The sequence below is a fragment of the Pituophis catenifer genome, unplaced genomic scaffold, assembly GCF_029215685.1.
Source record: "Pituophis catenifer annectens isolate HBS135680 unplaced genomic scaffold, rPitCat1.0.hap2 SCAF_9, whole genome shotgun sequence".
Taxonomy (NCBI): Eukaryota; Metazoa; Chordata; class Lepidosauria; order Squamata; family Colubridae; genus Pituophis; species Pituophis catenifer.
Genome location: NW_027256889.1, coordinates 28,605,359 through 29,165,244, shown reverse-complemented (window position 1 = coordinate 29,165,244; position 559,886 = coordinate 28,605,359). Strand labels below are relative to the sequence as shown.

At 45.6% G+C, this 559,886-nt stretch overlaps 8 protein-coding genes and 1 non-coding gene across 16 annotated transcripts; 5 read left to right on the top strand and 4 right to left on the bottom strand.

Annotated features, from left to right (window-relative positions):
• Positions 1 to 39,153: 39,153 nt before the first annotated feature.
• On the bottom strand, positions 39,154 to 53,704 carry AK2 (adenylate kinase 2). 2 transcript variants are annotated; one of them, XM_070949635.1, is made up of 7 exons: positions 53,553 to 53,703; positions 48,627 to 48,752; positions 46,885 to 46,995; positions 46,512 to 46,606; positions 45,945 to 46,017; positions 42,791 to 42,986; positions 39,154 to 40,106 (listed from the first exon to the last, which is right to left on the bottom strand). In XM_070949635.1, exons 1-7 carry the CDS (start codon positions 53,655 to 53,657, stop codon positions 40,099 to 40,101), a joined length of 714 nt encoding a protein of 237 aa, XP_070805736.1. In that variant the 5' UTR covers positions 53,658 to 53,703; the 3' UTR covers positions 39,154 to 40,098. The 2 variants fall into 2 exon arrangements, with proteins under 2 accessions (XP_070805736.1, XP_070805735.1); XM_070949634.1 differs by lacking the exon at positions 39,154 to 40,106 and having other exon boundaries at positions 42,649 to 42,986; positions 53,553 to 53,704.
• A 15,929-nt stretch (positions 53,705 to 69,633) lies between these two features.
• On the top strand, positions 69,634 to 81,794 carry AZIN2 (antizyme inhibitor 2). Of its 4 annotated transcripts, none has more exons than XM_070949242.1 (9): positions 69,634 to 69,732; positions 70,189 to 70,362; positions 71,962 to 72,134; positions 75,052 to 75,186; positions 75,660 to 75,825; positions 77,312 to 77,474; positions 78,688 to 78,800; positions 80,586 to 80,800; positions 81,650 to 81,794. In XM_070949242.1, the coding sequence occupies exons 1-9, from the start codon at positions 69,634 to 69,636 to the stop codon at positions 81,792 to 81,794; spliced, it is 1,383 nt and encodes a 460-aa protein (XP_070805343.1). The 4 variants fall into 4 exon arrangements, with proteins under 4 accessions (XP_070805343.1, XP_070805341.1, XP_070805342.1 ...); XM_070949240.1 differs by having other exon boundaries at positions 69,634 to 69,746; positions 70,194 to 70,362; XM_070949241.1 differs by having other exon boundaries at positions 69,634 to 69,751; positions 70,202 to 70,362.
• A 16,413-nt stretch (positions 81,795 to 98,207) lies between these two features.
• On the top strand, positions 98,208 to 101,405 carry NDUFS5 (NADH:ubiquinone oxidoreductase subunit S5). The gene is made up of 3 exons (XM_070949384.1): positions 98,208 to 98,291; positions 100,178 to 100,395; positions 101,154 to 101,405. Exons 2-3 carry the CDS (start codon positions 100,180 to 100,182, stop codon positions 101,238 to 101,240), a joined length of 303 nt encoding a protein of 100 aa, XP_070805485.1. The 5' UTR covers positions 98,208 to 98,291; positions 100,178 to 100,179; the 3' UTR covers positions 101,241 to 101,405.
• A 45,106-nt stretch (positions 101,406 to 146,511) lies between these two features.
• Positions 146,512 to 469,880, top strand: MACF1 (microtubule actin crosslinking factor 1). Of its 2 annotated transcripts, XM_070949227.1 has the most exons (100): positions 146,512 to 146,699; positions 229,805 to 229,866; positions 230,413 to 230,502; positions 237,975 to 238,052; positions 247,903 to 247,995; positions 267,071 to 267,237; positions 269,757 to 269,869; positions 270,708 to 270,814; positions 271,479 to 271,598; positions 274,091 to 274,186; positions 274,873 to 275,000; positions 275,163 to 275,256; positions 276,058 to 276,212; positions 277,706 to 277,997; positions 279,223 to 279,351; positions 281,500 to 281,577; positions 287,509 to 287,670; positions 288,914 to 289,018; positions 289,392 to 289,487; positions 289,639 to 289,764; positions 291,640 to 291,792; positions 293,454 to 293,608; positions 294,902 to 295,028; positions 295,865 to 296,048; positions 296,772 to 296,941; positions 297,760 to 297,938; positions 301,230 to 301,368; positions 303,849 to 304,042; positions 305,405 to 305,567; positions 306,124 to 306,207; positions 306,891 to 306,998; positions 307,645 to 307,743; positions 308,393 to 308,548; positions 308,735 to 308,823; positions 309,687 to 309,822; positions 313,357 to 318,540; positions 319,312 to 319,461; positions 321,046 to 321,261; positions 323,378 to 323,527; positions 324,902 to 325,096; positions 329,526 to 329,684; positions 330,959 to 331,192; positions 331,534 to 331,755; positions 332,944 to 333,480; positions 338,456 to 338,632; positions 339,044 to 339,167; positions 339,480 to 339,688; positions 340,910 to 341,227; positions 342,205 to 342,374; positions 353,912 to 354,068; positions 354,752 to 354,869; positions 362,064 to 362,126; positions 362,748 to 362,989; positions 363,835 to 363,964; positions 365,212 to 365,411; positions 370,281 to 370,776; positions 371,551 to 373,022; positions 420,973 to 421,134; positions 422,135 to 422,305; positions 424,416 to 424,582; positions 431,310 to 431,469; positions 433,077 to 433,403; positions 434,552 to 434,636; positions 434,900 to 435,141; positions 435,405 to 435,611; positions 436,624 to 436,743; positions 437,148 to 437,255; positions 437,364 to 437,582; positions 438,336 to 438,539; positions 440,754 to 440,985; positions 442,009 to 442,235; positions 442,766 to 442,888; positions 443,180 to 443,281; positions 444,059 to 444,160; positions 444,254 to 444,427; positions 445,254 to 445,409; positions 445,970 to 446,167; positions 446,671 to 446,799; positions 447,625 to 447,798; positions 448,779 to 448,934; positions 449,170 to 449,376; positions 450,378 to 450,497; positions 452,249 to 452,418; positions 452,659 to 452,818; positions 453,425 to 453,619; positions 454,236 to 454,364; positions 454,475 to 454,618; positions 454,813 to 454,995; positions 455,238 to 455,355; positions 455,694 to 455,857; positions 456,810 to 456,972; positions 458,157 to 458,311; positions 459,382 to 459,456; positions 460,335 to 460,352; positions 462,455 to 462,572; positions 462,975 to 463,043; positions 465,254 to 465,465; positions 466,122 to 466,232; positions 468,004 to 468,127; positions 468,383 to 469,880. In XM_070949227.1, exons 1-100 carry the CDS (start codon positions 146,606 to 146,608, stop codon positions 468,631 to 468,633), a joined length of 22,275 nt encoding a protein of 7,424 aa, XP_070805328.1. In that variant the 5' UTR covers positions 146,512 to 146,605; the 3' UTR covers positions 468,634 to 469,880. The 2 variants fall into 2 exon arrangements, with proteins under 2 accessions (XP_070805328.1, XP_070805329.1); XM_070949228.1 differs by lacking the exons at positions 146,512 to 146,699; positions 229,805 to 229,866; positions 230,413 to 230,502; ... (21 more) ...; positions 296,772 to 296,941; positions 297,760 to 297,938 and adding an exon at positions 297,999 to 298,008.
• LOC139321297 (uncharacterized) lies at positions 256,081 to 258,141 on the top strand. The gene is made up of 2 exons (XM_070949968.1): positions 256,081 to 257,070; positions 257,971 to 258,141. Exons 1-2 carry the CDS (start codon positions 256,081 to 256,083, stop codon positions 258,139 to 258,141), a joined length of 1,161 nt encoding a protein of 386 aa, XP_070806069.1.
• A 3,455-nt stretch (positions 469,881 to 473,335) lies between the features above and the next one.
• Positions 473,336 to 504,149, top strand: BMP8A (bone morphogenetic protein 8a). Its single transcript, XM_070949229.1, has 7 exons — positions 473,336 to 473,696; positions 489,812 to 490,004; positions 491,164 to 491,312; positions 498,963 to 499,160; positions 500,275 to 500,354; positions 500,868 to 500,978; positions 503,066 to 504,149. Exons 1-7 carry the CDS (start codon positions 473,336 to 473,338, stop codon positions 503,213 to 503,215), a joined length of 1,242 nt encoding a protein of 413 aa, XP_070805330.1. The 3' UTR covers positions 503,216 to 504,149.
• A 4,516-nt stretch (positions 504,150 to 508,665) lies between these two features.
• Positions 508,666 to 517,664, bottom strand: PPIE (peptidylprolyl isomerase E). Its single transcript, XM_070949395.1, has 10 exons — positions 517,599 to 517,664; positions 517,398 to 517,496; positions 513,766 to 513,809; positions 513,235 to 513,261; positions 511,989 to 512,070; positions 511,747 to 511,847; positions 511,133 to 511,256; positions 509,804 to 509,989; positions 509,074 to 509,216; positions 508,666 to 508,999 (listed from the first exon to the last, which is right to left on the bottom strand). The coding sequence occupies exons 1-10, from the start codon at positions 517,627 to 517,629 to the stop codon at positions 508,931 to 508,933; spliced, it is 906 nt and encodes a 301-aa protein (XP_070805496.1). The 5' UTR covers positions 517,630 to 517,664; the 3' UTR covers positions 508,666 to 508,930.
• A 2,907-nt stretch (positions 517,665 to 520,571) lies between these two features.
• On the bottom strand, positions 520,572 to 538,824 carry PABPC4 (poly(A) binding protein cytoplasmic 4). Of its 3 annotated transcripts, XM_070950108.1 has the most exons (15): positions 538,463 to 538,815; positions 531,603 to 531,796; positions 530,771 to 530,886; positions 530,189 to 530,328; positions 529,762 to 529,856; positions 529,122 to 529,259; positions 528,289 to 528,384; positions 526,806 to 527,078; positions 525,473 to 525,560; positions 525,135 to 525,254; positions 524,450 to 524,577; positions 523,508 to 523,601; positions 523,046 to 523,176; positions 522,677 to 522,776; positions 520,572 to 520,823 (listed from the first exon to the last, which is right to left on the bottom strand). In XM_070950108.1, the coding sequence occupies exons 1-14, from the start codon at positions 538,665 to 538,667 to the stop codon at positions 522,690 to 522,692; spliced, it is 1,905 nt and encodes a 634-aa protein (XP_070806209.1). In that variant the 5' UTR covers positions 538,668 to 538,815; the 3' UTR covers positions 520,572 to 520,823; positions 522,677 to 522,689. The 3 variants fall into 3 exon arrangements, with proteins under 3 accessions (XP_070806209.1, XP_070806210.1, XP_070806211.1); XM_070950109.1 differs by lacking the exons at positions 520,572 to 520,823; positions 522,677 to 522,776; positions 523,046 to 523,176; ... (2 more) ...; positions 525,135 to 525,254; positions 525,473 to 525,560 and having other exon boundaries at positions 527,073 to 527,160; positions 538,463 to 538,821; XM_070950110.1 differs by lacking the exons at positions 520,572 to 520,823; positions 522,677 to 522,776; positions 523,046 to 523,176; ... (4 more) ...; positions 526,806 to 527,078; positions 529,762 to 529,856 and having other exon boundaries at positions 528,295 to 528,384; positions 538,463 to 538,824.
• Positions 528,775 to 528,902, bottom strand: LOC139321517 (small nucleolar RNA SNORA55). The gene has a single exon (XR_011600794.1). It is a non-coding gene; the product is annotated as a small nucleolar RNA SNORA55 (small nucleolar RNA).
• Positions 538,825 to 559,886: the final 21,062 nt, after the last annotated feature.

Here is a 559,886-nt window from a genome sequence, read left to right as displayed (position 1 = left end):
GATGGTGTTAAAGGTCTTATCTTATGGGATGTTCCAAGCTGTTCCAGGAAAGCTGCCTTTTGCAACTGACGGAGGGGAATTTTATCAATTGTGAAGGGGTGGGTTTCAAAATTTTTTACTACCGGTTCTGTGGGTGTGGCTTGGTGGGCGTGGCAGGGGAAGGTTACTGCAAAATCCCCATTTCCTCCCAATCAGCTGGGACTTGGGAGGCAGAGAATAGATAGGGGCAGGGCCAGTCAGAATTTGGTTCTACCGTTTCTCTGAAGTACTCAAAATTTCTGCTACCGGTTCTCCGGAACTGGTCAGAACCTGCTGAAACCCACCTCTGACTTTACTTTACTTTTACTTTTATTTGATTTGTATACCGCCCTATTCCCGAAGGACTCAGAGCGGTGAACAGCCAACAATAAAATACATACATACAAAATTTAAAAGGCAGAAATAAAATCGAATTAAATAGTTTGGCCCAGACAGATTAAAACCCCAATCAATTTAAAACCAATTTAGACTTTAAGTATTACAGATATTAAAAACGTTAAAATATTAAAATTGTTTAAAAGAGGGAGAAAATTAGGCCAGGCCTGCCTGATGAAATAAAAAGGTCTTTAGAGCGCGGCAGAAGGTGCGCAGATCCGGGATCCTCCATATCTCCAGGGGGAGCTCGTTCCAGATAGTAGGTGCCCCCACAGAGAAGGCTCTCCCCCTGGGGACCGCCAGTCAACACTGTTTGGCCGACGGCACCCGGAGGAGCCCCTCTCTGAGAGCGTACCGGCCGGTGGGAGTCTATTGGTGGTAGTACTACTACTACTAGTAGGCGGTCCCGCAAGTACTGCTCCAGATGTTTCACCATTCCACCCAAGGTATTGGGTGGATTCTACTTACCAGTTGCCAACTACCAGTTGGCAGCGGGGCCGCGTGTGCGTGCTTGCTTTGCTCGCTCATGTGCGCGCTCTTCTGTGCATGCACAGAAGCTTCTGCACATGTGCAGGAGCATTTTGATGATGTCGAAGTCGGTGGGCAGAGCCTCCCGCCGGTTTTACTACCCCGGTTTTACTACCGGGGGCAACCCACCACTGCAAGGTACCAACTACTGTTGCTATCTTTGCTTTCTTATAGTTTGTTGCACAGTCAGCCAGGTGTTTAGTCTGGATTATTAGTAATAGTTTCCTCAACCATATAATTGCAGAAATAACATCCAAGGCCCTGGTAGAATTGTGTGCAATTGTTCTGCTTGAGCCATCTCCTAACTGGCTGCAATCAGAGACTGTGAGGGAGGCTGGTTCAGGCAGAATGTCCATATGCCCCTAGAAAGCACCACCTGCATTTTCTACTCAACTCTCTGGCGGAGACAACCCTCTGAAAGTTTATCATTCATTTTCCAATGTCGTCTCCTTAATCTATCATTTATTTATTTATATTTCATATTTCTTAACTGCGACCCCCCTCCCCAAAGTATTAGATCACCTCTGTTGGTGCAGTGATGCTTCATTCTTGGGCCACATAGAGAAGAATTTTGAAAACAAAACATCATAAAATAATTTAAACCATTTGTTTGGCTTAGGGCTCTCTGGCACTGCATGTGAGAGAATATACGTCTTTGTTGTTGATAGATAATTGCATAGCCGTTGCATTCATAAGTCTGCAAATTTCGACGTTCTGGCTGGGGGCATTCGAACAGCAAAGCATGGAACAGGAAGTCAGATCAACCAATCGGCAGGTGGGATGCGCATCTCCACACAACGCACAACGATGGCTGCAGATATGTAGCCCATCTGTAGCCATCTGCAATCTACACTTGCCCATCAACCCATTCACGGCATAGGTATGCGGCAACACCTATGTGCAGTTGTGGGCACCTCTAAATCAGCCTTTACACAAGAGTATTCATAAGGAGTCCCATCTCTTCTCCAGTGTATACTGGAAAACTGTATACCAGTGTTTCTCAAGCTTGACAGCTTTAAGCTGCGTGGACTTCAACTCCCAAGATTTCCCAGCCAGCCATGACAGCTACCGAGGTTGAAAAACACTGCTGTATACATATTTCCACTTCTTTCAATTTCATTTGAGAAGACAAGTTTTCCAGAAGACTCTGAATCCCTTCCAACTTGTCTGCACCCTTCTTCAAGTGAGAATTGGACCCAACAACTTTCCCTATGAATTCACATTCATGCGTAATAAAGTAGAACTATAACTTCTTAGAACATGAATATTATGGTTCCAGTAAGGCATGCTAAAATTGCAAAATTGCACTGCCTTTTCCCCCCATTCATATCACTTTGTTGATTCCGGGGCCTGAAAAGGCTCATAATAGCTTTTTAAAACTTAGCTGATTTAAAGATAGTATCAGATGTTTAGTTCATGACTCATGTTCAGCTGCTGTCCCAAGCTAAGCATTTCCAATTGTATAACCTTGAATATTGAATTCTGACTTTTAAAAAGAAATATGCAAACATGCATTGATCTTGGCTAAATTTAAGGTTCAGGCTGAGTTTTCCACAGTCATTTTGATTTTGATGTCTTTGCTGTCTTCTAGGATATTAGTTGAACCCCCTTGCTAGGTTTTAAATTAGTCAGGTCACCTTGTCCATGCAAGCATTCAGAGTGCAACTGAGCTGGATAAAGTCTGGGAGAGAGGTGCCTTTATTCTCTTTCCCGCCATTAATCCCAGTGGGCAACACCTACAAACTGTACAGATAGTCTTCAATTTACAAGTACAAGTACAGTTGGAGCCATAATTTCAGTTGCTAAGCAAACAATTGTGTGGCTGGGGGATTCTGGGAGTTGAAGTCCACCCATCTTCAAGCTACCAAGGTTGAGAAACACTGTTCTACAACCTCTTTGTCATGGTTGTTAAGCAAATCACTGCAGTTGTTAAGTGAATCACTTGGTTTCAATAAATCCAGCTTCCCCCATTGACTTTGCTTGTCCAAAGCCAGCTGAGAAGGTCATTAATGGTGAGCACATGATCCGGAGATGCTTCAACTATCATAAATACATGCATACAGTTGACAAATGCTTGAATTTTAATTACATGACTATAGGAATGCCACAATGGTCATAAGTGCGAGGGCTAGTCGTGTCACTTTTTTCAGTGCTGTTGTAACTTCAAACAGTTGCTAAACAAGTGTTGTAAGTCGAGGACTACCTGTATTATGACATTTCACTGAACCTGAATTGGCTAGCATGTTTCAGCAGCCCTTCCTTCCTAATGTTCTTTTTTTAAATCATTTGATAAGGAACATTTTAATAATCAGAGATCCCTGATTACTCAATGGGAGGGGAGTGCATTTTGTTCGTGTTTAGGAACCTTGTCCTTCTACCAAAGACTGGCATTTCTACAAGCAGTTAAATGTGCATGATTAATTTAATATAATTTATTATATTTTTATTTAATCCTGTTTATCTATCTGTCCCAAGAAAGTTTACAGTGCTGTCAAAAGTTGAACTGCAAAAATGACTGTGAATTCACACATTACAGCAAGCCATAGTTGGATTTGTATGGTTTTTTGTTTAGCCCAGTCTGTTACTGCAGTCACTTGGTCTGTCCTGTGTCGCTTATGACTTAACAAGTAGTGAACCAAATCACTGCCCCTTTATCAAAAAAAACCTCAGGAAAATATTCAAGAAAAATATCAGAACTCAAGCAATGGGTTTAAGCCAGCTGTTTTCCAAGGTTATCCAATGGTAAGGTGAAAATATACTTTTCAGTCCAGTTTCCTATGGTAAAGTCCTTGCTTTGATGTCATTATCTTAGCCAAGAAGACCACCTACTTTGTTTAGTAATAGTTTTAATTAACAGGATCTTTTTATTTTATTTTAAAGCTGATTGTTGCGTCACTATGATACCAGTTATGATCAGAACAATTTAGTGGTGACTTTTGAAAGAATTGTGGAGCTGAGCCAAGAAGCGATAACAGTTGCCAAAAATCTTCCATGTTAAGCTAATACTTTCCAAATCACAGGCAGTAAATGTTCTGCTTTCATTGGCCACACCTGGAGTATCAAAGCCAGTTGGAGCAGCAAACTTTAAGGAGGTTTCAGGGAAATTGGCAAAAGGTCAGAGAAGAAGGATAAGGGAGCTCAGGAGCCTCAGATGACAGAATGGGGACTATTTAATCTTTAAAAAAGATGAATGAGACAGGAAGATTTTCAAATATTGAATTTGATTTGAATAGTAATTCCCTTTCCAAATTCAAGATACTATGAACTCACAATCACTGGCCCTATCAACAGCACCAATCAATGTAATTCCTTTTACTTGCTTTTTTTCTGGGTCTGGGTCCATCCTAACCCATAGATTTTTTAAAAAAACTATGAGTATTAAAGCTTAAACCACGATTTATGAGCCAAGAGGGTTGAGTTCATGCAACCAACAAAGCCAACCCAACCAAACGATGGCTTAATGCAACGTAGATGTTCACTGCAGGGTAACATTGAGACTATAAACCCACTTAAAAGAATCTTCAACTCCTAGATCAGTGCTTCTCAAAGTGTGGACTCAGTCAAAAAAATAAATACTTTAAAATTTCGTAGTTTTGATTTCTAATAGAGTAAAGAGTGATAGATACAATCGACATAAACCAAAACTCTTTGGGGCCTTCAATCATTTTTAAGATTGAAAGGGTTCCTGGTGGTTAAAGTACCAAGCTAAAAATCAGGAGACCAAAAGTTCTAGTTCCACCTTAGCACAAAGCCAGTCGGGGGATCCTATGCCAGTCACTATCAGCCCTAGGAAACAGACAGTGGCAAATTACTTCCGAAATCTTGCCAAGAAAACTGCCGGGACTTGTTCAGGCAGTCACCAGGGGTCAACAGCAACTTGAAGGCACCAAAGCAAAAGGGGGAGGAATTGTTCTGAGACCAACATGTTTGAGAAATACCACCCTAGATAATCTTCCCTTAACTTCTTGTCCTATGGCTTCCCTCATCCACCAAGCTGCCTACAGGAGGAGGATTAAACCCACTTGGATTAGCTGGATTGGAGCAATGCAGGTCCTGTCTGGAGTCCCAGGAATGGCTTTCCCCGCTAGCATCCCTGTGGCATTGTCGACGTTCCCCCCTTGACAGGTGTTCACCTTAGTGTCCAATCTAGCAAATAGATCATGGGTTATCTATTTCCCCGTGGCAACCAACATGGTGGACTGAAAAGAAGTGGGGCCGCATATGATAGACCAAAACTCTGTTCTTCATCTCCCCCAAGGAAAACAACCCTCTTCCTTTGTGCTTCCCGGAAAAATATATTGCTCTTTCTATTAAGGTGTGCAGTATTTGCCAAATGCAAGCAGCAACTTGCAGGAGCAAAGAGGTGGGGTGGCATTGAATCCTAAGGCCCTCTTTCCCTCCTTGTTTCCTGCCAGAAGGCAGAGGTTGCAGGCCAGAACCTGCCTGGATGTTCAGGGCTCCTTCATGGCCCCTTTGTCTTTCCTCCTCCACGTAGGACAGAAGGCAACAAGCTTGTCTGGTGATACATCCCATGTTAAAAATTCAATTTTAATTTCTGATTGCTCCCTTTGCACGCATAGCAAAGCAATTTCCTCTTTCATCAAGAATGATTTGCAGTTAACAGCCTTTCTGTGGGAAGAGCCACATAGCCTTTTGGGTTGCTATGGGCAACTGCAGAATTTTCACTTGAAGTGAACAAGAGTTGCAAATGTACTTGGGAAAGTAGAGGTTCTAGTCGATTGCAGCCATTCCTTGGAAGTGGGATTGTGCAATACATGTTTTGTCATATGCAGTCAAGAGATGGCCCCATCTTTAACATTAAATGTCTAAAGTGTAGATTTTTAGTCCAGGAAAAAAGTTGCTGAGACAAACATGTTTGCTGTGCTTCCTTAAATTTCACAAACGGTCCATTCAAAGCGCTTTTTTGGAGCAGGGAAAACATTGATGAATAGGCGGGGCCCTTCCTCTTTCCTTAGAAGTCTTAGATTTAGGTGACAAGATTGCTTCAAACTACAGTTTTACAGGTTTCATATACCCAAAGCCAATGCTTTGTTTGTGAGATTGTCCTGCTACTAGTTATCTAGAAGCACTACTTAAACAAAGGGCTTATTTCTATCTAGGGACAAGAGATGTCCTAAAGCTGTCAGCAGAAAGCTCTTGTGTGCTGGTATTTGCCAGGATTGTTATGGCCTTGAGGCATCTGTCGTAAAAGAGTATGTAGCAAGTCTCAAAATAAATTTTAATTTTGCCCCCAAAACTGTTCAACATAGTCAAAATTCCAGAAACTGTATGGCTCATTTAGCCTCAGAGCCAAGCACATAAAATGGACCTTTCAAAATTGAAGTAGGTGGGCAGGAAGCCATACAGATTATGCTAAACCATGATGTGGTTTGGTTTTGATTTAGGTTTTAGGATGATATGTGAACCTCGCAATTTGTTAATCATGGTCTGTGGCTTAGAGTATTGTGCAAGGCTAGCCAATTATAGTTTTCTCAACACATTCTAAATTAACAAACCATGATTTAGCATAATGCAAAACAAAACACATACGGTCAAACTGAAATTGTCCAGCTTGACTCCTTATGTAGGCTTCTTCATCCAAGACAGGTCAGTGCAACTTCTTTAAACTTTACTCACCCACTTGCCAAGCCTGGATGTATTTGACCTCATCGTAAGTTGCAGGATCAAAAGTGGACAATTACTGTAATTGCCAAAGAGACAGAAATCCTTCAGCTCTAAACATTTTAGGGAAGAGGTTCTATTTACTTATTTTTCTGATGATGAAGTGGTAGGAAACTGATGACCTTCTTTGCTTTTTGTGTGATTAAAAGCGTAAGAGCAGCTTTGCAGGGTGAAATTAAATCTACTGCAGGTCAGGATTTTGCTGAAGCTGAGAGGCGGTTCTGACAGGCCTGCAATGCTCCTGCTGCCTTTCTCATAAGGCAGAAGGCTGGACAGAGAGCTAGAATAAAGGACATTGCAGTGTATTATTAACCCTGCAGGTCAAAGGAGATAAACTGGATTGGGATTCTTCCTTTACCCCCTCACAAGGCACCTGCCACCCCTTTCCTTTCTGGCTGGACTTTCAGGAGCTTCACATGCGCTTGTGGTGGGTCTCAGCCTCAGAGTTAAATTTTGCACAAGACAGCCTACAGTAAAATAATGTGCAAAACATAAAGGTCAGGAACACGAAGAGGCTCCTCTAAATGAAACTAAGGTTGTGGCTGCATAAACAAAAGTATCATTTCCCAGCAGCCTTCCACTTTCCTCTCTGTTGATCAGGTAGCCTCAGAAGCACGGACACGAAACTTTAAGAGGGGTTCTGACCTCCTAGAACAGGATGATGATCAAGGGCTCAAAACTACTGTAAATCCTACAAAGGGAGTTCAGAGGATATACTTCATTTTGAAAAGAGTAAACTGAGGGAGGGCAAAAGCCATTTAATATTAAACAGAAGATCCAGACTTTTATTGTCAAAAAGATCAGGATGCAGAATCATGGACTTAGACTACAGGCAGAGAGGTTCTGGCTGAACATTAAGAATCCCTAATGGCACCCCGCTATATCATAAAGAAAAACATCTACCTTATTGTGAGCTGCTTGATAGTCAAGGCTGTTTAAAAACAAGAACTGAACTAGCTCTGCAGGGAACGGAAGTGGATTGGTGGGCCTATGCTTAAATTAACTCCAAATATAAAAAAGATAAGGAGCAAGGAGGTATTGATAGGACCCTGCAGGAGTTAGATAAGATTATATTAGGGAAGGAGGAAAAAATGTTAGCTAAGATTTACAATTTTTTAATAACCCGTTGGATAGGTGACGAGATTGTCAAAGACTCGATGATTGCTTGGGGGAGGAATATTGGCCACTCAATCAATTTGGCAAAATGGGAAGAAATTTGGTCTAGACAATTTTTTTTATTTTTTTTTTTAATTTGATTTATATGCCGCCCTTCTCCGGAGACTCAGGGCGGCTTACAATGCGTTAAGCAGTAGCCTTCATTCTTTTGTATATTTTATACAAAGTCAGCTTATTGCCCCCACAAACTGGGTCCTCATTTCACCTACCTTAGAAAGGATGGAAGGCTGAGTCAACCTTGAGCCTTGGAGAGATTCGAACCAGCAGAAATTGCAGGCAGCTGTGTTAATAACAGGGTGCACTAAACCCCTGTACTATCAAGGCTCTTGAAATTTTTGATGGCAACTACTTATAAGGAAAACTTGTACAAGATGGTATACAGGTGGCACCTTCCTCCCACCCGACTATCCAAAATGTTTCCTGGACTCTCCCCAAATTGTTGGAAGTGTGGGGAGCTAGGTACCTATTTCCATGTATGGTGGACTTGCCCTAGAGTAACTAAATTTTGAAAACTTATTCAGAGGTGGTTGTTAGAAATTACTGGTTACAAACTACAACTGAAACCTGAATTTTACTTATTAAACATCAGGCCAGATAAAATGTCAGGGCATTGATTAATCCCATGTTTGGCTCTGGGACAAATCACCCTGGTTAATTAGAGGATGGATCGTGGCTCCTCCTTGTTGCAATATTCTGAAAAAGAAATGCGAAGAAAAGTTCTCTAATAAAACTCATTTATTTGTTATAAAGAAAATAAAACACCTCACTAACTAAGAAAAGTAATTGCTACATTTTTAAAATAATTTTTGCCGGCTATTTCTCAGCCGGACCTTGCTGGCAAGAGAACAAAGGAAAAAATGTGAGAAGCAAGTGAAGGAATGTGGGCATGCGTAGTAACTTTTGATAACAATTCTTGGCAAGGTATGGAAAGTCTGATAGTCCAGAAATAATGAAGCTCAGCTGGGAAATAAAAAACGCAGTGACATAAAATAGGCACTAACAAATGGTATCTGATTGTTTACATCACAACTGCGGCTAGAATATGCCTCGCCCAAAACTGGAAGGGTAAAGATCTACCGTCTGAAGATATGATTATAGGGAAAATCATGGAATGTGCAGAAGCCAATAGGCTAACTAAAATTTTAAGAGATCAAAAAGACTCTGCATATTTCCAATGCTGGGATCTATGGTATGTTTGGTTAGATAATAGAATAAAAAGAGGACAATGCTAGATTAGACTTTTATTTTTTTATCTGTGTCAGCACTTCAAGCTGCATTTACTCTAGTGCTGACATAAGGAGAAGCGGAGGTGTCTGGGAAGGGACGTTTGACTTTTCACCTACTTATTTTCCCTGGAGATAATATCCTCTAGGAGATGGGATGGGAGGGGGGAAATTCCTTTGAGCTGGAGCAGTAGATTGGGGTAGAGTGACTTGGAAGATGGCCAATGAGTGCAGAGGAGTGGGGAACGGAAAGGGAGGGTTTTGGGTCTGGAAGTCAGTGTTGGCTGCGATGGAGTCGGAATTAGAATGTCGTGCTTAATAAATGGAAGTTTTTCATCAAAGACTTCGTTTGAAATGCAATTTATTTGAGACGACCTCGAAACCTGACAGACAGCCAACACTCCTTTCCAAGCCAAACTGGCTGACCTCCAGATCTCCAGCTCCCTGCCAGTTGTATGGAGTGAGTGGAGAAGAAGTCCGGATGTCATGGCAGAAAGCAAACTGTCCGAAGAGAGTTTAATTCAGGCAACTGGAAAAGAGCCAGTCTTGATCCCAGCCAGTTTGGATGCTACGGAGCCTTAACCCCTCCCTCCTCCAGCAAAGCTGCAAGACAGCCAAGGTCAGACGATCGTGCCAGATGAGTATTGGTGGGCTTTGCCAAAATCCGTAGAGGCTGAGTTTCCCTTCCCGAACATGCAAGGGAAGGGGAAATCCCTGAGTGAATTGGGGAGGGCAGACTGGCTATGGGACTGGCAGCAAGCCAGGCACCAAAAAGCTTCAGGGAAGCCACTCAAGAACCCCATAGATGAACTGAAGGAGAAATTTGACCGTGCCATCACTCGGGAGGAGGGGCTATCGTGCAGGCCAAAGGAGAAGGGGATCCAGTTTGGTCTGCTGAACCGAGAGGCCGTAGACTGAAGCACAGCCCTCCCCCCTCCCATAGCAGAAGGAGAGGAAGCCCAAAGATGCATCCATGGGTTCCCCCCTTACACAGCAAGCAGAGCAGCCTAGATAGGACATCACCTCCCTATCCTAGAAGGAGAGATGAGGAAGAGGACCAGCGGCATCGAGGATAGGCTTACAGAGTCCCGCAGTGGGAGGAGAGGGCAGCGAGGGAGGACTCACCCCGTTTCAGAGGGAAGTTCGATGGCGATCCAGACCAGCTAGCGCAATTCCTCGACACACCTGAGATCTACATCGAGCGCTATGGACACCTCTACCCATTTCCCAGAGCCCTAGTGAGTGCCATTGCAGAAGGGTTGGAGGGAGAAGCAAGGAGGTGGTCAGCAGCCCTCTACAAGAACAGGGCCCCCCTACTGCAAGACGCAGATGGGCTCTTACAACTACTACGAGCCCAGTTCGAGGAGGCAGAAGAGGACCCCTATGTGGAGGACGAGCTCAGGAACCTAATGCAGAAGGGGAGGCCCATCAGAGAGCATATCCGTGAATTCAGGAGAGTCATTGGGACATTATCTCCCTTACCAGAGCAACTACTGGTGTATTTCTTTAGAACAAGCCTAGACAAGTGAATCGCCCAAGTGACCGCTTATCGGGACATCCCGAACCGACTCTCCGAATGGTTCCGAGTAGCGATAAAAGTTGACAGAGGGCTGCGGGCCAACGACATGTCAAAGCAACCAGATGGCAAGCAGAGAGGCCAGCCGGACCAGGGACCACCCAGTAGACGAGAAACCACAGCACCACAGCCTACCCAGAGGCCAGTCGTCCCATGGAGCCCGCTGAGGTGCTACAGGTGGGGGATTGGTCACCTGGCAGCAGCGTGTGGAACCCCGAGGCTGAGGTCAGACCCATCGCCCAAGGCAGGACCAGAACGAGGGCCCAAGCGCGCCACCAACGTGCCACAGAAAATCCCCCAGGGTCCAGAGGTCTTCGCCCACCTAACCGAAACAAGGGGGATCCCAGATGATGGAAATCAATCCCCCGAATCGTATGACAGCGAGGACGAGGGTGAAGATGACCCAATGGTGAGTGGACCCATCCACCCTTTTCTCTTCCCTATACGCCTAACGGCCCCAAAAACAGGGATCCAAGGGACTTTCCAAGCCCTAATAGATTCGGGCTGCACGAGGTGCCTGATTAACCTACCCACAGTCCTAAAATTGGGGATCCGAGTCAAAAAGCTCAACCACCCAATCCGATTTGAACAAGTTGATGGATCCCTAGTGGGGGGAACTTACGCCACACACCTGACCGAACCAGTGAAGCTGGAGCTAGCAGATCACTGGGAAATGATTCGGTTCATAATAGCCCCCAAAATGACAGATCCAGTCATACTGGGACTCTCTTGGCTAGACAAATGGGGCCCCATCATCTGGTGGCAAGAGGGAACCCGCAGGCTGAGGATAGCAAAGGGCCCCCAACCTCTGCCGCTCCAACCAGGCGAGACGCCCCCCACGCAGGAGCCCCAATCCCTCCCGCCACAGCACCGAACTCCCCAAAGACCATTCCAAGTGAGAGAGAAGGTCTACCTCTCCACCAAGTATTTGAGACACAGACTCCCGAGTAGGAAACTGGGCCCGAAATTTATAGGACCTTTCCTTATAGTAAAAGTAATCAACCCGGTTACAGTACAACTGCAGCTGCCCCAACTACTAGGGTGGATACACCCCGTTTTCCACAGTAGCCTCCTGAAACCTGTGGTGGGGTCAACTTTAATGCCGGTGCCACGTGCCACGTGATCCCCCCGGGCCCCTGGTCATTGGGGGCCACACTCACTATGAGGTACAGCGAATTCTCGATTCGAGAATCATGTGGAAGGGTTACCCCTTGTCAGAGGCTTCCTGGGTGAAAAGCAGAAACATCCAAGCTGACCACTTTATAGCCAAATTCCATGCAGATCACCCAGGGAAGGCAGGAGGGGGCGGGACACACACTCCTGGACGGAGTAACGGTACTTAACTGTTGTTTGTTTTACACAGGCCACCCTGGAAAAATGAAGGGGGAGGGGCCGGATGTCAGCACTTCAAGCTGCATTTACTCTAGTGCTGACATAAGAAGGAGAAGCGGAGGTGTCTGGAAAGGGACGTTTGACTTTTCACCTACTTATTTTCCCTGGAGATAATATCCTCTAGGAGATGGGATGGGAGGGGGGAAATTCCTTTGAGCTGGAGCAGTAGATTAGGGGTAGAGTGACTTGGAAGATGGCCAATGAGTGCAGAGGAGTGGGAAACGGAAAGGGAGGGTTTTGGGTCTGGAAGTCAGTGTTGGCTGCGATGGAGTCGGAATTAGAATGACGTGCTTAATAAATGGAAGTTTTTCATCAAAGACTTTGAAATGCAATTTATTTGAGACGACCTTGAAACCTGACAATCTGTTTATTTAGATTGAATGTTATGTATTGTGTAATGTTCTCACTGTGTTCTGTTTGTTGATAAATCATCTGTATTTTTTTAAAGAAATAAATTTTATAAAAAAAAAAAAGAATCCCTAATGGCTTGAGCATTTTGGCAAGAGGACTCATGACCCTGAAAGGCAGGAGCTCTTCTTCACTGGATGATGCACTCAATAAGAGGTCAGACCGAGGAGGTTCGAAAGAGCCTTCTTGCATTGAGCAGGAAATTGGGCTTTAAGGTCTCTCTCTGGACCCCTCCAATTCTGAGCGTTTCTGGTTCAAGCTAGTTAACGCCCAACTGCACCGTATGCCTGGAGGCATCACATTCAGGTCTGCAGAGTTGGGGGAAAGTGAATGCTTAGCAAGATTGCCTGGAAATTCAGCAGAAACCGGCTACTCATTTGAAGCCAACACAAGCAAATTAATCTCTTGCATTCAAGGTCAGATTCTTGGATCTCAGCCTCAATACAGGGACGAGATGGAGCGTGAGCAGAAAATGTCCCTGCGAGAGCATACGGGTTCACAACCACAGAGCCAGGACTCTTTGGAAAGGGGAAACAAGGCGAGCTGGGGACGTTCCCACTCAAGTAGCTAGATGCAGCTGCAGGCAGGCACCCTAAAAGCCTCCCTCCATCCCAGATTGGCTTGAACCAAGATTGGCTTGCCAGAAGCCTGCCTTCGTCTCTGAATTAAGGAAAATGCAGTGATTTTGCAGGGTTTGGGGAAGATAATGCATTCTTCCAATGCTGTTTCTGATAGAATTCTCCTTTGAAACATGGCGATTGGTTTTGTTCAGAGAGGTCTCCAAGAGGCGATCAAAGTGACTTATTGCTGCTGTTCTCCTCTAACTGCTGAGCCATGACTCCCCCATCAGCAGAACCATCATGAAAGAACCAAGCCCACCCCAAGTCCAAGGAATCCCCTGGGAGGCAGAAGGCCATTTCATCTGCATCTCATCTGTAGCTGAGCGGGCATTTGGGAGAGGCTAAACAATGCATGTTTTTGCAAGAGAAACCATTATGGGGCCCATAAACTCTACAGTACCTCTGGATTTTTCTCGAAGAGCCTGTCTATTCCACCCCATTTAAAAATTAATTAAAACAATATTAAATAGAAAATGCTGCTTCAGACTTATTCACAGGAAGAGCTTCTAGATTTAATTTGCCTTCTGAGCATCAAGTGTTTATGGCCTGAGGTGGCAGCCATTTTGTCAGTGAATCTTACCTGTGCTTTCTCAAGTCAAGATGTATCCTTCTCAAAAAAAAAAAGCTGCCTATTCCGCAATCCGCTTGGAACTGGGCACACCATCTCTCGCTACTGTTCTGTGGAAGTGTGCTATTGGCTACTGGCTGACCCTGTGGGTCAGACTTCCAGACTACTATTTAGGCCAGTGCTTATGGCGGGACGACTTCCACGGTCCTTGGGCCCGCAATATTCACACCAAACTTATGAAGATAGGTATTCCCCCTATTGAAGCCCTTATGCTTGGCCCAGATGCAGCCAAATCGCTGATATTTCAGCGATTGGATGATATTGAAAGACAACAGAATCTGGCACTTGGTGCGGGAGTATGTTCTCCATTGTTTCTCGGTATTACTCCCCGAATGTATACACCCCCCCCAAAATATCTCTCTATGCTATCCTTTGTTAAATACAGGTTGGCCTTTCTAAAGGCACGTTTTAATGTGATCCCCTCGAATGTCCTAGATAGCAGGTGCTCGGGGTGTGTGAAATCCACCCACTGTTCATGTGACAGGCGATCTCTGGAATCATTGGCTCACATCATATTTACCCCTTACCTCCCAATAATGCCCCCATTATTGGGAGGTAAGGTCAGAACTTATCTCTCCTATTTGCCAAAGATTTCCTGGATTATCTGAAAATCTTAGTCTTCGCTTCTTACTCCAAGATACTGATTCTAAGATTACACTAAAGGTAGCAAAAATTTTTGCTGCAGTCTTGGGATGTAAGAGCCGGGGGAAGGGATGGGCTGGACCCATTGACTGAGGTTACCTTTATTGGTTGGCAGTGGTTGAGTTAGCTGGTGGCTGTATAAAGTGCCGATGTGTGGATTTTATGCAAATTGCAATATAGTATTTTTGTACAATTTATGTACAATTTTAATCGACTATAGTTCATATAGATTGGAGCTAAAATTTAAAATACATGAACTGTGAGTTGACGGAGTGGTTTCCACCACTGATCTTGTTGCCGTTCTGCACTTCAGTGTGGTCGTGTGCCAGCTGTGTGTCTTGGATGTTTTGGTTTTTTGGTCTATGACCATGATATGATAAGTAAGTTTTCCAAGGATCTTGCCCAATAATCACAGACACGATAGGCTTTGAGTTCAATGTATTTATTTACTCAATTTCTTTCTATTCAGGTAAACTCATTTGGAACTGGTCCTGGACTTCTGCGCACAGCCTTTATATATGGAGGAGGTGGAGTCAAGGTAAGGAGGGGTTATGGGAAGGGCTAAGTGAGGGAGGAGGGATCAGTGGGTCAGTCTATGCAATGGTGTATACACAGTTAGGCATTTACTTGTAACAAATCCCCCTCTAAATGCCTAACATTCAGGGTTGATTCGTACCCGGCATGGTCACCCCTAGTTTTGATGTGAGATATGTGTGTTGCTTGTTTGGTAATGGTTTCGTTAGAATGTCCGCGACTTGCTCAGAGGTTTCACAATGTACGGCCCTAATAAAACCTACATTTGATAATTGCCTGACATGCTTATGCTTGATGTCGATATGTCTGGACCCACTGCTTCTGCGTTGGAGATGTCTATGGCTGCTTTATTGTCCTCGTGGATAGTTATAGGATAAGCCGGTTCGGTCCATATTTCAGAGAGCAGGTCATTGAACCACACTAAATTGTTAGCTGCCTTTGATAGGCAGATGTACTCTGCTTCTGCCGTGGATGTGGCAACCAGGCTCTGTTTGCCAGTATACCAGTGTACCGGGCAGTTATTGATGAGGAACACGTAACCTGATGTGCTTTTCCTGCTCTTGGTATCACCTGCCCAGTCAGCGTCCGCATAGCAGGTCAGCGCCGGTTTTTTGGATTTGGATGGTTCCAGGCATAGGTACGCGTCTATGCTATGTTTCAGGTACCTGATTACTCGCTTCACCCCTTCCCAGTGGTATACCTTGGGTTCACTGACATGTCTGGATAATAAATTAACAGCTAAGCTGATATCGGGCCTTGTCCAATTGGCAATATACAGGAGGGATCCAATGACAGATCTATACAAGGTGTTGTCCTTAAATGACTCCCCCTCTTCGTGCATATGTTTCAAGAAGTCTGTTTGCATGGGGGTTTCGCATGGTTTAGCGTCCCTCATGTTGCATCTATGTACAAGTTCTAATATTTTCTCCCTTTGAGAAACCTTGAACCCGTTCTCTGTTTTCTCGATTTGTACTCCTAGATACTTATTGACTTTCCCTAGGGTCTTGAGTGTGAATTGTTTCCCCAGTTCTCTGGCGAATTTATCGCAATTTTGCTTGTGCTGCCCCATGTACAGGATGTCGTCTATGTAAACGAGTGCGTATTCGATCGATGTGCCCTCCCTCTTGGCGAAGAGGCAGAGGTCTGCTGATGTGGCGGTAAAACCCATGTCCCTGAGTGTTTTGGCTAGGCATTCATACCATCTTTTCCCGGACTGTCTTAAACCGTACAAACTTTTGTTTAGTAGCCAAGTGACTCCCTCTTTCGCGCCTTTCCCTGGGGGTGCCCTGACATATATTTCTTTGTCTAACTTCGCATGGAGGTATGCGGTTTGAACGTCAAATTGGTAGACTTCTAGGCCTAAGATAGATGCAACTACTAGGGTGCTTTTGACACTTTCTGCCCTAACTGTGGGTGAGTAGGTATCCGTGTAGTCGTCTGGATACCTTTGGGCGAACCCCTGAGCTACGAGTCTAGCCTTGTAGAGGGCCTTGTTGTCTTCGAGTTCCTTGATTTTGAAAACCCACTTCGTGCCTATGAGTGTCTTATCGGCTAGGACCTTAGAGGGGGTGTACACGTTCAGTTCGCGCAGGCTAGCCATCTCCCTTTCCATAGCTTGCTCCCACTTATCTCTCTCTACCTGCGGCAGACTAATGATTTCTTCGTATGAGTTGGGTGTTGTTCTATTTGGGTGAATGGACATGACATAATCTTTAAACCTCTTGGGCATTTTGTTTCTGTTGGGTCTGATAGGTCTCATGGGTCTTGTGTCGGTGTCGTGCATGTATTTGGCCTCCTTCTCTGTGACCGTGTCTACCTTGATGATGGGGTGGTCTTCCTTCCACCCCTTGGTGGCTACCTCATGGTGTCTTGGTCTTTGTCTGTCTTGTGTATTTGCTTCTAATGTGATGGGTTTGCTTTCGTCCCTTGATTCGTTTGTGTCTTCTTGTCTGATGAGTGTCTCGTTGAGGTGTATCTTAGACCAGTTGGCGTTCTCGTGGAACACCGCTGTTCTGGATACGATGAACCTGTTGTCCCTGTCAATGAATCTATAGCCTTTTGTGCCTGGTTCATACCCCATAAACCTTAATCTCCTGGAGACCTTGTCTCCTTTTCGCCTCAGTTGCCTGGGGATGTGCACATCCGCCGTGACTCCAAATATGTGCAGGTGCGCAATCTTTGGTTTTCGGTCGTACATCACCTCATAAGGTGTTTTCCCTATCACGCTAGACCAGAGTCTGTTCAGCGTATAATTTGAGTAGTTGATAGCTTCCGCCCAGAATGGCTGTCCTAACCCCGCATCCTCTAGGGCGCATCTCATCATTGTTTGTAGGACTCCATTCCTCTTCTCTGCGACTCCATTTTGGAACGCGGAAAAGGGAGAAGTCTTGTAGTGTATTATCCCGTGCATCTTTGACCAGTTCGAGAATTCCCTCGATAAGAACTCAGACCCCCTATCTGTCATTATTTGCCTTATCTTTGTGTTGTGTTGCGTTTCCACTCTCTTATAAAACTCTTTAAATTTTTGGAATACCTCGTCTTTATGATTAATGGTATACACAAAGCCATAGCGGCTGTAGTCGTCTACTATTGTCAGAAAATATCTCCTTTTGTATTTTATAGAGGGCTTCATGGGGCCCACAATGTCCATATGTACCAGGTGGAAGATAGAATTGGTAGTACGGGTGGCTTTTCTAGGTCTGGGTTTGGTTTTTAACTTAGATGATTTACATATAGAACACTCTAAGTAGTTTTTGCAGTTTTTTATTTTCAAATCACTGGTACATTCTGTCATTTTTTGGATGACTGGGAAGCTGACATGGCCCAATTTTCTGTGTAGCAAATGGGCGCAGTCATCGTGAATGGGTTTGCCTATTAGCAATTTCCCTCTGTGTGTCGTGTTGCCTTCGGTGGGGTCGTCTTCCCTGCCCCCCTCTGCCTCAACATGTGTGTTGACTTTATTCTCAGTGTTTTCTAGTTGGGCGATAACTTGGGTCTGGTTATTCTTTTTAGGGTGGAGGTATGTTAGCCCTCCATTAATGACTATTTTGCCGATGCTTTCCCTGTCTCTGGTCAGGTAGGCTTCTCCCTCTTTGAAGGTGGTCTCTATGCCCATGTCCTTGCTCAGTTTAAGCGGTGCTAAAATGTTGTGGGGTATTTCGGGTATGAGTAATACCCCCTCTACTTTGCCTATTCCGCTTATGAACGTGTTTCCTCTCCCTGTCACTAGGACCTTGTTTTGATTGGCCACCTTAATGTGGTAGTTTTCCTTTGTGAATGAGGTCAGTATCTTTATGTCATGAGTTGTGTGGTTGGTGGCTCCCGAGTCGATGAGCCATGTTTCTCCTTCTCTGGTTTGTGAGTGTGTGTGTGTGTTCTCCCCGATCCCATACATGGACCCTGGTCGGCTCTCCCTAGAGCTGTCCCTACTTCCCCTTCTGTTCCTTGGGTCGGGGGAGTCTCTGTGCCTGTATCTGTTGTCTGATGGGGATCTATAGGGGAGCCCTGGCTTCCTGCCTTCCCTTTCCCTTTGGTAGGTGTAGTCCCTTCCCCTTGAGTTTCTTGGGCAATCCCGTTTGTAGTGATTCTTTGAGCCACAAGTGAAGCATTCTGGGTAGTCTAGGTTCCTAGTTTGGAACTCAACTTTCTTAGTTGGCCTGCTGTCCCTGCGGCTGATGGAGCGGTCCCTCCTTAAGCTATCTTCTGCTATTATCCTATTTGTCAGTGACTCAAGTGTGAGGTGGCCTAAGCCTATGCTATCCAGCTGCATTATAAAATTGTCCCAGCTGGAGTCCAGGGAGTTGATGACTATGCTCTTCATGCTCTCTTCGGATATATCCTCCCCCCTTTGTATCAGTTCAGTCCTTGTGGCATTCAGGTTCAGTATATGTTCACCCATGGGAGTCCCTGCTTTATGCCTGGCAGAGTGGAATTCCCTGGATATCCTTGCTGTGGTGGCAGCGCTTTTACTATAGAACAGATTAAATATTCTCTGCTGGAGATCAGAAATGAATTAGGAGAAGTTAAGGAAGATATTAAGACCATGAAAGATAAAATTGGGGGCATTCAAAATTCTATAGCAGAAAATGAACAGAGAATTAGGAAAACGGAAACAAAAATAGATCACGTGGAATTAAAAGTAGAAGCAATGGAACAAAAAACCCTACAACTAAACAAAGAAATGTCAGATTCCTTGGCCATGCTCGAAATGGAAAAGGCCTCATACTTCTTGCGTTTTCAAAATGTCCCAGAAGAAAAAAATGAGGATTTAGAAGGAAAGATGGTGGAGATTATTGCAGGAATGATACAAAAAGAGCCAGAAGAAATAAAAGGACAATTGGAAGAAACTTATCGTGTACAAACAAATTATATAAGAAGACACAGATTGGCGAGAGAAGTCCATGTTAAATTTTTAAAAAAATCAATCCGAGATGAAGCCTATAAGAAATCTAGAGAAGAAACGGTGATCTATAATGGAAAAGAAATTATAATTTTAAAACAGATACCCCGAAGAGTAAGAAATCTACGACAACAATATCAGTTTTTAACACAACTACTGATCAAATACAAGATAATGTATAGATGGTTGCCAATAGAGGGGATCTTAATTACGTGGGAAGACAAAAGATATAAAATAGATACTCTAGAAAAGGCAAGAGAATTTCATAACACACATTTTAGACTAGAAGTAGAACAGGAAAGTAAGGAGGAAACAGATAGTAAAAGTCAAGAAGAAGAACCAACAGAAACAAAGGAAGAAAAAGAAATAAGACAGAGGCAAGAAAAAGAGAGAGAACAGAGAGAAGGTGCAAAACCTAGAGAACGGATGGAAACAAGAAACACCAAAAAACAGATATAATAGGCAATGGATGAACAGATCAAACTCTTTTCGGTAAACATTAATGGCTTAAATGCCCCAAAGAAAAGGAATCAAATTTTCACAAAATTACGAAAATTAGAAGCAGATGTAATATGTCTGCAAGAAGTACACATTCAAAAAGATTATCAAAAAATCCTAGAAAACCCCAAATTAGGAAAATTATATTTATCTCTGGCCCCAAAAAAGAAAAAAGGAGTAGTGATTTACGTAAAAGAAAAAATACAATCTAAACTAGTTTATACCGATGAGCAAGGTAGAGTGGTGATGGTTGAATTAGAAATAGGAAAAAGGAAAATGTTAATTGTAGGGATTTATGCACCTAACCAAAAACTACAGGTTTTTTTTAAAGACCTACATATAAAATTAGCAGAATTAGAATATGATGATATTTGTGTAATAGGGGATTATAATGCAATAGTAAATGCAAAGAAAGACTACAAAACTGGGGAAAAAAAACAAAAGAAAAAAGAAATACTTCCAAAAGAATTCTTTACTATGGCTGAAGAACTAAACTTGGCAGACGTATGGAGGGAAACACATGAAGAAGAGGCCCAATACACCTTTTACTCCCATCCGCATAACTCCTGGTCAAGACTGGACATGGCATGGATGACCCCACGTATCAAAACAGAAGTAGAAAAAATTGAGATAGGCACAAACCAATGGGCAGACCACAATCCACTATTCATAAACTGGAAAGGGGAAAGAAGACGTAAGAGATGGACAATGAACCAAAGATTATGTAAAGAAAAAGAATTTAATTTGATGTTAGAAAAGGAAGTAAAAATATTCTTTCAGATAAATAAAATAGAGGAAACCTCTTTACAAAACACATGGGATACTTTAAAAGCATATATAAGGGGCCTAGTAATAGCATATACGAGGAAAAAGAATAAAGAGAAGAAAAAACAATTAGATAAATTAGAGAAAGACCTAAAACAAATAGAACAAAAACTCCAGGAAAAGCCCCAGAACAAAACAATAAGAGAAGAATGGGAAATGATTAAGCATAAATTGAATTTGATAAACCAAATAGAACTAGCCCAAAAAATAAAAATGGCGAAACAAAACTATTTTGAGCACGCAAATAAAACGGGCAGATGGCTAGCCTATAAACTGAAAAAAGAACAGAAAAAAAGAATGATATACCAATTGAAAGATGATAAAGGAGAAATTCAACATAGTAAAGAGGCCAAAAAAGATATTATTAAGAAATTTTATGCGAATCTATATAATCAGGGGAAAATAGAGGAAGATAAAATAAAACAGTACATAGAGAAATCAGGAATGCCAAAAATCACAGAAGAACAAAGAATTACTCTCAATAGGCCAATAACCAAATTAGAACTAGATGAAGTACTGAAAAAGCAAAAAAACAATAAAACACCGGGTCCTGACGGGCTACCGGTAGAAATATATAAAACAATGCAAGAAGTATTGGGAGAGAATATGTTGCGATTATATAATGAAGCTATGGAGAAAGCCAAGATACCAAATTCATGGACAGAAGCCATAATAACAATCATTCCAAAAGAAGACACAGATCTCCAGTTAATACAAAACTATAGACCTATTTCATTATTGAATGCCGATTACAAAATATTTACAGCAATCTTGGCAGAAAGAATTAAATTAGTATTAAATACATATATACACCCAGACCAAAATGGATTTCTGCCGGGACGCCAAATAAAGAACAACATGAGAATAATACTTAATGCTTTAGAATACTATGAATCACACCCGGAGAAGCAGGCAGTGTTGGTTTTTCTTGACGCCCAAAAGGCCTTCGATAACCAAAATTGGAAATTTATGATTGAACAACTACAAAATATGCAAATTGGGGAAAAATTGGGGAAAATTATAGCAGAAATCTATACCAAGCAATCAGCAAGGATAATTATGAATGATGATATAACAGACAAATTTAATATAACAAAAGGAGTTAGACAAGGCTGTCCACTTTCCCCCTTACTATATATTCTATCATTGGAAACCCTGTTGAAAAAAATTAGAGAAGATCAAGGAATTGAAGGTTTAAGGATTAATAGAGAAGAATACAAAGTTCAAGCCTTTGCTGATGACTTAGTGTTTTTGACAGAAAATCCTATGGAATCTATACCTAATTTGTTTCAAAAAATAGAAGAATTTGGAGAAGTGGCTGGACTAAAAATTAATAAAAATAAATCGAAGCTAATTGTTAAAAACCTTACGGAAATCCAAACAAAAGATTTGATAGATAATATACAAATTCAAACAACAAAAAAAATAAAATATCTAGGAATCTGCTTATCCACAAGAACATCAGCAATTAAAGAAAACAATTATGATAAATTACTAGAACAAACAAAGAAAGATTTAGAAAAATGGGAAAATTTACACATTTCATTCCTAGGAAGAATTTCGGCTATCAAAATGATTATATTACCTAAATTTCTATATTTGTTTCAGGTCACCCCAATTAAAATAGATAAACCGTTTTTTGAAAAGCTGAATAAAATAACATCTAAATTTATTTGGCAAGGGAAAAGGCCACGAATAAAATTTAAACAGGATACAAAAGATAGAGGAGGAGCTGCACTCCCTGACTGGGAGATATACTACCAAGCAGCAGTACTATCGTGGGTCAAAGATTGAATAGAATTAAAGGACTCTAGAACTTTAACAATTGAGGGACACGAACTTCAAACTGGCTGGCATTCCTTTATGTGGGATGAGAAATACAAAACACATTCATATTTTAAAACACATACAATAAGGAACTCACTATTACAAATTTGGCTTAAAATTAAAAAACAACATTATATGAAGATACCAAATTGGCTAGCACCGGCGGAATCAATTAGACACCCAAATTTAACAGATAAGACAAAAATAATTAGATATAAAGATATAATTGACTATCAAGGCAAACTAAAGACAAAACAACAATTGGAGACACATTTACACAGAGGAATAGACTGGTGGACTTACACTCAAATACAATCTAAATATAGAGAGCATATAAAAACATATGAAATTTACAATCAAAAACAAGAAATAGATAAAATTATATTAGATTCAGAAAATAAATTAATTAATAGAATTTATAAATTTCTCCTACACTATAAATTGGAAGAAGAGACAGTCAAAGAAACGATGATTAAGTGGGCTCAAAATATCAAACACACAATACCTTTGGAAAAATGGGAAAAGTTCTGGCAGGAAAACCTAAAGTTAACGAAAGCAACGGCGTACAAGGAAAACCAACTGAAAATGTTTTATCGGTGGCATATGTCTCCAACCAGATTGGCAAAAATACAACCTAAAAATAGCCCAATTTGTTGGAAGTGCAAAAAGGCACAAGGGACTTTCTATCATTTATGGTGGACATGCCCGGCAGCAAAGAAATTTTGGTCTAACATCAAAAAATGGTTGGAACAAATAACAAAAACACAGATTGAAAAAGAACCAGAAACATTTTTATTAGGAATATTTAACAAATCATACCCTAAGGATATTAAATATCTTACAATTCACATATTAACTGCTGCAAGAATAACCTACGCAAGAAATTGGAAACAAGAAAAAATACCAAGTGAAACAGAAGTAATAGGGAAAAATTTAGAATGCGCTGAAATGGATAGGTTAACCAAAGAATTACAAGAAAAAGAAGAATCAGACTATTATAAAATATGGAATAGTTGGTATAATTGGTTAAAAATTAGAAATATACAAAAAATATAGGGGATATATTACCGATTGATACATATATATGTAATAAAAATATTATTAGATTACAGAAAGGTGAAGGAATATATTATAAGTAGAATTGTAGAACGTCACTCTGAAAAAATGCTTAAGAAGAAATTATATTCTTTTTGTGTATATGTTGTATAAATGTTCGTTGTGTATATGTTACGTATGTCTTTTTTAATATTTATATTCAATAAAAACTATTTAAAAATAAATAAATAAATATTCTCTGCTGTATCTCAGACACAGTCAGATAATGGCTTAGGCTGGGGTATACACCTGGTGGGATACTTGCTATAATTAAATAGTAAGCCCTGTGATGCAAGCAATCTGTTTCTAAAGTCCAAGGTTTTGTGGGGGGGTCATCAACTAAAAACAATAGATCCTCTTTTAAAAATAACCTGGAGTTGGTGATTCCACTGCATGAGGTTCGATCCATCTAATTTAAGAGTGGGAAAGTTAGCTGGTAAATTCCCTGAGTTGTGTGATGAATTACTCACAGTCTGTTGCTGCCCATGGTGTCTCAGGTGAGGGAACTCACAATATGGCTTGGGTATGCAGTTTGCAGCTCTGTACAGACTTGGATTTATGTTCTCTCCTTCTCTTCTTGCTGGAGCCAACTGAGCACATGCGAGGCCCATTTCGCTACTGTAGCCGATGGGGGAGTAGCTGGCTGTTGCTGCTCTTAGGCCTCGGCCTAGGCCTCCAGGTGGGGGTCCCATCTCACTCCTGGGGTGTCCGGCTTCATCTCTGGAGGCAGGCATCCATCGCTGGGCGTCCGGATCCATGCAGGGGGCTGGAGAGAGTCGAGGAGGTGAGGTGGTCGTAAGTCGAGGACTTCTGGGGTTCTGGGGCGTGGCGGCTGCGGTGGGCCCCGATCCTTGATTGCTGGTCCCTGGGCACATGAGTAGGCCGGGCGGAGGCCGCATGGGGGTTGAGTAGCAGGTGTGGCCTCTTCCCCTCGGGCCTCTTATGCTTGGTGCTGCAGGTGCTGGGTTCGAGTCCTGCCATCTGCATGATTCAAGCGTAGTTGGTGCCCTGCGGTTGTCTTCGTGGGGGCTGGTCATCGTGTGGAGTATCTGGGTGTGTGTGCTATCATCGATGGCCCCCCCGTAGCCCCCTCGGTTCGCGGCGGTGTCTCTGGGGTGCGTGGCTGGCGTGAAGGGGTTGCGTGCAGGGCCTATCACGGCTGCTGGGGCCTCGGGTGTCTTTCTGGCTTCGAGCTCAGGAGGTGAGCTCCAGATGCCTTGGTGTGTCCCTTCTGGGGTGCCTTTGGCTGTTCCCCCATTTGTTCTGGGGTTTCTTTCATTTCCCGCCATTGGATTTGAATCCTGGCTCCCTATTGGTCGGTGGCCATCCCAAGATGGCCGCCCGGAGCATGGCACGAAAATGGAACCGTTTGGCTCTTGGGCCTCTGCCAGGGGGTATCTCTGTCTTACCGGTCTGGCAGCCTCGTGGTCTTGCTCCTGGGGGCTCATCGCTGCTCCCTGGTCATCTAGAAGGTCCCGGAGCTTCGCGATGAGCTCATCCTTGCTTATGGAGGCTTCTATCATTTTCTGTATGATGTCCTTTAGTTCATCTCTCTCGGGTGATCTGTCTCTGGCGTGCCTGGCTGCACTTTCTTTTGGCCTCACGCTTCTGTTTGTTTGGTCCAGTTCCTCCATCTCTGCCATCAGCCTGGTGGTGGACCTTGTGTTCATCCTTCCTTCCATTTCCGATTTTGGTTCTGTTTATTGGGCATAACCGTCCTCTGCTGCCATTTTGATAAGTAAGTTTTCCAAGGATCTTGCCCAATAATCACAGACACGATAGGCTTTGAGTTCAATGTATTTATTTACTCAATTTCTTTCTATTCAGGTAAACTCATTTGGAACTGGTCCTGGACTTCTGCGCACAGCCTTTATATATGGAGGAGGTGGAGTCAAGGTAAGGAGGGGTTATGGGAAGGGCTAAGTGAGGGAGGAGGGATCAGTGGGTCAGTCTATGCAATGGTGTATACACAGTTAGGCATTTACTTGTAACATGATAAAGTCTGCTGCTGCTGCTGCTGCTACCTATTCAATTTTCAACAAAGAGAAACAGACAAACAACCCCCTCCCCCTTCCTGGCATGAGGGAGAAAGAAAACTAGGGGATTCTTCAGCAAAGGGACCGAGAGGGACCTTTTCTTGACTAAGTCATGATGGAACCTCTTTGTAGCCCTGATATTTCCCGATTCCTTTGCCGAGAAAAGCATGAAGATTAATTTACCATGTTTGGTAGAGATCTTTTAAGCGGTGTGTGTGTGTATGTGTGTGTGTGTGTGTGTGTGTGTGTGTGTAAATAGTCAGTTCCCAGGGAAGTAAGGATTCAGGAAATGGTGATATGAGCAACACTGCTTGGTTATCAGCAAAAGATCCCACGGGTTTGCCCAATCACTGAAAGATAGCTTAAAAGGAAATGAAGAAGACTCTGCCGTAATGTACTTTTGGAATATGTGAGTTACAGATGGGAAATAGTTCAAGGTTGGAATTCTTGTGCTCCATCCCTTTTTTAACAAGTCTTGCTAAACAGGCTCTCGGAGAATCACGATTGGAAAATGAAATACTTTCTGATTGAGGGAAATGCTGAATGCTGTGGCAGGTACCATCTTCCTACTGCTGCCAAAACACCAACACCTGAAAGTAGAGATGGAGCTCTTTTAGCCATCCCTAATCACACAGAATCTTAATCCGTGCTCATTGTAGAAATCCAAATTAAAATATTTCTGACAGTTAGTAGACAAGTCTAGGTTTATTATCTATTCCGCTGGCCCTCCTGTAGGACATTCTTCAGGCATCCCTATGAATTAAGACCATTACACTCCTTTAGCAACTGCCTTGTTTGGCAAGCATTTGCAGGTATGACAGTGCTGAAAAAGTAACCAATCCTCACTGTTAGGATATGGTTTGAGCCTAACTATGTTGTCCAGGCAATATAAGTGTACTGTTACTTTATCTGTAAATGTATTATGTGGCTTTAATGCTGAGTCATGCTGTAATCACATAATTACTGGTGAGAATATTTAAGCAAAGCTTCTGTAATGTGTTCAGTTGCTGCTATGATATGCTGTTGAGAGGTTGCTGCTATGATGCTGCTGTTGATGATAAGCTACCATTGAAAGGAGTTATCTGCTAATTATCATTGGATGGATCTGCAACCATCGTGGTTTGTGAACCAGAGTGAGTTTGTTATTCTAACCAACTACTGTTTGTTGGGTAAGAAGATTCTGTAACTACTGGACTGATTTACTGGCAAAGACTTGGAATTTGTTTAAAGACTATGAGACTGTTTTTCTACTATAAAGTAAGCTTTTGATAAACCAGTTTGCTTCTCTCTTATTCATTGCCCTCAGCAACGTTTCTCTGTGCATTCCACTCTGCTGGTTGGTAACACAACAACAATAACCTTAACATTGGTTATGGGCCCAGAGCCAACCATAACTAACTAGGATTGTTAAAAGCTAAACTGAGAGTTAATGTGAATAGAACAAACTGTGTTTGTGATAAAACAATCCAAGTGAAGATGGCACTAGAACAAGCAGCAAATTTTTCCATGATAACCCGGCTGGATGGAACAAACTATGTATCCTGGTCTGCAAAATGTACTCTACTTCTGCGTAGAGAAGGACTGTGGGATATAGTTAATAATCCACCAGATGTAACAGCATGGGATCCTGCTAATGAGGAAGATGAGAAGAAATTAGCCAAGTTTAACAGAGACAATGAACGAGCTCTTTGCATTATTGGACTAACACTGGGTGACCAGCAGCTTGTCCATATTCGTGGCGAAGAGTCTGCTGCTAGGTGTTGGACCAAGTTGAAGAGACTATATGTTCGTGACTCTGTGGGTGCTCATATTTATCTCACACGGAGATTATTTAAACAAAACCTTCTGAAAGGTGGAGATATGATGGCTCATTTGGAATCCATGACCAGAATTTTCCAGGAGCTGCATGAAAAAGAACTTGTTTTCTCAGAACTACAACAAGTTTATATAATTCTTTCTTCATTGGACGATAGTTATGATGACTATGTTTCTTCGTTAGAGGTTTTGTCCAGAGATGAACTGACATTGGCTGGCATAACCGGTAGGTTATTGGAAGAATCCAAAAGAAGACAAGAAAGGGATCAGTTGAGAGTGCAACAGCCAAAAGAAGAAGAAAAAATGTACTCAACTGCCTATATTGTAAAACGTTGTTTTGCTTGTGGGGCTAAAGGGCATATAGCTAAGTATTGTAAGAATAAGAAAATGTCTGTTAGGAACAATACTAGACCCAAGAAGGGTTGTAATTTAGCTATATCCAGTGCAACTACTGATGTTAACCAGGATTGTTGGGTTGTTGACAGTGGTGCTTCTCAATCAATTTCTAGAAATAGAAAAATTTTTGTTAAAATGGAGAAGAGTAACCAGCATGTTAAACTAGCTAATGGCTGGAAAGTTAAGGTAGCTGGAGAGGGTGTTGCTCGTTGGTCATTTAATAATGAACCATTGCCTATGTTATATATTCCTGGGTTAAAATTCAATTTATTGTCTGTTAAAATCATTATTGCAATTTGGGTTTACAGTAACATTTAAAAATGAGAAATGCTTTATTGAGAAAGATGGCTTATCTCTTATTCATTGCTCTCAGCAACGTTTCACTGTGCAATCTACTCTGCTGGTTGGTAACACAACAACAATAACCTTAACACTCACATTTCTGCAAAGCAAAGCAAAGCTGAAGTCAGATTGTAAGGATTATTGTGGTTTCATTTACCAACTACTTTGATTAACAACCAAGTTTCCAGTCCCAACTGATAAACAAGGACTACCTGTATTTAGTGTTACACTCTACAGCAGATCTTGCCCTTCTGCAGATTCTTTCAGGAGTTGAGCAATGACTCTCGCATTCTCCCTCCACCTTCTCATTGGTTTGAAAGGACTCAGATTCTGGAACCTGATTTGTCCTGATGGCCAATACAGATAAAAGTGATGTCCCACGATTTCAAAATTATACCATTGATGCAGCCTAAAATGTGCTTGCAGCCACTTGACATAGTTGACTCATATTCTCTGGAAAGATTACACAGAAACTTTTTTCAACAAGACTACAGCAAGGTTTGTAGACAGAAAATATATTCAGAAACCAATTCAGCTTGGAAGCAAAGTATAATAAGCAAAAAGTACAAATAGGAAAGCACCAGGCACAGGTGATTTCCTCCAAAAAAATACCCACCAATGGTGAAAGTTGCACAAAAGCATCAGTTAAGGTGCAAACAATTTGGTGTCAACAAATATGGGACTACACTATGTAGCCTAGAGAATGGAAGAAAAGGTTCTGCTTAATGCTGTAAAAAAGCAGTTACAGTGTGACTTACAGAAATATTAGTCAAGATCCTACAAAGAAGGGTTGAAGAACATGTGGAGAGCGGTGTTACAAATGAACAGATAGGCTTCAGAAAAGGCTATGAGATTAGATAGTTATGAGAGGTACAATGGATAATGGAGAGGAAAATGGAGAATGTGTGGCAGTTTATTTTGCATCATTAACTAGAGGAAGGCCATTGGATGAACCACGCCAGAATGCAGAACACAGAGGATTGATATGCAGGCAACAGTAATTTGTTAGCCAAGAATTAGGACAACTTAGAAGAGTTTATTATAAAAGTAAAAATGGAAAATGAAAATCTAGATTAATGTTAACCACTAAGAAATAAACCATTATGCTTTGTGAAATACCGGTATAACAGCAAGTTAATGAACATGGTAGGTTGTTTTGTGTCTTGGGCTTAAGAATACATAAGAGGGACAGCTAGGTGAAGAAGAGGAAGAAGGCAGTGACAGACAAGAACACAAATGAGGACATTTCAATAACAAAGATCAGAACAGCTGAAGCAATGCTTTTCCAATGGTAAAGTATGGTTGGAAAAACTAAGCATTTAGACAGCAAGCAAAATAAGTTTTTATGTTTATGATTACTAATAGCAACTGCAGATAGACAGAATTGATCTGAAATAAAGGCTGACTAGGTTCTTGAGAAGATCAGCAAGCAGAAACTCACAAACTCTGGGCATGTAATGTGAAATTAATATGCTTGGCAAGGTTGAGAAGTTTAACTGCCAACACAACAAGAACACAACTGATGTTGATGAATGGGATCAAAGACATTATTAGAATCACCTTGGAAGAGCTATCAATTATAACTGAGGTCAGGATTGTAAGCATTCCTGGATGGGGAGGAACAGACTCAGACTCAACCCCTCCAAGTGGCTGTGGATGCCGGCATCTTGTGTTTCAGAGGTCCCATCACTTTTGATGGGGTGGAGGTACTTGCCCCCGTAGAAAGGACCCGCAACTTGGGTGTCCTCCTGGATTCTCGGCTGTCTCTAGAAGATCATTTGACGACCATGACCAGTGTTATGTATTGATACTTTTAAGCGGGAGTTTCAAACCTGCCTATGATTCTGATTGGCTGACAGTCCCTCCAGGATTGTATATAAGGAGGGCTGCAGCCTCTGAGTTTTTGCTGAAGTCTCACTGTAAATTAAAGAGCTGTTGTCACTAGCTTGGTTGTGCCTCTCGTTATTCCCGAACCACTTCATTGGCGACGAAGGTGGGATTGAGGTCACAAGAAGCGAACCAGTGAGACCACGAGCTTCAGCTAGGCGACGAGGCGAACTACAGGAGGCATACCGAATATGTCTGCCTACGTTCCGCCCAAGCCTTTTGATCCGACCCGCGAAAAATGGGTCTCGTACCTAACAAGGTTCGAATGCTCGCTCGAAGCCAGCGACATGCAAGGGCTCTCCGCTAATCGGAAGAGGGCCCTCTTCCTAAGCCACTGCGGACCGGACGTGTTCGAGATGGCAGAGTCACTGTGTGAGCCAACACCGGTCCAGACCGTCTCCTGGGACACTCTGATGGCCACGCTCCGGGCTCACTATGCTCCCGTGCCCTCCAAGTTCGTGCAGCGATACCAACTCAGACAGCGCGTTCAGCGAGAGGGAGAACCGGTCAGCGCATACATGGCCAGCCTGAGAAAAGCCGCAACTCATTGCGACTATAGAGACTTGGACGATGCGTTGCTTGAGCAACTTATCTGTGGTGTTCGGGACATTAGGCTGCAACGGCGCCTGCTCGCCAAGCCCGACTTGACGCTTGCTGGAGCCCTAGACGAGGCCAGGGCTCATGAAGCCTCCACAAAAGCCGCAGAAACGCTGCAGCGTCTGCTGACCAGCAAAGACAACCCCAAGTCTGCCCCGGTGCACAGAGAAGACGCCGGATCCAGCTCGGAGTCCGAGTCGGATGAGGACGTCTTCCGAACGGAGCACCAGAGAAAAGACACAGGCAGCCCACGGCGAAGCTGCCCCAGCTGTGGAGGGCACCATGATAGACTGTCCTGCAAATACAGGGAGGCTATCTGCAGGCGTTGCAAGAAAAAAGGGCACTTGGCGCGAGTCTGTAGAGCCATTCTGCCCAGAAAACACCAACCACGTGAGCGCTGCAGCCAACCAGAATCAACGCGCCAGAAACAGCCAACGAGAGAAGGCGGCGCGAAAAAACGGCGCGAATTTGAACCTCGAGATGGCCGCAGCATTCACATAGATCAGGCCAGCGTGGAAATCGAGGACAAAGTCAGCACGGTGGTCGAAATCAACGGCAAGCCATGCTCGATGGAGATCGACACCGGATCAGCTCTCTCCATAATGTCATGGGCGACCCTAAAGACCCTCCTGCCATCGTTCCGGAAGGACCAGCTCTCCAAACAGAGACTGCGCATCCTAGACTACCAGGGGAACCGAGTCCCCCTCGAAGGCGTGGGCACGTTCCGAGTCACCTACGGAGACTACGAAAGAGACCTGCCACTGACCATCGTCACGAAGCAGCTTCCCAGCCTTCTCGGCATGGGATGGTTCCGAGCCCTCGGCATGGGCTTCACCGGCATCCACCAGATGCTCAAGTCATCGTTAAAAGACAGTCTCCTGACCGAGTTCCAGGACGTTTTCGGGGACACGTTGGGCAAGTATGTGGGGACCCCTATCTCTCTTAATCTAGACCCCAACGTAGCCCAAATAAGACTCAAGGCGAGACGGGTGCCCTTTGCATTGAAACCAAAGATCGATGCGGAACTGGACAAATTAATTAAACAAGGGATCTTGGTGCCCGTTGACCACGCAAAATGGGAAACCCCCATAGTGACCCCAGTTAAGTCGGACGGCTCAATTAGAATTTGCGCCGACTACAAGTGCACGATCAACAAGGCTTTGCAGCCGAGCGCCTATCCGGTGCCGATCGTGCATCATCTATTACACTCCCTGGGGCCCGGAAAAATTTTCGCCAAACTAGACCTGGCCCAGGCCTATCAACAACTTCCTGTCGACGATGCCACGGCTGAGGCACAGACAATAGTAACCCATAGGGGTGCATTTAAATGCACCAGGCTCCAGTTCGGGGTGAGCGTAGCACCCGGCCTATTTCAAAGCACCATGGAGCGCCTGTTGCAAGGGCTTCCCGGGGTGGTGCCATATTTCGATGACGTCCTAGTCAGCGCTCAGGACGAACAACAACTAGGGGACAGAGTTAGAAACGTCTTGTTCAGATTCAGGGAAGCGGGACTCAAATTAAAAAAAAACAAGTGTATGATAGCAGTCCCCTCCGTTGAATTTTTGGGGTACAGGGTGGATGGCACAGGCATCCACCCTACCGAAAGCAAGGTGAGAGCTATTAAGAGCGCACCTGCCCCCAAGACCAAAGCAGAGCTCCAAGCCTTCCTTGGACTGCTCAATTTTTACTCAATGTTCCTGAAAGACAAGGCTACCGTCGCAGATCCCCTACACAAGCTATTGGGGAAGAATGTACCATGGGTCTGGGGGAAACCACAAGCAGCCGCTTTTGAGGCAGTAAAGAGACTTCTATCGGAAGACAGTTTCCTAATCCAATACAACGCGGCGCTACCGCTTGTATTGGTTTGTGACGCCTCCCCCATAGGAGTTGGTGCCGTCCTAGGCCATAGACTGCCGAACGGCCTAGAGGCGCCCATTGCGTTTTACTCTCGCACTCTGTCAAGCGCAGAGCGGAACTATAGTCAATTGGACAGAGAGGCTCTGGCTGCAATTGTGGGGGTTAAAAAGTTCCACGAATACCTCTATGGCCGGCAATTCGAACTTGTGACTGATCACCGGCCTTTGCTAGGACTTTTGGCAGGCGACAGGCCCACCCCCGCTGCTCTTTCCCCACGTTTGACTAGATGGGCTATTTTTCTTTCGGCCTATTCATATCAGCTTGTACATCGCCCCGGACGAACCCTGGGTCACGCGGATGCCCTCAGCCGCTGCCCCCTACCTGACCTACTGACCAATCCAACACCAGAGGCCTCCGTCCTTCTACTGGACACATTAACTTTGGGACCTATTTCCTCTGCCGAAGTGGCAAAAGCCTCAGCCAGGGACCCGATCATTCGTACTGTGATGGGGTGGGTGCTGAAAGGGTGGACGGTCAAGGTGGACGGGGGGGACTACCAAGGTTTTGTAAACAAACGAAACGAACTGTTTACGCAAGGTGGTTGTTTGTTGTGGGGTGACAGGGTGGTAGTGCCAACAAAACTACAAACAAGGGTCTTAGAATTGCTGCATGAAGGGCATCCGGGCATTGTCAGAATGAAAAGTTTAGCCCGCAGTTATGTATGGTGGCCCAACATGGACCAAGTTATCGCCGAGTGGGTGGGGAAGTGCAGACCCTGCCAGGAGTCGCGCCCCGATCCCCCGGTAGCGCCCATCCAAGAGTGGGAGAAACCAAAAGGGCCATGGGGGAGGATCCATATTGATTTCGCTGGCCCCTTCCATGGGCAAACATTTTTAATTGTAGTAGATGCTTTTTCGAAATGGCTCGAAATAATTCTAATGCCCTCTACCACAGCCGAGGCAGTTATTAAAGCCCTCCGCAAGCTATTTGCCACACATGGCCTACCGGATACTCTAGTATCTGACAACGGCCCTCAATTCACAGCAACCCTGTTCGAGGGTTACTTGGCCGGACTGGGCATCCGCCATGCCCTATCGGCCCCGTTCCACCCGGCTTCTAACGGATTGGCTGAACGTTTTGTAAGAACGGCCAAAGAGGCCCTATCCAGACTAGATAACGGGGACTGGCAGGCCAGGATAGACCAATTCTTAGCTGTCCAGCATGCCACACCATGCACAGCCACAGGGAGAAGCCCAGCAGAGCTCCTCATGGGCAGGAAGCTTCGGTGCGTGTTAGATAGGCTTCACCCTAACTACTCGCACGAAAATTTCAAGGGAGAGACCTCTGGACTAAGACAGTTTCAGGTTGGGTCCCCAGTGTTCGCTCGCAACTATGCCAGCGGGCCTCTATGGGTTGCAGGAACCATAGTGGGCATAACAGGCCCAAAATCTTATACGGTAGACGTAGGAGTAGACAGACTCTGGAAGCGCCACATAGACCAACTGAGAAAAAGGGTAGTCGGCGAAGCAAACATTAATTTAGACATCTCCGAGCCTAACTATAACAACTTTCCCAAAACAGCTAACTCAAGCCCGGGTTCGCGAGAATACTTAGCTGACAAGCCCTGGTTCCAGCGCTGCCCCAGCGAGCCGCCACTCCCAACCGGGCATAACCACGCCCCGGACAAAATCCAGGAGGTTCCATTGGCGGAGCCGGGAGAGACAGAAAGTCCCTCCGACCAGCTCGACGCCCCACCAAACACTGAACTGCGCAGGTCAACTAGGACGAGAACTCGGCCTGGGCACCTGCGAGATTTTGTGTGTACTTATGTAAATATTTGAATGTTAGTGCCTTCTGGGAAGGGAGGGGTGTTATGTATTGATACTTTTAAGCGGGAGTTTCAAACCTGCCTATGATTCTGATTGGCTGACAGTCCCTCCAGGATTGTATATAAGGAGGGCTGCAGCCTCTGAGTTTTTGCTGAAGTCTCACTGTAAATTAAAGAGCTGTTGTCACTAGCTTGGTTGTGCCTCTCGTTATTCCCGAACCACTTCAACCAGGGGGGCGTTCGCCTGGTGCGCCATTTGCACCCTTTCCTGGACCGGGATGTCTTTCGCACGGTCACTCATGCCCTGGTTACTTCCCGCTTGGATTACTGCAATTCCCTCTACATGGGGCTGCCCTTGGGGTACACCCGGAGGCTCCAGCTGGTCCAGAATGCGGCCGCGTGGGTTGTTACAGGAGCTCCTCGTTACTCCCGTGTAACACCTCTCCTGCGCGAGCTGCACTGGTTACCGATGGTCCTCCGGATCCGCTTCAAGGTGCTGGTACTCACCTATAAAGCCCTACATGGCTTAGGTCCAGGGTACTTGCAGGACCATCTCCTGCCTGCTTCCTACTGTCCTGTCCGCTCCCACAAGGCTGCTCTCCTCAGGGTACCGTCGACCAGACAATGTTGTCTGGCGACGTCCAGGGGTAGAGCATTCTCTGTGGGTGCCCCTACCCTCTGGAACAAGTTACCCACTGAGCTCCGGACAGCATCTGATCTCCATTCCTTCCGTCGGGGCCTGAAGACTTGGCTATTCCAAAAAATGGGCTGATTTAGATTCTTGGGTGTTATTATTTATTATCATTAAATCTTAATTGGTTTTAATTGGGTTTTATTGTATGTTTTTATCTGTTTATTTGTTTTTACCTGTGTTCGCCGCCCTGAGTCTTTCGGGAGAAGGGCGGCATATAAATACTTGCAAATAAATAAATAAATAAATAAATTCCTCCATGCCCAACTCTGTGGCACTAGGGTTTTTTCAGAAGTATTGACAAGCCAAAATATATCTCCGATCCTGTATTTTGCATTTGTTTCTTGAATAAAGCACTTTAGTTTGCTTCCACTAAATTTCAATGTTATTTCAGTTATTTCTGTATCTTATCAAGATGATTTTGAATTTTGTTTCTTAGTCAATTACCTGTCCCACCTAGTTTTGTGCCAGATGCATACAGTATTTAAAAATTTTTCTTCACCACTGAACCTAGTGGCATACAATACAATACAATTCTTTATTGGCCAAGTGTGATTGGACACACAAGGAATTCGTTTTTGGTGCATATGCTCTCAGTGTACATAAAAAGAAAAGATATATTCATTAAGAATCATAAGGTACAACACTTAATGATAGTCATAGGGTACGAATAAGCAATCAAACCATACTAGGAAACAATATAATATCCCATTCAGTATTGTATTCCTTCATTTCCTGAGGAAGGGCTGATCAATTGTTTCTTGAGTCTAGTTTTGAGGGCTTTGTACAATTGTATAACAAGCATGTCACCCAACTTAACTAACCTGTTAATCACAATGTTCTCTCCACAAACAGAATTTTGCAATGTTGGAAGAGCATTGATGGATAAGGAAGTCTGGTTAACAGGCAACTTGAATAACACCTAATTTTTTTTGGTAACCTGCTGCCTTCCAGGATGTTGAACTTTTTCCCTACTCATATGGTCCAAGCTGAGGATGGGGAAAGTTGTAAAAAAACTTAGAAAAATTCAGGGAAGAAGGGAGTCCACCCTGCTACCAAGTTGGACAGACAGTGGAGGATTTTCCTCACTGCTTAGTTACCTCCCTCTTGATGGCTCTTGCTTTCAAGAGCAATCCCTTCTCCACAGCCCCTCCTGCTGCTTCCTCAGCCAATAGTGCCCTCTCCTTCATTCATCACGTTGCCTTCCAGCCCTACTGCATGTTTGCCGTTTCCCATGGAATCAGTTGCTATGGCAGCACAAGTGGGGAATTCCATCTTTTGGTCCTTATCTCAGCATCATCACTGCCTCTGGGCAACTGCAGCTTGTGAGCTTCATGAAAGGGTGGCTACACTCTGCTACTCTATTCTGCCAGACTGGAGTCCTGGCTACTGGAAGCAAGACTGGGGATTTATCAGCCACAGCCATATTAACAAATTCCTTCTCTGGGTTTGTAAGGGTAACCTGAATTGTAGATGCCGGCCGGGAATATGCATGTGCTTACAGCTGCATGAATGCAGGTAATCATTCACTTACATTACAACCACAATTGTGGTCAGTCACTAAGTGATGCAGTTGTTAAGCAAGCTGTGGCTGATTTCACTAACTTTTTTGTCATGGGCATTAAGTGAACTTGGCTTCCCCCATTGACTGTATTTGTTGGAAGCCCCCAGAAAGGTTGCAAATAGCAATCGTGACCCCTGGCTGCTGCAATCATTACAAATATATGCAGGCTGCAAAGTGCCCAAATTTTGATCATGTGTCCACAATAGTCATAAGTGTGAGGTCCAGTTATATGTTACAATTTTTCACTGCAGTCATATTCTCAAATGGTCATTAAAGGAATGGCTGTAAGTGAAGAACTACTTATATAAATGGAGTAGGTTTTTCTGCCACATGAGAAAGGTCAGGCATCCCAAGAGGAACCAGGCTAGGAACAGCTCTTCCTCTTTCTCTTCTTTGTCATCCAAACACCCAGGAAATATGGCACAGATGTTGGAAAAAGCTGGGAAGCTGAAGGCCCTCCCTCCCTTATCCCCTTGAGCACAGCTGGGCTGGAGGAGGGGTGTTTTGGGGAGATGGGACCAAAAGGAGGCAGAAAAGGTCAAATAGGATTCTCCGTTTCTTGACTTTGTCACTCACAACCTGTGGGGACATAACAACTTTTTGATGGGGGAGACCAAGCGCTAGCTAGGTATTCTGAGAGCTGTAATCCCCAGAGGGCGCTAGGCTGGGAAAGGCTGCTAGAACCACAAGGAGACTCTGCACAGAATGTTCTCCTTCTCTTTCTTTCTAGCAGGCCCTCTGAGATGGAGGTTTTTCTCTCGGTCAGCAAATGTATCACCAAGACAAAGTTTGAGGCAAGTCTTTTGTTTCACTGCTTGACCATGAGGATTCCACAGAATAATATGCGTGGGGAGGGGAGGGGATTTTTGATAGGCTCTCTCAGCATTTAGGAGCAGAAGTTTCCAACTGTCAGATGATGCAACATAGAAAGTTTTCTCCATTTGCTTCTGATGCATGCCCTATGGCTGAACTCCAACCCTCAAAACCACTTCTGGAATTTAAGCAAAGCAAAAATTGTAGTAAATTAAGGACAGCATGCTACTTGAGCAGCATGGTGGCTTGGAAGTGGAGCTCTCGCCTCACAATCAAGAGGCTGAATGTTCTTTCTGCGCCAACTTAGAAAGCTCAAACTGCCCAAGGAGCTGCTGATCCAGTTCTACAGAGGAATTATTGAGTCTGTCATCTGCACCTCCATAACTGTCTGGTTTGGCTCTGCAACCCAACAAGACAAAGAGACTTCAACGGATAATTAGAACTGCAGAAAAAACAATGGCTACCAACCTGCCTTCCACTGAGTGCCTGTATACTGCACAAGTCAAAAAGAGGGCTGGGAAAATATCTACAGACCCCTCGCATCCTGGACATAAACGCTTTCAACTCCTACCCTCAAAACGACACTATAGAGCACTGCACACCAGAACAACTAGACACAAGAACAGTTTTTTCCCGGATGCCATCACTCTGCTTAACAAATAATTCCCTCAACACTGTCAAACTAGTTACTAAGTCTGCATTACTATTAATCTTCTCATCGTTCCTATCACCCATCTCCTCCCACTTATGACTGTATGACTGTAACCTTGTTGCTGGTATCCTTACAATTTATATTAACTGTTTCCTAATATGATTTGATTGCTTATTTGTTCCCTATGACTATCATTAAGTGTTGTACCTTATGATTCTTGACGAATCTATCTTTTATGTACACAAGAGTGTATGCACCAAGACAAATTCCTTGTGTGTCCAATCACACTTGGCCAATAAAGAGCCTTGGTACTACAGTGGTTTAAAGCACCCTGTTATTAACACAGCTGCCTGCAATTTACTGCTGGTTCGAATCTCTCCAAGGCTCAAGGTTGACTCAGCCTTCCATCCTTTCTAAGGTAGGTTAAATGAGGACCCAGTTTGTGGGGACAATAAGCTGACTTTGTATAAATATACAAAAGTATGAATGCTATTGCTTAACGCACTATAAGCCGCCCTGAGTCTCCGGAGAAGGGCGGCATATAAATCAAATTAAAAAAAAATAAAAAAATAATTCTAATCTAATCTAATTTCTCTCTCTTGGTGCAAAAAGAAAATATCTGCTGCGAACAGCACGAAGACGTCAGAAAGGGCATCCAGCCAGTAAACCCTCAGCTCCATTCAGTTGCCCTGACTCCACAAAGGAAAGGATTACAGGGTCGTAAAAAAAAAAAGAACAACAAACGCTACTATAGGGGACAAAGTATATTCCAAAGCACCAAAAGGCAATAAACGAAACAGTGGTTGGGAACTAATCAAGGAGATAACCTGGAACGAAGGAGAAATTTCCTGATAGTGAGAATTATTAATCAGTGGAACAACTTGACCCCAGAAGTTGCGGGTGCTTCATTGCTGGAGGCTTTTAAGAAGAGATTTGTCTGAAATGGTATAGGATCTCCTGCCTAAGCAGGGGGTTGGACTAGAAGATCTCCAAGGTCCCTTCCAACTCTTATTATTCTGTGTCCTATGAATCATGAGCCAAGCAACTGGGAACTTTTCTGTTGGTCAGAATCATAATCAAAAGGCTTGGAATTAGTTTTTCATCCATAATTAAACTTTCTGCTTAAAAGATTATCCCTTTCAATCTAAGCTTATGAACATCTGTCTGCCAGCCCCCACCCAAAATCAAGTCACCAAAGGGCTCAAGTCCAATATTGACAGCTACTTTATTGAGGCTGCAGAGTCCAGGAGAAAGGAAAAGGAACAAGTGGAAATTGGCAACCACTCTGGCTGAGGTGGGACGAAATAGGAGGTTCTTGGCTTTGTGCCTTCAATATTTAAGGGAGGAAGCGTCCATGAAATTCAAAAAAAAAAGTTATTTTTTTTATAACATTTTTGCCACAGAAAGGCAAAGGCTTCAAATGCCTGTGATTAAAAACTTTGAGAGAGACTGCTTTCTTTGATCTTTATGAATAGCTTAAAACATGCCTTTCCTCATGGACTACTAGAAGTCCATTTTAGCTCACCAAGCTGCCATGATGAGACTCACTTGACCCAAGAAGAGTTCAAAGCCAGCTTCCTAGAAGAGTCAGTGTGTGGACTTGCCTACTGGAAGCCTCTGCAGAGTGGTGGCTGAAAGAGGTCTTTCCACCCAGGGTTCTCCAGCCAAGAGAGAAGCCACCTGGTCAGGAGGCAAAGGGTGAACCCAGAGTTAGAGGCTCCACTGCATGGCAGCCTCAAACGCATGTTGGGAACAGAACCCGAGAGGCCATCTATCTAAAACCTTGGAAATAATCAGGAGAAAAGGCACTACCTGCAGTCAAGCTTGGTAGATCCTGCTTTCCTAAATGCTAAAAATGCCCCTTTGAAAGATTGCAAATAATTGATTTCATAATTAAAGCACTCTGCCCCTCAAGCCTGCAGCAACACTTTATTCTTGTCTTCCTGATTTGCTTTTCTTAAAAAAACAGGATTTCCCCCGTAATGCAATTTTGGAGAGAACCCCAACTTCTGGCAATTTCCTTCCCTCTTTTGATGAGGCCTTCCGTCCCACCCACACCCTCATTCTTTGTTCCGAGAGCAAAGCTGGGGTGGGGGTGGGGGTTGTTGAACATGACGTGCTTGATGCAGTCGTGGGCTGTCTGCCGTCTGGAATCACGCAGCTGAAACAAAGACAAATATAAAGAAGAGAAACAATCCTTAAAACTCATAACAAACCATAGTTTATAGCAGCAGAGGCAGCAGACGTGCAGCTTAGAAGCAAAGCAGGTACTTGAATGGCTCTGTTCTTCGTAAGCAATCAGGCCCTGCCTTTTGTTGCATTTATCTCAGGGCATCTCGTAATGCACACAAAAGCAATTTGCAGCAAGCATGTCAGGGAGTCACTAATCTGCCATCTGTCTGAACAGCTCCAGCTCCCCCTTTGCCATTAATTATAGCACAGCCTTTATTTGGCAAAAATAGCATTTATGCTCAACAGGCATCTCGGTATCCTGGCCACCAGGGCAATAACAGTCTTTTTCTTCAATCTCACATGGCCTGCCAGCATGTTGGGACTGCAATTCCCAGAATTCCGTGTTGCCAAGGTCACCAGGACCAGGAGTCTCAAAACTTCCAAAGGGACCCAAGTTGGGGAGAGTTCCTCTTGCAAGTTCTGCTTCATTGCATCAGCCTCCTTGCAAGATGCGTTACCTGCACTCCCAGAGACTAAGGAAAGGTCATACTGGCCAATAGAAGACAGCACTTGCTCATTGCATCACATAGGCTTCCTCCTACCTGGGAGCGGGAGAATCTTTCCCAAGACAGACACCCTGGTTTAAAGAGAACCCATCTTGTCAATTAATCTGCGGAAATGGGGATTGCTTTAAAAGGTTGCTTTAAAAGGTTGAAGACTCTCTTCTTCAAAGAAGGCTACTTACTCACCTGAAATGGAAATGTTCTTTAAAAGCACTGAGAAAAGCAAAAGTAAAATTGGAGCAGAAATTTGGAAGTGTTTTGATTATCTTAATCAGCTGCCTTTGGTCCCCAAATCATTGTCTTCTTGAACCTTTGTGGGGAAGGGAATTAATTTATGTGGCCATCCAAGCCACATTTGCATCTTTAAAGTTGGGAATGATCACCAATGTGCAAATATGTCACTAAAACAAGCAATTTCTAGTAGAAACGTTAATTCACTGCCTTCCTTTTTTTTAAAGGCTGCAAAACTCTGTGACCTATTATGTTTGTAGTGCTGCACTTCCTTGCCCAGCAAGAGATGACTTTCATTGCTGAGAATTCCTCAAAGGGAGAACTTCCTCTTTCAGAAGAACAGAAACAAAAATCACAGGAGGAAAAAAGAAAGGAAAACAAGGAAAACAAAGGTCAGCCAAGAGAGAAGTGCTTCTCCTACTAAGACCTAGCTGCCCTTCTGACACCCCCCCCCCCGCCCCCCAAGGCAGCTACATGGCCAACTGGGTACTGACAATCCTCTCAGGCAGCATTTCTGTCTTTGCATTCGGTCTGAAGTGCAGGGAAGTCAAGGAACATTGCACCAAACCAGGCCAACAGTCTCCAAGAGGGAGGCAGAGTTCAGGAGCTCCCTCCCTGCTTGTTGGCAGATGCTGCAGGGTTGGCCATGAGGAACTGCAGCACATCTCGAGGCTACTGAGAATAGAGCCCAGGCTGGCTCAAGGGCAGTCGGGGCTTTTAGCCAAAAGTCCCAAGAGGCAAAACCGAAAAGGGGAAATGGCCTCTTTGGCTCACCCAACAAAAGGGCATTAGGCAGACGACCAGCAACCACTCCGTTCCAGGAGCAAATTGTAACACACCAGGATGCTCAATGCTGACCAAAGACCCAAATAGGAAGAACGGTCAGTTCTGTGGCTTTGACCCCCATGGCACAGCCACTTGGCCTCGATGCAGCTCAGAAATCATGAGCCAGCTTTCTTGCATTGGTTATGTGATGCCAACATCACATAACCAATGGGGAATTCTCAGATTGATTATTGACCTCAGAAACTATTCTTCCTCACTGGAATTCCACATAAAAAAAATCTGAACTGTCCAGACTGGGCAGTTTTGTACTAACTTCCCCATTTTACTTAAAATATCCACTCTTCAATCCCTTAGAAATGTTACCGCCCACTTCCCATCTCCAAGTCACTTCTTCTAAAGAACCATAATCACACTCAATTTTTATTTTTTAAAAAATGGAATAGATAAAGCAGCCTCTGAATTGTGTGCTGCCTACAAAAGCTTTTTCTTTCATCTCCAGCTCTTGATTGCGTGGGACAAACGCTGCCCTGGGGCATCTTATGCTGTGCCAGTTAGTTCCACTTAACCCAGGCAAAAGGAGAAGAATTCAAACCTCGGTGAATCACACAAGCGAACACATCTGATTCTGTAGCCTCCCTCTTAAGCTGAAACGGCCTTCCATGCTTGTAGTTAGAGCCAGGATTTGTGGCCAGCCACTTTCCTTCCTGCTGCTATTCAGGTGGGACTTTCAGGACTGCTGTAAAGGTTGATCCGTAGGCGGAAAAGCAGAAACTGCAGCCATTTCCTGATTTAACCAATTATGTCGATATGTCAAGTGCCTTTGCCTTTGACTGTATAGGTTTCCAGGCTCCAGGTCTGAAGTGCAGTGTGCCCCCTGCTGGCCGGCTGCGCACACACAGCCCCAGAGAGTTCCCATATATTAAAAAAAGGAAATATACGTTACAAATGAAATGTCACGCGTTTGTTTAATGGACTGCTTATACAGCCTTTCTCCACAATTGCTTTGCTCCTACTCCTACTTGCTGACCCCAGAGGACAGGAAAGAAGAAGAAAGGAAGAGAAGAGCCTTATATGAACATAACCAGGTCTTTACTTGATGCTTTTGAGAAAGCTGCCAGGATGCTGGCAAAAACCACATCTGGAGACTGGGAAGCATCAACAGCTGTATGGATTCCACGCCGGGAGTAGTAGTCCACCAGCGGTGTGGTCTGGGTGTGATAAGCCTTCAGGCGTGTTTTCAGTGCTGCTTCGTTGTCATCTGACCGACGGATCAGAGATTCCCCGGTGACCTGGAAAGGGAGCAATTTGTCAGCGAGGGCACCAGCCAAGGACCCACCTGAGCTGGAACAGCCTGGCACTGGCCCTTCGCAACATGGACATCAAGCCACCCCAAGCAGCTGAAGGCACAAAGCCCCATGGAGCTGCTGCTGAAACTGATGAGCCAATTCCCAAGTGCTCCGTCCCTCTTTTCCGCCAAGCATGAAGCCACAACTGAGGTCAGGGACTTGGCCTGGCAATGAGCTGGGCAACTCTTGCAAGTACTCCTTGACACATTACCAGTCATTTAGTGACCATCTGAAGTTATGACAGACCTCCGAAAAGCTACTTATGACCCGATTTCAAAGATCTGATGTCACCCAACATCCGTGGTCACATGGTTCTCATTTACACCTGTAGTGCTCATAGTCACATAACTGCAATTCCTGATGCTTTTGCCAGAAACCAGAATTTACTTCCTGGTTCCAATAAAACCAGCCCATAATGAACAATGGGCTCGCTTAACAACCGAGGCATTTGCTGAATGACTGTAGCGTTCATGTAATGACTGCCGCCCAAAACATGGTAAGATTGGGCCCAGTCACATGATAACCCTTTTTATGAACGTCATGACGTACAACTTTAATTGCCAGGCTCAATTATGGTCATAACCTGTGGACTACCTGTATCCTGTTTGACCAATCAGCTGGAACCATTCACCTGCAGCTGGCCACTCTCTACAATGAGAGTACAATCTTAATACAATAAAAACATCCAAAATAAATATACACCAAAGCCGGGTTCCTTAGCCAGTTAGCAGTACAGCAAGGGAGCTGGGCCCTTAGCACATTCAGCCATCCTGGCTCAGGAACAGCGCCAGGTTTTAGGGCCTTACAAAAGACTAACAAGGTTGGAGCCATTCTGGTCCCCAAGGGAGGATGTATCACCAAGCAGGGGACACTGTGGAAAAAACCCATCTGCCAGCCACCACTTTTCGGCTGAGGGGATCTGCAGCATTCCCAATCTACTAGATCAGATTGGAAAACTCTTGGAAAAACTCTCAGGCAACCCTGTCCCAAGCCTTAGAAGACATGAAAACAGGATGCTTATAAGCACAAGATAAGGAGAAATTAGGAAATAGTAAGAAATTATGCTCTGGAAAGACTCCTGCTATTTCTTTCCTGCTGAAACTGACAGTGTGGGGATGAGGATGGGAGGCCTTGCTCCCACACCACCAGGAGGGGAAGAATTCTGTGCACAATGTTTAAGTTTACCCAAAAATACAAATAAACCTGCACCAAAGTAGAGCTCTCTATGTAAAAATCACATCTGTCTCATACATCAATTACATCTTGCTTTGCAGAATTAACAATTTATTTTGAATATTTATCCTGAAATTGCTAATCATCATTGGGGATCAAAAGGTAATGACAAATTACCAAATAGTCCAGATCAGTGTCTCTCAAAGTTAGTAACTTTACAATCTATGGACTTCAAGTCCCAGCCTTCTCCAGCCACAGGACCTGGAGTACATTGTAATTTCTGCAATCCAAACTTCATAGCATCTGCATTTCAAGGATTTCTTCAAAATCATCCAGGGAATATTCAGTTACTTTATGTGTTTGCCTCCCCACAGCAAGAAAAGGTTGAAAAGGTTGAAGTGATCCTCTTTTGACATTGATCACTATCCCAGTTTGAAAAGCACAATTTGTGCCAATCAAAGCTACTGTATAGGTCACCCAATTTGTAGAATCTATTCAAAAGCTATCAGCCTGTGAGAATTGCCTCTCTGTTTCGAATGATTCATTCACAGCAACCAAGACAGAAATCTTAAGCAAAGCAGCTAGAAACAAATACAGAATCCAATTCTAGAAGCCCACCAGCACCCAAAGATACCCTAAGGCAGGGGTGTCAAACTTGATTTCATTGAGGGCCACATTATGGTTGTGTTTGACCTCAGGGATGGGGTGGCGGCAGCGGGGGGGGGGGGAGGCGTGTTCAGCTTAACATCAGTCTCCAGCGGATGAAAGCGAGACCAGGGCGAGGGCCAAATGTTTGTCCTCCAAAGGAGCCTCGCCATCCTTCTCAGCCCACACGGACCCCCGGATGGTGGTGCAGGCTGTCCAGAGCCCTAGGAAGCGGAGGACAAGCACCCAGCCCAGCCCCCGAGCTCCCAGGGCACCGGAACCCCACAGCCCAGCCCCGCTTTCCTGAGGGGATATCCGGTTGTGCTTACCTCCTCGAGGCTGCAGCTGCAGCTGTGCTGGCTCTCCTTGGCCAGATTGCTCATGGTGTGTGCGGGAGGGCAAAGTGTGTGGGTCAAAGGGAGGCCCACTCCATCTCCTTATGAGGAGACCTGGCTTTGTAACCAAAGCATCCTCAGTGATAGGATGGGAGACCACCAGGAGAGATCAGGAGGAGAAGGGGATGGCAAAAGGGCAGCAGGGCTGCTGGAGGCCATGTGCTAAGGCAGGACTTCCCTCAGACCCACCCTCCCTTGCATTATAATCTTCCTTCCTTCTCTTCTTTTTCCTTCCCTCTTCATTCTCCTTTCTTCTTCCTTCCCCTTTCCTTCTTTTTCCTTCCTTGCTCTCTTCCCATCTTTTCTTTCTTTGTCTTTCCTCTTTCCCTTTCTCCTTTCCTGTCCCTTCTTGGATGCTCAAATGCAAAAGGGCGAACATTTCTCCTTTTGTTTTATTTTGCTTTTAGGGTTTTTTCGCTAGCCCTCTGCCAACGAAAACGGAGCCCGGGGAGCAGCACGCGGCCTCCCCGGGACCAGCTTTTGGCTTGGACAGCCTCCTGCTACCCTCTGCCAGCGGAAACGGAGCCCCGTTTTCTCTGGCTGAGGCACTGTGGAGTGGTCCTTTGCTGTTTCCAGATCTAAGCATCCCGCGGGCCGGCTCCATCCCACAGACCTTGAGTTTGACACCCCTGGCTTTAGATCAACTAGAAGCATTTCAATACAAATCCCCAAAGGGAGAGACACATACATCATCCTTCATAAGGACCTTGGGTGGGTTGAATTCCTCGTGGTAGGAACGGCCACTCCCTGGGTGGATTAGCCTGGAAGGGAAACACAGAAAAGCCTCACCTATCTTTCATCTGCAGCAACGACATGGGGCAAAGCTAATCTACAAGCACCAACATTTAAAAACTTTGTGGGATTTAGGGAAGAATTTTTTCATAAATGAAAAGGAAACAGGAGGCTATGAAGAGGGAATATGTTGGGAATATCACTGCAGCACTGGTAAAATCCAGGCAGTGATGCAAGGCCCTCCGAGGATGGAGAATTTTCTTTTAGCACACACTCAAGACAAGCACACCCACGACTTGCATTTGCAGCATAACTAAAGGTTTCCCTATGTAGGATTTGAAGCATTTCCTATTTAGTCACTGACCACATCGGGCTGATCTACTCCCCTTGTGCTATAAAATATGCTTCTAAATAGGCAAACTTTCATTTACAAGAAATCTCCACACACTCTGCCCCCAGCTTTGTAGGATAGCCGTCAATGCTGCCTAAAACAGCAACATCCCTCAAGGAAAATGAGAGTTACCGTCCGGTGATTCTCCGGATGAGCAAGGAGTCAGCAATGCTGAATTCGATGACCGAATCTAATTTCTCTTTTCTCTTCCCCATCAGCTCGTCCAGCTGTAAAATTGTGAAAAGGAGGCAAGCCTAGTGAGCTAATTCACACCAAATCTCACAGACTCTCTTCTGGACCAAGGCAAACATGTGCAGCCAGCAAACGGGTGTGTGTGTGTGTGTGTGTGTGTGAATCTGTGTCCAAGGCAGAGCACGTTCCCTTGGCACTTCTGACAGGACTAAGGCCCCCTCCCAGGATGTTCCTCCTTGAAGTATTGGCAACACACACGGTGTCCACTTTGCACAGGGCACAAGTGATGTCCGAGCCCAAGGAGAGTACTTACCATCTCCGCCTGTCGCACAGTGCGGGGGAACCCATCCAAGAGGAAACCATTTTTGCAGAGGGGGGTCTCCAGGTTCTTCTCAATCAGCTCTACCACCATCTCATCACTCACCTGATAAAAGAGGAAGGTGGAACCCACTGGATGCAGCAGCAGCTGGATCCACTCAAATCCACTAGAAAATTGTGAAGTGATCCCAGCCACCACTGGTTTTTGTAGCCAGATTCTGTTCTCCACCCTTGGCCTTTTGCAAAGATATCAAATTTCAAGGTTCAAATCGCTCAGATTTTTGATTAACCTCTACATGTCAGGACTATACAGTATGTTTCTTTCCCGGACTTCAACACTGAATAATTCTTCCCCATGGACTGAGCCAATGCAGAAATGCATTGAAAAGAGGCTCCGGAGCCTCTAACTCTTAGATGTCTCCCAGTTCAGCCCCACCCCAGAAACTCTCCAGGAGGACGGAGCTTCACCCCCAAACTTGATCTAGTCCATCCACCTACATTAGCAACACTTTCTAATGATGATATAATGACAGTTCCAAATGAAGGCCATAAATAAGAAACAGCCATTACAGGCTCCCTGCAAAACTCTGTAAGAAATGTTGCATGGATACCTTCAAATGGGAAAAGAAAAAAAAAAAAAACCCAAAATGCCAGGTTTAAAAGCAAGAAATATTTATGACGGAGGCGATGTATAGAAGCAGATCTCTCTTCTACTGATTATTCCTTATAGCTCAACACCATCTGCCTTTACAGATAGCCTTCATTTAACAACCACTCACTCAGCGACCATTTGAAATCAAGCAGCACTAAACAGGGAGACTGAGGATTGGCCCCTGTAAATTGCAGCTGTTGCAGTTTCCTCATAATCACAGATTGTGACAGAGACGCTTGGCAAGTGCTCACAATTATGACGGCTGCAGTGTCCTGCCATTGGCAGCTTCCACGGCTGGCTTCCCTCAAAGTCAATTCAGATGGCAAATGGCATCCCATGATGACAGGCCTAAGGATGCCAACCACAACTGCCGCAGCTGCTGCCCTAAGTTGGCACAGCCACATAACACTGGGCTTAAGCCATAGGGTTGCCCATCCCAAATGCTGTCATTAAACGAAAATAACCTCCACTGCAGACGTTTATAAATCTGAGCTCTAAATGTAGAAGGAAATGAAGAAAATAATATTACATTTTCAGCATAAGACGGCTAAAAATAAAATAAATCACCCTTCCCTAAAAATAGAAAAGCAGTATAATTAGGATTTTCAAGTTCCACTCCATTTTCTTAATCAAATTTTATTAGTGAACTGGATCTTCTCCAGAGAAAGGCCACAGCTGATTTACAATAACCTTGCTCAACCTGCCTGTTTGGGGGCTGATTTCCAATGTTTAAGCCTTTAATTCAAAGAGCAAAGGATAATACTGGAACAGAGCAAGCCAGCACCACACCCTACCCCAACCCTGGCACTTTCTGGAGTCAGACCTGATGGGTCCATTCAGAGGCATCTGTGGAAGCCATGGTTTCCAAGCATCATGTCACCACGCAATGAGATCATGATGCTCCTCCCTGCCCTGCCAGTCCCCATCGGCCTGTTATTTGGGGAACAATGTGACTGGACAGGAGGATCTGGTTTAAGTCAACTGCTGGGAATCTCAACATTCAGCAGACAAAGGATTTTTCTTCTTGAACTTTTGGAAAGCGCAGCCCAAAAACTACTTCAGAGGGAGCCAATCTTCTCACTCACCAGCTTCCCAGCATCCATTGTTTCCTTCAACCTCTTCCCCAGCTCTGAGCCTGAAGCCACCATTGCCCTCAACATGTCTCCCGTGGCCAGGTGGCACACACAGTACGTTTCAGCAAGCCGAGGAGCCTGGACAAGAAGGAAGAGTCAGCAGTCCCCATGATTGTTATATACAGGTAATACGACTGTAACTGAGCATGCAATTTTAGTCATAAGTCATAATGGTCATAAAACAAGTTACCACATAATTGGGCCCAATTTTAAAATCTTTATTATTAAACAAACACCATGGTTATTAAGCAAACCCATTGTTCACTGTTGGGCAGTTTTTGCTGAAAACAAAAAGTGAATGCCAATCTCAGAATAAAACAGAGTTGGAAGGGGCTTTGAAGGTCTTCCAGTCCAACCCCCTGCTCAAGTAGAAGATCCCATACCATTTCAGACAAGTGACTATCCAGTTTCTTCTTAAACACCCCCACCCCCCACCCCCCAGTGATGAAGCACCCACAACCTCTGATGGCAAGCTCTTGCACTGGTTAATTGTCCTCACTGTTAGGAAGTTTTTCCTTAATTCCAGGTTGCTTCTCTCTTTGATTAGCTTCCATCCATTGTTTCTTATCCTGCCTTCTGGTGCTTTGGAAAATAAGTTGACCCCCCCCCCCTTTTGTGTTACCCCTAGTCCTTTTCTCTAGACTAGACAAACATACCCTATTCTTGAAAACATTCTTCATATGTTTTAGCCTCCAGTCCTCTAATCATCTTTATTGTTCGACTCTGTACTCTTTCTAGAGTCTAAACATCTTTTTTACATCCTGGCAACCAAAACTGGATGCAATATTACAAGTGTGGTCTTACCAAGACTGGTACTAATGCTTCACGTGATTGTAATTCTATATTTCTCTTAATGCAGCCTAGGATTGGTTTGGCTTTTTTTGTTGCTGCCACACACTGTTGGCTCATATTTAAATGATAAGACTCCAATATCCCTCTACAGTTACTGCTATTGAGCCAGGTACCACCTATTCCTGGGAACTGCAACCTTAAATACACAAAGAGCCACTTGGACCCGTTTCCCACAGAAAACAAAACACCAGGAGCCACAAAACCCTTCCTGTTCCTGACTATTTCTTGAGCGGCCACAAAACTTAGCATATGTAGTTGAATTAAACGTTCTGTTTTCTTCTGAAACTTTTCTTTTCTTGGATTTATCCATGGTTGGCCTACTGGGGATTGAAAAGCTCAATAAATCGCATGCCAGCGGGTGTTACACATTGGCAGTCGTGACACATATTTTGAGTGACAGGGAGCTGCAGCACAGGGGTGAAAGAGCCACATGTGGCTCCAGAGCCGCAGGTTGCTGACCCCTGGCCTATTCTATACCTGTATATTTGATTTTTCTTTGCCCAGGTATAAAACCTTGCTTTTCTCCAGATTAAATTTCATTTTGTTGGATAGGGCCCATTGTTCAAGTCTGTCAAGATCCATTTGAATCCTGAGCTTGTCTTCTGGGGTGTTGGCTATTCCTGCCAGCTTAGTGTCATCTGCAAATTTGATGAGTTCCCCTTCTATTCCTTTATCTAAGTCATTTATTCAATTGATATTGAAGAGTACTGGGCAGTGGTGAAATCCAATTTTTTTTACTACCGGTTCTGTGGGCGTGGCTTGGAGGGCGTGGTGTGGCTTGGAGGGTGTGGCTTGGTGGGCATGGCAGGGAAGGATACTGCAAAATCTCCATTCCCACCTCACTCCAGGGGAAGGATACTGCAAAATCTCCATTCCCACCCCACTCCAGGGGAAGGATACTGCAAAATCTCCATTCCCTCCCCACTCCAGGGGAAGGATACTGCAAAATCTCCATTCCCTCCCCAGTCCTGGGGGAAGGATATTGCAAAATCTCCATTCCCACCCCACTCTGGGGCCAGCTAGAGGTGGTATTTGCCAGTTCTCCGAACTATTCAAAATTTCCACTACTGGTTCTCCAGAACCTGTCAGAACCTGCTGGATTTCACCCCTGGTACTGGGCCTAAGATGGAGCCTTGGGGTACTCCACTGCTTACTTCCCTCCATATCGATGTAGTTCCATTAAGGACTACACACTGAGCACGGTTTGTCAGCCAATTACACAAAAATCTTGTAAATTGTAGTTCTGTGACTACAGTTTGCTATGAACAGCCATAAATTCAGGCTGGTTACCACAAATGCAGTAATGTGACCAGAGGCAGGGGGGAATGGAGCAAGTTCAAATCCGGGTCAGGTTTTCAGGTTCATCATAACTTTGAACAGTTGCTAAGCAATCTGTTGTAAGTCTGAACTACCTGTACTTCTATTGTGCTTTATTTTTTTGTTGCAAATGGAGCTATAAATTGTTGAACTAAAGAATATGGCTTCTTGATTTAGTATGAGAAAATAAATTAATTTCTTTTCCATCTTAGCAGTTAAAAAAAAAGAAAATATTATTCCTTCTCCACTAAAGATTTCCATTTTTATGGGCTATAGATAATTTTTTGAGGAAATAAATGTCAAAGGAAGTATACAGTTTTGCTTGATCAGTCCGCCAAGAGGTTCAATAATAACCTGTTCCCAACAGCATTCTGTTGGAAGTCTTCAAAAAGCTCAGAGGGATAAATTTATCCTCACTTCCTGGTCCTTAGCAGGTCAGGACAACAAAGAACAGATAGTCCTCAAGTTACGAATGCAGTGGAGCCTTCCAATTACATTTGTAACCCAAAGATTTGTTGGAGTGAATCACATAAAATGAACATGAAAACTCCCTTTCGCCTACACATTTGCCAATTGAATGTGCAGGTCGTTAAGTGCACATGAGGTTATCTTAGGGTGGGGAAGGCCACGGAGGGCACAGTGATGGAACAGGTCACCTGCTTAAGACCACCCAAGGCCTCCCCCGACCCACTGAGATACCTTATGCTCCCCACAATTGCTTCCCCCCCCATCCTGTCGCTCTGAGTCACTTACCTTGCGAAGAACTAGCGAGCTGTCTCCTCTCCAGCCTCTCTGCTGTGCAAGATCACAGCCCCCAGAAGCTTCCAGTCTCGGCATGCAAAATGTTTCCATGCCGACAGGAGGCTTTGGGGCAGCGCGAAGCATCTCATCGGCTTGCAAAGAGTTTGGCCGTTGAGAGCGGAAGCTTCTGGAGGCCATGATCTAGCATGACTTCAGGCTCTGCAAAAACAGATGGGTGCCTGTAGTTGGGCAAGATCATGGCCCACAGAAGCTTCTGGTCTCAGCGGCCAAACGGTTTGCAAGCCGATGGAAGGCTTTGGGGCAGCAAAATCGTACTGCCTCAAAATGTCCCATTGGCTTGCAAACACTTCTGCAAAGGCTTGGCAAAGCCTACAGTCGTCTTTGCCGGCAAGAATGAAGCCTGGGCCTCAATTCGCAGAAAACAGAGGCCTAAAGGTATGCGAGATCACACATAATCAGTAGTACAACATCTCATGCTACTGATCTTGCAGTACTTAGGCCTGTTCTCTGTGAATGCACAGAAGCAGGCCAAGAGGGAGATAGCGCGCTAGATTGTTGTGAGTTTCCACAGGCCCAGTGCTTGTGGACACCTGGCTGGGGGGGGGGGGGGGAGGGAGTGGGAGAGGGGAAATAGGCAGGTTGAACATTGTAGAGGGGTGAACAACTGCCATGGTGGCGCAGCAGACTAAAGTGCTGTTAAGTAGCACCAGCTGCCTGCAATTACTGCAAGTTCAAATCTCACCAGGCTCAAGGTTGACTCAGCCTTCCATCCTTTCGAGGTAGGTAAAATGAGGACCCGGATTGTGGGGACAATAAGGTGACTTTGTATAAAAAAGAACACTGCTTGGGGGGGGGCAATATATACTAAGCAGGTATATATAAAAGTATGAAGGCTATTGCTTAACGCATTGTAAGCCACCCTGAGTCTCCAGAGAAGGGCAGCATATAAATCGAACCAATAAATAAATGGTGCTGCAATGTTCATAACCTCAGGACTGTGTCGTAAGTGCTGGGGGGGGGGATGTCACAACTTTGAACAGTTGCTAAGTGAACTGTTGTAATTTGAGGATTACCTGTATCCTGTCCGCCTCCCCCCCACCAGACTTGGGGGTCCAAGGAAATCAGACGCTGCCTCCTTTGCTTTGCACATCTTGCCCATACCCGAGTGTGGGATCCCTTGGCATCTGACGCTGGGCTGGGGCAGAAGGATTGGGGTCTGGGAGCCTGATGGCCAAATTGTGAGTCGAGGCCTGTGCATCTTTTGGGCCAACCGTGCTCAAGGCCTCTGTTGTGCCTGAAGAGGTCTTGCGGAGACGGGCCAAAGAAGCCCGCCCTGCCCCACAGGACAAAGGGCGAGGGCTTCGCTTGGGGGAGGCTTCGCCAAGAGCAGCTCTACCCAAAGACAGTTTGGCACTGCAGGCTCGAGCTCAGGACAAGCGCTTACAAGACGCTGAACTGGAAGACGGAAATATTTTTATCCCGCTTTTTAAAATCAGGCGCCCCTCTAGGCCAGGCCAGACTTCCTCACCCTCGGGCACTTTGAGGAAGCCCTTCAGACAGGCCTCAACTCCCAGAATCCCCCGCGCAGGCCCAGAGCCAGCCGCCCCTCCCCCTCCCCCTCCCCCAGGACTTTCTCCAGGAACCGCCTGGCGCGAGGCGGCATTTCTCCCGCCCCCCCAACACCCCCACCCGCAGCCGTTCCCCGCAGAAGCCAGCCGGGCGGCCCACCCACCTCTCAAGCTCGGCCCGAGACCCACCGGCCGGGCCTGGGGTGGAGAGCTCCCGGCCTCCCCCGCAGGACCCGGCGGACCCTCCTCCAAGCCGGGCTGTGGGAGTCCGCCGAGGCGGCGGTTGCGGGTCCGGGAAGGCCGGGGCCTCGCCGCCCGCTCCCTCTGGGCTGCAGCAGAGGCGCCGCCAGGCTTCCCCCGGCCGGCCTGGCCCGCTCACCTGAGTGCCCTTCCCTGCACCGGGCGGGCCCAGCAGAACGGCCCGGACGCCCTTGCGGGCCCCGCGTTCCAGCGTGTCGCGCCCGCCTTCCGCGCTCGGAGCCATCGCGCCGCTCGCCCGGCACCTCCTGCGCCGCCGCCAGATCCTGCAGCCGCGCGCCTCCCCATTGGGCCGAAGGCCGTCCCTCACGTGGCGTAGGCGGCTTTTGCCCAATCACCTTACCACGGCGGCGGGATCTTGCCTCTGATTGGGCGTCTTGTCCTCAAAAGCGGGCGGGATAGAGCTGCGCCTGCGCGCACTGCTCGCGGCAGGGAGGGGCGCTTTCATTCTTGGACTGCGTGGCTATTGATTGGAGCACGGAAATATATGCAAATATTATAATCCCGAAAATGGGAGTAAAAGATTTTACACTCCCCCCGCCCCGCCTCGTAATCGGAAGGTGGCACTCCGGGCGGGGTTAGTTGGCTCGGAAACGGATTCCGGCAGCATTTGGGGGGACTTCTGGGAGTTGAAGTCCTCTCAAAGTCGCTAAGTCCGTTTTAGCGGGAGAAGGCGGTTGAATTCCTTGATCTGCAGCCGTTGAGCTCAACCGCCCAAATGCTGACTCAGCAGGCTTCCCGTAGGCCACCAAGCCGGCCCCTTGGACCCTCAGCCACGGCTGGCTTTCTTGCTGGAGATTTTTCCGCCCCGAGGGACGCTTTGACGCCACTTGTGCTGCTGTCTATTCAAACGCCCAGCTGCCGGCCTCCAGAGCTCGCTCTTTGGAGTGGGAGACGCCACCGCCACCCCCCGCCCCGAGTTTGGCTCTTGGACAGCAGTTCCCGAGCGGCCGCCTCTGGACTGCAGCCGTGGGCCGGGTGGTGGGGGGAACACGCTGGTGCCCCCCAGGGGTCAGACCCAAAAATAAGAGGTCATCCTCCAGTTATGGAACTAAGCTGTCTATTGAAAAGGAGGTTGTGAAATGAGTCATGCCCGAAGTTGGAAGGTCATCTAGTCCAACCCCCGGCCAAGCAGACCCTACACCATTTCTGACAGATGGCAGTCCAGTCTCTCCTTGAAAGCTTCCAGGGATGAAGTTCTCCCAGCTTCTCAGTGCAAGATGTTCCTTTGGTTAATTGTTCTGTCAGAAAATTAAAATAGTTGTATAGCAAATCAGTGCAGTTGCTAAGTGAATCATGTGGTGGTTGGGAGGAAAATCCAACTGGTTCAGTTCCAAGCTGGGAGATGGACACTGGAAACATGGAGGCTGATTGGAAAAATGGTTAACGTTGAACAGAACCACCAGTGTTTATGGTCCCTTTGTGGCAGCTGACAAAATGGAGTCGAGAGTGGGTTTTTTTATACCTTCTTTCGGCTTTGTATTTGATCTTCCTGTTCCTATGCAAGAACATGTCCTTTAATATTCTATTGGCTGTTGTCAGATTCCTATGGGGTCATGTAGGGCTTATGTAGGGGTCTTTTGCCTATAGAACTGGCTCTATAGGCAAAAGAGGAAATGCAAATCCTAAGTGTTTGAGCTAATTTTGTCAACCTTTTGTTTGTTGCTGTCTTTACCAACTCTTTTTGATTATGAAGGGAAACAATAAGGATATAATAAATAATACTAGGATATGATATACTGATATACTAGATTCTGTAAGCATTAGGTTCCTGTAATACATATATGCCTTTGTATTTGTATCACATATATTATGCCTTTATATTTGTATCTCCTGTAACAAACATATTCTGTTATTAGGCCTGTAATGTATCTGGTATTTGTCAAACATGTCCCTGCCATTTGACCTGAACCCATATCAATCTTCTCCCTGTTTTTTTCTTGTGCCATCTAAGAGCATGGTAGGTATCTCCAAGGGATAATTTACACCTCAGTCCTAATTTATGTTGATCTGGATAGACTCCTACTTTCCAGGGCCAGGGGGCCAAAGTGGCCAATTGAGTAAACAAAGAAATGCTCAAGATGACTAACTGGGAAGTTTCTATTCCCCCTTGCAGGGCAACAAGGAATGCACGGGCCTGGATTGGGAGGCCAGAGCTGGGTACTAAGCTGACATCTCTGAGGGTATAAAAAGACGCCATACCTTCCCCAAGGTGTGGCTATCTCCTCGCATGCATTGTATCTGTATGTTCTGGATATAGTTCCACCCAGTATTATGTTTTTGGCCATAAATAAAATCTGTTTTTTTGCAAGCCTCGTCTTGAGTCCCTCTCTTTGGCATTCTGGTGACTCAAGTGTATTTTGGAACCTTACAATTAGATTACCAAATCTGCATTTCTAAAAGCTGGCTTCCTCAGTTTCTGCTTGGGGCAGGAATGGGGCTGGTTTCTGAATAGGAATCTTTCTTAATGGTCACAAAATCTCTGCTGGGGGCTATTAAGAAAGACTGAGTCTGCTTTCTGTCTTTGAAAGCATGTTTCTCCATTTCTCCTTTAGGGAAATATAATATTCTGCCTTTTTAATATTTCCCAAAATCTTTTATTCTGGGATGGTGCCTTTCTACATGGTCACTATGCGAATCCAGCTTTCCCCATTCATTGCTTGTTGGAAGGTGGCTGGGAAGTTTGCAAATGGCGATCAGTGGCTAAGACGCTGAGCTTGTCAATCAGAAAGGTTGACAGTTCGGCTGTTCGAATCCCTAATACAGCTACAGGTACGAATACAACAAGGCCAGGGCAAACTTGAGGAGAGGCATTAAGGCAGCTAAAGAGAAATACAAACAAAAGGTAGAAAAGCATTTGGAAGATAATAACTCAAGGCTGGTGTGGCAGGGGCTACAACACCTAACCAACTATAAGGGCAATATGAAAAAAATAGCCAATGTTGATGCTGTTGGAAGAAACATCCTTCTAGGTTCTGCTCCAAGTGGGGAAAACAGACACTGGAAACATGGAGACTGCTTGGAAAGATGGTTTAATGGAAGACAGGATCACATAGCTTGAGTTCCTGAACAGAAAAAGGGGCAGATACAGTAAATCCTCGGGTTTTTATGCTCTCTCTGGCTCTGCATTTCTTGGGGCCCCAAAAGAGTATCCTGATTGGTTGTCAGACTCCCAGGGGGTGGGGGCCTTGCTGGCTGATGGTCACATGTGCTTCCCAGGTCACATGTGGTGAGTTTCTGCTGCTATTGTGTAGAGGGCTAATCCCATCTTTGGCAATTCCTACTATGGCTCTGCCTGAAGGAGGCAGATCTTTGTTATGTAGAATAGACTGGCCCAGGCCTTAATGGCCCATTGACAAAGGGTGGGGGGCAGGAAGGTGGGAGCTGCTTTGTCTGTAAAATATGCTTCTCATATTTCTCATCCAGGGAAATATAATATTCTGCCTTTTTCATATTTCCTAAAATATTTCACTCTTCCAGGAAAGGGGTGGGTGCTAACTTCCTACAATCCCTACTCTTTTTTTTTTTTCAAAACGTGAGTTTTGAAACAAGTTCTTGGCAAAAGATTAAAATTGATCACATCAGGGAGGCTTAATGGGTGCTTTTAATTTTCTAATGCAAAGGGGAGGCATTGATAGAGGCAACAGAAAAGGATTCCTTTAGTGGCTCTTGAAAGCTTTCAACCATGAAGGTCTAGCAGCCAGGAAAAAATTTATGGTAAGAAAAAAATTTCTGGTAAGAAAAAAATTTCTGGTAAGAATTTTACAGTATCCAATTTTCCATGCCAATTAATTTCAGACTTCAGATATTACTTTCTGTGAGCTTCCAGTCAGGTTTCAAGCAAACACATGTCCCAAAATTTTTCACAGCCATGATTTTCCTTTAAATTGCAGGCTGCCCATTTCCAAGGGTTGGTTACTGAACCTGCCCTAGCTCTTACTGTCTCTGGGCCAGTCTATTCTACATAACAAAGATCTGCCTCCTTCAGGCAGAGCCATAGTAGGAATTGCCAAAGATAGGATTAGCCCTCTACACAATAGTAGCAGAAACTCACCACATGTGACCTGGGAAGCACATGTGACCATCAGCCAGCAAGGCCCCCACCCCCTGGGAGTCTGACAACCAATCAGGATACTCTTTCGGGGCCCCAAGAAATGCAGAGCCAGAGAGAGCATAAAAACCTGAGGATTTACTGTATCTGCCCTTTTCTGTTCAGGAACTCAAGCCATGTGATCCTGTCCACCATTAAACCATCTTTCCAAGCAGTCTCCATGTTTCCAGTGTCTGTTTTCCCCACTTGGAGCAGAACCATCGGAAAATGCGACACAGAGGCTGACAACTGAAGGGTGGGGGCCAGCGGGTGGGCAGGACTACATTTGGTGTATAAGATGCACCCAGATTTTCACCCTCTTTTTTGGGGGGGGGAAAGGTGCATCTAATACGGTACATCTCCAACAATGAGAACTCTGAGGCAGGCATATTCCTCAAAGAACATTTTATTGGGATATATCATATTGGCACAAACTTGGTGGAAAATCGACTCTAAGTTCCCGCTGGCTTTACACCCAATTAAAAGTAAAACTTTGTCACTCCCCCACCCCCAAAGTCACCAATCACATGGTCCAATCAGCATATAGTCCAGTTGCTAGGTGACATCAGTCCCCACCTCTCAAACACCTGCATGAACGTCCTTGGTTCCCAGGGGAAAGAATTTTATTTTGGCTACAAGCCCCCAGTTATCTACATCCCCTCCCTGCCCCTTAGCTCCAGGCTGTGTCAGCCCTGAAGCAATGCACAGAGAAACCTCCTTAGAGGAAAGCTACAGAAAAGAAAATGGCCACAGTTAGGCCAGCTTCAGGGTTGACAGGTTCTGGGCGAAATGCAGTAGAAGTGAAGAGACGCATAGAACCACTAGCATAGAAAGATTGTAGATTATCTGCAGACGAATAAACTGTTCTGACTTGCAACAGTTCAGGTTTTGGACTGGAATGTTTTTCCTCCGTTTAGGAACCTGCTAGATTTATTTTATTTTATTTTTATCTCCAGGACAGGTGGCACTTGCCCTCTGTGCCAAAGCCTCCTCTCGATCCCCCAAACATTTGGCTTGCAGGGGGCTGCCAGGCCTTTCTCCCAGGGAGCTGTCTCACCTAGAAATCCAGGTTACAATTGCAGATTATTTTCAGGATTAGCAGCCAAAAATCAATAACACACACACAAAACTGTTCAGGAAGCAAAATTTTGGTTGTCCAGTGATATCACTCTCACTATATATAAAATAAGGTGACCAGATTTTAACATTGGTAAAGAGGGACATTGTGGGCGTGGTTTATTTTGTGGGCGTGGATATCTGGTCATGTGACTGGGTGGGCGTGGCTAGCTGGTCATGTGACTGGGTGGGCGTGGCTAGCTGGTCATGTGACCGGGTGGCCATGGCTATGTGTATAGGGTAAGGTGAACAGATTTTAACATTGGTAAGAAGGACACCATTGTGGGTGTGACTTATTGTGTGGGCGTGGCTTGGAGGCCATGTGACTGGGTGGGCGTGGCTAGCTGGTCATGTGACCGGGTGGCCATGGCTATGTGTATAGGGACTACTCAGAGGGCTGAAAAGTCATTTCTGACAGGTCCTCACACTTTTGACTGGTCCTCACACTTATGACCATCCTCACATTTATGCCCGTGCAGTATTCTTAACAACCATGTCACTCATTTCACAACTGCTTCTCTTCACCATGATGACAAGATAGGGCAAAAATGTAAAATGTGAGGACAGTCGTAAGTTCGAGGACTGGTCAAAAGTGTGAGGACCAGTCAAAAATAACTTTTTCAGCCCTCTGAGTAGTCCATATGCACAAAAGGACTAACCAGAGGGCTGAAAAAAGTCATTTCTGACAGGTCCTCGCACTTTTGACTGGTCCTCACACTTATGACCATCCTCATATTTATGCCCATGCAGCATTCTTAACAACCATGTCACTCATTTCACAACTGCTTCTCTTCACCATGATGACAAGATAGGGCAAAAATGTAAAATGTGAGGACAGTCATAAGTTCAAGGACTGGTCAAAAGTGTGAGGACCAGTCAAAAATAACTTTTTCAGCCCTCTGAGTAGTCCATATGCATTAAAGGATACAGCAATAGAGAGGGATGAAGGAATGGAAATTAGAGTAGGAGTGAGGGTAAGAGAGGGAGGAAGAGAGGAGGAGAAGGAGAAAGGAAGAGGAAGTAGGGAGGAGAAAAAGAGGGTGGGGGGAAGAGAAAGTAAGAAGGAAAGAAAAGAGAGTGGTGGTAGGTTTGAGGAGAAAGATTGCTGTACAATAAAAAAGATGAAAGGGAAGAAAGCCAACCCCAAGCAAATATAAAGATATTAAGATTAAGAATGAATTGTTAAACTTTAAAGAATAAAAGAGAACAAATATGAATAAATGGCAATAATTAGAAACACACATACAAACATACAATGTATTTTCTTTGAACAGAATATTTGGCTGGTTCACAAATTTAAACAGCGTTTAGTCATTTCAATTAAATTTACAATTTCTATATTTCCTTTTTGCCATATTTATTCCTCATCTATTTTTTTTAAAAAAACAATATTACCCTTCATCCTCATCTCTAATCTTAATCAAATTCAATTTTTCCCTTCTATTCTATATTATACCCCTTCCCATTGTCATCTATTTTTATATCCATCCTCACATTGGTTAATTATGTAATTATGTAATACAGTTGTTTAATACAAATTCAACATTTTAATATAAATCAATTAGTTATATAACTATCTTTTTTGTATATTAATCAATATGAACATGAATATTCCAATTATTTCCATGCAATCCAATTTCTTACAAATCAATTAATTATATTTACCAATAATAATAAACCAAATAATTTCCCCCATATATTCCTCCAAACCACAACTTAACCATTTCTGCTTTCAACACAATATACAATTATTAATAGTATCTCAATTATTACAATTCCCTAGTTAAATAGAGCTTTTTTTCTTTTGTGTTTTAAAATCTTGAACTCTCCTCTTTTGCCCAAAATTTCCCATTGTTTGCAGTTTTGTACCTACCTTTTTTGGTGAGGAAAAAGAAAAAGAAAAAGAAAGAAATCTCTCTCTGCCTCATTTTGTCACGTTGCAGGTTTAGTTTCGCTTTCGCCTTTGTTTTCAGTATAGCTAGGGGGAAAAAAATCTGCTCCAGGAACTTTTTGCAGCTTTTTGCAGCTAATTAACCTAGCGGAAGCTGTTAACAGGGGCTGTTTTTTCTATTTTTGCAGGCATGGGTCTATTCATTTTTTTTTAACACTGATCAGCTGTAGGTCGGCCCTTTGAAGCCCCGCGGCAAGAGTTTAAAGAGTTTTTTTTCCCTCTAGCCATCAGCGGGGATTCAGGAGGCAGCCGGGACTCAGGAGGCAGAATGAAAAATCGGGACTTTTTTAAAACGCCACGGGACGCGGGACAAATTGCTCAAAAGCGGGACTGTCCCGCCAAAAGCGGGACGTCTGGTCACCTTAATATAAAACCAAAGTGGCAGACATGATTGGGGAGAAGCATGGCGGTTTTCCCTGGTAGTAAAAGAGCCAAATGGGGAAATCTGCTTCTGAAGGGATCCCCAAACCTTAAATAAATCTTTGCATCTCCATGAGCCTTGCCTCACTACTCTTGGCAAGGTTGCTTCTGAGGATGGCCAGAGTGCCTGGGAGAGGAAGGCCAGCTGCGGCTGATTCCTTAATCACAGGGGCCTCTGCCCAGCAGAATCCAGTTGTGGAAATGGGTGTGGGTCTGTGCCTAGGTAAAGGGTTCTGTTTTCTTGTGTTGACAACTGGTCAACACAAGAAGACAACTAGGAAGAGCAGTTTGTAAAATTCCTCTTTTCCACTGTACTGCTGGCCTGGGTCCTTCTGAAGCGAAAGCAAAGCGTTTAGGTTTTGTTGCTTTTTTCTTCTCTTTTAAATGAAGGCATTAGAGCATACACAGAGTGTAACCTAACTCAGCTTTTGTTATTGCTGCTGAGAGAAGCTCCATTGTAACCTAATGTGTCAACTTCAAAGATAAAAAGCCTCCAGTCTAATTGCCGAGTAGCCTAGCAAAGTAACTTAAAATGTATATTCTCAGCAACCTAATGTGAGTTAGCACCCCCTTACAAAGCTTTGGCCTATAAGCCAGAAAATCTATTCTTTTCCTCCTTTCTGAGGTCCTTTGTTTCAGAGTGTTGAGAAAATCATTAACCCGACAGTTAAATAAACTCAAGATAAAATTTAGATGGCTTATACCAGAAGGAGTACTCATTTCTTGGGAAGGAAGAAAATTTCGAATTGACACCATAGAAAAAGCCCAGGACTTCGCAGATCAACATTTAGGATATGAAGGAGAACAGGAGAGCAGAGGAGGCAGAGAAGATTCAAACCCCAGTGACCAAGAAGAGCAACCAACAAACAAGGAGGACAAGGAACGGAAGAAGGGAAAGCTGGGGAAGGAGGAAATGACGGGGATTACACAAAGAGTCATAAGAAACACAACAAAACTTAAAATAACAGACAAATAAACAACACCAGGAATGGAAGAAGAACTAAAACTCATTTCTATAAATATAAATGGTCTAAACTCACCAAGCAAAAGACATCAGATATTCACTAAATTGCAAAAATTAGGAGCAGATATAATCACGTTACAAGAGGTACACGTAAAAAAACAACAGAAAAAATTACTCGAAAATAAAAAATTAGGAGTAATGTACACATCCTTAGGCGACTGTAAAAAAAGGGGAGTGGTAATATATGTTAGAGACCATATAAGAACAAAGCCAATATATGTGGACAAAGAGGGTCGAGTCTTAATAATAGAAGTAAAACTGGAAACAAAAATAATACTGTTAGTAGCCATCTACGCTCCAAATGGAAACCAAATAGATTTTTATAAAAATTACACGATAAATTAAAAGAGTTGGATTATGAAAATATCTGCATTGTCGGAGATTTTAATGCAGTTGTCAACACACGAGAAGACTACTACAGTAACAGGAAGAATAAGATCAAAAGGAAGACACTGCCACAAACATTCAAGAATTTGGTACAAGAAATGAGTCTACATGACACTTGGCGAGAATTAAATACTACAACCAAACAGTACACATACTTTTCTGGCCCACATCAATCGTGGTCAAGATTGGATATGGCTTGGATGACACCCCAACTAAGTAAAGAAACACACGACGTAGAAATTATGCCTAACATATGGGCCGACCACAACCCCATTAAAATAATTTGGAAAGGCTCCCGAAAACAAAAAAGATGGAAAATGGACACAAGTATTATAAAGGAAAAAGAGTATCTACAAATGATAGAAAAGGAGATTAAGATATTTTTCCAAATTAACACAAAGGACCAAACGTCGTTACAAAATTTATGGGACACGACGAAAGCATATATTAGGGGCTTAACCATTGCATACGTGGCAAAAAGAAAAAAAGAGAAACAAAGAATCAGGAATGACTTATTGAAAGAAATCAAGATAGAGGAAACTAAATTACAACAGCACCCTAATAATAAGATAGCACAGCAAAAACTTAATTTGGCTAAACACAAATTGAATTTGACTACAAAAGTTGATTTGGCACAAAAAATAAAAATGGCAAAACAGACCAACTTTGAACATGCAAACAAAACTGGACGCTGGTTAGCTCATAAATTAAAAAAGCAAACAGACAAAAGAATTATACACCAACTCCAGGACGAATCAGGAACTTTATTCCACAGACACGTAGATAAGAAAAACATAGTCAAAACATTCTTTCAGAATCTCTATCGGCAGGAAGATGTCCCGGAAGACCAAATTCGAAAATATCTTAGTAAAGTGAATATTACACAATTCGAAGAAGAGCATAGAGAGACCCTGAACCACCCCATAACAATGATTGAATTGACTGAAGCTCGCAAAAAACAAAAGAACAATAAAACTCCAGGACCAGATGGAATTCCTACTGAATTTTATAAACACTCCCAACAAGAAATAGACGAAATATTGCTACAAGTCTTCAACGCAGCATTATTGACAGCTGAAATCCCAAAATCATGGACAGAAACTATTATTACGTTAATACACAAAGAAGATTTAGATCCGACCCAAGTTAGAAATTACAGACCCATTTCATTACTCAATGTGGACTACAAACTATTCATGTCAATATTAGCGCAGAGACTTAAAACAATAATTCATAAATACATACATACAGACCAAAACGGCTTTATACCCAGGAGGCAGATTAAAAATAATTTGAGAACGATTATAGATATACTGGAATATTACGATAAGAAGATAGACAAGGAAATAGCTTTAATATCTCTCGATGCCCAGAAGGCCTTTGACAATTTAAATTGGTCCTTTCTTACAACACAACTTGAATTAATGAATTGCGGAGAGAAATTCCTTAAATTGATAAGAAAGATTTACTCCTGTCAAACAGCCAAAATTGCAATAAATGGTGACATGACACAAACTTTTGACATTCAGAAAGGAGTACGACAAGGTTGCCCCATGTCACCTCTATTATTTATAATCGCACTGGAAGTTTTATTAACGGAAATCAGGAAGGAGGAAGACGTAGAAGGCCTTAAGATCCGGGGAGAGGAGTATAAATTACTTGCCTTTGCAGACGATGTGATTTTCATACTGGAAAACCCAATACGATCTGGAACCAGGTTGATGACAATGATAGAGGAATACGGGGAAGTTGCGGGCCTCAAAATAAATAAGCAAAAGACGAAAGTATTGATGAAAAATATGACCCAAACACAGCAGTTGAAGTTAGAACAAGAATTAGGACTTCAAATAGTAAAGAAAATAAAATACCTAGGTATTTGGTTGACAGCAAAAGCAACTACAATCAAAGAAGATAATTATATCAAATTGTTAAAACAAATCAAAAAAGACTTGGAAATTTGGAGTAGATTACAACTCTCATTGATGGGCAAAATTGCCTCAATAAAAATGAATATATTACCAAGAGTACTATATTTATATCAAGTGATACCAATACACCCCGGAAGAGATTTCTTTAAGAACCTCAACAAAACAACAATGAATTACATATGACAGGGAAAGAAGGCCAGAATTAAAATCAAAGCCCTACAGGATTTACGAGACAAAGGAGGCCTAGCAATACCAGATTGGGAACTCTACTACAAGGCATCAGGATTGACCTGGATTAAAGAATGGATGAAACTGGACAACAAAAGAACTTTATATTTAGAAGGCTTTGACTTAATAAGAGGATGGCATGCTTTCCTATGGGACGGATCGGATAAACGACACATGTACTTCCAACGTCATATAATTCGAGCTTCATTATTCAAGATCTGGCAGGATATTAAGAGAACTCACTATACTAAAATACCAAAATGGTGGTCCCCGATGGAAGCATTGATATACCCGAACACTCTCGAAATAGGAAAAATAATGCGGTACCAAGACTTATTGAATCATGAAGGCGAACTTATCCCAAGACAGCAACTCCAAAACTCCGGCATAAATATCGATTGGTGGCCCTATACTCAAATACACTCAAGACACATAGCAGATAAAAAGCAATATGGAATCTCAAATAATTTGAACGAATTGGACAAGATTTTACAAGGCCCAGAACAAAAGATGATAACCAAATTATATAACTACTTTCTTAGATATAAATTATTGGAAGAAACAGTAAAAGAAAATATGATAAGGTGGGCCAGGGACATAGGGCACAACATTCAATTGGCAAACTGGGAGAAATTGTGGAAACAGAACATCAAAATGACAAGAGCCATACCCTACAAAGAAAACCTCATAAAAATGTTTTACAGATGGTACTTAGCACCAGCCAGATTAGCCAAAATATACCTGAACGCCTCCCCACACTGTTGGAAGTGCAAAACAAAAAAGGGGACATATTACCATGCCTGGTGGAAATGTACAAAGGCCCAACAATACTGGAAGGACATAAAGGAAATTATTGAAGAAATAATAAATCAACAAGTAGAAAACACTCCAGAATTCTTTTTATTTGGAATGATAACAACACAACACAACAAAGAGACAAAATACCTCATCATACACATTTTGACAGCAGCACGGTTACTGTTCGCGCAAAATTGGAAATCAGACCAACTCCCAACCAAAGACAAACTAATCTTTGATAACAGAATGTGCCGAAATGGATAAACTGACACTAGAACTCCAGGATAAAGAAGAAAGTGAATTCTATCTTGTGTGGCACCAGTGGTATCAATGGCTGGAAAAGAAAATCAGTACAAATATAGATGAAAGAGAATAGGGTAGAAAAATTAAAACCGGAAATGAATAAAGAGGAGATGCAAGATTATTTCTAATTTAAAACACCTGAATTGACAATGTATCATTTATATATTAACTTATAAAGCAATATATATTCTGATGATGATCAAAACATATATGTAAAGTATGGTGTGGGTAGGTTGGTGGTGGGAATTTGTTTGTCTTTGTAAAGTCTTTGTATTTTTTGTATTGTCTTTATATCTTTGTTTAAAATTCAATAAAAAAATTTAAAAAAAAAAGAGAAAATCATGAGGTTTGCATGAACTAATGGATATGAAATTATGTTTCTAACACTCTGATGATCTGTGCAAGCTGTGTAAACTATAAGAAGTTTGAAAAGACGTTTTTGCACGCAGCTTTTGCTTTTTCTCTCTCTGCCTGCTCTGTTTAAAAGAGCGGGCGATTAAAATAAAATGCCCGGCTTTAATCTTGATCAATAATAAAGCTGAATATCAGTGGCCTCGTCTTCAGAGACTCATTGGGATTTATCAGATTCTGAGCTGCACTCAACAACCTTACATAACAATGGCTTTTTCCTTTTGAAAACATGCTTGTGCAGAACCTGACATTACTGTAGGTGAAGGCGAAAAAGGCATATAAGTAGTAAGAAAGAGAAAGTGGCCATATAAAATCCACATAAAAAATTCCATTTTAATATGCCTGTGTAACGGAATGCAGATATGTATAAAAAGCCCTTAAACTCTTTGTCTGGACATATCCTGTGCCAGGAGGGTGGCAGTTGTCCAGCTGACTGTAAATAGGAACCTTGGTGGTGCAGCAAACTAAAATGCTCTTACGTAGCACCAGCTGTCTGCAATTACTGCAAGTTTAAATCTCACCAGGCGCAAGGTTGACTCAGCCTTCCATCCTTCTGAGATAGGTAAAATGAGGACCCGGATTGTGCAGGCAATAAGCTGACTTTGTATAAAAAAGAACACCGCTTGGGGGGGGGGCTGAAAGCCCTACTAAGCAGGTATATACAAAAGTATGAAGGCTATTGCTTAACGCATTGTAAGCCGCCCTGAGTCTCTGGAGAAGGATGGCATATAAATCAAACCAATAAATAAATAAATAAGTCCTCTTCCTCAGGAAGACCTCTGATCTGCAACTGCTTCTTCTGGCAGAGGGCAACACATTTGGGGACCCACTTCCACCCCCAAGGAAGTCCTCCCCACATCAGCCGGAAGCCACTGTGGCCTCTCCCTTTCCAGCCCTTGGACCATCAGTTCAGAATCTCTCCATCACTCGTGCTTTGTTTCTTCCCCCTCAGCCAATTGGATTGCTGGGCTTGGTCACCATGGTGACTCTTGTGAGCAGAGATGCGGGGGGGGGGGGGGCGGCAATGTATAAGGGACCAGCATCTACCCAGAGCTGAAGATTAGCTGGTGCTGCTTTGCATGGTGTAGGCTTTGGAGGAGGAGGAGGAGGAGGAGCCACTGCCGAAGCCTATATTTACTCTTGGGAGACCCATGGGCAAAATCCGTTTAAATGCTTTTTAAGGTGGGTGGAAGGGAGGAGAGAGGCCGAGGAGTAGGCCTGAGGGAAGGCTTGGGCTGTGGATTAGGGGAGAGGGAACTTGCAGGGTTCTGATCCTCCTGCCCGTCTCCCGTCTGCCCCTCTGCAGAGACCTCGGATCCCCAGCAGCAACTGTGCCTCGGGGTGTTGCAGAAGCTCAGAGTTCACCGGAGAACCCCCCTGGCATTACACCTAGCCACCTGGGAAGGAGGAAGGCTTCGGGACGGTGAGCCCCCCGCCCCCCTCCCAGCAAGGACTAGTGGGGGGGCAGGGAGGGGAAGGGGAAGCATCCTACTCTCCCCCAGCATGGGCTTCCCTGACCCATTAAATGCTTTAATATGGGTTAACACCCCCCCTTCTCTGTCTGACATGTGGGGGGGATACGCAAGAGAGACTGGCCAGGGAGGCAAATTGAGGCCTGCACTGGAAAGAATCTCACAAAAGCTCACTTTTTAAAAAGAAATATCATCAGTATTAAAAGGACAGTAAAGATGCACACAAACAAATATAAACATGCACTTTCTCAGACAACTTTTATTCAATTGCTTATCCCATTTAAATCCCTACTAAGTTTTCTTCTTCCAGGCTTGGTATGGGTGGGAGGGCGGATGGATGGAATGGGAATTTCCACAAATGACTAAGGGCTGGTCTGGGAACAGGATTTGTCCTCCGAATGAACTGAGGCTTGATGAGATGATGCTCAGTCTCAGGGGGCCCTTTCTCTCTGCGGAATCCCTTCCTGGTCATGCAATCCCAAATTCTCCCCTCAATTTAGGCAGCTCCTCTCCCCGTCAGGGGTTCCTTCGATGCTTCCCAAGACATGAAACAAACAGGGCACCGATTTTTCTTTCTCCCTTTTTGTATCTGCTGGAGCAAAAACCAGGAAGTCAGAACCAACGTCCTTGCTTCTAGAATGTTTTCTGAACCTTCACTTGGGTGACCATTTATTTCTATTTTTTATTTTATTTTATTTGTATCCCGTCTTTATTATTTTTTACAAATAAGTCAAGATGGCAAATATATCCAACACTCCTTCCTCCTCCCACTTTCCCCACAACAGCAACCCTCTGAGGTAGGTTGGTCTGAGAGCGAGCGACTGGCCCAAAGCCACCCAGCTGGCTTTCATGAGTAAGGCAGATCTATTCCTGTCCAATAGTTCATCAGTAAAAAATAGGGACACACACACACACACACACACACACACACACACACACACATCAGATGCCAGGAACATGGGCATTCTTACTCCAGAGTCACATTCTAAATTACCCTCACAATTTATCACTTCGCCAAGAGTTCTGCCTCGATCCAAGTTTTTCCACAACCCTTTATTTTACACACATTAATCATAAACAAGAGAAGGCTGCTAATCGGCAATTACTGTGTCCCAAAGGCTGCAAGATGGCCATGGTTGGGTGCCATGGGAAGGGTTGTGCATTTACCCAATGGCTATCAGAGGGCACAGGGTTAGAGATGAAGCACTTATATCTGAGGACAGACCTGGGATGTTGCTTTCTGCAAAATCACTCCTTTTGTGTGCAATTACAAACTTTCCCCCACCCCATTATCTTCTTCTAAGAAGCTTCTGGAGCAAAGTGACTGACTTTAGTGGGCCAACGGGGCTCGTTGTTGACCCTGCCATCCAACTTAAGAAAGCTACGTTAAACAAAAGGGCAGGCAATGTGCAAAGCGTTCGGCCACATTTATCCTCTTTATAGGTGTGGGAGAAATCAACATGCTGGCATTTTGCATTTCAGCAAGCAAGGCAAAGTTGTCACCATCTGGACTTGATCAGAGGACGTAAAAGCAGAACAGATGTTGCAAGTACACTGACCTAGTTTCAGGTCAGCCTCATCTGCTGCACTTGTAAAATCACAATCTGCACCCAGGCATCAGAGTAGTCACTGAAAGGTCCTTACCTGTACAATGTTGATTGGGAGCCTGCTGGCAACTTTTCCAGCTACCGGTAACTAATTTTATTAAAAGGTATAAGCTTTCAAAAACTCTCAGCATAATAGTTGGCCAATAGATCTTCAGACTTTATGGACACCTTTTCCAACCTGAAATATTTTGCCATCCTGTGCATCAGGTAGGTTGGAGAAAGAGATCCAGGAGCCTTAGTGATCTCCTGCCAGGTTCAGGAAGGGGAACCTTTTCTAATCTTCCTGCTTAAACCATCCAGCACCTGGCAGAAGAACCACTGCTGTGAAGTAGCTGTTTGCCATCGCAGATGATCGAGAAGGAGCTTCCTGATGTTGTCTCTTTCCCTCCACAGTGTGTTGCATACTTAAAAACTATCCCCCCTACTGACGGAGGCTTTCAAAGAAAGATCCTCCTTTGGTGGTAACAATGACCAGGTACCTGGATGAATCGGATGTCATGATGGTGGAGGAGGGCTTCACCACTAGGGATCTCCTGGAGAGCCTCCTCCTCAAGGTTGCCCAGACGGTGAGGACCAAGGCGTTTGGCTTTCCAGGCACTGAGGATGGAGGGAGTGTGTGTGTGTGTGTGGAGGAGAGGTGTATATCATTCCAGGGTGTGGACTGCCCATTGGCAAGTGTGCCTGAGCCATTTGGAATCTTATCCTTTGATAAGACTCCACAATGTGCACAGAATTCAGCTCTTCCATTGTAGAATCTGTGCAGCCAAAGTTAGTGAACCCCCCCCTCCCAAAAGTGGAAGGACAGTCTTCTGCTTGTGTTTGCAACTAACTTGTGAGACTCCCAAGACAGGCCATGATGACCAAACTAACATCCATCTGGAGCTGTCCGGGGACATGGGGGATATGGTGTCTGAAGGGAAGTACCACGACTCCAATCTTTACGGAGGTGGGGAGGGCCCGGGAGAGCTGGGTGCAAAAGAGATCAGTGTGCATTGGTGCTGATTGTGCTTCTTCCTCTCCAGGGTAGCCGAGAAGCCTTTTTTGTGGCAAATCTCGAGGATGTGGTGAAGAAACACGTGCGTCTCCTCAAGGCCCTGCCACGGGTCAAGCCCGTCTATCCCTTGAAGTGCAACAGCAGCAGGGGCGTGGTACAGATGCTGGCAGGGCTGGGGGCCGGATTCAGCTGCACCAACAAGGTGGGGTGGGATGGTCCCTGGAAACATGGGGGCGGGGGGGGGGGCTCTGCAGGGTGCAGGCAAAAAGGCCCAGAGGCAGTGTTGCAGTCACACTGAACCACACGAACCCAGGAACCCCGACTGAAGAAGCTTCCTGTTTGAGAAGCGAAATGTCTTCAAGGAAAAACAAAGGAAGTTCAGTTGCCTTTTCAAAAGAAGCCCCTTTGGACGTCCTCTGGGTGCCCCACAGAAAAGGAAAGAGGGTGCTGTTGCCCTTTCCAGCCCAGGCAGGACCCCCCAGAGTTGTGGAGCTCTCTTGCACCGGATCAACACTTATGTACACGGAAAGAAAAGCAGATGTGAACGTTAGTCTCATCCTGCCAGGGATCTTGATAAGACAGGCTGGCTGCTGCCAGTCCTCGGTTTATAACCATTCATTTAGCAACTGTTCGAGATTACAACAGCGCTGAAACATGTAACATATAGAGCAGACCCAGTCCTCCCACTTACAATGCTCACGGCATCCTCACAGTCACAAGATCAGACCTTGGGTGCTTGGCAGCCAGCATGTATTTATGATGGCCGCAGGGCCCCAGGATCACCTGATGACCATTTGTCACAAAGTAAACGGGGCAGCTGGATTCATGTGATTCACTTAATGGCAAACTCAAAGGTTTTGCAAACTATGCCTGAAATGTTTCCTTTAAGAAAAGGTTCAGGATCAATACGCATCAGTGAGATGTATGTAATATTTTTTTTAAAAGGGTTGAAAGATCAGTGTGCCAAGAAAGGCCTCGGAAGGCAGAAAAAACCCTGATGGTAATTAAGATGGAAGTCGAATTGAATTGGCAAAGTGTGATTACACACACAAACAATTCGTCTCTGGTGCAGAAGCTCTTAGTGTACATGCAAAGCAGCAGAATAATCATAATCATAATCATAATTCCAGTAAGAGAAGGAATAGAGAAGATAACAAGGATAATAATATTTCAGTCATACTGCATGGGTAAATATACACAGATATTAGACAGACTGAATTCAATCAATTAGTATTATCAGATCTGCTGATTGGGGAAGAGGCTCATCATAAACAAGGAGGGACCAGTTTCTACCTGCAAAGTGACCCTGACTGGAAGGCATTACAGATATTCCTCGACTTATGACTGCAACTGGGATCAGACTTTCCATTGCTGAGCAAGGTGGTGGTTTTAAGTGGGCCGTGCCTGATTTTTTGACCTTTTTATCATGGTAGTTAAGTGAGTAACAGCTGCCCCATTTATTAAGTGCCCATGCTAGCCCCATTTGGGTGGATAATAGAGCTGAGCAAGCCAAGGGACTTCCCACAAGGAAACACGTGCAGTGAGAACAACAAGAAAGAAAAACAAAGTTCCATGGGCGTTTGGCTCTCAAGCCCACCATTGGCTTTCTGGACCTTTGGCCCCTTAAGGTTAGCGTATCAGGCAGGGTGACTTGAATCCTTGACGACTGCCTCTCTCCAGTGGGGTTTCACAGGATGCAGGAGTTTGGGGGTCAGTGCCTGGTCTAGGTATGGCCCCATCACCCCCTGCCCCAGGCTTAGGTGACCAAGTCCCTTTACCTTCTCTGGTTGTCACCCCCCAGACAGAGATGGCCCTGGTGAAGAGTGCTGGAGTTCCACCGGAGAGGGTCATCTGTGCCGGCGCCTGCAAGCAGGGCTCCCTGATCCGATATGCGGCCAGCCAAGGGGTGCAGCTGATGACTTTTGACAATGAAGTGGAGCTTGGGAAAGTAGCGCGGAGGTACCCGTCTGCCAGGTAGGCCAGCGGCACCTGCACACATTGTTCAGGAACAAGCAGCTACAAAAAAAGGGGGAGAAATCTTGTCAGTCATAACTGGGTACCAAACAAGAAGACCTCAAGAGCTGTTGGCCTCCTAGAAAGAGTTTCTGGTAGGAGAGAAGAGGCTTTATTCCTCCTGGCTGGCTTTAAAGAAGCTGGGAGCGTTCTACAAATAGTCTCTTCAAAATGTGTTTCATTTTCTGTTCAGTTCAAGGAAAAGCAGTGGAAAAGATACAGGGAATTAGATAGAGCCAGGAGCACTGAAGCCCCAAATGGAAAGATTAGTTACTGTCTTAGGGCATTAGGCCATCTTTGCCACTGAATATAGGTAACAGCATATAGGTAACTGGATAAATTAACTAAACCAGGGTTTAGTTAGCCACGGGGGGGGGGGTATCATGTGTCAACACAACCAGGTATTTGATTAGAGTAGAATAGAGCTGGAAGGGACCTTGGAGGTCTTCTAGTCCAGCCCCTTGCTCAAGCAGGAGAACCCATACCATATTTTGAAATTCTCACAGTAAAACTCAATTTTCTTCCTCTGTCTTTTGATATAGTGTGAACGATTACAAATATGCAGCAATTCATTCTTCCCCGTACTTGTTTCCTCTCTGGAATCCCATTGTCTCCTGCTCAAGTTGGGACCGATGAGGAAGTGCTGGGAAGATTCTGCATTTGCAAACTGGCTTTCCAGGGTCCAGGGGTAGCTCAGCCTGTATTCTGGGGGCAGCACCATGCACTAAACCACCATAATTTGGGCTGATAACATTAACAACATTAAATATGGTTGACCAATTGATGGACCAGCAGGTCACCTCAGCACAACTTGGAAAGGTGCACATTCATCAGCAAATTAAATCAGTGAATAAAATTCAGAATTAAATCAGAAGAGAGATTTTCTGGCTGGGTTTGCACATGTGTAACTTCATTACTGAATTACCCATTCAAGGTTCACACATGCTTTCCATCAACAGTAAACTAAAGCTGGATTTGCAAAACACACCAAACCAGAAAAATACTAAGCAACATTAAAACTAATCCAATTTAGCATTATAATGTGAATGTAGCTTCAAGGCTTTAACCAGCTAAGTTACTGGTAAATGTGTGATGATAATAAAATTTCAGTGCCCATCTGGAGATGGTTGTTACTAGGAACTTCAGTTGACTGGATTCGTTTTTTGGGTTAAGCAACCAAGGTGATAAAGAATCTAATAGGAGCGATTGGAGAAAAGAGGCATGGCTAGCCTAGAGAAAAAAAGTGGAAGTAGGTATGTCTATGGAGATTCTCAATCATCCAGGTCATGGTTGTCCCAAAGGTGCTTTTTTCAAGAGGCAACTGGACTTTCTGGTTTTTCTTTGAAGATGTTTCACTTCTCACCCAAGAAGCTTCTTCAGCTCTGACTGGATGGTGCAGAATGGAAGGATTTATACTATAGAATCGTGTTACTGCGCCCTCTCTCTGGCCAGCGTGCATTCCAGTTTGGGCACTTGGTGCCGAAAAGGTTTGCCATCACTGCTGTAGAAGCATAATGGAAGTATGAATTCTTCCATTCCCCACCATCCAGCTAGAGTTGAAGAAACTTCTTGGATGAGAAATGACACGTCTTCAAAGAAAAACCAGACAGTCCAGTTACCTCTTGAAAAAGCACCTTTGGAAATAGATATATCTGCCTTCAAATTTTTGACAAATTGTCACATGGAAGAATACATGGAAGAATTTTACAGTATTTATTGTTTAAATTGATATGGCTGCCCATCTCGAGTACATGACTTTGGGCCATGAAAAACAGAATTAAAACCATGAATAACATAATAAATAACATAGATAGCCATTGAAAAACCAACCCACAACAGCACTAATAATCATCTCAATTAAGGTAACTGATAAACAGGCTTATCCACACCATTAGGGCCCCAGGCTTGATGGCAAAAGGTCTTTAAGATCTTGTGTTCGTGTGTGTGTGTGTGTGTGTGTGTGTGTGTGTGTGTGTAATGAGATTCCAGAGGGTGGGGTGGGGGTGGGGAGGTACAGGAGAAAAAGCCCCCTTCCAGGGTCCTGCCAGACCTGCAGCAACTTCTCCTGCCTGCTCTCTGAATTTTCAGAGTTGCTGGAGAAGACAAGAAACAACCTCTCAAATTACGAGGAAAGAAATGTCAGTTGGACAATGGGGGGAATTCTCCTAAGAGGAAGAGCTGCTCAGCAGTGGAACAGGCTGTCTTAGGAGTCTGTTCATTTGTGAGTCCTTTGGGTGGAACGAAGCAACCTCACTACTTCTACTGCTCTTCAATAAACGAAAGACGTCCTGACTGGTTCCACAGCAACCATTTTCTTGCTCTTAAAATATTGAATGTTACCCCCAGGACCTCCCTGGTTTTAGTGCGTTCCGCAAATCCAGCCAACAGTCAGATTCTTTTGCAATAAACAGTAGTTGAAGAAAAGTTATGTGTGTAATGAGCAGGAGGAATGACCTTGCGGGACAGGAGGAAGAGCCGCAGCCAAGACAACGGTCAGATAAAAGACATCTGAGTCCAGGGCAGAATTGTAGTCTGAGGCAGCATCTCAGAGAAGACCCTCCCTAGATCTCACGAAGATAAGGAGGGAGGAGGAAGAGCGCATTTAGACTTGCAAGATTCTGTGACTATAACCTGATAATAAACATAATATCAGCTTGCATGACTTTGGTTTCCTAGTTTGATTGCCTCGGAGGGCTGACAGTGTTTATTTGTTTGCATGAGAGAGGGAGAGATTGTGTGCATCATTTAAAAATGACCTTATCCGTGTCATTTGCATATGTGCACAATGACCTCAGGATGCATAGTTGCATCATGAAAATAGAAGGTAAAGCACAGTTGTTAACTGTAACCAAAGAAACCTGTTCTTCCCATTCCCCAGAATGATTCTGCAGCTGGCCACTGATGACTCCAGATGTGCCAATCATCTGAGTGTGAAATTTGGTGCTACCCTTAAAACCTGCCGACATCTCCTCGAGATTGCCAAGCAGATGAACATCGAGGTGGTGGGCATCAGGTAGGGGCAGAGATCATTTTCTCGTGCCAGTTGCCAACTCTCCCTGGTCCCTCCTCTGTGCACTTTCTTAGTGGCCCCTCTTCCTTCACCTTTTGCTGGAGGTCTCGGTGCCTTGGGTCGTTGGACTAGCAATACCTGCTTAAAAGACTGAGCCCAGGGCAGCACCCAGAAACACCTAACAGCACCCACCGTGAAGCCTCTGTGTTGAAGGGGGCATATAGAGTGGAATACTCAGGAGGAGACATGGGAGGACAGTGTTCCATAGTGCTTTTCTCTGACCAAAGAAAGAAAACCATGGATGAGACTGGGGTGGGGACCCGAATTACCTGGGAGCAAGCAATATCTGGGTGGTGACCCATAGAAGTTGCTCCCAGTCAGGCAGAGGGCAGTTTTAGCAGTGCGCCCCACAATTTCACTGAGTAAGTCTTCTAGATATAAGTGTTCACAGGTAATTCATCTGCTTTCCGTTCTAGCTTTCACATTGGAAGCAGCTGCATTGACCCTCAGATCTTCGCCCAATCCATAGCAGACGCTCGCCTGGTCGTGGAAATGGGTGCAGAGCTAGGCTACAAGATACATCTCCTGGACATTGGAGGAGGACTTCCCAGTGCTGAAGAGTCTAGGAGGCACTTTGAAGAGGTAGGAGTCCTCATGCTTGAATCTTGCTTTGGGAGCACATTGAGGGCTCCAAAGACCTCTCAGCCAGCCAGGAATACTCTGGGCCCTTGATGTGGGCGGCCACACTCTAATTTCCGTTGAGTCAAGAATTGAATGGTGTGTGGAAAAAAAATCAAAATATTCGCTGAAGGGCATGGCTCAAGTAGGTGGCACACTCAAATATCTGCTTGTTGCTTCTCACTTCCTCTGCAGTCCAGAGGTTTGAGAACCTTCCAGCAATTCTACAAACATTCATACCCAGCATTGACACAATTCTTCCAAGAGGCCCAGATTTGCTCTGCATCAGTTTTCTGTCTTGCAGGTGATTGACGACATTTCAGTCACTAAACACATCCCATAGGTGGCGCTGTCTTCCGGCACAACCAGGGTTCTATAGGGATCTCCAGTGAGCCTCTCAGGCTAAACTTTACTTTCAAGGGGTTTTCTGCTGTGCTGCTCAGCCTGCAGGCTTGGCTCAGTTATAAATAAATACAGATTAACAGAGTTGGAAGGGACCTTGGAGGTTGTCTAGTCCAGCCCCCCGCCCAAGCAGGAGTCCCTACACCATTTCTGAGAGATGGCAGTCCAATCTCTTCTTGAAAGCCTCCAGTGATGAAGCTCCCACAACTTTCGAAGGCAACTTCTGTTCCATGGGTTGATGGCTCTCGCTGTCAGAAAATTTCTCCTTATTTCTAGGTTGAATCTCTCTTTGGTCAGTTTCCATCCATTGTTCCTTATCTGGCCTTCAGGTATTTTGGAAAATAGCTTGACCCCGTCCTCTCTGTGGCAGCCCCTCCAATATTGGAAGACTGCTATCATGTCTCCCCTGGTCCTTCTCTTCACTAGACTAGCCAGGCCCACTTCCTGCCATACTAAGACTCTCAGCCATGATCAGGACTATTTGAAATGGGATGAGATCCTTTGCAGAGTTATTGGGTGAATGTTTCTCTTTAAGAATCAACAGTGGGCTGGGAGAGGGCAAGATTAGATCAGAAATAGGTAGGTAGGTAGGTAGATAGATAGATAGATAGATAGATAGATAGATAGATAGATAGATAGATAGATAGAGTGGGTGGGTGGGTGGGTGGGTAGAGGAGGGAGGGAGGGAGGGAGGGAGGGAGGGAGGGAGGGAGGAAGGAAGGAAGGAAGGAAGGAAGGAAGGAAGGAAGGAAGGAAGGAAGGAAGGAAGGAAGGACTAGTCACTAGGTCCTTGCAGTGCATGGAAGGGCTTCCATGCTTTGTGCCAGACCGACATCCTACTTAGGTACTTGCCTCCTCCCAGGTTACTTGCTATATGCTGCTATGAAAACCAACCAACCAAAAGGTGTCTGACTGTCTGCAGCCCTTCTGGCCCCAGCTGCCTCTTTTCCCAACAGCTGCAAAGTCCAAGCAGGACTTTGGGTGCCCATGTGTATAATGGTGACGTTTCCTCTCTTCTCCCTCCCACCTACCCACCGGACTCTTCCAGACAGCAGCTGTGATCAACTCTGCCTTGGACCTCTACTTCCCTGAAGGCTGTGGGGTTGAGATCCTTGCCGAGCTGGGGCGCTACTATGTGCATTCGGCCTTTACCTTGGTGGTTAACATCATCGCCAAGAAGGAAGTTCCTCTGGATCAGCTGGGCTCAGACGGTAGGTTCAGAGTGCCCAGGTGGGCTTTCTCCCTCCCAGGGACCCTCCATCCTGGTTTACAGCCAGCAACTGGGGGCATAGAATACCCAAGGCTAGGAGAAACAAGCCACATCCTGGATGGACACGCTGCCCCTAATTTGACCCAGGGCCACACCTGTCCTTCCTTGGACTGCCTAGCTTTGCCTCTCTTGGAGCCTGGCTGGAAATGACCAGCTGGGAATCAAGAAGCCTCTCCATCCATCCCATTCTAAACCCAACGGAAACTCAGCCCTACCAGGAGCTGCTTTGCAAACCTAGAGTTTATTTTATTTATTTATTCAATTAAGTGGCCCAATTCAAAACAAGTCAAGTTTAAAAACCATGAAACCATCAACCTCAGAACAGAACGTAGCGATTGAGTTCATTTCCCCAAAACACCTCTTGACTGTTGCTCAACGTCGGATTCACTGAGCGCCCTGGCCCAACACCCACGGCCTTTCAGAAGGGACAACAGGACAGGGATTATCCAAATATGGGGCATAAACTGCTTCACTGACCAGGCACCGTGACAGAGGTGCCACGCTCCATGGCCCTGCTTGACAGGAGAGAGTGGGAATGTGCTGGCTCTGGTGGGTGCAGGCCGAATTCATAGGAGCCAAGAGGGCTGCATATAACCTGTGCGTTTTACCTACTTTACCTACTTGTGGCCTTTGTTTTGGAAAGGAGGGGCCAAATTGGCACCCTAGCCCAGTGCCCACTTGATCTGGCTTAGGCTAAAGCCAGGCATGGGCACTTTTGCATGTCTGTGACTACCAGCTCAACTACATTCTGGATCAGCTGCAGCTTCCAAGTCAGTTCCATGTGGAGAACAATAATCCCAGCGGAGGAAGAAATGACCCTGGGTACAATTGATGCCAAAAAGGCATAAGTGCAAGGTCTTGTAATGGAGGGGCTGCTGCTTCTCTCTTTTGGAGCATAGCAACCTCCCCACATCCACCCAAATGGTTGCCCAATTCTGGCTGGGCAGGGAAGTGCAATTCTGAATGGGCACCCTGACATTCAATCCTCCTCCCCACAGGGTGGGAGGGCTGGATGTCCAGGTTCCCACAAGTGGGAGGGCCTGCATCTCAAGATGAAGCCACCCACCAATCTTGCAGAACAAACCAGGCCAGGGGCTTCCCATCCTCCATCTCCCAAGGCCTCCCTGACTGTGCCTGCCATTTGGTCTCCTCAGAGGAAGACGCTGAGGGCAAGAAGAGCTTTGTCTACCATATTAACGATGGCGTCTACGGCTCTCTTGGCTCGGTCATCTTCAGCAACATCTGCCCCATCCCCATCCTGCCTAAGGTAAGGAGAGGTCCACGACTCAGCAAGGGACAGAAATCCCTCCTCTTCTCAGCGAAGGGGAGCCCGAGTGCCAAAGCACCAGAGAAGGACCTGCAGTCCGGTTCCCTCCCGCTTGGATGCTCTCCCTCCCTGTGTCTTGCCTTCCCCAGTGGTGGCGGTGGCTTCCCCCTTCTGGGCTTTGAGTGACACCCCATTTCCTTCTCTCTTCTGACTGTGTGCCAGCAGGTCAGTGGCCTGTGCTTTCGGTACAGTGCAGGTCACATAAGGAAGCCAGCCTTATTTAAAAAATAAAAAAAAGGTTCTGATGATTGCGCATCGCTCAGCTGATCTTCGGAACTTTTTTTTTTTACTTTTAAAGCATTTTTAAGTACCGGTTCTCCGGTAGTTATGCTTTAAAAAGTTTTTTAAAAAGCAGGAAATCCAAGTGCGCATTTGGTGTGGACTGTGCATGGGTGTGCACGCAGTGTACATCTGGGACGCACTGCACATGCACGCACATGGCACACATCTGGCATGCACCACGCATGTGTGGGCAGCAAACCGGTGGCAATCAGCAGAGGATTTCCCCACTGTCCAGCCTAGTGTTCTGGGGAGGACGTGGGGCTGGGATCAAAGAGGCGTCGGTTCAGTTCCACCCACAACCATGGAAGTCAGCGGGTGACTTTGGGCCCTCTCTCTTTCTTCAAGTTGCGCTTGTGGGGATAAAATGAGTGGGGATCCCCCTGGAATCTGAACTCTATTTTGGAAGGCTCTGCCTTGATTGGCATCCAAAGGGATAGTAGCTAACATTACAATACTGAAAATTGTCTGCCATAGACATTCTGAATGTCTAAGAATATATAAAATTTCTGCAAATAGGATTTAGGATTCTGAGAATTTATAAAATGTCTCAGAATACAATAGTCCTTGACTTACAACTATTTGTTTAGTAACCATTCAAAGTTGCAATGGTACTGAAAAAAGTGACGACTGTTTTTCACACTTACAACCATTGCAGCACGTGATCATGTGATCAAAATTCGGACCTTTGGCAACTGACTCCTATTTATGACGGTCGCAGTATCCCGGGGTCACGTGATCCCCTTCTGCGACCTTCTGAGAAGCAAAGACAATGGGAGAAGGCGGATTCACTTAACAAGAGATGCGGTGATTCACTTCATAACTGTGGCAAGAAAGATTTTACAAAGCTTACTTAACAACGATCTTGTTCAGCACTGGAAATTCTGGACTCAGTTGTGGTCGTAAATCGAGGACTATCTCTAGATCATTGCTATACAGCTGTGATGGCGAATCTATGACACGTGTGCCCAAGGTGCACACAGAGTCCTCTTTCCAGGCACTTGCAGCTGCACATGCACCCTCCCCCCAGCTGATGTTTGGGCCTCTAGTGCGCATGTGCACAATTCAGGGGACCCAGCTGGTCTTTGGAGCTCTCTTGCACATGTACTTGCATGCAGCACACGTGTAGACAGCATTCATGCACATGCATTGCGTGGGCAAAACCACGTGCTTGCACAGATGGTGCGATTGTGCATGGGAGAGCCACACAAAAACTGCACGCATGCGCAGATAGTGTAGTTGCGCATGCAGCACACAGGGGAGGAGCCGCGCATTAGCACAGAGAGCACGCGTGCGAAGCGTGTACCAGTTCGGTACTCGGTGAGTAAAAGGTTCGCCACCACTGCTATGCAGTCTTGAGAAAGTCATCTTAAAGATCATCTTGAACTGTAGCTGTGAGGATCCCGGAAGACCTGGCTGGTTACAGTTCTTTTCTCGTCTTTGCAGAAACCCCCACCAGATCTCCCTTTGCACAACAGCAGCTTCTGGGGACCAACTGGGGATGGGTTGGACCGAATTGCAGATGGCCTGGAACTGCCTGAGCTGCAGGTCGGGGACTGGCTGATCTTTGAGAACATGGGGGCCCACACTGTGCTGGCTCCCTCCTCTTTCCAGGGATCTCCGTCAACGCCAATTTACTACGCTATGTCCAGAGTGGCCTGGTAAGACGGTTTTCAGAGTGGAAGGAAAGGGGGAGGAGGACCTGCATTTCCACCCCACAAAGCTGCCAATTATGAAATAGAAGCCTCCAGGGACCAGAAAACCCTGGCCTGGATCTTGCTCTGGCCCTGAAATTGCTAGAGCCACTTTTGTTACAGGGTGATCGCACAGAATGCTGAAATAATGAGAGCATTCTTGCAATACTAGAATCACTCCCCTGTTGTTTAAAAATACAGAAGAATTACAGGCTCCTTGCAGGGAGCCCAAGAGATGGCTGGGAGAAACCAGATAGAGAAGCCGTGTACACAACAGGCGCAGAAGCCTGCATGGAGTCCAACAGGAGAGAAAGCATCGGGAAGAGGCTCAGGCTGGCTTTCCTCCATGCCAACTCCCTGAAGGGGGAGGAGAGGAGAGGAGAAGGGAAACAAACCAACCAAAACCACCAAGCAGGGTTCTGTTCCTGTCCCAGTAAAATGGAGTTCTAGAGTCCGTCTCTGATCTGATCCACCTCTTAGGCCGAGACTGCTGCAACCTGATATTTTAAACGCCTGTTGAGTCCCAGGGTGGGAAGGGTCCCCTGGCCCCGTGACCACTTGGCCCACTTCCAGGTGCTGAGTTGATGCCAGGTGTAAGCAACTAGAAAGGCTTTTGTGAAGAGTCTCGAGCAAAAGCTTCCTTGTTTGTCCCCTCTGTTACAAGAATCTCACCCGCCCGACTACACCCCGTTGGGAAGGCTCATCTAAGGCTTCAAGGAGAGGTCAGGCCTCTGCCACTTTCCGCAGAGCAGGCTCTCTAAACTCAGCCCCCTCACAGCTGGAGATCTCACCCCCGTTGGCTCCTTTCTCCTGCAGGGAAGCCGTCCAGCTCCTCCAGGGGAAATCACTGTATCCGGAAGAAGAGGAGCGGGAGAGCACGTGTGCCCCCCTCTCCTGTGGCTGGGAGATCACAGACACTCTGTGTGTTGCCCCCGTCTTCACTCCAGCAAGCATCATGTAAGCTGTGCCAGTCCTTCATCACAAGGGGGGGGGTGGACCCCTCCCAGCAGAGCCCTGCCTTGTCCTCTTCTGCCTCACCTCTTCCTTTTTTTTGTCAATGGCCGGCCTGCCTCTTGCATATTCTGCCCTGAAGTCTGGTTTCTCCTCCTCCTTCTTCTTCTTCCTTTCCAAGCAGTGTGGTTTTTAAGTATGCAACATAAATCCTGTTCCTCCTAGCTGGTCTTGGTGTTCCCAGGGGCATACTGGGGGCAAAGCTGGCAGAGGGATTTGAAGCCCTCTGCAGCCATGCAAGATGGGAAGTATTATGTTGTGGGCTGTGGTAGGCAAGAACAGACAGCATAGATACAACAGCATTTATTGACTCAACTGGAACTGCTGAACAACAGGCAAATTCAAGGTTGACCCAGCCTTCCATCCTTTCTAAAGTAGGTAAATTGAGGACCCAGTTGTGGGGGCAATAAGCTGACTTTGTATAAATATACAAAAGGATGAAGGCTATTGCTGAGCACATTGTAAGCCGCCCTGAGTCTCCGGAGAAGGGCGGCATATAAATCAAATTAAAAAAAAAAATTATACTCTGGGCCCACAGGGCCTCAACCAATCATAATACTTGAAAAAGCCCACCCAAATATGAATGTTCTAAGTTTCCCTCCAAAACAGTTGAAGTTAACACTTAGGGTCATCTAAAGGTTAGCAGGGCTTAACACAACTACCCTGTTTCCCCCCAAAAAAGACATCCCCTGATAATCAGCCCAACCGAGCTTTTGAGCACATGGCAATAAGGCCAAGCGCTTATTTCAGGGTTCAAAAAAATATAAGGCAGGGTCTTATTTTCAGGGAAACACAGTATATGTATCCAATACATAACAGGAAGGGTGGCCACAGCAGCCCATCGTCCTACTTGCTTCCGAGTCAGATACTTCAGTGGCTGCTTCGTCTGCACGTTAGCGCTTTGTTCCACTGGATGGAATCTGATCTTCAGGAAGAGTTCCTTTTGATGTGCCAAGGCAACCTGGGCATTTGAAAGAGCAAGGCGGAATCTACGCAAGTTCAAGGAATCCTGAACACTTTGGCCCAGCCCTCACCCCACAAAAGCTAATACCAAAATGACATTTTTAATGTATGGGAAGTCATGTGACTAGAGAGCCATCTTATCCACTATATTTAGTTAATATCATTTAAGTTAAATTGAATCTCAGCTCTGTGTTTTAACAAAGAGGCGGGCTTGCTGCTCACAAAAGATGTGCCATTTTTATGGCTTTCTCCCATTGTACATGATGGGGACAAGAAGGCGCATCCTGTCTTAGAAGTAAGCCTTCCAAACTCTTAAGGTTTACTTTCGCTGCAGCAGAACCCTGTTTGGTCCAACAGGGGCATGGCACTTTCAGAGAATTTGAAGCTGCAGAGACATTGGAATGCAACTGAGAACACAGTTGTGGTTAGATTTTGGGAAGAATCCAGAAAGTTAGGTAAAGGGAAAAGGTGCACTGTCTCTTTTCCAGAGATGGACTGCAGCTGGCTCTCTTCCAAGTTGCAAAAAACATCAGTTGCTTCTTTGGGGCTCGGCATGTTGCTTTAGCCCTCCGCCCTGCCCTCACAGCTAAAGAGTCAAGCAGACATCTCCTGCACTGCACATCAGGGTGCGTCCTTCAGAGATGGTGGACTGGGATCCCGTTTATATTTCTGCAAATGTAATGTTCTGGCTAGGGAGGCCCTCAAAAACAGGAAGTTGGCTCAGCCAATCAACACACAAGATGCGCACCTACACACCACACACAGTTGGGATGAGATGTGCATGTCAGTCTGTCTGCAGCCATCTGCAACCTGCGCTTACCTATCCTTATGCAGCGACACTTATGTGTAATCACAGTCAACACTAAATTGGCCTTTATGCAGCAGGCGAAGGTCAAAACAGCTGAGCTGTGAAAGCATTTCCCGTCCATGGCCACCAGAGGGCGCTGACAATGAGGCAGTTGGATCTTCCATCTTTAGAGACAAGCTTTGTAGAACAGAACATAAAGATTCCGAGGTCATTATTTCTTCTGCAGACCACCACTGTCCCCCCCCCCAAACGGGCAAAAAGCAGTGACTTTATTTGGGCTCAAACATTGCTGATGAGGCTTCAGCAGGTTTCCTCAATGAATGTCTTTGAAGGATATGAAACCATATCTACCTTATCTTAGCACTAGAAGTATTCTTGAGAAAGATTAGGAACAATAATGAAATAAAGGGTCTGACAATCAGAAAAGAGATATATAAGACACAGGCATTTGCAGATGATGTGGTATTAATCATGGAAGAACCATTAGAATCAGGCACTAAAATTCTGGAAGAATTGGGCAATTACGGGGAGGTAGCAGGCCTTAAATTAAATAAATCCAAAACTAAATTATTAACAAAAAATATGACGGAGGCAAGGAAAAAAGTACTGGAAGAATCAATGGAGATCCAAATCGCCAAGAAGGTAAAATACCTGGGGGTCTGGTTTTCATCAAGGTGCTCGGCCCTCAGAGAGGATAATTATTTACCATTGATTAGAAATATTAAACAGGATCTGGAAAAGTGGGGAAGACTACAGATATCATTATTAGGCAGAATCGCGGCAATAAAAATGAGCATATTACCCAAGTTATTGTATCTATTCCGAACGGTCCCTGTTAAATTAGATAAAAAATTCTTTCTGGAGCTCAATAGCATCATCAGGAAATTTATTTGGGAGGGAAAGAAACCAAGGATAGCATTTAGGAATTTACAGGACAAGAAGGAAAGAGGGGGTTTCGGATTACCTAAATGGGAGTTATATCAAAAAGCTGCAAACCTAGTATGGCTGAAAGAATGGGCAACCCTAAGAAATAAAAGACTGTTAACTCTAGAAGGGTATGATCTCCAGAAGGGTTGGCATGCATATCTCTGGGATACTGGGAAGAAGATAAAAACTTACTTCCATAGACATAAAATAAGGGAGATCTTGATACAAATATGGGGAGAGATGAGACAGAAGCACTATAGGAAAATTCCGAGATGGCTTTCCACCATGGAGGCTATAATATATCCAAATGTATTAGAAATGGGTAAAACGTTCAGATACAATGAATTATTAGATGGGGGAGGGAACCTTAAAACAAGGGAAGAATTGATGGAACAAGGTATTTCTATAGACTGGTGGCCATATAACCAAATTAAATCCAGATATAAAAAAGATAAGGAGGAATTTGGCATTGAAATGAGCATAAATGGATTTGATAAGATATGGATGGGTACGGACGACAAAATTTTAGCTAAATTATATAATTACTTATTGGAGTACGATATGGCAGAGGAAGTAGTTAAAGAACCGATGTTAGCATGGGCCAAAAATATAGGACAGAATATAAATTTGAACGAATGGGATTCAATATGGAATAATAACCTTAAAATGACAAAGGCGACGGCTTATAAGGAAAACCAATACAAGCTGTTTTATAGATGGCATATGGCCCCAGCCAGGATAGCGAAGATCTACCCCAATTCGAGCCCTAAATGTTGGAAATGTGACCATCAGCAGGGTACTTTTTATCATTGCTGGTGGACATGTAATCAGGCACAAAAATTCTGGAGGATGATATGGGTGTGGATTAGAGAAATAATAAAAGAAAATTTTGATTTTGACCCAAAAGCTTTTCTCCTGGGAATTTTGAAAACTGAATATGCAAAAAAGAAAAAGTATTTAATTATACATATTCTGACAGCCGCTAGAATTTCCTTTGCCCAGTATTGGAAAGAAAAACAAATACCACCTCAAGAACATGTTATTGGAAAAATATTGGAGTGCGCCGAAATGAACAAATTGACTTCAGAAATTAATGACAGAGAAGATTCAGAATTTTATAGCGTGTGGGACATGTGGTACGAATGGATGGGGGAAAGAAATAAAGAAGGTAATAGAGATTAAATTTTAACTAATTAACAAAATCTATATGAATAGTATTAGATTTAGTCTTAGGGAGTTGAGCACTATTATTTTTAAGTGTTTGAAATTAAATCTAGCTTCAAGAAACAATATCAACAAAAGACAAGCAATAATGTATGTAGATGTATATATGTATATAACTGCACCAATGAACCGAAAATGTACCGATTGTATCACTATATGTTATAATAAAATCAAATTTAAAAAAAAAAAAAAAAAAAAAAAAGAAACCATATCTACCAGAGGACTAGAAAATTGCTGATGTGGTTGTAATCTTCAAAAAATGGGGGGTGGGGGTGGGGAATGAATCCAGGAACCTACATCAGTACCAGGGAAGATCCTGGAAAAATAAATAACGGATTTGCAAACTCCTAGGAACAAGCAAAGCTATTACTACCGGTAGAAGCAACATGAGTTTGTCAAAAACACTCATGCTAAACAAATCTTACTGCATTTTTTGACAAAGAGACTAAATTAGTGAACCAGTGAAATGCAGTGGACATAGGATACCTGGACATCAGTAAGGCATTTGACCAAATACATGACAAACTACTTCTTGGTAAGCTAGAAAAACGTGGGATAGACTGCATCAAGGTTGACTCAGCCTTCCATCCTTCCGAGGTAGGTAAAATGAAGACCTGGATTGTGAGGACAATAAGCTGACTTTGTATAAAAAAGAACACTGCTTGGGGGGGGGGCAATATATACTAAGCAGGTATATACAAAAGTATGAAGGCTATCGCTTAACGCATTGTAAGCCGCCCTGAATCTCCGGAGAAAAGCAGTATATAAATCGAACCAATAAATAAATAAATAAATCACCACCAAATGGATTTGTAACTGGTTGACCAACCACACTCAATGTGTAGTCCTCAATGGAACTACGGGTACATTTACATGGAAGCTGTGGGGTTCTGTCATAGGCCCAATACTCTTCAACATTTTGATAAACAATTGGGATGAAGGGATAGAAGGGGAACTCATCAAATTTGCAAATGACACCAAGCTAAAGACAAGACACTTTAGGCTCAAGATCCAGAAGGTTCTTGACAGACTTGAACAGACTTGAACACTGGACCCTATCCAACAAAATGCAATTCAGTGATGAGAAAAGAAAGGTTTTACACTTAGGCAAGAAAAATCAAATGTACAAGTATAGAATAGGTTGTACCTGACTCAATAGTAGTTGTCAGATGTAAATGCCTTATTCTCTAATGTGTAAATAATGTATATATGGAACATCAGGGGTTAACTTATTCTTTGGACTTTAATGTATTCATAATTTACCACTCCCATTCCTGGCTCCACCCCTTGTATATATAAGGAGCCATCCTCCCCATTTTCATTGCTTCTATCTTGAATATTCAGCGAATATAGAATGCCTATTATGATTAAAGAGAAATATATTTAAATCTCTAACTTCTATTATCTTTATTGAGTCTGATCCTGAAAATATTGCAACAAGCTGGTAGCAGAGGATGGTTAATTGACTCAATAAGTAATTAAAAATGTCCAAGAAAGATAGGCCCAACACCAGGGCCTACAGCAAAGAAATAGAAACTGATCAAGAGACAATCAACGAATCCACTAATGCGATTTCGAGAGAATCCGAAGAATACACCACTGAAGAAGAAGAACTGATGAGTGAAAATAACGACCAGGAAGAAATCGAGATAGAAAATAACGAACTCAGGTCAGAGATATTAAAGATACTAAAAAGCCAAAAGAATGATGAAAGCCTCATCGCGGACCTCCAGGAGATGCTGAGAAACAGCGGAGCAGCGAGAGAGAAAAACGTCATTAAAGAAAAACCCAAAGATCAAAAAACTGTGAGTGAAATGACTACTGAGAAAATAGTTGTAAAAAAGAAAAGATGTGACATCGCGCGAAATTTTGAATGGCAGCCATCTTGGTTTCAACGAACTTCAAAAGAGAGTGAAGCAGAGCCAATCAAAACGCTCAGTTCAAAATTTCTGGCACGAAAAACGCTATCAGACGAAGAAAGTGAAAAAGAAGTCTCAAACTCTTCAGATGAACCAAAATCAGAAAGTGAAGACGAGTTAACAAAGTCTCAAGTAAAGTCAGCAATGAAAACGCTTTTTGCTGCTTTTGGGCCAAGATTGAAAATTTCCAAGACATCAACAAAGAAGCAAGAAATCAAACCGACAACTCAAGACCTGCACGCTCCCATCCTGACTTCGAAAACGACGACACCCGAGCCCAGAGAGCCATGCCGATTCCGTCCTACACCGCAGACAGAATCGAGTGCCAGCGCACACAAGAGAAAGAGAAGAACCGTCGCCATCACCAAAGCCCCAAAAACCGAGCCAGAGACCGACTCATCTGAAGAGGAGCGGATCGAGAGAGCTGAAATGGAGAGAACCTTCCACAACGGCGCCAAAGAAGAAATGAGCAACGCGCATGTGCAAAACTACGTAGACGGCCCCGAAAGACTTGAACTGGCCAGAGAACCGCGCAGACTCGTTACAAGCATCCCAATGCCGTTCTGTAATTTCCTGCACTTGAGAGACCACGGACTGCCTCAGGTTGTAAGTAATGGACAAAATAATGTAGGGAATTTACCCAGTGACTTCCCAAAACTTAGAGTTGATGGCATTAATTTACAAGAGTGGTACCAACAGCTTCAGGTTATTTTTATGAAAGAAAATTTACTATTCTTTATAACTAGTCCTCCAAGAAAACCTTGGACTTTAAAAATAGATTGTTTACATCATAGAGCATTTTTCATAATAATTTCTAGCGTGTCTCCTGCAATGTATCATAGCATCAAACCAAACCTAACTGTATCAGAAATAATTCAATGCATGTTTAATCTATTTCACAGCGATAGCGTAGCCACAACCACAAGAATGTCTAAGGATTTCTTTTCTTCTAGAGTGAAACCAGGGGTTTCTATAAGTGAGCATTTGATAAATCTAAACAAAATAAGAGCTGAGCTGCAATTGAGGGGGGAAGTGATTTCAGACCAAACAATGAAAAGTGTTATTATCAATTCACTTGATCCATCATGGGATAGCTTTATGTCACACTTAGATACCATTAATTTGGGATATTTATCAATAGAAAGTCTATCTAACAAATTGATAGCAGAAGACAATTCAAGAAAAAATCGTTTCAGTAACCAAACAGAACACAAATCTTTTAGGAAAGTAGTCTTTCAAGATAAATATAATGAGGCCTTTAGATGCCACAATTGTGGATCCAGGGAACACAGTAGAAGAGATTGTCACAAAGTCCCAAGGGAGAGACATAGGCCAGAATATAGGAGCAAATACAATTACAGACAATCTTCCACAGATAGACACAAATATAGAAGTCCACCAAATTACAGAGAAAGTAGAGGGGGTAGAGAAAATTCAAAAGAGAGAAAATCTGGGTCACTAAATGGGCTAAATAAACAAGACAGCACCAGAACACAACAAGATGAGAACAATAATTGGCTTATTGATTCTGGTGCAACAAATCACACCACTAACAACAAAAGTATATTATCTTCATTTACAGAAGATAAGTTTGTGATAAAGGTAGCTAATCAAGAAAAGGTTCAAGTATTAGGCAGAGGAAATGTGACCTTGCCTGGTTTAGGGAAAATAGAGGGGGTATTATTAATCCCAGAAATACCTCACAACATACTGAGTGCTATAAAACTAAGCAGAGAATCTGACATCAATATAGTTTTCTCAAAGGGGAAAGCAACTATAGAAAAGAACAAAACAAATGTAGGCACTGTGATGATAAAAGGGGGTCTACCCTATCTGATAACCAAAGAAAGATGGTTACATAACATTGATTCAAATATGGAAGATTGTATTGAAGCAGATGATGAAAATGTCAGTAACAGTGACAATGATGAATGTAAAATAACTCATGATAACAAAAATACACACAATGAGAAGAAACCAAAAATAGGTAAACCAATTCATGATGAGTGTGCTCACATCTTACATAGGAAGTTAGGACATGCAAGCTTTCCTGTAGTACAAAAAATGACTGAACACGCAGAAGGTGTCAAAATAAAAAATTGTGAAAATTATTTGGAATGCTCAGTATGTAAATCCACCAAACTAAAAACCAGTCCCAGACCAAAAAAATCTAACAGATCAACCAACAATATTTTTGATTTGGTACATATGGACTTAGTTGGTCCATTAACTCCATCAATTACCTATAGAAAACGTTACTTCCTAACAATAGTGGATGATTACAGTCGCTATGGTTTTGTTTACACATTAAAGCACAAGGATGAAACCTTTCAGAAATTTAAGGAATTCTACAAACGCATAGAAACACAACATAATATTAGAATAAAACAAATTATGACAGATAGGGGATGTGAATTCATGTCTAAAGAATTTTCCCAATGGTTAAAGGATAGAGGGATGCTACATTTCACGTCCAATCCATTTTCTGCATTTCAAAATGGGATTGCAGAGAGAAAGAATTCCACACTACAAACCATGATTAGATGCACATTAGAGGATGCTGGTTTAGGCAAACAATTTTGGTCAGAAGCCTTACATTATTCAAATTACACTCAAAATAGGACATGGTCCAGTATTGTGAATAAGACACCATATGAGGTGATGTACAATAGAAAACCCAAATTAGCACACATGCACATATTTGGAGTTACTGCAGACGTACACATACCTAAACAATTGAGGAGAAAGGGAGAAAACGTATCCAGGAGATTAAGATTCATGGGATACGAAACTGGAACCAAAGGGTACAGATTCATTGATAATAATAACAAATTTATAGTATCCAGAACAGCTGTGTTCCATGAGCAGGCCAATTGGTCTAAATTGCACCTTAATGAAATATTTCCTAATAAAAGCAAAGATAATATATCTTGCGAGGAAGGAACAACAGAAAATCAAAGTATTAACAAAAGTAAGAACAAAACCAAAACTTGGACAAATAGTCAGCATAAAATAAAGACAGACACATTAACAAAAAAGGAAGCTAGATATTTGCATGACAACCATAGCAAACCTGAAAGAAATATTAGAAACAATAGAAACCAAATACCAAATAAATACAAAGATTACATAATGCATATGGATAGAGAACAAATAACACCTAATACATATGAGGAAGTATTGAAACTTCCCCGTGAAGAAAGAGAAAAATGGGAACTAGCTATGGAAAAAGAGATGGAAAGTTTACAAGGATTAAATGTATTCACACCTGCGATCGCACCTAAGGATAAAACAATTATAGGTACCAGGTGGATTTATAAAATTAAGAATTTAGAAGGAGGTAATACCTTATACAAGGCCAGACTAGTTGCACAAGGTTATGCACAAAAATATCCAGAAGACTATACTGACACATATTCACCAACAGTGAGAACAGAGAGTGTCAAAACAGCTCTTGTAGTAGCATCTGCACTCAATCTGGACGTGTTTCAATATGACATACAGACTGCATACTTACACGCAAAATTAGATAAGGAAATATATGTAAGAGCACCACACAGTCAATACACTAATAAGAACGAAATTTGGTTATTAAATAAGAGTCTGTACGGATTGAAGCAATCTGGCAAAAGATGGTACGATTGTTTGGTAAAAGTACTTAAAACCATGGATTTCAACGCCACCACTGCTGATAACTGTTTCTTTGTAAAAAAGAGTAATGATCATATTGAATTTGTATTAATTTATGTGGATGATATTTTATATATTGGAAAGCATAAAGAGAGCAGGGAAATCTTTGTAAATAAGTTAAACGAACACTTCTCATTGAAATCACTAGGTAGAGTGAACAAATACCTTGGTGTACAAATTAACAAAACAAAAAGGGGATTCAAACTTACTCAGAAAGATAAAATCATTGAACTCCTAAACAAATGTAACTTAAATAATGCCAAAACATGTGACACACCTATGCAAACTGATTTTCTCAGAAACATTGATGAATCTTCCCCTGAGTTTAAAGACAACACATTTTACAGATCAGTTATAGGTTCACTCCTTTATATATCTAATTGGACTAGGCCAGATATTGCATTACCTCTCAATTTATTGTCAAGATATGTTAGCAGACCAACCTTGTATCATTGGGAAGCTGTCAAAAGAATTTTAAGATATCTGAAAAGTACATTAGATTTTTGTTTAATATTGGAACCCAATAATGACAAAGAACCAAAAATTACTTGTTATGCTGATGCAGATTGGGCTGGTGATACATCATGCAGAAAGAGTACCTCTGGTTATGTTTTTCTATTGAACGATTGTCCAGTTTACTGGTATACTGGTAAACAAGAACTGGTAGCCACTTCTACCACAGAAGCGGAATATGTTTGCTTGTCTAAAGCTGCAAATAACCTTGTATGGTTCAATGATTTGATCACAGATATTTGGAAGAAACCTACTTTACCATTTATTATGCATGAAGACAATAAAGCGGCCATTGAAATATCTAGATCCGATGCAATTGGACAAAGGTCCAGGCATATTGATATAAAATTTAAGCACGTGAGACAACTATCTCAAGACGGATTCATCAAAGCAATACATTGTGATACTTCTGAACAATTAGCTGACATATTAACAAAACCCTTACCTTCTAAACAACACAAATATTTAACTTCTAAATTATATGTATTATATTGTCCTGAATCTGAATGTAACTGGTGTTGTATAACGAACCGGCATTTAGAGGGGGATTTGTCAGATGTAAATGCCTTATTCTCTAATGTGTAAATAATGTATATATGGAACATCAGGGGTTAACTTATTCTTTGGACTTTAATGTATTCATAATTTACCACTCCCATTCCTGGCTCCACCCCTTGTATATATAAGGAGCCATCCTCCCCATTTTCATTGCTTCTATCTTGAATATTCAGCGAATATAGAATGCCTATTATGATTAAAGAGAAATATATTTAAATCTCTAACTTCTATTATCTTTATTGAGTCTGATCCTGAAAATATTGCAACAGTAGTAATTGCCAGATGGGTCTTGGAGTCCTAGCAGACAACCATTTAAATATAAGCTTGCTTTTTTGCAGCCACCAAAAAAGCCAATGCAAAAAAAGCTAGGCTGCATGAACAGAGGGATAGAATCAAGATCACATGAAGTGTTAGTACCGCTTTATAAGGCCTTGGTAAGACCACACTTGGAACACTGCATCTGGTTTTGGTCACCACCAGATGTAAAAAAGATGTTGAGACTCTGGAAAGAGTACAGAGAAGAGCAACAAAGAAGATTAGAGATCTGGAGCAGGGGTGAAATCCAGCAGGTTCTGACAGGTTCTGGAGAACTAGTAGCAGAAATTTGGAGCAGTTCGGAGAACCAGTAGCAGAAATTTTGAGTAGTTCAGAGAACCAGTAAGTATCACCTCTGGCTGGCCCCAGAGTGGGGTGGGAATGGAGATTTTACGGTATCCTTCCCCTGCCACGCCCACCAAGCTACACCATGTACACCAAGCCATGCCCACAGAACCGGTAGTAAAAAAATTTGGATTTCACCACTGGTCTGGAGACTTAAACATATGAAGAACAGTTACAGGAATTGTGTATGTCTAGTCCAGTGAAGGCTAACCTTTTTGCCGTCACGTGCCAAACACGGGGGGAGCATGGGGGGCGGGTCACACACGCATGTGCCCACATCCATAATTCAATGCCCCCCCACGCATGCACGTGTGACACCCCCCCCGTACCCCGTTTTGGGCCTGGCAGGCCTCCCTGAAGCCTCTGGTAGGTCCGTTTTTTCGCCCTCCCCAGGATCCAGAGGATTTCCCGGAGCCTGGGGAGGGCAAAAATGGCCTCCCCCATCGCCTGGAGGCCCTCCAGAGGCCAAAAACGCCCCCCCAGAGCCTCCATGCGAGCCCTGTACTTACCTGGCATCCAAAATGGGTTGCGTGGAGACTCCACTGGAGACATGCGCACTGGAGCTGAGCTAGGGCAACGGCTCGCATGCCCGCAGATATAGCTCCGTGTGCCATAGGTTCGCCATCACGGCCCTATACTATTTCAGAGAAGTGACTGTCCAGTCCCTTCTTAAAAACCTCCAGTGATGGAGCACCCACAACTTCTGGAGGCAAACTGTTCCACTGGTTAATTGTTCTCACTGTTAGGAAGTTTCTCCTTAATTCCAGGTTGCTTCTCTCCTTGATTAGTCCATTGTTTCTTGTCCTGGTGATTTGGAAAATAAGTTGACAAGTTGCCTCTTTGTGGCAGCCCCTCATATACTGGAATACTGCATTGTTGTCCCCCCACCGTTCTTCTTGTCTCTAGACTAGCCAAACCCAAATTCTGCAATTGTTCTTCATATATTTTACTCTTTAATCATCTTTGTTGCTCTTCTTTGCACTTTTTCGAAAGTGTCAATATCTTTTTTGTAATGTGGTGACCAAAACTGGATGCAGTATTTCAGGTGTGGCCTTACTAAGGATGTATAAAGTGGTACTAATACTTCACATGATTTTGATTCTATGCCTCTGTTCATACTACCTAGGGTTGTACTAGCTTTTTTGGCTGCTGCCACCCACGGCTGGCTCATGTTTAAGTGATCATCCACTAGGACTCCAAGGTCCCCCTCACAGTTACAGTACTGTTTTTGAGCCAGGTCTCACCTAATCTGTACCTTTGATTTTTCCTGCCTAAATGTAAAACTTTGCTTTTCTCCACATTAAAATTCATTTTGTTGGATAAGGCCCATTGTTCAAGTTTGTCAATATATTTTTGGATCCTGAGCTTGTCTTCTGAGGTGTTGGCTATTCCTGCCAGCTTAGTGTTGTAGAAAGTCAGCACCTACCCCGCCCCCCAGAAGAATGAAATATTTTTGGAAATATTAAAAAGGGAGAATATTATATTTCCTTAAAGGAAAAATGGAGAAACATGCTCTCAAAGACAGAAAGCAGACTCAGTCTTTCTTAATATCCCCCAGCAGATATTTTGTGCCCTTCTGCCTTTCTCCCGGCTTGGAACTGAACCAGATGAATTTTTCTTCCAACAGTGTCATCTGCAAATTTGACGAGTTTCCCTTTTATTCCTCAATCTAAATTATGAAGATATTGAACATATTGAAGAGTACTGGCCCTCTTTTTAGATGCACAAAAAGCATTTGATAATGTAAATTGGCAATCAGAGCCTTGATGGTACAGTGGTTTAATGCACCCTGTTATTAACACAGCTGCCTGCAATTTCTGCAGGTTCGAATCTCCCCAGGCTCAAGGTTGACTCAGCCTTCCATCCTTTCTAAGGTAGGTGAAATGAGGACCCAGTTTGTGGGGGCAATAAGCTGACTTTGTATAAAATATACAAAAGAATGAAGGCTATTGCTTAATGCATTGTAAGCCGCCCTGAGTCTCCGGAGAAGGGCGGCATATAAATCAAATTTTAAAAAAAAAATGATATTGCAATTAAAATACATGGAATTTGGTGAAAAATTTATTAATTTGATCAAGGCAATATATACTAAACAGACTGCAAAAGTGATTGCAAACAGGGACATACCAGAGAATGTTATCATCAAAAAAGGGATGTCCATTGTCCTCTTACTATTTATTTTGACATTGGAAGTGCTAAATAGAAATATTCGGCACGACACAGAAATAAAAGGGATGGAGATAAAAAAAGAAAAATACAAACTACAGGCACTTGCAGATGACCTGGTATTCATCATAGAGCAACCGCAAGAAACTGGACCCAAACTGATGAAGAAAATAGACAACTATGAGGAAGTTGCAGGATTAAAAGTAAATAAAGAGAAAATTAAAATTTTATTCAAAAACCTCACAGATAAACAGAAAAAAGATTTAATGGAGAAGACAGATATTCAGATAGTGAAGAAAATAAAATATTTGGGTATTCATTTATCAGCGAGATATGCAACTATAAAAGAAGATAGTTACGTTAAATTGATATAGCAAATTAAATTTAACTTGTAAAAATGGAAAAACTTGCAGCTATCACTAATAGGAATAGTCACAATTAAAATGAATACTCTACTGAGGTTATTATACCTGTTCCAAACAGTTCCAATAAAGCTGGAAAAGAAATACTGTATTTTTCGGATTTAAAACGCATCTTATTTCGGGGGGAGGAAAATAAGAAAAAAAAATTCTGCTTGAGAGGCTCTCCGTTTGGGAGGCTGCATTTGCAGTCTCCAAAAGCTCTATAAGGGTGGGGGCTGGCAGGTGGGGGGGAGCTACATTTGGGGGGGGAATGCGTCTTATACTCCGAAAAATACAGTACTTTGAGGAATTAAACAGTATCAAAATTTATCTGGCATGGTAAAAAAGCAAGAATAAGTCTGAAACTGTTATAAGACAGGAACTGAATAGTCCAGGGATAGATTTTCCCTGTTTCCCCCAAATAAGACATCCCCTGATAATAAGACCAGTCGGGCTTTTGAGCGCATGGCAATAAGGCCAAGCGCTTATTTCAGGGTTCAAAAAAATATAAGACAGGGTTTTATTTTTGGGGAAACACGGTAGCATGGTGGCCACAGGTACAAATACAATCAAGATATGAAAAAGACACTAAAACATATGGTTTTTATGAAGAACCAACAGAATTGGATCAGATTCTAACAGGAACTGATGAGAAACTAATTAAAAGAATTTATAACCATCTACTGAGAATGGAAGAAGAGCAAGTAAAGGAAATAATAATAGTGTGGGCTAAAAACTTTGGTTATTCTATAGAATTGGATAAATGGCAAAAGTTGTGGGACAGAAATTAAATTAACAATGTCTACTGCATATAAAGAAAACTTATATAAAATGTTTTACAGATGGTACTTCGCACCAGCAAGATAGTTAAGATGTTTAAAGATATGTCTGCTAAATGTTGGAAGGGTAATCAGATTCCAGGCTCGTACTACCACATGTGGTGGACGTACCTAAAAGCAAAAGCATACTGGACAAAAATACATACTTGGATAGAAAAAATGATAAAGGACCATATAGATCTAAAACCAGAAATATTTCTGTTGGATATTATACCAAAAAAATATAATAAAGGGATTATGTATCTAATACTACATGTATTAACAGTGGCTAGAATTGTATTTGCAAAACATTGGAAATGTGTGGAGATCCCTACAGAAGAGAAGCGAATAAAAAAGATACTAGAATGTGCAAAAATGGATAGATTAACACTTGAAATTAAAGAGAAGGAAGAAATGGAATATTTTGAAATATGGGACTCCTTTTATCAATAATTAACTAACAGAAACAGAAGTTAGAACCAGGGGTGAAATGCTATTGGTTTGGGGGAACCAGTAGTAAAAAAAAGCTACTGATTCAGTCGAACCGGTAGTTAAAAAGCTACTGGTTCATCCCAACTGGTATTTCCCATGATCAGCTGTGCTGTGCAGTTTATATTGGTTAGAAAACAGGAAATCCTGCTTTCTAGCTAAGCTAAATCGCACAGCACAGCTGTGCTCACTGTTCTAGTCTTCACCTAGTGAAGCCTTTTTTTCCCGCGTGAAGTGTGCGTTTGGTGTGCACTGTGCATGCACGGGCAGTGAACTGGTGGCGATCTGCAGAGGATTTCACCACTGCTTAGAACATTTAAAATTATAAGAGAAGGACTTATTTTACTATCAGGGCTTATTACGAAATGTTTTATTATTAATATGAGTTAGTATTAATAATGAATAAGTATTAATATTATGATGAGAAAACAGTTACTATATGACCACTACTAAGAAACATTATTACTATTATGTTTATTGCTCAAACTGTAACTAGACAACACACTGTTTATACAGGTGTTGAAATTGTTGCTCTCTCTTTACATAGGCCCAAAAAAAAAAAAAGAGTACTTTGAAACCTTGGGGTGCCCCACTGCTACTTCCCTCCATGTGGATGTAGTTCCATGAAGGATTATATGTTGAGTAGGCTTTGTCAGCCAGTTACCAATCCATCTGGGGTGACGGGGTCTATCCCACATTTTTCTAGCTTACCAAGGAGGAGGTTGTGGTCTACTTCAGGGGTGGGCAAATGTGGCTCTTTTACAACCTCTGGACTTCAACTCCCAGAAGTCCACAGGTTGTAAAAGAGCCGCATTCGCCCACCACTGGTACTTTGCTTGTTCTTAAGGGCAGAAGGGGCTCGGCTGGGTCTCCTGCCTGGGCAGGGGCTTGGAGGACCAGAAGACTCCCAAGGTGCAAGGGCCAGGGGAGGGGAGGGGAGGGGAGGGGAGGGGGGCAGGTGGAACCATGGGAATTCCAATGTTGGAGGGGGCGGGGGCGGGGAGCTCCTCTGCATTAGCGTTAGGAGCCTCCCGGCTTCCCTTGCACCGTTTGGGGCCGCAAAATGTCCGCAGGAGCCCTTATAGCACGTCCTTGCAAGGGGGAAAAGGGACCCGGAAGCTGCCTGATAAAACGAAGGGACGGACGCCTCTACACTTTCGCCCCTCTATGGTGCACACGCACTTCACGGCCCCGCCCTCACCCGGCGCGAGTGTCGCGAAACGCCAGGCTTGCGCGACGGCCGCGGTGACGTAAAAGCCCCGCAAGGACGGCGGCCAGGGAGGAAGCGCCGGCGCCGCTGCCCGAGGACAGGTGCGGGGGGGGGGGGCGGGGCCTGCTTCGGCCTTGCATTGGAACCGGGGGGGGGAGGGGAGGGGGGGTCCGAGGCGCGGGGGAGCTGCGGAGCCTTTTTAGAGCCCCCCCCCCTCCGTGGGGCGTGGGGGGTGGGCGGGGGTCTCGTGCCAGCCCCTGGGAAGACGAGAGGCGGCCTGGGAAGGGAAGAAGCGACGGCAGCCCCGGTTGCCCGCAAGAGAGACGGTCGTCGGCAGTGGGGGACTTCAGCCGTCAAACTGACTGGCACCTGTCACTCAACGCCTGCCGATAAGGAAGGCCAGAGAGCCTGGGCCACGACCTGCGGAGACGGCAGAATGTGAGAGTGTGGCCAGAGAGAGTCCCCATTGAAAATCGCCACCGGTCAGTTGCAAAGGCAGTTTACATTGGAACAGTGAGAGGACCTCATCAACGTCCCAGAGTCTTGGGAAAGCCAAATCCCGTCTAAACATCTGGCTGACTATGCAGTCCACAATAATAACAATAACAATAATTTAAAAAATGCATTCCGGGGATAGCTTATTCGGCTGGATCCTGGTGTGGCTCTTTCTGTCCTCTGTGTATGCAAGTGTGAAAAGTGGAGGGGTTGGGTTGCCCCCCCTCGCAATTTTGCTAAATAAATGGACCTTCTGGAAAAAACAAACTCTGCCCATTTTTGAAGCAGACTAAACTTGCTTGAATAAATACAACTTTTTCAAGGATTATTCCTCTCCCTTTACTTATTCAGTTTTTAAGCCAAATATATATTAATCAGTGAACCATGGTATTCACTTTATGGCAGCTATTCCATAATTGTGGAAGAGGATGAGCCTGTTTTTAAAATAGGAAGACACAAATCATGTGCATTATACTGATAGCCTGATAGTTGAAAATGCAAAGGTTCGGCAAGTTCTAGTAACAAAAATTAAGGAACAAAAAATGGGACTAAAATTAAGTATAAAGAACACTAATCTCATGGCATCAGAAGAACAACCTTCTGATGCCAGCTTCTGCCTGGTAGGATCAACCATCATAGTCAAGAAATACACCATAGCCTAGGCTGAAGTAATAGTGAAGGCCTCGGAAAAGAGATTCAGATGCTATGCTGTCTCTAGCCCTACGAAGATCAGGATTGTGCACAAGGGAAGCTTTCCCTGTAATCTTCTATGAAAGCAGAAGTTGGGATTTGAAGCAGGAGAGAAAGAGTTTTGATACCTTTGAACTTTGGTGTTGGAGAAGACAATGTCATGAACAGTGAAGAAAACCAACCAGTGCACCATGGAACAAATGAACCCAGAGTTCTCACTCAAGGCTCAAATGGCCCTATTTCAGACCCACGGAGACTCAGTTCTCTGGAAAAGCTCTCATGTTAGGAAAGGTGGAAGGAAAAAGAATGAGAATAATCAGCAAGCCAGAGGGACTCAGTTGTGGTGGAGATGGGTGTACCAGTGGAAGACCTGGAGGACCTACTTAGGGGCGGATCCATCTGATTGCTAAGAGCTGATGGTGCATTTGATGGTGGGTGTGGCATTTGATAAACTGGAGTAGTATAGATATATACTACTTTTTTCAAGTGGTTAAACGTCTCCCATAATTTTACCTGGATACAAGCTGACATGAGCAGCTATTAGAACCCGTGAGTGGGGTTTTCAATGTTTGGAGTAGAGTAAATAAAATTGTGAGAAAGTAGATTTTTATTCCTCCAGTGCCTAAAATCATTCATCGCTGCATACGAAAATGAGGCTTTTTGCCCTTGAAAACCTCCCCTTCTGTTCCTTGGACAGAGCCTTCCACACCAGAAGCTCCTCCCAACTCCAGACCTCCTCCATTCCTGGCCAGGGACTTAATTCCTTCATACCTTCCCCTTACCTATCCCTTCTGCCTTTCAGCCATGCCACTTCTTGATCTCCAAAACCAGCTGGGCATTAACCTAGACAGATGGATGCTCCGCTTGAGTAGCAAGCAGCCCTTTCAGCAGCCCAGCGTGTGCCACACGTTCGAGAAGGAGTGGCTGGAGTGTTCGGAAAGCATTGGGCTGACCCGGGCCAAAGAGGAGTGCCGGCTGGAGGCTGAAGATCTGGAGGAGTGCATGACCAAGCGCAAGATGGTGAGAGGAGCATTGCTGGGATGCGCAGCGCCTCTTGGGAGTTCCTGAGTCATTCTCAGGGAAGGCAGCGTGCCAGTGGCAAGCTGGGCAGGCAGCGGAAAATGCATATGGGGTAGTTCTTTCCCCAGACATGCATGTCACTGCGGTCTGCTTCCCACTTTGGTACCATTGCACTAAGCCAAAAGGGGGATTGATTGGAGGGCATAGCAACTACAGTTTTAAACATATTTTCTAAATATTTTGGCAGCAAACAAATTGCAGTTTATGTAAGAAACAGTCCTCTAAAAAGTTTACCTCATCCAGGCGCTGTGTGTGATCCGGAAGCACCAGTGGGGGATGATGAGCAAGGGTAGAAATGGGAAGGCCAAGGGCTGCGTCTACCCCAGCTCCCTGTTTCGCCTCAAATAGCTGATTTCCAGTGTTATTTTTTTCTTCCCTTTACTAGACATGTTAGAATTAGATTTTTCCTGATGACATCACTGGGGATATCCCTTGCCGAGGCCATAATAATTATTATTACCAATAATAGCAAAAAGTGTGTGTTTGGGGAGTGATATTAAATTGCAGTGACAGCTGAGGGTTTTTTTTGTGAAAAATGAAAAATTTATATGAACTGAAGAGAAACCAGAAATCTTGTGTGTGTGTGTGTGATAGGAATAAGTGATTTTTGTACATGTTACCCTTTCCATTTTGGGATGAACAGGTGAGGCCTGTAATTTCATTCTGAACTGGTCTTTTCTGCTTCTTTCCTTTTGCAGATGCAGCGTGTCCGAGCCATCTTGAAGCAAAGGGACTTAATGATTAAAGAGGGGAAGTACACGCCACCCACCTACCAGAATGACTGAGAGTTTGGCTGTGATCCCCAGGGAGAAAACTACCTTTGCTCCCCAGGAGCCGAAGAGCTCTGCTCTTAATACGTTGTTAAAGAATGGTTTAGTTGGAACCTTTTCATTTCTCTCTTTTGGTTTCTAATCCTGCCCATGAATAAAATTCTTCTTTGGAGCCTGGAATGTTACTGGTTCAGATGCTCTGCCTTTGTGATGTCAAAAGTATAAATCACCCCTTGCATGAAGAATTTAGACTACTACTAGAAAATCTGGCTGCATAATGTAAATAGCAATAGCACTTAGCCCCTTTTTTTTTTAATTTAAAAAGTTTTACAAACATCAATTTTCCCCCATTTCCCCCCCCCATCTCTCCCTAACCCCACCAAACCCTCCCTCCCCATGACTTTCCCAAGGTGAAATCCATCCACATTATATTATATCATACTTTACCAACCACCTATTCTCCTCCCTGTGCACTATACATTTCTACATAACAATAAGCTATTTTGCCCCCTATAAATTATACATTTCTACACAACATTTAGCTAAAAGCTATCTGGTACTTCCTAGTTTGGTATTTATTCTGCACATAATCTATCCATTTCTTCCACTCCCATGCATAAGTCTCTTGAGTCCGGTCTTTTAAGTATGCTGATATCTTCGCCATTTCTGCAAAACTGCAGAATAGCAGTAGCACTTAACCTTATATACTGCCTCACAGTGCTCTAAGCTGTTTACAGAGTCAGCCTCTGGCCCCCAACAGTCTGGCTTCTCATTTTACCAACCTCGAAGGGTGGAAGGCTGAGACTACCTTGAGCCTGTCAGGATCAAACCCCTGGCAATCAGCAGAATTAGCCTGCAATATGGCATTCTAACCATGGCTCTATGAGGCAGCTGTGGTGGGGGATTTTTCTCACCGTTTGGATAAGCTTACTTGTTTATTCATGACTTCAGGATCATGTACATACTCTCACTCCCCCCTCACCTATTTACAGAATGCCTGTGACTCAGAGCCATATAGGACTGGAGGATGCAAAACTGATTTTCCCCTGTTTCTAGCCTAAGCCTCCACTTTCTGTTGTTGGCAGGACCAATACTTTTCATTCTCTCCTGGGATCATTGAGCTTCCAGAGACCAAGGCCTGTAATGGGACAGAGGCACATCATCCTTGGGCTGCATGCAGCCTCCCCAAACTGAGCTGTCTGGGTCTCTTCTCCCCCACAAGTGCTCAGTTTCTAGCATTTTCCCCTCTTGCTGATTCCCAGTGTGAGGCGTGTAACTTCTGAAACTCCAGTTGTGGATTCTAATCAACTGACCAGCAAACCTCACAACAGTGATTGCAGATGGGGGCAATTTAAAAGAAGAAATTTCAACATTTAAAAAAATGTATTTCGAAGTGTACATGCTGCTACTTCTTGCAACTCATTGTGGTTATGAAGAAGGACTTTAGAAATATGAAAGGGGTGGGGATGGGCTCTCCTTACTTAGAGGCAGTTAGTGTGGGTGTCCCTCAGCCCCTTGCTTGTCCTTGGCACTTTTCTTGATCCAGAAAATGATGCTGTCTCTCCTTGCATTGTAATTGCTTGGGAAAGAAAAAAAAAAACAGGCATACTTTTGCATCAGGATGGAAAAGGGCAGCTCTTGGGCTCTGAAGGGGGATGAGGCTTCTGGCAAGGTTCCTTCGCCAGAGTTCAGCCACTGCTGCTCCATATAGCACCTGACATGGCTGGGGCTTCCTCTGGGGGAACAGGTGTGCTCTCCAGGACAGGCAGAGTCCCTCCTGCAGAGACTTCCAAACAAATGGGGAGGCTGGGGATCCAGTCAATTGTGCCACACCATTTTCTGCCAGGGGAACTCTTAGGGCTCTTAGGCACCAAGCCTGGTGCTGCAGCCTCTTCTGTAATTCAAGGGTTAGGGTGGCAGTGCAAAAACTGCAGGTGTTTTTTCTCATTAAGAATACTGCATGTGATGTGATCTTTTTATTAAAAAACCCTGTATATCCCATTTCTAAGATCCTGGTGGGATAGGAAACATCATAGAATAAACAGCATTCCAAATAAAATGTTGGCATATTTTCATACTTGAGATATGCTCCGATACCCGAATCATTAGATAATTATGTCCTAGGGCTTTTCTGGAGCCTGTACTGAGACCCCATCTGCCAAGCTAATTTTCAAAGTGTGTTCTGTTGTACTGGCACCTGGGCCAAGATGTTGAGCAGGAGGATTGGCCCTCTGAACCTGGCCAGAATACTCCATGCCTCTGGCAAGGGACAAGCAGTCCTCGCATACATGGTTCTCTAGCTGCCCAGGGGAAAATCTCTCTTCCCACAGCTGCCTCTATGATGTGGGGCCAGAGGCTGGGATCACTGCTGGGAGGTGGGTCAAGGTGTGCAGTTGGAGTAGCCCAGCCTCTATGCTTTTGCTGCCCTGAGTGACCTCTCCCCCCACTCCAATAACTGACTGGAATTGCACAAAGAAAGGAGGAGAATCACTTTAGGATGGTGCCACCCACTCCAAAACCCAGTTCAGAAGGATACCGTGATCAATACTATTAAGAACTATAATCGAGGACTACCAGGACAGGTTCACCACCCATTCTAGCTCCATCAAAGATCAACAACAAATATACCTTGACAGCTCAGGATCTAATGCACAGGTGGCTGAAACCACCATTGAGAGGATCTTGTCCACTGCTTTGGAAATAACAGAATTAAACTCAAACCACATCACCAGACCTGCCACAGGCAACTCCCATGGACACGCCCAACTCCAAGGGAATCCAAGCAACGTATCTACCACATTGCGTGAATCCTTCATACTGCAACCCAATAGATGTTCCCAGGACTTGTTCCTCCCCAACAGAAAGCTTCCTACACAGGACCACTGGGCAGCTTTTGGTGGATGAAATAGAGGCAGAGAGAAAAATGACGTTTTGCTGCTCTTATTGCCATGCGATAATTCCAAATATGGGCTCTTAGCTGTGTTCAGTCAAACTTGCCTGAGGTCTTTCTTCAAGGTGTCTCTTCTGGTGTTTCCTCTCCTGGAACTTCTTGGTAGACCAAGTTGTACTCCATGATCGGTCCATTGGGAGAAGTCCTATGCCTCAGTCACCCACTGACTTACCTCAGCCGAACTGCCCAGCAGATTCTCAGGGAAAGTCCCAAGTGCCCTATGGAACCACTTCAAGAGGTGCTTTCTATGAGCGGCTTCCATTTTTGTTTTCCAGAGATGCGTGTGAGATCAAAGTGCACTTTGGAAGACGTGCAGCCAGGGCAGGGGAGCGATGCTTGGCTGCAAAGGAAGCTGCCTTCCATTTGTTTGAATCATTTGGGATCTAAAAAAATAGAGGAGCGGACTGTGAAAGGAAAGGCAGGCTGAGCTGAGGGAGGGGTCTGCAGCCATGGCGCCTGTTCTTATTCAAAGGCCTGGGATGGAATTTTGGGATTTATTTTATTTCATTTATTAAATTTATTTGCCACCCGTTTTCTGAATAGTTTTTTATCCCAGAGCTATAATTGCATTCAACAATGAACTAGAGATATAAAATGTGTTCCTAGTTTGGAGTTTATCAAGTATTTTTGATCTTGAACTGTAATATGCGTTTCTTGTAAACAAATTATATCATTATTAAATTGTTTCAAATATGTAAATAATTTCTTCCTTTTCTGTGCTGAATTCAACCCATTCACATTCCAAGATAAACACTTAAGCGTCATCTTCATCTTTCTGGAGCAAAGAGCAAAATAATCGAATGTCATCCGAAAGCTTCGATCTTGCTCCCCCCATGGCTCCAGTCTCTTGTGCAGTACTCTTAACTGCCTTCTTGTCTTGTCTTTCCTGTTGTTGTTGTTGCTTTTGTTTAAGTAACTTAGATTGAGCTCGAGTTATACGTTGATCCTTAACTTCGATCATCCGAACCGGGTCCAAGATTGGAGAAGATTCCAGCAAAGGCTCATCCAGAAAACCTCCTTCTGCGCCTTGCATTTCCTCTAGTTCCTGCTTAGACTGTTCTTGCAATTCTCGTTGAGGTTGCTTCTCATCACTCTCCTTAATCTCCAAAACTGTAGATGTACGTGGGGATGGTGTTCTTTCCTTAAGAATAGTAGTGTAAAAGTGCTCTGCCTTCTCCACGGTGTTCAAACAATATCTTTCTCCCTTGTATCTGAAAATTATACCAACTGGGGCGTCCCACCGAAATGGTATCTGTAGATTTTGCAATTCTTTAATAAGAAAGCCAAATTCTTTTCTGGTTTTCAGCATTTTAGGAGGTAATTCTTTATAAATTCCAATTCGTGAGCCCCCCACTTGCACAGAGGTGTAAAAGGATTTTTGCAGGATGTCATTTCTTATTTCTCTATCTGTAAAATATATGACCACATCTCTGGGCAATTGTCTTTGTCTGGCCACCCAAGAATTCACTCTGTAAATTTTATCTATTTTGTGAAAAACCACATCAGGATTAACTTGTAGAATCTTGGCCAGGGCCTCAGAACAAACCTGTCTCAAATCCTGTCTTTCCTCTTCCCGAATTCCTCGAAGCCGTATGGCAAACTCCATTGCCCTGAATTGTACCATCACAATCTCATTTTCAACTCTTTGCATTTTATTGTCAACATCAGCAATTTTATAATCATTGTCTTTCATCTTAACATTAACTTCTGATTTAAATTCTTCAACTTTAGAATCAACTTTCATAATAAATTCTGCCAGGCCAGACGCCACTTCTGATATTTTTTTGGTCACCTTGTTTTGATTCTGTTTCACCATATCTTTAACTTCATTAATTTCCTGCATAAATTCCTGATGTGACTTTTGAAGTTTATCATCTATCTCCTGTTGAGATTTTTGAAATTTATCATCCAAAATTTTAGAAATAAATTCTTTTAAATCTCCCACATCAAAATCTTTTTTCTGAGTCTGTATCTGTTGTGCTGGGGGAGGCTGTGCTTTATGTGTGGGAGATCCACCTCCTGTTGCCTTCGCTTCCTGCTTCTTTGAGGCCATCCTGCCACGTAGGCTAGTTTTACTAAAAAGGGAAGTTCTTCTTCCTCTCCCACCTCCACAAAGACTTCTGAAAAAGTCCCCCAGATTTAATCAAATAAGAACTAAAGTAAAGCAAAGTCCAGTATTGAAAAAGGAGAAATTTCTCTCTTATTTCTCTTGTTACAAGCGAAGCAACTTCGTAACAGTTTAGAAACTTTGTGACAAAGCAAGATGAGTTCAGCAATCCACACTCGCCAGCTCGTTAACTCTGAGGCTAAGCGCCATGTTTTTACAGTTCACTTTCACTCATCCGCATTTTTTCACTCAGATTAGAAAGCCAAGAAAACTCTAGTACTTGCGATTCCGAGTTTCAGGGTTCAAGTAAAAATATGCTGCTTATTAAGGCTGGTTCCTTTCCTTTCAGTTTGAAGTTTCCTGTAGCCGGCTTGTTCTGCAAAAGCAGACTTGTCCCACGCCACCCGGAGTTCCAGCAGGTTGAATGGGAGCCGCTCCTGTTCCCTCCCCAGAAACTATTCCCTGGGGGGGTTGCAGGGGCTCAACCTGTGCCCTGCGATCTCTCTTCAAAAATCCTAGGGATTTTTGAAGTTTTCGAGCCGCTTCTTAGTCGCGAAGCGGCTCTACAAGCGGCGGGGCTGGCGGAGCTTCAAAAGGCACCGCCGCCGCCGAAGACGAGGGAACCACATTTTATATCTTCAACGTTGCAAAAAAAGAATGGTGTGGTTATTTATGTAAATAAGAAATTTACGGCTAAAGTTATAGAAACAGATGAAGATGGTAGGTTTGTAGCAATTGAATTACTTACAACATATGGCCAAATTCTTTTGATAGGAATTTATGCTCCCAACCAACAACAGGATTATTTTTATAAAATGTTACATACTAAAATACTACAATGGGACTATAGATCTATTTTAATCATGGGAGACTGGAATGGAGTAATAGACTCTAAATTAGACAAAAGGAGTTCAGCGAAATCTAGGATTAGGTTACCTCAGACCTTTTTTGATATGAAAGAAGATTTGGAACTAAAAGATATTTGGAGAATACATAACCCAAAAGAACTGGACTATACTTTTTTTTCAGATAGACATAGATCCTTCTCTAGGATTGATTTCATTTTGTTGTCAGATGATTTACTTGTCAAGACAAAAAGAACAAAGATTTTTCCAAGAACTTTGACTGACCATAGCCCAGTATGGATAGAAATTGAGATGGACAAGATTGAGAGACGTTCTTGGAGATTAAATGAGAACTTGTTCAGATATGAAAAAAACACAACAGAACTTAAAAAGTACTTGAAAGAATTTTTTGAAATAAATTTGAATAAAGGTACCCCAATAGAAATTGTGTGGGATGCAAGTAAAGCTTATATGAGAAGGGTGCTTATCTACATGAACTCTAAACATAGACTGATTCGACAAAAGAAAAGATCTGAATTGGAAATAGAAATAAAGAATAAAGAACAGTTACTTATTAAAAATCCAACAGATGAAAGAATATGCGGTGCTATAAAACTTTTGAAAGATCAATTTCAAATGCTTATGGTGGAACAAGTTGCAACAAACATACAATATGCGAAGCACAATACATTTTGTAACGCTAATAAACCGGGCAGATGGTTGGCTTACACATTGAGGAAAAAACAGAGTATACGGACTATTGATAGTATTGATATTGGAGGGAAAGAAATTTTTCAACAAAAATTAATTAAAGAAGCTTTTGTGGACTATTATACCAAACTATATGCCAAAGAGGAGGTGCAGAATGGACTTATAGAAAAATATTTAAACAATAAAAGAGTTACAAAAATTACCGATCAACAAAAGGAAAGAATGAATTATCCTATAAGAGAGGAGGAGATAATAGTAGCAATTAAACAGTTAAAAACAGCCAAAGCTCCTGGCACGGATGGTTTGACCGCAGTGTATTACAAAACTTTGCAAGCTGAAATGGTGGAACAACTTAGAGATTTATTTTGCAATATTCAACAAGGGGGTAAAATACCCCCATCATGGACAACAGCTTATATATCTTTGATACCAAAAGAACAAGTTGGTCCTAAAAAACCAGAGAATTACAGACCAATATCTCTTTTGAATACAGACTATAAAATTTATGCGAAAGTATTAGCCAACAGGTTGATGCCAGTAATCCAAAAGGTGATTCATGATGATCAAGCGGGATTTATCGAGGGCAGACACATGAAGGATAATGTAAGGCAAGTAATAGATTTATTGGAATATCTTGAGAAGAATAAACAGATTCCTGCAGTGCTGGTCTTTTTGGATGCAGAGAAGGCCTTTGATAGAGTGGATTGGAATTTTCTACTAAAGACTCTAAAAAAGATGGACTTTGGGGATCAATTTATACAGGCGATTTCAGCAATTTACCAAGAGCAAAAGGCACAGATCATTATTAATGGAAGTTTGACAACAGAGTTCAAAATTGAAAAAGGAACAAGACAGGGATGTCCGTTGTCCCCACTTTTATTTATCTTAACACTAGAAGTCTTGCTAAATACAATACGGGACTCTAATATCTTGAAAGGTATAATGATTAGGCAAGAGGATTACAGAATAAAGGCATTTGCAGATGATCTGGTTGTTACCCTATCACAGCCAATGGAATCATTAATCCTGATGAAGGACATTATACAGGACTATGATAAAGTTTCAGGTTTTAGATTGAATCCAAAAAAGACTAAAATGATAGCTAAAAACATGACACAAGATCGTAAACATGAGCTCGAAAGGAGGGCAGGTTTTGAGATTGTACCAAAGGTAAAATATCTAGGAGTTCAGGTTGCAGAATCAAACATGAAATTGTTTCAAAATAACTATGAGGTGTTGTGGCGAGAGGTGCAGAAAGACATGGAGACTTGGAAAAAACTGCAGCTGTCTCTACTTGGAAGAATAGCAGCAGTTAAGATGAACATTTTGCCAAGATTTCTTTTTTTGTTTCAAATGATTCCGGTGCTTAAAAGTGATAAACAATTGAAAGTTTGGCAAACTGGAGTGAATAAGTTTGTCTGGAACGAGAAAAAGCCGAGAGTGAAATTGAAAATTATGCAAGATGTTCCAGAAAGAGGAGGTCTTAAACTTCCAAACCTACAGTTATATTATGATGCAGCAGCTTTAACTTTAACAAGTGATTGGTTTGGAAGGAAAAAGGCTGGAATATTGAATGCAGAAAGTTTTGATCTTGAATTTGGATGGCATGCCTACTTATTTTATGATGACAAAGTTGATAAAGTATTTAAAAGCCATATACTTAGAGACTCTTTGATGAGAGTTTGGAAGAAGCACCGATCCAAATGGGATTATAAAATACCGCTATGGTTGGATCTTGGTCATATTTTGTGGAATACAAATATAATGTCACTCGGGGGGGTTTTATACAAAGAGGTTCTTTTTACAGATGCGGGCAGATGGCAGCTGAAGACATTGCAGACACTGTTGGACGAAGGGATTAATTTAACTTGGTTACAATATAATCAATTACAATTGAGATGGAAAGAGGACCAAAAAACTGGTATTATGTTGTACGAGGAAGAATTGGTTAGACATATAAAAGAGAAAGGTCCAATGCATATCAAAAGGCTTTATAATGTTTTGTTAGAAAGGGATTCAGAAACTGAATTAGTTAAAGATTGTATGATTAAGTGGGCACAAAATTTTGAAGAGCCAGTAATGTTGGAAACATGGGAAAAAATTTGGGTTCAGAATGTTAAATTTACACAGTCGCAGAATTTGAGGGAAAATTTCTATAAAATGTCATGCAGAATGTTTTGAAGAAAAAAATTCAATTCTCTCCACAATTGTTTTTATTGGGCATAGTTAAGGGTTTTACATTGGGTGAAACAAAACTGATATTGTATATGATAACAGCAGCAAGATTGTTGATAGGTAAATATTGGAAAAATGAAGCTTTGCCCACTATTGAGGAATGGACTTTGAAGATGGCCAGTTTTGCAGAGATGGCGAAGATTTCAGCATATTTAAAAGATTGTTCACAAGAGACTTATGAATGGGAATGGAAAAAGTGGATAGAATATGTTCAGAACAAATATCAAACTAGAAAGTATCAAATAGCTTTTATTTGAAAATAATGTATTAGAAATATTTTAATGTAATGAGGGTAAAAAGAAAAATTATAAAGGGGAGGGAGGGGTTCAAGTTTTTACACAAGTTTTATATTAAGGGTTTTTTTTTATTTTTTTTTACCAGATATGAGTATAATATAGGGAAGTCTGGGGGGAGGGGAGGGTTAGGGAGGTTGGGAAGTTTGGGGAGGGTGGTGGGGGGGGAAAAAGGGGTGAAAATGTAATTGTAAAACTTTTGCAATAAAAAAATAGTTAATGCACTGAAGGATAATACCACACTTGTCTTGAAATAAAAGCAAAAATTAATTAAAAAAACAACAACAATGAACTAGAGGAGGGGTCACCAACCTTTTGGACCTCAGGGACCACTAAATTCATAATAGCTGCCCTGAATCTTCGGAGAGGGGCGGCATACAAATTGAATTAATAAATAATTTAAAATCCCATGGCCCACTCATATGATCTGCCTAATGACCGATTGGGTGAGAGTGGGTAGGTGGTCATGTGACTGAGTGGGCGTGGCCAACTCAATGTCACTCACGTCATGGGGCGCCTTGCCGGCCTCTACTCGCCCCTCCCCTCCCAGCCACTCCTTGCCTGCCTGCCCGGGCTCCTTAGGGCCCCAACAGGAAGCAGTTGTTGGAGCTAAGCAGCCAATACGAGAAAGAGTTGGCAAAATAGCTCAGTTCAAATTGGATCTGAGCGAGGAGGCGGCTCAGCAGAAGCACCACACTGAGGTCTACGAGCATAGGCTTTCCAGGCAGAGGGAAGACCTGCGGGAGTGCAAGGCCAGGTACTGGCGCCTGGAGGCTCAGTGGTCAGCCAGTTCCAGGCCATAATGCAATCCCACTGGAACAAGGCTCTTCAACTCTTTGCCACCAGCGGCACTTCCCTCCAGCCTTCGCCAAAAGCCCCGCCCCAGGAGGCTGAAGCAGGCCCCAAGCTGGAATTTCTTCCCCCCTCTGACCCACACAAAAAGACCCCAAAGGAAGAGACTCTCTGCAGCAACACAAGCGTTCATTGCACATATCTGTCCCAGGGGCCGTAGGTTGAGGACCCCTGATTTAGCGCAATATAAAAAATGCAAATAATTTTTCTGTGGACCACCAAAATTTTCTCGCGGACCACCAGTGGTCTATGGACCACCAGTTGGTGACCGCTGAACTAAAGGGCCACCATCAGTGAGCTTTTGGACAGCATTACTTGGTCTGTTGTGTGGATGTTTGGGTGGTTCAGGGGCGGGGAATTTGTGGTGGGTGGGGTGTGTGTTTGGGGATTGTTATGTGTGTTGGGCCTGGTCTTTGGGTGTTAAGTGAATTTTGTAGTATGGGTATATACATGTATATATGTACAATGACAATAAAGTTATGAATGAATGACTGAATCTAGTGTCAAAACAATTTGGGGGCTTACAGCATTAAAACATTTTAAATCTTAAAAGATAAATATTTTCTGGTTATAGAAGGGTTTTCTTGCCTCAAAGGTACAGAAAGGTGGAAGTGGCCCGTCTGCTGTGACTGGGCTCCCAGATGGCCGTAGAGGGAACAGCCTCTCCTGAATTGTCTTTTTTGCCTACATGCTGTGAACTGATCCATGCTTTCTCTGGATCTGAAAATTTTCACTATCTGTTCTGTGGGCGTGGCTTGGTGGACATGGCTTGGTCATGTGACCAGATCGGGGTGGCCAACTTGACGTCACTCATTGTTAGAGCCAGGAGCTGCACATTCTGAAGCACATTCTGCCCTTCTGAAGCCCCCAACGCTTTGAGTTTCCCTCCGCCCATCTGGCTTGACTGCTCAAGCGAACCTGAAGCTTCTCTTGCCCTGCTCTCCATCCCGGAGGGCCGTGCATCCCCCCCACTGCCAATCCTCCGTACAAATCACCCATCCCATTTCTGCAAAGGCAGAGCCCCCCACCCCTTGCAGGGAGATCCAAAGAGGGGAGCGGGATGCTGCAGAAAAGGCCGCCTTCTACCCGTGCGTCCCATGCCGGCTCCGTGGGGCTTGGGGCTCCAAAGCAGCCCACTGGATTTGCAACCGGCCATCTGCCTGTCGGTGCCTCTCTGGGAACTTGGCCTGCGGAATCTGGCACTCTGGGGGAAGGAGGCTCAGCTGCAGCGCTGCTTCCCGGTGGCGAAGAAGCATAGCGAGAGAGGCGGCAGCCCCCACACGGGGAGAGGACTGGGCCCAGCTGCGCCACCACGGAGACCGTGGCACTTTCCCTTCAGCCTGGGTGGTGGCACTTACCCAGGTGGGCCGTGGACATGTGCAGGCGGATGTTTGCAGTCAGGCGGTGCGGGAGGGTGGCGAGAGCGGTGGCAGCAGCCCCTTCCATGCGCAGCGCACAGAGGCAGTGAAGGTGGATAAGGCGGCCCCGGTGAGCCTGTTGCTGCAGAGGTACAGTGATCGCTCAGCCAGGGTAGCCTCAGTGGGGGCTGCATTTGCCTCTCCGTCCACGCCATGTTCTGCTCCAGCCAGCCGCGCGACTACAAGTGCAGCGACCTGCTCTTTGGAAAGATGAAGGGCTACCCGCACTGGCCTGCCTGGGTAAGCGCCACCGCCCAGGCCAAAGGGAAAGTGCTGCAGGCTCTGCGGTGGCGAGGCCGGGCCTGGCTCTCTCCCCGCACGAGGGCTGCTGCCCCGCCGGCTGCCAGTGGCTTCCATCCCTCTTGCTATGCTTCTACACCGCCGGGAAGTGGTGCTGCAGCTGAGCCTCTTTCCCCCGGAGCACTGGACTCTGTGGGACAAGTTCCTGGTTCGGTGAACCAGCCCCAATCTCCTGAACCGGTTCTCCTGAACCGGTCCAAACCGGTAGCATTTCACCCCTGATACAAATGTCTTGGAAATGGCAATTTGTGAAGTGTGCTTGCAATTAAAATGCTGCTGTGTAAGTCCATCATGCTTGTTTCATTTCCCCATGATGTTCCCACCCCTCCCCGAGTTCCTTGGAAGTTCCTCCCTTTGGCCAAGGGCTTCCTGGGTGGATTCATTAATGTGGTACAGATGAGCCCTTGCTTCAAGATGTTGATCCAGGCGTGCCTCATTCATTTGGGGGTGACACAAAGATGTCCTTTCCTCCGCTGGGACTGGTGAATAGGAGACCCCCAGAGAAGAGGCACATTTGGAAGCATCACGCAGGTGCCCAGCAGAGTGGTAAAAAAACCTTCTCAGGAAGAAAGTCTGAAGAAATGGGTGACTTGTCACCTCCAGAGCTAAGAGATCGCCAAGAGATGAGGGAGCAGCCTTTTGCTCTGTTCTCAGCTACAGTCCCTCATCCGTATGAAAGGGACTATCCAGGGTCCCCTGGTCCTCTTTTTTTCAGAGCTCAAGCTCCCAAAAATCTTAGTTACTAGATTTCAGTTTGGAAAAAAATTCTGAATTTGTTATTAAATGTTGAACCACTCCATCCAATCCCACGAGAATGTTTCAAACACTCCATGTGTTGAGGATGACTTCTTTTGATACGGCTATAAACTAGTACAATCCCTGCTCCTTCCGTTTCTCATCACAGGAAATCTTATTTGGTCACTGCTCAAATTCCAGCAAGGATTGACCACCTACTTTAAAAGGCCATCTTTGCACAGGTTATAAAGTTGTCAAACATGATCAAATTCTGCATTGTTTCATTGTTATCTATGAGTCCTGCCTATAAATCAGAACTGTCACATTTTCCTCTCCTAAGCCCTCTCCCCTTTTTTGGTCAGTGAGGGTAACCTGCTTTGTCAGAAGTGGATTAAAAAGTTGCAATGCATTTGGGGAGGGGGGAAGTGATGATGAAGGAAGTCACCAGAGTCCCACAGGGAAAGAGAAACAAGGCAACCTGCTGATGGTTGGTGAAGTTGGTGCATGATATAAATAACATCAAGGCCCACATCTGCCAGATGCCTCTCAAAAAACTCTGTACAAGCAACTTGAGCTCCCGGTTCCTGTTAATGAAGGAAGAATGGAGCCCCAGAAATAAAGAGGAGACCTGACACATAGAAGAGCGGAAGAAAAATGGTGAGGGTGCATGGGGGCACAGGAAGGGTGCATTTCCCTCACCACAGGGCAGCCACCATGAGTCTGAATGAAGTTAATGCCATGCAGTTTTGGTAAATAAATAACGTTCAGGGTTAAATCCTTTTTTTGAGCAGAGAGGGTGATGTCCCACTTGCCTTGAAAATGGAGGCCTAATCTCTGTGCAATATCATTTGCTAGGAAGATTTTGAAATCACTTTGGAACCCGTGACTAAAATATAATTGCAAAGAGAGTTTCAGAGGGGCCACTTTCCAGGCCTGATTCTGTCATGATAATTGCTAGTTTGCAAGAACAGAAAGTGAGGAAACAGCTGCATTTAAAAGAGAAAGTGAGAATAAGGCAAAACAAATCTTGAACAAAGCAAAATCATCTTCTTTTGTGCTGGTATCATTTCTGGCCTGAGTCATCCAATCAAGCAGGATCAAGTTGTCAGAGGAAAATGATTCTAAGTTGTCAGAGGAAACATTTAAATATCCTGAAAAGCTTTTGCTTCCCAAGAGACTCTTTAGAACAATCTGAAGTGGAAATGCTGAGGTCTTGATGAATCAGTTAAGTTCTGGGTCCAGCTGAAATCTTCAGTAAGAGACCTGTCCCATTCTGCACCAGATGGTGCCTTTTGGGGGTTCTGGAGGGTCAGCACCTGCACCTATCGCAGCCAATGCTCCCATGGCTAGTAGGGATGGGATCTGTTGTCCAGCGCACCTGGAGGTCTCAGGCTTGCCTCCGTTCAAAACTCAAGAAAGAAAAATCCCGACTCCATGTTTGTAGAGAAAAGTACTTTTACTGAGTAAAACAAAGCTTCTTGGGCTTTGCTAACTTTTATCGGCAGTTTATTCCAACGTTTGCCCAGATTGCCTTGCCCATTGCCAACCTCCTGAAAACAAAGGGGGAAGCCAAGCCAAAGCCCAGTAGGCTGCTCAAGTGGACCATGGAATGCCAGGCAGCTTTTGAGAAACTAAAGTGACCGTTTGCCGCTGAGCCGGTTCTAAAACACTCTGACATGGAGGCTCCTTTCGTCATCCAGGCTGATGCAAGTGATGTGGCCGTCGGAGTGGTGTTACTTCAAGCAAATGTAGATGGGTCTCTATAACCCTGTGCTTACATCTCCCGCAAATTGGAGACTGAACGGAGATGGGCGATTTGGGAGAAGGAAGCTTTTGCTGTCCGCTGGGCCTTGCTAACCTGGAGGCACCTCCTTGAAGGGGTGAAACACCCTTTTGAGGTGTGGATAGACCATAAGAATTTAGAAGCCCTAAAAACCCCTTGGAAATTGTCGCCAAAAGGAAGCAACACAGTGGGGACTATAGCAGTCAGGGTGGTTGTGTTGCTGGGGTGGGGAGGAGAGGGGCAAGTTTTGGTTGATGAAACAAGAGAAGGGGATGGAATGGACTAGTCGTTCTTAACCTCAGAAACGTCAACTCATAGAATTCCCCAGCCAGGCTCTTGTTGAGGTTGAGAAACTGGGATAGCAGAGATGTTCCCCTGGAAGGGAGAACCTGTCAACCCACCATTCTAGCCCTCAAATTACTGGCTGTAAGAAAAATTCCAAAATCCACAAGACTTTTATTAGGCTAACTCAACATTTCAAAAAAAAAAAAAAAAAAACCTAGACGTGAAAGCTGGATGACTTTGGGCCAGTCACTCTCTCTGTCCAACTCACCTCATACGGTGGCTGTTGTGGGGGAAATAGGAGGAAATAAGGAATATCGGTATGCCTTGATTTATTTATAAAAATTAGAAAGGTGGGATATAAATAAATAAATTCAGAGGTTGGTGAGTTATGTGTTAGGCTCAGGGTGATAATGATGGAATCAGAAATAGGTTTTGGGGAAAATTGCCTAACCAGAATAAACAACATTTATTCAGTTGAAGACAAATGAAAATTATGCAACATTCTGAATGAATCCATGGGGGGAAAATGTTCTGCTAAGTGACTTGAATGGATAACAAAATACAGAAAAAAGTAATTGGGTAATTCAGAGACTGAAGAACAAGTGAAGAAGCTCTGTTTATTTAAAATATGTGGTTTAAGCATAAGCACGTTCATTTATGCAGAGGGCAAAACAATGAATATAAATGTTAAGAATGATGGATTTCTTTATGATGAAAGATTGAGAGTGAAGGATTCCAGATAGTGAGAGGTTCTGAATGCAGACAGACCATTTCTTGATATGTCAAGAGTAGAGGTTGGGAGACTAGGAGGACATTTTTAAAAATCAGCATGAAAATAACGATTGCAGCAAGACAAATTGTGAACCATATGTAGGAGATGAGCACGCTGAGCCTGAGGGAGGGGTCAAATGCGTCATAAGTCACAAATCACTGTGCGCCTGCAAGAGATATAAGTCATTTGAACTACCTGAATCTCCGGATTTCCATGGTGCTTGACACCATATGCGTAAAAGTATTAATCTCCCAAGAGAATTAACGGAAAGTGGAGTAAACGTAGAAATTACACAAAAGAGTGAAAATCAGGTTTTGTTGCACTTTCTTTTGTAAGCTGAACAAACTCACCTGGGTCAAGTAGAGAAGCCTCATTTTAAATTGACAAACAAGCATATATTCTATTGTGCTTTTAAGTTTATATACCATTTGCAGAATTTGTAAGATGTAGACCATTTTGTAAGTAAACATGAGCAATCAGACAAGACATTCTTTTACTTTAAGTGATTCAGAATAATCTACTAGGTACTAGAGAACAGTAGAGTCATTAAATAAACCATAGCAACAGAGGACATAATGACATGGCCTTATTCAAGGGTTTGCATACCCTTAGCTCTTAACATCACACATTTCCCCCTCTTGCATCAGTGACAACTTGCAGTCTTTTATGAGAGCTGTGAATGAGGCCCTTTATTTTCTCATCTGGTAAGGCTGTCCATTCTGGGCAAAAGGTTCCAGGTCCTTTATATACTTTGGTTGTTGAGCATGAGCTGCATGTTTGAGGTCTCCCAAAAATGGCTCAGTGGCATTGAGGACTGTGACAGCCACTCTAGAACTCCTGCTATAAGCAACCAAGGCCTTCTGTTTTGGGTCATTGTCGTGTTGGGAGGTCCAGGTGGTGCCCATGTGCAGTTTTGGAGCTGATGAACGCAAATTGTCCTCCCATATTTTCTGATGAGATGCTGTGTTCCTCTTGCCATCGATTGGGACTGCTGCCGAATCTCCCCACCTCAAAGCAGTGGAGACCCACCTCCAGGCTTCCTGGGAGGGATGGTTCTGAGTCTCTCCACAGCCCTGTGGATTCCTCTGCAAGCATTTGTGTCCATTTGTGGCTATAATGATGATTTGGTTCCAGAGGTTTGAAGGCTCCTCCAGGTGCCGTCTGGCATATTGTAAGTGAGCTGCTTTGGGCGTTGGTGCAGCGATGGCAACTCTGCCCACTTCCCATTTTTGTTCCAGGAGCTCCTTGAGCCTGCTGAAGCAGCCACACCGCCGAGAAGCCTGTTTCCCCATGGGGAGCACTTCAGGGTTTTTCCTTCCAGCAGTTTTGTCTGACCTACTGGGCTCAGTATTAGCAGAGCCCCTCATTTCCCATTTCTGGATCAGAGTTTGAGCGGCACTGGTTGGCATTTTCAAATCTTTGTATCTCTTTTTAGATCCTTTTCCTGACTATGAAGTGGAGTTGCCTCTCTTCACAACTCCTTTTTCCTGGCTTCTCTAAGCCGCAAAGCTTAGATAGATAGATAAAAACCAGATCGTCTGCAAAGCCTTGCAATTTGTAAATTTCTTGTAAATTTAGAAATTTACAAAAATTAAAAATGCTTAATCTTCTAATCTAAAAAGGCACGAGGAAGAGGAACAAGAAGGGGATGCCAACACACCATTTGTGATATCACAAACGATAAGTGCCCATGTCTGAACTGGTCCTGACTTGCAAGTCTGTAGCTCTCTTTGTTCAAAGCAGTCTTCCAAAACTTCTTACTTTGGGGGTCATTGATAGACCCACCTTCCTTGATGAGATCCTATATCTGCCCACCAGCAGAAACTCCACAGTTGTCTGCAAAATTAGCAGCTGGAAGGAGAAGAGCTGCTGAGACACTTCGGGGGGGGGGGAAGCGGCTGTGACTGAGAGCCTGCAGGGGCCAGAAGAAGGGGAAGGGGGGGGCTCCCTTTAATTCAACCAAGAAAGCTAGTTTTAGGAAAACAAAAAAACCTATCATGCTGGGTCAGCACCCTCAGGCACAAAAGCCTTCATTCGTTTTTGTGCCCGTTTCCACTGACCCCAGGCAGAGGGAAGTAGCCAGATGGGCTACTTCCCAGCCTTTTTCAGCCTTTTTATGGCTTTCTGGGCAGGAGAATATCATCTAGAGTTGGATGGCCAGTCCATGCTTCCCAGCAGCGGTTGCAGAACAGGCCAAGAGACTGCCCTGCCTTGCCCTGCCCTCTCCGCATCGATCCAGCACTCGCAAGGGGAGACACAGAAGCAGCGTTGCTGAGCCTTCTTTGGCTTCTCTGAGGCATCCCCTCTGTTCCTAAACCTGTGCAATTCTATGCACTTGATCTTGAAGGAAAGACAGGCTGAAAAATGGGGTGGGGGCACCCCAGGGAGATTTCCTTCCCACTGAGAGTGGGAGCATCTTCAGCTGTGCTGAGTCAGCCTGTTTGCCCAGGCCAGCCCCAGGCACCTGGCTTTTTCCAGTCTTGCCTGCTTTCTAATAGCAGACACAATGCCTCTCTTTTGCTACAGAAACACGCTACCGTTACAGGCAGTAACTACTGTAATGTCTCCCCCAGAACATCAGCCTGCCAGTTCCAGCTGACACCAAGGGAGTTTGGATGGTTTCTACCCTGGGTTTCAGCAGGCAACAGCACTGAGCCAGTCTAATGTTTTGGAAGCTAAGCAAGGTCAGGCCTGGTTAAATTTGGATGGGAGATCATCAGGACACTGCAGATGGCAAGACTTACGCAAATAAATAATAAATGCTGAAAAAGCAAGACTCAAGGAGCCTTTACTGTTCCTGAGGCCTTGAAAAGAAGATGGTTGTTGGAGAAGGAGCAAACAGCCCCTGTGTATAGGCCTATAGGGTATACTTTCCTGTAGAAAAAGTTATTAGTTCCAGATTACAACTAATATTAGCTTGCTTTTGCAGTAGAAAAGCATTTTTCCATCTTTACTGTAAATTATGATCCAGAGGATTGACAAGGACACAAAGCTAAGAGGAGCGATTAATACTCAGGAGAAGGAAAAAATGGAAAAAGATTTTGGGCAGAAACATTTAACCGGGCGAAATATCAAGTCATGCATCTGGGTAAGAGAAAGGATGGAGATATGCACAGAATGGGGAAAACCTGGCTCAGGAGGAAGACACAGGAGAGGGACCAGCCGATCACAAGTTCAGGGTGTGTCTCAACAGGGTGATGTAGTTGCGAAGAAGGACCGTGACTTCTTGGGGGACCATCAAGCGGAAGGCTGCCAGGGGGCACGACGGCTGTCTTCAGAGGAACACCCGAAGGACAGTCACCCGCTGAAGGTTTGGACTTGGAGGGTAAGACTAGAATTCACGGATGAGCTTCAAGGGTGTAGGAACATAAAGAAGAATTTCTGACAGAAAGAGCTCTCAAGCAATAGACGAGGTTACCGCCTAGAGTGGCTTCTTCCCCTTCACTGGAAGTTTTCAAACATTTATCTGAGATGGAGTAGTGAACCTGGCAGTGTGAAGCGGGTTGGACTTGATGACCTCTCCAATCCCCTCCGACTCTATGATTCTGTGATCCCAAATTGAAGTCAGGCTCAACTCCTGAAGTTCACTTGGCAACAAGGAAGAAGTGGCCTGGTGTCACTTTCTCCTGGGAATCTTTCTTTTCTGGTTTGGCTGACAAACCTGGTATTTCCTGGTGGTCTCCCATCCTGTTTTAATTTAGAGCCCAGAGAAGGTCAACCAGGGAACAATTCCCCGGGTCAATTGCTGGGGCCCCCATCACCTTCCCGACAGGTCTCCGGTTGGCTCCAAGCTGGCCCAGGTGTCCTTTTCCTCCTCCTGGCTCAAGGGCTGTGGGGCTCCGTTTTGGGGGAGCCCAGAAGGGCAGGTGTGGCTGGGATGGAGGGGGGGCTGTTCTGGGCTGAGAAGAGGGGGGCTTGCCAGAGGAGGCCGGACTGTAGTCCCCGGAGAAGCGGGCCGGTTTCCCCCGTCGCCCCCGGGCTGGAGCGGGGAGGCCGGTCGGCGGGAGAGCCTCCCCCCCTTCCTCCCGGCAGCCGCTCCGGCGCCCAGCAGCGCGCATCCCGGCCGGAGGGGCTGCCTGGGCGCATGCTCGGAGCCCCCGCCCTCCCTCCGCCGACTCCCGCGGACGTCGACGGGCAGGCTGGGCGGCGCTAGCGGCGGGCCTGGGAGGGTCTCCGGGGAGGCCGCCCTCCCTGCCGCCCGTGCGGAGCCCGCGCCCAGCCTCGGTTCGGCGGAGGCGGGGCGGGGGCGGCGCTTGTGCGGCAGCGGCCAGAGGAGGGAGGCGGCCGGCTGGCGGGCTGGGCTCTGGCCGCTTGACTCGCTGGCTGGCTGGGCTCGGCCGTCGGGGGAGCGCGGAGCGGTGTCCAGGGCAGCGCCTCGGTAAGCTGGGCGGCGGCCCCTCCACCCACCGCGGCAGCCCCTCCGGCCGGGAGAGGGGGGCTCCGCGAGAGTAGCCGGCAGCGAGGAAGCCCTGCCCTTCGCCACCTGCTGCTCGCGCTGCAGCCCCGGATCGGACGGGCTGGCGGGGCGACCGGAGGGTTCCGGGCATCCCGCTGCGCGCCGCTTCTCCGCCCGGGAAGGCTCCGTCGCCGCGATGGAGCGCCCGGGGGTGCCGCCTTCCCGGCGCTTGTGGAGTGGGTGTGTGCCCGGGAAACCGGGACCTCTCCGGAAAAGAAGGCGAGGGGGCCCTTCGAAGCGCTTCCTCCCCTGCCGGGGATTTTATAGGCAAATGCGGGACAATCAGATGCGAAAAGGGCTTCTCGGGTACCGGCCTCGCCCCCCCCCCCCCTTTGGGTTGAAAGCTTGGAAATGTGCGAGGCTCTTTATTCTCCCCCATTAAATGAATTGTTTACTAACAAGCAGAGCGTCTCCCTCTGGTTCTTCATTCCCACCTTTGAATGATTCCCATCATCGGGAAGCGAGCACGCCAACCGCAGCGATCTTAAGGTCCGGCCGTTCTCTGTAGAGATGCCGCTTCTGGAGGGAGCAGGTGGTCATGTTGTCGCTATTGTGGTGCCTCCGTCTCGTTTTAATGCTGTTTTGTGCCTGATGGTCCTGCAGAATGAAATCCTGGGTTGGTTTAAATGTGATTAATCTGACTGTCCGGGGATTTAAGACATCCACCATTTATGATCTTTTGTATGTTTCCGAACAAACGCCTTAGAGAAAGGAAGATCTCCCCAATTTGGCTCCAGCGGTTGGGGGACCGGGGTGGGAGGGGGACACCTTTCAACACACTCCACTCGCTTAATCAAAGAGGCAGAGGTCTTCGCTTGAGGCCAAGCTGAGCAGCTGGCAGGGGGGGGGTAGTATCATAGTATCAAAGCATTTCTCCTGCCCAAAATGAGGGATGCTCCTTCTTCCCCGCCCCCGTCTCTCTTCCATCCTTTCCATTCTTTTCTCACTGAGCATCTTGGATAATAAAAGGCGTTCATGCTCAGGATCCCCCCCCCCTCAGGCTGTGGGGCAGAGGTGTAATAAATAAAGAGAAGCTATCCTCGGCATAATGGTGGCACATAAAGGAGCTCCATCTTCCTGCAAGGAAAAACCGCGTTGTGAGGGATTTAGGGGAGGGAGTATTGTATTGGAAGGAGGGGGCACCTGGGAGAAAAATGTTTAGCACCAATCTGGACAAGGCTGGCTTTGTTTTCCAAAACAACTAAGCTGCCCAGATCTGTAAGAATCATACAGGGCTTAATTTGGGCTTTCTGGGTCTTTGTTCTGGGATTTGCTTTTGGGTCACGTTTCTACTTGTAGAAGGCTTATGAGAGAACAACAGAGAACGCGCAGAGTGCCTTTCTGCCCAGACTCTCTGGCATGAGGGATCCAGTCAAGAAATCCAGCAGCAACTTCTTTGTGTGTGTCAGGCTGGGAGCCCATCGCACTTGATCTGTGAAATGCTGGGAGCTGCGTCCCCTCCTGCATTGTAGCCTCTGGAGGCAGGTGTGTTGTTGGGGCTGGTGTATCCCCGTCCCCCTTTACTTGCACCACCCAAGGCAAGTGGGCCTAGCTAGGACAGAGAGCTGGGCATGCCTTGCCTTGTTCTAAGGATTTAAGAATCCCTCCTGACCCAGCTCTCCCCCCCTCTTGCCCCAATTTGCCTTAGAACAAAGCTGTACCGTTAACTGGAGACAGTCCCGAAAGGAGGCAGAGCTGACACTAAATTGGGAAGCCTCTATAAGCCTATTTCAGAGCAAGAATTCTCCTCCTGATGATTTCTTATTCCCTGCTTATTTTTTTATGAAGGGGGAGGTGAGTCCTAATGAATCGGTGCCACTGGTGCCATGCCTGATTTCTTGATCTCCTTGTAGAGGCTACAGAAAGAATGTAAAACCAAATCAGTAACTCTCAGTGGCTCATTTTCACAACATATTCATTTATTTATCCAATTTACATGGCTGGCCATACCAACAAGTGACTCTGAGCATGGGCTTGGTTCCTGAATTAATTATTTTCTGAATTGGGGGCTGTGTTCCCATACAGGCTAAATCAAAATAATAGCAATGATTAAAAATCTAGTCACATTTAGCACTTGGGGCAAAGCAGCCCCTGGATCTGCAGTGACCTGGTTTGGTGTCTCGTGAACACAACCTTCAAAGAGTGGATCAGTGGATGAGTCCTTTTGGAGGAGTAGTCTTCTAGCACACACTGCTTTACCCCAATGTGAGTCTGGGGTGCAACTCCTAAAATGAAAACAATAGCTTCCTGGCCCACTTGGGTTCCATGGGCAAAATGAGGGCTTGAATTGTCGGGAAGGAAAGTGAATGAAAGGACCTCATAGGGAGGAGGGGATCTGCCTGGAAGAGATTCCAGTCACTGGATTTGCAGAGCATCCAATACACCTTTTAGTGAGCTTGCAGGGTGAAAATCGGCCCACTTTGCAGAAGCCTGTTTTTAAGACAGCCTCTGCCTATTAAGGAAGAATCGCTTTTCTCAGTTTTCTGCCTTATTTAATGTATTTTACTACATTGTGAACGTCACCTATCTGGCATCTATCTTAGTCTCCAGAAAGCATTTCCACTCTGTAAATTGCCCCTCCCTCCTGTAGGCTCACCTAATAACAGGTTATTTATCTCCCCTCCCCCTTGCTCTTTTGATTCCATACCACGAGAGCATGGAAGATGCATTAAATCTGTTGGTTGTATTGAGATTCTGGGCAAGTGGCAATTCTAAGCCATCCTTCTCCCATCTTGGAAATTAAGCGGGGTTGAGGGATCACCAGAAAATTTAGATAGACAATTGGGAAAAAAAAATAGAAGACAGCTGTGGCAAACCATTTTCAATTGCTGCTGAAGAGAATTGGATGGCTGTGGCCACCAGGAACTGAGCTTGATTCAACAGCACGGATCTTTTCACCAGCACCGCCTCTGAACTGCTGGACCCTCAGATGGTTCCAGTTGCATTAATTTGTCATCTGCAGTCCAAGCCGCCTGAGAGAGAGCAGGTCATCCTTAAGGATGCATCCTGAAGAAACTTTCTTTGGAAGCCTTCATTTTCTGAATTAAACTGAACTCCATCATTCAGCAATCCTGAATTCAAGTAATAAGAGAGAGGGGGGAGGAGGAAAAATTCTCTTTGGATTAAGCTCCACCTCCTGCCTAGACAAAATTCCCTTTGAACCAGTGGTGGGTTTCAAAACTTTTTACTACCAGTTCTGTGGGTGTGGCTTGGTGGGCGTGGCAGGGGAAGGATACTGTAAAATCTCCATTCCCACCCCACTCCAGGGGAAGGTAATTCTCACGATCAGTTGGGACTTGGGAAGCAGAGATTAGATGAGGGCGGGGCCAGTCAGAATTTTTACTACCGGTTCTCCAAACTACTCAAAATTTCCGCTACCGGTTCTTCAGAACTGGTCAGAACCTGCTGAAACCCACCTCTGCTTTGAACCCTTTATAGTTGGAATAAGTTTGCTCAATCCCCCATCATCCCTGGATAATGGATCAAGGCAGCCCGAGTGTGAAAGATGCTAAATGCACAAGGTCATTAATTAGCACAATAATTGGAGCAGTGTCTTTAAGAGCCTTAAGGCCTTTTGTTTTTGCACAGAGAGGCTATGTTCAAGCAACACACTTAGCTTGCTAAATTTGTGGGCTTCTACACAATACAACCAAACTTGAAACAGCCAAATGGCCTGGATCCAGAAGGCATGCTAAACTACACGTATACACACCAAGCAAAGTTAACACCAACTAAGAGCAATGAGAACCAGATAGTAGCAGTTTAATTAACTTAATTAGGGCTGTGGAATGAATCCAGCCAGAATGCTTTCTTCTGGGTGCAGTCTGGAGGTCAGTTCGATGGTTCATCCCTGCTGTGAAGGCCGATCCTTGGCATTCCCTCCCTTACAAGGCGCTGTCTGGAAAAAAGGCTAGTGCTACTTGAGTTAGAAGGTGACAGGCATTAGAGCTTTCCTTTGGGTCTTGGGTTGCCTTGGAAGGGTCAACTGAGAAGTGTGCCACAATGGCAAAAGTGCATCACAACAATTTGCAGGCTAGTTCAGATGCAGATCTGCTCCAAAGGCAAAGATGGGTTTGCTCTAGGTCCCTTCTATTCATTTTATGGGATCCAAGCTAGGAGGAGAGCAGGCAGAACCTGAGGGCAGAATTAAAAAAGGGCTCAACCTAGAATCCTTACATGTTCACAAATGATCCAAATCCCTCCCTCCCCCTTGGACTCTTACCTAGCACCAATTTAGTCCTGGCCATCAGTTGACCACATTCTTGTGTATGAGTTGGAGCAATGAATCTTCTGAAGCATGTGTGATCCTGATTCTTCTTGCCTGACACCCAGGAGTCGTGGTCTTCTCTGCCCAGCTCCTGTCCAGTGGAACACCCTTCCCATCCCCCAGATGAGGAGGGCCCGAATGTTGTCTATTGATTGGTTGGTTGGTTGTTTTATCATAGATTGTGAAGATGGCATGTTCTTGGACCTTGGCTCTTTGTGAATGTTATTTATTTATTTTGCATTAAATTGTATTATGTTGTCTTGTGGTTCGTAACCTTCTGTTCATTGACTAGAGACACTATTGTGAGATTGGCACCTATATGAATCATTTAAACAAATAAACAAATGGTTACTTTAGATAGCCCCCCTCCCCCCAGCATTGCAAAGGGTGTAGCAGCTGCTTCGATGGCAAACAACATCTGTCTTCCCCTTTTCAGCCTTCTGACTATTCTGTCTCTTCATAGGTTGGTGGTTTCCAAGGTTCAGCAGCCTCTCTGGGCCAGCCGGGGTCTTCCTCCCTGGGGCCATGTCTTCCTCTGATGAAGAGACCCTCAGCGAGAGGTCCTACCGCAGTGAGCGTTCCTGCAAGAGCGAACGGTCCTATCGCAGTGAGCGGTCTGGCAGTCTCTCTCCTTGCCCGCCAGGGGACACTTTGCCCTGGAATTTACCTCTTCATGAGCAGAAGAAGCGGAAGAGTCAAGACTCCGTTCTGGATCCAGCAGAGAGAGCTGTGGTCAGAGTAGCTGGTAAGAAAAATAGTTCTCTCCCTGAATTTAAGCAGGTGATTTCAGAAGATGAGAGATCTACAGGCGGTAGGGTTCTTCTGGATGGTTTCTCCAGTCCTTCAAATTTGGCTGCATCTTCCTTTCTGGAGTAGGTCCTACAAATACAAAGAGCCTTGGTAGTACAGGGGTTTAAGGCACCCTGTTATTAAGCTGGTTATTAAGACCAGCTGCCTGCAATTACTGCAGGGTTCGAATCTCGCCAAGGCTCAAGGTTGACTCAGCCTTCCATCCTTTCTAAGGTAGGTAAATTGAGGACCCAGATTGTGGGGGCAATAAGCTGACTTTGTATAAATATACAAAAGGATGAAGGCTATTGCTGAGCACATTGTAAGCTGCCCTGAGTCTTCGGAGAAGGGCGGCATATAAATCAAATTAAAAAAAAAAAAAAAAGAACAGAAGTACAGAAACTGGATGCCTTTTCTGGAAGGTTGTTTGAATGTCAGTGGAGTCTTAAGGTTGTCCAAGAAGAGAGGAAGGGAAAGCATGAGCAGGGGGAGAAAACTACTTTCAACCAAGACACAGGGATGCCCTAGATGTGTATTGGTTAAGTTACCTTTGGTTACCTTTGGTTCTAATCACAATAAGAGTGCTCTGCCTACCACAAAAAAATGTCATTTTGCCATCCAATATGGTGGGCTTTGGATACTTAAAAAATCCTTCAAGTGAGGAACTGCATATGTGTCTCTCTCTCTCTCCATAGGCAATTTCTGGAAGCCATGATGTCAGTTGGGTCATGACATTGTCCCATGTGAGACACAAACAATGTATTAGATACATCATATGATGAGAAAGATGTACAGTTTATGGTTTGGGTCATTTGTATGATGTACAATCATGTACTGACTTTCTTTCTTCTTGTAAGATGGATGCAGCTAGCTGCAACCTGCTTGTCTTATCTAGAAATAAGGGAAAGCATTTCTTGGTGTCAGTACTTTTGATTTTACATATGTGCAGATTTCCTTGGCAGATCATTTCCTTGTTTACTGCTGCTCAGGAATTGTTTTCTTTCCAGTTTTGCGAGGTGGCTGCCGGGGCGGGTGTGTATGTCTCAAAAGGTGAGAGGTGGCCATGACTGCACGAATGGAGCTCTGCCATTTCTTATTGTGCTTTGGAAGGGATGCAGGTACAAAGTGTAATCACAGCCACCATTTTGGCTGGTTTAATAACCTTGCACATTTCAGTCTAGGCTCTGTAATCTTTTCTAGGACAAATATATGCTGCCTCTATAATCCCTGACCATTGTGAATATAAACTGAGATCCCTTGAGGAATTAATTGATTGTGTTTTGATTGATTGATAGACAGCAGCTTAATTCATGAATGAAATGTAGTTGCTAAGACCTTGAGAAGGTTTTGCAAACTACCAGTTTCGTTGCATGAGGTTCCAACACCCAATCGTGAAAAGTAAAGGAGAAGTAAATGAAAAAGCCCAGCAAGCCAACCAAAATTAAGATAAGCCAAGATCAGGAATCTGATTATTTCCCCCAGAAAAAGTAGGTATGAAATGTTTTCTTTTTGAAGTCCAGCTCCACATTTTGGGCATAGATCAACCTTTGGCCCCCAGAGTTTGTTCGATGAAGAGAACAATGTACAACAATGAATGTACACAGATGTACACGCATGGTTGGGCTTGGATAGTTTTTGGATGGTACCTCTTAAGAGAATCCCAGGACTGGAGGCTTGATAGGGAAGCTGAAAAAGCACTTTGAAAGCTGGCAATGAACTCACACATGTAGCTTTATTGATTCTTAATTGCTGTCAATAAAGCTACATGTGTGAGTTCCTGAAGTTGATCAACTGTTGAAGCAGTACTTCATACCTTCTCCTTTGTAGTGTTTGCATGAGGCATATTTCATTTAGTAAATATGAAATAAACATGATTCCTGGAGATGGCAGGTTAGCCCTATCCCACCTGCATCCCATCATTGTATCTAACATATTCGTGAATGCACCCTTGAAAAAAATTCCATGAAGGTACAACCTCAATGGCCATCCATAGAAAGGGAGGAAGTAATTGCTTTCTGAGGAGGCTGCCCTGGCTCTCCGCTAATTTTAGGGCTGAGTTCCAAAGAGGAGGGATGGTCTTGAGAGCAGGGCATCAGGTCTGGAAAGCCCACCCACCCCCTACCATGTGAACCTGACCTGGGTTTGTTGCCCAGAAGCTGCTCTGTGTGTCAGCTTATCCCAAAAAACTGGTTTCCAAGACCAGAAATGGAGCCTTCTCAGTGGTTGCTCCCTGGATCTGGACTCTTGTCAAAGGACGTTTCATTTTCTTCACCATTCCTTCTAATAACCTGCTATAAAACATAGTCCTTTTTCAGTGGCTCTCATAGCATAAAATATTCCCTTTTAGAAGAGATTACCTTTGTTTTCATTGTCAATCTAAATTATTTTTTTATAGTTCTGTATTAAAATCTTATTTATCTGCTGTTTGGAAATTTTATCGATACTTTATTAAATATATTGCTGCTATTAAATTGTTTTTATATGTAGAGATATGATTTTGAGATGCCTTGTTGAGCAAAGGACTATTTTGGCCTCCACCAATCACAAAGGGGGCACAGGTGATGTCGCCAGAAGGGAGCCCTGCGGTATTTTTTCTTTTTTCCTTTTCTTAAATATTTGAGGGTTGTTTTGTTTTACTGCTTGTTTGTTAAAAGGGTGAAAATCCACCATAATTTGGTTGGTTGCATTCAAATTTCAGAAGCTGCAAAAGACCCTTGCGACTTCCTGGAGGGGAGTTGGGAAGGGGCAGTCCTGGCATAAAGAATGTTGAAAATTGGATTAAAAAGTGAAATTGACTTAAAATAATTTGAGAAACTGAACAAACTGGGGAAAGGATCTCCTCATCTTATTTCTAGGATGAATCATATTAAGATTAGAGTTGTTGGTGCAACACGTTATTGTGGAAGGGAACTTCCACCATAGACAACTCTTGGAATACTTTCCCATCTACCTACCTACCCATCTCAGCCCTAACCAAATTCCCCTGTTCCAGATGTAATGTATGTATGTATGTATGTATGTATGTATGTATGTATGTATGTATGTATAATGTGAGGGCCTTCCATGGGATTCTCAGGCTGCTCTGAAGCCCTACTTGATTCTGCCATCTGTGAGGAGGAGGGAAAAGGGCCAGACTAGTGTGGGGCCTGTGCCATCCTTGCCCTCTTGCCAAGCCCTTCTGTTCCCTTTCTGATTGGGTGGGTAGGTCTGGGCCAGGGCAGGGTCATTGACAGATAAGAAAAGCAGTGAGTGTGAAAGTTTTGGTGTGATCTTGCAGTGGTCAGAAAAGCTTAAAATATGTATTAACGTCTGTGTGTATGTGTGTGTCCTTTTTTTCAAGTAAAAACCACTGAAATCTCCTAAAAGGCAGGAAAGCCGGCTGGATGCTGAGGGGATTGTTATGGGGAAAATCAGAGGGGGAAGGAAAACAGTATTACAGCTGCCTTGAGTTATTTATAACAATAATAAAGGTGGGATAATTTCTTTAAAAAACCATCTTGTTTATCCAAAGATGTTATGAGCTATTTGGCTTCCTGTAGCCAATTATGATTCTTTTTACTTTGGAATCCAGGAGATGCCACCAAGAGCACTGCAGGCCCCCAGTATTGGCAATGACACCCCCCCCCCCATGTGTTCAATGGGTTGTACAGGACTGATCAGCTCCTCATACTAAAAGGGGCTGTGGACTGACCCTACTTGGTATTGGGGAGAAGATTCTCGCCAGCTTTCTGCCTGAAGAGATTTATTTATCTGTTTGCTGTCTATTGTCTAAGTGGCCAGGAGTTGAATTCCTGAATGAGCCTGTCCTGCCAGTGATTGCTTGGTATTCAGAGCTCAACTTTCTCTGCTTTGGTTAAACCATTTACTCAACAGTTTATTGGATACATTTGGAGCTTTTTAAAAATATATGAAACTTTCTTTCAGAGTCTTTTGTTACCAGATATGCACAGTTTTCTTTATCTCTAAAGCATTATCTGTGGCAAAAAGAGCTGCTGTCTTTTTACCTAAACACAAACTCCAGGGAGAAAATCATCTTAAAAATGGTGAAGTTTTAGTCTGCTGTAATGTTCCTTGGAATGCTCCTACTTTGGACAGATTGTGTGAAGACTCCGCTCTCTAAGGAAGGCTGGGAAAAGTGGAAGGAGAGATAAGAAGCGGATGATCAGCAGGAAGGTGGATGGACTCAATTAAAGTGGCCATGGGGACACAATTGGAAGGTCTGAAGGACTTGGTTGGGGACAGATCACCCTGGAGAAAATTTACTTACCTGGTTGCTAAGAGTCATCACCAACCTGATAGCACATAGTGATTCAATATAAAGACTTAGCTCTCTTGGAAAAGGCTCTAATGCTGGGAAAGATGGAAGGGAAGGGAGGGGAGGGGAGGGGAGGGGAAGGGAAGGGAAGGGAAGGGAAAAGAGAAGAGAAGAGAAGAGAAGAGAAGAGAAGAGAAGAGAAGAGAAGAGAAGAGAAGAGAAGAGAAGAGAAGAAGAGAAACTAGCAGTGGCAACGAGAGCCCCATCGGAAGGGCTGGTTGAAGAGAAAAATCTATCTACATGTATTTGGATGCTACAAGTCAGCAGTGATTTGATGGCACATAATCGATCAACATTTATTTAGAGCATCAAATAACTAGCACAGTTCTCCAGCAAGGGAAGCATTTTTGAACAGATCCATCCGAACCGATGCAATAAGGAGCAGGATGCTCTTATGCCAGGCACTTGCAACTCCCAGCATCTGGAGCGCCTGGTCTTCTTTGCTGGCTTTTCTCTCACTCTCCAGGGTTCTCTCTCCAGAGAAGAAGTTTTAGCTGTTAACATCTTCTTCCAAGAAGCACTTTTGGGTCCATTGGCCTCTGGTCAAATGTTTCTCTTTGGAAATTTGCTACATTTCATCTCACCTGAATTGAATTGTGCTGCGAGGGGGGTTCCCTCTAAACTGAATGGTTTAGTCATAGTCACCACTTTAATAAAAGGAAGCGATTAAATTTGGGGAAGGCAGTTTAAAATAAAATAGCACGGAGGCGAGAGAATCAAAGAAGATCGTAAAGAGGAGAGCTACATTTTTCTAGTTAAACTGGGAAAGGGTGAGAAGAAGAATTTGAGATGAGAACAATCAGAGAGCAAGGAGCCCCTATAATTTTTCTTAAGGTCCACGTCTAAAAAGAAGAAGTACTAAAAGAGATTGTACGAATTTGACAATCCTTTAATTGGAAGTGTGCACACCATCCAAGAGCAGCCACTGAGCAGAGCTTCCAGTTCACCAACCCACCTGGATCCTTGTTTTGTGATCTGGATGCAAACGGGCTTCCACACTCGGCTGGCCCTGAGGTGGAGCAGAATTCATGCCCATTGGGACGTCTCCTGGGCCAGCTTAAAAGTGCCTGTTGTAAAACATTCTGAGTCAAGGAAGGAAGCGCAACCCTGGGAGTCTGAAAAGTGGAGCCTCTTCGAAGCCGTAAATTTCCCCTCCAGCCCAGTGCCAGGGCCAGACAGGAGAAGCAAAGAACTGGCATGAATACGGCATTTGTCTCGTCCTTTCTCTTGAACCTACCATTTTCCTGGTACGACCCTCCCCGCTTTCTTTCTCAGCTGAATCCATCTCTGTCCCAGATTAGTGCCTCAACTTTTCTTCTTCTGATTTATTCCGTGGTCTGAAATGGCTGGGCTTGCAATCCCACCCCCCTTGCAAGCAATCTTTGTGCTGCCTTGCAGCTCTAGCACTCTGCATCACCCAGTGGGGTGGGGGGTGGGGACTTGGGCACAAAGACACCATCAGTTGGTCCTGGTCCATTGCCCCAAGTTGTTGCTGGGCCCCTGGAGCCTTGTTTGCTGCAGGAAAGCTCTTTTATCAGGCTCCAGTGTTTTTCCTGGTAGGGTTTCAGTAAGGCAGGGACAGCTTTACTCACTGCATTAAGATGTAATATATGGCAATGTTTAACAAACAAAGGACCCTCACTCCCCCAGTCTGGCTCAGCAATTTTCTTGCAGCTTTAAAGTAATAACATGACTATTTTGTTTTCCAAATTATTATTTGGAATTTCCAAGTTCAAACAGACTGACTTCTGGAATGCAACATGCAGACAACACAATAGTTGGAGAAAAGCAAAATTTAAATGTGGCAATACCAAATAACACTGTCAGAGTTTCTTCCAAGAATTAAATCCAGAAGCAGACACAGATAACTGATTTAGCTGGAGTCATTAACTTCTTTATATACAAGAATAAAAATACAATACCAATATAGATTCTTTTTACAAGCAAAACACAAGGCAGGAGAGAACAGTTAGTTTCATTTCAGCAGAGCAGACAGCACACAAGTTCACATTCTGGTTTCAGTTTCGTTTCTCTGCACAAACTCAGAAGCTGCAGACTACGACTTGCCCTGGCTCCAGTCTGTCTCAGCCCAATTGGCTGACTTAGTTGCTATGCCTTTTCATTGGCTGATCTATTCCAGTTTATGAATATTCATACTCTGACAGACACAAGAAGTGGAAAATATGGTAAAATGTCATTGAAATGCAGAGATTGTGGAATAAACTGGCAAAAGGTTTTCCCATGGTATTTGGACAATAATTAGGTCTTGGGATAACACTTGACCTGACCAGCATTGCTGAGTATTCTTCAGGAATGGCTCTATAATAGCCATAATAATTTGGCTTTTGAGATAATATGGCCAGAGGTGTATTTATGGACATTTCTGAAAGAGGTTAAGTATTGGGTTAAGGGGTGAAATGGGTGTCTCTTATTTTATTTATTTATTTATTAGGTTTTTATTCTGTTTTTATTACTTTATAAGTAACTCAAGGGGGCAAACATACCTAACACACCTTCCTCCTCCTATTTTCCTCACCACAACAACCCTGTGAGGTGGGTTGGGTTGAGAGAGAGGGACTGACCCAAAGTCACCCATTTGGCTTTCATGGTTAAGCCGGACCTAGAACTCACCATCTCCTGGTTTCCAGATCAGTACCTTTATCAGTACATTATGCAGACTCCATTGTCTTTTGCCTGTCTTGCTCCTTCTTCCCATTGTTTCCTCCCCAAGGTGGGAAAGGAGGCAACTCATCCACCCCCCTCCCCCCCACCTGAAGAGGCTGCTGCCTTCTGCCCAACAGGCCCCGGTGTCAATTGTGCAGAGAGGCAGAGAAAGAGTCTGGGCACCATCAAGTAGCCTTTTACAACAATGTCCCAATGAACGAGAGCAACAGATCACCCTCTTCTGCATTTCCTAGGACTGGATTCCTATGGATTCCCTCAACAGCAATTGCTTCCCTCTCCATGCCAGCCTGGCAGTCAGAGGAGGGGTGGGGGTGGGGCATAGTCATAATGTAACAGCTGATTCCCCTCATAGTCACGATCTTTGCTTTTCAACACTCCCCCGCATCCCCCCCAGGAGAGATTTCCATAAAGGAAAGTGTGGGTGGGGGCTGCCTCCAGGGTGGATTATTCGTGAAGTATTTCTGCCGAGATCATGGCTCAAACTGCCATGTCCTTGAAAGGGATTGATTGATTGATTATGTGTCATCAAATCACAGTCGATTCTTAGCAAACCCATTGATAGGTTTTCTACATGCTTTGGAAGGGAAAAAGTATCAATATGCCAATATTTGAAAGGAGGGGGCTATGGACTGCTCCAGTTGCCCTTCTCAGGCTGGTGGGACTACAACTCCCATCAGCAGTGCTGGAAGCCCATGGAAAGGATAGTGGTCTGGGGAAGACTAGAGTATTAGGCCTGGACATAGAGTAGATCCAAAAGGCTAAAAGAAGAGGGCTGATCTCTGTAAAATGAGGGAGATCCATTTTGCCAGATTGGAGAAAGAACTTTTTCCACCAAGTAAAGAGCTTTGGTTGACATCCGTCCCTGGGAATTTAATCTCGTTCTTCTGATCCTTGAAAGGGGCAACGCCTTTTCCAGGCTTTCTGCATTTCCATGGATCCATTAGCAAATCTGAACAGTGGAAGTTCTCAGGTTGTGCAGTGATGCAGGTTTGAAAGGGAGAACCTGATGGAGAGTTTCTCCGGGTGAAGCCCTAACACCAGGGAATGCACTCCTGCCTGCATCCCAGGAGGAGACATCACTGCTTTAGCAATTTTGCAGCAATGAGCTTGGGCTTCCAGGAAACACTGACAGTCTCCCCTGCCCCAGAAAGCCCCCCCCCAGGAGAATCAGGTCCCTGCCCCAGGAGCTTTCAGTTGCCTGGGCTAGTGGGAAGAGGTGTGAAGGAAGGGGCTAATATTGGGTACTGGTAGTCCTCGAATTACAACCATGACCGAGCCCTGCAATTATAATCAATCGTAAGTCATGACCGTCATAAAACAATCACTACGTAACTGGACCCAATTTTATGACATCTTTTACAGTGGTCATAAAGCGAACATGCCACTGTTGTTAAGAGACCCATTGTTCCTTATGAGACGGGTTCTGCTGGAATCTGGAAGGGAACACTGTTTTTGGCAAAACCATCATAAATTTCAATCACCTGACTGCGGGGCATTGCAAGCAGCTGCAAATGAAGGCTGGTTGCTGAGTGTCCAAAATAGATTCTCTTCGGGAACCTGAGCAAATTGCAGCCCGTTTGTGGGCCCAATGTGTGGGGGAAGCCAAAATCTGGCTCAGAAGATGGAGGCTTCCTGTAGCTCTGTTCTAGCAAAACCTGTCTAATGATGTGTAGAAATGAGTGATTTCTCACACAGCCCAGATGGACCAATTGTTTATTCAAGCAAAACAGACATAATAATGTCAGATAAAAGCCATCTCTGTACAAACTGGCTGGGTTTGTATAGCACACCAGTCAAAAATGTGGTTGGCAGTTTGCTGTGGGAATGCAGCCAGGCTGTTCCCATGTCTCCAATGACCCAGCCACCTCCTTTCTGGTCACTTAATCCACCCTCATATGCTGTAGCATATTGGGGATGATGTCACCACAGCCATATTCTGGGGTGGGGGAATTATCCATCTCCCACCCATTTCTGCTTGTTTAGAAAATAGCCAGAAAGATGGGCTGCTTAGAGAAGTCCTGCTTTCACAACTGGGAGGACCACCCATTGTCAATGGTACTCATCATACAGCAGACTGGGAGAGCTACTTTATGTAACTCTGGGTCTGCTTAGAACTAAATCTGGCTCCTGTGAAATTAGTTGGCTGAATCAATTAATCTGTTTTTGGAATTCCAATGACAACCGATGAATACTCCCAAGTGAACTAAATATGCAGTGAAACTGCATCGTGCTGGTTAGTTTATGGTTCAGTGTGTTGTTGTGGGAACTTGAAACATTGGCTTAGGTAAAATACAGTTAATTAATCATACAATCACTACCTTAGTTCCAACAACGCACTCAACTGTGGTTTGCTTAATCATATTTTACTGAATTAACCACAGTTGGCTAGGGTTGTATGACATGTTAAATCATAATTAAGAAACCTCCATATGAATCCAAGCAAGTATCATCCCTAGCATAGTCCTCAACTTGCATTCATTTGGTGACCAAAGTTATAATGACACTGAAAAAAGTGACATGACCAGTTTTCACCCTTACCACTCTTGCAGCATCAGTATCGTCACATGATCAAAATTCAGCTGCTTTGCAACTGATTTGTGTTTATGACGGTTGCAGTGTCCTGGGGTCACGTGATCCCCTTTTGCGACCATCTGACCAGCAAAGTCCATGGGGAAGCCAGGTTCACTTAACAACTGGGTTACTCAACAACTGCAGTGGTTCACTTAACAACTATGGCAAGAAGACGGGGCAAAACCCACTTAACAATTGTCTCACTTATCAACAGAAATTTTGGGCTCAATTGTGGTCATAAGTCAAGGACTACTTGTGTAGAGTTTTAAGAATGGGAGAGATTAACTTTATTCATTTTATCAGGTGTTGCTGCACATTTCATTGCACTTCCCTTTTCCTGTGTTGAATTGGGGCCGTTGTGTTCTTGTGCCACGTTGCCTGTTTCCGACCCATTTTGCATGAGCTCCTCGGCCAGCAGAGCCACTTTAGCTGCAAGGTCAACATTGCCAACAACTTTTATCATCAACCTCATGGAGTCTTTTTGACTACATAGGATTAAGAGGGAAGAGGGAAGTTTGCCTGTCAAAATGTGCCACAATGCTTAATGGTAACAATGGTCATTAATTAGCACTGTGGCCAAGTTAAGATGGAGACATCTGGAAACTACAGCTCAGTCGGTCTTGTTAGCTGTCCTAGACTTAGCTTGGCTGATGGTGTGACAGCGAAAGCACGGGGAACGGAGGCCTTGTTTTGAGTCGGCAGCTGGAATGTGTGGAGTGGATTGTTCCAAAATAAAGGAAACCCTGTTGAGTTTTCTGGGAAGTGATAATCTGTGGTAAGAACTGCTTTTGAAAATAAAATGTGCTTCTTAAGCTTTGGGAAACAGACATGTTTACCTCAAACACAGAAGTAATGAAGGTGGTGCTCTTTTGTATTCTGTGGGCCTTGTGTCCTTGACTCAGTTACTGCATTATACACACTGTGTAAATGTAAGGTTTAATTGTGGTTTATTGAATATTCTCCCCCTGGGAGTCGACAGTCGACAGTTTGGCCAATGGCACCCTGAGGAGGCCCTCTCTGTGGGAGCGTATCGGTCGGTGGGAGGCAGTCAGTGGCAGCAGGCGGTCCTGTAAAATATCCAGGCCCTAAGCCATGGAGCGCTTTAAAGGTGGTAACCAACACCTTGAAACGCACCCGGAAGACCACTGGAAGCCAGTGCAGCTCGCGCAAGAGAGGTGTTACATGGGAGCGATGGGTCGCCCCCATTATCACTTGCGTGGCCGCATTCTGGACCAGTTGGAGCCTCCGGGTGCTTCTCAAGGGGAGCCCCATGTAGAGAGCGTTACAATAGTCCAGACGGGAAGTGACAAGGGTGTGGGTGACTGTGTGCAAGGTGTCCCGATCCAGAAAGGGACGCAACTGGGAGATCAGGCGAACCTGATAAAAAGCCCCCCCGGCTACGGCCGTCATATGATCATCCAACGACAGCCGTGAGTCCAGGAGGACGCCCAAGTTGCAAGCCCTCTCTGAGGGGGGTAAGATCTCATCCCCAATAATTATAGTAGAGAATAGAGCTAGAAGGGACCCTGGAGGTCTTATAGTCCAGCCCCCTGCTCAAGCAGGAGAAGCTGACCCCCTCTTCTTTGTGGCAGCCCCTCAAATACTGGGATACTGCTATCATGTCGCCCCTAATTTGCAGCTAATTCCTTGGGACTATGATTTACTTCTAGTTTCTAGTAAAAACTGCCTCATAGCAAGCAATGGGTTCAACTGACAGGACAAGCCACTAGTAGATAAAAATAAGAGCAAATCCACTCCCTTCTAGCACTGATGATGTTACTTAATTTGGTAATGAAACATCTGCAAGAAAATCACTGAGCTCAGAGAACACCAAGGACTCCTCAGTGGGTTCACTTTATGGCTGCCATATTTGCTTACTGACCACCGCAAAAAAAGCTTGTAAAATTGGGCTTGTTCACGTGGTGACCTGCTTTACAACTATCATGATTAGGACCGTAATTGCAGGGCTCAATTTAGGTTGTAACTGGAGGGCTACTCATGTATGGTTGCATAGCTCAACCATGTGTCCACAAACAAATTACAATCAAATAGTGATCCATACAACCACAGTTCAGGGTCAAGAGAAAAACTCCCATTATGCCAAAGCAAATTGGCCAAGCAGTCACTTAGCAGAGCTTTGTTAATGTTTTCACCCAAATGCCTGAGAATTAGAAAGGCTAACCGGGGTGGGGGGTTTCTGCTCCACAGAGCAGCTGCATCGAAGGCGGCAGGACTTCCGGGTCCCACAGGATGGCATTGCCCAATAGAAGGGATCCAGAGTAGGCCTTCCCTGCTAGATCAATGGGGCAAGCAGAGATAAGGGGAGACAAGGATGTCCCACACATATGCTGGCCCTTTGCCGTGTAGGGGTTTAGAGGTGAGAAACAGCAGCCACTTATTGCTGTTTTAATCAAATCCCCCCCCTCCTGCTGTTGGTGTCCCTCTTTTCTTTTCTTCTCTTCTTCCACCTTTCCCAGGCATTTACGCTCTCTCCAGGGAGCCGCGTCTTCATATAATGTGTCCAAACTAGAATAATTTGAGCCAGGTTGTTTGTGCCTTGAGTGAGACCTCTGGCTCATTTATTCAGTGATCCACTTGCTTGTTTTACCAGCTATCCGTGGTATTCTCAAGTGTCTTCTCCAACATTCAACTTCAAAAGCATTAGTGCTCTTATAATAAAAGCAACATTGGCATTCATAACTCTGGTTTTCCAATCTGGTATACCTTGAAGGGCTGACATCAGTCTTGCAAATCTGAATGCTCTTCCCCACTCCTTCCACTCATCTTTATGAAAACTAGGGAGGGCCGTGTCTGAGATGCTTTCTCAGAATACAGTTCTGCCCTGGACGTACTTTGACCTGACCGCTGTCTTCATGGAAGTTCCTCCCCCGGGTCCTCAAGGTTAGTCCTGCTGCCCATTACACCATCTAAGGTTAAAACGGACTATCCCCGGGTCCAGGAGGCCCTAGCATCCATATCCGCTTGATCTTGGTAGGATTGAGTCTGAGATAGTTCCTTCCACGTACAGGTCATCCTCATTTAATGACCACTCATTCAGCAAGTGTTTGAATTTAATAACAGTACTGAACAAGTGGTGTTTATGGTGGGTCCTTGTACATATCTGGATCACAGGGTCCGTGCAGTCATATGATCATCATTTGTGAGGTTCTTTGCTGGCTTCCTACAAGCAAAGGTGATGGGGAAGCCGACAGGAGGTTGCAAATGGTGACCATCCTCACTTAACAACTAATGGTGGTTTGCTTAATAATGGTTACTGTAAGTGCTGGAATTTCTATTGCAAGGCAGCAGTCATATAACGTTGCACTTTATGACCAAATAGCCTAGTGAGTGGAATTTGGGATTTTTCATAGGATGATATCAGACTCTCTCATTTAAGAGCATTAGCAGTTACCAATAGCACTTAGACTTATATACCACTTCATAGTGCTTCACAGCCCTCTCTAAGTGGTTTACAGAGTCAGACTCTTGTCCCCAACAATCTGGGTCCTCATTTTACTGACCTCAGAAGGATGGAAGGCTGAGTCAATCTTGAACTGGTCAGGATTGAACTGGCTATGGGCAGAGTTTGCCTGCAATACTGCTTTTTAACCACTGCACTATCATGACTCTTGGTGGCACAGTGGCTCTTAATCCAAAATATATTTTCCAAATCCCTGTGTAAAAATATTTGTAACCTTTTTATGGAACTTTAAAATGTGAACATAAATGCTTTTTCCAATAATTACAAGATCTGGCAAAAGAGGGCAGCTATGAGGATGTATAGCTTATTGCTCATTTTAATAGTATTCCTCCCTCCCACCTACCCCGCATGACTTGGAACATAGGAGGAAACTATGTCCTAGTGAAGCTGCCTCTGATAGGCCATGGAGGATTTTTTTTCTTGAAAAACATGGATCAGATGTGATCTCTTCTTTTGTTTCAGTTAGGGCAGCAGAGAAAATAGAGCTCGGCTTAGGGCACCAGTAGAACAATGGTTTGCACTCCTTAAAGCAGCTGTGTTTTAACCCAGGATTACGCCACATGTCCTGAAGTACCTTTTGGAAGATAGGCAGATCTAGAGAGGCTGTACAGCCTTGTCAGAAAATGATTTGAAGGGCATATTGACTGCCGTGTGGAGGTGGTATTTGGAGTGAATCAGCTAATCTGGGAGCAACTGAATTTGCCAGCTCTGTTTATTTATTTATTTATTTATTAAATTTTTATACCGCCCCCTCTCCCGAAGGACTCGGGGCGGTGAACAGCCAAGATTAAAAAACATATAATATAAACATTAAAATACATTTAAAAAAAATTTAAATCCAAAATGGCTCCCTAATTTAAAACGCCTTACCCATAACTCTATAATTAAACAAATTTAAAATTTCCACTTTTAAAAGGGGGAAGGTTTAGGCCAGGCCGGCTTGATGAAATAGAAGAGTCTTAAGCGCGCAGCGGAAGGTGTGCAGATCCGGGATCCTCCGTATCTCCGGGGGGAGCTCGTTCCAGATCGTAGGTGCCCCCACAGAGAAGGCTCTCCCCCTAGGGGCCGACAGCCGACATTGTTTGGCCGACGGCACCTGGAGGAGCCCCTCTCTATGGGAGCGTACTGGCCGGTGGGAGGCTATTGGTGGTAGCAGGCGGTCCCGTAAATAACCAGGTCCTAAGCCATGGAGCTCTTTAAAGGTGATAACCAGAACCTTGAAGCGCACCCGGAAGACCACCGGGAGCCAGTGCAGCTCGCGCAGGAGAGGTGTTACATGGGAACTCCACGTCGCTCCCATAACCACCCGCGCGGCCGCACTCTGCGCCAGTTGGAGCCTCCGAGTGCACCTCAAGGGGAGCCCCATGTAGAGAGCGTTGCAATAGTCCAGCCGAGAGGTAACGAGGGCATGAGTGACTGCGTAGGGAGTCCCGATCTAGAAAGGGACGTAACTGGTGGATCAGGCGAACCTGATGAAAAATCCTCCCGGTCACGGCCGTCAAATGCTCTTCTAAAGACAGGCGTGAATCCAGGAGGACGCCCAAGTTGCGAGCCCTATCCGTGAGGGCCAATGATTCGCCCCCAATAGTCAGCGATGGCAGCAGCTGACTATATCGGGACGTCGGAAACCACAGCCACTTGGTCTTGGATGGGTTGAGCCTGAGCCTGTTCTCCCCATCCAGATCCGTACGGCCTCCAGGCACTGGGACATCACTTCAAGGGCATCGTTGGGGTGGTCTGGGGTGGAGATGTACAGCTGGGTGTCATCAGCGTACTGATGGTACTTCACCCCAAAACCACGGATGATCTCGCCCAGCGGCTTTACATAAATGTTGAACAAAAGGGGTGAGAGGACCGATCCCTGCAGCACCCCACATATAAGGGGCCTCTGCCCCACTGCCAACACAGACTGCGACCGGTCAGAGAGAAAGGAGGAGAACCACCTTAGTATGGTGCCTCCCACCCACAACTCTTCCAACCGGTGCAGCATGATACCATGGTCGATGGTATCAAAAGCCGCTGAGAGATCTAACAGGACCAGGACAGAGGAGCAACCCCTGTCCCGAGCCCTCCAGAGATCATCAACCAACGCGACCAATGCCGTTTCCGTGCTGTACCCAGGCCTGAAACCTGACTGGAACGGATCCAGATACGACGCTGTTAAATATTGTGTGACATTTTTGAGCAAAAGATTAGGTATCTTGCAACAAGCAGCTGCCACACAGCAGCTCCCAAAGGAGAATCAACCATCCTGCAAGGCGATGGGCATGTGAGCCTGGCTTGGCATCTTGCATTAGACTTTATAGGTAGTCCTCGACATATGACTGTCATGGAGCCCATTTTCAAAAAATTGCAGTCATTAAGTGAACACTATAGTCATTAATCAAGTACCATGGTCATTAAGCAAACCAATGGTTTCCTCCGGATGCAGTTTTGCTGACAACTAGAAATCAGTGCTGATTTTTAGCAAAACTATCATAAACTGTGGTCACCTGACAGCAGGATGTTATAAATGGCCATAAATGCAGCCATGTTTCCAAGTGCCTGAAGTTTGGTCATGTGATCATGGGGGGAGGGTCTGACCATTGGAAATTTGAATCCAGTTTGTGGGTTGTAAGCCACCATTTTCAAATCGGTCATAATTTTGAATGATTGCAAAGCAACCAGTTGTAAGGCAGGGATTATCTGTACTATGCCTCATTTGATTTTGATTCAGTTGTGTGAACCCAAATTATGTGATTCATCCCATGGTTTAAAGGATTGTATTATCTGTGAACCTACCCAATTTTAGTTTAAATCCACACTGAGTTCACATGCTGTGCTAAGAATTGGTTTGTTATGATAGAATCCTAAAATGCAAGAGCTGAAGGGATCTTGATGGCCATCAGTGTTTCTCAGCTTTATCAACTTTTAAGTTGTGTGGGCCATCTCCCAAAATTCCTCAGACAGCCCTACAGAGGTTGAGGAACAGTGGTTCAGGGCAAGCCCTTGCCCTCAAGATGACCCTCTGGCCCCTCTTTCAACACCTCATTCAAAGGCGAGCCCACCACCTCCTGAGATGGTGTTGCATTAACTCCTGTAATTATGAGATTCTTCTTGGTGTCTAACCAGGATTAACTTCCAACCTGTCATTTCTGTCTTCTTTTTTTAAAACAAGTCCAAACGATTTTATCCTTTCTCAAGACACTTGAAGACAATGATCATATCTTAGATTGTTTTAGCCATTGTTTATTTATTACAAGGGCTTTTGTCAGTGTATAAGAGTTCATGAATTGGAATAGATATGGCAGCAGGTCAGCCAATGGAGACTGTTTGGTGACTCAGACAGTTTGGAGCCTGGACATAGCTTAGCTCGACTGTTATGTATAAAAGAGTTGGTTTGTCCTTGCATTATTGCTTCTGTGATTATATTGATTCTGTACTTCTGGATTCTGAGTTCTGGTTCTGGCTTCTGCTGCATGGGTATTGTGTACATGCATCATGCTTTATATTACTGTATATAAAGAAGTGTCTTTTATACATGAATCCTGCTGAATTATTTACTTGTGTACTGGTTGGATTGCTGCAAACTATAACAGCTTTTATTCAGCTTAATTAAAAAAAGAGGTATACAATAAACAACAGTATTGTATAGTATACAACTTTACCATACCAATGCAATCTGTGAGGAAGAGAGCTTGCTCGGCCATTATCTCATCTGCAGCCATCTGTTTCTGACCATGAAAATGACAAAATGAGTCTTGGGACATCATAACCTGTGGTGGTATTCAGCCGGTTCTATCCGGTTTGGATAGCGAACTGGTAGCTGTGGCTGCGGGAGGCTCCGCCCACCCACCCGGACGTGATCACGTCTTGTTTTTGATGCTCTGCGCATGCGCAGAAGGTCCTGCGCATGTGCGAAGGCAGCGCGTGCCCTCACATTTGCGAACTGGTAGCGAAGGTAAGTGAATACCACCCGAGCCCCGCCCTATTGTCCTTCCGTTATGACCTCGTTACGTAGAGGCATGTAAGGGGCAGAGTTTGAGCTGTGATGCCCCTGTGCCACCATGTAGATGCCTCTGGCTCTGCCACTTTTTAAAAGTCCCTTATTCTCCTAATGTGGGTTAATTATCTGAGAGACCCAGAGGGACAGAAACACTTTGGTCTTTCCCTCCAGGAGCGCCAGGGGGTCTGGGGCTGCATGTGTGATGGGCTTGTGGAGGGCACCATAAAAAATGGAAGGAGTCAGCTTGACAGAGAGAAATTGTGAGAAAAGAAGGTGCTTTGCAAGTTGCCAGGGTAACACGGATGGCTGAGTAATCATTCTGCTAGTTGCTGTGGTAACAGGCAGTGTGTGCATATATATGTGTTGGGGTGTGTATGCGCATGCGTGTATGTGCTTTCTCTCCATGCTGCCTGTTCCCCTCCCAAACAGAATGCGCAAGACACCCATGGAACAATATTCAAGGGTTTCTGAAAATCTCAGCTGGGCAAAGACTGAAATAACAATGTCATTGCTGAGCTGAGATCTTAATTGCAAGTCATTCTTGCAAACCTGAGAAACGCCGGCAGCAATTGGTAGGTGCAAACTGCCCATTGATCCTGGGAAGCCGGAGTTGGCTAACCAGATTTTGTCTGCCAATCCAGAACAGGAAGACTGATTGATCGTGGGTCAAATCTACATATTTGATGTGTGGGACATACAACCTGCAAATCCAATGTGGCCACTTTGCTTTGGCTGACAGTGTAGTCCCTGTCAGGGGTGCCTCGGTTCAAAACACAAGAAAGGAAAACCCCAATTCCATGTTTGTAGAGAAAGGTCCCCCCTCCCGTTACTATGGCAGTCGAAAGCAAGCAAGCATCATAGAGGCTGACAGTCCCCCTGAAAATCGCCTGGGCTTTCCAATCTCTTCCCCCTCCCCCCCAAATCTGTGTCACTCTCAGCATGTGTGGCCATTCTAAGGCCTGGAAAGAAATGCCAGACTTTCACTCTGAAGCATCCGTGATGAAAGAGGCCCAGCAGCAGGAGTGACCTGGCCAGAGGGCCTTCTCTTTGTCTGGGTAGCCCGTGACATCAAAGGGCTGGGCTTCCTGTGAAGGGCTCATTTCCTACCTTTTCATTAGTTGTCCCACCAGAACTGTTGTGAGTAGACTCCCCCCCCCATCCTTTCCTGCCTTCGTTTCTGTGGATCTCTATTCTGTCTCTATGCCAGTCATCTTGATTCCACTGTAGCTTCATCATCTGTGTGTGGGTATTTATGCCTCCTTGGGGAAGGGAGGGGGGCTGGTTGAGCTTTCATCAAGATGAGCCTATTTGGGGCTAAAGTGCCACCAGTGTATGTATGTATGTAAATCCCCAACGGGTCAGCCCATTTGATGAAAGAGCCATGTCTTCAGTTTGCGGCGGAAGGAGAGGAGGTCAGGAGATTAGATCACCTTTATGGGTTTAAGGAATTTCCACAATATAATTCCTCCATGAAAGAATGACACATTGTTTTTCAATGTGGGCCAAAGGTTTGAACAAATTCTTAACTGTTACTACATAAGCCCTTTTCAGGGGAGCACACAAAAATTAAACCAAGCTTTAAAAAAATCTTATTCAGGGTTTTCTTAGTGTTGTGTGACAGTAGTTGCTAGGATTATGATTGGTTAAGTGTGTTTCAGGTCACAGCTGGAGAAAAAGGATCTGTCCTTAGTGCTCTCTGAGTTTGGTTATTTATTGCAGATGTTTCATTACTCAAACTAGGTAAGATCAGTGCTAGATGTTATCTAGAGTGGGCAATGAAACATATGCAAGATAACAACCAACCAGGACCCCCTCATGTCAACCTTGAACTACAAAATATTTTTTTTTATTGAGACAGATTTTTCCTTTGTGGATGGAAATGCTGGGCTGAACAAGCATGATTCACTTCTTAAACTCTGTTTTAATTCCCAACAATTTTCATCTGGAACAGACCCACCCCCCATTTCTTTGACCCTAATTCTTTGCCTGTTTTGGCAATACACACGCATTTCTCAAACTTTTAAGGGTGCTTTTCTTTTTTAAATAAAAAAAAAATCCTTGCACTGCTCAATTTTTTCCACCAGATGCCGCCCAAACTCCTTTCCACTTTTGCAAGTTGCAGCCTCTTCCAATTTTTTTCTGCATCAAACCTATTCTTGCTAAGAAGGTCCACAACAATCTGGGAAAATGTAGGCACAAATTTCACACTTGTGGTCAAATGAGATGACCCCCTTTCTATGCACCATTTTTCTTTCCACTTTTACCACTTTCCACTTTTACAGCTATAGCAAAATGTGGATGTTTGGATTCTTGGAGTGCCGATTTTGACCAAAAGAGTCATTAGATGGATGAAGTGTGGAGGACTTCATGTCTATATATTATACCTGGCAATGGTGTGGTTGAATTGTGGTTTGGGAAAGCAACCCTAGTTCATCAGTTATGTTTCTTAAGCAAAGAATAAAATGAGCCATGCTATTAATACTTGAGGCCTGTAATGCTTTTGGTGGCCCAAACAGGCAGGCACTCTTGGCTGGAAACTCTGCTTTTGCTCCTCCATTTTGCAGCTGGGCAGATGAAGGCCAGGTAAGATCAAAGGCGCCATGCCTGGTGCCCCCCCTTGCCAGAAGGCTGAAAAGACAAGCCAACCCTGGGCAGTGGGGAACAACTGGGAGGAAGGCAGGGGAAGGGCTCCCATGGGTGGATGGGGGAGCAGTTTGGCAACTGGGTGGTTGTCTGGGGGGGGGGCTTCTAACCAGTGCGGGGGGGGGGGGAACTGGCTTTATATGTGCTTTTTGGTCATAAAGTGCTTGATTTGATTCCGACAACATCACGTGTGAACCCTGCCAACTGTAGTTGTAATCCAAAGGGTAGAGTTGAGGTGTCTGTTCCCAACCAGGATAATGCTGAAAGCTGCTTTGTGACATCCTAATGCCAATGGAGCCCTTCCCTTGGCTGCTGGCATCCTGTCCTCACCCACGGAGGCCTGGGGGGGGGGTTATAAAGGGAGGTGCGGACTTTGGCTTTGCACCCCAAACCCTGGCTAAACTCACGGTGCAGCATCAGCTGCCCTCGCCCGCCACGCTCTCCCACCTCTCCGCTTCTTCGGGCAGAGTGCGGGCCTCCCCGGTGCAGCAGCCGGGCTTCCTCTGCCTTCGGCCCGGGCTCTGCCTGGCTCTCCGCCGCGGCAGCTCCGCTCCGCCGCCGGCCTCGCGGGGCTGGGCGCAGTCTGCCCCGCAGTTCCCCAGCCGGCCGCCGGGCGTCCCCGCCGCTTCGCGGGTCGGCGCGGGGGGGGGGGGGGCGGGCCGGGCGAGGCGAGCAGCCAAGCGGGGGCCGGCCGGGGCCTTCCTGACAGCGGCGGGTGGAGCCACACAGCCGGGAGGCCGAGACGAGCCGGTCGCGGAGCCGGCGGGGAGGCGCTGACGCCGCGTTGGGCTCCAGTGGCTGACCCGAGCGCCGGGCCGCTTCTGCCGCCTTCCTGCCGCCTCTGCCCGCGGGCTCCGCATTGGGCATCGGCCGCCGGCCGGCCCGCCCGCCCGGGAAGCGCCATGGCCGGCTACGTGCCGGGCCAGCTGCCGCTCAACCGCAGCCAGGAGAAGGAGTTCGTGCAGGCCTACGAGGACGTGCTGGAGCGCTACAAAGGTGAGGCGGCGGCGGCGGCGCGATCTCCCGCGTGGCCGGGCGGGCAGGGGCAGCGGCGGCAGCCGGGAAGCCAGCGGGCGGCTCCGCCTTCTCGGTCTGGCCGGCCGGGCTGTCATGGCTGCGGGCAGCGGGACCGGCGGGAGGAGCCCCGCCGCCGTTCCGCTCGGGCCGAAGCCTCCTCCGACGGCCGGGCCCCTCCGGCCGCTTCCGCCTGATGGCGGGCAGGCGCTTGGCGGGACGGTCCCGGCCTCCTTGGGCTCCGACTCTGGGCCGCCTCCGTCTCCCGGGTCGCCGGCTGGTCTCTGCCGGGGGGAGGCCGGGCAGTCGCTCGCGGCGGCGTCGGCGGCGGCGTCCAGCCGGGGTTCGCGGAGGCGCTCCTTTGTTCCGAGGCCGGCGGGCGGAGGGAGCTGCGGCTGCCCGTCTGGCTCCGCCGCCCACCCAGCCGCCCTTTTCCGCGACGGGGCCGGCCGGGGGGGACGCCGCAGTCGCGCCAGGTGCGGCCCGGCGATGCGCGTGCAGTTTTGAGCGCCCGAGAACCGCCGGCAGAGCCCGGCGAGGGACTCTCGGCTCTTTCTTGCCACGTTGCCCAGCATCCCCAATCGGCCTGGGCCCAAAGAGCCCTGTTCTGAAGGGGGCCCTGCTCTCTGGAGGGGCGGGCGGTGGCACCGGGAGCTAGAATCCGGTCGAATTCGAGGCAATTGGGCGAGTTTGGGTGGCAAGCACAGTTTTGGGAAGGTTGCAGGAGTTGGTAGAGAAGGCAATAGCCGCAGTGCATTTCCTTGCTTAAGGGCCGGGAAGCTGCCTGGATCTAAGGCTCAGATCACATCATCCAGAGATCAGAAATGAAACATGTTTATCTGATAGGGAGAGGCTGCTGGCGAATCAAGTACTTTCTGGCCAGTCTGAAATACAATTGGCTTTCAGTCTTCATGTTCCGGCTGTTTTAGCTGCTCCTGCAGCTTCCTTCAAAGGCACTTGCAAGTGAAAACTTCCCCCACCCCCAGCTCCATAAACTGCCCAAACTAGAACTGGCTGCTGCAACATTGGATTAGAAAGAAAACAGGGGAAACAATATCTTGCCTTGGTTACAAAATGTTACTAACTTGCAACTTCGTGTTTAGGGTGACAAGCAAATTTCTTGGCTGCATCTCTGTAGCTTCTGGTGCTCTTGAGGCGCATCTGAGATAGAGTTTGCTGGACGAGGAGACTCAGGTTGTCTTGTGGAAGGGTTTTCCCCACTGACCCCATCCGCACTTCTCAAACTGCAGGCCTGGAATTGAAGCATCTTAGACTGCTAAATCCCATCGATGACTATTTTCCTGCACTGTCCTCCCAAGGGGAGGTTTATTTATTTCTAAGATTTTGTCCAGGGACATGTATTCTTCCATTTTCCTCCTGACAAGGAAAAACGTGTGAAGTAGGATGGGCTGAGCCAGGCTGCGTTTATGGCACTGAGGAAGGAGTAGGAGCTGCATCTCCATTCACAGGGTTTTCACCCACAACTCTGCCACTCAATCCTAGTTTGTGTGGTCCTGGGAGCAAAAGTCTGGCTTCATCTGCCATAAAGCACTACAAGTTTTAAAGAATACTTACAGACATAGAGAGTTGCATTTTTCTTTTCTAACACCATAGTTTATATTTTTCTTTGTATTATTAACAAATCGCTCTGGGTGCTAGGAGTAAAAAATTATCTAACCTCTGGGGTCCTAGCTATGCTTGGCCACATCTTCCATCAATCTCAGCATTGACTCTGGTCTTGGGATCTGTAGTCTAACACATCTGGAGGATAGGTGCCTCTCCCTTTCCTCCCACTCCCCATTCCATGTTTAGTATTGGTATACTTCTAAATACCAGAATCTGGGAACAGACCTCAAGAAAGCGGTTCGCTCTATTTATATGGGGGGGGGGTTGCTAGTGGACAACTTGCACAGCTCGCGCATATGAGACCAAAAAGCTGCATAATGGATTTTAGAGAGACCACCAGCTCTTACCTTTAGGCCAAGTTAGGCAAAACAATTTTTCACATGCTTCTGTTTGACAGAATTGCCAGGGGGTTCGAGGTTAGGGAAGGAAGTGGATGGCAGACTTATTCTAGGCAGAACAATCTTCTACTTATTACTGGCAGTGTAGAAACATTTTATAAGCAAATCTGTTTTTGTGGTAACTTAACAAATTACACTTCACTTTGCAGGATATTCTAGAGCAAAGGTTGAATAGAATCATACTGAGGGGCAAAAACGGGGTGGGAGAATAGAAATTATTGTAAGCTGCCTAGAGTAGCCCCATGGCAAGATAGATGGCAAATAAATGTAACAGATAATAATAATAGTTTGCAACTTCAACCTTCACTTTGCTTTGCTTGGCAGGCCTTGTAAACAAGTTTATTCTCTGCTGGGCTGAGTCCCTCGTCAGCTTCATTGCACCGACTGGTTTTCATTAACTAGCAGGTCATGAAAGCCAGACCAGCATTTCTTCCACAGGGCCCTGCATTTGCGCCTCTGCTGCTCTGCGTGCGTTTCTTCCCTTCGCAGCTTTCATGAAAACAGCCAAAACATAAGGAACCTCCAAGTGCATCTGAGCCAGAGGCATTTTTTACAATGCTGGCGAGTTTTGTAAATTAAGAGACAAGCTTCAGCAGGTAAAGCAGCAAAGAGACATTTCTGTTCTGTTGGGTGGAGGGTTGGTCGTCTCTTTGGAATGCACCAAATGTTCCTGCAGAGGATTTTTTAATTACACAGGTCCTTGTATCCTTGACCTGACTTGACCTCCAACCAACCCTTTGGAGCATTTCTATTGGAGGCTTTCCGGGCATCCTTTACAAAGGCAGGGAAAGGAAAGGAAAGGAAAGGAAAGGAAAGGAAAGGAAAGGAAAGGAAAGGAAAGGAAAGAAGGAAAGGAAAGGAAAGGAAAGGAAAGGAAAGGAAAGGAAAGGAAAGAGGAAAGGCTTTGCTGATCCAAGCCGATGCTCTGATTTACACATCAAGCACTTCAGGTGCTTTAGGCCTAACTCCCATGGGGAAAACACTTGGCCCCGTAGGACACCAGAGAAGGTACTGGAAAAACCTTTTTCAAGAGGGCAGATCTTACTGCTTCCAAGAAAGGTCTTTTGTTAGCTGTGACCTCTTGCAGCTCTTCTGCTGTGCCCCCCAAGCGCCTATCCAGGAGGTCATAGACCACCATTTCCTGCACCCAATAGCAGAGATCCAAAGATCGAGCAGCACCGGCATCTGGACAAGGTGCATCTCCCTTGAGCCTTGCCTCTTCCAGGGTGAATGTTTGTTTGCATGCAGATACTGCAGGGGGTGGGGAGCTAGTCAAGTAGAGTTTCTCTACAACTGAAGTTTTGTCCCGCTTTCTTCTGATAGAAGGAAAGTCTGTTGCAGCCATGTTCTCCCTTGCATCCTGCTGCCCCAGTTGAGCCTGCCAGAAATCAGATAAAAGCCCATCAGAATGGTTTAATGAGTACCCATTTGACAGACAGCTGAGCTGCCAAGGGGAAGGTTCTCAAGGTAAAGGACCGGGTTTAACCATCCTCCCTGCTGAACTACTTTACAGACAGGCAGTGGAGTGTCCTTTTGTAGGGTTAGCCCAAGCCACCTAAGCTGTTCATGTTGCTTGTTGCACAAAAGCCCGTGGGGCCCCCCTTTTTCCACCAGAAGGACTGAGCCAGCGACCAGGTGGAAATTGATTGCAAAGGTCTCCGTGTCTCATCTATGATTCCTTAGAACCTCTTTTTGCCAGTCCGGCTCTGGTGACGGATGCAGTTGTCATAGGGTCTGTGGTGGTTGCCCTTTACAGCAGAAGGGTGTCTGATGCAGAAGTGCAGAAAACAGTCTCCTAGCATTATTTGAGGAGAGGAGGACAAGCTCCAGAGGTGCTGGGCAGCCGGGCCAGGTCCCAAGGAAAGTCTCCAGAATTTGCTCAGCTTCAGCGGCTAGTTGTTTCCTCCCAGCCTTTGTCCTCTGCATTTACCTGCAAAGGGAAGCGCATATCTGGAGTTGTAATGGAAGAACAAAGCTGGTGTGTGCTGAACACTTGGATGCTTACCTTTGCTTTGGCTAAAGACGTCATAGTCTCTTGCTTTTGTGGCAAGGCAGAGCCTCCTTGCCCTGTCCAGGGTGGTGTGGCTGCTGAAGCAGAAACAGACACTTCCTCCTTTCTCTGAGTCCATTGGGACATTTAAAGTCCTGGCTCCTGGGAACAAGAATTTGCTTGTTCTTTTAGCTGAAAAACAGTGTTCTTGATACTTATGGCTTGCAGGTTCTCAGTCACGCTGGAATCCTGGAAATGCCTTGTCCTGGCCCAGTTTGGCAGTGGTGTCTTGAGAAAGAGCATGTAAGCAGCAAGACCGTGAAAGCCAGGGGGCTGCGGCCGGGTTTCCCCACCCAAAGGGAGTCTGTGGTTCAGCGTGTTACACTGGCTGGGTCTCCCTCCTGTATCATGCTCAGTCTCCGAGAATTTCCTTGTGACTGAGGTGGCATACAAGCTGCAACCACTGTTAGTACAGGTGGCACGGCAGAAAACTAGACCTGGGTCATTCCTCCTGAAAGCTCCTCACTAGTTCATGGTTTGTTTTGACTTAGCTTGATGTGTGAACCTATCTCTTGTTATTTAGCTTTATCATTCCACTGTAATACTTACAACAAACCATGTTTCAGTCACTGGCGATCAGGAAAGAAAAAAGTGGGGAAATGTAAGGGGTTTTCCTGTTGGAGTAAATTGTAAAGTGAGATTTTTGGAATTAATCAGAATAATTGGGCAAAATAGTTTTTTATTGCTCCCTCCCTCCCTCCTCCTCTCTCTGCAAGATCATCACACTGAACAGTTTTTCCACTATTTGCAGTGAGAATGTTACTTTAGCTCAACGATTGTGAGGAGGAGGAGGAGGACTGGTTGCCCAGAAACCTGTTGTTGGAAACAGCCAAGTTCCTGTGACCCACTTTTATCTGAAATAGGGATTGGAGGACATTGTTGAAGGATATCTTTGATATATGGTGGAGGAAATGGCCATTCCAGCTCTCCTCCTTGCTGGAACCCGCCCTGCTTCTCCTTGCTAGGTTCTAGTTGTATTTCCAGTTGAATGACCTTCATTTGGGAGGAAGGAATTCTGGCTTGGCTTTCAGGGAGGGATTATTAAGGATACTTGCAACACCTCCCCCCCCCCATTGGATTTGATATTGCAAAAACCAAGCGCTGTGAAGCTTCCTGGGTGGCCATGGAGGTGGAGAGAAAGTTGCCAGAGTAGTCCCTCTTTGCCGCTTGCTGGGGTCCTGGTAGAGGGCTAAGTACTGTGAAGCCCCCTTCCCCACCTTGTGCCCTCAAGAGAATTGAGGGATGTTGGGATTGGTCTTTGAAGTCCAGGCTCCAAAGGTGCAGCCAGCATCACTTAAGAATGGAGAGCAGAATTTGGACTCTTTCCTTCCTTCCTTTGTAGGGACTGAGAGCTGGATCCTCTCCCTCAACTCTGCTTTCAGAGATGCCTGTTGTGCCTCCTTAGACTGGAAGGTATCTTAGAGTTCTCCTAGTCCATCCCATGCGGTAGGCAGGAATTCCCAGATCATCCCAGGTAAATTGGCTGTCCAACCTTTGTTTGAAACCCTCCAGGTGGAGCCTTCCCAGTGAGCCCAAAAGCCAGAGGAATGTTGCTAGGTGGACAAGACTCTGGGTCTCTTCTTCGAAGACATCCCTATGCATGCTGCATCCCTCCTTGTAGACTTGGGTCTGTTCCTCTCCCTGGGGCTGCCTGCATTTCTATTCAAACATTCTTGTAGTGGCTGGCTCTGGGAGGCAGGGAGGGTGTGTCTCCAGGGCTGCTGCTTAATTAGGTCTTTGATATCCTCTTCCCCGGAGATTTAATGGATAGCCCAAACCCCAAAGCAGTGAGGCTTAGTTGTTCCATTAAAGCTAGTTGCTCCAGTAAGGGATTACAATGCCGGGAGTTGTCTTGACTTTTAGCATGGCAGCTGGGAGGAAGAGGAGGAGGAAGACGTCCCACTGGAAGGAAGAGTTGGGATTTTGTAAATAACATTCTTTGGAAGAGAAACAAAATTTTGTTCCGGCTTTGCTTTGGGGGATTTTTTTGGGTGCTTTTGCAGTTTTCATCCTTTGGCATAATTTATCTTCTGCTTGATATGGAATAGAGGAAGGGGCTTTAGATGGCATCCTAAGACCTTTCCTAAGTCTTAATTTGGGAACTCCACCGGCTTTGGAAATATCACTGGCCTTTGGGCCTCAAGCCTATCACTGTAGCCATACTGACTTAAATCCTGTAAACTTAAATCTTTTAAACGATACAAGAGAAGCCTGGCTGCTTGCACAGATGTTGGTTGTGGAGCAATGTGGAACTATGAAGACACCTGAGCTTCAGTCCAGAAGCCTGGGATCTTATTCTCAGGATGAGGATGAGGATGATGAAGAAGAAGAATGTTCTTTCCATTCCTGTCCTTCCTTTCTGTGCAGCACAAGCCTTCTAAGAGTCACACAGAGTTGCTAGCGAATGTAGCTGTGCCAGTTGCTCAAGTCCTTGTCTCCTACTGGTCTGGACTCATAGTCACACACCAGATTAAGTCACAATGTGGTTTCTTTGGTTTGAGGTTACTGTATTGTGGTAACCTGGATATTGATGCTGCTATTGCTTGTAAATCAAGGCTTAACATGTTGCAAAACAGGTTGTAGCTTTGTAATACATTTGTTAATACAAACCACAACTTCACATGCTGTGTATATACAGCCTCTGCATTGTGGTTTATGCGGGTGGGAGCTGGATGGGTGGGTGGCCCTGCGGGGTAACCAGATGGTGCTCGACCCCTTTCAATGTATGATTCTTAATCTCCTGCTTGGTTGCCAGGGGAATCCAAGCATTTTTTTGTAAACATAAAAAGTGCCCGCTGAGTTCTCGCCACACAGCCGCACCATCAATTCTAGCCCAAAGTCGTGTCTGATAATGAACAAGGGAAGGGGCAGAAGATTAGGAGTAAGAGAGGCACATAGGGCAAAAAAGCTCCTTGCAATAAATAGTTCTTGCTCATTGGGGGGGGGGGGGCTTGCATTTGATTGGGGCCCAGGAATGCCATCTGTGATATTTTGTGCTGGATTTAAAGAGAAGCAAACCCTAATCCCGGCCTTTTTTTCTTCTTGGAAAGGTTGGGCAGCAAGGGCTCAATCAGCTCAACCTTGCTGGCTGGGGAATGGAGACACAAGCACTGGTTTAGAGAGTCCTGCATCGGCTGGCCCACCTTCTTTTGAGAACCTCTCTCTGAAGGTGGCTTCGGCCTCAGCACCTCCTAAAAGCTTTGCCATCTCTTTGCTAGACTTTTGCTTTGGCAAGCTGTGAGTCTGGTTTGGTTGAGTTATTACTTCTGCTTGGGCTGTTTTGTGCCTGTGAGCTGCTGGTGAGGCAATGTTGGGTATCCCCACACCCAGTCCTTAAGCACTCTTCCCACCCACAGGTCCCCAGCCCCAGTCTTCCCAGGTATGAGGCTGAAGGCTTTGCACAGGTGTGGTGTTTTCGTGTCAATTTCCCACTGAAATTCTCCTTCCTGTTCCATGGCTGGCAGATAGAAAGAGAACTGAAATTCTGATTATTCCTTAAAAATAAGCAGGAAAACAAGATTATCTTGAAAATCCAGACATTTTAAACATTGACTGATGATGATAGCAAAAGAAAAGAGATGCATCATACAGCCACTGATCTGGTTAGATAGTTTCAGACTTGCTTTTCCAGATGACCAACCTGTATCCTTGCCTCGCCTTTAAAAGAAAAGAGAAAAAACGAGCTTCAGTGAATGCAGGGGTTCCATGGACTCAGAGCGGAATCGATTGAGCTGGATGCTAAATAATTTTACACGTGCAAGATGAATTCCAGCAAATTGATTCCAGGAATGTTGTCTTTCAATTGAGCTTCTGGATATATCCTGTTTTTTTTAAAAAAAATCATGGTTTTATCAGAGAGAGTTAGCAACTGTTACTATTTTCCTGGGGCTGTGTGAAAATGAAGTTATCCATAACTCTGGAGTAGATTCTCTGTGTGACTTGCAGGGGAACAAATTATGCTGACAATCCCACAGCTGTTATTGGAAATAATCGGGGTGGGAGGGGGGCTTGTGAATGTTCAGAATCCCTGTAGTAGACAGGTCCTCAGTCCAGCTCCTGACTTTCAGGCAAGCAAGAACGGGTTGCCAGGGGTCACAGCTGAGAATCACTTTGAAGAATCCGGGGGTGGGGGGTGGGGCTGCAAAATAGTATCAAAGTCAAAATGGCAGTCATATCTGTTTGTTTCACAGCCTGCCCCCTTTCGTATGGATTGTAGTATATGTAAAAATGGTGGAACTCTGCGTGCTCATACTCATTTATATGTGTGTGTGTGTGTCTGTCTGTCTGTTTACAGGTAGTCAACCATTCATACAGTGGCTGAAGTTACTTTACAACAGCACTGAAAAAAGTGTCTTGCATCTGTCTTCACACTTACAACCATCACAACATCCCCACAGTCATGTGATGCAAATTTGGATGTATTTATGACGGTTGCAGCAGGGGTGAAATTAGACCAGTTTGGACCATATTGCGCATACTGATAGCGGCGATTTTAAATGGTTTGCCAAACTGGTAAGAACCCACTCCTGCCCGCCCGCTCACCTGGGCGCTTGCCTGCCTTTGCAAGCTGGCCACAGGGACCGCCGGGAAGGCTGCGTGGAAGGCAGGCAAGCAAGCATGTCAGGGCCACCCAGCTGCGAGGAAGGGAGCTAGCAGCCTACTCCCTTCCCTGCGGCCCTGCCATGCTTGCCTGCCTTCCACGCGGCTTTCCTGGCGGTCGCCCATGCCCGCTTGCCTTCCGAGGCCCGGTCCCACATCCAGCCCTTGACGGGAGACATGCCGCTTCCGGCCCGGCCCGGCCAGTGGGTGGGCGACCAGCCCTTGGGGGAGACGCAGCTGCTGTGCTTGGGCCAAGAGGGGCAGTGGCACCACATGTGCAGCCCTGAGATATCCGCCCTCCCTCCCAGAGCATCACTGCCGCCCTGGAGCTCACCTTCGCCTCTACAGCCCGCTGGCCCCTTGGGGCAGCGCAAATACCGCTTTTGCCCTTCCCTTTCTGGGAGCAGTGCTTCTGCTTGTTGGGCCACTTCCCTGAAGGCAGCAGCTCCACCGCCACCTGCTTTGCTTTTTCCCTCTTTTTGGGAGGCTCACAGGAGGCTTGCGCAGTGGCACCGGCATGGGGGAGGCAGGCAATCCAGACACCCTGTGCTGGTGCTTGTTCAGTGCAGCTGCAGGCAATCCAAGAGGCAGTGGGACGAAGGGGCCGGTGCATTGGGATCGCCTCCCCCATGTCTCTTCCTCCATCTTCTGCTGGTGCCACCATGCAAGCCTCCCATGAGGAAAAAGAAGGAAAAAGCAAAGCGACTGGCTGCGGAGCTGCCATCTTTGGGCCCAATAGGCAGAAGCTCTGCACCCAGAAAGAGACGGGCGAAAGTCATTCTGCGCTGAAGCAGAGGCATTCTGAGCCTTTGGCATATCCCAGGATTGCAATGCTGAAGGTTAGGAATGGAGCTTCTTTCACGAACGGCAGGAAAATGGGGAGGGGGATTTTCCTGCTTACCATTCTTCCCTCAGTCTGTGCTGAGTTTGAGGAATGGATGACAAGCAGGAAAATCCCCTTCCCCATTTTCCTGCCTTTTGCGAAAAAGGCTCCATTCTGAACCTTCAGCGTATCCCAGGATTGCAATGCTGAAGGTTCAGAATGGAGCTGTTTCATGAAAGGCAGGAAAATGGGGAAGGGGATTTTCCTGCCTGTCATCCATTCCTCAAGCTCAGCACAGACTGAGGGAAGGATGGTAGGCAGGAAAATCCCCCTCCCCAATTTCTTGCCATTCGTGACAATGAGTGGCTAGGAGGGGAGGGGCTGGGTGAGGCACCCCTCAATGTGGGTGATGTTGAGTTGGCCAGACCCACCCAGTCACATGACCCCACCCACCCACCCAAGCCATGCCCACAGAACCAGTAGGGAAAAATTTTGAATTTCACCCTTCAGGTCCTGTGGCCATCATCTGCAACCTTCACAGCTGGTTCCCCACAAGCAAAATCAATGGGAGAAGCCAGATTTGCCCAATGAATCACTTGACTGCAGTGATTCGCTTAACAACTACGGCAAAAAAGGTCATAGAATTGAGCATGACTCACTTAATAGCTGCCTTGCTTAGCAACGGAAGTTCTGGTCCAAATTGGGGTTGTCAGTAGAGGACTACCTGTATACCCAGACACATATATCCGCCACACCCTATCTGCTCCCATTCCCAAGGGATCTGCTCCTGAAATGGATTGTCTCTCCTGCTGATCATCCCAGGCCATGGGGCTTGGTGCTCACAGTTGAGGTGGTCACAGAGCTTCATGTCATTGCTGCAGAAACGCCCAGGTTTTGCAGTGTAACCATTGATGGAGTTGCTTGGCTTGTTCCTTGTATCCTGGTTTGGTGGCGGAGCAAAAAGGACATACTGGCTTCTCACCATAGCAAGGAGAAGCACCAACATGGCTTGTTACAGAGGAGAAAGTTGGAGGTGGTGGGGGCGGGGGGCGGGGGGAGGATGACAAGCTCCTTTCTGATCCATGGACAAGCACTGGTTGTTTAACACGTCTTAGGGCTCTTCCGTTGACCAGGAAGAGCAAGTTGGGTTGAGTCTCTGCAGTCTCTGTAGACCGGCAGAAGAAGAATGCTTCTCTGTTCCCGTGCTGCTTTGTTAACTGAAACAGCCAACCCAAACAGGTTGCTGAAAACCTGTTTCATTTCCGTAACGAAATGATAAAATTTGGGCAAGAGGAAAACTGGTTGTTTGGAAAGTGCTAGGATAATACCTGCTTAAATGGAGACTGGCAGCAATGTTTTCTGAGAGCCGAATTCTGTGGCAGATGCCTGGCTCATTAGGACGTGATGTCCCCACCCCTGCTCAGGAGGCATGGCAGGAAAATTGTGAGTTCCTGCATTGTTTAGAGCAATATAGAGATTATCTTGAACAACATTAAATAAGCATCAGCTTTGCCTGGATGGGACAGGGGGGTGAGGAAGAAACTCAAAGACTGCCCACCTTGATTCACTTTGGTATAAGAAGGAAGAGAGAATCTCTGCCAGGCTTTCATTATTATACCCCATCTCAGTGAAGTAGAGCGCCCCGTGGCTCTGTTTCCTGACCTGATCTGCCTTCAAGGGATTTGCTTTCTCCTTCAAAATCAACAGGCCAGGTCCCAGCCTGCTTCAACTGAACAAGGCTGCCTTCATGCCTTAAAGCAATATTGTGATTAGACTCATTAAGCTCATTAAGCCATGATTTCTTAAACATGATTTGTTGAATAGCTACCATTGACCGGAATATGGTGTGCCTTAAACCTTGGTTTGTTTACCACAGTGGGTTGCAGAACATGCCAACCCAAACCCAAATAAATGTCACTGTGGCACAGCCCAGATTATGATGATGGGCACTTTATTGCAGTATGTAAGGTTCGGGGCTCCAGTTCACGAAGGAGCTTCCTGGATGCCTCTGAACAGCTACTTTCCCTCTGTCCCACTCAGTGACCATAAGCCCAGCCCTTTATTTCAGAAAACTGCCCTTTATTTTTTACAAAACTCAATTTTGTCCTTTGTTTTACCATAGAAATAGTATTTAATGCATAGTTTTTCACATTTGTGTGAAAATTATGCAAATTGATTTGTCTTTTTAAAATAAATTTACATATTGTTTTGCTTTAGATATTTTTGGTTTTACAATAACCAGGTTTTGCTTCCTTGGTAAAACAAAGTTATAAAAAACACACATTTTGTTTTATTCTTTTGACCTGCTTTCAGATTTGCTCGCTTTTCAGGTTTGTTCTTTATTTTTTCCAAGAAAATGTGGTCACCATACATTTGCCCTACAAATCTGCTGTTTGGATAAAATGAGAGGAGTCCCCCACATATGCTCTCTTGAGCCATTAGGGAAAGTTAGAAATGAAACACAAAATAATTAGTTCCCGTAGAAGAGGCATTTTGTCAATAGGCTGGTATTTTATCCATGTTGGCTGCTTCATTTGGGAGTAAGGGAATGTCACTTGGTTAACCTTCATGTCTTAGTAAGTTACCTGATACTTACTAAGATTCCATACTTACCTAAAGAACATAGCTAGACTCTTTTGACAATGTTCAAGAGCATCTCTCTCTCTCTCTCTTTCTTTCTTTCTGCGTGTGTGTTTGTGCATGTGTGTTTGTGAGAGACATGGGCGGGGGGAGAAATCCTGCATTGCCTGTTTGGTGTCTACTGGAGTGTGAAATGGGACCAGGGCTTCCAAAACTAAACACAATGCAAGATTCTTCTCTCCCTAACTACTTTCTGGACAGTTGCAGAAAACTATTTTCTTAGACAGATGGAAACTGGTTCCTTTTTCATCCCAAGTTATGTGATTGTGCATGCTTCTTAAATGATTTGGAAGAAGTTTCTTGGATTCTGAAAATTAGCATTTCTTTGCTTTTGATGAAAGCAGCTGCAGTTTTTCAGGTTTATATATAAACCTGAAAGAAGATGCAGTTGTTTTGAAAAGCTGAATGGTTAAAACACCATTTAAAACAGCTGCATCTCTTTTCAAGCTTGAGCGGAAACTTGAAGACAGATGTGGCTGCTTTAATCAATACCGTAGCAGTGGTGCACTTGGGCAAGATCCATTTTTTCCACGGAACTGTTAAAATGTGCACCCAATCCATCTCTTAAGATGAACAGGTGATCTCTATGACTTTGTGGTTAGAGGCTTGCAATCCTGGTTGCCAGAGATAACAATGCAGTTGGTGTGAAAAGACTTGCATATGCCTCCTCTAAGTGTTCCTTTCAAGAAACGTTCTGGCTGTGAACATTTCTCTCTCTCGGATGCAAACATGCATGTACACATTAGAGAGCTATGTCCACTCAGTTGTCCCATTGCTTCTTCTTTGCCTGTGGACCACGGCCCTGAAGTGGTCCCTGTTTATTCGGTCCCTCTGAAGTAGGCAGTGAGAAAAAATTGCTGTCTACTGAAGAGTGTTTGGAACAAAAATTTGGTGGACCTGTAACTGGAGTTTTTATTTATGGAAATGGGCCAATTCAGAGGACCCTGGCAAGTGTTTGTGGCACACAAGGAAAGGGCTTTTGTCCTCCTACTTAGTTTTGAGCTTTTGACAGGCACCTGGTTGGTTTCTGTGAGATGTAGGGTTCCTAGACAAAGAATATTGACTTTCTCCAACTCTATTTCATCTTGTCCTCACTGGAAGTGATTTAAACAATGCTGGAGGCCTATGGATGTATCACCAGACTGTGTTTCTTGCTAGTTTTGGAGAACTTACCAACCAGATAATTTGGTAAATGATGCAAGCCACCCTGAGGACTCTTCTCAGTGACGGGGGCAAGAGTACCCTTAAGGGACTCAGGACATCTGCTGGAGAATTGACTGCTCCATTGTCACCCAACTCCGGAACTGTGCTCAACTGAGCCAAATTTCTCCTCCCTTCCATGCAGCTTCTGTTTATTTGCTGGAGATCTGGACAGGCCTGTTCCAGGCTGCTGAGCTGTGACACTTTAGGGACATTATTTATTTACACTTTCTACAAATGAAATGTGTTCTTCCAGTTTCTGTTTCCTGTTTTCCCACAGCACAGAGCTTGCATCCTGTTGAGAAACCTTTGGAGTCTGCCACTAAATTACAAAGAAAGACAGGGACTGAAGGTTGCTCACAGTACAGTTTTCTTTCTGTCTTCCACTCCATCCACAATATCTTCTTCTAGCCCACAGCAATTCAGTTTGTGAGTCTCAGAGCCAAATGGCTTGGTGGGGATGCCCAGATCATTTTTCAATGAGCAGATTTTGGAATAAAGGCTAGCAGGGGTTGGTGATGGATGTGGGAAAGGAAACTTTTCTTTATGAGAGCAGGGAACTGGGGAGATCTTCAGAGGTAGGAGGCCTGTTTAAAGAGCTAATCTATGGATGCAGCATTTATTGGTCATCCTAGCTAAATGGCTAAAAGAAATCAAAGTCCAGCATAATATCATTTAAAATAATATTGACCACTAATAGAGTAGCATTGGCAAAGAGTCAAGATGATAAAAGGACACTAAAGCATCTTTAATCATTGACTTTGGACAAAGACAACACCAGAGCAGAATTTAGCCACTGTCATGTTAATAATTGAGGTGATTGCTAATCATGCAATTATAAATGTATACTTTCACTAATTCTTTGTGGCTCTTCCTCTGTTTGGTTTAGAAAGAAAATAAGTAATCGTCCTACAAAAGGAGCAGTACCTGTCCAGTGGCTTCATGTGGTTAGATCCATTCTGGGCTGGGTGTTTTCCTTCCCAGACAAGGGCCTTGGGTCAAGGCAGGAAGAAAGATGTTTGAAGCAGGCACAGACCATTATATAATGGCTAGTCCTTTCCCAGGACAGCGGAGGAGGTCCAGTTAGGTCTTTCTGATGGTCAGGGCCACAGGATGACTTGATCTCTAGCCTTCCCGATTGTCTTTGAGGCAATCAAAATTATCCTGAATCCTGCACCATTGAAGATATTTCTCAATCCCCCCTCCCCCCAAAAAAACCCCAAACCCCAAAATACTGGCTTTCCAGAGTGGCACAGTTCCAATCTCCAGTATGGTGACAAGCCTCCAGGAAACAGTCCTGATCCAAGGCATCAATATGTTGGGGAACCAGAATGCAACTTTTGAACATTTGGACTTGTGCTGTTTTTGTAGATGGAATTCTAGGAGCCCTATATGACATTTGATTTATTCCTGGCTTTAGAAACTTTTAAGGGCGGATGGCATAAAATTGTCATTCCTGCGCAAAGGAAGTTTTTGGACCACCTTGGGCATGATCCAAAATTGGCCTTGATATCCATGCATGACTTGCTCTGAGGCGTTTCCCTGTATCCTCCTTTTGAGTTTTTTGAGTCATTCTCCCCCACCAGAAGATCACAATTTTCACTCTGCAACAACTAATTATATGCCATCAAGTTGGTGTCTACTCTTAAGAACCACCTACAGTAGATAGCTTTTCTCCATACATTTTCTTCTTCTTTGTAATATATACAAGACCCTCACACCAATTTGAGTAATAGTAAAAGTGGTTGCATTGGTATCTTACAGAAGAAAAAATCTGGGGAAAACTGATCCATAAATCTTGATCTCGTGCAGATTCTTTCCCATATCCCTGCCCCAGTGAATAGTTCGAATTTCTGTGGGGTGTGTGTGTGTGTAGGTGGCATCTTGGTGCAACAGAGCCTGTTGGCTCCTGCCCATTACTTGCTGGAGTTCTAGTAATGTGGCAGGGGCCAAATAATCTGGAATTTCCCTCTTCTTTTCTTTCTAATTCCATTATAAAAGTTCCACAAATGCTTGAAAAAATGTTCATAGATAACTGCAGTCGTCAGAGTCATTGCTTTTCTTGGATGGTAAGGGGGATTTCTTTTGTTCCCTGGTTTTGGAAGATTCCAGACCCAATAGTTGAGGTCCCTCCAAATATAAGCATATTTACCACCTCTTATTAGCCATGTCTTTTTTCATTTGCATGTTGATTCCCCCCCCCACTCCCTGGTCTATTAATAAACCCATTATATTTGTTTGTTCTGAATCTTGTTTCAGCAATGCTTGGTTTCTTCATACTGAGCAAGTTTTGCAAAAGCAACTCCCGTTTTTGTTACAGTTCTAATTAACGGATTGTGTGAATGCGTCCTCTGATACTTATGATTAGGTCAAAGATACCCAACATGTTTGGGATGGTGGACCTGCCTGGCATAATGAGAGCCTTTGCACCTTACAAAACAACTGTTGAGAAAAGAGTTTCAGCACAAAACACTCTTTTAATAGAAGGCAGATTTGGCGGGAGGGCTGATAACATTTCTCTGGAACCCCAGTAGGTGCAGTCCAAATTTTCTAAGTCATCCATGATAACTATGGACTTGTCCCATCCTGTGCGGGACCATCCTGAAGTGGTCCATCAAATCGGTATAGTCCCTTTGCAAAAAGAGCTTTGCAAGCCTCCAGGCCTAGCTCTTCTCCAGAGAAGATTGGGATCTTTTGTGTGGAATTGTCTTCTCCTTGGTGGTCAAGGAATGTGTGACCATTCAAACATTCTGTTCACTGAACCCTCTGCCTCTTTCTGCTACTCTTTACTCAACGTTCTTGGAGAGTTTTCTGATGACGGTGAAAGCGAGTGTTGCTTGTCAAGCACCACCACTGAGCTCTTGACCCTTGGGAGAATAAACCCAAGTCTCTTCTCTGTTGCTTTCTGCTGGTTCTCACCTGCTTTCCTTTTGGGTGCTTCTAGAAATTAAGAAGATAAAATTACATTAGGAGGAGGTTCAGAACCCCCTCCAATAATTACTCAGCTCAGTTTAGAGAGGTATTAAATGCCCTTTTGATTAATATTTTAGGAAGGCTTTTTCTTTGCGGCACCATCTTGCTTAGAATGAGATAATGTAGTAGTCAGAGAGGAGCCAAATGACAAAAAAACCAAAAAAATCTCTTTGCTGTGGGGCCTCCAGTAGCAGGGTTATGTTTGGGTGGAGTCTAAGCTCTGTGATGTTTCTGGGGTGCCTGGGGTTCTCCCCCACCCCTCAAATAGCTAATAGCACAAAGAATGGCTCAACCAGGTTTCTGACACTGGGCAGACACGCGGAACCAGCCAGCCTGGCACTTCTGGCAGTTGAAGGGCCGCATTTTGGCACTTGAGCAATTTTGGGAAACTGAATCAAGGGAGCCTCAACCGGTAGCTTTGTTATAGCAGAGCACTAGATCTTGCTTTGCGTGGAATAGAAGGGAACCCTAGCTGTGTCTGCAAATGTCTTGGTGGTTCAAGAAGCAAGTTAGAAAAGGGAAGGGACAACTAAGCAGAGGTGACTAATTTATGGTGACATTCAGAGTTCCCCAGGGAGATTCCAAAATGAAATCAAGGCATGATTTGATATTGGAAGGCTATTTGTGCCTATGGTTTCCTGTGTACAATTACTAAGAAGATTTGAAGGAGAGAAAAAGATTTTTTATTCTGATCACTCTAAGACTGAATCTGAAACCATTTTATTAGCAAATAATGAATGACATGTCGTTAAAGTTAAAATGCTTATTGAAATTTTCAGCAGAATGGGCTAAAACCTTTGGTTGTAACATACAAATAGAACAAATGGAGAATATATGGATGAAAGGACTGAATTATATTCTGTTACAATCTTAAAGATAATTTTTATAAAATGACGTATTGTTGATATTTCTCACAGGAAAAATTGCCTAAAACATATAAAGGTACTTCAAATTTATGCTAGAAATATGAACAAGAGGGGACTTTTTAAATCACGTTTGGTGAACATGTAAAAAATAGGTTAAAAAGAATTGGATCAAAATACATACATTAATTCAGAAGATTTTAAAAAATTAATACACAACTGAAGTCAGAGGAGTTTCTTTTGGGGTTGATAAAAAGTTGGAAAAGAAAAATAGTGGAACTTTGATACGGGTTTGATGATTAGAAAAAATAGTAGATGATAGAAAAAAAATTAAATTTAGCCATAGAGTAAGAGTTTAATTTACTCTTGTAAAAGAAAATCAGAAATCATTTCATTATATTACATTTCTGCTCCTTCCCCCTTTCCCCTCCTTTCCCTTTCCCTTTTTTCCTCCCCTCTCCTCTTTTCCTTTCCTTTAAAAATCTAACAGTAGATTACAACACAAATCCTAGTTTGCCGATTGACAAGCAGTTTCTGGGTTATAGGCACCCTTACTGACAAGGGTGAGAGTTCAGCCGTGAGTGCCGGCTCAGGCTAGGTGCCTGTCCTCTTGTGTTGTCCTCCCACTTTGTCAACTTGATGGGGCCTTCAAAAAGTAGGTGGAATTTGTGAGTTGTCATGAAACAGGAGTGTGAAGAGCTGCTGGTAGTGCTGCTCCCATATTGAAATCTGTAGGAGCCACAGGCCTGGCTCTGCTCAAGACTTAACTGAGGCATTGTGTCCTTCCAAAAAGTGTGCACTCAGATCTCTTGTGGAGCCATGGAAATTGCTAGAATACTGTTCTAAGAGCCATACACAATCTGATCATGGCACACAGAATCATCTGTTGCATTGCCAAGAACTTTTAATACGTCCATCTTATTCCTCTAGTCCAGTTATTGTTTAATCACTTCTGGTACTTTGTGACCTGATGAAGACTGTTTTGCAGAAACGGCATCCATAACTACCTGAATCCTTGTAAAACGAGGCTGATGCCATCAGTGATACTATAACATCTAGTTCTTTTGTCTTCTTAATTTACTTGGAAGTTTCCAAGCATCGGGGTCTTCTCTGGTGACTCTTGTCTAAGCTTTAGCTTCCTCTAAGCAGTTTGCTTCAACTTTATCTATTACTGAATTTATAGAGTCACCCATGTTGTTGGCTGGCTTACAACATTACAGACTACAGTTTGGTACATGAATTTCTACCCCCTTCAACTTTTGGGCTTCTCTCTGTGTATGGTCTGTGTTTTAATTTTATAGGACTTCTAAATGACAGTAGACTTTTAATAGTGCAGACAGAATTTGCTGTAGTTTATAACTTCATATTATGATTTGTATCGTGCTGGCCATGGTTCCCCATATTTATACATCACTCAGAGCTACATGAGAATACGTCTGTCTGTCCGTCTGTCTTTTTGTGATTTTTGAGTCCTAATTGAGTCCTGGTGACTGCCTGGACCAGTTCCTGCAGTTTTCTTGGCAACATTTCTGAAAGGGGTTTGTCCTGGCTTCCTCCTTCCTGGGGCTGAGGGACCAACCCAAGGTCACCCGGCTGGTTTTTGTGCCTAAGGCGGGACTAGAACTCACAGTCTCCCTAGCTGCTAGCCTGGTGCCTTTAATCACAAGAGCGAATTGCTCTCATATTTCCTCTAAAATATCCATACGTGTGTCAGTATATACAGATATGTGGCAGGTGGTGCTCTCTTCTCCCGCAGGGCTGTGAAGCAGTTGCACCGGAAGGGTCCCTGCAAGGAGGTTCAAGGCCTGACTTGACTTTGTGGGCAGCTAGGCGTGTTTAGCTCTCATTTTAAGTCACCTTTGACTTTAAGAAATCCCTTTCTTTTATGCTAAATGCATTTGTTATGGGGATATATTTACCTTGAATGGAGACTCCTAGGGAACGTCTAAAGGTTTAACGTAGCCTTTGTCTTTAAGGGGCTTTCTGGGTTGCCAGAAGGCCTGGGTTTTTTTCATCATCTACAGGAGGTTCTACAGCCCTTTTGAGTTCCCAGCCACTGAAGATGCATTGTGTAACTCAGAGGGTTCTCTTCAAAAGGATTTTGCTTTGCCAAGTGATCAAAATCTTGTTTCTTTTATGCCTACAATTTCAGTTATGTCACTCTTCTATCTGCAAAATAGGCTATAAACCCTCTTGGTCTTAAATTTACTTTTGCTGACTTTGCTTTGCTTGCTCTTTTAAATTATGTTTGCTTTTAACAAGGTAACTTATGGTTTGAGTTTTTCATTTTATTTCTTTATGTGTTTATCACTTAGAAATCTTCCCTCCCCATTCACAAGGTAGGCTCTTCCTAATTTCATTGCCACCACACCCCTGTGCAGTTTCTTTAGAGGGAAACCAACAATGCAAAGCAGGCTTGGCAACAACCAATGTCAGCCAGCCCACAGCAATCTCCTCTCTCTAAAGTTCCCCAACATGGTGCCCTCCAGTGGTGTTGGGAAATGTTAACTGACAGAATTCTGGGAAGTGGCAGTCCTGGCACCTCTGGAGGGCACCACATTGGGAAACACTGTTCTCTCGAAACACCTGGGGGGGGAGGGGTTGTGGATTTTCAGAGATTGCCTGGGTTACTCTTACAGTACTCAGTTGTTGTTAATTGGAGCAGAAGAGTCTTGAGCAAAGACTGTGCTGAATGCAAGGAAGGAAAGGTTTGGTGTATTTTGGAGATCCTGCTGAGATAGTCTTCTCTAGCCTCATCCCTTCCAGATGTGCTGGATTGTGATTTCCATAACATCCAGCTGGCTTGACCACTAGCCATGTGGAGTTTCCTTGCTTCCTCCCCCAGCATAAGATGTTTGCTGACCAAAAGGTGGGTCCCCAATCCTTGGCAATTTCACAAAGGACAGCTGGGTTTTTTTCAAAACCCTCCTGGCAAGGTTGGGTTCCGAAGTCCAGAGCTCAGCCCTGGGAATAATTTTCTGAGCCTGTGCAGAGGGCCATTCCATAAGGGCATTCTGGATAGGTATATTATGTTTCCATCTTATGCAGTAAAAGTTGGCATTGATTTCCCAAACGTGGGACTGTTGTGCTTCAGCTGTATGTGCATTTCTCTATCGTTTAGGCAGAGAAGCAGGATAGGGAGGCCTCTTTGAAGCTCAAAGCAGGATAGTGCTAACTACAGTTGCAGTGTTATAACATTTTTGTTATTTTAATCCAGTTGCAATTACTACTGAAGCTACTGTTGCACAAAAACATCTCCCAGCCAGAGGAAATTAGACTTTGACCCAAAGGCTCACCTCTTAAGGCAAACCTTGGTTAGATATCAGGTGCAGAGAAGAGTGCTTCTTTATCTGCATTTCCAAACTGCTCTTTTTGGAAGGTGCTATTAAAGGGTGAGCAACATGCCTCCCAAGGAGAAAAAGAATGCTGTGGTTCTCCTTGATTATACCTCCCATCCTACAGGCTCCATTGAAGCCCACAAGCCAAATTCAAAGGACCGCACAGCAAAATCCCACTGATTTTGTGGTGCTTTGGTCGCTTTCATTTTTCCTGCTCTCCAGTTCTGGGAAGAAGGGCTTTGCTGCCCAGCCAGTTTCTGCTTGCCCATCAGAACATTCTGCCTTTCTTACAACCTGCTGGAAATTCGAGTGCAGCAAGCAACTTCTGATTTCTCCCAACAGCCCTGACCTACTTTCCTTCTCCTACAGACATTGTCAGCGAGGGAAGCAAGACAAAGAGGTGCTGGAAAGTTTCAGATTACTTTTTATCGGCCAGGGAGAGGAGTGCAGAAGCTTCAAATAATTGATGGTCCCCAAGTAAGATGAGCCAAGGATGCTGCTGGATGGCTGTGGTTGGGGGTCACTGATTAAGCTGTGGTGCTTCAGTCAACCATCTGCTCTCCTCTTTCACCTGGGCTCTGGGCAAGGGGGATTCCTCCCAGCTTTCTTGTTCTGTGAGATCATGATGGCCTTGCTTTGAAGGGAGACAACAGACTGCTTTGGCTCTCTCTGCATGGTCCGTTCCGGAGAGGCATCTGCTCCCTCCCTCCCTTGTACTGTTTCCATTGCACTTTCTAAGTGAGCTGAGTATGTGTTATCCTTTGGCAGTGCTGTTCCCAGCTTACGGTGGGGAAGGTGAAACCTGATGGCAAGATGGGCAGCATATAAATGCTATAAATAAATATATAAAATAAGGGCAAAATATAAATTGTGTCCGTAGTTATAATTAAACGTATTTGATGCAACATGGCTCTGATGGAAAGAGTAGGTTGTATTAATTCCACTTCTGCTCCTGAATTCTGGGTTGAGGACCTTCCCTCCCCCCCCCTTCTGTCCAAGGCTCAGTTAAAGAAGACATTCTCCCAAGTTAATGAGTCACCTGATATCATCATTGCCAAAACCCAGCATCTCCTCAGCAGATGGCAAAAAGAAAATGGGGAAGTCTCTTTCTCTGATATATTTTGTGATATATTGGTTGCTGATGGGAACAAGAAAATTCTTGCAACCTCTTTTCTTTCTTAATAAAGCTTGCTAAAGAACTATGGCTGGACGCAGAATTACTTTCTGTTTTAGGCAAATGAGAAGGAGCTGAAACAAATGCATTTGTTTAGGTTCTGCCCCATTCATCCTCTTCATCTTGGGCAAAGACCAAGCCTGTCCTTGAGAGCCAAACATCTCATGAACTTCCTTTTCCCCAGGCAGCTCCATCAAGCATGGAGTCAGCTGTTCCTTTGGTCCGGCCACTTGCATAGGAGGTCAGGCCTATCCCCTTGGGTGAAAAAGAATTCACACTGCAGAGGGATACTTTAATCTCCCTGCTGGTGCCATTCCAATGTTAGGCTGTGGCAGGAGGGTTCGGAGAAAGCCTCCAGGGGTGCCGAACAGGAAGGCTGTCATTGGTGGGCAGGATGGCTGGAAGCTACTCCCTGTCTCCACAACCATGGTCATCTGCCAGACTCTACCCATGTTCAAGTTCCTTCCATCGAGCTATGTCCAAGGGGAAAGTATTGGAAGTTCTTGTATGATACCCAGCAGGCTGCCCTTTTCTATTAGTCGTTTACTCTATTTTTTCCCCATTTTTCAGGCAATTCTCATCTTTCCTACCAAATATGAGCGTAAAAGGAGAGATACACAGCAAGCACACGGGCTTATGTTCAAGCTTTGCAAAGCAAGGGTCGGTGGGAAAAGAAGGCCTGTCCCTCATGCCATGATAAAAGCTGTTTTTTTCCGTCTTGCTGTCCCCTTGTTGATGCTCCTGCTGGAACAGTGGGGATGAACGAGGCCAGGGTGTCCTTTGGTCTAGTAGCCCAGGGGGTTCTGCCTGGCGTGCCAGCAAACTCTTTTCAGGACCTCCTTCCCAAGATCCACCACTGGGGCCAGGTGGAGCTTCTCCTTCCCATGCGGCTTCTTGGTGAGCAACCTTTGGGCTGCAGTGCCTTCACTCTCGCAAGCGCAGTCCTGGTAACAGGAAGCAGGCCCTGCTGTGAGGCAGGCTTGTGTTCCACACCTGCCTTTCAGCCCAGCAAGCTTCATGCACTAGAGAAGGACGGGGATGCTTGAATTCCTGGGCAAACAGCTGCTGTTCAGACAAGAAGCAGCAACTGGCATCCAGGGTTGCTCTGGCAGTGAAGACAACTGATTGGGTGCCTAGAGGGTGCGCCTGGCTGCCTCTGCGGGCCCCTTGAAAAGACAAGAGCTTGGAAGGTGGTCTTGTTAATCTGGTCTGGTTGCCACTCCTGTCTCTTCCAAGGGGAGGATTGTTTTCACGTGCAACGCCTCCGTTTATTGTGTGCACCGTTGTCCCGTGGGTGCGAGTTGTTTCTGGCTCTTTGGGGAAAGGCAGTCCTGCTCTTTGCATAGCTTTACAGGCGCTTGTTTGGAATGATGAGCAGGGCGTGATTGGATTTGTAATATTTTTTATCCTGCTTTGAAGTTCAAAAGAACACAATCCAAAGCGGCTAATGAAATATCAAAATATCATTCAGAGCTTGGCTTTCTACCAGAGCATGTTTTCACAAGATGGAGAACTCAGATTTTGCACTTCAGAACTAGGTTGGATGCAAAACAAGGCAGGTTCCCAACCTTTTCTGTGTTAGAGATAATTACAGTATATAGAGAGGGAAGAGAGGGGATGAATAGGTTTCGTTCCCAGCTAGGAACATTCCCGGGTGAACTGGGGTTTGGATAGGATTCTGGCTCAGGCGGATACAGTCTTGGTTGAGGATTTGGTTATTGTTTTTTTGAAGTCAGTGTTGGTTTGAACTTTGACCTGGGATCGAATGTCTGTTTTTAGGAGTGGGGGGCTTCTGATTGGAAATGCTAAAGGTAGGGGCTCTACAGCCCACACCCTTCTTTGTTAGTGCCCTTCAGGTGAGGCTTGGAGTTGCAGTGCCAACGTCTCTTCAGGGCCTTTGCTTAGGAAAGACTGATAGAAGTTGGTATTTCACCTCGGGGAGGGTGTTGGCGCGTAGCTTTCCTTGCTTGGTTCTGCTGTTAGTTGTTTTGGGACACGCATCTTTCTACAGTTGAGGTGTTTGGATTAAATTCAGTGGCTTGTTCACAAATCATAGTCATCACTTCAGGGGTGAAATGCTCCCAGTTTGGACAGGATCACCTGATCCGGTAGCGATGGCGGCGGGTGGTTCGGAGAACCGGTAGCAAAAATCCCTGCGCGCCATGCCCAGCTGAGCCGCATGATCATCAGAGGCCTTTTTTTTTTTTAATTTTTAAAAGCATTTTTTCTACAACCTCTTCTGATGAAAAAATGCTTTTAAAAGTAAAAAGAAAAAGCCTCTGATGATCGTGTGGCTCAGCTGGGATCATCAGAGGCTTTTAAAAGCATTTTTTTCTGCAACCTCTTGGCCGAAGAGGTGGTAAAAAAATGCTTTGAAAAGTCTCTGACGATCCCAGCTGAGTTGCCTGATCGGCAGAGAGGCTTTTCAAAGCATTAGAAAAAATGCTTTGAAAAGTTAAAAAAAAAAATAGTTGGCCATGCCCACCCCAGTCACATTACCCCCCACCCACCAAGCGATGCCCACAGAACTGGTAGTAACAAATTTTACATTTCACCCCTGCATCACTTGTTTAATAAATAAATTGCACTTCATAGAATCACAGGGCTGGAAGGGACCTGCAGAAGGCAGAAGTCCTCCTATCATCTCAAGACAAATCTTTTCTTGAAAACCTCCAGTGATGGAGCACCCACAACTCTGAGGGGGGCAAACGGTTCCAAGCTTAGCAGTTCTCATAGTCAGGAAATTCCTCCTTGTTTCCAGGTTGGATCTCCCTTTAATGAGATTCAGCCCGTTGCTCCTGGTCCTGCGCTCTGGTGCTTTGGGGGACAAATCGCCACCCTCTTCCCTGTGACAGCTCTTCAAGTACTGGAAGACTGCTGGCATGTGAGACTTCTCTTCGTTAGGCTAAACATACCCAGTTTCCTTCGCTGCTCATCGTACGTTTTAACCTCCAGACCCCTGATCGCCTCTGTTGTTCTTCTGCCCTCTTTCTACAGCCTCAGCATCTTTTCTGTATTGGTGACCAGAACCGGATGCAGAATTCCAAGCGAGGCCTTATTTATACAATGCCAGCAGAGCAGTATCATCAGTTCCCTTGATCTTGATACTATCCCTCTGTGGATACAGCCCAGGACTTAGCTGGATTCACACGTGTTAAGTAAACAATAATAGTGGTTTACAAACACAGTGGGCTTCTGTAACAGGTGGAACCTTTATTCTTGAGCAAGGAAGCCCATACGAGGCAGTGGGCCCTGAGAGGCCTCCTCTTTGGCCTCCCGGCCTCCCTCACTTCCTTGTATCACCTTGGTAGCCGCTGAGTGTATTAGTTATTCCTGGGGCTAATTTTCGGACACTCCTTTTAACTTGCTCACAAAATTCCCTGTCTCTTCATTGTTCAAAGAGGTTGAGGGTCCTGCCGTAACTGAGAAACTGAACAAATTGCATTATTAGCTTAGCACAGTGTGTACGATAGCTACTTGGTTCATTAGAATTAATGAAAGTCTTGTGTAATCACAGAGGGAAACTGAGAAGTTCACGAGAGGTTTTTCTACTCACCAATCATTCCCATTTTCATTTTGTAGCCCCCCCCGTGCTTTCAGTTAGAGTGGCAAACATAATTTAAAACGGCAAATGCAGTTTTATGTACATACAGTAATAAAGCATGTCTTTAATCATATGCGGAATAACTTGCCTAGCACAGCTTGAAGACTTCATCCTGCTGTTTCTGTACAAGAGTCTTTTCTATGTGCTCTCTAAATGTGCAAAGTTGGTTCCCAGGCTTCTTGATGATTGCCACGCTGGCTAAGGGGTTCTGGGAGCTGGTGTCCATGGACATCTGAAGGCCCAGAGGTTGGGGAGGTGGCTGTACAGCAGAAGGTTCTGCTAAATCTGATGGGAAATGCCTAAACAGGATTGAGATTCTGTGCATCAGAGAATCGTCCTTTGGTGGCCTGATGGATTTTTTCTGTGGTCTGATGTGGTTTGTCCTGAAAGCCCCAATTTCAGTCTTCAGCACCTGCTGTGCTGTGGTGAATTGACTGGAATAAGGATGAGGTGGTCCGGGTTAGGGTTTGGATTAGGGTAAGGGTTAGGGTGAGGGTTAGGATTAGGGTAAGGGTAAGGGTTGGGGTAGGGGTAGGGGTAGGGGTAGGGGTAGGGGTAGGGCTTAGGTTTAGGCTTAGGCTTAAGCTTAGGGTAAGAGTAAGGGTTAGGGTTGGGGTTGGGGTAGGGGTAAGGGTAAGGGTAAGGGTTAGGGTTAGGGTTAGGGTTAGGGTTAGGGTTAGGGTTAGGGTTAGGGTAAGGGTTGGTTAGGGTTAGGGTTAGGGTTAGGGTTAGGATTAGGGTTAGGGTTAGGGTTAGGGTTGGGGTAGGGGTAGGGGTAGGGTAAGGGTTAGGGTTAGGGTAAGGGTAGGCGTTGGGGTTGGGGTAAGGGTAAGGGTTAGGGTTAGGGTTAGGGTTAGGGTTAGGGTTAGGGTTAGGGTAGGGGTAGGGGTAGGGGTTGGGGTACGGGTACGGGTAAGGGTAAGGGTTAGGGTAAGGGTTAGGGTTAGGGTTAGGGTTAGGGTAAGGGTAGGCGTTGGGGTTGGGGTTAGGGTTAGGGTTAGGGTTAGGGTTAGGGTTAGGGTAAGGGGACGCCTGGGTGTTGCTGAGATCCCTCCAACTGCAGTTGGGAGGCTGGGTGAAGTTCTGCTCTCTTCCATTGGCAGAGAGGGAATTTCTTAGGGAGAAATGAGGCGGAGTGAATGCTGCTGATTTTGGTGCATAAAGACATTTTGTTAGCTCTGTGGTGTTTTGTGGCAAAGCTTCTGCCAGAAATGCCCTTGAAAGCTGGGATTTTGAAGGCTGCTGCCACCTGGCAAAGCAGCTCTAGGCCATTTTAGTTCAAAGTGAAATGGGCGCCCCTCTGTCCGGAGAGAGACCCCAGTCCACCACTGGTGATTCATAGTTCAGAGGCCGTGATTCCTCCTGTGAAGGGCAGTGATGCGGAAGGAATGGGAGAAGGGGAGGGTGAGTGGAAGAGGAAGGGAGAAATGGTGGGGGGGCATGTAGTTCCCTCAAGGATCCTGGCCAGGTTTATGGAAAGCTCCTCCTGGGAGGCTGAACAATTCTGAAATTTTAAATTTGGTAGCAACATGTTTTTTCCACCAATGCCAGGGATGACAGAACTTTGACTTTCCTCCAAACTCTTTGAGGTTAAACATTGTAACATCAAATTATTTTAAAACAGAATAAGAGAGTTGGAAGGAATCTTGGAGGTCTTCTAGTCTAACCCCCTGCTCAAGGAGGAGACCTATTCCGGACCAATGGCTGTCCAGCCTCTTAAAAACCTCCAGTGGTGGAGTACCCACAACTTCTGTTCCACTGGTTAATTTTTCTCACTGTCAGGAAATTTCTCCTTAGTTCTTGGTTGCTTCTCTCTCTAGTTAGTTTTCCTCCATTGTTTCTTGTTTTGCCTTCAGGTGCTAGCTAAGGGGATGGGTGGGTCCACATAAGGATTCAGTGTCGGTTTGAAACTAGCTTTGGGCCACCCAGATCTCAGGTAAAAGCTGATTTATTTATGATTCAGCTGCAGTCTTGTGGAAGCAGTATTGAACTGTGGCTTTCTGCAACTTGTGGCTGGTCTGTTATGGACACCCCTGTCCTTCCTCCAGCTTGTTGGGCTTCTGGACTTGCAAGGGGAAAGGGGGCTTGGCTGTTTTTCAGCTCCCCTTTCTAGGAACTGCTGTATTGTTAAATGACCAGAGAAGGGAATGTAATGTGAAAGGTGGCTGCAGATGGGGTGAGGATATTGGCAAATGGCTCTTCATTTCCCTTTTTTTTATTGTGGGGGGAGAGATTTTCATTGCTGTAAGACCTGTGGCAATTTGGACATTTTGCTTCTTATTGTTGGCATTTTGAAGTTGGCAGGATAAAGATGATCACAGATTGTTTTCCAATTGCTTTTGAGAGCTTGGAGTTGAAACAGCACTTGTGCAAAAAATCCTCAATTGCCAGCCTTTGGCCCCGGGTGTAGATAAAGTTTGATTGCTGATTGAATCCCTGGTGGGCTTTGCTTCCTTTTGTTTCAGCAGGCTGCCATTGTAGTTTGCTCAGCAAGGTTGTGGGAACCTGCCAGTGAGGCTCTGCATTGTGTGGACCCCGTTGCTGTTTATAATACTGCACCAGATGGGTTGACTTGGGGGGAGATGTTTCTAGATTCCTCCCATTGGCCAGGATTGCTGTGTCCCACTTCGTCATGGTCTGTGGGGATGAGCTCAGCAAGCAGGAGGGAGAGCTGCAGGCTGGTGTGTAAAAGATGGCTCAGCCCGCAGAAGGAGGGAAGCCTTTCAGAAGAGACCCTCTCTGGTTTTCTGGAGAGTAAAAGGAAAGGGGGGGGGTATTTTCAGCCTTGCAACATTCTATTGATGTAACCTTACAATGAAGAGATACAATATGCTTCTTGTCTAGACTATCTCACAGGGATAACACACTTTAACTTACAATAGTGGTATTCACAAATTGGCTAACACATGATTTATTTTATCATGATTTGCTGAACAAGCCATGATGGTTTGGATGAACATGTTTACAAGCCACAATATCTAGTTTATGCATCACATTAAGCCAACATCACACAAACCACATAAGACTGTTGTTTGTGGTGGTTCTGTCCATTTAATGGCTTTAACTACAATTAATCTGTAGTTATTGATGTAGTTTTCCTTTCCATGTTTTGCACATCATGGAAAGTGTCTGTTTCATTTCTTTGTTGGCCGCATGTCTCCCTGAGTGCTGTGTCCAGTGCACTTCAAGATTTGGATAAATGAAAAAAGGTTTACTTTTTAAGCATTAAGTGCTTGGTGAATATTTCCTTTCAGGTACCTGATAACTCTTAAAGGGTGGAAAGGCAGCCTGCAAATGTGTTTCTTGGGAGAGGGATGCAGAAAAAATGCACCCTTGCTCTGAGAGAGTAGGAAGGAGACAGTAAATTTGGAAGGAGGTTTAGTAGAAGCACCAAATGAGAGGAAGGATTTGGGGTGTGGGCAGAAGTGGAAATGAGGAAAACTCCCCCTCCCCCTCATCTAGGGATCTGGGGAAAACATTTTCAGTTACTGCAAAGGCTGAGGATAATAAGAATTGTAGTCTAACACATCTAGACAGCTTCCTGTTATAAATATCACACATGGTTACTCTGTGACTTAAAAGCTTCTTTCTCACCAAAGACTATAGGGAGATACTGCTTTCTTTCGTGGCATATCTGCTCCTCCTGCTTGCTATTACCCTGTTCCTTCCTGGTGCTTTTGAGGAATTCCTTGGGTGGACGCTGGTTTAAAGCTTGGCTTCCCCTCATTGCCTTTCTCTCCATTCTCTTTGACACCCAAAGAAAAGCTGGTGAGAATTTGGTGCCTCTTTGTGTGTGACTTGGTTTGTGTGTGGGGGGGGGGGGAGGCATGGAGGAACCCAACACCTCCGGCTGGCTCACAGATGGGGCCACCCTATGCTGCTCTGCTGGTTTGCCTGGGGAAGAGGGAGGGGTGTGGGGGCAGGGTTGGCTGGTGACCAATGAGGCCTTTAAGTCCCATTTCATCAAATAAGGAAGCAGAGGGCCGGCCAGCGCCAGGAGGGAGGCTCTGCAGGGAGAGAGGGAGCAAAGGGCAATCCGACTAGATGCCTGGGATTCAGAGCCGGACAGGCAGTGGCCGGAGACGGTGGCTGCAGGCTCCTCAACCCTTTGGGCCACGGTGGCAGCTCCCTCCAGCTGAAAGCAACAGATGAATACCGAGAAGTATCGGAAGTTCCTGGATGGGCTCAACAACCTGAAAGGTAGGCCAGCCCTGCCTGGTGTGTGGAGAGCGGCAAGGGGCGCACCTTGGAATGGCACCTTGGGGGTGAGAGCACCTGCTGCTGCCCCCCAGGAGGGAGGGTGGGTGCTCATCGGTCCATTGGGAAGCTTGGTTGGTAGGTGGCTGTCCACACGTTCCACTGACTTGTGGACCAGTGGCGAGATTGGGAGGGAGGTCTCCCCTGCTCTTCCCTGGAAAGGCAGCTGGGTTGGGAGAGAAGAGGGGTCCCAGCAGCCTCAGATCCTCAGCTTTCCAGGCCAGGAGCAGTGTCCCTTTGCCCTGTTCTGGCAACCCTGGTTTGGCATGAAAGAACCAGTCCCGCAAAAACCTTTCAGACGGTGTCCCCTGTCCATCATCCCACCCCATCTTGGTGGGCAGGTGGGCAGGAGTCAGAGTTTGAACTCAGGGCCTAGGGGACTCCTTGCCTCAGGAGAGGAAAACGCTTCAAGGAAGAATTTCCTGCTTTCTGCCTGAAAAGGGGCTCTGAAAAGGGCTGCTCTTTAGTGAGCCCCAGCAGAGAGCTGGGAGAAGTCTGGAGAACAAAAGAGGCCCTGCTGTGTGCAACCCTTGTCCATTTTGGGAGGGGCTTGTAAAGCCCCTGGGGAGGGACGAAGCAGTCTAGATGGCAAGGAGCAGGTGCATCGATTAAACCTGATCCGTCTGCATCCAAAACATGACAGACTGAGATCCTGCCTTCTGCTCTAGAAACCATTCAGCTCCCAGCCCCATTTTTTCCACTACCTTCCCCCAAAGATCAGGAATGGGAAGAAACATGCCAAGAGGCCTTGGATCAAGTTCTCCCCAGCCCCTTGCAGCAGGTGGGGAGTTCTGCCCCGCCCAAACTGCCAATTTTGGTATGGGTGATGTGCCCACTGGGGAATCGCTCGGCTGGGTGCTGGCCTTTCTGTGTCCCAAAGAGGTTGATGAAGCTGGGCTCAAATTAAGTGCAGTTGTGATTGGAGCCCCTGCTTTAGCCAAGGAGATGCTTTGTGAGCAGAAGTGTGGCTACTGCTAGCCTTCGACTTACAATAATTCATTTAGTTAGTAACCATTCAAAATTACAGCGGCACTGAAAAAAGTGACTTACAATCGGTACTCACACCTGCAGCCATTGCAAAGTTCCCCACAGTCGCATTGTCAAAATTCAGATGGTTGGCAAGCAGCCCGTCTATTTAGACTGTGATCGTTGAAAACACACCACACCACATGATCATGGTTGGTGACCAGAGACCAAGCGTCGCTTCCTCAAGAGTCCCAGCCTGCTGTCCTTCGGTCTTCCATGTTGGGCAGAGGTCCATGTAATAGTCCTGCTGCCCATGCCAGCTTCATTGGAAGAAGGCTAAGCTGGTGCGTGGAAGGTTGCCACTTGGGACAGAACCTAAAACAGCCTCATTGCAGATTAAGCTCATGGGATGACGTGCCTGTCCCGCCTCTGCATGTCCTTCCCCAAAAGAGGTTGCCCCCCCCCCTCTCTCAGGGGTGGTCAGCCGAGCTTTTTCTGGAATGGGCCAATGCAGATTAAAGTTTTGTTTTTTAAATGAATTTGCTGCTGGACATCCCCCCGCTCCCCCCTCCAATTTTTGGACTTATTGATAATCATTCTGATTTCTAAGCACCAGAGTTTGAAGCACATGCTATTTATTTTGCTAAATTTTTCAAACTTCAGAGCCCAAGTCCTGAATGCCAGGGAATTGTTTTTGTGTGCGTTCCAAGTGGACTCTTTCCTTCATATGGTCCTTTACATACTTCAGAACTGATCTGACTGAATCAAATAGGATCCAGTTCAGTGGTGGGTTGCTTCCGGTTCGTACCGGTTTGCAAGAACCGGTAGTAAAAATTTGTAGTAGTTTGGAGAACCGGTACTAACATTGGCTGGCCATGCCCCTGAACCGGTCCTCGGCCTGGTCGCCACTCACTTACCCCGCCCACCTCATCAGAGGCTTTTTTTTTTTACTTTTAAAAGCATTTTTTCTACAACCTCTTCGGCCGAAGAGGTTGTAGGAAAAAAAATGCCTTTAAAAGCCTCTGGCGATCCCAGCTGAGTTGCCTGATTGTCAGAGGCTTCTAAGAGCATTTTTTTCTGCAATCTCTAAGGTTGTAGAAAAAATGCTTTTAAAAGTTAAAAAAAAAATGGCCATGCCCACCCAGTCACATTACTCCCCACCAAGCCACGCCCACAAAATAAGCGACACCCACAGAACCGATAGTAAAAAATTTTAGAACCCACCCCTGATCCAGTTGAAATTAAACTCTGAATGTCAAGATTTTTTTTTAGTGTTTATCAGCTGATTGCAAGGTTCTGGGTAGCAAAGGTGAATTTAAGTTAATTTAGCACCATGCCAAGAGCTGTCATTTACTTGTCCAACTTCCTCTTTCATTTCTTCCTATCTGTTGTGCTGGGCTTACCGATTGCTTGACTTCATTCCAGAAAAGAGGTCACGTGTTTTCATTTCTTACGATGGATTTTTATCTGTTGAGTTACTTAGACTCTATATCAAGGTGAAATGCTGTTGTTAAAAGGAAGAGCTTGGATTGGGCCTCAGTCTGTCAAAGAGCTTTCTGTCTGCCTGTGCTGTCTACAGCTGGTGTCCGGAGCCTCCGATCTCAGCCTGCCTCGCCTGCAGCTGAGGGAGCCAAGCAACTGTGTGGAATTAAGGGCAGGCATTCTTGGACAAACTCCCCCCACCACCCCATTGTAGGCATGGGTCAGGATTAGGACCAGGGACTGCCAGACAGCTGAATATTTTATTTCAGCATTGGTGCCTTTAAGAAATTAAAAATGCTAACTCTGTCTTCTCTTCTGTCCTCTCTGATACTGTTTCCTGAAGAGATCAAAGCTGTTTCTGAGGGTGGTGGGTTTTTCCCCCTTAACTTGGCCCTATGGGAGTTGCCTTCCATTTCTGCCCCTGCCCTTTTAAAATCCTCCTTGGTGCTTTCCAAGGCTTAAGGCCTTCTGGATTCCTAGTGGTGGGGTCTTTAGAGGTGTTTGGGGCATTCTGCTCTGGAATCATGAACTTCAAATGAATTGTGGGGAGAACCCCAAGGGCAGGGAGTTAAGGAATGTGAAGGGGCCTTTGTCAGAGTGAGTAAATTTCTAGGAGGAAGCTGTATATTTCTGGGACACTGGTTGATATCTATCTTTGTGGCTCTTTTGTGAGACTTCTTCTCCCTCCATTCATTCTGTTGTCATTGGGCTGCAACAGGCAGGGATGCCTCCATCCTTTGCTCTCTAAGGAAAGACTCTTCTTGGAAGCTGGAACGTCCAACTCAAGAGAAGCAGTGAAGACCACCTAAATTCAGCATTGGATTGGATGAGACAGAATAAGCTGAAATTAAAATGGACAGAGAGGAAGATGTATGAGCGAAGGGCTGCAGTTCAATCTGTTTTGAATAAGATTGCATTTTTTGCTGAAAAAGGAGGTATGTCGGAATGACATGCTGTCTCCGCTATAGTGTGTTCTACAAGAGAGAAAAGTGTCCCAAAGACACCCACCCCTAATGCAAAGGGCAGCAGCTGGGTTGGTAGGTGGTACAAATTTGTTTGAAGGCAGGGTGGTGCAAGGCCTGGGGTCCTGTTCTGAATCCCACCTGACCGTTGAGAGTTGCAAGAGAAGCCCTCCCTCCTCCTGACCAAGGCCTGCCTGCCTCTCTGGCAGATTGGAGCAGAGGGCCCCCTCCTGTGCTGCTTCCAGACCACAGTATCCCTTCCCTGCAGGAGATGCATTTCATTCTCAGTTTTCCATAGCTGGGAAATCAATAAATGGATCTCTTTCACCAGGCTTTTTAATGTTAGATGATTTCCAGTGCCAAAGTTATTGTCAATTTTAAGGTTAGCTGTCCATGTTCTTATATTGTTGGGTTTTTTTTCTTTTTGTAACTCGCCTCACGTTCTTGCCAGAGAACAAGGTGAGGTATAAATCATGTAATAATGGACTCTGCAGGCTCATTTGCAAGGCCTTGCTGGATGAAGCACAGACGGTTTTCCATCTGAATTAGAGCGAAGAAGAAGTAAGCTTGGGCAGAACGGAGACTCGTGAGTTCAAACTGGAATCCTGTCTGAACAGGCCCAGCCCTTAATCCAAGCTGCTTCAAGACTAGTGGTGGTTATTCAGTGGCAAGGAAATGGACATTCTGCAAATGGCTATATGTTGTCCCTCGTAATGTTAGTCAAAGGCTGTGATCTGATATTTTAGATCCAGTTTTGGTCAAAGCCCAGGCTAGTCATACACCACACCAACCCAAGCCGTGATTGCCTTGGATGCAGAATAAATGCAGAATAACAGACTTGGAAAGGAATCTGGGGGGGGGGGGAACTTCTAGTCCAACCTCCTGCCCAAGCAGGAGTCCAATATCATTCTGGATAAATGGCTGTCCAGTCTCTTCTTAAAAACCTCCAGGGGTGGAGCACCTACCACTTTTGAAGGCAACTTCTGTTCCACCAGTTAATTATTCTCACTGACAGGAAATTTCTTCTTACTTCTAGGTTGGATCTTTCTTTGATAAGTTTCCTTCCATTACATTTTGTCTTGCTCTCAGGCAGCACACTGCTGGCTCATACTTAAATGATTGTCCACTAGGACTCCTAGATTCCTCTCACAGTTACTGCTATTGACTCACATACCACATATTCTATACCTGTGCATTTGGTTTTTCTTGACTAAATGTAAAACCTTTTTTGCCACTGAATTGCGTTTTGTTGGATAGTTCAAGTCTTTCAAGAATGTATTTCCCTCAGCTTGCTGTCATCTGCAAATTTGATGAGTTCTCCTTCTATCTCCTCATCTAAATCATTGATGAATATGTTGAAGAGTACTGGGCCTAAGACAGAATCTTGTGGTATCCCACTGCTTCCTTCCTTCCATGTAGATGTAGTTCCATTGAGGACTACACACTGGGTATACTGTAGTTGTTCAGCCAGCTTGTATCCATCTCTTGGTGATGCTGTCTATCCCACATTTTTCTATCATACCGAGAAGTATACTATGGCCACATCATTTCGCTAGTCCACTATTTTGGTCCATTAATTCAAAAGAATTAGCTTGGGAACCCCTGGGAGTTTTACATCATCACAAGCATGATCCAGAAGAGGCTGAAGCACCCAAGAGAGACCAATTTGGGTCCCAGGCAAGTTTTAGTTCAACTCAGCTGGACAGCAACAGAAGTTGGGGAAGATTGTCTACTGCACTGTTGTTACTTACAAAAACAGAGGGACCCATTTCCAAAGTTTTTCTTTTTAGAAAGACAATAGAATGGAATGGAATGGAATGGAATTTTTTATTGGCCAAGTGTGACTGGACACACAAGGAATTTGTCTTGGTGCATATGCTCTCGTTGTACATAAAAGAAAAGATACATTTGTCAAGAATCATAAGGTACAACACTTAATGATAGTCATAGGAAACAAATAAGCAATAAGGATACAGCAACAAGGTTACAGTCATACAGTCATAAGTGGGAGGAGATGGGTGATAGGAACGATGACAAGATTAATAGTAATGCAGACTTAATAACTAGTTTGACAGTGTTGAGGGAAAAGTGATGGCGTCCGGGAAAAAACTGTTCTTGTGTCTAGTTGTTCTGGTGTGCAGTGCTCTGTAGTGTCATTTTGAGGGTAGGAGTTGAAACAGTTTATGTCCAGGATGTGAGGGGTCTCTAAATATTTTCACAGCCCTATTTTTGACTTGTGCAGTATACATGGTCCTCAGTGGAAGGAGGTTGGTGGTAATTGTTTTTTTTTTTTTTCAGTTCTAATTATCCTCTGAACTCTCTGTCTGTCTTGTTGGGTTGCAGAACCAAACCAGACAGTTCTAGAGGTGCAGATGACACACTCAGTAATTCCTCTGTAGAACTGGATCAGCAGCTCCTTGGGCAGTTTGAGCTTTCTGAGTTGGCGCAGAAAGAACATTCTTTGTTGTGCTTTTTTGATGGCATTTTTGATGTTAGGTGTCCATTTTAGGTCTTGAGATGTGGTAGAACCTAGAAATTTGAAGGTCTCTACTGTTGATACTGTGTTGTCTAATATTGTAAAAGGGGGTAGTATGGGAGGGTTTCTCCTAAAGTTCACCATTTCTACGGTTTTGAGTGTGTTCACTTCCAGATTGTTCTGGTTGTACCATGAGGCTAGTTGTTCAACCTCCCACAGTCCTCTTTTTGACTCATGCAGTATACAGGCCCACAATGAAGGCAGGTTGGTAGTGATCAGGTCAATTAGCTCCCAGGATTACCTGCACAATTATTAATGCAGATATAAAGGCTCTCCTCTCTCTGCATGACTTGAGGAGCAGGGAAATCTGCCTCTTGCCAGATGGTTTCCCAGGTGATGCTCAGAAGTCATCCTTGGTCAGGAATGAACCCAGGGAGTGCTGGAAAACTCAGAGGTTCAAGTGACCATGAGAAGGGCAACAATAGGGCCATCAAGGGGGAGGGGGTGGCTGGTTTGGGATAACAGGAAGCAGCAGCAGCCCTTCTCGGGCATCAGCTCCCTACTTTCTAGATGCAATTTTTTCTTGACTGTTTTATGCTAAGCAAATCAGTGGCAGAAGTGCCACCTCCCTCCCATTGGTGAAGAAGGCAGGGTGGATAAAAATCAATGACTTTTTTAAAAAAAATAAAAAAAAAATCAGATTTTTTTTATTTAAATGGGATTTTTTTGATTTAAATGGGATTTTTTTGATTTTTATCGAATTTATTTTAATAAAAAACTTTTGGGGTAAAAAGCTATCGTAAGATAGTTTTCTATTTAAGATACATAAATAATTTAGTTTATTCAGCATGAAATGGAGCTTAGTTATGTAGCATGAGGCTGTATATTCTGCAACACTGAGACTATTGGTGAGTCCACAGTGGGTCAAAGGTGTAGCAGAGATGACAGTTGCTCTTTAAAAATTAGGATTTAAATCGAGTTGATTTAAATCAAGCCTTTTTACTAGTGATTTAAATCATGATTTAAATTGTGATTTAAATCAACTCGATTTAAATCAAATCCACCCTGGAAGAAGGTGCAGCAATTGTGCAATAGCAGCTCCACCCCACCCGCCTTTGAGTTCTCAGATGCGGGAGACCTAATTCCCAGCTGTGGCAACTTCCAGGCAAGTAAATTTCAACTCCCAGAATCCCCCAGCCAGTGTGGCCATATCAGAGAATTCTGGGAATTGGTTCCCATGACCCAAGGTTGGGTGGCCCCCAAAAAGAGGCTGTGGCTGGATATTTGCATTGAGTTAAGCTATGGCTTGCTGGATAAGCTAACATAGTTTACTTCACCTACTGTGCTAACTGGTAAACTGTTCTTGACAAATGGCTGTGGCTGCCTTCACGCCACCTATGAAGCTGAATCCAAGCAAACAGTACTGTGGCTTAGACTAATGTGTGGCTATTTCTTATGTGCTGGCTTTTAAAAATGCCACACAATTCTCTCTAGCTAAACAGGTCCTGCAGGCAGTGAAGACCAGAAGCATCTGGAAAGCAGCTTGGAGGCAGGTGGCAAAACTCTTCCGCTTTCCTCAAACCGCGTTAAGCCCCCAGTTGCCCCACCCACCTTGGACCTCGCTCTCCCCCATTTCCTCACCAAAAACAGCCTCCGGAGGCGTGTCTTACAGCAGAGCCAGATGGCTCTTGGGATAAAGGACTGAAAAGGGAGCAGGGAGGCTGGCCAAATTGCTGGCCGAGGGTGGGGGGAGGAGAGAATTGGCCCTTTGAATTTCTGCCCAGGAAAAGTTCGGAACGTACTTTTTCCCTGCCCAGCCCCCTCTCCAAAATGCATGCCGGTGTTTGTTTTGGGCACTTTGGGTTTTGGCTGCCTGTCATGTGATGATTTCCTTCAACTGGATGCAGTTGAGCTGCCCAAGGTGTCTGCCCGCGATAAGCAGTCCTGGCGGGGAGATTTCTTGGAGCCCCCGAGGGGTGGAGGGATTGGCTGCCTGCTCTTTCCTCCGGCCTCCGCTCTCCTCTGCAGTTGCAAAGCCTGGCAGTCACACAGGAGCTGCAGGCCTGCTGGAGGCTCCTTGCCTTGCTCTGCTCCAGGACAAACGCTGCCCCTCTGCAAAGGGAGCTCGGAGCCCTGGCTCAGCTGCTTGCAAGCAGCTTCCAGCAAACGATGTGTTTTCTCCTCCCTCTATTCTGCAAAGCTGCAGGAGCAATGTTGGCCCTACCTTGCAGGGTGGTTTTCCAAGGGATACGGAGACCATATGGGCACAAAGTGTGGGGAATTTTATCTGGATATTCCCTGCTCCTGTTTTGGTTCTGCAGACTGAGGTTAGGCTCCATTTTGACCACAGCACACAACTGTCCCCGAGGCCATTCGGTGGGCCTTTCCACCACTGCTAATTTGTAAAGTGCAGTTCGGTGGCCGTGGGCACTGGGCAGCTGAGGGGCAGTTTCCCCCCCAGCCCTGCAGCAGAGCACGAGCACCAGGACCGTCTCCCACCTCTCTGCTCCTCCTTGCTGTGGAAAAGGGCGACTCCCACAGCAAGCCAGCCAGTTCCAGGCCGGCTCCTCTGCCCATGCGCCCGGGCTCTTCTTAAGGCCTTGGCCTGGAAATGCCAGCGGGCAGAGAGGAGAGCAGCTGGTCCAAGCCTAGGCTGTGTTGGTGCTGAGATGGGGAGGACAGGGGTCCTATGGTCCAAGCTCTTGGCCCAGAGCCACACTTGGCCTTCTGGCTGCCTGAGGGAAGAAGGAGACACACAGGAGGGGCTGCGAGTTTTAGATCCCTGGCTTAATCTGACTGATGCTGCTTCCTTTTGTTTTTGAGCAAGCTGGTTCGGTTTTTTGCTTTCCTTCTGCTTGAAGTTTGTAATACGTAGCTGGTGTTTGATGTGATGTGTAGTATGCATTCTAACTTTTAGATTGCTTTATTTTAGATTGTTTATAGACTTTTATCATCAATATTTTTATTGCAAAAGTCATTTTAATTTTGTTAATTTTTTTTTTTTAAAGAAACTTATTTCTGGAGCATTCCAGGACCCTCATTACACTCTTATGACAAGTCTTGCCTGGTTTAGTCTGTCTCACCCGTTTCCTTTTTTTCTGCGTTCTGGAATTTGCTCCCTGCCTATTTTGGTTCACAACTTGCTTGCCAGCTCCTGACTACTCAGCTTGATCCTTGTTGAGATCCTATCTAAAGACTCTTGAAATGCATAGTTTAAAATAGTTTCCCCGGTTCCACAGTTAGAAGACCTGGCTGTTCAGGTGGTATTTCCCTGTCTTGGGTGTCTCATTCAGACCTAAAGGAGAACTGTCTCCAGTACTTCTTAATCCAAGATGCTTCCAGATTCCCCAATTAAGGCTTTCTACAACTGTCCATGTGAGAACCAGTTTGGTGCCAAAGTTAAAGTACAGGAGGCTGGGAGTTCTAGTTTTTCCTTAGGCGTGGAAGTCAGCTGGGTGACTTTGGGCCAGCCCCCCACCCTCACCCCCCCACCCTCAGTCCAGTCCACTTTATACGATTCTTGTAGTTTGGGGTAAAATAAGAAGAGGAAACATTATGTACACTGTCTTGAGTTGCACAAAATGAAGGCAAGATGTAAATCTAATCAATAAAAGTCTTATATTTCTATTATTTTCTATTAATTGATTTTGAAAGAGAGTGAGAAAAGGGGAAAATGTTTCAGAAGAAAAACAGGGTCAAGTTCTGTATACATCCAGCAGGGTGATTGTACATTAAACTTCGGATGCTCTGGAATCCAGAATCCCTTGAAGAGTTAGCTTATTCAGCTGTCTCATAAATCTCTTGGAATAGTAGGTTAGGCATTTACTAGGGTAGGGTAGGGTAGGATTGGTTTCTACTGCAGACCCTGTTGATTGTGTGATTGACAAGTGTTACATTTGATCTGCTGGTCGACTCATGCAGGTGCCTGGACTGCTCAGCAGGTGGGCAAATGGCACTTTAAGATTTAAAGGAAACCTCTCATTACCCTGTTCCATGGGATTAATTTTGTCAAAATGCTGCAATGGTGAGGACTTGGTTCATTGTGGGACACCAGCTTTCAGAGAAGGCCGGTCACCGTGCTTTGTGCTGGTTGGTTGAGTTGAGCTAAACCACAGTTTAGAGGCAGTTTGGTGTAGCGGTTAAAGCATCAGGGTAAAAGCTGTGAGATCTAGTGCTGCCTTGGGGACGAAGACGGCTGGGTGGTCTTGGACCAGTCACTCTCTCTTAGCCCTATGAAGAAGCAGGAGGCAATGGGAAGCCATTTCCAAAAAAACCTTGCCAAGAAAACTGTAGAGACAAGTCCAGGCAATTGTCAAGAGTTAAAAACTGACTCAAAAGAGACAGGAAGCACCCCAAACAAAAACAAAACCTATCATAGTTTAACCATCATTGATTAATTAACTCAGATAATTTCACACAACAACATGTTAAAAGTTCAGTCATATTTTATAAGGCGCAGTGGCTGGGTTCACCGATAGTGATGGGATATAGTGATAGCGGCCACGTTTTGGGAGGCTGTGTGTAGCCAGCCTCCAGATTGCATCAGGCTGAATCTAAGTCTCCTTGGGTTCCTCCATGTTGGGTATTGCACCACAGCTTTTTTTCTTTGCTTCTTGAGGGTTGTAGTTGAGGAAAGAGTTCCTTTACAGTCAAAATGGTATTTATATTCTTTCCAACCCAACAGAATATTGGAAAGTCACAGAATTTTACATAAAGAGGCTTCGGTTCCTTTCTTATCTGTCCAATTCCAAGAGAATGTCAAAACTGAACAACACTGTGGGATCAAATCCATGCTCATCTTGCTTGCTTGGCATTTGCGTGTCCTCAGACTGAGTACCGTATTTTTTGGAGTATAAGACACACCTACCTTTTTTGGTGAGGAAAACAAGAAAAAGAAATCTGCCTCTACCTCCCAGCAATTTTGCCGCTTTACTTTCATTTTCGTTTTCAGCATAGCTTGATTAGCACAAGAAAAAAAAAATCTGCTCCAACAATTTACCTCCTTTCAGCAAGCAGCAGAGGCCTGAGCAAAACAGCTGAGAGCAAAACAGCTGAGAGTCGGGAGGCAGATCCAACAGACAATCAACTTGTGCTAATTAGGCTGTGCTGAAGCTGAAACGAGCTGTTTCTTCTTGCTGTTTGCTGCAGGGAGGTAACTGCTGGGAGGCAGAGACCAAAGGGTGGGGGCCAGTGGGTGGGCGGGGCTACATTCAGTATATAAGACGCACCTAAATTTTCACCCCCTTTATACTCCAAAAAATACGGTATGTACTTCATCACCAACTCCCTGTTGAGAAGGCTTAAGTTGGGTGAAGGTGTTCCTCTTGCCAGTAGAAGATTTCCCATGCGGATGTTGTAGAGCACAGAGCCTTTGGAGGTTGGCAGGTAACCTGGCACACCTGCTATGGGGCTCCCCCTCCCCAAAATCTAGTCATTGGGCTTAGTACCTCTGCGCCATTTTATCTGTGGCTGTAAGGGAGACTGAACACTTGTATGAGCCCTTCCCTCTCCTCTTCCCTTTTCCCTTCCCCTCCCCTCCCCATCCCAGCTGGGAATATCTTTATTTCCATTAGTCAATCAGAATAGAGCTGGAAGGGACCATTGGAGGTCTTCTATTTTAACCCCCCGCCCAAGCAGGAGACCCTTTATCAGGGCTGTCAAACTGGATTTCTTTGAGGGCTGGCTCAGCATTGTAGTTTTCCATGGTGGGGGGGGGGAGGCGGGTAGCAGGGGGAGGGGGGAGACGGGACAGATGCCTCCTGCAGCAACCTGCTGGCAAAAATGGGAGCCCTGCACCTTTTTTTCGACCTCCCCAGACTCCCAGCAGCGCTCTGCTGGCCAACAACCAGCTGTGCAGAAGCCCTGTGAGGCCCCCACATGGCCCGTTTTCAGTGTCCCAGGCCTCCAGCAGCACTCTGCCAGCCAAAAATGGGCTGTGTGAAAGCCTCATGAGGCCCCCATGTGGCCCGTTTTGGCCTCCCCAGCCTCCAGCAACACTCTGCTGGCCAAAAATGGGCTGCGGGGGGGGGGGTTGCATGCAGCTCCCCCCAGCCCATTTTGGCCAGCAGAGGCACCACGGGCCTTGAGTTTGACACCCTTGTCCCAGGGGTGAAATCCGACCAGTTCAGACTGGTTTGGGCTGGTAGGGATGATTGGCATCGGTTCGCCAAACTGGTAGTAATCACCCCTGGTTGGCCCCACCCACAGTTGCCTGGTCGCCCAGTCGCCACTTATCTCTTCCACCTCGCTCGCCCCTTCCGGCTCGCTTGGCGCTTTCGGTTGCTTGGCCCACCCGCCCACCCCACCCTATGTAAGTTCCCTTCGCCACGTGGCCCAGCTACTCGCCTCACCAGTCACCTCGTCACTGCCACTGCCCTGCCCTGTATCATTTTAGACAAGTGACTGTCCAGTATCTTGTTAACAACCTCCAGTAATGGAACGTCCACAACTTCTGGAGGCCAGCTGTTCTACTGGTTAATTGTCCTCATTGTTAGGACAATTCATTGTCTGCTGAATTCCTGATTGCTTCTCTCAATTATTTTCCATCTATTGTTTCTTATCCTGCCTTCTGGTGCTTTTGAAACCTCTTTATATAACTTCTTTCCAGCATTTTGTTGGGTTGGAAATAATATAAATACCATTTTGACTGAAAGTCAGCACCCAACAGTGTTTTCCCGCTGTTGGGAAAAACACAAGAGGAAGGGAGCTATCAGACCACAGACCTAAGTGTGTCAAATGTTCTTATTATCCTCATTGTTCCAAAGGTTTTTAATTTAAAAAGCAGAGTATTGTAAGGTTGAAACGCTGCAGAACAATGTCACCTCATTCCATTTTTTCAGGAATGCCTCTGAACTCCCACATGGAGTCCGTGAGGCTTCCTCCGTAAGGGAGGAATGGGGGCAGGTTGTCAGTCCTTCAGATTCAAAGGAAGGAAGGAAGGAAAGCGGGGGAGGGACTGTGGTTCTGCTGGCACTCCAGGGCCAGCTCGCTCTGGGAGCGGGCATGCCTTCATCCCTCTTTGCAGCAGCAGAGCCTCCCCTCTTCACCACCTGGCCTGGAGCGGCAGGGAGGGGAAATGGCCAGGGGCAGCCATTTCATGCCATAGCAGGGGGCCAGGTTCCCTAGCCCATGGCTCCCCCCCTCAGCTTTATTGGTCCACCCATGGTCGCAGTTTGATCTGGCTGCAGAGTCAGGAATCCATGGGCTGGGCGGGGAACACCTACCTGTGCCGAGGCTGGGGAAAAAGGCGGTGGTCAGGTCAAGCAGGCATGCAACCTCCTCCCCAGCTTTCCCGATTATGCTGCCATAAAGGTGGCAGGGCAGATAGATGGGGATACCATCACACACACACACACACACTGACCCACACCTGCATTTCCAGGTGCCAAAAAAAGAAGTGCTTCAAAGAGTTGGAAGGAATTCCAGAAGCCGGGGTCATTCTGCTTTGTTTACACTCAGGAGGGAGGGAGGGAGGGAGCTAGAAGGAGCCTGGGAGAGTCTGCAGCCTTTTCTCCAAGGACCTGGGGAGGCGGGTTCAGTGGTAAGGTAGCTGCTAGCCAGGCCTCATCTGGCAGGCATTTGCTAAGATGGAATTGGGGTCAGGGGCAGGTTTCAAAACCCATTGCTACTGGTTCGCTCGTGGGCGTGCCCCCCTGCTTCTGCGCATGTGCAGAAGCATCCAGGCAGGTGGGCGGAGCCTCCTGCCGCCGCCGCCACTGGTTCGCTGGATCCGGGGCGAACTGGTAGCAACCCTCCACTGACTGGGGTGCACTTCAATGCCCAGAGTGTTTAGCTAAGACATCTGGGAGGGTGCCAGGAGGAGGGTTGTGATGGCAACTCTGTGGGTTCTCCAGCCACTCTGCCCACACCTGCAGTCCTTCTCATGTGCTGATTTTGCACCATCTGAATGGGCTGCCAGTGGGTGGCCTGCCTGTCTGCATGGAGCATATTCCCAAAATAGAGGCAGAAGGGACCAGGGTGCCAAAGAACACAATGCAGTGATTCCCACAAGGGGAACATTCTCCTTGTCCTTGTTGCCAAATAAGCGCTGGGCTTGAGGTTAGAATAACAGGCTTGTTTGTGAAGACCCAGCGGCTTTGGTCTGGCTGGCGAAAGAAGCCTTGATAGTACAGTGGTATACGCACCCTGTTATTAACACAGCTGCCTGCAATTTCTGCTGGTTCGAACCCTCTCCAAGGCTCAAGGTTGACTCAGCCTTCCATCCTTTCTAAGGTAGGTGAAATGAGGACCCAGTTTGTGGGTGCAATAAGCTGACTTTGTATAAAATATACAAAAGTATGAAGGCTATTGCTTAACGCATTGTAAGCCGCCCTGAGTCTCCGGAGAAGGGCGGCATATAAATCAAATTAAAAAAAAAAAAAGCCCTTTTCTCCCCACCATTCAATCTGCCTCTGCCTCCCCCCACTTTCTTTTCTCCCTATGCCTCTGTCTCTAATCCACTGCCGGGGAGTCGGAGAAGGAAACAGCTCTGGATGCGGCTCCTGGGGGATTCTTTGGGGGCAGATGAAGGTTTGGACCGAGGGATCCCTCAGAAGAAGGGAGAGGGGGAAAGAAGCACCCAAGTGGCTGACCTTCCATAGCAGCTGCCTGGGCAATTCGGACATGGGAGCCGATCTCCCAGCTTCTTCCTTTTATTTCTTTTCAAAGGATAAATGACTGACACAAACTAAGAAAAATACAAAAAGTAAAGGAAGGGAGATGCCAGTCCTCCAGACAGTTTCAGTAACTTATCACTTTCCTTAATCTATATATATATAAGTGAAATACCACTCATGCATCATCACAAAATCTCCAGAACCATAAAGTCTACAAACTTGAAATTTGCCACGTATAATAATAATAATAATAATAATAATAATAATAATAATAATAATAATAATAATAATAATAATAATAATAATAATTTTATTTCTATACCGCCCTTCTCCCGAAGGACTCAGGGCGGTGTACAGCCTAATTAAAAACAGAATAAACATCAATTTAAAATAATTTAAAAATATTAAATAAATTTGGCTTAATTTAAAACCCCAGAAATTTAAAACATCCAATTTAAAATTATATTGCTAACCCAGCCTGGCGGAACAATAGGGTCTTGAGTGTGCAGCGAAATACCCGGAGGTCAGAAATCTTATGAATTTCTGGGGGCAGTTCATTCCACAGGGCTGGGGCTCCCACAGAGAAGGCCCTCCCCCTGGGTGTCACCAGCCGACATGACTTGGCCGATGGCACCCTGAGGAGACCCTCTCTGTGGGAGCGGACTGGCCTGTGGGAGGCTATTGGTGGCAGAAGACGGTCTCGAAGGTACCCGGGTCCTATGCCATGGAGCGCTTTAAAGGTGGTAACCAACACCTTGAATCGCACCCGGAAGACCACTGGGAGCCAGTGCAGCTCGCGCAGGAGGGGTGTCACGTGGGCGCAACGGGTTGCACCCATAACCACCCGCGCGGCCACATTCTGGACCAGTTGGAGCCTCCGAGTGCTCTTCAAGGGGAGCCCCATGTAGAGAGCATTGCAGTAGTCCAACCGGGAGGTAACAAGGGCGTGAGTGACTGTGCGCAGGGCGTCCCAATCCAGAAAGGGCTGCAACTGGCGAATCAGGCGGACCTGATAAAAGACCACGGCCGTCATATGTTCTTCTAAAGACAGCTGTGCGTCCAGGAGGACACCCAGATTGCGAGCCCTCTCTGTGGGGGGCAAAGATTCACCCCCAATAGTCAGCGATGGCACCTGCTGACTATATCGGGACGCCGGGAGCCACAACCACTTGGTCTTGGAAGGGTTGAGTCTGAGCCTGTTCCTCCCCATCCAGACCCGCACGGCCTCCAGGCAGCGAGACATCACATCAAGGGCATCGTTGGGGTGGTCTGGGGTGGAGATGTACAGCTGAGTGTCGTCAGCGTACAGGTGACACTTCACCCCAAAACCACGGATGATCTCACCCAGCGGCTTCACATAAATGTTGAACAGGAGGGGCGAGAGGACCGACCCTTGCGGCACTCCCCATGCGAGATGCCTCGAGGTCGACCTCTGTCCCCCTGCCAACACAAACTGCGAGCGGTCGGAGAGGAAGCAGGAGAACCACCGCAGAACGGTGCCCCCTATTCCCAACCCCCTCAACCGCCGCAGCATGATACCATGGTCGATGGTATCAAAAGCCGCTGAGAGGTCTAATAGGACTAGGACAGAGGAACAACCCCTGTCCCGAGCCCTCCAGAGATCATCCACCAACGCGACCAATGCCGTTTCTGTGCTGTGCCCCTGCCTGAAGCCCGACTGGCACGGGTCCAGATAGATAGCTTCATCCAGGTGTCGGGGAAGCTGTCGTGCCACCACGCTCTCAACAACCTTCGCCACAAAACGAAGGTTGGAGACCGGACGATAGTTGGCTAATTCAGCCGGGTCCAGGGAAGGCTTCTTGAGGAGGGGCCTCACTATGTTCCTCTTGGCTTCTTAAGTGCTCACTAAAAAAGGATTTTTCGAAATGACCATCAAAGCATTAGTATTTCCTATATTATTATTAATATGCTCTGATGCTGAGTTCTACTCCCCCTCCCCACCTGAAAAGAAATCTGTTCCAAATGCAAAACACAAGCAGAGGAGAGGAGTTTCAGTTTCAGTTTGACTTTAAAAGTAGCAAGCAGGGAATAGGATAGGGGAGGCTTCTATGAAGCAAGTCTGAGGGAGAGAAGGGGATAGGATAGGAGAGCCTTCTGTGGGGCAAGGCTGAGGAGAGAAAGGGAGAGGAGAGGCTGCTGGTAACTACTCATTCATTTTCAAACTGTAAGTGTCGATTCATCAAGCCTGATCACATAGTTTCATAGTGGAGCATGGGTATTCAGCTAGTATGTCAATAAAAAAATCTTTCCCCCCATATTTCATCCCTTATCAATAATCAAATTGTAAAAATTCATCTTTCAGTACTAATTGGCAAAAGTCTATTAAGAGTTATCTAAAATAATTATATATGCTAACCTTAATCAAATAAATCTATTTTGTTTTCCAACTGATCGGTTTCTGTAAGAAATAAAAGAAATCGCTTCCCATTTATAAACAGATCAAATAATGTCCCACCCAGCTTCTTCCTTGACTTCTCACCTACACATGGTGAGGAGGAAGTCTTGAATCATTGAAAAAGTGTCTGGATTCCACAAGAGGTCATTGATAGGCTGGCCGACATGACAAGTGACCAGCCACAAATGTCCATTTCATAAAGAAAAGGAGGCTAAAAGCAGATCACCAGGACACGATGCTGAACCTGAATTTTTCAGTGTTTTTGTCACTTCGAAGAGTTCCTAAATGGATAGTTGTAAGCTGAAGATGACAATCCTGAGTCCCACACCTGAGATATTAGTTGAGTCCCACAAAAAAAAACCAACACCCCAGATTCTCTGGGTTTGATTGCAACCCCTCCTTGCTGATTCAGCCCTGCGTGTCCACTTTATTCCACCTTTCCCTTTCCAGGGAAAGGGAGCCAGCCGGATGCCTCCAACATGGGCTGGTGCTAGGGCAGCGCCTGGCGTCTGCTAGCGCCTTGTTCCTGTACTCTGGTTGTCTGAGGGGCACCTGGCCTTTGTGGGCTCCTTCCTCTCCATGTGCCCCTCAAACCTTCTGGCTGCGATGTGGTGACCCCTCACTATCCCTTGTGATGGATAGGGCATTAGGTGCGTCAGGAGCCCAGCTTGGATTTTGCCGCTGGGTGGCATAATTTTGCTGTTGGAAATGAGATCTCAGAAAGCATCCTCTGAGTCAAGCTCAGAGGCCTGTCTGGGCAAAGCCAAGCCCACCCTGATCTGCCCAGGGCTCTCCTAAGCAAATAGCAGCTTCCTTCTTGGTAGGAAACCCTCCAGATTAATTTTTCTGGAGCAAAATCTCTCCAGGGACAGAAACACTTCCCTGTCTGTTGTCCGGCTTCCAGGCCATGGCTTCTTCCGTTCTCTTCTGTTTTCCAGAATGGCTCTTTTTTTCAATCTGGTATTCCTTGCCAGATTCCACAAAATGTTTTTAAGACAATGGTTTATGAAAATTATTTTTAATCCAACTTTTATCTGGGTATTAAGGCAGTAAAAACAATACCCAGGAATAAAACTTAAAGATGGCATTATAATTGACAAAAATCATATGCGTATAAAGAACAGTGCAAACAAACAGAGCAAGGATGGTCTCAGGTGCCAAATGGTTGCAACTTTGGTGCCAAGTGAGTTTAAAGGGGGAGGAAATTCTTACAGAGTTAGGATCATGTTTCACCGAGTAACACTGACTTATTTCCTTGGAATTTTCCTTTCACAACCTATCATGCCAATACATTTTGAGACAATATACAGAGCTAAAAATAGTTTAATTTTTTTTTTACTATAGAATTCAGTAATAAATATGTAGCATTGTCGCGCCTTTTCAAATGCCAAGGGACGTAAGGATGTTTTAACAGGAGCCTAAATGATAGAAAGGCTGGTACATGCTTTAGTTTGAGAGGATGGTACAATATGCTGCAGTGGAAAATGTCTTTATGATTTTACTGTAAAGATACAAAAGCCTATTTTTTAAAAACAAAGAGTCCTTCTGAACCTGCACAGACCTTGCTGGAGCTGGAAGGGGGAAGCCCAGTCTCATTTAGTGTTTGGGTTCTGTGTGTTTTATGTGGGGAGTGGGCTGAGGGGCAGCCACAGGAGCACAGGCCAAAAGCTGGCACATTCTAGGGGAGATCAGGTGTTTGGCCTGTGCAAAAGACTTCTGTGAATCAGTGTCAGCTTCTAACATTTAAACTGTGGCTATCATCAAACAAACGATTCTGGAAATCAGTGACATAAATTGTATTAAAAAAAAATTGCTGCTTAGTCTGAAGCTACCAATGGAAGTCTTGGTGCTCTCTGAGCTTGGTTGTTTTCTTGCAGATGTTTCATTACCCAACAAGGTAGCATCATCAGTGCTATACAAGAAAACAACCAAGCTCAGAGAGCACCAAGGACCCCAGAATCTGAAGCTACTGATGTCCTAAACGACTCCCAAGTTTTCCTGTTAAACTTTGGCTCTTGCAATGTGGATCCTACAGGCTTGTTCTGGATCTTGAGAGATCTGAGCCTTGAGGAGCTTGGCTGCCAGAGGAGATGCTGAGGGATTCTGTGAAGAGAGCAGGTGTGCATGTGAGAGCTTGTGGAGCAGTGATGAGGCGTCATGGCTGGCATGGTTCTGGAATGTGGTCAGAGCTGCCCGCCTGGCAGAGGAAACCTAGCCAGCTTCCTGGCCTGGCAAAGGCAGAGCCCTAGGGCCAGCAGGGGTGGGGAAGGCCTGTGTTGTTGCGCCAGCTCTCCTTTCATCCTTGGGTTATGCTGTGTGGCTGAAGGGAGAGTTGCGGTCCTGGCCTGGGAATCTGACTTGGCCTCCCTTGTGGAATTTGGGTGGTAGAAATGCCCAGGGTGCCAAGCAAGATAAAGACAGGGTTGGCTTCACAGACTGGTTGAGGTGGATGGATGTATCAACAAATGTTGTGCTTCCATTATGCAGAGTCCAAAGAAAACCAACCGTCCCAGTAAGAAAGGAGAGGACCTACACCAGCTCCCTTCGAACCTTTTGGGAATGCTGGGCTCCCCCAGAGCAATTCAGGATTGCTGGGGAGGGGGATGTGAGGCTTAAAAGGAGAAGAAGCAGTAGAGAAATCCAGAATCTCTGGATGCTCCAGAAAAGCGGTTTTCAGGAAAGCACACTTGTCCCACAACATTAATCTCAGCCTGAAAATTTAAGGCCTGGTTTGAGTTGTGAGTTGATTGCATGTATGCATCTCCTGGAGCTGCGTTGGTTCTGATACGCCAGAGTGTTTTTAAGGCTACGCTTTTTAGTTATTTTTTAAAATCTCACCAATCAGTAAAAGTCCTGAAAGGTTTCTAGATCTTGTTAAAAGAGCACCTGAATGAAAAATGACCCCATGTGGAATCAAGTGCTTTATGATTCAGACAGGTTGGGCTTTCAGCTACAGATTTCTGGCTCCTTTAAGGGACACACATTAAAACTGGGAGGGAGTCAAAATGCTCTTCTTAAAAAGAGTTGAGGAGCACTTGAGAGGGCATTGGTATCTGGCCTTATTCTACTGTTACTTCTGGCAAACAGGTTTTGCAAGTTGTGGTTTTAAAACCTAGTTGATCAAAGTCAACATCAGTGGGCCTTCGTTCCTTTCTAGCCCCTTTCAGGGTAGAAGAGGGTGTCACGCATTTCATACAGCTGTAAAGCCAATATCTGTTGGTTTTGGCTTAGGCTATCATGGTTTGTAACTGTGTCTTAGTGTCATATGTAAATCCAGGTGATTAAGGCTTATTCAACCATGGTTGTTATCATGGGGTTGCTTTATAGTGGCCCATGAGGAACTTCAAGATGCACAGATCAGTGGTGGGTTGCTCCCAGTTCACACCGGTTCGCAAGAACCGGTAGTAAAAATTTGTAGTAGTTTGGAGAATCGGTAATAACATTGGCTGGCCACGCCCCCAAACTAGTCCTGGCCCGGTTGCCGCTCGCTTATCCCACCCATCTCATCAGAGGCTTTTTTTTTAATTTTTAAAAGCATTTTTTCTACAACCTCTTCAGCTGAAGAGGTTGCAGGGAAAAAATGCCTTTAAAAGCCTCTGACGATCCCAGCTGAATTGCCTGATCATCGGACGCTTCTAAAAGCATTTTTTCTGCAATCTCTTAAGGTTGTAGAAAAACTGCTTTTAAAAGTTAAAAAAAAAAAAGTTGATCACGCCCACCCAGTCACATTACCCCCCCCTCCACCAAGCCATGCCCACAAAATAAGCCATGCCCACAGAACTGGTAGTAAATAAAATTTAGAACCTACCCCTGGCACAGATGCTTTTTAATGAGGCATTTTACTTTGCTCTTTTTAAAAAGTCGAATGTGATTCTTTCCAGCATTGAAAGTAGGGTGCAAAGGCTCAGAACTCAAATTAATGAAATCATGCTGCACTCATGTTTGTCAGCTTCTGAATTTGGGTATGGATTTTCCCTCTTGATGCCTCCTTTTCTACCACAAAGGAAGAGAGGAAGCAAGGTTGCCCCTGCGTTCCTGCTGGGGGGCCCCTCAAAGAGTTTGCCAATGTTCATCTAGCTCAGCTAGTCTGGCCAGGTGTTGGCTGTGCCCAGTGTGATCTTGAGGCTGGCTCTCCTGAAGACCATTCCAGGAAACGTGGGCTCATCCTCTCCCACTTGGAGTGCACAGATACTAGGAATCCATGGGGTCGTGCTGTGGGTTTAATTCAGTGGAATTCATCATTGCACACTGGATTTTAAGATCAAGCTTGGCTGTAAATATCAGCTCTCTAGGCAGTTAACCATCGTTAGGACCCTCCTGCTGTTGTGGGAGGACAGTTGAGATACCAACAGCACATCGATGAACAATTGGCTGTGTTATATCTTTTGTGAAGTCCCCTGTCTGAGATTTGGGCCTCCATCGCTGCATTTTGGAGATGTATACGACTGCAGATCTTCTTGCGCTGCGAGTTCCCCCTTCTCGCAGATGTGGCCCTCCTCACTATCGAGGGCCCACCTCAAGGAAGGGTTTTGGGACCCAGAGAGGTGGCATGTGAAAACGAGGGGATTGAGGGGTTTTCTAACAAAATTTTTAGTCAAATTTTTAAGGGGTCCTAGGGAGGGGGAGGGTCAGGGTCAGATTGGAATTCGGGCTGTGGGTATGGGGGATAACCCACAAGGGGGAGGGTCGGGTCTGGCAGTGAAGCGTGGCGTGGGGGATGGGGGACCCGGGATCGAGGGGGGGGGTTAGAGCTTGTCCGGATAGTTTTTTTGAACATCAGTACTGTAGGTGGGAGGGGTAGATATGGCGGGAGCAGGGGGCCATATCGTGTTAGGGGAGTGCGCACTCGCTGTCTACGAGCGGTGGCGTGCTCTGGCCCCCAAGGCTCTACTCGCTCCTCAGGTTGCCTAGACCCTCAGGACCCAGGCCTTCGGCTGATGCTGTGCAATGCCAGGTCCGTAGTAAATAAAGCCGCCCTCATCTGTGATCTTGTTCAGGAGGGGGGTGCGGACCTGGCAGGTATTACGGAGACCTGGTTGGGCCGGGGGGGGGCTTCCCCTCGTTGAAATGTGCCCGCCAGGTTTCCAAGCATTCCATCAGCCGAGGTCACGGGAGGGGAGGGGGGGGAGGCGGTTATCATTAAAGAAGGTCTGAGACCGAGGGAGGCCACTGTTCCTCAGACGGCCGGCTGTGAATCCCTTTTTGTGAAATGGGGTCATGGGGTTCAGATGGGTTTGCTGATCACGTACCTGGCTCCCTGCCACGTGGCAACAGCCCTGCCCGAGCTACTCAACGTCATCGCCGCGGTGGCGGTTGATACCCCTAAGCTTATGGTCATGGGGGATTTCAACCTGCCGTCCATGGGTGAGACGTCAGAGATGGCTCGGGAGTTCATGGCTTCCATGACAGCTATGGACCTGACCCAGTTAATTCATGGCCCTACCCACACAGGGGGAAACACGCTGGATCTGGCTTTTGTCTCTGGACAGTGGTTGAGGGATCTTGATATAGGGGATATAGTTACTGAACCCTTGTCATGGTCAGATCACTCTCTCCTTCATCTCGACTTTCGAACCGCTGCACCCCGCCGCAGGGAGGCGGAGCCGGTAAGATGGTTCCGCCCCAGGCGCCTGATGGAACCTGACAGATTCCAGACAGAGCTTGGGCCATTTCCTGAGGTTCTGGCACACGCCTCGACTGGAGACCTGGTGGCCGCCTGGGATAGGGCGGCTGCTGGTGCTCTGGATTGGGTCGTGCCTTTGTGGCCTCTGACCCGGCGCCGATCTCAATTGTCTCCTTGGTTTACCGAGGAGCTGAGGGAGTTGAAGCGCCAGAAAAGACGCCTAGAGAGTAGTTGGAGGGCCAGTCTTTCTGAATCTGACCGGACACTAGTAAGATCCCACATTAGGAATTACTTAGTGGCGATAAAAGCAGCAAAATGTAGCTATTTTGCTGCTCTTATTGCGTCATCAGATAATCGCCCGGCCGCCCTCTTTAGGGTGACCCGCTCCCTGCTCCACCAGGAAGCGCGGGAGGACCCCTTGGAGGGTAGAGCCCAGGATTTTGTTCGGTATCTGTATGACAAAATCACTCAGATTCGGGAAGATTTGGACTCCGACTGGGTAGTCTCAGGGGGAGAGACAGGGGCAGGTCTTGAGAATGTTATCTGGGATGAGTTTGATCCTGTGACCCCTGAGGATGTGGACAGGATTCTGGGTAGACTGAACGCGACCACTTGTTTATTGGACCCGTGTCCTTCCTGGTTAGTACTGGCTTCCCGGGAAGTGACACGAGGCTGGCTCCAGGGGATTATAAACACTTCGCTTTGTTGCGAAGGTTGTTGAGAGTGTGGTCGCGCAACAGCTCCCCCAGCACCTGGATGAAACGACGTATCTGGATCCATTCCAGTCGGGCTTCAGGCCTGGGTACAGCACGGAAACGGCATTGGTCGCGTTGGTTGATGATCTCTGGAGGGCTCGGGACAGGGGGTGCTCCTCTGTCCTGGTCCTGTTAGATCTCTCAGCGGCTTTTGATACCATCGACCATGGTATCATGCTGCACCGGTTGGAAGAGTTGGGGGTGGGAGGCACTGTGTTGCGGTGGTTCTCCTCCTTTCTCTCTGACCGGTCGCAGTCTGTGTTGACAGGGGGGCAGAGGTCGACACCGAGGCCCCTCATATGTGGGGTGCCGCAAGGGTCGGTCCTCTCGCCTCTCCTGTTCAACATTTATGTGAAGCCGCTGGGTGAGATCATCCGTGGTTTCGGGGTGGAGTACCATCAGTACACTGACGACACCCAGCTGTACATCTCCACCCCGGATCACCCCAACGATGCCCTTGAAGTGATGTCCCGGTGCCTGGAGGCCGTACGGATCTGGATGGGGAGGAACAGGCTCAGGCTCAACCCATCCAAGACTGAGTGGCTGTGGTTTCCGACATCCCGATATAGTCAGTTGACGCCATCACTGACTATTGGGGGCGAATCCTTGGCCCCCACGGATAGGGCTCGCAACTTGGGCGTCCTCCTGGATTCACGGCTGTCTTTAGAAGAGCACTTGACGGCCGTGACCGGGAGGATTTTTCATCAGGTTCGCCTGATTCACCAGTTGCGTCCCTTTCTGGATCGGGACTCGTTACGCACGGTCACTCATGTCCTTGTCACCTCCCGCCTGGACTATTGCAGCGCTGTCTACATGGGGCTCCCCTTGAGGAGCACCCGGAGTCTCCAACTGGCGCAGAGTGCGGCCGCGCGGGTGGTAATGGGAACGACATGGCGTTCCCATGTAACACCCCTCCTGCACGAGCTGCACTGGCTCCCGGTGGTCTTCCGGGTGTGCTTCAAGGTTCTGGTTACCACTTTTAAAGCGCTCCATGGCTTAGGACCCGGGTACTTGCGGGACCGCCTACTACCACCAATAGCCTCCCACCAGCCGGTACGCTCCCATAGAGAGGGGCTCCTCCGGGTGCCGTCGGCGAAACAATGCCGACTGGCGGCCCGCAGGGGGAGAGCCTTCTCTGTGGGGGCACCTACTATCTGGAACGAGCTCCCCCCAGCGATACGGAGGATCCCAGATCTGCGCACCTTCCGCCGCGCCTTAAAGACCTTACTATTTCACCAGGCCGGCCTGGCCTAATTTTCCCCCTCTTTTATAAAAGATTTTTAAAATTTTAAATATCTTTTAGTATTTTAAATTGGTTTTAAAAGTTTGGGGTTTTAAATTTGTCGGGGCCAAAATTATTTAATTTGATTTTATTCTATTTTTTAAATTTTGTATTGTATGTGTTTTCATTGTTTGGCTGTGCACCGCCCTGAGTCCTTCGGGAGTAGGGCAGTATAGAAATCTAATAAAATGAAAATGAAAATGAGATGAATCGACTTACTTAGCAGTCATGACTTGAGTAGATGAGTCTATTACAGGAAGAACGGCACCATAGATACACCAAAGTTTTCCCCGCTACAATACACAGAAGCCAAATTCTGTGCTCCAGAATCTGTTCTGCTTTTACTTTGGCTTTTCCAAATTGGCTTTTCATTCTCTTGGTGGCCTTCGCAGCCCCTGGTCTAGGTTAACATGATGATTCTCTCTAGCCTGGGAGCTGCTGGTTTCTGCCTTGCCAGCTTCATTCTTCACAGTAGTACTATGAAGTATCCTTGAAAGGCACTGTCTTCTGTCTTGCTTAAACTTTATTTTATTACTTTGTAATAAATATTATTTCCTCACTTTTCACTCATCGGATAGATGGGGATTTTCCCACATAGAAGGGGAAAAAATGGGCCACCAAGCGCATCCAGAGTCTTGCTCAATGCGGGAATCCCTATTCAGCCTGTGCTTGAACCCAGGCCACGTGGGAAAGGCCACGTGACTCTGGGACAGAGGACCCCCTTGTGAAGGGCTCTTATTAGCTTACTTCCCTACCATTCAGTCAGAATCACCTTCCTGTAACTTGTTGGTTCTGTTTACATAACTGCCCATCTTACATATGGGACATCATCCCATTATTCTCTGTTCTTGTACATTACAGGTGGTCCTTGATTTACAACCTTTTCTTTAGTGACCAAAGTTATAACACCACTGAAAAAAATGACTTATGACTCCAACAAGCTGAGTCAGTGGAGGAAGCCAGATTCACCTGGCAATATTTGTCATTGGTTCAACAATTGTGACAAAAAAAGGTCGCAAAATTGGGTGCGAGTCATTTAACGACCACCTTGTTTAGTAACATAAATTCTGATCCCAATTGTGATCGTACATCGAGGACTACCTTTGCAGACAACCTTCTGTGGTCACCTCCCTTCAGAAACTTAAAAAATGCTGCCAGATCCCAAGCTCTTCTCGGGGCTCAACAGGGGAGAAGCGGAATAGTGGAGATTGCCTGGATAAGGGAGAAAGCTTTTCTGCAGAGTCCTTAATTTGGAGGCAAGTCATGTTGCCAAATATTTGGCGCGCGTGAGAGAGAGAGAGAGAAAGAGAAAGAGGGAGAGAGAAAGAGAGAGAGGGAGAGAGAAAGAGAAAGAGGGAGAGAGAGAGAGAGAAAGAGAGAGAGAGAAAGAGGGAGAGAGGGAGAGAAAGAGAGAGAGAGAAAGAGGGAGAGAAGAGAGAGAGAGAGAAAGAGGGAGAGAAAGAGAGAGAGAGAAAGAGAAAGAAAGAAAGAAAGAGGGAGAGAGGGAGAGAAAGAGAGAAAGAGGGAGAGAAAGAGAGAGAGAAAGAGAAAGAGGGAGAGAGGGAGAGGGAGAGAAAGAGAAAGAGAAAGAGGGAGAGAGAGAGAGAAAGGGAGAGAGAAAGAGGGAGAGAAAGAGAAAGAGAAAGAGTGAGAGAGAGAGAGAGAAAGAAAGGGAGAGAAAGAGAGAGAGAAAGAGAAAGAGGGAGAGAGAGAAAGAGGGAGAGAGAGAGAGAGAAAGGGGGAGAGAGGGAGAGAAAGAGAGAGAGAGAGAAAGAGAAAGAGAAAGAGGGAGAGAGGGAGAGAGATGCCAGCCAGCCTGTGCTTCCCCATCCCTCCGTAATGAGCACGTCTGGTTCCTAGCAGCCATTGTGTTTTCTTCAGTGCCCTCCAATAATAATAATCCCAACTATTGGTGCAAGGAGAGACTGCCTAATGAAGTTGGCTGGGTCTCGGGAGATTAAGAGGTTACTGCTGGGGCTTTTCCATTTGATCAGGCTGTCCTGAGCGTGAGAAAAAGGCCCGGAAAGAGGTTTCCGACAAGTGCAGCCTCCCATCGTGGGGATGGACATTCCTGCTGCTTTTGGCTGTGCCACTGTTGCCTTGGAGATGGGAGGACTCCTGTGACTGGCCCCCTTTGTCTGCGGGGGAGCAGTGGCCAAGGGGTTAACCCCCAGCCCCTTTCTTTCTCTCCCCTCCTAGGCAGTGCCTTGTGCTGAGGCTGCTGTTAGGGCTGGCCAGAGGGAAGGGAAAGGACCCCGGTTGAGTTCTAGAGCCCACCCTCTTGAATAGGACACCTCTTTATAGTCTCCCCTGCCCTTGACACAGATTATGGCTGAGCTAGTGGACATCCCAAGAGCTGTGTTCAGATCCAGCCTAAGCTAGAAGAAAAAAGTGAGCCTAGCAGCTAGAAGGAAGGTGAGGATCCAAAGTGAAATCTACCCCTGCAAGGCAGGCCTTGACTGAGAGTAAGCCGGAAGGCAAGAATGAATCCATAAGGTAGCTGTTGGGTGATTCAGGCAAGTAAGCCAAGCCACATGATCATGAGGTGACAGTATGGAAAACTCCAGTCTCTTGAATAGGCTTAGATAATTGCATTGCTTTAAACTGAGCAATTGCTTGAAAATGTGTTTTAGTAATACAATAAGCTTGTAGTAAAATAAAAAGAACTCTCATGCTTGCTTTATATCCTTTAGATTTGGGGCATGGTGATAAAGACAAGTTTAATAATAGAGCGTTTGATCTTGGCAGAAGAATGCATTTTTGAGCTAATGTGCATACCAGGATGGAAAGAAGATCAGCGTTGCTCAAACATGCAGGATAGCCGCTCAGCTCTACCCCATGCTCCTCAGCATAACTCAGAGCCATGCTTCGCCTTCCGTTTTATTAATGGATCTGTCTCTGTGTACTCTTACTTATCCTGCTCATTTTCTTTCAAGTTATAGTGAACTGTAATTCATGGCGATGGTTGGCTTTCAGGCAGAATAACCTGGTTTTCAGTAGCACATAACTGTAGCTATTTCCCCCCATGTACACTTGCTAATTTTGAAATATTGGGTTTTCAAAAATATAGTTCTGGGACACTTTTTAAAAATGCAGAACCAAATTTGTGTTGTTCCTCATGAGAAGAGGAATGACTTCTTTTCCTATGCCATTGCACAAGCCCCATTAATCTTGGGAATGTCTTTGCTTCTGTTTTGGGAAGATTCCTCCAGTGAGAGTGCCCCCCTCTTTATAAAATCCACATCCCTGATGGCTAATTGGCTCTTCTAACTGGAAAGGAAGGGAGCTCCTCTTTTAATGCTGGAGCCAGGATTAATCTCTTGGTTTGAAGTGGAGATTGAAAAGAGGCATTGCCATACAGTAAGTCAACCTCCCCACCCACCCACCCCCACTTCCTTAGACTTGATATTTTATGTGTATCAAAAAGAGCTGGAACAGAGGTGATATGCTCCCGGTTCAGACCGGATCACCCGATCCGGTAGCGATGGAGGCGGGTGGTTCGGAGAACCGGTAACAAAAATCCCTACCCGCGCCCCCCCCCCATGCCCAGCTGAGCCGCACAATCATCAGAGGCTTTTTTTTAACTTTTAAAAGCATTTTTTCTACAACCTCTTTGGCCGAAAAAATGCTTTTAAAAGTAAAAAAAAAAAGCCTCTGATGATCACATGGCTCAGCTGGGATCATCAAAGGCTTTTAAAAGCATTTTTTCTACAACTTCTTCAGACGTTGTAGAAAAAATGCTTTTAAAAGCTTCTGATGATCCCAGCTGAGTTGCCTGATCGGCAGAGGCTTTTAAAAGATCCCAGCCTCTGGGATCATCAGAGCCTTTTGAAAGCATTTTTTTACAACCTCTTTGCCGAAGAGGTTGTAGAAAAAATGGTTTTAAAAGTAAAAAATAATAATAATTGGCCATGCCCACCCAGTCACATTACCCCCCCAAGCCACGCCCACAGAACTGGTAACAAATTTTAGATTTCACCACTGAGCTGGAAGGATGCAAATCTGTTCCAAGGATCATGGCAGCTCCTCTCTCCTCCCATGTGTGTGTTTAAAGACAGAATCCCCCTCCCCAAACACACACGTGCATCCTGAAGACCGTTTTTCTGTTTCTACAGAGTTGGGAAAGCCAGCTTCCTGTCTGCCTGGTTCACCGATTGTTGGTAACCGGAGGCTATTCACAGGAACCGTAAGGGAGATTCTTTGGGAGTTAAACATTTACCTTTGAGCCCTTCCCAGAGAATAAAGGAGGCTTTAAGGTCTGGTGGGCTAGCAAGGCCCCTGCAGTTCTTTAGCGACATTCTCATGGAAATGCCTTTGTGTCAGGAGCTGCTGCATGCTATTTGCCTGCTGCTGGGCTCTCAGAGGAGATGCAGGAACAGTGTATGGAAAAGCATCAGACCCAGGCAAACCCACTGAGTTCACAACTGAAGTTTCTCCAATGTGCAGAAAGCCAAGGCAGCCTTGTGAGCAGGTGCTGAACTGTTTGTGTGCTCTGGCCGGTGCATTGTCACTTTTTAGTTAAACCATAAGCCAGGTCAGCAACTGTGAGGGTGTCTTCGCTCTTTCACTAACTCAGATATGAAAGATCAGGAGGCAAATGAAGGTTTTGTTGAATTTTAGCTGTAAAGTTGGAGCTGGTTGAGTTGATGGAGATGGTCTCTGATCTTTGGGGGGGGGAGGCCTAATCAACAAAGGAAGAGAAGGGTAGAAGCCAAAAGAGGTGAACCAAAGGGGAGAGAAGTGAATCTATCCAAAGGAACACTTCCAATCCTAACTTAAATTCAAAATGAGATGTTGGGTCCTTTTGTGGCAGCGTCTTCTCTGAGCAAAGCACTTACAACTGGTTCTGTTAATATGAAGTCTATTTGAACAGCCTGGAAGATGGTAATTTTGGCACCTATTGCTGGTTTCAAGATACTTGAGAGGAAATTGATACAGATACCTGCTAAGCCCTCTTCCTTGGCTTCCTTGAAGGGGTCTCTGCAGCCATGCAAACTGACCACTGTGGTGATTTCTTTTGGCCTTGAGTTGTCTTGGCTCTATTTGCCCTTCTTGGTGATAATGTGCAGAAAGCATTTTGCCTGGCAAATGGAGACATGTGCATTTCAGTTGCAATCAAAGACATCTCAAAGTGATAAGATATGAGCAGGCCTGGAAGAAAGAACCACTAAAGCTTTGGGAACACGCCTGAGTTTTAGAAATCTAGAAGAGGCAAAGATTTGTATTTGACATTATATTTCTCATGGTGCCTATCTGGAAGTTGGAAGCAAGGTGAGCTGGCATGCTTTGCTGCACTCCCTGGAGCTTGCCTGCGCTTGTTGGAAGGTGTAATGAAAGGCTTCTGCCAACTGCCCCATGGCTGATTGCACACATGTGTAGAGCACCTCAGAAGCATGTCCAAGAAGTGAAAATCAGGGAGTGCCTGAAGACTGGTAGCTAATGCTCTTCCGTACATTGAGGATAACCAACACCAGTGCTAGAGCCAGCTGGGGGCTGTTTGCAAAGAGGAGCTTGAGAAAGGCTGCAAAACAGCTTGTGGGTCTGCCCTTTTAATTGGAAGGCAGGGTTTATGGGGTTGGAAAGAAACTGCATCTTGGCAAAGAGAGAGCTACAGGCAGGTATCTGTGTTCTGTGCACCACAGTCAATGACGAGAGTATCTCAACTTGACTGGTATTTGCTGTCTCTGGAACTCGTCATAGGAGCAGACTTGCAATATTCTTTTGCTTGGCAGCATTGATAACCCTGATGAGCTTGCGCTCTGGTGGACTGGCATCCATCTATTGGACAGCTAACTATCTTGTCTGTTGTGTAAAGGGAATAATATATGCGCCTTTGGAAGAGAAGCAGTGTATGATCTGATGTTGTGGAAGAGAAGATACAACAAGGTGTGTGAATTCAAGGAAGAGGGATGTTGCCAGATACATGGTCGTTGCCTCCAAGTTCTGATCTGCATGGACTTCCTTTGTTGGAGGTGGAATAATCTTACAGTGGCCTGGTTCACCCATCATGCCAAGCTAAATTTGGCTGATTTTCTGGACTTATTCAAATAAATATTGTGGCTTAGCAGGTTGTGTGAACAGTGTTGTTCATTCAACAAATCATGGTTAAAGCAAGTAATGATTTGATGTGACATCTGAAGCAAGTGACTGATTGTCAAGGGTCACTTTGTTGTGATCTAGGCCGAAGTAATTATTACCAGACACAATCAGTCTTAAACAACATATTTTGTTAGAACAGCTGAGAATTACTTCATTCTCATCTTAGTCCAAATTAAGTCCAAAACAAATTCTTCATAAACAGTTCTTCGGCCTTTTCACCAACCTCGACTTCTTTGGCACCCTGCCAAAGGCTTTTCTTGACAAAAGTTCAGAAGCAAGAGACTCCAACACGAAACAAATGTAGCAAGACAATGTTACTTTCCTACAAAGATCCTAAGAGACATTGCTGCTCTTTTAAGCCTTATGGGAGCGGCCAATCATCTCCTGGCCTTACTCCCAAGTTGTCCTTTTTGCTTTAGCTGCTCTTGCCTTCTGGCAGCTCTTCACATGCATGCACTAGGAACAGGCTCCTCCTATTCCTCTGCCTCTCTGCTATCCGCCTTGGAAGCTCCGGAGTCCGCACATCACTCCCAGATGGCCCTGGCCCATCTCTGCCTCCAACGCAGAGCCCTCGTCTGGGCCTTCCCCTGACTCCAGGACTGGCCCATTGTCCTCCTCAGCCTCCTCACTGAGCTGGCTCCACTGCCAGCTCCACAGGCTGCTGGCGAACCACAACACACTTGGAAGAGAAGCAGTGTATGATCTGATGTTGTGGAAGAGAAGATACAATAAGGTGTGTGAATTCAGGTGTGTGAAGGTGTGAAGACGGATGTCGCCAGATACAGGGCCATGAGCTCGCTGGAGATGGACTTGGCCTGTGTAGGCCTTTCCTCTATGGTGTGCTGACGCTCCCTATTGTCTTGTTCATAGATATATGTCTGTCCCACCTTTCACCTTGACTCTTTTCCTCTGTTCCCCTCGTGCTCTGAATAAAGCTATTATTGTGAGGTCCACTCATGGAATAAGTATTGCTATCTGGCCCTGGGATTTCTGAAACCCAGCCCTGTTACTCAAGGAGGCAGGGTCACCCTCAGAGCCAAGCCAGGCCCTGTGTGGGGAGAGGAGTTCTTCAGGGTCAACTCTACCTCATTGATCCATTAGGGTGATGAAAGTATGACAGATCAATGTTGCATGTTCTGCTGTAGGCTAATAACCACATCACTGGTGGTTTAGCAATCCTTAAGTGGGCATCCCTTTAAAAGGCTTTGTGAAAGATATGGTGATGGAGTTCTTATTTTGCAAGTTTCTTGATCAAAGCTGTTCAATAGTCAGCAACAGAAAACACCCACACCCAGCCAGATTTCTCTGCTCTTGAAAAGTGCTAGGTGGGTCTCTGATTCTTCTGTTGTGGAGACAGCAGCCACAGTCGGTCATCAAGGGCCTGGCCAGGGTGAAGACCAAAAGGCTGATGAGAGGACATTGTCTAGGTTTGACAATGATTGGAAATCCTTATTGACTTTCTGCAGAAACAAAATGAAGTCATGAGGCATGAGGATTGGAAAATGTAAACAATGCTGTAACCATAGAGTAAGAGCTTCTCTTATATTTATACAGGTAGTCCTCAACTTATGATCACAGTTGAACCCAAATTTTTTGTTGCAAAGTGAAACATTTGCTAAGTGAACTTTGCCCCATTTTACAACCTTTTGTGCCACAGTTGTTAAGTGAATCACTGCAGTTGTTAAGTTAGAAATAGAGTTGTTAAGTGAACTTGACTTCCCCATTGACTTTGCTTGTCAGAAGGTCACAAAAGGATTCTGGGAATTGAAGTCCACAGGTTGTAAAAGGGCCACATTTGCCCACCCCTGGACTATGGGGATACTGCATCAGTTGTGTGAAAAATAGTCATGTCACTTTTTTTAGGGCTGTTGTAACTTTGAATAATCACTAAATTAACTATTGTACGTTGAGGACTACCTGTACTTATTCGTTTATACTTACGTAAAATAAAACCGGAAATCACCTCTTTATAATTCCTTCTTTCTTTTCTTTGAGTTCTGCATTTTGTCTGTGCTCTTTTCTTCTTTTTTGCATTTCCCCCTTTTTTTTCATTTGAAATATTGTTAGCTTTCATTCTGTACCGGTATTTAAAATTTTATTAACATTTTATTTAAAAAAAAGACCAGTAGATTAGTTCAGGGAAATCAGTGCAGAACTCACACCATTTCCTAACCCTTTTTCTGGTTGACTGTATTTTTTCTAAAAATAATATTAAATAGGAAGCTGTCTGTCTGTGACTCCAGCTTTATCTTTGTTTGCTGGCATGCTTCGGAATCCTTTGTAAGGCCCACAAATATTCATACGAAATAAAAATGCCCAGGTTTGTTGTGAATGGGTTCTCCTGTTTCTCTGGGGGAAAAGGGCGAAGTTTGGCTCTGGAATTGGGTGGATCCTGAAAGGCTAGAGAAACGTAAGAGGGAACATGAATTTGCCTCCTGGGAAAGGGCGGTGTGCTTAGCCATTTTGTGAGAGTGCCCATGATCAATCGTCTGCTCTCAAATAGGAATCCATGGTCAACTGGGGAGGTCCAGAGCCTGCACTCTTGGTCCCCCTGGGATTCGCCTCCATACTTAGGAAGTAGAGGGTCCTGTAGCTGGCCCTGGCGAGCATTACTTCCATTTTTCTTTTCCAAAAGCCCGATCCACCCAAGTCATTGTGATGCAGTCCATGTGGGGTTGGCTCTGCCTTGTCTTCCATAAGGCAGGCATGGCCTACACCCGATTCCTCCAGCACATATATGGCATGCCCAGGCTTAGCTGCGTTCAGATTTCCGGAGATGGGGGGGCTGACAGTTCTTCAAGGGGCCAACATTGGCTCCCCAAAGCAAAGGGGCAGGTTAGCAATGGTGGGAGATGTGACTGCCAGGCCAGATAGGGTGAACCTAGAGAGAGCCCCTTGGAGCCTGAGTGATGCATCACTATTCCTGTGTGACTCACAGCCTGATGTGTGGGATATTTATATATATTTCCTTGTTCTACAGAATGAAGCCTCACTTCTGTCTTCATGTTCTGCTTCCTGTACTTGATTGGGCTGAGATTTCTTGGCTTTTTAAAAAGATCTCCAGATTTCGGTTTGATTGTATGTTGTAAGCCGGACTTGGGGTGGCAGCCATGGTGGTCAAGGGACATTGGGCGGGGGGTTGTCAGCTAGTAAATAACTGTGAGCAGAGAATCCATTTCTGTGGACTGTACTCACTGTCAGTATTTCCCTGTTTTACATGCAGAAATAAGATTATTATGACAGTGGACAGAGGACAGGCTTCTGAAACTTCTTACAATTTTAAAGGGAAAAAGATTATTTCTTAACCTTGATCACTTTAAGATGTGTGGACTTCAGCTCCCAGAATTCCCCAGCCAGCCATTGTGGTTGCTGGCTGGAGAATTCTGGGAGTTGGTCCACACATCTTAAAAGTTGCCAAGATTGAGAACCTCTGGAATAAAGAGATGATCTGCATCTTATAAATCCATATATGAAACTTGCATTTCTGTTCTGCCAAGAAGTGTATTCCTGCACTTCATTTGCACCCCAGGCTAGTGGGGAGGGGCTGAAGCCAACATTGGGTGGGTGGGCCAAGAGCAGAAATGAGTGGGAGACTTCTACCATGTCATCCTCTGCATCTCTTGCCAAAGTGGGGACAGGTCACTTACAAAGGTCCTCACTGCGTGTATCCAGCCGGCTTTTGGAATTAGGCCAAGAGTCAGCGGCATCCACACGGAAGAAAGTTTGGAAAATCTGGAAGGGAGCTTCACTTGCATGATTCTGGCGCCCATCTTGTCTTCTAGAGCATCCCGTTCTTCGCCAAGGGCAGCAATTGCCTAACTGTCTGGGAACTGCCTATTCAGGCCTGGCTCCTGTGCTCTGTGGCACCAGGTGAATCTTTTCCAGGAAGGGAAACACACCAAATTTCCCACACCTATCCCACCTTCTGGCTCTCCTACGTACTTGGACTTCCTCCTCTCCAGTTAGGATGGAGTGTGGGGAAGAGGTTCTGTTTCTCTGCGGATGCAAAGCAGGAATCCTTTAACTCTTTGACTGCCTGATCCCAGTGGAATCCCGCAAGCCAAAGGAAGCAGATTCTATGGGAGCTGCTAGAAAGAAACATGGCTCCATCAGTGGAAAGTGTACGGAGCAAGCAGCCAAGAGAGTCCCAGCTCTTTGCTCTGACTCCACTCAAACCCTCCCTTGGATTTTTGTTCCTCCTCTCAATGGGCTTGAGTGATGGATGCTTCTTGCCTCACATATCCTCAGACCCAAATACAGATGTTTTATGTTTCTGCACTTTTGTAAGGTTCCTTCTAATCTTGTATTACATTTCTCCTCTGTGTACCTTGGCACTCATATCTTGAACCACAGAAATAGGGGAAAGGGTATATTTTTACAAAGTGGCAGAAATATTGCAGAGGACTGGCTTTATTTTGCCAGTGTTTGGTTCCAGAATCCCTCCTTTGCCTCAGGATGAACACCAGAACATTTTAAGGATTTCTATCTAAGAGAGCTCTGTGGAGACATGGCAAAGGCAGCCTGTTCTGCAACATGGATGCTCACAGAGGCATCAGAAGAAGAGTATCGTGAAGGGGTTCTGCTTATGAGCACCCAGGTAATTTAAGTGTCCAGGTTCTGCCCATGGCCGGAAACCAAATGCCATTAGTCTGATTCAGCCAGCTTTTTATCTTCTTCAGGGGTGGCTCTTCTCATTTTGAAAAGAAAACCCATGGCAGACTACATGCTTTCCCCAATGCAACAAAGAGGAGACGTTTTGCTAGAATGGAAGGTTGATTGACCTCTCCTGCTGGTTTGGGTAGAATTCTCAATAGGCCACCATGACTTGCGACCTTAACAACCCTAAGAGTTGTGTGGACCAACTCCCGGAATTCTGAAGTCCACACATCTCAGAGTTGCCAAGGTTGAGAAAGAGTGAGCTAAAGTGGAGGAGTTGTCTTTTGTTTTGCAGCAGGTGCCTCTGGTTTGCTGCTCTCCATAAGTTCACTGCTCTCCATCTTTGGCCCCATTGGTTGGGCATCTTGGAATTTCCAATGCATCTGGCCAGTGTCAAGGCTTCTTCTTCTCAAAGCTCCATGTAGCTATTTTGAGCTCTTATTGGTCTTCCATTCCCAGGCTCTGCATTTGAGCAAGGCCACTGCCTGCATTAGACCTCCTCCCCTTGTGCTGCTCTGCTTCCAGTCAGCCTGCAGTCTGATGTCTGAACTGCCTGCCCCACTTGCCTGCTGGTCTCACTCTCCTCCCTGCCTCAGCTCGAGGGTGGTTCCAACCTTAGGGAGCCCTCTGGTTGCCATTTGGCGTTTCTGTGGTGCCATCTAGTGATCACTGGGAAGACGTGCCCAAAATACAGGGGAGACAGGAAGAAAAACAGGTCTGGCAAACGATGCTTAAATTCAAAAATAAAAGGAAAAAAGCTGCATGAAATCATAGAACTTGAATCAATTTATGCATATTCTTTAATTTGGAATATTCTATCCTATATTCATTATAGGGCTCTCTGTTATTCTGTTATATTGTGTGGTGACTGGGAAAAGCAGAATATAGGTTGCAGAATAACAGAGTTATACAGTTGGAAGGGACTTTGTAGGTCTTCTAGTCCTGCTAAAGCAGGAGATCCTATACCATTTCTGACAAGTGGCTGTCCAGTCTCTTCTTCAAAGCCTCCAGTGTTGAATCAGGCAAGCTATTCCATTGGCTGACTGTTCCCACTGTCAGAAAAAATTTCCTTAACTTCTAGCTCAAATCTCTCCTTGATCAGTTTCCATCCATTGTTTCTTGTCTGGTTTTTGGGTGCTTTGGAAAATAGGTTGTCCCCCCCCCCCCATGGCAGCCCCTCAAATATTGGAACACTCCTTTCATGTCTCCCCTGGTCCTTCTCTTCACTAGACTAGCCATACCCAGTTCTTGCAACCATTCTTCATAGGTTTTAGCCTCCAGGCCCCTAATCATCTTGGTTGCGGTTTTCTGCACTCTTTCTAGAGCAGAGGTGTCAAACTGGCAGCCCACGGGCCGGATGCATCACACGCAAGCCACACCCACCCCAGCCCCGCAAAGGGAAAAAGTCACAAAATGTTACGTGACACCGCGAGTTTGACACCCATGTTCTAGAGTCTCAACATCTTTTTTGTAGTGTGGTGACCAGAACTGGATGCAGTATTCTAGGTGTGGTTTTACTAAGGCTTTATAGAGGGGTATTAGTACTTCACATGCTCTTGATTTCATCCCTCTGTTAATGCAATTTAGGACTGCATTGGCTTTTTTGGCTGCTGCCACACACTGCTGGCTCATATTTAATTGATTGTCCACTAGGACTCCAAGATCCCTCTCACAGTTACTGCTTATTAAGCCAGGTTTCACCTAATCTATATTTGTACATTTGGTTTTTCTTGCCTAAGTGTAAAATTGTGTAGGGCCCAGTGTTCAAGTCTGTCGAGATCCATCTGGATCTTGAGCCTATCATCTTGGGTGTTGGCTATTCCTGCCAGATTAGTATCATCTGCAAATTTGATAAATTCCTCTTCTATTCCCTCATCTGAGTCATTTATGAAGATGTTGAAGACTACTGGGCCTAAGACGGAACCTTGTTGTACCCCACTGCTTCCTTCCTTCCATGTAGATGTAGTACCATTAAGGACTACTCATGGAGTACTGTTTGTCAGCCAGTTACAAATTCATCTGGTGATGGTGCTATCTATCCCACCTTTTTCTAGCTTACTAAGAAGTAGGTTGTGGTCTACTTTGTCGAATGCCTTGCTGAAGTCTAAATATACTATGTAATTAATATACATTTCACTGGTCTGCTAATTTAGTCACTTTGTCAAAGAATGAAATAAAATTGGTTTGGCAGGATCTATTTTTAACAAATCCATGCTAGCTTTTAGTTCTAACTTGATTTGATTCTAGATTTTCACAGATCTGTTTTTTACGATCTTTTCCAGTATCTTCCAGGGTATTGATGTTAGGTGCTTGGTCTGTAGTTTCCTGGGTCTGTTTGCCCCCCTCTTTTTTTTGAAGTTGGGAACCACATCAGTTCTTTTCCAATCCTCAGGTAGTTCCCCAGTGCTCCAGTATTTTTTAAAGATATGGTACAATGGTTCTGAGATGACATCTGCCAGCTCCTTCAGAACTCTGGGATGTAATCCATCAGGTCCTGGCAGCGGTGAAATCTGACCGGACCTACTGAACTTGGGCGAACCGGTAGGGGACGTCATTACGTCCCATTTTTTACTCTCTGCGCATGCGCAGAAGAGGCACGCGCGCTCACACTCCCGAACCTGTAGCAACGGTAAGTGCATTTCACCACTGGGTCCTGATGATTTTATATCCATCAAGATCAGACGTGTTCCCAGGACTGGAGAAGATGGATTGATTATATACAAAATAAGTATCAGACCAAAAAATATCAAATAGCTTATGAATGATTTCTTTTATTTTTATAAGCGTTATATAAGTGATATTAGAAGTATTATGTTTAAGAAATAGGATTTTATATATGGGGGGTTAAGAAATTTTTTTTAGGGGTGTTAGTTTAATGATTGGTTATGCAATTTAGTTTATTGTTAAAGGTCAATAGAAATACCTTGTGTTCTGCTCTGGGAAGTCGGGGAGGGGGAGGGGGGTTGGGAGGGGGGGTTGTGGGGAAATTGTGTTTGTTTTAAAACTTTTTCAATAAAAAAAAAAGATCAGACGTGTTCTCTTACCATTTTCTTGCTTATTTTAATTTTTATTTCTAGTCTGTCTTTTACAGTTATGTTTTTGGAAGGTTGGGTCTTTCGCATGAAGAAATTGAGGCTGGCAGACATTCCCCTCCCCTTGCTCTGATCCTGTATAACTGTTATTCTTACTCTGCAATTTAAGCAAGAATGAGTAACACTGCCCTCCAGTGTTTATACCAGTCCTGGAGAGTTGGCAGCACAGCTGCTGTTCCAGCTGAAACTGCTGCGGCTGTGTCTGATTTTGCCAAAAGCCACATTGTGACTTTGTGGCTGGAGAGAGATGTGAAATGGCATCGTTTGCATGCTGCAGCTGAGTTGGGGCGGAGGAACAATGCAGACTAAGAGGTGAGAAGAAAGTGATCTCCTTGCCTGGGGTGAGCTTTCTTCCGAGCTTCTTTGTGGTTCTGTGATTCAGTCGTAGGAAATTGAGAAGCTGGCAGTTTGCTCACTGCCCCAAATGCCCAGGAATCAGGCCTGAAACACACACCCATTCTCCAGGCTGAGCCAGAAGGAGGAGCCAAGAATCTGCATGGAGGATGGCAGGGTGTGGGGTGGATGGGATCGAAAGGCAGGTTTACAGTAACTATCCCTTTCAAGAAGCGGAAGAGTGTGCGTGTGTATGTGTGAATAAGTGCGGTCACACCTATTCATTTTTGTAAGCCCAGGAAAACTTGGTTTGTGTCTTTTCCATTTGGGGAAGAGCTGTGTGACGTTCCTGCACTCACAATCTCCTGCTTATTTTGCTGCTTTTGAAAACAGCCCCTCTGGTCCTCACCCCCGAGAAGGGTACATGGAGGGATGGTTTGAGACCCCTGTGTATGAAGGTTGCACCAAAGAATGAAGAAGCAATCCTCAGGCATTGGAGGAGGGTCTCCGGTAGCAGCCATTACAGAGCAGACTCTAAGCCCTCGGCACATGAAATAACAAGGTTCATTTTATGCCAAGTACTTGCATGTTTCTCAACCTCGGCCACTTCAAGATGGATGGACTTCAACTCCCAGAATCCCCCAACCACGCTGACAAAGTCTGTAGCAGACAAGTGCTCCCCTCCCAGATATAAAGGTGCATAGGTTGTTTCTGAGGTGCAGGCAAGGCAAACAGATGGAGTTAAATAGCCACTGAAATGGACAAAGACCCCTCGGGAGATGGTTTTTCCTTCTTTAACCAGCAAGCCCTGGCTACAGTGCTTGGATTTACAGTTCCCGTGGCCTTCTAGCCAGCATGGCCCCACATAGCTCAGAAACTCTGCCCACTGCACTTCAGAAGGAGCATTGGGGCTGGTGCTGGGACTCAGTGAAGCCCCCTTTCCAGAGTCACTGATCGATTCCCAGGGAGCCCCTTTCAGCCTTTTATTTTGGGGGGACCTATAACTGGTGGTTGCCATATCCTCTCACCTCTGCCCCAGAACCTTGAATGTTTGACTTTCTAGAAATCCACAGTTTTATAAAATAAAGAGTGGGGAAAGATTTTTCCCAGTCCTCACTGGACAGCTCACTTCTTCCATGCAACAGCAATATGCCCCGAGGGGGCTCCCATCAGGGTTGGTACTCAGAATCCCCCCAAGCAGGAGTCACTTGTCAGGAGTCACTTGTCACTCACAGCAGGAGGATTCATCCTGTTGCTGGTTACTCATCCCAGAACTGAGAAAGTTATTTCATCAGAAGCAGCAGAGACAGTTGTGGGTGAGGAAGCCAGAAATTTGGTTGGCAAAATTTCTGCAAAAGTAAAATATATATGTAGAAAAAACCCTATCCTTTTTCTGGCAACCCGTTTTGGAGTTCCCTAGAATTTTACCAAGATTGCTTTCAGAGGCAGGCTATTTTTGTCATCCTCCCCCGCATCAGTGATATTGATCTATGTTCTGGTGAACTGTGGCTACAGAGGAAATTGTGGGTGTTGTAGGGAAAACCCTCCCGGGATTAGTGTAGAGAATGTCTGCCCAAGTTCTGCTTCAAATAAACTCAGTTTAGGGAAAGAGCAGGGTGGATAAAAATCAATGATTTTTTTAAAAAAAATAAAAAAAATCAGATTTTTTTGATTTAAATTGGATTTTTTTGATTTTTATCGAATTTATTTTAATAAAAAACTTCTGGGGTAAAAATCTATCGTAAGATAGTTTTCTATTTAAGATACATAAATAATTTAGTTTATTCAGTATGAAATGGAGCTTAGAAAGCCTAATTTGCAAAGCCATCATTGGGTGAAATGCTACCGGTTCACACCGGTTCGGGTGAACCGGAAGTAATAAAAGCTATCGGTTCAGGCGAACCAGTAGTAAAAAAAATGCTACCAATTTGTCCAAACCGGTATTTCCGACGATCAGCTGTGCTGTGCGATTTATATCATGGATCTAAATCTCGCAGCACATCTGTTTCCCTCCCCTCCCTGTTCTACTTACCTTCTTAAGCCTCCTTTTCCGCATGAAGTGTGCATTTAGTGTGCAGTGCGGATGCGCATGTGCACAGTGTGTGTTTCGCATGCGCTGCGCATGCACGCGCAGTGAACTGGTGGCAAACCTTGGAGGATTTCACCACTGGCCATCATAACATACAGGACTGAACAAAATCCACAATTCAGGACCATTCTCTGGACCCCTGAGTGAAACCTCTGAGCATGAGAACATGGGAATGTTATTTTCAGAGGGGAAAAGAGAGAGAGACTCTACTTCCCCACATTTTGAATCTACATAAATCTTGATTCTGATCTACAGCCACTGATCTTTCATGGGATTATGATGAGACATCCAGCAATTGCAGCTGGTCGAGCTGCTCCATGATCATCTGTGTGGGTTGACAACAGTGGAGATTATGTCTCTGTCTTTGTCTCTGCCTCTGCCTCTGTCTGTCTGTCTGTCTGTCTGTCTGTCTCTCTCTCCCCCCCTCCCCCTTCCCTTCTGCCCCCAAGAACAAAGACATGCCAGGGGTAATGCTTGAATTAAAAGCAAAAACTCCAGCAGTCTTTTCTTAAGGGCATTTCATTTTACTCATAAGGAAGAAATTGTATCTAAGTAGTTCTTTTCCACTAGCAAAGTATGGGAGACAAGGATTCTTGTTGCTGTTTTAGTAATAATATTGTTATTTCAGTGGCATTTTCAGTTCCTCTTTATGTATCAGTGAAAAGGTCCTTTAAAATATAAAAGTTCACCCCTGTGTCTGGTTGTATCTAAAGGAAGATGGCCAGGAACAAGGGCCCATTGTCTTCCCTTGGCTTCCTGGCAAGGATGTGCCATGATGTGATTGCCCAGCGATGGCAAACGTAGCCCTCTGAACAAAAGTGGCAGCCTCCCCATCCTTGAGTGATAATTCATTGGTTGATGATCCCTTTTCTGCACTTAAGAAGCCCGGAAAAGTTAAGATGCTTCCAGGAAAATGAGATTCATTTCATTGATTAGGATCTTGCTTTTGAAGAGGGTCTGCGAGTGAGTCATGGGAGGCCTAATGCACCTCTGGAAGTGCCAAGGGTATGCAGTGCGTCCTTTCCCTGTGCTTCAAGTACACCCGCTGGTGTACCTACTCTCATCACTGCAGGAGCCCCCTCTGCCCAGTGCTGGAGACCCAGAGTGGATAAAAATCAATGATTTAAAATAAAAAATAAAAAAAATCAGATTTTTTAAAAAATTAAAGTTTTTTTATTTAAATTGGATTCTTTTATTCTTTAACAAATTTATTCTAATAAAATGCTTTTGGAGTAAAAATCTATCTAAAGATAGTTTTCTATTTAAGATATATTACTAATTTAGTTTATTCAGCATGAAATGGAGCTTAGTTATGTAGCATGAGGCTGTATATTCTACAATATTTACATTTTTGGTAAACCTATTCAATGAATCCAAGCTCTGCAAGCTGAGATAATATGCACTGCATTGATACATTCACACAATTTCACAGTAACCATACGATAAATCATAAAACAAAGCTCAGGAATATTCCTTTATTCCATTGTTTTGCAAATCTATGTACACTACAAACTGTATGATTGTTTGAAGAGAAATGTATCTGTACCACCAGGTGAGGTGAGGAGGAAGGGCAAGCAGTAAAAATGAAAGTGAAACCTTCTAAGCAGCTTATAAATATAATATTAAAGAGCACCTGTCATTCCAGAGCAGCGCCTGTTAGCAGGCATCCACTCACCTGCCTGCCACATCTCTCACCTTGTTGTGTCACTGCCACATCACCAGCCGTCCCATTAAAGTGAATGAGACTGTCGGGTGAGTCAACAACGGGTCAGAGGAGGAGCCGCTGTGGGACAGAGATGACAGTTTCTCTTTAAAAATTATGATTTAAATCTAGTTGATTTAAATCAAATCTTTTTACTGGTGATTTAAATCAAGTTGATTTAAAAATCCAAATTTTTGGATCCAAATCAAATCCTCCCTGTGGAGACCCCCTTTGGGTTCCCGTTGGGCTGGCTGTGAACTGCATTTTCTTGATGGTGGCCCCACCAAATATAGAGATAAATCTGGGAATCTTCATTCCCAACTCATCTTTTGGCTTTGCCTAAAAGGAGCTTCTCTATTCTCCCCCACTTTTTAAATTTTTTCCATGAATTTACTTCCAATGTCATTAATGACGCTTATCTAGAGCCATTTTTATTGTTCTTGGTGACAGAACATTCAGCATTCTTTTTCCAATTTTTATTTTTTAATGTCTGAGCCAGGTTTCTCCGCTGTGGTTCCGTATTTTCTCTTGTGCTGAATGAGGTGATTCAGTTGGGAGTAATGACATAGTAAAACTTCCCAGTTCCTGCTTCTAAGACTGCCTGTGGCTGTGGGGGTCAGTCCCTTCACCTCTCCCCTTTTATACATGGCAATTAGATTCAGTGGATTAGAAACCACGTTTTTTCTCCTTCTGTGGGGTTTTCTCCTATTTAGGCCACCTTTGCTTGGAGTTTCAGACCTCCCCTCTGCAACTGTTCCAGGGAGGATGTGTGAACAGTTGCTTCTCTTTCAAAGGAGTACATGGACAGCAGAAATCCCAAAATCTTTAGGAGTGCCAACTCAGATGCACAACATCCCTTCCCGTTCCCCTGTATGGTTGACAAAAGAACCATTTTCTGGTGTAAACCATCTCAGAAGCAGTGCTCGCTCAGTCTCTTCCTATCTGTAAACTCTGCGCTGCTGCTGCCGCCGCCGTGGCTGCCCGCCCCAATTCTGGTGATGCTGCGTCCAAGTGCTTGTGGCTCAAGAGAAAGGAATTTGAAACTCAAGAGTATTAACAGCAGAGCTGCCGGAGGGGTGGAAATGGGAAGGCAAATGTCCCTTTGGGATGGTGTTTTTCTGTCCCCCACTGTTTTTGTCCTGAGTCACCTCTTTGGGATAGCTGGGATCTTGTACTGGACCAGGAGCAGGAGAAGGAGCCGGAGCCAGGAAGGTACTGTTCTTTGTGCAGCAAAATGGGTGCGTGTGGGAAAGGGCCGGGGAGTGCAATCCTTCCCCTGACCTTGTTTAAGGCAGTCCAGTTGTTTACTGGATCAGTGATGTCATGGAACAGCCTCTTTTGTTCTGCATAGGTTGGTTGCTGAACCTCCGTTGGTGGTCAAGGATGTGCCCAGGGAACCCTGGGAAATGTTCTTTATTTCTGGCCTCTGATGCTGTAGTGGCAGCCGGGGAGCTCCTTCGACAACCGTCTCATCAGAGCTTGGTGTGCATTTCTATCCAGACCCAGCAAGAAAATAGTTAGTACTACTACTAACATTGATACTTAATACAGAAGTAGGGGAGGATCTGGAGCAGTCAGTTCTCTTTCAGTTTGCATAAATGGTAGCACATTTATTCACAGAAGATACTTATCTTGTTTGCAAACAGAAGCCCAGGTTAGACAGCTTTAAATGAGGATTAGAAGAAAGGGAGGAGGAAGAGGGACATCTGTCAGTGGATATGAAGCTTAATCTTAGTAGAGTCACCACATCCATGAGCAGTCTACCTCTAAGTAGTCTACCTGTACTTCTACCTCTTTTCCTGCTGTACTTCTGGTTTTCCCAGAGGCACCTGGACGGTCACTCTGGGACGTTGCAGCTCACGACACTCTGTGTGTTGTCAGACAATGAGAATTAAGCCCCAAAATCTGGCAGATGCTCCAGGAGGAGGAACAAAAGAGGAGCTTTCCTGCAATAAAGACAGAAGGCAGGAAGCTTTGTGCACCTGCATGCACAGACCTGGCTCTAAAACCTGTGTTCTGCACAAGGTGAAGCAGGCAGGCGGGGGCTGTAAGGGGTGAATCTGCTCCTCACAGCCAGTTCTGCAGACTGGGTGGCTCAGCTATGCAAAGTGATTGGCAACTGATGGTTTTCATAATTGGGTTTTCAGTGGTTGCTATATATTAAAAGTCCCAAATAATGGAAGAACCTCCATGGAAGGTCTCAGGGAATTTTCAGATGAGTGCAACACTTTCAAGTCCTTGCATAGTTAACCCATCTAATTTTCTTTTTTCAGTCCCCCCCTTTCCCCCAAAGTCAGAAGATGTCATGAGAGAACAGAATGACATCAGAAATGGGAAGCTTGTAAAATTCATGGATGAGATCAGGAAGCTGCATGTAAAGAAACTTTGCCTGAAAGCAACCTCTTACAAACTAAAAAGCTGTGCAATTTGAAACTCTAATTCTGGATTTACTTTTTTTTATTGCACACAAAATGTCCATTTCTAATAGTAAATCATTTGATAGACATGAATGGCAAATCTTCATCTGGAATGGCTCACTTTCCTCCTTTGTTGCCTCCGTGTAGATTTTGGAACTTTTTTGCTGAGCCAGCTAACATTTCTTGGTTTTTTACATCATAGGTCGAGGGCTGTTCTAGCTACAGTTGAGTGTGTTTCATTGCTGTTATTTGTTCAGCTTAAATCTTAGGAGAATATCTAGGCTACACAATAGAGAAAATCATCTTTTAATATTTTTTGTTTCCACTTTCTCCATTGTGGTTTTATTTCTTTCTCCATTGTTTCTTTCTAAAGACCCATGAATGTTCAGTCCATCTGGAAGGCAGAACATTTGGGAAGGCCGCCTTAGCATGCAAATGGAATGAACCCCAGAAGAAAACGCAGGTTCTCCTTGAGTTTTCTTCGTTCAGATGTGCAAGAGTGGCTGGGCTAGAGAGGCAGAAATGAGCTTTGGAACAGTGATGTTTGTGCCTCTCCTCTCTTCTTTGTTGAAGGTGCTTATCTTCTTCTCTGGGGGGAGAGGGGGAAAGAGTTCTTAGATGCCAAGAGGAGCCTGGCAGTGCCCCGGAAGTCCATTCAGATGGAGGCGTATTCCATTGGGGATTAAGGGAGGGTGTGCACAAGCCACAAGATTTAGCTCCAGCCCTGATTTGGGAAAGCGCCAGCTTCGCCTCAGACAAACTGGAGACAGGCCAATTCTCCTCTAAGCCTGAATCACAATTCAAAAATAGCAATCTTCTTTTTACCAGCTTTTGACATCTCCAAGTGCGATGGAATGAATGAAAGTTTCAGGAATTGTGACCTCGTTATAAGAGAATGATTTCCATCAGAACTTATACAACTGTACTGATAATTTTATGCAAAATATAGAATAATAAGAGAGGGACCTTGGAAGTCTTCTTGTTCACCACCACCCCCTGTTCAGGCAGGAGACCCTATAACCGTGATGGTGAACCTATAGCACGCATGGCACAGATTACATGCAGAGCCCCCTCTGCAGGCAAGCCTGCCATCGCCCCAGCCCAGCTCCACTGCACATGCACATGTGCCTCCCGCCAGCCAGCTGGTCTTTGGGTCTGTGCCACACATGTGGGGGGGTGCATGCAGAGGACGCGCATGCACAGGGTGCATCCGCGGGGGTGCAGGTTGGTGCAGGAGGTTTCCAGGCCAAAAGTGGGGTGCAGCCCCCCCATGCCCCATTTTGGGCCTCGAAACCCTCCTGCACCAACCTGGAAGCCAAAACGGGGCATGGGGGGATGCGTCCTCATGCACAGGCACGTACGCATGCATGGGGCAGGGCTCATGCATGGGGGTGCTCGCATTGCATTTTGGGGGTTCGGGCATGCACGTGTGTATTCACGTGCACGCTTTGGGCACTTGGAACCAAAAAGGTTAACCATCACTGCCCTATAATATCATTCTGGACAAATGGCTGTCTCATCTCTTCTTAAAAACATCCAGCAATGGAGCATCTACAACTTCTGGAGGCAAGCCGTTCCACTGATTAATTGTTCTATTAGGAAATTTCTCCTTAGTTCCCATTGGCTCTTTTCCAGTCCTCTGGTACTTTCCCAGTGCTCCAGGATCTTTGAAAAATTTTATTCAGTGGTTCCAAGATCACATCTGCCAGCCCCTTCAGAACCTTGAGATGTGATCCATCCAGTCCTGATGATTTGAATTTATCTATAGTCCTTACCAAGTTTTTCATTTGCATATTTGTATGTAAGCAGTCTTAACACAAACTGAGGGGTAATTTGCCTTCTTCCGATGGCCTTTTGGGGAGGGTTATTGCCAGGAAAGTAGTGTTCCCCACTTCATAAAAGATTCTTTAATGAGAAACTTGCAAAATTGTAGTAGGATGGATGCCAGATGCCGGAATTATGCTTTTAAGAATGCTATAATTGTTGTTTTTGGCTCAGTCTGCACAAAAAACGTGGAAAAAATGTTAGAGGAGAGACGGAAGACGGGCTTGGGATAGCCAACGGGCCAAGGCAAAATGGCCCATCATTTTCTGAGGAAGCCCCCTTCCCTCAGGATCCCTCCGATGTTTCCGTCTTCCTGGTTCCTAGGAGGGAGAACCTGCAAAGAACCTGAACTCCAGAACAGACCTCTGGCCAATCACTGCCATCACTCTCCTCCAGGGAGCAAAAAGTCCTGGTGCAAACTTCCAGTGGGATAATAAATTTGAGTCCCCAGTGAAAAAATGAGGTTCCTTCTGCCTTTCCCTACCCAGGTTTCCTTATTCTGGAGAAATGACCCATATTCATCTGCACCCTGTATTACTGTATTACTCCTCCAAGAGCCATTTGCCAAGCTTGGGGATAGTTCAGAGTAAGATTTGTTTGGCTTCCAAGAAACTTTGATTTCAAGGTTTATCAGAATCAGTTTGACTGTTGCTTTGATCAGGCTGCTGCACGCTTAAAATGATGGCCATTTTTGTTTTGTCAGCACAGTTTCAGTGGGAACATGAGCAACTAAAGAATTGTGACAAAAGATCAGGAATTGGGTGGCACCTTTTCCAATTAACAAATGATATTAAAAGGCATAGGCTTTCAAAGCGTATACCTCGTAATAAAATGTGTTATAGTACTCACAAAAGATGCCATTAGATCCCTAAGTTTTGTTGCCATTGATGATCAAGGCTCTCTTCTTCCAGTGTTTACAGAACTATGAGTGATGCTGCTTTTCACTCTGGGATTAGTTAATTCAATCCTGCCTGTGGCTCAGGGGCAGAGTCTCTGCTTTGCCTTGGAATCTGTAGGGAAGGCCAGGAAGGCTTCTGCTTGCCAAAGTGGAGAAAGTTAAGTTGAAAGGCCTCTTGATCTGAACTGATCCGGAAGGAGAAGGCCTCCTTTAGGCCTTGCCTGCGTGCAGGCTTCCCTGCTGGAACCTGCTGGGAGCCTGGAATGCAGCGTTTTTATCTCATGCCCTCTGCTTTGGTGGCTGTTTCCCCTTGCTGCTGTAGAAAAAGAGGGGTTGGAAAGGAATGCTCTCAAGAGTTTGTCTCCTTGGGCCCCGGTGATGATGTTGCTGACCAGTCTCTGGGCTGGGCCCTTGTTCTGACCTGTGTCACAGCCATGGTGGCTCTGTTCTTTCTGGTGGGGCTGGTCTCAGTCCGGATTGCTGTGCACCAGTTGGTTCCTGTTGGAGGGGTGAGGGGCAATGTGGCCAGGGTACATGATGGCCAGGGAGATGGTGGCAGCTGCAAAGAGTTAAGGAGAAAACGGCAACAGGTTGCTTAATCAGAAGGGCTCTCTGGACAAAGATTAACCAGCCGGAGATAAGCTGGTGGGGCCTTCCTGCTGCTGAGAAGGAGCGAGGGGCTTATTATTAGCTCATGGTGACACCGGGTGAGGGTGGGAGAAGGGCTTATCTGTGGAATCCAAGAACTGGCCAGGAGGAAGAAAAGTGGGTATGGACGATGCCAAGGTTGGTTTTGGGACATTTGTGGAAAAATCCAGAGCTTCCTGCCCCCTGTGAACCCCACTGGATTTCTGAGCAAAGCATCATTGCCTGGCTGAAAGAGAACCAACAGCTGTTATAAATAGCAGAAGAAGAAGAGGAAGGAAAGGAAAACAAGAAGGAGAAACAGCCTCTCTTATCTCTGCCCTGGACATTCCAAACGGTCATTTTTCAAAACGATGCTGCTCTCAGAACTAGTTAATTCCAGGGCCTTCTCAACGGGATGCCCTTGTGACTGACGAAAAGGCTGCCAGACTAGCGGAGATGCATAAGGAAAGAACGGGCTCTTGTTTTCCCTTCAGGGTTATATTGTGTCAACACATTTGATGCCTTGCAGTTGACAGCAAAGCTGGAGGGAGAGACAAGGCACCGGCCTGTTCTGGGAAGTGGATTGGAATAGCCACCGACCTTCTCCATCCATGAAGATGCCACCCATCTCAGGGGACTCTGGGAGCAAGTGGATTCTTTAGAAGGCTGAGCTGGAACCCTGGAAGATGCTCTTCTGTTTTTCCTGAGTAGCTGTGAGCGTGGCAGGACGCCCTGGATTGTGTCCCATCGCTTACCCTCTGGAAAGCAGACTCTCTTTGCCCACCCACCCCTCAACCAGAATGTTCAGCCAAGGCTTCTAGACTGAAAGGTTTTAGCCTAGATTTTTATTCTTGCATGCCTCTGCCTGAATGTGGAAGGGTGCTGGGAAGAGCAGGGGTGTCTCCTCCAAAGGCTTCACTGGCTGAACAAACTTAACCTAATTGTGGAGGGAAGCAGGATGTTGGCCAATCTCCTGAACACGTCTGAATTGACCGTACTTGGCATTTAATCCTGCTGTTGGTGCCTTAATCTGCCTAGCTCAAAAGAGCTGAGGGGCTTTGCTGCCTTGCATTCTCCAGAAAACCCCAAGCTTTTGAAGGAAGGAGCACTTTTCTGCAAATCTCTGAGGGAGCAGCTCCAGAGTGGGCAGCCTACTTTCTGGAAAGACCAGCACACGCACTTCCTTTCATGGCCGACGGTGAAGTAGGAAGTTGGGGGAGGAGCTGTGGGGAGGAAGCGGGTGGCAAGGGGCTGGGAGATCATGCTGAAGAAGTCTTACAAGGGAAGCAGGAAGGTGGAAGAGTTCAGTTACACCCGGAAGGCTTAATGCAGCTTACGCTGGAACCTCAAAGGACCATGTGGCACATTCACAGAACAGAAAGGGAGCTGAATGCCCACCTGGTGTGCCAGATGTGTTGCATTGGTTAGTATGCCTCTTCCCGTCTTGTGCCTTTCGTGGGCAGGGTGGTGGTGAGAAGTGGAGCAAGTTTGAATCCAAATCAAACCATGTTTATTCAAGGCTAGGAGCTGTTGAGCTCAGTTCATTTTGTTTGAATTAGTGTTGGTGTTGGTCTCATTTTATCTTTTGAGTTCTAGATGGCCCAAACCACCATTTTGCCCTAGATGACTTTGCATCTTTGAATGTTGTTGGGAGGTCAGACTGAATGTTTATGGAAGGTCTCTGAGACTGGAAGGAAACTTTTAAATTTACAATCGGCAGGTAACACCCTGAGAGGACAAACTAGTTGGGTTTTAGTGTTACGAAGTGAGCTGGCTGCCTTGAGCAGTTTATCTTGGGTACCTATAGAAGAAGTTTGATACAGAAGGTAGGCAGAGCTGATTAGGAATTTGACTGCAATTAGGAAACTTTTCCATCTCAGGCAGATTGACCAGGATGGAGGTCTCAGAGCTCCAGTTCATCTTTTGGGCCTGGCATAGGTGAGGTTCCATGGCAGTCAGTGGAAGAGCAGAGCTCTGTTGGGATGGCTCTTTCCAACCCCTGAAGTTGGGGAGTCTCAGCTATTACTTCCTCCTTAAAATGGCCATTCTTCCTGAGACATAATGGTTTTGCTGCTACTTGTCTGCTTTATTTGCACCACATGGGTTGAGCAAGTACACCCTGAGGCAACTGACAGTAGTGTCTTCTATTGATTTTTCATGATTTTTTGCACCCTTAGTAGAAATGATGTGGTAGACAGTTTTTTTTAAAGGCATCTTGAATTGAGACATGTTCTGAGTCAGAAATGGGGAGCCTCTGATCCTCCAGGCCCTCCAGCATCTCTCATCATTGGCCCTGTTGTTCTGCAGCAACTGGCAAATCAGAGGTCCCTGGTTCCTACTTCAAATAGTACTTCAAATAACACATTGTTTGTTTCTTCAAATATTTAGCTAAGAATAGAATAGATACACCAGTACTAAAGCAAAATAATTTTTAGCCTGTTTGTGTCTCACACCCCCAAGTGTGTTAGATGGCCACAGCTGGTAGAGCAATAATATCCGGTGCACCTGAAGACCATTTGATTGGAGAGAAGTTGCTGTAGGGGTAGACCTTGTTTTGTATATGGCAGGAGTGTCAAACTCATGTTGTCACTTCGTCGTCATGTGACGTATCGGGACTTCCCCCCCCTTTGCTAAAATGAGTGTGGGTGTGGCCAGCGCATGATGCATCCGCCCCGTGGGCTGTGAGTTTGAGAGCCCTGGTATATGGGGTCACACAGGAGTTAGAGCTAGTATATGACAAGCCAAGACAAAAGCTGCTTGGAGCAGGATTTGGGGGAGGAGATTGTTGTCAGAAAAGGTAAATATTTCACCAATTACCTAATAATGGTACCTTATGGCCCCCACACCTAGCTTGCCACCTGGCAAAATGTGGCCCTTTGAGCATGGAATCTCTGGCTCTGCTGAGAACATTCGGCTATTTAATCCTCAATGGGTGGGCTACCAAGCTTTCTTCTGTGTTTCAGCTCCATTAATGCCATTGGGATGGACTGTCTTTTAAAATTAGACAGAGCACCTCAAAATGGCCCCAGCTTGAAAATAGTGGAATGGCAGGGAGTGAGGCATTGTAATTAAGGTGATAGTAAAGGAAGTGCTTTGAGGCTTCTTTACATATGGTAGAAATACTTTCATCATGGGAAATAATTCTGAGAATAATTTTTTTAACAAGCTATCAGTGGGAATATTCCTGGACATCAGCTGCAAGTGGTGGTTTGGGTAGAAGGTATGGAAGCTCTGTTGAATCTGTGGATGCTGGGAAATCGGTGCAAACGGTGCCTGAGAAAAGAAGCTTTGCTTCAAGGAAACTCCTTGAGTATAGAATGTACACAATTTTCAGTTGATATTTGTTCCTGGAGGCTGAAGGCCAGAAGCCAGGCTGAGTGATCCCCCCCAAAGTGTACCAAAGGTGGGGATGAAAAGAAATGTTTAAAATAATAAAGAACTAGAAAAGTACGTGTGTACGATGGGACTTGATGGAAAGGTGAGTGGAAGCCGTGGATTTGGATCGCTGATAGCTCCACAGAAGCTCTGCACTGTTGTGAATGAAGTGTGGGGCTCAGAGAATGTGCCTTTTACACAAGGCATGTAGTGCTGAATCTGGAGGATTCTCCTCAGAAACAGAGTAGATTCTTCAAGCCAGATGTCTGCCCTTTCCTAGACAGAGGAATAAAAAGTTTGTGTAGGGATGTTCATAATAAGGAATGTATTGGTACTTCATTGCAAACTCTCCGCATGGTTCACTTCCAGCAAGCAGGTTGTAATGGACAATATGATTTTTATGTCTTGTTTCCATGTCGATTGTTTCTTATTCCAACCGTCTTCCTATCACTATACTATAGTGATGGGCTTTCACTATACTGTATGAGTTCAGAACTTTCCAAGCATTCTCCTGAGCTTTGAACGTGGGCTTTTATCTCTTGTTTCATTAATGCTGGCTCTGCGATTAGCAGAGGTTAGGCAGGATAAAGACACACATATATATTTGCCTAGTTGAATCTAAAGGTGTAATGTTTCATGGAATATATTGGGAAGGTACTACCTGCTCAGAGGACATTCATGGAAACCTGCTGGAAGTCTTTCATGTGTGATGCTATCGGTTAATTTCGTTGTGGTTCTGGTGCTCACGGAATGAGAAAACAGGGAGGCTGACAGGAATTTACCAAGGGAGTTCGCCAGGAGGAAGCAGTGAAAATTACCAAAGCAGCTGGACGTTTTTGAGAGATTGTTTACTAAACTATGAGACCTGACAAAGGAGTAATCTCTTGAGTAGCTGCCAGCTGCAGTGGGTATGACCTAAAAGCTGCCAGATGTCCAATGCAGGTGACTGCTTCCTCCTTGAGAAACAGACAGTAGGGGGAATATAAGGCAGCAAGTTTCCTGCTCACTAAATGAAGGAAATGGGAATCTGCCTGGACAAATGGGAAGAAGAGTCCATAACAAATTTTCTTTACACGTCAAGAGATTATTTATACATAGCAAACCTGACAAGAGAAGGAAAAGAAAGGAACTATTTTTTCTGCTGGTGGAGGGCTTCCCTTTTTTGATCTTGGGGTTTACATGATAGCTTTTATATATCTCCCACCTTGAAATATACCTCAGTTTGGGGCGTGCAGGTTGCCTCCTTGATTTAAAGAAACATTAATGGATCAGATTAATGGATTGTTTATTTACTACTTTTATATTTATAGAAATATAAAAATTGCATCCTTCAGATAGGAACTCTTTGGAATATCTCTGATCTGGTTTGTACCCTTTTGAAAGTTGCAATCCCATAGACCTCAGTATTAGGAAAGCTGAATTCTCCCTCTGCACCCAGAGGGCACATTCTATGATACGGGAAATACCTTCTGGTATATATTACAGGACTCAACAGTCCCTGACTCTGCAAGTGACTTTTTGGAAAATGAAAAAAGGCCACATGGCCTTGCTCTGCTCTCCTTTGATTCCATCTTTCCTGATATGATGAAACAGAGAAGGCAGCGCCATCTAGTCAAAATAAATACATATTTTAAAAAAAGATGAAAGTATCTCTGTGGAGAAAACAGCCCCAAACCCTCTATTGGTTGCAAAGAAACCTGCAAACCTGCAGCTCTTTGGGAAAGGGACTGGGGGCTGGAGGGGGGCTAAACTAAAGGCTTTGCTTACAACCTACAATAGGACAGCTTGTGGCTGTGTTTATTTTCTCAGATGACTGAAAAGCTAACTTGTTTGCATTTTCTCTCACTTTGCAGATGAACGGGACCGGGTCCAGAAAAAGACCTTCACAAAATGGGTGAATAAGCACCTAATGAAGGTAAGCCCCACACACCTTTGATTCTCCTAGATCTGCTCTTCTTTTTCCCGTTCCTCCACCCTTTCCTTTTTAAAGCTGACACAGAAGAATGTTGGCATTCTTGTGCTGGATGCTTTTCATACATGTCCAGGAAAAGATTTAATACTGTGAGTTAATTCTTTAAAGTGTGCACACTCCCAGCTCCTATAACAGCAGAAAAAAATAGTCTTTGAGATCTCTGAAGCAAAACAAAGTTAGATGAATGAAGATTGATCAACATGCTTAGTAATCAGATGGCCGGTCTTCAGTTCATGTATAGCAGATTTCCCTCCTCCAGTGAAAATTGCTCTGCAATTCTCGCCTGTTTCTCAACCTTGGCAGCTTTCAAAGGGGTGAACTTTGGCTTCCAGAATTTCCCAGCCAGCTTTCCAGGCAGGAGATTTCTGGGAATTGAAATCCACCCCTCTGAAAAGCTGCCATGGTTGAGAAAGTTTGCTCTCCACATTTTCTTGCTCCCTGAAGTCCTCAGCAGCTGCATAGCATTGTCTCTCTGCTCTGTCCCCACAGGTGCGCAAGCACATCAATGACCTCTACGAGGATCTGCGAGATGGTCACAACCTCATCTCCCTGCTGGAGGTCCTTTCGGGCGTGAAGTTGGTGAGTTTCCAAGATGCCACAAGGGAAATGACTTTCCCAGGGCCAGGTTAAGGCTCAGATGTGTCCCCCCAACAGAAACAAATCCCTCACACCAGGAGATTGAAACAAATGCAATTTCTGACAACTCCTTCAAACCCATCCTTCAAACTTTAGCGCCGAATAAAATGTTTTTAAATAATGTTGATTAAAATCAAAGATGGCAGATAAGAACAATTATTTAAAAAACCAACTTGAGTGTAGCAGTGAAAAAGCGATGTTTCCCAACCTTGGCCATTTCTAGGCATATGGACTTCAACTGCCAGAATTCTTGTCAATTGCATCTCAGCCTTTGGGCTAACTTCAAGTGTAGCATCTTATGAATGGCCATGCTGGCAGTGGAATTCTGGGAGTTGAAGTCCACATACCTAGAAATGGCCAACACGGGGAAACACTGACATGATGGGGGGGGGGGAAATCTGGAATGCCCTCCTTCCCTTGGTGTCCTTATGATTTTTAATGGTCGATCCTGGGCTGAGTTGCCATGTCTCTGCTCATCCTTAATTTCTAACCATAAAATGATTGTTAAGGGGTTTTAATTTCAAAGAGTCCTTCATTTAGAAGGGGGGTTTGAGGCCACTGAGTCTCACCCCTGCTGTACGCAGAAATCCAGATCGAAGCATTCCAGGCTGAGGGTTGCCCTGAGCGTGTTCCTCAGAGAAGGACACTACTCCGACTCTGACTTCCATTGTGTTAACTGCCAAATTGTTATTAAGGTTTTGTCTACCTTCACTTGGAATCTGTAGCCTCGAATCCACGTTATTCCCTGTTCTGCAACTTAATGAAAGAGAATGGATATGCCATGATCTTTCACATGTTTGGAACATGCCATCCTATTCCAACTCCCTCTCTCTTCTGAGGGGTAAACACTTCCAATCTCTCCTCACAAGGTTTTGTTTTTAGTTCCCTGGTATTCTTGTTGCCCTCTTTTCTGGTTTGTCTCAATGTGTGAAGCCAGAACTGGACCCAGAAAAGTCTGACCAAAGCAGAATAGAATGGAACAATGACTTTCCTTCCTAGCACATGATGTCATAGCATTTATTTTGATCTGTGTCCTTTTTTGAAAAGATAATACTTCTGCTTATTGCTAACTTTGGGGTGGCGTGCATAGGGGATGGGGTTAGAGCGGGGGTTGATTTCAGATCCCTCCAGAAGACTCCCCCATAGGTATTTTGGCTTCCTGTTTAAAGGGCTTAAACCATGGGTGGGATTCAGCCAGTTCGAACTGGTTCAGGCGAACCGGAGGCAAATTTTACATCTGGTTCTCCAAACTGGGAGTTGCAAGGACTGGCTGGCCCCGTCCACCCCACCCCGCCTCTCCCAGGAGTCTCCATGTGGCCCATTTTGGATGCCAGGTAAGTGTAGAGCCCACATGGAGGCTCTGGGAGGGCGAAAAATGGGCCTGGTGGAAGTTCCGGAAGTCCGGAAACGGGCCTGTTTTTGGAGGCCAGGGGAGGATGTTTTCACTCTCCCAGAGGCTCAAGGAAAGCCTCCGGAGCCTGGGGAGGGTGAAAAACAGGCGTACTGGAAGTCCAGAAAATGTGCCTGTTTCCGGCCTCCGGAGCACCTCTGGAGCGCTTCCAGAGCCCAGGGGACACCATTTTCGCCCTCCTGGAGGCTCAACAAAGACCTTCTGAGCTTGGGGAGGGTGAAAATGCCCCCCCCTGTGGTGCAGTAGGCCGAGTAGGCCACTTCCCCATGGCCACGCTCACCCAACAACCAGGCAGAGAACTGGTTGCTAAAATTTTTCAATCCCACCCCTGGTTTAAACAAAAGTGGGACTGTATGACTTTTACTTCTAATACTATAGAGAGAGTCCTTGTCCCCCAGTCTGATTCTGTTCATTGTTGGAATATTATTCTCCCTGTCAGGAAATTTCTCCTTAGTTCTAGGTTGCTAAGGAGAAATTTCCTGACGGTGAGAACAATCAACCAATGGAACAGAAGTTGCCTCCAGAAATTGTGGGAGCTTCATCACTGCAGGCTTTTAAGAAGGGATTGGACATGTATTTATCTGAATTGGTGTAGGGTCTCTTGCTTGAGCAGGGAGTTGGACTAGAAGTAGGGATGGGATTCAAAAATTTTAGCAACTGGTTCTCTGCCTGGTTGCTGGGTGGGTGTGGCCATGGTGGGTGTGGCCTACTCGGCCTCCTGCACCCCAGCAGGGGGGCATTTTTGCCCTCCCCAGGCTCTAGAGGCTTTTCTTGAGCCTCCCGGAAGGCAAAAACAGCCTCCCCCGGGCTCTGGAGGGCCTCCGGAGACCGGAAACTGGCCCGTTTCTGAAGTTCCAGAACTTCTGGGAGGCCCATTTTTCACCCTCCCCAGGGGGGAGAACCCCACCCCCAGAGGGTCCCCATAGCCTCTGGGAAGGTTTTTTTTTTTATTAAAAAGTTTTATCAGGTATTACAACAATTTTTCCCATCCCTCCTCCCCCCCCATCCCTCCTCCACCTTCCCTCCTCCATCCACACCCCTATCCCTCATCCCCCCTCTCCCTCCAACCCCCCTTCCCCCACCCCGGACTTCTTGAAAACAGCTTCCCCCAGACTCTGGAGGCTGGAAACAGTAAGTTCCAGTACTTCCAGTAGGCCCATTTTTGCCCTCCCCAGGCTCTAGAGGCTTTTTTTGAGCCTCCCGGAGAGCAAAAAGCTCTCTCGGGAGCCCGAGTCTCCCCCGGGCTCTGGAGGGCCTCTTGTCACAAGGATACTAGCTGAGCTTCAGCTTAAAACCTAAGAAAGTAATTATGAAGGTCAATCAGTGAGAGTTCTCAGTTCTCTGAATTGTGCTTGTTGAACTGGGAAAACAAAAGGGCAAAATAATGTTTATGTTGGACCTTTTATAGATGGCCTTTTGTGGAATCAGCACTGAAATTCGGTATTTAGCTAAACTCATATTCAGAGTTATTTTTCCGCTGGACAAAACGGGGGGCACTACGTGGAAGGGGAATTACAGGTTGACGGTGGTCCCTGTAGTGGGGAACAGAACCTGAGCAGGCGACAGTGTGAGAAGATCAGGAAAGGAGAAGAAGTCCTCTTCTACTGGATAGATTCATTGTTAATATTGATCGTTTTATTTGCCTGGCATATGGAGAGCAGCCCCCTCCTTCCAAAAAACAAAGCTGCAGAGACTGATTGGCTCAGTAGGAGATCAACTGAAAAGTTGGGAAATTGCTTGCTGCAGCTCAATTTTAATTCTGTTAAATTTTACAAAACATACATATGTTTTAAATATATACTAAAATTAATAGTCAAGAAGTTGTTATATTTTTAGTGACTCCCAAGCAAAATTCTGTGCCTCGCAATCCTTTCCTTTTTTTTTTTTTTGTTCTTTCTTTCCCTTGGACACAAAGCACGTTCTCTGCCATCCAAAAGGTTTGGTCCTAAACTGTTTCCGCAGCAGCAGCAGCTGGCCTGTGCCCTGTAACTTTTGGATCTCACCAAACATTTTTCCCTATCAGATGGCTCACTTCTGGAGGCTCTAAAGGTTTGGTGAACATGGGCTGTGGAAGATCTGGAGGAGCTGTGTATTTGAAAAATCAGTTTTAGTCAGGGAGGGCAGGCAAAGAACATGTTTGTGCACTGCTCTTCCTGTGTATTTGTTGGGTGTGGCATTTTTCTTTCTCTGGTGTGTGTCCCATGTACTTCCATTTAGTACTGTATTGTCCATCCTATTTATTAGCCCAAGGAAACCTCAGGGCAGAAGACTGTTTGCTTGGTGAAAGTCCCACCCTGGAGTCGCTTGGGCAGTGAAGAGTATGAGGAGGAGGAGGAGGATACAGTAGGTCAATGTCCACCATGGAGCAGCAATAGCAACTGGTACTAGACACATTCCAATAATCTAGAAATGCCTCAGATTTCAGGCAGGACTTCCAGCATCTTCTAAAAAAATGGAAATGACCAAATTACAGATCGCACATGAGCCTGTGAGACAACATCTTTCCCAGGACCTTCTGGTTAAATTTGTGGGATGAAGACAGGTGGTTTTCTTTCCAGAATACTACTCTGGAGCTGCCTTTGTAGCTCTGTGTGTGGGTAGGTCACCTGCCCAGGAAAGAGTCAGATGGAGCTGGATGTCTCCAAATGCTGCAAGCCAAAGGAAGGAAAGGATCTAATGGAAGGGGGGGGATGGGGGACCAAAGGGAAGGAGTAGCCACCCTCATTTCATACCCCAAGAACCCCACTCAATTGCCCACATGTGGTGCTATCCTGGAGGCTCCAGGGCCCATCACTCTGAGACATCCAACAAGACAAGGGAGAAGGACTTCTTCTCTTTGCTTCCCTTTTACAAGGTCATCCTTTGTCCTAAAACCTTGGCAGCTTGAATCAATGTTGACGTTGCCAAGGAAAGAGTGGGCATGCTGCTTTTCTTTCAAAGGGAGTACAAACTTCCTTTTCCCTGCCAGAGGCTGGAATAGGATTTCATTTAGGACTTGAAGGCTGTGAGGAATTCACTGGATTATCTGGATGTGTTTCTGGTGTCGGTAGCTGGGGATGAGTGAAGAATACTAACTCACGTAGTGTGAGCACACAATGGTTTGCCTTTTTTGCAGGTCTTGCACACTTCCACAACCTTCTTTTGTTCCCAGATTTCTAACCGCAGGCCAGCCTTCCTCAGACTTCCAGATGTGTTGGGAATGGGGCTTCCTAAACTGCTAGTCATGTTTTTGGGAAGTGAACGCCACTAGGAAGCCACCTGTCACAATATAGAGGGGAAATTGGAAGAATGTTTTCCTCTGTGTGGAGAAACAGACCGGGGTCCTTCCCAGAAGAGTCTCGTGCTACAGAACCAACGTTTTGTTCCGGTCGCGTGCCTTTTAAACCAGATTATTCCCTTGATGTGCTCTGCAAAGAAAGCAGCCTTGCTACAGGCAGCTGTATCTCTGCTTGGCCACAGAGGAGTGTTGTGCAGACAGGGACCCATTATGGAGGAGATTTACGCCCTTCCTATATGGGCATGAGAGAGAGATTTGGACAAAGTGCCTTCAGGAGTCGTCTCCTTCCTAGATGAGCCCTTTTCAATATTTTTTAAAATATTATTTGTACAGGACCTCACGATGGCATATTTTGAGTTTCTTTCTGATGCTTCTCTTTCCTCAGGAAATTGGAGTGCAGGAAGCACCTTTTTTGACATCATAAATTAGCATGGCTTTCCTCCCCTGGATTGCGAGAGCTTCCCTGGAAGGCTCCTTCCTCCTTTCCTCAAGGCCAGTTCCTCAGCCCTTCTTAGGTTGAGGCTGGACTTGAACATGGGTGTGTCTGCTCTGAGTCCAGCATCTTCACTACCCTCCCCCCTGCCAGGTTTTCACCCTGAGGCCCCCAGAAGCCTTGTGAAAAACAACCCTTGACAGTGGCCTGCCTTCGCTGCTGCTGCTGCTCACTTGTGCTTGAAAGCCGTCGGGTTGCTCCAAGGCTGGGAGCATCTCTTTGGATGGCTCAGCACTCTTTTTCCTGGGGGGTGGGGTGGGGGTTGGCTGCCCCTTTATTAGCTGCTGCAGGGCAGTTGCACAGTGCAGCTCGGGAGGTGGGTAGCCCCTCGGGCAGGGCAGGCCAAGGGAAGAAGGGGGCATGCTCTTGGTTGTAGGGTGCAACAGAGTTGTTACTTACTGCAGCATGCTTTTCATGTTATTGCTGGACCACTGTGTGACCTTGCAGGGCCTGGATCTGCCAGGGCAGTGTCTTTGCTCCGGTCTCTGGTCCTCTAGATGTTCTGGCTTTTGGCCATGCTGCAGTTCAAAGTACTTGGAGGGCTGCAGTTGGGAGAGGCATCCAGGCTCTGCCTTTACCTCTCCCCTTAAATTGTTGCTCAATTACAGCCACAGTAACTCCATACTAGTTTCCTAGTAGTGGGGGGCATATGGCACCCCAAGCCAAAATCCGTGTATGAAGCCAGACACACACACACACACACACACACACACACACACACACACACACACACACCTGTGATCCAAAATGACATTTTGTGTGAGAGCCCCTAGCATTGCCTGAAGTTGGCAGATGACTCCACCAGATTTTTACCCTGTTTCCCCAAAAATAAGACCCTGTCTTATATTTTTTTGAACCCTGAAGTAAGTGCTTGGCCTTCTTGCCATGCGCTCAAAAGCCTGATTGGGCTTATTATCAGGGGATGTCTTATTTTGGGGGGAACAGGGTATCAGGCCACCCGTGAACAAGAAAACAGGGTAAGAAACCTGAGCATTCATCTTGTTCAGCCCCCAGCCCAATATAGAGTGGTTGCCTTGAGCACAGACCCAAAGGTGAGCAATGCGATGAAGAATCTCAGCTGCTCATCTGGATGATCCAACTGTTCAGTGGAGGTCTATGGAGATTCTCAGTCATCCAGGTCCTGGTTGTCCCAAAGGTGCTTTTTCAAGAGGCAGCTGGACTTTCTGGTTTTTCTTTGAAGACGTTTCGTTTCTCAGCTTCTTGGATGAGAAGCGAAACGTCTTCAAAGAAAAACCAGAAAGTCCAGTTGCCTCTTGAAAAAGCACCTTTGGGACATTCAGTGGATGGGTGAACTTTCCTGTTCGTCATCTTGATAAATGACATTTGAATCTCTCTCAAGGAGGAAAGACCTGCCACTCCCCACTTTTTTCCATTTTTCCTTGGCTTTATGCCAGCTGAAAGGGAAGGAACAGGACCTTGTCAGCTCCCTTAGCCCTTTATGTCATGTGGGGTTGCTCTCTCTGCTTAGAGGTGCCACCAACTGCTGGGAACCAGGTAAGAAATTGGCCTACCAGTCCTTGCTGGCGAATCCCACCACTGTTGTATAATAGAAGATCTTTGGATAAACATGCTTAAATTAGTTTCCCTTTCCCCAATGCTTGTCAGATAGGTTGGATTACCCCATAATTTCCCATTGGCCCACCTGGTGAGCTTCAGATTGGAGAAGGCTATTGGAGCTCAAAGTTGTCCTCTTTGGTTGATCTGGGCAGTTTGTAATCAGGGTAATAAAAAAGGGTGGGGTTATTTAGCAATTTCCTTTCATCTTCCTCCCTCAGATTGATGAATTGCTAGCAGATAAGCTGATTCAGGCCCAGACCTTCCAGAAGGGGCCCTCACATTTACAGAACTGTCAGTCACAGAGTTTTTAAGAAGTGTGGACTTCAGTTCCCAGAATCCCCAGTCAGCATGCTGGGGAATACTGGCTGGGGAAGTCTGAGACTTGAAGTCTACAAATGCTGGCTGGGGAGTTCTGGGAGCTGAAGTCCACACACCTTAAAGTTGCTGTGATTGAAGAATCTTGATTGACTGGATCAGAACCTTGCTTGGCTTCTGTGGCTGTTTCTCCAAGCCTTCAGGTCATGTGACGTGGTCCAGCTGAACCCTGCAAGGATGATCCCCCCCCACCCCCCAGGGGTGGTCCAGGCTTCTCTTGAGATGGCAGGAAGTGTTTGCCTTCATCTGAGAAGGGCTAAGCTCTGTTGTCTCTTTTCCAGCCTCGAGAAAAGGGGAGGATGCGCTTCCATCGCCTGCAGAATGTGCAGATCGCACTCGACTTCCTCAAACAGCGACAGGTAAGTGCATCTCCCTGTGGCCCCTCCTGAGGGAGGGGACTTTGGTGCCTCAACCCATTCTTTCATCTTTTCTCTGTTAGTGTCCTGCAAAAGACGGGATTCCCTTTGCTTGTTGCACTTAAATTGAGGGAGGGGAGAAGTTAACTGAGTTTGTCTTTTGTCATGGAGCAATCTTACATGTTTGGTTGAGCTTGGAAATTAGGGCCTCACTTCTTCCCCTTTCTGTCTCCCCAACAGTGCTGTGAGGGAGGCCAGGCTGAGAGAGAGTGGCCATCTGAAGCTCCAGAGTGATAGGAAGGGATGATTCAGACCAGTCTCACTTCTAATTTGTCCACTCCCAAACCGGCTGGCCACTGCATCCACACCTCCTTGACCTAGGGACCCAGAGAAGATAGTCACACTTCTGGATATTGTCATCTTCAAAACAAAATCAGAAGGGGCCTGTTAGGCAGAGAAGGATGTGTATATTGAGGAAATGAACATATAAATGCACTCAGAGACAGAAATATTGATTGCAAAAATGGAGTAATTTGGAAAACCACACAAACATGGACCATTTGAGAATCCAGTTTCAGTCATTACATTAAAAAAAGTTATTAGAAAGTGCATGAACAAGAACAAATTGAGGGAAACGGAGAGGAGGCTTCTGCTAAGATTTCCCTGTCGTTGCCCCAGAGCCATTCCGACCTGAGCTCTTTGCAGAAGCCATGGCAGTGAGGGAGCACCCAGTTCAAGAACAGGGCCCCGTGCAGTGAGGCTCCAGGCTGGAGAGTCCTGTTTGCGATGTGTTTGCTGGGGAAAATCCCAATTCAAGCCTGGAGTAGCGACACCTTTTCCTCCTTGTCCTGTCCTGACAGACTCACTTGGGAATGGAGACGATGATAAGGCTGGGCTTCATTCCCCACAGCCTCTGGGGGCTGCTGGTTCGTAAGAGTGCCAACAGCTTAATGGTGCCCCTTGCCCTATGTTTAAAAATATACCAGAGTCTTGCTGGAGGCACAGGGTTCATCCTTTCACTCCTCTGCCATGTGATTGCAAAGAGCAGGAGAAATGCTCGCCTGTCAGGATGGATTGTAGACAGGATTGTCATTAATACCCTTCTTAATTCCAGGGCGGGAATGAGAGCGCCCGGAGCTCCTTTCAGAAACTGCGATTAAGTCTTAGCGCACTCAGGATCTGTCTTGTGTTCCCCAAGCTGAAACCCCCAGGCCTGCTGGATCTGGCGCTCCCCAAATTCCCAAATTCGCAGCCCCAGATGGGGAATCAGCCTGGGAAACGCTCCAGGCAGCCAGCTGGATCTGTGGTTTGGTTGAGGCAAATCTCCTCTGATTACCTTCCCAACCTCCCCATCTGGAGGGTTGCAAACTAAAGAAATAATTCCTGGGGTCTTCGTGGGCTGCAAGGAGGTATTTCCAGTGACACAACAAGGTTGGCAAGAATGGAGAGGTTTGCCCTGCTTTGAGAAGTGGGAGTTTGCAAGCCTTTATTTATTCATCCAGCCACCCATCTCAAACCAGTGATTCTGGGCAGTCAACAATCGTACAAGTTTATACTTTGAAGAGTATGAACAAATGTGTTTTTGTACAAGTCTTAACACACATTTTCCCCTTCCCTCATTTTTGTCCAAAATAACAAAACAATCAAGTAGCAGTGCTCTGAGACACAAAATGGGAGTGGATTTCAGTATTTGAGGGGCTGCCACAAAGAGGAGGGGGTCGAATCAGTGGTGGGATTCAGCCGGTTCTGTTCAGATCGTGTGAACTGGTAGCGGTGACTGTGGGAAGCTCCACCCACCCGCCCAGATGTACTGCGCGGCTACTGCACATGTGTAGAAGGCCGTGCGCATGCACAGAGGTGCAGGCACTCACATTTGCAAACTGGTAGGGAAGGGAATTGAATCCCACCTCTGGGTCAGATTATTCTCCAAAGCACCAGAAGGCAGGACAAGAAACAATGGTTGGAAACTAACCAAAGAGAAAAGCAACCTGGAATTAAGGAGAAACTTCTTAACAGTGAGGACAATTAACCAGTGGAACAGCTGGCCTTCAGAAATTGTGGGTGCTCCATCACTGGAGGTTTTTAAGAAGAGACTAGACCAGGGGTGTCAAACTCAAGGCCTGTGGGCCAAATGCAGCCTGCGGGGTACTTAGGTCTGGCCCACGGGGCTGCCCTGGAAACAGCAAAGGACCAGCCCGCGGTGCCTCTGCCAGCATGATGCCCTCCCAAGCCCCATTTTTGGCCACGGCGGCCTCCTGCGGCCCTTTTCCAGTGAAAATGGAGCTCGGGGGAGGCTGCGTGTGGCCTCCACAAGCTCTGTTTTCACTGGCAGAGGGCTAGCAAAACAAACGTAGAGCAAAACAAAGTAAAAAGGAGAAATTTGCATTTGAGCATCCAAGAAGGGACAGGAAAGGAGAAAGGGAAAGAGGAAAGAAAAAGAAAAAGAAGGAAAGATGGGAAGAGAGCAAGGAAGGAAAAAGGAAAAAAGGGAAGGAAGAAGAAAGGAGAATGAAGAGGGAAGGAAAAAGAAGGGAGGGAGGGAGGGAGGGAGGGAGGAAGGAAGGAAGGAAGGAGACAATGGATCCCCCAGCCCCATCCAGACCACCACAGTTGCCCCCGACATGAGTGACATTGAGTTGGCCACACCCACTGGCCACACCCACCTGCCCCCCCGCCCCCCAAGGTCAAACACAATCCTGATATGGTCCTCAATGGAATGGAGTTTGATACCCCTGGACTAGACAGTCACATATCTGAAATAGTATACTGGTAGGTTCTCCTGCTTGAGCAAGGGGCTGGACTAAAAGACCTCCCAGATCCCTTCCAGCTCTATTCTATTTATAATTAAATCAGAGTTGAAGTTCTCTTCCCTCTTTCTCCCAGCTGTTTAATGTAAGAAGCTAGCAAGCGTCTCTTTCAGTCAAGCAGGATGGTGTCCGTCTGCCTCTTGTGTGATGAGAGACAAGCAATCATGTGAGAAATGGCTCTCACAAGTGTCTTCTAAGCCACTAAAGATTGTGATCCTGAGGAGGAATGCAAGCCTGACTGCTGAGCAGGGAGCCCTTCTTAAGCAAGCCACCATTGTCTGAGAAAGCTTGTCAGTATAGCGAGTCTGCGCTAAAGCCAGACGCTAAAGAGCCTGAGGAGATAACAACTTTGGCAGGCAGTGGGTATCCAGGCCAGGTTCAGAAAATACCACGGATATCCATCCATCCATGTAGTCTTTTGACATACAACTGTAGTGGAGCCTGCCCATTGTATGTTGCATGTCATAATGGTTGTAGAATGGATTGGTCACAAGACCGACTCCCAATTTTTGTGGTGTTCTTTTAATACATGCAGGGGTTTTAAAGTTCCTAAAGAGAATGCTGTAGTCCTCAAGTGAACCAACGCTTGGCTATGTACGATTCTGTTTTGCCAAAAAACAGAAGTGCCAGTTTTTGGTGGACACTGCAAACAGCCCTAACTATGATCGCCTGAGGTTTGCTCATATTATTACTGAAGGGACCCTACTAACAGAACTTTGATTCCATGTCATATGTCGACGTCTGTCTGTATGGCCAAAAGCTCCTCATCCCTCAAGTGAGAGATCTTCAGACCTTCTGGCCACCGCATTGCTGACTCAGCTGAGGGATGTGCTCGAAAGGCCTCTTCATGGGCAGCAGAGGTTGAGCGAGTGATGTTCCAGGTTCCGTTCCAATCCCTTTGCACAGGCCCAAGCCCCGTCCCCTCCCTGCTTGCCTCTTGGCAGCATGATCCAGGTGGGGAAGTTCTCACGAACACAAGACAGCCGGGATGCCTCCTAAGCTTCTGCTTCAGATTTGTGGGAAACCTTGGCAAATCTTGTTTTGGGTGTGCTCTGTATACATAAGAGAGCGTTATCCGGCTATGTGCAGCATATTTGTGTGAATTGCTCTGTCTAAAAAGTAATTTACTTACAAGAGGGTGTCCTTGCCCCCAATTCCATTAAAATGAGGTAGGTATTGCGTTCTTTCCAGTGGCTGGTTGCATAGGGTGTGAGTTCAGCATGTGCCGGCTTGCATTCTATAAGATCTGCAGGTTAATTTTTGGAAAGATAATCCTTGGGCTGGAGATGGTATAAGAAATCTTTGTGACCTCATTCACATGCCGAGAGATAGAGTAGAGATTAGCTCTTGGGAAAGAGGGCAGGAATGTTTGAAAAGTGTCACAGCAGAAGCTTTATAGGAACGTGACCATTTGGGGCATCTTAAGTATGTTGTGAAACTAAAACTCAGCTACATAATAAACACTGAATATTTTTCAGTATTTTGCAGTGTGATTTACAAATCAGGGAAACATGCACACAAATGCAAATATTAACAACCAAAAATACCCTCAGAAATATGCATAAAACAGGTTTATTCATTTATTTATTCGATATTATTAAGCACCCAACTCCAGTGGACTCTTGGCGGCATAAAATACTGTTCATAAATTCATAAAAACAAACAAAACATCAAACCAAGTAAACAGCCCAGACCAATGCAGTCTTATAAACCGCAATACCAAACCAAAGAGAGGTCCTAGACAAACAACAATACATCACTCCCAGGCCTGGGGCCACAACCAGGTCTTGAGGGTTTTCCAGACCCCAGAAGATATCTCCCCCCCCATATCTCTGCAGATATTCTGGTACAGTTTGGGGCAGTGACTGAAGGCACCCTTCCTGGGTCCTGTAAGATGACCATGTTCCTCAGATAGCCGGATGTGAGTCCCTCTGTGTAAAGTGGGGCCGTGGGGTGCAGATGGGTTTGCTGACTACGTACCTGGCTCCCTGCCACGTGGCAGCGACCCTGCCCGAGCTACTCGACGTCATTGCCGGGGTGGCGGTTGATACCCCCAGACTTATTGTCATGGGGGATTTCAACCTTCCATCCGCGGGTGAGGCGTCAGAGGTGGCTCGGGAGTTCATGGCTTCCATGACGGCCATGGACCTGACCCAGTTAGTTCAAGGCCCCACTCACATAGGGGGACACACTCTGGACCTGATTTTTGTCTCTGGTCAGTGGTTGAATGATCTTGGTAGAGGGGACCTAGATATTAAACCCTTGTCATGGACAGATCATTCGCTCCTCCAACTAGACTTTCCTACCGCCGCCCCCCGCCGCAGGGAGACGGAGCCAACTAGATGGTTCCGTCCCAGGCGCCTGATGGAACCCGAAAGGTTCCTGACGGAGCTTGGGCCGTGTCCTGAGACCCTAACACACGACTCGACTGAAGAGCTGGTGGCCGCCTGGGAAAGGGCGGCCGCTGGAGCTTTGGACCGCGTCGTGCCTTTGCGGCCTCTGACCCGATGCCGATCTCAACTGGCTCCTTGGTTTTCTGAGGAGCTGAGAGAGATGAAGCGTCGGAAAAGACGCCTAGAGAGCATTTGAAGGACTAGCCAATCCGATTCCGACCGGACACAGGTGAGGTCTTATATCAAGACCTACCTAGTGGCGATAAAAGCGGCAAAGTCTAACCACTTTTCCGCTCTTATCGCATCTGCAGAGAACCGCCCAGCCGCCTTGTTTAGGGTGACCCACTCCCTCCTCCGGGGGGGAGTGCGGGAAGATCCCTTGCAGGGTCGCGCTGAGGATTTTGTGCAATTCCTGCACGATAAAGTCGCTCGGATTCGGGATGGCTTGGACTCCGACTGGATGAGTCCACGGGAGGAGACGAGGGCAGGTCTTGAGAATGTTACCTGGGAGGAGTTTGATCCTGTGACTCCCGAGGATGTGGACAGGGTTCTGGGTAAGATTAGTGCCGCCACGTGTTTATTGGACCCGTGTCCCTCCTGGTTGGTGCTGGCCTCCCGGGAGGTTACACGAGGCTGGCTCCAGGGGATTATAAGTGCTTCTCTGAGTGAGGGTGCCTTTCCTGCCGCCTTGAAAGAGGCGGTAGTGAGGCCCCTCCTCAAGAAGCCTTCCCTGGACCCGGCTGAATTAGCCAACTATCGTCCAGTCTCCAACCTTCGTTTTGTGGCGAAGGTTGTTGAGAGCGTGGTGGCACGACAACTTCCCCGGCACCTGGATGAAGCTATCTATCTAGACCCGTACCAGTCGGGCTTCAGGCAGGGGTACAGCACTGAAACGGCATTGGTCACGTTGGTGGATGATCTCTGGAGGGCTCGGGACAGGGGCTGCTCCTCTGTCCTAGTCCTATTAGACCTCTCGGCGGCTTTTGATACCATCGACCATGGTATCATGCTGCAGCGGTTGAGGGGGTTAGGAATAGGGGGCACCGTTTTGCGGTGGTTCTCCTCCTTCCTCTCCGACCGCTCGCAGTTTGTGTTGGCAGGGGGACAGAGGTCGACCTCGAGGCATCTCGCATGGGGAGTGCCACAAGGGTCGGTCCTCTCACCTCTCCTGTTCAACATTTATGTGAAGCCGCTGGGTGAGATCATCCGTGGTTTCGGGGTGAAGTGTCATCTGTACGCTGACGATACTCAGCTGTACATCTCCACCCCAGACCACCCCAACGATGCCCTTGATGTGATGTCCCGCTGCCTGGAGGCCGTGCGGGCCTGGATGGGGAGGAACAGGCTCAGACTCAACCCCTCCAAGACCGAGTGGCTGTGGCTTCCGGCGCCCCGATATGGTCAGCAGGTGCCATCGCTGACTATTGGGGGTGAATCTTTGCCCCCCACAGAGAGGGCTCGCAATCTGGGTGTCCTCCTGGACGCACGGCTGTCTTTAGAAGAGCATATGACGGCCGTGGCCAGGGGGGCCTTTTATCAGGTTCGCCTGATTCGCCAGTTGCAGCCCTTTCTGGATCGGGACGCCTTGCGCACGGTCACTCACGCCCTTGTCACCTCCCGGTTGGACTATTGTAATGCTCTCTACATGGGGCTCCCCTTGAAGAGCACTCGGAGGCTCCAACTGGTCCAGAATGCGGCCGCGCGGGTGGTTATGGGTGCAACCCGTTGTGCCCATGTGACACCCCTCCTGCGCAAGCTGCACTGGCTCCCAGTGGTCTTCCGGGTGCGATTCAAGGTGTTGGTTACCACCTTTAAAGCGCTCCATGGCATAGGACCCGGGTACCTTCGAGACCGACTTCTGCCACCAATAGCCTCCCACCGACCAGTTCGCTCCCACAGAGAGGGTCTCCTCCGGGTGCCGGCAGCCAAGTTATGTCGGCTGGCGACACCCAGGGGGAGGGCCTTCTCTGTGGGAGCTCCAGCCCTGTGGAATGAATTGCCCCCCGAAATACGAAAGATTTCCGACCTCCGGGTGTTTCGCTGCGCTCTGAAGACCCTGTTGTTCCGCCAGGCAGGGCTATTAACATAATGTTTTAAATTGGGGTATTTTAAATTTCTGGGATTTTAATTGGAGCCTAATTATTTAATGATTTTAAATTTTAATTGTTGTCGTGTTTTTTGTGTTTTTAAATAGGCTGTACACCGCCCTGAGTCCTTCGGGAGAAGGGCGGTATAGAAATAAAATTATTATTATTATTATTATTTAATGGAGGGGACCTGGAGGGCACCGGCCTGTACCAGGCAGGCAGAACCTGTGGCAGAAGGGTTTTCTCTCGGGTATCCAGGCTCTTTGCTTTTATAGGTTTTATTACATTCTTAGAATAGAATGAGCTGGAAGGGACCTTGGAGGTCTTCTAGTCCAGCCCCCTACTCAAGCAAGAAAACCTATATACCATTTCAGATAAGTGACTGTCTAGATACTTCTTTAAAACCTCCAGTGATGGAGCCCACACAATTTCTGAAGGCAAGCTGTTCCACTGGTTAATTATCCTCACTGTTAGGAAGTTTCTCCTTAATTCCAGGTTGCTTCTGTCTTTGATTAGTTTCCAACTATTGTTTCTTGTCCTGCTCTCTGGTGCTTTGGAGAATAATTTGACCCCCCCTGCTGCCCCCTGCTTCTTTGTGGCAGCCCCTCAAATACTGGAATACTGCTATCATGTCACCCCTAATTCTTATTTTCTTTAGATCAGCCAAACTCAAAACCTGCAGTCGTTCTTCAAATGTTTTAGTCTCCAGGCCTCATCTTAATTGTTCTTCTCTGAACTTTTTCCAAAGCCTCAATATCTTTTTTTGTAGTATGGTGACCAAGATTGGTTGCAGTATTCCAGGTGTGGTCTTACTAGGGTTTTATAGTAGTAGTATAGTTTATTGAATAGCCCGAAGGCCTTTTCAAACAAAACAGAAAAGAAAAAGGGAAAAAGATAAAACAGTTACAAAAATAGCAATCTAAAAATATATGATAGATGACATTAAAATTTTACAATATCAAATTTCAATAGCTAAGTTGCCAAGACTAGATAACCCAAATAGGATAGCTCCTCTCTAACTGAGCTCATCTTCCTTACAATTGATACATTTTTTTTTGATATAACTGGCTCGTATTGCCGTCATTCTTTTAAGGTATCGAGTGATTGCTCTTACCATGGGAGGAGAGTCAGCCCTCAACAGAAATGCTAATTTTTGGCTTATATTCCAGTGGGGAAATTTATTTATAATTGGGGACAGATATTGTTTTCTTACTTCTTGATAGAGACTACATTCGAATATTATATGCGCCGTGTCCTCCACGACGTTTACCCCACATATGCATATTCTTTTGTCATACAGGATTTTCTGATAATGGCCGAATCTAATGTTGGTATCTAGAAGTTCGAATCTAAACTTAACAAATAACTGTCTCTCCACTGATGGCATTTCTAAATGTAAATACTTTTCCAGAGTGAAAGTTGTTTTAACTGCTGTCAGCAGTTTAAGGGAATGATTAGTTGAAGGGGTTGCCATGTCCATTTGCCCATGTATATCTTTAATCCGTTGTTTAACTTGGTTCAGTGTGTCACACAACGGGAAACTAGGGTTTTATAAAGCAGCACTAATACTTTACGTGATCTTGATTCTATGCCTCTGTTTATACAACCAAGATTGTATTAGCTTTTTTGGCTGCTTCCTCACACTGCTGGCTCATGTTTAAGTAATCGTTCACTAGAACTCCAAGGTCCCTCTCACAGTTACTGTTTTTGAGCCAAGTCTCACCTAATCTATACTTATACCTTTGCTTTTTTTCTGCCTAAATGTAAAGTTTTGCTTTTCTCCACATTAAAATTCATTTTGTTGGATAGGTCCCATTGTTCAAGTTTGCCAAGATCTTTTTGGATCCTGAGCTTGTCTTCTGGGGTGTTGGCTATTCCTCACCGCTTAGTATCATCTGCAAATTTGATGAGTTCCCCTTCTATTCCCTCATCTAAGTCATTCATGAGTGACATCCAGCAGCTTGAATCGCATTCCGAAGTCAACTACATAGCAGTGGTGGCACATGGGCAGGCTGAAAGGGGCCCATTCCTGCTTCCACAGCTGCATTTGAGGCCAGCTGTAGCTTCTGGCTGGTCTTCAAGGGCAGCCCTGTGTGGGGGCCTAACAAGTATTTCTGTGTACATTAAAATATTTTGAGATATTTTGAAGGCAAACTGATGAAGCAGGTTTTAAAACGGTCTGACAACAAGCAGCTGTATTTGCTGACAAGGTGAATATGAGTGAAAAAACAACACACTTCCAAACTGCTACCAATGTTGTAAGCAGATTTAGGAAAAATCTATCATTTTTCAGGAGAAAAAAGCTCACAATTCAGAAGGACCCATGATAAATATCCCCCCTGATTTGGGTTGATGAAATGGTGTTTATTAATGATGAAGCTTAAGTTGGCCTTGTTCTTGATTTCTGACTCTGATTTAAGAGGTCCAGAACAAGCCACGGATCTGGCTTTCGATAAGGCCCTTCCGCTTTGTTTAGAACCTTTCTTTAGATGAGTGCAATTGAGTCGTCCCTGCTGGAGTGCTCCCTTGGACTCTGCCTCATCTTCCTCTTCGATCCCATTTCCAGGTGAAACTGGTGAACATTCGTAATGATGACATCACTGATGGGAACCCGAAACTCACCCTGGGTCTGATCTGGACGATTATCCTTCATTTTCAGGTAAGGGCCTGACTTTGCTCTGGAGGGGGAAGGAGGAGGAGGAGGTGGCCTGAGGAGGAGGCCACCTGAGGTGGATTGTCTGGCCAATTAATCGCCTTTCAGATCAGGGAAAATAAGCAGCTTTCCCGTTGGTGGTTTTTGTGATTCACTCATTGCATCTGCTTCTGTTGGAGCTCCCGGATCATCCCTGAGGAAGGGGCCTTTCCTTTAGGAGAAGTTGCCTGGCTGTGTCTGGTGGGTGAACAATGGGCATGCTGTGTTTTGGGGAAGGGGTGGCTGCAGTCCCACATTGCAGAGCAATTACCCTCTTCTTACCCTTAAAGTCCTGGGACATTGTATGGCATCTTATTCTTTATGTACGTACATAGTTCATGTGTTAGAACTTCCCAATTCTAAAACAATTCTGAATGGCTTATAATATGAAAGAAACCGCTGGATAAAAAAAGCTCACAACAGAGAGATCCATCATCCCAACCCCTTGTCTAACCATGGGGGCTGGGAAAACAGTTTTTTCCCACAAGGCCTTCAGGGTAGGAGCCACGTGGATCGCTACAGGGGACATGGACAGCATACTAATATTTATTTTATTTATTTATTTATTTGTTTCCATTTCTATACCGCCCTTCTCCAAATAGGACTCAGGGCGGTGAACAGCCAAAGTAAAAAACAGAGCATACAAAATTTAAAAAACAGTATTAAAATAATTAAATATTTTGGCCGTAAATTAAAACAACCCAATTTAAAATCAATTTAAAATTTAACTCAAGCCAGCCCAGCTAGTTGAAATAAATAGGTTTTCAGGGCCTGACGAAAAATCTGGAGGTCTGTTATTGTACGTAACTCTGGGGGGAGGTTGTTCCAGAGGGAGGGCGCCGTCACAGAGAAGGCTCTCCCCCTGGGGGTCGCCAGCCGACATTGTCTGGCAGACGGCACCCTGAGGAGGCCCACTCTGTGCGAGCGTACTGGCCGGTGGGAGGCTATTGGTGGCAGAAGGCAGTCTCGTAAGTACCCCGGCCCTAAGCCATGGAGCGCTTTAAAGGTGGTCACCGACACCTTGAAGCGCACCCGGAAGACCACCGGGAGCCAGTGCAGCTCGCGCAGGAGAGGTGTCACATGGGAGCGCCTCGTCGCCCCCATAATCCCCCGCGCGGCGGGGGATTATTAGTATATATATTAATAAAGTTTTTTTATTTTTTAAACACACAAATAAACATACAATGCATCTTTTCTGAACAGAATATTGCGCCGGTTTTAGATTTATACAGATTTTTGTTCATCTTTAACACAATTTTAACACAATTGTATATATAAATTTTCTCATATCATTTATTCTCTCTAATTCTAAGAAACCAATATTACTGTCCATCTTAACTTCTCATCCTAATATAGTTCATTTTTTTTCTTTTCCCTCCTTAAAATTTGAATTCATATAACATAATATCACCCCCAATTTATTACCTTAAATTTTCTTACTCCAATCACCAATGATTCTTTTATCAACTATTCCAAATAATCAATTTCAACAATTAAACATATTCAATAAAAGTATCAATCTTACTCCAGTACCTCTACATTTACATTTATATAGCATAATACAATTCTCAATTATTTTCCTAAATTTATAACATAATACCATTCCCAATTATTTTCTTAAATTCTTTAGCTCCAATCTCAAATAGTTTTTTCTTTGTCAACTGTTCCAACTAATAGGCTTCAACATTTTTATAACATTTTTATATCATTTTTATAAAGACCAGTTAAATATATCTAATTAATTCATAATCCAATGGCTTTCTGTTCTTATTTAGTTAAATACCACAAATATAATTAAGGGGACAGCATACTAATATTGTGGTTGCCTTTAGGTCCATTCTTAACCTTTCTGTTTTGGCTTCCTTTGATTTTCTGAGATACAGAGATACGTTTGTTATAAGAGCCATGGAACTGAGGAAGATCACCGTTGTTCCCATTTCACAACTGGTACTTTGGACTTAAGCTATGAGAAGGTGTGATTTGTCAAGGCTATTGCCAAATTATTGCAGCAAAGACATGGACTATTGGATTATTTATTAAATGATTATATGGATTATTTATTAAATAATTCATGTGCCACCCATCTTGTCCACAGAAGAGAATAGAGAATGGAGTGGAGTGGAGTGGAATGGAATGCTTTATTTGTCTCCAGTGCTGTAGCTCTCAGTGTACATGGAAAGCAACGGGGTAATAATAATCATAATAACAGGTGGTCATAATCACCAGTAACAGGTGATTCTATATGCCTTCCTGACTATATGCCTTGCTAACTCACAGAGTCACTTGGTTGAGTTGGGTGGCTGTAGAAATTGAATAAATAAATAAACCTCTGCTGTCCTTAGTTCATCTAAGTCATATCTTATACACTGACATGTGGGTATTTTTTCAATATTTGGTTCTAAGGAATGGCTTTATCTTGCAGTGCCATCTTGTATCTGAATAGTGGGGGATGGGCAGTTGAGTTGCTGTCTTGAGAGGCATGTCAAAAGTTCCTGAGTAATCTTCCATGTAATAGAGCTGCAGGAGGGAATATTTATTGCTGGAATACCTGTGTTGAGGGAGGGGGGAGGTCAGCAACCAGCAGTGCACCCCCAAGAGTAGACTTGGCAGCTCTGTGTTTTTCTGAGCTGGGGCTTCCCTTGAACTGAAGAATGGAAGACTTTCACCGCATCTGCACTGACAGTTGAAGTTTGAGTGATAGCCTTGATGTAGGAAATTCTTTTCTGGAAACAGCCCCGTTGAGCGGGCAGCAATGTCTGCATTGCATATTGCATCTGTGAGCCACTCCTTCCATTTCCCTGGCCCATCTCTACCCACCACGGAAACCTGAATCAGTCATGCGTGGCAGGAAGGGGGGAAAAGTGACACAGTGGAATAAACCAAAGGATGTCATTTTCACTGAAAGAATATGCACCCTCAAATGCTAGAAGGCTCAGAGAGGGACCTTTGAGTCCATGTTGACGCCTGACTGCTTCCTGGACTATTTATTTATTAGTCCAATTTATATGCCGCCCTTCTCCGTAGACTCAGGGCAGCTTACAATGCATCATAGTGATAGCTTGCATACTTTTTTGTATATACCTGCTTATTAGGGTTTTCGGGGCCCCCCTAAGCGGTGTTGTTCTATACAAAGTTGGCTTATTGCCCCATGATCCGGGTCCTCAATTTACCTACCTCGAAAGGATGGAAGGCTGAGTCAACCTTGAGCCTGGTGAGATTCGAACTTGCACTAATTGCAGGCAGCTGGCAGCTAAGTGCTAGCACTTAACAGCACTTTAGTCCACTTTGGAATTTCTTGGTGAGTTTCAGCCTCAGAAGCTGTGGATCTCTGCATAAGAACTCAGCGAAAGAATAAAGGTCCACCTCTCTCTTCTTCTCATCAGACGTTGATTGCGAGATTTTTCCGTCCTGCCAAGCTTTTCCTCTGCTACAGAAGGGACAAGGGATGGGGAGATGGGTAGCTGGCGAGGAGCTTGGACAAGCAGGTGGACATGCTTGGTGCTTTCTGAGCTGGGTTATTTGCTTGAAAAACTTTCCTTACCCAAGTAGGTAACATCATCAGTGCATCTGCAAGAAAACAACCCGGCTCAAGACCCAAAACCCGGCTAGAGCCCCAAAACTCCACAGAACAAGCCTGAGCTGAAGAGATCTCTTCTGTTGGGACATTCTTCTTAGGGGTAGGGGAAGGGTAGCTTCTTAAAGTCACATGGTTGAGATGCCAATTCTTTTCCAGTTAGGGGAAAAAAAAAGACTCTGCTAAGGACCAGAAGGGCCTGTGGGATGTGTGTGTGTGTGTGTGTGTGTGTGTGTGTGTGTGTGTGTGTGTGTGTGACTACATTGAGTGTAATGGAGTTCATATGTTGCCTTTCATTGGGTAAAATGAGATTTAAAAAAAACAAGTTTCAGTAGTATGATTTTTAATTATTATTTTCTTTAAAACACCTGCCCCAATTAAACTGCCTCTCTTTTAAACTGTTTTTTAAAATTTTTAAATTTTAAATTTGTCTTATGAATTTGGGGTGTTTTAAATTTCGTTTTCCGGGCCAATTATTTAATTGTATTTTAATGGTTTTTTTAACATTTGTATTATATGTATTTTATTTGGCTGTTCATCGCCCTGAGTCCTTCGGGAGTAGGGCGGTATACAAATTCAATAAATAAAATAATAAATTGTACTGCTGAATTCCAACCCTTCTTCATTTATCTTGCATGGAGAACCCAGCTTTGGGCTTAAGAGGGGCTGAATCCTGGAACATCACCAGGGCCAGCCCAGCAGGGCCTCCACGGGCCAGGGAGCTCAGGGCTTTCTCCCAGCTCCGAGTCCTGTAAGTGGAGTCTAAACAAGTCCTTGAACATGGGCATCCCAGGGGTCTTGCTAGGCAAAGCCAGCGGGCCTTGCTTCAACATCTTGGCCCGGGGGAATGGCTGTGCCAGTGTTGCTGTAGGTCTTGCCTCCATCTGATGGACGGGGCCGGAGGGGGAGGTTGTTTGTATAGAAACGCAGAAGGACCTGCATCAATTGAGCTGAAAGACATCCATTACTTATTGCCTGCCAGATAATAATCCTGTTTTAGAAACCACATTATGTTATTGCATTCAGAGGTTTATCCCCCTGCCGACATTTCTTGAAGCGCCTAAGGAATTGGGTGGGTTCTGCAGAAGCCAAGGCAGAAGCAACCTTCATGGCCTCCTGCCAGGCCCATCTTGCATCTGCTGGCTCCCACAGGTGGTCAAGGGAGACCAGGTCTGACTTGAGCCAACACCAGTATAGTGTTCATCCCCCTGACTCCTCCCCCCCCCCGTTTCTGGCCAGGCAGGCACTAGGTGGCACTGCTGCCTCAAGAACAAGTGGAGGGGAAATGGGGAGGGGTCTGACTGCAGAGGAGCCCAGAAGCTGCTTGTTGCTGGTGCTGCTGCCGCTAGGCTGGAGCGAATAATACCCGCTTGGGGGGGAGGGGGCTCCTCCCAGCCTCTCCCTCCTTATGGAACATTCTCCCCCATCCCAAGTGAGGTTAGCTCCATCCCTACTGATGTTCAGGGGGTCCCTCAAACCCTGGCTATGTCACCAGGCCTGGGGGGTGCCAGGGCACTGGTGAAACGTTACAATGGCTTCATCACTGTGGCTGATATTTGCTCTCTGCTGTGCTGTATGGTTTTTTTAAAAATAATGTCTGTGTTAAATTTTAATAATGACTGTTTTTTATGTTTATTGTTTTTAATCTTGTATTCTTGCCCAAGATAACTGTTTGTGAGAACATAAATTTCGTAGGAAGGTAAACTAATCAGAGCAGACAGCAAGGATCAAACATGCTTTAGGTGGGTGATTTTCAGTCAGTGCTGGAGGGGAGGGGAGACCCAACCTCCAATGGCAGGGCAGAATATAGGAGGACGATGGGTCCATTACATCCAGGTGAAAAGGAAAAGCAGCTTTTCATCTTTTTTTCCTTAAAAACTAGATTCATTTATTTAATTTTATTTATTTAAAAGATTTGTATGGCTGCTCATCTTAAGCAACTGTGGGCAGCTCCCAAGAATTGCACGGTGTAAAGGCCGCCTTTTGTATGAATCAGCTGATGTCCTTCAGTGTGAAATGTATGTACTCAAAAGCATGAATTAATGAATTAAGGGTGAGGATAGTTGCCTAGAATGAAAAAGAGGGAAGAGACTGTCTTGTGGCTGGCTGGTGGTCTGCAGCCTGCTCTGCCCCCAACTGTACAGCCCACGCAATTAAAATGTTGCCGGTTTAGCTAAAGGGGGATAATTTCTGGTTAATTTAGTGGGTAGGAAAAAAAACTACCCTCCATTCATGCTCAAAAAACTTGGAGCGGATTCTCTTCCAGGAAACCCTCCAGTGTCAAGGCAGCTTCCTGGGAACTGTTGGCTTTGGCCTGCTTTCTTTTCCAAACCAGAAGGAAACCCTCCATGTTCCTCCTTACCTGGAAACTGGAATCTGCGAGGAATCTGTGTCTGTGGGTCAGAATTCCCCACAGATAGCATTGGATTCTTTGCTCTTTGGCCTTTCGCAGAAATGTTTCCTAGTCCAGCATTTCTCAACCTCAGTAACCATCAGATACATGGACTTCAACTCTCAGAATTCCTCAGCCAGCATAGGGAATTCTGGAAGATGAAGTCCGTCCACACATCTTAAAGTTGTTGAGGCTGAAAAACATTGTCCTCCTCTATTTAACATGTTGGCTGAATGGGAGGAACAAGGAAGAGGGAGGGGCCCATATTGCTTCCCCCAATTTAAGCGTCTTGCTATTAAGAAAGTCTCTTTTCTTTGGGTCCAGAAGGCAAATTTGAAAAAAGCCCCCCCCCTCCCAATTTTTTTTTTTTTTGAAGTGGCTTATCAAATATGGCAGCTGCTAAGTTTTTGGCTCCTCTGTCTAAGATGTCTATTTAGCATACAGCTAGAATGGCAGTTGTCTACAAAACTGAGGAATGGCAATACCCATCCCTGTTTACTCCATTAGGTTCCTCCCGCATTGTAGAGGTCCTGTTGCTGGGTTGAGGAAGGAGAGTTCCTGTTAAAGATGTCAGGGCAGCCCTGCTGCATCCGATGAAGGCCCATCTTGGTCTTGGATTGTTGTTTTGTACTGGCCGGCCTCATGTCCCTGGGTACTCACAAGCATGGAGACCTCTCCCTCTCTTGTCCCCTGGCAAGCGACCGCCTCCAGCCTTGGAGTAACAGTGAGAAAACCCATCTTCCGTCTTTTAAAGCTGTCCAGGTCATGATCTTTATCACATCTTGTGGCAATGAATTCCATTGGGTCGTTTTGTGCTTTGTGAGAAACCCATCTGAGTGGGCTTCCAAAGTCCTGACTAGGTTTTCTAGCTATGCATTTTTAAGAAATTATTTAAAGTGTTATACCTCTGCAATACTATAATGCCATTAGCCATGCTTGTTGGCTTTGGTGGGAATTGAGAACATCTGGTGGGCAGATTACCTATTTCTGATGCTTTTTTTTTTTTTTTAACAATTTAAGAAATATCTGGTTGCATGGGGAGGGGGGGGAATGCAGTTCCTTTGCAAGACGATGCCAACTCTTCTGATCTTGAGGCTCTCCATTGGCACTAGAAGGTGCCCGGTTTCCCCATCAGCATCCAGGGTCCCAAGGAGGGGCGGTTGGGATCCATACTGATCTCCAGCTGCAGGTCAGGTTCATCAGCCCTGAGGGGACATGGATGCAGCTGATGGGGGCCTGAGGGTCTGGATGGTTTGGCTGTTTGAGCCCCACTGAATGGGCGTTGAGGCCCCAAGGATGCTCCATGACTGAGGAGCATTGCCAAATATATTTTTCACGATGCTCTTCAGAGCCAAGAGTGGCTTTTCATTCCGGAATGCCTGTTTTGGTGCTTAGATGCAGTGGAAGGAGGCTTTCTTTGCTGAGGTTAATCTTCTCCAGCATAAATCCCTGGATGGAGTTTAGTGCAGCAGCAGCCGCCACCGCCTCTCTGGGCTTCTTGGCGGCTTTGCACAATGCCCTTCTTTCTCTTTGAGTGTCTTTCCCACCCCACCTTCCTCTCCTTGTTTTGTGTTGTGCTTTTTTTTTTTTAACTTTGTCTCCCGATTTTCATCTCTCTGCCTTGGTGCCACACCCCTCAGCAGCCTCTCCCTCCTCCCTCCCTCCCTCCCTCCCTCCCTCCCTCCTGCCGCCGTCACCGCTGCTGCTGCTGCCGCCTCTGTCTGGCTCTGGCTTTCTCTTTGCAAGGGGAGCCCTCCCATTACCTCATATTTGGAGAGAAGCTGCTGCAGCCAATCCCGGCTCTGGCTGCTTTTGGGTCAAGTGATTTCTGAACTGCAGTGAGGTGCTTTGAATGTCTCTCTCTCCAGCTCCCAGCCTTGTAAGATGGCTGTCTGAAAACGGCAGCAGCTCGGCAGGAGGAGCATCTTGATGTGCGGGTGTGTGTTTGTATTCAAGTGTGAGCGTGCTTCTAGTTGTGTGCATTTTTCATATGGGCACCTAATCTGATGAAGCAGCCGCTGGGATTTCTCCAGGAGGCCGGTGGCAGCATCGCTGCATTGTCACTGGAGCCCTGCGCACCACGGAGATGGGAAATATTCTCGGTTGTGTTAAAGAGCTGAAAGAGCCAGCCAGGGAGGTGGGGAATGCGCCCCTCTCTCCCCAGAGGAAAGCTCGCTTCAGGCGGAAGAGGAAGGGGAAGAAGCCGATGGCACCGGAGATGTCTGATCCGAGAGCAGAGAGACCCTCCTCGAGGGCTGAGATGGCTGAGGAGGAGGAGGAGAACGAGGCATTGAAGAAGTTCAGAGGGTCTCCTCTGAAGGAGGAGGGAAGGGCTGGGGGCTTCCACCCACATGCTGCTTCCTACGGGGAGGCTTGGCTGCATTTGAAGATGGAGAGTCTGGAGCAAGGACACGTCGTGCAGGTGAGAGAGAAGTTTCAGGGGACTCTGGAGCGAGCTCACCTGGTGACCGAAAATACCTTCTCCCTACCTGGAAGCCCAGGAGACTTTCTTGAAGAGGGAGCCACGGTCATTGCTCGCCTGCTAGACAACCCAGCAGAGCAGAACCGTGAGAAGGTGGCAAGCCAACTGGTGGCTTTTCAGAGGCCGGTGGGTTTGGGCAAGAGCCGAGCAATTCTAATGCCACTGCCCAGGGAGGCCGTGCCTGGAGTACCTGGGGAGAATTGCTTGGGAGAACTGGCAGTGGTGGACTCTTGGGCTCAGCCAAAGTTGGAGGTCCTACAACAGCAACAAGGAGTGACAACGATGGTGGAAGAGTCCTACAAGAACTGGAGTAGTGAAGAAGGAAATGAGAGTCTATCAAGCACTATTTGGGGAGCTTCTTATACAGCAGAGAAGGGCACTATCTCAGAGCTGTCCACACCGTCACCTATGGTGGATCAGGTGGAGCTCAAAGGGTTGGAGAATCCTCTGCAACCTCCATCTGCACAAGAAACACCTGTTGGCAAGAGAGAAGATGGCATCCCAACCTCCCAAAGCAGGGTCTCTTTCAGTGGGTCAGCCTCCAGCGTCTTCCAGTCCTCCTCAGGATATGGCAGTGACTCAATGCATCAGCTGGTAAAGGCGACTGGGGCTTCGTTCTGCAGAGAGAGGCACCCTGCCTCTGGGGGAACGGATGGACCCAGTGGGAGAAGAGCCACCAAGGAGAACAGCAGGCCAGCCAAAGGAGGGGTCAGTGCAGTTTTTCTTTTCCAACTCTTTGAGACTAGGGCAAGATAGAGCAAACCTTCTGAGATGTTGGAAGTCATATATTGGGATTCGGGCTGGGGTGGGATTCAGGTTGTTTTCCTGGAGTGAGTTTTAACAACTTGCAATCTGGATAAATTGGAAGAGCCCCTTCCTGGGCTGTCATTGGGAAGGATAATCAGAGGGACTAATATGCAAAGTTGCCCAATTCCAGCTGTCTGGAATAATTGTAGGAAGTCAGTGTGGAAGTAAAAGCAATTCATATAAGTTTATTTGAGAGTTTGATCTTTTGTTCCAGGACTCAGACCTGGCTTAGATAATGAACTCCAAAGAGACCAATGTGAAGTAAGCCCCCCCGCCCTCCGTACAGATGGGGGCTGATACATTTCACTGACCGTCTCGCAGGGTGGCAGTTCCAGACTTCTCTGTCTCCTTAGGAGAAAGATGCTTAGTCTCTTCAATTTAGATCTGTTTGGGGTGGGGGGGTATCTCGTGATGGAACATATTTTAACTTGAGGGAAATGTGGATATGCTGGGCTGAGCCCTGGTGCTTAGAACAAGTTCTGAAATAAATGTTGATGCTCAAAGATAGTGTAGGCTGTTGGGAACTCAATTCTTTGTGAATGCCTGCCTTCAGAATAATCTAAAATGGAATTAACTATGCAGGAAAGGAGATTAGCTCTCCTTGGTCTGACTCTACAACAAAGATATTCAGCCTTGTGTCCTTCAGATATTCTGGGATTTGCCTTCCATCTGCTCCCACCTGCACAGCCAGGAGCAAGAGATGGAAAGAGAGGTCTGGAGGCTCACGAGGCCATTCCAAGCTCTCATTGTGACTCTGTTGACAAATTGGCCGCTTCTGCTGACGTTCTGTCATGTGCAAGCATGCTGGAGAACCCTCCTTCAGGTCTTAAAGCAGCTGTCTTCATTCCCAAAGAGTGATAGTTGCAAATTTCCAGTGGGGGAAAAGTGGGGGATAATATGGCAGCGTGGATAAGGACTCTCCGGAACAGAGCAGAGGAGCCAATCTTGAAGCTCATCAGTAGCATAGATCACCCAGCTGATAGGTGCTTTTCAGGAATAATGCCATTTAAAAAAGAATAACACAACATATTTCTTGTTAGATGGAATTTAAACTTGAAAATGTTATTAAAGTGCAGAGGTTATAGAAAGGAGACATATGGGGCTGGAAGTTTTCTTGTAGACCAGAATTCATTTAACGTCCAACAGTTTTTTACCTAAATCAAAAGAAGACCCAGATATTAAACCTGTCTTCTTTGATCCTGCCCCCCCCCCATTCCGACTGGAGGGCTGGAGAAGTCACTGGCTTGGCCCAGGAGAACCCAGATTCCAGTCCCAGATAATCATGGAAGCTAACTTAGTGACTTTGGCCATCCATTCCTTCTCCGTCTCATTTACTGCACATGTTTGTTTGATTTTTAAGCTCCCCTGTGCTTTTTGAGAAAGCTAGGTTGCTTAGAGTCTGAGCTGTTTCACCAGTTTGATGAGGTAACATATTTGGATGGCTGGTAAGAATCTTTCCTTTCCCACTGATATTTTTCCATTTATCTATCCAAGACTGACAACCAGGTAAAGTAGATCAGAGAAAGGAGAAATGTCATCTAATTTTAGGGCTATTCCTCTTTCCCTGTGACTACTTGGTAGCATCCAAAACAGCTTTCCAGTTCTTCCTCTTAGCTTTCTACCCCTTGACATGCACAAGTTTGCTACTGGGTATTTCTGAAGCGATGTAAACATCATCCAGCTGTTCTCATGTCAGTATTCTGGGGATGCCAAAGGTCTCTTGGGATTTCTTTCATGAAGAAACAGGCCTGTTAGAAAAGCTTTCTTGGAGACCCACAATTGATGAATTCAGTTCTCCTACAGCATCCCAGAAGGCAATCGGGAGGCCCCTTAGACAAAGAAGGATTACTCTACTTTCAAAAGTAAAAAATATGAACAGGAAAATTGTGCTGGGTTTAAAGGTCCTAGTTTGCATGCTCTCTTTCATAGGTGAATTTGGCAAGTCCTCAGTCAGATGTTCAATGGTTTGTTTTGCTTGGACTTGAAAATGCCACCATTCTGGCTTTCAGCCTTCATAGAGATGTAGTCATTACAAATAGAAGAGACAGTGCCAACTCAGTTCAGAAATTCTTACAGAGCTCTTCTTTACTTAAATGTTCGGATCTGATAAGGGCATCCCACTTCTGAGCAAATTCCATTTTCGCATCAGGATTGGTTGACAACATAGACTAGTTTGGGTATTTTGGAACTTGGGAAGATCCCTTGGAATTTTTACGTATCAAAACAGAATGAATGCATTAAGATAGAAAAAGTTTTTTCTGTTTCTAAGGTGACTTTTTGGAACGTTTAAATGCCAAGTGGATACAGAACAGTAATTTCTTGGCATTGAGAATAGTGTCTAAAGGAGAAATTGGGGTCCTGGCTGAACTGGATTTTCTACTTTAAATCAGGTAAACATTTATTGTGTTATTAGGTTCACATGGCTGGAATGTGGCATTTTCACAATTCTTCTTTAGCAAGGTGGTATATGTGGTGTGACAGTATTTGTTTGTCATTGTGCAATCCTTTGTCTAGCTAACTACGGCTTCCCAGACTTCTCACACATCAGTTCAATCACAAGGGAAACTCTGCCTTGAGACTGGGAAGGCTGGTCAGCCAGGGAGGCTGCAGTGGGACAGTGAGATGGGGACAGACCGTCCTCTCTCTGGCCCTTTGCAGCCTAGTTTCCCACCTTTTCCATCCCAAGGTGAAACCTCAGAAGAGAGCGCTTGTGTGGTTTTCACTAAGGCAGGGGTTTCCAAACAGGGGCAACTTTAAGACTTGTGGACTTCAATTCCCAGAATTCCCTAGCCAGCTGAAGAATCTCAAAAGGCTACTTGGTACCAGTTTTACAAATCAGTCCATCAGAATCCGAGTCCTGGCTATGAAAGGCTTGTACTTCCAACTTTCTTTGCAACCATAACAGCAAGAAATTTGAGGGTTCTGATTTTTACCATCTATTTTAAAAGTCTCTACCAAGCACCAGCAGATGTGACTAATATCTCTAAGGATAAGAAAAAGGATTCTTTTTCATTTTAGAATTCTTATGTTATCCAAACAAGCATGCATTCTGAGTGGCTTTCATCGTGGAATTAACTTTCCAATTTATAACAAAATATAACTTTACAATGAAACTGAATAACTGCATTCACACAAGCTAAACTGGCTAAAATAGCCTTAGGTACTTTGTGATTGCACTTGTGGTGGGAAAGCATCTATTTTCTTTGCATGCAGCCTGAATCAGGCCCCCACAATAAATTATTCTCTTATCTATTTTGGGCAGGAAATCATTTGAAATTACTTTTCTCTAACCAGTTTAGTGTTTCCTATATTGTATGTGAACAACCATTGAATTTTATGAATGATCATAAACAAGGTTATATCATTTTTTTGAAGAGCAGCAATTAAAAATAAAAATTTCCCACTTGCCCTTCTGAAAAGCTTTTTCTGTAGCAGAGAAAGGAGCCATTTATAGATCTGATCTATTTTATCTCCATCCTTAGGGCTTCCTTGCCCTGCTCTGACTGTCTGGAGCAGGAGAATTTTCCTTTTGTTCTTAAGATATACTGGGCTTTTTGGGCCTGAAATGTGCATCTGAGCCAGCAAACAAGGACCTCTTTTTCACCAAGTTTTCTATGACCTTTGTGCACCAGGTGTTCAAGATAACCCTCACATGATGCTCACTGCCTGATGTGCTTCCTTGACCCAGGAGCTTCCTTTTCCTTACAGTTCAGTCCATCATATTCCTCCGATAAAAATAATGCCAAGGACAGACCTGCTGCTGGAGCCGCCAGCCCCAGCCGCCGCACCTCTCTGGGGATGTCTTGGAAGCTTCTTGGAGAGGTAGAGAGCAGCCATTTAATTGTCTTCTGCCTCTTGGCTGGAGGTGGGGAAGAGATGCCAGGGGCAGAATCCACGTCCCTCAGCTTGAGCTGGCCCAGCTACCCCTCTTCCACGCAGAGCAACAGGGCAAGCTGGCTGGGGAGGAAGGTTTATGCCTGAAAAGATCCTTCCATGGGCATCCAAATAGGCTGAATAAAGTATGATTTCCTTCTTTGGGTCCTGAATTCTCCTGTACTTCGTTTCAAAATTGGGAGAGGAAGAGGCTTTTCCCCATGCATGGTTTTGTAAACCTCTGCCAGGGGTCCCTTCCCTCTTGGTCCCTCTGTGTGAGGTGGCTCTTCTGGTCAGCCTTGGCTCCTGGTGATGCATGGAGAGACCAGTGCAGTTTGCTTGGCGGGATTTGGGGAATTGGTTTGCCCATCCCTTGTTCCTTTGGCCAACTGCCCCCCCGCCCAATCTCCAGCTGGCATCCATGCCTAAGAGTAGTTTAGGGCCTGGGTTTCCTTGCTCCTGGTTGAACGTCTTCACTGCATCCCTCTGCCTAACCAGAGGGTTAGGGGAGAGGGTTCCGGCTCACAACCATCCAGTGGGTTTCCATGGCTGGGCAGGAGTAGAGCATGGGTTTCCCCAGATTTTTCTCTTAGCCCTTTAACTGCTACCTAAACGGGCTCTCTTGTCCCTTGCTAAAGAGCCCCATTGCGTGGCCTTCCTCCTGTGGGAGTTGGTAATAGTTTGGGTTACCGTTACAGTATAATTTTTAAGATGTAGCAGAAGGAGCAGAGCTGGACACAATCCAGCATGTGCCTCTTGCTACTGATTTGTAGGAGGGCTTTGTTATACCAGCCTGTGGTCTTCCAAGCCCTCCCATTGATGCCATCCGTGGAATTGATCTTTTTTAGAGCAGCAGTACCTGAGTGAGGGTGTATGTGTTTCCTTCTGCAATTCCACTGCTCCTTTCTTGATCAACCATTGCACCCATCCCATTCATTTAGGATAGGAAATTTAGGTTTTTATGACATGGGAAGTCACTCTTGGATAATGGAAGGGCAGTTTGTGATGTGGGAATGTTTTCCTTTCTCCACGGCCCATTCTTTGCCTCCACCCTCCCATCTGGGACAAGGTGGGACTTGGTCCAAAATGCAATGGAATAGATTTAGTAGCATAGAATTAATACTTGGCTCACTGTCTTGATTCCCACTAGGCTTCTAAGTCCAGTTGAAAGAGTTGCCAATGACCTATAAAGGCCAAAGTGCTTTGGCCCCATTGTATCACAGACCCTCTGGGTTGTTCAGAGCATCTGGGAGGAGGGGGAGCTGAGGGTCTGCATTCTGAGAAGTACAGGTGTTATTTCTTAATGGTGGCTTCAAACTGTGGAACCCCCTCAACTTCACGCTCCCTTATCACCACCACCACCACCACCACCACTGTCTTTCCTGAAGGAAGTTAAGTTCATCTTGTCCTGATGATTACTTGATCCTGATGATAGATAGGGGTAGCCTTTGCAATGTGTGCTGAGACTGTTTATCTTTGAGTTGTTATTGTTATGAGAACCATTCAAAGTCTATACATTGGGCAGATTGGAGGGGTTTGTATAAATAAATATAATGCAAAATTCCTATTGGTGTATTCCATTGAAGAGGGCCAAGATCTGTTCCCTGTCATGAAGAATGGAGAATTCATGTGACAGGAAGGCAGATTTAGAAGATTCCTGGCAACTCAAGGGTAGAACCAGTCACCAATGTGTCGGTGGGTTCCCCTTCACCAGTTGTATTAGCGCAGAGGTTGAACCACCTTGGTCAGGGGTGCATTGAACAACAAGCTGGACTCGATCAACCTCAGAGGCCTCTCCCTGCTCCAGGATTCATGCTTCTCTCTAGCTTCTGGCATGGTCCCCAACGGGACCAGGCCCAGGACCCCTTCCCTACAGACGGAGTGGAAGCAAAGGAAGTGGTGATGTTGTGATGACAGGTAGACCCACGACGCACATCCTGTTAGCCATTTTGTCAACCTATTAGGGCAAGCACATTCATCCCCTCCCCAGGAAGTTTCTCCAAAATTCTGTGCTCCTTTAAAATGCATTTTGAAGTCAAATTCTTGTTCATCCAGTTGACAGTAGAACTGGTAGGTAGGAAAGAAAGAAAGGAAGAAGTAAGTAAATTATCTGACTTGAGGAGGCTCAGAGAACACTCACTGACTGAAATATCTCCAGGGATGAGGTTGGGCAAGAGAGTCACTTGTCCTGACTGCCAGCTGAGGCAGAGTTTGAGCCAATTATTGCTTAACAAGGCCAGACAAAACTTGTGATGCCCTGAAGCAGAAGAATTTGCTGCCAAATTGTTATGTATCCTGGATTGGCAATTTGGCTCCCCAAGTTACATCCTGTCCTGAAGTGGAAGTGGGTGAGGAAAAACAGAACCCAAGAGACCCTCTAAGGCAACCCCTTCCCTGAATCTGGCCTCCTTGCGAAGTGAGGGACCACTGTCCTGGCCTGTCCCACCGGCATCCACCTTCCTGGGACAAGCTGCCCCGAACCTGCCAACCCCTGCGGTGGTTTTTCTGAAATGAAAACATGAATGGGCATCCTCTTGGCTCAGCCACCTTTTCTTCCAGCGCAATCCTGTTGTTGCCTGTTCACACATAACCTTTTCTCTTCATATTTAATTAGTGAAAATCTAATAAGCAGCCGAGTGAAGGGAACCTCACCTCTTTTGTCAGCACTCCTCTGCAGCCTGAAAGTGCACATACTTCTCAAAAGCGATTGGCAGCCTTCTCCCTCTCTCTCTCTCTCTCTCTCTTTCTCTCTCCCTCCCTCCCTCCCTCCCTCTCTCTCTCTCTCTCTCTCTCTCTCTCTCTCTCTCTCTCACACACACACACACACACACACACACACACACACACACACATTAGGAATTGGGTCACTGGGCCATCGCTTTTCCTAGGCCTGCTCCTGACAGCTTGTGCAAAAAGGATGCAGGCAGGTAGAGTGGGAATTTGGAGTTGGGGACAGGGGAGCCCACGGTGGCCTCGCAGTACCTCAGAAACCTCAGCCTTTACTTAGGCCATCCATTCTGAATTCCAGAGCCATTCCCCTCCCTCACAGCTACCCTGGTGCACCAGGCAGTGCCTTCAGTGCTAGGAGTTCAGGTCTGACGTGGGCTCCATTGCCTGGACCAAGGCCAGAGCGAGATGGGGGGTGGGGAGTCCAGGCACTGATGTTGTTCTCTGCTTTACCCTGTTCCCATTTTCTCTTCTCGTGAAGCTTTAGATTTCTGGAACATGAACAGGTTGACCTTTTGTCAAGGTGGGATACTATTGGCAGTAAAATTGTCAGGCCCCAAGAACCAAGAAAAAACATATAAAGTTACTTTCAAATAGTTTCCTTTATTATTTCTCCCCTATCGGTACAAATCTACTTGGGAATGTTGTATTGTTGGGATATATTGTGAGAATTTCTAGGGAGGAGCCGTTTTAGCCCTCTTCCTTCCAACCCATCTCAACTTTGCTGTCTCTTGATCCCCTGGAATGCAGCCTCTCCCTGCTGGGAATCTAGACTCCATTCTACCACAAAAATCCAGGATTTGCTCACCTAGATAAGCCTAGAAAGAACCAGAACTTGTGGGGTTGCAGTTGTTAGCTTTTGTTTATTGAATTGCATATCATATTTAACCCAGGCTTGTTGAACAAATTATGATTTAAGGAAAGTTTTGTTCAGCAAAATGTATGTAGTCACTTCTAATGATACCAGGGTTTGGATTCATCTTCACGTATTTTGTAGTGAGAGTAATAAATTAGCCACCTTTTCACAGTTGTTTATTCAATGAAGATGTAATACTAACTGTTATGGGAAATAATTGCTGTTCATAAACAGTTCAAACCATGATTTCTGAGTCTATAAACAATCATTAATTGTATCTGATTTTTGGATTAGGACTGAACCAGGTTGAAAGCCTAATGAGGAATGTTTATCTTGGAAGTATTTTATGACAAATGACCATATAGTATTGTTCTAGTTATAATTCTACCGTGTGTGCTAACGCTTAATATAGTAATTATTTTTGCTTGAATAAGTTTTCTTTTAATATATGCTCATTTGGAAAATCAATTTGTACAGCAGAATATAAATAACTTAATTGATTCAGCAACAGGATCTTGTTGGCAAATGTTTATACACTGTATTGTCTGAGTCTGGATCTCTGACAGATAAAGCTTCATCATGTTTATGTTCCTCCTCTGTGGATACCGTTCTCCCTCAATTCTGTGAGTGCTGAAGGTTCAGCCCCAGTGGTATCAGAGTTGGAAAAGTAAAGCAGAAAGCATCCTGGGGAGATCCGAGACCTCATTGGTTTATCTGCATATGCCAGGCAGCTGCTGGGGAGTCAGAACTATTGGATGGTTGCAGGTCAGTGCTGGACCACTGCTGGCTGCAACTAGAAAGATTTGGTAGGGCCCTAAGTCAGCTGCATTGCTTGTGGGAGAAAAGGATACCCAGGTTGGCTTACTCACTCACCAAGGGGAGATGAATAGTGACTCTGCTGTCACTGGGCTGGTTTGCTTGGTCCACACAACCAGTAAGGGCCAAAGTAGTGTTGCTGGATAGTGTTGCTTAGACCAGGTAGCAATTGTGTGAGCAATACAATCTCAAAGCTGGGAAAAGAACAGCCCCAAGCCTGCTGACTCAAAAAAGCAGGAGGAAGAGGCTTAAGATTTAAACCTCTGGACTTCAATAATCTTAAAATATAGGGCTTGGTTTTTGCGTTGTGCATCGGGCAGATTGTGTGTGTATATTCTTGTTTGCAGCAAATCAACTGATCTAGCAATATCCACTTCTTGAAGTCTGCTGCATTGTAGCTAGGGGTTATGAAATCTGATACAGCTAACCATATAGTTGCTTTTAAGGAAATTATTTGCTAGGATGTTCTTTCAAATCCAGGAAGCTGACACCTCCTATACTGGCCATACATTTTGTAAAGCATATTCCCCATGAAACATTGATCCTTCCAACTGAAGGGCTCTGTGCGCTTCCTTGCATTAAGAAAGGATGATTTATGTTCTGTTCATTCCTCTGCCTGATGATGACATTCTGGAGGAAGTCTGAAGAGGTTGGTAGTGGGTGGCTTGCCCTGGAAGTTTGGACAAGACTAGAAAACAGCTTGGTAACTTTTTAACTTTTGCTTTTTGATCTATGATTTAAGTTCTGGGTAAAGGAGATCCTAATGCCATCCTCTCTTCAGACTCTGTTGAAATGGGCAGCTCTGATTTGAGTCTCAGCAGAACGGGGGCTGGGTTTTATGCAGCCAGACCTAGCTTCATTCTTACTTAGTGTCCCTGCTTTGTCTGTCGTTCTTCAAGGGGAGAGGAGGCACCTGCTTATGAGCTGCAACCTAGCCTTTTATTCCAGAATAAAAGCTAGGATTGTACAGAGGGCAGAAAAGGGTGGAAGCAAGAAATTAGCAGTCAAGAGACATTTGACTGTTTATCTCATTATTGGTGGCTTAGCTCAGATAGAAGGAAACCTGGGAAGGACTGTTTCAAATCATTCAGATGAACTCCACCTTAAATAAATGAGGGCAGGGCATTCCTTTTATGGTTTCCAAGACCTTGCATTTACCCCAATCTAACATTAAAGAGACCTTTCTAAAATCTGAATAATTCTTGCTTCTTTGAGCTTGATCAGTTGGGCAGGCTTGATAGGGTTTGTATATTGTAATGCATCACATATTCTCCTTTTCCAGCTGACAATTTTCTCTTGTTTTGTTGGGTTTTGTGAAGCAAATTGCCCCAAAAATCACATCACATGGATCCATCTCATTTTTCACACTTGGAAAAAAAAATCACCCAACACAAACCAACTGCCTCACAAATTCAGGAGTCCTTTGTGCATGGTGGGGCCTCCTCTGCTACTGGAATGTGGGCTGTTGTGTGGATATCCATCTGATGGTCTTGCGGACCTGTTTTTGTCTTTCAGATCTCTGACATCTACATCAGTGGGGAGTCCGGGGACATGACTGCTAAAGAAAAGCTTCTTTTGTGGTCACAGAAAGTAACGGCTGGTTACGTGGGACTCAAGTGCACCAACTTCTCTTCCTGTTGGAGTGACGGGAAGATGTTCAATGCTGTCATCCATAGATATCGGTAGGTAGAAGCCCTCTCCTCCATCTCAGCCATGTAAGGAAAATTTGTCCAAAATAGGCGACACTTCTAATGCTGGAATTTATTTTTTATTTTTTATTTTATTTATTTATTTTTATAAATATACATTTTATAAATATATGCCGCCCTTCTCCGGAGACTCAGGGCGGCTTACAATGCGTTAAGCAATAGCCTTCATACTTTTGTATATTTTATACTAAGTCAGCTTATTGCCCCCACAAACCGGGTCCTCATTTTACCCACCTTAGAAAGGATGGAAGGCTGAGTCGACCTTGAGCCTGGTGAGAATTGAACTCGCAGTAATTGCAGGCAGCTGGATGTTAAATGCTGCCTTAGTAGGAGGCATTAGCCTCCTATGCCACTCAGGCTCCTATAAGGAATGAGCCTTATTTGTATTTTGCAACTGGATATTGAAACTATCCAGACTGTCAGTGAGGTCCCAAACAAAATTCAAAGTTTTACTTTGCCACTTTTTCTGACTAATCAGTTTTATTGAATTCAACCTTTTATTTGGTTGAATTTTATTTTTTTCAATCTTTATTGAAATATTTTTTGTGTGCAACCAGAAGCAGTCTGGAAGCACATTTTCAGACTAACACATTAAAAGACTGCCAGCTCACATGCCCTTTTTTTTTTCCTGCACTTGTTCTGACCTAGGCTTCCTGAGAAAGCATAAATCACAATCTTAATCCCAAAAACTCTTTTATTGTAATGATTCATAAACAATTGTGAAGATTCCGACAGATGTCTACTCAAGTTGACACAGTCTTCCAGGATAATGTTGATAAGCACCCATCTTTATCTCTCTTGAAATGCTGCCAGAAACCTAATTGTCAATTAGTTTTGCAAGGCCAATTGGAGCAGAGTCAAACGGAGCTTCTCACAGCTTGAATTGACTATATGAACTAATTGCTTCCTGCAAAGGCTCATGTCTGTTTGCTCCTCCTTTATGTCTTATGGGAGGGGCCAATCATCTCCAAGCCTTTCTCCCGAGTCACCCTTTTTTTTCTTAATTGTTCTTGCCTTCTGGCAGCTCTGTGTATGCGCACACTGGGAACAAGCTCACACTGTTCTTCTGCCTCACTGATGTCAGATTCAGAGGCAGCACGTAACTACCAGATGGCCCCAGCCCCCTCTCTGCCTCTGATGCAGAGCCCTCCCCAGACTCCAGGACTGGCCCATGTTCCTTCCTAACCTCCTCACTATCCGAATCTGCCGCCAGCTCCACTGGCCGCTGGCGGGCCACAACAGCCATAGACTTAACTCAGCTATGTGTACAGGCTGTAAAGAATTTGGGATCAAAATCCTACAGCTAGTCCCCAGGATGCTACTGAAGGGTCGTTGAGGGGCTTTCTTCTTAGTGGCACCAAAACTTTGGATGCTTCCCCACCTCTTCACCCCACCAATTCACAAAGCTTTTCTTGTAAAAAGATCTCTCCCTTCACCTGACCCTTCTCTGTACCAAAGTCAGATGAATGGTTTGATTTCTGATTTTTTTTCCATCTCCCCTTTTCACTCTGAATAACAGTGATGTGCTGTTGGGTTTGATTTATTGTGTTTGTGTCTTTCCCAAACCACCTGGAGGTACTTTGTTAAAAAAAAAGAAACTTCCTAGAAAATACAGTAAATAATGCTAGTAATTTATTAGTAGCTAATGCAAGTGCTTCTACCAGTAGTAATAATTGCTCAAGAGCACCCACAGAGCATTCTCTGAATGCCAAACAAGACCAACAACCCTAAAAAAGGTGAGGCGCCCCACCTGAATCCACAGGCAGCCACTCCGAGATGTGATTCTGCAGCTTCTTCTGATTCCTGAGAGCTTCACATGGGCAAGGCAACCTCCACTGAGAGGGGAAAGGGAAATTTCAGTTATATCCATGAAGCCCCAGTCATTGCAACTCATCACATTAGGATGAGAAGGGATTAGCTTTCCAGCATCAAAACATTTGGGCTTGCTTTGTTTTCAGGCTCTATGGACTAAAATCCCAAAGCTACCAATCAACATCACTGAGAATATAACAATGAAAACGGATGTAATTTTCATGGGCAAATTTTGGTTAGAATCCCTCCATACTGTGAAACTTTAGATTCCACTTTAAGTCAGGGTTTAACTTTGGAAATTGTTCTGATTGCAGGGATTTGGGAGGTGGATGCTTAGGAAATCAGATAATTTTTATATGAGGAGGTGAGAGGACCCCACAGACCTTCCCCAGGAGACCTTTGCTTTCCAAGAAGGAGGATGGAGCTGCCTTTGCTCAAGGAGGGCCTCCTTGTTAGAGAAGGATGCCATCAGCATGCTGGCCTTCTCAGTACACTCTCCTCAGAAGTTAACCATTGATGGGCATCTCTTTGCAAATCATCTACATTCACAGAGGCCTTCTGGTAACGTGTGTCCCCAGGTGAAGAGTAGGACAACGCTGTTCCTTTTCTCCTTTAGCAGATGTGTATCACTTGCTTGCAAATGCTGAGTCGTCATAGTTTGGCTTATCTGTTTCCTACAGACCAGATCTTGTGGACATGGAGAGAGTTTATATTCAAAGCAACCGAGATAACCTGGAGCAGGCCTTTGAGATTGCTGAACGGCTTGGTGTCACCAGGTTGCTGGATGCAGAAGGTGATTGAGGGAACATTGGCAGGAGGTTGCATTTGGTGGAGATAAGTTGAGAAAGTTGGGCCCTGGAAGGCAAGAGAGTTTAGATGTTGAAGTGACCAAACCAACTAAGTTTACCACACTGCCAGCATGTTTCCAAGTCAGGTAGATTCCTCCTTCTCAGCATTCTGAGGTTGCTTGAGAAGTTTAACCAGAGGGCGCAGGGCTTTCCAGGGTCTCCCTCACAGCCTGAGATGCCCCCGTGTGGTTGCTTAACAACTGCAGTGGGGGAAGGAGCTAGGATTGTAGTTGTTGAGTGAGATGACCACACGGGTGCCTTGCATAACAAAGCAATGACTTATGACCCAAATTGTGGGCTTAATTGTGGTCATATGTTGACTGCTTATATTACTATTATCTAGCATTACTGATTTCCAAAGCACTTTTAAGAATTTGCTTCCATTAAAAAGCCAACATGCATGTAGGCTTCTGGACTTTCTGGAGGCACTTAATAGATTAAAATAGATCTGCACTGATTCCTGTAGAATCTGAGGCTTACATTTAGTTCTGGTCTGAAGAGTGCATCATGCAGCTTCTTATGAACTATGCAACTTGAGATTGCAGATGGTAAGAACTCCGTTCTTAATTACTTTGCTGAAGAAGGAGAGAGAAGGTTATTCATTGTATGTAAAAAACCACCACTTTAGGGCAGAATAGTTCAAGAGAAAATAATATCTTCCTGGTTCATAAGAAAATTTATATTTATGGTGGATCACACCACAATTTTGATTCCCCTACATGTAGTGCGAAGTAATGCTGTCATGAAAAAGCATTAGATGCAAGTCATTTTTCTTTTTTTCAGATGTTGATGTCCCTTCACCAGATGAAAAATCTGTAATCACTTACGTGTCTTCAATTTATGATGCCTTCCCCAAAGTCCCTGAGGGAGGAGAAGGAATTATTGCCACTGTAAGTTTTGTTATCCTTTGTTCAGCCTGGAGGGTTCACTCAACATTTTGCTCTTCTGCAACTTCTTAGCACTGTTGTTTCAAAGGGAATGATGTCACTGTGTACCTACCTGTAAGGAGAAAGGCAATGAACTGATAGGATAGCCAAGGCCATGGTTTAATTGGCCATTGGTCAACTAAATTACAAATAGTGGACTTGTACAGTAAAAGAGCTGATAGTTTGTGTTTCTAATTCTTTTAAGAGCTGAATTGAAGATTATCGGAAAAGTTGCTGTCCTGTTTCCACTTTTCTCATATTTATATTATGTGTGAGATGTGTTGGCAGGGAATTGGCCGTTGTGATCTGGCTGATGTCAGGTTAGAAAGTCAGCTGTGCTTTTATGCAATCCTCTTCCTTGCTGCCTCTTGGTGGAAACTCAGCTTTTAGGAAGTGAGGATTGTTCTTTGGCTTCCTCTGGTACTGAGACCCTGTCCTGCCCAGCCGTTTCTCGGTTGCATTAGAGCCTTAACACTGGCCTTCAGCTGAACAAAGCTGAACAGAAAGTGTGTGTTTCGGTGTTTGTTTTTTTCTTTTGATGGTTCTTCTTCAGCTGGATGTTTTTGCCTGGTGTTTCCTCTCCATCCAGTGCCACTTGATTGTCCTTTATTTCCCCTTTTTCTTGTAGGAAGTGGACACAAAGTGGTTAGAATATCAAACCTGTGTAGAAACACTGATCAGCTGGATCAAGCAGCATACGATACAGATGTCTGACAAATCTTTTCCGCAAAACCCTGTAAAGCTCAAGGTAAGTTCTGGCCAGTTTTCCTCTTATCAGATCTGAAATAGCTCCTGATTTCAGTTGCTGCACAGTCATTTGTGGAAGCTCCCTTCTATCCAAAATACAAATGTGGTTGATTCTGTGGCCTTGGTTGAACTTAGTGGTGGATTGCATCCCGACTCAGAGAGTCAGTTATTCAGTGATGAGGACACCAGATTAGAAATTAGGAGACCACATATATTGATAGCAATAATAGTGATATAACAAAATAATTCTAACCATATTTATAATTATATTAGCTTATTTAGGTTCCTGTTAAATATATTAGCATATATATAATTATAAACAATGTTCATATTTTACTTAAACATAACAATACTTTTTCTTCATCTAATTTCTACCTCTTATCTCTAACCATTGATAAATACATGTTAAATAATATTCTGTGTCTCCTGTTATCTTTTTTTTTCTTTTGTAAAATGGTATGCCCAGACAATACACTGCAGCCATCTCTGCCCTTTTCGATCGCCTAGCTTCCAAAATAACTACCCCTGCCCCTGTCTCCCTTTCAAAAATGTCTTCCTGCATCTCCAGTTCCCTTTTTAAATCTCTTAAAATGTTTTCCCCTTGGTTTATTTCATCAATCATTGTTGTTTTTGTTATTGTCTCCTTTTTGTCATCTTGTTTTGTTTGCTAGTTAATCTGTTCTGCTTTTTCATCTGCTCTTTCAATTGGCTCCTCCTTTTCCTGGGAGTCTTGATCACTCATTGTCCTTTGTATAATATTTCCCAGTTTTTCCTCCATGCCATGCATTAAGTTCTTAATCTCTTTGTGGTTTCTTATCAGAATGTCCTTGATGCTTTGAAACATCGACACCATTTCTTCCCAAATTCCACTAATTTCCTCCTGATGGAGCATCTCATCTTGTTTTAATACATCCTGTTCTTGTTCAATAATCCAAAAACCATATATTCAAGCCTAAAGCCACTCCCCCCAAAAAATTCAAAGTTCACAATTTTTGTATTCCATAATTAATCAATCTGTTCCTTTAGATAATCCCAAAAGCTTTCCAGAACCTCCTTAAATCCCCTTTACAAGATTGCGTTCAATCTTGTATCATAGCATTCAGGGTTCTCTTTAATGAAAAAAATTGTCCTTATTCTCATATTTAAATCTCCAATAGTCATGTCATAGGTGCATAAAACATATCCTTGTCAGAATTTCAAGGATTTAAGAATATGTTTTACTTTCCTTTTGTCAGCAGATGGCACTCTCAATTTAGATTTCAATGTTAATCAGTTTTAGTCAAATAATAAGTCAAAATATAGAAACAAAGTTTGTTTTTAAGGTAAATAGTTCCAGTATTTTTAAAATGCCTTTCCAGAACAATGCCTGCTCAGTTTGAAAGTCCAATTTTCTGTATTTTTCACAAGTTTTGGGTTTGTTTGTTTGTTTGTTTGCTTTTCTCCCCTTAATTCTTTTCCTTCAATTCTGAAGTTTTTCTCAAAGTGCTTAGTCGCTGCTTTCGCAAATAGTTGTGAGCCTCTCTTTTCCTGGATGTTTTCCTTTTGGGGTTAGGTTTTTTTTTAAGTTTATTTATTTATTTTTATATGCCGCCCTTCTCCGGAGACTCTGGGCGGCTTACAATGCGTTAAGCAATAGCCTTCATACTTTTGTATATTTTATACAAAGTCAGCTTATTGCCCCCACAAACCGGGTTCTCATTTTACCCACCTTAGAAAGGATGGAAGGCTGAGTCGACCTTGAGCATGGTGAGAATTGAACTTGAAATAAGAAAGAATCTTCTCACCCAGTTCCAGACACTGTTCACTATCTCTAAGTCTTAGGTGTTCCTTGGCTGCCCCAACTTCATGGCAGCCATCTTTAGTCTGCCTCTTCTCTCATCGTGGCTGAGAGGGAAAAAAAGTCTGGGGTCCAGCAGGACAGTTGCGACTCTCTGTGGTCTCACAGGGCTCCCCTCTTTGCTTCACCACCCCTACAGGGCGGCTTTGGCTCCTTTCGGAGCCCACCAACGGGGAGACCTCGGCACTGGAGTGTGGAGACCCCCTCCTCGTGTCTGATCTGGCTGTGATGTCAACCGGAAGTTTTTTCCTGGGATGAGAGTCCTTGTGAGTTTAGAGTCAGGAACAAGAATGGTCCAGAGGAATGCAACAAAGAATAGACAGTCCTCAGGATTGCAGGAAGGAAACTAAAAGTTTGAAAAGGATTAAGCAGAAGATCCTGGGAAATTGCCTTCTTCTGAATGAGGCCACCATCTGGCTTTCTGTGAGAGATTGTGAGGAGGCCAGGAAGTCAACACAGGCCCAAATAATCAAGAGGCAGCACCAGCATTGGTAGCGAGAAGGGAGCTATAGGGAAGCTTCCCTTTATGATCTCACTTCTTACTTGTAAGAACTTCTGCAGATCAAAATACAATGCATTTCCCCCCCCCCTTTTTTTAAATCTTTCTTGCCTTCTTTAAGAAAGAGGATTAATGGATAAACCCTCTGATTTTGCAGGCACTTTATAACCAGTATATCCACTTTAAAGAAACAGAAATCCCAACAAAACAGTTAGAAAAAAGAAGCATTGAAGAGTTATACAAATTGCTGGAGGTAAGAGACTTGCATAGGTGTATTGGGATATCTTAAAACAAGGATTGCAAATTATCAACGTGGCTTGATAATGAATGGCACAGAATTTCTGTTCTGCATTCCCTTAAATCTGGCACATGAGTGTCAGTTACAAGTAAGCACTGAGTTCAGCTTTCCCCCCAGTGAAGTTCTATAGCGTGAACCAAATCTCTGTTCTAATTCTCTGTAGTGCTAAATATGTGGGGTCAGCAGCAGTTTTCCTGGGAAGACCATTTTGGGGGGCATGGAAGATTATGGAAGGTGGTGGACCAGGCCCTTTTCCTGCCTCAAGTAGCCTGCTGCCAAATTCTGTGGTCACATTCACACCTCTCTCTCTAGGCCTGATCTCTGGCGACTGCTCCCTAGTTGTTTTCCATGGAAATGATTGAAATTTAGCTAAAACTCAGCTTGGTGAATTTACACCGTGCCTACTGTGCCTTAAGTTATTTAAGACTCTCTAAACAATACTGTCCAAACAGTATTTGTTGGATAAGATATGGTTGTTGCAGAGGAGAATTTCCTGGAATTCTCATTTGCTGCACCTCAACCGGGACAAAAGAATGAATAGTTTGGGTCTCAAAGCCCAGGAAAGGACCTCTTTGTACAGGGTGCATCCTGTGGTCAGGCTCAGGAGAAACGGCTCCTCCTCCTCTGTTGTCTGAATCCAGGTCTGGATTGAATTTGGCCGTCTGAAGCTTCCACAGGGCTACCATCCCAACGACGTGGAGGAAGAGTGGGGAAAGCTGATCATAGAGATGCTGGAGCGTGAGAAGCTGCTGCGACCGGCTGTGGAAAGGTGACTCCCGTGCTGGGCAGTGTGAGGTTGGGGAAGTTTCTTCTCTGTGTTGTGAAGCCTGCTTAAGCAAAACTCGATAAACATAAATATCCTTTATTTTACTTAGAAAAAGAAGTGACTCATCCATTCTCTTTGAAATAGTGACTGAGGTTTATTTTGCAGACTGGAGCTGCTGCTGCAGAGAGCAAACAAGATTCAGAATGGGACCCTCAGCTGTGAGGAAAAACTCACCTTGGCAAGGAACACGCTGCAGGCTGTAAGTCTCTGCTCTTTGGCCTCCTCCCTCCCTCCCTCCCTCCCTCGCAGCCACTGTGAATAGTCTCACCTTTGGTCTCTGGGGGCCACAAGCCTTGGTTACTGGCCTTTGAAAGAGTCCCCCATGCTCTTGGATTGTTAGACGTTTCACAATTTGTAGCTTTGTCTGCCTGCAGTCGCTTCCTTCTGGTGAAGTTTCTCTTGCTCCATCGTTGGCCCCTGTGCTTTCCCTTAGGCTTCCATCATTGGTATGTTGCTTCTTGCTCTTTTCCCTTCCATCTTCGGTTATCTCCTCCTCCTCCTTCTGTTTCACTGTCTCCCCTGTTCCACTTGCACTTTCCTCTCTTGCCTTTATCAAGTATTGCTGTGGTAGCACAGTGGTTAGAATGCAGTACTGCAAGCTAACTCACTGCTGCTTCCGGAGATTCTAACTGGCTCAAGGTTGACTCAGCCTTTCGTCCTTCCAAGGTCTGTAAAATGAGGACCCAGATTGTTGGGGGCCATAGGCTGACTCTGTAAACTGCTTGGAGAGGGCTGTAAAGCACTGTGAAGTGGTATATAAGTTGTAAGTGCTTTTATTACTGCAGCCTTTCTTGCTACATGTGCAGAAATGCTCTGGTCTTTGACATCCTTCGGAGAAACAATCCTGTACCACACTGTACTCTCGGCTGACACTTTTTTTTTTAGGATCAATTCCCTTTTCATGACTGTACAGCTCCTCTGCCAGAGGTTTTGGGCATCTTCCTCAAAGTGCATCACAGAAAGAGAATCTCCTTAATAACCTTAAATTATCTCTTGCCAGGATGAAGCCCACTTGGAGTCGGGCCAGCCAGTGCAGTATGAATCCGACGTCATCATGTACCTCCAAGAGTGCGAGGGACTCCTCCGACAGCTTCAGACAGATGTTCAGATACTCCGGGATGAGAACTATTACCAGTTGGAGGAGCTGGTCTTCAAGTGGGTGATGTTTGTGGGCAGCTGAGCTTAGAAAGGAGCATTTAAGAGCACGTAAAACAGTTGGGAAATAAAGTTGCATTTTGAGTCGGGGGAAAGGGTGGCTTCTCCATCTTCCAAGGACGGTTGGTCTTGGGCCAGTCTGAGGACCTTGTAGTGATTGGATATGCCCCGTGACTTTCCATCTGACTGATTCAGTGATTGAATTTATACTGCACTGCACTCGCACAGGAATCATTTCACACAAGTACAAATGTTATAATATCTGCACCCCAATGAAACCCAAAAACATAAAGCACACAAACTAAGACATGTCTGGTCACGTGATGCCTCAATTTACAATCGTGATTTATGACCATAATTCTGGACTTGATTATGGTCATAGGTCAAGTATTTTTTCATGTTTTAATCTGTTATATTTTAATAATTAGCATTTTTATGAATAGTTGTTTTATCGATTGTTGTACGCTACCCATCATAAAAAGAGATGAGATGGATGGTCATATAAATGGGATAAATAAATAAAGGGTCAGGAAGTTTCCAGCATTGTGTTTGCAGTTGTGTGTGCGTGTGATTCTCTGCTGGAATGGACCTTGGAGGTCTTCTAGTCCAACCCACTACTCAAGCAGGAGACCTTATACTATTTCAGACAAGTGGCTGCCCAGTCTCTTCTTCAAAGCCTCCAGTGATGGAGCTCCCACGATTTCTGAAGGCAACTTCTGTTCCACTGGTTAATTGTCCTCACTGTTAGGAAGTTTCTCTTTAATTCCAGGTTGCTTCTCTCCTTGATTAGTTTAATATGTTTTTGTTTCCAGTCCTTTAATTTCTTAGTTGCTCTTCTCTCCACTTTTTCCAAAGTCTCAACATATTTTTTGCAATGTGGTAACCAAAACTGGGTGCAGTATTCCAAATGTTGCCTTACTAAGGCTTTACAAAGTGGTACTAATACTTTGTGTGATTTTGATTCTATGCCTCTGTTTATACAATCAAGGATTGTATTAGCTTGTTTGGTGGCTGCCACACACAGGTGACTCATGCTTAAGTGACCGTCCACTAGGACTCCAAGGTCCTGTTCACAGTTTCTGTTTTTTGAGCCAGGTTTTGCCTATATCTGTATTAGTATCTTTGGTTTTTCCTGCCAAGGCATAAAACCTTACTTTTCTCCACATTAAATTACATTTTGTTGGAAAGGGCCCATTGTTCAAGTTTGTGAAGATCTTTTTGGATCCTGAGCTTGTCTTGTGGGGTGTTGGCTATTCCTGCCAGCTTAGTATCATCTGCAAATTTGATGAGTTCCCCTTCTATTCCCTCATCTAAGTCATTTATGAAGATATTGAAGAGTACTGGGCCTAAGATGGAACCTTGTGGTACCCCACTGCTTCCTTCCTTCCATGTAGATGTAGCCCCATTAAGGACTAGCCATTGAGTACGGTTTGTCAGCCAGTTACAAATCCATCTGGTGATGATGATATCTATCTTGTCTGATTCTCTCCCAGGATTGTGCGGCTTCAAGATGAATTGGTAACTTTGAGGCTGGAATGTACCAATCTTTACCGGAAAGGTCACTTCTCCTCCCCCTCCTCCTTGGACTTGGCACAGCCTTCCTCCTTGAGCACTAGACACTTGAAGACGGAACCTTTGCTAAAAGGAACAATTGCCCCTCCTGCATCTACCTCCTGGATTCGGAAGCCAATGACTCGCGTGGAGTTGGTGGCCATTTCATCCTCTGAAGATGAGGGCAACCTCCGCTTTGTGTACGAGCTGCTCTCTTGGGTAGAAGAGATACAGGTGCGTTGCATGATGGAAAGGAAAGAAGGACATCAGGTGATGGGTCTGGTGGTGTTCAGACAAAGTGCTGAATTAGATCAGTTACTGCCCTTGTGCAATATGCTACATAAGTTGGGTAGTGTTGAGCTTGGTTAGATTTTTTTTGTAGCTTAGTTTTGTTGCTTAGTTCATGTCTATATGGTATCATTACAAACTTAGAAAATGGGTTACTTCAATCACCAGATTAGCTATGTTGTATGAACCCAATCTTGTGGGTGTACCTTTTGGGAAAAAAAGTTAATAACATTCTAAGATTCCATGAATAGTTTTTTAAATGGTTTGGTTATTTATTTTGTTTATACACTCTAGATTATGGAAGTACAATAAAAGCCATGTTGTTTTATTAATAGAAACCTCATACAAAGTAAAGAGAAAATTTTCTGGAGAGCAGAATCTACATACTACTAAAGCTCTCCTGTTTGCCTGTGTGTAATCTTTATCTGGGTGAAACATTGCATTGAAGGGTAATAATTTCTGAACCCAGGTACCTCAAATGGGCTAACTTTCAGAATGCATCCAAAATCCGGAACCCATGACCCCCCTGAACTGAAATTTAGCAAATGTTATAAAACATGTTATGACATAATACAAAATGTCATATTTCCTGTGGTCAAGTCTCAATGTTCATCTGTGCTATACAGTAAGTACTACAACATGGGTTACTTTCAAGGCAGATGCATCTCTGAATATCTCCCTGAATCTTTAAGAGCTTTTCCAGTACATTAAATGCTCTGCTATTGTTGTAAGCATTGAAAATTCTGGTAAAGGACTCTCTCTGAAACGATGACTCAGTGGGTCCCAGGTTGTCGTGTTGCTCTTAGAAGTAATCTGACTTTTGATGCTGCTCTTTTTATAAGCACCAGAGAGATCAGAGAAAGAACAGAGAGAAGTTTGCATTGCTATAATGAACTTGGTACACAACACAAGTAGGCCAGTTTGCCTTGAAAAACATTATTTGGCCAATTTATTGTAAAAGTTAGGCAAATTTGGAAAAGATTTCCACTGATTTTCTATTGCCAGATGTTGTAAATGTAAATAGTTATGAATTTGTTTTTAGTTTTAAAAATCAATTGGAAAAAGACAGTAGAGTAGAAAGAAATGTTACTGATCAGCAAAACCCTTTTGGTAAGAACTGCGGATACTTTTTTCCTGCATTGACTGGTGGCTCCTTTTGATGGCCTTTCAGATGAAGCTGGAACGATCTGAATGGGGGAATGACTTGCCCAGTGTGGAAGCCCAGCTGGAGGCTCAGCGCCAGGTCCACAGTAGCGTGGAAGGCATGGGCTCCAGCGTGAAGGAGGCCAGGATGTACGAGGTGAGCAGACCCACCTGGGCTCATTTGACCCACTTCAAGATGGCTTTGAGGACACCGGCAGGCAAAGTGGGATTATGTTTGTCCTGTTTTCAGAGCTGGGTTGATTTTCTGTAGAACATGTTAACTTTTTTCTTGGTCTATAAGTATTCACCTCATCTCATCATCATCTTATTCCTCCGGGTACCATTGATAGCCAATGCAACAACTTCAAAAGATATTTATCACTTTCACTAGGAGGCTCCAACTGGAACCCAAAAGGTTTTTGTAGTCCGCCTCTCCATTTTACAGCAGGTCCTCTGAGTAGGCGAGCCTAGTGGTAGGATCACCATTATGTCACTTTTGTGTCCATCTGTTATCAGGCAAATATCCAAAGTATCTTGCCTTTTTTCCATGTCTTCTAATGTTCTTTTTGATGGCATCTTTGAAGTTAGTCCATCATTGACCTAATTTCTGATCTGATCTCTGAGTTCTCGCTCTTAAGCATTTTGTCTTTCTATTGCTTGCTGCATAACTTGGAACTTTTCTGCATCAGAGTTCTAGTCTAAATTTTATTCCAAATTTACCATATTTTTCAAACTATAAGACGCACTTCCTCCCACCCAAAAAAGTGGAAATGTCTGTACGTCTTATAGAGCAAATACAGGCCTGTTTTTGGCCTCCCAAACCTTCCGCGGGTCCCGTTTTTGCCCTCTCCGGTGTCGGGGAGGCTGAAAACACGACACATGGAGGGTTTGGGAGCCCAAAAACAGAGTGGTTCTGGATGCCAGGGAGGCCAAAAACTATTTTTTCCCCTTGTTTTCCTTCTCTAAACCTAGGTGCGTCTTACAGTCTGGTGCATCTTATAGTCTGAAAAATACGGTAGTTATATAAATAATGCAGGTCTGTTTACAGGAATATATGAGGTATTTTCTGGGCCTTGCTTAGCCTTTGACCGCTGTGTGGCCAGAAGCTACCCTCCCCAAAGATTGGGGGCAGCGGGGAGCTAAAGTCATTAATTTGTGTTTAAATATATTTGAAACAAAATGTAGCTAATATGATTACTGTCTAATCCTAAATTTAGCCATTTTTCCCTTCTGTCACATTAAATATTTTGAAATGGTGGAGACATTCAAGGCCTCTGAGGGCCATGCCCTTAGGAAGCTGTCTGTGCTTCTTTGGCATTGATGCTCAGCTCTTTGATTCGGCGGGTGAGGTGGGTTCCGCTAGCATCACCCAAAGTCTGTCTTTCCACAAGAGTCATTCTCCATTCCTGGGAAGAGGGAATGTCCCTCTTCCAGAACCGGCTGGACCTTTCTCCCTCCAAAGTAACCTGCTGAGTTACTCACTGGGTTTGTCCAATAATCTAGATTCAAATGAGGTGTGATGGTTTCTGGTTCCATATGCGGTGGGAACTTAGCCACTCTCTTTGCATGTTGAAAGAAAGAATGAGAAGGAGTAGGAAGGCTTTCTAGTTGATTCTGCTGCCTTTGAGCTAGAGAAAGAGACCATGAATTAACAGGCAAGTCTTCCTACCTGGCCCGCCTCTACTCCAGGTCCTTATCTCAGGGACAGAGAAGACACAAAGCAGCTGGGACTTTTCCTCAAAGAAAGAATCAAGAAAAGGAAATAGTTTGCTTTTTCATAGTGCAATTGGTCTCTAGAGCAGGGAAGGATCATTATTTTCCTTTTTCTGAACCTCATGAGGATCACAGAATCATCGTAGGATGACCGCCAGATTGGATGGCACCACAACACTGGGCTGATTAAAAATAATTTATGAGTTTGCTTATTTCTTTACAAACTCTGAAAGGTGGGTATTTTAACACCCACCTCAATGTTCAAATACAGCTTGAGTATTTAAGAAGGCAAAAATAAAAAGCAACCCATATTGCTGAAAATGACTGGTTTTGATGGCTGATCCTGAAGGACATTTTGGGTTCTGCAAAACTTGGTCTAGATTCTAGGGGCTGCATGTGGGCTGCAGGTTGCCCAATTCTGCCCTAATTGGTCTTGAGCTGCACTGTCTATTAAATTGTGTTGAGTCCATAGTGTGTAATTTGAAAAGGAGGGAAGGAAGAATTTCAAAGAAGCCATCATGTCTAGCATGAGCATTTCCAACTATTGTAGCATTATTTTTAATTAGCCCTTTTTGTCCTCTTCTCCATTTAGGGTAAAATGTCTTCAAATTTCCATGCTAGCTACACTGAAACCCTGGGAAAACTGGAGACGCAGTACTGCAAACTGATGGTGAGTATCTTTGGCAGATTTCTTTCTAGGGCCAAAAGGATGTCTGAAAATGTTTTGCAAATTCCTAAACTTTTTGAAGCCCTAACAGAAGTGCCGGTGCCAATAGAGGAGAATCTCTGTAGCTCAAGGTTGAGCTATGGGACTTCCGGTTGATGTTGCTGGGAGAACGACTGGAAAATAGCAGAGCTCCACCGGGATCCATAAAATGCAGCCGGCAACTGCTTGTTGGGAGACCCGACGGGGAGGGGGAGATGGAGAAAGGAGAGGTGCTTCATCGATCATGAGGAAACCGCAATTTCCTCGTTGATCCGAAGAAAGCTCCTCTAAACAGCAGCAGGGATGACGGCCATTTTTGGTCAGTCACAAGCTGGGACAACCGGGACATTAAAATCTTGTGCTGGAGTAGTGTGTGGACAGAGCAGTGAAATTGGATGAGAAAATTTCCAACTGTTACCTTAGAGAGTTAACCTAATTTAAAAGTTCCCAAAAAATGATCTCCAAATTTTAAAAAAGCGGCGATTGGATTTATGGAGAATGATTAAAGACTAAAAACTAAAGAGGAAGATTACAAATTAAAGATTCAGAAGTAAAAGGAAAAACCTAAAGGATGATTTAAAACATAGAAAGCCTATGTGACTATTGGGAATAATTGTTTTTTTAAACTCTATTTCTAACTTCCCTGACTGGATGACAATCAGCTGTTTCTGATTTTTTACATTCTTTGGAACCCTGGAATTGAGCCATCTACTTGACCCTGACTTTATCTTAGTAGGTGATTTGGATGCTGGGAAATATTTACTGAGATTCAGAAGCAAATTAAATTAAACACTAAAACTCTATTGGAACTGTACACTGAAAAGTGGATTTGAAAGACTTGAAGGAACAAAAGAAGAAAAGATAAATAAGACTTTAAAATCTGGACAATTGGGAAGGTGTAAATTGGAAATTATAAAAACTGAAAATCACAAACTAATAGAAAATTTGGGGACTTGGAGGAATAATTTTGGAATTGACCAAATCTTATTAACAAGTGATTTTTTCTGGAGTTTTCAGATATTGGGATATTGGGACATTAGAGGGATATTAAGTTGTTACAAAATGACCCAGCAGGAAACAATAAAGTTTTATGAAGAAATGCTAGAAATAGCGACAAAGAATTATAAGAAGTTGATGAAAAATTTAAAGATAAAGATGTGAAAGTAGAAGGCTCTCAACAAATGGGGGAAAAATATGAATTTAACATACAGAAGAAATTAGAAGGAGTGGTAGAAGGGACAAAGCAAAATAAAATACAAAAAGATAAAAATAAGTTAAAAGCAGATAAAAATACTGAAAAGACAGCCATAATAAATACTAAAAATCAAATAGACAATACCCTAAGAGCTTATAACAGAATAGAGGGGGGGAAAAGAAGATCTTTCAAAAATAATGAAAGGGTCATACATGGATATTCAAAAGATGCAGCAGAAGGAGATAAAGGGTAAAGCAGAGGGAACAATTAGTCTGTGTAAAAATGCTAGAAAGACATATAGGATTCCAAGAAAGAAACATAAAAGAATCGCTAAAAAAATCAATAAATGATGAAATTCTAAAAAGGCTGAGAGATGATGGATAGAGATATAATATTTTACAATATATATAGACATATAATGGAATTTATTATAAATACAGATACATTAAGATTAGGAGGTGGAAGGCTAGGATTAGGTATATCTAAAGGTATGATCATTAGGATTACATTTACAAGATGTAAAAATATATTGGAAAATATAGTTTTCAAGGACTATAAATTCAGGGGATTTAGAGATATAATCTTGAGACTGATTAAATCTTATTGACAACTGGTTTTATTGGTATTTATAGAAAGTTGAGATATTGAAAATGTGGAAAACTGAATGATAAATTGGGAAAATAGTATAATATCGATTGATACATAAAAGAATATATTATAATTATATTGAGCACATTAAGGCTAGAAGTTGGAAGATAAAAATTCTGTATATGTAATTGTATTATTACTGTGAGCACTGTGTGAAAAATATGTCAACCCAGTCATTACAGTGTCCACAAAAAAAAAGTTGGTTGTTAAAGAAAAACTGTAAATAACACATATACAAAAAAGCTTAGTTGTTTTCCTTCAGACATTTCATGTTACAAACAGGCAGCATGCATCTTGAAACAACTAGGTAATGTGAAAGGTAGCTGGGTGACTTTGAGCCAATTGCCAGAAGACAATGAGTTCTAGTCCCACCTTAGGTATGAAAGCTGATTAGGTGACTTTGGACCAATAACTCTCTCTCAGTCCAACCCACCTCACAAACTTATTGTGGGGATAAGCGTTCGAGGAAGGAGTATTAAGTATATTTGCTGCTTTGAGTAATTATAAAGTAATAAAGGTGGGATAAAAATGAAATAAATATATAAACATTATAAATAAACAAACAATAGACCAAGCAAGTCCAAAACCGCTAGAGAATTTCTGGAAGCCTGGTGCTCTGCCAAATTGGCCATCAATAGACACATAGACATAAACAATATCTACATACTGTGCAAAAGAGACAATCAACAAGCCAAAAAGAAAACAAAAAGATCCAAACACCTCCCTATCAGCAATCAACATCCAGATGAGCATAGATTTATTTATTATTTATTTATTTATTTATTTATTATTGAATTTCTATACTGCCCTTCTCCCTGAGGACTCAGGGCGGTGTACAGCCAAAATTAAAAAACATGCAGAACAAATATTAAAAAACAATTAAAAGATATATAAATATGGCCCAATTAAAACTCATTACCAATTAAAACATTTAAAACATTTAAAAACAATTAAAAATTTCATCTTAAGCCAGCCCGGCTTGCTTGAAAAAATGGGTTTTAAGAGCACGACGGAAGGCACTGAGGTCCTTGATTCTCCTTATCTCTGGGGGGAGCTGATTCCAGAGGGTAGGTGCCCCCACAGAGAAGGCCCTCCCCCTGGGGGGTCACCAGCCTACACTGTCTGGCTGATGGCACCCTGAGGAGGCCCTCTCTGTGGGAGCGCACGGGTCGATGGGAGGTCGTCGGTAGCAGCAGGCGGTCTCGAAGATAGCTAGGCCCTATGCCATGGAGCGCTTTGAAGGTGATAACCAGCACCTTGAAGTGCACCCAGAAGACCACCAGGAGCCAGTGCAGCTCGCGCAGGAGCGGTGTTACATGGGAGCGCCATGCTGCTCCCGTCACTACCCACGCTGCTGCATTCTGGACCAGCTGGAGCCTCCGGGTGCTCCTCAAGGGGAGCCCCATGTAGAGAGCGTTGCAGTAGTCAAGGCGAGAGGTGACGAGGGCATGAGTGACTGTGCACAGGGAATCCCGATCAAGAAAGGGCCGCAACTGGCGAATCAGGCGAACCTGACAAAAGGTCCTCCTGGTTACAGCTGTCAGATGTTCCTCCAAGGACAGCTGCATATCCAGGAGGACTCCCAGATTGCGAGCCCTCTCTGTGGGGGCCAACGACTCGCCCCCAATAGTCAGTGATGGAGTCAACTGACTATATCGGGATGCCGGGAGCCACAGCCACTCAGTCTTGGAAGGGTTGAGCTTGAGCCTGTTCCTCCCCATCCAGACCCGCACAGCCTCCAGGCACTGGGACATCACTTCAAGGGCATCGTTGGGGTGGCCTGGGGTGGAGATGTACAGCTGGGTGTCATCAGCGTACTGGTGGTATCTCACCCCAAAGCCACGGATGATCTCACCCAGTGGCTTCACATAAATGTTGAACAGAAGGGGCGAGAGGACCGATCCCTGCGGCACTCCACAAATGAGAGGCCTCGAGGTCGACCTCTGCCCCCCTGCCAACACAAACTGCGACCGGTCGGAGAGAAAGGAGGAGAACCACCGTAACACGGTGCCTCCCACCCCCAACTCTTCCAGCCGGTGCAGCATGATACCATGGTCAATGGTATCAAAAGCCGCTGAGAGGTCTAACAGGACCAGAACAGAGGAGCAACCCCTGTCCCGAGCCCTCCAGAGATCATGAAGCAACGCGACCAATGCCATTTCCATGCTGTGCCCAGACCTGAAACCCGACTGGAATGGATCTAGATAAGATGTTTCCTCCAGGAATTGCGGAAACTGTCGTGCGACCACACTCTCAACAACCTTCGCCATAAAGCGAAGGTTGGAGACAGGACGATAGTTGGCCAATATTTCCGGATCCAGGGACGGCTTCTTGAGGAGAGGCCTCACCACCGCCTCTTTCAAGGCGGTGGGGAAGTAACCCTCACTCAATGAAGCGTTAATAACACCCTGGAGCCAGCCTCGTGTAACCTCCCAGGAAGCCAGTACCAACCAGGAGGGACACGGGTCCAGTAAACATGTGGCCACACTAAGTCTTCCCCAAATCCTGTCCACATCATCGGGAGTCACAGCATCAAACTCCTCCCAGATAACATTTTCAAGACTATTCCTCGTCACCCTGCCCTGATCTACCCAGTCAGAGTCCAAATCCCCCCGGATCTGAGCGATTTTGTCATACAGGTATTGTCCGAAATCCTCCGCCCTGCCTTCCAAGGGATCCTCCCGCACTCCCGGATGGAGCAGGGAGCGGGTTACCCTGAACAGGGCGGCCAGACGATTCCCTGATGATGCAATAGAGGCGGAAAAGTAATTAAACGTTGCCATCTTTATCGCCACTAGGTAGGCCTTAATATGCGACCTTACCCGTGTTCGATCAGATTCAGCGAGACTGGCCCTCCAACCGCTCTCCAGGCGTCTTTTCTGGCGCTTCATTTCCCTCAGCTCCTCAGTGAACCAAGGAGCCGCGCGGGATCGGCACCGGGTCAGAGGCCGCAAAGGCACGACTCAGTCCAAGGCCCCACCAGCCGCCCGGTCCCAGGCGGCTACCAGCTCCTCGGCCGAGTCATGTGCTAGAACCTCAGGAAATGGCCCAAGCTCCGTCTGGAACCTCTCAGGATCCATCAGGCGCCTGGGGCGGATCCATCTAATTGGATCCGCCTCCCTGCGGCGGGGGCAGCGGTTCGAAAATCCAGGCGAAGGAGTGAGTGGTCTGTCCAGATTTACTCCAGGATTAACATCAGACCGACAATCAAGAAATACCATATATACTCGAGTATAAGCCGACCCGAATATAAGCTGAGGCACCTAATTTTACCACAAAAAACTGGGAAAACTTACTGACTCGAGTATAAACCTAGGATGGGAAATGCAGCAGCTACTGGTAAATTTCAAAAATAAAAATAGATACCAATAAAATTATATTATTTTAGTAATGTAATCCTTCTAGTGCTTCTTATAGCACTAAAAATATTATCTAGTCACGAACGATCTGCAGGAAAACAGCCAAGCTCAGAGAGTGCCAAGAATGCCACAGAAATGCCAGTTTCTTCTTCCTTCAAAGGCCATTTCTGTGTGTGCCATTTGTCTTGCCACAAGGACAGATTCCTTGCTGGGGCTTCTTAGCTGCCCTCCTCTCATCATCTCTAGAGATAATGGACTCAGGAACTCACTTGCTGCTTTGCTCAGGTTCTCATTTCGATGCATTTCACCATCAGGTTGGGCAAAGGAATTCCACAGAAAAACCAGATGCCTTTTTCCATGCATTTGTATTTACTTTTCCCCAAATATGGCATTTCTGAACATCCTTTTGCTAATACGTGTTTGTGTGCATATTTTTTCACATCACATCATTTTCAAAAATTTTGCAGTGAAGTTGAAGAAGTTGGTGCCTTTTTGTTTTTTTTGGATTAAGGAGGAAAATATGCAAATTGAACACCTTGTTGGATCTTATGTATTTTCTGTGTTAAAAACTGCTTGGCAGGGTTTATAAACCAGTTCTTTAGGAATTATTTTCTGTGCTCACAAATAAGACATCTAAGAGCAGAAATCACTTGAATATTGTGAAATGTGACAAAATGTGTCATCTTTATGCAGGAGACATCCAGTTTCCGACTACGCCACCTCCAAAGTTTGTATGAATTTGTATCACAAGCAACAACTGAGTTAATTTGGCTAAATGAAAAGGAGGAGGAAGAACTTGCCTACGACTGGAGTGACAACAACCCTAACCTGACGACAAAGAAGAGTTATTTCTCAGTGAGTAGAACGACCTTGTAGCGACAAAAGGAGACTGGTTGACTTCTATTAGGTCTTCTGGAAGTCAAGAGAGGAGACCAATGAGGGAGGTTTTGTAATCACAATTTCATATTTTTCAGTGTAGATATTGTAAGAAGAGAGTGTTTTGGTCTGTGACAGCCAAAAATTGGAAAGAGTCTAATAGTCTAGTTTTATTATCAGTCAAAGGCTTTGATGAGTAGCATGTGGCTGACCGTAAAAATTCTTAGTTTTAAAAATGCTACCAGATCCTTCCTGACATTTCTCAGTGAAGTTAGTACTTAGAAGAAGTTATATTTCAGTGTGGTCTTTCAAATATTCTTTATTTTGTTTTGACCTCCAGATGATGCTTCCTAACTTGCTGTTTCAGACTTTTTATACAGGCTGAAATCTTTTGGGTCACATCAATACTAAATTATTTATCTAGTCCTGTTGTTTTCACCATTTCAGTCGATCCTAAACTCTGATAATCCCACCCAGCTGTAGAAACCTATTGGCACAGCATTTCCAAGACAGAACCATCCTGCTTCTTTTAAAAACCTCCAAAGAATCTAGAATCTCTTGAGATGGCTGTTCCAAAGTTGGATAACTCTTACCACTAGGACACTTTCCTTGATTTCCAGTAATCTCAGCCTCCAGGTCACTTGGGAATATGTCGAACAGCACCAGGCATGGAAGAGATCCTTCCCTTTGCTCCACTTGACCCAGGGCCTTTGGGGCGCGCTTGTTGCATGCATTGCTGGCACAGCTTGCTACCAACTTGTAGCATAGTCTGGACCCTCTTCGGCCACCTCCTTTGCTCAAATCTCATGGACGACTTGGTTGAATTGAAGGTGTTTTAGGCCCTCAACATTTTCATAATCAGATAAACTGATCACTCACTGATGATGATCTGTGATGATATCACTGAAAATCACTAACCCAATGCTAATTTTTGTTTCATTTTAGTATTCTTGCCATCACATCTATGAATGATTCTAGTGGTTTTCAGCCTGCATAGTATTTCTTTTTTTAAATGAGGAAAACACTTTTTTAAAACACCAATTTTTTAAAAAATGTTTAAGATATTGTTCGAGTTTTCTTCAAAAAATTGTCCTTTTCTTCAAAAAGGACATGAAAAAATTATCTTATTATTGAATGCTGATGTTGATGTAGATGTTGAAAATTGCTCCATCTGCTTCGGCAATAGAATCGCCTCCTAAGCCCTTGGTGTGTCCCCATCCAGGAGCTGACAGAGGAGCTGGAGGAGAAGCAGGACGTGTTACGCGCCCTGCAAGATTCTGCTGAGCTGCTCTCATTGGAGAATCACCCCGCCAAGCAAACGGTGGAGGTAGGACATGGCTGGGAGGGGCTGTTATTGGCTCCTGCTTGGGAGTGTTTTGGTAGGGGGTTAGGCAAGGCCAGGACTTAGGATGGCTGGTGAATGTGAGTGTCCTCTTTGGGGAGCCTTTTCCATCTTTCATTCCCATGTGAATACATGTGTGATCCATGGATGAATTAGTACCTATGTAATAAAGGAATATATTGGAGCCTTGTGCATCATGTAATGTATTAACAATTTAAACAGAAATATAAAGCAATTGTGTTCTGGAAGAATTTCCTTTCTGGAACTGGGCATATAGTTGTGGGAAGTCTTTGTTTGTTCCAAAGAAAAACCAAAGGGCTTTCTTGTCCTTCAGCACAGCTATGGTTGTCTCTTCCAGGCCTACAGTGCTGCAGTACAGACGCAGTGGCACTGGATCAAGCAGCTATGCTTGTGTGTGGATCAGCACTTGAGGGAGAACACCGCCTACTTCCAGGTAGGGCAGCCCAGGGAGGGCTGGGAATCCCGAGTCAATTCACAAATTCACAGTGCAAGGATTCCCCCTTGCAGCCTGGCCTGCCTTTGCCGTGGATGTACACAGGTTTTGTGGGGTTGGGCAAATGAAATACTTTTTTATACCCTTCCAGTTCTTTGGTGATGCCCGGGAATCTGAGATGTTCTTGAAGAACCTCCAGGACAACATCAAAAGGAAGTATTCTTGTGACCGCAATACCAGCCTGACCCGCCTGGAGGACCTGCTCCAGGATTCCATGGTGGGTGCTTTTTGGACAAGTCGCATGGTATCCTGTAGACCCAGAGACCTTCTGAACATCTACAATTCCCCAACCTTTGCTAACTGTGCTCCTTGCGTGAATTCTGGTGGTGGTCTTCTCCAACAGTTGCCTTCTTTGAGGCTCTGGGAATCGATGAATTTGATTAGAGTAGATCCTAGCACTGCTAATAGCTCTGTGCTTTAAAAGCAAATAAGGAATGTGTATGCATGTTAAAACTCTTTGTTTTCTCATTGATTATTCCCAGATCTGCTTTACTGAAGTCCCCTTGTGTTTGATTGGCATCCCCCTCACATGTATCTGTGAAGTGGTCTCCAGCATGTTATTTATTTTCAGCGTGCTGAAGTGGGTGGCTGCTGTTGGGGAGCACAGGGTGTCATGAAATTCTGAGTCAGGCCATTGATCCGTCTGGCCAAAGCTTGTTTCCCTTGATGGGGAGCAGAAGAACCTTTGGGTTCTTCCTGTGGTGCTGCTAATGGGCTGATGCTGCACAGTGTGGACCCTGTCCCTAAGCTGACTTCTCCCCCATCCTGACTGGCTGGCAGGCAGATGCACATTGTCCCCTGAGGCTTGATCTCTGAGCAGCTCTGGGCTACTGGCTCTGAATAAGAAGTGGCACCAAGGCATCCTCTAGCTGTATCTTCTGGATTGCTTGGACTACAATACCAGTGATTCCCACCTGTGTTCCATAGAAATTAGGAGAGGGGTAGGAAAATAAGTTCCTGACAAGAGTGAGCTTCTTGAACCGCTAATGAGAAATGGGAGGGTGCTGGTGAGGCTTGTATTAAAATGTAGGTGTTTGGCTAAGAAAAGGAGGCTGAGGGAGACTGCTTGGAAAGCAGGACAGACAAGGATGGAGGTCAGCATGAAAGACTGGAGGGACGGAGAAGCTTTTCTAAGCATAACCAGGGGAAGGAAGCCTCCTCCTGAGTAGGAGCTTTGTGCTTGCGGCCAGCCAGCCTCCATCTGGGTTGGCTTGCCCCGATGCTCTTGGCCTGGCCAGCATTCTGGAAGAGACAGGAAGAATGGAGGGCGCTTTGGGGCAGTCTCCAGCTGTTTGGAGGGGAAAGTTGAAGGACCCCAAGAAGAGAAACTGTGCAGGGAAATGGAGGGGCCGCTGCAAAACAGTCCAACAAAACTTGTTGCTGTTTGAGGGCTACAAGGAAGGCACCTGCCTGGGGCCAAAGTAGATGCCTAATGATAATAATGAATGAGTTACAGTTGTATTTCTTCCAACCATGCTCCCCTGGGACAGGCACAGGTAGCTCATTTTAAGCTCTATCTATATCTATCTATCTATCTATCTATCTATCTATCTATCTATCTATCTATCTATCTATCTATCTCTTTCTTTCAACTATCCTCCTACCTACCAGCATTGTCTCAGCCAGGTTTTAAACTGCTTTCAGTCCATGCATCAATCTTCCTGAACAATCTTTCTGCACAGTTCTGCCACTGCTTCCATTTTTTTATTTTGCAAAACTCCAGCATTTTTCTCTTCAATAAAGACAGTGGACCTTGTTGCTCTGTTCACTGTTCCTCGGGTAATCTCGTCTTTGGGTTCTGGGCTGTGCTCCCAGGTTGGTGGGTTGAGGGGCCTCGGAGGATGAGCAGCCAGCGGAGCCTCTTGCAGAAGAGAATGAAAGAGGGACTGGCTGGGGGCTTCCTGCCTGCCTCTGCTCATGGGAGGACATGCCCCCTCTCACTCCTGCCCCTGGCAAAATGCTCACCCCCGATGGGGGGCCACGGGGCTTGTGTAGGAGCTTGGTGTCTTTTGTGGGGGGGGGGTCCCCTTGCTGTGGCTGCCTCTCTCTCCCACCCTTCTCATAACCATCATCTGGCTTTTGTTTTGAACAGGATGAAAAGGAGCAGCTCATCCAGTCTAAGAGCTCCGTGGGCAGCTTAGTGGGAAGGTCCAAAAGCATCGTCCAGCTGAAGCCCCGAAACCCCGAGTGTCCTTTGAAGAACACCATCTCTGTGAAGGCGGCTTGTGATTACCGCCAAATTGAGGTCAGCAAGAGCAGCTGAAGGAAAACTTGGGAGGGCTTCTGAATTTCTCAAATAAGAAATGTGTGGGTTGGGATTCAGAATATCCCTGTTTTCAGAATTTCAAAATCTCAGCCAGCCCAAATTACTTGAATCCAAGGGTTTCTCCTTGCAGTTAGTCAGACCCTTTTCCTGCATTCTTAATCGTGACTTAAAATAATGATAAGACTCTACATAGAGGTAGTCCTCGACTTATGGCCACAATTGGGACTGGAACTTCTGTTGCTAAGAGAGGCAGTAGTTCAGTGAATTATGCCCAATTTTATAATCTTTTTTGCCACTGTTCTTAAGTGGATCACATGGTTATTAAGCAGATCCAGTTTTCCCCATTGACTTTGCTTGTCAGAAGACAGCTGGGAAGGTCACAACTAGTCACATGACCCCTGTCACATGACCCGTGTTCAGGGGTGAAATGCTACCGGTTCGGTCCAGTTCACCCGAACCAGTAGTAAAAAATGTAAAAAAAAAAAAAAAGTTCCGATGATCAGCTGAGCGACGTGTGATCGTCAGAACTTTTTAAAAAAACTTCTTTAGCATTTTTTTTTTTTTTTTTACTAAAAAATAGAATTTTTCTCTGGAACCAGTAGTAAAAAATGCTTTAAAAAAGTAAAAAAAAAAGGCACCGACAATCACAGCTGTGCCGCATGATCGTCAGAGCCTTTTTTTTAACTTTTAAAAGCATTTTTTTACAACCTATTCAGCGAATGGGTTGTAAAAAAATGCTTTTAAAAGTAAAAAAAAAAGCTCTGAAGATCACGCGCCACAGCTGATCACACACACACCCCCGCGCGCTGTTCTACTTACCCCATGCCTCCTTTTGGTGTGCACTGCGCACGCACACCTCACATTTGGTGCATGGTGCACACTACACATGCGTGCGCGCAGCACATATGCTTCAAAAAGTCACTAAATGAACAGTTGTAAGTCAAGGACTACCTGTACTTTTCCTGTTGGTCTTAAAGGAAAAAAAGGTTGATGTTTCAGGAACAGTTTCTCATAAGCCTCCTTTTTGCTTCTCCAAAAGTAACTAAGTGGTTACTTTGCAAAGCAAAACGTTGTTGAAGAACCAGCATCAGCCTAGAGCTTTCCAGAACTTTAGCCTAAAACACAAGTAGAGCTGTTGTTTGGGATTCCCTCCATTAATCCACACTTGGGCTTTGGTGCAGCCTTCTAATATGCCAACTCTGGTCCAGATATCGTTCTGCAGGGCAAATCAGTATATAAGGTATTTGAGGGCAAAACGTTTGGTAAATTTGAGGCATGCGTTATTAGGGATGGCTGAGAGAGAGGAAAATAACCAAAGCACACATTTCCTCAATGAGAGAAATTCCCTGAGTCCGAAAGCTCAGAAGAGGAAACCTCTGTCCCGGTGACAGAACCAGATTTGATCTTGCAGAAAAACAACCCTCTATGGGCAAAGCTTTCAGTTTGGTGTCTCATCATTGAGATAAGATGCTAGGAAATGTTGCAGTTGCTTTTCCTAGAGACTGCAGAGAAACGCTGGGAAAAGTTTCAAGTAGCTTGTTGAAGGGGAGGTCAGTTTGCCCCCCAAAATCAGAGGGTCACTTAATGGGGCAAGAAGAAATGTCTACTGGACTACAGAAGCACCTGGGTTACCTCCACAGATCACGATCTGCCGCAACGATGAGTGTGTGCTGAAAGACAACGCTCAGCGAACCAAATGGAGAGTGATCAGTCCTGCTGGGAATGAGGCCACGGTGCCCTCCGTTTGCTTCTTGGTTCCCCCTCCCAACAGAGAGGCCATCGAAATGGCTAGCAGGTAAAGTAACTGAGGTCAGGGTCCTGGGCTGATCCCTGTAGCAGTTTTGCAGAGTTCTCCACAGCCTGTGGTGGATGAGAAGCGCTTCAAGAGAACTCTGGTTTGGCGTCGCGGTGAGACAGTCGGGGAAATAGCCGGCTCTGATGAGTCCCGCGAAAACCCGGCTGCCAAACCGCCGCCAATGGGTCTTCAGACCAAACCAAATTTATTCTTCTTCTTTTGCCAAAGAGGGATTGGCTTCCAAAATATTAAGCCTGAACTTTCTGTTTTGTTTCTTTGTTTAGGTTTTGCAATATTTTGCTCAACTTATTTTCTTTTTTGCTTTGTTTTGTTTTAATTTGAAGTTTTGGATGCTTTTACTACTTTGAAGTTGGGTATGAAGAGCATTAGAGCAAAGTTCTCTTCCCCAACTGTGGTGAGAGGCAGCCTCCGAGGAGGGATGGGTAGATCCGTCAATTTTCAGGCCATCTCGATCCCCAAAGATCCTCATTTATAAACTCCCTATCAAACTACACATAAACGTTGAAAATACCTGCAAAAAGTCACATTTATTTTTCATAGATTTTCAGAAAATAAGTATTTTGTATGCAATTCATCCTTGTACAAACACCTTTTTTGCATTTTAACTTGAAATGCACATTTTAAACAGATATGAATATTTGAACTAAGAATGGTGCTATAAAACACAGATATATACAAGCCAACCGCAGGCTTGCTAAACTTGGTCCATCTCAGAAGCTAAGCAAGTGTGGGACAGTTGGAACAACAGAACAGAATAACAGAGTTGGGAGGGACCTTGGAGATCTTCCAGCCCAACCCCTTGCACAAGCAGGAGACCCCATACCCTTTCAGACAAATGGCTGTCTAATCTCTTCTTTAAAATCTCCAGTTTTGGAACACCCACAATTTCTGGAAGCAACTCATTTCACTGATTAATGGAAATGACAGACAGTTGGCCAGACTGGGAATCTGAGAAATGTCAAAGATAAAAATAGGAGCAAACTAATTAAGTAACAGTGCCATAACAATGGCAAAGACTTGTTCATGAAGAGCCAGGAGGGAACAAGGACAGTCAAAGGAGAAATGTAAAGTGCTTGGAGTTTGAGTACAGTAATGGCAAGGATCAGCTCCTGCAAAGGTTCAAAGTACTTGAAATCCTTGGTCACCCTTTGTTGAGCTCCTTGTCATCATGAACCAGGGGTTCATTGCATGGGGGGTGGGGGATGCTGCTCAGTCACGGAGCTCACTTGAGGAAATGCTCAGGGAAACCTTTGCTCTGCTTTCTTCTTATAGAGTGGAGCAGCTCTACCAGAAGGTGATGTCTTTATGGCACCAGCTGCATGTCAACATGAAAAGCCTGGTCTCCTGGAATTATTTGAGGAAGGATATCGCTTTGGTGCAGAGTTGGAACCTGGAGAAGGTAACAATGCAGATCTTTAGAAAGTTGTTGCTGGCATTTTCGGTAAGAAAGGAAGGATGAGCAGTTGAAAATAGTGGATGAAATATAGTGGTAGACCTTGGACAGGACCCGAGGTGGTATCTGTTCCAAAATGAAAAGAAAGGGTTTGGCAGCAGCAGAAGATTGGCAAAATGGGGAACTCAAAAGTCATCCTGTAACCACAGATTTCATAGTAAAATTGCTGGTTTTCTGCATTAAAGAATGCAAAAAATCAGGATCACATTACCATGGGATGCTGCAAATGGCCAAAAATATGGACTGGTTGCCAAGCACCCCAAATGCAATCATGTGACGGTGGGGCAGGCAGTGAAACTTTGAAACTGGGTTGTAAGTACCTCTGGGGAGCAGTCATAAATCAAGGACTCCCTTTATTCACATGATGTTATCAATATAATGGCTTTTCGTAGGATAAGCAAAGGAGACAATTCCTTGCCCCAATAAGCTTAAATAAAATTTTGCATTAGCTTAGATATTTATGAAATGCCACTGTCTTCTTCACAAATTAATGTTCTTTCCATGAGCATCTTGCACTTTTTCACCAACGTTGTTTAACTGCAATGTACAGAGTTCTCAAGCAATATGTAGCCATATTGTAGAAATCTTGGCCAGTGTATGCACTTACTGTGAAACTGTCTGGGAAAACAAGTTGCTTAAACCCCTGTGAAGATATTTGGCTGGAGATTCCAGATGCCTGGCAGATGGAGTGGTCCCTAGGGCTAATGGGCCAGCCTTGACTGCCCAGCCTGGTGCCACAATCCTTGTGTAGCGGTATCCTTTGTGTTCCTTGTGACTCACAGCTGCGGGCTCTGGCCCCAGGAGAGTGCCACCATGCCATGAAGAACCTGCAGATGCACTTTGAAGACTTCTTGGAGGACAGCCGAGACTCAGAGATCTTCTCCCTGGCAGATCGGCTGCACCTCGAGGAAGAAGTTGACTCGTGCAAAGAGCATTTTCAGCGGCTCTTGCAGTCCATGGAAAATGGTGAGCCTAGGGTAACATTCAGAGCAGTCCCTACAGCTGGGAGTGCAATATATCTGTGTGGCATTTAAGGCTGTCTGGTAGTTTGTGTTTTATCTGTTTGTGTGGATTTGTTTGGTTTTGAATGCTACCTGAAGTTCATTGGAATTGGAGAGTTTAATTGTGGTGATTGTATTTGAGATTGTTTTCACGGTTTATTTGTGAAGATCTGTTCTGAGGAAAAGAGTGTTGTAGAAAGCAAAAAACAATACATTTGGCAGAAAGTTCAAAGAAATAAGGAACCCACTGTTCAAATATTATGTGAGACTTCCCAGTCACCTGTCCAGGTTCATTCTGCCCTCACCCAGCGACTCTCCTGCAGAGCAGGCAGCCCAGTTCGGTGGGCTCCTGTGTCCCCAGCAGAGAATCATCATTGTGGGCTTGGCTGCTACTTTAAGGGGTTTGTCTCTGCCTCTCTTGGAAAAAAAAGTGAAGGTCCCCTGACAATCGGAAGCAATTAGCTCTGCAATCAAGGGTGCCCTCCTGGGACTCTGGGTTCTGGCTCAGCTCTACCTCCCGCCATCGGCAGTGATGTTCCCAGCCTGGCTTTCTGTGGCTGTTTTAGCCAGAGCTGCTGGGGTGTAAATATAAATCTGGAAGCTGTGGCTTGAAAACAGGCATGCTGCCATAAATCTATAAAATATTTGAGTTCACCATTTAAAGTTCACTTCTTTTATATGTGAGCAGAAGATAAAGATGAGACTGCTTCTCGGACTTACCTCTCTGAGCTCAAGAACATCCGGCTTCACCTGGAGGAATGTGAGCAGCGGCTGGTGGGCACCATCCGGACACCAAGCAGCACCAGGACCGATGGGGATGCTCTGCAGGAAAATACTTTCCGAATGGCCGAGCAGGAGGTTGGCATTTCCAGATGACTGGGGTGGTGGTGGTGTGCTTTAACAATTTCCCAGGCTGCCTTCTCTTTAGGCAAGAGGACAGAGAAGTCCAGAGGTCACAGATTGTGCTGCAGTAGTGTGGAATTTAAAGAGGGAACCTTGTACTTATTCCTCACAAAATGAATCCCTGTTTTGTTTCCTAACTTCCTGCAAATCACAGCAGCAACTTCTGAGGGAGACCCAGAATCATGATGTCCTTCAGTTCTTTGTTTTGCTTCTTCTTCATCTTGCCGATTGGAAGAAGCAAATTCACCCAGAATCTTTCTCTGAGTTATAGCTGTCCAGTACTCACCGGAAAGAGTTTGCATTGCTTTGATGCATAATTTTGCTTTCCTGGGTTCTGTACAACTCTGGGTTTGCTTGAAATGCTCAGCAGCCCTTTCTAAATCTCAGGGTGAGACTACTTTTGTTATTATGCTTATTTTCTATCCCTCTTTCTTTCCCAAATGTTAGTGAATAGTATCTCTCTAACATATATTGAATATTATATTCACATGTTTAAAGAAATGTCAAATCACCAGCATAATCCAGACTGGAAAAAAAATCTGTTGGCATAGGAGACGGTTCTGTACGGATTGAGGCCAGATATGCACAGTCTCGATTCTGCTGGTGGCATCTCTTCTGAAAAGTTCCTTCCTTAAATACTTGATCACCAGACATCTGGCTTTGGGGGATCTTGGATGAGGTCATTATGGTCCCAGGCCTCTTGGTCCTACTTCTGGTCACTAAGGAGGCTTTGGGATTCTGCTTGTGCTCACGATTTGCTATTGTCTCTGCAGCGCCTGAAAGGAGATTTGCACCACTTGAGAGTTGACCTGGATCAACTGACTGAGAGATGCCAGATTTTTCTGCACAAATCTCCCACTGGATCAAGTACCCCACAACTTCGTTCTGAGCTGAACCTGCTGGTGGAAAAGATGGATCAGGTCTATGGGCTCTCTGCAGTCTACCTGGACAAGTGAGTTGCTGGCATTTTCCCTGTTGATTCCAAAAGGGGAACTATGGTTTTGCCATATAAGAGAAACCTGGTAAGTGGCAAAACTCTTGACCCCTCTAGCTTAGGGTGTTTTGTACTATTAAAAAGAAAGTTTGGGGAAAGAGAGGATTCCTAGTAGATTTGCAATGCCTGCAAATAAAATGTAGCATATAGAGAGAGTGTTTGAGTGTGGGGCCCACTGCTGATGGGTTCATATAATCAAAGAGTAGAACCGGTAGTTCTTTTTGTAGGGCCATCAGGAAAAATCTCTTGAATCCAATTTCTTGAAGGCAACAAATCTTGATTGCATTTAAAAAAAATAGCTGGTGAAGAAGACAGGATTGCCTCTTAGCTTTGCTTTATTAACAATAAATGTATTAAATTGTAACTCACTTTTCAGGATGCCCTGCAGTTATTCCGGGAACCCTGGATGCACTGCAAAATATAGGCAGCATTTGCATAAATAGCCCAACTTTAAGAGTCATGTTAACTGTTAAAAAAACATAGAGGAGGTGTACCCTTCTGTCTGATACACAAAATAAGTATTTTGTAATGCACACAAATGTATATAGGAGAAGTCTGAATGCTAGCTAGATTCCCCTTGTGCTCAGCATTCATTGGGCATCAGTCTCAGATTCATTTTGATTGAGATCCATGCATCTGCAGAGAGCCATAAATTGTACAGGCAATTTGCTGTGGCCAATTTTTCTCTCTCCCCTGCCCTATCTTGCCGTATAGTGCCCGCACTCAGACTGCTTTTTACAAAATAAGCAGTGACCTAATTGTTTTCTATAGTGTTTGTGAAATGTTTATTAAACTCATAACACTGTTGTGTCCAGTGCTGTTGCCTTCCTTGTCTATAAATGGTAGAGCTTTGCTGTGGTATGTAGCTTGGTGGTGCAGAGGAATTCAGTTCTGCCTTTGAAAGAGGAAGGTGGGGGACATAAAAAGAGAGGCCTTGCCTTTGGAAAAGTAGAACACCCAAGAAAGAGATGAACAGCCCAGCCCTGACTGTGTTGTCCTTTTTTGTGTTTGTTTTAAGTTTTATTGGGTTTTTATTTTGAAATATACATCAATATCATGAACAGTGTGGCCTCTGTGGCCTTCCTTTTGATACAAACAGCAATAATAATAATAATAATAATAATAATAATAATAATAATAATAATAATTGTTACATTAATCAAACTTATATAATCCTAGTAGTGATATACATGTTTGTTTTAGAGTAGTTATTCAATATTTCAGTGCTTCATTTTAATGCCAATTATATTATTAAGCGTACATAGTAATATCATCTTTCAACCTCTAATCTTCCCATCTAATTATTACTTATATTCTATTATATAAAAATTATATCTGCTAATATTCCCCCTATTTCTTATTTCTATCTCTATTCTAGCTTCTAGTCAGGCCACCATTACTAATCCTAGTGTTAATACACATGTTTATATTAAGACATAGTCCTTCATTATTTGGTTATTCAAAGTCACAATACACCATTCTACGCCATTATTTAAACATACCTAATAATACCATATTTCAACCTCCAATCTTTCCATCTAACAATTGCTTTATATAAAGGTGTGTATTCTTATTTCTACCCCTATTCTAGTTTTTAATCAGGCCATCATTATATTAGAAAAAAAGGGAAAAAAGAAGTAATTCCTTTCTATCCATCATCTCTTGCCTGTTTTAATGCTTCAGTTCTTATTCGCTTTTTGGCTTGCCTCCCATACTCCTCTCTTGGATCTTTGTCTCTATCAGCATCTGTGTCTTCACCATTCAGTCGGAATATTTCTTCCACCTCTATCCTCCTAAACTGCCAGGTCTCCAGAGTATCCACCACCCAAACCCCTATCTCCTTTTCAAAAGTAACTTGGGTTACCCGATTTCATTTTTAAATCTCTTAAAGTACTTTTCCTTTGGCTTATTTCATCAGTCTGTCAACTTGCAAAGCTTTCAAGTTGCCATGAGCTGGAGGGAGGGAGAACTGAAGTGAATTCCATACATTTTTCTGACCGCAATCAGAAGGAGGGTGTTAGGTTTCACAGCCAGCCAAAGTGGTTAATTGGAGAATGTGATTTATGACATGGCCAGGGGGGAGGGGAGAGACAGGGTCATAGGCGAACGTAAATCTACGTGGGATCAGTCCTGACTGCATCCGAGTATTGCCGGAATGTTACTCCTAATGAATCACTATATTTCCTTTGAAGTTTGGATCATGGCTCATGAATTAATTACGGCATCTTTCGGAAACTTGACACAGTCATTATTATCTTTATTGTCTTCTCCTTCTCATCTTCTTGTTTTATTTGCTGGTTTGTCTGTTCTGTCTTTTCCTCCATTCTTTCTGCTGTCTCTTCTATTTCCTGGACTCTTTGATCTTCATTTATTATCAGTTGTAGGATATTTTCTATTTTCCCATTTTAGTTCAGTTTATGAAAGCAAAGTCGGCTATTCAAGTAGATAGTTCCAGCATTTTATAATGCCTTTCCAAAACAACGCCTACCCAGTTTAAAAATCCAATTTTCTATGTTTTAAAAGGTATTTAATTTTTCTCCCCTTAGTTCCTTTCTTTTGGGTCTAGGATTTTTCTCTCTTGTTCACCGCTTTAAGAAATAGTTCTATGAGTCTCTTTTCCTGCATTTTCCTCTTCTTTTTTCTTTTAAGGGTCTAAATAAAAAAGGAATCTTCTCATCCAGCTCCAGTCACTACTTTGTTGCCTTGGCTGTCCCAGCTTCATGACAGCCATGATGACTGCCTCTTCTCCTCATTGTGGAGGGAAGAAGCCCTAGGTCAAGCAGGAGAGTTGCTGCTCTCCGCGACCTGCAGGGCGCCCCTATTTTCTTCACCACCCCTACAGGGTGGCTTTAGCTCCTTTTGGAGCCCTCCAACAGGGAGAATTTGGCGTGGGAGCGGGGGGACCCACTCCTCATGTCTGATCTCACCATGACGTCGGCCGGAAGTCTCCTGACTGTGACGTCCTTAAAAGGGGGCAGAGAAGCTTTCAAAATTCTGGTAATGAATAAAGTAGTTGCATTTTTGGAATCTCCACAGTGTCTGTTTTGTGACCTGGCCCACCTCAAAGGGCTTTCAGTAGTTCCCAGATTTGGCAATGGGCAAGAAGGGGATGAAGGGAAGGGAAAGACTCTGAATGTACTTTTACTGTTCAACAATGCAATCCTGGCCTGGATGGTCTTTGGTTGACAAGAGGGGAACAGCTGTTCACATTTCAGGAAGTTACATATCCCTTTTTTCTCTCTCTGGTAGGCTAAAGATGGTTGATGTTATCATTCAGAATACGCAAGGAGCTGAATCCTTGGTCAAAGGCTATGAGGTGAAATTGAGTCAAGAGGAAGCTGTGCCTGCAGATGTCATTGCCATTCAGTCCCACCGGGCCTCCTTGCAGGTTGGTAGCCGTGAGATGCTCTTACACAAGGCCACAAATCAATGCCAGTTGCCCCCTTCTGCCCCTTCTGTCTGCTGGAGAGATGTCAGCCTTTCTCTGCTCTTGCAGAACAGTTCTCTAGGCCATCTTTGTCATGCTGGGACTGATGGAAATGGGATAATCGGGCTGGCCTGCTCTGGGGGACGGGCAGGTTGGCCTAGTTGGTCCCAAGACTTCCTTCGTCTTGTTCTCCTTCATCCCCAGTATTGAAGGCAAACACAATTGCACATAACCATGTACCTGTATCCAGTTGGTTTGCGTGGCCATGTTGGCTTCTGGTTGAAAGAATGAGCTGTGGCAAGGTTCATATCTTGGGAATATGAGTTTGGGAGAAAGAAGCTGACTTGGATACAGGTAGTCCTTGACTTACAATCATAATGGAGCTTGCTGATGATTTTTCTAAGTAATGACAATCACAAAACAGTTCATCCCATGACCAACCCAATTTTATATTTTGTGGTGGTTGTTAAATAAATCACAGGGTCTTAAATGACTCTACGGTGTTCACCATGCAGCATTTTTCTTGAAAACTGAAAATAAATGACAGTTTTCAGCAAAAATGTCATAAATTGTGGTAATGTGACCACAATTGGGAGGCTGCAAATGACCATAAATCCAGGATGGCTGCTGAGCACCCGAAATGTGGTCACATGAGGGCCCGGGGGAGGGAGGGGGGCAGAGTCAGAACTTTGGAACCAAGTTGTAACTATCTTTTGGAGGGGATCTGTCATAACTTCTAAACTGGATGTCAGTCAAGGACTACCTGTATAAGAGTTTTCACCAAATAGAAAAATCTATCACTTTGATCATGGAAAACAGAAAAATTAGTTAGCCTAAATAGTCCTGAACTGGATGAGGCACATAAGAGAAAGTCCACTAGAGAAGGTTAGCTACATAAGAGAAAAGCCTGGGCAGCAGCAGGGAACTGGACACTCCACCAAACAGAGAGGAGCATCTCCTGCCTTTGCCCGTGTGCTTGACATCAACCTGAATTCTTTGGTTCTGCACGCAGCCCTCTTCCACCAGAAAGACCAAGAGCTGCTAGGAGATTATCCAAATCCCAGGGTTTGGTGCTGGGAAGCTGAAAGGAAACATCCTGCCACAAGGCCTGGGGAAAGGGGTCATGTGAGGCCCAGACCGAAATCTCACCAGAAGCTGCTAAGGGACTTGCCTCCAGAGAAGGGTTCCTTTCACTGAATTGGCTCCACTTGAATCCTCACTCAGACTCAACCCCTTTTGTTTACCCCTCAGTTCATGCTGTTTTGGAGGACAGTCACACACAAACCTCCCTTCAAGCAGGCCTGAAGAGTCCATGCCAATGCCAGAGAGTGAGATTTGGCTTCTGGGAGGGTTGACAAAATTGCTGTGCTGGAACCTCTTTTTCCCCAAAGTATCTTTCTCCAAATTCATTTTGTAAAAACAAGGAAGAGGACAAATCTGTCTTCCTTACTGCTGGAGCAATGAACTCTGCTCACTAGGCCTTTTTGCTCATTATCATCAGTCAACAAAGGAGGCGCCTCTGTTTCTAAAGACCAGACCACTGCTTTTATGGGGTTTCCTATTCAGCCAGTCGATGAATTTAATCCTGAATCTGTCACTGCCAGAATTATCTAGCAGAGAGAGATAATTACCACCCTTCAGCATTCAAAAAACAACAGGAAAAAATGGATGCACTTGTACAATGTTTATAGCAGGGGTGAAATCCAGCAGGTTCTAACAGGTTCTGGAGAACCAGTGGCGGAAATTTTGAGTCGTTCGGAGAACTGGCAAATACCACATCTGGCTGGCCCCAGAGTGGGGTGGGAATGGAGATTTTGCAATATCCTTCCCCCAGGAGGGGAGGGAATGGGGATTTTGCAGTTTCCTTCCCCTGTCACACCCACCAAGCCACGCCCACAGAACCGGTAGGGAAAAAATTTGGATTTCACCCCTGGTTTATAGGTAATGTTCCTGCCAGGAAATCCGTTCACCTGCAGAAGGTTCGGTAACGGAGCATGTTGTTGCCTTGGTCATTCTGTGAAGGAACAAGCTGCACTTGAGGGTGAAACATCCCCTTCTGAACATTCAGCTCATTGCAAGTAGGCTGGGGCAGCTGTTGTGGCTGAGGACCTCAGTGGCATCCAGGTTTCTTGGCCGAGCAGCCAATGGCTTGTGGGGTTGGTTGACAGGTGGTTGGAGTTTCATTTTTATGAAGAAGTCATTGAAGTCAGGTCCTCTGGAGTATTGTAGCGACACATGAATGTGTGCTGATTGTTGGGGCAGAAAAGCAGAGCAAGATTTGGAACAGGGCTGCAGAAACCCCACCTGTGAAAAATGAGCAGGAATAGGCTGAGAAAGAAGCCACCAGGAAATGGCCTTTCTCTATCCAGGATCACTTGTCTGTTTTTTGGTCAATGATAATGTTTGCTCCTTGTCCTTGTTGTGTATCATTAATATTCCAGCACTGGATCAGTGAAGTGAACACCAAGAACGCTGTTTTTGCAACCTTGGAGGATGACTTGGCAAGAGCCAAGGGGGTAGCGGACCAGCTGTACCGCTTGAAGCAGGAGCGCAGCCTGGACCTGGAGCACTACCAGGAGAAGGGGGCTCAACTGTGGGATCGCTGGCAAAGAGTCAGCCTGCAGATGGAGACTCGGTAAGGAAGGGGCTGAGTGGAGCTTTTTGAGATTCTCAGAATCAGCTTATCAGGCTTTAGTATCTCCAGTTCGGCAACATAGTTCAAAAGGAATGGCAAAAACAAGGCAAACTGCTTATAGCCTTGACCAAATTTTATTTTTGATTATCTGTATAGTTCTCCCTAGAGAAGTCTGTCACATGTGACGTTTGGATTGCTCTGAACATAAGGTTTTAATATATTCTCTTTTGATTAGTTGAATAAGGATATTCTTAGATTAGACAAAAGACTTTGTTAATATTTTTATTCTGACATGATTCTTATTAAATCAGTTCTGTTTTTAATTATTGAATATCAACTTCAGTTTAACAATGCTCTAAAGTCTTAAACTGATACAAAATATGTTGCACCAATTTAATGTTTCCTCAGTATTTTTATTTAAGCTTAATTTCTTGTAAATCTTTTATCTGTTGGTGTGAAAAGACAAAATACAAGCTGTCTTTTTCCTATTCTCTCTTGATAGCTCCCATTTTCTTCTGAGCTTTGGTTTACAAATGTTTCATGCATGATCATGAGCTTTTCCAGAAGAGCGGCTGACCACTAGATAAATGTTACTGCCGTTATTACTTTCTGTCTACACTTTGGTTTTCTGGGAAATCTGTCCATTGTCCATGGAATATCCATAAGAGTATCTTTGCTCTACCGTTTCTCTCTTCATTTCTGCCCTGCACCAAGCGGTGTTATTAGTAAGATTTATGCTCCCCAAACAGCCACTTTTGGATAAAGATCAGGAAGAAGGAAGAAGAACTACTTTGTGTTCTTTTGAAGGTAGCAGACAATCTAAGGGGCAGTCGCACTGTGGACAATCGCCCCATCCCATCCAAGGATCAGGTAGCCTGACTGAAAGGAGCTGTGAGTCCCTAGAATGACTCCAGCAAAGAGCTAAGGGTGCTGTGGAGCCTCGACCTCCTTGGATGTGGGCTCTGCAGTCTCCTGTACTCAGAATGAGTGGAAGCCTTGGAGACTGTTTGCAAAACCTTGGGGTTTCTTGCAGAAGGACATGTCGATTGCTGTTGCTGCTGACCTGGGCGAATTGACCGACCAAAATAAATACATTCTTGATGCGTAGTCTGTAGTAAACCTTTATAGATTACAAACCACTTCAGACAAAGGGTGTCTGAAGAGTGTGGTCAAAAAAAAATTGGGAAGGACAAAGGTATTGTCATGGCCATCATCTTGACTTTTTTTAAAATCATACTCTGTGGATGTCCCTGGAAAGGTTTCCCCTCTACTGTTCTATTATAAGTGTACCATGTTTGAAATGTCTTTTATCAGTTGCCGTTTTCTCCTTTCCTTTGTTTCATTTCCTCCATTTCTTGGCAGAAAATCTGATCTGGAGAATATTGAGGATGTTCTCCGGGATTATCGGAACTGTCATGGGGCACTTGTCCGGTGGATTGAGCAGACCACGGTCCAGCAGGAGCTGATGAAGCCTGGACAAGCAGAGGACAGCCGGGTGCTCTCAGAGCAGCTCAGTCAACAGATGGTAAGGATGATGGAGAGACGCAAGAACCTTCTTTCTCTGGAACTACAATTTCCCTCATTCTCATCCAGGTTCAATCACCACATGAATGTCTTGGCACTTGGAAAAATAATGTCTCCAGCATTTGTGAACAGAAAGATTCAGCACTTTATCGTGTCTAGATCTGTCATGCTCTAACTTCCGTAGCAGCAGATGCCTCATTTTTTCATAACGACAATTGCTATTGCTGTGAATTTATTAACCTCCTGAGAAAATCTGTTTGATTTCAGTATCAACTGCATGCTAGACTTAATGGCCTTTTGGTCCAACATAGCTGGCCAGCCCTTATATCCTTCAGAATATGAATTGAAAAGGAAAGGTTGTGTCTTCCCCAAGAGAGACTGAAAACACAAGGGAAACACAAAACCTGGCTTAATAATAGAGTCAGGTTATTGGAGAGGCCATGTGGGTATATCTCCCTGCTCCAAAACGTGGATAGAGTAAAAAAAAAAAAAAAAAGGCAGAAAAGCATCCTGCTTGTAATTGTAATTTTGACTTTTGCTTTTATTTTGAATTTAAGGCACTGTTTGCTGAAATAGAAGCAAATCAAGCCAACCTGGACCAGTGTCAGAAGCTGTCACAGCAATATTCAACTGCTGTCAAGGTAACATATTTCCTCTAGTTGTACAAAGAAGACGCAGGCAATACAAAGACAAAGAATGCAGAATTAGATGGGACAGAGTTTGGCAAAACTGAGGCTGGTTCTGAAATAGTCCTGGGCATTTGGGAAGGTTATTTTAGATAATAGGCAGATCTTTGCCATAAAGAATGTGTGAGTGCACTGCTGGACTGTGCTGTATAGCAGAAAAGAAATTGCTAGGAATTCATTGTGATTAAAGCATTCAACAGTATGTTGTAATATTTATTAATTATATTATAACTGTATTATTATTAATATTATTATTATTATTAAATATTTTGTTACGTGCATCCAAAGTACAGATGTTTCAAGTAATTTTCTGTGCTGCCTTGTAACTTTTGAAAGAAATTGGATCAGGTAGTTCCATTGGCAGCATTCTGAATAGGTTACCATAGTTGATAATTAATCAAGTTCTTTGCTTGCTTCAAAGAGGAGTGTTTTTTTGGGGGGGGGGGATGTCTAGTAACTGCTCCAGAGTGGGTACAGAAGTGACATGACTCAGTAAATTGGTTGGGGCCCAGTTTGCTTTGGGATGGTAGGATGGTGAAGATAGTTTACTTTGAGAAAGAGTATCAGGGTGTATTAGTCGGATGTAGGAAAGATCGTCCTGCAGCACCAGAATTCCTTTCGTCATTTTGCCCTCTCAGGAGTATGAGTTGCAGCTCATGACCTACCGTGCATTTGTGGAATCTCAGCAAAAATCCCCTGTGAAGCGCCGGCGTGTCCTTTCCTCCTCCGATGCCATCACACAAGAGGTGAGGTATGGCCCCTGCTGGCCTTGAGTTTTTTCTCTGCAGTGCTTGGTGGGCCAGAGGATTTTCAATTCTTAGTGTTGCTCCTACAAACTGCTTTCTTTTCAGTTCCTATTAACTTTTGCCTTTAGAGAATAAACCATTGATGAAAATTACCCAAGAAAGCCAGTCAAGTAGTTGGTCTCCCAAGCCATGTACATAGATACAAACTCTTGGTTCATGTGCTTAGTCAAAATGATGGAAGCTTTTATTAACTGGAGCTCTTTGACACTGAACCACTGACTGTCCTGCTAATAGGGAGAGTGTAAGGGTTGCCCTCTGCCACCTCTGGAGGGTTCCAGGACCCTCCATCTTGAGGGTCAAAAGGAAAGCTCTTGCCTTTCACATCATACAGACCACAATTCTTCTCGCCGCTAACTTAAGACATGCTTGCCTCATCCCCAGGATTGGTTGTGAATCATCCCCTCCTCTTTGCCTTCCTTTTTCTTTCTTTTTGTGGGGAGGAGGAGGAGAAGAATCTTGCTTCTGAGGTTTCTCCTTTGTTTTTTGCGGTGAGGGAGAACTTTCTGTAAATGAGAACCATTTTACTTTATGCTTCATTGTTGTTGGCTTTAACGGGTGTGTTCCTTGTGCTTCTCGTATCTTGTAGTTCATGGATTTACGGACACACTATACAGCCTTGGTCACATTGACTACACAACATGTGAAGTACATAAGTGATGCTCTCCGGCGCCTGGAAGAGGAAGAAGTAAGGACAGAATTTATGTAATCTGCTATTTGCCTTGTGGCCCCCTGGAGTCTTGCACCAGGTTTTATCTCATAGGCTCATGAGCAGTTGAGTACCCCCCTTAGGGAGGCATCAGGATTTCACCAACAGAAGCATATTAGTGCAAAGCGGAGAGTCTTGAAGTAACTCTGGACTCAGCTCATTAAATGGAGATCTGAGCTCCTCCTCTAGAAGCTGTTCCCACAAGGGGAGGACCCAGCTCTATGTCCTCCAGGCTGGTTGGTTTAGCAGCCAAGACAACGGACCTTAGCAGAACTCTGCACTTGGCATTCAAAGTCTTTTAGTTTCATGTCATCTTTGTACATTGTTTCACCTTTCCCGATACACTGGAGAGGACCTGGACCTGGTAATTCTCTCCAGTCTCCTGAGATCATTTCAGTTTCAACATTGTTCTGTGCCCTTCAGCCCTTCTTCTTACACCCTGAGAAGCCCCCAGGCAGGTTTATATTCACTCACCTTAGAAGAGGACATCAACTACATTCTGGTTCTAGCACACTGGTCCCATGTAGTTTTACATTGTTAGGCCTGTAAGAAGCATTGTGGGTATCGGTGGCATTGGTGTATATATTATGTATCACACTTCCATGTTGTTTGATTTCATTTTTTGCAGAAAGTTGTAGAGGAAGAGAAGCAGGAACACATGGACAAGGTGAAAGGACTCCTGGGCTGGGTTACAAGCTTCAAACAGAGTCCACCTCTCAGAAGCATCTCACCCACAAAGAGGAAAATGCTGGGAGATATTGAGAAGTCCATTTTGGAGCAGCAGGTGCCTGCATGGGTTGAGGGCCTACCTTTCCTTTTATGTTTTCATTATAGACCATGGCCTGTGTCACATCAGTCTTACTTAATTGATGTTTCCAGTGCTATCCACCTCTATCTGAGCTGCTTCTTGTGCTCATTTTTTGGGGGGAAATGTATCATTAGAACTTTCCCTGCTCTTTCTTTCTGTCAGGGCTTGAATGAAGAATTGGCTGCAAAGAAGGAGGACATCTCAGAAGCTATAAAAACTACTCAAATATTTCTTGCAAAGCATAACAACAAGTAAGTTGAGAAAATAACATGAACTTGGAAAGTTGGATTAGTGCAAGCCTGCAAAGCAGACTCCAGAATAATTTTTAATGAAACTTTGGCAGATCGCCAAATTGTACAAGTTATTTGCATTTTTACTGAAAATCTCATGATTTTGACCTTTTTCTGGGAAAGGAATTATGTAAAGGGTACCCTGACTATATATCTCAGCAGAATAACTCTTCAGAAACATAATGGAATAAGATCAAGTTTGGAAATGGACCATTTCTGGCCAGGAAAAAGAAAATCCTGAAAAATGTCCCCTAGAAGATCCTGATGGAGGAGAGGCACTGAGGGCTTTAGGCCACTCCATTCTTAAGGCCTCTCCAGGATATCTGCATGAGTGATAAAACAAGTCACGATGGTGTTTGCATTGATGCAGTCAACATACATAAAAGCCTTATGGAATTTTGATCTTGACTTCTTTTTATCATAGTATTTCTAATGGATTTTTATTCCATTTGGAGGCCTCCAAAAGATCTTGATGATGGTGGTAGTGGACCACTTAAAGAAAAAGGCTGGGCATTGCTGCCTTTGTAAATTATTCCATCTTCCTATATCCCAGTCACATCTTGGATATAGGAAGTGGTATCAATGTTGACATATTAAATAAACACCTATTGTCAATTATTCCTGCTAATAGAGTACAGTATTATACTAGCCACCCACCATTCACACCTGAGGCCTCAGAAAAGTGTGGTTCACTGATGTTCAAGGGGTTTGGCCAGGATGACCATTTGCATGGGCAACTTTGTGTATGGGAATGCAGAATCTCCATCAGCTGCTGCCCACTGGCTCTGTTTCTGTTCCAATCTGTCTTTCTTCCCATGCTGCAGACTTTCTGACCAGGAGAAGGTGCAAATTTCAGTCCAGCTGGATGCGCTCAAAGAAACTTATGACCAGCTCTGCTGTGATTCCACAGAACAGCTTCAGCAGCTGCAGAGACACATGGCTCAGGAGATGGCACATAAGGTAGCTGTTTTCCCATTGCCTTTATTTTCCACATTTCTGCCATTCTTTCCCCAGCGGTAGAAGAGACGGTTCATGCTTAGAAACATCCTGCAAAACTCTGAAAGTTCATACAGGCAACCACCCATTTTTGTTCCACTCCATTACCAAACGAGGAGGAAGTCTCGGTCTGTATGGATTACGGGAACCAAGCTGAGAGGGTTGCTCTCTAGCAGGCTCTCTAGCAGCTAACAGTTAATAGATGGTAGACTAGGCCTGTCCCCTGAAGGGCTCCTCTCTTTCTTTCTTTCTTTCTTTCTTTCTTTCTTTCTTTCTTTCTTTCTTTCTTTCTTTCTTTCTCTCTCTCTCTCTCTCTCTCTCTCTCTCTCTCTTTCTTTCTTTCTTTCTTTCTTTCTTTCTTTCTCTCTCTCTCTCTCTCTCTCTCTCTCTCTCTCTCTCTCTCTCTCTCTCTTTCTTTCTTTCTTTCTTTCTTTCTTTCTTTCTCAAAGAGGATGAGTAGTTTTGTGCTTCCTCCAGTAATATTTCTCTCATGCAGTTATGAAAAGCTTATCAAGGTTGGCCTCTCACCTTATCACCATCCATTCTTTGAAAATAAGTACAGCTTATATAAAAAACATGGGGTAGGAAATGTCCAGGTCTGCTTCCATCTTATTATCAGTCCCTCTCCTGCATTTGGCTGCTTCTGCAAGAGAAGAAGCTGATAAGACACCTGAGGAGGAGCCCTTAGCAGATCCTGTGTAGAAGAGACAGTGAAGGTGGAGGGGAGGGTTGTTCAGGAAATGGAGAACAAAAGGTGAACGTCACAGAAATAACCCAGATGACCTACAAAGCAGGGTTAAGAGCTTGGCTGAAATAGGATTTATGCTTGTAATCCCAAAAGAGCAAGGAGAAAGAATTTTTCTCTTCCCTCTCGAGTAGCCCATGGAAAGACTATACATGGCCAATTCACAGCCTATGATACTGTCCAATTATAAATGTGTCAGTGGTCAAAAATGGTCAAAACATTTCTTCTTTCAGTCCTGTTCTTCTGCAGCCTTCTGCTACCTCTTATACCCTTGGCCAATTGTCTGAGCATCCTTTCCATCTTTGTTACTGCTTTGTTCATAAGTCCTATCTGAATATATCTGTATATCATTGTATATAAATGTGATATTCATGTGTCCAATGCAACCTGTATATCTGTGTGGAATTGTGTTTTTAATGCTTGCAGGATCCCTCTACTCTGAAGCATTGTAAACCAAATCAGCCAAGCAGATAGATGTCAGTTTTTTTATTTGGGCATACCCGCTGCAGAAAAAGGGGCGCCGTTTTAAATCATAGTATCACAGCAGGTGCCATCAGAAAATCACAAAATCATCAGAGGGCTCTTCTCCCAAGTGTTTTAACCACTGAATTTGGGGTTCTTTTGTCACAGCCTAGAAAAGCTTCCTTATTTCTTCCTGTCCACTGTGATCCCTCTTAGGAACCAGCATCCCTTTATAATTCTGGATGCTTGATGTGGAACACGTTGTCATTGGTTCTGGGGAAATGGAGGGAGGGAGAGGAATCTGAAAGGTATTTTTCAATTTCATGTGAGAATAAGACTAAAGTTCTGAAGTTTGGTTTGGGTGCTTCACAGTTGCATGGAACCTCTTACACATTTCTGCTTGTGGAAAATCTCCAACCCTTGGGGGACAGAAGGATTGTTCAAGTTTTAAGGCAATGGGTGGAGCAGACAGAGCTGCACATCCAAAACACCAAAACTAGCAGAAGCCTCTGCATTGAGCATGATGATGTGTCCCTATTGTTTTCTGTTTCGTGTTTATTTACTATTCAGAATAACTACCATCCTTGTTCACAATTTTCTGTTGTTGTTTTTGAAAAACTAACCTTCCTGGAGTTTGCACCAAAAATCTCAGTCTAGAAATGTGGGGCAGTTGTGTGGGTTGGGCTCTGTGTGGGTGTTCTTTCTACTTTTGTGCAAAACAAACAGTCGCATGCCGGACGCTAACCCCCAGCTTTTACACTGTGTGCGCCATACGGCTGAGCTGCTACCTAAAGGCTCTGTCTTTAACTGCTCACGGCAAAGCCCCCAACTCGGGTAAGTAAGAAGCCTTTTGACGCCCCTCCTTCTCTTTCCTTCTTGTTTTAATATCTGGCTGTGCATGTCTGGAGTCGTGGCTGTGGTGATAGCAGGCTTGGAAGGCCTTTGCAGTTGAACTGCCATCCTGCCTTGCTTGGCCCAGGGAGCAGGAGAAGGTCACAGGGTGCAGTTCTGGGTTTAACAGAAGAATCTCTTGGCAGAAGAATGCTCCACAACTTTCTCACCTGTGGACCTGTAGTCTTGATGGTCCAAAACGCCCAAGATGTAAAGATTCATAGATTCTCTTCCTCTCTTCAGTTAATGCTGACCTGCTAGACCGAGAAAACACAGCATTTCCATGACAGGCATCAATTGTGTGTCGTAGTGGCAGGGAGGCTATCAGCTTAAACTGCAGCTTTGTCATTTGGATCACTTTGTAGAATTGTATTTGCAGGGAATTAGGCCCAATTCCCATGTGATTGAAAAGCATTTCTTCACAGTTGTGCTTGCAGGGGAAGATGGTTAATGGTAAGCAGGTAATTTGGTCCTCCAAGGGCAAACCACATGTGCTTATTTACTATATTTAACATGCGGCTTCATTGTCCCTTGGAATTGGGCGGCTCATAAATTCAAATAAAATACTTTGTACAACTCAAGAGACAGTACAAAATGCTCCCTCTTCCCCATGACTACAAGAAACCTGTCAGGTAAGTTGGGCTGAGCATGAGGGATAGTGCCAAAAGAAGGACTAGATCTTATGATCTCTTGGTTTCTAGCCCAGCTCTTTCCAGTGCTTCAAAATAACTTCTTCCAAATATCATGCAATTTAGATTTTTCCACGTTAACTTTAGAAGAACTGCAGTGCCTTGAAATTAAGAAAGTCATGTTTGGATAGTAGAAAGCACTTGGTTGCATCCCTTCCTCTAGGCTGCCACTCCCAAACCAGTCAAAGGGATGTTGTGAAACTGCAAAGCAAAAAGGGGACCTGTTGCCTCTTTAGGGAACTTCATGCTTTCTCCTGCTCCCTTTCCTTGGGTCCACATGGGTGAGCTGTGTTGTGGTCCTTCTGTGCTTCCTGTCTCCTCCTTTGAATAAAGGGGACTATGAGGAGTGCATGACTGTGGTTCTTAGTATGCTTCTCTCTCCTTTTCTGTCTTTTTCCCCTGGGGAAAGTGGCTGCAAGGATGCTCCTGCTGCTTTGCTGCTCTTGCTGGGTGCCCAAAATGTCTCAGTAGTGCCTCACCTGTCTGGCTAGATTGAGCTCCAGACTGTAAACAATTTGCAAGATCAAAATTGTTCCCACGTTATGTCATACAATGTATACATTACCAACCTAATTAAAATCTGCTCTCTAGATCAGTATTCACTACGCTTTAGTTGACTGAGACATCTTGGACTGGGATGCATTTATAGGTTCACTATTATTGTGATTCTGATTTTTTTTTCTCTTTCCTCTCCCTGCTCCTCTGCCCCAGGGAAATGAGGCTATTGCTGGAGTGCTAGATCTTGGCACAATGGAAGTCTTCTCTATTTCTGACGCCATGCAACAAGGTCTCCTAGACCAAGAAACAGGCCTTCTCCTCTTGGAAGCTCAGGTGATCACAGATGGTCTGATGGTTCCCAATGCCAGGGAAAAGCTCTCACTGGCAGAAGGCCCAACAACAGACATAATAAATGGCAAGATCTACCAACGTTTAGAGGAAATGCAGGAAGCTGTCCAACTGATCAAGAACATGCAACTCAAAGGTAGCCCGTTTCATCCTGTTGTTGCTGCCATCGAAAATGGAATCATCAGTGAAAATACTGGGCTAAAAATAGCACAAATACAGCTTCTCACTGGGAACTTTATAGATCCTTCCAACCATGAGCAAATTGGTTTAGAAGATGCTCTTCAAAAAGGCATCATTACCAATCATTTTCATGAGATGTTGGTATCTTGCTTGAAATCTTGTGAGGAGGCTTTGACTGACCCAAATTCAGCTGAGAAAATTAGCTTCAATGACCTGATGCAGCAGTGTGTCCCTCACCAGGAGACAGGGCTGAAATTGCTCCCAATAAAACAGGTGTCAGGTGGGATGGTGAGCTTCCAGTCAGGCCAAGAAGCAAGCATCCTCTGTGCAGTTCCTGAAGGACTGGTAGAAAAGGAAATGACAATGGAATTACTAGAAGCCCATCTCTTTGCTGGTGGCCTTGAGGACCCCAAAAGCGATTGCCAGTTAACTGTGGAGGAAGCTGTAAGACATAATTTAATTAAACAAAAACTGGCTTGTGATCTTCTGGTCAGACAACTGCAGACCGGTGGCATCATAGATACCCTTACTGGAGAGAGACTTTCACTACAGAAAGCGATAGAGGGAGGCCTGGTGACATCAAGGCTTGCAGTGATGATCCTGGAATCCCTTCATTCCTTTATAGGACTTGTGAGGCCTGAGTCAGGAGAGATTGTGCCTGTTATGGATTCTCTGGAGCAAGGTATCCTAACTTCTGAACTGGCTGATAAAATTTTAAGAGGCAGGCAAAACATCAAAGCACTTTTTAAAGCAGAGACTAATGAAATCCTTCCATGGAAGAAAGCTGTTGATTGTGGAATCCTGAATAAAGATGTTGCCAAAACATTAAAATCAACTTGCCTCCCTGACTTCATTCCAGAGATGCCCCTTTCTGGCCCTGCAAGCAGGTTCCAAAGGAGAAGCTCTTCCTCTGCTCAACCAGCAGATCACAGAGAACAAAACAAGGGTCCCTTAAGAAGCTGTGAAGAAAGGATGTTGCTCTATTTGATGACTCACAGCTATGTAAATATCCACAACGGTGAAAAATTGCTTCTGGTAGATAGAGAGTTAAATAGCCTGTCCGAAATCCTGGTGCCAGCAAAAGAAAATGGCTCTAGCATTGACCTCTTAGAAGCTAGCAAAATGCAGCCCCAAGAATGGTGTGAGGATGTTGGCAGGAATGCCGCAATTGAAGAAATTGGATTCCACAATGAAATAATTTTAGAGAAACTCAGGCTTAATTCATCTGCATCAGAAAACAAGCAGGAACAAAATCTGCAACCTCACATTTCTCTACCTAGCAAAAGAATTGAATTGGAAATTGGAGATATAAATGAATTTGTGAATGTGAAGGAACAAGAAATGGTAGCTGATTTTGCAGGAGACTTCAAAAGTGAGATGGATGACCCCAGAAGAGAGCAAGGTTTGATGATGATACAGAATAAGAGTCATATGGAGTTGCAAGAATGCAAGTCCAATTTTGAAACGGAAAGTAGGAATAAAGAAGTCAAGTGGGAAGAACCCAAGCTTGAAAAACAACTATCAGAAGAGGAAAAGATGACATTGGAAGAGCAAGAAAGAGAAATGGGAAAAAATGATGTCAGACAAATAGAGTTGAGTGTTGACAGTTTGGAAAAGATGGAAAAACCTCACATTTTAGAAAAAGAAGTAGTAGCAGTAGATAGGAGGCCAGAGGCTACCAACTGGTCAAGCATGGGAAAAGTGCAAAACGGATCAACAGATGGCCTTTTTATTCAAACCGAAGGGAAACCTGTAGATGGACATATTAAAAGGGAGCAGTTGGCCACAGACAAAAGAGTTGTTCCTAGCTATCAAAGTGCTAGTTCTCTATTGCCTAAACTATCTGCAGAAGACAGCACTCTGAATGTGTTGTTAAGGCAGCTGCAAGAAGGTGGCATAATTCATGAACAGACAGGGAAGAAAATGCTTCTGAATGAGGCCATTGCCTGCGGAGCTGTGCCCAGCCATACGGCCATTAAAGTGATGGGTGAGATGAAAATGTTTAGCGGCTTCTTTGATGCAGAGACCTCTGAGTCATTAACCACTGAAGAAGTAATCAGTGCAGGATTGATGGATGAGAACCTTCTCCAGAAAGTATTAGCTTCAGATCAAGCCATAAGTGGTATTATTGACCCATGGAACAAAAACATTTATTCCATTAAGGAGGCATCTGAGTTTGGGCTATTGGATAAAGAAACTGCTACCAGAATTCTGGAGGCACAAATAGTTACTGGAGGAATTGTTGATTTCAAGCGTGGCAAAAAAATGTCAGTCACTTTGGCTTCCAACCTTGGCCTGATACACAAATCCAGTCAAGAAAATCTTAAGAAGCTGGAGAAAGCATATAAGGGCAAATATGCTGAAGACACAATTAAAGAAAAACTCATTGCTCTGCAGGCTGAAATAGGAGGTATCTTGGATCCTAAAACTAATGAACCACTGACTGTTATTCAGGCTGTAAAAAGGGGACATCTGAGTGAGGAAAAAGCCTTTAGACTCCTAACTAAGCAGTTAGCCAACGGAGGCATCCTTCACCACAAGACTGGCATGAGACTTTGCGTAGAGGATGCTAGGGAACATGAATTGATCGATGAAAACCTCTATCAAGATCTCAAAAAGGCAGAAGACATATGCCTGCACCATTCCATTTCTCCTGAAATGAACAAAATTGTGTCCTTACCTCAAGCTATATCCCTTGGATTAATCAGTTCAGATTTTCAAAGAAAAGTTCAAGAAATACAAGCCTCAACTGGAAGCATATTTGATCCTGACTCTGGCCAGAAAATTACATTGAATGAAGCTGTTAAGAAAGGATTAATATCCAAACCAGTTATGGAACAAGCAGTAATCGCCTCTGAAATGAAGGAAGCTATTCTTTATCCAGGTAGCTGTAGATTGGTCCCACATTCAGAATTGGTCAGAAGGAGCAAAATTGACATTGAGTCAGGGCATAGATACCTAGAAGTTATTCCCTTTCAAGACATAAAAGATGAGGTGACTGGGAATGCATTGTTGTGTTCTCAGGCAGTTAAACTTGGCATAGTAGACCCCACGCTTGCTTTGAGGTTGCTGCAGGCTCAGGCAGACACAAATGGCATCCTGGAAACTTCTACTGGCCAAAGACTGTCCTTGGCATCTGCTCTGGAAAAAGAAGTTCTGGATGAAGATACAGCTAAAATCATTGCTATTAATCAGATTTTGACTGGAGGGATTGTTAGTGCTGAGAGTGGAAAGCGGTTAACCTTGAATGAGGCCACTGAAAAAGGCTTAATCACCCCCAAATTAGCCAGTGCAATTCAAGTACCTGATCCAGTCAGTAATAAATGTGGACATGACTTAGAAGAACATAAAGGCCCAGAGCCCCAAAGGTTGCTGCAAAATAATGCCTCAAAGCCTGAAACATTGGCCATTCATAAATATCGTAGTAGTGAAGAACAGATGAAGCCATCTGAAGCAGTGGACTCCAATACTTCTGCCAATGCTGGCATTGCTTCATTGAAAGCAGGTGGGAAGATGGAGAGAGATAAATCCATTCCCCCTTCCCCTTCTACTGTCTCAACTGCGGACAGCTCATTCAGTCAGTTTTTAGAGGAGAACAAACTGGCACCTGAGCTTGCCTTCATGTTGGACCCAGTTGAAGACCTGAGAGTAAAGACCCAGAAAAAAAATAGTAAAAAGAAAAATAAGTTGAGGAAGAAAGAACTTTTTAAAGGAAAGCTAGAAAGGCAAACAAGAAGTAATCAAGAAGCTGAAAAGATACTGGAAGGAACTTCCCCTGTGGACAGTAGCACGATTAACAGAGACCAGGAGCAAAAAGAAAAAGTGTTTCAGCCAGAAGAAAGTGCTTGTTTATCCCTTGGCCTTGAAATAGCCAATAGAACCCTGTACGTAGAATCTGTAGAGGGTCAGGCATCCAAAGAACTCAGTTCTGTAATTCAACAACAGAAAGAAGACGATGATATACATTTCCAAGGCTCTACCAAGATTGTGTCCAACAAGCAGGCTGATAACAAATTGCTTAGGGATGCAAAAATGGAGCTACCAAGTCAAGGTTCAGAATTAAAAGCTCATGAACTCAGCACTTTGGAAAGTGTTGACTCAAAAACCATTAAGAAGAAGAAAGCAAAAAAGATTAAGAAACAAAGCGCTCCCTCATCAAATTCCAGGGACACCACCATGACAAGAATCAAGGTGGAGTTAATCCCTAGCGCTGCAGAATCTTTGCAGGAAAATCCATCTGGTGGGGTAACAAGCCCACTTAAACGAGGTGGAGTTAAAAGTCAGGACCATCAGGTAGACAGGAAAGAGAAGCAACATGTTGGAGTTGAAGAGAGCCTTGCCCAAAAGAGAGATGCACCAGAAGAGGTTTGTGTACAAAAGGCAAGACTTTACAGAGATTCTTCGACAGATACCATAGAAGAACAAATATTGCTTAAAAAAAAGGAAAAATCTTTTAGCTCAGAAGAGCAGGTACCCAAGTATACACAATCTTTTGAGTCTTCTGAGTCAAAATTAGAAGATCTTCAGAACAGAAAAAATTTAGAGGACAAGTTAAGTTCTTACTCCTCCGTGACATCATTCATACAAGAAGGGGTCAAAGAAGTACTTGGAAAAGATGAAAACATTGATCATAAAGAGCTGTCCATGTCTTCAGAAGCAGAAAAGTCGAGGCAAGAAAGTGACATTATTGGACCAGAGGGACAAATGCTACAAGACAAGGAGTTTCCAGAAAGCAAAAAGTATTATTCTGAAAAGTTATGCATGCAGCAGGAATCAGAAGAAATCAGAGAAGTCGGGAATGTTGATGATTCTTCCTGCATGGTTGAGAATACAGAAGAAAAATGTCAAGATGCTTCCATATCTACCAAGGTAGGTAGTTTAAATCTTATGGCTGCTCATGCATATCTTGTGTTAACTAGACAACTAGTGTATTTGTGAAGACAACATAGATAACTAGTGAAAGTTGTCTGGAAGCCACTTTATACTGGTGAAGGGACCTGGCTTGAAACTGGGGAACGCTGAGTTCTAGACCTGCCTTAGGCACAAATGGGTGACCTTGGGCCAGTCCCTCTCTCACAACCCTAGGAAGCAGGCAATGGAAAACCACTTCTGAAATCTTGCCAAGAAAACTGCAGAAACAAATCCCATAGTCTTCTCCTTGAACTGTCAAGCTGAGAACTATACAGCTTTGTAGCTGCTTTATTGTATTACTTATTGGATCAAAATCCAGAGGGCAGTAACAAAGTTGTACACAGTCAATCAGTGTTGTAAATTATCTAGCATAAATGGTAACATCTGCACTAAAATGTTTAAATTGAACAATATTGCAGCTAAAAGCCTAGCCAGAACTTCATATGGCCAAATACAAAAACTAGTTTAATACAATGCTGGAATATTGCCAATTTGACGGGGACTGCTAAACATTTTTAGAAAAGGTTCTAAGAAGGTGAGGGCATTCCAGAGAAATGTTTGCTAGAGTTTTGAAAAATGACCATCAACTTAAAAAAATGTGATTGGAAGAAAAGAAACTTTGGTTTTTTTTAGAAAGAAGTAATAGTGTATAAATGTAACAAAGTCCAAGAGGAAAAGAGATGCTTCTCCGTCCATATCCCTCCTGCTCTTTCTTTCCTGCTCTTCCAGGCTCCATTTAGCAAATGGCTTTGCCTGAACTATGATGAAAGGCTGGTTGCGCTGCTCTCCAGAGTGCGGAGCATTGAGATGCGCATGCAGAGGGTTCAGCTGGCAGAGCTGAACCTCCAAGCGCTGCAGGAGCTGCTTCGCCAGGCTGAGGTAAGAAGCAGGCCCTGACCTCAGAAAAGCGTGCCCGAATCTCTTGCTCGGCTTGAGGACACCGCCGTGGGTCAACCCTACGGGGTTGTCCAGATCAGGAAACTGATTCCACAGGGTGGCTCTAGTAACAGAATTTGGCAACTCTGCCTGTGTTTTCCCTCCCCTTCTTCTTACACTCTAGAGCAGTGTTTCTCAACCTTGGTAGATTGAAGATGGGTGGACTTCAACTCCCAGAATCCCCCAGCCAGCAGCGCTGGCTGGGGGATTCTGGGAGTTGAAGTCCACCCATCTTCAAGCTTCCAAGGTTGAGAAACACTGCCCTAGAGAGTCATGGAGGAGCCAGCCCGAGCCTCTTCCTGGTGCTTTCTTCTTTCCCAGGGCTTAAGGAACGCCTTTGCCCTTGTTGGTTTTGGAATGGCTCTCAAACATTGCCCCCAAGGCCATCTTCATGGCTCTCTGCAGGCAGAACATCCAGAGGAAGGCTAGGCAGTCAACTGAGGCTGGGACTAGGAGCCGTGTTGGTTTGGGCCTGTAGCTGCTCCTGTGAGCACAAAACCGGGTTGGTTAAAGCAGGATGCCTTGCTTCAGTTTTCATTCTTCCTTTACTACCTCAGCGACTGGCAACAGGGGACCTAAGGAAAGCCAAGTGCTGTTCTGGGTAAAACAGCTTTGACCTGAAAGTTTATAACTCAGAGAAGAGACTCTGTTATTCCAGAGATGGAAGGATCCCTTGGCTCAAATTAGCAGCTTCCAAGCCCTGGAAATTCCCCCTGTGGATCCCAAGCCCTTTCCAACTCCCCCTTGCAGCCCAGTCCCCTCTGCCAGTTGCCAGTCTTTGGGATATACTGTATGTCTAAGACTAGAAAAATATGGTTCTGCCAAAAGCAGGTGAACTGGGCAGGTTAGGGATGTATCCTTGCCTCAGTTTCCAAATGGTTAACAGCTCTTCATGTCTGTCTGTCTTTCTTCCCTTCTCTTGCTTCCCAAGTTGCCTTTATGTGCTTGAGTCCTAACATCCACTGGGCCAAGAATGGGAAATGGGTGGACTTTATGGCTAATCACAAAGATGATGGACTTGGAGTTGCTCGTGGCTGAGTCCTGCTCTCGATGAATGAGGCTGGGAGAATGGAGTTGCTTCCTGCCTTGTTTGTGCATTTGGACTGGACTCTGGACACCCTTGGAGCACATTTATAAAGTGCTGTATTTGTAACCGTCTTTTTTCTCCCTTCTCCAAAAATAAAAGTTGTGGAGGAAAAGATATAAAAGCCACATTGTGCCTTCTGATTTTCACAGACCCCAGTTAAGAAGCACTCTTTTAAGCCCGGTCTCCTCTAATTACATTTAATTACACTTTAGCCATGGAAAGAGGAGCTTTGTGGGAAGCAAAACCTGAGGGGTTGGTTTATATAATCCAGCTGTTTGGCTCCAATTTAGCTTCATGCTCGGACAGGGAAGCCAGTGCCAGAGCTGTGAGTCTTCTACTCGGGCAGGGTCAGGGTGACCTGGAATGGGCAGACAGAGGTTTATTCCAGACTTGGAAAACATTTTGCTTTGCTTAGGCTAACAGCATCCTCTTCATCTTAGGCCTTGGATGGAGAACTGAAGGATCTGTCAGCGCCTGTGAATCAGGAACTGGACGCTGTGGAAGGGCTTGTGGCCAGCTCTCCTCAGGAGGTCCCTGAGCAATTACTGAGGGCTTTGGAGAAGGATGCCAAGAATCTTTTGAAGTCTTTCGGCTCCGTCAGTGATGTCTTGACTTCTTGGCTGCTAAACCTGCGCACTGCAACAGAAGCAGAAAAGGTATTGCCTTCTTTAAGGGCCAAACACATTCCTGGTGGGAACAATTTATCAAATGTAGGACAGTTCTGGCACTCAAACTCTCTAGAAAAAGGCTAGGTGAAAGTGAAAGATGATGGTTATTCCATGTGGTTTTTTTACTTCACGTGTGACACAGAGCAGTTGATCTGGGAATTTTTTTCCATAAACCAAAAGTGAACATTTGGAGCCCAACCTCATAAAGTCAGGTGGATTTTGGAGGCCCTGTTGCAATAAAATTTGCTGCAGTTTAGTTCATAAAGTAAGAAATGGCTGTTAAAGTACACTTCCTGCAGTAGAATACTGCTTCTGTTTTTCATACAAAGCATGTTGGTACAAGGAAATGGCATACATATATACTGAATGTGAGGTGGGCAGAACTTATCTGACATTTATTTATTGTCAAATAAATAAAGTACCTTTTTATATTATATAAAATTTATAAATAAATATATTACACACATACATGCATTCTCACACTAACCTGATACTGCAGCATTAATTACTGCATCATTTGGTTAGAAGAGAGGAGCTTTATTTTGAATTGGAAAAAAGATGGCTGACTGGAACCAATTCATTAATGGCTCCTGGGCTTCTCTGCTACTTGTTATTGCTGTGCTAAATGAAAGGTTCTCTTGTTTGCTGCCAGATGTTTTACCTCCATCCCAAAAGGGAGACATCTAGGCCTTTCCCCACTCTCATGGGATACAGCCTTTTCCTTTGTATCTGCGTGGTGTGGCATTTTCTCCCCTCCTCCCCATGCCCAGCCCAAATCATCCTTGGCTGCCCAGCGTCATAGTGGCACCTTCCTCCTAATTTCGGCACCATCCAGGAGTGCCTTCGAGCCATTCTGCCACCTGTGGTGGGGAAGTCGGGAGACCCCAAAGAGAGGTGGGGGAGGGATCAGCATGGGGCCAACAAAAGGCTTGCCCGGATGGTTTTCTACTGACTGGAGCTGGGTGAGGGACATGGCAGCTGAATGGTGGGAAGGTCTCTCTTGAGAGAAGGTCCAATTCTGTGAGGCAGTTGGAGCCTCAACTGCACGGGGCCTCTTCTTCCAACCGAATGCCCTCGTCTGATTTTATGAGGAGCTGCCTTTATTTGTGGGGGTCCATCCAAACACTGATTTCTTTTCTTCTGCCATACAAACTTCATTCATTCATTCATTCATTCATTCATTCATTCATTCATTCATTCATTTATGTGTATCCCAGTGGTGAAATATAAAATTTGTTACTATTGGTTCTGTGGGCGTGGCTTGGTGGGGGTGTGTGTAATGTGACTGGGTGGGCGTGGCCAACTTTTTTTTTTTTTTTTTTACTTTTAAAAGCATTTTTTCTACCACCTGGTGGTAAAAAAAAAGCTTTTAAAAGGCTCTGACGATCCTAGCTGAGCCGCGCGATCATCAGAGGCTTTTTTTTTTTTACTTGTAAAAGCATTTTTTTGGCGGAAGAAAAAAATGCTTTTAAAAGTTAAAAGAAAAAGCCTCTGACGATCGCATGGTTCAGCTGGGCATGGGGGTGGGCAGGGATTTTTGCTACCAGTTCTCCAAACCACCCGCCGCCATCACTACCGGATCAGGCGATCTGGTCCGAACCAGGAGCATTTCACCCCTGGTGTATCCCACTTTTATTATTTTTATAAATTACTCAAGGGCCAAACATATCCAACATGTCTTCTTCTTCTGTTTTCCCCACAACAACAACCCTGTGAGGTGGGTTGGGCTGAGAGGGAAGGACTGGCCCAAAGTCACCCATTTGGCTTTCATGACCAAGGCGGGATTTGAACTCATGGTCTGCCACTTTCTGGTTCCTTTCTGCCCATGTGGCAAAAGGTTTTTGAGAAAGGTACTCCTCTTTCTTCTTCCCTTGTTTTTCTGCACTTTCTTAGAACGTGAAGCTTTGTGGCAGTTCTTCTGTGAGGCTGCTTTCAAAAACAGTTCTGAGGGAAAGCCTCCCTTTGTGGCATTAATTTCATTTCAGAATTGTTCCATGTCTTGAAAGGGTGACTGTTTTTGCTAGATTTGATGCCTTTTGCTAACTTTGTTTTGCTTATGTGCTTACATATCGGTTTTAATTCTCTATTCTCTTTTTATTCTGAGGCTAAAATCCAAACTCGGCATGGCGAACTCCATGGCAAATTGCAAGGGCTGCTGAAGTGGGTGGCAGACACCACCCAGCAACTCAATGTCCTTGAATCCAATGCCAGGATTGAGGCCGGCAGCTGGACCCTCTACCTTCAGCGATACAAGGTAGCCATAGCAACAGCCACATTAAGGTTGTTTGCAAGAGAACAATGTAGTTTTGGGGACGGGTTAGGTGGGTAGGGAATAGGTGGAGGTGACATTTCATTAACCGTGCTCTCTTCATCTCTTGAGACCTCATTCTCTTGTGAGCTGTTTGAGCTTGCAAAATATCACAAAATGCTGAAGGCAGCTTTTGGAACTAAGGCGCATGGCTCTTCTAGCATTGCACAGGACAGGCATTGACCTCCCGGATGCCCTTGGAGGGTCTGGTGGGAGATGCTTCCCAGGGGAAGGCCACAGGCCTTTGGCTGCTGGCACCCAATGGCCAGAAGTAACTTTCCAGGCAAAAAGTTACGTTTTTTTGTGCCAGTTTCCTTGTTCTTCTCCACAAAACTTGAACTCATCCAGGTCTGTGTTCTCCCTTGGATGAACCTCTCCCCTCTTCTGGCAACTGCGGCTTTTGGCCTGTTAGTGAGAGGGGGTGAGGGATGGACGAATGATGGCAACTTATCATCCATGTGTTTAAATTTATAAAGATTGCTTTGGGCCAGAACCCATTATAATCTGCAGTGATATGTTTGGGCTGTAACCATCTATGGTGATGAATTCTGCAGGCTCTTGATATGGGGATTGAGAAAAAGTTTCCTTTCAAGAATTTGATAATGGATGCTGGATTTGTTCCCCTTCCTCCCGAGACAGAGACATTTATGGTACGGCTTTCATGAAAAGAGGGAGTCCCCTGTTTCAACCAAATACTGTTAGACATGGCTTACTTCCCTGAACTGTGAAAAGAGATCCAGAGCAATGCAGCAAGTTAGGGCTTAGTTTCCTTTGGGTAAAAGAGAGCAGCACTGGATCCCATTTTATTAAGGGCTGCTGGTTTTTTTTCTTTCTCCTGGTGGCAGAGAAAGGATTGAAAGCTATAAGAAGTTAGCTTTTAATTAGCTACAACCGAAATGTGGTTTGAATACAGGACTGTGCCATTAAAATGTTTAGTCTTATGGCAGGGAAAACATCTCCAGTGCACTTGCAGATATGGTGGTGCTCTAAAAAAGGCATGGCTAATTCACGATATATGTATCCTAATTGATGTAATTGAGCTCTGGATGATGTCACTGAAGACCCTGCCCTGTGGTACACACTACCTTGATGATTTCCAAGGAAACAAACTCTTGGAGCCTAACAGATCAGGGATGTTAGTTTGTTGTTGGCCAGAGACAGAATGCAGTGGAAGCTGACTTTCAGAACAAAAAGAAATCCAATGAACCGAACCTCAGATGATGCCATAATGTGGTTTTTTCCAGTTGAGTAATTTCTGCCCAGCCTCAGCATAATTTGCCCTGCTAACAGTTTCTCTTTCTGTTCTCTTGATATGGCCAGGAACTGGCAAAGCCCCTCACAGAGACTAAAACTCAACTTGATGAGATGGCCTTGAATATCGAGTTCTTCGTTTCTGAGCATCTGCAAGACTTGAACGCTGAGCAAAGCGAGCAGTTGCTGAGGCTGCTGAGTGACCTGCAGAGGTCTTTTGGGGAGTTGTCCGAGAGAGTGACCACCCACACTGAGGTCCTGCAGGTCTGTCTCCAGCCAGTAGAGCTGATGGAGGAGATGATGGGGTGGACTGCCCTCTTCTGGGCTGCCTTGTCCTTGACAAGGAACAGTGTGGTTGTGGTTGTGTGTGCATGTCTGGCTTTTACCCTTGACGAAGCAGTGGTGCGCCTGCTGGGCTTTGCAAAACCTTTAGGGTAGTCTCATTCAGAGCATTGAATGAGTTCAGGACAAAAAGGACTCCTTCTCTTGGCACTGCTGATCAAGAAGTGCTGATGAATAGAACTGTCCTGGGCAAGGAAGACAAGCAGAATGTCTAGAGCAGGGGTATAAACTCACATTGTCATGGCGTCGTCACATGACATATCGGAACTTTTTCCCCCTTCGCTAAATCGGGCATGGGCATGGCCAGCAGGTGACGCATCCGGCCCATGGGCCAGGAGTTTGACAGCCTTAGTCTAGAGGGCTGGGAGGAGAGACAGGCAGGCAAGGGAGGTCACAACAGATAGAGCGTGACTCCAAGATTAGCCAGAGTCTTTGCAAAATGCCAATGCAGTTGTAGGCAACATCAACAGAGCAATAACATCAAAATCACGAGAAGTGTTAGTACCACTTTATGCTGTCTTGGTGAGACCACACTTGGAATACTGTCTACAGTTCTGTTCACCACAATACAAAACCAATGTGGAGACCCTAGAAAGAATGCAGAGACGAACAACAAAGGTGATCAAGAGACTGGAGGTTAAAACATATGAAGAACGGTTGCAAGAATTGGGTATATCTAGTCTAGTGAAAAGAAGGAGATGATAGCAGTGTTCCAATACTTGAGGGGCTGCCACAAAGAAGAGGGGGTTGACCTCTTCTCCAAAGGACCAGAAGGCAGGACAAGAAGCAACAGATGGAAACTTATGAAGGAGAGATCCAACCTAGAATTAAGGAAAAATTTCCCAACAGTGAGAACGATTAACCAGTGGAATGGCTTGCCTTCAGAGGTTGTGGGTGCAGGTTTTTAAGGAGAGACTGGACAGTCATTTGTCCAGAATGGACAAATGGGGTCTCCTGCTTGAGCAGGGGGTTGGGCTGGAAGACCTCCAAAGTTCCTTCCAACTTCGTTACTCCATTCTGTATCCAAGGACAAAATCAACCCATCAGTCTGGACTGGCATTTCTTACCTGTTGTCTGGCAGATCGAAAAAGGATATGGGTGCTTTTCTGAAACTTTGGCCCTCTTATGACCTGTGTCAAGGACAGATGGACAGGGACATTCCCAGTTCAAAAACATAAAGGAACTAAAATCAATACTCTCTGTTGTTATGCTGCCAATCTGAACAGTTTGGAATCAACAGATGAAAATCAGCTCTGGAGACTCATCAGATCAGATTAACAGAGTTGGAAGGGACCTTATAGGTCATCTAGTCCAACCCCCTGCTCAAGCAGGAGACCCTATACCATTTCTGACAAACGGCAGTCCAATCTTTTCTTGAAAGTTTTCATATGTTTTAGTCTCCAGTCCCCTCATTATCCTGGTTGCTTTTCTTTTTCTAGAGTCTCAACATCTTTTTTTATAGTGTGGTGACCAAAACTGGATGCAGTACTCTACTCCACCAAGTTTTATACTTTAAAACTCCACCACACTTTATACCTCTTTTGGGGCTATCACAATTTCTTCCCAAGCCCCCCAAAGTTACATTAATGCTGTTACTCTATTGTTGGTTTCCCCTTGCTGTCATTTAAGTTGGCTTTCAAACACAGACAAATAAATCTGTCTCCCATTTCATTTTGTTTGAATGTCTGAATAGCCTGCACTTTGTTCTTTTTGAGATTACAAACAGCAGGAGTTGGACAACCATTTGTCTGAAATGTTATAGGGCACTGATGGCTAACCTTTTTGCCGTCAGTTGGCAAAAGCGGGGGGTCGCGCGGGGGGGTCGCACACGTGCACGTGCATGCCCATACCCATAATTCAATGTGCCCCGTCCCCCCACTCCCCCCACTTTTGGCGCGTGATGGCCCGGTGGGCCCAGTAGGCCCGGTTTTTTGCCCTCCCCAGGCTCCAGAGGCTTTCTAGGAGCCTGGGGAGGGAAAAAAACGACCTCCCCCTCCCCGGAGGCCCGCCAGAAGCCGGAAATGGCCCGTTTCCCGACTTCCAGTGGGACCGGAAGGCCTGTTTTTCACCCTCCCCAGGCTCCAGAGGCTTTCTAGGAGCCTGGGGAGGGTGAAAACGGCCCTCCCCCCCCATCCCGGAGGCTGGAAACTGCCCGTTTCCTGACTTCCGGTGGGATCAGAAGGTCCGTTTTTCACCCTCCCCAGGCTCCAGAGGCTTTCTGGAGAGGATGAAAACAGAGGCCCTCCAGAGGCCGGAAAAAGCCCATTTTCTGACTTCCGCTGGAGCTGAACCAGGACAACACTTGCGTGCCCACAGATATGGCTCTGTGTGCCACCTGTGACACACGTGCCACAGGTTCACCATCACGGGTATAGGGTTTCCTGCTTGAGCAGAGGTTGGACTAGAAGATCTTCAAGGACCCTTCCCATTCTATTATTCTGTTATTCCAAAATGCAAAAGCATGAGAGTAACAGTCACTCTTTGGGTTGTCATTTAAATGTGGTGGAATTTGTACATAATGTACATTAGCATAAGCTCCTCTAATTTATTACATATAAAAACATTACATATGAAACAATCCTTAAAGGTAGCTGACCTAGATTAGGTGTCCCCAAACTTTTCAGGTTGGTGGGCACTTTATGGATTTGAGAGCAGATCATTGAAGAAGATTTCTTCCAGTTAAAGTATTGGATTTTGCTCCAAAAGCAGATCTTTGAGTTTTCTCTACTGAAAAATTTATGCACTGAAATAATTTAAAATTCAGTGTACCAAAATTCACTAAATGATTATAGTGCAATTATTGCTTAGACACAAATCTCCAAATAAACTAGAAAATACTTTATTGAAATATCTGCAAATATTTAAAATTAACCCAGCAATGTGCTTGTTCTTATACAATACGGCTTCTGTTGTTGGAAAATATGAAAATAACTATTTTTTTCTTTTAAAGACAGCATGCATCCTCAGACATTTTCTGAAAATTTTAATTCCAGTGCTTAAATTGCCTAACTTTATTAATGATTCTCTGAAAAAAATAAAAAAATAGTAGCACAAAATCTTAAGCCAACATCCCTGTTTCAGTGGGGGCACAGATGCCTGGGTTCCTCTCCTTGCTAGAGAGAAGCGGGGCAGGGATGGTTAGGTTTTTAAATTAATTGTGGGGTGTGTGTGTGTATATGTGTGTGTGTGCGCATGCATACATGCATGGAGGGGATGTGGGGGGAATTTCATTCCCAATCTGAGGGAGAAGGTAACTTTTGCAAAGGCTGCAGTTGGAGAGGGAAGAGGGAATCTTTCCCTGCTCAGATGATCAAAACCTCTTTTCAGCTCTAATTTTGACCCCAAAGGAACTTCTGGGTTTCACCCCAGCCTCCTTGGACCTTGATGCCTTCTCCTTGGGCTGCCCACCTTCCTCCACGCTTCTGGGCACAATCCTGTTTCTGCTGCTCACCCACCCTCTGCCCACCTCCCCTGTTCAGGGAAGGGGGGTTTTGTTTAACAGTGGTCTCTGTCCCACTGTGCTGTTCTGCCTCTTGTCTCTGTGTGTATTAACCAATGTGCTTTGCCTTTTCAGATTGAATGTGTCTCATCCCTAATGCAGAAGATCTCCTTACACTGCCGAAGAGCACTTTTGAGGAGAGCTTCTCTTACTCCCTTTCTCAAACTGCTTCTGTTGTTTGGCTTAAGTCTGCCAGAGACAGCAGGACAACTCATTTGGCCCAAGGGTCAGAAGGGACCAAGCATTGGTCAGAAGGATGGTCCAGGGTCACACATCATGCTCAATCACCTGAAAGTTACTCTATGCCCAGAGCAGCCTCCCCCAACCCAGCATCCTCCATGTGTGCTAGACCTCAACTCCCACAATCTCCAGCCTGCCTGGATGGCCTGAGTTGAAGTCCAACACCACTGGAAACCACTAGTTGGGGAAGGCTGGCCAAAAGACATCTGTTTGTGTGGAATCTCTCTCTGTCTTGCTCTCCTTCACACACCCAAACACCCACCCACCCACATACACACACACACACACACAAGGGCTGTCTCAGGAATGACCTCTTGTAGGTCACTGCAGTCGTGCAAAGTGCAAAGTCATTGTACGTGGCCTTCATCCATTTCTTCCCTCCCACCCTTCCCTCCTACAGTATGAGTTGAGTCATACTTGTAAAATTGACATGGAAGAGGAAAGGTGAAGGTGAGCAAGAGAGAGCAAGAGACAGACGATGCATCTTGTCCTCCATCAACTTCTGTTTCTCTGTTTTAAATTTTCTCTGACCTTATTTGTTTTTTATTTGTTTAACTGATAAGCCTTAACAAACTCCTGCTTCATTTTTAAAAACTCCCTCTTGCCATGTAGACGCTGCAAGAACAACAAGCCATACGAGACCACAAGCTGCAGGAGATGTGCACCTGGATGGATCAGGCAGAGGCCCAGCTGCAGGGTTCCCAAGCAGCCACAGCAGGGGCGTCTGGAGAAGACCTCTCTGTCCTGGAACACAGCCGGAAAGATGTGACCGTAAGCATGAGGCCTCCCGAAGACCCTGGGCTGAAAAGCAGGATCTTTCCTTGGTGCCTGGCAGGTCTGCTAGGAAAGCCTTTGTGCCACACTCTGCAGTGGTGAAATCTAAAATTTGTTACTACCGGTTCTGTGGGCGTGGCTTGGGGGGGTTAATGTGCCTGGGTGGGCGTGGCCAAAATTTTTTTTTTTTTTACTTTTAAAACCATTTTTTCTACAACCTCTTCAGCAAAGAGGTTGTAAAAAAATGCGTTCAAAAGTTCTGAGTTGCCTGATTGTCAGAGTGTTTTTTTTCTTTTAAATACCTCTAGCGATCAGGCAACTCAGCTTGGATCGTCAGAGGCTTTTAAAAGAAAAAAACACCTCTAAAGAGGTTGTAGAAAAAATGCTTTTAAAAGCCTTTGAGGATCCCAGCTGAGCCATGCAATCATCAGAGACTTTTTTTTTTTTACTTTTAAAAGTATTTTTTCGGCCAAAGAGGTTGTAGAAAAAATGCTTTTAAAAATTAAAAAAAAAAAGGCTTTGATGATTGTGCGGCTCAGCTGGGTATGGGGGAGGGGGTGGCAGGGATTTTTGCTACCGGTTCTCCGAACCACCCGCCTCCATCGCTACTGGATCGGGTGATCTGGTCTGAACCAGGAGCATTTCACCCCTGACACTCTGGCTTCCCTCTCCCATCATCTCCATGTGGGGACCATCAAGACTTTAAGCAGCGTTTGTCAGCCTTGGCAACTTTAAGATGTGTGAACTTCATCTCCCAGAACTCCCCAGCCAGCAGTTAAAGTTCACACATGCTGAAGTTGCCAGAGTTGAGAAACACTGTTTTAGAGAGCAAGGGAGACAACCTCAGTGGAGACATGCAGGAACTCTTCCTTAGGCAAAGGGGGCTGAAGGATTTTTCAAGCCCAGAACTACAAGATAAGAGTTGGGAGTGGCTTAGGCAGGTGCCTCCCTGATTCACAGGAGGATAAGAAGGGGAAGGAGACACAGCTCAGTCAGACCTGCAAGCTTTGGTTATTGTAGTGAAACTCAATAAAAGTAGATTTTGCCTTCCTGGGAAGTTGATTTTCTGGTCTAGTCTGCTGGGTGGGTTGAATAAATAAATACAATCAAAATGTAAAAGTAATGGTAAGTTTTGATAAGTTTTTAATGGGTGGCTCAAGGGATCTTTTTGACTGAGTCTTTTGGAAAAGGTCATTGGAAGAGCGTTATAACGCCAGCCTCGAAAGTCAATTCCTAGAAATTTGCAGAAGGATTTGCTTATTGTTCTCCAGGACTTGCGTCGGAGCCTGCACAGCCGGACTGCTTCCTTCACAAGTGTCTTGAAGGCAACAGAGGACTTTCTGGAGGAGAACAGAATCAAACTACCCCTTGGAGAGCTGGAATCCCTGCAAGAAAAGCTCCATCGGGCTCAGGGGCAGTATTTGTCTCTGCAGGAAAGGGTGGAGGCTGCCCAGAAGGAGCTTGAAAGTGCTGTGAGCTCTGTGAAGCAACAACAGACAGAAAAGGTAGGACAGTACTACGGGCGGGGTAATTTCAGCTCTTTATTGCCAGATGATCCCCTGTTAGAGAGGCCACGGTGGGTTCTGCACTGAGTAGGAGATTGGACTGGATGGTCTCTTCTACATCTGGTTCAGTCACCAGATTTTAAGAGGGGATGCAATTATATAAATATATGTCAGTTGATTGTTGCAGTCTATCAAAACTACTATGGAAAGTGTTCAAGGAAGTGATTCCTGTCTTATCCTTGTTGCCCAGTGTGTTCAAAGCAGCTGCTCCAGCCACAACAGTTAATTCATATCCATGGAATTTTGCTACTTTGTAACTCCTCTCAAAAATTTGTTCCCAGGTTAGAGTGATAAAAGACTTTGAAGAAAATCAGAGTAAGATTGAATCCCTTCTACACTGGGTGGCATCAGTGAAGAAGTCTAGAGGGGTCCCAGAAGGTAAATTGTGGCCGGTGGGAAAAGATGGTGGAAGACATGGAAGTGGAAGAGTCCAAGATGCTCCTGATGGCCATTTGTTGGAAATGGTTGAAGAGAATCTTGATTTGCACTACACGAGTTTGAAGGTCTGTGCATCTATTTGCTGAGTAATATCCTGGCTCGGTTATGAATCCATTTGTGTCACTTCATTTTTAGTCACTGTCTCCCAGACTCAGTTGCCCAGTCTGTGTAGATCAGGGGTGTCAAACTTGATTTCATTGAGGATTGTGTTTGACCTCAGGGGGGCCGGGGAGCATGGCCAGGGTGGGCGTAGCCAGCTCAACATCACTCGTGTCAGGGGCACCTGTGGTGGCCTGAGCGCTCTGCCAGCAAAAACAACCTCCTGAGCTCCGTTTTCGGCTGCGATGGCCTCCTGCAACCTTCCTCCAGTGAAAAGGGAGCTCGGGAGGGCCGTGTGCAGCCTTCCCGAGCTTCGTTTTCACTGGCAGAAGCATCGCGGGCCAGTCTTTCGCTGTTTCCAGGGCATCCCGATGGGCCAGGTCTAAGTACCCCCGCAGGCCAGATCCGCCCCCCAGGCCTTGAGTTTGACACCCCTGGTGTAGATTTTCGATGCCTTGGTTCTAATCCTAACCTGGAATGCATCCCAGCCCTCTTCTGGAAACCAAATGTAAATCTTTAGGTTGTGTGGAAATCCCAGAATTGGACATTCTGTCCCAGAGCATTCTCAAAATACACTTCTTCGCCCCTGTTAACTGGCCTGGGAGTTTCTCTGAGAATCAGTTGCCGTATCACCATTACTTCCGCTCATGGCTGAGAGACAGGGTTCCATCTCCGTCATTTCGTAGTGGCCATCCTTGGCTTTCAGTTCTTTCTTTAACACAAGTCAAAGTGCTGCCGTTGTCTGGATTAGTAGATAGTTTTGGGCATGCTCCAACTCCAGATCATCTATTTACTGAGGTGATTGTGAAGTTTGCCTCCAAGTGTCCCTCCTGACGTCAGTGGGGCAACCGATCAGGGTCCCCTTTCTGTCAGTGAGATTGATTGGCATCCACTGTTTGTTTGTATCACATTTCACTAGGATGCATTCCATATTATTTGGAAGCAGCCATGGACGCATTCCTGTTTATATGTATATAACAAGTATAGAATTAGAACAATCCTGGGCTCCCTCTGTTGGGAAGGAACGAGTCAACCTTGGGACAACTATAAGAACCAGAGATTTCTTCCTGGCCTGCAGGGTCTGGCTTTGAATTTTCCATTGGTAGTTTGGTTTTGATACATTTTTGATGTAGTTTTTTATGTTATCTTTCCAGGTCCATCACCAAGAGCTCCTTTCTCACCAGCAAGATATCATTCTAGCCACTCAATCAGCCCAGGGCTTCCTGGACAAACAAAACCACAACCTTACACTGGAAGAGCAGCAGAATCTGCAAAGAAGGCTAGAAGAGCTGAAGGACCAGTATGCTGCTTCCCTGACTCAGACAGAGGGGCAGCTCAAACAAGCGCAGACGCTCTGTGATGAGCTGCAGAAGTTTTTGCGGGACCACCAAGAGTTTGCCGCCTGGCTGGAACAGGCCGAGCAAGACTTGGAGAAGATGTGTGCAGGGGATGGCAGCCTTGAGTCCCTTCAGTCTGTGCTCCTCCAGCAGAGCAGCTTCTCTGAAGATGTGATTTCCCACAAAGGGGACTTACGTTTTGTCACGATGTCAGGGCAGAAAGTGCTGGATGCTGAGAAGGCAGTGGCTGCTGCAAATGGAGGGGAGCCATGCCCTGAGATATTAGCCACCAGCACGTTAGTGAAGAGCAAACTGGAAGACGCCAACAGGAGATACGGCAGCCTCCACTCTAAGGTACAAAAAACCTTTAAAAGGAAAGAGTGTTTCTTTTAATTTCTTCTAGGACAGGGGTGTCAAACGTGCGGTGTGCAGGTTGGATGCGTCACGCGCCGGCCACACCTACCCCCGGTTTAGCAAAGGGGGGGGGAAGTCATGATACATCACATGACGACAACATGATGCTGCGAGTTTGACGCCCCTGTTCTATGACATCCTCAAAGCCAAGCTACTTGTTAGAATAATTGTGGTTGTGGAAAAGTATTTGCCCGCTGGCAGATTGTCTGAATTTTTGCCTATGTCAGTGAGGGAATGCAACTGTCCTCCCGTTCAATCTAATTGAAAGGGTAACTGGGGCCAGTTGTTTCATTAAATAGTAGTGCTACTTTGCATCAAACTCATCTTATAAAACAAACTTCACCACAGTGAAGTTCTCACTACACAGGTCTGAGAGGCATGACAGGCTTGGTCACATAACTGTGTCAGGAAACCTGAAAAAAAAATACTGAACAACATCCAGGGATCTGTGGGCCTCTCTTTGACTGAAATCAGTCTTCACAATTCTACCATCAGAAACTTACTGGATAAGAATGGGATTCATGGGATCATATCAAGCTGAAAACCTTTCGCACTAAGAAGGACATCAGTGCTCCATATTACACTGAAGAAGTCAGGCCATGGCTATCAATATCAACAGGTCCTCCCATCTTCTTTTTACCTGGACAATCTGAAGCTGTATAGAAAAACACCATCTGAAATAGAAACCCTGATCATCACTTTCCAGATATATACGCCAAGATATTGCAGTGGAGTTTGGGCTGGACAAATTTGCCACCCTTACCATCAACAGGTAAAATAGTAAAAAATAGTAAAAATTGAAGGAATCAAAGTACCCTATGGAAATAGCATCAAAAGTCTGAATGAAGACAATTTCCTACAAATACCTGGGCATCCTTCATGCTGATAACATCAAGCCACTGAATTCAAGAAGAAGGTTAGAAGTGAATACATCAGGAGAGTGAAGAAGGTCTTAAAGCCCAAACTCACTGCAGGAAATACCATCAAGGTAATTAACACCTGGACAATTCTGGTCATTAGATACAAGGTTGGAATAGTGGACAGGACTTAAGCAAAACTAAAAGTCCTGGATAGGAAGATCAGAAAAATTATCCACTCAGCAACATCGACAGACTCTATTTAGGAAGGAGCATAGGTGGACATGGAATGTTGCAGGTACACCAGACAGTTGAAGAAGGAAAAAAGAATATCTGAAGGACAGTGAAGGAAATGCACTGAATCCAGTACCCCATTGAAGGCTTACTGAGTATTAGAGAGACCAAACTGCCTTACAGGAAAGACCAAATGAAGAATAGAAAAGAAACATGGCAAGGCAAAATATTACATGGCCAGTATGTACACAATAGCAACAGCAACAACTAGCAGGCAAAGCAGATAACAGCAAAATCTAGTAATGGCAGAAAGTTGAAGAAAGAGATTGAGGGATTAATTAGCTGCACAAGACCAAGCTGTAAGCATAAATGTTTCAAATCCAGAATTGAGAAGACAGCAACAGACAGCAAGTGCCACCTCTGCAAAGAAGCTGAAGAAACAGTGATTAGCTGCTGCAAGTAGATCACACAGACTGGCTACAAACAACAGGAAAGTAACAACATTGGTGCAACATCTGCAAGAAATACCATTGAGTCTGCAAGAGACTCAGCATAGAGCAAATTCAAATATTTTGGAATGGCCAAGCCAAAATCCAAGTTGAAGTTCAAACAAATACGGTGGTAGATCTGAAAGGAGAGTTGATGTTCGAAAACCCTCAAATATTGGCTCTCTACAAAGGACTGGGCCAAATTCCTATTCAGTGACAGGAGTGAGAATTGATTATTGCATGAAATAGCACTAACAGTAACACTTATATACCACTTCACACTGCTTTACAGCCCTCTCTGAGCAGTTTTACAGAGTCAGCATATTGCCCCCCAACATTCTGGGTCCTCATTTAACCGGAAGGATGAAAGGCTGAGTCTACCTTGAGCTGGTCAGGATGGAACTCCTGGCAGTGGGCAGAGTTACCCTGCAATACTGCATTCTAACCACTGCACTACCGAGCAGTTTTCTTGGCAATTATTGCAGCTAAAACAGGTATAACCAATTTGAAACTAAAACATGCCGGATAGCTTTCTTTATGAAATAAATAAAACTAGCACCACACTTTGGTTCTGTATGGTCCCTCAATATTTTACGTATTTCAACAGGACCCATAGGAAACTCTGATAATAGACAGCTGCAAACATGCAAAACGTCAGAAAACCAGAAAGGACCAAATACTTTTTCGCAAAATGACAAGTACTCTTAGGCTTAAGGATGATTTCTTTAGAACCAGTTCCTTCTCTGTAGTTAACTGAAGTTTGGGGAATATTCTGTACTGCGGTAACCTCTGCCTCTGTGAGCAAAGCTTGCTTTATTAATTCCTGTTTTTTATTAATAGAGACATTACATCCCTCGTTTTATCCCAGTTTCCTGGGATAAATAGCAAATAGGTGTTACTTTTGATATCTTTCTATCAATAGAAAACAACTTTAGTTCTGAGCTAATGGCTTTCGTTTTCTTATTTAATTTGATTTTATGAATGTTTAAATACCTTTTTAAAAGAGCCAGTTTGGTTTATTGGTGAAGGCTACAATCAGGGAGACCATGAGTTCTAGTCCTGCCTTGGGTGTGAAGCTAGCTGGGTGACCTTGGGCCAATCACTCTTTCTCAGCACTAAGCAGAAGGCGGTAAGGACAAGCTGCTTCTGAAAACCTTGCCAAGGAAAATGCAGGGACTTCTTCTGGCAGTCTCCAAGAATCCAACACAATTGAACAGAAGGAAAAAGAAACCAATTGGTGCTATTTTCTGTAACAAAAAGTTTTTTGATACTTTTATTTTGGAGGTACTTCAGTTTGTTCCTTGTGCAGTTTCAGGTTTATTTAGGACTTGGCTATATTTAGTTTCTCCTGTTTCTTTTTATAATCTAGCAACAGTTTTCTACTTTGTGATCCCTGTTGATAAAAGGGCTGCATTCTTCAAGAGGCTATGACTGTACCACACTGTTGTTGTAAAAGAAAAGAGGAGCTCTGGATCTGTGCCAAAGCACATCATAAGTTGGGAAGGGTAACCGGCAACCCTTGGCCTCATCTGAGCACTTCTCTGCTTTCAGATTCTTTCCACAAGCAATCAGGCCAGAGCTCCTTCTCTGCAGAGAGAAAAAAGTTCCCACCCACATGGTGCCCTGTCCCCATCCAGGATGTTGCTCTAGCAGAGCATTTCTCAGGAGGAAAGCAGTCTTGTCAGGAGACAAGTAAGCCTTTTTCAAACGAGGTTGCCATGGAGAGCTTAATTCCCCAAGTTAGTCACTACCTGCTCTCCCTTGGGTTTCAGCCGCTGCAATGTAGGAGAGAAACTACCCTCGGCTTCCCACTTGTGCGCCATCATGATAGCTGTTTCAGATGATCCATGATGTTCACTTTGGGATCCTCTGGGGAATGAGTGGAGAATTTGAGATCACCCACATGTACTCCAGACAGCTATTCTTTGTGAGAGGACTGCAAGACAGGGGTCTCTGGTGGGTTTAGAGCTCTGGGAGAGGAGAGAATAATCACTGTCAGTGGCTTTGAAAGAACCAAGTTTGCTTACTTTTCTTTCTTTTCAAAAAATTTGTGTTAACTGTTTTCAGCTATTAGACACCTTTATTTGACAGGTTTGACACCACAGGGTGAGTTTCTTTCAGCCCGTAGGGAAAGAACATTTTAATTACAAGTTTAAGGACTTAAAAACATTTTTAATAAATTGCAAAAAGGCAATTAAAACTTATTTTGGAAAATTACAAATGGACTAAGGCTTCAGATGAATTGGATATAAGATTTTGGAATTTATAAAGAATTATGTGGAAAAATGGTTTTGGATTTTTTTTTCCAAAAATGATTTTAAAAATTAGACACTAGAGGGAACTAAAAATTACAATTAAAGGAGAAAACACATAAACTTGACTTACAGTTACAGAATGAAGCAAAACATTCTAACATTGGATGTATTGAAGGAGATTTTTGAACAATGGATTCAGAAGTTAATTTTTAGTGTCAAGCGAGACATCTGCCTCTATGGGGAGACTGCCTAAAAGAGGTTACGGAAAAAGGACATATTCCACCTGACAACAAGACTGTGTTGTGTGAGTGGATGTACAAATGATAAGCTACAAGAATGACACAGAAATGATCATACAAAAATTGGCAGATATGTTAATAATTAAAAGGGATATACAAACAATAAACCAAAAGAGTGATAATTCTATAATTTTTCCTATGTTGCATTTGCAAAAGTTTTGAAGAGTCTCCTGAGAAGGGACAAAGCAAAAATGAAAACAAATTAAGTTCTACAACATTATTTGAAGGGACTAAAGATCAAGATACTTACAATAAAAAGAGGGACTGTAACGTTGATTTATTTCAACAAGATTAACATAAATCTGTTGTAATCTCTGGTAGCCCTCAATGGACTTTGCTGACACCTGGACTGAAATGACAAAATTTTCTGGGTTTGTTTATAGATAAGAGATAGAATACGGGAAGAAAAGATTGTTTGTTGTCTTTTAAGAGGTGATAAATTACTAGATAGGAAATCATTTCTTTATATATTTCATTTCTTTTTCTTTATTCTACTTTTTTTTCTCCTTTTTCTTTTTTCTCTCTGCACCTTTTTTTTTTTCAATTAGTATTAATTTTTACTGTTGTAATTATAATCTTTAATAAAATTGTTTTAAAAGGTCTCCATTGTAAGGCTGCAGCCTAATGATTTTATGCTGAGGTTTCTGAGATCACTGCAGCTGGGAAAGACGAGCACCTCAGTTCATGGCAGGTCTTGTCCCTGAAAACAGAAAAAGCGTTATTGAGGGTGTAGGGTGGATATTTTTAGAAAAGTCCCACCCAGACATTTCTCCTGTTTGCAGTGCTCTGCCCTCAGCCTCCACCTGAACCTCCTGATGGATCGCTCTCAGCAGTTCCAGGATGTAGCAGAATCTCTCCGGTCATGGCTGCAAGAGAGCGAAGAGGCTGTGACCCACCTCCTGCTGGAGCCCATTTCCTCTGACCCGGCCATTTTGCAAAGGCAGCTGGCTAACGCCAAAGTAAGCGAGCAAGCATACTTACTCCTTGACTTTAATCTTTTGCGGACTTTTTACCTGTAGTTTCAGCTAGAAAAGGCTGGGCCACACCTACATGAGTCTGCATTTTTATTTGCTAGCCATTTGTGCGAGCGTGGGGGCGCGGAGGCTAGGGGAAACCTTCCCTCAGGTGGAGCCTCAGTGGAAGGAGGCCATCAGTTGGGAATGGGCATCTTCCCACTCCTGCCTTCTATAATGAAGGGTTCTATAATCATGGTTCCCAGGTGAAGGAAAACCAGGAATGACCGTGCCACACCATACCTTTCTGAGGGGGTTCTATCCCAGAACCTCTTTCTAAAGACATTGGCTCCTTTAGTCCAGTTCTAGTATTTCTTCGTGCTTTGATTCCTGCCTCCTGTCCGTTGCTTCTGACAGCACCTGCAGGAGGACCTTGCAGAGCATCAGGTGCCTGTAGAAAAGCTCGAAAAAGCCGCTCGGTCCCTCTTGGAAATCCGGGAAGTCCCAGTTCCTGACCACAGAGGCATCCAGCAGACCACAGGTAAACCTGGGGGGGGGGGAAGGTCTAAGGAAGCAATTCCAACCTGGCACACTCCAAGTCTATTAGTCTGTAATTCAGCATGACCAATGGTTGAGGGTGGCTGGGAGGGTGGGCATTAAAGTGAGGAAGGCCCTTGGAGTATTTCTTCTCCAGGCCTTGCTCAAAGACTGCTTTGAAATTTGCAGCCTTAAACCCCTTCTGAGCTCTCCTAGGCAGTTTCTTATAATGTTGGAGAGTCTTGAGTGCTTTGATTCCAGACCATTTCTTTGACCATTTTAATTTTCCCCTGCAATTCATTTGATTCTTGCACAGATTCCATTATGAGCCGATTCCAGAGCCTTTCGTGTCGGATGGGCGAGCGCTCGGACCTTTTGCAGAAGTCCATTGCTCAATCTCAGAGTGTCCAAGAGGCGTTGGAGAGTCTCCTTCAGTCCATGGCTGAGACTGAGGAAACTCTCAAAGAGGAGGATATGTCTGCATTCTCCTCCATTTCCATCCAGGAGGCACTCGCTACAAACACAGTAAGATATTTCACTTAGATTTCTGACTGTAGACTTCTTCCAGAATTTTAAAAAGATGGGGATAACACTGAAAATGTCTCTGAACAACCTGGAGTTTCCTTGTCTTTATAATTATTAATTTTACCCAAATCCAATTTTGAAAATGATTGAACCATAGACGTTGCTTTCAGTACAAAGGTTTGCTGTATGGCACCTGATGAGTGATAAAAGCTACACCTTGAGTATGTGCAGAGTGTTATTTCAGTTGGTGGAGAGCCATAATTAGTAACCTGAACATCTGAGATCAAAATGGAGATCCGGTTGAATGTAGACTATTGAACATGTTGCTACTTAGGAGTAAATCAGGACACTTCTCACACTAAGTCTCAGAAAGGAGTTATGAATAAAATAATAGCTTCCAAAGTTTATTAGACATTAAGCAGAGTTCTTTCCTGCAGGGAGAGCTGGAATCTGGAATGATTCCAAACTTCTGGGTTGTTTCTATCAAGTCTTCAATCTCAGAGAACCTGCATCTTTTCCAACAGCAAGGAGCAGCCAGCCAGGCTTTTAGCATTGAGCTGAGCCCTGAAGGAGATAATGGGGAAAAGTTACAGAAACTTTTAAAAAGGCTCCGAAGAGCCCAGTCCAAGCAAAAGCAGGTTGCCCTATGCTGCTGCTGCTGCAGCACTGCTGTAACAAAAAGGGATAAAAAATAAACATATCACACCCTGGATTTCCTTTGATTTGTAAGACAGCTTCCGTTCTAGCTTGTTAAAGGAAAGGTTAATCCAGAATCCAGCTCTGATGTAAGCTTTGTCCAGTGGGAGAGCACATCCCTTCCAGATCATCAGCAGACCAGACTTCTTGTGACTACCTCTCGTTAGTCGTGCTTCTGTACTTTGTGGCCCTTGAGTCTCAGTTGGTTGATGGAGCTGAATGAAACTCTGTAGTGGAGTGAGCTTTGGCTAATGGGAGATTCTGCACTATTTCCATTGGTGCAAAATGTTTCCCTATTGATTGAGCTGGTCTGGGCTGTGAGGTTGGGTTTGTCTCATGGAGCTCTTTGGCTTTATGGAATCTCTGAACCTGAAGCAGTAACTGTGGCAGAAACTTCCAAACATGGAGAAAAGCTTCTTTGTTGTGAGAAGCTTAGTTCCTGGGCTCACGGCAGGTTCTCCCAGGCAGCAAGCAGCTCTTCTGTTTCTGGGTATATGCACAATATATATATCCTTCCTGTTGCAGAAGCTCAAACAAGACATTGCCAGGCAAAAGAGCAGCTTGGAAGCCACTCGTGAAATGGTGACCCAGTTTATGGAAACAGCTGACAGCACCACTGCTGCCACCCTCCAGAGCAAGCTGGCGGAGGTGACCCAGCGCTTCAGCCACCTGTGGCAGCAGCAACAAGAGAAGGAGGACTCCTGGAAAAAGGTCCTCCCCCAGGTGGAACAGTACGAGCAGCTCTCAGAGAAGCTGAAACAATTCATGGAGAGCCGAGGTCGGATGCTGGCCCTGGGAAACCAGCCTGAGCGGGACATTACTCACTTCGCCCAGCAGATCCAGGTGAGAAGCTGCTAAGCAAGGGTTGGGCAAGACTCAGGATTGGAGGACACCTGGTCCCTGGGCTTGGTTCTGGCATCTCCAGGAAGAGGCCGTTGCCCAGGGCAGCCCCACATCAGCTCTGCTGATAGGTTAGTGTTGGGGTTTTATTAGAGCTGGCAAGCTCAAACCAGGGGGAAAAAAGGGAGAGGAGTAGCAAAAATCCCTCTAATGAGCTATGCAAACTGAGTAAATGTATGCACCACACTCCCTTTGGGAATGGGCTTGGACTGCTGCTCCTCACCCTGGGGGTTCCTGCAAAGGGAGGGTGTCTCCCTTCTGGGCTACCCACAAGCCCCTGGGAGCAGTTTGGCTGCAGGATTTTGCTTCCTGGCTCTTGTCCACCTGCTGATCGTTCTGTTTGTAGAACTGAGATTAAGCAAGTGCAGGAGATTTCCAATGAAGCTGAGGAGATGAGAGGTGGCAGAATAGAATTCTTGCAGGTCAGAAAACAAGAGCTCTGGGCCCTGTGCAGTTGCACAATTGGGATTTTGAATTTTCGTATTTTTTTTCAGGACAGGTTTTGCCCACAGAAATTTGGGGGTCATCTATCCATAATTGTAATTTTAAAGTTCAAATTCATATAAAAGGATGATCAGGATCAAGGATGATCAAGAATGACCTTGTCAGTAATCCAAGGAAACAGGGCAGCAGCCTAAGGGTGTTTCAGGGAGATGCTCTGCAACCTCTTTGGGGACTGAATCCAAGGTGTTTCACAGCCTTAACCTAGTTGCCTTTAGAGACCAGTCGTGTCTATTCTAATTACCCTGACATGACTTGTATGCAGGGATTCCTACTGCTGTCCATCATGATTTCCAGGGATCTCACAGGCTGTTCCTTATGGCGAAACCCTTTATGTTTTGGACTGAGTCATAGATGCTCTTCACTTCAACCATATCTGTCCTGTGTCTCCCCCCACCCCTGTTTCCTGATGCTTCCAGGAGCTGAATTCAGAGATGAAGCAGCGCCATGAGGATCTGGACAAACTGGAACATTTAACCTCAGAGTTAAGCTCTTGTGGGTTGGTGTGGACTGGCTTCTCTTCACACCAAGAAAAGGTGCGCAGTTTGCGGAAAGAGTTCACTCAGCTGCACAAAGCCACAAAGGAAAGGTGAGAAGGGATTCTCCGAGCCAGAGGACTGGTGGGAGCTTTTCAGAGGAAATTTGTGGGGGATTAAATAGTTGTAATTCTTTGATTGCGTCCAGATTGCTTTGTGCTGGGAAAAGGTTGGAGACAGAGAAATGAAGGCTATGAGGAATCTCTGCTGCTATAGTTTGTAATCTTTCCCAATTTTTCTCACTGGTAAAATGTTTTGCAGGGTTTTGAATTGTTAAAAGACTAAAGGAGTTTTTTGACCAAAGTGAGACAGTTGAATAAAATGTATGCTTCACCAAAAGTAAAGCATTTCCCAAAGAATTCCCAGTTTTTACAGAAAGCTTTCCCTTCTCCAAACTGGACTGGACTGGACTGGACTGGACTGGACTGGACTGGACTGGACTACCCTGTTTCCCCGAAAATAAGACATCCCCTGATAATAAGCCCAATCGGGCTTTTGAGCGCATGGGCTAAAATAAGCCTCCCCCCCCGAAAATAAACCCTCCCCAAAAATATTTAAATGCAGAGCTGGAAATCAGGTAAGAGGAGCCCCAGCTTGCTCCACGCACCCCAAAATAAGGCCAAGCGCTTATTTCGGGGTTCAAAAAAATATAAGACAGGGTCTTATTTTCAGGGAAACACAGTAGAGTAGAGTAGAGTAGAGTAGAGTAGAGTAGAATAGAATAGAATAGAATAGAATAGAATAGAATAGAATAGAATAGAATAGAATAGAATAGAATAGAATAGAATAGAATAGAATGGACCTTGGTGGTCTTCTATTAGACCCTATATCAGTGGTTCTCAACCTTCCTAATGCCGCGACCCTTTTTTTTTTTTTTTTTTTTTTTTTAATTTGATTTATATGCCGCCCTTCTCCGAAGACTCAGGGCGGCTTACAATGTGCTCAGCAATACAGTTCCTCATGTTGTGGTGACCCCCAACCAGCGGTGGGTTCTAAATTTTTTTACTACCGGTTCTGTGGGCGTGGCTTATTTTGTGGGCATGGTTTGGAGGTCATGTGACTGGGTGGGCGTGGCTAGCTGGTCATGTGACCGGGTGGCCATGGCTATGTGTATAGGGACTACTCAGAGGGCTGAAAAAAGTCATTTCTGACAGGTCCTCGCACTTTTGACTGGTCCTCACACTTATGACCATCCTCACATTTATGCCCGTGCAGCATTCTTAACAACCATGTCACTCATTTCACAGCTGCTTCTTTTCACCATGGTGACAAGATAGGGTAAAAACGTAAAATGTGAGGACAGTCGTAAGTTCGAGGACTGGTCAAAAGTGCGAGGACCAGTCAAAAATAACTTTTTCAGCCCTCTGAGTAGTCCATATGCACAAAAGGATACAGCAATTGAGAGGGATGAAGGAAGGGAAGGGAAATTAGAATAGGAGCGAGAGTAAGAGAGGGAGGAAGAGAAGAGGAGAAGGAGAAAGGAAGAGGAAGTAGAGAGGAGAAGAAGAGGGGGAGGAAGAGAAAGTAAGAAGGAAAGAAAAGAGAGAGGTGGTAGGTTTGAGGAGAAAGATTGCTGTACAATAAAAAAGATGAAAGGGAAGAAAACTAACCCCAAACAAATATAAAGATATTAAGATAAAGTATGAATTGTTAAACTTTAAAGAATAAAGGAGAACAAATATGAATAAATAACAATAATTAGAAACACACATACAAACATACAATGTATTTTCTTTGAACAGAGTATTTGGCCGGTTCACAAATTTAAACAGTGTTTAGTCATTTCAATTAAATTTACAATTTCTATATTTCCTTTTTGCCATATTTATTCCTCATCTATTTTTGTAAAAAAACAATATTACCCTTCATCCTCATCTCTAATCTTAATCAAATTCAATTTTTCCCTTCTATTCTATATTATACCCCTTCCCATTGTCATCTATTTTTATATCCATCCTCACATTGGTTAATTATGTAATATTACAGTTGTTTAATATAAATTCAACATTTTAATATAAATCAATTAGTTATATAACTACCTTTTTTGTATATTAATCAATATGAACATGAATATTCCAATTATTTCCATGCAATCCAATTTCTTACAAATCAATTAATTATATTTACCAATAATAATAAACCAAATAATTTCCCCCATATATTCCTCCAAACCACAACTTAACCATTTCTGCTTTCAACACAATATACAATTAATAGTATCTCAATTATTACAATTCCTTAGTTAAATAGAGCTTTTTTTCTTTTGTGTTTTAAAATCTTGAACTCTCCTCTTTTTCCCTAAATTTCCCATTGTTTGCACCTACCTTTTTTGGTGAGGAAAAAGAAAAGAAATCTGCCTGCCTAATTTTCCAACATTGCAGCAACAGCAAAGCCAACAGCCTGCTTTACTTTCAGTTTCCTTTTTCAGCATAGCTAGGGGGAAAAAAATTGCTCCAGCACTCTTTGCAAACAAGCAGCAGAGCCCTGAGCAAAACAGCTGAGAGCAAATCAGCTGAGAGTCAGGAGCCGATCTAATCAAGGGCTAATTAGCCTATGCTGAAGCTCCGCGGGCCAATAAAATTACCAAAAAACACCGAACCATTTGTTAAATTGCTGGCTTGCCCGCCCCTCGCCCACCACTATTTATTGGCAATAAATAGTGGGGCGGGGCAAGGGGCGGGCTTTGAAGCCCCGCGGCAAGAATTTAAACAGTTTTTTTTCCTCTAGCCATCAGCTGGGACTCAGGAGGCAGCAATAGATTGGGAGTGGGCGGGGTAAGCGAACGGCCGGCGATCCAACAGAGCAGAGAGTGAGGGTGAGTGAAGGCATGGGGTGGGGCGAGAGAGGGCTTTGGCGACCCCTGTGAAATGGCCGTTCGACCCCCAGGTTGAGAACCACTGCCCTATATCATTTCAGACAAATAATCTCCTCCTCTCCAGAATATTGTTTTTGAAGTTAGGGTCAGGAAGATGCCTGCCCATATTGTGGGCAACTGCCATGAGGAAAAAAACTATGGAATAAGAATAAAAATGGTGCCTGGGAGGCAGAGAGAACTAAAGCCCTTTTCTTTAGCTATCTGAATGTCCAGGAATCTATATCTTAGGATAAGTGTCTGAACAAAGCCTTAAAACAATTCAACGCTATCTTATACCCAGACAATGGGTTCGCTTAATGACTGCAGTGTTCACTTTACAACTGCTACATCTGCTTAAGAACTGCCACAAAAAGGTCATAAAATTGTGTCAGTCACATGGATGCCTTAACATACAACCATCATGACATACAGCAGAAATTCTGGGCTCTCTTGCGGTCATAAGTCAGGGATTCCTGAATCGAAGAAAAAAAATGGCCTTATCTTCAGCCTCTCCCCATCCCCTCTTGAATTGTCTCCTGAAGTTTGATAAACTTCTCCCAAACCGTGCAGAGCAAACAAAACCTGCCACTGGCATAGCAGGAGAAAAGGGGGAATGCTCACATTTCGTTTTATGTTCTGTTCACATGTTCCTTGCCTGTAAAGGCAACAGCGGGGAAGTCTGCAACTTTCTGCTTCTGGAGTGAGTGAACTGTAGAATTTGGTTAAAATTTGGCTCCATCCTCACAATCTTTCCCTACCCCCCTTTAAGATGTGTGTGCTTTCGACTTCCGGTTTCCTTGTCTTCGGCGTCGGCGGCGCTCTTTGAAGCTCCGCCAGCCCCGCCGCCTGTAGAGCCGCTTCGAAACGAAGAAGCGGCTCGAAAACTTCTAGATCCTAAAGGATTGAAGAAGAGAGATCGCAGGGCACTGGTTGAGCCCCTGGGACCCCCCAGGGAAGTTTCTGGGGAGAGAACAGGCGTGGCTCCCTTCCAGCCTGCTGAAACTCCGGGCGACGTGGGACGATTCTGCTTTTGCAGAACAAGCCGGCTGCAGGAAACTTAAAGCGAAAGAACCGGCTTTAATAAACAGCGAAACTACCTGAATCCTGAAATTTGGAAACGCAAGTATCAGCACTTTATTGACTTTCAATTTGAGAAATGCGAGTGAGTGAAAGTGCTTTGAAAAGAAAAAAATATGGCGCCTAGCCTCAGAGTTAACGAGCCAGTGAATGTGGATTGGTGAAGTTATCTTGTTTTGTTACAAAGTTTCCAAGTTGTTACAAAGTTGCCCTGCTTGTTAAAAGAGAAACAATAACTTCTCCCTTTTTAATACTGGACTTTGCTTTATTCCAGTCTTTATTTGATTAAATCTGGGGGACTTTTTTAGAAGTTTTTGTGCAGGAGGGAAAGGAAAAGGAACCTCCCTTTTCAGAAAAACTAGATCACGAGCCAGGATGGCTTCAAAGAAGCAGGAAGGGAAGGCGTCAGGGGGGGGATCCCCCACACATAAACATGAAAAGCAACCTCCCCCTGCTCAACAGTTACAAACTCAGAAAAAAGAATTTGATGTGGGAGATTTAAAAGAATTTATTTCTAAAACTTTGGATGACAAATTTCAAAAATCCCAACAGGAGATAGATGATAAACTTCAAAAATCACATCAGGAATTTATGCAGGAAATTAATGAAGTTAAAGACATGGTGAATCAGAATCAAAAAAAGGTGACCAAAAAAATATCAGAAGTGGCGTCTGGCCTGGTAGAATTTATTGGGAAAGTTGATTTTAAAGTTGAAGAATTTAAATCAGAAGTTTTTTTATTTTTATTTTTATTTTTATTTGATTTATATGCCGCCCTTCTCCGAAGACTCAGGGCGGCTTACAATGTGCTCAGCAATAGCCTTCATCCTTTTGTATATTTATACAAAGTCAGCTTATTGCCCCCACAAACTGGGTCCTCATTTCACCTACCTTAGAAAGGATGGAAGGCTGAGTCAACCTTGAGCCTTGGCGAGATTCGAACCCTGCAGTAATTGCAGGCAGCTGGTCTTAAGCAGCTTAATAACAGGGTGCCTCAAACCCTTGTACTACCAAGGCTCAAGTTAATGTCAAGATGAAAGACAATGATTATAAAATTGATGAAGTTGACAATAAAATGCAGAGAATTGAAGATGAGATTGTTATGATACAATTCCGGGCGATGGAATTTGCTATACGGCTTCGGGGAATTCGAGAGGAGGAGAGACAGGACTTGAGACAAGTTTGCTCTGAAGCCTTGGCTAAGATTTTACAAGCTAGTCCTGATTTGGTATTTCACAAAATAGATAAAATTTACAGAGTCAACTCTTGGGTGGCCAGACAAAGACATCTGCCTAGAGATGTGGTGATATATTTCACTGATAGAGAAATTAGAAATCATATCCTGCAAAAATCTTTTCATACTTCTGTACAAGTGGGGGGTTCACGACTTGAAATTTTTAAAGAATTACCTCCTAAAATGCTGAAAGCTAGAAAAGAATTTGGTTTTCTTGTTAAGGAATTGAAAAATTTACAGATACCCTTCCGGTGGGATGCACCAGCTGGGATAATTTTTAGATACAAGGGAGAAGGATATCGGTTGAATACCGTGGAGAAGGCACAACATTTTTATAGTACTATACTTAAGGAAAGAACTCCATCTCCACGTACATCTACAGTTTTGGAGATTAAGGAGAGTGAAGAGAGGCAATTGGAAGAACAGTCTAAGCAGGAATTAGAAACAGTGCAAGGTGCAGAAGGAGGTTTTTTGAGTGAGCCCTTGCTGGATTCTTCTCCAATTTTGGATTTGATTCAGTTGGCTGAAGTGAAAGATCAACGTATAACTAGAGCTCAATCTAAGCTATTTAAACAACAGCAACAACAACAACAGGAAAGACAAGACAAGAAGGCAGTTAAGAGTACCGTACAAGAGAGTGGCGCTATGGGAGGAGCGAGATCGAAGCTTTCGGAGGAACTTCAAAGATATTGCTCCGCGCTCCAGAAAGAGGCCGATGACCTTTAAGTGTCTATCTTGGAATGTCAATGGGTTGAATTCAGCACAGAAAAGGAAGAAAATATTTACATATTTGAAACAATTTAATAATGATATAATATGTTTACAAGAAACGCATATAACTACTCAAGATCAAAAATATTTGATAAACTCAAAATTAGGAGTACATTTTATATCTTCGACTTCGCAGAAAAAGAATGGTGTGGTTATTTATGTAAATAAAAAATTAACAGCGAAAGTTATAGAAGCAGATCAAGATGGTAGGTTTGTAGCAATTGAATTGCTTACAGCAAATGGACCAATTCTTTTGATTGGAATTTATGCTCCCAACCAACAACAGGATTATTTTTATAAGATATTACATACTAAAATATTGCAATGGGACTATAGATCTATTTTAATTATGGGAGACTGGAATGGAGTAATTGATTCTAAATTAGATAAAAAGAGCTTGGCAAAGTCTAGAATTAGACTACCACAGACTTTTTTTGATATGAAAGAAGATATGGAATTAAAAGATGTTTGGAGAATACATAATTCAAATGTATTGGATTACACTTTTTTTTTCTGATAGACATAGATCTTTTTCTAGGATTGACTTTATCCTGTTGTCAAATGATCTACTTGTTAAGACCAAAAGAACAAAGATTTTTCCAAGAACCTTGACTGACCATAGCCCTGTATGGATAGAAATTGAGATGGATAAGGTTGAGAGACGCTCCTGGAGATTAAATGAGAACTTGTTTAGATATGAAAAAAATATAATAGAACTTAAAAAGCATTTGAAAGAATTTTTTGAAATAAATTTGAATAAAGGTACTCCAATTGAAATTGTTTGGGATGCAAGTAAAGCTTATATGAGAGGGGTACTTATCTATATGAACTCTAAACACAGACAGTTCCGACAAAAGAAAAGAATCGAGTTGGAAATGGAAATAAAGAATAAAGAACAGCTACTTATTAAAAACCCAACAGATGAAAGAATTCGAGGTGCTATAAAACTTTTGAAAGACCAATTTCAAATGCTTATGGCGGAACAAGTTGCAACAAGCCTACAATATGCGAAGCATAATACATTTTGCAACGCTAACAAACCGGGCAGATGGTTGGCTTACACATTGAGGAAAAAACAAAGTATACGGACTATTGATAGTATTGATATTGGCGGGAAAGAAATCTTTCAACAAAAATTAATTAAAGAAGCTTTTGTGGATTATTATACTAAATTATATGCTAAAGAAGAGGTGCAGAATGGACTTATAGAAAAATATTTAAATGATAAGAGAATTATAAAAATTACTGATCAACAAAAGGAAAGAATGAATTATCCCATAACAGAGGAGGAGATAACAGCAGCAATTAAACAGTTAAAAACAGCCAAAGCTCCTGGCACGGATGGTCTGACTGCAGTGTATTATAAAACTTTGCAAGCTGAAATGGTGGGACAACTTAGAGACTTATTTTGTAACATTCAACAAGGGGGTAAAATACCCCCATCTTGGACAACTGCTTATATATCTTTGATACCAAAAGAACAAGTTGGTCCTAAAAAACCAGAGAATTATAGACCAATATCTCTTTTGAATACAGACTATAAAATTTATGCGAAGGTATTAGCCAACAGATTGATGCCAGTAATTCAAAAGGTGATTCATGAGGATCAAGCGGGATTTATTGAAGGCAGATATATGAAGGACAATGTAAGGCAAGTAATAGACTTATTGGAATATCTTGATAAGAATAAACAGATTCCTGCAGTGCTGGCTTTTTTGGACGCAGAGAAGGCCTTTGATAGAGTGGATTGGAATTTTCTATTAAAGACTTTAAAAAAGATGGACTTTGGGGACCAATTTATACAGGCAATCTCAGCAATTTATCAAGAGCAAAAGGCACAGATTATTATTAATGGAAGTTTGACGACAGAGTTTAAAATTGAAAAAGGAACAAGACAGGGATGTCCGTTGTCCCCACTTTTATTTATTTTAACATTGGAAGTCTTGTTAAACACAATACGGGATTCTAAAATTTTGAAAGGCATAATGATAAGGCAAGAGGATTACAGAATAAAGGCATTTGCAGATGATCTGGTGGTTACCCTATCACAACCAATGGAATCAATAATCTTGATGAATGACATTATACAAGACTATGGTAGAGTTTCAGGTTTTAGACTGAATTCAAAAAAGACCAAAATGATAGTTAAAAATATGACACAAGATCGTAAATATGAGCTTGAAAGGAGGGCAGGTTTTGAAATTGTACCTAAGGTAAAATATCTTGGAGTTCAGGTTGCAGAATCAAATTTGAAATTGTTTCAAAATAATTATGAGGTGTTGTGGCGAGAGGTCCAGAAAGATATGGAGACCTGGAAAAAGCTGCAACTGTCTTTACTTGGAAGAATAGCAGCAGTTAAGATGAATATTTTGCCAAGACTTCTGTTTTTGTTTCAAATGATTCCGGTGCTTAAAAGTGATAAACAATTGAAAGTTTGGCAGTCTGGTGTGAATAAGTTTGTCTGGAACGAGAAGAAGCCGAGAGTGAAACTGAAAATTATGCAAGATGTTCCAGAAAGAGGAGGCCTTAAACTCCCAAACCTACAGTTATATTATGATGCTGCAGCTTTAACTTTAACAAGTGATTGGTTTGGAAGTAAAAAGACTGGAATACTAAACGCAGAAAGTTTTGATCTCGAATTTGGATGGCATGCTTATTTATTTTATGACGACAAAGTAGATAAAGTATTTAAAAGCCATATACTTAGAGACTCCTTGATGAGAGTTTGGAAGAAGCACCGACTCAAATGGGATTACAAAATACCGCTATGGCTGGATCTTGGTCATACTTTGTGGAATACAAATATAATGTCACTCGGGGGGTTTTTATACAAAGAGGTTCTTTTTACAGATGCGGGCAGATGGCAGCTGAAGACATTACAGACACTGTTGGATGAAGGACTTAATCTAACTTGGTTACAATATAATCAATTACAATTGAGATGGAAAGAGGACCAAAAAACTGGTATTATGTTGCATGAGGAAGAATTGGTTAGACATATAAAAGAGAAAGGTCCAATGCATATTAAAAGGCTTTATAATGTTTTGCTAGAAAGGGATTCAGAAACCGAATTAGTTAAAGATTGTATGATTAAGTGGGCACAAAATTTTGAAGAACCAGTGATGTTGGAAACATGGGAAAAAATTTGGGTTCAGAATGTTAAATTTACACAGTCGCAGAATCTGAGGGAAAATTTCTATAAAATGTTTTATAGATGGCATTTAGATCCCAAAAAGTTGTCATGTATGTACCCTAATGTTCAGCCAAAATGTTGGAGATGCGAATGTTTGGATGCTACGTATTATCATGTTTGGTGGACCTGTAGGAAAGTTAAGGCTTTTTGGATAAAAATTTGGTGGGTCATGCAGAATATTTTGAAGAAAAAAATTCAGTTTTCTCCACAACTGTTTTTATTGGGTATAGTTAAGGGTTTTACATTGGGTGAAACAAAATTGATATTGTATATGATAACGGCAGCAAGACTGTTGATAGGTAAATACTGGAAGAATGAAGCTTTGCCCACTATCGAGGAATGGACTGTGAAGATGGCCAGTTTTGCAGAGATGGCGAAGATTTCAGCGTATTTAAAAGATTGTTCACAAGAGACTTATGAATGGGAATGGAAAAGGTGGATAGAATATGTTCAGAACAAATATCAAACTAGAAAGTATCAAATAGCTTTTATTTGAAAATAATGTATTAGAAATATTTTAATGCAAAGGGATAAAGAGGAAAAATTTTATAGGGGGAGGGACGGGTTCAGGCTTATATATTAGTGTCATTAGTTATGAGTAAGTAATAGGGAAGTCTGGGGGGGGGAGGGTTAGGGAGGGTTAGGGAGGATGGGAAGTTTGGGGCGGGAGGTGGGGGGTGAAAAAGGGGGTGAAAATGTAATTGTAAAACTTTTGCAATAAAAAAAAAAAGAAAGGCTCCTGCCAAGGACAAAAAAAAAAAAAAAAAAAAAAAAGATGTGTGTGCTTTCCTTCTCAGGGTCTACCCAGTCACATTTAAAAACTCCATTTCCTCTCAGGCATTCAGATGGCCATTTGGTGCGTGCAGAGGATGGTTACCTTTAAAAACCTTGCCCTATTTGTTCTGCTAGGAGAAGACAACAAATATTAGCTGCCTAGAGTCATTTTGCAGAATGAGAGGGGGGCATGTAAATTTAAGAAATAAATATTCTCTTCTTTACTGCTCATTTATTATGTGCATGTGTAATTGATGTGCTGGTAGACACAATTCCGTACATCAACTGGCAATTTTCACCCTTCAATCTGTCAAAAATAAAAAAAAGTTCTTATTATGCTTAAACTCTCCTCTAAGTTATGGTTCTTATTTTGCTGGAAGGAAATGTATTTTATCATTTATAGTTTTACATGGAGTTATAACAATGTATTTTAACTGCTTTTTGTATTTAGCTTGAGTTTTTTATTTGTTACAAGCACTGCTTTCAATAATAATGTTGATTCAGGTTGGATTATCCAGAATGTGTTGTGTTCACAGTTCTAGTTACCTAAGAATCTTGAAACAATAGAGCTTTTCTAGTGCTTTGGATTCAATTCCAAAAAAGGTGATTTGAGGTGGAACTATAACAGCTTTAAAGAAGCCACATCTTTCCCTCAGATTATTTGATACTGGGAAATCCTGGGAAAAGTCACAACTACTTTAAAGAGCTACACTAGTATATGTATGTAACTATTTCGGTGTACATTTCCTTGTACACCGAAATACCTTTCTGGAATCAGATCTGAAACATTGCACAGCTAGATTAGAATTGGTGTAGGTATAATTTCTTGCAGGATGCTTCTTTCCTCTATTTGCCGCTGCAATTTACTAAGGAGACTGAATGAGTCAGATGAATCAATCTTTTATTATTGAGGTTGTTGAAAATATTAATGTAATTAATTGTGGCATTTATAGTTGACCCAGGAAAATAAAACAAATTGTGAAAGGAGTAAAGCAAGAATGAATCGGAGGTCCATAATCCTTCATTCTGCACCCAGTTTGTCTAAAGACTTAAACTGCATTGGAGAGAAAAAAAAAGACATGAAATGGCTCTTACTCCTATGAGGAAGTGATAATTGCGAGATTCTCCAAGCGGTTTCCAGGCATTTTTGGGCCAGGCTATAGATGGACAGTATCCACTGTGACTTGCATGTTCCTGGTTCATAGCTGCTTCTCAAAATGCTTTCCCACATATAGAATTAATGACCAGCCCAAATATTTAGAATGCCAGTTTGCTAATTTTTTTTATTTTTTTTTTTTTTTAAATTTGATTTATATGCCGCCCTTCTCCGGAGACTCAGGGCGGCTTACAATGCGTTAAGCAATAGCCTTCATACTTTTGTATATTTATACAAAGTCAGCTTATTGCCCCCACAAACTGGGTCCTCATTTAACCTACCTTAGAAAGGATGGAAGGCTGAGTCAACCTTGAGCCTTGGCGAGATTCGAACCTGCAGAAATTGCAGGCAGCTGTGTTAATAACAGGGTGCATTAAACCACTGTACTACCAAGGCTTTTGCATGGCTCATAGCAACCAGGTAGACCAATGGGGTGGGCCAGTAGGTCCTTGTGGCAGACAGAGAGAACTCTTAGGTGCAGGTTGTCCCTTTGGCCTTCACAGCCCTCCCCCCTTTTTTTAACCCATTCCCAGGGAAAAAGGAGCTTCGTCTTGTCAAGAACAGTTGGATGTATTCCGAACACTGGTTGGATCGCTGAGGCAGTGGCTGGAAGAAACAGAGAGGAATATCCCAGCTACTGAGACTTCTTTGGGCACACATGAGTTGGAGAAGCGGAGGCAGCAAACAGAGGTGGGCAGAGAAAGGCGTCCAGAAGCCATTATATAAGCAAACTCGTGAGAAAAGTGGAGGGTGTGGCTTCATCATTGTAGTTTGGTAGCTATCCTGACAAGGAACTGCTACTTTGTGCAAAAAGCTTTTTGAAAGGTGGAAAGCCCAAGGTGATGTGGCAAAGTCCACCTTGTGTGTGGTTCAACCTTCTGGTAGGCAGCCAGCCACCCACCCTCTTTGCTGATCACGTCCATCCACACAGATTTGCAGTCATGTTGGAAGGGAGTTGACATTTTCATTGTCATGGTGGACACCGCAGCCACAGGCCTCTTGCCCACCGTGTCTTGTGTGGCAAAAGGTTATAGAGGGCAGCTGCCCAGATGCCCTGCTTTGAAGAGGTGTCTAGAGCTCATTCAGAGGGAGGGAGCAGGCTGGCTGTTGCCAAAAAACTGGCCTGCGAAGAAGCTGAAAGAAAAAAGGGGCCTTGGTGGGGGAGTCAGGACCACAAGCAGCTCTCAAAGCTTTCAGGGAAGCCCCAGAATTTCCCCAAACGTGGTCATTTTTAATGTGACAGAAATAATAATTAATAATAATAATAAAATAATTATGGGAAGGAATGTTGAATGTATCAAATTGCCATGAAGACTTCTGACTTTTCATCCGCCAGCAGTCACGTTTTTATACATCCTCTGTTCTGTTTTCAGGTCTTTGTGGAAGAATGGCTAGCAAAGGGGTTTCTTGTGGAGGAGATGAACCAACGGGGGACAGCCTTAGAGAATTTAATTGTTGAGATTACAGCTCCAGATGCACAATCCAAGACAGGTAGGAGACTGAGAGATGCACTCTTTTCTACTCTGACCTGCCTCTCTTTAAACTGCCATTCTGAATTTAGTTGCTTGTTAGATAACAGTTATGAAAGGCTTGGAAGAGGAAGAATGTAAAGATGCACAGTTGTTAGGTTCCAGCTTTTCTCCAGTTCTTGGCAGAAGCTGAAGATAGAAAGCTCTTTACATTCTTATATTTTGTTCCTGTAGACTGCCAGAGATCTTAGGGAGGAACAGGCTGCCTGATGGAATTGTTTTGCTCTGAGAAAGGTTGCTAACTAAATCAGTTAATTAAAAGATGTCAGGTAGCAAAACTAGGATGAAATTGTGGAAAGGCCATCCTAGCTTCTCAAAGTAGGCCAGAAGTAGGCAGTTGACTAGTGTGGAAAGATGAATCAGATTGCAGCTTCCAAAGTTCCTTGTCATTGGCTATACCCACCGGAGGGGAGAACAGTTGTATTTTATTTATTTATTTATTTATTTGTTTAAATTTCTATACCGCCCTTCTCCAATGTAGGACTCAGGGCGGTGAACAGCCAAAGTAAAAACAAGACATACATACAAAGCATACAAAATCTAAAACTGTTTAAAATAATTAAATAATTTTGGCCGTAATTAAAACATTCCAATTTAAAATCCGTTTAAAATTTGGCTCAAGCCAGCCCAGCTAGTTGAAATAAATGGGTTTTCAGGGCCCGACGAAAAATCCGGAGGTCTGTTATTGTACGTAGCTCTGGGGGGAGGTTGTTCCAGAGGGCGGGCGCCGCCAGAGAGAAGGCTCTCCCCCTGGGGGTCACCAGCCGACATTGTCTGGCGGACGGCACCCTGAGGAGGCCCACTCTGTGGGAGCGTACTGGCCGGTGGGAGGCTATTGGTGGCAGAAGGCGGTCTCGTAAGTACCCCGGCCCTAAGCCATGGAGCGCTTTAAAGGTGGTCACCAACACCTTGAAGCGCACCCGGAAGACCACCGGGAGCCAGTGCAGCTCGCGCAGGAGAGGTGTCACGTGGGAGCGCCTCGTCGCCCCCAAAATCCCCCGCGCGGCCGCGTTCTGGACCAGCTGGAGCCTCCGGGTGCACCCCAGGGGGAGCCCCATGTAGAGAGCGTTGCAGTAGTCCAGGCGGGAAGTGACGAGTGCCTGAGTGACTGTGCGTAGGGAGTCCCGATCTAGAAAGGGGCGCAACTGGCGTATCAGGCGGACCTGATAAAAAGCCCCCCTGGCCACGGCCGCCAAATGATCTTCTAACGACAGCCGTGCATCCAGGAGGACGCCCAAGTTACGAGCCCTCTCCGTGGGGGCGAGTGATTCGCCCCCAATAGCCAGCGATGGCGTCAGCTGGCTATATCGGGACGCCGGAAGCCACAGCCACTCGGTCTTGGAGGGGTTGAGTTGGAGCCTGTTTCTCCCCATCCAGGCCCGCACGGCCTCCAGGCACTGGGACATCACTTTAAGGGCATCATTGGGGTGGCTTGGGGTGGAGATGTACAGCTGGGTGTCATCAGCGTACTGATGGAACTCCACCCCGAAGCCACGGATGATCTCACCCAGCGGCTTTACATAAATGTTGAACAGAAGGGGCGAGAGGACCGACCCTTGTGGCACCCCACAAGCAAGGTGCCTCGGGGTCGACCGCTGCCCCCCTGTCAACACAGATTGCGACCGGTCAGAGAGGTAGGAGGAGAACCACCGCAAAACGGTGCCTCCCACCCCCAACCCCGCCAACCGGTGCAACATGATACCATGGTCGATGGTATCAAAAGCTGCTGAGAGGTCTAACAGGACCAGGATAGAGGAGCAACCCCTATCCCGGGCCCTCCAGAGATCATCCACCAATGCGACCAATGCCGTTTCCGTGCTGTGCCCAGGCCGGAAGCCGGACTGGAGCGGGTCTAGATAGACAGCTTCATCCAGGTACCGGGGAAGCTGTTGCGCCACCACACTCTCAAAAACCTTCGCAATGAAGCGAAGGTTGGAGACTGGACGATAGTTAGCCAAAACAGCCGGATCCAGAGAAGGCTTCTTGAGGAGGGGCCTCACCACCGCTTCTTTCAAAGCGGCCGGCAGGACCCCCTCACCCAAAGAAGCGTTAACAATCTTCTGGAGCCAGCCTCGTGTCACCTCCCGGGAAGCCAGTACCAACCAGGAGGGACACGGGTCCAATAAACATGTGGTCACGTTCAGCCGTCCCAGGACCCTGTCCATGTCCTCGGGAGCCACAGGATCGAACTCCCCCCAGATAACACTCTCAAGACCTGTCTCAGTCATCCCGTCTGGACATACCCAGTCAGAGGCCAGCCCTTCCCGAATCTGAGCGATTTTGTCATACAGATACTGCACAAAATCCTCAGCTCAACCCTGCAAGGGGTCATCCCGCACTTCCAGATGGAGGAGGGAGCGGGTCACCCTAAACAGGACGGCTGGGCGATTATCTGATGACGCGATAAGAGCGGCAAAATAGCTAGTTTTCGCCGCTTTTATCGCCACTAGGTAGGTCTTAATATGAGACCTCACCAGTGTTCGGTCAGGTTCAGAGCGGCTGGTCCTCCAACTACTCTCCAGGCGTCTTTTCCGGCGCTTCATCTCCCTAAGCTCCTCGGAAAACCAAGGAGCTAGGTGAGTTCGGTGCCGGGTCAGAGGCCGCAAAGGCACGACTCGGTCCAAGGCCCCGGCAGCCGCACTATCCCAGGCGGCCACCAGGTCTTCAGCCGAGTCATGAGCCAGAATCTCAGGAAATGGCCCAAGCTCCATCTGGAACCTATCAGGGTCCATCAGGCGCCTGGGGCGGAACCACCTGGTCGGTCCCGCCTCCCTGCGGCAGGGTGCAGTGGTTAGAAAGTCCAGTCGAAGGAGCGAGTGGTCAGACCATGACAAGGGTTCGATGGCTATATCCCCTATATCGAGGCCACTCAACCACTGACCAGAGACAAAAACTAAGTCCAGAGTGTGTCCTCCTGTGTGAGTGGGGTCATGAATTAACTGAGTAAGGTCCATGGCCGTCATGGAAGCCATGAACTCTCGAGCCACCTCAGACGTTTCACCGATAGATGGCAGGTTGAAATCCCCCATGATGGCAAGTCTGGGGGTGTCCACCGCCACCTCGGCTATAACGTTAAGGAGCTCGGGCAGGGCCGTTGCCACGTGGCAGGGAGCCAGGTACGTGACCAACAGGCCCATCTGTACTCCACGACCCCACTTCACAAAGAGGGACTCACATCCGGCTATCTGTGGAACAGTGGTCTCCCTTGGATCCAGACCTTCCTTTATAATAACCGCCACCCCCCCCGCCCCTGCCCTGAGCCCTCGGCTGATGAAATGCACGGAAGCCGGGTGGGCATATATCCACGAAGGGGACTCCCCCCTCCTGGCCCAACCAGGTCTCCGTAATGCCCGCCAGTTCCGCCTCCCCCTCTTGAATAAGATCGTGAATGAGGGGGGCTTTATTAACAACGGACCTGGCGTTGCACAACATCAGCCGGAGGCTCTGGCCCTGAGAATCTGGACAACCTGGGGAACAAGAAAAGCATTGGGGACTGGAATGCGCAATCGCTCTAAGATAGCGAGTGCGCATTCCCCGCACATGATATGGTCCCCAGCTTCCGCCATATCTGCCCCTCCCACTCACTATGCTGATGGAACAGCTCTCTTCAAATCGAACTCCAACCCCCTCCCCGACCTCCGGTTCTACGTCCCTAATGTCGCAGCCCTTCGCTAAGGCTGGTCTTGAACCCGGTGGATTTCCCCCAGAACCCACCCTAATCCCCCCCGAACCCCTTAAAATTTTTGTTAAAAACTCATTAAAAAACCCACTTAAAAAACCCCTCAAACTCTTCTTAGCCGCATGCCATCTCTCGGGGCTCCAACGCCCGTCATCAAGATAGGCCCTCGATAACGAAGAGGGCCAGACCTGCGAGAGGGGGGAGTCTCGCAGGGCACGAAGGTCATTCACCGAGTACATCAAACATCAAAGGGAGGTGATAGTCCATGGCCAATAACCAGGGGCCAATTTGATGTTATCACAGTCAGAGGAGTGAAATGTTGTAATCAAAACATTTAGAGAGGCCCCTCATTGTTAACTGTAGAATAGTCAGTACTCAGCTTAGATGGATCAAATGGTTGATTCAACAAGTCAATCCTTCTTCAAAAAATCTCCCAGTATAACAGAATAAGAGGATTGGAAGGGGCTTTAGAGGTCTTCTAGTCCAACCCCGGGAAACCCTATACCATTTTTTAATCCTGATTTATGGCAATCTAGAACTAATGCTGCACTGCAGAATCTATTCTTAATAAAAGTGCTTTAAATGTTCCATCTGTATTTGTAAATCCCACCCAAAAGAATTTTATTTCAATCTGTCAAATGTGAATACCATCTACAGATTGTCCTCAGTTAATGACTGCAGTTGGGGCTGGCAGCTCTATCACTAAACAATGCAGTTGTAAAGCAAACCAAAAAAAAATCACATGACCATATTGACCTATAATGTATCAATAAAAGTTGTATAAACAGCACTTACAAAATTAGCCCCAACTAATAAATTATCCATGTTAATTGCAAGATTATACAGCACTCAGAGGCAGACATTATTTCCCTCCAATTATAAGAAAAGTATTCCTTGAAAGACATTAAGAAACATGAAGCCAGACATTTTAAGGAATTGCTTAACTGACCCTTGGAAAGAGTTGCAGCTCAGTCCTGCCTGATAGAAATTCCATATCTTTGTCATCACCATGGTTTTTGAGTTACATGCAGAGCACAATATATTTTCCAGGGAAGGTTGAAGGCATCTCTTTCAAACAACCACCAAGATTTCTGGAACAAGGTGCTTTGGACTGTGGGGAGGGGGGTTAGTGTGGTCAGTGTGCAAAGCCAGCTAATGTTGAACTAGATGTTTTTTTATATCTCGTTTTGTACAAGCAGGTACAAAAATAGAGACAGTGTGATGTAATGATGCTAGGCTAGGACTAGGGAGAGCAGGCCCAAATCCCACTGTCTATGGAGATTCTCAGTCATCCAGGTCATGGTTGTCCCAAAGGTGCTTTTTTCAAGGGGCAACTGGACTTTCTGGTTTTTCTTTGAAGACGTTTTGCTTCTCATCCAAGAAGCTTCTTCAGCTCTGAAGAAGAAGGGCTGAAGAAGCTTCTTGGATGAGAAGCAAAACGTCTTCAAAAAAATCCCAGAAAGTCCAGTTGCCTCTCGAAAAAGCTCCAAATCCCACTTGTCTCTTGATGGGTAGATGGTCCAGTTGGAGCTCACTGCTGGCGCAGGCTATCCTGGACTTATATCGGGTGCAGCCATGCAATAAACTTTTATACCAATTCAGCTCAGCTCACAACAGAATGACCCTGGATGGTATACTGTTCCCTATGACTATCATTAAGTGTTGTACCTTATGATTCTTGATGAATGTATCTTCTCTTTTATGTACACTGAGCATATGCACCAAGACAAATTCCTTGTGTGTCCAATCACACTTGGCCAATAAAGAATTCTATTCTATTATATACCACATTCAGTTAAAAAGAAAACCAATAAATATGCATACTATAAAGTATAAAAACTACCAAAAAGCGCACAAAAGAAGATAGGATGATGTTAATTGCAGTAAGGAGCCATTGCAAAATCTTCCTGCCCCCTGAGATCCCCAGCCTGATAATATACCCAGGTCTTGCAGAATGTTGAGAGGGATGGAGCTAATCTTACGTTGGTGGGGGGGAAATAAGATTCCGCAAGGCGGGTTCCACGGTATGCAGTGCAAAAGAATGATCATAGCTATAGACTAAATCACAGTCCTGCAGTTCCTAACCATGTAGTGCCTTCAACTCTTTTTTGGCTAGATCGATTTTTGTTCTTCACCTAATATGTTTTAAAACTCCCATGTTTGTTTTGAGGAGAAAAAAAAGAAAACTGTGGGTCCTAACCACTTTGTTCTCCCGTGGTGCAATAAGTTTGATCCCTTGGGTCTCTGTCAGCCACATCCCTGCATTCCTTGGCAGCAGAGCATTCCCTATATAATTGCTTCCGATTGTTTGCCTTGCGCTATGCAGAAGTAAAATATGCAACAACCCTTCTCCCCAGGTCAGAGGGCTCCTTCCCAGGATGACACAAAGGCAACAGTGTGCAAGCGCTCTATAGTGTCTGTGCCGTTGCCGGGGAACACAGATCGGGCCTCAAAACAACAGCCGTGTTAGTGAAGCCATCATGCACTGGGCATACTGAAAGGCAAGCCGCAGCCTTCTTCCAAATGGAACATTCCTGTGACACCTTGTTTGTTTCCATTAGGACCCCCCAGAACAGGCATTCTTTGGACAGATCACATTGCAGTGAGAAAAATAAAATGCAAAAGGAAGAAATATCAACAGTGAGAGCAATATAATAATTTACTTTTATGTTGGCAGGTAGTTCTATAATCACATGCGTGCAGTGAAACATGTCAGAATAACCTTAGCCTGCTCACAGCATCGCAGGGACCTCTTCTGGGGTTCCTCTGCCTGGTGCAGGGAGAGTTTCCATGCCAGCACTCTCATAACAGAAAGCAGCAGGCATTTTGAATGGGGTGCTGGATTAATAGACAGCCCCAAAAATGAACAGCCAAGCAAACAAGTCTCTCAGAGAATAATTTAATTTTACTAAAAAAAGCGTTAAGGGGGCAGCACAAAAATTCCAACCACTATCTTTGTTTGCAGATGGAAGCCTTCTACTGTATATATGCCATTCAAAGTGGTTAACTCTCTTTCTCCTGTGCATTTGGTGAAAGAAAGATGCAACCTCTTGAATGTTGCAGTGAATCTTGAGTGTGAACCTGCTTATGTATTTGCACACTAATTAAATGTGAACTCACTCTTACAATTGGACCTTTGTTAGTGGCATTTTACGCTGATAGTTTAAAAACGGCATGCCTTAGCAGTTGTTTTTTTCAGTAAGATCAAAAATAATTCATAAATGGTTCTCCTACCCTAAATGACAATCTAGCTCAATGTTTCTCAACTTTGGCCATTTTAAATATGGCTGGCTGGGGAATTCTGGGAGTAGAAGTCCATACATCTTAAAAGTTGCCAAGGTTGAAAAACACTGATCCAGCTAGATTATAGCAGCATGAATGGATGTTAGTTGTGCTCCAGCTGCGAAGGGCTCTGAATCTTTTCCAAAATATTACACTACCATGTCATTATGTCTGTCTCCTTATGATTTTGCTCAGGTCCTGTGCTCCCTGCTGGTGGTAGTTCAACAGGCAGTGTAAATGGATATCATACCTGCAAAGGTGAGGCAATTCAGCTAATTGTGCATAGAGTAAGTTGCTTTGACTCTTGCAGTTTCTTTCTTTCTTTTTTTTTTTTTAATTTGATTTATATGCCGCCCTTCTCTGAAGACTCAGGGCGGCTTACAATGTGCTCAGCAATATGAGTCAGGGGCCATATGGATGGAGTAAAACTGGAAGGTTCTTTCCCACTCATTCCCAAACCTTCCTTGTCACTCATCTCAGGTTATTTCAAACTTTTTTAACTAAGCGCAAATTATAGATGCATCCAGTATTTAAAGCTTTCTTATGGCTCTTTAAGCAAAACTGGCAGGGAACGAAGCACCTGCTGATTTTTAGGAAGAGAATAGTTTAAAAGCTGCACGCCTGTCATAGAGGGTCAGATTCTGGAAATTCTGAAAACTCTCTCCTTCCATCATCACTTTTCTTAAGAAAAGGGGAGTCTGAGTGTGCAGAAGGCCTTTCACCTGAAGCACCCTTTGACATTGTTCATGCATGTTGTTTATTACACTGAACATATGTAGACTCTTACATCTTCATCTGTTACATTGAGCCCTTATATCTATAACCATAAGCAAATTAAATAATTCCTCTAATTCCAGTTGGGTTCTTTTTCTGCCTTAGATCTGACAGAGATCCAGTGTGACATGTCAGACGTGAACCAGCAGTACGAAGGGCTGGGTGCTGCTTTACGAGGGCGCCTAGAGCAGCTCTCGGCCATGTTGGACAAGATGAGGGAGGCCCAGGACGAGGTGAACTCTGTGCTGTCATGGTTGGAGGAGAAGGAGCAGGCTTTGAAAGTCCTGGAAGCTTCCTCATCACCTACAAAATCGGAGACAATGAGAGCTCAGGCAGAGCATAACAAGGTCTTATTTTCATGTATCAATAAAATCCTGTTCCTTGCTTTTTTAAAACCATCCATAATAATATTGTTCAGCAAAGCATATGGCAAGTGTCTTCTCCTTTTGTAGCCAGGAGAACGATTCTCTGTTGGAGGCTGATCTGAAACATAAAACAGAGTTTATAAACCCCTTTTCATGCCTCCCACAAAAATAGAATTTAGTTATTCAAATGGTTGAAATTCCATTTTAAAGAGACTTCGTTGTTGTACTAGTGGGTGCTCTGTAATATATTCTGGCATTACTATTGCAAGTGCTGCTGTTCCTTTGAAGAGCAGCCTAAATCCTTTTCAAATACTGACCAGTGTTTAGGTCAATCGTTCCCTTCCTCCAGATGCACAGGCTTCAGGTCACAAGTTTTCAATCCAGTGAGGGGACAGACTCAAAATGTGTAGAACATGGATGCCTTCCAAGGCTCTGTGTGCAACCTCCCTTTTTGTGGCTTCATAGGCCCCCTGGACTTTTGGGCACCAGTTTTTTCAGCCCAGGTGAGAAGCAAAATGAATGCCTCGAGATTTGTATTTTACCCATTGAAACTCCTCCAATTTCTCATCTAAGTAAGGTAGATAATACTTCTGATTTGGAGAAAGTTTAAGGCTGCCTTTTCATAAAGCCTAAAATAGGCTGAAAACATTGGTCCTCGCTTTTGATGACCTTTGGTCATCACTGATCATAGCCATCACTGCCTCTGCTATCCTCAGAGGGAAGAAGAAATCAAGAGAATGGAAGCTTGTCCTAGGAAATATTTCCTGCCTTTAACTCACTCTCAATCACCCCCACAGTCTGATGCTTTCCTCCTCCTTTCTGAATAGGCATTTTTGGGTGATTTGGAGCAGAACGCTGTGAAGGTCCAGGCAGCCAAGGAATTGCTCTCTGGACTCCTGGAGAAATACCCAGACTCTCCAGAAGCAAGAAACTGGAAGAGGATGTTGGAAGACTTAAGTACGTTGCCTGGGAATCTCGGAGAAACTCTGCAGGGGCTAATTAAGAACTCAGAACATTTCTGCAGGCCACCCTGAGTTTCCTCTTGCTGCCTTTCATTGTGTAAACCTGGGGGAGAGTGACAGCCTCAGCAGCAGTGAAGTGCACAATAAGAAATGACTGACTCTTGTGGAGGATATATACCATGTTATTGATATCGGTTTCTTTATATATATTCAAAACTTCAGTTTTGAACATGGCATAAGTGCTCCATAACATTTTTAGCAACAGCATATTCAGCTTCAGGCGAGGTGGGCAGCATATAAGTTTATTATATAAATAAATAATAAATATTCCCAAAATTAAACCAAACATAATAATAATTACAATAATAATAATAATAATAATAATAATAATAATAATAATAATAATAATAATAATAATAATAATAAAAAAAAACCACCTTACTCGGAACAGCTTACATCCTCCGACGATACCTTAACAGTTCCTAGGTCCTTGGTTAGGACTCGAGCTGCTGAGCTATTAACCAGCCTCAAAGGCTGTGAATCTCACTAAAGATTAACCAATAAATAATAATAATAATAATAATAATAATAATAATAATAATAATAATAATGTGGTAGACTTTTAAAAAAAAATCTTGCAAGTTCCCCCTATCTTCTTGTCCCATGAGGTCTTGGAGATGAGCTCGCTGAAATACCACAAGATTTGATATGTAGTCCCAGAAAGAAGCTTAGTGGCAGCCTGGGAAATAAATACAGGGCCATTATTTCCATTTATCAGGAACATTGCCTGCATGGTAGCATTTGTTGCTAGTGAGCATGTCCTTCCACATCCAGGCAATTAGAGGAGTCGAATCTTCTAGAAGATAGCAAGGGACATGATGCTGCAGAGAGGCTGGGTCTTGCAGAATGGATGTCTTCTCCGTACGCAAGCAGGAAAAAGTCCTCAATATGGAGAGAGAAGGGCTCTTGGGAAGTAAATTGTGGTGTGAGAAAAGGAAACAGGAAGCATGGATGGGTATAGAGGTGTGCCTATTTTCATTTCTGAGAAATGTTGATGTAAGATGAGTCTATGTAAGTGAGGACAAAGAACCTTGATGTAAATATTGGTTTAGGCAGGATCTATTCTCGTTCTCAGTGGCTCCTGTTTAGCCACTGGCTGTTGTAAAAAGATTTGTGCAAGATACATTTTACCTCTTGCATTATATTGCCGATGTCCCCAACCATGGTGGTTTCCATGTTCAGATTCCAGGTGGGCCCATGCCAAGCAGGTGACAGAGGAGCGCCAGCAGAAGCTAGAAAAATCAGCCAATGAACTGGCAAGTTTTCAGGAAGCAGAAGGCCAGCTGAGGCCCTGGCTGATGGAGAAGGAGCTTATGATGAGTGTGCTGGGACCACTGTCCATTGATCCTAATATGCTGAACGCACAAAAACAGCAGGTTCAGGTGAGTAAAGCAAAAGTCTTGGGTTCTGTCTTTTTGTGTGCTTGGACTGAGTGCGGAGAGGTCAGTGTGGATGGAGGTGGGAGCTGAAGAGGCTGCATGGCCAATCACAGTTGGCTTGATCAAAATACCTCCAATTTCACTTCAAGCCCTGATAGAGGAAAGGCTCATTTACAGATGCTTGGTTTATTTAACATCTTGCTCATATTTAATTTGTCTCCCTCCTTTTTTGGAGTAAGAAATCATATTGCTAAAAAGTCCATAGCCAGTCGGCCAAGAGGGAGGGAAAAGTCTTCTTGATACTCTTTCTGCCACTTGTTTATATGTTCTGGAGTAGCAGCAGGACAAATGAGGCAGCGGACCGGAAGGCCATCATCCTCCCCAGCATTTTTTAAAACCTGTATTAAAAGCTCAACCCCTGCAGTTTCTGTGCAACACTTTCAGAAACTCCATGTTCAGATGCTTTAGAGTTGCCAAATGCGCTTTTATCTCTGTTGTCAGCCAGTTTAAACTCCTACTTTTTATGACTAAGCTATTTGGCTCTTAATTGATTTGTTAGTTAGTGTTATATATGTTTTACACCTCATTATTGAGGACGGGTTTTGGAACCCTGAGAGGTGGTTTGCAAAAAACCGACGGCTTTGGGGGTTTTTAGATAAATCTTTAAGTTCTATTTTAAGGGGTTCTGGGAGGGATTGTGGGAATGGATCTGGGGGGATCTGTAAATCCACTGAAAGGGGTAATGGGTCTGATAATCATGGTGGGGAGGATGGGGACAGAAATCTGACAAGGATGCAGGAGGATGAAGCAATGGGCATTAGTATAGTAAGTGGGAGGGGCAGATATGACGGCTGCAGGGGGCCATATTATGTTTCGGGAGTGCGCACTCGATGTTTACGAGCGATTGCCCACTCCGACCCCCAAAGCACTGCTCGTTTCCCGGGTTGTTCAGAGTCTCAGACCCTGGGTCTACGGCTGATGTTATGTAATGCCAGGTCAGTGGTAAATAAAGCCCCCCTCATTCATGATCTTATTTCAGAGGGGGGTGCTGACCTGGCAGGGATTACGGAGACCTGGTTAGGCCAGGAGGGAGGAGTTCCCCTTGTGGAAATGTGCCCGCCAGGTTTCCGTGCATTCCATCAGCCAAGGGCTCAGGGAAGGGGTGGGGGAGTGGCAGCAATCTTTAGAGAAAGTCTTTGCCCGAGGGAGGCCACTGTTCCTCAGATAGCCGGATGTGAGTCCCTCCTTGTGAAGTGGGGTCAGGGGATTCAGATGGGCCTACTGATTGCGTACCTGGCTCCCTGCCACGTAACAGCGGTCCTGCCTGAGCTGCTCGACATTATAGCCGGGGTGGCGGTGGAAACCCCCAGACTTATTGTTATGGGGGATTTTAACCTGCCATCTGCTGGTGAGATGTCGGAGACGGCTCGGGAGTTCATGGCTTCCATGACGGCCATGGGCCTGACCCAGGTAGTTCAAGGCCCCACCCACTTGGGGAATCACACTCTGGACTTGATTTTTATCTCTGATCAGTGGCTGAATGATCTAAGAATAGGGGATATAGACATCAAGCCCTTGTCATGGTCTGATCATTCTCTCCTTCACATGGACTTTCAAGTCACTTCCACCCACCGCAGGGAGACGGAACCAACCAAATGGTTCCGTCCCAGGCGCCTGATGGACCCCGAAAGGTTCCTGATGGAGCTTGGGCCATTTCCTGAGACTCTGGCTCACGACTCGACTGAGGACCTGGTGGTCGCCTCTGACCCGATGCCGATCTCGTCTAGCTCCTTGGTTTTCCGAGGAGCTGAGAGAGATGAAGCGTCGGAAAAGACGCCTGGAGAGTGATTGGAGGACAAGCCGATCTGAATCTGACCGAACACAGGTGAGATCTTATATTAAGATCTACCTAGTGGCGATAAGAGCGGCGAAGTCTAGCTACTTCTCCGCTCTTATTGCATCTGCAGAGAACCGCCCAGCTGCGCTGTTTAGGGTGACCCGCTCCCTACTTCAGGTGGGGGTACGGGAAGATCCCTTAAAGGGTCGAGCTGAGGATTTTGTACAATTCCTGCATGATAAAGTCGCTCAGATTCGGGAAGGCCTGGACTCCGATTGGGTAGATCCAGGGGAGGAGACGGGGGCAGGTCTTGAGAGCGTTATCTGGGAAGAGTTTGACTCTGTGGCTCCTGAGGACGTGGACAGGATTCTGGGCAAGCTTAACGCTGCCACATGTTTATTGGACCCGTGTCCCTCCTGGTTGGTACTGGCCTCCCGGGAGGTTACACGAGGCTGGCTCCAGGGGATTATAAATGCTTCCCTGAGTGAGGGTGTCTTTCCCGCCGCCTTGAAAGAGGCGGTTGTGAAGCCCCTCCTCAAGAAGCCTTCCCTGGACCCGGCTATATTATCAAATTATCGTCCAGTCTCCAATCTTCGCTTTGTTGCGAAGGTTGTTGAGAGTGTGGTGGCGCGACAACTACCCCGATACCTGGATGAAGTTGTCTATCTGGATCCGTTCCAGTCGGGCTTCAGGTCACGATACAGCACAGAAACGGCATTGGTCGCATTGGTGGATGATCTCTGGAGGGCTCGGGACAGAGGTTGCTCCTCTATCCTGGTCCTATTAGATCTCTCAGCGGCTTTTGATACCATCGACCATGGTATCTTACTGCACCGGCTGGAGGGGTTAGGAATAGGGGGCACTGTTCTTCGGTGGTTCTCCTCCTTCCTCTCTGACCGTTCGCAGTTTGTGTTGGCAGGGGGGCAGAGGTCGACCTCGAGGCACCTTATTTGTGGGGTGCCACAAGGGTCAGTCCTCTCACCCCTTCTGTTCAACATTTATGTAAAACCGCTAAGTGAGATCATCCGTGGTTTTGGGGTGAGTGTTCATCAGTATGCTGATGACACACAACTATACATCTCCACCCCAGACCAACCCAATGATGCCCTTGCTGTGATGTCCCGTTGCCTGGAGGCCGTGCGGATCTGGATGGGGAGAAACAAGCTCAGACTCAACCCCTCCAAGACCGAGTGGCTGTGGCTTCCGGCGTCCCGGTATAGTCAGCTGGTACCATCACTGACAATAGGGGATGAGATCTTGCTCCCCACAGAGAGGGCCCGCAACTTGGGTGTCCTCCTGGATTCACGGTTATCTTTAGAAGATCATTTGACGGCCGTGGCCAGGGGTGCCTTTTATCAGGTTCGCCTGATCCGCCAGTTGCGTCCCTTTCTGGATCGGGACGCCTTGCGCACGGTCACTCATGCCCTAGTTACCTCCCGTATGGACTACTGTAATGCTCTCTACATGGGGCTCCCCTTGAAAAGCACCCGGAGGCTCCAACTGGTCCAGAACGTAGCCGCGCGGGTGATTATGGGCGCAGCTCATTACGCCCATGTAACACCTCTCCTACGCAAGCTGCACTGGCTCCCGGTGGTCTTCCGGGTGCGATTCAAGGTGTTAGTTATCACCTTTAAAGCGCTCCATGGCTTAGGACCTGGGTACCTACGAGACCGTCTTTTGCCACCAATAGCCTCCCACCGACCAGTTCGTTCTCACAGGGAGGGACTACTCAGGGTACCGTCAGTCAAATTATGTCGACTGGCGACTCCCAGGGGGAGGGCCTTCTCTGTGGGGGCTCCAACCCTTTGGAATGAACTGCCCCCGGAGATACGGAATATCCCTGATCTCCGTGCTTTCCGCCGTGCCCTCAAGACCCTGATGTTCCAACAGGCAGGGCTAAACATACAAACATGCAAATGATTTTTTAAATGTTATCTAATTCTGGGTTTTATTTAATTGACCAAACTAAGTAACAATTTTAATTAGCAATTTTATGATGTTTGTGTGTCTATATTTTTCTTGACTGTACACCGCCTTGAGTCCTACGGGAGAAAGGCGGTATAGAAATATAATAAATAAATAAATAAATAAATAAATAAAATTAAATGTTCCTTCTGAATGAAGATTAAGCTGCTATAGTTAATTGATGATATAAATATTGCTACTTGTTGCTTCAACCCTGAAGGTTCTTGGAAGAAGATGTTCCTTGGACCTGTTATGTATTTGGCTCTCAAGTATGGTCTTCCTTAACGGGTTCTTTCCCATTCCACCAAGTCCCGGGTCATATGGCTGGAGTTGCTTCTTTGGTCACGGTAGTTAGAAAATAGGAGGTTGCAATCCAGCACATTGTGGAAGACACATTGAGTGATTCCTAGGGCATCCTCCTAATTGTCCATACCCTAACAGCAGTACACAATCAAGGAAGCAATATTCACATGGAATGTCAATAATGAGGATGAATAATGGGAAAAATGGGATTCAGTTATGGAATCCTAGAAGTTAGAGAAATAGACTCCAGTCGTCACTTACTACTGATTACACTAAGATGAAATCTCTGTGAATTATGGGACTTCTTTCCCACCGATTCCCTAATGGTGGGATTGATGTGACATTAGAGAGAGAAGGCTGAAGTGTCTGTTTGCTCCTCATGTGCAGTGTTTTGAAAACCTCCCCTTTCCTTCCCAGGCTCCAAGAACTTCCTTACCCACTTTTCATAAAGCAAAAGCTCTCCCTAGAATGTTTTTCAGAATCCTTTGCAATGCGTGGGAGTTCATTTTCATGTTAATCTATATAAAGACAAGGGCAGAATACTTGAAAACCACCAATTTATTTTATAGAAAAAGGCATCTTAATTATTTTAGTGGAATTTGGGAAGACAGTGTGTTTGCGGCTGTCTTTGTGTGTTTCTGAGTTCTTAAAATGGCGACTCCCACTATAGTGAGGCTAATAGCACCCATCCTTTCCTTCTCCCTTCATCTTTCCCTTTTGTTTTAATTGAATCCCCCTAATCCTTCACATGCTTATTTGTGTTGCAGTTCATGCTGAAAGAATTTGAAGCTCGGAAGCACCAGTATGACCAGCTGAACGAGGCAGCCCGGGGAATCCCCACCAGCCCTGGTGAAAAGTGTCCATCCCACAGCCATGTGCAGGAAGAGCTCCAGGCTATCAACAAGAAGTGGACCAAGCTTATGGAATGTCTCAACTCTCGTTCCAGTCAAATCGACCAGGCTGTGGTCAAGAGCACCCAGTTCCAAGAGCTGCTCCAGGGATTGTCTGAGAAAGTGAAAGCTGCTGGACAGCGCCTGAGCACCCAGCCTGCCATCAGCACCCAACCAGAGGCTGTGAAGCAGCAGCTGGAGGAAACCAGTGAAATCCGGTCTGAGTTGGAGCAGCTGGAAGAGGAGATCACAGAGGCTCAAGCCCTGTGCGAGCAGCTGTCGGTTCTCATTGGAGAGCAGTACCTTAAAGATGAACTCAGGAAGCGCCTGGAAACCGTTGCCTTGCCTCTCAAAGGGCTGGAGGATTTAGCAGGTATAATGTTCACAGATTTTGAAGCGAACGGTACCATTTAATTGAGAAGTAGACTCAAAGCACCAGAAGTTGTAGGAAGTTGGTAGTGTGCATTTGGGCCCAGTAGCTTCTAATATACGCATTTAGGTGGCATTAAAATCAGCAGGGCCATTAGCACACGTCAAGCCATTGTGAATGTTCTCCTAGGAAGGAACCTGTAGGTCATGTCAGTGCTGTAAATATAGTGCCCAAACACTCTGATGTGTATAGTGGTCCAGGAGACAATGCTGGGTCTCCTTTTCTTGTAGTCTCACAAAGAAAGAAAACCACACAAGTCAAAATCAAACCCCATTATGGTTCAGTATGCTTTATAGAGAGGGAAACAGTGAAAATTCTCACTTCTCCAGGATTGCTCACCCACACAATGAGTAATGTTACACCTCCCCAAAGATAGCGTAAGAGTCTGGTACAGTGTGTCCTAGAATTCCCATAGCTGAATGGTTCTCCATTTTCAAATTCAGTATTTTAAAATCTACAATAATTAGAACTAAAAATAATTATACATGAATGCCCAGAGGAAAAAGGAAGATGGTAATTGGGCTTAAGTCCTTTACGACTTCGAGAAAAAAAATACAAAGTGGCAGCCCATCCCATCCCATGTCAAATGCTTCTATTTCCTAGAGTAGCTTGCTTTAAATGTGTATAATATTTTCTCCCTGGGACAAGTTCAGAGACTGGTGTTTGAGTTTGTATGGTGAAGTACATTTTCAGCCATGCATCCCTTCCCATTTCTAGGTGACCGACTGAATCGCTTGCAGACGGCACTCGCCAGCTCCCAGCAATTCCAACAGATGTTTGATGAGCTCCACACTTGGCTAGAGGGCAGACTGAAGCAGCAGGCACAGAGTGGGCCAATCTCAGCCAAGCTGGAGAGGCTGCAGTTTCAGATTCAGGAGCAGGAAGAATCCCAAAAGAGCCTGAACCAACATAGTGGCTCCTATGAAATGATTGTGGCCGAGGAGGAATCTTTGCTTCTCTCTGTTCATCCTGGGGAAGAGAAGGCAACCTTGCAAAGTCAGTTGGTTAGCTTGAAAGCAAACTGGGAGGAGCTGAGCAAACAAATTGCCAGCCGGCACTCCAAACTTAAGGACTGCTTACAGAAGGCCCAGAAATATCAGCGCCATGTGGAAGACCTTTTCCCTTGGGTGGAGGATTGTAGGTCAAAGATGTTAGAGTTAGAAGTCACTCTGGATCTAGTGCAACTGGAAGCTGCTCTTCTAAGATCAAAGGCCATGTTGAGTGATGTAGCAAAACGACGCTCCCTTCTAGAGATGCTGAATAGTGCTGCTGATATCCTCATTGATGCATCAGAAATGGATGAAGATGACATTAGAGATGAGAAAGCAGAGATCAACCAGAAGATGGATGCTATAACAGAGGAGCTCCAAGCCAAGACTGAGTCCCTTGAAGAGATGTCTCAAAGGCTCAAGGAATTCCAAGAAAGTTTTAGGAACATTGAAAAGAAACTAGAAGGGACAAAGCACCAGCTGGAGATCTATGAAGCTCTTGGCCCTCAGGCCTGCAGCAATAAAAATTTGGAAAAACTGAGAGCTCAACAGGAGGCTCTTCAGACCTTGGAAGCCCAAGTGGATTACCTCAGGAATTTCACTCAGGGTCTCGTGGAAGATACTCCAGATGGATCAGACTCTTCCCATCTCTTACGCCAAGCTGAAATTGTTCAGCAAGATTTCAAGGGGGTGAAGCAAAAAGTCAATGAATGTTGTAAAATCATGGAAAGCAAGCTTGAAGGGATAGGACTATTTAATAATCATGTTCGGGAAATGTTTTCTCAACTGACTGACCTAGATGATGAGTTGGATAGCATGGGACCTGTTGGGAGGGACATGGACAGCCTCCAGTCCCAAGCAGATGATGCCCATGAATTTCTGGGCAAACTTCAATGGTTAAGATTGGATATCCAAGCTTCTGAAGAGAAATGTAGACAGATGCTAGATGATGAAGGGAGTCCTGATCTCATAGGGCTGAAACGTGAACTGGAGACCTTAAATAAGCAATGCATCAAATTGACTGAAAGGGGGAAAAACCGCCTGGAGCAGGTGGATACCACGCTGGCTCGGGTCAAAGACTTTTACAACAAGCTGAAGGAGCTGAACTACATGACCACTGCAGCAGAAGAGGGGGAAGCACTGCAATGGGTAGTTGGGACTGAGGTGGACGTAATCAACCAGCAGCTGGCAGATTTCAAGGTAAGAGCCTTTCCATCCTAAAGGTGTTTCTTGTTTATACTGGATCCAGTCCTGGTTGTGTGTATGACTTTTCTCAGTTGCGTACCGTCTTCCTGGAGATTACTAGGATACATCAGTGACTGGGAGGTAAAATATGGCAGAAAAAATTAGCTTGTGGCTTGTCATTCACCAGGGGTGAATTTGCCTTTCATATCAGTATTCACATGGGTAGTTTTAGGAACATTGTCCACTCAGGGTGCATTTGTGTACTTGTGCACTTGCTTGTGTACTCTAAACATTGATGTTCGACGCATCTTACATAATAAAAGGAAAATAGTTTACATGTTTTTGTGAAAAATAGTTACACCAATACATGTTTTTAAGAGAGGCAAGACAGCCATCCCTTGCAGATGCTGTAATTTGTATTCCCGCTTAGAAGAGCATTGGGCCTGATGGCTTCAATTATTCCTTCCAACTCTTGGATTCTGTGATTTGAGTCAGATTCCGGTCCAGATTTTGGAGGCCTTTCTAGCTCCATATAAGGAACTTTGGGATACATTGATGCTAGGGGCTTCCTTTGAACTGTTGTATAGGCACACCTTTCATCCTCAGCCGATTTCATTCTGAGGAAATGTAAGGGTTTTTTTTTAACTGGGCCTCTTTTGGTAAAAGCCACTCTATGCTATACAAGTTCAGCAACCTCCTCAAATGCTGAGCACGATTACATATTACATCCCAAATAAATGCAACAGTTTTAAAAATAGCTTAACTAATGCAACAGTGTCATTTCAGGAAATCCACCCCCCAAAAGTTTGGTCTGAAAATGGTAGAATGTTAAATGAAAACCCAAGATTCTGTGTAGATTTTGAAGTTCTTCCCTGGAGTATCTAAATATCTCAGCAGGAACGTTGAGTTCATGAAATTTGGGGCACTGGGAAGAATTTTGAATGTAGATGTTCTTCATTTGCCACTGGGGAATATTATGAGCTCTAATCTGAGCTCTGTCTCAGAACTGCAGACTCTAAGGAAATGTTGTCTTCCACCGAAATAAAGCAGAACCACATTTGAAAAAATGAAATTTCACTTTCAGGGTGCAGGTTTTCAAAGAATAAGGTTTGTGGGATTTTGATGGATAACAAGTAAAAGTCAATGCTCAGTTATTTGCAAATCACATTATTGTTTTGTATTTTTGCTGCAGTTAAGCAAATTTGCCTTATTGAAATGATGTTTTTGTGAATGGATATTAATTGGTGAATGTATTTTAAGTACTTAGATTGGCATAGTCTTGGAAGAATCAAGACATAAATTGGTTCAAAGGGTTTCCAGTTGGGAAAATCCCTCCGAGGTTCACCAGCTTGGGTTGGCAGCTCTTTCCTATCCAGTCAGAAAGAAGCAGCCCAGTGGGGAAGGAAGCAGTGAAGCAGGAGCTTCCATCGGCCCCTGGATGAAAAGGTTGAGGGACTTTCTTGTGGTGTTCTCATGCTTCAGCTGGAGCTGAAAGGAGGTTGAGACAACGGGAGGAACAAATATGGGTGGAATTTGCACCTGAGAGGGTTAGGTGAATGGACATCTTGAGCAGGGCAGAGCATTTTCATCATTTGGGTTGGGAGGAACTCAGAGGGGCGATGGGGTCATGGCTTGCGAAGCTTAGGCTGTTGTGGCGCTGTTAAAATTCCTCTGTTGCTCTTTTATAGGGAAGCATGTGTAGGTTTGAACAAGCCTGGATGAAGGCACATTGGCTGCTGGTTTCACTGACCCTGTTTTGCAGGAGCTGCAGGGAGAATCGTAGAAGGAGGTGTTAGGAATGGGGGGGGGGAGGCTGTCTTGGAGGCAAGTTGCTGTTTTTTCAGAGCTATCAAAATAGTGAAGTTCTCTCTGCCCTTGGCAATGGAGCAGGCGCTTGGTGGGCGGGCTGAGTAATGCACAGGCTCCCAGGTTCTTCCTCCAGGCTGCTCGGTTTTTCCAGTCCTGCAGAGAATCTCTGTATTTATTCCAGCTCGTGGCCAACCCAGAGCAGGCAATTGGGTTCGTATTCCTTGGAGGAGTGAGGCGAACCCCACTTTTCTCAGGGGATACAGCTTAAAAGCTCTCTCCATGTCTTTGAACGGGCTCCAGCTTTAATCTTCCAGGTGGAGCTTTTCAGAAATGTTCTTCACATGCAGTTTTTTGGCCACGTGGCTCCCCCCTCTTCCAGCCAGCTGAGTGCTCTGGACTGGGGAAAGAAGAAAGGCAGAGCTTGGGTGGAGCAGAGAGAGCAGGAGGGGGTATATGGGAAGTAGCAGCTGGAACAACTTGCACTTGGGGAGGAAGAGGGGAAAAATGGTTTAAAATGTTGGCAGGAGAAAAGCTCCTGCTTGTAATCTACGGGCTACTGCAGCTGACATAAGTGCGTTGCCTTCTGCTGAGGGTGTGATCAGGGTTTTGCTTATGCAGTGGGTAAACTCAGCCATTGTGGTCAGTAGCCCCCAGTTTATAGTTCAGTCTTATGGGTAAACCTTGCCATTAGGATGGCTAGGACAAAATGGCAGAAACATGCAAAGATATGAAGCTTTTCCTTCAATTTGTCCCTGTTTGGAAGGATAACTATTTGGGGGATAATATGACATTATCATTGTGCTTCTAAACTCAAAATGCCAGGGAATAATATGATGTTAGTGTGCTTGGGCTGCAAAGGAAGCTCCGGGCTACCATGTGGCCTTAGAGATACACCCATCTCTCTTCTTCCTTTGCTAGCAGCCCCATTGGGGAGGAAAGCAGCCCAACCTCTTGCACTCTGCCCTCCCCCCCCCCCCCCCCCCGTTTTAAGATTCAGAGCCCCATTTGTCTCTCTGATGGTGTGGGGCTCCCACACCAACCCCACCAGGGAGGACCAATGCCACCCAGAAATGCTTGGTGGAGGAAGCGGCAATCATTTCCTGTTTGAGAGCTCCTCTTTCTAACAACAGCCCTCTTTGTTGCAAAAGAAAAAAGGAAGGTCCTGTTTGAAAGCCATTGGCAACTACGCTGACCCCAGTCCCAGCCCTCTCCTCCTCAAGGCTGTTCAGTTGCCGTCCTTTGCCAGCTTTGTCTAAAAGTCGAAGAAACAAAGGCCAGTAGCCAGAAGGGGGACGAAAGGGAAGGCAGATTTTCCAGGTGGCTTCATTTAGCCAGAAAGCTGACAAACACCTGCCTGCTCTTGGCAGAACAGGAGCCGGGCAAACAATGGAGTCATTGAGTGGAGGCGGACATGAGGCAGGAGGAAGAAAGGGTTGATTCAGAGCTTCCTCCCCTCACCCGCCCATCACCTAGGCAGGCTCTGTGGCGGGTGGGGGAGATTTTTCTGAATGGTTCCTGCGCTATTCCCATTTCTGTAACAAATAAGGCTGTCTGTGCATTATGCAAAGGCTGTTGACAGTAGACCAAAGTGGGACATTTACTAAGGCTGGCTCATTCACACACAACTTCTCCTTCTGCTCTACCTTCTCTCTTCCCCTCTCCCCTTCCCCCCTCCCCTTTTAGTTAAATATTCCCAATACTTTTTTTAAAAAAAAAAAATAGAAGGATAAATTTCCACAAGACCCCTAAGAGACAGCCTAAGAACATCAGCCAGAAATTAAAGCAATGAGGAGTCATGACTGTGACCCACAGAAGCTTCTGCAATAATTTTTAAGATGCCTCCAGGTTCTGCCCTTTTCCCTATCAAAAGTTCACTTGACAACTCCCTCTGGAAATGAGCAGAAGCCCACATTGTGCCTCACACCATCCCTTTCCATATGTTTCCCAAGAGGTGGAATTGCACAGTTGTATTTGCCATCTACATTCTTGGATCTGCCATACGACTCCTGAGCAATCTATGGAACTCTATTGTGCTTGACTTTCAGATAATTTGTATTTATTTATTTATTTTTATTTTATTAGGTTTATATGCCGCCCTATCTCCAATGGACTCAGGGCGGCTCACAACAATAAAACCACAATCCAATGCAAGTTAAAATGCCTAATTACAAATACAGTTAAAACCCGTAAAAAACCCCATCAGTCCAGGCCAGGGAACTCGAATAGCCAAGTTTTTAATTCGCGGCGAAAGGTGCGAAGGTCAGGGGCCAGCTGAAGCCCCAAGGGAAGTTGATTCCAGAGGGTGGGCGCGCCTACAGAGAAGGCTCTACCCTGGGGGCCGCCAACCGACATTGTCTCGCCGACGGCACCCTGAGCAGGCCCTCCCTATGGGCGCAAACCGGGCGATGGGATGTTGTTGCTGGCTGCAGGTGGTCCGCCAAATATCTTGGGCCTAAGCCATGTAGGGCTTTATAGGTCATCACCAGCACCTTGAATCTCACCCGGAGGGCAACCGGTAACCAATGCAGGTCGCGCAGGAGGGGTGTTACATGGGAGGAGGAGTGTTACATGGGAGTATCGGGATTCTCCCATCACAACCCATGCGGCCGCATTTTGCACCAGCTGATGGTGTTCCCTATAATTTCCCTGTTTTTTCCATTCATCTGCCTTGATTTTATTATTTATAAAGTTTTTGTAAAGTGTTTGAATACTTAAATGACCAGGTTTAAATTTTGAAGGTCTATCCTTCCACCAGCCATTTTAGCCTCCTCTCAGCCTGTTTTGGAATCTTGGAAATAATTGCTTGAACCTAGATGTGCTTTGTCCAGCTGGATGCAATCTTGAGAATATAGGCATTGTGAACTTTCTCTCATTCCTTTCCTCCTTCTTAGCCCATTCCTATGCTAACTTTCACATTGCTATTATTACCTTGGGCAAAAGTATTCCACTGATTTCTGGACACAGCCCTTCCAGTCTCCAAAAGGAAATCCTGAAGCCTTTTGGCAGCTGCAGTGTGTCTGTCTGATCCAAGAAAGTGACTCAACAAGTTTGTCTCAAACAGACCTTTTGAATAACAATTCCTTTTGTTTATGCAGTGCCTTTTGAAAAAGGATGTGGTCGATTCCATCCCTCCAGCGACCATGATGCAGTGGAAGTCACCTTCAGGAATGAGAAGTTGACTTTATGCATTTAGGCCGTAAAATACAGTACTGCGTTATCTGCTGTGATCCTTGTCTTGGTGTGTGAGGGCACAGACTGGATTCATTCCAGATGTTGGGTTCCTTTCCAGTCCATGCACAGGAGAATTCTTGGGACCTCCTCAGTCCTCTCTTCATGCCCCTGGTTCACTCTTTGGAAACTTATTAATGTGCTATTATCCAAAGAGACTAAACTCTTGGGAAATAGCGGAAGAATGAGCTTCTTGGGAAGGCTCTGATTGGCTGCTTCAAGCAGTTGGGCTCTTCCTGTCTGGTACCCATAATTTTAGACCACTCCACTTCGTTATTGCCAGGGATCAAAGCCACTTTTTTTCCTTTTGCTTTTCCTAAATCCTTGGGAGAAGGGAGTGGCAAACTCGCTTCTGAAGTAGGGATTTCAGAGAAGATCTCGTGCTTTTTTCTATCTGTTACAATAATAGCAAATTGCCTAGGAAATCTAGGACAGGAGAAATATTATTCTCTGAACAATATTTAATGAATGTGGGATTTGCCCCAAGAAATGGTGGTGTAAGAAAGGAAAACAAGCCATGGCTGGCCAGAGGGCACCCAGGATAGGCAGGGCCATTGCTTTCATGACCAGCTACAGACTTCTCAAAGAGGGCTATCCTCCTTCTACCATGGAAAACAGGCAGCTAGGCTAGATTGCTCCGGTCCAGCTTTGGGGGTTTCTACTGCTGGGTTCTTTTCTCTTTCCCGGGAAACATTAATTGGGGGTGGAAGGTGGGGGTGTTTCATTAGGCAGGATATCCAGAGAGTTTCACTGCAGGACATGGATTTAAATCTAAGCTCCCCAAAGCTTGTTGATTTGAAACCTTCTGAGGTAGCACTCAGGACAGTTGGAGGAGGGAAGGGGACCTTCCGGTCTTATGGTTCCTTTGTTGTCTGGTCTTCCAGAAGAGCCAGGAGGCTCCAAGGGAAAGATCGTTCTTTGCATCTTTCTTGATCTGCCTCCTTGTCTGATCAGGTGACCCATCTGAACCTAATTTTAACTCTTCCGTCATGGGCCCTGGCTCCTTCCAGTCCAGTGTGGAACAGCTGGGGGTGGCTAACTATTTTGTTTTCCTCATTGGATGCTTTCCAAGCCCACTTGAAAGGTTGCTACTTCTGCTGCCAACTTGGTATTTTGAGTATCAGCATCCCCCCAATAAAATACTTCTCATTGCACAGCTGTTTACTCATCCTTCTGACATGGTATCCAAGAGTTACAGGGTGCAAGTGAGATCTGGAGCTGAAGGCAGGGCTGGGACTGGGAGACAGGCATCCAGGCCCAAGTTGGCCAAAGGTGCTTATTTTAACTCTTACTGTCTATTTCTCCAAATTTCTTCAAATCGGAGAGCCAGTTTGGTCTAGTAATAAAGACACCAGGCTGGAAACCAGGACACTAAACGTTCTAGTCACACCCAAGCATGAAAGCCAGCTGAGTGATTTTGGGCCAATCACCAGGAGACGGAGAGTTCTAGTTCCATTTTAGGCACAAAAGCCGATGGACTATGTCCCCGTGCTTGGGGTGCTTAATGTGTTAAGGACCCCTTTTCCTGTCACTGTTGCTAACTGGCCAAGTATCTTTCTCCTGTATCTATTTGATTTAGATGTTTTTAATGTTTTTATTGTTTTTAAATGTTTTTAGTATTTTTAGTCATAATGTATTTTTTGAATTGTAAGCCTCCCAGAGCCATTGACTGAGATGGGCGGCTACAGAAATTGAATAAATAAAAAAATAAAAACTAAATAAAAAATAGGAGGAGGATGGAGTACTAGATATATTCATCACCTTGACTTATTTATAAAAACAATAATGGCAGGTTATATAATCAGGAGGGCAGCATTCAGGATGATAAACCCAGGGAGAAACATGCATGCATATATATATTTATGCTTCTCCCTGGGTTTATCATCGCAAATGCTTAATTTATTATTTTTTTTCAAACTAACACCTCATTAAACGTAAACACCCTTGCACCTTTGTCCTTGATTAGGTAAATACTATAAGTAGTTCTCTACTTACAACCACAATTGAGCCCAAAATTTCTGTTGCTAAGTGAAAAATTTGTTACGTGGGTTTGCCCTGTTTTATGACCTTTCTTACCACAGTTGTTAAGTGAATCACTGTAGTTTTTAAATTAGTCAAACTTGTTGTTAAGTGAATCTGGCTTCCCCACTAATTTTGTCGGAAGATTGCAAAAGGGGATCATGTGACTGTGGGACCTTGCAACCGTCATAAATATGAGTCAGTTGCCAAGTACTTAATTTTGATCACATGATCATGAGGATGCTACAACAGCTGTAAGTATGAAAACTGGTCATGTCACTTTCTTCAGTGCCATTGTAACGTTGAAGGGTCACTAAACAAAATGTTGTAAATTGAGGACTACCTGTATACCAGTGTTTCTCAACCTTGGTAGCCTGGCTTTTGGGAGTTGAAGTCCACCCATCTTCAAGCTACCAAGGTTGAGAAATACTGCTGTATGCAATGCCCTTCATCCAATCCATCCTTTGTGGCTGCTACTAATCTCTCTTTCTTGTGAAATAATACAGAATGTGTATATTTTCATTTATTCTTCAGTTCTGAAGTGCTGGTCAGTTTTTCTTTTAACTCTGCATAGTACGGTCCTGGATCTAAATCCCGCAGAGATTCTGCCCCCTCTTTTTTCCTCTGATGACAGGAGTGAAAAGACTGACAAACATGTGCACACATATACACATATGTACATCTGGATTAAACGTGGTATTTTAAATCCTGAGAAGAGGCAGCAGCATATCGTTTGTTAGATGCTGGGCAGAAACGGGGCAAATTAGTTCTCCATCTGCCAAATGGGAAGGAGAGGGCAAGCAGGATCCGATTTGCATATAAATAGCCCTTCATAATAATAGAAGAGCAAGATGAATTAGACCATCATCAATGTACTTGACTCCTGAGTTGAGGCGGCAGTGAAATGGTCTCTCCTCTAGAGACTGGCATTAAGGGAGGGAGGAGCAGTTTGAAATATGGCCCCGGGGGGGGGGAGGGGGGGCTGCCACATTTCACTTTGGAAGGAGCAATGGGTGGGGAGGGCACCACTGGTCCTCTATCCAGGTCCTCAGAAAGGTTCTGTCCATCTGTCCCCACCCCTTTCTTTCCCAGCAAAAGGGCAAAGAGACATTGGCATGGTCCAGTGTTTTTTAAAAAACCTTCTAATAAAATAAATCTGAAAAAATTACCTTGGTTGCACACACATACACACAAGCACTATTTTGCTCATTTCTCCTTCTTTGGTCCCTTCCTTAATCTGTGTACACAAAGCGCATGTCTAACCCATAAAAAAAGAAGCATTGAGGTGGCAGAGTGTTTCTTCATGTCATGTTTCCTCTGAATGTGTGAAGCCTGTAAATAGATTGCTGTCCTCAGATGTTTGCCAGCTTCAGCAAGAAACCCTTGTGCGTTGTGTCAGGCAACACCATTCTTGTTCCAGAGGAATACAGGAGAAGAAGTTGACAAGAGCCGAGGGCCAGCTGGCAGCCCAGAAGCTGCATCAGCAGGACAATGCTGCCTCTGTTTGTCTTGTGACACAACTTGGCCCTCGGGCAGGTTGCCTGGGGAGGGGGCTGCACTGAGACCGCAGGGGGAGATGAGGGAGAGCAGCCGGGAGGTGAGGAGGAGGCCCCTTGCAGGTTGCTGCCTCTTGGCTGATTTTTAGAAAGCGCTCAGGGGAAGGCCAGGCAGTGCGCCTGCGCCTGTGACACCATTCCTGTGTGAGATTTCGGTCCATCTCCTCTCCTGGGTCCAAACAAATGCAAACCTAGCCAGTGTTGGAAAACCTACAATCTTAGTTAATCAGACTAGAGCTGGAAGCAACCTTGGAGGACTTCTAGTCCAACCCCCAGCTCAAGCAGGAGAACCTATACCATTTCAGATAGGTGTGTCTGTCCAGTCTTTTCTTAAAAATCTCTAGTGATGGAGCACCACAACCTCTGAAGGCCAGCTGTTCCACTGGTTAATTGTCCTCACTGTTAAGAAGTTTCTCCTTAATTCCAGGTTGCTTCTCTCCTTGATTAGCTCCCGTGAGCCTATCATCTAGGGTGTTGGCTATTCCTGCCAGCTTAGTATCATCTGCAAATTTGACGAGTTCCCCTTCTATTCCCTCATCTAAGTCATTTATGAAGATGTTGAACAGTACTGGGCCTAAGACGGAACCTTGTGGTGCCCCACTGCTTCCTTTCCTCCATGTAGATGTACCGTACTTTTCGGAGTGTAAGACACACTTCACCACCACCACCCCCAAAAAGAGGGTGGAAATGTTGGTGCATCTTATACACCGAATACAGCCATTTTTGGCCTCCTGAAACCCCGCCCCACACGTCCCATTTTCATCAAAAACAGACCCGTTTTTTCCAAAAACGGGATGCACAGAGGGTTTGGGAGGCCTGCAGAATGCTCCTGGGGGCTGGAAGGGCAAAAACATGACACATGGGGGGTTTGAGAGGCCAAAACCGTGCTCTTTTTTGCGAAAACGGGGCATGCAGAGGGTTTGGGAGGCCTGCAGAATGCTCCTGGGGGCTGGGGAGGGCAAAACACGACACGTGGGGGGTTTGGGAGGTCAAAAATGGACCCATTTTTCACAATAACGATTTTTTTTTTTTTTTTTGCAAAAATTGGCCGTTCTTGCCCTTCCCCGCCCCCAGGAGTATTCTGCAGGCCTCCTAAACACTCTGCAGGCCCCGTTTTTTTGCAAAAAAATGGGCCTGTTTTCACAAAAGGGCCCGTTTTTGGTCTCCCAATCCCCCCCCCACGTTGCGTTTTTGCCCTTCCCAGCCCCCAGGAACACTCTGCAGGCCTCCCAAACCCTCTGTGGGCCTGTTTTTCGCAAAAATGGGATGCACAGAGGGTTTGGGAGGCCTGCAGAGTGCTCCCGGGGGCTGGGAAGGGCAAAAACTTTTCTTTTTTACCTCTTTGAAATCTTGGTGCGTCTTATACTCCTGTGCGTCTTATAGTCCAAAAAAACCCATAAGTAGTACCATTAAGGACTACTTGTTGAGTATAGATGTCAGTCAGTTACAAATTCATCTGATGGTGATGCTATCTATCCTACTTTTTTCTAGCTTACCAAGAAGTAGGTTGAGATCTACTTTGTTGAATGCCTTGCTGAAGTCTAAGTATATTATGTCCACAGCATTTCGCTGGTCTACTAATTTAGTCATTTTGTCAAAGAACGAAATAAGATTGGTTTGGCATGATCTGTTTTTAAGAAACCCGTGCTGGCTACTAGTTATAACTTTATTTGTTTCTAGATGTTCACAGATCTATTTTTTGATTATTTTTTCCAGTATCTTCCCAGGTATTGATGTGAGACTGATTGGTCAGTAGTTTCCTGGGTCTGTTCCCCCCCCCCCTTTTTTTTTTTTTAAGATGGAAACCACATCAGCTCTTTTCCAATTCTTTGGTAGTTCCCCAGTGCTTCAGGGTTTTTTTAAAGTTATGGTACAATGGTTCTGAGATGACATCTGCCAGCTCCTTCACAACTCTGGGATGTAATCCATCAGATCCCAGTAATTTATATTCATCAATGTCAGACAAGTGTTCTCTTACCATTTTTTTGCTTATTTTAATTTTTATTTCTAGTCTGTCTTCTACAGTTACTGTATGTTTTTGGTAGGTTGGGCTATAGTTTCTTTTTGGGTAAAGACTTGTGAAAAGAATGAGTTAAGCAGCTCTGCCTTCTCTCTACTGCTTGTTGCTTCCTTGTCGTCTTCTCTCTTTAGTGGACCGACTGTTCCTTGACTTTTTTCTGGTTAGTTATTTTTGAAATAAACTTTTTTTTATTATCTTTGACTTTTATTGCAAGTCTTTATTCATTCTGAGCCTTTGCTTTCCTGATTTCATCTTTGCAGATTCTGGCTATCTGCTGATACTATTCTGGCCTTAGTTATGTGTCCCTCTTTCCATTTTTTGTACTTGTTCTTTTTGTCTTTCAGAGAGATCTTTCTGCAACCATCTGGTTTCTTCTTGGATTTCTTGTTTTTCTTTTTTAGTGGTATTACGTTGGACTGGGCTTCTATCAGTAGTGGGTTTCAAATCCCGTCGCTGCTGGTTCGCTCTTGCACGCACTCGTACACGCGCACAATGCTTCTGCGCATGCGCAAAGACGTCTGGACGGGTGAGCGGAGCCTCCCTCCACCGCTACGGTAGCAACCCACCACTGGCTTCTACGATCATATTTTTCAGTGTTTCCCACACTTCTTGAGTTGTTTTCCCCTTTAGATTTTTATCCATGAAATTTTGCTTAGGGTCTCTCTGAGCTTGTTAAAATCAGCTCTTTTAAAGTCTAAGACTCTGGTAATGATTATGTTCTATTGCTTGTGTTGCATTATATTGAATTCCAGTATGACATGGTCATTCTCAGCCAAGGTTCTGTCATCTTCAACTCCCTCTATCACTTCTTCTCTATTAGTAGAATTAAGTCCAGTATAGCTTTTCCTCTAGTTCCCTCCTCTACCTTTTGGATGACAAAATTGCCAGCTATGTTGGTTAGGAATCTGTTTGATCTCCCACTTGATGCAGAGTTTGTCTCCCAGTTGATATCAGGGTAGTTAAAGTCTCCATTACTACTGTGGTGTGTTTCCTACATACATTTGTTATTTGATTTGTTAATTGATCTGCCAAACCATGATGAATCAGGATCAATGGATCAGGCAGCAGGCTGCAAATCAAGCCTCCTTCTTTTCCTCCTCTTCCTCCACTTCAAAGCACCAGGTTGGGCAATTACCCATTGTCTGTACTCTTTTAATAGTAAACAAAAATATTCCCATGAAAGTCCAGTTCTTTTGTCTATTTTAATTCCAATTCATTCAAAAGCAATTTCATAATCTTTCAAAATAACTATCCCCCTTATTCATTTTAAACTTTCTTACATCCGCTCCTTGTTAAACTTTTTGTTAAAATTTTTTAAATTTTTAAAACCTTTTCTTCCTTTGTAATCCAGAAAGAATGCTGAATCACCAAGTGGAATTTTCTTAACCTGCCTAAAATGTCTCTTTAGCTGTAAGTTATTTACAGCCAAATGTGTTTAAGCTTGTGGGATCACATTATGGCCATTATGGCTGTGACCTTGGTTTTAAACCCCATGACTCTTAGCCACTCATCTCACAAGCCAGTCACAAAAACCCCAGTTCCTGCAATCTACTCACAAGGAGCAACTGTCTTGATGTCTACCCATGGGTTTATGGTAGCAAGGATTAGAGTCCTTTAAAGAGTTGGGGCTTAACTTGACTCCTGGTTACTTCATGTCAAATCCTTGTAGAATACACTGTAGAAGGAATTTCCACTTATTTTCTGACTGCCCAATCTGTCCCAGACTTGGGATTTTCTTGTTGACTAACCCTGTTCAGCTTTGTTTCATGAATAGCTGCCAGTTGAGGCTTTCATGTATATATGATCACAAACGTTGCTCTAGTAACCCTTCCAATTTCTAAAGTAGACTAGTATTCCCAAATTGCAGGCAGAACCGAAACAAAAAGTAAGAGGGACAGATAACTTTTCCCCTTTGCAGGGCAGAGCTGAGGATTTTGTACAGTTTCTGCATGATAAAATCGCTCAGATCCGGATCGGATTGGACTCTGACTAGGCAGAATCCAATCGGGAGACTAGAGTGGGTCTTGAGAATAATATCTGGATTGAGTTTGACCCTGTTTCTGTCAAGGAAGTGGACAGGATTGTGGGCAAACTTAGTTCCTCCACTTGCTTATTGGACCCTTGTCCCTCCTGGTTGGTTTCGGCTGCCAGAGAGGTGACTAGAGACTGGATCCAGGCAATTGTCAACGCTTCGTTGAGAGAAGGGAACTTCCCCGCCTCTCTTAAGGAGGCGGTGGTTCGACTTCTCCTCAAGAAGCCTTCCCTGGATCTAGACTCACTTAATAACTATCGTCCCGTCTCCAACCTTCGCTTCATCGCAAAGGTTGTTGAGACTGTAGTGGCTCAACAGCTCCCACAATTCCTGGAGGAAACGGAATACCTTGACCTGTACCAATCAGGCTTCTGACACGGTCACAGCACGGAAACGGCATTGGTCGCTCTGGTGAATGATCTCTGGCGGGCTCGGGATGGGGGTTGTTCCTCCATCCTGGTCCTACTTGACCTCTCAGCGGCTTTTGATACCATCGACCATGGTATCCTACTGCAGCGACTTGTGGGGTTAGGGGTGGGAGGCACTGTCTTACGGTGGTTCTCCTCCTACCTCTCGGGTCGCTTTCAGTTTGTATGGGCGGGAGGGCAGAGATCCACCCCGAGGCCCCTTAATTGTGGGGTGCCTCAGGAGTCGGTTCTCTCCCCCCTGCTCTTTAACATCTATATGAAGCCACTGGGTGAGATCATTCGTGGCTTTGGGGTGAGATATCATCCATATGCTGATGATACCCAATTATACATCTCCACCCCAGCCCACCCCAGAGATGCCCTTTCCGTGATGTCCCGTTGCCTGGAGGAGGTACGGGCCTGGATGGGCAGAAACAGACTCAAACTCAATCCCTCCAAGACTGAGTGGCTGTGGATGCCGGCATCTCGGGTTTCAGAGGCTCCATCACTTTTGATAGATGGGGAAAAACTTGCACCTGTTGATAGGGCTCGCAACTTGGGTGTCCTCCTGGATGCTCGGCTATCCCTAGAAGACCATCTAATGGCCGTGACCAGGGGGGCCTTCGCACAGGTTCGCCTGGTGCGCCAGTTGCGCCCTTTCCTGGACCGAGATGACCTTCGCACAGTCACTCATGCCCTGGTTACTTCCCGCTTGGATTACTGCAATTCCCTCTACATGGGCCTGCCCCTGAGTTGCACCCAGAGACTCCAGATGATCCAGAATGCAGCTGCACGGGTTGTTATGGGAGCCCCTCGTTACTCCCATATAACACCCCTCCTGCGTGAGCTGCACTGGTTAGCAGTGGTTCTCCGGGTCCGCTTCAAGGTGCTAGTCCTCACCTATAAGGCCCTTCATGACTTAGGTCTGGGATATTTGCATGACCTTCTCCTGCCTGCCTCTCACCGTCCTGTTCGCTCACATAGGGCCGCTCTCCTCAGGGTTCCGACGGCGAGCCAACGTCGCCTTGCTGTGCCCAGGGGTAGGGCGTTCTCTGTGGGTGCTCCCACCCTCTGGAATGAATTACCTCCTGAGCTCCGGATGGCTCCTGATCTCCGCTCCTTCCGTCGGGACTTGAAGACTTGGCTTTTCAAACAAATAGGCTGAGACTGATTCCGGGCTTTATTATTTACTACTAATTAATTATTTGGATTAAATTATGATTTTATTGTACTTGTTTCTTAACTTGTGTTTGCCACCCTGAGTCCTTCGGGAGAATGGCGGCATATAAATACATGTAATAAAATAAATAATAAATAAACTGAGATTTAAGCCAAGTGGGCTGTCTTAATCAGCCCCTAGAGCCCCTGCAGCCCCTTCCTGTGCAGGTACAGTTTGTTTGGGAACTAGCTTAAAAGGATGCTTTGCCCAAGTTCCTTGGTTGCCAGCCTTCCTGTGGCAGAAATCCATCAGCAGTTCAGCTGGCCCGAGGGCAGGGCGTGTCCCAAAGCAGCTGCAAGCAGTGGGTTCTCTGGCAAGGCAGGCAGAGCATCTGTTTACTTACCAGCTCCATGGAGCTGCCGCTCTGTCTGGCCTTCCTCAAACTCTAAGTTGCAAACTGCTCACTGATTTGTGGTCTTTTGAGAAGAAGGCAGGATTAACAGGAAACAAGAGCTGAAGGCAGAAGTAAAGACCATTTAACTTCATTTAACTTTTTAATGCATTTCTTCTGAGTGTTTTTTCTTCTTCTGAAAGTGCAAGGTATAGGTAGTCCTCAACTTACCAAAATTTCTCTTGCTAACCAAGACAGTTGTTAAATGAATTTTGCCCCATGTTACAACCTTTCTTGCTACCATTGTTAAGTGAGTAACTGCAATTGTTAAATTAATAACACAGTTGTTAAGTGAATCGGGCATCCCCATTGGCTTTGCTTGTCAGAAGGTCGCAAGAGGTGACCTCAGGACTCTGCTACCGTCATAAATATGAGTCAGTTGCCAAGCATCTGCATTTTGATCACGTGGCCATGGGGATGCTGCAACGGATGTAAATGTGAGAAACAGTGATAAGTAATTTCAGTGGCGTTGTAACTTTGAATGTTGTAAGTCGAGGACTACCTGCAGCTTGTGTGGAAAGGGGAACTTTCCCCGAGAGAAGACTGCCTTGAGGGCTCTGTATTCCCGGGAGCAGCCCTGACTCACTCACAGCCTTTCTGTCTCAACCCCGGCAAGGGGAGACAAAGCCCACTGGCCATGGAGAGGGGTCTATGGGGGCTTCCCAAATTGCCTTAAACTATGGATCATGGCAAATTCTGCAGATGTCCTTAGCCCATATTTGGCTGCTTCTTGGGAAACACTGCAGACTAGCCACAGCTTTGGGGGGTGGGGGGTATTTATCCCCTGCCCAAGAGAGAAGCAACTTCTGGGCAAGGACTAAGGGCCCAACTAGAAGGAGCTCTCTAGTCAAGCAGTGACAGGGAATTGCCTGGCTCATCCACCTGATTGGGTGGGATTTTCCCAGTTGCCTTTGTCTGGGGACCCTGAAGGCAAAGCATTAGCCTTGTGTTGAGGCTGCTACACATCCAAGAAATGTGGTTTTCTCCTAAAAGCATGGTGGGGGCGGGGGGGAAGCATTGTTGGATCTAGACTGGAAGATGCTGAACGGAAGGAGGAAAATTAAATAAATCCCTTGTTTTCTGAGCACTGGCAGAGGGTGAGAAAAGGAGGGGCTAGAGTAAATGGTACAGATTCTTCCTCTTCTATTGAAGCAGCAGGTCCGAAGGTGCAGCATTAAGCATTTTATTAGCATAATCACAGCTCAATAGCAGGATCATTTGAATGCCAGTGATTGCTATCAGGAGCCGGACAGTAGGAGGGGCTTCACGGAAACGCCTGGTCCTGGCCTGTCATCCCTTCATTAACGTAATGCCAGGAACAAAATGGCAGAATGCAATAGATCCCAGCATCTGGCCGGGCAGGAATGCCTTGCTTCAGCTTCAGGATTTGTTGAGAGCACCTTCACCTGACTCCTGGGTAAAGGGAGCAGATGGGCTCTGCGCTTTCCCCCTCTCCTGGTTGGCTCCCTGGAGTCACCTGCTTGTCCTCAGGGAAGAGGAAGCAGAACTGAAGAGGACCTCAGGCAGATTCTGCATCTTATTCCAGGGGGATGTCTCTTTAGCAATGGGACATTCTCATCAAAAGGGGCTCAAAATGTACCTGTGCCAAATCTGGAGTTTTGGCTGAACCTGAGCTTTGTAGCAGGAGTTCATGGAGGGATCTCAGCCGTGAGACATGGGAATGAATGAAACCCTGGGAATGGGAATGCCTCTGGGCAATGTCTCTCAGGAGACCTCCTTCAACAGAATTGCCTTTTGCGCGCACACACACACACACACACACACACACACAGAGAAGGGAAGCTAAAGAATGGCTTCCATGTAGCCTGTTTACCTACAATCTTTACCTCTGAAGTAGGGAAACAATCCCATACTCATAGGATGGATGTTAGAGACTATTTCCAGAAAGAAGACTCCATGGTTTGGGGCTAAAGTGACGCAACCTTTTCCTTACCTTTACTCCGCTATCCCTGCCCTCGGTCGATCTTGTTCCCTCCTTTTTCTTCCTTTTGTCAGGACATCAGCCCTTCCTCATCTCTGTCCTTCTTTTGGCTGGAAGGAGAGGTCATTGCGTGTGAAAGTGGTTATGGATCAGGGATTAGTTGAATTTTTTAAAAGAGTGCCTGATTTTAGTGGCATTCAGTTACTAAATTCATTAATTTTTGCTCTTCCCCATGTCAGTTTTGGGAGCATGGCTCCAAATCTGTATATTGCATTGCTACATCTGTGTCATATCTATGTCTATGGCAGTGTTTTTCAACCTTAGCAACTTGTGTGGTGCAACTCTAGGTGCTTCACATATGTGAAGTCCACATATGTTAGGGAATTTTAAGTTGACAAAGTGGGGAACCAGGGCATTACACATGGTCTGTATTTTTATGTAGTGTTTATTTATGGTGGGGTCATCTTAAATTCAGAGCCATCTTTCTTTTGATAAATGTGTTGATGTCTGGTGTTCTACAATTTTAAACATCAAGTCTTGGGGAAAGTGGCTTGCACTACTTATTTCCAGCTGCCAAATTGCATTAAGAGGAACCTAAAAATACCATTCAGATTATTCTTCTTGCAGCATGTGAGCTGCCTAGAAGAGCTGTCACATAGCTATTTAGTGGGGGGCGGGGGGGGGGCTGTGGCAGCAAGTTGGGGGTTGCAGCAAGGTAGCAACAGTGGAGTCGAGGCATTTGGCAAGGCCCCCTCAGCAAAACATGAATTGGGTGTTAGTCTTTTCCACACCTAATAAGAGGTTGGGGCTCTGACTTGTGTCAAAACCTGAGAGCATAACATTCAGCCCCCAGCTTCCCTAATGGATTCTCCAGCTCTCATTTGAGAAACCCCAACATGCAGGTGACAATTATGGCTTCCGTTGGTTTAATCAGTAAATCCGTCAGGTCAAACTTCTATTGATGTTTGAGAAACAAATTTTATTGAATGGAGCTCTTGGAGTTTAAAAACCCACTTGCTTCCATGGTGACCTTATTTTGATTCTGGATTTTGCTTTTCTGCGTCAGGGGAAAAAAGATTTTCATCCAATAATATGCTTTCTTTTTTAAAGGAATTTTACTGTCATCAACTCACACAATATTGAAGTTTTGGCACTAAATAATGTGCAGTTGACTGCCTGCCTCTTTTTTTTTTTAATTTGATTTATATGCCGCCCTTCTCCGGAGACTCAGGGCGGCTTACAATGCGTTAAGCAATAGCCTTCATACTTTTGTATATTTATACAAAGTCAGCTTATTGCCCCCACAAACCGGGTCCTCAATTTACCTACCTTAGAAAGGATGGAAGGCTGAGTCAACCTTGAGCCTGGTGAGATTTGAACTTGCAGTAATTGCAGGCAGCAGATGTTAATAACAGTGCTTTAGTCTGCTGCACCACCAGGGCTCTTCAGGGATTGGTGTGAATATTTTAATCAATTAGGGCCTACTTAATTTCAAGTTGTATAATTAATTTGTGCAAGAGCTCACCAGAGTATAGTCTCTACACCTTATGTTAGACTAGTGCTTTAGTCCTGGAATAACACTGTACTTCTGAGTATATAGAAAGCATTTTTCCAACACAAACAAGCCAGTTTTGCATCTGAGCAACAGTTTATCAGCATTTCAGGCCCCATTTTAAGAAATATGTTTTGAAAAGGCTCCTTTCTGCACTTTGGCACTGAATGAGAACAGAAGCCCTCATATGCAGGTGGACCTGGGTCATGTTGAATTATCCTTGAGGTTCTTTGCTTAGCCTAGATTATTATATTATAATAATAGCCTAGAGATTATTGATAAACTGTGAATGGAACAAGAGGGTCACTGACTTGTTCCCTTTTTCATGCATACCCTTTTTTTTCTTAATTTGTCACTAGGAGATAGAGAGTTTGGCATGTTGATTTTCAAGTAAATATAGCTCAGCATCCCATCTGGCTGCTTAACAGCTCTCTCCACATATCACAGGCAGAAATACAGAACAAACTAAGGCTGACATGCTTGCTAGGGCAGGATTCAGAAGGCTTCCAGCCAGAGTTGAAAAAAGCTTGGTCCTCACTAGGGTCTTGGAGTGTCCTTGAAATGGTCCCCAAGGATTGATCTCTGTCTTCTTTGCACAAACCATGGTGGAAATGAGAGTGGAAGGGATAAATTCCAAGATTCCCTCACATTTCATCTGCCATCTCCACCATCCGGATAGAAACTAGATCTCATCCTGCCTCCCAGATAAAAACATATTTAAATAAAATCCCATGCCCTCTTCCCCCCGCCCCCCATCCCCTGTGTCAGGAGACTTTCTTCATCAGGAAACTTGATCCTGGGTTCAAATAAGCTGTACAGAGTTTATTGTACTTAGGGGCATTTTGTTGGTTTGGGTTGTGTTTCTTTTTCACTATTCTCTATTCTAGCACCCTAGGGAACATCATGCGTTGGCATTCATAGCCACTTGGCAGGTTTCCCATGGCAGCCATCACTTCAGCTCTTCCCTTACCCACTTTCTGGGGTTGCCTGGTTGAAGGTAGGAGAAGAATCTATGGAGGCATAAGACACTCTCTGGGAGTTGAGAAGAAAGCAAAGTTGCTGGGGCTTCTTCTTCAGCTTCTTTCCTCTGCCTGCTAGACTAGCTGAAATAGCAAGAAAAGTTATCAAATGCAACTCCTCCCATGTTGAACACCCCAATTCTATACAACAAGTTCAAATCTTGCAGGAGGAAGATGGCAGGATGGAATCCATCTCTTTTGAAGGATACTTTGACGAATGATACTGAAAGCTGCAGAGACTTTGAGAAGAACTTCCAGGGCTACTCTTATCTCCATCTAATTTTTGGCATAGGTCATTCATCAAGATAGCCAGATCATTGCCAATCCTGGCTGGAAGCCTAGTTGAAATGGGACTACATGTTCATTTTCATTCTGGTTGGAAATCTACTATAAGTAGAACTGTTCTCCTGGCAGATTTAGGCGAATGTAATTGCCCTGAAGCCTGTCAGTTCATTTTTGAGTTTTATTCATTTTCAGTTTAATGCTAAGATAGAAAACTTTGCAGACATTCTGGGAGTTATCCTATTGATGTGCATCAGAATGTACAGGTTGTAGAGTAAACTCTGTTAAGAAGGGGAAGTCAAAAGATGTAGAGTTAGTTTTTACCTCCGCTGGGAAGAAGCAGGTAGCTCTGGTGAAGGTTTGAAGGTTGTTTGTAACCATTCTGGAACATGACCATTTTTTACTTGAAATTATTGAAATATGAACTCTGTTTCAATAGAATAGAATAGAATAGAATAGAATAGAATAGAATAGAATAGAATAGAATAGAATAGAATAGAATAGAATAGAATAGAATAGAATAGAATTTTTATTAGCCAAGTGTGATTGGACACACAAGGAATTTGTCTTGACGGTTGTATGAACCTCCCCCCCCCGCGTTATTTTAATAAGGGTTCTATGGCTAAAAGAGCCTTAAACTAACACTGTCCAGACAGTTCAGGATAATTTATGAATTGGCATAGCCCACCAAGGAATTGTGGCACATTCCCTGTGGGTTGCTGCCCTCTGCTGAACATCTCCAGATGTTCAAGGCAATCAACATCTTTCCCTTCATTTTATCCCCTGTGCAAGAGAATGACAGGCCCAAAGTGAGTTTCTGTGGCTGATTTTAAACCAGGCTGTCAGGCCCAAAACCAAGAATGAAATATGGCAATTCTTCCATGTGGAGTTCTTTATTGTTTCACACCTATAGACAAATTTTTGCCAGACTTAGTCCTCTACTATCTACATCTACAATATACTCTGGGAACTATAAAGGAAGGGCTGTCTTCACCCTCCTTCTCTTGCTATCTGGGCTGAGTTATCTCTTACTCCTCTGGAATGCATATCCCCCCTTTTCTGGGGACCCACCTCCTCATTATGGTCTTAAGCCAGCATCTCAGGCTCTATATCACCTGAGATTGTCAGAGTAATAACATGACTTTGTGTGCACATATTCCCTCTGAACTGTAGAATAGTTGGTGCTGATAGTTGGTATGGGCAGAGCATCTTCCCCAGTAAGAACTTCAAGACCATCCATGAATTAGGACATGCTAGGATGTTGTATCTCAGAGAAGGGAGATCTTCTCAGTTTCTCAAAGATACTTTCCACAAAAAGTTACTTTTCTTAAGAAAGATGAGGACTTGAATCGAATTTTGTTTAACCTCTAATTAACAGGCTCCTACTGTATAGGATTTACCCCGACCCCTACATCTTCTCTGTATTAGTTCTTAGGATAATGGCCAACTCTCCAGCTTGGTTTAGAGTTAAGGTGATCTCTCTCAACCCAGCATATCTCACTGGGTGGTTGTTGCAGGGAAAATCTGGACAATTCTTATGTCTGCTTCTGGAGGAAAAGGGGGGATATAAATCTAGCCAGTAATTGCAGTGTAATGACAAAGCGAAATTGTTCTTCCCAGAAGTTGTTTAAGCTGAACCTTTGGCCAGTGCCACAGGTTAGTGCTAAGGAGATGAGAATTGCTCTCCTGGACTAGGAAAGTCCTCTTTGCCTCCTTTATGAATTAGGATTTGCTGTCAGATATCCTGACATACACTTTTGATTGTATCCCATCAAGGTAGCAAGCAGGAGTTCTTTCCCTGGTTCTTGTAGCTATCTCTGCGCAGACTTCCTGTTGTCATAGGGAGGGGGGAGGCCAGGGGCTTTGAGGCCCCTTGTCCTGCTACCGCCACAACTCATGGAAAATGCATCCAGCCACGCTTTTCAGCCAGCTGGTAAGAGCTCAGTCCTGCAATGAAAGTGTCTTGGAATAAAACTTTCCTACCATACCTTAAAGGGTGTGGTATTAAAAAGTATCCCAAACTCCTAGTTGCCAGACTTAAAATATTAGGCATCCCTCCAAGGGAAGGGGGTGGAATGGGAAACCTTTGACCCTCTTTTTGGATAGCAGCATATTGTGTCATTTAGAGGCGCCTGGAATTTTTCCAAAACCAGTGAAGAAAAATGGCTTTGAATGCCAGCCAAATCGAAGCAAATGTTTCAGTCTCAGATTTTGGAAGGTGAAAGAAGGTGCCTGACAAACCAATTGGTCCCAATCCTGTTAAATTCATATTGTTTTGGTTTCAGAGCAAACTGAAAAATTGAGCTTTTTTTTTTTTTTTCCTGAAGGAAAGAATGTGCTGGCACTCCTTTTGCTGGCATCTGACCTGATGAGGAAATAGCAAAAGAATTCCTGGCTGCAAACAACATATTGGTCTTTATTTGTGGGGGGAGGGGGCGCACATGGAATTCCTCAAATTTTTTCCTATAGGAAAACAGAGGAATGTTCAAACAGGCCCGCGCAATTTGAACAGCCTGCAGGGTGGCTGCTTCTGAAACCGTTGGGAGAGACTCTCGCTGCAGCTGCACCCAACTTGCACAACTGCTGGTTGCTGGCCTGGGAGCCAAGCTTGGGGGGAGGGGTTTGGAAAGTGCGTGCGAGGCAAAGGCAGGAGGGCTAGAGAGTGGGTGAAGATGGGAGCACCAGCTGTCCCAGGGGAAGCGTTGGCCCTGTGGATGGCGTGCTGGGAGGTGCTGGGGCTTTTACACCAGGCTGCTCCCACCAGATAGTCTGGATCACCTCCAGTTGGCCAAATGGCCCTTCATTCTGAATAGGGTGCTCCATGTCTCAAAGGCAATTCTCCTGTTGCCAAGCTACCTGCCTTGTAAGAGAAATTGTCCCCCTGATACCACTGGAGTAACTTTGGCAGCAACTGCTCTCTGGCTTACATGGAGCACCCTGTGATTTGGCAAGATCAGGTCACATGGGGGAGGGGATCTACAGGGGCGGGGGGACACTGCTCTTTGCTGGCTGCATTCAGACCTCCTGTGATTCTGTTCAGCAGAATCTGCCATGGGGGCAACAGCTCACTGGGAACAAGACAGGGATGCTGGCAGAGGAGTGGAGCTGCTTCAGCTTTGGCCACTGCGTTTCATGCCAGCACATCCCAACTGCAGCATTTCCTCTCCGTGGCCCTCCCCAAATTCCCCCGTTTGTGATCCTCTTTCACACCACCTTTCTTTCATCACTTTCTGCTTCTTGCTTTTCTAAACAAGACAGAAGGAAAGCTTAGGCCAGTTTTAATCTACCTTTGAGGCTATTGTGGTAGCCCAGATTCAGATCCAGAGAAAGGCCCTTTGGGTACTAAGGACTGAATTCTCCATGTTGCCAGCCTGGCTGCCAAGTGTTCTTCTGAGCCTCATTGCAGAGGCACTCCAGACCCACAGGGAAACTTTTCCTGGTCAGAATGCCGACACAAGCACATAAGCCCAGCACAATTTAAAAAACGGGAGTAGGGGTGTGTGTGTACGCCTGAATATGTAAAAAGTGAGTCTTTGAGCTTCAGAAAATACAAAAGTAGATGCTTGTTTGTTTATTCATTCATTCATCAGATGTATATATGGCTGCCCTCTCAGGGAGAAAGGCCATCCTTGGTGTGGAAACTTGCACTCTGCACATGCTCTAAATTCCTTTTCTATTGACACGGTTATAATGTCCACTTAGCTGCCCCAGCTCGGCTCGAGTGGTGCGGACGAATTCTGGGGCTGCCCAAAGGAATGGCGCGCCGCACCCTCCCACCCCCGATCGGCGAAAGGGCCAGAGACTGGCGGGGAGTCCGAGCCGGGGCAGCCGGTCTTTCCGGGCACACTGAAGGCCGCTCCGCCCGCCCGCCCCTCGGCGCGCCTGCCCGCCTTCCTCCCGTGGCCCGCCGGCCTCCGCCTCCTCGCCCCGCGCGGCCCTTCCTTCGGGGTTGGCAGCAGCGGGCGCTGCCTCGGCCGAGCTCCTGGCATCCGCCCGCCGAAGTGAGCTGGCGAGGGCGGACCGACCGCTGCTCGGAGTCGCCCGGCAAGCCCGCCCCTGCGAGGGCGAGGAGGAGGCGGCGGCGGAGGCGGAGCGGCTTGCCAGCCAGCCAGCCAGCCGCCGCCGCCCCCTCCGCATCCATCCATCCGAACCGGCCTCGCCGCGCAGCCTTTTGTTCCCCCGGCAAGAAGTTTGGGCGCAGGGCGGGCCGCGACAGCTGCAGCCCCGGGGGAAGGGGGGGCGGCCAGGGCGGGAGCCGCTTGACATGCGGCCCCCGGCCGAGCTCGGCGCGGACCGCTGCCCGGGCACTGCGAGGCGGGCCCCGCCGCCAGCGCGGCGCACAAAAGGCTCCAACTAACTTCCTGGCGGGCGGAGAGCGGCGCGGCTTCCCTGCGCGGCCGGGCACGGCAGGAATGGCGCGCAGCCCGGCCGGAAGGGCGCCCGGCCCCGGGGCCCCGCGCCAGCCTCCCGCGCCCTCACCTCTGCCTTCGCCAAGCCGGAGAGCCGGAGCCGGAGGCTGCCCGTGAAGAGGCGCGGCCAAGAAGCGCCCAACCGCCCGCCCGATTTCGTCCGGCATGAAGAACTTGCCGCGGCTGGACCGCCAGGCAGCTCCACCCCCGTCCAGCCCAGCGAGCCGAGTCGCGGCGGCGGGCGAGGCGCTGCACCGGCCGCTGCTTGGCCGTCGCCTGTGCCGAGCGGAGCCCCGCGGGCCGGGGCAGCGAAGCGCCGGAGAGGCCGGCCTTTGTTCGAGGAGCAAGCGCGCGGCGGGCGCCGTCGGGGCTGCGTCAGGCCCTCCTTGCCGGCGGGCACTAACGGCCGGGGCCTCCGGGGGGGCGGCGCTGTGGAGGAGGGCCGGCACCCTCCTTGGCAAAGGCCCCTTTTGCCTCCTTCGCCTTGCTCGGGACCGCTGGCATCCCTGCAGAAGCGGTGGAATGCATCGCCTTCGCCTCGCTGGAAATGCAGCCTCTTTGGAACGCGGAATATAAATCGTGGCCTTCCAGTTCTCGGGGCATTTTAAGGAATACAACTTTCTAATGCTTGCTATGGATTTATAAAAGCAGAGCCGAGGGTGGGGGTTGTAACGGTCCTTTGTGCTCCTTCTGCTCCCAATCTCTGCTGAGATTTTGTCCTTTTAAAGTATGGGCAAGCCATTAAGCAGACCTGACTGTTTAAGGCAGAGCCCTGCTTGTTTGGGGAAAGGAGAGGATGAAGACGGCTACATAGAAGACTGCTACGTTCCTCAGAGGTCCATCTACGACACCATGAGAATAAACGAGCAGATCGATCAGGGGTCCAAGCTGAATCAACCTTCCAAGAGCACGCTGGAGAAAGGAGACAGTAGTACCATTTCTAGCAATGGGACTTTAGGGGCCCCTGGGGCTCTGGAATCAAAAGTACCAGAGAGCAAAAAGTTAGACGAAAGAGTCATATTTGATGCTTTGAAACTCAGCAGCGATGTTTCCAAGTCAGCCCCGGCACCCCCAAGGCGACGGCCGAACTTGGAGAAAAAGGAGAATATCAATAGACGCTCCTGGAAATCGTTTATGCCACCCAATTTCCCCGAGTTTGCTGAGAGAATTGAAACCTCCTTGAGCGAAGTCTCCGAAACTGCTGTTTCCAACCCCTCCTTGCAAGAGAAGCCCAGGTCTCTCATTGTGGCCGAAAGCTGCAGCCCCTCAGACCACAGGGAATCCCTGTCGGAACCCCTGACCCTGGAGCATGTGCCCAAGCCCTCTGGGGTGTCAGACGTTCAGGAGGCGAGGCCACCAAGTGAAACCTTGTGTGAGTTTTCTCAGGAAGAGTGCCAGCCCCTTCTGGAACCAGAAGACATGGTGGTCGATTTAACTGGGGGCAGGAGGAAGGGCCATCGTCTTGTGAGTGCAACATGGCCCAGGCTAGTGAAAAACCCTCTCAAGGCCCCAGGCCTCAGGGGGAACCACGACACCTTGGAGGCAGACGATTCCGAGTGTGTGGTAGAAACTGTGCCTCTGTCTCCCTGCCTGAGCGAAGAGCTCCTAGATCCAGGGATGGGTGTTCTCCTCACCCCTGGTCTCCGGGAGAAGACAGAATCCGAGCTGAGATTTGAGGAAGATGAGCGATTGATCATGATGGAAGCTGAGGAGTGGGAGGAAGGCTCCCTGTCAGAAAAGGGGAAGGCGGCTGAGGAAACAAAGGGCTGTTTGACAGGTATTTCTGAAGAAAGGGGACAATTATGCGTTCCATTCGTGACAGTTGAGGAAGCAGTAAAGAAGGTTGCTGGAGTCCATGGAACCTATAACCACCCATTGCACCAGCAAGAACTCTGGGATGACTCAGAGCCTCAGGCTGCGAGCTCTGCTCTGGTTCCCCAGGAAACACATCAAGGCTTAAACGCTCTTCGTGGAGAGGGTGATGGGGTTTGCAGTGCTGAAGCTGTAACAATCCGAGGGGAAGGGGAAGAATTTGCCTCTGGTTTGGAACCCTGCCTCGGTCCTCCTGCCCCGGAGCAATATTCTGACACGGACTCTGTGCAGATGTTCCTTGAACTAGAAAAGCTTTGCATGAATGAGGAGGAAAAAGACGGGGAAGCTCCAACTGAATTTGAGGTTCAAAATGTTACGTTTTCTTCAGAAGGGATGGACCTACTGGAGAATTTGGACCTGCCCTCTGAGATTGTGGCAGAACCTTCCCAACACTTGACTCACCATGAAATCAGTGTGGCGGACTCAGCCATGGTGTCTGATCTAGAGGATTTTGATGCCACTTTTGGTTCTCAAGTAGCAAGTGCAACGGAGCCGACACTGTCAGAATCTTTCTCTGAACAGGACACTTCTGGGGACTCAGAGAAAGAGATGCTTTCCAATCCTGCGGTTGCAAAAGATGTTGAATTGCAATATTGTTGCAGTCATTCATCTTCTGTTACTCTGGTGGAAGAGATCAGAGCAGAACTGCTAACGACTGATGAAGTGGCAAAAAGTCACCAGGCCAAAGGCCAGTTGGACTTGGTGTGGAGAGAGTCTGTGTTTTCAGTTCATGTGCCTTGCTGCAGAGCACAAGCCCCCTGCATTCATGTAGCTGAGGAGGAAACGCCTCCTCTGTTCAGTAGGACAGAGAGGACATCCCTGAGCCATGATGAATTTGCTACCATTGCTGAAGATCTAGATTTTCAGCAAGAATTTGATCTGATTGAAGGGGTGGTGAGCCCCGAGGAACAGGAGCTGTTTGCTTCTTACGAGCTGAATCCTTCAGAAAAGGGCATGGACTTTTCAAATTGGGGTGTCCCTGAGCTGGGTTCTGAGGATGAAGTTGTAGAGCTAGACAAAGAGAACATTCTGTTTGCAATCCACCCGGAGGAAACAGAAGGGATGGGGAATTTTTGGCCACCTTTACCAAGTGATTCTGAAATGATACAGGGTTCTGAGGAGTCCATAAGACACACAGGGTCCTTAGACCACCGGACGTATGATGATACTAGCAGTAGATGCCAGCTTGAGCTTTTGGCGTGGCCAGTAAGCACTACAGAAGTGGTAGTGAGCACTACTTTTCTTCAAGAGGAAGAGCCAAAAATAGCTGAGCAGGTAACAGTCGGTCCGGCTGTGGAGAGAGACTTTATGGATCCTGGGATCCTGGAGTTGCTTTTTGGGCAGAGTGGGAGTAGTGAGGTAACAGGGGAAAGGGAAAGTGGCACCAACTTTGTAGATGCAGACTCCCACCCATCAACTCCTGTGGATTGCTCATGGGAGGCCCAAGGTAGTGTTGGAGATTTTGCATGCAGGCTTGAAGAGGAAGCTACTTCTTTCAGTCCTTTGCCTGGGGATGTGGATATCGATGTCCTTCCAGATACTGTAGAGGACCTTGCCAGCACCATAATGGGTTCCTGCACTATTAATGCAGCAGACTTCACATTGTCGTCCTTGTCAGGTTCACTGACTTCAATCCTAGCTCTGGATCTATCTGTTGAAGATGCTACAAGTTTAATTGGTGATGGAGATGACTCTGAAACAGCCACGTGGGTGTGCAACATCCAAGAGCTGATACCAGCATTACAAACTGCACAAGAGATTTCCCCTCTCCCCATGGCACTCTGCCCCATTCAGTGTCCAGACAAAGAGGAACTGCCTATTCAGGAAGAGTGGACTATGATACCCAGTTCCTCAGAGGAATCTATTCAGGTGATGCAAGGAATGGATGAGAGTATTTTGCCATTTAATATAAGTCTGGAAGCTGCCAAGCATCCTTCACAGTGGGAAAGTAGCCTTCTGATCCTGGCATTTGAAACCTCAAGGGATATACCATCCAGCCCAGCTCAGTTGCCTGCCTCTGAAGCTGAAGAGAAGGAGACCCATGCTATATCAGGCATGGAGGCACTTTCTTCCTTCTCCACTACTCCTGGAACCAGTGAATTGGCTCCAGATAATGAGGTATTTGTTTCCTAGTTACTCACTGTTCTATCTAATATTAAATCACTTTATTTGAAGTTGAGGAGGAGTTAATCCATAGTTAACTGACAGACTGGCTGATATCATTTATGAAGGACAAAAGAATGTCTATTTAACTCATCTATCCTATTACAGTATAGCTGAAGATCTCTTTCCTTTTGAATGGCAGTTGGGTTCTGTATTGAATGGCCTTGGCAGTTGAGTGGCTTGAGGCTTCCATAAAATACTTCTTTAAGGAACAAATCATGCATTTTCTGCAGAATACTTGTGATCGAGCATGTGTAACTGCAGGGGTAGTAACTGAAAGAATGGGTTGCTAAGAGCAAAATGATGTAAGGCAAATTAAGCTTTGGCACAGAAGTCTTCTTTAAATAACAAAGGCAGCCCCCTGTTCATGGAAAAGAAGAGAAGTAATTGGAAATGTATCCTTAAATCTTTTAAAATCTCCCTCTCTATTATAACAATTAGGGACAGGAATGACTTTTGTGTAAATTTGCATCAATATTTCTTCTATAAAACGGCTTTTTTCCCCCCTATGAATACTGACTTTGACCATTACCAACCAAACTAAGGTAGTTTTGTAATCATTGTGTGTTTTTTGTTTTTCTTGTTTCTCACACTTCAAACGGTTGTGCATTTCCAAAAACAAAAAAGTAAAACCTGCCAGAAGTTTGAGAAACTATTTTGAAATCTAAATATGGATAACACTCTCTCCAACTTTGGGCTGAGATGGACTGAGTTTGTGTCCGTTACAGCTTCCTGCAGCCAAAATGTTCAAATCCAGCCTGCAATTAGGAAACGGGAGGAGCTGCAGGCCAGGCCAGGGAATGTGAATTATTAGCCAGATTCTCTTCCCTTCCCTTCCCTTGTTCAGAAGGAGAAGGAGGAGATGGTGACTGGGCACACAAAAAGAAGGCTTCGTCACCCAGTGTCCCAAATTGAGAGATATCTTTGCACAAGAGGCAGACAGTTTGGAAGCTTGTGAAAAATGTTCTGTGTTGGCTGATCCGGTGTTTCTGCCAAGAGGGACAAAAAGCCCCCAGTCAGAGGAGGAAGCTGTATGGAGGGGAACAGGTTTAATTCAAGGTCATTGTGTGTTTCCGTTGTTTCCATCCCTTTTATTTCCAGACTTCCAAGGTACACGGAGCTTTCTTGTGGTTGCCACAGTCATCTCAATTATACTCAGAGATCATAATTTGCCTGATTTCAATTCACCTGAATAAGATTTGAATTGGGGTCCTGCATGTGAAAATGAAGCAAGGTGATCAGACTGCATTGCTTCAACCTCCCCTGCAAAGTTTGGGATCTGTGTGGCCGCCTGTGAAAAGGAATGACACCATGACTTTTCCACTGCCTCCCCCAAACTGCTTAGTTCCCAGCCTCTGCCTTCTTCCATTTGTCGGAATCAAAGGCGAGATTGAAACTCCATTTCAGGCTGAAGGTGGTGACCCAACACTCTGGAATTTTCTGTGCATTCTCTATTTGAAGCACTAAGCTGTGCTTCCAAGTATTTTCTGTTGAGGCGGTTGTTAAATTTGATTTGCATGTTTAAACTTCCCCGCTGGACCTGCCTGCTTTGTGGATGTTGCCATCCATATCCAGCAGCTGTTCCTGGTTTCATCTGTGTGTGTGTGTGTGTGTGCGCGTGTGTGTGTTTTCTGCTTGCCCCAAGTGAAAAGTTTGCATTTCAGATTATCCCGGAGGGTGTAGGAAGAAGGACTCATGGTGTTTGGCTTAGCAGTCTGGGGCTCTTACAGGCAACCCGTCCATGTATATTAGACATTCTATAGCAGTAAGGAGTAAGCTGTTTCCACAGAAGAGGCTGGGGAGCTGTCTGCTCTTGCATTGTCATCAACTCTACTCGCTGCAGAATAACTCCATGGCTCTGGACAGCATCTTCATTTAATATCTTGGCATGTTCCCATTTCTGGAGACAAATTGCTGAATGCGATAAGTCAAGGCTAGTTCCTTTTTTTTTTCCACGGAGAGCCCTGGAAGCTTCCAGTTGCTCACTAGGTCTGCAGCAAAACTTGGTCCTTTACCACTGACCACTCGGACATCCTATTGTTTCAAAGTAGCTGCTAAGTGTTTAGTTGACTGGAAGGCTTAAACCTGCCCTCACTCTGATTCCTTATTTGCTTAGGGCTGTTTGGGAGCAGAGAAATCTCTCAGTTCTGCTTTTGATCAGAAGTAGGACTGAAGCTCAGGCACAGGTCTTTGTTTAGACAATACTGTTGCTTCAGCCCCCAACAGAGTCTGAAATTGTGCCTGAGTCCCAAGGGAGTCTGCCAGTCCTTGTTTTGACCTTGAACTAGAGAGACCACTGGCCTTGTGGAGTTTCACTCTCTTCTGCCAGGGCAGTATTTCTCAATTAAGCAACTTCAAGGAATGTGGTGGACTTCAACTCCCAGAATTCCCCAGCCAGTCAATTTGGCTGGAGAATTCTGGGAGTTAGTCAGTCAATCAGAATAGAGCTGGAAGGGACCTTGGAGGTCTTCTAGTCAACCCCCCTGCTCAAGTAGGAGACCCTATACCATTTCCAGTGATGAAGCACCCACAACTTCTGACGGCAAGCTGTTCCATTGGCCTCACTGTTAGGAAGTTTCTCCTTAATTCCAGGTTGCTTCTCTCCTTGATTAGTTTCCATCCGTGGTTTCTGGTGCTTTGGAAAATAAATTGACCCCCTTTTCTTTGTGGCAGCCTCTCAAATACTGGAGTCTCTCAAATACTATCATGTCCCCCCTATAGGGTCCTTTTTTTCTCTAGACTATCCAAACCCAAATTCTGCAACTGTTGTTCTTCATATGTTTTTGTCTCCAGGTCTTTAATCAATTTAGTTTACACTTTTTCTTTGCACTTTTTCCAAAGTCTCAACATTTTTTAGTAATGTGACTAAAACCGGATGCAGTATTTCAGGTGTGACCTTACTGGAATACGTATCTTAACAAAATAACAGTCTGAAGGGATCTTGCAGGTCTTCTGGTCCAATCCCTTGCCTAAGCAGGAGCCCTATACCATTCTGGACAAATGGCTGTCTGATCTTGATTTAAAAACCTCCAGTGATGGTGTGCCTACAATTCTTAAATGCCACCCATTCCACTGATAAATTGTTCTCATTGTTAGGAAACTTTAGGTTGGATCTTGCTTTGATAAATTTCCATCCATTGTTTCTTGTTTTTCCTTCAGGTGCTTTGGAAAATAGGTTGGCCCTCTCTTCTCTATGACAGCCCCTCAAATAATTGGAAGATTGCTATCATGTCACCCCTAGTCCTTCTTTTCATAAGACCACGCATACCCAGTTTCTGCAACCCTCTTCATATGTTTTAGCTGCCAGTCCCTAATTGTCTCTGTTGTTCTTTTCGGCACTCTTTTCCAAAGTCTCAACATCTTTTTTGTATTTCAGTGACCAAAATTGGACACAGTGTTCTATGTGTGGTCTTATTAAGGCAGTATACAGCAGTATCAATTCTTCATGTGATCTTGGTACCTTTCCTCTATTGATGCAGCCTAGGACTGCATTGCCTTTTTTGGCAGCTGCAACACACTGCTGGCTCATATTTAAGTTGTTGTCCACTTGTGGTTGTTCCTGGATTCCTCTCATAGTTACTGTTGTTGAGCCAGGTGCCACCTATTCTATATCTGCACATTTATTTTTTCTTACTCAAGTGTAAGACCTTACTTTTCTCAACACTGAATTATATTTTGTTGGCTAGGGCTCAGTATTCAAGTCTGTCTAGATTCTTCTGGATCTTGAGACTGTCTTCTAAAATGTTCACTATTCCTTTAAGCTTGATGGTAAGATTTGAACCTGCAGAAATTGCAGGCAGCTGTGTTAATTACAGGGTGCATTAAACCACTGTACTACCAAGGCTCTTGGTTTGATGTAGTTCCATTGAGGACTGCACATTGAGAGTGGCTGGTCAGCCCAGTTACAAATCCATCTGATGGGGATGCTGTTTGTCACACATTTTTCTATCTTGCCAACAAGTAGGTTGCGGTTAATGCCTTACTGAAGTCATCCACAGCATTTTGCTAGTCCACTAAATTAGTTCCTTTGTCAAAAAATGCAATAAGATTAGCATGATCTGTTTTTGACAAACCAATCTAGTCTATGGAGATTGTCAGTCATCCAGGCCATGGTTGTCCCAAAGGTGCTTTTCAAAAGGCAACTGGACTTTCTTCATTTGTATTTTTCCTTGAAAAAGTTTCTCTTCTCAAACAGAAAAAGCTTCTTGGACAAGAATAAAAACATCTTCAAGGGAAAAAAAAGAAAGAAACCCAGCTGCCTTTTGAAAAGCACCTTTGGGACTAATAGCTTTGCTTGTTTCTAGGAATTTGCCATTCTGCTGCTTGATTATCTTTTCCAAGATTTTCCCAAGTATTAATGTCAGGCTGATTTGTCTGTAGTTTTCTGGATCCATGTTTGTTTGTTTTTTTCTTTTTGAAGATGGAAACCACATTCAGTGTCTATGGAGAGTCTCAATCATCCAGGTCATGGTTGTCCTTAAGCTGCTTTTTCCAAAAGGCAACTGGACTTCCTTAATTTTTTCTTTGAAAAAAAATCACTTCTCAACTTCTTCTCAAACTGAAGAAGTTTCTGGGATGATAACCAAAGTGATAACTGAAAAAGCTTCTTGGATAAGAAGCAACTTGTTTCAGACAAAACACCTTTGGGACATACGGTTCAGTGGTTCTTTTTTTTAAAATTCATGTTTTATTTACAATTTTCCTTTCACACCATACATATTTTCTGGACAATGTTTTGACTGGGTCAATGTCCTTTTCAAACAATGTTAACAATAATAATACAAGTAAGTATACATAGTTCTAATCTTCCAACTTCACCAATACCTCTTTATAATTCTTTATCGTTTTTTCCCATTAATACATTTAAACCTAAATAACATTTCTTTGCACCATTTATTTGTTATCTCCTACTAAGTTACTAATATTTAATATTTAAAAATTACTCATTCCACCATAATTTCGATATCCCAAATGTCTATGACTATTGATAAAGCCAAATATTAACAACATTTAATCAATCCCAGGATTATATCTTAAAATCCCCACAATTTCTAATCCTTAAAAGTTTGAATTCACAATATATTTTAACATACTGTTAATCTTATAAACTTCCATCTTAACCTTAGCTTATTTTTAATTATAACAAATACTATTGTCTATACTATTTTCCCTATTTGTATTTTCTACTTTTTCATTTTATTAATATATTTTCTCACTATCCCTCATCTCTTAAACTTTTTGGAGTTCAGTCATTTATTGACTTTTTAATCACCCTTTTATTCCTCTCTCTTGGAATCTTATAACTTTTTTTGATATTTTTATACCCACTGAGTGTTCCCTTTGGATTGCCCTTTATCTCTTTCTGCTGTATCATTTGAGCACCCCATCCAAAAATCTTTCTCTTTTTTTGAAGATACTTTTCTTTTTTTCTCTCTAAACCTTTCTTTTTTAAAAAGGAGATTTCCCTTTTTTCTCTCTGTTCTATTATAAACTTTTAAGGAATTATCTATTTGATTCCTATTTATCAATCCTTTCTCTTCATTATCTTTGTCTTTCTCCATCTCATTTTTATTTTTCTCTTTCACTGCCTCTTCTAATTTCTCATCTATTTTCTGAATATCATATTCATCTTTTTTCCCCAGTTGTTAAGAAGCTTCTATACTCTTTTCTTTATCTTTAGACAATCCCCTTGTCTCCTTATTGTTTTTTATAGTTACTTGCATGCTTTTGAGCATCAAAATTATTTCTTCATCTCCCTCTATTATCTCCTGATAGTCCATTTTGTAACAATTTGATAAAAATTACTCAATATCCCTCTATGGTTCCAATGTCTTAGTGTTTAAAAACTCAAATAAAGCCAATTATTAATAAGATTTAGTCAATCCCATAGTTATACCTCCAATCCCCTAAATTTATAATCTTTAAAGTTCTTTAATATTTTACAGCCTTTTGATTTTCCAATTATTTATCTTCCCAATTGTCCAAATTTTAAAGTCTTATTTAACTTTTATTTTCTCTTTTCTTCTATCACCTTTCTTCTTTTGCCTCATAGAATTTTCTATCAAATAGCATTAATAATCCAAGTCCAAGTTAATCCACTAGGTTTCCCCCAATCTTTCAATCCACAATCCAATAACCAGTTTCAATAGAATTTAATTATTTGCAATTTACATTTGCAATTTAATTAATCTTAAAAATCTTCAAAAAAGAAAAGAAGCTCTCAGAGAATTTCAAAACTTCCAAATCGTCTTCTAAAATAGAATCAAGATCAAGCCGCCTTCCAAGTGCTGATTACTGTCTTCTGTTATGTATATTAGACAATACACTTTCATTGAAAATTCTCCTGCTGTAATGCTTCTCTTCTTCCAGTAGATGGCTCTCCTACTCCCAATTCCAACATTAAACAGTATGTCAAAAACAGCTGATTCTCTGATAAATCCAGGGGGTTTAAAGATATAAATAAGAAAGACAGTTTCTCCCAAAAATCACCATTCAAATTGTTTAAGCTTTATTTCCAGCTTTCTATATTTTGAAGCTTCCTTTGGGCATTTCTTTTGCCTCTTAATTTTCAGTCTTTAATCTTCTTCGTGTGTCTAATCACTACTTCCTTAATGCTTAGAATATTTTTTGAAATTCTTGTACTTAAGTACAAGTACTTTAAGATAAGAGTTGGAAGTTATCTGACCCAGCTTCAATGCTCTGTCCATGGACTGCTCCAGCACAAATCTTATGGTCCCAGTTGTCCCAGCTTGTAACTAGTCAAAAATGGCTACCGCTCAGGAGAGCTTGCTTCGGACCTAACAAGGAAATTGCGAGTTCCTCATGGTCCACAAAGTGCCCCTCCTTCCTTCGCCACCCCTACAGGAAGCTTGGACTCTGTAGGGTTTCCCGACAGCAGTTGCTGGCTGGATTTCGCAGGGCTCAGCGGAGCCTGCTATTTTCCAGCCGTTCTCACTGCAATGTCAACCGGAAGTTCCTCAGTTCAGTAGTTCTGAGAACACATCTGCCACCACCTTCAGAATCTTGGGACGTAATCCATCTGATCTGAACTTGTCTAGAATGGGCAGATGTTATCTTACCATTTTCTCACCTATTTTGACTTGTATTCTGTTGGAAGAAATGTCCATCTGGGTTCAGTTCCAAGTGGGGAGAAAGACACTGGAAACATGGAGGCTGTTTGGAAAGATGGTTTAATGGTGGACAGGAACACATGGTTTGAGGTCCTGGACAATTGAGCACATGGGTGAGAGAGAGAGGGGGGGATTTATACTCTCTCTCGGGCTTTGAACTTGCTTCCTATTCCTGTGGCAAGGGCATGTATTCTGATTGGTTGTCAGGCTCCCATGGGGCCATGCAGGGGTAACTTTGTAGGTTGTCTTGAGTTCCAGGCTTGGTTGAACCTTGCTGGGTGATGCAATCTTCCCAGGTGCCATGTGGTAAGATGGGTAGAGGGCTAATCCTATTATATCCTGAGGGTAAAGGTTCTTTTGTTTTGTAGATAAGGTGGCTCAGCCTTTTGTCTTGTAGATAGGTTGGCACCAGTCTTTCTGGGGCTATTAACAATAGTCCCATCTGGACTATTGTAACACTCTGTACATGGGGCTCCCCTTGAAGAGCACCCGGGGGCTCCAACTGGTCCAGAATGCAGCCGCGTGGGTAATTATGGGAGCGACCCGACGCTCCCATGTAACATTGCTCCTGCATGAGCTGCACTGGCTCCCGGTGGTCTTCCGGGTGCGATTCAAGGTGTTGGTTGCCACCTTTAAAGCGCTCCATGGCATGGGCCCTGGGTATCTACGAGACCGCCTTCTGCCACTGATAGCCTCCCATCGACCGGTACGCTCCCACAGAGAGGGGCTCCTCTGGGTGCTGTCAGCTAGACAATGCTGGCTGACGACCCTCAGGGGGAGAGCATTCTCTGTGGGGGCCCCTACCCTCTGGAATGAGCTGCCCCTGGAGATTCGTAGGATTACCGACCTGCGTACCTTTCGCCGTGCCCTAAAAACATTACTATTCCAACAAGCAGGGCTGGCCTAAATAATAATAATATTTTTACTATTTTAATGGGTTGTTTTTTTTGAATTTTCGGCCAATTGATTTAATTGTTTTAACTTGTTTTTAATTTTTCTATTGTCATGGTTTTATTTCTGACTGTACACCGTCCTGAGTCCTTCGGGAGAAGAGCAGTATAAAAATTTGATAAAAATAAAATAAAAATAAAATAACAAAGACGGGGGCTGCTTTCCAAGAGCATGTTCCTCCTTTTCTCATCCAGGGAGGTATAATATTCTGCCTTTTTAATATTTCATAGAATATTTCATTCTTCTAGGAGAAGGCTGGGTGCTAACTTTCTACAATTCCTAGTCTGTCTTTTACAGTTCTGCTTTTGGTAGTTTGGGATATTTTTTCCTTTTCCATGAACCAGATGCAAAGAATGAGTTCTTCCTGCTGCCAGGTTCCTTCCTTACCATCATCTTCCATTGATGGACCAATTGTTTCCTTGACTTTTCTCTTTGACCTTTGACCTTTTTTCATAATTTTTGATAGTTTCGACATTTGATCCTTAAAGTTGAGAAACACTGTTCAGGAGGGTTCAGTTTACAAATATCATGCAAAACTGTTTGAAAACATAAATTGTAAAACCATGTTAAAAAACTCATCTTCACTGAGGACAGCCCAGACTTCAATGCTGCTATGCTTGTTATACTGGCCTGTGTTTTTGTAATCATCTTGAAAGGCCACATGTTTTCGTAGGGGAAAATGTTGGAGCCTGCTAACACCTTTTCAGACTAACCCATTTTATTAAAAAAAGAAAAGGAGCTTTCATGAATGACATCTCCCTTCACCCAAGCCATGGCTCTACAGATGCAGGATTTAAATTGGGCGGGGGAGGTGTTTGTGGTGGTGGGGGAGCTAGAAGTCAAGATGGTGATGCAAATGCAGGTTCCATGAGAGACAGAGCACAAGCACCTTATCAGTTAACAGTTATGATGCATTAAAAACCCTTTGTGTTCATTGAGACCTTCAGAGATAGCCCAGAATCTCTTGCTGTAAGAAGTTCAGCTATTCCGCCTCCAATGATGCTGTTAAAATCTTGTTTTTCCAAAAGGATTACTCTGCCACAAAGCGTCACAGAATCGCTGCTACCGCTCTGTCCTTGTTTTGAGATGTCATTGTAAGACCTGTAGGTGGATAAAGCCCTGAAAATGCTGGGTGACAATGGACTGTTTGTTGTATCATTTGCAGTGTAGATCAGAGGGCTGCCTTATTACTGGGATCAAAGAACCCCAGAGTCAGCTTTGCCAGTTTATGCTTCTCCTAATCGTGCCCCACACAAGAGAATGGCGAAAGCTTCCTGTTCCTCCAGAAATAAGATTTAAAAGGACGAATTTTGGAGTGGAGCTGTGACTCCACCTGCATTTTCAGAGTACAAAGGAGTACAAAGGAGATGGCAAGGCCAGGTGGGGGGCAGGGAAGGCAGTTTTATGTAGGTATTTCTTTCAGGTGCTTTTAAGCTGCTTCAGTCAAAAACTCCAAACAGCATGAAAATGTGAAATGCAGAAAGAGGGCTAGCTTTGGAGGGATGGCCATCGACTTGTGGGGATGTAGAGGAGAAAGGGTCATCCAAAGACTAAAAACAGCAAAGTCCCAAAGATGCAGCCGAAATGATCCTTCAGGTGACTTGCAAGATGCATCTCAACCTTATATCATTTCTGCTGCTGTTTTTTTTTAATATTAGTGTCACAAAATAACTTTTAAAGTCAATGGGATATTTTTGTCCTGGATGCAAGAGTGAGGTGGAAGTGATTGGAGGAGGGTCATAACCTGGCTGAAGGATGGGTGGCAGCCAAATACTTTGTGTTGATACTGAAGGAAATGGTAGTGTTTGGCCTCCATTGTTTAGCATCCAAGAGCAAACAAAGGCATATCAGCAACTGCCATTTTGATTATTCAGGTTTCATGATTATAACGGAGCCCTTTGCGGAGGGCGGGTGGAATGGCTCTGAGCAGAGATTTATCCTCAGGGCAGCCTTTGCTTAGAGAGGCTGGAGCCACTCCTGTCAGCCCCCTCCCTGGCTTCAGGGCAGGGAGTCTCAGGCTATTGAGTCCCAGCTCCCACATGGCCTCTGCTGCTTGGGGCCGAGGTAGGGGAAGGTGTTCCTGGAACAGAGAAGGCAAGCTCGGCCAACAGTGGCCTGGGTGCTTTTGAGGAGGGGCATATTATCGATATTTTGTACATTACCCAGAGTCCTTTGGGATTATACACCTTATAAACAAACAAAATAGTCCCTTCTGATGGACAATTCCAGGTGACCTTGCCACTTTTTTTCAGCAATCTGCTTCTGGTTCGTCTGCCACCTGGGTAAGACTCCAAAGATCAGCAGCACCTCTGAGTCTCTCTTTTGAAGAAGATGCTGGTCTGGCTAAAAGGTCCTCCGTTACTACTACTGGCTGATCTCCTGGCTTTGGGGAGAAACCCTGCCCTCTTCCTGCCCTCATGGAGGTTTCTCCTCACTTACCATTAGGATGCCCAAGTTGCTTTTTCCACTGCATTAGTGTTTCCTTCAATTGTTGGTTTAATCTTAGAGGTTTCAGACTTTAAATTAAAAGCTGCCTGGCTCACTAAAATGTCACCTGTTAAGCATAAAAAGCCGACCTTCTTGCGCTGCGAGACTCCCCCCTCTCGCAGGCCTGGCCCTCCACATTATCGAGGGCCTATCTTGATGACGGGCTTTGGAACCCCGAGAGATGGCATGTAGCGAAGAGGGGGTTGAGGGGTTTTTTAGGAAAATTTTTTAAAAAAATTTTAAGGGGACCCGGGAGGGAGGGGGGGTTGTAAAAGCGGACCTGGGGGGGTCCAGATAGCAACCGAGCGGGATGATGGGTCGATTAGTTGCAGCAGGAGGGTCGCGAAAGGAAATTCAACCGGGAAGCAGGGGGATGACAGGAAGGGCTGTGAAATTGAAATAATGAGTGGGAGGGGCAGGTATGACGGACGCAGGGGGCCATATCAAGTGTCGGGGGTGCGCATACGCTGTTTACGAGCGATTGCGCACTCCGGCCCCCGATGCGTGACTCGTGTCCTGGGTTGTGTAGAGTCTCAGGCCCTGGGTCCGCGGCTGATGTTGTGTAATGCCAGGTCGGTGGTTAATAAAGCCCCCCTCATTTGTGACCTTATTTCGGAGGGGGGTGCGGACCTGGCAGGTATCACGGAGACCTGGTTGGGCCAGGAGGGGGGGGTCCCCCTCGTTGAGATGTGCCCGCCAGGTTTCCGTGCATTTCATCAGCCAAGGGCCCAGGGGAGGGGTGGGGGAGTGGCGGTGATTATTAGGGAAAGTCTTTGTCCGAGGGAGACCACTGTTCCTCAGATAGCCGGATGTGAGTCCCTCTGTGTAAAGTGGGGCCGTGGGGTGCAGATGGGTTTGCTGACTACGTACCTGGCTCCCTGCCACGTGGCAGCGACCCTGCCCGAGCTACTCGACGTCATTGCCGGGGTGGCGGTTGATACCCCCAGACTTATTGTCATGGGGGATTTCAACCTTCCATCCGCGGGTGAGGCGTCAGAGGTGGCTCGGGAGTTCATGGCTTCCATGACGGCCATGGACCTGACCCAGTTAGTTCAAGGCCCCACTCACATAGGGGGACACACTCTGGACCTGATTTTTGTCTCTGGTCAGTGGTTGAATGATCTTGGTAGAGGGGACCTAGATATTAAACCCTTGTCATGGACAGATCATTCGCTCCTCCAACTAGACTTTCCTACCGCCGCCCCCCGCCGCAGGGAGACGGAGCCAACTAGATGGTTCCGTCCCAGGCGCCTGATGGAACCCGAAAGGTTCCTGACGGAGCTTGGGCCGTGTCCTGAGACCCTAACACACGACTCGACTGAAGAGCTGGTGGCCGCCTGGGAAAGGGCGGCCGCTGGAGCTTTGGACCGCGTCGTGCCTTTGCGGCCTCTGACCCGATGCCGATCTCAACTGGCTCCTTGGTTTTCTGAGGAGCTGAGAGAGATGAAGCGTCGGAAAAGACGCCTAGAGAGCATTTGGAGGACTAGCCAATCCGATTCCGACCGGACACAGGTGAGGTCTTATATCAAGACCTACCTAGTGGCGATAAAAGCGGCAAAGTCTAACCACTTTTCCGCTCTTATCGCATCTGCAGAGAACCGCCCAGCCGCCTTGTTTAGGGTGACCCACTCCCTCCTCCGGGGGGGAGTGCGGGAAGATCCCTTGCAGGGTCGCGCTGAGGATTTTGTGCAATTCCTGCACGATAAAGTCGCTCGGGTTCGGGATGGCTTGGACTCCGACTGGATGAGTCCACGGGAGGAGACGAGGGCAGGTCTTGAGAATGTTACCTGGGAGGAGTTTGATCCTGTGACTCCCGAGGATGTGGACAGGGTTCTGGGTAAGATTAGTGCCGCCACGTGTTTATTGGACCCGTGTCCCTCCTGGTTGGTGCTGGCCTCCCGGGAGGTTACACGAGGCTGGCTCCAGGGGATTATAAGTGCTTCTCTGAGTGAGGGTGCCTTTCCTGCCGCCTTGAAAGAGGCGGTAGTGAGGCCCCTCCTCAAGAAGCCTTCCCTGGACCCGGCTGAATTAGCCAACTATTGTCCAGTCTCCAACCTTCGCTTTGTGGCGAAGGTTGTTGAGAGCGTGGTGGCACGACAACTTCCCCGGCACCTGGATGAAGCTATCTATCTAGACCCGTACCAGTCGGGCTTCAGGCAGGGGTACAGCACTGAAACGGCATTGGTCGCGTTGGTGGATGATCTCTGGAGGGCTCGGGACAGGGGCTGTTCCTCTGTCCTAGTCCTATTAGACCTCTCGGTGGCTTTTGATACCATCGACCATGGTATCATGCTGCAGCGGTTGAGGGGGTTAGGAATAGGGGGCACCGTTTTGCGGTGGTTCTCCTCCTTCCTCTCCGACCGCTCGCAGTTTGTGTTGGCAGGGGGACAGAGGTCGACCTCGAGGCATCTCGCTTGGGGAGTGCCACAAGGGTCGGTCCTCTCGCCTCTCCTGTTCAACATTTATGTGAAGCCGCTGGGTGAGATCATCCGTGGTTTCGGGGTGAAGTGTCATCTGTACGCTGACGATACTCAGCTGTACATCTCCACCCCAGACCACCCCAACGATGCCCTTGATGTGATGTCCCGCTGCCTGGAGGCCGTGCGGGCCTGGATGGGGAGGAACAGGCTCAGACTCAACCCCTCCAAGACCGAGTGGCTGTGGCTTCCGGCGCCCCGATATGGTCAGCAGGTGCCATCGCTGACTATTGGGGGTGAATCTTTGCCCCCCACAGAGAGGGCTCGCAATCTGGGTGTCCTCCTGGACGCACGGCTGTCTTTAGAAGAGCATATGACGGCCGTGGCCAGGGGGGCCTTTTATCAGGTTCGCCTGATTCGCCAGTTGCAGCCCTTTCTGGATTGGGACGCCTTGCGCACGGTCACTCACGCCCTTGTCACCTCCCGGTTGGACTATTGTAATGCTCTCTACATGGGGCTCCCCTTGAAGAGCACTCGGAGGCTCCAACTGGTCCAGAATGCGGCCGCGCGGGTGGTTATGGGTGCAACCCGTTGTGGCCATGTGACACCCCTCCTGCGCGAGCTGCACTGGCTCCCAGTGGTCTTCCGGGTGCGATTCAAGGTGTTGGTTACCACCTTTAAAGCGCTCCATGGCATAGGACCCGGGTACCTTCGAGACCGACTTCTGCCACCAATAGCCTCCCACCGACCAGTTCGCTCCCACAGAGAGGGTCTCCTCCGGGTGCCGGCAGCCAAGTTATGTCGGCTGGCGACACCCAGGGGGAGGGCCTTCTCTGTGGGAGCTCCAGCCCTGTGGAATGAATTGCCCCCCGAAATACGAAAGATTTCCGACCTCCGGGTGTTTCGCTGCGCTCTGAAGACCCTGTTGTTCCGCCAGGCAGGGCTATTAACATAATGTTTTAAATTGGGGTATTTTAAATTTCTGGGATTTTAATTGGAGCCTAATTATTTAATGATTTTAAATTTTAATTGTTGTCGTGTTTTTTGTGTTTTTAAATAGGCTGTACACCGCCCTGAGTCCTTCGGGAGAAGGGCGGTATAGAAATAAAATTATTATTATTATTATTATTATTATTATAAATGTTTTCAGAAATTAAAGGATTTAACTTCTTTTACAGCCACAAAAAATCATGAAAAGTAAAGATGGAGAGGCACTCAGGCAGCACCCAGGGCCTTCTCCAAAGCTTGTGATATTGTCAGCCCTGCAAGGTAGACCAGATTATACTCTTAAAGGAGTATTAGCCTGCATCACTTTGGTTTCTCAGTGATGCAGGCTAATATTCCTTTAAGAGTATAATAACAGAATCTTGCAAGTCTAAATGCTCTCTCTCTCTCTCTCTCTCTCTCTCTCTCACACACACACACACACACACACACACACACACAAACACACACATACTCCTTCATGAGAACAAGGGAGGACCTGAGACACTAACTTGGGTTATTGTTTTGGCCCAGGCTCAGATTTCTGTTTTCAAACCATGGTTTTAGTTGCAACTCTTCCTCTTATTCCTCAAGGTGATTCTTTCTTCCCACTACAAATATTGGTTATGTGTGTGAATGAGTCACAGCAGTGTCTTCCTTTGCCTCTGCAATCTCTTTGGGATAACCAACTGCATCTCTAAGTTGGCCCATTGGATGGTGCTGTCTTTTCTAGAAGTGCTTTGGGGCAGCCATTGCAAAAATGGCTTCTGCCGAAGATTACAGTACCTGCAATGCCTCAAATCCTCAAAGCATTCCCCCTCCTCAGTTGGAAAGGCTTCTTCGGAGTGGTGCTGGCTCCCTTGAGGGGCTGTCCAGGCGGGGGGTGCTCACTTAATTTACTCTGTGGCTTGTGGAACCACCTTCCCCCTCCTGGCGGTTCAACTCCCACCTGCTAGCTATGATAATGGGATAGAATATATGTCAGATTTCTTGCTGATTCCTCCCGGGCATTGCCTTTTGGGCAGAAATTTGATAACATTCACAGTGCCCTCAGTTCAAAGGGATTGGTTTCATTTCCCCCTGGCTAGCCTTGCCTTGCCTTGCCTGGCCCCTTGGGAAAAGATTTGCTGGAACTCAGGAAACTATAGACTAATCAACCTAACATTAGTACCTGAGAAAATCCTGGAAAAGATAATCAAGCAGCAGATTTGTGGACATCTTGAAATGAATAAGGTGATAAGCTAGAAGCCAGCATTGTTATCAATCAATTCATTGATTATTACAGTCTTAGACCAGAAACAAATAAAAGCACTCAATATATATACACTTAAGAATTCTAGTATAAAATAATAAATGACAACTAAATCTATAATAAAATCCAGTGTCCATTATACATGGTCTGACTATTGATAGTTGCAAACTGTAGCCTGTTGTGGGTTCAACGCTAAACGGGAAATGACTAAGCAATGCAAGGGTTAGCCACAATTGTTATATACATCGCTATGGTAAAGAAGATACATACTGTATTTGCGACGAATCCCCAGTGCTGCTGCACAGAATTTGGCCACCTGCGCTGTAGTTATGGACTGTTCATCCTTAAGTAGCCACCAAAGACAGGTAATGTCAGAGCGGCCAGGATACCTTGCAATTATTGGCAGAATATGTTTTTTCCTAATCTCCATATAAAAGGAACATCTAAGGAGCATGTGACCCACAGTCCCCACCTCTCCTGAGCCACAGGGACAGAGTCTTTCCGTGACTCTGACTTTTATACTGTCCATACAGGACGGCCGATGGAAGCACATGGCACCATACAAGTGCAAATGCTTTCGGGTGGTTTGCTGATTCCAACTGACTTAAGATAGCTGGCAGGAGCAACAACACATCTAATGGCCTCTGGAGCCAGAAACAGCGGAGCTTACGGCATTGTCAGAAACAGATCATGCCAGACAAATTTTATTGCCTTCTTTGAGAAAGTGATTAAATTAGTGGATCAATGGATATTATATACTAGGACTTCAAATAACTCTATTCTTGGTAAGATAGAACAATGTGGGATAGACAGCATCACACCAGATGGATTAGCAGTTGGCTGACCAGCCACACTCAGTGTGAACTACTTCTACATAGAGGGAAGCATGCAATGTGGTTCCCCAATGTCTTGGGGAACCACATTGTCTTGGGCATCTTCAGCATCTTTACAAATAATTTAGACAAGGGAAGGGAACTCATCAAATTCTCAGATGACACCAAACCAGAGGGAATGGCCAACACTTTAGAGGATAGACTTCCTATTCAGAAGGATCTTGACAGACTTGAACGTTGGGCTCTAACCAACAAGATGTAGCTCACTTGAGAAAAGTAAGGTCCTGCACATAGCCAGGAAAAACCAATTGCACAGCTATAGAAAAGGCGGTCCCTGGCCCAACAGTAGTAACTGTGGGAGAGGTATAGATGTCCTATTGGATGAATGCTTAAGTCTGAGCCAGTTACCAAAATGCCAATATAGTTCTAGGGTGCATCAACAGAGGGACAGTATTAACATCATGTGAAGTGATAACATTGCTTTATATTGCACTTGTAAGACCACACTTGGAATATTGGGGCTAGTTCTGGTCATAATGATACAAAAAAGATGCTGGGATTCTAGAAAGAGTGAGATGAGCAGTAAAGATGATAAGTGATGTGGAGGTTAAATTGTACAATGAACAGCTGAAGGAACTAGGTATGCCTAGTCTAACAAAGAAAAGGATTAGGGGTGATATAGCAGACTTCCAATATTTGAGAGGCTACCACATCGAGGAGGGGGGTTCAACCTATTTTCCAAAGCACCTGAAGGCAGGACAGGAAGCAATGGAAAGAAGCTTATCAAGGAGAGAACCAACCTAGAATCAAATTTTTCAACAGTGAGAACAATTAACCAGTGGAATGGCTTGCCTTCAGAAGTTGTAGTGCTCCATCACTGGAGGCTTTTAAGAAGAAACTGGACAACCCCTTGTCTGGAATGGACTCCTTGACCAACGGGTTGTACTAGATGATCTTCAAGATCTCTTCCAACCCTGTTATTTTTTGTTCCATATCCTCACACAAGTGAGCCACTGTTCTGTTTTGTCATCCCATGTGCGAACTGTCAGGCGTTTGTGAAGAGGAGGTGGTTGTGGCTTTTAGGAGATCCAGAATTGTGGAGCTGAAACTTAGAGAGCCTTCTCCATTCCCTTTCTTCCTAAATTGTTTGGCTTCTTCTCATGCGTGAACAATTTTGGAAAAGAACTCAATAATGCATTTTTAACTTTTGACCAAGTGATATGTTTATAACATCTGGAAGTGTGGAAAGCAGGATGTGTGAAACTATGGTAAAGTGGGAGTGAGTGGGTATTACTGGATCTCTAGAGAGGTGAAGGGGTAGTAATTGTGTAGAGTAATAAAGTCGTGTAGAACAGAGAATTGACCTGTGCTTGGGGGGAAGGGAATGCTTGTGCAGGAAATACAGTCTGTGTGCCCTGGACTTTCCAGGTGTGCTTTTGGCATTGAGACTGTAGCATCCATCCTAAACAGATAGAACCGGGTTCCTGTTGATGTTATGTCACTGAGCTTTTGGATTTCACTACATTGAGTCCTTTCTCCATATTGGAAATCTGCTCCACAAACACCTTTAAATTCCAACTTCAAATCTATTGTGTTAATTTCCAGAGTTTCCTTGATTAGTCAGTTGGGTCCATTGATGCAGGATCTGCTGAAGTTTGTACGTAGACTGCAGATTAAAGTTTAAATGCTGAAGGGAGAAGATGTTGGCCAGCAGCTCCCACAGATGCTTTTTTTTTTTAATTGAAAAGTTTTTTAAAAAAATTTTACAAACAATTTTCCCACCCCTCCTCCCCACTCCCAACCCAACCCTCCTCACCCCCCCCCCGGACTTCCCAGAGCAAAATACAGGGTATAGCATTTAACAAACATAAGCTAACATATGCAAACTATAAACTCTTATCTCCCTCTTGCACTTTAACTCCCCTTTACATGACTGAATATAAGAATTCCCTTAAATATCTTTTTTTTCATTCATAAGCTATTTGAACTTTTTAGTCCCATATTTATTTTGAATATAGTCAATCCATCTTCTCCATTCCAATATATATATCTTTCATTTGCGTGATCCTTCAAATATGCTGAAATTTTAGCCATCTCCGCTAAATTCACTACTTTTAGTGTCTTCAATAGTAGGTAGATCTTCCTTCTTCCAGTACTTGTCCATATTGTCCAAACCTATAACCGATTGCACTGGTTGGGTTAAAGTAACAACCAAGTCATCTGCAAATGCTCATAATCTATAATCATAATGCCTAATTTTAATTCCCTTTATTTTATCTGAACCCCGTATTTTATTCAGCAAAAATTCCAAAGTCAAAGTAAACAGTAATGGAGACAAAGGACATCCTTGTCTTGTTCCTTTTTCAATATTAAAAGTTTCTGTTAAACTACCGTTAATTATTATTTGTGCTGTTTGTTTCTGGTATATTGCCTTAATAGATTGTGTAAAATACTCTCCAAACTGCATCTTTTCTATTATTTTCAATAAAAAATTCCAATTCAATTGATCAAATGCCTTCTCCGCATCCAAAAATATAAGCGCCACATGGACTTGGTTGTTCTTCCCCAAATATTCCAATATGTTAACTATTTGCCTTACGTTACTTTTCATTTGTCCCCCATTTATAAAACCAGTTTGATCATTATGAATCGTTTGTTGCATAACTAGCATTAACCTATTTGCTAATATTTTAGCAAAAATCTTGTAATCTGTATTTAAAAGCGATATAGGCCTATAGTTCTTTGGCTGACAATGGTCTTGATCCTCTTTTGGAATCAAAGAAATAAATGCTGTTCTCCAAGATGAGGGTACATCTCCTCCAGATTGTATTTTAATAAATAATTCCTTAAGTGGTTCCACCATTTCTAACTGCAAATTTTTGTAATAAACAGCTGTCAATCCACCTGTCCCAGGAGCTTTACCCACTTTCAACTGTTTAATTGCTAAGACAATTTCTTCCGAGGTTATCGGTTGATTCAAACCTTCCCTTTGCTCTTCTGTAACTATAGAAATATTCTCCTTCTGTAGATATCTATCTAAATCTATACCTTGAATTTTATCATTAGCATACAACCTCGTGTAAAATTCTAAAAATGCTTTTTTAATCATGTTTTGCTGATACACCTCTTTCCCTTTATATTCTATTTTCTCTATAGTATGTAGCTTTTTTTTTCCTTAACAAATATGCTAACCATCTACCTGATTTGTTAGCATTACAGAAAGTATTATGTTTAGCATATTGCAGACTAGTTGCAGCCTGATCTGCCATCAACATATTAAATTGCCCTCGCAATAAATTAATTGCTTCTTTTGTTTTCTTATCTGCTGGGTTCAATGTTAATACTTGCTCTCTCTTTTTTATTTCCTCTTCTAAATCAATCTGGTTTTTTTCCTGTCTACGCCTGTGTTTATTATTCAAATATATTAAAATACCTCTCATATATGCTTTGCTTGCATCCCACTTCCATAGATGTACCTTTATGCATATTCATAACAAAAAATTCTTTCAAAATTTTTTTCCATTCTTTCATATTTTCCTCATATCTAAACAAATTTTCCATTTAACCTCCAGGACCTCCTGGGTCCCTTTTCATGTTCCAGTTCCATCCAAACCGGGCTATGATCTGTTAATGTTCTTGGACATATCTTCGTCTTCTTCACCCTAGAAAGAAAATCATTCGTAATTAATATAAAGTCAATCCTAGAAAGGGATTGGTGTCTATCAGAAAAAAAAGCACAGATGCTTATTAGTTGCATGGTTTGATGGCAGAATGTTGGATTTAGACTCAGGAGATCTGGATTCAAACTCTTCTACAGCTATGAAGGTTCACTTGAGACAGAATCTTCCCCCTAACAAACCTCACAGACTGTTTAAGGATAAAATTAGAAGCCAGGGAAAGTGCATCTTATCCCGAGTCCTTAATCGGTAAAGTTTTTGCAAATATTTATGATGGGATTCATTTGCCTTTTTCCCTCTCCCCACCTTCTCAGCAATTCCAGAAGGAACAAGTTGACCCCCTTCAATTAAAGCTGCAGCAAGTCAATGGACTTGGACAAGGGCTTGTCCAGAGTGCGGGGAAGAACTGTGATGTCCAGGGCTTGGAGCATGATATGGAGGAGATCAACACCCGATGGAATACCCTCAACAAAAAGGTAAGCGCTGCATGGGCACTTCCTGGCAATCCCTTGCAAACATGAACTGAATGGGATCCCAAGGTCTGGACTGATCTCCAAATGCTGCTGAGTTCCCTGGTGGAAATGGGGCCGGGTTCAGTTGGGGAATAGCCTGTTGATGGTCCACTGGGCTGTTTGCAGAGCAGTACCTGACAAGAGTCCTTGTCTGCGAAAACTCTGGCTCTCTCTGTGCTGCTATGAACTCCGTGTTTGAGGTGCCCATTTGCAAATAGAAGAGACCCTCTGGGTTGGGAGCACCTGGCTATAAATGCTGATCAATCCAGAGCAAGAGCTGAGAACTGAGCCTACATTTCTCTGCTGAGAATCCACGGACAAATCCACCATCAATTGTAGTTTTTTCCTCTTGTTTCGTTTTTACTTTATTTTTAATGTGCTTGTTCACAATTCTAGTCAGTAATAGACCATAATAAAAGTATCCATTCATTTCTCTGCTTGGCTGCATCCCTGTTCTAGCCACTGGTCAAACTAGAAAACAGGAGACTAGCAAATGTGTCTACCCCCACCCCCACCCTCCAACAGACTGCCAGGTGCAGTCCTGAACTCTGTCTGGAGGAGGACGGTTAAAAAAAAAGGACCTCCTATCTGAAGGAGCCTTCAATGTACTGTGTTTCCCCGAAAATACGACCCTGTCTTATATTTTGTTGAACCCTGAAATAAGAACTTGGCCTTATTGCCATGCTCTCAAAAGCCCAATTGGGCTTATTATCAAGGGATGTCTTATTTTGGGGGAAACGGTATACATTGGGGAGAGGGTTGCCAAGCAAGAAAGAGAAAGGAGGAGAGGGGCAACTTAGCAAGGAAGAGGTAAGCCAATTAAATTCCATTTAATTGGATGCCTTGCTTCCTGTTAGCAAAAGGAAATTGCTGTCCTACCTCACAGCTGCTTTTGGCTGAAATAGGCCCTGGCTAGCAAGGGCAGCCACTCTAGTGATAGGTGTGCATGTTTTATGAAATACAGGTGGCCCAGAGGATTGCCCAACTGCAGGAAGCCCTGCTCCATTGTGGAAAGTTCCAGGACGCCCTGGAGCCTTTGCTCAGCTGGCTGGCTGACACTGAGGAGCTCATCTCCAACCAAAAGCCACCATCGGCTGAATACAAAGTGGTGAAGGCTCAAATCCAGGAGCAGAAGGTGAGCAGAAATTGCGGGAGCATATCTAAAGCAATGCAACTATAGTGGTAGGAGGGGAATGTGAGTTTAGTCATTGGCATTCACATTTTCTGCAGCTGGGAGAAGGGGAATTCCTGAAAAAAATGGGAGTAGTATAATGTTTATTCTGTCAATAATGATCAGAATTTTAAAATACGTTATCTGGGACGAGTTTGACTCTGTGACTCCTGAGGACGTGGACAGGATCCTGGGGAGGTTAAACGCAACCACATATTTATTGGACCCGTGTCCCTCCTGGCTGGTACCGGCCACCCGGGAGGTAACACGAGGCTGGCTCCAGAGGATTATAAATGCTTCTCTGAGTGAGGGTTTCTTGCCTCCCGCCTTGAAAGAGGCGGTGGTGAGGCCCCTCCTCAAGAAGCCTTCTCTGGACCCGGCTGTTCTGGCAAACTACCGTCCGGTCTCCAACCTTTGCTTTACTGCGAAGGTTGTTGAGAGTGTGATTGCGCGACAGCTCTCACAGTATCTGGATGAAACCGTCTATCTAGATCTGTGCCAGTCCAGCTTCAGGCTTGGGTACAGCACGGAGACGGCATTGGTCGCATTGGGGGATGATCTCTGGAGGGCCCGGGACAGGGGTTGTTCCTCTGTTCTGGTCCTGTTAGACCTCTCAGCGGCTTTTGATACCATCGACCATAATACCATGCTGCTGCGCCGGCTGGGGGGATTAGGGGTGGGAGGCACCGTGCTGCGGTGGTTCTCCTCCTATCTCTCCGATCGGTTGCAGTCCGTGTTGGCAGGGGGGCAGAGGTCGACCTCGAGGCGCCTTGTTTGTGGGGTGCCGCAAGGGTCGGTCCTCTCGCCGCTCCTGTTCAACATTTATGTGAAGCCGCTGGGTGAGATCATCCGTGGTTTTGGGGTGCGATGCCATCTGTACGCTGATGACACTCAGCTCTACATTTCCACCCCAGACCACCCCAATGATGCCCTCGAAGTGATGTCCCAGTGTCTGGAGGCCGTGCGGGTCTGGATGGGAAGGAACAGGCTTCGACTCAACCCTTCCAAGACCGAGTGGCTGTAGATGCCGGCGTCCCGATATAGCCAGCTGGTGCCATCACTGGCTATTGGGGGCGAGTCATTGACCCCCACAGAGGGGGCTCGCAACTTGGGTGTCCTCCTGGACACACGGCTGTCTTTAGAAGAGCATATGACGGCCGTGGCCAGGGGTTTTTTTTATCAGGTTCGCCTGATCCGCCAGTTGCGCTCCTTTCTGGATCGGGACTCCTTATGCACAGTCATCCATGCCCTCGACACGTCTCGCCTGGACTACTGCAATGCTCTCTACATGGGGCTCCCCTTGAGGAGCACCTGGAGGCTCCAACTGGTCCAGAATGCGGCCGCGCGGGTGATTATGGGAGCGTTGTGGCGCTCCCATGTAACACCTCTCCTCCGCGAGCTGCACTGGCTCCCGGTGGTCTTCCAGGTGCGCTTTAAGGTGTTGGTTCTCATCTTTAAAGCGCTCCATGGCTTAGGGCCAGGATACCTACGAGACCGCCTGCTGCTACCGATAACCTCCCACTGGCCAATATGCTCTCACAGAGAGGGCCTCCTCAGGGTGCCGTCGGTCAAGCAATGTCGGCTGGCGGCCCCCAGGGGGAGAGCCTTCTCTGTGGGGGCACCCGCCCTGTGGAATGAGCTACCTCCTGGAATACGACTGATCCCGGACCTCCGGACCTTCCGTAAGGCCCTGAAGACTTATTTATTCCAGCAAGCCGGCCTAGCCTAAATGGTTTTTAAATTGGGATTTTTAAATTTTATAGACTTGGGGTTTTAAATTGGGAGGCCGATTGATTTAATCTCTTTTAATTATCTTAACTTTTGTATTGTATGTATTTTAATTTTGGCTGTTCACCGCCCTGAGTCCCTTTTGGGAGAAGGGCAGTATACAAATTAAATAAATAAATAAATAAAAATATACAACATGTAAATCAATAAAGTGGGTGAGATAAAATAACAACATAGCAAGGACTCTCTATAATAAAAGTATAACATAACTACTATGATGATAAGTTCATGAGTTGTGCAAGTGGAAGAAATTGGTAAACGCTCCTTCTCTTGACCTTCTGCAAAGTTACTGCAACGTCTCCTGGACGATCGGAAAGCTACTGTTGAGATGATTGAAGCCGAGGGGGGCAGAATTGCCCAATCAGCTGAACCAGCAGACAGGGAGAAAATCGTCGGCCAGTTAAATAGCCTGGGGAGCCACTGGGCAAGCCTTCTCAGCAAAGCTTCAGCCAGGTAAGTTTGGAAACATGGGACACCATCAGTTGCTTCTCGTTCTGCTGTCATCCTGTGCAGCACGCATGGATTTTATTTTTCTCCTGCTGTCTCTGCTATTTCGTGACTGCAAGACCTCTGCACAGCACTTGGAGAATTTGCAAGGATGCTGTGAAACGCATTCTTTTAATCCTAATGTTCAGCAGAATCTCCTTGGATTTCTTGACCACACTGTGAAATGTTGAAGCTGCGTGTAGCAAGTGAGACTGAAATCTGCTCTTTTATAACAGTTGTTCTGGTTTACTTCAGTGAGACCATGAGAAGAAGCCCTCGGTGAATTTTGACCTGTGGGGACATCTCTCATGCTACTCAGATTTTTCCATCTTGCTTTGCTTATTTATTTATTATTATTTATTTTATTATTTATATTTCTATGCCACCCACTCTCCGAGGACTCTGGGCGGCTTACACCAAAGACAGTATACTAAATAACATATTGCCCCCAACAATCTGGGTCCTCATTTTACCCACCTCGGAAGGATGGAAGGCTGAGTTAACCTTGAGCCGGTGAGATTTGATCCGCTGATCTGCTGAACTAGCAGTCAGCTGAAGTAGCTGCAGTACTGCACTCTAACCACTGCGCCACCTCGGCTCTTGCTTCTGTTTTGTTTGGCATTGAGGGCAGAGGTTTCCCCCTGAATAGGACGTTACACCAAACATAAACAAAATACTTCCTTGCTTGTTATGTGAAACCAGGGCACAGACCTAGAAAGCACCTTAGACAGAAGGAAGCCCATTCCGTTTGGTGAACTCCCACCTTTCTTTTCTCCCTTCCTAGAAAGGGAGATATAAGGCTCCCGGTGCAGATCTGGGGTGTAAAAGACCTGTAGGATCCAGAGGATTTACCAAGGACTTCAGAGATCCACTATGCCATAGCTGCAGAAAGGACTCTTCAGCTGAGGCTGCCAACGGTGCCCCCTCCTTGCATTTCCTAGCACGATAAAGCCGTGTGCAATATAAAGAGTTAGATGAGTATTTCTGTTTAGTTCACTCAACAGGCTTGACTTGACTTTTGCATAATATACCTGTGATTCTGTCACAAACATAGAGCACAACACCAGACACGTCAGTTACTAAAACAAGAGACAGGTGTAAATTGTTGCCTCCAGCCGAAAAGGACAATCTCTTTGCTTTACATTGCAAGAAACAGCACCTTGATTTTGCTATGTCTTGCATTTCTCAGCAGTCATTGACTTCTTCTTTAGCTTTTCTACAATAATCCAGTTCGTTCTTGGAAATATATGCTTGCGTTTTGTTGCCTACCCACCCAGCCAAGAGGCCTGATAGTACTGATCTATAAAGTAATCATATGGGCTGGTGGAGACATAAAGGACAAAATCTTCCAGGAATTTGAAACCGTGATTCCTAAGAATCCTGCCCTGTGTCAGGTGCTATGATGTGGCCATGAAGCATAAAGGCAGGAATTCTGAGCAACTCTGGAGCAGTTTAAGAATGAAAACAGTTGAACACATCCTAATAAGACTTATACTGTGGTGAGCCGGAGGGTGCTGGCCTAGAAATTGGGGTGAGGGTGTGTGTGAATCTAGTCCCGCCTTAAGCATGAAAGCCAGCTGGGTGTCTTTGGGACAGTTGTTCTCTCTCAACCCACCCTACTCACAAGGTTCTTACTGTGGGGAACACAGGAGGAGGAAGGAGTATTAGGAATATTTGCCGTCTTGAGTTATTTATCAGTTTGTGTATTCATAAGTGAAATAGCTCAGATTCGTGCTAGTATGAAGCTGTCTTGGGTAGCATTGTAGTTGGATATCCAGCACACTGCTTAATAACTTCTGCGTGGATAATTTCATTGGTTGTTTCTTGAGGAAATGGATGTGCTTCTGTCTGTTTGCCATAAGAGACTCTGCCTAAGGGATTCCGCTTTGCCAGAGATTTCAGAGGTCACAATGCCTCTCTTTGGCAGGCAGAGTTCAGAGGTTCTTCCCTTGAACTGGCCAGGTTTAACCGCTGCCAGCTGGGGAACAGTCTGTTTCTTTCTCCAGTGCTGAAATCAAGGGTGTTGTAGCTTCAGGAACTCTTGGAGGAGATAGAAGATCCAGAGTTGCTTCAGACCTGGCTGTAGGACAGAGTTGGTCTTAGATCACTCAGGTGGAGACCTGGGCATGGGAGCAGAGAAATGCAATCCTGTTAATGCTCCCAGGTCCCTCCGGAGTTGGTGATTTTTTTCTGAAGCTCTTGGAGGAACTGGAAGGTGGTTTCAGTCCACTTTTTCCCTGGGTGGCCCCAGACTTTGTCTTAGATACTTAGTGATGTATCTTGGGGTTCCACAACATTCCCTCCTCCCCATTTACCATGCTGAGAAGGAGCACACATGGGTTTGGAAGTAACGGTTAGCGGTGCACTGCTGATGATATGCAGCTGTCATTCTCTTTGCCTTCAAGCTCTGAGCTGGATGTCTTCAGAGAGACTTTTGACCACAAAGGATCAGACAGAGGCGAACTGAGTGAAGCAACTGAGTCGGACCAGAGAATGGTTCCGATTTGGGGGCTTTGGGACACATGCCTGATCCCAAAGAGGAAAGCATTCCCCTGGAGACCTGGCTCATTCTTGGGTGGTCTCATGGCTCTGACAGTGAGGCTGGGCAGTGATGGGGATAGGTGGGCTTTTGCTGAAAGGCAAGGGAGGACAGAGCTTGATGGGGGTGGTCTCAAAACCTAAACAAGCCCGGAGTGTGGCAGCAAGTGCTATGTGATGCTTCGAGAGGTGGTGTTCAAGTATTGCACCGGTTGTTAGTAGTTTTTGGCTCAGTGTCATTTGCCACAACAGGAAGCCTTTTGGTGACCTGTGGACCAGCTAAGCTCACCTGATCAACCTCACCTCCTTCATATTTCAATGGGACACCTTTCTGCCAATCGGCTTCTGAGCTATTTCTGCCTTTTCCAGAATGGGGCCTAGACATCCTCCGGAATAATTTGCTGCTCAGTCTGAAGCTGGCCCTTTCCTTCTGACGGTTCAGGAAAGGCTGAGAAATGCTTCTTTTTGCCAGGGATTTTAGAGATTTACAGCAAACTCCACACTCAACCATGTGTCCTCAAGCAAATTCAGCCTCCGAATATCCCAATTCAGAAAGCAAGCTGAGGGCAAGGGAGGAGGGCTGCATGTGCTTTGCTGGCAGAAACCCATTAAGGAGAGCCGGGCAGGGCATCCCCAGCTGTGGGGGGAGGGGAGTTTCCAGCAAGTCCATCATGCCCTTTCCCATGATTTGCCAATCCTTTTTTTAAAAGTTTTTTTTATTAATAATACAAAATTTAAAAAAAAATTGGACATAGATATGACATCACTGGTTCCAAACATCTTCCATCACTTTACAATAATATTAGTACTCATATAAACATATAGTTCTTAAGCTTTGTTCATTAATATATGATATTAATACTTTTTCCCTTATTTCTGTATATTTATTTATCTCTTAAACAAACATACATTTATAACATCTATATGATTTGCCAGTCCTGAACCCATAGCTGATCAATTTCACTGGTTGGGAGAGAGAGAGTCTGTCAGACCATAAATTCTTTCACTCGGTTCCCTTCCTCCTCCACAGGACCCTTCATATGCAATGGACTTTAAAATGTTGGCCAGTTATGTTGCCTCTGGAAGTTGGGAATTTGAATCCAGCCCTTCCGGAAGATTAGGGGCAGGGCTGCAGCCTCCCCCAGAGGGACAGATTCCCATTCACTTCGTTGCTCTGTGTTCCCTTCATGGTCCTTTTTCCAACTCTGCAGCACCTGTTTCTGGAAAGGCCAAACAAACAGAGGTGGCATTTCATGTCACAGAGCTATGCAAAGGTTACAACAATAGCAGTTTTAGTTTCACCAAGGTAGAATTTGCCTCTCTCATAGCTCCCTGCACAACTCTAGTTTGCAGTTACCCAACACAGAGCTAAGATTGCCAAGCTGGGAAGTTCTTGCTAATTTGGCTTCTGTTAACCCAGATACCTAGTTTGGAGGGGGGATTTCTTTACAAGTCTTTGGATTTTTCGCATCCTAAACAATTTTGCTATTCTCCTCCAACTCTGTGGTTTCACAGCTAACCGCTAACACCAGATAATTCCTCACCGTGATCTATCCTCTTTCTGAGACGGGTTCAGCTTGCTTCCCTCTAATATCAGTTCCCACGCTCCATTTCCTGCCCTGTAGCCATTTCCTGCCATTTGTCCTACAATTTTATTTGTCCTTTGGATATTCATGTCTATTCTTTTGGCTAGGTTGCATCACTGAAAGGACTCCAGGAGACAGAGCAGGAAAACTTCTTGTTGTGGCAGCATCTCAAATACTGCAATACTGCTTTCATGTCCCCCTAGTCCTTCTTTTCTCTAGACTAGCCAAACCCAAATCCTGCAACCATTGTTCTTCATACCTTTTTGTCTCCAGGCCTTTAATCATTTTGCTCTTCTCTACACTTTTTCCAAAGTCTCAACATCTTTTTTGTAATGTGGTGACCAAAACTGGATGCAGTATTTCAGATGTGGCCTTACCAAAGCTTTATAAAGTGGTACTAATACTTCACGTGATTTTGATTCTATGTCTCTGTTTATACTACCAAGGATTGTATTAGCTTTTTTGGCTGCTGCTGCCCACGGCTGGCTCATGTTTAAGTGATTGTCCACTAGGACTCCAAGGTCCCTCTCACAGTTACTGTTTTTGAGCCAGGTTTCACCTATATCTGTACTAGCACTTTTGGTTTTTCCTGCCTAAGTGTAAAATTTTGCTTTTTTCCACATTAAATTTCATTTTGTTGGAAAGGGCCCATTGGTCAAGTTTGTCGAGATCTTTTTGGATCCTGAGCCTGTCTTTTGGAGCGTTGGCTATTCCTGCCAGTTTAGTGTCATCTGCAAATTTGATGAGTTCCCCTTTTATTCTCCAATCTAAGTCATTTATGAAGATATTGAAGAGTACTGGGCCTAAGATGAAACCTTGTAAAGGGGCAGGCCTGAATTGGAAGGCCACTCACCTGCCCAGAAGACAGACAGTGGAGGCAGTGAGGAGGAACCTCTGCTCAGTGAGGGTGTGACTCAATATGCAGAATCACAGTGCAGAGCTATGTAAATAGGGAGGGCATCCACCCTCCCCGCCATCTTGTTAGAGCGATCCTAGGACTTGCTGTGAGAGTTTCTTGTACTCACCAACTCCAAAAGTAGGATATCCCTGGCTTAATATATCTATTTTTAATTGTGCTTTCCAGGTCCAGCCCTTCAAAGTAGGCCAGGTCAGGGATGAGACATCAAAAAACTGCTAGGACTCTTCATTATTATTGCAGGATACAATAATAGAACCTTGAAAAGCTGTCAGAAGATCTTTCCAACCTGTCTTATACTGAACAGAATCAAGGCAGGGTTATCTTGAGTTTCCTTCTTACCCTTCTTTCCAGTAACTGAATTGTTATTAACAGTCCTACCATTCAAAATTATCTCCATGGAGAGATATTAGTCTAGCTTGACTGTCATTTTCTAGCTCCCACTAGCTTGGTTTTTCTTTTCCTATCTCCTAATAAGGACCTGACTAGAATGATTTCAGCAATTTCACATTTGTATTATTTACAGATTCCCAGTTGAATGCCATGAACATCTGGCAGTTTCATCCATATGTAATTCTTAATTCATCCTTTCCCTGAACAATCGATACCATGTTGGTCGTCGGCATTTCCTTACTGAAGACCAGTGGAAAGTTTAATTCTATTTCTCTCTTTTCTTCCTCTCTATTCCTTAAGAATTTCTTTGCATTCTTACTCTTCAACTTCTTCCATGGCTAATTTCTAAGGAAATGTCTGACGGTGCTTGATGCCTCTAATTAAAGAGGAATCACTGCTCAAACTGGAGTCAAGCTACACGTTATACACGGAACTGGGACAGGGCCAACTAAAACAGGCCATGGGTGGGAAAAGAAGAGACCCTATAATCTACATTAGTACAGTCGGTTTTTCTAGGAGTTTGGGGATTTTGCAGTTTCCATCTGCTTCAGTGTTGCAAGAAATTGTGCCACCCATTTGCAGTATTCATGGCCACATGATTCAAGGACTACAAATGATTATTAAAGCTCTTCATGCCCCTTCCAGTTTTGGGAACTGGAATGGGGAGTAGCCTGCAGTCCTTGCATTAATTTCTTGATCAAATTTGCTTCTCTAATGTTGATATTAGTTGCAATCTGCCTTTCCTTTTAAGATGGCCTCACACGTTTCTGTAGGTTCTGAAATGTGGGAATCCACATCTGTGGCTTACATCGTGCACTTTCTCTGAGCAACCCGACAGTCAAACCAAGTAGAGGTTTAGGCTGCTCCTCCTTCCTCCAAAAAATTCAAAAGTGCCAACAACTTTGCTAGAGGAAGATTGCATTATTTCCAGCTGTTTATTTTCAGTGTATTTAAAATTATTTATTGTAATTTTCAGTGAGGCTCACTGGTCTCCAATCACTTTTAAAAATAATTCAGCATTTGGCCATAGTGAGAGGGAAAAATAGAGCAGTTTAATCTATTCCCCAAGTTCAAGTGTTGTTCTACACCAGAATACATCGTGGCTTAATGTGCTTTCCTGCCCAGATTAGGGAGCTGTAATGGGGCATAACAGAATCCGTGGAACAGCTGTAATTGTTCACGGCTCTCAGTTAGCCTCACCAGGAATCTTCTGTTGGCTCATAGACGTTGATTTCTACATGGTTTTGTTTCCTTTCCACAGGCAGAGTCAACTGGAGGAGATCCTGGTTTTGGCCAGGCAGTTCCATGAGACATCAGAGCCCATCTCTGAGTGGTTGTCGGTGACTGAAAAGAAACTGGCCAATTCTGAGCCCATTGGGACTCAGACGGCCAAAATCCAGCAGCAGATTGCACGGCACAAGGTGGGCAAGTGGTTGCGAAGCAGTTCAGAAAGGGGTAGGAGAGCACCAGGCACAGATTCTCTTGCTGTGAAGGGAGATTTTGGAGCGAGACTCCTGGGGGGGGGTTGTGAGAATAAAAGATGCAGTGGTTAAAGGCAAAATGCCAAGGTTGACCTTCAGTGGTTGGAGGCTCATTTATTTATTTATTTATTTAATTTTTATGCTGCCAGTCTCCCCTCTAAGTGACTCTGGGTGGCTCATGCCCTAACAGGGTCCAGTGGAAAATCTCGTGGCCTGATAACATCCAGGCGAGGTAGACCGTCTTAGTATTCTGGATGTCTGCTCAGAAAGCATCAGAGGTTCCAGGGCAGCTTTTCTTCAAGCATGTTCCGTAGGCATTCGTAGAAATAATATACTCATGTTGCCTGCTCTTCTCTCCTGCCATCATGTAATCTGAGTAAGATTTCACTGGGGTGATTTGATACATCTTTCTCAACCATGGCCGGGGCTTCCCAGAGAAATCACAGCATCTTCATTTGATCCATGCCACCTTTTCCACAGTGCCATTGAGCAGTGGTCGTGGCTCCATTTGGTCAACAGATGCATAGTCAGGGAAGGGTCACTGAAGAGTGCAATCAAAGCCCTCAGGAGAATCATGGGGGATCAACACAGTCATTCCCTAGGTGGCTGTTTCATTTTCCAGGCACGTGTGGCCCATTCACCATGCTCATCAGCCCTACTGTAACCCAGGCCCCGTCTCTCCCTTGCACAACTGGGCCAGTCCCTCTGAGCAGTGGCTGGCTCAGCACATCTATATCCAAGGGGCAGGATCTGTGCTTGGGCCAGCACTTTGCCTTGGCTGGCTCCTTGACAAAGATCATGGAGTGTTGGAACGGCTGGCCCTGTTGCTCTGGGGTGGGGGTGCTCCTCTTGGCTTCAGCTTGAAGGAAAAACCTCAGGTGCCCACCACTCTCCCCTGTCAAGCCAGGCACGTGTCCTCTGGCCATAGCCTCAGGAGCAGTGGTGGCATTCAGCCGCTTCTCTCCGGTTCGGGCAAACCAGTAGTGGTGGCTGTGGGAGGCTCCGCCCACCCGCCTGGACATTGTGTCCCATTTTTGGCGCTCTGCGCATGCGTGGAGGTGGCATTTGCAAACCGGTAGCGAAGGTAAGTGAATACCACCCCTGCTCGGGAGCTCCACTTTTCTTTCCTAAGGAACCATAGATGCCTATTATTTCTTAGCATTAAATACGCACTGGGTTGTGATAGCTTATTCAGCACAACATGGCTCAAAATGCTGAATTACTACCATTTGCAAAACAAGCTACTGTAGTAATCATCATGTCTGAGCAGTTAAAACAAGTTGTGGTATATTCTGTCTCAATATTTATATGGATACTGGGGGAAAAAATCCATCTTTTGTTGTTGTTGTTATAGTTCTTTATTTGAAACTGTTATTTTAGTAAATGATAGTTTTGCATTTACACAATTTTCAGTCATATTCACCATTTAGTTGTGTTTTAATTTTCCCACTTTGTGTTTTCCATTTTCAACCATGCATTTCTGTTTGCTTGTTTTTTGTTTTTTGTTTCCTCTTTTGTTCTTTCCCTTAAACCTCCTGGATTTCCAGGCACTAGAGGAGGAGATAGACAATCAGGCCACGGTGGTGACTCAGGTGGTCAGCATTGGCCATTCCCTGGCCTTGCTAAGCTGCCGTGCTGAGCAGGCCTCCCTGGCCGAGAAGCTCGACCTGCTTGAGTCCCGGTACGCTGAGGTTTCTGACCGATGCGTCCGGAAGGCTGCCCTCCTCGACCAGGCTTTGTCCAACGCCCGGCTCTTTGGGGAGGATGAAGTGGAGGTGCTCAACTGGTTGGCTGAGGTTGAGGACAAGCTCAGCTTGGTCTCCGTCAAGGATTACAGACGAGAGGTCCTGCAGCAGCAACATTCTGGCCAGCTGGTATTAATCCATTTTTTCCCATCTTTCATGATTGTGTTTATTTTGCTTCCCTGTTCCTGTTGATTTGAACCTTTTCATTTTGATCTTCACCAAATGAGAGGTAGGGATGGAGGGAGGGAGTCCCTGAGGGCACAGGTTTCAGGATAGGCCCATTTACTCCCCCGGGCACAGTCTTCTTGCAAAAGAGGAGCACAGTTCGGTGCATCAGCCAGTGTGTTGCATGGACGGTTTGGTTCTGGCATCTCCATTTAAAGAAGAACAACGCAGCATTATTGTTTTTCTCCCCGTGGAGAATTTTTAACCTGACCCTTCTGAAGCTCCTTCCCCTCACAGTCCGGCCTCTTGCCGAAGGACAGTTTTGGACCTATTGCAGCTCTCATCCTTTGTAGCCATTTGTTTCTGCAGAGAAGTAAAAGGGAGGTCTGCAGTGGGGCGGGGGGGGGGGGAAACGGACATCTGGCCCAGTGACTGTTGCTTTGAGGGAGGATCAGAAAAGAAGCTAGAAGATACGACAATCCATTGAGAACAACCTTCTGTACCTTACAGGAGTAAGGTGTACTGTGAAAATAGGTGCCCCCTGGTGAATTCAGGTGGATTTGTTACCAGGAACAGCAATAAGTCAAGGAGTGATTCTGTTAGCAGGGTGGATAGTGGAAGGATCCAACAGGCTTTCCTTCTGAAGCTCTGGCCTTCATTTCAGATTGACAAGATGGTTGTAGCTTTGGGGTCAAGAAGAGTTCCAGATGTTCCCTTTCGCCCTACGCAAGCCTTCAGTCTTGGGCTGTTCTCTGAAGACTCCCCTGTTTGGCACGGGAGGCGGGCATCTCTCCTTGTTGCCTGTTCAAGGCATCTGTTTTACCCTGGCTGCACCTGCTGCTCGCTCACACACATGCACACCGACACACCCATTTAGACACTAGCCTCTTGGGCAGACTTCATCTACCAGCAACGTGTGCTGATTCAATTTGCTTGCTCTGATGGGAGTTGTTCTGCTTTATTTATGTACTAAAGGAACAGTCTGTAAAGATAACAGAATAAGGATTAGCAGCATTTAAAACCCCCAAATCACATGCTTTGGTCTCTCACAAAACCCTAAGATCTTTTCCAGGGATGTTTCTGAGCGTGGGTTTTTTCCCTCCCCCACCTAGGCTTTGAATGATGAGATTGTGAACCGCAAGAAGCACGTTGACCAGGCCATCAAGAATGGGCAGGCCCTCCTGAAACAAACCACAGGTAGGAGAGGAAAAGATGCTAGGCAATGGCTGTACCTGCCTGCACAGGTCCACACTCTTTTGCCCAGAGATTCCACAACTGGGACTGTGTAGGACACGTGCCTGTAGAGAACTCTGCAAAATACAGAAACAAAGTCCAAAATTTTCTATAGGTGGGATGGTCAATGAGTCAGGCCTTGTATGGCCAGCTTGAGGACTCCCTGCTATACCCTGGGTCCTCATTAGATGACTTCTTCAAGCCAAACACTTGGTGATCTTCTGCAGGGGAAGAGGTGCTGCTCATCCAAGAGAAACTGGATGGCATCAAGACCCGCTATTCGGATATCACCGCTGCCAGCTCAAAGGCTCTCCGCACGCTGGAGCAGGCACGGCAGCTGGCCACCAAGTTCCAGTCAACACACGAAGAGTTGACGAGCTGGATGGGTCAGGTGGAAGAGGAGCTGATGTCTGGGGGAGGACACTCCCCCACCGGCGAGCAGATCCCTCAATTCCAGCAGAGGCAGAAGGTAAGGGGCTTTCCAGGAAAGCTAGGTTCCAGGCCTGATCAGAGAAGGCCCTCTTCTTCCTGCCTCTGCTTCTCAATGAGAAGCTTCCCTCGTTCTCAGCAGGAAGAGTGGTCACCACATTGCTTCTCTCCTTGCAAAGGCGGAAAGCAGAGCTCTCTCCTTGCGTTGGAAAGAACTCCAAGGCAGCATTTGGCCACTTGACAAAGCCAAGCCTGGCCCAGCTGGATGGCACAATCACAGAAAGTGGCCTTCTCTCCCCCTAGGAACTAAAGAAGGAGGTGATGGAACATCAGATTATCCTGGATACAGTGAATGAAGTCAGCCATGCCCTCCTTGAGCTGGTTCCTTGGCGAGCCCGTGAAGGACTAGATAAACTGGTCTCAGACACCAATGAGCGGTATAAAGCAACCAGTGACACCATCAACCAGCGGGTGGCAGAGATAGATGCTGCCATCCAAAGGTCTCAGCAGGTAGGCTGGCAGTTCCTTGTAAACCATTGCCGATGCAGATCCAGCTCTCGGGGTGGTTTGCCCAAGCATGAGACTTGTGCAGGTTGTTTTGCCCCATCACCTAAGCCAGTCCTTAGAAATCCTTCCTTAATGCACAATCCTAGCACCAGGGACTAAAAGATGTTTTTCACATGTTTCCTGGGTACAACTGCAGTGCTTTTGAACTCCATCCTGGCTTCTGGTTTCTTGCACTTGACAGGGGCATTCTGAGCAGGATTTGTCCTTTGAGGGAGGTTTTTGTGGGTTGAGGGATAAAATGCATGGAGCAAAAGAGTTTGAACATTTGGGTCTCACGCATTCTGGGGGCAGCAGAACAACTGCTGGGGAGAGGCAAGCAGCTTCCAGTCTCCCCCAAAATAAAAGTTGGGTTTCTTGTGGACAGATCATTCTGCAATTATGTAACTGGGGCTCCCTACTTTTTCCACCATAAAATTTGCCCCAGCTCCTTTCATTGCATGCAGCACCAGGCTGGAATTCACTTGCTCCTCTGCAGCACTGCCTTTACTAGCCCCGTGTGCTCCAGATGTCTGGCCCAGAATATTTAAGAGGTCCCAGGTGGGGAAGGTGTATGCAGAGAGAGGTAAACTCCCTGTACCTGTCAGCGGTTCCTTAACAACTCCATGCCCTTTCCTGAGCTTGCAAGAAGCCAGGCATTTCCACGAAATGTATGTTGGCATTCAGGAAGCATTAAGGAGGTGGTGAAGGGCCAGTCACTATTGCTGCCACCTGAACTCAAAGAGGTATTTTCCTGAGGCTTCTGGGGAGGTCTTCAGAGAGGTATTACTCCTTTAAGGAAAGAATGGCAGGTAAAAGGAGGGCACAGCACTCAATCTGAAGCACATTTGCTTCAGATTGAAGCACCCAGTCCAGATCCTGTGTACTTTGTGTATGCAGCTTTGTTGATGCTGCACCATTGCCGCGTTTTGCCAGCTAGTTTCCCCAACTAACTTGGCTGTGCTCTTTTCTCTGACAGTACGAGCAGGCAGCCGACGCGGAACTCGCCTGGGTTGCTGAGACCAGACGGAAGCTGTTGGCGCTTGGTCCAGTTAGGCTGGAGCAGGACCAGACCACTGCCCAGCTGCAGGTGCAGAAGGTACACAACAGGGCAAAGATGGCAACGATCTTGGGATAGCCAGACTGGAAGATGGAGCAGAGTAAGGCTGGCTGGATGGGCAAAGGGAGCTAGAGGCCAAGTTAAGTTCAGGGTGTGATGGGAGGAGATGGTCTGGATGAAGGAAAAGGGACAGCAGAGCTGGATGTTTCCCAGGCAGCGAAGAAGAATTGTTGGGATTTACAACCCTTGAGAGATGCATTGGGCCCCGTTGTGTGGAACATACAATATGTTTTAATAGCAACAATAATGGACAGGGTGTCTTTAGCTAGTCAGGAGCACCCAGGAAGCAGTGCAGACAGAATGAATACGTAGGGTGGAGGGAGACCCAGCCATGGCTCATGTTTTCTAGTTCAGCTCTGTTACCATCGGTTTCTTTCATGTAGGCCTTCTCCATCGACATTATTCGTCACAAAGATTCTGTGGATGAACTACTCAGCCAGCGAACAGATATTTTGGGAACTTGTGGAGAGGAGCAGAAAGTCATGCTGCAGGTAGACCTCGGGGCCTAGGAAACGCTGAGGGAGGTTCTTAGGGTAGTTTGGAAATCCACGCTTTGGAGGATGGAGGCCCATTGGCCAAACACTGCCCTTGTTCCACAGGAGAAGACCGAGTCCCTTCTGAAGCAGTACGATGCAACCAGCCACCTCCACTCTGAGCGCTATGCTCGCCTGGAACGGGCCCAGGTCCTGGTCAACCAATTCTGGGAGACCTACGAAGAGCTGAGTCCTTGGCTTGAGGAGACCCAAGTGCTGATTGGGCAGCTGCCCCCTCCAGCAATTGACCATGAGCACCTCAAGCAGCAGCAGGAAGATATGAGGGTAAGTGGGCATTAGGGGGTGTCCGTATGTCTGCATGCCATGGGGAAATGCTGAGTTGAGTCTGCACAGCTTAGAAAGGGACCCCTAAGTTATGTTGCTTTGAGTGGGACTGTGAGCAGGGAAAGCAGCTGCTGCTCCTGGCCTTCGAGCAGTTCTGCTGGGTTTGAAGTGACACCAGGATTTGCCGAAAAAAGGCCGGGTGGCAAGTCAACCTGTGTGGTGATTGAAAGCAGTCACCTGGAGAAACGAGGTCACCTGGCTGCGTGGGGGAGAGGGGAGGAAGGCTCCCCTGGCTGATCTCAGCCTTGCTAAGAAGACAGATTTGTGGGCTCACTGGCTGGGCCTGCTATAGGGTAGCAGTCTGGGGCTTCAGATCAGCTGGGCAAACGTGGTCTGTGCTGATATTAATTCACTGACTGAGCCAAACCCTGGCAGATTCAGCCGACTGAGACTAAAACAAAAAATGACCAGCACAGTGCACAAATATGGATGTTGTGCTTAAAGAAAGAGAGAATGTGGAGGTCCAATCTTCTTGCTTGGTGTTCACAATAAACCGGTATGCTGGGTTTTCCATTCTTGACTGATGTTGTTACAGTTTTCTAAACTCAAAGCAAATAATCGACTATATAAAACAATGCTTTATTTTCCAGAGCCAGTAGATATTTTGGGCTTTAGGTGCTACTACTTTGTTTTCTCTCATGCTCTTGGGGTCATTGCTTGATTTTTCTATATTTGATATTTTTTTCTTCATAGCAACTGAGGGAATCAATTGCTGAACACAAGCCCCACATTGACAAGCTGCTGAAAATTGGCCCTCAACTGACGGAGCTGAACCCCGAGGAAGGGGCGATGGTGCAGGGGAAGTACTTTGCCGCAGAAGCCACCTACTCCCGCATCAAGGAAGAGGTCCGCCAGCGGGCTCAGGCCCTCGATGAGGCCATCTCCCAATCAACGCAGGTTTGGGAACACGTCATTGGCTTTGGAGAGGGGTAGGATCTGATGGGAACATGGGAGCTCCAGAAGAGGAGAAGTAGAATCAAGGGGGCCTCTTTGGGGGAGCCCGCACCCTTCGCAATAGGGCTACACTTGCTGAAGATGCTGCTTGCTGTCAGGTGAAGCGGCGGGGGGCTGGGTCTTGGCCTTAGGTGGATGGGCCAGGGGGCAGCCCCTCCCCCACCTTCTGCTGCCAGAGTAGGTGCCTAGGGCTGGGGGGACCATTTTGTTACCCTCTGCCGGGCAGCTCTTGCAGCCAAACCACCTACCGTGCCAAATAACATCCGTGCTTTGGGAGGCAAATGGGCAGAGAAGGGAGCCGGACCAGAAGGAGGCCAGGGAAACCACAGGCAATCTGGTTCTAGCAGGAATCTCCCTGCGCCAGAAGCCATCAGGGCTTGGGAAGGGCGTTCTGTCTTCCTCCTTGGGGGCAGGAACAGCTGGGTGTGGAAGAGCTTTCTTAGGGGACTACAAAAACCCTCTGGAACTAGAGGGCTGGGAGGGACCTTCACAGAGGTTTTGGTGGAGGCAAATGGAAGTTTGACCAAGAACTTCTATTCTGAATAGAAGCAGAGATGGGGTTGGTGTAGGTTTTTTTGTCAGATTTATTTAATTTCTTTTTTGGTACCTCCGTGTTTTGGATATATGCAAGGAATCACATTTGTTGTCCCTTCACGTCAACTTGTTTTGTTGGTTGATAATGCTGTTATGTCGGATTTTGTTCTGTGTAACATCTTTGAAAGTCGGTCTAGGATATGTATTTTTATATTATTTTATATCATTTCTGCTCCCTTTAGTTTACCCTCACATTAATGCTCAGTTTTTCCTCCTCCACCCCGTCTCATCACCCTCCCACTGTGGAATGTCTCCCCTGTTGTCTGTTTCGGTGCCCATTTACCGCCTTCCCTGCGTGCTCGTCACCATTCATTGTTGTGTTGACTCCACCATGACAGATTGCAGAGGTAAGGATCCCCTCATCACATGACCAGCTTCCTGCCCTCTGAATTAGCCAAACAAATGTTCCTTAGAAGACGTTCCTGTTCTCCTCCTGGAACATCCTCCTTTAGAATTCCCTGCCGCCGGCTTGAGGGCATCCAGGAATAGTGAACCTTCCGGGGTGAATGCTGAGCTAGAGGTGTGAAAAACTCCCCAGTTGCCTAATTAGCAGTGTCTTCTTGTGCTGCTGCCCCATAGAATCACCTTATTGTCTTTGTGACACACACACACATACCTCAAAGAGACCGTGAGTGTGAGTCCTGGAAAAAGCAAAGGTGGCAGGAAACAAAATGCTCACATATTTCACTGGTGCTTCAGGTGAAACCAAGGCTTTCTTTCTCTGCCTTGAGCCCTTCCCCCACTGAGAGCTGCCTAGAGAAGCCAGAGCGTGTCCTCTCTCCCGTTCTCCCCCCCACCCTTGCCATAATTCTGCCCAGCAACAGTTTTGGCTTAACAGGGGTTACTGTGAGCAGTTCTTGGGGGGAAAAGGAAAGTCCAAGTATTTGGTTCCCCTCAAATAGTACATCTCATTTTCAACATGGCTGAAATGGTTGGCTTCCAGACCCCCATAGCTGTTCCCTGTTCTAGGGTGGGTGGCCTTGGAATTCAGGCAGGCGGCAGGAACAATTTGTAATGTGGCTTCAGAAGGGTAGATGCCCCTTCAGACATGAGCTAGTTGATGCTCCTCACAGAAAGGAAATGGGTTTTATTATGAAAAGACCCAAGCAGAGGCACACACTTCACATCCAAAGCTTAAAGATTTGGAAGTGAGTGGTATATGTCTTGGCTGGGCTTTAGTTCTCATTTTAATTTCCTAACTTGAATCCATTATACATTTGGGCCTTCAAGAATAGGACAGCAGTTTTACCTGTCCCTTCACAAATTCCTAGCAGATCATAGTGTGAGTGTATGTGTAACAGAGAGAGTGGACAATAACTTGGCATAACTAATGCCATGAAATATTTGACTTCAGGATTTGCTCTTAGTCACACAACCAGTTTTGCAAAAAGTTGATGTCTTGGAATTAAATCATTCCCCCAAAACATTTGACATTCCAAAAGAATTTGCAAAGATTGCACATAGAGAAGAGCATGTTGACTAAGAAGAATCAGTCAAAGCAGCAAAGATGTAAATGTGCCGTTTGCACATTGGACCCTCACTATGATCATTCCTTCTCTTCAGTTCCATGACAAGATAGAGCCGATGCTGGAGACGCTAGAGAACCTGTCCTCCCGCCTGCGCATGCCGCCCTTGATCCCAGCCGAGGTGGAAAAGATCCGTGAGTGCATTGGTGACAATAAAAATGCCACGCTGGAACTGGAGAAGCTGCAGCCATCCTTCGAAGGACTGAAGCGCCGGGGAGAGGAGCTGATCGGACGATCCCAAGGGGCAGACAGGGACCTGGCAGCCAAAAGTAAGGCATTAGAACTGCTTGAAACCCGAAAGATACTATGATTAAATGGGCAAAGAACTTCAATTACACAATAGAATTAGAGAAGTGGGAAAAGATGTGGCAAATAAACATGAAATTGACATTAGCAACGGCATACAAGGAAAACCAGTTGAAAATGTTCCAGAGATGGCATCTTCCACCAGCCAGAATAGCGAAGATGTTCCCCAGTAATTCACCGAAATGCTGGAAGTGTAAAAGTAGCTATGGAACATACTACCATCTCTGGTGGACTTGCCTGATAGCAAAGAAATTCTGGGCCAAAGTTAAAAAATGGCTAGAAAAAATAATACAGATACCAATAAAAGGAAAACCAGAAACATTCTTGCTAGGGATTTTTACAGAAAACTACACAAAAGAAACAAAATATTTAATAATACACATATTAACAGCAGCCCGCATAGTCTATGCACAAAATTGGAAAAAGGAAAATCCATCAACAGAAGAGTTAATTAAAAAATTTTTAGAATGCGCAGAGATGGACAAACTGACAAAAGAACTCAAGGAGAAAGAGGACACAGAATACTATAAAATTTCGCATAGATGGTATGAGTAGTTGGAGGACAGAAAAAACGAGAAAGAGGAATAGAGAGAGAAAGATATGTCTAAATCAAGGGGGGAAATTGGTAAATTACAATATAAATGACTGTAAAGATCAAGTAAAATGTAGATGAAATAGAGAATATAGATAGTAATATGGAATAAGATAAAGTTAAAATATGTATAAATAGTAAATACTAAGAAAGGATCACTATGAAAAAGCTGTAAAAAAGAATTTATGGATATAAATGTTGCATGTTTGTGTTTTGTTTTAATGTGTTTACAATAAAATTAAAAAAAAAAAATGCTTGAAACCCAGGATGTGCACATGGTCTCTTTTCCTTGGTCTGGCCTGAGATGCAGAGAGCCACTTGTTTCCTAGCACAGAACGTAGGATTTTTTTCCTGTGAGTTTGTGGGGGGTTTAACCCTCCTTGTTCTGTTTCAGACATCCAGGATAAATTAGATCAGATGGTATTTTTCTGGGAAGACATCAGAGCTCGGGCTGAGGAACGTGAGATCAAGTTTCTTGATGTCTTGGAGCTGGCAGAAAAGTTCTGGTATGACATGGCTGCCCTCCTAACCACCATCCGGGATACCCAAGACATTGTCCATGACCTAGAAAGTCCTGGGATTGATCCATCGATCATTAAACAGCAGATTGAAGCAGCTGAGGTAGGAAGACAGAAACATTTCATCCTTTCCCACAAATTGTGCATAACTTGAATCCTTCAAGCGAGCTGTGATGGCCAGGAAGGGAAATTTAGGCTTTGCAGAAGGTTTAGGAAGGGATGCCTCTTCATTCTAGTTTCCTATTCAGAGCAATCACTGGAACAGTATTTGGTGGGTTCTGTTGGAAAGAAAGACATTATTCTTGTTAGTTTCCTGTTTCAACAGGCTGTGACCTCTTTTCTAAGAATAAACTTTAGAATGTTCCTTCCATATAATAGGTTAAAATAATGACCCACAGAGTGAAAATGACTTGGTGAAAAACCTGAAAATATCCCATTCTTCGATGTACTTACACATTTGTAAGCTACCTTGTATTTTTTTTTTCTATAGCAAAGGTTTATATTACTCTACAAGCATCACACTCCAGAATAAATTCTGATTGCAGACACAATTTCAGAAACACAGCTGCTGTTATGTGTGAGTTGCTCTGGTAGGCAAATTGTGCTCATCTGTTTCTTGATCCTCTCCTGTAGACCATCAAGGAAGAGACAGACGGTTTGCATGAAGAACTGGAATTCATCCGAATTCTCGGGGCCGATCTGATTTTCGCCTGTGGGGAGACGGAGAAACCAGAAGTTAAGAAAAGCATTGATGAGGTAGGTAATAGTCATTTCAGTTTTGGACTGAAGTTCTTTGATGGGACGTTGGGAGGAGGGATAGGGAGGCCAAACGGACATCTGTGTAGGACTCCTTCCAATCTGCTTGACAAGAAGTTCATGCCACTGGCAGCCCAGCCAGGTGGAAGGGCGTGGCAGACAGAGATGCTCCCTGTCCCCCTCCACTAACCTGGGCACCTCTGCCAAATGCCCTTCTGCCACAGTGCCCTGTTACCAGCGCCCACCCTAGGAGATTGTGCCAAAGCTGTGCATTTCTTCCTGTCATTGCAGATGAACAGTGCCTGGGAACATCTGAACAGAACCTGGAAGGAGAGGCTGGAAAAGCTGGAGGAGGCCATGCAGAATGCAGTGCAGTATCAGGATAATCTGCAGGTGAGGCCAGAGGGCCTGAAAGGAGAAGGGGGAGGGCATCTTTCTGTACAGGAGGGCTGCCCAGAAAGCTCTCCCTTTGGACCTCTTGGCCTTAGGAGGTTTCCTGGCAATGTCACTGGAGGAGGGGGGAGAATTTGGAGATTAAGGTTGGAAACAGATGCAGAGACCTAGATTACTGAAGACCTCCTAGGTCATTCTCACACCAAGAACCAGGCCAGTGAAATGGAGCGACAGCTGCTGGATTTGAGTGGGGCAATTTATGCCCATTTTCTGGGCTTAGAGGAGCTCAAAGGTTGTTATGAAGGTCCTTAGCACGCCCATTTTAGTTTAGTGTGTCCAGAAGAGCCCAACAATTTTGCAGTTGAAATCCAGCCATTTGGCTGCTGAGTTTCAGGAGCATGAACTTTGACTGCTTTTGGGATGGTGGAGGATGAGTAAATTTCATGGACTGAAGATTGCCCATCCCTTTCCATCTAATGGGAAGCCAAAGGATTGGGGGGGGGGGGCAGAGGTGAACTTCCTGTCTGGGATTGAGTGCAGCCTGTAATGGTCTTGTGCTGTGCTGAAGGACTGGCCAATGCAAGAAGTAGCATCATTAGACTGGAGTCTTGAGAAGATGGGAATGCTGGGAGCCAATTAACCATTGGAACCTCTGTGCAGAGACCCAGGAGGGGTGGATCTCAGAATAGCCAGGGTTGGGAAAGAGCAGGGTACACCGTTTGGCAGGATGGAAGTTAACTATGTTCTCCTTTATTTGTGTCCATGTTCTACTTTCAGGCTATGTTTGACTGGCTAGATAACACAGTGATAAAACTGTGCAACATGTCCCCAGTGGGCACAGACCTCAACACTGTCAAAGAGCAACTGAATGAGATGAAGGTGTGTGCCAAGCAAGACATTTCTCCAAATCTTGAGGTGTCTGTGGTGATAGTAGTAGCATAGAACGTCATCCTCATTTTGTACTCTCTGCAGGAGTTCAAAACAGAAGTATACCAGCAGCAAATAGAAATGGAGAAGCTGAATCACCAGGGAGAACTTTTGCTCAAAAAAGCCACAGATGAGACAGACCGAGACATCATCAGAGAGCCACTAACAGAACTGAAGCATCTTTGGGAGAATCTGAGTGAAAAAATAGCTCATCGACAGGTATGGCAAAGCCCCAGGCACAGGGTGGGTGGTGGGTTGGTTGCTTGGATGGATCATTTCTGAGTTAAGGTAATAGCTCCCACCTTTTCCTGAAGAAAGAGCTCCTCCCAGGTGGGTCCTAATCCTCACCTGACTGCATCTGAAGAGGCTTTGGCTGGTATGCAACTGATGGAAATTACCAGAAAGACCTTCTGTCTGGAGCAATCTTTTTCAACCTTGGCCACTTTTAGATATGTGGACTTCAATTCCCAAAATAGCTGAGCCGGCAGAATTCTGGGAGCTGAAATCTGCACATCTTAATGGCGCTAAAGTTGAGAGACACTGGTCTGGAGACTGCATGAAACATTTTAAAAATATTTAAAAATATTTATAGTTTTCTTTCCTTTTCTGAGCAGTAAGATTGTTTTTTTATCATCAATTAGCCAGTCTTTGGCTTTTCTTCTATTTGATTTTTCAGCCCGACTTTTATTTATTTATTTATTTATCAAATTTCTATACTGCCCTACTCCCGAAGGACTCAGGGCGGTGAACAGCCAAGATAAAATACAGATAATACAAACATTAAAAATCCATTAAAATTATTAAATTTTTTGGCCAAAACAAATTTAAAACACCCAATTTATAAATGATTTAAAAATTTAAAAGGGAGAGTTTTGCATTTTTGTGTGTGCTACTCTTAACTTTACAAGTTTGTTAGTTTTGTGGTTGTATTGTTAAAAAAATCATAGCGAGTCTTCTTGAGAATCATTTGTTGGGAGTGGAAAGGCATGATAAAATGCACTTAAACAAACCTTTTTCTCTTCTCTTCCTCCTCTCCATTAAACAGCACAAGCTGGAAGGATCTCTCTTGGCCCTTGGCCAGTTCCAGCATGCCCTGGCTGAGCTAATGGCATGGCTGACCCACACCGAAGAGCTGCTGGATTCCCAGAGGCCCATCAACGGGGACCCCAAAGTCATTGAAGTGGAGTTGGCCAAGCACCATGTGAGTGCAAGGGGAGTGTGTGCATGGAGTCCTCCGGCAGGGATGCTGTCCCAGAAAAGAATCCTGCTTTGATTTACATTATTTTTCAGGGTCTTGAGGGCCAGATCCCTGCACTAGCTTGATGAATGAAGCCATTCAGCTCCTTTTGGTTCCTAGGGTTTCTTCCCCCCCCCCCCCCCAGCGTCTCTCTGGTCTCTATCTTCACATCTTATCAACCTGCCGCTGGAAAGTAGTCAGGAAAGTAGTGAGGCTACACATTTAGTGGTCACGATCCTTTAGCCATGGGGTGATTAAATAGCCTGCAATCCTCAAACTGCATCCCCTCCACAGGAAATCCCAATTTCTGAGGCCAGAGCACAAAAGGGCCACATTGGGCCTAGGAGAACTAATCACTTAGCTCCAGGTAGCATCTTCTCCTCTGCTTTTGGAGGCAGATTAAGGTTGCCTCAAAAGTGCTCCTTGATGTTCTCAGCTTGAGTTGTCTTCTGCAAAGGTAAAGTTTTACGGTGAGCTATTTTTAATAAGGACCCATATTTTCTCCACCCCCAACCCCACCCTAGGTACTGAAAAACGATGTGTTGGCCCACCAAGCCACAGTGGAGACAGTGAACAAGGCCGGCAATGAACTCCTGGAATCCAGTGCAAGGGATGAGGCCAGCAGTCTCCGGAACCGCCTGGAGACCATGAACTCCTGCTGGGAGTCAGTCCTGCAGAAGACGGAAGTGCGGGAGCAGCAGCTGCAAGCAACACTTCAGCAGGTAGGCAGGGTGGGGCAGGTCTGCCAGCCTAGTGAGCTGGCAAGGTGGAGATGATGCAGGGGAAGAGCATTTCCCCCTCTGACCCTCTTGTAAACAGCCCAACCAAAGAATCTCTTCAGACTGCCAACTCCCACGCAGACAGGAAGCCAGCAGAATATAAACTGACAGCAAACGGCACTCCTTACTAGCACTGATGATGTTACCTAGTTAGGCAATGAAATGTCTGCAAGAAAACAAGCAAGCTCAGAGAGCACCAAGGACCCCTACACTGGTCCTCTGTCAGAGAATGGCAGAGTTCCTCTTGTGTTGTTGGCTGGGCCAAGCTGCCCAGGGGTTTAAATGGTGTGATTTTCAGGGCCTTTTACAGGTAGGGTTTTCAAAAATATATTATTACACACCTTATATTGTATACTTACAGTTTGGATTTACTGGGAAATACGGCACTTGCTGATCTTGCACTTCAACCCATAAATGTCCCACCTTGTTCTCTGTGTGTGTCACAGGCCCAGGGCTTCCATGGTGAAATTGAAGACTTCCTTTTGTGGCTCACCAGGATGGAAAGTCAGCTGTCAGCTTCCAAACCAACGGGTGGGCTGCCAGAAACTGCTCGGGAACAACTGGACGTCCACATGGTGAGTCAGGGCAGCTGAATGCTGACTCCTTCAGGGATGGGGGGATTTGGTCTGAGGAAGGGCTTTTGCAATAGTATAAGTAGGTGCCTCTTGGAGAGTCGGTCTAAAAGACAAATAGAAACCTTCCAAGAACAATTGGGGGGGGGGGGGCTTGATTAGCTTCATTCTACCTTACATAGTCTAGTCACAAAGTCCTCATGAAAGGTTTGTGGTTTAGCCAAGAATCCCCAGGTCTGGAGCACACAATCAAGTGTGAAAATAGTATGCATCCACTTTAGGACATCTAAACACAACAGGAAGCTAAACACATCAGGAGACTGGATGCTAAACCATACAATGAACGATTGAGGGAACTTGGTATGTGTAGTCTAGCAAAGAGAAGAATGAGAGGTGACATGATAGCACTCTTCCAGTATTTGAGGGGCTGCTACAAAGAAGAGGGGATCAATCTATTCTCCAAAGCACCAGAAGGCAAGACAAGAAACAACGGATGGAAACTAATCAAGGAGATAACCTCGAATTAAGGAGAAGCTTCCTAACAATGAGGACAATCAACCAGTAGAACAGCTTGTCTCCCAGAATTGTGGGTGCTCCATCACTGGAGGTTTTTAAGAAAATATTAGACAGCCATTTTTCTGGAATAGTATAGGCACTCCTGTTTGATCAGGAGGTTGGACTAGATGACCTCTAAGGTCCCTTTCAACTCTGGTGTTCTATCATTATCCAAACGTTCCCTAAGCCAAAAGTGGTGGCAAAGAAGATGCGGTCTATCTTGAGGAGAAATGCTGCGAAATGTCTCTCCTGAAATGCTTCTTTGTGTTCTAGGAACTCTATGCCCAGCTCAAGGCAAATGAGGAAATCTACAGCCAGCTCCTGGCGAAGGGGAGGCTGATGCTTCTGAGCCGTGATGATTCTGGATCTGGATCAAAGATGGAGCAAAGTGTGGCTCTCTTGGAACAGAAATGGGTCCTGGTCAGCACAAAGATGGAAGAGCGGAAGGTAGTGAGCAGGGCTGATGGGGGACTTGGTTACACCACACGCCTGCTTTCCACACTCAGATGGCTATGAGGCAAACACACATGGGGGGAAGAGGTTGGCCTTTTCTCTGGCAGCAGATCAGCTCTTTGAGTGACAGCTCTGTTGCCAGGGGTGGGGAATTTATGATGGGTGGGAGTGTGTCGGGGGATTGTCATATGTGTTGGGCTTGGTCTCTGGGTGTTATGTGAATTTCGTTGTATGGGTATACTGTGTATATACATACAATGACAATAAACTTTATAATTTACAATTTATACAATTGTTTATACAATTTATACAATTCTCTGCATGAATCCTCTATGTGAACAGAGTTCACAGAGGAACTGTTGAACTTGAGTGGAACAAAAGAGTCAGGAAATAGGGCCGGAAGGGAGAAGCAGGAATCGGAGATTGCGGAAGGAGATGTCATCAATATGAGCTCAGCCTTGGGAAGCAGTGTGACTTTTCCTGGGAGTGTGAAAGTTGACGAGGTTGAGAAATACTGCCCTGAACCCTTTAGAAAGTGCAGTCTTGCAGTTCCCTTGTCCCTGCACAGAAACCTGGTTGTCCTTGGGCCGGAGATTAAGCAGTGGGTGACTGAATACAGGCAGCAGGATTGGGTCTAGTCCAATGGGGTATAAAGGTGGAATGCAGTGACTTCTCAAAGCTCATAAATGACCTCTCTTCTTTCAGGAAGCTGCAAAGGGCTGCAGCAGTTTTCTGCCATGGAAAAGTTCCTGTTAGCTGTTTTGATTCTCTCCAGCATTCTTCCCTGGGGGCGAGGGGGTGAGGGTGAAAGGGGAAGGTATTCGCCCCACTTAGAACATGAATAAAATTCTGGTTTTTCTCTTGGAGCAGGTGCACGCAAAATCCATGCTCTTGGCCTGGAAGGTCAACCACTGTGAGATTTGTCAGGTACCCCTTTTTTTCTGCCTCACTCCTCTACCTTGTCCCCTGTTTAGTCCAAGCTGGAAGAGGCGCTCAACTTGGCAACCGAATTCCAGAATTCCCTGCAGGACTTCATCAATTGGCTGACCCTTGCGGAGCAGAACCTGAACGTTGCTTCTCCTCCAAGCCTCATCCTTAACACTGTGCTCTCCCAAGTAGAAGAGCACAAGGTAAGGGCATCCCCAGACTTCACCCTGTAACCATGACCCACTCCACACCAACTTCTGCCACACCTTCACCTTGGCAAAAGGCTCGCAGCTGCCCTGAGGAACATCAGTCAGAGGGTCTCAGGGTGGGATTTCAGCCAAAGGAAGGAGATTTGACCCCTTCCCATAATACCAGGATTCCAAAGAAGCGTTCACAGAAGGATTTATCTTTTGCTTCCTCCCCACCCACCCCTGGCAGGGTTTTGCTAATGAAGTAAACGCTCACCGGCATCAGATCATTGCTCTGGACCAAAGCGGAAACCAGCTGAAGTTTCTGAGCCAGAAGCAGGATGTGGTCCTGATCAAGAACCTCCTGGTCAGCGTGCAGTCTCGCTGGGAGAAGGTTGTCCAGCGGTCAGTTGAAAGGGGGAGGGCTCTAGATGATGCCAGGAAGCGGGCAAAACAGGTGAGTGTCCTGGAGGGCGGTGCGCTTTGGGGGGTGCTCATTGGGAGCCAACTGTGGGCTTACAAAATAGCTTAGATACTTGCAAAGCAGCAGCATTGTCTCAGATGCCGTGTTTGCAGCCTTAACACAGCAGGACCACGGTTAAAATGCATTAAAATTTGTGGGCTGAGTAGTGAGGGAGGGGGAAGGGAAGGGATTCTGCTGGCCATGTTGGGGGGGGGCAACAATGGGAGGAGAAAGAGGAGGGCATGGCTTGTTTGCTCATAAGGAAAGGGAGGTTTGGCAAGATGGCAAATGCGGTAGAGCAAGAGAAGCCTTGGGAAGGTGTGAGCTTGCGCAGGGCAATGGGAGGACCCAACATGAACAGGGAAAACAAGCTTGGGAAGAAAGAGGGAGAGCAGTCAAGTGAAGAATTAGAAGGTTGGTAGCCGCAAAGAAAGGGCTGGAAAAGTGAGGAAGCTTCAGGAGTTTCAGCCTGATAAAGAATTGGCAGGGGAGCCAAGCAGAGGCTTCTAGAGATGAGCGGTGGGGACAAGGGTCTCTCCAGGAGATGCGATGGGCTGGGAGAAGAACCTTGGGGGACAGGAGGAAGACGCACAGCCCGGACGGCGCTCTGATAAGAAACATCTGAGTCCAAAAGAGGGAGGGATGGGACCCTCTCTAGTTCTCTGGAATGTAAAGATGGGGGAGGAGAAAATGCTTTCAGGGTTGCAAGATTTCTGTTACCGTAAACTCACAATAGAGGTGGGCTTAATGCTTTTGGTTTGGTCTCCTGACCTGAAGGCATCTTGGAAAAGAGAGTTCCAATTCCATGCAGTGGGACTCTTCCTATGACTACCTGATTAAGAGTTGGTGCCTGGACCGTAAACTTTGCCAGAGATTTCCCTGATGGCTTACCAGAGGGAAATGATAACCTGAAAGTTGACACAGGTTTTGCTGGGAAAAACAAGGGATCAGATATATATAACACTCACTCTTTGAGGTACATTTTTACATTCTAGTTCCATGAAGCTTGGAAAAAGTTGGTGGACTGGTTGGACGATGCTGAAAATCATCTAAATTCTGAGCTGGAAATTTCCAACGATCCAGACAAAATCAAATTGCAGCTTTCCAAGCACAAGGTTGGAGTCCAGTTACAATGTATTTATATATTCAATTTTGAAGCTGCCCATCTCACTCAGTGTACAATTAAAGACATAAAAAACCCATATAAATATTGCAACCCACTAGGAGGGAGTTAAAACAGAATAATTAAAATTAAGGGGGGAAGCCTTCAAGGCACTAACCAACCTTAAGGTCACACGCTCTTTTGTGAGCCCCAAGCAAGTAGGGCTTCAGACCCTTCCGAAAGGCCGGGAGGATGAGGACCCACCTCACCTCTGGGGGGAAAATATTCCAAAGGGCAGGGTGATGGCAGAGAAGGCGCTCTCTCTGGATCCTGCCAGTTGGAATTCTTTGACTGACGGGATCCGCAACACACCTTTCTCGCCTGACTGGGCGGGATGGGCCAGTGTAATGGGAAGAAGATGGTTCCACAGGCAGCCTGGCCCATGCATAGGGCTTTAAAGGTCATCACCAACATCTTGAATTAGGCCCAGCAGAGACTTTACATGTGTCTCCTTGGGGCATCCAAAATAGCTTGCTCAGCCACATTCTGTACCAGCTGAAGCTTCCAGATACTTTTCCACACAGAGGACAATTGCAGTAGTCCACATGGGAGACAACCAGGGTGCAAGTGATTGAGAGAAGGGCCTCCCAATCCAAGAAGGGTCAAAATTGGCACACAACACAAAGGGTCAAGGAAGCTCAAGCACCTAGGGAAGGTTAGGTCAACCAACAGCCTGGGTGAGAAACAGATTGCAAGAGCCCATTACCAAAAACAGTGGGAGAAGAAAGACCCAACAGATTTAGTAGCTGCTGTTCAATGAAACAAACTGACTTTGATGAGAGTCTTAAGCATGAATTATTTCAGCCCCCTCCCCCTCCAGGAAGCCTCTGACCAGACATAAATCTTTTGGAACTTCTCCTTCCTTGCCCAGAGGGATTTTCTGCCCTTCTTTTTTTCAGTCCCTTTGCCAGACTTTATCCTTTCCCCCTCAAAGGAATCTTGGGGCAGGATGAACCTGGAGAGGGTTGAACAGAGCCAGACGAGGGGTGAAATGCTCCTGGATCAGATCCGGTAGCGATTTTTCCCTGTGGTTTGGTGATCCAGTAGCAATTGCCATCCAGGTGTCATTACTTCCTGGTTTTTTTACCTTCTGCGCATGCACAGAAGGTTTTATGCATGCACAGAAGGTGTGCGCGTGCATGTGCTCGTGGCACGTGCGCTTCCAAACCGGTAAGGAAGGTAAGTAGATTTCACCCTGAGCCAGACCCTCTTTGGCCTGGGAGGAGAAGGCTGAGCTTCAACTGAGCTGGGGAGAAAGAGAAAGACTTCCTCCAGTGCCCCTTCCTCCCTCCCTCCCTGTCCCGTGACCCAGAACAGAGTTCAAGCCCTGCTTCCCAGGCTGTGTGGACATACAAATGACCCAAATGCAAGATGAGGGCAAAGCAGAAGCCCAAGTGGGTGCCGCACATTGCTTCTGGGTGCCTGATGAAATGCAGGCGCCTCTTATGGCCACTGCTGAGAAAAAGCTCCAGAGGCAAGGACAGCAGGCTGGAAGTGGCTGGGGGAGGGGGAGGGAGGGCCAGGAAGGTGCTTCATGAGGTGGGAAGACAGGAGACTGGGGCTGCCTGGACCAGGAAATTCCCCTGGCCCTCTTCAGTCTGCAGCCTCTCTCCAGCTACCATTGGAAGAGACAAATGGAGAGAAAATGCAGTGATTTGCTTCACCTTCCCTAATTTTTTAAAATCATTTCTGTCAAAAACTCAGGAGTTCCAGAAAACCCTGGGAGGCAAACAGCCCGTTTATGACACCACCATCCGCACCGGAAGAGCCTTGAAAGAGAAAGCTCACTTCCCCGATGACACCCAAAACCTGGATCACCTCCTGGGGGAAGTCCGAGATAAATGGGACACTGTTTGTGGCAAATCTGTGGAGCGGTGAGTGAGAGCAGGCGGCAGGCGCCCTCAGAGCTGACTTCAGTCTGTTTCGCTGCTGGGGCCACATTGGAGGTTCAGGCCGGGTGGGGTGGGGTGACAATTGCAAGTCTAGGCAAAGATGTGCTGGTGGGGGGTGGGGGACTCCTGCTTAGCTAGCTCAGGAGGCTTTTTGTATTTGGCAAGAGTCCATCTGGGCTCCAAGGAGAATGCCTGCCATCCTCTCCCTGTGTCTCTTTGCAGGCAGCACAAACTGGAAGAGGCGCTTCTCTTCTCTGGGCAGTTTATGGATGCACTGCAGGCCTTGGTGGACTGGCTCTACAAAGTGGAGCCCCAGTTGGCTGAAGACCAGCCTGTCCACGGGGATCTGGATCTGGTCATGAATTTAATGGACGCTCACAAGGTAACTGCTGAGGTGCAGTACGAGGGACATGGAAGAGAAGTAGGCAGCCATCTAGGGTGTGTCCCTTGCAGTCTGGCAGACTCCCTTCCCTTCACCTCTAAAAAGCAAGTAGAGGTGGCTCTTTGCAAAATGAGCAGCCAGCCTCCAGCTTCGTCAGTCTTTCTAAAACAGGTGTGTCCAATCCACAGCCCGTGGGCTGCATGTGGCCCTGGACTGCTAGTAATACAGCCTCCCAAAATATTCTTATATGCTGAGTCATGAAAAATCTGCAAGAAAACAAGCAAGCTGAGAGCACCAAGGACCCCTCATTTATTATACATTAACTACATTATATATTTTATATGCATCACTCAGTGCAGCCCAGACAAGTCAAAAGGTTGAACACGCCTGTTCTAGAATGTGCTGGAGTGGAGCGGGCTTTGGGAACAGCAATAAGGGAGCGTCCTGTTGCTGCGGTTGAGGTTTGCAACCTTGCTAAAGCATCAAATCAGAGGTTCGAAGCTTTATTAAGGAAAAAATAAACCACTTCTGACCTTGGCAAGAAAACTATATTCAGTCACCACGAGTGAAGCTTGGTTCAAGGGTATTTTTTCATTTCCTTGTTAGGTTTTCCAGAAAGAACTTGGCAAGCGGACGGGCACCGTCCAGGTTCTCAAGCGTTCAGGTCGCGAACTGATTGAGAACAGCCGAGACGACACCACCTGGGTGAAAGTGCAGCTTCAGGAGCTGAGCAACCGTTGGGACACGGTCTGCAAGATGTCCGTCCTGAAGCAGACGCGGCTGGAACAGGCCTTAAAGCAGGTGGGGGAAAATGAGGCAGATCCACCTTGCATTCGCTCTTCTTCTTCCCTCCACGTGCTTTCTGAAAGTTGTTCCTTCCCCTTGCTGGTCTTGGAAACATGCATCTCACATCTGGGTGGAGGGAGGACTTTCAACAGCTGCATGTAGAAGAGTAGTCAGAATGCAGCCCAAAGTACAGAGAACCAAGTGCGGTTTGTTGCAAATCCAAGGTCAGAGTTTTATGCGCAAGATTCACAGAAGCAATACAGCAAAGATGGTTGTTTACAGCAGAGTGATATGAGTTAGGGCTACCTTTTGAATCAGTCTTTAATCAGGAGAGTTACTTCCCTGCTTGCAAGGAACCTCATTGAGTATCCCTGTTCTGCTCTGCTCTCTACTGCCTGAGTAGGAGGGCTTCTGTTGTGTTGAGGGTGCCTGTGTGGATCCAATGACTCCTGGCTTGGAGTCTCCTGAGGCTGACATTCTACAGGATCGGCCAGAGAAACTTCTTCAGCCTCTGAGTGCTGGCGTGACACTTCCAGGGCCCAGCTGGCTGAGTGCAGCTGGCTCCTTTGGCCCATCCTGAGGGGCAAGTTGCAGAGGTGGAGGGCTGACTTGGGGGGCTTCTGCTTTCCAGGCCGAGGAGTTCCGAACAACCATCCATCAGCTGCTGGAGTGGCTCTCAGAGGCCGAGCAGACCCTTCGCTTCCGGGGAGCTTTGCCCGACGATGTGGAAGCTCTGCAGTCACTCATCGATGTACATAAGGTGGGCAGTGATCCCAGGGATGCAGGATGGCCCAGGGCACGGCAGGGCAGGGCACGGCAGGGCAGAGGGGCCGTGGCTAACAGTGCCTTTGTGTTGCCGTCCTTGTGCAGGAGTTCATGAAGAAAGTGGAGGAGAAAAGGCTGGATGTGAACTCAGCGGTGGGGATGGGAGAGGCCATCCTGTCTGTGTGCCATCCAGACTGCGTCACCACCATAAAACACTGGATCACCATCATCCGTGCTCGGTTCGAAGAGGTGAGCTGCTGTGGGGACATTGGCTTCTTGTCCACTGAGTTGGGCCTGTTGTGGTGGCTGAAGGGCTTCCTTTGGTTAATTGTGGGCTGTTCTGTACCCATGGAATAATCAGCTCCAGACCTCTGTCTCCACCCTTCCAGGCGCCCAGCCCTCTCTGCCTCTCAGCCTTTTGTCTTGGCCTCTTTCTCCTCCAGGTTCTCACCTGGGCGAAGCAGCACCAGCAGCGGCTTGAAGCGGCGCTCCTGGAACTCGTGGCCAACGCGGAACTGCTGGAAGAACTGCTGTCGTGGATCCAGTGGGCGGAGGCCACGCTGATCCAGCGGGACCAGGAGCCCCAGAATATCGAGCAGGTCAAGGCTCTCATTGCGGAGCACCAGGTAACAGCCGTCCCTGCGTCGTCCTGGCCCCTCCCTCAAGGAGAGCAGTGTCTGTCCTTCCCATCGGATGCATTGGTCGCAGCGAGTGGTGCAAATGCTCAGTGCCTGGCATGGACTGCAGACCTTGCCAGCAGTGACGCTGCAACCATTGCCTCTTGAGGTTTTCGGCTTTAATGTTCCAAAAGGGAGGCTGAGAAAAGTAGCTGGACGTTTGCAAACTGTTGCATCTTTTCTCTTTCCAGTCCTTCATGGAAGAGATGACCCGGAAGCAGCCAGATGTGGACCGTGTCACCAAAACATATAAGAGGAAAACGACTGAGCCAGCTCACGGCCCTTTCATGGAAAAATCCCGTAGCAACAGTAAGTTGTTATAACTTGGGGTGCCAGCAACTAGTGCCAGGGGTGTGGGGCTGAGGTAGGAGCCTGCCGAGAGCCCTGCTTCTTGCCTGGTGCTGGCGCTGGCAGCTGCTGAGCAATCAAGAGTATTCCTTGCAGGCTCAGCCTCTGAATGGTTGTCTATTTTAAGGTTGGTCCTACCTTTCAGAACCCAGGTCTAAACAAAGTGATCTCACCGATCCTCAGTTGAGGGGGAAAAAAACTTTTGGCCTAGTTTTTGATGGGTGTTTCCCATTTTCTTCTCTGCTGCTTTCCTTTTTCCTTTTTTCATGCTCTGGCTTGGCTTGGCTTTTTTATTCCAGGAAAGCCCTTGAACCAGGCAGCCCCTCCACCCCTGCCGATCCTCTCGCAGTCCGAAGCCAAGAACCCGCGCATCAACCAGCTCTCGGCACGCTGGCAGCAGGTGTGGCTCCTGGCCCTGGAGCGGCAGCGCAAGCTCAACGATGCCCTGGACAGGCTAGAAGAGGTGAGGATCCTCTTCCACATGCGGGTAGGGCAGCCTCGGGCTTGGGGCGTGCAGGATTTGAAAGTTGGGGCTGATCTTGTTTTCAGGTTCATTAGCACAGCGGGTGCAAGTAGGGCAAGGCTGGTGCACGTCCCTCTCCTCCCCCAGCAGCTGTCACCTTCCCCTTCTGTCTTCCCAGCCCATTCCATATGCTGGAAGCCATTTAAAAGCTGACACCTCCTAGATGTCTTGGCCATTCCTTGGGATTTATGCTTAAACCCACTTGGTGGTTTCCAGCTATGGGAATGTGCCTTGAAATAAGTGTCATCTTCTGCCACACACAAGAGTTCCTGGTCAGTTCCAGCAATAACAACAGGCCTAAAGCTTGGCAATATGTTTCTTCTGTTGTCACCTCAGAAAGAGAAAGGTGCAACTCCCACAATTGGACTGGGTGCAGAGAACTGGCTGGGAAAGAAAAGGGTTTCCCCCTTTTCCTGATACTCTCATTTTTGGCAGATGAAGTTCCCACCCTACCCTCTCACACATAGACACAACTCCAAGGAGCCTTCCATGCTCTCATGATGCCCAGTTACGGGAATCCGGAGACCTTTCAAGCAGTGACACTTGTGTCCCTGGGCTGGTGCAGGGAAGGATATGTCTGCTCTTGATCTTGGAAGAAAATGTTGAGAGCTGTTCCCCAATGCTTTTCAAGATGGCCCATTTTGGGCTCTTTTGTGGCTGAGTTTACAGAATATGCTTAAGTGGATACGAAAAGCAACTCTATTAGGTGCAAAAAGTACCTTGAACACAGCCTGGGTTGACTCAACACAGTAAGCTTCAGAAGACCTCTATCCAAGGTTAAGTCTAGCAAAATAAGCCCAAGTTGAGCCAATGGAGCTGATGTGTCTTTAACTGACCAATTAAATATCTTATGTGAACAGAGCACATAATTTTTTCCCCTTCTATTTCCAAGTTGAAAGAGTTTGCAAACTTTGACTTTGATGTATGGCGGAAGAAATATATGCGCTGGATGAACCACAAGAAATCCCGTGTGATGGACTTCTTCCGGAGGATCGACAAAGACCAGGATGGGAAGATCACCCGGCAGGAGTTCATTGATGGGATCCTGGCCTCTAGTGAGTGCCTATTTGTTCCATGTCTTGCTTTGATTGCTGTGATGGGCAACTGAGCAGCAAGAAGGGTGGCTCCCTGGCTCAGCAATCTCTCTCTGTCTGCCCACCCCAAGGCACTGGGCTTGATTTGCACAGAGGCAGAGAGCCATCGTCACCTGGCAGCCAGGTTGAGTTGCAGGCTCAAGCGCTGGAAAGCTGGCAGGTGGAATAGCAATAGCACTTAGACTTATATACCGCCTCACAGAGCTTCACAGCCCTCTCTAAGTGGTTTACAGAGTCAACCTATTGCCTCCAACAATCTGGGTCCTCATTTTATCGACCTCGGAAGGATGAAGGGCTGAGTCAACCTTGAGCCGGTCAGGATTGAACTGCTGGCAGTCGTTAGAATTAGCCAATGGAAATGAAACAACCTCGGGACCTTCTCCACGCATTTCAATAAGACCCAGGATTGAAGCCAAGCTGCCAGGGTCTTTTCTGCAGGGACTCCCTGAAGTTTGTTGGGATGGTCAGCTCATCAGAGCTCTTCCACTTTGCCAGGCTTTGACCTTGGCTGACCTTAGTTGCTCACCTCAACTATTCCTACATTTTGTGCAGCGATACATTTTTTATTTGCATTGCTACAGATCATAAGGTTTTTGGGCGGAAGATGGGCAGCAGTTCCGTCTGCTCCTCCGTTTAAGTGCTGCTACTCTGCAGCAAACTCAGTACACCAAGACTGGGTTTTTGGCCATCGCTTCCTTATTTCTGCTTAGATCAGTATTAGGAAAAAATCCAAAACCACATTTCTGCCCACTTTGCACAACACACCAGGTGCCCGAGGAAGGGTGTGAAAAATGAAAACTCCAAAGCAAAGCCCTTTGAGCGAGCTGGGTCTTCCAGGGCTACTTACTCCCCCATCTCTGCATCTCTCAAGGCTGAGGTGAACTTCACCCTCTGGCTCGTACCTGCTGGCCTGGCACCTAACAGTGACTGGAAGCAGATGAAGTTTCCCCTTTGCATAATGTTGCTCCATCTCTTGCCGTGGAGTCTGCTTGTCTTATTTCCCAGCAACAAAGGCTCTGCCCATGCTCGGGAGGCCTTTTTTGCCCTTTTTGGGAAGGGAGGAGGCTGTGGCAGGGGCCCCTCATTTTGAAAGCTTCACTGAAGGGACTTGGCATCCATTTCTTCTCTTTCTCTTCCTTCCCCAGAATTCCCCACAACGAAGTTAGAAATGACAGCTGTCGCTGATATCTTTGACCGGGATGGGGATGGCTATATTGACTATTATGAGTTTGTAGCTGCTCTGCACCCTAACAAAGATGCTTACCGACCCACAACGGATGCGGACAAAATCGAGGATGAGGTATGGGCTTGGTTGGGGGAGTCGGGAGGAGAAGAGACAGTAAACGAGGTTCTGCAGGCAACGAGCTCACTGACGGAGATGGCATGTCCTCACTAATCTCCACGACTTCTTTCCTTGATAAATTCCTGGGGTTCCATGAGGAAGATGTAGGTGGAATTGCAGTCAGCAAGCATTCCTCTCATTTACGGCGCCTTGTGGCCTCCTTTTCCCTTTGCATCTCAGAGGCAGAACTGTTGAGTCTGGGATCCCTTCTCTTGTGGGAAGGCTGTGCAGGGGGATTAGTAAAAATCACTGGAATAGATTAAACTGGATTCACCAGAGATATGTCCCTCTTCCTCTGCCCCCTTCCAGCTTTCCCACTCCTCCCGGCCTTCATTTCCCCATCCGTTTTGCTATGTCCACTGGAACGTTCACGGTTTAATCATAGAACACAAGGGACCTTGGAGGTCATCTAGTCCACCTCCCTGCCTAAGCAGAACAGTCTAATTGAGGCACATTCTTTTACTGGCAATTCATCTTAATCAATAGGTACTAATTATATATAGGAATTTATTTTGAGTCTGCATCCTGCCGTTTTTTGGGCATGCAAATGCAGCCAGGGTGGGTCACCTGCCCACCGTAATCGAGAGTGGTTTCCTGCATCCGGTGCCCCAGTTTGAACAGGGGGAAGCCAGGTGCAGCACAGGACTTTCATGTCGGTGGACTTTTTCTGCCCACGCTGCATCCCACTTTTTGGTGGGGCTTCTGACATTCGGAATCACCCTCCTTTGGGGCAAACACAGTCTTGGCCTGTGCCGTCCGTTATAGATGACAGGACTTGAGCAGCCTTGCCCAGCCAGAGCTGGTCAGTTGGTGGTGGCCCAGCAGTCCAAGATCTCGGGTTCAGATCATCACATAGCAGCAAAGGCTGCCCCAATGGACAGCCATCACCTCTCACCCCACTTGAAGCTAGAGTGAAATGAGCGCCAGAAGTACAGGGTGATTTCTGTCCCATCCAGTGTCACCTTTTGACACCGATCCTGCAGCAGATGCACCACCACGTTTCTTCCTGCTTCCTTCCTCCTTTACAGGTGACAAGGCAGGTGGCTCAGTGCAAATGTGCCAAGAGATTCCAAGTGGAGCAGATTGGAGAGAACAAATACCGGGTAAGGAAAAGGAGCCAGGATGGGGGCTGTCTGTGCTCTGGGGCCCTCAACAGGCTGACTGTGGCCTGCCAGTGCAGTGCCCCTGTTGTGTGAAGGAGACATGACCACCCTGTCAGGAAGCAGGCCCTGGTGCCCACAGGCGTAGCCCCCCCAGATGCAGCTCCCAGAGGCAGGGGGGGCCATGGTGTTCTGCAAGGGGTATGGAGAAAACTGCCCCCATGAGCCACTACTGTCGTCTGTGCCTGGGAAGCCTCTGTGTTGGTGGGAGGGTGGGGGGGGGTTTCTCCCTCATAGTATAATCCTTTCTCATTCCTTCTGGATGCTCCCACAAAAATAGATTCAGAAATGGGGCTTTATCCTCTTTCTGATTTTGGCTTGAAGCCCCTGGAATTTGCCCTCTGTCTGAGCTTCTCTGTATTCCTTGACCTGAGGCAGAAAGTATCTGTGGAGATCTTCAGCCATCCAGGTCAGGGTTGTCCCAAAGGGGCCTTCTTCAAAAGGCAACTGGATTTTTATTTTTCCTTGAAGACGTTTCACTTCTCATCCAAGAAACTTCTTCTTTTGAAGAAAGAACCTTTGGACCAAGGCACAAACAGCTTGAGGCTCTTGCAGGGAGGGCTGGGAGGGGAGGGGGATGGATGGAAGCTGTGGCCCAATCCCAGAGTTGCTGGTGCCCCCCTCCCCGCCATTTGGGACCACTCATCGCCCTTTCTGCTGGCCTTCCTTTCTTTTAATACATAAACAGAGGAGCAGCAGTTTAGCAGTCCAGGAAGCACAGAAAACAGTGTCAGCATTGTTACCCTGTGTGACGTAACCTTGTGTGATGTGTTCTCTCTTCTCCCTTTCTCTTCTCGTTTGCACCTCCTCCTCCTCTCTAGTTCTTCCTCGGCAACCAGGTACAGTGAGCCTTGCGGTGCTGCCTCTGCGTTTTCCTGTAGCTAATTGTCCTTCCAACATGTGCATGTATAATTTGTGTGTCTGTTTCCACACCGGCCTTTTCCTAACTATGGCTGTTGTGCTCGTGGATGTATTAACTTGACAGAGTTGCTGGTATATTCAGAAATGTAGTGACGCAACCAGGCCATGACTGCCAATTGTAAAAAATAAGCACAGAATCACACACACACCTGTGCACCCAATGTAGACTTCAGACCTTTTTGAGAATTGAAAACTTGCTTTAAGGGAACATCTTAAATGGGAGTTGGGCTGTCCTGGTGATGAGCCAGGCAAAAATTCTCAGTCTCAGAAATTCCAGGCAGAGGTAAAATAACGAAAAGGCTCGAGAGAGCAGCTGGCCAGAGTCACCTGAGCATCCATCTGGGACTGTTCTGGATACACAAAACTGACTAGGAAGCAGAGTTCAGGGCTTGGGCCATGGACTGTTGACCGACCACCAGCAGATGAGGAGACCTTCAGTTGAACTTTCCAACATACTTTGGGAAGCCCAGGGACCTTCCCTACGAACCAGAGTTCACATCTACCCTGACCAAGGAGCCCTCCTGCAGGTTTCGTCCTGTCGGATGAGAGCTGGGGGTGGCTCGGCCAGGGACTTCGGCCCAGAGTTTTGTGTTCACTGCACAGAATTGCAAGTTTGACCAAGTATTCTGTATATCAGCATCTTTCCATTGTTTTCCATTGCTTTGGAAATGCAAGTCCCCAATTCCTCTGGAAAACTTCCTTCCATAAACAGCACTAAATCTCCAACCACCTGCATGGCCCTTTCGACAAGCGAGGCGTCTCTGTTTGGCCCCTTGCTTCCTGCTGAGACAAATTGTGGCTGCTGCAGAGGTGTTCCTGGCCTCTTTTCTGCCTCCCCATTGAGTTCAGGGTCACATCCTGTTGCCTGATTGGGGAGGGGGTGGCAGTGAAAGTCAGCAGTTGGACTTTTTTGGCCAAATCTGACACAGCAAATGGAATTTCAGTTTCGTAGATCAGCTAAGGGGAAAAAAGGTTAATAGCTTACTTGTTCAGCCACCCAGAATTATGACGGGATGGAAATGATGGTGACATCCCCTGAGATGTCCCTGAGATTGACAATGCCCTGCTTCCCAGCTGAAGTATTTGGGGGAAAGAGAGGGCAGTCTGTGGGGCTAAAAAGTACCCCCAGGGTGGAGGCTGATGGGAACTCAAGGTGCTGCTATAGATTAAGCAGGTGGCTTGGGTCTGGGACGTCCCTGATCAATCAGAGCAAATTGCTTTCTTTGCCTGTGATCCTGGCAATTAATCAGTTAATCAATACTCAGGTTGCTACTCCTTCAGGCCGCCTGTCTGGCTGCTGCCAATCACGCTTCTGCTGGGAGAGGGGATGCCATGCTGGAAAGCTCTTCGGTGGAGGGTTTTGCTCTCCTTCCTGATAAGGCTGCACCCCCCAGTTGGTCTCTTCTGAAGGGGCTGTATCAGCTGACCGTTGAAGCCAAGCTGCTTCCAAAAGAGGCCCCTCTTTTGAGGAGAGGGGCTGAATTTGGGCTTCTCTGACCGTTCAAGCAGCCCAAATTGGCCCAAAGAGAAACAGCCCATTTGCAGCACAGCAGTCGTGGGCAGCTGCCAAGCAGGAGTGAGGGCTGGCCAGGAGCCATGGAGCTGACCCCCAGCCTGCCCCCCCCCCAGCGTCTTTTGGCATCTTTCTCATACAGCGTTTTGTGGCTGGCTGGGGTTCATTGTTTGTTCTTGGTCACTGAGGAGGCTTCGGCTCGGGGTCCAGCAAAATGGCCTTCTTGCCACCCAGGGAGCATTGGATCATTCCACTTTTTTAATCATTAAAAAAATTAAGAAATCAATTATTAAGAAAGATGGTAATTAATTGATTTAATAAGAATAATACACTTAATCAAATATATGATCCTTTTATAAAACAATTGCCTCTGTCACTTTCAAAGGGATACTGAGGAGTGGTGGGTGGGGAGACCCAGAGGTAGACCTGACCTGCTTGGAGAAGAACACGTGTGCCTTAGTATGACATTGCAATTAAACCGGCTCTCTCTTTGCATCTTTGCAACAGTTTGGGGATTCCCAGCAGCTGCGGCTGGTCCGTATCCTGCGTAGTACAGTCATGGTTCGTGTCGGTGGAGGATGGATGGCTCTGGACGAGTTCTTAGTGAAAAACGATCCTTGTCGAGGTAGGAGATGCGTCTGCTTCTTAATGAAGGTTTTTTTTTCAGAGAAACCTCCAATACAGGCAACCCCCAACGGGAGCAGGAAGGGCAGCTGCTCTGGAGGGTCCCCGGGAGCTCTGGAAGATCAGCCCAGGGAGCGTTACTCAATATTAGGCCCGTGAGAAAAGGAGCCCCTGGCGTTCTCAGCCACGAGCACCAAGGGGGCCACACCCAGACAGGTCTCTGGGTTGAAGGTCCCGGAGCCCTTTGCCCCTGAGCCAGCCTCTCTTTCCTTCCTCGGCCACTGACCACGGCAGCCCTGCATGCCGCACGAAGGAGCTCCCTTCCTTCCCTGCTGGCTCCCTCCTCTTTGGGTCCCCTGCTGCTCCCTCCTGTTGCCACACCTGTTTCTTTTCTCTGTTCTAGTTCACCACCCTGGGAGTAAAATCAAACGCTCCGACTCCAGCTCTTCGATTGCCAGTCAGTCTCCGATAGGTTGGAGGTTTTTCTTCCCTTTCTCTGACTGCCCTGTTGGGAATGGCTTTGCTGCTCTAACCTGCCTCGGTCTGTCCCGAATGCTAGAGTCTGCGCTGTGCTTGGCCAAGGAAGGGGGTGCAGAGCTCTTGCTGGCCAACTGGCTGGATCTCTCCCACCAGCCCCAAGGGTCCTTCCCCCCACCGGGCCCTCGGGCTCAGCTTTGCCCTCCTTTTTTGCCCATGAGTGAGGAGCGGGGAGTGAGACCCTGTGTGGATGCCATGTCCTTACTTGCACGCTTCCTTCTCTGCTTTTCTTCTCCCGGAAGCACTTGTTTGAACGGACAGAACAAAACATAAATAAAATGGAATTCAAGAAGTTAAAACAGATGGAAAGTAACAGTAGCAGTAAAAAACCAAAAGGGTCGCATTTGCTGATTTTCTAAATGCAGGGGAAGCATCCTCAGACAGATCCTTCTTGTAGCTTCTCTCTTTGGGCAGATCCCTCACAGGGGAGTCCTGCCCTTAGGAGGCCCGGCCAAAGCCATTTGGGTGGCAAGGGTTGAGGGCACGCTGCCCCATAAGCCCTGAGCAAGCAGTGCAGGTGGCTGGCTTCAGCCTTTCTAGGATCTACCTTGCACCAAGTAGCAATCTGTGCTGTGTTTTAACACTGGTCACAATTTCTGGATACTTGCCAAACTTTGGCCAGCCTCCCAGCAGCCCCAGGTATAGGAACTGCCAGGGTTCTCCAGGCAGCAGAGCTACTCCGAAGACTTTTGAAGTCCACCCACTTCAGCCCCATTTCCTTCCTCTAGAGGTGCAGAAGAGAGATTCTTTTATCCTTTAGTATTGCTTCCTCCTCATGTTGAAATTGCATCATGCACTGGTTTGGGTGTCTTTAACTCAAAAGTAGTCTGTCAGAAGCCCACAAATTCCCTTTCCTCGGTCTTTGGGGTTGTGATGTTTCTGGCAGGTTCACACTTGCCTTTCCTCCCAGTGTAGAAACTTGGCTGGATGCTCCTAATTGGAAAACTTCCACCTTTTTCTCTCACCTGGCGCCCTCCAGGTATTTGGCTGAGAGTTCTGGGCAAATTTACGGGAAAACCAAGGGAATGCATTGGATGGGAGGGCTCTTTGCTTCCCAGCCCTTTTGGCTTGCCACACTTCTGTTGCTGTGCTGTGGCCAGTTGTTGCTTACCTCCCCGTGATTCCAGAACAAGACCAGGCTGCAGCTGTTGTGTGCCTTGGGTAGGCTGCACTACCCTGGCTGCACTGATCCTACAAGGTTTTTGCATGGTGTGGCTTACTTAACCAAACTACCAATGTGTGTGCTTCCGTTGGCTGGGTTTTGTATTTTCCAAGGAGTGTAGATTCTATCAACACATTTGCTAATAAGCTGGGGTGAGGGTGGGAGGTGTCCCAATTTCTTGATCCCACCAGTTAATTTTATTCCAGCGTTTGAAAGAAGAACTTTTTAGGTGAGAGTATTGCTCAGTGATTGCCCCTGACAAGATTCCTTTTCCTGGATCTTGGTGTTCCAGAGGATTCATAAGTCATTTTCTAGCGGATGGGAGCAATCTAATTCCAGTGAAGGGCAGAGTCTGAGAGGCCAAGCATTGTAGCCTCTGCATCTCGCCCAATCCCCACGTTCGACTGGGGATTTTTGTGACTGATGCTGCTCACCTTGGCCTTGTTGGGGGCCCGGGACATTCTGCCTCTACAGAAGGTCTCAGGTCTGCCTCTCCATCTCCAGCAGTCATGTAGCCTCCACTGGCTCATTGCAATTTTAACTTTATGGCTTCTTTGCTGGGCTGACAGTGGGAGAAGAATGCTTGGAGAGGAGCCCCTCTTTCGGCATGTGGGACAGAGGAGGGGCTCTCAAAAGGGAAAAGGGCTTGATGCCTGCTCTCAGTTTCAAGGTCACACATTTCCATCCTTTTCCTAACCCTGATGTGGACGGGGGGGGGGGGGGGCAGGGCAAGTGTCAGCTGAGTGGTTGGGGCTTTGCATGATGTGTGGCCTGCATCGGGGGGGGGGGGGTCCTGCCTTGTTCAGTACTGCAAATTTAAATGGCTGAAGAGGTCTTTTTGTCCAGCTGGAAGAAAGGAAGAAAAAGATGGCATGCTTCCAGCAGACTCCAAACCTGCGCCATTAGTTGGTTCTTCCAACTAATTACATTAGGTACCTCCAGCTTTGTCATCCGTATTTTGTGTCCTTCTTCTTTTCTTACAGCACGAGGCAGGACTAACCTTGAACTTCGAGAAAAATTCATTCTACCAGAGGGCGCATCTCAGGGAATGGCACCATTCCGGTCTCGTGGCCGGAGGTCCAAGCCTTCCTCTCGGGCTGCCTCCCCCACCCGGTCCAGTTCGAGTGCCAGCCAGAGCAATCACAGCTGCCCCTCAGTGCCATCCTCCCCTGCCACACCTGCCAGCGGGACCAAGGTGAGAAGCAGGCTCTTTCTTCACCTTGGCAATGGGGTCTTTTCCCTCAGCCTTGAAAACCCGAAGGGCTTCTGAAAGTCTCCGTTGAGTTGTGGAGCTGGGGAAGGCTGCTTCGTCTCAAAGCCCCCTCCCCTCCCTAGGCCTGCCCCAGGAGCACCGCAGGTGGGGCCTGCGATCAGCGGAGGCTGCAGACCAGAGGGGAGCCTTTTCACAGCTCTGTTCCGTTTGCACTTTCCCTCTGAGCTTTCCATTTGTGCCTTTCCACACTCAGGAAGGAGGAGAGAAGAGAGGAAGGCCGGATTTCTCCTCCTCTTCTTCACACTCCCCCCAAATAGTTTTTGTTCTTCCCCACAACATGGAATGTTTTTTCTTCACCTTTTTACCAATATTTTTTTTGTGCATCATACAGTTCTGTGCCATGTGTCAGCCTAGGTTTGTATTCATTAGCTGCTGCTGCATCATCATCATCATCATTATTATTATTATTATTATTATTATTATTATTCACTTATTATTTTAGGATTTATATTTTTTTCTGTTTTATTTTCTTCTGACCTGGTCACTCCTCCCTGCCACCCTCCCTCCCTCCTCCACTCATTTTGTTTGCCCCCCCCTCCCCCATCCTTCAAATTCTCTTTGGATTTTCCATTTCACAGACTCCGCATCACTTCACCCGTTGTTATGACAAACCCTGGTTGGTAAACAGCAAGGCAGGTACCCCCCTGAGGGGCTGCGATAATGCCGACCTCCACCTGTCTGCTTCTGAGGTAGAGTATGGCTCCGGTGGGCTAAAGGAAGGACTTGAGTCGGCTTCCTCTCTTGCTTGCTTCCCCTTGGCCAAAGCTCCTGCGCTCCCATACCTTTCTGAGCAGAGACTGAGCAACCCAAGCAGAGGCTGACTTGTGTTATTATTTAGCAGATGGCATGTCGTTCGTGGATTAGCAATATAAATTAACATTTCAACTAGATCAGTAGAGCCTAATAAAATATAAATGTTAAAAAGGTCTGTGTCCAAATACCAATGTCTAGGACAGTGTTTCTCAACCTTGGTAGCTTGAAGATGGGTGGACTTCAACTCCCAGCTGGCCAGCGCTGCTGGCTGGGGGATTCTGGGAGTTGAAGTCCACCCATCTTCAAGCTTCCAAGGCTGAGAAACACTGGTCTAGGACATTAAACCATTGAAGCGCAGCATCGTTTTTATTTAAAAAATCAGATACTGGACCGGTAGATGCCCTCGGCTGACAGTTGGTCACAATGTGGTGGTTTGAGTCCCGCTGAGAGGAGGATGCTAGGCCCCATTGACACAGAGAGTCCCAGCAGATGCATGGGGGGATGCGGGTCCTATTCAGGATTGTCCATTGCTGAGTTCAAATCCCAGCCCCATTTTTTGTGGGGTCATTTATATGTCTCCCTGTGTCTGCGTGTCCACGTCCAGTTTGAGGCTGATCCTCTTGAATTAAGAACATCTTCCAAGAACCAAGAGAAAAAAGCTGCCCAAGCTTAATAAAATATAATATTTAATATATAATATAATATGGGGCCTTTTTCAGAAATAAAGATTGGAGAACAAAAGAAGTTCATGCTTGAATAATAAGTGTCTCTTAATTTGTGTTTAATTATTAATTTCTTCTAAGTGTTTTTTAACTTCTCAGCAACTTGCTGGGTGAGCTTCAACTCCCAAATTCCGCAGCCTGTCGGCCCCACTGATCTATAGGTTCAGGATAGCCTAGGTGGGCCATTCTTTGTTTTCATTTCCATAACACTTTCTGCCTCCCCCCAAGTAAGTGGAATTGAAAGAGCCCATCAAGAGGAGCTTGTGCCACCTTGGCAGTTGAGGGCCACCCTCCTCCAGATCCTCAACATCCTCTTGTGGCTTATAAGTTATAATAAATACAGTCTGAAGTTATAATACTTCAGATGTGGTACATATTCAAATTACAGTCCAAGCACTGAATTTTATTTCCTATTTATTTTATGAGAGACCCTTATTCTGGACCCTGAAGCATGCTTCCTTCCAAGGAAGGCTGTCAGGAGCCTCTCCTTGTGCTGGGCCCCTCGGACCCATTTCTTCCACCGGGGGTGGGGGGGAGGGGATCCTAATAGGGATACATAAGCAGAGTGAACCCCCTTCCTTGTTCTAAGCAGGTGTTTGGAAACTGTCTAAATCTCTCCAAATGACCGTTCCCCAAGTCCAGGGTCAGCTTGTGGCTCCTCTTTCTTTTTTCAGTTAGGACAGCAGTTTGATTAACCACCTCATGTTCTTCTGGTCTGCCTGCCCGCTTTCCTTCCTGGCCTCCGGAAAGTCACAACAGTGATGACGCTGGGAGGCCAGCATTCCGTTTGCGCATGGCATATAATCATCTGCTTGGCTTGAATTCACACAAGATGCTGGGCCCAGCCTCCCCAAGGCCATGTGTGAAGCCTGTCGCCTCTTGGCCTTTAAGACGCAGAGGTTCGCAGCTGCTCCTGGAGCACAGGGCTCCTCTGAAGCTCTTTCTGTGGCTCTCTAACAAAACTTGCTTGCCTCTTTATCCCAAGGTTGCTCCGTCCTCAGGCAGCAAGTTGAAACGGCCCACTTTCCACTCCAGCCGGACGTCTCTCGCTGGGGACACCAGTAACAGTTCCTCACCAGCTTCTTCCGGTGCCAAAACCAGTCGAGCCGGTAAGTTCCAAGCTAGATTTGGAAGCACCAGGTGGTATTAACCAGAGGCGGATGCTTTGGGTTGGGGAGCCCAGCATAGCCTCCCAACCTGTTGGTAGACCACGCATGGTCTTCTGTAGATGCCCAGGAGGGGCCAAGCAGAATTCTTTTTTTTGGGGGGGGGGGTCTTGTTTTTTTGGAGGGAGCGTGGAACGCAGTGTTGTTAAATTCCTTCAAGGTTCCCTTGAGATGTAAGAATTTGTCTTTGACTTTCAGATCCTAAGAAAACGGCCAGCCGCCCCACCAGCCGTGCAGGCAGCCACGCAGGCAGCCGAACCAGCAGCCGGCGAGGCAGCGATGCCTCTGACTTTGATCTGCTGGAGACGCAGTCTGCCTGTTCAGACACTTCGGAGAGCAGCGCAACAGGGGGACAGGGTGGCTCCCGGCGGGGCCTGGCCAAGCCCTCCAAGATCCCCACCATGTCCAAGAAAACAAGCACTGCCAAATCTCCTGGCCCCAAGAGATAATACGGCATCCACACGATGCCCAGCTTTGCACAGAGAACGGAAACCTGTGTCCAGTTTTTAACCCTGCTTCATACATTGGATGTATATTTATTCTACGTGGGAGAAATTATATTGTTAAAAGTGTAAAAGAAAATTGTGTTATGAAGCTGCCTTATTTGGTTCTCTCTTTTTTTTTTTTTATAGGTTACTTTTTCATGTGAATATTTATGTAGATAAAACTTGCCTTCTTTGCAATGGGGGCCCAGGGGAAAACTGAAACATGGGAGAGAAGCAAAAGGTCAAGATGTGAAAATGTAAAAACAAACAAATGATATAAATAGGATTTCTGTGCAGTGCAGGAGATGTTCCTGCGTTATCTTTTAGGATTGTTTCCTAAACGCATCTTTATAAAAATTTAACGTGCTGTTTCAGCCAGAGAAATTATATTTAAGAGCAACATCTGAAGATCCAACATAAGAAAGGAACTTTCTTTTCTCTCTCTCTCTCTCTCCTTGTAAATCACAGATACCTCAATAAGAGAGAAATGCACGGTGAGGGGGCTTGTTTCCAATTTAAAAAACAAATTCCTATGGTTTTACCTGAAGATAGCTTGAAAACGGACCTTTGCACATGCTTCATTTGAATAAAGAACTTCACTACAATACTGTAATTTGCAAAAGGGAAAGTCCCGTCAAGCTTTCAAAGAACATCATTTGGGGGGAATTACAAAGGCAAAACCATTGTAGGGAGGTAAAACCATGTGGTTTTAGCAGTGAGGGGGTGGGAGGATCTTAAATTTGCTTCTGTCACAGGATAACACATTTCCAAAAGGCCAACCACGAGTGAAAGAACCGACTTTACGTTTTAGTTCACAGACTGCAATTAGGCTGGTCCGGGCCTCTCCGGCCAGCAGAAGCCCAAAGAGCCTCTGCTGTGGAGCAGCCAGCTGCCTTCGACACCACCACCACCACCACGTGCTCTTGGGGAGGGGGAGGAGCATCACCAGCAGACCCCCTGGCTCTGGACGCCCCCGCTCCCCTTTGTGGAGGAAGGGAGAGACCACTGTGCAAAAGGGGTTGGGGGGCCACCTGGTCTTCCTGTATTTATTCACTTGTACCCTTGTCCCTGCTCAGACTGACCACATTGCTGTGTGATTCTCTCAGTTGGTTTAATTGAGCCAGAACCGGAAGCTCTACCAATGAATTGTTTAAAAACAAACACATGTTTTGTATTAAAATTGCTTGCAGTAATAAAAGTGAAGCAAAGTGTCTCTTATTTTATGCTGCTCAGAAAGTTGGATGAGGCCAGTGGTCAGAGTCCTTCCTGTCCTGAGGCTGATGCCTACATCACCCGCTGAAGTGGGATGATGGGGTTGCCCAGGCTGATGCCGAGGCCCAAGCTTTGACCCGCCACTCGGATTCATCTGCTTGCGCCTGATCAGGACCTTTGAAGAGCTGAAGGCAGCAGACCCACTTATTTATTTATTTATTTATTATAAATAAATAATAAATAAAATATACCTGCTCCCCTAGTCATAAGGCGGCCAGCTTGGGATCCAGCCAATTCCGGAGAAGGCTTGGCACCACCCCACAGTTTCTCCCATGGCCAGGGGCAGCATGTTGCCATGCAGGCCACTTTGGGGGACATTCTCCCCAAAGTCCATAGGCATCGTTCTCAGTTAGCATGGTCCGTGTGTGCTGCAAGTATCTGCAGACACCAAGACGGAGAAGGCAATTTCCGAAAGGGCTGCAGACTGGCACCATAAGAATGTTCCCAAAGCGAAGGAGGCCTGGAGGATGCGGTGGCTCAGCCTGGAGCTGATGCGGATTCTGGGATGCCCGAAGGCCCTTGTCTTCACTCCAGTAGGAAACGGACGCCTTCCCTTAAGAAGCAGATGTGTCATGATGCCATGCCTTCTTCTACGAGGTTTTACCTGGCTTCTGAACCCCCATGGGTTTTTCTTTCCTTTTACATAGTACAGGTAGTCCTCGATGTATGACCACAATTTAGCCCAAAAATTCTGTTGCTAAGTGAGACATTTGTTAAAAGTCAGTTTTGCCCTGTTTCGCAAACTTTCTTGCTGTGGTTGTTAAGTGAATCACTGCAGTGGTTAAATTAGTACAGATTATGTGAATCTAACTTCCCCATTGACTGCTCATCAGAAGGTCACAAAACATGATCACATGACCCCAGGCCACTGCAATGGTCATAAATATGAGTCGGTTGCCAAATGTCAGAATTTTAATCACGTGACCGTGCATCATGTGGGAATGCTACAACAGCCGTAAGTGTGGAAGACGGTCATAAGTCACTTTTTTCAGTGCTGTTTGACTTCAGATACTCACTAAATGAACTGTTGTAAATCAAGGATGACCTGAAAGTCCCAAATGGGACAGAAGTTGCTCGTGTGATGCCTCCTAGCTCTTCCTCTTTCTCCCTCTGTCTGCCACCTTTGCTTTCTGACTGTAAAATAAAACAATCCACTACCACCAAATCACATATCTGCTCTGTGCATGCATGCATCCCTCTACCTTCTTGGGCTCTTCCAATGAGGGGAAAACCCTGCTCTGAGCCCCTGGTTCTTGTCTCGGACGCCAGGATTTTTTTCCTGATGTTCACTTGGGGCCACGGCCAATCCGTTACTCCTCCTGCACTCTGCAAATTAGTTTCCAAGTTCCTTTCAGGGATATGAAAAGTGCTGCTGTACAACTGCAGCCGTCTTTCCTCACGGTTAAAGTGGCTAAAATTCCTTTCTGGTTGCTCTGCTCAAAACACCTCAGTCTTCGTAAGCTCTTCCAAAGACTGAGGACAAAAGCTGCTCTGGAATGCCGGCCAAAGGCTGCTCAGCTTATTACTAGGCAATGTCCACCAGTTCCCCTTGAACAGATACTCAGCTTGTGGCCATTCAAAAATGGTCTTTGTCACCTACATCTGCTACTTTCCCACTCAGTGGGCAACTGAGAAATTTTAACACTGGACATTTTCCATTAGCCCACTCCTTTTGACATCGGGAATTAATACTGTTTGTTGCAGCAATGAGTCCTGAGTTTGGAAGCCAACAGAACACCTTATCTAAGTGTGTGGTCAGTGAGGTATCCTCCAGACTCTCCTGCCTGCCCAACATTTCGTTGAGGGCTTGGGGGAGCAGCCTCAGCCAGTCCAGGCACCTCCCCATCAGCCTGGGTACTGGAACCAGTTTCTTCTTCTTTCAGTACTCCAAGCATAATATGCAAGCAACTCACAGATTGGCACGAATGTCAGCCTGGTTCATAGAACAAGCTCAGCCAACGGTTAGATTCCCACAATAGCTGGATGACCTTCCCTGGTGGTTCCTCCTCATTGTCCTCACAGAGACCTACTTTTAACTCCAGGGCACTTCTAGGTAGGCAGGATCCATTCAGGTGGGCTTCCATCCTCGGCACCGATTTTGATTCTGTGCCATCAAGTCAGGGTCGGCTCATAGCAACCACATAGATCAAGATTTTCTCTAGGCAGCTCCGTTCCTCAACTTGGTCCTCCAATGGTGCCTCCATTGCGGCCATAACTGAGTCCGGCGCTGGTCCTCCTCTTTCCTTCCACTTTCCGAGCATTGGAGCTGAATCTTCGCATAATAGAACCAAAGTAGAATAATTTGGAGCTGGTCCTTTGTGCCTCCAGGGAAAACTCTGGACTGGTTTGTTCAATTTGGTCTGTTTTCTTGGCTCTCCACAGAAAGGAGCAGAAATGTACTTTGACCAATAAAAATATATTCAGTAAAACAAAGGAAAATTATGAGGGCAACCATTTATGGGCAAACCTTGTACATAATGTAGCAGAATTTTGCTACTTTTCAGAGAAAGTTATCCTGATTGCCTAATAAGTAATGCAAATAAAAATTAATACTCTTCCTTCCTATCCTGCTCTTTCAAAGTCCATAGAGGGTCAGAGGGGAGCAGAGCCTTCCTTGTTTCTCAGCTGTCTGAGTCGGTGGAGAACCCTCTAAACTGCAAGAGAAATTTTGGAAGTGGCTGATTCACACGAGGATAAGGAGGAGGGTCAGCACAATCAGATTGGAAAAATTCGGTTATTGCAGCCAAGCTCAATAAAAGTACATTTTAGCCTCTGGGAAGTTGATTTTCTGGTCTGGGCAGCCCACGGAGGACGACACCTACACGCGCTGCTCAGGGTCCTGAACCTCCGGGGGGGATTTGGCCTCTTGCCCCTCAAACGGCTCCTTTGGGGGCGGACCGGCTGATGGGATTCGGGAGACGCCGGAACGACTTCGAGTCCCGGGAAGCTCGCAGCGTGTCCGGTTACTCCGCGGACGGAGCCCCGAGGGGCGGAAGGCGGGATCGGAGGGCGAGCCTCAACCGGCATCCCGACTCCGGCAGAGGGCAGCTCCGGAGCTGGGCTCGAGCAGGGCAGAGCAGGGCGAGGAGTCCCGGCTGCCTCTTGGAGACGGGAGCTCCCCGCCCTTCCCGTTCGCCGGGGCCGTCGGAGGTGTAGCGGCGGGCGGGAGGCTCGTCCCCCGTGTGCGGCCGGAGGTGGAGGACGAGGTTGGACGGCGGAGGCCGAGCGGGCAGGGGCTGCGACGTGGCAGTGACAACCCCGGCTAGGCTGCCCCGCAGACTGTCTGTACTTGCCCGCGGATCGCGTGCCTCCCCCCCCCCCCGCCTCCGCCTGCCGCTTAAAGGGCCGGCCCGACGGCCGCGGCGCTCGGACCCCCCTGCGCTGCGCGGGCGCCATGCGGCTCTGGTCGGGCCCGGTGGCGGCGGCGCTGCTCCTGATTGCCGCGCTTCTGCCGGCGTCCCAGCCCCGCGAGGCCCTCGCCCGCCGCCCGCCGCCCGCCGCCCCGCGACGGCTGAGCGGGCGCGAGCTGCAGCGCGAGGTTCTGGCGCTCCTGGGCCTCCCCGGCGGAGCCCGCCGCCCGCCGCCTGCGTCCCGCAAGACGCGCCCGCGCCGTCCCGCCCCGCCGCCCGCCGCCGCGCCGCTCTTCATGCTGGGCCTCTACCGCGCCTTGGCCCGCCAGGACGACGCCGAGGACAGCCCCGCGCTTAGCGCAGCCGCCGACGGCGCGGACACCGTCATGAGCTTCGTCAATCTGGGTGAGTCCCGTCGGGCGAGGCAGGCGCGCGCGGCGGGGCAGCTCCCGGTTCCGGCCGGCGGGTTGGGGGGGCGACGCGAGGCGGAGGGATGGCCGAGGCGGGAGCGCGAAGGGCCCGCGAGGCCTCCCCTCCCGGAGCCTGGTCTTGGGCAGGCAAGGGGGCCGAGGGAAGCGCTCTGCCCAGGAGGAATCCCGAAAGCCGGGCAGGTGCAGCCTCCGGAGGCCGCCAGGCCCTCGGGGCTCCCTGGGGGTCGGCGGTCCCCGCCTCGCCCGGGTCGCTCCTAGGAGTCCGGCCTCAGCCCCTCCGCAGGCTGCGCGCGAGGCTGGGCGGTTCGGAGGCTCCGTCGTGCGTGGCTCGTGGCACAAGCAGCCCCTCCTGGGCTCTGGACGGGGTGGCAGTTGTGCCAAGAGGGCGACGGGCTTCCCTCAAGCGCCGCGTGGCCCCAGCTGGCCGGAGGCTTTCCCAGGGGGAGCGGCACGGAACGCCCAGAGGACCGGGGGACCGTCTTTCCCACGCCGCCCAATTGGCTGCGGCGGCCATTAGGAGAAAGCGGCAACGGCGAGGATCGGGCTTGCTCCTTCAGAGCCTCTGAGGAAGCGCTGCCCCCTGCCGGCCCCGAAGCTGGAGAAGCGGGGCTCCCGATGCCCAGCAAGGGCTGGCCCGAGGGGTCCCAAGGGGTTAGACCAACAGGTGCCCCCCCATCCTCAGCAGGTGGAAGCGGCCACCTTGGCTGACTCTGGCCCGCCGCGGAGGCTGCGAGCGAAGAGGGAGCGGAATCTGGTCGAGCCTGTTCTGCCCTGCCGACCTGCTGACTTACTGAAACTCAGCGGGGCAATCCGGGAAGCGCAGCTGTTCCCTTGCCAGCCTCCCGCCTTGGCCTGGGCAGCGTTTTCCGGCTGATCCTCTCCGGCGGAGGGCAGCCCTCCCCGCTTGAACCGGGCTCAGCCCGAGGGGAAGGCCAGAGCCGGGGCTGCTGTTGGGTCCTTCCGATGCACAAACGGCACCCCTGGCTTGGGGAATGGAAGAGCAGAAAGGCTGCCAGATGCTGCTTGCCTTGGCTGTGCTGAGCAGGAGCCTCTGCAGGCGGTTGGGGGGGGCAATGGGAACTGCTGTCTCCAGAAGCAGGAATGGGGAGGGGGCCACAATGGGTTCTCGCCTGAGGGGGGCTCCTGCCTGGCCCCGCCAAAGGGAGAGCAGCCCCCTGGCTGTCCCAACAGCTGATCTGACTGGTTTCAGCTTAGGTAGCTCCAGGCTCAGAGTCCTGGTGTAACTGCACTTTGGGAATTGTGCGTTTGCTGGGATTTGGGGAAGGGGAGTCTGGAAGCAAGCAAACCTCTTACAGAGCCCTGGGGCTTCAGGGCTGCTTGGCCCCCAGCCTAAGGAGAGGGCCACAAGGCCACCCCCGGGCACGGGACCTTTGCCCATCCCTGGGGAGGAAGGACTCATTTGACAGGGGATTAAGGCAAAGGCCTAGACCACGCTGGATAAAAATGGTTGAAACATCATTGACATGATGCAGTAGAAGTATTGCTGGGAGGGGGGAGGTTCTCAGTGAACCAGATTTTTCATAAATCCAGTTTCCTCCCCAAGTCAACATGTGATCTGTAAAAAGTGAACATCTCTGTCCTTGCATCCAGTCTCTGATGTAAAAAAGTCGTGTCCCAATTCATTTACAGTTACTTATTGTTTAAACAGTCAATAGAATGGGCTGCCTTCAGAGGTTGTGGTAAAAATCACTGGGGATTTTTACGAAGAGACTGGCCAGCCGTCTCCAGTGACCCTTCTCAGAATTGCTGTGTGGCTTTTAAACAAAAATATTTCTCCTGGGGGGGGAGGGGGGCAAAATAAAGCAACCCTTCCAACAGTAGCAGGGAAAGAGCGAACCTAGGGTGAGATTGCTTCCAGATTCACTGCCACCACAAACAGATCTTCTGAAATAAACTTTTTGCTGAAGTCCACCCTGCATTGTCCTGTGCTCTGGTGTATCAATTTATTTCTTTTAGAATTATTTGTGACTGTTATTTATTTCATTCATTTATATGCTGCCTCCTAGTTTAGTAAGGCTGTCCCTTTTAATGATTTAGACGTTATAATTCATCATTGGCTTCAATGGAGTATTAGGAAAGATTTGTGTTTTAATATTTCATTACATTATGAAAGTGACATTTGCAAACATAAAAATCTTACTAATTTTGCTTTAGTTAAAAAAATAAGTAACTCTCTCCCCCATTTATGGCATTGCAATGCTTTTTTCTTTCTGGAGCAAGCCCAAAAAGTAAAACCAACCAACCAACTCTCATCCCAAGTAGATTCTGGTGTATTTCTCCATCTGCGACTCTTAGTGTGCACATCAAAGCAACCACAGAGCAGGCTTGTCTGTGGTGACATCCCAAGAGGGAAACATTGTTCTTGCGTCAGAAAAACAGCCAACAACATCTTAAACTCAGGATGCCCGTCAGCGGCCTGGATTTTCAACGGAAATGGCAGCCGTATGGCGCTGCCCATCTTGGCCACAAGAACTGCAGAAACCTAACGCCAAGAGGAAACTGAGGTTGTCTTCTGGGAGCAGCTTTCTGTCCACGGAAGATATTTTTGGGAAATGAAGAATGTTGGGGAGCCACCCAGTTTAATAGTTTGCTTATGTCCTCGGAATGGTGAGCTGGACCTTCCAGGAACAAGCTGGCTTGGCTTTTGGTCACCTCACCGTCTTCAGTGGAAGGTCCTCTGCAGAAGGTATTCTTCGTGCTCAGCAGGGGCAGCTGCAACACACACACACACCTCTTGCAAAATCATCAGATCTCTGCCAGGGATCTCCTGCCTGGCTCAGCCGGGCTGCCCAGTTCCCAAAGATTGGTGCTCTTGCCAGAGATATGAAGGTTTTCCTGTCCTCAGGAAGCTGCAACAGAGCTCTTACCTGAGAGCCGGTAAGCATTCAGCCTTCACTCAGCCAACTCCTGGTCAATGCTTCACTGTCCCTCCCCTCCCCTCCCCTCCCCTCCCAGCATATCTCCTTCACGCACAGCCCCACCCCAGAGCCACAGATTCATCAGTTCTGCCTGCCATATTAAACCCTGTGGGAAAGTAAGGTTCATTCAGATCCTCCAGTGGTTTGCCTTTGCCCCCAATATCCGGCTTGAGGGGGGCTGTATTTGGCCATTCTGAATAAGGTCTCCTACCTTAGGCAGGGGCTGGGCTAGAAGACCCCCAAAGTCCCTTCTAGCCCTATGAGGATTCCCTCCTCATTTTTCTTTTAGCCTTTGAGGGTGCTCTCTCCCTCTGCCATTAAAGAGCCCCTTCCCTTGAAATGAGGGAGGCCTCTGACAGTGTCCCTCCTCCTCCTCCTCCTCTGCTCTTGCTGCAAGCCCTCCTTCCTGAGGCAGGGCTTCGGGTCAGAGAGTCCCTCCCTCCAGCATTTCACAGGGCTGCTTGGAAGGCATCTGGCAGCAGAACAGATTCAATCAGAATAGAGCTGAAAGGGACCTTGGAGGTCTTCTAGTCCAACCTCCGGCTCAAGCGGGAGACTACCGTTTCAGACAAATGGCTGTCTAGTTTCTTCTAAATCTCCAGTGATGAAACACCTACAGCCTCTGGTGGCAAGCTGTTCCACTGGTTAATTGTCCTCACTGTCAGGAAGTTTCTCCTTAATTCCAAGTTGCTTGTTGTCTTGAATAGTTTCTACCTGTTGCTTCTTGTCCTGCCTTCAGGTGCTTTGGAGAATAGGTTGAGCCCCTCTTCTTTGTGCAACCCTTCAAATACTGGAAGAGTGCTGTCATGTCCCCCCCCCCCAGTCCTTTCATTTCTCTAGACTAGCCAAACCCAAATCCTGCAACTGTTCTTCATATGTTTTAGTCTCCAGGCCTTTAATCATCTTAGTTGCTTTTTCTTTGCACTTTTCCCAAAATCTCAACATCCTTTTTGTAATGTGGTGACCAAAACTGGATACAGTATTTCAGATGTGGCCTTACTAAAGCTTTATAAAGCGGTACTAATATTTCACGTGATTTTGATTCTATGCCTCTGTTTATACAACTAAGGATTGGTATTAGTGTTTTTTTGGCTGCTGCTGCCCACGGCTGGCTCATGTTTATGTGATTGTCCACTAGGACTCCCTCTCACAGTTATTGTTTTTGAGACAGGTTTCACCTATATCTGTACTTGTACCTTTGTTTTTTTCTGTCCACGAGTAAAACCTTGCTTTTCTCCACATTAAATTACATTTTGTTGGATAGGGCCCATTGTCCAAGTCTGTGAAGATCTTTTTGGATCCTGAGCTTGTCCTCTGGGGTGTTGGCTATTACTGCCAGCTTAGTGTTATCTGCAAATTTGATGAAAATTTCCCCTTCTTTTCCCTCATCTAAGTTATTTATGAAGATATTGAAGAGTATTGGGCCTAAGATGGAACCTTGTGATACCCCACTGCTTCCTTCTCTCCTCTGGATTTATTATCATTAAGGACTACTATGGTTTGTCAGCCAGTTACAAATCTATCTGATGGTGATGGTGTTAATCCCACATTTTTCTACTGTAGTTTACCAAGAAGTAGGTTGTGGTCTACCTTGTCAAATGCTTTGCTGAAGTCTCAATATTCTATGTCCACCGCATTTGCTGTGTCTACCAGTTTAGTCACTTTGTCAAAGAATGAAATAAGATTTGGCATGATCTGTTTTTAACAAACCCGTGCTGGTTATTAATTATAACTTTATTTTTTTCTAGATGTTCACAGATTTATTTTTTGATTATTTTTCCAGTATCTTCCCAGGTATTGATGTGAGACTGATTGGTCTGTAGTTTCCTGGGCCTGGGTCTTTTTTTTCCTTTTTTGAAGATGGGAACCACATCAGCTCTTTTCCAATTCTATAGTAGTTCCCCGGTGCTCCAGGATTTTTGAAAGATATGGTACAATGGTTCTGAGATAACCCAGCTCCTTCAGAACTCTGGGATGTAATCCATCAGGTCCCAATGATTTATATTCATCAAGGTCAGACAGATGTTCTCTTACCGTTTTCTTGCTTATTTTAATTTTAATTTTTAGTTGTCTTTTATGGTTATGTTTTTGGTAGGTTGGGCTATAGTTTTTTTTTATGTGAAGATTGATGCAAAGAATGAATTGCCATCTTCTCTCTTTAATGGACCGACTGTTTCCTTGACATTTTTTCTTGTTATTTATATGTTGAAAGAAACTTTTTTATTATCTTTGACTTTTGTTGCAAGTCTTTGTTTTGAAGCCATTTCAGGGGTGCAGCTCTCCTGCCCACCCTCCATCGGCTTGCCCTCATTCATTGGGGTGGGGTCAGCAATCCAAAGTTGTCTGCTGCTGGATGAGATTGCTGCGGCCCCCCCACAAATCTTTGTGTCCTTAAGTTCTACTTCTAGGATGGAGAAGTAGTGAGAGTAATGGGAGGGGGCGAGATTTTGCAGACTTAAGGCCTCCCAGACCCTGCTCTCCCTTCCAGGCCAAGGTTGTGTTAGAATCAGTCTTGGCTTTGTTTCTGTGAGATAGAATTCCTTCCACACCTCATTCCAATTATTTTAAGGCTCCCAATTCTTTATGCGGTTCAGCTTACCAGCATTTCCTTTTAATTTAGCATCTCAAAAAGGCACATGGGGCTCTCCAGGGCAGCTGGGACTAGTCTAATTGCAGTAGAGGTGTAATTTACAGGACAAAATAGCACACACACACACACATACATGTCAAGGTGGGGGGGGCACATGGCTAAAAATATAATGAAACTGACAAGAGGCATAAAATGCATTTTGTGTGGATTTGCAGAGATTTTTTTTCAGTATGCACTTTAGAAAGCTTATAGAGAAGTAGAACAAGCAAAAATAAAGCTTTACGCTGTTAACTACTAACACAATGATGAGCCTATGTGCTAAATATGCGCACTGATCATAAGATTTTTGGATCCACTTGGTGCTTTGGAAAGCAGTTGAGTTTGGTTTCTTTTAAAATCTATTTACTCTGCCATTTCTGGGGCCACCCACTGACCTGGGACTCTGGATGGCATGCAAGGATTAAAAGAAAAACCAATACATTAAAAGCCCCAATGAAAGAGGGCCCTTCCAGGAGAAAAACACCGAGTGAATTTGCTGGCAAACCGCCAATGAAGGGAAGCATGATTTGTTGGTGATAAGTAAGCAAAATAAAAGGGGTTGTGCAATCCAGGACAGACTTAATACAGTTAAATCAGACTTTCAAAAGCCTCCTCGATCCTCCAACATCTGTAATCACTGTCAGCCCTGAAGTCGAGAAAGGTCTCGGAGCAGCTGCCTGCTTTGAAAAAACCTTTCCCTCTGCTCACGTTTCCCTTTTCTATCGGATTTGTTGTCCACCTACTTGAGAAAGCAGCAACCCACCCACACCAGTGGATGACTCCAAATGAACTCCTTTCGGTGTTCCAGGTGAGAGAGGCTTCGCCCAAATTAGCCTAGGCTAAGCCCTTGACTTCAACAGAGGAGTTGCTGAGCACTTTTGCTTCTCACTTTTTTTTTTTTTTTAATAGACTTTATTGAGATTTTTTACAGAACAAAAATAAATGAGAAAAACAAACAAACAAACAAACAAACAAACAAACAAAACAATCATTCAAACAATAACATAGAACACATTAATATAATAAACATTTTCAATTTGTATCGGATATGCAGTGTTTAAACTATTTACATAAATAATACTTGTTGATATTTTGACTCACTTTTTACCAATATTTAACACACCTTTGATCTTTCTTCCATTTTGTCATGCAACCACTTGTACCACCTTTCCCACACCATATAGTATACTGACTTTTCATCATTTAATTCATAAGTTAATTTAGTCATCTCTGCGCACTCGAGTATTTTCTTAATTGTAAGCTCTTCTGGTGGTTGAATTTTCTCTTTCCAAAACTGTGCGTATGCCAATCTAGCGGCTGTGATTATGTGGATCATTAAATGTGTCATTTCCTTTCTATATGGCTTCTTTATTATTCCCAGGAGGAAAATCTCTGGTGTTAGTTCAATATCTTCCCCAATTATTTCGTGTAACCATCTCCTGATCTTACTCCAATATCCTTTCGCTTCCGGGCATGTCCACCACATGTGAAAGAAGGTGCCTTGGCCATGGCCGCATTTCCAACAATTGGGATGTATATTAGGATATATCTTCGCTAGTCTGGCCGGGGCTAGGTACCACCTATGAAACATTTTGTAATGATTTTCCTTATATGCCACCGCTCTGGTCAATTTAAGATTTCTATTCCATGCCTCCTCCCATTCCCCGAAATTTATATTGCGCCCTATATTTTTCTCCCATGCAATTATTTGATTCTTTGTAACATCTTCAAACTTCTCATCGCTTAACAGATAATTGTATAATTTTGCCAGAATCTTTTTATTTGTTCCCATCAGAACTTTATCCAATCCATTTGGTCCCGGTTCTAGACCATATTGTTCTTTGTCCCTCTGATATCTGGATTTTACTTGTGAGTAGGTCCACCAATCTAAGGTTATTCCTTGCTCTCGTAAGGTATCATTTGGTTTAAGCCTCCCTCTTTCGTCTAGAATATCTTTATATCTGGCCATTTTCTCCCTCTCCCACCTGTTTGGGTGAGTCAGGGCCTCCATCGTTGAGAGCCAATTTGGGATTTTCTTGTAATGTTTTTGTCTGATCTGGGTCCATGTTTGTATCAAGGAATCTCTAATTTTATGTCTATGGAAATATGTCTTCTTTTTCCTCTCCATTTCCCAAATGTGGGCGTGCCAGCCTTTTTGCAAGTCATGGCCTTCTAGAGTAAGAATTCTCGCATTTTCCAGAGTGATCCAATCTCTTATCCAAACTAGCTTGGCTGACCTATAATATGTTTCCCAATCCGGGAGTCCAAATCCACCTATATCTCTTTTGCCTCTTAAAATTTTAATGGAAAATCTCGGTTTTTTCCCCTCCCATATAAATTCTCTAATGATTTTGTCTAATTCTAGAAAGAATTTTTTATCTAAATTTATTGGTATATTTTGGAATAGGAATAATATTCTGGGGAGGATGTTCATCTTAATTGTGGCTATCTTGCCCAAAAGTGATAGTCTTATTTTTTTCCAGTTATCTAGGTCTTGTTTTATTTTTCTAATTAGGGGAATATAGTTATCGTCTTTCAGAGTCGAACATCTTGATGTAATCCAAATTCCTAAGTATTTAATTTTTTTAGCAACCTGTAGTCCTAATACTTCTTCTATCTCGTTTTGCTGACTCTCAGTTATGTTCTTAATCAATACTTTAGTTTTAGTTTTGTTCAATATGAAGCCTGCCACCTCTCCATATTTACTTAATTCCTCCAATACTTTAGGTCCCGACTCTATAGGGTCTTCAAGGATTAGGGCAACGTCATCTGCAAATGCTTGTGTCTTATAAGTCTCCTTCCTAATCTTCATTCCTTTTATTTCATCGTTAGCTCTAATTTTCCGTAGAAGGACTTCTTTTGCTTCTCACTTTTTATTTATTTATTCATTTGATTCCTGTAGCTGCTGGACTCAACTCAGTGACTCTGGGCGGCTTACAATTCTAAAAGCTTTTTGTATTTTTTAATTAAATCTTGGCAAAGGTCGATTTCCTCAAGCTGTGCCAGAATTGGGCTTCCTACTTTGAGGTTTGGGCACAAAATTGGGCAGGTGAATGTGTTTGACCTGAGGAGGAGCAAAGAGGGACTCTGGCCACATGCTGGATCAAAGTGGCCTCTTCTAAGATTAGGGAAATGCACAAGAATTAAACAAAGGACCAATACATTAGAAGCCCAAATGAAAGAGGGTCCTTCCAGGAGAAAAACACGAAGTGAATTTGCTGGGGTTCAAATATCACCAAATTTTACAGAAGATGGTGCTATTGTCCTTTAGGAGCATCGTGGCTTTCACTTTTGCAGCAATAATTAGGCTTAGTTAGATGTACTTTAATCTGAATGTTCAATTGGTTGTAATTATATCAGTTATTATAGGATACGTGTACTGGTAAACTCACTAGGGTAACAGAGCTCCAGCCCATTTGTTCTCTCGCTTTCTCCTCCCTTTTCCAAAATGTGCAAACAGGACATGAATGAAAGGCCTGTCTCAGGAACAGCCTTGTGTTTTCCAGAGGGAAAGCATTAATTCCAAGAGTTTGGATTTAAATTTCATCTGAAAAACAAACATTGACCCTTTCATCCTCGTCCAGGAAAGGACCCTTGAGCCAGCCTTTGCTTTCTAATTAGATTTATCTTTTTAAGCATTCAGAAACACTTTGTGCATCATGAAGGCATTTAACAAATGTTTATTTTTCAGAACACCATAGAAAACGCCGCCTGGAGCGGGTGTAAGTTACGGTGCCAAAAGGGATCGTATCTCTTAAATATAAACTATGAAAGATTCCTTTCTTGGACGCTCCTGGCTCCCAAGGTGCCCTGCCCCGTGTTGAACCAAAGATGTGGGGGGTGGGCTCTCACATAGAAAGAGGCGATGCCCACTTCCACCCTTGGCCCCAGCGCAGCAGGTCTGCTGATCTTCCTCAGGGAAGAGTTGAGGGCCCAGCAGATCCCACTTCCTCGAAGGCTGCCTAGAAAGGATTCCTTAGGGTTTATCCAGCCAGTGTGTTCCCATTCCCCTTCCAAACAACTCTGGTGTTTCAAAGCAGCTCCTGCCCTTGAACGGCGAGGCCGGCCTCTGCTCAGCATGGGAGACTCCAAAGTGAGGCAATGGTCTCTGTGTGTGTCCAGAGAAAACGATGACCACCAACACCACCCCCTTGTTGGTGGTGAAACTCTTCAGATCCACCCTGTCTTACCTTTCTAGAAGGAATGAGCCCAGCATTGTGAGGCCTTCTCAGGAGGAGACTCCAGCCCAGGCCCCAATTGCAGCTCCATCATGTTCTGACAATCCTTATTGTCCTCCTCAGCTGCACAATGTTGCCCTTGTTGCACCTCTAGCCCAGGAAAGAGGCAGCCTTAAATTGCCATTTTGTGAACTGCAATAAAATACGGTAGTTGTTTCCCCTTAAGGAAACCACCTGTATAAAATCTGTGATGGTGTCAGATGTGCCCCAATTCGACCCCTTAGAGAAGAAAAGCCTTAGACTCCATTTGGTTCTTTTACTAAGAGTGTTGGTTGCCATAAAGTCAAGCCAGCTCTGAAATCACCATGCTTGCTGGATACAAAAATAAGGTGTAGGGTTTTTTGGTCCTCCCAAGCTCTGTTTATGCTGGTAGAGGGTTGCAGGAGGCCGTGGCAGCCGAAAACGGAGCTCGGGAGGCTGTTTTTGCTGGCAAAGTGCTTGGGCTGCCACAGGCGCCCCTGACAGGAGTGACGTCGAGCTGGCCCCTTCCCCCTTCCCCCCCCAGGTCAAACACAACCCTGATGTGGCCCTCAGTGAAATTGAGTTTGACACCGCCTTCCCTCATGACCTGTTTTTGGAAGCAGGTTCTCCCAGTGTTTCCCGCCAAGGGGGAGGGAGCCAAACTGCACCCCCCTCCTTCATGGCCTCAAGGGAACTTCACTTTTCCTTGCTGTCATCTGGGGAAAAGACAGGGGTGTCCCATGGGCTTTTGGGGGGGGGTGTTCCTTGGTTCTTTTCTTGGCATCAGCCTGTTCAGGTGAATAAAAGAGTGATGGGGGCTTGTGTCCTAAAGCTTGTCACCTTGCAGAAAGATCCAACAGACAGAAAAAACACAGCCGTTCCCTTCGGCCCAAACTAGCCTGGTCCTCTCCAGAAGGAGGAGGGGGAGTCAAGCAAGTGCCTGCTCACTTTAAGGACCAATCTAGAGGTCCTTCCCACTCGGGGAGGGTATTCCCATCATGTCCTGGAGAACCACGTACAGAGACAGGTTGGGATCTCTCTGTGATCAATTAGGGTGAGCCATTTCATAGAAAAGTGCATCCTGCTCCTTTCGTTACCAAATGCCTCAAAGCGATCCCATTAGAGTCCCATGATCCTGCAAGCAGGGTGTGGAAGAAGAGGCACAGGTGGGCCTGATCTGGGAGTTCCTCCCTTTCTGAGTGCTGCAAATGAGCTTCCTCGACACCCCCCACTCCCAGTGGAGAAGATGCTGTTCCTCCTCGGGTCCGTCCCCCTCCCGCTGCTTCTGTCCTGCGGTCAGTCAGTGCTGAGGCAGCTCCTTTGCAGTGATGAGTGCAGGTGGAGCGTCTTTGAAGTACCTGCCCTGAAACAATGGGTGGAGTCAGATGGTGGGAACCCAGCCACCTGTCTCTCCCCTGAACACGGGTTGGGGCTGTGGAGGAAGCAAGTTCTGACTTGTGCAAAACCAACACAAGCTTTGTGTTCTTTGGAAGAGAATCTGGGATGTGGTGTGTTGAAGCCCTGCAAAACTGATCACAAGCTCCCTTCCCGCACAACATCAGCCCTCCCACTTTGCTTGAGGATCAGCCAAGCAACCGCTGGACATCTGCACTTGTGCTGCAGAAAGTTCTCCCCTGATTTTTCTACCTGTTCTTAATTCAGTTTGGTTGAAAAGAATTTGATTTTGACATTTTCTCCAAAGGAAAAGAGAATTTGGATAAATGTTCCTGGATGGAACGAGGTCTGTGGAGACTTCCTGTCTCTCATAGTACAATCGCTCTAACCCTAACTCTGTCTTCTGGGTCCTGCCAGCTTAGTATCATCTGCAAGTTTGTTCCCTCATCTAGATCATTTATGAAGATGTTGAAGAATACTGAGCCTAAAACACAACCTTGGGATACCCCTCTGGGTGTGATTTGTCAGTCAGTTACAAATCCATCTGGTGGTGATGCTGTCTATTCCACATTTTTCTAAATTACTAAGAAGAAATTGTGGTCTACTTTCTCAAATGCCTTACTGAGGTCCAAGTATACTGTCAGGTGTGTTCCAGTTTGGGTCCTTAGGAAAGAAAAACTCTTGGCTCCATTGATGGAGTGAAAGGTTCAAGCAGTTAAGCATAAGCAAAGCTAGGTCTGAATATTCCCTCACAAGCCTGAGATTTTCCCATCTCCCTGGTCCTCCCCACTTGGTCAGTCCATCAGTGTCCAATAGTGTCCATTTTTGATGTTTTGAGGATCAGTGCCTCTTTGGTGGAGTTTCACATTCTGTTCTCACGGCTCCGTCCTTGAGCAGCTGGTTCTTTCTGCATTGACACCTCTGGTTCCTCTCACCCTGTCATTCCCCCTTCCTTCCTTCCCATGCCCATTCCCTATTCCCCCATCCCCTCTACTGCATTTTATGGCAGGATGCCAGCAAAATGAGCTATGCTGAAGATGGCAGATCTGATATTGTGTCTACAGCATTTTGCTAGTTCACTAATTTAGTCATTTTGTCAGAGAATGAAATAAGATTTGTTTGGTATGATCTATTTTTGATGAACCTATGTTGGCTTCTGGTTATAACTTTGATTGCTTCTAGGTGTTTGCAGCTCTTGATTATCTTTTACAAGTTCTTCCCAGGTATTGATGATGATGATTGATCTGCAGTTTCCTGGATCCATTCCCCCCACCCTTTAAGATGTGTGGACTTCAGTTCCCAGAATTCCCAACCAGCATGACTGACATGCAGGCTGGACATGCTGGTTGGGGAATTCTGGGACTTGAAGTCCACACATCTTAAAGTAGCCAAGGTTGAGAAACACTGTTGTAAATTCTCTTTTCCAGATAAAGCTTTTTCTTCCAGGTGTCAGCCAGAGGAGTTTACTTGGGAGGGGCACCACATTTTGGATGCAATCCCTGAATTGAGCTCAGATCTCCCCCTCCCCCAGGGGATGCACTGGTGGTTTTCCATGAGAAGCCTCCCTATGGTCCTTCCTTCCCACAAAGACACATTGACATGCTGGAATAAGAATACAGTTGAATCTGGGATATGTGGGAGGGAATCTTCTTGCAGGATTTCATTTGAATGAAAAAAAATAGGTGGAAATCTATTTACTTGTTTTTATATATGTGTGTGGTTATGTTTGTGGCTGACCACTAGGAGGCATTATACAGCTAGCTTTGTATGATGAGTATAGGGCTCATCACTGTACCTCTCCATCTTGCAAAGCATTTGTGTTGGGCCCATTAGCAGGATTTGAAGCTATCTTGCTCATGAGGACCGTCTGTTGCACTGCATTGAGCTTCAGAGCTATTTTTGGTCTTGCTGTCAGTAGATAGATAGAGGGGTCTATAGATGTTCTGGAAGCACACCTTCCATTGTGCCTCATAGACAAAGTTATTGTTGGTTATTTTGTTCAGGCCTCATAGTAGAGCCTCTTGCTCCTCTCCACACCTTTCTTATAAGATGTTATATTTGCTCACAATCACAAGGAGGCTCTATTTGACCAGTTTTGTTGTTAACTGGAACTTCCATCTCTTGGTGTCCAGTCTTGGAAATTTCAAGACTTGTGGTCTTCCCTTTCCAGAATTGGGAGTGCTGCCTGGGACATGCATAGATCTTATAGTTGGCAGGGTCAGTTGGTTTTAGTTCTTATATGTGCATTTTCCCTGACCTGAAATTCTAACTGTGCCTGTCCCAGCTTGGACATTTAGGAAAGATGGACCTTCCACTCCATTTGCAGCAAAAGCAGTGGTTGGATACAAATTTTTTTACTATCGGTTCTGTGGGGGTGGCTTGGGGCATGGCTTGGTGGGGGGTCATGTGACTGAGTGGGCATGGCCAACTCAACATCACTCGTGGCAAGGTCAAGTGGGTGTGGCCAACTCGACATCACCTCATCAAGCCACGCCCACAGAACTGGCAGAAAAGGCAGCTCCTGCGGCCTGTCCCTTTATGGTCCCCCCTCCCCCCAGCGTCAAAGTACCTTAAAGGGACACCGCAGTCCGGCTGCCTTCCGAGCAGCTCCACTGCGACGCCATCCCTCCGGTGCAGCAGGCCGTTCTCCTGGCCAGGTCTGGCAATGGGGTTTGGCCATGCATGTACACTGGCAGCCAATGGGTTGCATGTGCACAGCCAGCGCGAAAAACAGGGCGCTGACAGCGGCGCTGGGCCTTCAAGCCTCTTTTTCAGCCTGTAGTTTTCGGCACAAGAAGCCTGCAGCTGCCGCCTCTTTTTTGGCACAAGAAGCCTCCAGCTGCTGCCTCTTTGTCAGCCAGAATGGAAGCCACCAATGGCGGCTTCCTGCACTGAAAACTATAGAAAATTACAGGCCAAAAAAAAAAGGCCTGAAGAAGTCCAATTACCGCCATAGCCCTGTTCTTCATGCACACAGACCCCATTGCCTGCCGGTGCCGCTCATGGCGAGACCCAGACAGGAGAACAGCTTGCTGCACCAGAGGGATGGTGTCGCAGTGGAGCTGTTTGGAAGGCAGCCGAAAACTACAGGTGGCCAGGGACCCCCACCAATGCAAGCAAGGCGGAGGGTGATTGGGTGGCATGTGAGCGGAGGCCCCAGGGAAGGCCAGAGCCTTGCATGTTCCCTGATCTGGCCAAGGCGAATGGCGAGCAGGCGGAGGCTCCGGGGCAAGGCTGGAGCTGTGGAATGGCGCGTTCCCCGACCTAGCCAAGGCAAATGGCAAGTGGGTGGAGGCTCTGGGGCCTTGGGGAATGGTGCATCCCTGGGCCCCGAGTCCGATCTGAGGCAAAGGGTAAGCGGGCTGCATGCTTACCTTTGGTGAGCAAAGCAGGCGAGGTGCTGAGGCGAACCGAGGCAATTAGCTGGAGTGCGTGGCGAAGTTAGCATATATAGGGTGGGATGTGTCGGGGGTGGCCAGGGCAGGCAGGCCGGGCAAGCGGCGACCGGGTGGGCAGGGCCAGGGCAAGGCAGAGGTGGTATTTGCCGGTTCAGTGAACCAGTTAATATTTCCACTACCAATTCGCCCAACCGGCTGAATACCACCTCTGAGCAAAAGGTATACTATTACTAAAACCAAGTGGTTACAGCATAAGCAAAGCCAGATCTTAGTGCTTTTCTCTTCTCCCAGGTCTTCCCCCTTTGGTCCTTTTGTAATTGTACGATGGTATTGTCTATGGAGATTCACAGTCATCCAGGTCACAGTTGTGCAAAAGGTGCTTTTTCAAGAGGTAACTGGACTTGTTTTTCATAGAAGATATTTAGTTTCTCATCCAAGAAACTTTTTCAGCTCTGACTAGATGGTGGGGAATGGAACGATTTATTTTCCTTGCAGACAGCTGGTTATTTGCATTCCTTTTAGCAGACAAACCTCCAAGTGACCTCAACGACTCTCTAAAAGAATGCAAATGACCAGCTGTCTGCACGCTTGTGTCCTTGAATCTGCCAGGCTCTGTTCCTGGCTGGCACTTCTGATACCTGTCATCCTCCCTCCCTCCTTTTATGGTAGGCTGCCATTTAAGAGAAGCAGAGCTGAAGTGATATGATGGCAGGTCTGACAAATTGTAAACTGCTCTGAACAGGAATTCACTTTTGTTTATGTTTCTGCAAACTGAAAGAGACAATCTAGAAAAATCCATCCATTCTATCAGAACTTGATCTTAGGGTTTCTATCACTGTAGAGCAACAGCCCTCCCTAAAATGGGTTTTACAGTAACCTTATCTGTGCCTTATGGTTGTCTTTCCTATTCAAATTGTAGGGCTTTTTTTCCTCCCTTTTAATCATTTCCTGCAAATGCAAATCCAATTTGTTTCAGATCAGCTGCATGTTGAGCCATTGGTTTCATTGTCCCCACAGCCTGACATTTTGGGCTGAGAGAGAAGGACTGGCCAAAAGTCACCCAGCTGGCTTTCATGTCTGTTGCGGGATTAGGATTCACAGTGCTCTTGTTTCTAGTCTGGTGACTTCAGCATTTTTTCCATCCAAATGGTAATATATAATAAAATCCTAATTTTGGAAACTTTTAATTTAGTAGATTATAATTGCATTTGCCTTTTATGCAACCACATCCCATGGTATCTCATATTTGCAATCAACTGCTCTTGCAAGATCATTTTTACAAGTATAGTTAGCAAGGTAGATCTCATTATTTTAGTTTGTTTGTGACACCCGTTGATTGAACATCATTTGTCTGACTCACTGTACTTTCTCTTAGCCATCCAAATGCATTTTAGACTGCTGAGTTGCTTTTAATTAACCATTATTATTACTTGAATTGGGATTTTACTTCTAAAGTAATTTGTATTTTGAAAGTAAATGGAGGCCCAAATAAATGCCTTTGCTTTTTTGATGTGTGCAACTCTGTTCAGTTGAGCTGGACAGAGGCATTTTCCAGAAGAAGCCTTACTGGAAAGAATTCAGGTTCGACTTAACTCAGATCCCAACGGGGGAGACTGTCATGGCGGCCGAATTCCGAATTTACAAGATGAAAAGTTACACCTGCCATGTTAATCAGACCCTTCACATCAGCGTTTACGAGGTCATCCAGGAGCACCCAAGCAGGTACAAAGAGACCCAAACTTTTGATTTCAGGCCTTAGCTGACTGGTTGATGGCTCCAGCCCCTGTTTCTCTGATTAAACATTTCAATTGCATGTGAACCAATAAGCTATCAGAAAGAATTCTTCCTCCTGCAAGCGAATGACAAAGAGATGCTCTGCTTGGTTAATTTTGCTTCTCCTTTCTCAGTAAAGAGGCTGTAGCAAAACATCCCTTGATCCCAAGAGGATAATCATTTGAAAACTGCAGATAAGACTGATAGTTGTACATCTGTTAATAAATATCAGACAATGTAAAAATAAAAACGGCAGAGATCAAAGATTTGCAATTAAAACTTGGAGGAATCCTCTTATCTTTAGACAGATGGTCCTCAATTTAAGACCATGCTTGGGACTAGAATTTCCATTGCTAAGCAAGGTGATTGTTAAGTGAGTTGTTCCCAATTTAACAAAGTTTTTGCCACAATTGTTGTGATTCTAACTTCCCCCATTGCTGGTCAAAAGCTGGCTGAAATGGTTGCAAATGGTGATCATCTAACTCTGGGATGCCGCAACCGTCATAAATACATGCCAGTTGCCAAGCACTCAAATTTAGATCACGTGACTGTGTGGATGCTGCAACAGTTGTAAACGTGAGAACTGGTCATAACTCACTTTTTTTTTGTGATGCTGTAACTTTGAATGAGCGTTAAAGGAGTGAGGGTGAGTTGAGGACCAGTCTTGGTGTTCCTAAGTTTCCCTGTTCAACCAAGGAGGAGCACGAGGCCTTCGGCTGTGTGTGTCTAAAGAGCCGTTGCCTGGATCACCTGCTGGTTTATTTGTGCCCCTGAAGATTGGTGTGCCCTGTACCAGTCCTGCCCAGAGCCTTCCTGTGTCAGGCAGGCCTTCTTGACCTGCTTTCCTTTGTCAGAATTTAGGAATGTGGGAAGACGAGGACAGTGGTTCTTGCCACTGCCCTGCCATCGGGTGGGACCAAATCCAAGAGCAGATATCTCAGTCTGGAAGAGTCTGCTCAAGAGCTGGGGATGGGTGGGTGGGATTTACTTAATTCCTTTTTTAAACCACTCAAGAGTTAAAGCTCTCTGATAGTTTGTGATGACATCTGGCACATTCATTGCTTTCATTTTAACCTGAGAGGCTCCAATATATTTTCTGCTCCTCCAGGGAATCCAAGCTTATGTTCTTAGATCTTCAGGAAACTCTGGCTGGCATGGATGGATGGCTGACCTTCGATGTCACAGCTGCTAGCAACCACTGGTTGTTGAACCGGAAATACAATTTGGGGCTGAGACTTTATGTGGAGACAGAGGATGGTAAGGCTAATGTAGTGTTTTGTCCATTTTAATTTTCTATCATTCCTGTTTGAAGGGAGGAGATACTCACAGGTAATAGGGAGAAGATATCAACTCAGTAAACAGAAATTTTGGTTCATCTAAAGCAGGAGTCCTCCGTGGACTGGTACCAGTCTGCGGCCTGTTGGGAACCAGTCCTTGTAAGTAGTGGGCGAGTGGGCGAAGTTTCATTTGGGCAAGTGGCAGATGTGTGCACCCAACCATTCCCTCCCTCCCTCCTGCCACCACCACCACTGTTGCCAGTCCATGGAGCTGGAAAGGTTGGGGACTGTTGCTCTAAAGGAATGGACAATTATGTTGCTATGTGAAGATATCAAAAGCTGCTGCTTCCCTAATGCTCCTTAATTCTGCTGAGGTTTTCTGCAATCAGCTAGGAATTGAATTAAACAGACGTTCTCCAAGGCAGTTAAAACAGTACTAGATCATCCACATGTCTGCCCCCATTCCATTCTACAATGTTTATTCAGAAATAACTGTTATTCTTGCATTAATTAGACCCTTGCAACATTAATTAGAAGTTTCTGTCTGCCGCTCTTTGTCGGTCATCTTTTCAGGGAACACAATGTATTCCTGCTGAAGTCCTAGCCAATTAGTTTAAACAGACAGATTAAACAGATTAAGGGAGTTGGAAGTGACCTTCTACTTTAGGTCGTCTAGTCCAACCCCTCACCCAAGCAGGAGACCCTACACCATTTCTGACAAATGGCAGTCCAATCTCTTCTTGAAAGCCTCCAGTGATGAAGCTTCCACAACTTCCAAAGGCAACTTCTGTTCCATTGGTTGATTGTTCTCACTGTCAGAAAATTTCTTCTTATTTCTAGGTTGAATCTCTCCTTGATCAGTTTCCATTCATTATTCCTTGTTTGGCCTTCAGGTGCCTTGGAAAATAGCTTGACTCCTTCCTCTATGTGGCAGCCCCTCCAATATTGGAAGACTGCTATCATGTCTCCCCTGGTCCTTCTCTTCACTAGACTAGCCAGGCCCACTTCCTGCAACTGTTCATCGTGTGTTTTAGCCTCCAGTCCCCTCATCATCCTGGTTGCTCTTCTCTGCACTCTTTCTAGAGTCTCCACCTCTTTTTTATAATGGTGACCAAAACTGGATGCAGGATTCTAGGTATAGTCTTACTAAGTCTTTATAGAGTGGTATTAGTACCTCACTTGATCTTGATTGTATCCCTCTGTTAATGCAGTTTAGGATTGCATTGGCTTTTTTGGCTGCCGCTGCACACTACTGACTCATATCCACTAAGACTCCAAGATCCCTCTCACAGTTACTGCTATTAAGCCTGGTTTCACCCTGTCTATATGTGTCCTTTTGGTTTTTCTCTACATTGAATTTCATTTAGTCAGATAGGGCCCAGTGTTCAAGTCTGTCGAGATCCGTCTGGATCTTGAGCCTATCTTCTAGGGCAGTGGTTCTCAACCTTCCTAATGCCGCGACCCTTTAATACAGTTCCTCATGTTGTGGTGACCCCCAACCAGGGGTGGATTCTAAAATTTTTTACTACCGGTTCTGTGGGCGTGGCTTATTTTATAGGTGTGACTGGGTGGCCGTGGCTAGCTGGTCATGTGACCGGGTGGCCATGGCTATGTGTATAGGGACTACTCAGAGGGCTGAAAAAAGTCATTTCTGACAGGTCCTCGCACTTTTGACTGGTCCTCACACTTATGACCATCCTCACATTTATGCCCGTGCAGCATTCTTAACAGCCATGTCGCTCATTTCACAACTGCTTCTCTTCACCATGGTGACAAGATAGGGCAAAAAACGTAAAATGTGAGGACAGTCGTAAATTCGAGGACTGGTCAAAAGTGCGAGGACCAGTCAAAAATAACTTTTTCAGCCCTCTGAGTAGTCCATGTGCACAAAAGGACTACCCAGAGGGCTGAAAAAAGTGATTTCTGACAGGTTCTCACACTTTTGACCAGTCTTCGCACTTATGACTGGTCATCATTTATGCCCATTGTAGCATTCTTAACAATCGTGTCACTCCTTTCACAACTGCTTCTCTTCACCATGGTGACAAGATAGGGCAAAAATGTAAAATGTGAGGACAGTCGTAAGTTTGAGGACTGGTCAAAAGTCCGAGGACCAGTCAAAAATAACTTTTTCAGCCCTCTGAATAGTCCATATGCATAAAAGGATACAGCAATAGAGAGGGATGAAGGAAGGGAAGGGAAATTAAGTAGGAGTGAGGGTAAGAGAGGGAGGAAGAGAGGAGGAGAAGGAGAAAGGAAGAGGAAGTAGGGAGGAGAAGAAGGGAGGGAAGAGAAAGTAAGAAGGAAAGAAAAGAGAGAGGTGGTAGGTTTGAGGAGAAAGATTGCTGTACAATAAAAAAGATGAAAGCGAAGAAAACCAACCCCAAACAAATATAAAGATATTAAGATAAAGAATGAATTGTTAAACTTTAAAGAATAAAAGAGAACAAATATGAATAAATAGCAATAATTAGAAACACACATACAAACATACAATGTATTTTCTTTGAACAGAGTATTTGGCCGGTTCACAAATTTAAACAGTGTTTAGTCATTTCAATTAAATTTACAATTTCTATATTTCCTTTTTGCCATATTTATTCCTCATCTATTTTTTTAAAAAAAACAATATTACCCTTCATCCTCATCTCTTATCTTAATCAAATTCAATTTTTCCCTTCTATTCTATATTATACCCCTTCACATTGTCATCTATTTTTATATCCATCCTCACATTGGTTAATTATGTAATTATGTAATACAGTTGTTTAATACAAATTCAACATTTTTATATAAATCAATTAGTTATATAACTATCTTTTTTGTATATTAATTAATATGAACATGAATATTCCAATTATTTCCATGCAATCCAATTTCTTACAAATCAATTAATTATATTTACCAATAATAATAAAACAAATAATTTCCCCAATATATTCCTCCAAACCACAACTTAACCATTTCTGCTTTCAATACAATATACAATTAATAGTATTTCAATTATTACAATTCCCTAGTTAAATAGAGGTTTTTTTCTTTTGTGTTTTAAAATCTTGAACCTCCTCTTTTGCCCTAAATTTCCCATTGTTTGCAGTTTTGCACCTACCTTTTTTGGTGAGGAAAAAGAAAAATAAATCTCTCTCTGCCTCATTTTGTCACATTGCAGCAAAGACCCTGCTTTACTTTCAGTTTCGCTTTTTCAGCATAGCTAGGGGAAAAAAAATCTGCTCCAGCTCTCTTTGCAGCTACCAACAGAGAACAGACCCCTGCGCAAAACAGCTGAGAGCAAATCAGCTGAGAGTCGGGAGGCCGATCTAATCAACTTGTGGTAATTAACCTATGCTGAAGCTGAAAGGGGCTGTTTTTTCTATTTTTGCAAGCACCGGTCTACTCATTTGTTTTTTTTTAACACTGATCAGCTGTAGGGCGGCCCTTTGAAGCCCCGCGGCAAGAATTTAAACAGGTTTTTTTCCCTCTAGCCATCAACTGGGACTCAGGAGGCAGCAATAGATTGGGAGTGGGTGGGGTAAGCGAACAGCCAACGGAGGTCCGGCAGAGGGTGAGGATGAGTGAAGGCATGGGGGGGTGGCGAGAGAGGGCTTTGGCGACCTCTGTGAAATGGCCGTTCCACTCCCAAAGGGGTCGCGACCCCCAGGTTGAGAACCGCTGTTCTAGGGTGTTAGCTATTCCTGCCAGCTTAGTATCATCTGCAAATTTGGTAAGTTCCCCTTCTATTCCCTCATCCAAGTCGTTTATGAAGATATTGAAGTACTGGCCCTAAGACGGAACCTTGTGGTACCCCACTGCTTATTCCCCTCCATGTAGACGTAGACCCATTAAGGACTGCTCGTTGAGTACAGTTTGTCAGCCAGTTACGAATCCATCTGGTGGTGATGTTATCTATCCCTCTTTTTTCTTTTTCTTTTTTTTGTTTTGTAAATATTTTTTATTTATTTTTTCAAATTTAAACATAAAAACATAACTTTCAAGAGCAAAAATCTCGATCCGGTCATAGATGGTTACCACGCTTACATTCCTTTCACAAGCTCAATTCACAATTTCCATTACATCTTTTATAAATAAACAAAAAAAGAAAAAAAAAGAAGATAAAAAAGAAATTCAAAACTTTAAGAAAAGAAACAATTTTACCTCAAATTTCACATTTTCATCTATATAAATCCATTATATCTATCCAAAATTAGTTTCAAATTCAGTTTCACTCATTTTTACATCTGCTTAACAATTCTAAACATATCTTTATTCTTCTTTACCTTATATCTTATACAAATCATATCAAAATAATTTCTATAATATTCTAACCTCTTGTTAAGTGTTTACCTTACAATTTTATCACCATTTATTCTTAGTTTCAATTCAATACGACTCCATTTTTATTATATTTTATAAAACAACATTTTATCTAATTTTAATCCTTTGACCCTTAACCTCAAATCAGTTTACTTTAGATTTTTTTTCTCCCAGTTTACATATTACACAGGTTTCTCTCAAAGGCATATTTTATTTACTCCAATTTCTAATATATTTTCCACTATATCTCCCTCTAATATTTAACTATCTTCCAGCTTGTTAAACACCAACTATTTAGTTGATTTTAGAATAGTTCCTCAATCTCCTCCAATTCTCCTCCTATTTGTTTGACTGTTTCCAGCATTTTATGGGCTGATTTCCAGCATAGTCTCCTCCTTGACTCCCTCCATTGTTTGGCTGATTACCAGCATAGTCTCCTCCAATTCTCCTCCTATTTGTTTGACTGTTTCCAGCATTTTATGGGCTGATTTCCAGCATAGTCTCCTCCTTGACTCCCTCCATTGTTTGGCTGATTACCAGCATAGTCTCCTCCAATTCTCCTCCTATTTGTTTGACTGTTTCCAGCATTTTATGGGCTGATTTCCAGCATAGTCTCCTCCTTGACTCCCTCCATTGTTTGGCTGATTACCAGCATAGTCTCCTCCAACTCTCCTCCTATTTGTTTGGCTGTTTCCAGCATTTTGAATTAATTTCCAACGTATTTCCACCGAGTCTCAAACTCTTATCTAGTTGGTATCTATCCCACACATTTTAACTGTAATATAATTATCTGTTTTATATCATTTTTCCATCCTGCTCTTTCAATTTAAATCTCAGTATATTTCATAATAGTCATCATTTCCAACTTGTATTACCTTAATTCAAGACTAATCACTAACATTTGTGTATCTTGTATTTTGTTCAATCAATCCTTATTCATCAGTTTAACATTTGTTTGCAAATTAAAATTAAAACGTATTAAAATTTTCCTGCCTCAAAATATATTCTTCTTTATTATTTTTATCCCCTTGATATCATCCACTATTTTAATAGCCACCTCTTATTTTCTATTTTTATTATTTCACAACCCTTCCTGTTTTTATCCAAAAATCATATATACCTAGGCTTTTAAACTTTACATTTCAGTTAGTCACATTTAAATTTATCCACTTTAATTCTTCCTTTTCTTCTTTTTCTTCTCTATCCAAAGTGCTCTATTTCAAGGTTCATCAGTTCAAAGTAAAGAATTTCTGTATGTCCCTTTAAAACTTTTAAAATGTCTGATCCAAGCATAGTGCATCAGCTTCCTGTCTTTGTTAACTACGCCACACCTAGTTTTGTCAGTCTCCATTGTTAAAATCCAAAATGTTCTTTCTTTCTTCTTTCTTCTTTCTTAAAATCATCTGGGACAGAGTAGGAATCTCCAAAATCCTTATATCCAATATTAATTTCAAGTAATCCAAGGTAAAAAGCCAATTAACATGTTTCTTTTCCACCCAGAAAGGGAAATTTCTTTAATCCACTTCTCTGTTTAATCACTGCAGACTCCATGGCTATTTTGTAGCTATCCATCTCTATCTTCATTAGCTTCATTTTCTTTTAGAGGCATTAATTCTCAGGAATATCCATTTCTCCTCTCCACTCCAGTTAAAGGCACAGTCAAATTTCAGAAATTTATTAATACCAAATCATCCAGTTTAAGTTTACTGCAACAAAATTCAATTTGGGTCTTTTACCCATTTTTTTTTCCTTTTCAATCTTTAAGCCCCGCAGTCCAACAGCCGCTTTTAATTTTGGGGTCTTATTTTCCAATAATTCCAAATAGGTACATTTGCCTGGGTTGGTGTCACTCACCCGGCTTCTTGATTTTTGCTCTTTCTTCATCTTCTTCCTCCAGCACAATCCTTGTTCCCGGCTGCCGCAGTTTCAGGACAGCCAGCATGGCTACCGTCCCACTGCCGCTGGCATGAAGGAGAAGCCTCCAGCCCCGAGAAACCAGCCTGTTCCTCTCGGCCGCCCAAGGTGTTCCTTCTTGTCCCCCTGTCCCTACAAGACAGGGGAGGTCCGCAGACCTATCGGCGGCAGCTTAGCAGAGTGGATTTGGCAGGGCTCAGCGGAGCTCGCCATTTCCCCGTCTGTGTCCCTGCGGCGCCAACCGGAAGTCTATCTATCCCTCTTTTTTCTAGCTTATGAAGAAGTAGATTGTGGTCTACTTTGTCCAATGCCTTACTGACGTCTAAGTATATTATGTCCACAGTATTTCACTGGTCTACTAATTTAGTCACTATGTTGAAGAATGAAATAAGATTGGTTTGGCATGATCTGTTTTTAACAAACTTGTGCTGACTGCTAGTTATTACTCTACTTGTTTCTAGATCTGCAGATCTGTTTTTTTATTATCTTTTCCAGTATCTTCCCGGGATGTTAGGCTGATTGGTCTGTAGTTTCCTGGGTCTGTTTTTTTCCCTTTTTTGAAGATGGGAACCGCACAGTGGTGGGATTCAGCCAGTTCGCACCACTTCAGGAGAACCAGTTGTTAAATTTCTGAGCAGTTTGGTGAACTGGTTGTTGGAAGAAATCATTAGGGCAGAGAACTGGTTGTTAAATTATTTGAATCCCACCACTGGAACCACATCAGCTCTTTTCCAGTCCTCTGGTAGTTCCCTGGTGCTCCAGGATTTTTGGAAGATGTGGTACAGTGGTTCTGAGATGACAACTTCCAGCTCCTTTAGAACTCTGGAATGTAATCCATCAGGTCCCAGTGATTTGTATTCAACAAGATCAGATAGGTGTTCTGTTACTTGTTTTAACTTCATTCTTGTTGCCTAGCATCTTTTTATTTTTTTAAATTTTAGACTTGCAATCTTTGTGGAGACCAAACTTTGTCCTGACATTGTGCAAAACAATAGTAAGAAAAAGTAGCTGCTGGAGCAGTAACTCAGTTCATTTGTAAGGATTTAATGTCAAACAAATCCGGTGGGCGTTGCATTTCTCTTTGAAATTTCTGTCCAAAAGGTGGCTGTCAGTCCCACAGTATTTGAGGGTCATAAGAATTCATTTGCACAGTCCTTTTTAGGGCAGACCAGTGGAAACTCTGCTTTCCACCTTCTTTTGTGCTAGAGACAAAAGATGCTTCGAGGGAAGGAGACACCTGCAGCCCTCCGCCTAGTGCTTCAGAGGGCAACTGGGCGCTCCAGTCCCCCCTCCCTCCCCCCTCCTGGAAGTCCCTCTGGAAGGGGTGCCAGGCTTATCACATGAAGGAGCTCCCTTGTTATTCCGGCTGGCAGCATTATCAGGGCTTGTTCTTTGGCTTTTGAAGGAGAGAGTGTGGATCCAGGACTGGGCGGCCTCTTGGGTCGCCATGGACCACGTTCCAAGCAGCCCTTCGTGGTGACCTTTTTCCAGGAGAGTGAAAACCAGGTCAGGCTCCCCCGAGCAGCCAAGCAGGCAAAACGACGACCGCAGCACAGGAAGACCTACAGCTTCCCACACTCCAACAGGCTCCCGGGGCTTTTTGGTAAGAAGCAGAAAGACAGGAAGACGCTTGGCTGACCAAGCTACACGGGGTAATCACAGAGTCTGGTCAAAAAAAGTCAAAATGGCGATATCACAATCAAAGCGCCACCTGTTTTTGTGCACAACACCTGTAGAAACAGGTGGGGCCTCAATGACACCACTAGGCTGCCCTCCTGATGTTTCTGCCCCCACCCTGGACGCCCTGGAGCTATGTCTGCCCACCAAGGAGCAGCTCAGGGTTTGAGAAGCAGCTGGAGGCATCACAGCCTCCTTGATGCCAATCAAGTCTGGATGGAGATGCAGAATGAGCCTCTTCAACCTGCAGCTTCGTAGCCTTCCTTGGCTGTGCTGCCTAGTGGAAATTCAACCACAAACCCGTCAGGCTTCATCAGAATTTGCTTGATCCTCAAACATACCCCAAACACATGGAAGACACATATGTTTTGCCCCTGTCAACTTCCCCAACCCTGAAGAAAGTTGAGAGCAGCCATTTTCCTGGCATGCAGGTGGGCCAAGCTATGGCTGCTAGCAGTTTTCATCTGACTGCTTCTAGCAGGCAGTGGCTCTTTGGCTGGTGGGCAAAGGGAAGGAGGGCAGGCCTGGACTCAAATTCCCAGAACTGCCAGCCCAGCCCCCACCCACCCATCTTGACCCACCTGGGAGTCTGAAAAGTCTGAAAAACAAAATCCAGTTGCAGAACCAATCCCTGCATCCGGAGGCAGCTCAGCCGGTGCCTCTTTGAATCTGCTCCTTCTTTGGGGAGCTCTGTGGCCCAGGGAAGGTTTCCCCAAAGGGCAGTCCTGGAGGCCAGAGTGCCACGGCCTGGGAGGTCTGGCTCACAGGAAAACAGCCATGGGCAGGGATGGAGCCACACTGGGCACCAAGCTTTTGCCTGCCTTTACCTCCCAGAGCTGCAGCTAAGAACTGGCAGAAAAAGGCTGCGGGCGCCGCCCCTGTGGGGCAGGGCAGCTGGAAATCCAAGCCAGGCACAGGGAGTGGGGCTGTGGGATGCGTTCCCCTTCCCTGTACCAAAAGACTGGAGATCCCGCCATGGAGCATTGGTTGTGAAGCTCCATAATAGAAACACCCACCTCTTTGTTCCCTTCCTTCCTTAGATGATGTCTATGTTTCTGAACACAGCCAGGTCTGCAGAAGGCATGAGCTGAACGTCAAGTTTCAAGATTTTGATTGGCTGGTAACCATTTTTAACTCTGTTCTTCATGAGTTCCCAGAAAAAAATGAACTGTGGGTTCACCTGACGACCTCTGCCCGTCCTGCCCCCCTCCCTTTTGCTACGTGTACCCCAGGGGCTCTGGTCTAGCTGATGCCACGTGAAGCTGCCTTAAAGTGTTTCAGAGAAATAAATCCAGGTTCCTCAGTCAAGGAGGAAAGTGCCTCTTGCAACTCAGCTTGACCTTTTGGAAGTGAAAGTGACACCCACCCACCCAAGTGTAGAACACAGAGCATAGAATAATAGTTGGAAGGGACCTCGGAAGTCTTCTAGTCCAACCCTTGCTCGAGCAGGAGACCCTATACTATTCCAGACAAAGAGCTGTCCAATCTCCTCTTGAAAACTTCTAGCTCTGGTATCTCTCGTATCAGATGATTCAGGAAATTGCCAAACTACACTGGTCTGGCCCACCCACCAGTTTCCCTTTAGCCGCCAGCAGGAGTGGAGGGACTGACCTTCGTCCTTATCCTCCCCCAGGACTGGGTGATTGCCCCCCAGAGTTACCCCGCATTCTACTGTGATGGAGAGTGTCTGTTTCCCCTGAATTCCTCCATGAATGCCACCAACCATGCCATCGTCCAGTCGCTGGTCAGTATCTCTTGCGGGAGGCAGCAGGAGGGCTTCTTAGCAAGTGGGAAGATGGGCAGCAATTTATTGTACTATTTTATTTTTTGTTGGATTTATCTCTGGCTTCTCCTCTAGGAACTCTAAGGGACAAACAAGGCTCGCCCTCTCCCAGTTTTCCCCACAACAGCCCTCTGCAGGAGTACATGAGCTGGGAAGGAGTGCCTGGCCCCAAATCCCCTGGGGAGCTCCAGCATCTTCTCCCCTCGACTGTGCTGGCTCTTCCCCAGAGAAGGGCTGAAGCAGGGCTGAAGGAGGGAGGGCCAGATTCCTGGCGTCCCCATCCAAGCCCTTATTGGTGGAGAGCAGCAGCAACCTCTTCCCCTTCACCAAGATCCCCTTGCAGCTGAGGCTTGCTCAAAAAAGGGTAGCTGGAGTCCAGTGGCTCTTGTCTGGGATCAGGTGTGTGCACACAAAGGGCCTCTTCCTTTGGAGAAGGATGAGCTTTGTCCCTTTTTGGATCTCTCCAAGACGGAAAGGGGGCTCTACAATAGTCTAGATCAGCGGTCACCAACTGGTGGTCTGTGAGAAAATTTTGGTTGTCCGCAGAAAAATTATTTGCATTTTTTTTATATTGCACTAAATCAGGAGTCCTCAAACTACGGCCCCTGGGCAATGAACGTTTGTGTTGCTGCAGAGAGTCTCCCCCTTCGGGGTCTTTTTGTGTGGGTCAGAGGGGGGAAGAAATTCCGACTTGGGGTCTACTTCAGCTTCCTGGTGCAGGGCTTGGGCGAAGGCTGGAGGAAAAGTACCGCTGGTGGCAAGGAGCCAGAGGGCCTTGTTCCAGTAGGACTGCATCATGGCCTGGAACTGGCTGACCATCTCAGCCCACTGAGCCTCCAGGTGCCAGCGCCTGGCCTTGCACTCCTGCAGGTCTTCCCTCTGCCTGGAAAGCCTATGCTCCTAGTCCTCAGTGAGGTGTTTCTGCTGAGCCTCCTTCTCGGTCAGATCCAATTTGATCTGAGCCAGCTGTTTTGCCAACTCTTTCTCCTGGTGGCTGCTTAGCTGCAACAGCTGCTTCCTGTTGGGGGCCTAAGGAGCCCGGGCAGGGAGGCAAGGAGTGACTGGTAGGGGAGGGTGAGTAGAGGCAGGCGAGGCGCCCCTTGACTTGAGTGACATTGAGTTGGCCACGCCCACCCAGTACATGACCAGTCACATGGCCACGCCCACCCAGCCGGTCATTAGGCAGATCATATTAGTGGGATTTAAAATTATGAATTTAAATGGTCCCTGAGGTCCAAAAAGTTAGGGACTCCTGGTCTAGATGAATAACATTTCCTCCAGACCCCAAAGAAAAAAGCCGTCTGACCAAGGTTGGTCTCTTCTGCATGAAGTAGCCTCAGCCTGCTAAGAACAAAATGGGCCTTTCTCCAGCGGAGCTCACCAAAGGACCAATTCAGGTGTCAGAGCTGATCTCCTTCTGCACTTGAGCTCAGTAAGAAAAGGCTGAAAGCAATTCTCCCCCTCCTCCTCCCCTTCCTTCTCTCACCCCCAAAACCCCCACTTTTTAAGAAGATTGTGGACACAACACATGGCAACAACTTTTGATTGCCTCCATCTCAACCGTGACTGCTGGAGAGAGGGATGTTGCGGATGGCAACCTGGACTGTTGGTTGCCTCCTTGTCTGGGTGCATGCACACAGCCCACCCCAGTGCCCCCTGGTGGTCAACCCTGTGCCAGTGGCCGCGTGGAAGAGGTCCTCCTGCTCCTGCCACAGATGAGATCAGGAAGCACTTCGGACGCTGAAGGCAGCAGCTGTGCCTTCCAACATAAACGGCAGCCTCAAAGTTTGGGGAATAAATATTTTTGCCAGTGCTGACAAATGGCCCACTCATGGCAACCGCTGCATTTTCCCCTGAGAATCACTGTTTCTTTAAAGCATTTCCGCTTCCTTGTGGAGTGTGGCCAGGGGGAGTGGATGCGCCGGGGGGGGGGGTGTTTGTCTTGGCGAGGGCTTGACTTTCTGCTCCAGGCCAGATACTCAGCCCTGCAGAAGGAGGCTTCGTAGGAGACTTTGCCTGCTCCGGTGACCGTGTTCCTTCCCTTGTAGGTGCACCTGATGAAGCCTGAATCTATTCCCAAGGCCTGCTGTGCCCCCACGAAGCTCAGTGCCATCTTTGTTCTCTTTTATGACAGCAACAACAATGTTATCCTCAGGAAAAAGCGGAATATGGTGGTGAAGTCCTGCGGCTGCCACTAACGCTGTGGCCAACCCAGGCCCTTTCTGGGGAAGCAGGCACTTGACACGGATGGGGGAGCACAGTTACTACCTGCTTCTAAGAGGAAGAGCCCTCGATGGACAGGGAAAGAGCGTCCACCTGCCCCATAGACTGGGACGAAGGAGGGCCAGCCCCAGACCTGTGGACAACAGGGCCCTGCCATGGACTCCCACTGCCGGCAGAGGTGCTGCTTAAGCTGTTTGTTTGGTTAAGACCAAACAAACAGAGAAACAGCTTTGCCAAGGAAACGAACAGATGAACAGGCTGCAAACATCGCTTTAGCTTGTATTTTGGAGTGGCCTCTTCCACCCCCTCCCTGATCCTGCACCACAAATTACATTAAACCAAACACATCAAATAGGCTTATTTTGTGCAAATGCAGGCTGCAGTTTATCAAATAGTCGTAATTCTTCAACAAGCAAGAGGAGTGGCTGCTTGCAGGGAGCCCCAGATGTGGGCAGCTCTCTGCAGCTGGCAAGCCTTCCTGGTCCCAAGAGCACCATTTCCAGGGCCCGAACCGTAGCCAGGCACTTCCTTGGCAGCCCCTTCCCAACTTTGCTCTGTTCTCACATGGCTGCGATCCAGAGACAGCCCTGCCACAGGTGCCCAGAGACTTTGGCATAAACCAACATTGGCACCTTGTGGCATTCCTCCTGAAGCAACTGCCTCCAGAGGCTCCACTGTCAATTCTGCCAAGTGGAGACCACCCCCCACCCCCCACCCCCGGGGCAAGATGTTCAGAAGGCATCATGCCTTCCAGTTCAGCCTTGATCAACTAGGGAGGAGAGAGCAGCTGAGAGACTGGGCCGGGGGTGGGGTGGGGTGGGGGGGAACAGTTTAGCCTGCTTATAAATGCAAAGTTACCTAATTTCACATTTTGCAATCATACCCAAACAGAAACACATGGATCATTAGAAATTCATACCTCTCCAAATTTTGCCTTGAAATGTTAAAAGGTCATCTCTATAGTAAATGGAATATATATCTTGCATGGAAGTTGGGTATGTAATGCATTAGCTAAGAATAATTGCTTATAGCCGATGTACATTAAATCAGATTGCAAATGAATATGTAAATATGCACAAGTTGTAGCACAAACTTCTTAAGAAAATCGATGCTATTGAGTTTGGAAGGGAGGAATTTGCGAATGGAAAGAAAAGAGGAAATGAAGCAATTTGAATAAATATTTGTTGCAGCATTGCTGCCCCTGAGAAATTTGTTTTGCTGCCCCAAATGAAGGAGCAGTCATTGGCAACGCAGAGAGTAGCATGTTACACAAACCAGTCTTGACATGTTTCTGTAACAGGGCTCAAAATAATGTGAATTTTATGCTGGCCATAAAAAAGTCCCAATATTTTGCGTGGGTGGATGAAGGACTCCCCACTGCTTGTTTTAAGATAGAACTAAAATCATCATAATTTTTTAAAAAACTAAACTTCCATTTGAATATGACAGTCTACAGAACTATTGGTTGCATAATACATAATTCTAAGTTTTAACATCTTAAAATCCCTCATGACCTATTGGCACATATGTGCTTTGCCAAATGCACAACAGGCTATACTGTGGCATACTGATATGTACAATCTACCCAGGAAAAATGGAGCAGGAGAATAGTCATTCCCCTTAAAAGTGGCTTCTGGTAATTGCCTTGCTCACAAATCCATTGCTTGATTATCTTTCCCAGGATTTTCCCAGATATGGATGTGAAGTTCCCTGGATCCACTTTTTCCCCCCTTCTTGAAGATTGGGAACACTTCAGCTCTTTTCCAGTCCTCTGGCAGTTCCTGTGGGCTATGAAAGACGATTTCAGTGATTCTGAGATCATATCTGGCAGCTCCTTCCTAACCCTGGGATTTAAGCCACCTGGACCTGGCAATTTGAACTCATCTAAAGTGGATAGGTGTTCTTTGACTAATTTCCCTATTTCGACCTGAAAATTCATTCTGTTTCCCACTGTGCTGCTTCTAATGGGCTGGTCTGTTTTTCCTTTTGTGTAAAGACAGATACTAAGAAGGAATTAAGCAGTTCCTTTTCCTCCCTGCTGCCTTTCTTTCTTCCTTTTTTTCTTTTTCTTTCTTCCTTTCCTTTCCTTTCCTTTCTTCCTTCTTTTCTTCTTCCTTCCTTCCTTCTTTTTTTCTTATTTATTTATTTAGCTATTTTCTTGCATTAGTGCAGGGGTGTCAAACTCAAGGCCTGGGGGCCGGATCCGGCCCGTAGGGTGCTTAGATCTGACCCGTGGGGCCGTCCTGGAAACAGTGAAGGCCTGGCCCCACGGAGCTCCGTTTTTGCTGGCAGAGGGTTGCGAGGCCACTGCAGGCGAAAACAGAGCTTGGGAGCCCCTTTTCACTGGCAGAGCACTCAGGCTGCCACAGGCACCCCCGACACAAGTGACATTGAGCTGGCCATGCCCACCCCAGCCCCCCAAGGTCAAACAAAACCCTGATGTGGCCCTCAATGAAATTGCGTTTGACACCCCTGCGTTAGTGGACTGATCACAATCCAGCTCATCAGACGAGGCCAGATTGGGACAGGTTGATCCACATGAAACTTCCAAGTAGTCCTCCGGAGTTCAATCTCCGAGTCTGCTAATGACTTGGAAGTTTGAACTCTTACTGGTGAGAGTTTGAACTCTCATGGTGTCCTGCCATCAGTGCAAGATGGTGTGTGAGTCAAGAAGTAAATTTAGTCCAAACACCATAAAGGAACTGGAGCTCCAACAATCATCAGGTTTTGATCCTGGAATTTTTGACAGAGGCTGATAGCAACTGAAGTGTCCGCCCTGCCCCAGTTTGCTCTCAGAAAAGGAAGACTCGTGACTCCGTTCAGTTGAAGGAAAGGAACTTGTCCTGAAAGAAACTGGTTGCAGCAAAGTCAGGTGGTGGTGCTGCACAAAATGCAACACTATTCTTTCCAATCCCCAATCCCACCCCCACCCCGGCCAGGCAATCAGATGCCAGTATGGTGTTCGAAGTGTCAAACTGGTAACATTCCATTCTCAGGGCAAATGGCCTTGAAGAGCCTGGTACCAGCCGGTTTGGTGATCTGGTCTTCTTCCGTTGTCACTTCCCCCTCCCCCATTTCCCACCATTAGATACACAGGTGTGGATGGCCCCAAATGCCTCCCCCCTCCCTTCCCCTTTGATGGCAGGAACCCAGCAAGGCGCCAGGCTGACGATGGCAATCCTAGCATAAAGACCGAAAAGACCTTGACAATAAAAGAGCACCTTAGTATGTTGTGTGGACCCAATCATTTTGATTCCTAAAACTGGGGCTTTAATCCACGCAGTTTCATCAGAGAAGTCCAGATCCGGGGTCTGTTGCTTTGCAGCTGCTGCTTTTGGGAACTCCCTCGACCACTGAGAGCAGAGCAATGCAAAACTTTGGGAAGGCAGAGGGCGAGGCAGGGAGTGCAGCTTCCCACGCAACTTAATAATTCTCTTTTAGTGGCAATGACTCAATCCTGCCAGCATTGCTAGATCCCCTCGGTGGATCACTGCTTCTCTCCAGATGGGCACCTAAGAGCAGAGCTCTGTAGAATCGGGCTGAACATGGTGCAACGTGTTTCATTCCTCATAATTACATGTTACATGTCAAGAAAAAAAATCCTTCCACTAATTTGTCTGGGAAGTATTGCCAGCCAGCTTCTCCAGAAGATATTATTGTGCCCTTCCACCGAGATCGCTTTCTTCTGCTTATGCCAATGCCAATCTTGCAGGACTTCCATCAGCACCAGGGAAAGGGAGGGAAACCATCTTGTGACCCTTTGTCCGGTAGTATGTTCTATATCACAGAGGTCCCATACACGCTAGGAACTCTACGTCTCATGAGTAGCTCATGAGGTGCAAAGCTGTAAGCAGATTGGTGGCTTTGGATGTGGCATGAAGAGCCTCTGTTATTTAAGCCTTCGTGCACCCGGGACCCCTAAGGTCTCTTGAAGCAGAGCCTCATTTCAGAAATACAACCGTTAGCAAGGAGAAACAGCTCCTGTTTTGACCATTTACTTCATCACATCAAGAACAGACAAAGGTATTAGAGCAGGACTGTCAAATTCAATTTCATTGAGGGTCGTATCAGGGTTGTGATTGACCTCAGGGGGCTGGGGAGGCGTGGCCAGGATGGGTGTGGCTGAGATAGGATGGGCGTGGCCAGCTCAACAACACTCATAGAGGTTCTGTTTTCTGCTGCAACGGCTTCCTGCAGCCCTCTGCCAATGAAAACGAAGCCCAGGGAGGCTGCGTACGGCCTGCCAGGGCTCTGTTTTCAGCTGTAATGGCCTCCCTGGGTTCCATTTTCGCTGGCAGAGGGCTGCAGAGGGCCATCACAGCCGAAAACGGAGCCTGGGAGGGCCACATGCAGCTCTCCAAAGCTCCGTTTTCACTGAGAGGCACTGTGGGCCAGTCCTTCACTGTTTCCAGGGTGGTCCCACAGGCCAGATCTAAGTGCCTCATGGGCCGCATCCGGCCTGCAGGCCTTGAGTTTGACACTCCTGTGTTAGAGGAACCCCAAGAAGTTGAACCATTTCAAGGGGGAGATATTTAAGTCCAAACTAGGGCTGCAGAAACCTGGATGAGCAGAAGATGGCAGCAGAGGCGTTTCAGTGGCTGCCATCCTGCAGCTGTCCAGAATTTACTGCAACAGGCCCAGCCATGGACGAGGTTGAACCATCTCCACCCAGCAAGCCCGTCTGTCGAACGACTCAAGATGGTTCTCATCACTGTGATTCAAGTTCTGCCTCCAATGTGCCATATTTGCTTCCCTTATAAAAGGGGAGGGGTGCACATTGGAACTATTTTGATGGGCACCCCCATCCAGCTCCCTATCCTTGGAACTCCCAAAACTCATCAGTGGTCCCTGGCTGTCTGCCTAGTCCTCCCAGAAACAAATCTGGGCAGAAACACGCCAATGGTGACCGGCTCCCCCAAACTGACTAGCCGCAGGGGCTAAGCAAACCCCTGGCCCTATTGGCTCTCTTACCAGCCCCTGCAGCCAGCAGCAGCTCCAAAGGGAGGGAAGAGCAGGGAGCCATCCATCCCAACAAAAACTCCCAAATGCTGCTGTTCTGGTGTGTGTGTGTTTGGGGGGGGGGGGGGTTGTGCCTGGTTTTGGATAACCAGGGGAGGGCAGCTGCCCGCTCCACCTTCTGAGCCCAGCTGTATGCCACAGCTGCTGGGACGCTTCAAGTGTCTTGCCTGTTTCCCTTCCACCTCTTCCATCTGCCATGGAATTCCCCACTAGAAAATGTGGCCCAACTAGAGGTGGGGTGGGATACAGTGGGAGTCTTTTCAGGGTACCTTCTGCTGCCTGCAGCCACCAGGCTTATTGGGTCTGGGGGGAGGGGCGGGTTGGAGAGGCAGCTGAAGAAACAGGTCCTCGCAAAAGGGCTGGCTTTTCTTCTCCAGCCACTTCTGAACCTTAACTGCACTACTGATGAAATTGCTAATTTTATTGTAACATTACAATGGTCAATTGTACAAATTAAAAGGTGAATCTGTTTTAAAAAATACATGAATTTTATAGAAAGAAAAATTCTGTACAAAAGAAATCTCTCGAGTTTTACAGTTCTGAACACATAATACAGACTCGGACTGCATGTTCAGAAAAGTATCTCAGTTTTCATTCAGGGCAAAGTGATGCTGTGCTTAGTCGTCTCCTGTTATCTGGGATTCCTACCCAGTGTCTCTTTGCGGCCACATTCAGATGAATTCACCACAATCAGAGATGATGACTTTTTGCTTTGGTTTCCCGTCTTTGCTGCCTTGAGCCTTTGGAGGAAGAGAGAAATGAGTTGTGGAAGGGAGAGAGGCAAAGCCATTCACCCACAAAGGCTCACCCTCACCTCAATCTGCTGCATCACGTCCATTCCTTCGGTGACCTCTCCAAAGACCACATGTTTCCCGTCCAGCCAGTCGGTCTTGTCGCAAGTGATAAAAAACTGGGAGCCATTGGTGTTGGGACCAGAATTGGCCATGGACAGCAAACCTGGAGAGACATGGACATAGTGTTCCCGACCACTTTCCTGACCACTTTTGGGGACAATCAACATTTGGAATGAAATGCAGCAAAATTTGGGATTCTACTGTTTCCTATTGCTGTTGGAACCAATAGTTCTTGCTGCAAGGGCAAAAGCTGAAGAAGGATATAATTGCACAAAAGAACCTGCTTGGTGCCCTAATAAAAGTCTGGGAGGAGGGGGAGGGAAGCCCCCAGCATTGTCATTCTTGCCATAGCAGTGCCTGTATAGTCAACCATTTCCTTCTATTCAGTGGGATCGGAGAAATGGAATGGTTCAAATGCTGAAAAAAATATATAAGCACAAACAAGTCGGTCAGTTGTGTGGAAATCTTGCGGAGGAATTTGGCTTTTGTAGAACCGACTCCTCCCAGAGGCAGGGCTGCTGGGCACTTGAGCCATGCAGAAGAGAAGGATGAAGGGAAGAGAGCTGCCCATCAGGGCAAAAGGACTTGGTGTCCTTTGCACACTGGCATAACAGATGCAGTGGCACCATTTGGACTGGGGTGCCAAGCACCTAGATGCCCCACCTTTTCAGCAGCCCTGCCACACCCTACCTGGTGCTGTGTGCTTCAGGATAAAGTTTTCATCATCAAACTTCTTCCCGTAGATAGACTTCCCACCGGTACCGTTGTGGTTGGTGAAATCTCCAGCCTGGCACATGAACTGGGGGATAATTCGGTGAAAGCTGCTTCCCTTAAAGCCAAAGCCTTTCTCGTGCGTGCAAAGACAGCGGAAGTTCTCTGCAAGTCAGAGGCCAAGTTGGGCAATGAAGCAACAAAAATGGCAAAGGGGAAGAGCGGAAACAGGTGGTGCTTGTTAGAATATCATCCCACTTAAAAATGGGGTCAGGGCAACAGTTAAAAACCAGTTACTGTACAATTGGTTTCACTCTCTGTTATTCCTGTTGCTATCTTGGATTCCAATTGTTTCAACTGCTGCCATGGGATCCAGAATGGAGCACCACATCTTGACTCTAGCCTTCACATGCTTAAATGAATTATATCTTTGTTTCAGGTTTGATCTTTCTGCCTCAATCTTTAGCTCTATCTTCCATGGGCTTGGCCCAACAAAAGAGTTATGAACATACAGGTGATAAATTACAATTTTTGGCATTTAATGAAATTATCCTAATTGGAAATCATACATTTTTGCAAGGTAATTCTACAAAATGACTATACACTATGCACTTAAAGCTCAAAGCTACTGCACTCATAAGTATTTTAAAAACCCTCAAGCATCCAGCATGTACAGAAATAGAGAGAAATTTGCTGAACAATCACTTCAACACAAATCCTATAAATTTAGAAAAGAAGGAAAGCCACATCCTTTGGTCTTTACCAAGGTGCAAAAAAATATTGCTACATGTCTGCGATAGGCCAGAACTCTTAAAATAGAAACAATTTTGAGGTTTTCACCACAAGACTAGGCTTAGGAAATTTTGTGATGAAAAACAAAACCTTTAAAAACCTGTGCTTCTGGTTTCTAAGTGGGCTCACTTGTGGCACAGAAACAGGAACTGTCATGCATTTGATGATTCAACCCTATTTCTTGATTTGCTGTCTTTGTCCTCTCCAGAAATGTTGGGAATGTGGCTTCCATTACACCATTATGACCAACATATCTGTTCAGCACAAGGAACAATATTCTCCAACCTGGCATTCTCCAGACTACAAGTCTCGAGCCAAGAGAACCTGGAGGTCCAGAGTGAGGAAGGCTGTCACTGGAGAAAAGAGGTCCGGATTATTCACCGATTTCTTTCTGTCTCTTAACAACAGGACAGTCCTCCAAATTCTGGACAGTGACTTAGCACTGCAAGTTACAATAACACAAGAGCAACTTGAAAAGGGTTCCCACCAAGCAAAATGGATTCCTTTGCTGCTTACCAGTGGTCATCGGGACAATATCTGACCGCAAGAGAATATGCAATCGACCTGCAGGTTTATTTCCAATCTTGATGTCCATGTAAACCTGGGGGTTGGTCCTGGATTTCTTCACTGGTGGTTCTCCCTAAAAGAGGAGAAACAGAGATTCTTCCATGAATCCAGAAGATGGCTCTCTATGAGCCGTCCTCCTCTTCTATCTGCTGGAAAGAAGGCATCTCAGAAGGGGATGAGATGAGAACCAGTGATGCAGTGGCTACACAGCTAAATAACGGACTGGAAAGATCCAGATTCAAATCCAGTTGTTAAATCATAGTGGGTGACTCCGGAGAGGTCACTCCCTTTGGCTCCCCCCTCGCTCCAGAGTCACTGGCTGGAAAATATATGCTGTCTTAGCATCTGGAGAAAATGCAGGATAATAATAAATATTGCAACCACATGCTCATGTACAACCATGGAGGCTTCGCAGACTAAATTTGTGCACAGCTCACAGAAGCCCACATTTACGCAAACTTATCATGCGCAGCTCCCAAAAAGGTCTTAGGAGGAGATGAGCATCTTGGGAGACAGAAAGCACCCAGGGCCACATGGCCTCTTGCCGAGGGAGGCCTCTGTACCTCTTGAACCTCTGACCGGGCTGCCACCGCTCCCCCTTCTTCCAAATTCTCCTCAAGTGTCTTTCCCGAAAATTTCTTCAGCCAATCATCATCTGACCAGACTGTCATGGAAAAACAGAAAAAGTTCAGGGAGCTTGTGATCTGAGCACCAAATCAATTTATAAAACAAGGAGAGCTGAAGGACTTCCCTCAGAACAAGCACAAGTATGAGATTCCTTGTGACCTTGAATTCTGCTGCTCACCTGGACGGGAGGAGCCTTCTTTGATCCTCATTGGCTTGGCCAGGTTGACCCGGATAGTCCTCCCAAAGAGCTCAGATTCATTCTAAATGGAGAAGGGAAGGAGGAGGGACGCCATTACTTCTACTGGAGGCTTTTCAGAAGAGATTTCAGTCCTGGTATAGGGCAGTGATGGCTAACCTATTTGTCATTGCGTGCCAAAAGCGTGAGGAATGTAGGGGGGTCGCACGTGTACACACCCATAATTCCATGCCACCCCATGCATGCAAGCATGACCCCTGTGCCCATTTTTGGGCCTGGCAGGCATCCCTGAAGCCTCCGGAGGCCGGAAATGGCCTGTTTCCAGACTTCTGATAGGCCCGTTTTTTGCCCTCCCCTGCTCCCCCTCCCGAGGCCAGAAAAAGCCCATTTCCCAACTTCCAGTGGGTCCAGCAGACCCGTTTTTTGCCCTCCCCAGGCTCCAGAACCTTTCCTGGAGCCTGGGGAGGACAAAAACAGCCTCCCCACCAGAGGAGGCCCTCGAGACCAAAAACATCCTCCCAAAGCCTCTGCGTGAGCCCTGTATTTACCTGGCATCCAAAACGGGCCGTGCGGAGACTCCTGGGAGGGGAGGGGCAGTGTGGGCAGGGCCTGCTGAAAATTAGTTGGTCGGCGCGCGAATGCGCGCTGGAGCTGAACTAGGGCAACGGCTCACATGCCTGCAGATATGGCTCTGTGTGCCACCTGTGGCATGCGTGCCATAGGTTCGCCATCACGGGTATAGGGTCTCCTGCTTGAGCAGGGGGTTGGACTAGAAGACCTCCAGGGTCCCTTCCGACTCTGTTTCTCTGTTCTGTTCTATTCCTCTTGCCAAGGAATTCAGCTCAGTATCAATGCCGTGTTTCTGTGTCCTTCAACAATCATCTTGAATCTTGTTCCAGTGCATTAGTACCCAGATTCATATCATCTGCCTCCACTGCTTCAACTTCCCTCTTTGCCCTTAGGGGGGCAAAGAGGCTTCTGCCCAACAAGTGGAAGCATTCAGTCCTCCAGAAGCAGCAAGCAAGGAGGTACCAAGCCTTTTGTCTTCCATGGCTTCTCGAAAGGAGTTGCTCACCTTTGGAAGCCAAGGAGAGACATGCAGTTTCTCACAAGAAAACAAACTGAGAAAGGCTCAGTTTCGCCTAATGATCTTAAACCATTTGGGAAGAAAGAAAGAAAATCTTTGAAACTGCTGAAAAATGAAATAAAGATTTAAAGATAAACGTACCATGTTGTCAATAGCAGCTGCAGCATCCTAAAAGAAAAAAAAGCAATCATTTAAAGCAGAATGTTCCCTTACTTTGCTCTTCCTCCTTTGGGGTGGTCATGGCAACAAGTACTGCACTGAGAGAAATAATCTGGCCACGAGGTGGGCAAGCGGAATGAAGCATGCAAAGGGCCCAGAAAACTTGCTAGGTCTACGGAAACCTTTTAGTAAGCAAGCTTGCAATCCTCGCTGGTGCACCGCTTGAAATTTTGGTAGCAAAGAAAGACGCTAAAGTTTGAAGAATGCCAAAGGTGGAAGTGGCTGGAAACATCATTTGCCAGCTTGGAAGCACCTTCTCAAACTAGACTGGGCAAAATTGGCCTTCAGACATATCCATGCTCTGATAAGTGATCAATGCCATTTCCAGAGATGTTACTGCCCAAGTAGATTTTGTGCAATCCCTCCAAGAACTCAGGGATTCACCCTCCCCACCTGACCCCAAACAGGAGGAGAAAGGATGGAGAAACTTTGAAAATGCCCTTCCTGGCTCACCTCAGCCAGCTCGAATTCAATGAATGCGAAGCCTCGATGTTTTTCTGCAGACACAAGAGAAACATCAAATGTATTCATCTCAATATGGAGATCAACCAAAACTTTTTGGACTTTTCACGAAGGAAGATGGGTGTCTTTCAGAGTGGGAAGAGTCGAGACAGCAGCTGCACCATTTTGACTCTCCCACCCAGCTGTCCCCATCTCCTATTCCAAGGGCACAAGAGCAGTGCTGTGCTCCAACCAGTTTCTATCCTGGAGCGAACACAGAACCCAACCTGACTTTTACTCAGCCCAATTCACGTTTCTACAATCTCTTTTCCAACCTCAATCAGAATAGAGCTGGATGGGACCTTTGAGGTCTTCTAGTCCAACCTCCTGCTCAAGTAGGAGACTCCATACCATTTCACACAAGTGGCTATCCAGTCTCTTCTTAAAAGCCTCCAGTGATGAAGCACCCACAATTTCTGAAGGCGAGTTTTTCCACTGGTTAATTGTCCTCACTGTTAGGAAGTTTCTCCTTAATTCCAGGTTGCTTCTCTCCTTGGTTAGTCCCCTATCATGTCCCCCCAGTCCTTCTTTTCTCTAGACTAGCCAAACTCAATTCCTGCAATCATTCTTCGTATGTTTTAGTCTCCAGGGCTTTATCATCGTAGTTGCTCTTCTTTGCACTTTTTCCAAAAGTCTCAACATTTTTTTTGGAATGTGGTGACCAAAACTGGATGCACTATTCCAGGTGTGGCCTTACTAAGGCTTTACAAAGCGGTACTAATACTTCGTGTGATTTTGATTCTATGCCTCTGTTTTTTGGCTGCTACCGCACACTGCTAACTCATGTTTAAGTGATCATCCACTAAGACTGCCACAGTTATTGTTTTTGAGTCAGGTTTAGCCTAATCTGTACTTGTACCTTTGGTTTTTCCTGCCTAAGTATAAAACCTGAAGAGTACCTAGACCAATTTTTATTATGATGGTTTAAATAGAAGCCTCCCAACACAATTGAAAGAGCAGCTCCAAGAAAATTTGCAACATTTTAAAGAACAAATTTGGGACTTCTTCCTCATGGATATTAACAAGGTTGAGATATGCTTGAGAAAAAGAGAAGCCTATAACTACTTGACAACAGAAGAAAAAGATTTTATTCCATGAAGAGAAGCTGGAAGGAGTGACATAACCTTGAGTCAATTGGAATTAAGATGGATTTTCATTGGTTTGATATTTGTAATTGAAAGTTTTAATCTAAATTTGAAAATGTATTTTCAAACTTGTATTTTTTCCTTTACATATAATGCTTCAGTAATGCCTAAAGTTTGTAAAATACTATTGAAAGTATATTTCAACATATCTATGTTAAGAGAAAGTTAAAGAAAGTTAAAGAAAGAGATGTATCAGCTTAAAAAGAAAAAAAGGAGGACCAGGGCTGACATGATAGCAGCGTTCCAATATCTCAGGGGCTGCCCCAAAGAAGAGGGAGTCAGGCTATTCTCCAAAGCATCTGAGGGTAGGACAAGAAGCAATGGGTGGAAACTAATCAAGGAGAGAAGCAACTTAGAAAGAAGGAGAAATTTCCTGACAGTGAAAACAATCAACCAGTGGAACAGCTTGCCACCAGAGGTTGTGCCTCCTCCATCACTGGAACTTTTTAAGAAGGGATTGGACGGCCACCTGTCTGAGATGGTGTAGGACAGGGGTCAGCAAACTGCAGCTCCGGAGCCACATGCGGCTCTTTGGGCCCTCTGCTGTGGCTCCCTGTCAGGTGATCCCACCATTGGCTGGCCCCGCCCCTTGCCCTCCCCTCCCAGTCACTCCTCGCCTGGACTGTGAAGGTAAGAGCGACAGCAGGGGACGGAGAAGCAGCCAGGGCAGAGACAGAGAGATACAAAGAGAGGGGGAGAGAGAGAGACATAGAGAGATACAGAGAGAGGGGGAGAGAGAGAGAGAGACACAGAGAGAGGGAGAGAGAGAGAGAGAGAGACATAGATACAGAGACGGGGGGAGAGAGACATAGAGAGATACAGAGAGGGAGAGAGAGAGAGAGAGACATAGAGAGAGAGGGGGAAAGAGAGACATAGAGAGATAGAAAGAGGGGGGAAAAAGAGACATAGAGAGATACAGAGAGAGAGGGAGAGAGAGAGACAGAGATACAGAGAGAGAGGGAGAGAGAGAGACAGAGAGATAGAGAGAGAGGGAGAGACAGAGATACAGAGAGATACAGAGAGAGGGAGAGAGAGACATAGAGAGATACAGAGAGCGGGGGAAAGAGAGACATAGAGAGATAGAGAGAGAGGGAGAGAGAGAGAGACAGAGATACAGAGAGAGAGGGAGTGAGGGAGAGAGAGAGAGAGGGAGAGAGACATAGATACAGAGAGAGAGGGAGAGAGAGACAGAGAGACATAGAGAGATACAGAGGGAGAGAGAGACAGAGGGAGAGGGAGAAACATAGAGATACAGAGAGAGGGAGAGAGAGACATAGAGAGATACAGAGAGAGGGGGAAAGAGAGACATAGAGAGATAGAGAGACAGAGATACAGAGAGAGAGGGAGAGAGAGAGGGAGAGAGACATAGAGAGATACAGAGAGAGGGAGAGAGAGAGAGAGACATAGAGAGATACAGAGAGAGAGGGAGAGACAGAGAGAGAGGGAGAGGGAGAGACATAAGAGATACAGAGAGAGAGGGAGAGAGAGATACAGAGAGAGAAAGAGAGAGAGAGAGAGGGAGACATAGAGAGATACAGAGAGAGAGGGAGAGAGACAGAGATACAGAGAGAGAGGGAGAGAGAGAGGGAGAGAGAGAGGGAGAGAGACATAGAGAGATACAGAGAGGGAGAGAGAGACAGAGACATAAAGAGATACAGAGAGAAAGGGAGAGAGACAGAGAGAGAGGGAGAGGGAGAGACATAGAGATACAGAGAGAGGGAGAGAGAGACATAGAGAGATACAGAGAGAGAGGGAGAGAGAGAGACAGAGATACAGAGGGAGAGAGAGAGAGGGAGAGAGACATAGAGAGATACAGAGAGAGAGGGAGAGAGAGACAGAGGGAGAGACATAAGAGATACAGAGAGGGAGAGAGAGAGAGAGAGAGAAAGAGAGAGGGAGACATAGAGAGATACAGAGAGAGAGGGAGAGAGACAGAGATACAGAGAGAGAGGGAGAGAGAGATACAGAGAGAGAAAGAGAGAGAGGGGGGGGAAGAGAGGGAGAGGGAAAGGAAGGAGAGAGAGAGATATCAAAAGGATTTTGTGGTTCCCGGTGTTTTTTAACAACTGGTTCTCTTTCCTAACGACCGGATGGGTAGGCGTGGCTAGGGGGAGTGTCATGTGACCGGTGGAAGTAAGTGACATCGAGTTGGCCACGCCCACCCAGGTTTTGTGGCTCCCGGTGTTTTCCTTTCTGTGGGAACCAGGTCCAAATGGCTCTTTGAGTATTTAAGGTTGCAGAGCCCTGGTGTAGGGCTGTAGGCCACAGAGTCTCTTGCTCCAGCAGGGGGGTTGGACTAGAAGACCTCCAAGGTCCCATCCAAGCTTCTTGTTCTGTATTCTTCCCCCCGGCCTTTCTTTCTTCTCCCGCAGGATGGAGGTTGGGGATGTCAGCGACGGGCCCTCCGCACGCCCCCCACCCACTCCGCCCCGCCCTCACCGGTCTCGTAGTCCAGCGGGATCTGGATGTCGGTAAGGTCTCCGAAAGGGATGAAGGCCGCGTGCAGCACCCGCTCGTCCACCTCCTCCGCCAGCCCACCTGCAACAAGCCCGGTCAGCCCGCGCGTCGCCCTCACCCACGGCAGCCCCCCACCCCCACCCCCACCCCACCCCACCCGCCGCCGCCGCCGCCGCCACTCACCCACGTAGAGCACCCGCTTGCTGGAGGCCATCGCCGCCGTGCACGCCTCCCCAGGCGCCACTTCCGGCCGGGCGGCCCGCAACAGCGCCCCCAGAGGCGGGAGGAACCGGCGGCGCCAAAGCAGCGGCCCCCGCTGAAGCCGTGAGATCCGCCGAGGTAGCCAAGAACCCCCCCCCCCCCCCCCGGGCTACCACGCGGGCCTGCGCGGGACTTTTGCGCCCTTCGGTCTCCTGGCTTCTTCTGTGAGCGCTCCAGAGCGCAGGATCGCCGCCCGTGGATCCTCCAGGTCAGGGCTCTCCAACCTTGGCCACTTTAAGACTTGTGGACTTCAACTCCCAGAGTTCCTCAGCCGGTTGCCGGTTTGTGGACTTCAGTTGAAGTCCACAAGTCTTAAAGTGGCCAAGGTTGGAGAGCCCTGCTCCAGGTGATGGCCAAAAGCATTCCTGTCACCTTCCCTCTGGCGGGGGAATTCTGGGAGTTGAAGTATATGAAGTCTTTTTTTTTGAATTTTTTTTTATTTTAAAACAAAAACAAAACATAAAACCATCATCATTTCAAACAATTACAGACAGCGTGTCGATCGGTTAACATTCCCATCTTCAAAGTACCAATTGGTGACAAAGCTTATTTGACTTCAAGAACTTCACATATTTTAGCTTACATCAACTTATTTCATATTTCATCTCCATGCTTTATCTATCCACTGATAAAACAAATCCCATATCAAATAATATTGTTTAACTTCCTGTTCTCTAATTTCAAATGTCAATTTACTCATTTCAGCACATTCCATAATTTTCTTAATAACATCATCATTAGGTAATTTCTCTCCTTTCCAGAAGTCCATGAAGTCTTAAAGCCACCAAGTTTGCAGAGCCTGGCTCTTTTTTTTTTTTATTTGATTTGATTTATATGCCGCCCTTCTCCGAAGACTCAAGGCGTTACAATGCATTAAGCAATAGCCTTCATACTTTTGTATATTTATACAAAGTCATCTTATTGCCCCCACAATCTGGGTCCTCATTTTACCTACCTTTCCCTTCCTTCATGCTGGTAGACAGAAAAGCTGCCGCAAGCCGCCCCTGCGTGCCCCCTCAGGCCGACCCCAAGGCTCCTGGAGGCACTCCTGGCAGCTCCTTACCACGCCTTCAAACACTGCAGGGCAGGGGCACTCTTGGGCTCTGCCCAGCTCTATTGCCACTTCAGGCGGTGCAGGTGTGGCCCCCCTCCGCATTGTGGGCACCAGTCCCCAGCTCCGACACCGGGATCCGTTGGAATAGCAGCTGCCCGATGAAGTTGGAGAGTTTACCTCTGTCTACCTTGATAGATAGGAGCGTCCACCTGTCTCTGCCACCTCAGAGGAAGCTCCCTGCATGGCTCACCTGTTGTTCAGGATAGGGGTCTCCAACCTTGGCAACTTTAAGACTTGTGGATTTCCAACTCCCAGAGTTCCTCAGCCAGCTTTGCCAAGTCTTGCCAAGGTTGGAGAGCCCTGGATCAGGCTTTTGAAAATGATTCCACACACTTCTGGAAGAGTGCTAAACCCAGCTGTCGTTTGAGTCAGGTTCCCAATGAATGTGAACACAGAATCACAAGTGAGTTGTGACAGGTGGCTGCTTCCTCCTCAGTCCTATGTTAAGGAGATGGAAGAATGTTTTCCCATCTCCCTGATGGGAGAGGGAAATCAATCCACAAGAATCCACCAATCCCTCTTAATCTTTATCTAAACAGGGCAGCACCATTTGCCTGTCCCGCCTGTGACAGGATGGGCGCTATTGCTAGGCCCAACTTTGGGTTTCTAATCCTGTTAACCTGCTTAGAATTGCAGTTTGAGAACCATGTAAATTGCACGCACACACAATGAATGCTACACAGGTATAATTTTCTGCAGATTTCAGGATTGACATGGAGCACTTTAACCCAGGTCATGAGGAAGCGCCTAGAACTGTGATGGCGAACCTATAGCACACGTGCCACAAGTGGCATGCAGAGCCATATTGGTGGGCACGCGAGCTCAGCTTTGGTGCGCTGATTTTCGGGCCTTCTGGGCCTACCAGTTGGCAAACGGGCCATTTCCAGCCTCCAGAGGGCCTCCGGGGGAGGGGGGGAGGCCGTTTTTGCCCTCCCCAAGCTCCTAGGGGAGAGCCTGGGGAGAGCGAAAAACGGGACTTCCGGTCCCACTGGAAGTTGGCAAACGGGCTGTTTCCGATCTTCGGAGGGCCTCTTGGGGGATGGGGAAGGCCGTTTTTACCTTCCCCAGGCTTCTAGAAAGGCTCTGGAGCCTGGGGAGAGTGAAAAACAGGTCTACTGGGCCTGTTCCATCACGTGCGAAAAGTGGGGGGAACCGGGGGGGGTCACGCGCACATGCGCGGACGGCTGGGTGCATAGAATTATTGGTGTGGGCACGCATACGCATGACCCCCCCATGTTCCCCCCACTTTTCGCACGCGATGGCAAAAAGGTTAGCCATCACTGGCCTAGAACCTTCCTTTCTCATTTAGAAGCCAACAAAAAAATGGGGAAATTAGGAATAAAAACGGGGGTGAAATCCAGCAGGTTCTGACAGGTTCTGGAGAACCGGTAGCAGAAATTTTGAGCAATTCAGAGAACTGGCAAATGCCACCTCTGGCTGGCCCCAGAGTGGGGAGGGAATGGGGATTTTGCAGTAACCTTCCCTTGCCACACCCACCAAGCCACGCCCACCAAGCCACACCATGCCCACAGAACCAGTAGTAAAAATAATTGGATTTCACCACTGACTAAAAGTATCCCATACAATTCAAATTCTCCGCGAGCTGCACTCTACTACAATCTGCTACTCACAGATTACAACTCCTGTATAAAGTTACCTGGATTATCGACCTCTTAGTCCAGTTGCTAGGGTCCCAACAAGAAGGGCCCTTGAAAAGTTTCAATTCAATTCAATGGGGTTGCATCAGAATCCCTCAAGGACTGCACATAGACAGGCAACAATTTCATAAAATACTTCTATTTATTGACTTTGCAAATAGGATTGTCTGATTAAAACCAAGTCCAAAAATGTCATTATCCCACATGGAAAGACAAGATGTCCACCTCTTGGCCAGGAGAATGAATCCTTACATATGAAATGAATTGTTTTAAATAAGGCATATTAAGAGCTTTACACACTGAAAATTGTTGAGATATATTGCATTATGTTGAAATATGCAGAACGAAATGATTTCTTCAGAGACCTTACAAGACCTAGGAAGAGAAAAAACACTTTAGATCAGGGGTCACCAACCTTTTGGACCTCAGGGACTACTACATTCATAATTTTAAATCTCACAGACCACTAATACAAATCCAGCACGCAACTCGCTGAAGCGTCTGGACTCCGTGACGGGATGGGGTCTTCAGGCACTTAGTTTGGCCACCTGTTTCTGTAATCTTAAATCTTAAAAAGAGCCATTTGGACCTGTTTCCCACAGAAAATAAAACACTGGGATCTCTCATCTCTCTCCCCCCTTTCTCTCATTTCTCTCCCCCCCACCTCTCTCTTTCTCTCTCTCTCTCATCTCTCCCCCGTCACCTCTCTCTCCCTTTCTCTCTCTCATCTCTCTCTCTCTTTCTCTCCCTCTCATCTCTCTCCCCCTTTCTCTCTCATCTCTCTCTCTCCCTTTCTCTTTTTCTCACCTCTCTCCCCATCTCCTCTCTGCCTTTTCTTTCTCCCCCCTTTCTCTCTCGCATCTCTCTCTCACCTTTCTTGGTGGTGGGTTGCCCCCGGTTCGCACTGGTTCTATAGAACTGGTAGTAAAACCGCAGGAGGCCCTGCCCACCGACCCCGACGTCATCAGAACACTTCTGCGCATGCACAGAAGCTTCTCTGCATGTGCAGAAGAGCATGCGTGTGTATGAGCAAAGCAAGCGTGCACGCGTGGCCCCGTTGCGAACCGGTAGTAAAGGTAAGTAGAACCTACCCCTTTGCTGGATGCACGTTGGTCGCTCGGGGAGATGCACAACCTGCTCTCCACCCCAAGACACTTGCCCACCCCAGCTGCAACCGATGCTTAACTGCGCTGCAAGAGCAGCAGGCAAGCCATGGAGACATCAACAGCAGTGGCGGAGAGAAACGGCTAGGCCGGGGCTGAAAGGAAGTCACACGTTTCCCCGAGAGACCGAGGTGCGCGGAGCACCAACAAGAGCTGGAAGAAATGCCCACAAGACCCAGCAACAGATGAAGCTTCGCTCCCGGTCTGGAATATGGAACAAATCTCCATCCCCTGCCCTTCCTTTCTCAGGCCAGGTGAGGAGTGATGGGGAGGGGAGGGCGAGGGGCGGGACCAGCCACTGGTGGGTTCAGGTGACAGGAAGCCATAGCAGGGGGACGAAAGAGCCGTGGGTTGCCGACACCGTTGCTTCGGCCCGCCTGCACCCCCCCACCCCCACTCCATCCCTTGCACCATTACCTCATTCCGGCCAGTGAGGGCTGCGCTACTTGTTGCATGTTGCACTACCTGCAAAGTTGTAAGTTGCACGCACTTCCCTCTATGGCGGATATCTCCAGGCCCACCACAAGCTGCCTGGCCAGTCCCATATTCCAGAGCTCTAGTCACAGGACTAGTCATTGGTCATCCCTGAGCAGCTCCTCAACCCAGGTGCACTGCAGACCACCAAAATGTTCTCGCGGACCACTGGTTGATGACCTCTGCTTTAGATGCTAGAGTAACTACCGGCCAGCTCCCCAGTTGCTTGCTGGAGACAGAGGGAGGCAGTAGAAACCCATCTTCTAGAGTTCCAGGGAGAATCAGCGAGTTTTCAATTCTATTCAATTCTATGGATTCAAATCTATTCAATTCTATGGATCTATCCTGGGTAATGAATTTGAATAGAGGAAAATTCTAAATTGTGAATAATTATTTAAATCATTGGAGATTCATTATGACATTTTCTTAAATGGCAGAAGTCTGGCCGATGAATAATGTATTTGGAGGAACAACCCCTACTCATTTTCATGAGCAGAAAGTGTAGGAAGTCACACAAAAGAGACCACTGACCAGTCCAAGAAAGCAATACGGCTGCTCAGCAAAGTCATGGACCAGGACTAGGGGACTTACCAGCATCCTTGGTTTACGAGGTAGCAGTAACGATGCCCACCTTTTGGGCAGCTTCCTTCTTCGCTTGGTGAGCCTGTAGCACCGCCACAGCCTCCTCCACCTGGGATGGAGAAATTGCATTTATGGGAGGGAAATCCAGCTACCTTACCTCTTGTATGTGTACTCACTGTGCAAATGTGGCTGAATAATTCAATAAAGTAGGAACAGTGCTTCAGATTTGGTGTGGGTATGCTACTGTTCCTGTCAGTGGCTCCCTGAAGAAGCTGCACTTGAGATCTGAAGGGCTCTGTGGCCCTCCCTCCAACAAGCCAACAGAAATAGAAAGCAGCCAATGTCCCTGGCCCAGGATTGGTGACCACTAGTGCTCACCTTGGAACGGAGGGATTCTGGAGACTCCAGCATGTGTAGCAGCTCCGAGTTGTCAATCTCCAGCAGCATCCCAGTGATCTTCCCTGCCAGGCTCAGGTGCATTGCCTGGATCAATGGAAAGAGACGTTCTCCTGAAGAAGCAAAAATCAAAAAAGTTGATGACTATTTTATTTAGCATATGGCATCTTGAGGTCTTCTCATAGTGATGTGTTTTAAGCCAGGAGATCACAAGAATTGTCTGCTGCCAGTGTGGAAGAATTAGCCGACTCTGTGTTGTTGCCCAGGTGATGCCCGAGGTTAGGATTCCTACACTTTTCAGGGAGACGTCTTCCTTGTCTACCCATCCATAACCATTTTGCACATATGGCTAGGACAGAAGAGCCAAGCAGATGCTGAAAACCCCCTAGATGCACGGCACAAGGTATTTAAAAACCCCAAGGGAGAGATGAGAGGAGGACTCACCCAGCATTTGCTTTTGCTCCTGGGGAGGTGCAGCAGCCAGCATGGATGCCGTCAAAGGCTCTTGTCCCTGCACGTGAACAGCAGGTTGCGGGGCCTGCGAGGAAACCAGGGGTTTTGCCATTAGCACAGCCCACAAAGAGGTCATAGAAGCAATTCTAGCAAATTTAGAAGACACATGAAAAATAAAATGCTCAAGAGGAGGACATCATTTCCTCACCAAAGTAAAAAAAAAAGCCTTCTCTTTTAGGTGAGGAAATAGCTCATTAAAGCGAAAGAGCAACTTCAAGGATTAAAACATACTAAACGATTTGAGATTGTTCCCCAATATTTTATCTGAAAGGGCAATATCTCCTACCAATCAGTTTATCTGAAAAACCCCAGGAATGACTTACAGCCGTGTTTCTCAACTTCAGCGCCTTCAAGACGGGTGGACTTCAACTCCCAGGATTCCCCAGCCAGCAATGCCAGCATGTTGAAGTCCACCTGTCTTAAAGCTGCTGAGGTTGAGAAACCCTGACCTAGAGTCAAAGCTGCTGCTCTCCTGGGCATGTTATGCCAGAGATAGTACAACACCAACAAGCATGAAATAATTCTTTGGATTACTAGGCACAAAGCTAAGTGGTTTATACCTGTCAGGACATGCCTATGTGCACAACAGCACAAGAATCACCATTCTTTCCAAGAAACAGAACTATGGCTTTGTAGGTCAGAAAGTAATTTGCTGCTCAAATGTAGAAAGTGTACTTAGTTAGAACTCAGAAAACCACTGTATTTTCACAGCGGAGGAAAAAACCTGCTTTTTTTTTGTATTAATGTGGAACGTCTCAACTAGGAAGAAATGTCATTCCTGTTTCTGTCTAAAACCCAAAAACTTGGCCGAGGCTGCTGTGAGTTGAAATCAGTCACCAGACCTGCCAGGGTTCCTACAAGGCTTTGCGTTACCTGTAAAGGCTGGACTGCCGGATGGGGGCTGTGGATGCCTGCAGCATATTTGTATGGTGGAACAGCCCTGGGAGCGTGGGTGGCTACAGGTGGCCGAGGAGCCAGATTTGGGGCTGTGGCAGCAACCCCTGTTTATGCAGAGAAGTTATGGAGGATCAGAAGTTTATCAGAGAAGTTTAACTTCATTAGCATGCATTAATCTTGTTTGAGGAACCACAGACAAATGTTTTATTTCATGTAAGCATGTGTTAAAACGATACTAGCAACAGTCTAGGGCAGTTTATTTGAATTCCAATCTATTATTTCCTTTTCTGATACATTGGTTAAATCAAAAAGCTTCTGCTGCAATATGGCAACTTTCTCCAATAATTTAATACGTTCCCTAAATATTTTGGGAAAATATCCTAATATTTGCAATTCCAGCACCTCCAGAGATTCTGGCTAAGTCAACTGTATTTTTCATTCACTCATTCATTTAAAAGGTTTGTAGCAAATGGTACATTTACTGCCAGAAGGATCTGTCCAACAGCAACTGGATTATTATATCAGACCGATCAATGTTAACTGATGCTTCTTCTGCAGGAGGGACTGCAAGCCTATCTAAACCTAGCAAATTATAAATTTAGATTTGTTTAATAAATAAATGAGAAGATCCCATAGGAACATCTCTGGGCAAAGTGCTTACCAATCCTCTGGGGAGCACCAGGCAACCCACGTGATGCTTGAGCAGTATTTGTGGGAGCCAAATGCCGTAGTGTTGGACGCGGCCCAGACTGGCGCATACTGTTGGGCATACCTTGGAAGCCTAGTTGGGTTTTCAAGAAATGGGGTGGGAGGAGAGAAGGGAACGGCAAGTTACTGGCCAGTTATATTAGAAAGTTAAAACTGAAACCAGGCCTGTGCGAGACCCCACCTCCCTAGAAAACATCCTTAGTTGCCCTTTAGGATAACATGGCACTCTTATACGGGTCTTGAGAGGGAGGGGTCAGGGCTTCCAAGGGCAAGCTGCTCTCCCACACCTACCTTGAGGCCTTCCGCCTGGCTGCCAGCGTGGACTGGGTCTCATCTGAGTCATCTGGCTAGGTGCATAGTACGTGGGTCTGTTTTGAGCCTGGAAAGAAAAAGGGGCTGCAACAGAATCAATCCTGCAACACGTTTTCATTGCCCTTTTACAACACTACTGCCTTAATCCCGGGGAAAAAAGGAGAAAAGTGCTAAATTGTGTATCATCTCAAACTCTGATGCCATACCTAGCTTCAGTTTTTTAAACCTGCTAAACCACCAAGACTGCTATTTCAAATATTGTTAAAAATATGTTCACAACAAGCCTCAGCTTTTGCACACTAGATGTGGAAGAAGGCAAAGCCCTCTTCCAAGCACAAGTCCATGAAGACCCAGGAACTGAATCCAACTTGAAGGAGGAGAATTCAGCTTATTAAGTTATTAAATGGCACATTTTGACTTTCAAGCAGGCCTTTAAAATCATTCTGGAAGTGGGTTTGGCACAGAATGGTAGTTTCAATTTCAAGATATCATTTCAAGGACATCCCTACTCATAAATACACCAAATCTTTATTTTCCATTAACCAGGTATTTCACCAAGACATTCCCGGTATTCATTTGTTGCGGAGAGCTCAGAATTTCCCCCAAGCTAAATTTTAGCTTTCTTGTTTTACCATTTTCTCCTTCAGGATTTTCTGACAGCCAATAAGGAATTTAAGTAGTTAAGATAGTACCCCAACATACCAGCACTATGCTTTTTTGGGGGGGAGGAAACGGGGGACATGTTAAGATATTTAAATTTTAATAGCTGGAGCAGTGAAGGGTTGAAGAATGAGTAAGGACACCCAGCTGTGGCCAATTGGTTAAAGAGAGCTGGCCACTGCATGAGGGAATCTGAGCTGTGATTAGCTGCTGTGAGTGTAAAAGGGTGGGGTGGGGTTCCTTTTTTCCTGCCTTTTTCCTCTGTGTGCCCTTGTATGCCTTCTGTGATTTACCTGATAGTGTTCCTTCTGTGTTGATTTACCTGATGATGCTTATCTATTATAAATACATTTGTTTATACAAAACGATGGTTCTTGTCAGTGTCTCTAACTCCATTTGGACACCAGCTGTGCCATTCCCTGACAGAACAATTTCACTTAAACCTGTCTACAACTGGCATTGTAAGAATCCACTCACTGGTCCAATGAAAGGGATTCAAATGGATTTCAGCAGCAGATCTACCTTGTGAAAAAGAAAACTGTAAAGGCCCCATGAATCTTAGCCCTTGTGGGAAACAGAAACCACCTGTTTTGGTAGGAGTTGTGGGGGAACCTCTGAGACCCCCCCAAAGTCAATTGTGCGGAGGACTCACCTGGGGTACAGCCGGCATGAAATACCCTCCAGAAGCAGGCTGGAATTGGCTAACAATGGTGTTCGCTGGCAGAGCTCTCATGCCAGCGATGCGCTGCAGATACTGGTTGGTGAGGTGGGCCTTGCGCTCCTCCTTTCTCTGGGCCAAGGCCACATACAGCGGCTTGGATCCCACAATGCGCCCATTCATCTCAGTTACGGCTTTGGTGGCTTCTTCTGGAGAGGAGAAGCAGACGAAGCCAAAGCCTTTGCTTCGACCATCTTCCAGCATCACCTAATGAAAGGCAGGGACTGAGAAAAGTGCTGGCAGTTCTTAGTCCATGATGCTGATGTTGCTTGCCTCACCCAGGGAAATACTGCAGGAAGAGAAACACCCCAACATGGACTTCCCAGAGTTGGCCCTTCTTGCACAATGTCCAACAGCAGCGCCGGGCAACTCCAAAGCAGCTTTTGCATTCCCTAGACCCACCACTCCTCCCTCTTCCTTGGCCAGATTGGCCCCAGCCTCTTTAGCACAGAAGGCAGGATCAGCCATGGGAGACCGGGTGGCCTCCCCTTTCCCAAGTGCCCAGGAGGCTCCCTGCAACACTGATTTTTAACTGGCAAGACTTCCCCCTCAATACATTTTAGAAATTTTGCATTGAAGATGATTTCTTTCAACAATTAGAAATGAATATATTTCCCAGGTTCTCTTTTAAAAATTAGCACTATTTTGGTCACAGTGAGGGTTTTTTTCATTTAAAAAGCAGAAATTTCACATGTGAGTTATTTAAAAGATACAGGTGGTCTTCTCTTTATGACCAGTTGCTCAGTGACTGTCTGAAGTTACAATGGACCTACCTGAGGTCTACTTATGACCCTGATGGGAAGTTATGATGGTCACCCTCCCCCAGTCACATGCTCAGCAACTGGGCTGCACTGACAGCCATTTGCAGCCACGTGACTGCATTTTACAACAGCTTTGCTGAAAACTAGCATTTACTTCTGATTTTCGGCAAAATCATGCACATAGTGAACTGTTAGCTCATATGGGCAAAACCACTGGTTCACTATCAGGGTTCGCTTAATGACTCATTTTAGAACCATCACAACTTAAAACCATCATGAGCAAGCTCCATTACAGTCATAAGTTGAGGACTACCTTTTGCTGAACTGGCATGTCTGTTCAAATTCTTAATTTCTTGTCTCTGGGGCCCAGCTATTTTATTCACCATAGTGTCAGAACTAAATTCCCTCATATGTTTCTTTACATCTGATTTCCCTGTATATGCTTTCTTTCTACAAAAGATTCCAATTTTCCACTTCCATTCATCCATTCATTGTCACAATAGTTCTAAAGCCTTATTCGGGCAAATTGCTTAAAAGTGAGTCCCACACAGGTGTGCAAGTCTTAACAGCAGTTCAGGCAATACTTGGTTCAACTGGAGGGAATCCTAGCTGTGGGACCCTCACTCAATATCTGCTTAATTCCCTGCTGTCTTTACCTTAGCACTTGTGATAGACCCGAATGGAGAGAATTCCTTTCTCAGCTTCTCATCATCAATTGTGTCATCCAGGTTCTTGATATAGAGATTAACTCCCTGAAAAGAGGACAGAGATATTAGCATGAGATGGCAACAGTGCAAAATGTGATGTTTCAATTGATTATGAGCAAAGCAAGGATTTTCTTTTCTATCGACAATCATCTCCACACATGCCATTAATTACACAGTCATCTGGAGTTGGTCACCCTAGACATCTGATAAATTAAAAAATTGCAGGATCCAATCTGGGTCAGTCACCAGGACCACAGGTTAAGCCTTCCAAGCTTTCGGTCTCATGCTGGAGCCCATCCTCAGGGAACTTTTCTCTAGCAGAATGTGATATCTACACCCAGATTGGATCCTGCAACATTACCCTGGGAGACATATATTTGCCTTCATTTGTAATAAAAAATTAGGAAGATCAGGTCCTTTGCAGAAAGAAACTCTAAATGTTGCAAAGCTGTAGAGACAAGTTTCTTTACAAGAGAATTTGCCTGGATTTGCTGTGCATTTCTGTAGCACCATTTGTCCCCAGGCCTGCACTGCACAGTCAGGATCAGGAAAGATTTAGGTGCATCTCCCACTAGGCCATTCCTTGGTCCTGCTTCTACTCCCCCCATTGAGGGAGTTCAGGGAGTCCTAAAGGAACTCAAAATTCACAGGGCTGCTAATCCAGCAGCTTCAAGCTTCAGCAGAGCACAAATTCATGACCTAACTTGTCCCAACAACGGTCCCTCAAATGCACACACCCTTCCTAACTTGGGAGTCCTTTCCTTCCTCCAGAGGCAAAATACCTGGTAACGACTGATCCTCTCTTGCTTCAGCTGCTCAAACCTGCGTTTCAGCTCTGCCTGCCGTTCTACCTTCTTCTGTGCACGACCCACAAACACAATTTTCCCATTGATATCTTTTCCATTCATTTCTTCTACTGCCTGTAAAAGAATTCAAAGCAGCAAATCCCTTGCAGACATGGAGTCTTCCTCAGACACATGGTGCTGATTATTATTATATTTTCCAATGTTAATTTGGGATTAATAACCTCTGCAATCAACGAGCTAAAAACTGAAGCACGTTCAAAGTCTTGACACAACCTTGGATAAATCTGGAACTTTCAGTTCTTCTCTGAATCACAGTGCTCAATTAACTGAACAGCATTCACACTTCTTCCATTGAAAGGCAAGGCTAAGGCCCTTCCCAGGCTGTTAGCTGGGATACTCAGAGTTTGTTGAGTAGCTGCCTTTTGGTAATAAAATGGGAACTGTCACTGCCCACAGACTTGCCCTTTGCTTAATACTTTCTGTTTTACCTGACAGAAAATCCAAAATAAAGGGATTTGCTTTCATTTTATTTCTGCAACATTCACCAGAGCTCCATTTCTCAGTCCAAAAACAGACGCCAGACTGACTATGTACATAATAGCCTCACAGTTTATACCTTATTGGCCTCTTCATGCTTTTCAAAACTCACGAAGCCAAAACCTTTCGATTTCCCAGCCGGATCAGTCATCACTTTAACACTGAGGGTCTTACCTGTTATTGGAAGAACAGGGTTAGCAATGTTACCTGGAGCAAAATTACAAGGAGAGCTTTTCAGAAGGAAAACTATTGCTGAACAGATCATTATATTACTGAGCTAGTCCACATCGGGATGCCCACCTACACTTTGTCTGGAATAAAAAAATCACAGATTGTTTTTGACCCAGGTTCAAGCCCCTCTTATCTCACCATTGCCTTGCTTCTTCCTCCTGTCCTTCAAGGTGATTCCTTATGCCTTGTTCAAATCTTAAAACATCTAATCAGCCATCATCTATAAAGGCTTCAGTTAGATGTGAACATAAAAAATCACTTTCTGGAAAACCCACCGTAGTTGCTGAAGAGATCCTTCAGCCTCTCGTCATCCATCTCATCCCCAAAGTTTTTAATATAGACGTTGGTGAACTCTTTGGCTTTGGCTCCCAACTCTACCTCACGTTCTTTATGGGATTTAAATCGGCCAACAAATCTGGGTGGAAAAACAATGACAATCCCTGGTAAATGCTCTGCTCCTGCCCCCGGCAGAAAGGCAAGGCAAAGTTTCAGGGAAGAAAGGCAAAAGCAAGCAGCTGGGGGTGGGGGGGATGGGGCGGGGCGGGGCGGGACTGTGAAGGAGGACACAAGACCAAGCGGAAGAACCCCCTGTCCTGAAGCAGCAAAGCAGCAGGCCAAGGGGAGCCACTCACTGCTGGGCAGGATAAAGCCTCAGGGAGTCAACCCAGCCCACAGCAGGGAGGCGTCAAGTGAAGCCAGACCCCCATGGCAGGAGGTGTTGGCTGTGGCTCGGGCAGGGAAACTCACCAGCCCTGGAGGAGACAGGCAGCAGGCCAAAGCTTGGGCCAGGAGAACCAGCAGCCTGGTGGGTTAATACTGAGATGCATCATGTCTCAGCTTCTGGCTGAGACACTCACACTTTGCGGTCGTTCAGCAGCATGCCGTTCATCTTCTCGATGGCGCGGTCCGCAGCATCTTGTGTCTCAAAGTGCACAAAAGCATAGCCCTTGGAGCCATTCTCATCACACACCACCTGTAAACGACTGGGGTCAATTAGCCAGCACTGACAGGCCAGTTTATTTCATGTTAAGTGTTTCCCAAGGACAAATGGAAGATGCAAATTTTGCATCGTGCTTGGCATCCCCATTGTGAATGCAGCTGTAAATCACTACAGTTCAATGTCTGTGGTGGTTCTCAGGGTAATTTCAAAGCCTTGAAATGAAGCTCAGTTCCCAAGCTATTATTTCACTGCAGGGAAAGAAGCCATCAAAGAAAAAAATGGGTGTCCCCACCCTTTTTCATCACTGGCCATATCCACCACTCCAGCCCCGAACTACTTTGCAGACTTCCAGGTTTTAGAAGTGCCCAGTGTGTGACTGAAACATTTTGCAAAGCAGGGATTAGCTCCAAGAAACTCTATAAAGAAGACAGCTTAATTCTGATCTAAAGCAAGGATTAACGAGATGATTTAACAAGTTGCCTCCCCCCACCCCCCGAGTGCACACAACCCACCAAGCGATTATATGAAATGTTGGATAGAATCTCAAAGAGAGAGAGAGGGAGGGAGGGAGGAGGAGGGAGAGAGGGAGAGACAGAGACTCCATTTTGCCTGGCTCTCTTACACGACTCCCCTCTTTGTGCTTGATGCCACCAACCCGATCTTATTTGACATACATGGAGAATAAGACCCAGCCAATTCTGAGGGCCAGTTCCCTGAAGTTCAGGAAACGGAACTGGCCTAGGACTCACCTTGCAAGAAAGAATATTCCCAAAAGCAGAGAACGTGTCATAAAGTGCTTTATTGTCTATGGATTTATCCAGGTTCTTAATGAAGACATTCCCTACGCCCGATTTCCTCAAAGAGGGGTCCCGCTGAGACCACATGATGCGGATGGGCTTGCCTTTGATTACATCGAAGTTCATGGTGTCCAGGGCTCGCTCAGCTGCAGCACAAAGAGCAAGAAAGAGAAGGGAAATTTTATCTTGAAAAAAGCAAATGAGACTCCCATTGGGAGTTCACCTCTCAACACTTATTCCTTATTCACCTGGCAGATTTAGGAGAGCATTTCCTCAGGACAACCTTGAGCCTGAGCGGTATATGGCATATATATATGTAGGTACATGTATGTACAGACATGCACAATGATATCAGTGCGTTATGAACTTATGGCCCTGGGAAACTGACGCTAACAAGTTGCCTTATAACATCTAATAAATGCATGGTAAAGAAATAACCTATTCCAGAGAAGATTCTGCCCTGCCTGGATGATGCAGGCAAGTACTAGAGAAAAATGCCTGTTGGCCTGGATCCAGGTGATTTGGATCATTTTTATCATATCTCCAACCTTTCCTTCTTGGTTACTTACAGCTCCAAAGGGTCCTGGAAAAAGTGGATTATCTGGACCCCTTTTGGTCAGGTTCAGACCAGGATAGGTTGGCCGTGCTTGCTGATATCCTGTGTGGCAGTAATGCACCCAACCTGGCTGTTCTTGACTCTCAGCCACCTTCTCTACCACTGACAATGGCATCCTTCTGGATCACTTTACAGGGTTGGGAATGAGGGGGTGATGCTCCCCCTTCCCCCAGGGCCAATTCCAGTTGGTGACAGGGGGTGAGGAATCTAGTCTTAGATTGCTGCTTGGTGGGCTGGCTCAAGTCTGGGAAATTGGGGAAGAACATATTTTGGCTAAACCATACCAAGACTGAGTGGCTGTAGGTTTGCGGCCCCAAGAGTCCTAGAGAGAGTTTATCTTTGACTTGTGTGGGGTTATTCACTACTTCATTCAGATTTAGTGAATAATTTGGGGACTCACAGCTCCTGCTCAAAAGATGACAGTTGTGATCAGGCGGACCTTTACCCAACTTTGTCTTGTGTGCCAATTGTGTCTCTTCCTGGATCAGAGGGAACTGGTTATAGCCACTCACACCTTACCCAACTCTCAACTGGGTTACTGCAAGGCACTCTACATGGGGCTGTTCTTGAAGGCCATCTGGAAGCTTCAATTAGCCCACAATACAATGACATGGACAGTTATTGGTATTCCTCATTACACCCAAGGAATAGCTCTACTCCACAAACTACAGTGGCTCCCTATGCACATCCAGGTGAAATTCAAAGCAATGAAGCCTTGCATGGCACAGAACCATTTATTCTTGGGAGAACTTTCCTCTCACAAGAATATCTGCCCATCCACATTTTATAGACACACATACAAAATGTGTGTGTGTGTGTGATCTTTGTTACTTTATAAGTAACTCAAGGCGGCAAATATACACAATCCCCTTCCTCCTCCTATTTTCCTCACAACAACCACTCAATGAGTGGGCCTGGCATGCTCCAAAAGAGAGGATACATTCTGAATCTCCTCTCTGAGATCCTGCCAGGAAGCCTGCTTTCTCGGGACCAGCCCCTGCCATTTAGAACCATCTTCCTTAATAAACAAAGCCCAATAAACAATAAACATAAACATCTGCAGGCCTTTCAAAAGGCCGTTGAGCCCTGTGTACGTGGGTCAGGATGAGTACTAGCAGTTGGTGATAGAGCCTATTTTAGCATTTTAAAATTGTTTTAAATTACCTGAGTGGTCTATGTTGTGGGGGTTGTACTTAGGTAAACGATTCTATACAGAATCATAGCATTTGACTTGGGTGATTATAAACATGTTATAAAATTATAAATACACGTTCAAAGCTCCTCTTTTTCTTTGCAAGCAGATGATCCTAACTAACTTTCCACCACAGCCGAGACAGCTTCAGGCAAGTGTGTCACTTTTTAGACCTTCTGCAATTGAGACACTTAGATATGCCACTCATCCTTCAGGATTCTATTTTTATACTAAGCAGCACATTAAAAGCGGTGACATATGCATACTAGATCCTGTTCATAAAATTCAGAAGCTTAGGAATCACGCCAAGAACGACCTTAACTTGTGAAAGAAGGGGATTCAGAGGGTGATACCAACACAGGATTGCATTCATTGCCCAGGTCAGCCTGGACGGTTCAGAAAAACTAACAAGGATAGTGGCAGTCTGGTCTAGCGCTTAAGGCATCAAACTAGAAAGCCAGAGACCATGAGTTTGAGTCCCTTCCCTAGTCATGAAAGCCAGCTGGGTGACCATGGGCCAGTCACTCTCTCTCAGCCCAGCCCACAGGATTGTTGTTGTGGGGAAAATAAGAGGAGGATGCTGCCTTATTTGTAAAAATAATAAAGGCAGGATACAATTAAATTAAATTAATTACATTAGTGTCCGACAATGAAAGACAGATGAAAAGACAAAACACAGGACTGGCTGGGATTTTAAGAGATTAGGATGCCACTGAAGCCAAAAAAGCCAATGCAATCCTAGGTTACATCAACAGAGGGATAAAATCAAGATAATGTGAAGTGTTAGTACCACTTTATAATGCCTTGGTAAGATCACACTTAGAACACTGCATCCAGTTTTTGTCGCTACGATGTATAAAAAGATGTTGAGATGCTGGATAGAGTGCAGAGAAGAGCAACAAGGATGATTACAGGGCTGGAGGCTAAAATATATGAAGAATGGTTGCAAGAATTGGGTATGTCTAGTCTAGAAAAGGAGAACCAGGGACGACAGGATACCAGTGTTCCAATATTTCAGGGGCTGCCACGAAGAGGGAGTCAATCTATTCTCCAAAGCACAGGACAAGAAGCAATGGATGGAAATTAATCGAAGAGAGAACCAATCTAGAACTAAGAAGAAATATCCTAACAATAAGAACTAGTGGAATGGCTTCAGAAGTTGTTGGTGCTCCATCGCTGGTGACCTTTAAAGAGACTGGACAGCCATTTGTCCAGAATGTATAGGGCTGTGATGGCGAACCTATGGCAGGCATGCTGGAAGTGGCACCCAGAGCCATCTCTGCAGGCATGCCAGCCATTGCCCGTTGCTCTTCTGGGTTCCTGCACGTGTCAGAGCAGCAGAAACTGAAAGAGCAGTTCCCCCGCGCACATGTGCGTGCTGAGAAGCTGAGTTTCCGGTTTCCGGTGCGCGCATGCGTGTCAGCCAGCTGGTCTTCGCACGCCAAACATACCAGAAACTAGAATACCAGGTGACTGGCACGCCTGTGGGAAGTTCAGTTTCCTGGCAGGCGCATGCGTGCCAGGGAACTGTTCTTCCAGTTTCTGCTGCTCCCATACATGCGCGCCTGGGAGCTGCTCTTCTGGGTTACAGCACTCCCCCGCGCACACACGCTACTGTGCCAAAAAGGTTTGCCAAAACTGGTATAGGGTCTCCTGCTTGAGCTGGTGGTTGGACTAGAACTGGGCTGTTGAACTACCAGCCCAAAGGCCGGATGCATCACGCGCCGGCCACACCCACCCCCAGTTTAGCAAAGGGGGGGGAAGTCCAGATACATCACATGACGCCGCTGTGACGACGTGAGTTTGACACCCCTGGAGTAGAAGACCTCCAAGTCTCAGTTGTCTTTCTTTATCCAAAGCAGCATCCATTTCAAGTGGCACTTTAGTCAGCTAGTTAAATTAGGCAACATTTATTTATAGTAGGAAGGGGTGTTCCCGACAGAGATGCTGGTAACTCCCGCATTATCTCTTTGCAACTGAAAGGGAAAGGCAATTTGAAACAGAAGCAAGTAATACAAGAGAATTTGAGAATTTGGCGGATCTTTACCTGCAGACATTTCTCCAACGCCCATAGCTACATGCTAATAAAAACTACTAAAATAAAGATGGTTTTGGTTTGAGCATTGGGACAGATATGGTAAGGGTTATTCAGTACTGTGTAATGTTCTACCTTTATGAAACACTATCAGAAATTAGGTTTGCTGCTAATGGATGCATATATAAAATTTCTATCCCATCTTCTGAATCAAGAAAGTTTCCTCACAGGTATATTATAATATCAGTGTTGATTCCATACCTCGATGACACCTATGATGGTTCCTGAGTAATTTATTGCCACCTTTCAGCAGTCTAGTTTCCTCAAGTCATATTACTATGGTGGAACAAGAAATAATATATTGATCCATTCATGTCCCTGATGGCTAATGAAAAACCATTTCAAGGCTGAGTAGGAATTACCCAGGACAAAATCTTTTGAATTTCCACAGAACACACTTTACGTTTCTGGTTATATGGGAAAGACCAAAACGGAAGGTAAGCTATAAACCACAGTTTACACACCACACTGCCAGGGTTCACACAAAATGCTATGCTGAAAGAAAAAAACCTCCCACACTGTAACTCAGTGCGACGGGTGACCTAATTCCTGAGAGCGGATGGAGCCCAACTCTGAATCTCAGTTTCTTTAGAGGTTGAGCTTGGAGATATTCCAAAATAACATTATCCATTTATGTTCAGCCTAGAGACATCCTTTTCATGATACTGTGTGAGCATCCTTTTTAAAATCGGGAATAATCTTCAATCTGAAACTCACAATTGGGCACAAAGTTCAAATGTATACACCCATTTCTCTAGAAAGCAGCCCTTTTAGCTCCATGTTCCTTCTCCAGTGCTCAGGCAATCAGAGAGGAGGAAGGCTCTTCATTAAGAAGCTGGATCAACACTCCTCTGCCTGTCTCAGGGAGTTAGCAGCTCACAAGAGGAAACCCTCTGGGGCACCACATTCCCATAAACCAGTGTTTCTCAATCTTGGAAGCTTGAAGATGGGTGGACTTCAACTCCCAGAATCCCCCAGCCAGCGCTGGGAGTTGAAGTCCACCCATCTTCAAGCTATGAGAAACACTGCCATAAACCATTGGACTCTTTTTTTTTTTTTTTAATTTGATTTATATGCCGCCCTTCTCCGAAGACTCAGGGCAGCTTACAATGTGCTCAGCAATAGCCTTCATCCTTTTGTATATTTATACAAAGTCAGCTTATTGCCCCCACAATCTGGGTCCTCATTTCACCTACCTTAGAAAGGATGGAAGGCTGAGTCAACCTTGAGCCTTGGCGAGATTCGAACCCTGCAGTAATTGCAGGCAGCTGGTCTTAATAACAGCTTAATAACAGGGTGCCTTAAACCCCTGTACTACCAAGGCTCTTTCAGGGGTGCACCTACTACAGCCATGATGGCGAACCTATGGCATGTGTGCCACAGGTGGCACGCGGAGCCATAACTGTGGGCATGCGAGTGTTGCCCTAGCTCAGCTCCAGCGCACATGCACGTGCCAGCCAGCTGATTTTCGGGCCTTCCAGGCCCACTGGAAGTCAGGAAACAGGCTGTTTCCAGCCTCTGAAGGGCCTACAGAGGCCCTACAGGGGGGTGGAGAAGGCCGTTTTCGCCCTCCCCAGGCTCCAAGAAAGCCTCTGGAGCCTGGGGAGGGCAAAAAAACAGGCCTACCAGGCCCACCGGGCCATCGTGTGCCAAAAGCGGGGGTCGCACAGGGAGGGATTGTGCGTGAATGCACAGGGTGCGGGGCGCATTGAATTATGGGTGTGCACATGAGCGCACTTGACCCCCCCTGTGCTCCCCCCCCTTTTGGCACGCGACGGCAAAAAGGTTAGCCATCACTGTACTACAGTGTCAATGAAAGACAATCTCCAAACATAATGGAAGGACCTGTGGCCCTTCCTATCCTAACAGGCAGCTGAGATCACACCCTAAAAAACTACTAAAATAAAGATGAGTTTTGGTTTGAGAGAGCAACTCCACCCCTCTATAAAAATGCCACCCCCCTTTTCAGGACATGGTCCCTGGATGACCACCCTCACTCAGCAAGGGCCCTCAAGACCTCTTGAAGGACAGGAGCACGAATCGCCAATGACCAGAAGCCCAACTAAGAGAGAGACCAGCAGGAACTTCAGTGCAGCCGACCGTGGCTGGGTTGGGAAGTGGCTGGGAAGTTGAGGAAAGACCCCGGGAGACGGCACTGGGAAGCCGCATCCCCTTGGCTGCCAAGGAGCCCACCTGGAGGCCCTGCCAGGCAAGCCAGGTGCAAAAAGCCTGTCACAGAGGGGAGGGGAGGGAGGGAGGGAGGGGCATGGAGGTCCCACAGCGGCTTTACCCCCACCTCAGCAACCTTTAAGGGGCGGGGGCGGAGCACGTGGCCTTGGGGGATTCTGGGAGTTGAAGTCCACCCATCTTCAAGCTACCAAGGTTGAGAAACACTGGCATAAACCATTGGACTCTTTAGGGGCTGCACCTACTACAGCATCCATGAAAGACAATCTCCAAACATAATGGAAGGACCTGTGGCCCTTCCTATCCTAACAGCCAGCTGAGATCACACCCTAAAAAACTACTAAAATAAAGATGGTTTTGGTTTGAGAGAGCAACTCCACCCCTCTATAAAAACGCCCCCCCTTTTCAGGACATGGTCCCTGGATGACCACCCTCACTCAGCAAGGGCCCTGCAGGCCTCTTGAAGGACAGGAGCACCAATGGGCAACGACCAACCGAGTGGCTGGGAAGTTGAGGAAAGACCCCCCTTGGCTGCCAAGGAGCCCACCTGGAGGCCCCGCCAGGCCAGACAGGTGCAAAAAGCCTGAGGAACGAGGGAGGGCCTGGAGGTCTTTACCCCCACCTCAGCAACCTTTAAGGGGCGGGGGGAGGGCAGCACGCGGCCTTGGGGGGGTCCTGGGCGTTGGGGGGGGGGGTCTGGCGGCCGCTCTGCAGCCCCTCACCGTCTCCGGGCTGCTGGAAGTTGACGTAGGCGTAGCCCAGCGAGCGCCGGGTGATCATGTCCCTGCAGACGCGGATGGAGAGGACGGGCCCGGCGGGGCTGAACTTCTCGTAGAGCAGCGCCTCCGTCACCTCGGGGTGCAGGTCCCCCACGTACAGCGACGCCATCGGGTAGCTGCTCCCGGCGGCGGCGGCGGCGGCGTTCATCTGGGCGGGCGGCCGGGCGGGCGTTCCGGGGCAGCGCGGCGAGCGGGGCAGGGTAGGGCAGGGCCGAGCCTCGGGGAGCCTGTCCTCACGCCGCCAAGGCCTCCGGGCGAGGATCCGGGCCTCTTCCTCCCGGGGGCTCCTCCAATCCCGCCTCTTCCTCCTCCCCCCCCCCCTCCGCCAAGCTGCGGCAGAGAGCGCCCCGCGGAGGCCTTCAGGGGCCGCGCCGAGGCCTCCCCGCCGCCGCCGCCGGGCCTGCACGGGCCGCCCGCAGCAGCAGCAGCGGCAGGAGGGGGTGGGGCGGGGCGGAGGGGCTGGGCAGCGCCCCTGGCGGCCGAGACCGGGAGCTGCCGCGCGGGGGAACGGAGGGGGAGGGGAGGGTCGTAATGGTCAGGGTCCCTCTGGTCTTGCAAGCCTTGTGCGGCTTTTGGAGGGTCTCGCTTTGGTTTCGGACTTATATTGACAGCTATATTGTACCCATAAAGCTGATGCGGGCAGTCCTCGATTTATGACCACAATTGAGCCCAGATGTTCTGTTGCTAAGCGACACATTTTTTTATGAGTTTTGCCCCATTTTTCCACCTTTCTTTGCCACCATTGTTAAGTGGGTCACTGCAGTTTTTAATTTAGTAACGGGGTTGTTAAGGGAATCTGACTGCCTCAGGTTTCAAAAGTTAGCTCCATGACCCCAGGACACTGCAACTGTCATAAATATGAATCGGTTGCCAAACCTCTAAATTTTGATCACAGGACTACTTGCACTAGTTGTCAGTATTGTTGGAAGAGAAATCCAGGTCCGGTTCCAAGCTGAGAGAAAGGCACTGGACATAAAATGGAGGCTGATTGGAAAGAAGGATTTTGTTTATTGAGAACCACCAACAGCATGTGGTTCTGGGGCAGCTGACAAAATGGAGTTGAGAGTGGGGTTTTTTATACCTTCTTTGGGCTTTGTATTTGAGCTTCCTGTTCCTGTGCAAGAACATGTCCTTTAATATTATAATGGCAGTTGTCAGATTCCTATGGGGTCATGGTCAATATATTTTTATTCACGGGAGGGGGTATATTGACTTCCTACAATATGAAAAACAGTCATAAGTCATTTTTTCAGTGCCATTGTAACTTTGAACGGTCATTAATTGAACTGTTGTAAGTCGAGGACTACAAGTACAACTGCATACAAGTAATCCTCAATTTACAACCATTGGTTTAGTGGCCATTCAAAGTTACAATGGCACTGAAAAAAGCGATTTGTGACCATTCTTGACACTTACAAGAGATGCAGCGACCCCAGGGTCATATGATCAAAATTCAGATACTTGACAACTGTCTCATTTATGACGGTTGCAGTGTCTGAGAGTCATGTGATCCCGTTTTGCGACCTTCTAACGAGCAAAGTCAATGGAGAAGCCAGATTCACTTAACAATGGTGACCACAAAGGTAGTAATTGTCTTGCTTAGCAACAGAAATTTTAGGCTCACTTGTGGTTGTAAGTTGAGAACTACCTGTAGTACAGAAATACATATAAAAATTTAAAACTAAAAAAGTGCAGAAAAAGAAAAAAAAAGGGAAGAAAAAGAAGAAATTCCAGCATCATCCTCAGCAAATACAACCAATATCAACAACTTATTGCTGTCTCTTAAAATTCAACCAAACGTCTCATTCCAAACCTCACAAGGCATTGTGCACTAGTGACTGATTGTCCACTTCTTTCTGTCCCTGGACAGATTTACATGACTCTACTACTGTCCTGATAGCCCTCAGCTTCAGTTCGGCCCTTTCAGATCTAGAGTCTCTCAAAGTCTTTTGGTCACACTGCACATCAGAACTTTTATCATGAAGCACTTCATCGATTCTAATATTATTGCTAGCATATGTTCTAGAAAATAAATATTTGCTGGACAAATGTTGCAATTGAAATAACTTTGTTTTGCAGATTTTCACCTTCGAGGCAGTTTGACAGCACGTCCTCCTTCCTGCCTTTGACCTCTGTTTCGATTTTCCATCTCCTCCTTTGCCTGATCAGACTTCCAAGCCTCTGGCAGCCTCCTGCCCAACAGGCTCTCTGCTGCCACTGGCATGGAAGAAGACCTTCACGATCTCTTTGGGGCACTGAGAGGCCCATGGGTGGAGAAGAAATGTGATCTGGAGAAATTTTTACTATTTCTTTGATTTTATTGTCATCCCTATTGTTTTATGTTGCAGTTGTCAGCTGCCCACAGTTTGACCTTACAATGGGTATAAAAATATCTTAATGAAATAATCTAGGAAAATTCCTCTCTGCCCTTCAACATTAAGAGACCTTCCCCTTGTTTCCTCGCCAGTCCAGAAGATGGGCAGAATGAAGGTTGGGCAGGAAAAGTATGTGCTGCGTTCCAAGCACTGTGCTTTGGATGGCACTTGGGAGGCTACTGGCGGTTGGTGCATTTTACTCAAAAGCCACCCCACATGGACATACAAATTGATTCCCAACTTTTGGTTCTCTGAGCGGCCTTCCAGGGAGCCTGAAACCCCATACCTTGCAAGCTTCCAGAAGAGAGGAAACTCAGGGGTGCGTGACTAAGCAACTCCTGTCCAGAATTGAAGATACTGCCATCTCAGCACAAGAGGGGGCCGACCAGCTGACCTAACCACCGTGAGAGGGTGGTAGGATCTATTGCCCCCCTTGGATTGTGGTCGTCTTGGTTCTGGACTTTGTCCCCTGTTGTGAGGGGACAGTGGACTTGGTCCTGTAAATATGTTCCTAGATCCCCCATTTCTTTGTCTTCTCCCCCGGTCCTTTTATAGACCCTTAGGATATGGTTGTGCTACCCGTTTGACTAAGATGTACTTAGCGGCGGAACTTCTTGGTCTGCGAGACTCTCCCCTCTCGCAGGCTTGGCCCTCCACTCTATTGAGGGCCTACCTCGATGACGGGCTTTGGAACCCCGAGAGGTGGCATGCCACAAAGAGGGGGCTGCGGGATTTTTTAAAACTGTCTTTGTCCAAACTTTTAAGGGGTTCGGGGAGGGGGGAGGGGGGTTGGACAGGGACTAGGGTTGTGGGTTTGGGGGATAACCCACTTAGGGGAGGGTCGGACCGGGCCAGGATGTGCGGTGGGGGGTGGGGGGGATCCGGGGGTAGTAGGGGGGGTCAAGCTTGTCCAGACTGTGTTTCCATCATTGGTACTGTGAGTGGGAGGGGTAGATATGGCGGGAGTAGGCCATATCATGTTAAGGGAGCACTCACCCACTGTCTTCAAGCAGTAGGGCGCTCCGGCCCCCATAGCTCCACTCGTTCTCCAGGTTGCACAGACCCTCAGGGCCCGGGCCTTCAACTGATGTTGTGCAACGCCAGGTCTGTAGTAAATAAAGCCCCCCTCATTTGTGATCTTATTCAGGAGGGGGGAGCGGACCTGGCGGGTATTACGGAGACCTGGTTGGGCCCGGAGGGAGGGGTCCCTCTGGTAGAAATGTGCCCACCAGGCTTCCACACATTCCATCAGCCAAGGCCTCAGGGGAGGGGCGGGGGAGTAGCGGTTATTATTAGAGAAGGCCTTAGGCCGAGGGAGACCACTGTTCCTCAGACAGCCGGTTGTGAGTCCCTCCTTGTGAAGTGGGGTCATGGGGTTCAGATGGGCTTGTTGATCACGTACCTGGCTCCCTGCCATGTGGCTGCAGCCCTGCCCGAGCTACTCAATGTTATCGCCACGGTGGCGGTTGATACCCCCAGACTTATGGTCATGGGGGATTTCAACCTGCCGTCCGCGGGCGAGGCATCTGAGGTGGCTCGGGAGTTCATGGCTTCCATGACGGCCATGGACCTGACCCAGTTAATTCTTGGCCCTACGCACAGGGGGGGGGAAACACACTGGACCTGGTTTTTGTCTCTGGACAGTGGTTGAGTGATCTTGAGATAGGGGACATAGTCATTGAGCCTCGTCATGGTCGGATCACTCTCTCCTTCGCCTTGACCTTCGAACCGTGGTACCCCGCCGCAGGGAGGCGGAACCGGTAAGATGGTACCGCCCCAGGCGCCTGATGGAACCTGATAGGTTCCAAAGGGAGCTAGGGCCAATCCCCAAGGATCTTGCACACGCCTCAACTGGAGACCTAGTGGCCACTTGGGATAGAGCGGCCACTGGAGCTCTGGATCGAGTCGTGCCTTTGCGGCCTCTGACCCGGCACCGTTCTCACCTGGCTCCTTGGTTCACTGAGGAGCTGAGGGAGATGAAGTGCCGGAAAAGACGCCTAGAGAGTAGTTGGAGGGCTAGTCTTTCTGAATCGGACTGGACACTGGTAAGATCTCATATTAAGAATTACCTAGTGGCGATAAAAGCAGCAATATGTACTCATTGTGCTGCTCTTATTGCGTCATCAGATAATCGCCAGGCCGCCCTGTTTAGGGTGACCCACTCCCTGCTCCACCAGGAAGCGCGGGAGGACCCCTTGGAGGGAAGAGCCGAGGACTTTGTTCAATATCTGCATGACAAAATCACTCAGATTCGGGAAGGTCTGGACTCCGACTGGGTAGGTCCAGCGAGGGTGATGGGGGCAGGTCTTGAGAATATTATCTGGGACGAGTTTGATCCTGTGACCCCAGATGACGTGGACAGGATTCTGGGTAGACTGAATGCGACCACATGTTTGTTGGACCCGTGTCCCTCCTGGTTAGTACTGGCTTCCCGGGAGGTGACGCGAGGCTGGCTCCAGGGGATTATAAATGCTTCGTTGGGTGAGGGTGCCTTCCCCGCCGCCTTGAAGGAGGCGGTGGTGAGGCCTCTCCTCAAGAAGCCTTCCCTGGACCCGGCAGTATTGGCTAATTATTGTCCGGTCTCCAACCTTCGCTTCGTTGTGAAGGTTGTTGAGAGTGTGGTTGCACGACAGCTTCCCCAGTACCTGGATGAAACGTCGTATCTAGATCCGTTCCAGTTGGGTTTCAGGCCTGGGTACAGCATGGAAACGGCATTGGTCGCATTGGTTGATGATCTCTGGAGGGCTCGGGACAGGGGTTGCTCCTCTGTCTTGGTCCTGTTAGATCTCTCAGCGGCTTTTGATACCATCGACCATGGTATCATGCTGCACCGGTTGGAAGAGTTGGGGGTGGGAGGCACCGTATTACGGTGGTTCTCCTTTCTCTCCGACCGGTTGCAGTCTGTGTTGACGGGGGCAGAGGTCGACCCCGAGGCCCCTCATATGTGGGGTGCCGCAGGGATCGGTCCTCTCGCCCCTTTTGTTCAACATTTATGTAAAGCCGCTGGGCGAGATCATCCGTGGTTTCGGGGTGAAGTACCACCAGTATGCTGACGACACCCAGCTGTACATCTCCACCCCGGACCACCCCAACGATGCCTTTGAAGTGATGTCCCGGTGCCTGGAGGCCGTACGGGTCTGGATGGGGAGGAACAGGCTCAGGCTCAACCCATCCAAGACTGAGTGGCTGTGGTTTCCGACGTCCCGATATAGTCAGCTGCTGCCATCGCTGACTATTGGGGGCGAATCATTGGCCCCCACGGAAAGGGCTCGCAACTTGGGCGTCCTCCTGGATTCACGGCTGTCTCTAGAAGAGCACTTGACGGACGTGACCGGGAGGATTTTTCATCAGGTTCGCCTGATCTGCCAGTTGCGTCCCTTTCTAGATCGGGACTCCCTACACACGGTCACTCATGCCCTCGTCACCTCTCGTCTGGACTATTGTAACGCTCTCTACATGGGGCTCCCCTTGAGGTGCACTCGGAGGCTCCAACTGGCGCAGAGTGCGGCCGCGCGGGTGGTTATGGGAGCAACGTGGAGCTCCCATGTAACACCTCTCCTGCGCGAGCTGCACTGGCTCCCGGTGGTCTTCCGAGTGCGCTTCAAGGTTCTGGTTACCACCTTTAAAGCGCTCCATGGCTTAGGACCTGGTTATCTACGGGACCGCCTGCTACCACCAATAGCCTCCCACCGGCCAGTACGCTCCCATAGAGAGGGGCTCCTCCGGGTGCCGTCGGCCAAACAGTGTCGACTGGCGGCCCCTACGATCTGGAACGAGCTCCCCCCGGAGATACGGAGGATCCCGGATCTGCGCACCTTCCGCCGCGCGCCTAAAACGTTTTTATTTCATCAAGCTGGCCTGGCCTAAATCTTCTCCCTTTAAAAATTTTTAAATTCAAATTTTAAACACTAATTTTAATTTGTTTAATTATGGGATATTTTTAAAATTTAGCCAAATTGTTTAATCTGTTTTAATCTATTTTAAATTTTGTATTTCTGTGTTTTAACTTTTGGCTGTTCACCGCCCTGAGTCCTTCGGGAGAAGGGCGGTATAGAAATCTAATAAAATAAAATAAATAAAATAAATACTTGATGTCCAAGATGAATTGCCAGTGCTGCCAGCTGCTCTTCAAAGAGTTTAAGGGGACACCAATTTGTGCACCAGTTCCATCTGAGGAAGTACACCCCGATCCAGAATTAACAAGGGAAGAACAAGGGTACTAGAACCAGAGGGTGTCATAGTACCTGGTCCCAATGCCAGAAGAAGTTTGGTTGCTGTTGGTGCAGTGGATTTAAAAAGCTACCCTTTTGGAAATCATGTAGGTAGACTGAAAACAAGTGGAAGTTCAGGATTAAATTCTTGATGTTCCCATCCTCTCACTTCACATTTTGAAAAAGAAAGACCACATCCTAAGAAGCTTTCAGTGGTTGACGGTACAGGAAGGGCAGCTAAAAGATGGGCAGCTGTTGTAAGTAATAAATATTAAATTTCTCTTCCTGCTTTGCTCAGAGGTACCTGATTTGTAGAAATCCTCTGAGTTCAGGAAAGTTTTGAGAGAAAGTAGCAGGCCACCTTCCGAATCCCCTGTCAGTGGCTGCAAAGTATACTTGTACTGGATGAAGCAGCTGAGGTGAGGAGCCTTTCCTTTTCTGCCTGCTGCCTGCCGCTTTCAGCAGAGAAAGGGTGGTGCAAAGTTAGTGGTGGGCTGCTGCCAGTTTGGAGCGGTTTGGGTGAACTGGTAGTTGCAACCTGGTGGTGGGCCTGTCCACTTGCCCAGGCGCAATCCTGTCCTATATCTTTATGTTTTTGATGCCGCACTGTGACTTATTTCTAGGATCTTACCCAATAATTCCAACACAAGATGCAGTGAATCAATTCTCTTTATTAATCAATGTTTCAATTACAGGTATATGGCTGGAAGTGAAGCTCTGGATCTCTGGACCACGTCTTAACTACCTGGGAGGCGGAGCTGAGGTAAGGAGGGGTCGGGAGGATCTAGGTAGATGTGTTGTTAACCCTTGCCGTGCCTGTGGTAGACAACAGTGGGCATTTATACATAACAAATCCCCCTCTAAATGCCCAACAGTTGGACCTGTTTGTGTGTTTTGCGCCCGTACCCCTAATTTAGATGTAAGGTAAGCGTGCTGTTTACTTTGTAGTGGTTTGGTCAGGATGTCTGCGACTTGCTCGACGGTCTCACAATGTACAGCCTTAATAAAACCAATGTTCGTTAGCTCTCTGACATGCTTATGCTTAATGTCTATATGTCTGGACCTTTGGCCTACTGCCTCTGCCATGGATATGTCTATGGCTGCCTTGTTATCCTCATGTATTACTGTCAGGTAGGCCGGTTCAGTCCAGATGCTGATAAGCAGATCGTCAAACCATGTCAGGTTGTTAGCTGCTTTGGAGAGACAGATGTATTCCACCTCAGTAGTGGAGGTGGCTACCAGGTTTTGTTTCCCAGTGTACCAGTGTACTGGGCAGCTGTTGATGTGGAACACGTAGCCGGATGTGGTCTTTCTGCTTTTTGTGTCACCTGCCCAGTCAGCGTCAGCGTAGGAGGTTAGGATGGGTTCTTTGGATATCTCTGGCTCTAGGTTCAGGTATGCATCCATGCTGTGCTTTAGATATCTGAGCACACATTTTACACCCTCCCAGTGGTACATCTTTGGATCGCTGACATGTCTGCATAGCAGGTTGACTGCTAGGAGGATATCTGGCCTAGTCCAATTGGCGATATAAAGTAGTGATCCAACAACAGATCTGTAGAGGGTATTGTCCTTGAAAGCCTCACTTTCCTCGTTCATGTGTTTCAGGAAGTCAATGTGTATGGGTGTATCACATGGCTTGGCTTCCTTCATGTTGCATTTATTTAACAGGTCCAATATTTTCTCCCTTTGGGAGATCCTGAATCTCTTCTGAGTTCTATCAATCTGTACACCCAGGTATTTGTTCACTTTTCCCAGAGTTTTTAGGGCGAAGTGTTTCCCCAACTGGTTGGCAAAATTGTCACAATTTTGTTTATGTTGACCACAGTACAAAATATCATCCACATAGATAAGTACATATTCGATAGATGTGCCCTCCCTCTTGGTGAAAAAACAGGTCGGCGGAGGTGGCTGTGAATCCCATGTCGTTGAGGATCTTCGCCAGGATCTTTGTACCACCTCTTACCAGATTGTTTCAAACCATACAGACTTTTGTTCAATAACCACGTGTCCGTCCCTTGTGTGTTTCTCCCCGGGGGTGCCCTGACAAAGATCTCTTTGTCTAGCTCCGCGTGGAGGTAGCCTGTCTGCACATCGAATTGGTAGACTTCTAGTCCTAGGATTGTGGCTACTACCAGGGCGCTTTTTACACTGTCTGCCCTGACCGTGGGTGAATATGTGTCTGTGTAGTCTTCCGGGTATCTTTGTGCAAATCCTTGTGCTACTAGCCTAGCTTTGTACAGTTTCTTATTGTCCTCTAGTTCTTTTATCTTGAAAACCCACTTGGTCCCGATAGCTACCTTGTTCTCTGGTACTCTGGATGGGGTATACACATTTAACTCTTTCAGGCTGTTCATCTCCTTATCTATGGCCTCCTCCCATCTGACCCTTTCCTCTCGTGGTAACCTAAGAATGTCCTCATAGGAGTTGGGTGTCGTGGTGTCTGTGTGTATTGAAAGTATGTAATCGGAATCGCAAGTATTAGAGTTTTCTTGGCTTTCTAACCTGAGTGAAAAAATGCGGATGAGTGAAAGTGAACTGTAAAAATATGGCGCCTAGCCTCAGAGTTAACGAGCGGGCAAGTGTGGATTGCTGAACTCATCTTGCTTTGTTACAAAGTTTCTAAACTGCTACGAAGTTGCTTCGCTTGTAACAAGAGAAATAAGAGAGAAATTTCTCCTTTTTCAATACTGGACTTTGCTTTGCTTTGGTTCTTATTTGATTAAATCTGGGGGACTTTTTTAGAAGTCTTTGTGGAGGTGGGAGAGGAAGAAGAACTTCCCTTTTTAGTAAAACTAGCCTACGTGGCAGGATGGCCTCAAAGAAGCAGGAAGCGAAGGCAACAGGAGGTGGATCTCCCACACATAAAGCACAGCCTCCCCCTGCACAACAGATACAGACTCAGAAAAAAGATTTTGATGTGGGAGATTTAAAAGAATTTATTTCTAACACTTTGGATGATAAATTTCAAAAATCTCAACAGGAGATAGATGATAAACTCCAAATCACATCAGGAATTTATGCAGGAAATTAATGAAGTTAAAGATATGGTGAAACAAAATCAAAACAAGGTGACTAAAAAAATATCAGAAGTGGCGTCTGGCCTGGCAGAATTTATTATGAAAGTTGATTCTAAAGTTGAAGAACTTAAATCAGAAGTTAATGTTAAGATGAAAGATAATGATTATAAAATTGCTGATGTTGACAATAAAATGCAAAGAGTTGAAAATGAGATTGTGATGATACAATTCAGGGCAATGGAGTTCGCCATACGGCTTCGAGGAATTCGAGAAGAGGAAAGACAGGATTTGAGACAGGTTTGTTCTGAGGCCCTGGCTAAGATTCTACAAGTTAATCCTGATGTGGTTTTTCACAAAATAGATAAAATTTACAGAGTCAATTCTTGGGTGGCCAGACAAAGACAATTGCCCAGAGATGTGGTCATATATTTTACAGATAGAGAAATAAGAAATGACATCCTGCAAAAATCCTTCTACACCTCTGTCCAAGTGGGGGGCTCACGAATTGGAATTTATAAAGAATTACCTCCTAAAATGCTGAAAACCAGAAAAGAATTTGGCTTTCTTGTTAAGGAGTTGCAAAATTTACAGATACCATTTCGGTGGGACGCCCCAGCTGGTATAATTTTCAGATACAAGGGAGAAAGATATCGTTTGAATACCGTGGAGAAGGCACAGCATTTTTACACTACTATTCTTAAGGAAAGAACACCATCCCACATACATCTACAGTTTTGGAGATTAAGGAGAGTGATGAGAAGCAACCTCAACGAGAACTGCAAGAACAGTCTAAGCAGGAACCAGAGGAAATGCAAGGCGCAGAAGGAGGTTTTCTGGATGAGCCTTTGCTGGAATCTTCTCCAATCCTGGATTCGCTTCAGATGATCGAAGTTAAGGATCAACGCATAACTCGAGCTCAATCTAAGTTACTTAAACAAAAGCAACAACAACAACAGGAAAGACAAGATAAGAAGGCAGCTAAGAGTACTGCACAAGAGACTGGAGCCATGGGGGGAGCAGGATCGAAGCTTTCGGATGACATTCGATTATTCTGCTCTTTGTTCCAGAAAGAGGAAGATGATGCTTAAGTGTTTATCTTGGAATGTGAATGGGTTGAATTCAGCACAGAAAAGGAAGAAATTATTTACATATCTGAAACAATTTAATAATGATATAATTTGTTTACAAGAAACGCATATCACAACTCAAGTTCAAAAATACTTGATAAACTCCAAACTAGGAACACATTTTATATCTTCAACTTCGCAAAAAAAGAATGGTGTGGTTATTTATGTAAATAAGAAGTTAACAGCTAAAGTTATAGAAGCAGACGAAGATGGTAGGTTTGTAGCAATTGAATTGCTTACAGCAAATGGCCAAATTCTTCTGATTGGAATTTATGCTCCCAATCAACAACAGGACTATTTTTATAAGATGTTACATACAAAAATATTGCAATGGGACTACAGATCTATTTTAATTATGGGAGACTGGAATGGAGTAATTGATTCTAAATTAGATAAAAAGAGTTTGGCAAAGTCTAGGATCAGATTACCACAGACTTTTTTTGATATGAAAGAAGATATGGAACTAAAAGATGTTTGGAGAATACATAATCCAAAAGATTTGGACTACACTTTTTTTTCTGACAGACACAGATCCTTCTCTAGGATTGACTTTATTTTGTTGTCAGATGATTTACTTGTTAAGACAAAAAGAACAAAGATTTTTCCAAGAACTTTGACTGACCATAGCCCAGTATGGATAGAAATTGAGATGGATAAGGTTGAGAGACGTTCTTGGAGAGTAAATGAGAACTTGTTTAGATATGAAAAAAATATAACAGAACTTAAAAAGCATTTGAAAGAATTTTTTGAAATAAATTTGAATAAAGGTACCCCAATTGAAATTGTATGGGACGCAAGTAAAGCTTATATGAGAGGGGTACTTATTTACATGAACTCTAAACATAGATTGTTTCGACAAAAGAAAAGATCTGAATTGGAAATAGAAATAAAGAATAAAGAACAGTTACTTATTAAAAATCCAACAGATGAAAGAATATGCGGTGCTATAAAACTTTTGAAAGACCAATTTCAAATGCTTATGGTGGAACAAGTTGCAACAAACTTACAATATGCGAAGCATAATACATTTTGTAACGCTAATAAACCGGGCAGATGGTTGGCTTACACATTGAGGAAAAAACAAAGTATACGGACTATTGATAGTATTGATATTGGAGGGAAAGAAATTTTTCAACAAAAATTAATTAAAGAAGCTTTTGTGGACTATTATACTAAACTATATGCCAAAGAGGAGGTGCAGAATAGACTCATAGAAAAATATTTAAACGATAAAAGAGTTACAAAAATTACAGATCAACAAAAGGAAAGAATGAATTATCCTATAACAGAGGAGGAGATAATAGCAGCAATTAAACAGCTAAAAACAGCCAAAGCTCCTGGCACGGATGGTTTGACCGCAGTGTATTACAAAACTTTGCAAGCTGAGATGGTGGAACAACTCAGAGATCTATTTTGCAATATTCAACAAGGGGGTAAAATACCCCCATCATGGACAACAGCTTATATATCTTTGATACCAAAAGAACAAGTCGGTCCTAAAAAACCAGAGAACTATAGACCAATATCTCTTTTGAATACAGATTATAAAATTTATGCGAAAGTATTAGCCAACAGGTTGATGCCAGTAATTCAAAAGGTGATTCATGATGATCAAGCGGGATTTATCGAGGGCAGACACATGAAGGATAATGTAAGGCAAGTAATAGATTTATTGGAATATCTTGAGAAGAATAAACAGATTCCTGCAGTGCTGGTCTTTCTGGATGCAGAGAAGGCCTTTGATAGAGTGGATTGGAATTTTCTACTAAAGACTTTAAAAAAGATGGATTTTGGGGATCAATTTATACAGGCGATTTCAGCAATTTACCAAGAGCAAAAGGCACAGATTATTATCAATGGAAGCTTGACAACAGAGTTTAAAATTGAAAAAGGAACAAGACAGGGATGTCCGTTGTCCCCACTTTTATTTATCCTAACACTAGAAGTCTTGCTAAATACAATACGGGACTCTAATATCTTGAAAGGTATAATGATTAGGCAAGAGGATTACAGAATAAAGGCATTTGCAGATGATCTGGTTGTTACCCAATCACAACCAATGGAATCAATAATCCTGATGAAGGACATTATACAAGACTATGGTAAAGTTTCAGGTTTTAGACTGAATCCAAAAAAGACTAAAATGATAGTTAAAAATATGACACAAGATCGTAAACATGAGCTTGAAAGGAGGGCAGGTTTTGAGACTGTACCTAAGGTAAAATATCTAGGAGTTCAGGTTGCAGAATCAAACATGAAATTGTTCCAAAATAACTATGAGGTGTTGTGGCGAGAGGTGCAGAAAGATATGGAGACTTGGAAAAAACTGCAGCTGTCTCTACTTGGAAGAATAGCAGCAGTTAAGATGAACATTTTGCCAAGATTTCTTTTTTTGTTTCAAATGATTCCGGTGCTTAAAAGTGATAAACAATTGAAAGTCTGGCAAACTGGACTCAATAAGTTTGTCTGGAACGAGAAAAAGCCGAGAGTGAAACTGAAAATTATGCAAGATGTTCCAGAAAGAGGAGGTCTCAAACTTCCAAACCTACAGTTATATTACGATGCAGCAGCTTTAACCTTAACAAGTGATTGGTTTGGAAGTAAAAAGGCTGGAATATTAAATGCAGAAAGTTTTGATCTTGAATTTGGATGGCATGCTTACTTATTTTATGATGACAAAGTTGATAAAGTATTTAAAAGTCATATACTTAGAGACTCTTTGATGAGAGTTTGGAAGAAGCACCGACTCAAATGGGATTATAAAATACCGCTATGGCTGGATCTTGGTCATACTTTATGGAATACAAATATAATGTCACTCGGGGGGTTTTCTTACAAAGAGGTTCTTTTTACAGATGCGGGCAGATGGCAGCTGAAGACATTGCAGACACTGTTGGACGAAGGGATTAATTTAACTTGGTTACAATATAATCAATTACAATTGAGATGGAAAGAGGACCAAAAAACTGGTATTATGTTGTACGAGGAAGAATTGGTTAGACATATAAAAGAGAAAGGTCCAATGCATATCAAAAGGCTTTATAATGTTTTGCTAGAAAGGGACTCAGAAACTGAATTAGTTAAAGATTGTATGATTAAGTGGGCACAAAATTTTGAAGAACCAGTGATGTTGGAAACATGGGAAAAAATTTGGGTTCAGAATGTTAAATTTACACAGTCGCAGAACCTGAGGGAAAATTTCTATAAAATGTTTTATAGATGGCATTTAGATCCCAAAAAGTTGTCATGTATGTACCCTAATGTTCAGCCAAAATGTTGGAGATGTGAATGTTTGGATGCTACGTATTATCATGTTTGGTGGACCTGTAGGAAAGTTAAGGCTTTTTGGATAAAAATGTGGTGGGTCATGCAGAATGTTTTGAAGAAAAAAATTCAATTCTCTCCACAACTGTTTTTATTGGGTATAGTTAAGGGTTTTACATCGGGTGAAACAAAACTGATATTGTATATGATAACAGCAGCAAGATTGTTGATAGGTAAATATTGGAAAAATGAAGCCTTGCCCACTATTGAGGAATGGACTTTGAAGATGGCCAGTTTTGTAGAGATGGCGAAGATTTCAGCATACTTAAAAGATTGTTCACAAGAGATTTATGAATGGGAATGGAAAAGGTGGATAGAATATGTTCAGAACAAATATCAAACTAGAAAGTATCAAATAGCTTTTATTTGAAAATAATGTATTAGAAATATTTTAAGGTAATGAGGGTAAAAAGAAAAATTATACAGGGGAGGGAGGGGTTCAAGTTTTTACATAAGTGTTATATTAAGGGTTTTTTTGTGTTTTTTTTATCTTTCTTTACCAGTTATGAGTATATTATAGGGAAGTCTGGGGGGAGGGGAGGGTTAGGGAGGGTTAGGGAGGTTGGGAAGTTTGGGGGGGGTGGGGGGGGGGAAAAAGGGGCTGAAAATGTAATTGTAAAACTTTTGCAATAAAAAAAAAAGAAAGTATGTAATCGTCGAACCTTTTTGGCATTTTGTTTCTGTTGTGTCTTATGGGTCTGCTGGGTATTGTTTCTGTGTCATGCATGTGTTGGGCTTCCTTCTCTGTGATTGTATCTACCTTTACCTTTATGATGGGGTGGTTCTCCTTCCATTCTTTGGTGGTTACCCCTTGGTGTTTGAGTTTATGTTTCTTGTGTGTCTCGTTTTCAGTTGTGTCTGGTTTATTGTTGGTTCTAACATTGTCATTAGTTTCTTGCCTGGGCAACACCTCGTTGAGGTGTATTCTTGACCAGTTTGTGTTCTCGTGGAACACTGCTGATCTGGATACGACAAATCTGTTGTCCTTATCGATGAACCTGTACCCCTTAGTTCCGGACTCGTATCCCATGAATCTTAGTCTCCTCGACACCTTGTCCCCTTTTCTCCTTAATTGTCTGGGTATATGTACATCCGCAGTTACCCCAAATATGTGGAGGTGAGCTATCTGGGGCTTCCTATTATACATAACCTCATAGGGAGTTTTGTTCACTAGGCTTGACCATATCCTGTTCAGTGTGTAATTCGAGTATGTGAGTGCCTCTCCCCAGAAGTGTTGTCCCAGCCCTGCGTCTTCTAGGACGCATCTTACCATTGTTTGTAATACGCTGTTCCTGCTTTCTGATACTCCATTCTGGAATGGCGAAAAAGGTGAAGAGGAGAAGTGTAGTATCCCGTGTTTCTTTGTCCAATTGGAGAAGTCCCTTGATAGGAACTCTGAACCTCTATCTGTCATAATTTGTTTTATTTTTATGTTATGTTGAGTTTCTACCCTCTTGTAGAACTCTTTAAATCTTTGGAACACCTCACTTTTGTGATTGAGGGTGTATACAAATCCGTAACGGCTATAGTCATCGACTATAGTTAGGAAGAACCTCTTCTTGTATTTAATAGAGGATCTCATGGGTCCCACCACATCCATGTGAATCAATTGGAATATTGAATTGGTGGTGCGGGAGGCCTTTTTGGGTCTTGGTTTGATTTTGATTTTTGAGCATTTGCACACAGAACACTCCAAATAATTGTTACAGTTCTTTAATGGTAAGCCATTTGAACATTCATTCATTTTCTGTACCGTTGGAAAACTAGTGTGGCCTAATTTTCTGTGAAGTAGATGAGCGCACTCATCATGAATGGGTTTGCCAATGTGTGGCTTCCCTTTGTGTGTTGTGTCTGAGGTGGATTTGCTTTCCGTAATGTGTTCTTTCTCATCCCCTCTAGTTTCCGTGGGTGTGCTTGTTTCTTTCTCCTTATTTTCTGGGTTAGTGTTTGTGTTTGCGTGTTCTTGGGGTACTAAGTATGTGAGTCCCTCTTCTATGATGATTTTTCCTATGCTTTTACTTCCTTTAGTCATGTATGCTTTCCCTTCCTTAAAGGTTGTCTCAATGCCCAAGTCATTACTGAGCTTGAGGGTAGCTAATATATTGTGGGGTATCTCGGGTATGAGCAGCACCCCCTCTATCTTCCCCTATCTCATTTATGTGTGCGCTTCCTTCTCCTGTCACCAATACCTTGTTCTGATTAGCTACTTTGATGTGATATTGCTTTGGCGTGAATGATGTCAGTATGTTTCTGTTATTGGTGGTGTGGTTGGTGGCCCCTGAATCTATGAGCCATGTGTTCCTTCCTTTTGTTTGGGTGTGTGAGTGTTGGTGGTCCCTAAGCTCATATAGTGACCCAGGTTGACTATCCCTGGAGCTATCTCTATATCCTCTCCTATCTCTGGGGTTGGGGGAGTCCCTGCGCCTGAATCTGCTTTCTGGGGAGCGCCTGTCTGAGTGTCCTGACTTGCAGCCTTGTCTTTCCCTACGATGGCTGTAGTCTCTGTCCCTCTGGTTTCTGGGGCAGTCTCTCCTATAGTGATTTCTAGAGCCGCAGCTAAAGCATTCTGGTTTGTCGTGGTCCCTGGTCTGAAAGTCTACCCTTTTTATTGGTCTGCTCTCCGTATGACTTGATGAGCGATCCCTTCTTAGGCTATCCTCCGCTATCAGCCTGTTGGATAATGTCTCTAAAGAGAGGTGCTCTATGTTGAGACTATCCAGTTGCATAATAAAATTTTCCCAACTGGGATCTAGAGAGTTTATGATGATGCTTTTCATGCTGTCATCTGATATGGTTTCCCCCCTCTGTATGAGTTCTGCCCTGGTGGCGTTTAGCTTAAGTATGTGTTCCCCCATGGGTGTCCCTGCCTTATGCCTGGCTGAGTAAAATTCCCTGGATATTTTGGTTGTTGTGGCTGCACTTTTGCTATAGAACAAATTAAATATTTTTTGTATTATCTCTGCCACGGTTAAGTGGCGCCCAAGGCTGGGGTAAATACTGGGTGACAAGCTAGACATTAACAGATAATAAGCCCTGTGGTGTAAACAGTCAGTATCAAAAGTCCATGGTTTCTTTGGTGGATCATCAAACAAAAACAACATATTTTCCTTTAGAAAAACAATTTGGATTTGATGGTTCCACTCCAAGAAGTTAGACCCATCTAGTTTTAACTTGTGGTTATCAGCAGTAAAGGTTATTGAGCTGTATGGCAGGTTACTTACAGTCTGGTGCTGTCCATGGTTCTTTATGTGAGGGAACTCACAATATGCTGGGGGAATGCTTGTTGCTAGTCTGAATGGATTTATCTCTATGTTCTTTTTTCTTCCTATAGGTGGCGACTGGGCATGCACGAAGCTCATTTCACGCTGGAGGTCGTCGGGTGCGGAGCTCTCTGTTGCTGGCCTCAAGCCTACGCCTAGGATTTCTGCTGGGAGGTTGGGCTCACCCCTGGTGGGCCCATAGCCCTCCCTGGAAGGCGGATGCTGTGGCTGGGTCCCTGGATCCCCGGCGAAGAACAGGAGCAGCTGAGGCAGCGAGCCGGTCGTAGGTTGAGGACTCCTGGAGCTCGGCGGCGCAGCAGCGGCGGTGGGCATAAGTCGAGGACCTTCGGGAACCATTGGTGTGGCGGGCTGGTGATGGTGGCGGCGGTGACGGACCCCGGGCGACGTTGGAGGACCTCCAGATGGGTCAGGAAGCCTGGTGGAGGCTGCGTGGCTGGTGAGTTGTTACTTTTTCTCCTCATTCCGCGGCCTAGGGAAGTTGGTGCGGTGGGTGGCGAGTGCGAATCCTGCGGGTATTCAATCCTGCAGGTGGTCAGGTCCTGGCTGTTGTTTCTTGGGTGCGTTGTCCCGCGTGGTGTCTGTTGGGGTGTTGTAAGGGTTCTGATGGCTACCTTGCTGCCCTTTTGGATTTGTTGAGCGTCAGTTTCTTTCTTTCTGGTTGCTGGAGGCTTGAGTGCAGAGCCGAGTGCTGCAGCAAGGTTTTCGATCGCTTTCTCTACTTCGGGCTCGATGGGCGAGCCCCCGCAGGCTTGCGATCTTGCTTCTGTGTTGTTTTCAGGTTCTTCCCCATCGGAGTTGGGATTCTCGTTGTTTCGCGTCATTCGGTTTGAATCTCGGCTTCCCATTGGCTGTTGGCCATTCCAAGATGGCCACCGAGAGCATGGCGCGGAAATGAAATCTTCCATGTCCGGCGCTTCAGCTTGGGGATACCTTCCCTTTGCCGGGCTGGTGATTTCTTTTCTCTGTTGCTGGATGCTCATCGCTGCTCTATTGCTTTCAAGTAGGCCATGGAGTTTCGCGATGAGCTCCTCTTTGCTGGCGGTCGCTTCCATCATTTCCAGGTTGGTGGATCGGAATTCTTCATTGCTCGATGGCTCTGCCCTTTCGTAGTGGTAGGTTTCTTCTCTCGGCCCTTCGTCTCTGAGTAGTGGACTCGGGTCGTAGTCTTCATCATCCTCAGTTGTGGCAATTCTTGCTGTGGCACCCTCGAGAGCCTGCAGTTCTTTCATCTGCTTGGTGTAGGCTCTGGTGATCATTCTTTTTTCTGCCTCTGACTGGGTCCCTGATTCTGCCATCTCTGTGAGTTGTGGGTAAACCATCCTCTGGTACCAACTTGTGACTTATTTCTAGGATCTTACCCAATAACTCCAACACAAGATGCAGTGAATCAATTCTCTTTATTAATCAATGTTTCAATTACAGGTATATGGCTGGAAGTGAAGCTCTGGATTTCTGGACCACGTCTTAAATAACTGGGAGGCGGAGCTGAGGTAAGGAGGGGTCAGGGGAGGATCTAGGTAGATGTGTTGTTAACCCTTGCCATGCCTGTGGTAGACAATGGTGGGCATTTATACATAACACGCACGCATGTCTGGAAGGCGCGCGTGAGTGAATTGCCGTGTTTTTTGATGGTGTATGTATGTGCGGATGGTGCACACACTCCAAGCTGGAATCAATTTACATGCGATGCATGTATCTGTTCCCATATTCCTGAGAATAGAAGCCTCTGTGTGGCATTGAGTAAAGCAGAAGGGGGGCCTTTTAAGCGCCCAAAAGGAAACTTGGAGGTTTACAGGGTTTAAAGAGGGAAAATCAACAACTGAGCTATAGGGGAAGTCAAGACTTCTGTCATTCTGCTATACTTGTTATAAGGCTAAAGTCAATCAGAATAGATTTCACAGGGGTGAAATCCAGCAGGTTCTGACAGGTTCTGGAGAACCGGTAGCGGAAATTTTGAGTAGTTTGGAGAACTGGCAAATGCCATCTTGGGCTGGTCCCAGAGTGGGGTGGGAATGGAGATTTTGCAATATCCTTCCCCTGGGGTGGGGTGGGAATGGAGATTTTACAGTATCCTTCCCCTGCCACGCCCACCAAGCCATGCCCACAGAACCGGTAGTAAAAAAATTTGGATTTCACCACTGAGTGGAAGGGAGCTTGGAGGTCTTCTACTCCAGCCTCCTGGTCAAGTAGGAGAACCTATACCATTTCAGACAAATGACTGTCCATTCTCTTCTTTAAAACCTCTGGTAATGAAGCACCTACAACTTCTGAAGGCAAGCTGTTCCACTGGTTAATTGTCCTCAGTGTTAGGAAGTTTCTCCTTAATTCCAGGTTGCTTCTCTCCTTGATTAGTTTCCATCCATTGCTTCTTGTCCTGCCTTCTGGTACTTTGGAGAATAGGTGGATCCCCCCCTTCTTTGGGGCAGCCCCTGAAATATTGGAAGACTACTATCATGTCCCCCCAGTCCTTCTTTTCATTAAACTAGACCAGGGGTCTGCAACCTTAAACACTCAAAGAGCCATTTCCCACAGAAAAGAAAACACCAGGAGCCACAAAACATGGGTGCACATGGCCAACTTGACATCACTCACTCCCACCCAGTCACATGACCCCTCTCCCCAGCCACGCCTACCCAGGTTTTGTGGCTCCCAGTGTTTTCTGTGGGAAACAGGTAGCCTTGGTGGCACAGTGGTTAGAGTGCAGTACTGCAGGCTACTTCTGCTGACTGTCGGCTGTCTGCAATTTGGCAGTTCAAATCTCACCAGACTCAAGGTTGACTCAGCCTTCCATCCTTCCGAGGTGGGTAAAATGAGGACCCAGATTGTTGGGGGCAATAGGCTGACTCTGTAAACCGCTTAGAAAGGGCTGTGAAGCAGTATAAAGTGCTACTGCTACTGTGGAAGTGTAGTAATTCCTTACATACAATGCGACATCCAGCCCTCTTGTTGGGTCTGCTGAGGCAGCCCAGTGTTCCAGGCAGCTGAGCAGAGGTGATGAGGTGCAAACGGAGACCACTGAGCAGCAGTGAAATGGAGCTAGGGGGCAGCAGACCAGCGTCTGAGAGCAGCAGGGTGGACCCTGAGCAGCAGCCATGCAGAGCTAAATGATACAGGAGCGGAGTGCTCAGACCAGCGACTGAGAGCAGCACTGTGAAACAGAATGGGGTGGAAAGAAAGTGGGAGGGAGAGGGGAGTGGGAGAGGAAAGAGAAGGGAGAGGCAGAAGAAGGAAAGGTAGGGACAGTTGCGGAGGGGGTAATTCTAATCTTTTTTTTTTTTTTTGCTTTAATTTATATGCTGCCCTTCTCCGGAGACTCAGGGCGGCTTACAATGCGTTAAGCAATAGCCTTCATACTTTTGTATATTTATACAAAGTCATCTTATTGCCCCCACAATCTGGGTCCTCATTTTACCTAACTTTGAAAGAATGGAAGGCTGAGTCAACCTTGAGCCGGGTGAGATTTGAACTTGCAGTAATTGCAAGCAGCAGATGTTAATAACAGTGCTTTAGTCCACTGTACTACCAGGCTGTTTTCATGATTTCATGCAGATTATCAGAGGTAAGTGAGAGGGAGGGGGAAATGGAGAGGGGAGGGGTGAAGCATGAGGAGGAGGGAGCCAGGGAGGAGGAAGGGTGTGGGGGACAAAGAAATGGTATTGGCCAGGGGGGAGGGGAGGGGAGGGGAGGAAGGGGGGAGGGGAAGAGCAGCGGTGAAATGCACTTACCTTCGCTATCGGTTTGGAAATGGGAGCGAGCAAGCACACGCCTCTTCTGCACATGTGCATAGGGTCAAAAATGGGATGTAATGACGTCCCGGTGGGTGGGCAGAGCCTTCTGCCACCAGCCCTACCAGTTTGCGCGAGCCAGATAGATCTAGCCAGATTTCACCGCTTGGGGAGGGACAATTAGGGACGGGAATTCTAATCTTTTCATGCCTTCATCCATGCAGGTTCTTAGAGGTAAGTGAGCAGGAGGGTGAGCAGAATGGGGAGGAGAAGGAAGGGTGGGGAACAGTTCAGGCCAGTTCAG

Bases quoted from the DNA above. Each gene is read 5' to 3' on its own strand.
- NDUFS5 (XM_070949384.1), top strand. From the start codon at position 100,180: ATGCCACTTCTTGATCTCCAAAACCAGCTGGGCATTAACCTAGACAGA. The intron at 100,396-101,153 runs GTGAGAGGAGCA...TTCCTTTTGCAG, and splicing joins GCATGACCAAGCGCAAGATG to ATGCAGCGTGTCCGAGCCAT.
- AK2 (XM_070949634.1), bottom strand. From the start codon at position 53,657: ATGGCTCCGAGCGCGGAAGGCGGGCGCGACACGCTGGAACGCGGGGCC. The intron at 46,996-48,626 runs GTGAGTGAGAAG...CTCTTTTATCAG, and splicing joins CAATGGATGCTGGGAAGCTG to GTGAGTGATGAGATGGTGGT. The intron at 42,987-45,944 runs GTATGTGTCTCT...CTCCCTTTCCAG, and splicing joins AGGTCCTTATGAAGGATGAT to GTCACCGGGGAATCTCTGAT.
- PABPC4 (XM_070950108.1), bottom strand. From the start codon at position 538,667: ATGAACGCCGCCGCCGCCGCCGCCGGGAGCAGCTACCCGATGGCGTCG. The intron at 530,329-530,770 runs GTGAGTGTCTCA...TTTTCCACCCAG, and splicing joins CTGCTGAACGACCGCAAAGT to ATTTGTTGGCCGATTTAAAT. The intron at 528,385-529,121 runs GTATTTTGCCTC...TCCTCTTTTCAG, and splicing joins AGAGGATCAGTCGTTACCAG to GGAGTTAATCTCTATATCAA.
- AZIN2 (XM_070949240.1), top strand. From the start codon at position 69,634: ATGACCAGGTACCTGGATGAATCGGATGTCATGATGGTGGAGGAGGGC. The intron at 70,363-71,961 runs GTGGGGTGGGAT...GTCACCCCCCAG, and splicing joins GATTCAGCTGCACCAACAAG to ACAGAGATGGCCCTGGTGAA. The intron at 78,801-80,585 runs GTAAGGAGAGGT...TCGTCTTTGCAG, and splicing joins CCATCCCCATCCTGCCTAAG to AAACCCCCACCAGATCTCCC.
- LOC139321297 (XM_070949968.1), top strand. From the start codon at position 256,081: ATGGGAAATATTCTCGGTTGTGTTAAAGAGCTGAAAGAGCCAGCCAGG. The intron at 257,071-257,970 runs GTAAAGGCGACT...CCACCTGCACAG, and splicing joins GTGACTCAATGCATCAGCTG to CCAGGAGCAAGAGATGGAAA.
- MACF1 (XM_070949227.1), top strand. From the start codon at position 146,606: ATGGCCGGCTACGTGCCGGGCCAGCTGCCGCTCAACCGCAGCCAGGAG. The intron at 318,541-319,311 runs GTAGGTAGTTTA...CTGCTCTTCCAG, and splicing joins ATGCTTCCATATCTACCAAG to GCTCCATTTAGCAAATGGCT. The intron at 450,498-452,248 runs GTTGGAGTCCAG...TCAAAAACTCAG, and splicing joins TGCAGCTTTCCAAGCACAAG to GAGTTCCAGAAAACCCTGGG.
- BMP8A (XM_070949229.1), top strand. From the start codon at position 473,336: ATGCGGCTCTGGTCGGGCCCGGTGGCGGCGGCGCTGCTCCTGATTGCC. The intron at 490,005-491,163 runs GTACAAAGAGAC...CTGCTCCTCCAG, and splicing joins ATCCAGGAGCACCCAAGCAG to GGAATCCAAGCTTATGTTCT. The intron at 500,979-503,065 runs GTCAGTATCTCT...CTTCCCTTGTAG, and splicing joins ATGCCATCGTCCAGTCGCTG to GTGCACCTGATGAAGCCTGA.
- PPIE (XM_070949395.1), bottom strand. From the start codon at position 517,629: ATGGCCTCCAGCAAGCGGGTGCTCTACGTGG. The intron at 517,497-517,598 runs GTGAGTGGCGGC...GGCTTGTTGCAG, and splicing joins CAAGCGGGTGCTCTACGTGG to GTGGGCTGGCGGAGGAGGTG. The intron at 511,257-511,746 runs GTACAGAGGCCT...CTCCTCTTTTAG, and splicing joins CCCGGTCAGAGGTTCAAGAG to GGAGAACCACCAGTGAAGAA.